This window comes from Callithrix jacchus, chromosome 22 (genome assembly GCF_049354715.1).
Source record: "Callithrix jacchus isolate 240 chromosome 22, calJac240_pri, whole genome shotgun sequence".
NCBI classification, from domain to species: Eukaryota; Metazoa; Chordata; class Mammalia; order Primates; family Cebidae; genus Callithrix; species Callithrix jacchus.
Genome location: NC_133523.1, coordinates 38,201,799 through 38,674,262, shown reverse-complemented (window position 1 = coordinate 38,674,262; position 472,464 = coordinate 38,201,799). Strand labels below are relative to the sequence as shown.

At 43.2% G+C, this 472,464-nt stretch overlaps 14 protein-coding genes, 2 long non-coding RNA genes, 1 other non-coding gene and 4 pseudogenes across 188 annotated transcripts; 10 read left to right on the top strand and 11 right to left on the bottom strand.

Annotated features, from left to right (window-relative positions):
• The first annotated feature begins 5,587 nt into the window (after positions 1 to 5,587).
• ZNF235 (zinc finger protein 235) lies at positions 5,588 to 60,454 on the top strand. Of its 2 annotated transcripts, none has more exons than XM_078360005.1 (5): positions 5,588 to 5,642; positions 7,157 to 7,219; positions 10,347 to 10,473; positions 11,155 to 11,238; positions 58,299 to 60,454. In XM_078360005.1, the coding sequence occupies exons 2-5, from the start codon at positions 7,205 to 7,207 to the stop codon at positions 58,310 to 58,312; spliced, it is 240 nt and encodes a 79-aa protein (XP_078216131.1). In that variant the 5' UTR covers positions 5,588 to 5,642; positions 7,157 to 7,204; the 3' UTR covers positions 58,313 to 60,454. The 2 variants fall into 2 exon arrangements, with proteins under 2 accessions (XP_078216131.1, XP_017823177.4); XM_017967688.5 differs by having other exon boundaries at positions 21,827 to 60,454.
• On the bottom strand, positions 11,119 to 21,426 carry LOC108589450 (NADH dehydrogenase [ubiquinone] 1 alpha subcomplex subunit 3 pseudogene; annotated as a pseudogene). Its single transcript, XR_013531260.1, has 2 exons — positions 21,360 to 21,426; positions 11,119 to 15,795 (listed from the first exon to the last, which is right to left on the bottom strand). The product of XR_013531260.1 is annotated as an NADH dehydrogenase [ubiquinone] 1 alpha subcomplex subunit 3 pseudogene (transcript).
• Positions 56,209 to 84,254, bottom strand: LOC103789969 (zinc finger protein 227). Of its 34 annotated transcripts, none has more exons than XM_078359934.1 (8): positions 84,035 to 84,254; positions 82,591 to 82,783; positions 77,398 to 77,761; positions 76,902 to 76,944; positions 70,359 to 70,420; positions 66,241 to 66,367; positions 65,300 to 65,422; positions 57,786 to 60,326 (listed from the first exon to the last, which is right to left on the bottom strand). In XM_078359934.1, the coding sequence occupies exons 2-8, from the start codon at positions 82,593 to 82,595 to the stop codon at positions 58,198 to 58,200; spliced, it is 2,853 nt and encodes a 950-aa protein (XP_078216060.1). In that variant the 5' UTR covers positions 82,596 to 82,783; positions 84,035 to 84,254; the 3' UTR covers positions 57,786 to 58,197. The 34 variants fall into 34 exon arrangements, with proteins under 34 accessions (XP_078216073.1, XP_078216060.1, XP_078216068.1 ...); XM_078359942.1 differs by having other exon boundaries at positions 76,902 to 77,073; positions 77,569 to 77,761; XM_078359949.1 differs by having other exon boundaries at positions 65,339 to 65,422; positions 76,902 to 77,073; positions 77,569 to 77,761.
• Positions 80,200 to 80,878, top strand: LOC100896246 (small ribosomal subunit protein eS7 pseudogene; annotated as a pseudogene). Its single transcript, XR_013530965.1, has one exon. The product of XR_013530965.1 is annotated as a small ribosomal subunit protein eS7 pseudogene (transcript).
• An 8,948-nt stretch (positions 84,255 to 93,202) lies between the features above and the next one.
• LOC100896281 (zinc finger protein 226) lies at positions 93,203 to 107,036 on the bottom strand. Of its 22 annotated transcripts, none has more exons than XM_017967489.3 (6): positions 106,890 to 107,036; positions 106,351 to 106,398; positions 101,131 to 101,190; positions 99,224 to 99,350; positions 97,996 to 98,088; positions 93,203 to 95,377 (listed from the first exon to the last, which is right to left on the bottom strand). In XM_017967489.3, the coding sequence occupies exons 3-6, from the start codon at positions 101,143 to 101,145 to the stop codon at positions 93,219 to 93,221; spliced, it is 2,394 nt and encodes a 797-aa protein (XP_017822978.1). In that variant the 5' UTR covers positions 101,146 to 101,190; positions 106,351 to 106,398; positions 106,890 to 107,036; the 3' UTR covers positions 93,203 to 93,218. The 22 variants fall into 22 exon arrangements, with proteins under 22 accessions (XP_017822978.1, XP_017822981.1, XP_017822979.1 ...); XM_017967492.3 differs by having other exon boundaries at positions 101,131 to 101,185; XM_017967490.3 differs by having other exon boundaries at positions 106,995 to 107,036.
• Positions 107,037 to 109,323: 2,287 nt separating this feature from the next.
• Positions 109,324 to 126,932, bottom strand: ZNF234 (zinc finger protein 234). 10 transcript variants are annotated; one of them, XM_078360023.1, is made up of 6 exons: positions 126,774 to 126,932; positions 126,139 to 126,196; positions 124,581 to 124,674; positions 118,427 to 118,553; positions 113,350 to 113,445; positions 109,324 to 112,364 (listed from the first exon to the last, which is right to left on the bottom strand). In XM_078360023.1, the coding sequence occupies exons 3-6, from the start codon at positions 124,593 to 124,595 to the stop codon at positions 110,527 to 110,529; spliced, it is 2,076 nt and encodes a 691-aa protein (XP_078216149.1). In that variant the 5' UTR covers positions 124,596 to 124,674; positions 126,139 to 126,196; positions 126,774 to 126,932; the 3' UTR covers positions 109,324 to 110,526. The 10 variants fall into 10 exon arrangements, with proteins under 10 accessions (XP_078216149.1, XP_078216152.1, XP_078216150.1 ...); XM_078360026.1 differs by having other exon boundaries at positions 124,581 to 124,671; XM_078360024.1 differs by having other exon boundaries at positions 126,139 to 126,343; positions 126,784 to 126,932.
• Positions 126,933 to 127,010: 78 nt separating this feature from the next.
• LOC118150306 (uncharacterized) lies at positions 127,011 to 145,281 on the top strand. Its single transcript, XR_004738411.3, has 3 exons — positions 127,011 to 127,543; positions 137,735 to 137,801; positions 138,554 to 145,281. It is a non-coding gene; the product is annotated as an uncharacterized LOC118150306 (long non-coding RNA).
• LOC144576459 (zinc finger protein-like) lies at positions 131,984 to 183,042 on the bottom strand. Of its 29 annotated transcripts, none has more exons than XM_078359975.1 (7): positions 164,125 to 164,212; positions 159,500 to 159,590; positions 150,120 to 150,202; positions 147,362 to 147,488; positions 147,100 to 147,192; positions 135,782 to 135,901; positions 131,984 to 134,447 (listed from the first exon to the last, which is right to left on the bottom strand). In XM_078359975.1, exons 1-7 carry the CDS (start codon positions 164,188 to 164,190, stop codon positions 132,562 to 132,564), a joined length of 2,466 nt encoding a protein of 821 aa, XP_078216101.1. In that variant the 5' UTR covers positions 164,191 to 164,212; the 3' UTR covers positions 131,984 to 132,561. The 29 variants fall into 29 exon arrangements, with proteins under 29 accessions (XP_078216101.1, XP_078216106.1, XP_078216103.1 ...); XM_078359980.1 differs by lacking the exons at positions 159,500 to 159,590; positions 164,125 to 164,212 and adding exons at positions 151,224 to 151,326; positions 154,499 to 154,707; XM_078359977.1 differs by lacking the exons at positions 159,500 to 159,590; positions 164,125 to 164,212 and adding exons at positions 151,224 to 151,326; positions 154,499 to 154,707 and having other exon boundaries at positions 150,120 to 150,198.
• Positions 181,418 to 198,374, bottom strand: ZNF284 (zinc finger protein 284). Of its 4 annotated transcripts, XM_078360059.1 has the most exons (6): positions 198,211 to 198,374; positions 197,286 to 197,536; positions 194,192 to 194,274; positions 187,278 to 187,404; positions 186,651 to 186,743; positions 181,418 to 183,040 (listed from the first exon to the last, which is right to left on the bottom strand). In XM_078360059.1, the coding sequence occupies exons 3-6, from the start codon at positions 194,198 to 194,200 to the stop codon at positions 181,491 to 181,493; spliced, it is 1,779 nt and encodes a 592-aa protein (XP_078216185.1). In that variant the 5' UTR covers positions 194,201 to 194,274; positions 197,286 to 197,536; positions 198,211 to 198,374; the 3' UTR covers positions 181,418 to 181,490. The 4 variants fall into 4 exon arrangements, with proteins under 4 accessions (XP_078216185.1, XP_078216183.1, XP_078216184.1 ...); XM_078360057.1 differs by lacking the exon at positions 197,286 to 197,536 and having other exon boundaries at positions 198,177 to 198,374; XM_078360058.1 differs by lacking the exon at positions 197,286 to 197,536.
• Positions 198,375 to 200,702: 2,328 nt separating this feature from the next.
• LOC100393402 (zinc finger protein) lies at positions 200,703 to 251,544 on the bottom strand. 24 transcript variants are annotated; one of them, XM_078360074.1, is made up of 7 exons: positions 232,149 to 232,313; positions 231,083 to 231,280; positions 213,743 to 213,825; positions 211,919 to 212,052; positions 209,372 to 209,498; positions 209,112 to 209,204; positions 200,703 to 203,795 (listed from the first exon to the last, which is right to left on the bottom strand). In XM_078360074.1, the coding sequence occupies exons 4-7, from the start codon at positions 211,955 to 211,957 to the stop codon at positions 202,582 to 202,584; spliced, it is 1,473 nt and encodes a 490-aa protein (XP_078216200.1). In that variant the 5' UTR covers positions 211,958 to 212,052; positions 213,743 to 213,825; positions 231,083 to 231,280; positions 232,149 to 232,313; the 3' UTR covers positions 200,703 to 202,581. The 24 variants fall into 24 exon arrangements, with proteins under 24 accessions (XP_078216200.1, XP_078216194.1, XP_078216198.1 ...); XM_078360068.1 differs by having other exon boundaries at positions 211,960 to 212,052; XM_078360072.1 differs by lacking the exons at positions 231,083 to 231,280; positions 232,149 to 232,313 and adding exons at positions 215,183 to 215,243; positions 215,748 to 215,941.
• Positions 251,545 to 260,117: 8,573 nt separating this feature from the next.
• LOC144580804 (DNA-directed RNA polymerases I, II, and III subunit RPABC4 pseudogene) lies at positions 260,118 to 261,215 on the bottom strand (annotated as a pseudogene).
• Positions 261,216 to 261,366: 151 nt separating this feature from the next.
• On the bottom strand, positions 261,367 to 275,137 carry LOC103787316 (uncharacterized). The gene is given in 9 exon segments (XM_054250016.2): positions 261,367 to 261,569; positions 261,572 to 261,661; positions 261,664 to 261,857; positions 261,859 to 263,308; positions 263,779 to 263,871; positions 264,038 to 264,164; positions 266,260 to 266,342; positions 274,311 to 274,486; positions 274,951 to 275,137. Coding segments are annotated over 7 exon segments (2,082 nt in total). The 5' UTR covers positions 266,275 to 266,342; positions 274,311 to 274,486; positions 274,951 to 275,137; the 3' UTR covers positions 261,367 to 261,456.
• Positions 275,138 to 280,533: 5,396 nt separating this feature from the next.
• LOC103789964 (zinc finger protein 45) lies at positions 280,534 to 295,638 on the top strand. 13 transcript variants are annotated; one of them, XM_078360019.1, is made up of 8 exons: positions 280,534 to 280,597; positions 281,211 to 281,414; positions 283,185 to 283,268; positions 284,476 to 284,522; positions 287,552 to 287,678; positions 288,289 to 288,381; positions 293,069 to 293,199; positions 293,304 to 295,638. In XM_078360019.1, the coding sequence occupies exons 3-8, from the start codon at positions 283,265 to 283,267 to the stop codon at positions 293,316 to 293,318; spliced, it is 417 nt and encodes a 138-aa protein (XP_078216145.1). In that variant the 5' UTR covers positions 280,534 to 280,597; positions 281,211 to 281,414; positions 283,185 to 283,264; the 3' UTR covers positions 293,319 to 295,638. The 13 variants fall into 13 exon arrangements, with proteins under 13 accessions (XP_078216145.1, XP_078216146.1, XP_078216144.1 ...); XM_078360020.1 differs by having other exon boundaries at positions 281,148 to 281,414; XM_078360018.1 differs by having other exon boundaries at positions 281,103 to 281,414.
• An 8,227-nt stretch (positions 295,639 to 303,865) lies between these two features.
• On the top strand, positions 303,866 to 311,272 carry LOC144576523 (uncharacterized). Its single transcript, XR_013530976.1, has 3 exons — positions 303,866 to 303,975; positions 307,235 to 307,354; positions 307,664 to 311,272. It is a non-coding gene; the product is annotated as an uncharacterized LOC144576523 (long non-coding RNA).
• LOC103789989 (golgin subfamily A member 4 pseudogene) lies at positions 305,350 to 306,460 on the top strand (annotated as a pseudogene).
• ZNF283 (zinc finger protein 283) lies at positions 309,435 to 346,315 on the bottom strand. Of its 18 annotated transcripts, XM_078360040.1 has the most exons (8): positions 335,991 to 336,020; positions 335,534 to 335,689; positions 335,201 to 335,285; positions 333,015 to 333,078; positions 330,766 to 330,887; positions 329,081 to 329,168; positions 326,905 to 327,031; positions 309,435 to 314,180 (listed from the first exon to the last, which is right to left on the bottom strand). In XM_078360040.1, the coding sequence occupies exons 6-8, from the start codon at positions 329,087 to 329,089 to the stop codon at positions 312,478 to 312,480; spliced, it is 1,839 nt and encodes a 612-aa protein (XP_078216166.1). In that variant the 5' UTR covers positions 329,090 to 329,168; positions 330,766 to 330,887; positions 333,015 to 333,078; positions 335,201 to 335,285; positions 335,534 to 335,689; positions 335,991 to 336,020; the 3' UTR covers positions 309,435 to 312,477. The 18 variants fall into 18 exon arrangements, with proteins under 18 accessions (XP_078216166.1, XP_078216163.1, XP_054106002.1 ...); XM_078360037.1 differs by lacking the exons at positions 330,766 to 330,887; positions 335,201 to 335,285; positions 335,991 to 336,020 and adding exons at positions 345,120 to 345,271; positions 346,263 to 346,315; XM_054250027.2 differs by lacking the exons at positions 335,201 to 335,285; positions 335,534 to 335,689; positions 335,991 to 336,020 and adding exons at positions 345,120 to 345,271; positions 346,263 to 346,315.
• Positions 346,316 to 361,865: 15,550 nt separating this feature from the next.
• On the top strand, positions 361,866 to 373,542 carry LYPD5 (LY6/PLAUR domain containing 5). 3 transcript variants are annotated; one of them, XM_054250057.2, is made up of 5 exons: positions 361,866 to 362,264; positions 369,854 to 369,982; positions 370,826 to 371,002; positions 371,211 to 371,357; positions 371,812 to 373,542. In XM_054250057.2, the coding sequence occupies exons 2-5, from the start codon at positions 369,919 to 369,921 to the stop codon at positions 372,048 to 372,050; spliced, it is 627 nt and encodes a 208-aa protein (XP_054106032.1). In that variant the 5' UTR covers positions 361,866 to 362,264; positions 369,854 to 369,918; the 3' UTR covers positions 372,051 to 373,542. The 3 variants fall into 3 exon arrangements, with proteins under 3 accessions (XP_054106032.1, XP_017823435.3, XP_054106031.1); XM_017967946.5 differs by lacking the exon at positions 361,866 to 362,264 and adding an exon at positions 366,535 to 366,665; XM_054250056.2 differs by lacking the exon at positions 361,866 to 362,264 and having other exon boundaries at positions 369,336 to 369,982.
• Positions 373,543 to 385,844: 12,302 nt separating this feature from the next.
• On the top strand, positions 385,845 to 401,197 carry KCNN4 (potassium calcium-activated channel subfamily N member 4). Its single transcript, XM_002762276.5, has 9 exons — positions 385,845 to 386,156; positions 389,892 to 389,987; positions 391,894 to 392,321; positions 394,736 to 394,871; positions 397,308 to 397,418; positions 397,896 to 398,014; positions 398,733 to 398,802; positions 400,054 to 400,221; positions 400,636 to 401,197. Exons 1-8 carry the CDS (start codon positions 385,938 to 385,940, stop codon positions 400,216 to 400,218), a joined length of 1,344 nt encoding a protein of 447 aa, XP_002762322.1. The 5' UTR covers positions 385,845 to 385,937; the 3' UTR covers positions 400,219 to 400,221; positions 400,636 to 401,197.
• Positions 401,198 to 413,128: 11,931 nt separating this feature from the next.
• SMG9 (SMG9 nonsense mediated mRNA decay factor) lies at positions 413,129 to 445,110 on the top strand. Of its 20 annotated transcripts, XM_054250605.2 has the most exons (18): positions 413,533 to 413,896; positions 414,444 to 414,684; positions 417,188 to 417,343; positions 419,921 to 419,995; positions 420,083 to 420,347; positions 420,441 to 420,538; positions 423,383 to 423,495; positions 427,969 to 428,080; positions 429,948 to 430,043; positions 430,479 to 430,564; positions 431,481 to 431,657; positions 431,821 to 431,899; positions 432,448 to 432,566; positions 433,577 to 433,683; positions 434,348 to 434,455; positions 434,617 to 434,745; positions 435,067 to 435,211; positions 436,660 to 437,172. In XM_054250605.2, the coding sequence occupies exons 3-18, from the start codon at positions 417,194 to 417,196 to the stop codon at positions 436,736 to 436,738; spliced, it is 1,938 nt and encodes a 645-aa protein (XP_054106580.1). In that variant the 5' UTR covers positions 413,533 to 413,896; positions 414,444 to 414,684; positions 417,188 to 417,193; the 3' UTR covers positions 436,739 to 437,172. The 20 variants fall into 20 exon arrangements, 15 of the variants coding, with proteins under 15 accessions (XP_054106584.1, XP_054106578.1, XP_054106583.1 ...); XR_008478774.2 differs by lacking the exons at positions 413,533 to 413,896; positions 414,444 to 414,684 and adding an exon at positions 413,129 to 413,413 and having other exon boundaries at positions 434,359 to 434,455; XM_054250609.2 differs by lacking the exons at positions 413,533 to 413,896; positions 414,444 to 414,684; positions 436,660 to 437,172 and adding exons at positions 413,129 to 413,413; positions 444,097 to 445,110.
• On the top strand, positions 444,629 to 444,734 carry LOC118150330 (U6 spliceosomal RNA). The gene has a single exon (XR_004738443.1). It is a non-coding gene; the product is annotated as a U6 spliceosomal RNA (small nuclear RNA).
• A 16,609-nt stretch (positions 445,111 to 461,719) lies between the features above and the next one.
• IRGC (immunity related GTPase cinema) lies at positions 461,720 to 466,322 on the bottom strand. Of its 2 annotated transcripts, none has more exons than XM_017968204.4 (2): positions 466,255 to 466,322; positions 461,720 to 463,283 (listed from the first exon to the last, which is right to left on the bottom strand). In XM_017968204.4, the coding sequence occupies exon 2, from the start codon at positions 463,274 to 463,276 to the stop codon at positions 461,789 to 461,791; it is 1,488 nt and encodes a 495-aa protein (XP_017823693.2). In that variant the 5' UTR covers positions 463,277 to 463,283; positions 466,255 to 466,322; the 3' UTR covers positions 461,720 to 461,788. The 2 variants fall into 2 exon arrangements, with proteins under 2 accessions (XP_017823693.2, XP_035141119.1); XM_035285228.3 differs by having other exon boundaries at positions 461,720 to 463,243.
• Between the last annotated feature and the right edge of the window lie 6,142 nt (positions 466,323 to 472,464).

Sequence of the window (472,464 nt, the reverse complement as noted above, 5' to 3'; positions counted from 1 at the left end):
ATTTACTTGTTAGTGTCTGTCTTCAAGAATGATGCATTTTGTTGGTGAAAGTGAAAAATACAAGCTTGTCCAATACATGTCAAAATATGTATCAAGTCCCTGATATATATTGAAATGTAAAATGTGCATACCCATCTGGAAATCATAGAATAGTAATTTATAATTAAGCAATTTTACCAGTAAGGAAGGATTTGACAATAATAGTAATATTTTAAGCTGGAACTAAAGGTCCATCAATCTGAATTTGGGTAAGTTTCTATATGTTCTATTCTATGGCTCTACAGAAAGTATAATTTAGCTCTAAAATGACAAGAATGGATCATGCATATTGTTTAGTAAAAATGTGGATTGCAGCCGGACACAGTGGCTCACGCCTGTAATCCTAGCACTTTGGGAGGCCGAGGCAGGCGGATCACGAGGTCAGAAGTTTGAGACTAACCTCACCAACGTGGCAAAACCCCGTCTCTACTAAAAATGCAAAAATTAGCCAGGCGTGTGGCACATGCCTGTAATCCCAGCTACTCAGGAGGCTGAGGCTGGAGAATTGCTTGAACCCAGGAGATGGAGGTTGCAGTGAGCCAAGATTGCGCCACTGCACTCCAACCTGGGAGACAGAGCGAGACTCCATCTCAAAAAATATATATATGGATTGTATGTTCACAATAGCCAGCTAATTTAAGCCTGTGTACATGTATGTTCAAATACATGCTTAGCTATAATGTGTGAAAGATTACTCATTATGCATACAGTAGTTTTCTCTGGAAAGCAAAATTTTGGCTTAGTTTTTTGTGCTTTATTTAAAAATATTTATAATGGACATTTACCAATTTATACCAAAGCAGTGAACAGCTATGGATATATTATCCCTTATCTTAAGAACTCACGTTATGATTGCTTATGATAGGATTGCTTGATTTCATTGTATGGTATTATGACCAACTGTAAAGGGTAAGTCCCTTGAAGTTAAGTTTTAAAATTTTCTGGATTTTTGCGACTACAGATAAATCAGGTGTCCAGTAACTTTGTATTTCTGTGAAGTGTGATCCAGTTTTATAAATTGATGCTCCCAGCTTTTCCGTCAGATCCCCTGGTGGATCAATGTGGTGACCAAAGAACTGGTGTAACTTGGCTTTCAAGGTGCTGATGAAGTTTCACAGTCGGCGGAAACCCAGGGCTTCCAAAGCATGTCCTTGATATCATCACTCACAGGGGAGGGCTCCTGGTGGTTTTATCAGTTGGAATGCTTTTAGTTCTAAGCAACAGAAAATGTATAGTTGCCTAAACCAAAACCATTTATTAGTTCATATAAATGAAAAGATACAGATAGTATAAGGCTAGGATCTGGGTCAGGTGGTGGGATTTTATATTGCTTTCCTTTCATTCTTTCACCTCTCTTTTTGTTGTGAATTCTTGTCTTCACGTTGTTCACAATATAGCAGCATCACCTGCTTTCTTGTTCACAGCTGAAGGAAGAGATATTCTGTATCATTTTAGTCCCGTGTGGTTCTTGCTCCCCACAATGCATAGAATCTCTGACACTCCAATTCTCACTAGCAACTGAAACCAACCAAGACAACAAAGGACACCGCTGGTCCCCTAGCCTACTCCTAGTGAGAAGCAACAGCAGGCTACCCCAAGAAAAAGGAACATAGAGAATTCTTCTGTGGCCCCAGTGCATAGGGACAGCCAAAAGCTGAGGACAGGGCAGCAAGGAACATTGAGAAAACTTTAGCACTCTCATTTCCATCCTAAACACAAGGTAACACTAGAGAAATTTGAAGCCAGTGGTACAACTAAGATAAATACAACAACAAAATCCAATTCCAGTTTAATTCCTGACCAGATTAATTCAGCACTCCACCCTGACATCCTAGCAGAGTATGTGTGCCTAGTTTTAGGCCAAAAATAATGTTTTCTTCAGTCTCTGCTGTTCTGTATATGTTATCTGGCATTTTATTTTAAAAATACAAGATTAAAAGTTGAGAACAATTTTCTGCCAGTAGATAGCAGACCAATCAATAAAACCACACTTATAGATAACCATAGTTTGGAACTGTCAGGGAATTTTACATAACTGATTGGTGTGCTAAGGACTCCAGTGAAAAGGGCAGATAATATTCATGAGCAGATCGCGATTGCAGTAAAATCTAATCGTCCAATGAGAAGTGCTGGGGAAAGAAAATTTATGCTACTACTTTTACTTTTATCAGAAAGCTCTTGGAGACTTGTGAGTAGGCTCAACATAGCTGAGAAAAGTATCAGAGAACTTGAGTATAGGTCAATAGAAATCACCCAAACTAGAACACAAAAAGTGTGAAGAAAGCAATACAAATCAGACCACATTGTAGGCTCTAATATTTGCATACTTGGAAACCCGGGGGCAGGGGGACAGAATGGGAAGAAAAGATACTTAAAGAGGTAATGGCTGAGAATTTTCCAAAAATAATAAGACCTCACTGACATTCAAGAACCTCGGAATGCCAAAGCAGTATTTTTAAGAAGAGAACAAAATTAGATGCATTATTGCCAAATAGCTAAAAATGGACGATGCAAAGAAAATATTAATGGCAGGCAGAGGAAAGGGACACATTACATTTAAGAAGCATAGTGTGAAAAACATCAGATTTATCATAATCACAAACCCTGCAAGCAGAAGACAATGGAGTTACATCTTTAATATCTAGAAACCAAAAACAAAGATCAATAAGAAATTCTAAGCCCAATGGAAAAAAATCTTTCAGAAGGTATGCAAAATAAAGATATCTTCAGATGAACAGGGCTGAGAGAATTCACTGTTAGCAGCCCTACACTGTATAAGATATTTAGCATACCAGAAATAGACTTGGATCTACCAAAAGGCCCAACTGTGAAAATGGTTATTGCAATCACTTTAAGTATAAAGTATTTCTTATTTTTATTACTCCAAAATGTAATTCAGTAATGCAAAATTAGGAATGAGGTTTTATGAATTTAGAGGACATATAAAAACTAGATGTTTTGTAAAAACACTGCAAAACAGAGAAGACAAATTAGAAATATGTTAGCAGAAATTAGAAGTATATGGTTGTACTCTGTACATGAATTAGCATAATATGATTTGAAGATACACTGTGAAAAAATATAGGTTTATATTTTAAGCCCTAGAGTAACCGTTTAGGAATTTTTTAAAGTGGTACAACTCATAAGCCAGTAGTAGAGATTAAATTCTGTTTCCAAAAATAGCAACATAGAAGCAAGCTGGCTTCAATCCCTTCAACAGAAAACTAAAGGCAAATATACAGCACCAATATTGTCACCAGCAATATCCCAGAACTCAAATATGAGGAGGAGACAGTTCCTGAAAACACAAATAAGTGAAAAAACTGAGCAGATGGTAAGAGAATTGGACTTTCCTAGCAACAGTGCCCCTCCCTCTAATCTGCCTGGCACCAAGACTGTGGAAGAATTTCCCTGGGTCCCAGTTTCTACACTGGAAAAAGTGAATCAAGATGGACAACCAGCCTCACTATCTTGGGTTCCCCTGACAGGAGACTTGTCTTTGAGTCAACCCACAGGAAGCATCAGTAGTAATCGAATGTCCCTGAGGACAGCCAGAGATGAAGCAGGGAGGTGGAAACACTGTCCCAAGTCATGGAAACTCTACTCTGCAACTCAGCCAAAGGAGACACCAATCAGAGTGGGTTCAAGATATTTCTCTGACTTAATATTTGTATTGCCTTTTTGTGGGTTCTTAGTATATTAGAATGAATAGCACATTAAACAAAACACTGTCAAGAGCCCTTAGGTACCTCGCGGAATCATGGAGGGAAAGGAGTCAAACACTTTACTCCCTTCTCTCCTCCCCACCAATCCCTAAATATACACAACTTGGACACGAAGGACTAAAACTTCATTCCTCCTTCCCTCCCCTCTCACAGATACGGAAGGGGGACATGGAAGTGCTGAGGAGGAGAAGGGTGTGGTCCCTCACTAGAGCTCCCAGGCCTGTGGTCTGGGACCTAGTCAGGACAGGTATTCCTGCCTCGGGGCCCAAATGTTGCATTTCCCAGGACCACCCTGGGCCACACGCCCCCATCCAGTACCTATAAAACCCCTGAAACCTTAGCAGGCAGAGACACAAGCTGCTGGATGTTGAGAGAAATGCATTGGCGGACACACAAACAGCTGGATGTTCAGAGGCCGTGAAGGGGAGCAGGTCAGCAGAAGAGCACACTGAAGAACCCGGCAGGCCAGCAGACCATCAACAGGTGGAACAATGCAGAGTTTGGCCTGGGTAGTTGGAGGAGAGCGCAGGCCACTGAGTGGCTGATTCCAGGGGAAAACCATCTCCCTTCTGGCTCCCCTATCTGCTGAGAGCTACTTCCATTCAATAAAACCTTGCATTCATTCTCCAAGCCCATGTGTGATCCGATTCTTCCGGTACACCCAAGCAAGAAACCCTGGGATACAGAAAAGCCCTCTGTGCTTGCGGTAGGGCAGGGGGTCTAATTGAGCTAACACAAGCTCCTTACAGATGGCTAAACTAAAAGAGCACCTCGTAACACATGCCTCCTGGGGCTTCAGGAGCTGTAAACATTAACCCCTAGACACTGCCGCCAGATTGGAATCCTACAACCTGCCCGTGTGCATGCTCCCCCTAGAGATTGGAGCAGCTGGGCACCAAAGAAGCAAGCCACAATCCCATCACATGCCCTGCGAGGGGAACAAGGGACCTCTTCCTGTTTCATCACAATTTACTTTCTGCACTAACATGATTGTTCAGCTGTCTTCGTTAGCAGGCCTTTATTCCAGGAGATTCCTGCCCAAGCAAACTTTAATTGTTCATTACGGGAACTTCCACAGCGACCCATCAAATTTTCAATCTCTTCCAAAGAAAGTATCAACAGATTGCACCTTAAAATTCTTTGCTTCAAAAATCCTTGCTGTATCCACGAATCCTGGACTGTAGTATCATGATCATTACACAATCCTAATATAATTCCTTGCATTGAAAGACCCGCCTTAAACATCCAATTCTCAATCAGTTCCAACCTTGCCTTTGTGAAGTGTTGCGTCCAACACTTTGCTCTGTGAAGGTGCCAACGCTCTGTCAAGGTGCCAACGAGGTGCCAATGCCCTGTTCTCCGTTACTGCAATCAATAAATTCTGTTTTGTCTTATCAACAGGTTGAGTTGATGATATTTGGGGAGCTGGCATTTGACACAAGTTTGAAATCCAGTGTTCCTTAACGTTCGGCGTCCATCGGAGCTCAGCCTAAGTCACTTTTATGCTTCCCATTTTTAGCCTACCCTTTGCTTCTGCTAAAAATTTGGTTTCTAGCTTATTTTCATAATACAAACCGCACTTTTATTTTTTATATGGCCTCACTTCTAAAATTTTATAATTATTTTTTCATGAGCTTTTAAAAAATGAATAAAATAAAAAGGAAATCTGACAGCAGCGCCAGCGAAGTGGCTCAAACCAAACTCAGCTGGTGGGAAGTGTTGCCCTTGGAGCATTATGGGAACTGTAGTCCATGAGTGAGAGAACTCTGAGACGCTTCCGCTTAGGAATTCTGGGAAGTGGAGTCCACGAACTATGTGCAGTCGGAGGAACTTCCGCTCCAGGAAGGCGAGGTCGGTTCGGAGATTGCTCCCGGGGAGGTGAGTCAGCCCCGGGTCTCCAAGACTTCTCCGAGCCCTCTTTGCCTGGACGTGGGGCCAGCGATGAACCGGTCCTTGGCTTGGACCAGAGAAGCCGCGTCCATCAGTAGAGGACGGGGTTGGGAGGTGGTGGGAGTTTGCGTCCCCTCGGCGGAACCTCCTGCGTTGGGGGCGGGCTCGCGTCGTGCTTCGAGGTTGAGGGTCTTCAGCCCTCGCTGCTGCCCCAGCCCTCCTCACACACATACCGGCCAGCCCTGTCTGCTCCTCGCAGTAAAATGTTGGGCAAGTTACTTAATCTCTGCTTGTCTCAGTTTCCTCGTGCTTGTAAAGGGTCAGTACGTTCCCAGTGATGTTTTTGTGAGAATTAAGTGAGATTTTATAGAAATAAGCTTAAAAACAGTGCATAGGAAAATGTTGGATGCCACCGTTAATTCTGTTATAATACTAGAAAAGATATCTGTTGTTTGAAAACTCCTCTGCCTGGGATGGGGTCGGAGATCCAGTTACGGACCCGCTGTCCCTTTTCTAATCCTTGCCTGATGCGGGGCCGTTCCGGGATTCCTGGACTCTTTCTAGCCTCTTGTTTAGGAGACAGGATATTAGTTTCAGCCGGAGCCTGGGGAATGTACTGTGTTTTATCGCAGAGAAGCGGCCGTCATTACAGATTTGCAGAGGTCCAGAGATGTCCTGAGGTCCTAATAACTGTTCAGTATTATGTAGTTATTACCAGTAATGCCGTGTGGTTAACTTAAGTGCAGCATCATTTCTTAGAGAGTTGTAGGTTTTTATTAGTAATTGCTTTCATGCGTATGGGAAAAGAGACTTTCTTGAAGCTCCTCCAGCTTAGTAACATTTGCAAGTAATTACATCTATTGGGGGAAAAAATCTGTGGCAGTTTAACTATCATTACCAACGGAACTAATTATATGTTAGCCAGTCACAGTCAGACTTTTCTGAGGGTAATGGTAACTCACAGGACAGAGCAATTATCTTTGAGTTCTGGGTTTCTTAAAAGATTCATTTTCTAGAAAGGATACTCAACAAGGATAGTTTTGTGAAGCATAATAGCACTTGCTTGTCAGAAGCTGCAGGAAAGAGAGAATACAGGCATTATTATTGTCCTCATATACAGGCACAGAGAGATTAGTAAGTCGCTAAGGTTTATACTGCTGATCAGTAGAAAATAAGTAGAAATGCCGAAATTTGAAGCCAGGCATTTTGGCTCTGTTACGTTACCCTGCCTGTCTGTGTCTCATTTCCTTAGACACCAGGGTTCAGAAGGAGTACACAGGGAGCTGCATTTGATTGAGGTCTGTTAATCTGAAATGCTCATGAACAAAAGCAGCTGCTTGAGAGGGCCCAGAGGTAGCTGGGCTCCAGCTCCTGTTCTCACTAAGCTGTGTGCAGCTGTGTCTGCCTAGAGAAAGGGGGACCTTTCTCCAAAGTGTCACATCAAGTGCCATGTTGACTAATGGCATCCCTAACCTATCTCATGATGCCTTTCCCTCCCCCAGGTTTGCTTCCCCAGAACTCTGCCTTTTCCCAAAAGGAAGAGGGGGGAAATGACCAAGTTCCAGGTAAGTTTGGCTTGCCTTTCTGTTTCTTAAAATGACATTAATAATTTAATGTCTCGTTTCACAAAGATTGGACACATTTTTTCCGTTTAGGAAAAGTAAAAGAGAACCAAAGGCACTTGAAAGATTGTTATATGCCAGGCTCTTGCCTTTTATTTCCAAATAATAGTGTAAAAATTAACATATATATACATATATGTTTAGAGACGCAGTCTCGCTCTGTTTCTCAGGCTGGAGTGCAGTGGCGTACTGCAGCCTGGGCCTCCTGGGCTCAAGAGATCCTCCCACCTTAGCCTCTTGAGTAGCTGGGACCACAGGCATGCACCACCACAACCGGCTAATTATTTTTACTAGAGACAGGGTGTTCTATGTTGCACAGACTGGTCTTGAACTGCTGGGCTCAAGCGATCCTCCTGCCTGGGCCTAACAGATATGTTCTTTAAATGGAAAACAACTCTTCGTGTTTACAAATCATTTTCCACATTCCTTTTCACTTGTATTCACAAATGTGTAAAATCATACTTTAGGTACAATTTTGAATTTTTTAAATTTAATTTTGTATCACCTAGGCTTTAAGTGATCTTGTCATTTTTCCATAGTTGACGTGATTTTATTTTTCCTCATTCTCCGTGTTTACATAGTCTATGAATTTTGCCATTTTAAGGACATTGATGATAGCAGTTTGTCCCCATATAACTTCTCTTCCCAAATAAGAATTCTGAGAATTCTGGTTTTTTTTTTTTTGTTTGTCAAGTTTAGACTCATTTTCTCATACACAGCACCTCATTTTATGGAGAAAATAAAGTTTAGCTTGGTGCAATTGCATCTGATACTAAACTCGGAAAAGAATTTTAGTTTCAAACAAGAGCCAGATTTCTTTAAGTAAAACCTCATATTATAGTTAAGTATCTGTTTTATTCATTAACATGTTATTATATTTTAAAGAAGTGCATATTTAGTTTAAAAGCCTTATAGTACTAGGAGATTCACCAGGAATTTGCTCCATGGAATGGCTTTTTGAGGATGTAGATGGCCTTGCCTGTATTTTAAATATAAGAGACAGGTGTGCACCTTCAGACATTTAATGACGTTCACTCAGTGCCCAGCTGACACTAACACTTCCAGTGCCTAAGCCATAAGTTTCAGGTGTTCCATTTGGGTGATAAAGAGACTCAGCACCAGGTGCAGAGGCTCACCTGTCATCCCAGCACTTTGGGGCTGAGGTGGGTGGATCACTTGAGGTCAGGAGTTTGAGAGTAGCCTGGCTAACATGGTGAAACCCTGTCTCTACTAAAAATACGAACATTAGCTGGGTGTGGTCACACATACCTATAATCCCAGCTACTCGTGTAGGTGAGGCAGGAAAATTGCTTGAACCTGGAAGCGGAAGTTGCAGTGAGCCAAGATTATACCACTGCAGTGCAGCCTGGGCAACAGAGTGAGACTGTGTCAAAGAAAAAACGAGACTATTTCGGGACCTGAGGCTATGCTACATGTGTGTGTGTCCCTGGCATGTCCTGGTGAATGAAGGGCTCCAGAAATAACATTGTTCTTCACCGGATTCCCTTTGTCAGTGCATGGCTCTTCGCCAGATGTGTCATCAAGTTATTTACTACATAGATGTTCGGAAGTCCAGCCGAAGCAAATGCAGGGATGAGCAGTGTCTTCAGATTTAAAAATGTTCATTTCCATACAGAAAAACACCGTATGCAAACTTTATGAGCCAAATAGGAAAGAGGTTGGAGTTTGTATATTCTAGAAAAAGACTTAATATTCTTAACAGTAATATTACTGATACTCAAAAGATTCCAGTAGGATTAAGCAAAGGGAATATGTGAAGAGAAATAATATCAGAAGATCGTCTTTTAAAAAAGTTTAAATAAATGGACTTTTTTTTAAAGAGTTGTTTGTATCACTTACCAAATTAATCAAGATTTTTAAAACATAACATAACGTCCAGTTTGCGCCAGAGTATGGAGAATTGGGAATACTTATAATCTCTTACAGGAAGAACTAATTGAGAAAATTACCATTATCAGTGATGCGATGTCAGCTCACTGTAACCTCCATCTCCCAGGTTCAAGCGATTCTCCTGTCTCAGCCCCCGAGTAGCTGGGATTACAGATGTATGCCACCATGCCTGACTTTTGTATTTTTAGTAGAGACAGGATTTCACCATGTTGGTCAGTCTGGTCTCAAACTCCTGACCTCAGGTGATCTGCCCACCTCAACCCATCAAAGTGCTAGGATTACAGGAGTGAGCTACCGTGCCCGGCTGGAACTTATCTTAAGGAAATAATCATATGAGCTGGCAGATATCTGTGTAAAAATGTTTTTGGTGGCATTGTTTGTCATTTTAAAAGTTAAAATGATTGAATGTGCATTATTTAGATTGGTTAAAGGTATTGTAGATGATGTTTATGGACTATCATCCAGCGGTGAATGGGATGAAATAGATGGCGGTGATGATAAGAGTAATGACTGACATTTATTGAGTACTTACTATATGTCACACATTGTCCTAAGGTCCTTATATGTATTCACTCATTTAACCCCTTCAAGGACCCTATGTCATAGGTCCTCTTATCCAGATGTGGAAGTTGAGGTATTGAGTCAGATGACCTGACCAATGCCACAACACTAATGATGGATAGAGCCTTGGAATGTGAACTAGGCAGTCAGACTCCAGAGCCTGCACTCTTAACCTTGCCCCTAAATGCTGCTGCAATTGACCGATACAGCGTGTACCTCAGAACCCAGAGAGTGCACTACACACTTGTCTCAGAGCTTTCTGAGGGCCTGTTAGATTGACAAAATAGTGGCACTCTCCATGTGAGAAGATAGGTGCTCTCGAACACTGTTGGGAAGAAATTACTGCAAAATTTCTTACGAAATTTGGTGCCATTAGTCTAATTGTAAAATGTGTGTATGCCACGATTTAACAATGACACTTCTAGGGAGGAAGTATATAACGGGCACCGTGTTGCATGTATAAGATGTTTTCCTTTTTCTTCCTAGCATTTTTGGTGTGATTGTGGAAGGGGAAGAATAGTAACTTTACAGAAACAGTTGCTTAGGCACCAGTGGCCATAGGGTATGAGACTGACGTTACATGTGCTTGATGTTCTAGGAGGCAGTGACCTTCAAGGATGTGGCTGTGGCCTTCACTGAGGAGGAGCTGGGGCTGCTGGACTCTGCCCAGAGGAAGCTGTACCGAGACGTGATGCTGGAGAACTTCAGGAACCTGGTTTCAGTGGGTGAGCACAGGCACCCTCTGTAATTCAGCAGGGTTTCTCAACCTCCATGCTTTTGATGTTTTGGGCCAAATAATTCTGTATCGTATCAGGCTACCCTGTGCATTTTGGGATGCTGAGTAGCATCCCTGGTCTCTCTCCCCTTGTTCAAGGCTTTGGGACTTTTCAGAGACTAGAGTTTTTCTATCTCCTTAGAGCATAGAGACAAGATATTTCTGGCCTTTGATCCAAGGCAAATGATTGTCTTTTAGAAATGAACTATAAATGAACAGTTGAGCTTGGCTTCTCCTGATTCCTTAGGTCATTTATCTTTTTTAAACTTGTGGGTCATGAAATTAGTAAGTTGCATCGGCATTTTTGTAATAAAAGAGAGTAACGATATCAGAGCTCCTTAGCCAGAATGGTGCACATTGTGGTAATAACTACAGCTGCTTGTAGTAAGGGATGTGATGAAAACAGACACTGGTTAGAAACAGGTCCTTCAATCTTTTACTTCAATAGTTTACATAGGGTAATGTATTTCCAGTGATAGTAAATGTATTTCTTATAGTGTGTCATGATGAAAGATGTTTCCTGAACATTGCCTGGAGGGGCAGGGCAGAGCCTTACATTGTGTGGTTGACACCGGAGTTTTTCAGTACTCTTTGCCTTTAACATTTTCACTTAAATACTGTCTTCTTACAGGACGTCAGTCCTTCAAACCAGATATGATATCCCAGTTGGAGAGGGAAGAAAAACTTTGGATGAAGGAGTTTCAAACCCAAAGAGGTAGGCATTCGGGTGAGAGCCATGCAGCTGGAATCGTAGATAACAGCTGTTATTTTTCCTTTAATCAGGATAATTTCTTCTCCACTCAGCTATCAGACTTTTTTTTTTTTAAACATCTGTCATGGCCAGGCACTGTGGCTCAAGCCTGTAATCCCAGCACTTTGGGTGGCTGTGGCGGGTGGATCACTTGAGGTCAGGAGTTCAAGACCAGCCTAGGCAACATAGCAAAACCCTATCTCTACAAAGAATAAAAAAGTTAGCTAGGTGTGGTGGGTGCGCCTGTAGTCCCAGCTGCTCAGGAGGCTGAGATGGGAGGATCGCTTGAACCAGAGGCAGGGGTTGCAGTGAGCCAAGATCCACCACTGCACTGCAACCTGAGTGACAGAGCGACATTTTGTCTCAGAAAAAAAAAAGAATGAAAACATCTGTCACATCATGTCACTCCTCTGCTTCAGTCCCTCGATTGGCTTCCCATTTCACTGAGTAAAATCCAGTGTATTTACAGGGCGTGTAAGGCTGTATAATGTTCGCCTATTTACCTAGCTTTACCATTCTGTGTTTCTTGTCATTTCCCCCTGCCTTTGTCTCTGCCACCCTCACTTGTTCCTCAAATATGACTCCTGTGTCACAGCCTTTTACTTTCTTTTCTCTGGCTGGAATGCTGTGTTTTCTTAAACCTCTGTCCTCTTTCTTTCTTATTTATTTTCTGAAATAGGGTCTCACTCTGTTGCCCAGGCTGAAGTGCAGTGGCACTGTCTCTGCTCATAGCAACCTCCACCTCCCAGGCTGAAGCGATCCTCCCACCTCAGTCTTCCGAGTAGCTGGAACTACAGGCGCGTGCCACCACACCCGGCTAATTTTTGTATTTTTTGTACAGATGGGGTTTCCCCATGTTGCCCAGGCTGCTCTTGAACTCCTGGATTCAGGCAGTCTGCCCACCTCAGCCTCCCCAAAGTGGTGGGATTATAGAAGTGAACCACTGCACCCAGCCCCTCTTCCTTTTTTCATTCATGTCTCTGCTCCGAAGTCATTTCATGAGAGGCCTTCTTAAAATACCATCTTCCCTTCCCTTTCCATGTCCTTAATTTGCCTGAATTTGTGTGTGGACACTACAACACCAAGGCTTATTCACATATATTTATTTCTAATTGTGGTAAAATATACATAACATAACCTTTAACATTTTAACCATTTTTGAGTACGTAGTGGCATTAAGTACATTCACATCGTTGTCCAGCCATTACCAGGATTCATCTCCGAAACTTTTTCATTGTTCATAGCAAAACTCTATACCCGTTAAACAATGACTCCGCATTTGACCCCTCCCTGCAGTGCCAGTTAACCATTATTCTCCTTTAGGACTCTGAATTTGACTACTCCAGGGACTCCATTTACGTGGAATTGTAAATTTGCCCTCTTGTGTCTGGCTTATTTCACTTAGCCTAATATCTCTGAGGTTCATCTATGCTCTAGCATGTGTTAGAATTTTTGTCTTTTTTATGGCTGAATAATATTCCATTGTAGTACAGTTGGCCCTTGAACACTGTTTTCCACAACAGCCGCACCATTTTACATTCCCACCAGCAGTGCACAAGAGTTCTGATTTCTCCACATGCTCACCAACATTTGTTGTTTTCTGTTTTTCAATAATATCCATCTGAATGGGTTTGAAGTGACATCTCACTGTGGTTTTGATTTGCATTTCTCTAATGATTAGTGATGCTGATCACCTTGTCATATGCTTATTGGCCGTTTGTATTAATATATCTTCTTCAGAGAAATATTCAAGTTCATTGCCCATTTTTGAATCAGGTTTTTTTGTTGTTGAGTTTTGGAAGTTCTCTCTATATTCTATATGTTAGTTCCTTAGCAGATGTATGACTTGAAAATCTTTTCTTCATTTCTGTTTGTTACCCTTTTTACCCTGTAGGTATAGTATCTTTTTTTTTTTTTTTTGAGACGGAGTTTTGCTGTTGTTACCCAGACTGGAGTGCAATGGCATGATGTCGGCTCACCACAACCTCCGCCTCCTGGGTTCAAGCAATTCTCCTGCCTCAGCCTCCCGAGTAGCTGGGACTACAGGCACGCACCACCATGCCCAGCTAATTTTTATATTTTTTAGTAGAGACGGGGTTTCACCTTGTTAACCAGGAGGGTCTCGATCTCTTGACCTCGTGATCCACCCGCCTCAGCCTCCCAAAGTGCTGGGATTATAGGCGTGAGCCACTGCCCCTGGCTTAGGTATAGTATCTTTTGATATAAAAAGTTTTTAGTTTTCATGAGGTCAAGTTTGCCTGTTTTTTCTTTTATTGCCCCTGCTTTTGTTGTCACATCCAAGAAACTACAAAATCCAGTGTTGTGAAGTTTTCGCCATATGGTTTCTTCTAGGAGTTGCGCAGTTTTCACTCCTACGTTTAGGTCTTTGATGCATTTTAACTTGATCTTTGTATAAGGTAAAGGTTGGCCTTCGTTCTTTTACATGTGGATATCCAGTTTTCCCAGCCCCATTTGTTCAAAAGACTATCCTTTCCTTATTGAATGGTCTTGGCAGCATTGTCAAAAATGATTTGGCCCTATATGCAAGAGTTTATTTCTGGGCTCTCTAGTCTGTTCCATTGGTCTATATGTCTTTATAACAGTTTTGGTAAATGGAGCTTTATAATAAGTTTTTAAATCAGAAAGGAAAAAAATCCCTCCATATTTTTTCTTCTTTTCAAGATTGTTTTGGCTATTTGTGGACTCCTGTAATTTCATCTGAGTTTTAGGATGAGTTTTTCTATTTCTGCAAAAAAGAAATTGGGGCTTTAATAGGGATTACATTAAATCTATAGATTGCTTTGGGTGATATTGGTAACAATATTAAATCTTCCAATCCATGAATATTAATTTCCATTTATTTATCATTTTTAATTTCTCTCAACAGCATTATATAGTTTTCAGTATACAAGTTTGGTGCTTGATTAAGCTGATTTTTAAATATTTTATTCTTTCTGATGCTATTGTACCTAGATTTGTTTTCTTACTCTTTTCTGAATAATTTGTTCATACATAGAAACAGTTGATTTTTGTGTGTTGACTTCATATCCTGCTACCTTGCTGAATTGGTTTATTAGTATTGACAGTTTTTTGTGGAATCTTTAGGGGTTCTACATACATCTTTTATGACCAGAAATAATTTTACATCTTCCTTTCCAGTTTAGATGCTTTTTCTTTATTTTTCTTGCGTAGCTCTGGCTAGAACCATCAGTAAGTAGTACTGTGTTGAATAGAAGTGGTAAAAGTGGGCATCCTTGCCTTGTTCTGATACTAGAGGAAAAGCTTTCATTTTTCACCATTGACTGTGATGCTTGCTTTGGGTTTTTAATGTATGGCTTTTATTATGTTGAGTTAGGTTTTTTCTACTCCTGGTTTAAGAGTTTTTATCATGAAAAGATTTTTTATTTTGTCAAATGCTTTTTCTACATCAATTGAGATGATTATGTGTTTTTTTTTCTTCGTTCTGTTGGTGTGGCATATTACATTGATTGGTTTTCATATGTTACACCATCCTTGCATTCCAGAACTAAATCTCATTTGGTCATGGTGTAATCCTTTTAAAATGCCTCGAATCTCTTTACTAGGATTTTCTTGTGGATATTGATATCATTGTTTGTAAGGGACATTAGTCTGTAGTTTCCTTTTCTTACAGTGTCTTTGTCTGGCTTTGGTATTGGGGGAATCCTGGCCTTACAGAATGAACTAGGAAGTATTCCTGCCCTTCGGTTTTTTGGAAGAGCGAAATAGATTGGTGCTAATTCTTCTTCAAATGTCTGATAGAAATCACTAGTGAAAATCCAGGGCTTTTCTTTGCTAGGAGGTTTTTGATCACTGATTCAATATCCTTCATAATTATAGATCTATTCCTATATTCTGTTTCTTCCTGTTTCAGTGTTAGGTTGTGGGTTTCCAGGAGTTTGTTCATTTCATCTAGGTTATCTAATTTGTTGGTATACAGTTGTTCATGATACTCTCTTATCCTTTTGTTTCTATAATGTCAGTAGTAATGTACCCACTTTGATTTGTGATTTTAGTAACTTAGTCTTTATTTTTCTTAATCAATCTAGCTAAATGTCAATTTTATTGATCTTTTCAAGGAACCGGCTCTTGTTTATTGTCTCTATTCTCTATTCTTAATTTTGTTTATTGCTGCTCTTCATAAGATTAGATTCTTTTCTTCTGTTAAGCTGTGGGTTTAATTTGGTTTTGTTTTTTGGGAGCCATTAGGGAACCTCCCTGTCAGTAGAGATGCTCACAGTTTCTTCAGCCATTCCAAGCTGGGGCCCTAGGAGTCCTGGGGGAGTGGCTGGGCATGTCAGGCATGCTCCCATCATTTCAGATAGGCATTGGATAATTAATTGTAGGATGTGGCCTGGTTGATCATGATTACATACTTGGTGTAGGGGTTGAGTGGGGGCAGAATTATAGGATGACCCACAATGGTGAAGGACAAAACCAGCACCAGCTCCTTGGCCCAGGCATTTGTGAGGAAGGCAGCAAGTCTTGCAGCAGTGGCAATGGCTTGTTATTTTTTTCAATTCCTTAAAGTATAAGATTATGATGTTGATTTGAGACCTTTCTGTTTTAAGCATTTATAGCTATAAATTTCCCCCTTAGCACTGTTTATATTGTGGATTTGTTTTCATTTATCCCAAGGTATTTTCTCATTTCCCCTGTGATTTCTTCTTTGATCTACTGGTTGTTTGTGTGTTATTTAATTTTCACATACTACTGAATTTACACATACTACTGAATTTATTTTGCTATTCATTGCTAGTTCCATTTTGATAGCAGAGATACTTTGTGTGATTTTAATCTTTTTATATTTATTAAGGCTTTTTTGTGGCTTAACATTTGGTGTATCCTAGAGAATGTTCTATATGTACTTCAGAAAAATGTGTGTTCTGCTGTTACTGGGTGGAGTGTTCTGTATAATCATAGTGTCTCTCTCTATATACACACACATATATATGTATATGTTAGGTCCATATACTTCAAAAATATGTTACACATAGAAAATTGTTTATGTCCTTTGTTAGGATAGGATATAATCCCCCAAACTGAGGGAGATTTCTGATAAAAATGACTTAGTAGGATACTGTTTGTAATCCCACCATTCAGTTCAGTTTTAACATTGTTTTTACATCTTTTTCTGTTAATGAAAATTGACTGACAGTTTAAATAGATGATTTCTGCTTCTCTGCCCCTACCCCAACATACACATAATTTGGATGACCTATTTGTTTTCCTTTCTATGATTTTAAACTTTTTATTTTGAAAACTTAAAAAACACAGAAGACTACATAATGCCACAAACTCTTGTGTATCCATACTGTCTTAGCAGTTTTCAACTTTCTGCTGTTCCTCTTTTACCCATTCCCTTTTGTTTTTGCCAGAGAATGTCATGTCACCCATGGATTTGTCAGTGTCCATCTACAGCAGTAACTTCTTATTGCCACTTAATATCCCTTCTATAATCAGTGTGGGTTCATATGTATTTATTTTTTACTTTGTGTCATAGTCCAATATTGCATCATGTATTTTGTTATCAAGTTGTTTCTACTTTGTCCACTTGGAGCTTTTTCAGGTTGGCTCCTGTGATTGAAATCACCAGTGATTTCTAGAAGTGCAAATTAAAACAATAGTGAGGTATCATCTTATACCAGTCAGAATGGCTATTAAAAATCTGTCACAGATCTCAGGAGATTTCAGGTAAGATGGATTAAATAGCACCTTTATTCAATGGGGTGACCTTTCCTCAGTGTATGTTTTTGTCAACTTTGTCAAAGATCAGTTGGCTGTAGGTATGTGACTTATTTCTGGTTCTCTTTTCTGTTCCATTGATCTATGTATCTATTTTTATACCAGTATCGTGCAGTTTTGGTTACTATAACTGCGTAGTGTAATTTGAAGTCAGGTATGTAATGCCTCCAGCTTTGTTATTTGCTTAGGATTGCTTTATCTACTCAGACTCTTTTTTGGTTCCATATGAATTTTAGAATTGTTTTTTCTCATTCTGTGAAAAATGATGTTAGTATTTGGATAGCCATTGCATTGAATGTGTAGATTGCTTTGGGCAGTATGGACATTTTTAACAATATTGATTCTGCTGATCTGTGAGCATGGAATGTTTTTCCAATTTTTTTTTTTTTGAGACGGAGTTTCGCTCTTGTTACCCAGGCTGGAGTGCAATGGCGCGATCTCGGCTCACTGCAACCTCCGCCTCCTGGGTTCAGGCAATTCTCCTGCCTCAGCCTACCGAGTAGCTGGGATTACAGGCACTCACCACCATGCCCAGCTAATTTTTTGTATTTTTAGTACAGACGGGGTTTCACCATGTTGACCAGGATGGTCTCGATATCTTGACCTTGTGATCCACCCGCCTCGGCCTCCCAAAGTGCTGGGATTACAGGCGTGAGCCCCCGCGCCCGGCCGAATCTGTATCTTTTAAGTAGAGCATTTAATCCATTTATGTTCAAGATTAATACTGATATGCAAGGTTTTATTTCTGTCATAATGTTAATTATTATGTACTTGCTTTGTAGATTTTTTTTTTCTTTGAGTGTTTGTGATTTTGTGGAATTCTGTTATGTTGCCATTTGATCTTCCTTTTTGTAATTATTTTATAAGGCCTGTGAGTTTTATGCTTTTGTGTCTTTTATGATGGCAAGTATCAACCTTTTGTTTTCATGGTTAGAACTTGAGCATTTCCTGTAGAGCTAGTCTAGTGGTGACAAACTTCCTCAGTGTTTTTATTTGGGGAAGGCTTATTTTTCCCTTCATTTATGGAGCTTATTCTACTAGATATAAAATTTGTGGCTGACAGTTTTTGTTTTGTTTTGTTTCTTTTTTGAAGCAACTTGAAAATAGAATCCCGATCTCTTCTGGTTTGTAAGGTTTCTCCAAGTTGAATTGTCTGATGGGGTTCCCTTTATAGGTGACTAGACATTTTTCTCTTGTCGGTTTTAGGATTTTATCCTTCATGTAGACCTTAGTCTGATGATTGTATGTTGTGATGAGTTCCATCTTGCAATATATTTTCCTGGAGTTTGTTAGATCTCTTTTATCTGGATGTCTAAAATTCTTGCTAGATTAAGGAAGTTTTCCTCAATTATTTCCTTAACTAGGTTTCCAAACTTTGTACTTTTTCTTCTCCCTCAGATATGCCTATGATTCAGTTCGTAGGTTTGGTTGCTTTATGTTGTTTCATACTTCTTAAAAGCTTTGTTTTTTCTTCTTTATTCTTTTTTCTTCACTTTCATCTGACTAGATTCAAAAGACCTGTCTTCAAGTACTGAAATTGTTTCTTTTCCTTGTCTAGTCTATTGTAAAAGCTTTCAACTGTGTTTTGTAATTTCTTCAATGAATTTTTCATTTCCAGAAGTTTTTGTTTGGCTTTTTAAAAAAAGATAGCTATCACGTTCTCTTTGGTAAATTTCTCATTCTATCCTGAATTGATTTTCTGATTTCTTTGTATTACTTTTCAAATTCCTTTTGTATCCTATTGAGCTTCCATAAAATCCGTATTTTAAATTATTTATGTGGCTTATTTTTTTCTTTATGATCGGTATTTCTTTTATGTTGGTTTTTTCCTGTCTTACTGCGCTGACTGGAACTTTCAATGATGTTTAATAAAAGTGGTGAGTGTAGATATACTTGCCTTGTTCCTGATTTTCTGAGGGAAGCCTTGAGGTCTAATTTTGGAATATTAAGTCAGCCTTGCAGTCTTGAGATAACCACTACTTTGTCTTCATTTATTATGCTTTTTATACATTGTTAGATTCGATTCAGTAACATTTTTGTTAAGAATTTTGTAAATATGTTCATTCGGAATATTAGCCTGTAGTTGCCTTTTCTTGGAATGTCTTTATCTTATCTTGATATCAGAATAATGCTGGCTTCCTAAAATGTGTTGAGAAGTATTCACTCCTTTTCATTTTTCTGGAAGAGTTTGTCTAGCATTGGTATTATTTATTCCTTAAACATTTGGTAAAATTTGTGGATGAAGCCCTATAAGCTTGAAGTTTTGTTTGTGGAAATGTTTATAAGTATGAATTCTATTTGTTTGGTGGATAAAGGGCTACTCAGATTATCTGTGTGTTCTCAAGTAAACTTAGTTTGTGTCTTTCAATAAATTTGTCCATTTCATCCGCATTGTTGCATGTATTGTCATAAAGTTTATAAGGTCCTCATTTTTTTTAACAATATACACAGGATCTATAGTGAAGCCACCTCTGATTCCTGTTATTTGTAATTTGTGTCTTCTTTCTGTTTTTATCACGCATGCTATAGCCTATTAATTCTATTGTTCTTTTCAAAGAACTAGCTATTTATTTCTATTTTCTATTCATGCTTACTTTGTATTTAATTTGTTCTTGTGCTTTTAGTTCCTTTGACACATTTCTGCTATATAAATTTCACTCCATGTAGAAGTTTTTCACTCTAAGTAGAAGATACGTTGGTTTTTTCATTCAATTTATAACGTCTCTTGAATTATTTTTGATCCACAGTTTGTTTAGAAGTATGTTATTTAGTCTTTGCATATTTGAAGATTTTGCAGAGATGGTTCTGTTCATAATTTCTAATCAGTTGTGGTTAGACTATCCTTTGTATGACTTGACTCCTTTTGCATCTGTTAGAACGTGTTTTGTGGCCTAGAATATGGTCTGTCTTGGAGTACGTTTTATGTGCACCCGAAAAGAACATTTTCTGTTCCTACTGGATAGAGTCCTAAAAGGCCAAGTAGTCAACTTGGTTGTAAATGTTGCTTCAAGCCTGTGTCTTACTACCTACTTGTTTTTTGTTGGGTTTTGCTTTATTTTTAACAGCATTTGTTTGTTTGTTTTCTGGCTGCTGCTGCTGCAACTAAGACCCTTTTTTGTTTCTTCAGCTTTTGAACATTCTGGAAAACCTGAATTCACAGAACCTTCCTGATCAGAAGCCATGGTCAGTGGGCTGTTTGATAATTGAAAGGGGAAAGGTGACTTCAATCCCCAGTTCCCTGAATGTCTTCCCAGAGTCGTCATAATAGGTCTCATGGAGGTTTTTGAGCATCCTTTTCCTCTGGTTGATGCTCATCAGCAGATAGCATTTGTGGGCTTTGTCCTTTTCATGTTTCTGCATGTGTTTTTCGTAACTCCAGATCTTGACCAGTTGCAGTGGCTCCTCATTGCTGTAATCCCAGCACTTTGGGAGGCTGAGGTGGGAGGATCGCTTGAACCTAGGAGGTGGAGGTTGCAGTAAGTCAAGATTGTGCCACAGTACTTCAGCCTGGGCAGCAGAGCAAAACCCCATGTCAAAAAAAAAACCTATGGACCTTGATGTTCAAGTCAATAATTCCAGCCTCTTGGGAGCTGGTGTCCTTAGGGATTGCCACGTCCTTTTGTATCAGCTATCAATAGGCTTGATTTTTGGCTTCTCCTGGTTGTCCATTTCTGAAGACAAGTGTCTTTTCACAATGTCATCAACCTTCTCAATTCTGTGAAAGTTCTGGTAGTCTTTGAGCAGCATAAGGGAACAAGTCATCATCTTGGTTGAGCTGGATTGGTTTCTGAATGGCATATCCACGGGGGGCCTGGAGGAAGAGAGTTGGAGGCTACCAGCATCACTGACTGGATGGAAGTCTGGTGCTTCCTCCTCTTGGCTTCTCAAAAACTAGAGCTTGGGGTTTCAGTGGAACTTAGCACATTCCGCACAGCCCTTGGCATGGTGACTTCTGACCCACGAAGGTCCAGGTCAACTGTTGCTTTCACAGTGTGGACTGGGTTACACGGGCGCCACCATGCATCTTCCTACTTCCTCTACTAGCTTTTGGAAAGGGGGGTTGAAATCTGCAGCTATAAATATGGATTTGTCTATCAGTTATTTTGAGCACATTTCTAGAAGTGAGTATTGTACAATGAGAGCCTATAATTGAGGCATATATTTAGCCTGATTTATAGAGTTGCTACTTAAGATTCAGTTGCTGTAGCCAGAGAAGAGGAGACTTTTAATTTACCATTCTTATAGGCAAGGAAGTCAATTTTTCATTTCTAAATACTTACTGAGATCTTATTTTGTTGCTCTGCAGCCTGGCTGGTTTCTACCTCCTGTCCTATTCTTAGATCTGTAGTTCTGAGTTTCCACAGGTAAATGAAACCCAAGAAAATCCATGATGGTAAAGATTAGCTGAAAATTTCCATTATGAACTAAAGCCTGATATTGAAGGCTGTGTAAAAATTGGACACATCTGGACAAAGCATTCACTTTGGAGTTATATATACTGGAGAAGACACACAGGCAGCAAGACACATACTCGGAAAAGACCCACGAATACCTTAAGCACTCACCTGGGGCTGACCTCAAATTTTCTATCTTAAATATGGCTTTTTAAAAAATTTAGTGTTCTCTTGGTTGCAGCTGCTTTTCAGGGCTCCTATAAATTTATTACAGCCAGTATGGAGTTGTTTCTTAACGTTTCCACAGGGAAACAAGAGCTTAGACCTTCATAATTCTCTACTTCGATCATGTCAGTCTCTTGGTCCTTTATTTCTTATTCTCTCTATCCTTTCAGGAGACAGGAATCAAAATGAGATGGCAACTCTTCCCAAAGCAGAATTAAGGTGCTTTTCACTGGGAGAGCTTTCATGCTGGCAAATCAAGAGACATGTTGCAAGCAAATTAGCCAGAAGTCAAGACTCCATGATAAATATTGAAGTACAGAGCTCTCAGTTCCCCAAGCACCATGATTCCCCCTGTCAAGTGGGAGCAGGAGAATCTATTCAAGCTTCTGTGGATGACAGCTGTCTAGTGAATCTCATAGGAGATCATTCCAGTATCATTGAAAATCAAGAATTTCCAACTGAGAAAGTTCAGAATTCGTGGAGTAAAATATATCTGAATCAGACACAGAATTATCAGAGAAGTTGTAAGCAGACCCAGATGAAAAACAAATTATGTATATTTGCTCCATGTGTTGACATTTTTGGTTGTATTTCACACCATCATGATAATATATTGCACAAAAGAGATAAAGCTCATAGCAATAGTGATTGTGGTAAAGACACCCTAAAGGTGTCACCTCTTACCCAGCGTAGTATTCACACAGGACAGAAAACCTACAAGGGTAATGAATGTGCAGAAGCCTTTGATGATGGCCCCAGTCATGAACTTCATAAGCAGGTGCACTTGGGAAAGAAGTCTCCAGCATGTAGTACACATGAGAAGGACACCAGTTACAGCTCAGCTATTCCTGTTCAACAAAGTGTTCATCCTGGAAAAAAACGCTACTGGTGTCATGAATGTGGTAAAGGTTTCAGTCAGAGCTCAAATCTGCAAACTCATCAGAGGGTTCACACAGGGGAGAAACCCTACACATGCCACGAATGTGGTAAGAGCTTTAATCAGAGCTCACATCTTTATGCTCATTTGCCTATTCACACAGGAGAGAAGCCCTATAGATGTGACAGTTGTGGGAAGGGCTTCAGTCGAAGCACAGATCTTAACATTCATTGCAGAGTTCACACTGGAGAGAAACCTTATAAATGTGAGGTATGTGGGAAGGGCTTCACTCAGAGATCACATCTTCAAGCCCATGAAAGAATTCACACTGGAGAGAAACCATATAAATGTGGAGATTGTGGTAAACGCTTTAGTTGTAGCTCAAATCTTCATACCCACCAGAGAGTCCACACTGAAGAAAAACCATACAAATGTGATGAATGTGGTAAGTGCTTTAGTTTGAGCTTTAATCTTCACAGTCATCAACGAGTCCATACAGGAGAAAAACCATATAAATGTGAAGAATGTGGTAAGGGTTTTAGTTCAGCCTCAAGTTTCCAGAGCCATCAGAGGGTCCATACAGGGGAGAAACCATTTCGATGCAATGTGTGTGGTAAAGGCTTCAGTCAGAGTTCATATTTTCAAGCACATCAGAGAGTCCACACTGGAGAAAAACCATACAAATGTGAAGTGTGTGGAAAGCGCTTCAACTGGAGTTTGAATCTTCACAATCATCAGAGAGTCCACACAGGAGAGAAACCCTACAAATGCGAAGAGTGTGGTAAGGGTTTCAGTCAGGCCTCAAACCTTCAAGCCCATCAGAGCGTCCACACTGGGGAAAAACCTTTCAAGTGTGATGCATGTCAAAAGCGATTCAGTCAGGCCTCACACCTTCAAGCCCATCAGAGAGTCCACACCGGAGAGAAACCATATAAATGTGACACATGTGGTAAGGCCTTCAGCCAGAGGTCAAATCTTCAAGTCCATCAGATAATTCACACTGGAGAGAAACCATTTAAATGTGAAGAATGTGGGAAAGAGTTCAGTTGGAGTGCTGGTCTCAGTGCTCATCAGAGGGTCCACACAGGAGAAAAACCCTACACATGTCAGCAGTGTGGGAAGGGTTTCAGTCAGGCCTCGCATTTTCACACACACCAGAGAGTCCACACTGGAGAGAGGCCTTACATATGTGATGTCTGTTGTAAGGGCTTCAGTCAGAGGTCACATCTTGTCTACCATCAGAGAGTCCACAATGGAGGGCAGCTGTAGAAATTTGAGTTGTGGTTCACCCTCCAGTTAGGGTTCACGGCTTCGTCTCCATTGGGAAGTCCATGCTGATGACTGTGGAAAGTTCCTTTAAAACTAGAAGGTTCAAAGAATCTTGACAGGAAAGAAGTCTCTCAAATGCTGTGTTTCAGACTTGGTTAGGACATGAATTCTTTAAAAATGTTGTATTTCACAGAGAGAAAACTCTCTGTTCCATAAATATGATCAGTGTTTATATCAGAGTTGCCAGGTGTCTCAGTTCTCAAGATGTAACACAGCAGAAAAGTATTGTCAGAGTTTGCCCAGGAGAGAGGCCTTACTTTTAAAAAAGTATGATTGAGGCCAGGCACGATGGCTCATGCCTGTAATCCCAGCACTTTGGGAGACTGAGGCAGGTGGATCACTAGGTCAAGAGACGGAGACCGTCTCTACTAAAATACAAAAGTTAACTAGATGTGGTGGCGCATGCCTGTAGTTCCAGCTACTCAGGGTGCTGAAGGAGAATTGCTTGAACCCAGGAGGCGGAGGTTGCAGTGAGCCAAGATTGTGCCACTGCTCTCCAGCCTGGCGCGCGATGACAGAGCGAGACTGTCTCAAAAAAAAAAAGTATGATTGACAGAAAATATTGATGTCAACTAAAATGTAAGCTCTATATAGAGAGGTGTTTTTCACCACTGTATCTCTACTATGTAGAATTGTGCTTGGCTTATAATAGAGCCTGGCAATTACTGAAAATAATGAAGAAAATACCTATAATTAGGACAAATATTTGAAAATTCTAGTCTGTTTTCTACCCTAAATTCATATTAATTTATATTCAAAAGGAATTTTGCAAGTAGCCTTAATAACGTTAGTTTCAGGAAATACTGAAGTATAGAAAAGTATGTAATACTGCCATCCATACTAATACAAATTCGGACAGAAGACATGAATGGCTCCCATCCTGCAGCCTTAGTTCTTTGTACAGTGTATCAGTTATGTAGTATAATTTTTAGTGTCATTAGTTTATAGACTGAACAATACTTTTTAAAACCTAATGTGACACTGAAATTTACATGATTAGAATTTTTGGACACTAATTCATTAAGGTTGAGCTTTACTGTAACTCTGAAAGTGTTAAAAGTAGTTATGATGACAAAAAGTTTCTTAATAAACTTGAATTGTTAATAATTTGTTTCATTATTTCCATTCAGGTTCAGATCAAGTTTCTTTTCTATGTGTAGTCCTGATTCCTTCTAGACTTCTAGAAGGAGCTTTGGCAGATTTCAAGCACATTAATTTGTCACATCCCCTTAAAAGAGGGTAGCAGGGCAAGAAACCCATTGAGTTTTTATTGAAATTTTATCTATTGTTGATTTTGTTAAATAGAGCCTTGCTGTGTTGTTCAGGCCAGTCTCAAACCCCTGGCCACAAGCATTTCTCCAACTTTGGCTTCCCAAAGTGTTGAGATTACAGATGTGAACCCCTGTGCCCAGCCTTGAAATTGTATTCAATGTAATGATTTAGATGGGTTACCATTTACACAGCATTCTATGCTTGACACCTCTTAGTATGAGTGGACAATAAATACTCTTTGACCTGGCAGCCCTAGCACTAGAAATTTCACTTAGGAGATTGTGACAAAAGTGAGAAAGATTGTACACAAGGATATTTATCCTGAATTTCAAAAGGAAAATGTCAGTAAAATATTTGAGTAAGTCTCGATATATCCTTATAATGTACAGCCATTAAGATGATCAGAGATCTGTAATAACTAGAGAAAACATTATTCGTGAGAAAACTAGGTTGGAACCTTCCTGGGATGATCCAATTAATAGAAGTCTGTCTACCTAATGCTGTGATTATATGCATAGAAATAATGGAAGGACATTAATATGCTAACAGTTGTTTATTCTGGCATGGAAGGTTGGGATATTTAACTTTTCAAAAAATTACAGTGACATCAATTTTATCAAAGCAGTAAAACTGAAATAAAGTTATGCGTAAATGAAAATCCCTTATAGCTCAATCTAACTCGTTTGCTTTATCTAATTATATGGCATGTAATCCTGTTACGGTTATGTAACTGGCTTAAGTCCAGCCGCTTGCCACTTGAAGGCTGAAAACAGGAGAAACAAAATGTAGTGAAAGGAAGGCAGTTTTGCTAATCAAATGCTAGCAGTTGGGAAGTGACCGGGCTCATGGCTTAAAATGCCATTTCAACTTTTTGTGAGGGGGTTTAAGAAGGAAAACTTGGTGTGGGAAATACACGGGAGCGATGCAGCCAGATGCAGGTCTTGCATGTCTTGTTCTGATGGTTATCTTGAGTAATTACCCGTCTGGAGTTCCAGTTTGCATCATCTTGACTTTGGCTCAGGAGTGGTGGATGAACTGTTCATAACTGCCCCTAAGTGGGAGGATTGTGCAGCTGACTCGTTTAGTTTCTATGTCAGGTTTGCTTTAAAATTAGATCCTGGAATTTCTAAGCAAGCAAATTAGACAAGTCAGCACTGTGCATGAAGTACCTGACAGGAAAGAGAGAGATGAGTTTTAAGGTAAAGGCCACATTCCGGGATTGGAAAAAAAGGGGGAAAAAGTTTTAAAATTTATTTCAAAACTGGAATACTCAGTTACAATTCCCCACTTTCAAACTTCATCCTTTTTAAAAAAATTATTACACTTTAAGTTCTGGGATACATCTGCACAATGTGCAGGTTTTTTACATAGATATACTTGTGCCATGGTGGTTTGCTGCACCCATTAACCTGTCATCTACATTAGGTATTTCTCCTAATGCTGTCCCTCCCCTAGCTCCCTACCCACTGACAGACCCCAGTGTGTGATGTTCCCCTCCCTATGCCCATGTGTTCACATTGTTCAACTCCCACTTATGAGTGAAAACACACAGTGTTTGGTTTTCTGCTCCTGCATTAGTTTACTGAGAATGATGGTTTCCAGCTTCATTCATGTCCTTGCAAAGGACTTGAACTCATTTCTTTTTTATGACTGTATAGTATTCTATGGTGTTTATGTGCCATATTTTCTTTATCCAGTCTATCATCGATGGGCTTTTGGGTTGGTTCCAAGTCTTTGCTATTGTGGATAGTGCTACAATAAACGTACGTGTGCATGTGTCTTTATAGTAGAATGATTTATAATCCTTTGGGTATATTCCCAGTAATGGGATTGCTGGGTCAAGTGGTATTTCTGCTTCTAGATTCTTGAGGAATCACCACAGTGTCTTCCACAATGGTTGAATTAATTTACACTCCCACCAACAGTGTAAAAGCGTTCCTAATTCACATCCTCTCCAGCATCTGTTGTTTCCTGACTTTTTAATGATCACCATTCTAACTGCTGTGAGATGGTATCTCATTGTGGTTTTGATTTGCATTTATCTAATGACCAGTGATGATGAGCTTTTTTTCATGTTTGTTAGTCACATAAATGTCTTCTTTTGAGAAGTGTCTGTGCATATCCTTTGCCCACTTTTTGATGGGGTTCTTTTTTCTTGCAAATTTGTTTAAGTTCCTTGTAGATTTTGGATATTAGTTTTCAGATGGATAGCTTGCAAAAATTTTCTCCCATTCCATGGGTTGCCTGTTCACTCTAAAGATAGTTTTTTTTGCTGTGCAGAAGCTCTTTCGTTTAATTAGATCCCATTTATCAATTTTGGCTTTTGTTGCCATTGCTTTTGATGTTTTAGTCATGAAGTCTTTGCCCATACATATGTCCTGAATGGTATTACCTAGGTTTTCTTCTAGGGTTTTTATAGTTTTAGGTCTTATGTTTAAGTCTTTAACCCATCTCGAGTTAATTTTTGTATTAGGTGTAAGGAAGGGGTCCAGTTTCTCTTTTCTGCATATGGCTAGCCAATTTGCCCAGCATCATTTATTAAATAGGGAATCCTTTCCCCATTGCTTATTTTTTGCCAGGTTTGTCAAAGCTCAGATGGTTGCAGATATGTGGCTTTATATCTGAGACCTCTGTTCTGTTCCATTGGTTTCTATATCTGTTTTGGTACCAACACCATGCTGTTTTGATTACCGTAGCCTTTTAGTATAGTTTGAAGTCAGGTAGCATGATGCCCCCAGCTTTGTTCTTTTTGCTTAGAATTGTCTTGGCTATATGGGCTCTTTTTTGGTACCATGTGAAATTTAAAGTAGTTTTTTCTAATTCTGTGAAGAAAGTCAGTGGTAGCTTGATGGGAATAGCATTGAATCTATAAATTACTTTGGGCAGTATGGCCATTTTCATGATACTGATTCTTCCTAACCATGAGCATGGAATGTTTTTCCATTTATTTGTGTTTTCTTTTATTTCCTTGAGCAGTGGTTTGTAGTTCTACTTGAAGAGGTCCTTCACATCCCTCGTAAGTTCAGAAGGAATGGTACCAGCTCCTCTTTGTACCTCTGGTAGAATTGGCCTGTGAATCTGAGTGCTCCTGGGCTTTATTTGGTTGGTAGGCATTACTGCCTCAATTTCAGAACTTGTTATTGATCTATTCAGATATTCAGCTTCTACCTGATTTAGTCTTGGGAGGGTGTATGTGTCCAGGAATTTATCTGTTTCTTCTAGATTTACTGGTTTATTTGCATAGAGGTGTTTGGAGTAATCTCTGATGGTAGTTTGTATTTCTGTGGGATCGGTGGTAATATCCCCTTAATCATTTTTTATTGCATCGATTTGAATCTTATCTCTTTTCTTCTTTGTATGGCTAGTGGTCTATTTTGTTAATTTTTTCAGGAAACCACCTCCTGGATTCACTGATTTTTTTTTTGAAGGGCTTTTTGTGTGTCTATCTCCTTTAGTTCTGCTCTGATCTTATTTATTTTTTATCTTCTGCTAGCTTTTGAATTTGTTTGCTCTTCTTTTCTAGTTATTTTAATTTTGATATTAGGTTGTCAATTTTAGATCTTTTCCACTTTTTCCTGTGGCCATTTAGAACTATAAATTTCTCTCTAAACACTGCTTTAGCTGTGTCCCAGGGATTCTGGTACATTGTGTCTTTGTTGTCATTGGTTTCAAATAACTTATTTATTTCTGCCTTAATTTTGTTATTTACCCAGTAGTCATTCAGGAGCAGGTTGTTCAGTTTCCACGTAGATGTGCAGTTTTGAGTGAGTTTCTTAATCCTGAGTTCTAATTTGATTGCATTGTGGTCTGAGAGGCTCTTTGTTACGATTTACTTTTTTTTCCTTTGCATTTGCTGAGGAATGTTTTATTTCAATTATGTGGTCAATTTTAGAATAAGTGCAATGTGGTGCTGAGAAGAATGTATATTCTGTTAATTTGGGGTGGAGAGTTCTATAGCTGTCCATTAAGTCCACTTAGTCCAGATCTGAGTTCAAGTCCTGAATATCCTTGTTAATTTTTTTGTATTGTTGATCTAATATTGATGTTGGGGTGTTAAAGTCTCCCACTGTTACTGCGTGGGAGTCTAAGTCTCTTTGTAGGTCTCTAAGAAATTGCTTTATGAATCTGGGTCCTCCTGTATTGGGTGCATATATATTTAAGATAATTAGCTCTTCTTATTGCATGGATCCTTTTACCATTATGTAATACCCTTCTTTGTCTTTTTTGATCTTTGTTGATTTAAAGTCTGTTTTATCAGAGAGTAGGACTGCAACCCCTGCTTTTTTTATGCTTTCCATTTGCTTTCTAAATATTCCTCCATTTCTTTATTTTGAGCCTATGCGTCTTTGCACATGAGATGGTTGTCCTGAAAACAGCACACTGATGGGTTTTGACTTTGAATCCCATTTGCCAGTCTGTGTCTTTTAATAGGGGCATTTAGTCTCTTTACATTTAAGGTTAATATTGTTATGTGTGAATTTGATTCTGTCATTATGATACTAGTTGGTTATTTTGCCCATTAGTTGATGTAGTTTCTTCCTAGTGTTGATGGTCTTTACAATTTGGCATGTTTTTGCAGTGGCTGGTGCCAGTTTTTATTTTCCATATTTAGTGCTTCCTTCAATATCTCTTCTTGTAAGGCAGATCTGGTGGTGACAAAATCTCTCAGTATTTGCATGTCTAAAGGATTTTATTTCTCCTTTGAGTACTTTGGCTGGATATGAAATTTTGAGTTGAAAATTCTTTATTTAAGGGTAACCCAACCTTCTCTCTGGCTGCCTTTAATATTTTTTCCTTCCTTTCAACCTTGGTGAATGTGATGATTATGTGTCTTGGTGTTGCTCTTCTCAAGCAGTATCTTTGTGGTGTTCTCTGTATTTCCTGAATTTGAATGTTGGCCTCTCTTGCTAGGTTGGGGAAGTTCTGGATAATATCTTGAAGAGTGTTTTCCAACTTGGTTCCATTCTCCCTGTACTTTCTGGTACACCAATCAAACGTAGGTTTGGTCTTTTCACATAGTCCCATTTTTCTCAGAGGCTTTGTTCATCCCTTTTCATTCTTATTTTTCTAATCTTGTCTTCATGCTTTATTTCATTACGTTGATTTGCAATATCTGATATCCTTTCTTCCATTTGATTGATTCAACTTTTGATCCTTATGTATGCTTCATGAAGTTCTCATGCTGGTTTTCAGCTCCATCAGATCATTTATGTTCTTCTGTAAGCTGGTTCTTCTAGTTAGCAATTTCTCTAACCTTTTTTCAAGGTTCTTAGCTTCCTTGCATTGGGTTAGAACATGATCCTTTAGCTCAGAGGAGTTTGTTATTACCCACCTTCTGAAGCCTACTTTTTCCAATTCCTCAAACTCATTATCCATCCAGTTTTGTTCCCTTGCTGGCAAGAAGTTCTGATCCTTTGGAGGAGAAGAGGCATTCTGTTCTGTTTTGTTTTGTTTCCAGCCTTTTTAATGCTGATTATTTTTCATCTTCTTGGATTTGTCTATCTTTGGTCTTTGATACTGGTGACCTTTGGATGGAGTTTTTGTGTGGATGTCCTTTTTGTTGATGTTGATGCTATTCCTGTTTGTTAGTTTTTCTTTTAACAGTCAGGTCCTCTGCTGCAGGTCTGCTGGAGTTTGCTGGAGGTCCACTCCACACCCTGTTTGCCTGGGTATCACCAGTGAAGCCTGCTGAACAGCAAAGATTGCTGCCTACTTTTTCATCTGGAAGCTTTGTCCCAGAGGGGCAACCACCAGATGCCAGCTGGAGCTCTCCTGTATGAGGTGTCTTTTGACCCCTGCTGGGAAGTGCCTCCCAGTCAGGAGGCACAGATGTCAGCGACCCACTTGAGGAGGCCCTCTGTCTCTTAGAGCTAAAGCGCTGTGCTGGGAGATCCACTGCTCTTTTCAGAGCTGTCAGGCAGGAAAGTTCACATCTGCTGAAGCTGTGCCCACAGCTACCCTTTACCCCAGATGCTCTGTCCTAGGGAGATAAGAGTTTTAACTATAAGCCCCTAACTGAGGTTGCTTCCTTTCTTTCAGAGATGCCCTGCCCAGAGAGGAGAAATCTAGAGAGGTAGTCTGGCTACAGCATCTTTGCCAAGCTGCAATGGGCTCTACCCCGTTTGAACTTCCCAGTGGCTTTGTTTACACTGTGAGGGGAAAACTGCCTACTCAAGCCTCAGTAATGGCCCTCACCCCTCCCTGCACCAAACTAAAGTGTTTCAGGTCGACTTCAGACTGCTGTGCTGACAGCAAGAATTGGAAGCCAGTGGATCTCAGCTTGCTGGGCTCCATCAGAGTGGGATCCGCTAAGCTAGACCATTTGGCTCCCTGGCTTCAGCCCCCTTTCCAGGGAAGTTAACGGTTCTGTCTTGCTGGCATTCCAGGTACCACTGAGGTATGAAAAAATTTCCTGCAGCTAGCTCAGTGTCTTCCCAAACAGCCACCCAGTTTTGTGCTTGAAACACAGAGCCCTGGTGGTGTAGGCACCCGAAGCAATCTCCTGATCTATGGTTGGCAAAGACCATGGGAAAACCATAGTATCTGGGATGGAATGCACTGTTCCTCATGGCATAGTCTCTGACAGCTTCCCTTGGCTAGGTGAGGGAGTTACACAACCCCTTATGCTTTTTGGGTGAGGTGATGCCCCACGCTTTGGCTCACCCTCCATGGGTGGCACCCCCTGTCTAACCAGTCCCAATGAGATGAGCTAAGAACCTCAGTTGGAAATTCAGAAATCACCCACCTTCTGCATTGATCTCATTGGGACCTGCAGACTGGAGCTGTTCCTATTCGGCCACCTACCTTGCCAGCCACTCTCCTCAATTTTTCCTCAGTATTTTCTATCACAAATTTTTTCAGATCAGTCAGCAGAATTTTTTTTGAATTATTTTAGCACAAAAGGAATTCTGAATGCTTTACTTTTATCTCAAAGTATTTTCTAATATCCCTGTAACTTCTTGCCCCATTGGTTTTTAAGAGTGTGCTGTTGGCCGAGTGTGGTGGCTCACACCTGTAATCCCAGGACTTTGGGAGGCCAAGGCAGGTGGATCACTAGGTCAGGAAAACAAGACCATCCTGGCCAACATGGTGAAACACTGTCTCTACTAAAAATACAAAAAAAAAAACATTAACCAGGTGTGGCAGTGCATGCCAGTAGTCCCAACTACTTGGGATGCTGAGGCAAGAGAATTGCTTGAATCTGGGAGGCAGAGGCTGCAGTGAGCCAAGATCGCACCACTGCACTTCAGGCTGAGTGACAGAGCAAGACTCCATCTCAAAAAAAAAGAAAAAAAAAGTGTGCTGTTTAATTTCCACATACTTATGAATTTTCTAGTTTTCCTCATTACTGATTTCAGTTTCATTTTGTTGTGGCCAGAGAATACTTTTTTTTTTTTTTTTTTTTTTTTTTTTGATGTGCTGTTGCAATCGGCTTGCCAGGAGAATACATTTTATATGATTTTTATCTATTTGTTGTTGATAACTGAGATTTTTAAATTTTTATTGAGACTTGTTTTGTGGCCTAATATATGATGTATCCCAGAAGATGTTTCATGTCCAGTTGAGAAAAAATGTGTATTCTGCTGATTTTAGTTGGGGTGCTTTGTATATATGTTAGGAGTTTGGTTTGTGTGTTTCCAAGTCCTCTAATTCTTTATTGATCTTTTGTCTAGTTGTTCTATCCATTATTGAAAGTGGGGTACTGAAGTCTGAAAATATTGTAGAAATATCTATTTCTCCCTTCAGTTCCATCTATTTTCACACCATATATTTGGGGACTAGCTATGTAATGTCTGTTTTGTAATATCTTCTTGATGGATTGACTCTTTTGTCAATAGGTAATGTCCTTGTTTGTCTCTTGTCAAGTTTGTTTGTTTGTTTTTTATGGAAGAAAGAGAAAGGGGGAGAGAGAACAGGAGTCTTGCTCTATTGCCCAGGCTGGAATGCAATCTAAAAATAGGTATTAAAACCTCTTTTATGCCAATAATTGTGCTTAACAGCAGAGACAGGAAGGAATAAGGGAAGAAAATAAACAGCCAACCAATAATTCATTTAAGTCTATGAAATGCTATGCAAATGCTGAAGAGTGATTTACTTCCAATTATGTGGTCACTTTCAAAATAGGTGTAATGTGATACTGAGAAAAATGTATGTTCTGTGGACCTGGGGTGAAGAATTCTATAAATATTCACTGAGTTTACTTGTTCCAGGTCTGAGTTCTAATAGTAGATGTACCTGTTAATTTTCTCATTGATCCGTTGAATATTAACCATGTGGTGTCAAAGTCTCCTCCTATTATTGTGCAGGAGTCCAAGTCTCTTTATAAGTCATTAAGAACTTGTCTTATGTATCTGGGTGCTCCTATATTGGGTGCATGTATATTTATGATCATTGACCCCTGTTGTTGCATTGATCCTTTTACCATTATGTAATGTCCTTCTTTGTTTCTTTTAGTCTTTGTTACCATTAAAGTCTATTTTGTCAGAGATGAGTTACAACTCCTGTTGTTGTTGTTGTTATTGTTGTTGTTGTTTTTGCTCTCCATTTGATTGGTGAGTCGTCCTCCAATCCTTTGAGTCTTTGTGTGTCCTTGCTTATGAGATGGATCTGGATACAGCATACCGATGGGTTTTGACTTTTTATTCAATTTGCCTGTCTGTATCTTTGATTGGGGCATTTAATCCATTTAAATTTAGGATTAATGTTGATATTTGTGAGTTTAGTATTGTCATTTAATACTAGCTGGCTATTTTGCCCATTAGTTGATATAGATTCCTCATTATGGAGATACTCTTTGCCTTTTGGTAAGTTTTTGGGATGACTGATACTGGTAGTTCCTTTCTGTGTGTAATGCTGCTTTCAGACGCTCTTGTAAAGCAGGCCTGGTGGTGATGAAATCTCTTGAGTGATTGCTTGTTCATGAAGAATTTTATTTTTCCTTCATTTATGAAGCTTAGTTTGGCTGGATATGAGATTCTGGGTTGAAAATTCTTTTCTTTGAGGATATTGAATATTGACCTCCACTCTCTTCTAGTTTGTAGGGTTTCTGCTAAGAGATTTGCTGTGAGTCTGATAGGCTTCCCTTTATGGGTAACCTGACCTTTCTCTTTAGCTGCCCTTAGAATTTTCTCCTTTATTTCAACCCTGGTGAATCTAACGATTATGTGTCTTGTGGTTGCTCTACTTGAGGAATATCTCTGTGGTGTTCTCTGTATTACCTGGAGTTGAGTATTGTCCTGCCTTACTAGGTTAGGAAAGTTTTCCTGAATAATATCCTGAAGAATATTTTCCAGCTTAGATTCATTCTCTTCATGACATTCAGGTACACCTATCAAACGTAATTTAGGTCTTTTCACATAGTCCTATATTTCTTGGAGACCTCGCTCATTCCTTTTTACTCTTTCTTCTCTAGTCTTGTCTTCTCGTTTCATTTTGTTAAGCTGGTCTTCAACCTCTGATATCCTTTCTCCTGCCTGATCAATTCGACTGTTAAAACCTGTGCATACTTCACGGAGTTCTCATATTGAATTCTTCAGTTCCATTAATTCACTTATATTCTTCTCTAAATTGTCTATTCTTGTTAGGATTTCATCAAACCTTTTTTTGAAGGTTCTTAGTTTCTTTACATTGGACTAGAAAGTGTTCTTTTAACTCACAGAAGTCTCTTATTATCCACTTTCTGGAGCCTAATTCTGTTAATGGAATGCACTTGTTCTCTATCAGGCCTTGTTCCCCTGTTGTTGAGGAACTGTGATCCCCTGTAGAGGGAGAGGCGTTCTGATTTTGGGTATTTTCAGCCTTTTTACGCTGGTTTCTTCCCATCATTGTAAATTTATCCACCTGTCGTCTTCTTTGTAATTACCGACTTTCAAATTAGGTCTCTGAGTGGACGTGCAAATTGTTGATTCCCAGCACCGGAATCTGAGCAACCCACTGCGCTGGCTAAAACAGCAGCATTAAGATTCATGGTGCTTTTCTGCCCGGGAATCTCTGGTCCAGCTTCCCTTGAGTCCCTTTTTCGATCAGCTAAATGGGCGACTCTGCCTTCCCAAAGCTCCAAACGCCGACCAAAAGGGGACTTGAGTCCCGTTTACTCTGCACCAAGAACTGCCATGCTGGCCACAAGAGTCGCACTGGCAACCCATGGGGCTCCTTCACTGGGAATCTCCTGGTCCGTGAGCAACAAAAATTCATCTGAAAGTGTGGCGTCCTCTCATTCTCTGCACTTTCACTGGGAGCTACAATCCTGAGCTGCTAGTAATCGGCCATCTTCGCCATAGGATCTCTTGTCAAGTTTTTTACTTAAAGTCTATTTAGTCTAATATTAATATAGCCACCGCAGTTCTCTTTATTTAACATCCTGCATGGAATATTTTTTTCCCCATTTTTCAATCAACATTTTTTTTGTCTTTGGATTGCAAGTAAGTGTCTTATAGAGAGCATACAGTTGGATCATGCTGTTTTATCCATTCTGCCAATTTTTGCCTTTTGACTGGATTTAAATGCCTTGTTCATTTAAATTAATTCCTGATTTTAAAAAGAACTTGCTTCTGTCACTTTGCGATCTGTTTTCTACATGGCTTATTTTTTTTGTTCCTTGGTCTCTCAACTCAATGCCTTCTTTCATGTTTGACATTTCTGTAGCATACCTTTTTTTTTTTTTTTTTTTTTTTTTGAGACAGGGTCTCACCATTCATCACCCAGGCTGGAGTGCTGTGGCATGATCTTGGCTCACTGCAACCTCTGCCTCCTGGGTTCAAGCAATTCTCATGCCTCAGCCTCCCAAGTAGCTGGAACTACAGGAATGCACCATCATGCCCAGCTAATTTTTGTATTTCTAGTAGAGACAGGGTTTCACCATGTTGAGCAGGCTGATCTCAAACTCCTGACCTAAAGTGATCCACCCACCTTGGCCTCCCAAAATGCTGGGATTACAGATTTGAGTCACTATGCCTCAACTGTAGTGTACCATTTAAATTTTCTTCTTATTCCCTTTTCTGTATATTTTATATTCGTAGTGATTACCCTGTGGAATACAGTTAACATCCTTTTTCTTTTTTGAAGCAAGGTCTCACTCTGTTATCCAGGCTGGAGTGGAGTGGTGTGATCCTGGCTCACTGCATCTGAAGTAGCCCTGCAGCCTCAGATTCCTGCATAGCTAGTACTACAGGCATGTGCCATCACACCCAGCTAATTTTTTTTTTAAATGTTGGTAGAGATAGATCTCTCTATGTTGCCCAGGCTGCTCTCAAACTCCTGGCCTCAAGTAGTCCTCCTACCTCACCCTTCCAAAGTGCTGGGATAACAGAGCCACCACACCTGGCCTATTTTTCCAAATTTTATTGTGAAAAAATTTAAAGATGCAAAAGTGTTTAATAGTATTAAAGTTATATTATAATTAAATAAGTTAACATAGTTTAATACTAACTTAGCTTCCACAGTATAAAACTCTGCTCCCATATATCTGTTTTCCTCTTTGTAGGATTTGAAAAATTACATCTTTATACATTGTTTGCCCCATTAACATAGATTTATAATTGTTTTACTCATTTTTCTTTAAATCATATAGGAGTTATAACCCAATAATATAATAATATTGGCTTTTGTGTTTGCCTATGTAGTTACTTTACCAGTGTTCTTTATTAATTTATACGGCTTCAAGATACTATTTAAGTGTTTTTTCACTTCTGCCTGAAGTATTTCGTATTTCTTGTAAAGCAGGCCAACTAGCAGTGAACTCCCTCAGTGTTTATCTAGGAATGTCTTAATTTCTTTTTCATTTTTGAAGGGTACTTCTGCCAGATATAGGATTCTTGGCTAACAGGTGTTTTTATTTCAATACTTTAAATAGGTCATCACATTGCTTTCTGGATATCATAGTTTCTGATGAGAAATGGGTTATTAATCTTATTATAGAGCTTTTGTACATGAAGAGTCCCTTTTGAGTCTCTCTTATGGTTTGACTGTAATGTATGTTAGTGTGGATCTCTATGCATGTATTCCTCTTGGAGTTAGTTCCTTGAGCTTCTTATACTTGTAGGTTTTGTTTTTATAAGTTTGAGAAGTTTTTGAACATGATTTCTTCAAATATTCTTGTTCTTTTGTTTTGAGACAGTCTTGCTCTGTTGCACAGGCTGGAATGCAATGGTGTGATCTCCACTTACCATAACCTTCGCCTCCTGGGTTCAAGAGATTCTCCTGCCTCAGCCTCCAGGGTACCTGGGATTATAAGCACATGCCACCATGCCTGGCTAATTTTTTGCATTTTTAGTAGATAGGGTTTCTCCATGTTGGCCAGGCTGGTCTTGAACTCCTGACCTCGTGATCCACCTGCCTTGGCCTCCCAAAGTGCTGGGATTACAGGCAAGAGCCACCGCTTGTAGCCAGATATTCTTTATACTCCTTTCTGTCTCCTCTCTTACTGTTCCTCCCATGTACATATTTTGATATGCTTCATGGCATCCCACATGTACCTGAATTCTACTTATTTTCCCTTCTCCTCAACTGGAATAACTTCAATTTACTTATCTTTTAGTTCACTAATTGTTCTGCTTACTTAAATATGCTGTTGAAATCTTTTAGTGAATTTTGACTTCAGTTATTATACTCTTCAAGTACAAAATTCATGGTTTTAAAGTAATTTCTATGTGTTTTTCAGACATCATTCTCCTGGTTTTATTATCTTTGTTCATGTTTCCTCTAGCTGTTTGAGAATTTTTAAGACAGTTGATTTAAAGTCTTTATCTAGTAAGTTCAATGTCTGTTTCCTTGGGTCAGTTTCTGTTCATTTATTCTAGGAATGGACTTTTTATTTGCATGCTGTGTAATTTTTGTTTTGTTTTATAATGTGGCATCCCTTAAAGTGAGATTCTTCCTCCTGCTCAGAATGTTTTTATTTTATCAGGGATTGTAATGGTTTGTTTAGTGACTGTTATAGGTTTAATTGTATCTCCTGAAAAGGTATGTCGAAGTCCTAACCTTTGAACATGACCTTACTTTGAAATAGGGTTTTCGAAGATGCAGTCAAGATGAGGCCCTTAGGGTGTACCCTCATTCAATATGACAGTGTCCCTATTAGAAGAGTAACATACCATATCAAGGTAGAAACACATGGGGAGAATGCCATGTGACCACAGAGATAGAGCTTGAAGTGAAACAGCAATGATAAATGGATACCACCAGAAGCTACTAAGAGGTAAAGAGAGCATGGCCCTTCTGACACTTTGATTTTGGAGGTCTAAGCTGCAGAAAACTGGGAGATAATAAATTTTCATTGTTAAAGCCACCCAATCTTGTGGCATGTGGTTACAGCAGCTCTGGGCAATGAATACAGTGAATTTTCTAAACTACTTTTTAATAAAACCTAATATTCCCCATATTGTTTGGTATCTAAGGTCTCTAGTCTCCTCATTTATTTTTACCCAGTATGTTACAGGGATTTTCTTGAATGTCTGGATCAAAAACAAACAAAAAAGGAAAAATATTCACCCAGCCTTTGTACAGTGTTTTTGTGTTGGAGCCCTCTTTCTTGCTTAGCCAGGCCATTTACAACTCTGCCATAGCCTTCCCTTATTGCTTGCACCAAGCCAAAGATCATTGACAGGTGAAGGCTTGCAGTCTTTTCAGGTCATTTCTGAACTATGTTCTCTCTGAGCATGTGCATGCCTTTCTAAATTTCCTAGTCCACGTGGGGAGCTTTTCAATACCCTACTTCCTCACAGAATCTCTCTCCCCAGATTTCCCTTCCAGGTTGTCATCCTGTATATTGTTTGCTTCAACCATAATCTCTTACCTCAAGTGGGTTGTTCATTTCCCTTTCAGTGATTTAGATGAATGTACTCTTCAATTAGCCACTTTTCCACCGTGATACAGTTCCAAGTTAAATAAGATAAAATCAAATTACTTGCATCAGTCCTTCAAGTAGCCCTCAGACATTTCAGAACAGACAAACACAGTTGAGAACAAGGTCTGCTCCATTGCCTCTTAAGCCAGGATGTGTCCTACATTGGGAATATAAGCAGTCCCCTTGAAGACCATCACTCAGCTGGAGACAAAAGTAAATCAAGGGCAAATGAAAGCACCACAAATCTCCCCTACTCTTTTTAAGTTGCTGTTTTCTCTATTCAACATTCTCTGGGGTGCTGTAAACCTTGGACTACTTTTCAGAGTTCAGATGACAGGTTTTTGGGTTTTTTGGATTTTTATCATTTTTGTTTCTGTGGCAGGATAGCTACCTACTCCATCATTTCTCTGACATTACTTTGTCATTCTTAAAGCAGTTTATCCTTAATGGCTTTAAAATTGGATTTCTGTCAGGTACAAATGGACCGGAATGGGAAGCAAAATGTAGCAATAACTTCTGTAGTTGAAGCATCTGGCAATATGAGGTCTCTGTAACTCTAGGGGGTGGAGAGCAGGTGGAGACAACTGGGGAAAACACAGGATTGGATGAGTGAGCTAATGCTGGAGAGAAGAAAATGAACAAAAGTCCACAATATGAACTGCAAGGTAGTTCTAATTATGGCATTCAGGAAAAAACTGTATCTTCACTATTATTGTGAAAGCTAGACTTAGTTAATGATAGAAATAGGCTAAGAACTTTTATTCTGGATGAAAACAGGACTAGGGTAACAAGCTTTGCAGAAAAATAGTAAGATTGGAATGAGGAAAGAGAAAAACCAATGACAAGAAAAAAAGCATCCCTCAGGGATGAAAATATCGTGAGCAGCAGCAAATCACATATATAGGGTCTGTGGACTGGGTCTTTCTTAGGTTTTAAAACTGTGTTGTTAAACGTATGTTTAATTTTTTTGCTTTTCCAGTGGTGAGACAAAACACAACAGCCAGGTAGCAATACTGTTCCCATGGAGTGAGGTTGTAGGGAAATGTAATACTTTCTAAAATTATGTAAATATGAAAATATGGATGTGTAACTGTCTATATGTTTTATAAATGAGGGAATATTCAGACTAATCAAATAATTAAACTAGGCAAATGAAAAAATATGGCCCATTAATGCATTTGGGGAAATTTGCTTTAAATTTTTGTCTATAACAGGTAATATATTTACATAGTACAAAATTAAAATAATATAAACAATATATGTTGAGAACTCATCCCATTCTGACCCAAGGTGGTTTGTCTATACCAAAAGCCCATGTACCACATGTAATCTCTGTTACTGTTTTGGTTTATTTGAGATGGAGTCTCATTCTGTCATCCAGGCTGGGGTGCAGTGGCACAACCTCTGCCTCTTGGGTTCAAGTGATTCTCCTGCCTCAGCCTCCTGAGTAGCTATGATTATATATGTGTGTCACCACACCTGGCTAATTCTGGCCTTTTTAGTAGAGAAAAGGTTTTTTGTTTTTTTTTTTAAGTTTTGGGGTACATGTGCAGATTGTGCAGGTTACATAGGTATACACGTGCCATGGTGGTGTTTTGCTGCATCCATCACCCCATCATCTACATTAGGTATTTCTCCTAATGCTATCCCTCCCCAATACCCCCACGCCGTAATTCCTCCTCTAGCCCCCCAGACCCCGGTGTGTGATGTTCCCCTCCCTGTGTCCAAGTGTTGTCATTGTTCAACACCCACTTATGAGTGAGAACATGCGGTGTTTGGTTTTCTCTTCTTGTGTCAATTTGCTGAGAATGATGGTTTCCAGTTTCAGCCATGTCCCTGCAAAGGACATAAACTCATCCTTTTTATGGCTGCATAGTATTTCATGGTATATATATGCCACATTTTCTTTATCCAGTCTATCATTGATGGACATCTGGATTGGTTCCAACTCTTTGCTATTGTGAACAGTGCCACAATAAACATACATATGCATGTGTCTTTAGAGTAGAATGATTTATAATCCTTTGGGTGTATACCCAGTAATGGGATTGTTGGGTCAAATGATGTGTATTTCTAGATCCTTGAGGAATCGTCTTCCACAATGGTTGAATTAATTTACACTCCCACCAACAGTGTAAAAGCATTCCTCTTTCTCCACACCTTCTCCAGAATCTGTTGTCCCCTGATTTTTTAATAATCGCCATTCTAACTGGTGAGGTGGCACCTCAATGTGGTTTTGATTTGCCTTTCTCTAATGACCAGTGATGATGAGCTTTTTTCCACGTGTTTGTCAGCTACATAATTCTTTTTTTTTTTTTCAGAAGTGTCTGTTCATATCCTTTCCCCACTTTTTGATGGGTTTTTTTTCTTGTAAATTTAAGTTATCCATAGATTCTGGATATTAGCCCTTTGTCAGATGGGTAGATTGCAAATATTTTTTCCCTTTCTGTTGGTTGCCAGTTCACTCTATTGATAGTTTCTTTTGCTGTGCAGAAGCTTTTAAGTTTAATTAGATCCCATTTGTCTATTTTGGCTTTTGTTGCCATTGCTTTTGGTGTTTTAATCATAAAGTCCCTGCCCATTCCTATGTCCTAAATGATATTGCCTAGTTTTTCTTCTAGTGTTTTTATGGTGTTAGTCCTCATGTTTAAATCTTTAACTACTTTTTGTATAAGGTATGAGAAAGGGATCCAGTTTTAGCTTTGTATATATGGCTAGCCACTTTTCCCAACACCATTTATTAAATAGGGTATCCTTTCCCCATTGCTTGTTTTTGTCAGGTTTGTCAAAGATCAGATGGTTGTAGTTGTGTGGCATTCCTTCTGAGGCCTCTGTTCTGTTCCACTGGTATCTCTGTTTTGGTACTAGTACAATGCTCTTTTGATTACAGTAGGCTTGTAATATAGTTTGAAGTCAGGTAGCGTGATACCTCCAGCTTTTTTCCCCCCCTAAGGACCATCTTGGCTGTGCAGGCTCTTTTTTGGTTTCATAAGAATTTTAAGGTGTTTTTTTTCCAAATCTGTGAAGAAAGTCATTGGTCGCTTGATGGGGATGGCATTGAATCTATAAATTACTTTGGGCAGTATGGTCATTTTCACAATGTTGATTCTTCTAAACTGTGAGCATGGAATGTTTTTCCATCTGTTTCTGTCCCCTTATTTCTTTGAGCAGTGGTTTGTAGTTCTTCTTGAAGAGGTCCTTCACATCCCTTGTTAGTTGTGTTCCTAGGTATTTTATTCTCTTTGTATCAATTGTGAATGGGAATTTGCTCATGATTTGGCTGTTTGTTATTGATGTATAGGAATGCTTGCAATTTTTGCACGTTGATTTTGTATCCAGAGACTTTGCTGAAGTTGCTTATCAGCTTAAGGAGATTTTAGGCTGAGGCAGTGGGGTTTTCTAAATATGCAATTATGTCATCTGCAAACAGGGACAATTTGACATCCTCCCTTCCTATTTGAATGCCCTTTATTTCCTCCTTTTGTCTGAGGGCCCTAGCCAGAACTTCCAATACCATGTTGGATAGGAGTGGTGAGAAAGGGCATCCTTTGTCTTGTGCCAGTTTTCAAAGGGAATGCTTCCAGTTTTTGCCCATTTCATGACATTAGCTGTGGGTTTGTCAAAAATAGCTCTTATTATTTTGAGATATGATCTATCAATACCTAGTTTATTGAAAGTTTTTAGCATAAAGGGCTATTGAATTTTGTCAAACGCCTTCTATGCATCTATTGAGATAATCATGTGGTTTTTGTCTTTGGTTTTGTTTATGTGATAGATTACATTTATAGATTTGTGTATTTTGAACCAGCCTTGCATCCCTGGGATGTAGCCGACTTGATTGTGATGGAAAAGCTTTTTGATGTGCTGTTGGATTCAGTTTGCCAGTATTTTATTGAAGATTTTTGCATCATTGTTCATCATGGATATTGGCCTGACATTTCCTTTTTTAGTTGCGTCTCTGCCAGGTTTTGGTATCAGGATGATGTTGGTCTCATAAAATGAGTTAGGGGGGAGTTCCTTTTTTTCTGTTGTTTGGAATCGTTTCAGAAGGAATGGTACCAGCTTTTCTTTGTACATCTGGTAGAATTTGGCTGTGAATACTTCTGGTCCTGGACTTCTTTTGGTTGGTAAACTATTAATTTCTGCCATTTCAGACATTGTTATTGGTCTATTCAGGAATTCAACTTCTTCCTGGTTTAGTCTTGGGAGGGTGTGAGTGTCCAGGAATTTTCCATTTCTTCAAGATTTACTGGCTTATTTGCATAGAGATGTTGGTAGTAATCTCTGATGGTAGTTTGTATTTCTGTGGGATCAGTGGTGATATCCCTTTATCGTTTTTATTCCATCTATTTGAATCTTCTCTTATTAGTCTGGCTAGTGGTCTATTGTGTTGATCTTTTCAAAAAAGTAGCTCCTGGATTTATTTTTTTGAAGGGTTTTTTTGGTGTCTCTATGTCTTTCAGTTCTGCTTTGACCTTAGTTATTTCTTGCCTTCTGCTAGCTTTTGAATTTGTTTGATCTCGCTCCTCTAGTTCTTTTAATCATGATGTTAGGATGTCAGTTTTAAATCTTTCTTCACTTCTCTGGTGGGTGTTTAGTGCTATAAATTTCCCACTAGACACAGCTTTAAATGTGTCCCAGAGATTCTGGTACATTGTGTCTTCAATCTCATTGGTTTCAAAGAGCATCTTTATTTCTGCCTTCATTTCATTATTTCTCCAGTAGTCATTTGGGAGCAGGTTGTTTAATTTCCATGTATAGTTGTGTGGTTTTGAGTGAGTTTCTTAATCCTGAGTTCTAATTTGATTGCACTGTGGTCTGAGAGGCTGTTTGTTATGATTTCCTTTCTTTTGCATTTGCTGAGGAGTGTTTTACTTCCAATTATATGGTCAATTCTAGAATAAGTGTGATGATGTGCTGAGAATGTATGTTCTGTGGTTTGGGGGTGGAGAGTTCTGTAGATATCCATTAAGTCCGCTTGGTCCAGATCTGAGTTCAAGTCCTGGATATCCTTGTTAATTCTCTGTATCGTTGCTATGTTTAGTATTGACAGTGGGGTGTTAAAGTCTCTCACTATTATTGTGTGGGAGTCTAAATCTCTTTGTAGGTCATTAAGAGCTTGCTTTATGTATCTGGGTGCTCCTGTATTGGGTGCATATATATTTAGGATAGTTAGCTCTTCTTATTGCATTAATCCCTTTAACATTATTAATGCCTTTTTTGTCTCTTTTGATCTTTGTTGGTTTAAAGTCTGTTTTATCAGAGACTAGGATTGCAACCCCTGCTTTTATTTTTGCTCTCCAATTGCTTGGTAAATCTTCCTCCATCCCTATGGAGGCTATGTTTGTTTTGAGCCTATGTTTATCTTTGCCCATGAGATGGATTACCTGAATACAGCACACCAATGGGTTTAAATTTTTATCCAATTTGCCAGTCTGTGTCTTTTGAGTGGGGCATTTAGCCCATTTACATTTAAGGTTAATACTGTTATGTGTGAATTTGATCCTGCCATTTTGATGATAGCAGGTTGTTTTTCCCGTTAGTTGATGCAGTTTCTTCATAGTGTCGCTGATGTTTAGTTTGGTATGTTTTTGCAGTGGCTGGTGCTAGTTGTTCCATGTTTAGTGCTTCCTTCAGGAGCTCTTGTAGGGCAGGCCTGGTGGTGACAAAATCTCTCCGCAGTTGCTTGTCCTTCAAAGGATTTTATTTCTCCTTCACTTATGAATCTTAGTTTGGCTGAATATGAAAATGAGTTAAATTCTTTTCTTTAGGATGTTGAATATTGGCCCCACTCTCTTCTAGCTTGTAGAGTTTCTGCCAAGAAGATCCCCTGAGTCTGATGGGCTTCCCTTTGTGGGTAACCTGACCTTTCTCTGTCTGTCCTTAGCATTTTATCCTTCATTTCAACCGTGGTGAATCTGACAATTATGTGCCTTGGGGTTGCTCTTCTTGAGGAGTATCTTTGTGGTGGTCTCTGTATTTCCTGGACTTGAATATTGGTCTGCTTTGCTAGGTTGAGGAAGTTTTTCTGGATAATATCCTGAAGAGTGTTTTCCAACTTGGTTTTATTTTCCCCATCACTTTCAGGTATACCAATCAAACATATTTGGTCTTTTCACATAATCCCATATTTCTTAGAGGCTTTGTTCACTTCTTTGTATTTTTTCTCTAATCTTGCCATCTCACTGTATTTCACTGAGTTGATCTTCAAGCTCTTATATCCTTTCTTCTACTTGATTCGGCTATTGAAACGTGTATCCTTCATGAAGTTCTTGTGCTGTGTTTTTCAGCTCCATCATGTCATTTATGTTCTTCTCCATGCTGATTAGCATTTCTTCAAACCTTTTTTCAAGGTTCTTAGTTTCCTTGCATTGGGTTAGAACATGCTCCTTTAGCTGAGAGGAGTTTTAATACCCACCTTCTGAAGCCAGCTTCTGTCAGTTTGTCACACTCATTCTCCATCCAATTTTGTTCCCATGCTGGTGAGGGGTTGTGATCCCTTGGAGAAGAGGCGTTCTGATCCCTTGGAGAAGAGGCGTTCTGACTTTTGGTGATTTCAGCCTTTTTGTGATGGTTACTTTCCATCTTCGTGGATTTATCTACCTTTGGTCTTTGAAGTTGGTGACTTTGAAGTTGGGGTTTCTGAGTGTACCTCCTTTCTTTTGATGTTGAAGCTATTTCTTTCTGTTAGTTTTCCTTCAAACAGGTCCCTCTGCTGCAGGTCTGCTATAGTTTGCTAAAGGTCCACCCCAGACCCTGCTTGCCTGGGAATCACCCATGGGGGCTGCAGAACAGCAAAGATTGCTGCCTATTCCTTCCTCTGGTAGCTTTGTCCCAAATGGATGCCTGCCAGATGTCAGCCAGAGCTCTCCTGTATGATGTATCTCCCAGATAGGATACGGGGGGGGGGGGTGGTGTCAGGGAACCACTTGAAAAGGCAGTCTGTCCCTTAATGGAGCTCAAGCACTGTGTCAGGGGGTCCATTGCTCCCTCAGGGCTGCCAGGCTGGGATGTTTAAGTCTGCTGAAATGGAACCCACATCTGCCCCTTTTCCCTGGTGGTCTGTCCCAGGAAGGTGGCGGGTTTGTAAGTCCTTGATTGGCCGCTGCTTTTTTCTGAGATGCCCTGCCCAACAAGAAGGGGAATCTACTTAAGAGTCTGTCTACAAAGGTCTTGCTGAGCTGCCTTGCTGGGCTCTGCCCAGCTGCCGTGTAAACTTCCCAGCTGCTTTGTTTACACAGGCAATTTTGAAACCACCTACTGGAGTCTTAGCAATGGTGGATTACCCTCCCCCCATCAAACTCAAACGTCCCAGGTCAAGCTCAGACTGCTACTATGCTGGCTGCGAGAATTTCAAACCAGTGGATCTTAGCTTGCCAGTCTTTGTTGGGGTGGGACCTGCCAAGCCCACTCATTTGGACCCCTGGCTTCAGCCCCCTTTTTTATGGGTTCTGTCTTGCTGGCATTCCAGGAGCCACTAGACTAAAACAGCCACCCAGTTTTGGGCTGGAAGCCTGGGGTGCTGGTGGTGGAAGCATCGGAAAAAATCTGGTCTGTGGGTTGTGTAGACCATGGGAAAAGCACAGTATCTCAGCCACAGTGCTGGAGTGTTTGGAAAAGTTCTTAAGGCTTCCCTTGGCTAGGGAGAGAGTTCTCCAGCCCCTTGTGCCTCCTGGGTGAGGCTATGCCCCACCCTGCTTCAGCTTGCCCACCTTGAGCTGTTCCCACTGTCTAACCAGTCCTAGTGAGATGAACCTGGTACCTCAGTTGGAAATGCAGAGCTCACTCATCTTCTAGTGTGCACTGAGAACTGCAGACCAGAGCTGTTCCTATTCGGCCATGAGAGACAAGGTTTCACCATCTTGGCCAGGCTGGTCTTGAACTCCTGACCTCCAGTGATCTGTCTGCCTCGTCCTCCGACAGTACTGGGATTACGAGGTTGAGCCATTGTGCCCGGCCAGCCTGGTATTTTTGTGTATACCTTCAATGGGTCTTTGTGCACATGGAAAATTCAAGAAGCATATATTTAAGTTAAAACCTAATAGTAATGCATACTGTCCTATGTGAAAGTATGATTTTTCTCAATTGAATCTTTAATTGCAACTTAAAGTACAAAGTTTTGAACATCAATGACATTACTGAACAACAAAACATAACCAAAGACAAAAGATTAGAAAAAGAGAAAAAACTCATTTGTATGAGACAGAGTTTGGCTCTTATTGCCCAAGCTAGAGTGCAGTGGTACAATCTTGTCTCACTGCAACCTCTGTCTCCTGAATTCAAGCAAGTCTCCTGCCTCAGCCTCCAGAGTAGTTGGGATTACAGGCATGTGCCACCACACCCAGCTAATATTTTGTATTTTTAGTAGAAACAGGGTTTCATCATGTTAGTTAGGCTGGTCTCAGATTCCTGACCTCAGGTGATCCACCTGCTTCAGCCTCCCAAAGACCTGGGATTACAGGTATTAGCCGCTGTGCTCAGCCTACAAATGAGCTGAGCTTTTTCTAATGCATTAAATATACACCCCTTCATCCTCTGCTTTATGAATGTAGTAAGGTGAGTTTTGATTGGGTGCGGTGGCTCACACCTGTAATCATCTCAGCAGTTTGGGGGGCCAGGGCAGGTGGATCATGAGGTCAGGGTTTCAAGACCAGCCTGGCCAAGATGGTGACCCCGTCTCTACTAAAAATACAAAAATTTGCCAGGCATGGTGGTGTGCATCTGTAATCCCAGCTACTCAGGAGACTAAGGCAATGAAATGCTTGAACCCAAGAGGCAGAGGTTGCAGTGAGCCAAGATCATGCCACTGCAATCCAGTCTGGGCAACAGAGCGAGACTGTCTCAAAAAAATTATTAAAAAGAAACAAGATTTTCTAGGTGGATACGTCTATGGATTTTCCATGGTATTAACTGTATTTTTAAAATTAAAAACAATCACATCTAGACATGTCATATTCAAACTGCAGTAAATTCAAAATAAAGAGAAAATTTTGCAGCCAAAATTTTGGATGGGGAGACACAATACATACAAAGAAAGATGTATGAGAATTATACGACATTTCTCATTGGAAATTATGCAAACCAGAATACAAAGAGTATAGAAAGAAAAGTCAACACATAATTCCATACCCAGCAAATATATCCCTCAAAAATGAAGAATAATGAAAATTTTTAAGACAAACAAAAGCCCAGAAGATTCAGTACCAGCCAACCAGCAGTACAAGAAACATTAAAGTTCTTCAAACAGAAAGGATGCTCTATATAATTTGGTAAACATGCAAAGAAATGAAGATTTCCAGAAGCAGTTAAGAACATAAGTTTTAATTGCGCTGAAAGATACTTGACTCCCTAAAGAAAAAATAACAGCAATGTACTTGGCTTTATAGCATATGCAAAAGACAAATGCTTGACAATGATTGGACACAACTTTCAAAGAAGAAATTGGAAGTGTACAGTTGTACAAGTAATAAATATTCAAAATCTGAGGAATCACCAGTAAAAAACTTACTGATGTAACTAAACACCACCTGTTTCCCAAACACCTATTGAAATAAAATACTATATATTATTTAAAGACAGGCTGTCATTAATTACAGGTATATATTGTAAATTCTATGGTAAACACTAAAACAATTATGAAAAGAGATACAGGTTGAATACACCAATCTGAATATCCAAATGCTGCAAAATCTGAATATTTTTGAGTGCTGACATGACAACTCAAAGGAAATGCCTATAGGAGTGTTTTGGATTTCAGAAATTCAGACTGGGAATACTCAACTGATAACTACAATACAAATACTGCAAAATCTGAAACAATCTGAACACTGAATCCTAAACATTTTGGGTAAGGGATATTCAACCTGTTTAAATAAGCTAAGTGTGGACACAATATGAAATCATTTTAAAAAATTGGCAAAAATGTGTAACGAGAAAAAGGAACAAAAAGATAACCAAAATCAGATTAATCTCTGACCATATCAATAACTAAATGATATATAAATGACATATAAACATACCAATTATAACAAATCATCAGATTGGAGAATAAGGCAACAATAGTCAAAATAAAGCTGGAGTGGCTGTACTTTAGGCAAACACTAGTAAAAGGTTGTAGTGGTGATATTAAAAGCAAATGAAGTAGACATCAAAACAAGGATTATTACCAGAAATAAGAGGAACATAATAATAGATATTCACCAAAAAGATATAAAATTAAATATGCATATAGAAAACAACAGAGCTTCAAAATATACTAAGCCAAAACTGATAAGACAAAGACTAAACAACACACAATTACAGTTGGAGCCTTCACTATCATTAACCAAAAAAACGAATGGGCAGAAAACCAGTAAGTCATGATGAAATCTTGCCATGAAGCGGGGCGGGGGGGGGGGGCAGAGTAAGGATACAGATACAGATACAGAAAACCTCAACCACACTATTAATCAACCACTTAACTGACATTTATAGAATACATTACCCCAACACAAAAGAATATATGTTCTTTTCAAGGGCTCATAAAACATATACCAAGGTGGATCATACTCTGGGCCATGTAATTAACTGCTTCAATTTAAAATAACTAAAAAAATAAAATGAATTGAAACCACACAAGGTATATTCTCACATCACAACAAAATTAAATGAGAATCAATAACAAAACAATCTCAGGAAAATCCCCCAATACCCATGGAAATTAAGTAACCCATGGATCAAAAAAGAAAACCATGAGTTACAAGGGAAAAGGGAAAATAAATTAAAAGTTACATATCAGAACTTATAGAATGCCACTAAGGCACCATTTAGGGAAAAATTTAGAGCATTAAATGCTTATATTGGAAGACAAGGAGCTTACATCAATTATCTAAGCTTTTTTAAGCTCTATAAACATTAAAAAAAAAAGCTGAGTGCAGTGGCTCACACCTGTAATCACAGCATTTGAAGGCGGCCAAGGCAGGAGAATTGCTTGAGCCCAGGAGTTTGAGACCAGCCTGGGTGACAGAGCAAGCCCCTGGCTCTGAAAAAAGAGAAAGAAAAACCCCTAAGCAGGAAGGAAGAAAACAACAAAAATGAAAGCAGAAATCAATGAAACTAAAAGGAGAACATTAGTGAAAAAAAAATCAGTAAAATTTGAACAAGAAAACAAGACAAAGCAGAAATTACCAATTGTAGGACTGAAAGGAGGATATAATTACAAATCCTAATGACAGGCCAGGCACATTGATTCATGCCTGTAAACCCAGCACTTTGGGAGGCTGAGGCATGTGGATCACTTAAGGTCAGGAGTTCGAGAACAGCCTGGCCAACATGGCAAAACCCCATCTCTACCAAAAATACAAAAATTAGCTGGATGTTGTGGCAGGTGCCGGTAATCTCACCTATCCAGGAGGCTGAGGCAGGAGAATCACTTGAAACTGCGAGACAGAGGTTACAGTGAGTACAAGATCTTGGCACTCCACTCCAGCCTGGTAGACAGAAAAAAAAAACCAAAAAACAAAAACCATATCCTAATGACATTAAAATAACAAGGGAATATTATGAACAACTTTATGCCATACATGACAACTTAGATGAAATAGACAACTTCTTTAAAGGAGAAAAACTACCAAAACTTATTCAAGAAGAAATAAGAAATCTTGAATATTCCTCTACCTATTGATGACACTGAATTCAAGTTAAAACACCTCCAGACCACCACCACCAGGCCCTAGGCCTCTTACATGTACCAAACATTTAAAGGGGGAAAAAACTACGAATTCTACACATTTTATGGAAAAAGAAGAAAATAAAGAGGAAAGAAACACTTCCCAACTCATTTTATAAGGCTAGCGTTATCCTGTTACCATAATTAGAAAAATTACATGAAGACAACAGATTATAATATGCCTCATAAACAGACACAAAATTTCTCAACAAATATCAGCAAGTAGAATATATGAAAATAATACTACATTGTGATTAAGTAGGTTTTTCTCAGGAATGCAATGTTGTTCAAACATTTTAAAATGGATTTAATTCATTATATTAATAGATTAAAGAAGGAAAATTATTCAGTCATCTTAGTAGATGCACAAAAAGCTCTGAGAAAAAAAAGCAAAGAAACAAAAACCATATTGGAAAAGAAGAAATAACTGTCTCCATTTGCATATAACATGATTATGTATAAGGAATCTATGAAAAAGCTACCAGAACTAATAAGTCAGTTTCAGAGGTCCTGGGATGCAATGTTAATATACAATGTTAATATAAATAAGTTGAATTTCTATCTAGTATGAATAGAAACTTACAATAAAACAAAAATTTCAGGAAATTTTTAAGTACAAGTCTAACGAAACATAGGCAATATCTGTGTGCTGAAAAATAAAAATCACTGATAAAATAAAAGACCTATATAAGCGAAGAGATATGCCATATTCATTGAAAGACTCAAGGAGTCAAATCTTCCAACACACTTCCCATCAAAAGCCCTGCAAATATTCTTTAAAAGAATCAAGATTGAAAAAGCAAAAGAACTAGAATAGCTAAAGGAATTTTGAAAAAGCAAAGCTAGAAGACTCATGCTACCTGATTTAGAGAGTTACTATAAAGCTATGTTAGTAATCAAGAACAACTGGCTATTTATGGTGAAAAGACATAAAGATCAAAAAGCTAGAATAAAAAATTCAGAAATAAGCCCACTCATATATAGTCAATTGACTTTTGACACAGATACAAAGTCAATTCAATGGAGAAAAGATCATCATTTTAAGCAAATGGTGTTAGCATAACTGGACATCCATAGTTTTAAGATGAATAAACACGTTTTGTATCATATACAAGTATTAATTAAAAATTAATCATCTATATGTAAAACCTAAACTTATAAAATTAAAAGAAAACGTAGGAGAAAGTCTTTGAGACCTTGGATTAGGCAAAGGTTTCATAGATATGACATCAAAAGCATGAAACATCAAATTATGATAAACTAGACTTAATAAAAATGTTAAACTTCTGCTTAAGCACAGACTCAGTGAAAAAATCTTTGCAAATCACATACCTGATTAAGGACTCATATCAGTAATATACAAAGAACCCACAAAACTCAAAACAAGTAACCCAATTAAAAAAAAATGGGCAAAGTATTTGGACTTTACCAAAGATATTATAATGGAAAATTAGCACATTAAAAGCATGTTTAGAAAAATGCAAATTAAAAACAAAATTAGATATTACTACACCAGAATGGCTAAAATTAAGAGAGACCAACCATTACGCATTTTGATGAAAATGTGAAGAAAATGTATAAACTGCTGCGAAAACGTAAAACAGCACAACCATTTTGGAAAAGAGTGGAAGTTTTTTAAAAAGTTAAACACAATGTTTGGGGTGATGGACATCCCAGCTACACCAATTTGATCATTATGTGTTATACACGTATATTGAAACACCACATGTAACCCTCCAAATTTGTATAACTGTGATAAATAAAAATACTAAATTAAAAATACAATAAAAGTTATATATATACTTACCATATGATCCAGTTATTCAATTCCTGGCTATTTATCCAAGGTAAAATAGTTATATATGGAATACATTTTTCTAAACTACATATGTATCTCCATACAAATACTTGTATGCAAACAAGTGTTCATAGCATGTCATAACATTTGTAATATCCAAAAGCTTGAAAACAACTCAAATCCATACCCATCAGTAGATGGATTTTTTTTTTAATTGTGGTATGTCTACACAGTTGCAGTAATGCTCAGTAATGAAGAATTAATTCTATACAGGCAACAAGGATGAATCTCTTCTGCAAGAAAAAAGTATATACTGTATGGTTTTCATTTGTTAGAACTGTAGAAAGTGCAAGCTACTGTACAGTGGCAGCAGATCAGTGCTTGCTTGGGGACTGGGAAGGAGCAGGATGGAGATTAAAAGAGAGATATGAGGTGACTTTGAAGAATGATGGTTATGTTTGCTATCTTGATTGTGGTGACAGTTTCAAACATACATATTAAAACTTTAAAAATCAAACACTTTCTGTATAGCTTACTGTATGTTAATTATACCTCAAAACGTAAAAGGGGGAGGGGACAAAGAGAAGAGAAATATGGGTATAAATTGCTGAAAGACTCGCCAACTTAGAGTTTTCAAGTGAATGGCTATCCTAAAACCTGCATTTTTAAAAAATTTATTTCTGAGCCAGGGCCCCAGGCTGGAGTGCAGTGCAACATTGCAACTCACTGCAGCCTCAGCCTCCTGGGCTCTAGCGATCCTCCCACTTCAGCCACTCAGCCTGTAGCTGGGACTACAGGTCCACAACACCATGCCCAGCTAATTTTTAAAAAAATTTTTTTGTAGAGATGGGGTCTCACTATGTTGCCCAGGCTGGTTTTGAACTCCGGGGCCCAAGCCATTCTCCCACCTCACCCTCTAAAAGTGCTGGAATTACAGGCATGAGCCACCATGCCTAGAAAAAGCTGCATATTTTTAAAGAAACATGATTTTTGTGGGGGAACTACCAAGTAAATAGTTTCAGATAAAACCTAAAAGGGATTCCCTCCTCAAGTGGACTGCAAAATTACAGTTGGAAGAGGTACATTAGTTAGGTTACAACTGCTAGGTTAAATCTTCAAACATGGCTGTTCTTTTTCAACATTTAATTTTTCAGAATTGGCTTTTCAATCATCAAACAAGAAATATTTTAAAATTAGTGGCATCGAGGTCAGAAATGTAATCAAGGAAATAGGAAATACAAAACATACCTCTTAGATTGGGGTTCCAATCTTTTGGCTATCCTGGGCCACACTGGAAGAACAATTGTCTTGGGCCACACATAAAATAGCTGATGAGTTTTAAAATTTTGCAAAAAGTCCCATGATGTTTTTAAAATTTTATGAATTTGTGTTGGGCCACTTCAAAGCTGCCCTGGGCTGCAGGTCAGACAAGCTTGCCTTAGATTACTGACTTATTACAAGAAAAGCCTGAATAGAAATGGAGCAAAAGACTTCCTAGGCAAATTTGGTACTTTTTGAAGGATTTTCAGTTCTTACATTTGTACTTCATTCATGTGAACTGGGATCCATGCTCTACAGAATGTAAACTTAGTGGTTCTGACATTGCAATGCAATTCACACAGATAGCATTTAAGAGTAGCTTTAAAGTGAGCAAGATAAACCTGAGTTCAAACTTTAGTTGTGGCATTTACTACTGACTGACTTTGGGAAGTTATTTAAGCCTGTAAAACAAACCAAGTTTGCTTACATGAAAAAAAAAAAGAGATTAACATTCACAGAATTGCAGATTAACTACACATTGGACATATACCGCATTGCTTCATATATGGTCCTAATTTTCTATAAAAAATGTTCTTGTGTCATCTTATGTCAATTCAAACATTTGTTTTTAAATCTAAAAGATTTGAGAAGTGCCGAACTGAGATAATTCATATCTGTAGTAAGTATGCATCTCAGAAGCAAGGTTTCCAAGAAACTAAAATTTGCTTAGACCAGGAAATGGCAAACTTCCTAAAAAGAGCCAGACAGTAATGTTTCAGGTCTTATGGGCCACAGATGTTCTCCGTAGCATATTCTTTTTCTTGTAACTTTTAAAAAATTTAAAATCTCAGCTCTCATGTTGTACAAAAATAGGACACAGTCTAGATTTGGCCAGGAGGCTATAGTTTACTGATCCCTTTCTCAGAAATTTCTAATAAAAATTAGCAGAAATCTAGTAATAGTGACATCTATGTTGAAAATAAGTTTGTACAGCTCTTCTATATGCCAGGCATATAGTTTTAACCCTTACAACAGAAATAAAAGCTATCATCAAACCTGGAAGACACAAGCAAACTGAGGAATAGAGAGGTCAAGCATTTTGTCTGCAGTGATGCAACTAGCAAATGGCTGCACTAAACAAGAAAGTAATTCTACAGTTGGCTTTTGTTTTGAGATGGAATTTCACTCTTGTTGCCCAGACTGGACTGGGCAAGACTGCAACGGTGCAATTTTGGTTCACTGCAACCTCCACCTCCTGGGTTCAAGCAATTCTACTGCCTCACCCAAATAGCTGGGATTACAGGCACCCACCACCACACCTGGCTAACTTTATGTATTTTTAGTGGAGACAGGGTTTCACCATGTTGGCCAGACTGGTCTCGAACTCCTAACCTCAGGTGATCCACCCACCTTGGCCTCCCAAAGTGCGGGGATTACAGGTGTGAGCAACTGTACCCAGCCAGCTTTTTCAAGATGGGGTCTCACTCACCCAGGCTGGAATGCAGTGGTGCAGTTATAGCTCACTGCAGCTTCAAACTTCTGGGTTCAAGTAATCCTCTTACCTCAGCCTCCTGAGTAGTTGAGACTATAGATGTGAACGCCCTGTGCCTGGCTGAGAGTCTGCTTTCTGTTATACTCTACTGCTTTGTTACCAATATCCTGAGTTGGTCTCTACAAGTTTGTCCTCAAATGCCTTGGTCTTCCCAAGAAGCAGTAGAGGGATATGGTTTGAGAACTCTGTCAGACTACCTCTGAGAATGTTAAGAAGAGAATAAGAGATAAAGTAAAGCAATGCAAATCAATGGCCTCAGTGACACAGGCTAGGAGCGCTCCGCAACACCTCACAAGAAACCATTCCTTCACATTAACTGTATCTGCAAGAAACACAGGGGAAGGCTCTCATCTCAATGTATCTATCTTTGGATATTTCTATCAGATACTTTTCTTCATGGTCCTACTGGAACATTTTATTTGGTTTAAAGGGTCAATACCCTGAGAATGGGAAGAATTCTGTTTGGATTACTATGCCATTCAAAAATAATCTCTGGCATAAGTCATCCAATACTCCCATTCACTCCTTCCTAGAAAGACAGAACCCTCAGGTTCTAGATGGATGCACATCCACCTTCCCCAGTAAATATTATGAATGATACTGGGAGACAAATTTCTGATTCTTGGAGAAGATGCAACACAGAATGCGGGTAAGGCTAGAAAGAAAAACACTATGATATTAAGAACTGGAAATAAAAGTAGGAACTCATTAATTCTACCCTTCTACTATATACTTCTTTTCACTCCTTCATCCCCCAGTGTTTAAAAACAAAACAAAAGCACATCTATTACAGCTATTACCCACATCTTGATGTCTAACTACCATCCCTCAATCAGAGGAATCCGAGTTCCCAAAGAAATGGCAAATTCCATGGATGGGGCAAGACAAGTACAAGATGAGCCTGGAACATTGTATTGTGTCAGAGTAAAGAAGTGCTTAAATTTATTTAAAAATACATGATGGGCAAACAGGACAGAAGAGAAACTTCCTTCGAGTAGAACAACAATCTAACAAGTGTTGAAGGAATGATGAAGGTTAAATATATGACCCTTTTGTACCATCAGAGTGATTAGTGATTCAAGCCAGACTTAGAGAATGTTTAAAGTAGTGGAGGAAAATTGACTGAAAACCTATTTACAGAGTCAGGAAGTATCTCCCCACAAATTACCTTTGTTATTATGAATCACAAAGAAAAAATAGTAATTTCATAATGGAAAAACCCAGCACCAACCTCCCCAATAACGTGTTCCAAGTTGTTACCTTTATAGGTACAAATAGTATGTGCTGCACATCACTTACCGAGTCCTCATGGAAAAATGTGTAGTTAAATCCAATTATAAGGGAACCTCAGGCAAATCCAACTTAAGAGACATTCTACAAAATAATCTCAAAAATATCAAGATCATTAAAAACAATGAAAGAGGTAGCAATTTTGATAAAAGGAGTCTAAATGCAATGTGTAAGATTTGGACTCGAGCAGAAAAAAATCAACGTATTACTGGGATCACTGTAAGATTTAAATCAATTCTGTAGGTTACATACTGTTATGTATCAATAATAAACCTTCTTTCTGGATGCAGTGGCTCACACCTGTAATCCTAGCATTTTGGAAGGCTGAGGTGGGAGGATTACTTAAGCCCAGGAATTCGACACTAGCTTAGGCAACATAGCAGGAGCCCATCTCTATAAAAATTTTAAAAATTAGGTGGGCATGGTGCTCTGTGCCTGCAGGCCCAGCTACTTGGGAGGCTGAGGCAGGAGGATTGCCTGCCCCCAGGAGTTAAGAGGCTGTGGTGAGCTATAATCACCCCTCTGTACTCAGCCTAGGCAACAGAATGAGACCCTGTCTCTAAATAAATAAATAAATGAATGACTGGAATGTTGTATTGTAGCTAAGTAGACATCCTTGTTCTTAGGAAAGCACACTTAAGTATTTAGTTTAAGAAGAAACATGTCTGTAACATATTCATATGGCAAAACTATAAGTACATATTGAGAGAATAATTCAAAGATGTTAACAATGGTTAATCTGGGTAAAGAGTATACGGGAGACTTTATATAACTTCTATAATTTTTCTGAAAGTTTTAAGTTATTTCAAAATGTTTAAAGAAATATTAAAATATACATAAGATAAAATACCTTTAGAGAGAACTATAGTAAAGACGTATTCATCTACACGTTTTAACAAAATAGGATCACATAAAAATCTCTTATTTTCTAAATTAATATATTCTGAACATCTTCCAACATCCACAGCTAAAAATTTACCTTTTCCCATTGGATGTTTGCATAGTGTGCCACTGGATTGGTAAACCACAAAATACTTGAGCTATCTATTTCTGTTTGCTACTAAAATGATGCACCGACCATCCTTTAATATACCTCCATGAAAGACATAAATTTACTTCTGAATATGAAAATTCACCTCTGGGGATATATTCCTTAATTTTAAACCTACATACCATATAAAATAATCTATGAGTCCTTAGCTACAGGGAATTTTTAGTAATTTTATTCATTTTTCAAAGCTTCACAGCTTTTAGTGAAAATAATGATCACTTTAAGTATAAAATGACAATTACAGGAATAATAACCCAAAACTCTCCCTGGCCAAAAAACCAGTTAGCATATGGCAAATATCCTTCCACACATTTATCTTCAGGCATATATTCACACCGAAAGGTGATCATTTATAGTAACTAGATCTTACCAAGAGAGTCACAGCTCTATTTCTCCCCTAAATATGAATTCTATTCCTGTTCATGGTTCTGTCATCTTGATGGATTTGTTAGAAAGATCCCCTTCCACTCCCAATACTTTTATAGGGTTTACCACTAGCATGGACTCTCCAGAAACTTGAAGATGTGCATTCAGACAGAAGTTGGTAATACACTTCTCATTTCTAAGGCTTTTTGCCAATATGGACTTTCTGGTGATATGTAAGACGTGAACGATGACGGAAGTCCTTATCACATATGTCACATTTGTATGGTTTTTCTCCAGTGTGGACTCTCTGATGGGCTTGAAGACGTGCACTCTGACTGAAGCCTTTACCACACTCTTCACATTTAAAGAGTTTTTCCCTGGTGTGAACACCCAGATGGACTCGAAGATTTGACGGGAGACTGAAGGCCTTACCGCACTCCTCACATATATGGGGTTTCTCTCCCGTGTGGACCCTCTGATGATGGCGAAGATTCAAGCTCCTACCAAAACCTTTTCCACACTCTCCACATTTGTAAGGTTTTTCTCCAGTATGGCCTCTCTGATGGTATATAAACTGCGAACTGTATCTAAAGCCCTTTCCACACACATCACATTTGTATGGCTTTTCCCCCGTGTGGACTCTCTGATGGGACTGAAGACCAGAGGACTGACTGAAGCCCTTACCACAGACACCACATTTGTATGGCTTCTCTCCAGTATGGACTCTCTGATGTACCCGAAAATCTATGGCCTGACTGAAGCTTTTATCACATTGCTCACATTTATAGGGTTTCTCTCCTGAGTGAACTCTTTGATGCGCATGAAGATTTGATCTCCAACTAAAGCCCTTTCCACATTCCTCACATTTATATGGTTTTTCTCCCGTGTGAATTACTTGGTGTAGCTTAAGATTTGAACTGTAACTGAAGTCCTTACCACACACATCACATCTGTATGGTTTCTCTCCAGTGTGGACTCTCTGATGAGTTTGAAGCTTTGAGGACTGACTGAAGCCCTTCCCACACGTTTCACATTTGAATCGTTTCTCCCCAGTGTGGACATTCTGATGGACTTGAAGATTTGAAGCCTGACTGAAGCCCTTACCACACTCCTTACATTTATAGGGTTTCTCTCCTGTGTGAACTCTGAAATGAATATGCAGATCTGTATTACGTGTAAAGCCTTTCCCACACGCCTCACATTTGTATGGCTTCTCTCCAGTGTGGACTCTCCGATGGCATATTAATGGTGAATTGTGGCTGAAGCCCTTACCACACACATCACATTTGTAGGGTTTCTCCCCAGTGTGGACTCTCTGATGGATGTGAAAATGTGCAGCCTGAGTGAAGCCCTTACCACACTCCCCACATTTATAGGGTTTCTCACCCCTGTGGACCCTCTGGTGAACACGAAGATTAACACTCCAGCCAAAGCCCTTACCACACTCTTCACATTTGTATGGTTTTTCTTCAGTGTGGACTCTCTGATGGCACTGAAAATTTGAACTTTGACTAAAGCATTTACCACATTCCTCGCATTTATAGGGTTTCTCTCCAGTATGAGTTCTGTAATGAATGATAAGACCCGTGCTGCTACTGAATCCCTTGCCACAACTGTCACATCTATAGGACTTCTCTCCTGTATGATTAGATTGATAAAAATGGAAAGAGCTCTTATTGAAGCAATCACCAGATCCATAATATCTATTGAGTTTCTCTCCCAGGTGAATTCTCTGATGAGTTTGCAGATGTGAGCTTTGACTGAGGTATTTTTCTTCTGTGTGAACATTTTGATGAAGGGGAAGCCCTGGGCTATAACTGAAGCCCATGCCACACTCACCACATGGATGGGGTTTCTCTCTTAAGGGTAATTTCTGATTGGAGCCATCACTAATGATTTTGCTACATTCATTACCTTTGCAGGGTTTCGATTCTGTGTCAATTTTAATATGCTCATGACATGATGATTTCTTCACTAAATCTTCATGTATATGCAGGTTATTTTTCACGTCAATTTGCTTACTTCTATTCTGCATCTGTGACTCACACAGATATGTATTCCTACAAGAATGCTGGGTTCTCCAAAATAGAAACTCCTGATTTTCAATATAAATAGAGCTATCTCCTTTAGGGTTCATTATATTGTTCTCATTTTCAGAAACCTGAATAGAGTCACCTTGTACTAACTGGGAACTCTTCCCCTGCAGACACCTGGTTAATTCATTTGCAACCTGTTTCCAGATTTGCCAGCAGGACAGCTCTTGATTTGAAAGGTATTTTAATGCAAATTTTCGGAGAGTCTCCACCTTATTTTGATGCTTGCTGCCTATTAAAAAACAAAAAAGTAGTATTTAGAGATGAGGGCAAGTAAACACTTTCTTCAGAAATAGAATTTCACACTTAGGCCATAGGAGAAATCCTTAATAAACTAGGAGAAACCTTTTCCTTACAGTATCATGTATTCTTTTGTCATGTTTTTCATACAGGTGTAAGCAAAGAGTGGGGTCAACAGGTTCCGATTCACTAAGTATAAATATGACCCATTTAGAATAGTAAGTCTAACAGTTTAATATGAGAGCTAAAAGCTGAAATCAGGTGGCTGCAGGGCAACAAAAAGACAATCCACATTCCAACCTACATAATATCAATTAACAACCTACGTAACTCTTGCTCAGCAGGCTTATGACAAGTGGGATTCTAATAACTAGTTACGTTAGGAAAGTTCACACTGAAGGCATAAGATAGTATTTTAGATCCTGATACAAATTATTTTCCAACAGGAAATTTGGGAAAGCAGTTGAACTAATAAGATGGTTATTCTAAAGCCTGGTAGAAATCCAAGTCTCTGGACAAGAAGTGGAAAAGGGAAAGCTAATCTTGTATAATTAGGAGAGAAGTTCAGAGAAGAAAGAAGTAGAGCATAGTGCAAACTCTTAAAGTCAACCTGGAAGACTAACAGAGGGAGAGGTATGTTCAGCTTGGAAACCTTCCTCCCAGGAAGCAGGGAGCCTTGCTTGTTCTCTCACTCCCTTCAGGTCTCTGCTCAGATGTTACTTTATCTGTGATGCCTTCCATAACACATGATGTAAAAGTAAATCTACGGTACCACCATATACCTTTTTTTTTCTGAAATGGAGTCTCACTCTGTCACCCAGGCTGGAATGCAGTGGTGCAATCTCAGCTCACTGCAACCTCCGCCTCCTGGGTTCAAGAGATTTTCCTCCTTAGCTCCCGAGTAGTGGAGATTACTGGCTCATGCCACTACACCCAGCTAGTTTTTATATTTTTAGCAGAGATGGGGTTTTGCCATGTTGGCCAGGCTGGTCTTGAACTCCGACCTCAAGTGATCCACCCACCTCGGCCTCCCAAAGTGCTGAGATTACAGGCGTGAGCCACCGTGCCCAGCCCACCATACACCTTTGACTCTTCCCAGTTCCCTTACCCTGCTTGCCTTTTCCCCACAGTACTTATTATTTGATATACTATATACTTTCCTTCTTTTTTCCCTTTGTGTCTTAGACCCACTAGAATGTAATAGTCATGAAAAAAACACGCATTTTGTTTTCTTCATTGCTTTATCCCCACTGTAACAAGGGTTTTCAAATTGTTGCGATGTAATAGTGCACCATGAAACCCAGTATGTAACTTGTGACCAAAAACAGAATAAGAGAACATGCTTAGCATATTACAAGCAATAAGCGCACCACTATAGGAAATACTTGTTTTAGTTTGTAAACATACACATAAATATGAGCATATTTATGCTCAGTCAAGATGTAAAATTATACTTAAGTTGAGGGTGGTGGTTAGAAATGTATGAAAGCTTGGCTTAGAATATTTAGGGGGTGGTTTACCAAGTCCTTAATCAAAGAATTTGCTTAAATGGAATGTTACCTTCTAATAATACAAACTGAAAAAAAATAAATATCGATAGGTATCTACACATTTCTGGATATGGCAGGCTGAGTAATAACCCCCCACCCTGAAGAGATGTCTACATCCTGAACCCGCAAACCTGTATGTTAACGTACATGGCAAAAAGGAATTTACAGGCCAGGCCCGGTGGCTCACGCCTATAATCCCAGCACTTTGGGAGGCCAAGGATCACTTAAGGTCAGGAGTTTGAGACCAGTCTGACCAACATGGTGAAACCCCGTCGCCACTAACAAAATATATTAAAAATTAGCCTGGCATGATGGTGGGCACCTGTAATCCTAGCTATTAGGGAAGCTGAGACATGAGAATCACTTGAACCCAGGAGGTAGAGGTTGCAATGAGCCAAGATCGTACCACTGCCCTTCAGCCTAGACAACAGAGGAAGACTCTGTCTTAAAAAAAAAAAGGAATTTAGAGATATGATTAAATGAAAGCTCTCAAGATAAAAAGATTATCCTGGATTAACCAGTGGGCCCAAAGTAATCACAAGTCCTTATAAAAAGGCAAGAGGGAACTCTCCCAGATTTCACCCCATGCATCTCTTCCTTTTGCTCATTCCAATGTGTATCTTTTTTGCTATAATAAAACTCTAAGTCTAGTACTTTCCTGAGTTCTGACATTCATTCTAACAAATTATCATGGGAACCCCCAAATCTGTAGCTACTTGGTCAGAAGTGACCAAAATTATCTGGGAATCCCTAAACTTAGAGCTGATATAGACAGCAGTCTTGTGGAAGACTACACCCTTAATCTGAAAGTCTGGCCTAACTTCAGGTCTTTGCTGTTGTAAGTCACTGCAACCAAAAAAGTGCTTCTCACATTGCCTGTGCTAGCAGCTAAGACTAATACATGTGGATGCAAATTACACTGGAAAACTGAATTTGAAATGCTGGAATTTCCTTTTCCTAATGAGGACTCACCTCAACTCCACAGGTATGTCAGTGCCTTTGGATTTCTGGAAATGTCCAATTCAAAACTCTAAAGAACTACTCTATGTAGGTTATATAACTGTTTAGGTATTGGAGGGAAGGGAACATGGGAAAGTGGGAAGTCACCTGTATGGATGAGGCAGTTTTCACCAATGAGTAAAGCCAACTTGAAACTGATATAAGGAAAATGATGTACTACCTGCCATATTGGCATTGATAATTTTTGACAGTGTAGTTACATATTCCAACAACTGTGAATAGCTTTTGTTTTCTAAGGTTACGTTTGAATCTTTACATATCCAGAAATGTCTTAGAAATTAAGAGTTATGTTAGAGATTCACTGGAAGATAATTCCCAATTAATTAATCACACTAGTGTGCTCTCAATCAATGAGCTAACTCAGAGTAATAGGAATGTAAGGTCTACTTGTCTCCATTCTCTGTAAGCTTTTTGTTAAGACCTCTTATAAAAACAAACCGTTCGGCTTGGCACAGTGGCTCATGCCAGTAATCCCAGCACTTTGGGAGACCAAGATGGGTGAATCACAAGGTCAGGAGTTTGAGACCAGCCTGGCCAACATGGTAAAACCCCATCTCTACTAAAAATACAACAATTAGCCAGGCATGGTGGCAGGTGCCTGTAATCCCAGCTACTCAGGAGGCTGAAGCAGGAAAATTGCTTGAACCCAGGAGGCAAAGGTTGCAGTGAGCCAAGATCATGCACTCCAGCCTTGGCAACACAGTAAGACTTCCAACCTGGGCAACAAAGTGAGACTCCATCTCGGGGAGGAGCTCTTTGTGTTCCTCTGATTTATGAGGAAAGTTTTAGAATATTATTTGTACATGGAGCATGGTTGCAAAATCCTGAAATATGTTGAGGGCATCAAAGAAAAACCTTTGAGATAGGGTGGCAGAAAATGCTACAAGATTTACTAAAAGGAGGACTTTGTCTATTATGCGAAAATGAAAAGTGACGATACCTAGGATAATTCCCGAGGTAAAGTGAAGCAAGTAGCTAACATTTCTAAGGAATCAAAGGAAACACATCAAAGGAATTTACGGATATGATTAAATGTAGACCTAAAAAGGGAGATGAACCAAAAAAGGTGCATTATATCCATCAACTACTCACAGAATTCAGGGCCTTGTCTATCATGTTAATAGATAAGCTGCCCTGTTTTTGGGTTAGGGAGAACATATAAATTTACATCATCTTGGAATACCTAATTTTTAATTTTGTGTGTGTGAGAGACAAGGTCTCACTCTTGTTCAGGTTGGTCTCAAATTCCTGGGCTCACTTGATCCTCCTGCCTCAGCCTCCCAAGTAGCTGGGACTACAAGTACATGCTAATATACCTAGCTAATTTTTAAAAAAATTTTTAATAGAGATGGAGTCTCACTATGTTGTCCAGGTTGGTCTGGAACTCTTCAGCTCAAGTGATCCTCCCACTTCAGTCTCCCATGTAGCCAGGATTACAGGTGTGCACTACTATGCCCAGCTTTTAATTTTTAAGTCAGTAGACCTGAAAAATATGCAAATTAAAGAGAAAGCAGAGAAGGAGAGAAAGGAAGGGTAAGGGGATGGAAAATGGAAGGAAGATGGTATTTCAAATTAAAATGAAAAATTTAAACACAGGAGGCCTCTCTACTGATATAACATTTAAGCAGTGACTTGAGTGCAATAAGTAAGGTGTTGGGGAGACTCTCCACCAACGAAAGGAGGAGAGCTAGTCAGAGGCCGTGGAACAGAAGGGAACTCAGTATGTTTAACAAATACTCCAAGGGCAGCCAACATGGCTGGGATGATCTAAGCAAAGGGAAAGGAATGGCAGATCAAAGAGAAACTTGGTGAGATCAGACCAGTTAGGGTCTTGCAGTTCAGTACAAGGCTTCTGAGTGAAATGGGAAGGTTGTGAAGGCTTCTGAGCAGAGGAATGACATAATCTAATGTGTTCTTTAAAGAACCATTTTGGGCTGGGTACAGCAGCTCACATCTGTAATCCCCGCACTTTGGGAGGCTGAGGTGGGAAGACTGCTTGAGCCTAGGAGTTTCAGACCAGCCTGGGCAACACAGCAAGACCTCATCTCTACAAAAACTAAAAAATTAGCCAGTTGTCATGATATACACCTGTAGTCCTAGCTACTTGGAAGGCTGAGGCAGGAGGATCACTTGAAATCAGGAGGATAAGGCTGTAGTAAGCTACACTCACACCACTGCCCTCCAGCTTGGGAGAAAGGGTGAGACCCTATCTCAAAAAATAAAAAGATATTTTTAAAAAGAACCACTCTGGCTACCATTTAGAAAGGAGACTATAGGAGCACAAGGGAGGAGGTAGGGAGACCAGCATGGAAGCTGCTGTTATAATCCAGATGAAAGATGATAGCACTTGGACCAGGGAGGTCATGGACATGGTAAGATGCAGACTAATCAGTACCTGAAAGAACAGCCGCAGGGTTCTCGCCAGAATACCTACTTCTTTGGGTTTCTGCTTCCATCATCCAAAGCTTTTCTTCTGCTTCCAGTTGGGATACCATATCTGATTGGAAGGGAAGATGCCCTATGAAAATGTAAATTTATATGTATTTAAGATGAACACACAACTCAAATACATTTTTGTCAGAACCTATAAGCTTCACAACCCCTAGAGTGATATGTTATTACTTATTTTATTTATTTATTTAGTTTTTGAGACAGAGTCTCGCTCTGTTGCCCAGGCTGAAGTGCAATGGCACAATCTCGGCTCACTGCAACCTCTGCCTCACCTCCAGGGTTCAAGTGATCCTCCTCCCTTCCTAGTAATTGGAATTACAGGTGCCTGCCACCACGCCCAGCTAATTTCTGCATTTTTAGTAGAGATGGGATTTCACCACGTTGGCCAGGCTGGTCTCGAACTCCTGACCTCAAGTGATCCACCCACCTTGGCCTCCCAAAGTGCTGCGATTACAAGCATAAGCCACCACGTCCGACCTCTAGAGTGATTTATTTTAAGATGTTTTTAGATCATGAACTATAATAAGAAATTTAGGTTGTGGCCTGGTTCATATATATATATATGAGATTTAGCAGAATTCCTGGCTACTACCCACAAAATGCCAATAGCACCCCTCCATCAGGTGTAACAACCATTTCCAGACAATGCCAAATATCTTCTAGGGGCAAAATCACCAGTGGTTGAGAACCAGCAATTTAAAAGGACAGAATTTTGCCTGAGCAGAAAGACTAGAAAAAACTGATGCTGTTGTCCCAGGGATTAGAAAACCTTTTGTCTTCAAGAACAAGGAACCATTTTAAAAGGTCCAAACCCTTGAACACCTCTTCAAGCACAAAGATTATCAAGGGAGTTCAGGTTCAGGGTCAGAGAGCACCTGTCCTTACCTACTGCAACGAGGTTCTTGAAGTTCTCCACCATGACATCTCGGTATAGCTTCCTCTGTGTAAGATCCAGCAGTCGCAGTTCCTCACTGGAGAAAACCACAGCCACATCCTTGAATGTCACAGCCTCCTACAACATCAAACACACGTAACCTCAATCTTATAACCAACCTCCACTGGAAGAAGGGTGGCATCAAGAAGGAAAAAGAGCACCACAAAAAAATTGTTAGAGATTCCAAGAGATCTCAGTCAATTTTCAATTCTGACAGTTTCTCTCACTATCTCCTCCCCCCGCCCCTACAAAGCCTGGACTTTATCACTCCTTTTTTTGGTTTTTTCTTTTTTGAAATGGAGTCTCACTCTGTCATCCATGCTAGAGTGCAGTGGCACAATCTCTGCTCACTGCAGCCTCCATCGCCTGGGTTTAGAGATTCTCCTGCCTTAGCCTCCCAAGTAGCTAGGATTACAGGCGCCTACCACCAAACCCAGCTGACTTTTGTATTTTTTTAGTAGAGATGGGGTTTCACCATGTTGACCAGGCTGGTCTCAAACACCTGACCTCCGGTGATCCACTGGCCACAGAGTCCCAAAGTGCTGGGAACAGGCCTGAGCCACCACACCTGGCCCTATCACCATTTTTAATGTTTGCAAAGTTCACAGGCCTTCAGCAACCCTGAAGACAGGTATGTAGTTCTTCCTGTGCTTTCAAGGCACATGTCCTTTTATCTACCTACTACAGGATGCACAGCTGCTTAAAGAGCACTGGCTCTGGAGTTTAGCCAGGTTCAAATTTCAAGGTTTTGCCTTTTACTAATTATAGGACCTTGGGCAAATTCCTTAATCTCTCACTATCTCAATTTCTTCTTTATCATGCTATCTAAATAATAAGTTGTATGAGCCTGACACAGAAGAACTGCTTCGGCCCAGGAGCTTGAGGCTACAGTGAGCCATGATTGTGCCACTGCATTTCAGCCTGGACAACAGAGTGAGACCCTGTCTCAATTTTTAAAAATAAATAAATTTTCGAGCTAGGTACAGTGGCTCACACCTGTAATGCCAGGACTTTTGGAGGCCTCACTTGAGGCTAGGAGTTTGAGACCAACCTGGTCAACAAGCTGAAACCCTGAAACCCCATCTCCACTAAAAATACAAAAAAATAGGCCAGGCGCAGTGGCTCACGCCTGTAATCCCAGCACTTAGGGAGGCCAAGGCGGGTGGATCACGAGGTCAAGAGATCGAGACCATCCTGGTCAACATGGTGAAACCCCGTCTCTACTAAAAATACAAAAAATTAGCTGGGCACGGTGGTGCGTGCCTGTATTCCCAGCTACTCAGGAGGCTGAGGCAGGAGAATTGCCTGAACCCAGGAGGCGGAGGCTGTGGTGAGCCGAGACCGCGCCATTGCACTCCAGCCTGGGTAACAAGAGCGAAACTCCGTCTCAAAAAAACAAAAAAATTAGCCAGGCTTGGTGATGTGTGTCTGTAATCCTCGCTACTCAGGAGGCTGAGACAGGAGAATCACTTAAACCCAGGAAGCGGAGGTTGCAGTGAGCCAAGATGGCACCACCACACTCTAGACAGGGTGAGACACTGTCTTAAATAAATTTTTAAAGTTAAGATAAATAAATCATAAAGTGTTTGAAAGTATTAGATGAGTGAAGATATGTAAAGCACTTAGAAATGCCTGGCACACCATACGTCCTCAATAAATTGGAACAACTAATACCTTTATGATCAGTTCCGTCCCATTTTGTGATTACATACAATAGTATTCCTTGGAACTGTTAATTTATCTTTAACCAATCCAAACAATGTACCATTAATTACACATTTTTACTTATAACCAATACTGCAAAGATCCTTTTACAGAGATCATGGCCAAGTAGTAGCAACTGCAAAGTCACAAAATATTTACTTTTAATATTTTGAGCTGGGAGCAGTGGCTCATGCCTGTAATCCCAGCAATTTGGGAGGCTGAGGCAGGCAGATCACCTAAGGTCAGGAGTTCAAAACCAGCCTGGCCAACATGGCGAAACCCCATCTCTACTAAAAAATATAAAAATTAGCCAGGTGCAGTGATGGGCACCTGTAATCCCAGCTACTCAGGAGGCTGAGGCAGGAGAATCGCTTGAACCCAGGAGGTGTAGGTTGCAGTGAGCTGAGATCATGCCATCGCACTACAGCCTGGGCAACAGAGTGAGACACCATCTCAAAAAAAAAAAAAATTTGAAAGTGTAATTGCAGATTTTTCTCTCCAAAGGTTTTCCTAGTTCACTTTTTATGCAACAGTACAAGCATTCCCGAATCTCTAGACCCTGGCTAAACAGGAATCAGTTCCTTTTTCTAAAAAAGTCATTGACAATATAAGTAAAACCAAATACATAGATACAAAGCTCTTTTATTAACATTTTCACACATTAAAATTATTAGTGAAGATCATTTTTTTTCCATAAATTTGTTTCTTTTCTTAATGATACTCCTATTCATTTCTTTTGCTTATATTCCAGTTGGGATTTTCTCTATATTACTAATCTTAACAGGAATTTAACCTATTAGACCTTTACCTAATGCTTAAGTATATCCCACCAGTTTGCTACTGTCTTTTACCATCATGCCTGATAGCTTTTGCTGTAGGGAAATTTAAAACATTTATATAAAAACTGTGCTTTAGCATCTACCTTCATGGAATGACTAAGAGGCAAAACTAGAGAAGAGATAGGCACTGAGATGGAAACTGAATGAGAGGCATTGTTGGGGTCTATCCTCCAAAGGTAAAATCAGGGCCAGGTGCAGTGGTTCATGCCTGTAATCCCAGCACTTTGAGAGGCTGAGTTGGGTGAATCACCTGAGGTCAGGAGTTCAAGACCAGCCTGGCCAATGCGGTGGAACCCCATCTCTAAGAAAAATACAAAATTATCTAGGCATGGTGGTGCATGCCTGTAATCGCAGCTACTCAGGAAGCTGAGGCAGGGCAATTGCTTGAACCTGGGAGGCAGAGGTTGCAGTAAGCTGAGATTGTGCCATTGCCCTCTGGCTCTGGCCTGGGAGACAAGAATGAAACTCTGTCTCAAAAAAAAAAAAAAAAAAGTAACATCAGGTACTTGTATGCTATGCACTCATGTCTCTGAATGGAAAACTCTTTTGTTCTGTCTACCTTTACATGAATATAGAATGTCAGATCCTCCTAATAGTTGGAAGCTTCAGTGTCCAACAAGTCAGCTACCTGGGAAATTTAGGGCAGTTATAAAATGTTCCCGTAACCTGTTTCCTCATATTTAAAATGCAGACAAATCATCTCATCCTCACATCTGAAAAACTGCAATGACAGACGGAAAGGGCTGGCAAGACATCTAAGTACTACTAGAACTTAAACTATCTACATGTTATTTTGATGAAATAAATTCACCCAAGAAATAAAATAGATGAGTGATAAAAATATAAACAGGAAAAAAAATATAGCTCTTCTTCTGTGAAAACATTTAATAATATTACACCATGTCATTCTTTAGATATTCTGTTTACAAAACACCTGATGGAACCAACATGAAACTGAGACATGAACCTCTTCAATGCAGAGCTCCTAAAACTTTAGGGACAAATAACATTGAATTCCTTCAAAACTGCTTTTAAAGAAATTGTTTTTATATGTAGGAAAAAAAGTCACTGCATTTAAAGTAGTAAAATTCTTAGAATTGATGAAAGGCTGAATAACGAATACTTGCTGTTGTTTTGTAAGGGCACTGCAATTCAATGGCATGTGAGGTAATCACCTACAATGCAGGTGATGCAATTACGTGGAGAAAGCACAACTGAAAATTTCATCTACTCAAGAGCTGCAAATGTGTACGAAAGAGAGTATGGGAAAGTGAAAAGAGCTAGTTTATGAGCAGGAAAGTAGCATAGATTATTTTTGATTAAAGCTTCTCTTATTTTTTCAAAGACTGTGTTTTGTAAAATACTAAAGGTGATAAACTAAAACAAACAAAACACACACATCTCAGCATACAGCATGCCTGGAAGATCTGTTTTTCACTAACCTTTCCAAGAAAGAGAAAAAATACATCTCTAATCTGTGAGAAATAAATCACATCTTAAAAGACAGTAAGGCATACTTTACTTACCTGAAACTTGGTCATTTTCTCCTGCTGCTTCTGGGGAAAGTCATAGTCCTGAGATAGCATAACTGGGGAAGACCAAAGAAGCCATGAGACACAAGCCTGCTGTTAGCCCATGTGGACGTATGAGGAAATTACAGAAATAGCCCTACATTCAGACAGGTGTAGCCACACACAGCTTGGTAAGCAGAACATGGACTGTATTGTAGCTACTAAAAGGCTTGACAACTCAGTGCCATTGGGCAGTGAACAATCTGCACAAATGCAGCATCCCTGCTACAAGAATTTCTGATGGCAGAGATGTTAAGAAACAAGAGGCAGTGTAATAACATATGAGGCCTCTAAAGTCAGATATCTGGGTTTAATTCCTAGAAATGACATTTACCATCTCTGTAACCTTGGGGGTACTAAAAACCCTCTCTATGCCTCACTTCTGTCATGTGTAAAATGAGGACATGGTAAGAATCATAAATTGTACCTCCCTCATAGGGTTTTTCCAAGGATTAAATAAGTAGATGGAGAGTTCTAAGAACCAGGAGTCCCTTTCTCTTATAGTTACTAAAAAGCATAAGAGGCCGGACACAGTGGCTCAGGCTTGTAATCCCAGCAGTTTGGAAGGCCAAGAAGGGCAGATCACATGAGGTCAGAAGTTTGAGACCAGCCTGGCCAACACGACGAAACCTCATCTTTACTAAAAATAATAAAAATTAGCCAGTCGTGGTGGTGCATGTCTGTAATCCCAGCTACACTTGGGAGGGTGAGGCATGAGAATTGCTTGAACCTGGGAGGTAGAAGTTGCAGTGAACCGAGATTGTGCCAATACACTCCAACCTGGATGACAGAGTAAGACTCTGTCTAAAAAAAAAGGCAGATGACATTTTGCATCATACACTTCCCCTGCAAATACTGCTCTTGAAAGTAACCTTTAATTTCTGAAAAGCTGAATTCTGTCTAAAGTTTCTTCTTAGTAATTTGTTGCCCAGCTAGTAATATTTTACTGACAATCGTATCAGTTTTCTAAAACATACCATTTCAGGTCAATTTACTTCATAAAGCCTAGAAAGAATCATTGGTAAATCCCTTTTATGTGCACAAAGATAAAGTAAAACATATAGCAAGGAGAAGGATAAAGACACAAATGAAAAATCAAGAAACATGAAAGATAAATTGAGAGGCTTCTATATTTGTCTAACAGGAATGTGAGAAGAGAATGCAGGATGGAGGGAATGACTGAGAGGTCTTATTTCAAGATACAATTGCTGAGAATTTCAAACAATTAATAAAGATACAAGTTCACATACAGAAATTCTTTTTTTTTTTGAGACAGAGTTTCGCTCTTGTTACCAAGGCTAGAGTGCAATGGCTTGATCTCGGCTCACCGCAACCTCCGCCTCCTGGGTTCAAACAATTCTCCTGCCTCAGCCTCCCGAGTAGCTGGGACTACAGACAGGCACCACCATGCCCAGCTAATTTTTGTACTTTTAGTAGAGACAGGGTTTCACCTTGTTGACCAAGATGGTCTCGATCTCTTGACCTTGTGATCTACCCACCTCTGCCTCCCAAAGTGCTGGGATGATAGGCAGGAGCCACTGCGCCCAGCCCAGAAATTCTTAACAGTATAAATAAACATACTCCAAAATAAACCACAGTAAAACTCAGGAATGCAAAAAGACTACGCAAACATAAAAAACTAAAAACAACAATAACCAAAGCTCCTAGAAAGAAAACATATTTGACCTAAAATAACGATTATATTGAGAGAAATAGAGTAACAGAATGGAAATTTAAAACAAACAACTATTACCTCCAAAAGAAACTGTCAACCATGAAGTATATGTTCAACTAAATGATTATTTACATGAGAAAGGAACGGTATTTTAGCTGAACAAAAATGAAGAAGATTTAGAACCATGTGAACCCTAAAAGATAGACTGCAAGAAGTAATGGTAAGAAAGTATTTGTAAGTATATTGATAATATAATAATCTGTGTTTAAGAAAAGCCAAAGAACTATAATGAAAATTTTTGAGGGTGGTTATAATAAAAAGTAGACCTATAACAACCTAGTCTATATTAAAAAAAAAAAAAAAAGTATCCTTTTTTTTTTGAGACAGAGTTTTGCTCTTGTTACCCAGGCTGGAGTGCAGTGGCTCCATCTCAGCTCACTGCAACCTCTGCCTGCTGGGTTCAAGCAATTCTCCTGCTTCAGCCTCCCGAGTAGCTGGGACTATAGGCGTGCGCCACCATGCCCAGCTAATTTTTGTATTTTTAGTAGAGACAGGGTTTCACCATGTTGACCATGATTGTCTTGATCTCTTGACCTCGTGATCCACCCACCTCAGCCTCCCAAAGTGCTGGGATTATAGGCGTGAGCCACCACGCCCGGCCTTTTTTTTTTTTTTTGAGACAGAGTTTCATTCTTGTCGACTAGGCTGGAGTGCAATGGTGCAATCTCAGCTCAATGCAACCTCCACCTCCCACGTTCAAGCAATTCTCCTGCCTCCCAAAGTAGTCTGGATTACAGCTGTGCGTGACCATGCCCAGCAAATTTTTGTATTTTTTTTTTTTTTGAGACAGAGTTTCGCTCCTGTTATCCAGGCTGGAGTGTAATGGCGCAATCTCGGCTCACCACAACCTCAGCCTCCTGGGTTCAGGCAATTCTCCTGCCTCAGCCTCCCGAGTAGCTGGGATTACAGGCACGCGCCACCATACCCAGCTAATTTTGTGTATTTTTAGTAGAGACGGGGTTTCACCATGTTGACCAGGATTGTCTCAATCTCTTGACCTCGTGTTCCACCCGCCTTGGCCTCACAAAATGCTGGGATTACAGGCTTGAGCCACTGTGCCTGGCCATTTTTGTATTTTTAGTAGAGACGGGGTTTCACCATGTTTACCAGGATGGTCTCGATCTCTTGACCTCGTGATCCACCCGCCTCAGCCTCCCAAAGTGCTGGGATTATAGGCGTGAGCCACCACACCCGGCCTTTTTTTTTTTTTTTTTTTTTTTTTTTTTTTGAGACAGAGTTTCATTCTTGTCAACTAGGCTGGAGTGCAATGGTGCAATCTCAGCTCAATGAAACCTCCACCTCCCACCTTCAAGCAATTCTCCTGCCTCAGCCTTCTGAGTAGTCTGGATTACAGCTGTGGGTGACCGTGCCCAGCTAATTTTTGTATTTTTAGTAGATACAGCATTTCACCATTCTGGCCAGGCTGGTCTCAAAATCTTGACCTCAGGTGATCCACCCGTCTCAGCCTCCCAAAGTGCTAGGATTACAGGTGTGAGCCATTACACCCGGTCCCATCTTCTTTTAAGTCTTTTTTAGTCTCATTATTCTTCAGAATAAGAACACATGCTGATTAGATTTAGTATTTGCCAAGAGAATATTTTGTAAAGTTAAAAAAATGAGAAAAAATTTTTGCAAGCTACCCATCTGACAAAGGGCTAATATCCAGAATCTACAAATAACTTAAATTTACAAGAAAAAAACAACTCCATCAAAAAGTGGGCAAAGGATATAAACATATTTTTTAAAAGTCATTTATGCAGCCAACAAACATATTAAAAAAATGTTCATCATCACTGTTCATTAGAGAAATGCAAATCAAAATAACATGAGATACCACATCATGCCAGCTAGAATGGCAATCATTAAAAAAATCTGGAGACAACAGATGCTGGAGAGGATGTGGAGAAAGAGGAATGCTTTTACACTGTTAGTGGGAGTGTAAATTAGTTCAACCATTGTAGAACACAGTATGGCAAATCCTCAAGGATGTAGAAATAGAAATACAGTTTGACCCAGCAATCCTATTACTGGGTCAGATGGTATATACCCAAAGGATTATAAATCATTTTATTATAAAGACACATGCACACGTATGTTCACTGCGGCAGTTTATAATAGCAAAAACTTGGAACCAATCCAAATGCCCATCAATGATAGACTAGATAAAGAAAATATGGCAAATATGCAGCCTGGAATACTGTGCAGCCACAAAAAGGGTTAAGTTTATGTCCTTTACAGGGACATGGATGAATCTGGAAAACCATCATTCTCAGCAAACTGACACGAACAGAAAACCAAACACCTCATGTTCTCACTCCTAAGTGGGTGTTGAACAATGAGAACACCTGGACACAGGGAAGGGAACATCACACACTGGGGCTTGTTGCGGGGTGGGGAGACTAGGGGAGGGATATCGGGAGCAGGGATATTGGAGAGTGATAACAGGAGAAATACCTACTGTAGGTAATGGGGGACAGAGGCAGCAAACCACCATGGCATGTGAATACCTATGTAACAATCCTGCATGATCTGCACATGTACCTCAGAACTTATAGTAATGAAAAAAAGACACAAAACCATATAAACTCCAGACCAGTTGAGCACAAATAAAAGGAAATAAACTGAACAAAACTTAAAGACAAGAACAAAATATACACACAGATAGAATAAGCAAATTATCCCAGACTGCACTAAAAATGTTTGTATCTATGTGTGTGTATATGTGTGTGTGTGTGTGTGTGTGTGTATTCTAAAAGACACTACAAAAACATAATGACAAAAAGGTTTGAAAGAAAAGGAACAAAAAAAGATATACTGTACTGAGCAAATGGCAAAATCAAGCTTCAGTTTCAGAGTTCGTGGAATAATATTTTAAAAACTGACCTGATGTCTGGTATATGCTTTAAGACAACAGTCAGCAGCCTTTTTGGCACCAGCAACCAGTTTTGTGGAAGACAATTTTTCCATGGATGGGGACAAGGGAGATGGTTTGGGAATGAAACAATTTCACCTCAGATTACAAGCCATTAGTTACATTTTCATAAGGAGCATACAACCTAGATCCCTTGCATGTGTAGTCCGTCCTATGAGAATCTAATGCCCTTGCTGATCTGACAGGAGGAGAGCTCAGGTGGTACCACTCCAATTACCACCTTCTGTGCTGCCAGGTTACTAAAAAGTCACAGACTCGTACCATATCTGCTGCCCAGGGGTTGGAGACCCCTGCTTTAAAGACACTCTAGTTTAAAAAACAAAAGGCCATGAGAGGTGGCTCACGCCTGTAATCTAAGCACTTTGGGGAGCCAAGGTGGGCAGATCACAAGGTCAGGAGTTGGAGACCAGCCTGGCCAACATGGTGAAACCCGGTCTCTACTAAAATACAAAAAATTAGCTGAGCATGGTGGTGCATGCCTGTAATCCCAGCTACTCAGGAGGCTGAGAGAGGAGAATTGCTTGAACCCAGGAGGCGGAGGTTGCAGTGAGCCGAGATCACACCACTGCACCCCAGCCTGGGCAACAGAGCGAAACTCTGTCTCAAAAAGTAATAATAATTAAAATAATAAATAAAAATAAAAAAAGGTGGGGGTGGGAGGAAGAGATCATATAGAGCAAACGGTGAATCTAAGTGTTGGTTACATGGGATTCACTGTACCACCCTTTTGATAGTTGAACATACTTGACATTTTTCATAATATATTAAGAAAAAAACTACAGAATACCAAACCTATTTTGAGAAACATCCATAGCAAATACTAAAGAGAAACACATTAAAGTGTTAGCACTTTTATTATAAGTAATTATTTTTTTTTGTTATCTGAATATAACATCACTGTCCAATAGAAATATACTGAGTCACATACGTAATTTTAAATTTTCCAGCAGTGACATATAAAAATAGCAAAAAAAGGTGAAATTAATTTTAATATGTCAGTGTATCCAAAATATCATTTTGACATACAATGCAAAAAATTATCGAGCCATCTTACATTTTTTGTACAAAGACTTTGAAACCCAGTGTGTATTTAACACTTACAGCACATCGCACTTCAGCCTCATTTCAAGTGCTCCCAGGGCACACGTAGCTTACAGCTACTGGTTTGGATGGTGCGCCTCTATAATAAGCATTCATTACTTCTATAACCAGAATATGACATATTTTGACATGGAATGAAAAAGTGAGATGTTGTAGGATTTTTCTAAAAAATTCAAAATTCATCAGTGCCGTTTTTGAGATCTTCCGCGATAAAATCCACACCTACATTCCCAGGCTGATTTCCAATGACTCACCTGTAGCTAAATGGATTACTATTTAAGATAACTGAAGGTAACTATATCATTGAGATTAAGATCACAGTCTCTGAACAAACAGAAAACAACAAAACTAAACAAACAAAAACAAACCAAACCAACAAAAAAGATCACACACTCTGAAAAGAACTGCTTAGGTTCAATCCCAGTCCACTTCTTACAATCAGCTGAATAACTTTGGGAAAGTATTTCATAAAATAAGCTCTGCTTAATTTACTCACAATAGCATGACCTACTTTATCAATATCTATGGTCCACAGATGACTGCCTTAAAATCAAAGTGGTAAGATGTTATTTATAATACTCATTTCCAAGTATCTTTCCTACCCACTTTCACATTTATTCAACAGCTATTTCAGTTGAATATTTTTCAGTAGTAACTTACTGAGTGAAGTAAACTTGATTAGTTCAAAGGACAGACAACAGAACAACAAAGAGTGTTCAAGAGCAGGTACCTGGGCTATGCTGGAAGAAGCAAAGAAGTCCCTCCGTCCTCCTCTTTGAGAATTCGGAGGCGGTGGGGAAAAAAAAAAAAAGGGATGCCGTGAGTTAGCACGATGGAGTCTCTATTCCTTATAAACGACAGTAAACATTCCCATGCACTGGAGCCTCCTGACTCAATCCTTCCTAAAGGAAAAAAAAAGAAAATCTGTAAAAGTTCCGGAAGACCTCGGTCTCCTGAAGGATGCGACAAAGGGCCATGACATAAAGCCCTGACCTTTCTTCTCTCTTCACTGGAGCTTCCAGTAAAAAGGGCGCTTGTGAGGGAATCAGTTTATCAACAGCTGAAGGCAACCAGGTATCAGGTGCCACTACCGTTCTAAGGTTTGACCCGTATTATCTTGTTTGAGTCTAATTACAACCCCACCCAGTAAATACCTTTATTGCTATTTTTTACAGATGATCAAACACAAGCGCGGTAATAGGTAACCCGCTGTTTATTACACCTACAGAAGTAGCGGCGCAGCTCGCCAAGGGAGGGATGAGAGCAAACTTCTGCCCTTGGCCTCTCGGCCTCCGCCCGCGGCCTCGACATCTCCATCCTAAGACTGATGGCTGGAGAGAGCCACGCGCAGGCTGGAAAGCTTCAGAAAGGCCCTGGGGGGTGTAACGTTGACTCACCTCCGGGACCCAAAAGATGGTGGCGGCCTCGCTTTCCGGGGCGGAAGTGGCTCTGCCGGTCCGGAGCTCCTTAACTACCCTTCCCAGAAGCCCCGCGCTCCTGCGGCCCAACTGTTTCCTCCGGACAGAGTTCTGGAATACGTTTCCCAGAACTCCCAGGAGGAAGAAACTTCCAGCTGGCGCCTTCTTCGCGCTAAAAAAAAAAAAAAAAAAAAAAAGAGAGAGAGAGAGAGAGAGAGCGCGAGGGAGAGACGGTTACCGAGAGTGTGACAAAAGAATCTCCAAATTCTTGGAGCTCTCGGACTACAACATCCAGAATCCCCTTCATGGCTTCTTGCCGTTTTGCCCGGCTGAAGCAGTTCTCTGACGCCAGTGGAATTTAGGTTTTTCTCATTAACAACAACAACAAACCAGCTAATCTGTGAAGAATTGGAACCCTAAAGGAAAAAAACGATTTTAAGAAACACATACCACTTCCAAAAAAAAAAAAGGCAGGAGAAAGCCTTTTTTTTTTTTTTTTACATTTAACAAGATCAACTAATAGGAAAAAAAATACTCTTTAGATACAAAAAGAACGAAAGAGCAACCAAAAAATGCAATGAAAGCAGAATATCCTGTGGACTTCCACTTTTGTTAATAGCACAGTTATGTAATTCAGAACAATTTGCTTGCTGAGGATAGCTATGACATAGAAAACACAAGCTTTGCCATATTGTATGATCAACTCAAAGCAACTAGGGCCACTGTAATCATTCCTCAAGGAGTTTCTGAATTTGAAAGATTAACAAGTTAATTACTTCAGTGTTTAAACCATGATTTTTATTTGCTTAAATGTATGATGTATAATGGAACTGATGTTTCAGAGAACTGAGGGTTGAATACCTAAAAATATCCACTACAGTACATGTTTGCAGTTCTCAGTTACTAAATATGTATTCTTTATTCTGTTGTATACAACTACCTCGTACAAAGCACCAAGTACGTGCCAGGAACTAGTCCAAACTCTTCAGACTCTGGGACCCTCACTATATTTTCACAACTTCTGTTGTTAAGAGTTGTAAGATGGGAGTTTGGTTCTTCTGCCCAGGCTGGAGTGAAGTGGCACCATCTCGGCTCACTGCAACCTTTGTCCCCTGCCCCAGGTTCAAGTGATTCTCCTGCCTCAGCCTCCTGAGTAGTTGGGATTATAAGCACCGCCCCCCCACCACATCCAGCTAATTTTTTGTATTTTCAGTAGAGACAGGGTTTCACCATGTTGGCCTAGCTAGTCTTGAATTCCTGATCTCAGGTGATCCACTTGTCCTCGCCTCCCAAAGAGCTAGGATTACAGGCGTGAGCCACCGTGCCCAGCTCATTATCACAACTTTTTTAAGACAAATAATGGAATGTCCTCTAGTTTACTGTTTGGGATCCAGAGCCAGAGAGAGGTTAAGTATATCTCCTAAGATGAAAATTCGATTATTTTCACTTGCATGTCTATCCAATGCCCTTAAGAGAAGGTTCAAATGCTTTAACAAGTCACACAGGAATGTTCAAATGCTTTAACAAAACAAACAGGAATCTTCCAGACAGTGTTTCTCTCTTCAAATCCACTTTCAACTCTACATGTCCAGTCATAATAGATTCCTTGTACTCCTACACAAAGCCTCTAATTCTTCATATCTGCTGTCCCTTCTGTCATAACCTGCTACTCTTTTCACTCCTAGGTCTTTATATTAAATATTCTCTGCTCTAGTAAGACTTACTATGGGTTCTTGCCTTGTAGACTAATAAAAGTAGTGTGTAGTAGCCAAGATTACAGACTTAGTATAAAGCTGCCTAGATTAAAATACTAGTGCTTCCATTTATTCTGTCCCTTTTTTCTTCATTTGTTAAATGGAGACGATAATAGGGTTAATATGAGGTACAAATAACATGTAAATTCTGCCTGATTCATGACCACCCTATAAAAAGTTATCAAATGGTAACCTCAGATGATAAACACAGGACACAATTTATGGATAGAAGGTTTCTTTTTTTTTTTTTTTTTTGAGACAGAGTCTTGCTCTGTCACCAGGCTGGAGAGTGCAGTGGTGCAATCTCGGCTCACTGCAACCTCTGCCTCCAGGGTTCAAGTGATTCTTCTGCCTCAGCCTCCCAAATAGCTGGGACCACAGGTGCATGCCACCACACCTGGCTAATTTTTTTGTATTTTTAGTAGAGATGGGGTTTCACCGTGTAGGCCAGGATGGTCTCGATCTCTTGACCTTGTGATCCGCCCGCCTCAGCCTCCCAAAGTGCTGGGATTACAGGCGTGAGCCACCACGCCCAGCTGGATGGAAGGTTTCTACAAAAATTTGCTTTGGACATTACAGTATTATCAATAACTACACATCAACTTTTGATTACTGTGGAAAAAAAAACTGAAGAATATGCAAATGCATCCCACCAAAAGCAAGATAAAGGATCACTAATATTGACATTATTTCCTTTTATTTTTTCCTAAATCCACTTCAGGAATTCTGAATACAATCTACCTGAGCTGCAGCTTTCTGTTTCAGGATACTAGGCAGTTCGACAAACCACAAGCACTGAACCCCTCCTTGTCAGTCTTGTGCTGGATACTAAGCACATGGTAAAGAATGGGACATAGCTTTTCCTAAGTCGGCACTCGCCAAGGAGAAAGCCATGTTCAGTTCGAGCGCCAAGATCGTGAAGCCCAATGGCGAGAAGCCAGACGAGTTCGAGTCCGGCATCTCCCAGGCTCTTCTGGAGCTGGAGATGAACTCGGACCTCAAGGCTCAGCTCAGGGAGCTGAATATTACGGCAGCCAAGGAAATTGAAGTTGGTGGTGGCCGGAAAGCTATCATAATCTTTGTTCCTGTTCCTCAACTAAAATCTTTCCAGAAAATCCAAGTCCGGCTAGTACGCGAATTGGAGAAAAAGTTCAGTGGGAAGCATGTTGTCTTTATCGCCCAGAGGAGAATTCTGCCTAAACCAACTCGAAAAAGCCATACAAAAAATAAACAAAAGCGTCCCAGGAGCCGTACACTGACAGCTGTGCACGATGCAATCCCTGAGGACCTGGTCTTCCCAAGTGAAATTGTGGGCAAGAGAATCCGGGTGAAACTGGATGGCAGCTGGCTCATAAAGGTTCATTTGGACAAAGCACAGCAGAACAATGTGGAACACAAGGTTGAAACTTTTTCTGGTGTCTATAAGAAGCTCACGGGCAAGGATGTTAATTTTGAATTCCCAGAGTTTCAATTGTAAACAGAATGACTAAATAAAAAATATATTCGCAAAAAAAAAAAAAAAAAAAAAAAAAGAATGGGACATAGTCCCTTCAACGACCTAAGATGCAGCCAAAGGGAGAAACAGATCAGATCTAAAAGACCCTAAGTAAAAAATTCCAAATAAAGAAGCCACATTCATAACTATTCCTTTCCAAATCTCAGTGTTTCCCTCTCCCTTTGATTTCTCACATAACTACCTTCTTCCTAGTTGCCAAGAAAGCAAACTCTGGTAACTTGCTTTCCTTTGCTCGTCATTCATAATTATTTTTTGTTAACTACTTTTAATTTCTACTGTCTGCCTGCTAGGATTTGGTTTTGATTTTAGTCAGATTCCTCCTCTTCCCACCAAAACCATACATGGGAGAAGAGTAATAGATGCAATAAGATAGGCAAATGTTTACAAGAGTTAAAGACAAACATACACATAGAGAAAATAGTGTAATGACCCTCTACACTATTTCATTACATTATTTTCTCTCCATGTATGTTTGGGAATTTCTATGAGAAAAATTAGAGAACTACCATGTGTGGCATGGCACCAATGCATAAATGCATTAAAAATGTTAGCAGTGGCTATCTCTAAATCCTGAGATTATGGGTTATTTTAAGGAATGAGGTCTCATTGTCATCCAGGCTGTAGTGCAGTGCCATGGTTATAGCTCACCGCCAACTTCAAACTCCTAAGCTCAACCAATCCTCCCGCCTCAGCCTCCCAAGTAGCTGGGACTACTGGTATGCACCACCACATGCGCTAATAGTTTAAATATTCAGCAGTGAATATTGGCAACTTTCATTTCCTTTTATATACTTCTGTATTTTCTAATCTCTCTATAATGGTCATGCATTACTTCTAATAAGGAGAATGCAGACTCTAAAGCCCCAAATCACCTTCCAAACCTTATAGAAAAAGATTTCCACGAACCATATACATGATTATTTCCTATGGTTGTAAGAAAAATTTACAGCATGGAGATTATGTACACAGACTTGAGGCTCCAACTCCTTGGGTTCTAATGGCAGTTCTGCCTCTTACTAAGTCTTCCGGTTCGTCTTCCCTCTTCTTTTTCTGAGAGCATTTCCATAAGAAACAGTACTTCTGAATACTTTCTCTAACCTTTTGATATGCATATAAACCTCATTAGATGCTATGTAAGCCTCTAGCCAGGCTTACAAGCTCGAAGTATGTTTGAAATTTCTGAGATTTGTCCCTTTTGAATGTAAACATCTGAGAAAATAATTGCACTGTCCCTCAATCACTGTAAGAGTTTAACCAAGCTGTAAATCAGCTAGCAGATGAGGTAAGAGAAGTTTTATTATTACTTTGGATAAAGTTAGTTAACTTAGACTGGATTCTTGAGTAAATTTAGAATAAATTTATGAAAAAATTTGCAGTAAATGATGAGACGAAGTCTTCTTATTGAAAAATGATTAATCTTGAGAACTGATGTACATAGTGGTCAAAAGCAGAATTGAAGAGGTGAGGAAGAAGACCCCTTCCTCTTAAGCTTCTAAGACCATTTCCCCTCAGCATTTCAAAAGGAGAAGTAAAAGTTGCAGAAGGCACAAGGCCAGTGGAGGAGACAAAACCGGCCACTAGCTGAACCTGGAGGTTAAAGATCAAACCCTCACCCTAGTTCCTATCCTATCTATAGATCACAGGCATGGTATGGAGGAATCTTCCCCAGAAGGCATTGTTCTTGCTTAATCACGATTAGACCCCCACCTAACTCACATACCCCTTGCTTACCTCATCGATCACGACCCTCTCACATGTAGCCTCTAAGATTGTGAGCCTTTCAAAGAGGCCAGGATTTTCTAGCCAGGGAGCTCAGTTCTTGAGATGTGAGTCTGCCAAGACTCCCAGCTGAATAAAAAGCCACTTCCTTCACAAACCTGGTGTCCAAGAGGTTTTGTCTGTGGCGTGTCCTGCTACAGAAAAACTAATAAAAATAAAAATGCAGGAAAGAAAAGCAGAAATTAAAGTTTTCTTTATAAGCAAACTTCCCTGACTCCTTCCCCCTCTTGTGGGATTGTATCCTGCTTTGTAAGAAGTTTATAAATTCTTGTATTCTTGTTCTCTACCGCTGATAACTGTTAAGTTTCTGTAACACAATGAAGGTCATGAGAAATTCCCAATCAGGCAGGACTCCAGCCTTCTGCACACTGTAGCAGAAGGCAATAGATAAGGCCTGTGCTAAAATCCTTGCGCTTTACAGATAGCGAACATCTGGGTCGAATAGCAACAATCATATGCAAACCTAAGTTAGGTGCCTATCATTACGTAATAAATTGCCTTTGTTCTACACCTGCAACCATGTTTTAGTGCCACTGTGTACTTCACGTATAAGAAGTCAAGCCGGCCAGGCGCGGTGGCTCACGCCTGTAATCCCAGCACTTTGAGAGGCCGAGGCGGGTGGATCACGAGTTCAAGACCAACCTGGCCAAGATGGTGAAACCCTGTCTCTACTAAAAATACAAAAAAACTTAGCTGGGCCTGGTGGAGGGAGCCTGTAATCTCAGCTACTCGGTAGGCTGAGGCAGAGAACTGCTTGAACCTGGGAGGCAGAAGTTGCAGTGAGCCGAGATTGCACCACTGCACTCCAGCCTTGGGGACAGAGTGAGACTACGTCTCAAAAAAAAAAAAGTCAAGCCCTGCCTTTGTAAAGGGCTCAGCGAACCAGCTGGGCCGGTGTACACCTAAAATAAACTCCTTCCGTAACCTCAACGGGCTCTCCAGTCTCTGAAATCCCACAAGAGAATGCTATAAAAAGTTTAAAATTGCTTGACTGTATACACGGGGTGGAATTTCTTAATATTTTTCTTCAGATTACCTACAATACTATACAGTGTTTGTCCTTATTCAGCAATAAGACGGCTTTCTTTTCTACATTGTACAGAGAGGACTATTACCTTCGTTTCTTTCTCTGTTAAAATAGAACATAGTGGCACCTACCGCATATGGCTAGTTTGGTCATTTAATGAATAATTCGTATAAAAGTATAAGAGACTCCTACTCTCTACTTCAGAAATGAGGAGAATGGGACAGAGAAAGATTAATTCTCAGAACGTTATAACACTAGTGAGTGGCAGAGCTGACAAGTAGGTGGGAAAGGCTGGCTGCGGAACGCCAGGAGATCCTCTAACCAGGCGACAAACGACCCAGGACACTCCCAACCCCGGGACGCACGAACCGCTTCAAACCGGAGGCTCAGCCTAGAGGAAAGAACACAAACTGCTCCCAACTCCATCCTCTCAACTGGCAACAGCTTCTCGGGCCCTCCTCCAGACGAGGGCCAGGGTCCCGCTTGCTTCCCGACGAGGCTGAGAAAACCTGGAGGGTCCCTGTGGATCCAAACACTTATCTCCTGGAGCCCTCCAGCGAAAGAACCTTCCAGCGACTAAAGAGAAATCACGGACCACTTCCCACAATTCCCTAACACGGCGTTCCAAAAACGGAAGTGTCCCAGGCTATGCGGATCCCTGATTACACTTCCCAGAATGCCCGAGAAGGGGGGGCGGGGGAACGACCATAGTTCCGCCCCTTGGAGCGGGTATACAGCCGAGTAACCTGAGCTTCTGGGTATCCTAGAAAGCTAGAGGGAATCTTGGACAAGTTTTGCAATTTTAGGGTGTTAGTGCTTATCTTAGTGGTACCTGCCGATTCTATTATTCAAGGGCCTCGGGGAAGAAGTTGGGGTTCGGGAGGAGAAGGGTACCTAGTAAAACCCGAAGAGCTGCATACTGGAGTAAAGATGAAAAGCAAATAGATCGTCTTCAGTAGGGGACTGAAGTCAAACTTGAAATCACATTCTTACCTGAAAATAGTAAACCTTTTTTCTTAGTGTTTGCAGGTACCTGACGAAAACAAATAAAAATATTCTACACGAGAAAGAGACTGTCATCCTAGGCCTCATATTCTTTCTCTAATTTTAAAATAATATTGGATAATGTACAATAGTCCTTGAAGAAAATAACACTTTAAGATATACAAAGAAAGGCCGGGGCAGTGGCTCAAGCCTGTAATCCCAGACCTTTGGGAGGCCAGGGCGGGCGGATCACGAAGTCAGGAGTTCGAAACCAGCTTGGCCAGCATGGTGAAACCCCTGTTTTTACTAAAAATACAGATTAGCCGGGCATGGTGGTAGGCGCCTGTAATCCCAGCCACTTGGGAGGCTGAGGCAGGATAATCGCTTGAACCTGGGAGGCAGAGTTTGCACGGAGCCGAGACAATGCCATTGCACTCCAGCCTGGGAGATACAGCAAGACTCCATCTCAAAGAAAAAAAAAAAAAAAGAGTAAAATAAAAAGATAAAGAAACACTTCATAATAATGAAAATTTTCGCCGGGCGCGGTGGCTCAAGCCTATAATCCAAGCACTTTGGGAGGCCGAGGCGGGTGGATCACGAGGTCAAGAGATCGAGACCATCCTGCTCAACATGGTGAAACCCCATCTCTACCAAAAATACAAAAATTAGCTGGGCACGGTGGTGCGCGCCTGTAGTCCCAGCTACTTGGGAGGCTGAGGCAGGAGAATTGCTTGAACCCAGAAGGTGCAGGTTGCGGTGAGTCGAGGTCGTCCCATTGCACTCCCGTCTGGGTAACAACAGCGAAACTCCGTCTCAAAATAAATAAATAAATAATAATGAAAATTTTCTATCGACAATAAGTCTTACATAACATAAAACAATTTATGTAACCCTCCTAATTTCTCCTTTAAAAGCCCTTGTCTTTCTTTACCTCCCTGAATACACCCACTATATCCCCATTGCAATACTTATTCCTGAATAAATACAATTTTATTTTAGAGATCTTCTCTCTGTGTCTGTTATTTAGGTTGATATAAAGTTTGTGTCAAGAAGTGAGACTGAAGTTGGCTGACCTCAAACGGGTCAGCATCCCCCAGAACCTAGTGAGGTACAAACATTACCTCTTTTGAGCCCGCTGCTTCTATGGCTTGCCTTTTCTGCTCTGGTGGATCTTCACTTAAATTCTCAGACTTCCTTCTTTTGGTAAGTTCTTTTGACTCTATCCAGGATCTGGTTTGGCCATAAGTCCACCTTAAATGAAGGACCTTGCAACCCTCTTGGGACTACAAAGAAACTTTTTCTTTTATGGAAAGCCTCTTCTTATACCAAGGCCAACTGTTCTTTTAGACAGTACTGTGGTTCCTACAGAACTTATGTTCTGTGTGGCATGTATTTTCTGCTGAATTCGCTTTGGTTTTCGGCAAACCTAGTTTTATATTTTGTTTGCTCTGCAAGCCTGGCCTAACATTTTTGTGAGCACCCTTCATTTGGTTTCATGTCAGTCTGGTTACATGTGACTGTAAATGATTTGGCTCTTTTGTTTTCCCTGCTTGTTTCGGAACATCTTCCAAAAGCAAAAATAAACCTTCTAAATGATAGGCACAGTATATTACTATTTTAATGTATCATGACTAAAATTTTAAAGGGAAAATATTTTTGTATTGTCTGCATGTTCCTGTGTCTATATGTTATATGTATGTAATATTTTCTACCAAAATATATGAGAGCTCTTTAATTGACTTAAAGAAAAATTAGGTACTGGGCGCGGTGGCTCACGCCTATAATCCCAGCACTTTGGGAAGCTGAGGTGGGTGGATCACGAGGTCAAGAGATCGAGACCATCCTGGTCAACAAGGTGAAACCCCATCTCTACTAAAAATACAAAACTTAGCTGAGCATGGTGGTGCGCGCCTGTAGTCCCAGCTACTCGGGAGGCTGAGGCAGGAGAATTGCTTGAACCCAGGAGGCGGAGGTTGCGGTGAGCCAAGATCGTGCCATTGCACTCCAGTCTGGGTAACAACAGCAAAACTCCATCTCAAAAACAAAAAAAAAAAAAAGGAAAAGAAAAGAAAAATTAGGCACTCAAGTAATTTATCAGAAAAATAGTAGTTAACCCAAATTTTTTTAAGTTCACATGACCTGGGTAAATCTTTGGTAAATAAACTGATTTTTAGTGGCCAATAAAGTCACTGGGACCAGGCATGGTGACTTGTGCCTGTAATCCCAGCCACTTGGGAGGCTGAAACAGGAGAAATACATGAAACAAGACTTCCATAACTCTTGCAACTTTCAAGATACTGCTAGTGGCACTAACCCCTGCAATTCCTCCATGAATGTGGTTTTGCTTTCAGGTTACCATTTTTGGTACATACAAAGCATTTAGTGTTTGTTCTTATCAAAATAGTCCTCTTTCATGGATCAGGTAACGTTCAGTATGAGGATTCTGCCAGCTATTGAACGCAGGTGTTGCAACTTTGCATTCTAGAACGTGGAAAGTAATCAGAGGATGAGTTCAGGGATCCATTCAGACAGCACAAATGGGCCTGAGCAAATATATCCATTAATTATTAGTCCTCTATAAGCCCTTCTGCTACCTGGTGGGCTACAGTGACATTTTAGGATTCTCAGAGTTAATGTCAATTCAGCTCTAGTGACCAGTAATCCCTCCATATTCAGATTGTTTCCAATTACCTAAATCACAGCTACCATTAAATATGGCTGCAAGTCACTTTGGAAAAGTGCAGGATGATTGATGGTAGTATAAATCAGTTTAGGCAGCATATCAGTGTACTTTCTCAAGGGGACTTGACCCATGCTTCAAGGTGTTCTGGGAATGAGAACTCACTCACATTATGGAATTGCCTGAGAGCCCACAATTCTCCCTCATGTTTATTTACCAGACCCAGAGTTTTTCCACTTATTCAAACCAAGCTGGAATGCAGTAGGCTTCTGATCCGTTTCACCCAGATTGACCCCACAATCTACAAGCAAATGCAAAGATCTCTGATAATCCCTTTGGCTTTGCTGATCATGATGATAAACATGCTCATTTTGTCCTTCCCAATGAAGTGCCTCCACTTGATCCCTGATGCTCCAAGATCCCATCACCTTCACTGAGTTTTTTTTTAAGCCCATTTTAATGTTACAATTTTCCTCTCTCGTCCCTGGTCTGCAGAGAAGAGTTACTACAGAAGTCTCCAAATCTGCCAATGCTCCTTTCACCAATGAATTCTCAAGTCTTTGGCAAAGAGCATCTTCAGAATCTTCCCAGAGCACAACAGGGGTTGAGTAAGGTTTTACATAAATCCACTCCAGCATTCTGGTATTCCTATATCTCTGTATATGTTCCATAACACTGGTTCTCAGTTGGGGACAATTTCCACCCCCCACCCCCGACCACTGATGTTTGGCAGTGTCTGGAAACATTTTTGCTTGGCTGAGGTGTGTGTGTGTATGTGTGCATGCACGCACCTAGTAGCTAGAGGCCAAGAATACTGCTAAACATCCTATAATGCATAGAACATCCCCTAACAACAGGGCAAAACAGTCTAAAATGTCAGCTGTGCCAAGGTCAAGAAATTCTACAACATACTTACAAAGTTCTGGCATTTTTTACTTTAGGGTAGGCTAACGTTTTTGTATCCAGGTTTTACACAACTGAGAAAACTGTTGAAAGCATTCCCAGGTGCTCAAGCTAACTGTGGATCTGGAATCACTGTTCACTGCACCTGTATCAGCAAATCCAGCCAAATCCATCATTATATTTCCACCTAATTCAACACCTGTAAGATCTACAACCATATTTCTCAGGCTTCTATTGCTATAAATTACAAAAATCCTTATTTTGTCTATATATTGCCTCATGGTCATATTTTTCACTTGATGACTCCCCGCATTGTCTGTGAGGACCTGAGTTTCACTACTGGTCTAGAAAAATGAGAAGTAGTGGAGACAAGTCTTGAGGATCTAAAGTCTTTTGCAAGGAAATCATCTCAGGTAAGGTCATCACAGGTTCTTCAGGCAAGGGAGACCGACCTCAGAGAGAGGAGGAAGGGCTCCTTCTAACGGGAAGAGAGGCTCAGGTAGATTGAGCAAAGTCCTCAACTTTGTTGGAATCTGCTCCTTTGTTCCCATTCAAAATTTTCAGGATCCCATTCCTTCCCATTGGTGCCTTGTGAAATGAGAGACTAAAAGTTGTGAATTCGATGTTGTGAATTCAGCCACTGATTTTGACTTTGCATCACTCTTTCTCAAAAACAAAGGAATGCTGATAATATATAACACATTCTCCAAAATGTTAATATGCAGCCAAACTAAAAGCTAAGAAAAATCTCCTGGAGGCTCAAAATAGGGAAATTGAGTCCATGGTGGCAAGGGAGAGGTGAAACTTACTTTTTTCTTGAGACAGGGTCTCGTTTTGTCACCCAGGCTGCAGTGCAGTGTTGAGGCCATGGCTCACTGCAGCCTTGACCTCCCGGGCTCAAGTGCTCCTTCCACCTCAGCTTCCTGAGTAGCTAGCACCACATATGTGTACCTCCATGGCTAGCTAACATAAAAAAAAATTTTTTATAGATACAGGGTCTCACTGTATTGCCCAGGCTAGTCTTGAACTCCTGAGATCAAGAGATCCTCCCACTTAGGCCTCCCAAAGGGCTGGGATTGCAGGTATGCAATCCCACTGCACCTGGCTGGGCTGAAACTTAATAGCTCACAAAAGGCAAAAGAACAGGATACACAACTAGCAGTCTAATCTTGACTGTAGATGCGAATCAAGGCCAGAGGAGCCATAAACACTGTGAGTAGTAAACTAACAAACACTACAAATGAAACAGCACTGCTCCCTGGTTGCTAGCCCCATCTTGAACCTAACGACCCACGGTTAAGCAGAAGGGCAGATATGAGAATCTAAAGAAAATCATTTTGGAATCCTGACCGAAGTAGGTCCAAGTCCTGCTCTACCTGTGGTCTTTTACATTATGCCAGACCAATCATTCTGGTTTAACATAAGGGTTGGTAAATTTTTTGTGTGTAAAGGGCCATAAAGTACATATTTTAGATTTTGTGGGCCATAGTTTTTGTCACAACTATTAAATTCTGACACTGCAGCAAGAAAGCATACATTAAATATAGGCATTAATTTAATGTATAAATTAATACATTTAAATATAGGCATTGCTGTATTCTAATAAACCTTTAAGGCAGTGGGCTAGATTTAGCCCACAGGAGGTAGTTTTTCCACCCTGGCTTAATCCACTAAACTGCAAATTATTTTGAGAGTTGGTGGGCTATCCTGATATCTAAGAGCAAGCTAAACATCAAAGACCCAGGATTTCTGACATTTAACACAATTTGAGGTATCATGGACTCTACCTACTTAGCATGTGAAGGTGTAGTCAGAGAGAAACAAAAGGAATTGTAATCCAAATAGAGAAAATTGTGGAAATCTCACAGAAATCTCTGACTTCAGAGGTCCTATCATTTGCTGAGTAAAGCCTTTAACCAAATAAGCTTTAAATGTCACAGAAATGCCTAAGAAAAAACTATTATTCAATCCTGCTTAATTGCCTGTTCCCACAGTTTTTCCCTGGCATCATCCTGTTCTCTCCCTACGCATATCTTTTCTTTAGGGAATCTTTATTAAATTTTACCTCAGAAAGTACGTATTTCCACTCTAGATCGTCAGAATTTGCCCTCATCTTGTCACCCGGTCTGGAATGGAGTGACACGAGCTCAGCTCAAAGCAACCTCCACCTCCTGGGTTGATGATTCTTCTACCTCAGCCACCCGAGTAGATGGGATCACAGGCACCCATCACCTGGCCGGGCTAGTTTTTGTAATTTTTAAAAATAGAGATGGGGTTTCACCATTTTGGTGAGATTGGTCTCGAACTCCTGACCTCTGGTGATAACGCCTGCCTCAGCCTCCCAAAGTGCTGGGGTTACAGGCACGAGCAACCGCACCTGGCCTCTTTGTAAATTTTTTTATTAATCATTTTTTCCACAGCTGCCATAGTGTCTAGAAGGGCCCAGCCACTTCCCCAAATCAGATCAAGCACTTGAAAAAGACAACCCCGTGCCCTAGGTTATCCATCCATTCAGCCAGTGAGTAAATCTATTGAGATCTAAGAAGCATTCCTACAACTGGAATTACATTAAAACCATATTGACTGCATGGATTTGTGCCTAAAAAGCTTCAAATGCATTCACTGCAAATATATATTCACACTCAACAAATGCATCCGTATCTTTGAACAAGTTTTTGTAACCGATTTCCAGAGTTCCGTTCTTTAATTTTAGCCTCATATTCTATATGACACAAGGTTTCTTAACCGTAAGGGATTACTATGTTCTAGTAATTTTTCAAATTATATTTTACTATGTTACTGTAAAATAACAGTATTTTACTATAAAATTGATGCTCAATGAAAAAATTAAAATATAAAACTTAAATGTGAAAAAAAATCCCTGCATTCTCCTTGCTGCTGTGGTGGCACAGAATAAACTCCCGGGCCGGGCGCAGTGGCTCACGCCTGTAATCCCAGCACTTTGGGAGGCCGAGGCGGGTGGATCGTGAGGTCAAGATATCGAGACCATCCTGGTCAACATGGTGAAACCCCGTCTTTACTAAAAAGTACAAAAAATTAGCTGGGCATGGTGGTGCATGCCTGTAATCCCAGCTACTCAGGAGGCTGAGGCAGGAGAACTGCCTGAACCCAGGAGGCAGAGGTTGCTGTGAGCTGAGATCGCGCCATTGCACTCTAGCCTGGGTAACACGAGCAAAACTCTGTCTCAAAAAAAAAGAATAAACTCCCAAACATGATTGGATGCACTGTTCACACTCACATGGACACACACGAGTTTAAGGTATGTGATGTACTAAGACTGAGTCTCACTCTGTCGCAGAGGCTAGAATGCAGTGGCATCATCTCAGCTCACTGCAACCTCTGCTTCCCCAGTTCAAGCTATTCTCTTGCCTCAGAACCCTGAGTAGCAAAGATTACAGGTGCGCACAACACTTGGCTATTTTTTGTATTTTTAGTAGACAGGATTTCACCATGTTGGCCAGGCTGGTCTCAAACTCCTGACCTTATGTGATTCACCCACTTCAGCCTTTTAAAGTGCTGGCATCACAGGTGTGAGGCACTGCACTGGGCCTGTGATGTTTTCTTTTTTTCTTTTAACAATGGAGCTCCCAGCACAGTGATGTTCTTAAACTGTTACACTCTTGTCATAAAATTTGCCCATCGTTTTCAAAGATTCTTTTTACTGTAGCATATAAAAATTATTTCTAGTTTTACAAAATTCAGCAACACTGATGTGCTACTTACCTTTTCTATTTGAATCTCCTAATCCAAAATTCCCATTCTATGAATTCCGGGAAAAAAAAAAAAGAGATGCACATTCTATATTCTGATACATACCAACTTCTCTTCCCAAAGCATTTTTCACTGTCACCATTAGGGAAAAGTGTGAAAGCCAGCCATGCTACAAAAATCTATTTTTGATGAACTTTATCAACTTTAGCAATGTTTTCTCCTTTTTCTCAGAATATGGGGGAGAGAAGTTGATAAAAGAAATCTGCAACAGCCTCAAACTAAGTTCTGATTAAAGTAATGCTAAAGCCTTTAAAAGGCAATCATGTCAAAGCCTAAATGAAAATGAGAATATAAAAAAACCAATGATCAATTCAAGATCAACTAAAAAATGTGTCATTAGCAACCGACACTTAAACCCTTCCCTTAATTATTGAAAAAATAAGTGTAGTATGTAGTGTCCACTTATTACAAAATGAACAAAACTTACAAAAGATAATTGAATCTATATTGTATAAAACCAGTAGAAAACTAGACAAGGTCTGGAAGATAGGACCCAATTTTATAGGCGAGGGGAGGACAGGATCTAATCACAAGACAATGCCAAATTAACAGAGTTCAGTATTGAGTGGTTTTCTACATTTCAATTCTGTCTCCCTGAATTAATCTTATTAAGGCTACCTTCAGGTTTCCTGTTTACAAATTTATGATATTCTGGAGGTGATCTCAACATAACTTTCAAAAATGCTTATTAACAAATATTGAGAACCCGTGAAGTGCATGGCAACGGAGTATAATGTAGACTCCGTAGTGAACAAGTCTCTGCCTTTATGGAGTTAACATTCTCAGGAGGCTGAGGCAGGAGAACTGCCTGAACCCAGGAGGCAGAGGTTGCAGTGAGCTGAGATCGCGCCATTGCACTCCAGCCTGGGTAACAAGAGCGAAACTCCGTCTAAAAAAAAAAAAAAAAAAAAAAAATTCTAGCGGACACTTAATTTTGGCATGTCCACTGTGATATTGTTGTAAAAGGCCTGAGAAATATCTTAGTCTAACACCCCCCTCTTCTAAGTAACATTTTATAAAGGTCAAGGTTTTAACCAAAGAAATCCTTGCTATGCTAATTATAAAGGCTGTTTTATTGTCTCTGGACCACTGGGACATGAGGAGCTATGGCTGAAACACTGACTTCAAATATAATTTTTTAAGACTTCACAATTGGAAGAATTCAAATGACACGAGTCTTCCAAAAGAATCATTTTATAGACTTTTTTCTTGTGCGGATTCTCTGATGTTCTTGCCACCCCTATTATTTTTATAGGATTTATCACCAACATGGATTCTGTGATGAATTGTAAGATTTGATCTCCAACTGAAGCTCTTACCACATATGTCACATTTATAAGGTTTCTCCCCAGTGTGAACTCTCTGATGAGATTGTAATTGTGAAGACCGACTGAAGACTTTACCACACACATCACATTTGTATGGTTTCTCTCCTGTGTGGACACTCTGATGCAGCTGAAGACTTGAGGCCTGACTGAAGTACTTACCACACTCCCCACACTTATATGGTTTTTCTCCTGTGTGCACCCTCTGATGCATGTCAAGATTCAAGCTCCACTTGAAGCCCTTCCCACACTCATCACATTTGTATGGTTTTTCTCCATTGTGGACTTTTTGATGGGCTTGAAGATGTGCACTCCGACCAAAACTCTTACCACATTCTTCACATTTGAATGGTTTTTCTCCACTGTGAACTCTCTGATGGGCCAAAAGATTTGAGGCCTGTCTGAAGACCTTCCCACACTCCTCACAGTTATATGGTTTCTCTCCTGTGTGGATCCTACAATGAATTTTAAGATCTGCTCTACGACTGAATCCCTTGCCACACTCTTCACATTTGTATGGTTTCTCACCCGTATGGATCAGCTGGTGAATTTGAAGTCGTGAGCTCTGATTGAAACCTTGCCCACACTCCTCACACTTAAAAGGTTTCTCTACACTGTGGGCCTTCTGATGGATTTGAAGATATGAACTTTGACTGAAGCCCTTCCCACATATCTCACATTTATAGGGTTTCTCTCCTGTGTGGACCACTAGATGAACTTGATAATGGGAGTTTCTCCTGAAGCTCTTTCCACACTCCTCACATTTGTATGGCTTCTCTCCAGTGTGGACTCTCTGATGGGCTTGAAGATTTGAACTCAGAGTAAAGCCTTTCCCACATACAGTACATATGTAAGACTTCTCTCCAGTGTGGACTCCCTGATGGGCCTGAAGACTTGAAGGCCGACTAAAGCCTTTGCCACATTCCTCACATTTATAGGGTTTTTCTCCTGTGTGGACTCTCTGATGAATGTAAAGATTTGAGCTACAAATGAACCCCTTCCCACACTCCTTACATTTGTATGGTTTCTCTCCTGTATGAACTCTTTGATGGGATTGAAGATGTGAATTCCGACTGAAGCTCTTACCACATGCATCACATTTGAATGGTTTCTCCCCAGTGTGGAGTCTCTGATGGTCCTGAAGATGAGAAGCCTGACTGAAGGCCCTCCCACACTCCTCACAACTGTAAGGTTTCTCTCCTGTGTGGATCTTACAATGAACATTAAGTGCTGATCTACGACTGAAGCCTTTCCCACACTGCTTACATTTGTGTGGTTTCTCTATCAAGTGGACTTTCTGATGGGTCTGTAGATGTGAGCCTCGAGTGAATTCCTTACCACACTCATCACACTTAAGTTTTTCTCCCACATGTACTTTCTGATGAATGGGAAGAACGGAGCTGTAACAGAAGCCTTTTCCATGGTCAACACGTGTAAGAGACTTCTCTCCTGATTGTAACTGCTGATGAAGATAAAAGCTGGAGAGATCACTGAAGGGTTTTTTACACACATTACACTGTCCTGTGTGAATCATGCTATTCTGATCAAATGTCAAAATCTTCATGTTGTCTTTTTTGTAATCACTGGGTCTATAAGATTTTTCACTTTCATGTACTCTATGACCATCATGATGTGAAATCCAATTGATGGGGTCAACACCCTCTTTATGTTGACATAGTTTATTTTTTGTGGAAATGTGCCGATCTCTGTTCGATCTCTGTGACTCAGTCAGGAACATTTTCCTCCAAGAATCCTGGGTTCCCAAAGTAGGAAACTCTGGATTCACATTATCATTGGGGTCATCTGCTTTATTTACTATACAGTTCTCATCTTCAGAAATTTGAATAGACAGTCCTGCCCCTACCTGGCAATGGAAATCATCTTGTTTGTGAAACTGAGAATTGTTGATCATGAAGTCTTGACACCTGGTTAAGTCACTTGCAATTTGTTGCCAGATTTGCCAACAAGAAAGCTCTTCTTCTGACTCTCTGTCTTCAACAGTCATTAACTTACTTTGATTATTCTCTCCTGTAAGGGCAAAGAATTCAGAGATAAACTGAATTTTTTGTTCGAAGACTTAAGATTTCACCCTGTGGACATAGTAAAAGATTTTAATGAGCCTCGGGAGAGTTCTGCTCATCTTTTTCAACACATTTGAAGTTTCTGGTTTACATACTGACAGAAACCAAGAGATGGTCCACCAAGCTCCCAACTGCTAAGCACTAATTAAACCCATTTAAAAACATAACTACTGACATGCTATCTAAATATGTATTTTTAAATTCCATGTCTTTCCTACTATAATGTGGTATCAATAAGAAAAAAACATTTTGTAGTGCTCACAGTTGACAACCACAACCCAAGTTACTGACTGGCAGTTATTAACAGTCACGTAAGGAATGCATGCATATATGAATCCCTGTTTGATTTCTGACGTTTCTTCTTAAACTCCTGACCTAAGGTGATCCACCCACCCCAGCCTCCCAAAGTGCTAGGATTACAGGCATGAGCCACCGCGCCTGGCGTTTTCTGATATTTCTTCTAACTCCAAATCCAAGTTTAAGTTTGAGCCAGGTCATAGAACAAAACAGCTTTTACAAGTAAGGTATCTGAAATATAAAAAGCACTGGAAAGTACAGTTTTGCTGTGAAGTTGAAAAGCTGTACCTGAGGTAGGAGTACACCAAGTAAGTTATTGCTGAAGAGAAAAATCAAAAGTGATAATCACTTGGGGTGAAAGAAAAGCATGAAGACCTATGCACTGGATCCTCCTAAGGATTTTGCACTGGAAGGCTAGCAAAGAATGCTGTCTCTTTGAAAGCAAGGTATGGAAAATTTCTGTAGATACATTTGCCTTTAACAAGAATGTTTTCCAAATTGACAAAGTGGTCTATTAGTCAACCATGAAATAAATTTGATAGCTTGTGCTATTTAGAAAAACAGAGTATCAGAATAATCACAAGCAGTAATGGTATCACTACGTAAAATGCCTTCTAACCTCATACATACACCTAAACAACATAATGTTTGATAGAGAACACTGTAAGATCCATTTATTTTTATAAATGAGGACTTTGGAAGAAGCAAATGGGATGCCACTGGGCAAACTTTTTAAGGGAAAGGCTAATGCTCAAGAACTTTTATTTTTACTTTTTCTTTCTTGATATAATGGATAAGGAAATCGAATTTTATTCCCTTCTATGGGTAAATACCTAAGAAACAGAAATAAAAGTCCTTATTTTAAAATATTCCATCCCGAAATGAATATGCTCTGCTACAAATGCTCAAAGAAAGTCATAAGAAAAGCACGTTACTCGGCCGGGTGCGGTGGCTCAAGCCTGTAATCCCAGCACTTTGGGAGGCCGAGGCGGGTGGATCACGCGGTCAAGAGATTGAGACCATCCTGGTCAACATGGTGAAACCCCATCTCTACTAAAAATGCACAAAATTAGCTGGGCATGGTGGCGCATGCCTGTAATCTCAGCTACTCGGGAGGCTGAGGCAGAATTGCCTGAACCCAGGAGGCAGAGGTTGCAGTGAGCCGAGATCGTGCCATTGCACTCCAGCCTGGTTAACAAGAGCGAAACTCCGTCTCAAAAACAAAAAAGAAAAGCATGTTACTCAGTTTGGTTACAACTATGATACTATAGGCTCCCTAAGATATGGGTCAACTTGTATAGACAGGCAAACACACATGCCAACACACACACACACACACACACACACACACACACACACACAAATTAGAATGAGGTTAGGAATTCACTGGAAGACAAAAAATATTTTGTAATATCCCTTATTTATTCTGATTTGTTCACCAATTATTTCCATGGAAGACAGATTTCCACATCCATTAACTCGTTTATTTATTCAACTAATATTTATAGTGTCTGCCATGCACCAGGACTGTTCTAAGCACTGAGGAGACAACAAAGAGATAAAATTCCTTCACTCCTGGAGATTACACTCCAGCAGGAGACATAGGTGATAAGTCACTGAACAAAAACATGTATGAGGGGATGATCAGTGCAAAAAAAAAAACATGAGGGGATGATCAGCACACAATATAAGGCAGTGCACAGAGAGTAAAGAGGAAGACTGTGTTTTTAATAGGGTGATGGTCAGGGGAAGCCTTGCTTATGATAAACTGAGCAAAGAATTGAAGAAGGGAACAGGAGGATTATAAATGAAAGATTATTCCAAGCAGAGAAAAGAACACATACAGGGTTGTGAGGCAGAAACATCTTTGATAGGTCTGAAAAGCAAGAGGGAAGAAAATGTGGCTGGAATTCACAGAAAGAGAGAGTACAGGAGATACATTCAGAGAGGCAGTGGAAAATGAAGAGCAGACCATGTAGGACTCTGTCAGCCATATGAAGTGGATTTTACCCTAAGTAAAGTAAGTCACAGAGCATTTTGAGCAGAACAACATTGTCTGACATAAAGTAACAAAAACTCACTTTGACTGCCACTTAGAGAACAGACTATAAGAGGAAAGGGGTGGGAGCAGAGAAAGCAGTACAAAGGATGTTGCAATAATCCAGGAAAGAGAGTTGGCAATTTGGACCAGGTGATGGCAACAAGGCGGGGGAGAAGCAAAGCAGATGGACAGTTAACTATAAGAACTTACAACTGTTTAGTTTTTACCTAAATTTCTCTGTCTTTGAGTTGCTGTCTTCATTATGCAAAGCTGCTCTTTTCTTTCTATAGGTGATACATCTCGTTTGAAGGGTTGATGCCCTGTGAAAATGCCAAATCACAAGTTGAAAATGAACATATTAGAGTTAAAATACACTGAAAATCTGAGTTGCAACTGCAGATTCAAGACACTGAAAAGTGTTTTTCAAACTTTTATTTAAATAATGACCCTCACCATTTATTTGAACCTGATGTTCATTTATTTGAATAATAAATAAATTATAACAAATAAATAATATTCTATCCTATATTATTTCATTTGAACATCAGGTTCAAATAAATGGTGTTTCATGTGTGTCTGGGTCATGAAATAAATGGTGTTTCATGACCCAGACACACATGTGTAGATACATATTATAAAAACCGAGTTTGAATAACCTATTTTCTTTTTCTTTGTGACACATAGTCTCACTCCGTCGTCCAGGCTGGAGTGCAATGACACGATCTCGGCTCACTGCAACCTCCGCCTCTCAGGTTCAAGCGATTCTCCCCGTTCAGCCTCCTGAGTAGCTGGGATTACAGGCGCCTGCCACCACACCCAGCTAATTTTTGGTATTTTCAGTAGAGATGAGTTTTCATCATGTTGTTCAGGCTGGTCTCAAACTCCTAACTCATGATCCGCCTGCCTCGGCCTCCCAAAGTGCTGGGATGACAAGTGTGAGCCACCAAGCGTGGCCTGAATAACCTACTTTTAACTAATGTCTGTTTTCATTAAATCCCCTCCTCCCCACTGCTTCACTTGACTAGCCTAAAAAATAAATAAAAAATAAATCTCCTCCCATTGGTTCTCACATCACTCAAGCAATTGGCCAGAATTTTCGCTGCAGTGTGTGCCATTCTTCCTATGGAGTTCTAGTATTTTCTATCCTATATTATTTCATTAAAATTTTATTTATCAATTATAAATTGGCTTTATAATTCAATAATGGGAAAGGTGTAAAATATGAAAAAGAACAGACAAGGCACAGCAGTATTCTGTTCATTTATAGTTCTTTTATAAAACACAAATGAAAAAGACCCAAAATATTCTGTTCAGAAAAACCAGTAACATCCAGTGTCTCTGCATCCCATAAAAATTAGGAAAGTCAGATTCCCACACTCAGGGAACCATTTCAAGAGCTACAAAGCCTTAAAACTCCAAGGTCACAAAGATACTCCAGAGGGAGGCTGTCCTCACCCACTGACAGCAGGTTCCTAAAGTTCTCCACCATCACCTCTTGGTACAGCTTCCTCTGGGCAGGGCCCAGCAGCCCCAACTCCTCCTCCGTGAAGGCCACAGCCACATCCTTGAAGGTCACTGCTTCCTATGACAAAAACACATGACCTCAATCTTACAACCAATGTGCACTGGAAGACAGGTAACACCACTAAGAAGGTGAAGAGAACAGCTGGAAAGTTGTCCTGGATTCCCAGCTGTTTGTAGACTTCCCAGCCCTTCTCCTGTCTTGCCAATGCCATACACTGACTTACCAGAAGTGCTGCTATGAAAAAGAAAGCTTTGTATATTTACTAGGTGCTCTCAATGAGTACTCTTATAAGAAAATTTCCAAGAACTATTACCTCCTGAACCTAAAACATTGCCAATCTCCTCAGAAATGTTTACCAGTTTAGTCCCAACACTGTTTGATAGCACCTGCCTTCCTACTGAGGTGGGAGCCAAGTGAGCAGTGTTTTATGTGGAAATAAACCTAAAGGGCATGTCAGGTTCCTGAATGAGACTCTTTCTCTCTGTCCTCCTGTCTTGGTCTTGCACTTGAATATAATACACTGATCCCAGATCTTTAGTTTTTCATGTGAACTTGAGCACATTCTTCATTTTTCACAATCCCTTTTCTATTTATGTTCGAAATGAAGACAAAAACAAAGAACCTCCTCGTATAGTTGCTGTGAAGTATCAATACAGGGACAGAGTGCAAGTGCTTGGCAAATCCTTTACTACCATTAGGCATTTTAAAATTAAGGTCACACATTACTTTGACTAAAAAAAAAATATTCGAAGGAAAAAAAGACCAGTAAATGAAATACACATCGGGTATGACTGAGGCATGAGGAAGACAGAATCTAGCTCTTATAGTGAAAAATATTATTTACTAACAATAAATTTCTAACAATATTTTTCTGTGTGAAACAGCTATGAAATCCTGATGCACTGTGCCCTATTTGAATATTCTATCAAAAAACATCTGAAGTACCATACACAAAACATACCTTTTCAATTCTAATACCTAATGTTAAGGATTTTAAAAGGCAGTATTTTTCAAAATTGATTTTTCAGAAAAAGTTAAATGTAAGAAAACTAACACTGTAGTTCCTAAAACAGTAAAAATCCTACATTTTTTTTTACTGTCTATATAGACAGTAAAAAAATGTCTATTAAAGAGAATAGTTTAAAAATTGGATACATAAATTTGATAGAAGTATAACAAAAATAAATATATATAACTTAAGAAATGTAAAATTGTCTCTATGTTATGAATACACATATATAATTACAAGTACATACAATGAAGAAATTACAGAAATATAAAAGCAGCCAAGTTGTAAGCAGGGAAGTAGTAATGTAAAAGATATTTTTCATTTCTATTAATTTTTCTGAGATGGAGTCTCACTCTGTCACTCAGGCTGGAGTGCAGTGGCGCAATCTCGGCTCCCTGCAACCTCCACCTTCCAAATTCAAGTGATTTTCCTGCCTCAACCGAGTAGCTGGGATGACAAGCAAATGCCACCACACCCAGCTAACTTTTGTATGTTTAGTAAAGACGGGGTTTCACCATGTTGGCCAGGCTGGTCTCAAACTCCTGACCTCAAATGATCCTCCCTACCTCAGCCTTCCAAAGTGCTGGGATTACAGATGTTAGCCACCATGCCCAGTCATTATTTTTATTAATTTTTCTACTTTTATTTGTAAAACAAAAATGACAAAACTAAAAGCAAAACCAGCTAAACTTAAATAAGACAAAATAAGCACCTAATACACTCAACAGGTCCTCAAATTCCTTGACTCTTCCTTGAAAAAGAAAAACCTGGTACTCTAAGTACTAAAATTGGATTTTTTAACAGGTGGGAAAGGCAAGCTCTACTCACCTTGAACATATTCATTTTAATTCTTCCTTCTGGGGAAGTACAGAGTCCTAAGAAACTGAACTAGGAAAGAAGAGAGAAGTAAATGAAAACTGGGAAACTATGTTGCTAATCCACATGGTCCCTCTTTAGAAATTAGAAAAGGTGCCTACTCCTTGGGGTGGCTGCAGCTGTATATGACTTTTAGGCAGATTATGGCATGGATCCTAGATACCCATCTACTCCTTTTAGCGGTAGTTCAGAACCTGCCCAACCACACACAGTGGCCTCACTGCCCATGTGCCTGTAATTCCACGCTAGTAATTCTCATTCTGAGTACGGTATAAATTGAGACAATATAGGGAGAGTAGGCTCTGGAATTGATATGCATGGGTTAAAATCCTGACACAGTACTCACTAGCAGTGTCACCTTGGGGAAATTATTAACATCTCTTTGCCTTATTTCTATCATCTCCAAGTGGTAAAGAACAACAGTACCAGGTCGGTGGATCACGAGGTCAGGAGTTCAAGACCAGCCTGGCCAACATAGTGAAACCTCGTCTCTACTAAAAATACAAAAAAATAGCCAGGTGTGGTAGCAGGCCCCTGTAATCCCAGCTACTCTGGAGGCTGAGGCAGGAGAATCACTTGAACCTGGGAGGCGGAAGCTGCAGTGAGCCGAGATTGCGCCATTGCACTCCAGCCCAGGTGACAGTGAGAGCGTCCATCTCAAAAAAAAAAAAAAGAATAACAGTAACAACCTCATCGGATTGTTGAAGGTAAAAACCTCTTACAACACAGTCAGGTATCTTATTTCTTTCCAATTGCAGTAAGAAGATAGTCTACAGTTTGAAATTATCCTTAAAAATATAATTTCCACCAATAGAATATTGTAAGATAGTTGGAATTCACAGGTTGTTGCTATGTCATGTCAAAGTGTCTTATAACTTCTGAAAAACTTGTCTTCTTTCCGATAATTAGCTAACTCAATACTGAACTAATAAAACTAAGATACTACAATTAAAAAAACAGTGTGACAGCCCATACATAACTTAAACTGAAAAGGCAATAGTGCAGTGTAATAGGATTACACACCTGTAATCCTAGCACTTTGGGAGGCTGAGACAAGCAGATCACTTACAGTCAGGAGTTGAAGACCAACCTGGACAACATGATGTGTTATATCGCACTCAGCACAGAAAGTCAACACCAGAACAAAAGAATGCCAATTACAGGGTTTATTGCCGGCGACCACGGAGGACTAACGTCTCTCCAACCCGTGGCCCCGAAAGAAAAGAGACAAGACTTTTTTATACCCACAAAACCACCTCGGGAGTGGAGGTAAAGAGTGGAGATGGGAATGAAAGCTGTCAATCACTTCCCAGGCTGAGACGAGGGTGAGGGGGCTCCAGACATTCCGAGGGCCAGGGGACTTTTGTCATTCCGACTGTCATTTAAGTGGTTTACAGAGGTCAAGATAAACATTAGTTTACACATTATTTGAGCAGGTGTGGGCTTCGCAGATTTTTTAGTTGCTTGGCGCCGGGATGGAATGATCTGGGGTGTTTACTCTGGCCATTACTGATGATCAAAGGCCAGCAATTCTGGCAGTTACAGATAAGGGGAAGTATGCAGCTTTACCTTTTTGCAAAGTAAATTAGCAGTTTACAGAAACTCAGGTTAGCAGTCCTTGTGAGGAGAATAGAAACAGTTTTGTCCAATTTATGGCCGTGTACAAATTCTAACTCTAGGCTAGCTATATCACAGATGAGACCCTGTCTCTACTAAAAAGACAAAAATTAGCTGGACATAGTGGCAGGCACCTGTAATCCCAGCTACTTGGGAAGCTGAGGCACAAGAATTCCTTGAACCCAGGAGGTAGAGGTTGCAGTGAGCCGAGATCACCCCAGCCTGGGTGACTGAGTGAGACTCTGTCTCAAAAAAAAAAAAAGGAAAAGGCAGGAAACCAAGTCAATATTGTTATAAATAAAGGAATGTGTAATAAATAAATATGTGTAATAAATAAATGGGTGACACAAGAAAGCTCCTATAGAACATATAAACTAATAAAGGTAGAATAAAAGGTAATTAGAAAATCATTAATAGATGCTAGAAACTGGTGCAAGCTTGGTGAGGAATAAGATGGCTACATAGTCTCAAAGTATGAAGTTCAAAAGGGAAAAAGTAACCTGGCAGATATTTTATCCAAAAAAACAAAGTTGAGACCACTAGGGGGACAAACCCACAAACCAACATTTGACTCCTCCTATGATGCACTGAGAGGGATGCCTCGCCACTTTTATGGCATCTCTGCTGATAATGCATAGCCTGAATTCAATCATGAATAAATACTAAGAAAAAAAAAGGAGCATTTTACAAAATATTTTGTCAATACTCTACAAAAGAGATCAAGAGCAAGAAGTAAAGTCTGAGTAATCATTCTAGACTAAAGGTGACTAATAAAATTTAAAAAACCTAACTGCAATGCATACAATTAGACTGGAACCTCGCCTGGGGGAATAAATCACTTTCAAAGTCTTTACTGGGAAAACGGAATAAATTTAAATACAAACTGTAGATTAGGTAACAGTAAGTTGTCAATGTAATTAATTTCATTTTTATCACTATTTCTAGCTTGCTCTCAAATGCTTCAGCAAAAAGCCAAAAACAAAATATAAGTATGATGATAAAGTTGTGAAAGCAAAAAGACCAAAAAAAAAAAAAAAATTGCTGTGACAACTAACAGCAGCAACAGCCAGAACCTGGTGTTTTCAATTTATCACCAAAAACCAGACAGCTTTACTCACTGATCAAGGTGAAAAAGAAAAAAACAAGACAGCTTGTAACACAGAGAGAAATACAATCTACAGCGACAAAAATAGCCAAATAAGTGCCTCTCCCTTCTAAGATGACCACTTTGTTATCGGCAACAACTCCAGTCTCATGTTATTTCCCCACCTCCCACATAAAAATCACTACAATAGTCATCAAATTGCTGCCGCTGCTTGACAGCATCCAAACCAGAACAAACCCTCTCGCCTAAAACTCTCCCCAACTCAGCTAACATAAACCAAATCCCTACAACCAGGCCTCTCCTAATTGCCTCTTACCAAGACACCCCATGCCACGTGTGGGCTTCTTGGATACAGCAAGCTGAAACAAACTTAATTGTCTTTGGTTACAGGTATGTTCCTGGTGATATTTGGCTGATGGTCATTAACAGAGCAAAGAGGCAAAACATAAACAAGTGGTGATGATGGGTTAAGAGCATATGAGATTTCCTTATACTATTTTTTTTTGCAACTTTTCTATAAGTTTGAAATTATATTACAAAAAAAATTGGCTGGGCCCAGTGGCTCACGTCCGTAATCCCAACACTTAGGGAGGCCGGGGCGGGTGGATCACCTGAGGTCAGGAGTTAGAGACCAGCATGGCCGACATGGTGAAACCCCATCTCTACTAAAAAATACAAAAAAATTAGCCAGGCATGGTGGCAGGTGCCTGTAATCCCAGCTATTCGGGAGGGAGGCAGGAGAACTGCTTGAACCTGGGAGGCAGAGGTTGCACTCCAGCCTGGACAATAAGGGCAAAACTCCATCTCAAAAAAAAAAGTTAAAAAAGTCAGGAAATAATCATTAATAACCACAGTAACAATGATGTGATAATGATAACAACTATGGCAATAATATCTAACATTAATGAACAGTAACTAGGTAGCTTATCTTCCCACTTCAGGAAGGAGGCCTCCAATAAAAAAAGACAGCAAGGCATCTACTCCCCAACGCCTGGGAGAAGCAGATCTTCAGGACTCTAAGTCCCTCTGTTTTGACTCTAGACTTGCCAGCGGCCTTCTGCTCATGTCATGGTTTTTGCAAAGAAACTTGACAGTTAACAATATTTAGTAAGAAAGAAAAATCACTGGACTGAGTAGGGTTCTAGTATGGCCAGCTCAGTTTTATCTGTGACATCTGGCAAGGTCAGTTTTCTAGTCCTGAGTTTCCAGATAAGACCTTTTCCTGAGATTTTCAAACTTTAACATGCCTCTGAATCGCCTTGGGTTCATGTTGAAATGCAGATTTCTGCATCCTATCTGCAAACAAATCTAAATGAGAATGTCTTGGGTAGGGCTCAAGAATGAGCATTTCTACCTGGGTGATTCCAATGTTGCTGCTTTGTGGACCACAGTTTGACTAGTGTTGCACTGTTCTCAGTCCCCCCAAAAACAGCTCCTACTAAACAGAAATATACACAAGAAAAACTTGACAAAAAGGCACTAAAACAATAGCTGTTATTCTTATATCCTAAGGTATAAAGGTAAATGGGGAATTTACATTTTTTAAAATATATTTCTAGACTTTCCATGATTATGTGTTACCTCTGTACTGTTTGAAACAAAATTATTAACGAGAAAACTGTTTTAAAACTCTTTTGTTCTTTTGAGTCAGTCTTGCTCAGTTGCCCAGGTTGGAGTACAGTGGTGTGATTTCAGCTAACTGCAACCTCGCATCCTGGGTTCAAGCGATTCTCCTGCCTCAGCCTCCCAAGTATCTGGAATTACAGCTGTTCACCACCACGCCTGGGTAATTTTTGTATGTTTAGTAGAGATGGAATTTTGTCATGTTGGCCAGGCAGGTCTCGAACTCCTGGCCTCAAGGATATGACCGTCTCAGCCTCCCAAAGTGCTGGGATTACAGGCGTTGAGCCACCGCACCAGGTCACTATTTTTTTAAAACTCATAAAATAGACCACACCTTGAGCAAAGTTCCCACAGTGAAGTCTCAACCTATCTTCAAATGATACTAGTCAGTTTCGTATGGCTCATGGAGAACATGCGAAAGAAAACTCAGGTCTACACTCAGACTGCCTAGGTTTCAACACTAGCTCTGCCTCCTACTAGCTGGGTGGCTATGAGAAAACAAGTTATGTTCTTCCTTTTTTTTTTTTTTTTTTTAAGGCGGTGTTTCACCATGTTGGTCAAGCTGTCTTGAACTCCGGACCTCAGGTGATCCGCCCACCTTGGCCACCAAAGTGCTTGGATTACAGGCGTGAGCCGCCGCCATGCCCGGCCACAAGTTACGTATGTCTCAGTCTCCTCGGAAAAAAAGAGTATCACTTCAGAGTCACTGTCGGTGGAAAGGTGTTCATTTGTATAATTATAATCACTTCCCATGCCTAAATACACGACCTACACATTCTCTGATTTATGTGAATAAAACAAGAAGAATATTAACAAGTCTTACTCACACGAGGTTCTGCTGCCTCCTCTGTGCAGTGCTTTTTGAGAAGTCAGGGCTGGGGAAAAAAAAGAGGCTGTGAAATAACCAGGATTGTGTCTCCAACCCTGATATATCAGCGGCATCCCCCAGAACCAGTGAGAAACAACCATCTCCTTCCTAAAAAGAGGTCAAGGACATTCTAGCTTCATGGGCTCACAGAAGTTCGCTACATAATTGGTTTCTAGGGAAAATGTAGTATTGGTAATCCACGTACCAGGCAGTTTTAAACTTTTTATACTACCTTGCTTTTCCTCAAAATATTCTATTACTTTTATTTTCCTTCAGAACAGCAAGCAAAGGCTCGGGAATTAACTCGCTCAATGTGATACTGCATAAAGCGGTAGGGCTAGCTCATTAGGTGGAAGGGGAGTCACAATGCGGGAGCCAATAGCCCCAGAGACCTTCAAACCCGACGAAGCACCACCCCAACCGCCCCAAGCCAGTACGGCCCCAATGCAAACAAGCTCCGCCCAGGAAAACGCAAAAGAGCATCCTAGCCCCTCAAACCTCCGCTCTTAGCTGCTACTCCTTTTTTTTCTCCAAACAAAATACAGCTAGCTGTTGACCACAAGCGCATTTCGGGGAAGTTTGAATGGTTCTTGAGGAGCCGACCTAAACCACCAAAGCCAGGGGAAAAAAGATGGCTGCTACGTCGTCTTCCTGGGCGGAAGTGCCTCCGACTCCCAGGAGCACTAGGACTACATTTCCCAGAATTCCACAGCACTGCCTTCCCGGAGCAGGAAGTGCCTGCGACTACCTGGAGCGATTGAACCTACATTTCTCAGGATTCTGCAGAGGAAACATTGACAGCCTTACCGTAGCTGAACTATGTGTGACTACACGGAGCTCTGGACAGCATATCACAGAATGCTGGAGTTGGGGGAAAAGCAGAACAGTATCCCCCTCCTGGACTACACTTCCGGAATGTCCAAGGCTTCTGATGTGGAAGTGTCCAACTACCTTGAACTCCTGGTTTTCATTTCCCAGAATCCCTCACGTCTCTTTAGATATTATTATGGTCTCCTTGTTTATGGCCCCCGCCAAATTAATATGTTGAAAACCTAACTCCCAAGGTGATGGTATTAGGAAGTGGAACCTGTCGGAAGGGATCAGATCAAGAGGGCAATGCCCTCATGAGTAGGACTAATGCTCTCTAACAAGTGGCCTGAGGGAGTTTCTTTGCCTCTTTAGTATGTGAGCACACAGCCAGGACCACCCATGACTCAGAAAACGGGACCTCACCAGACACTGAATCTGCTGGCACCCGATCTTGGGCTTATGTGCCACCAATTCCACTCCTAAGTAAATACCCAAGATAACAAACATATCCATACAAAAACTTGTTCTAAAAAAGTTCATAGCAGCATTAGTCATATATATATATGACTATATATAATTATATATATATATATAATTTATTTATTTATTTATTTTATTTTGAGACTGAGTCTCACTCTGAAACGATGTCTTGCTTTGTCGTCCAGGCTGGAGTGCAGTGGCCTGATCTCAGCTGACTGCAACTTCCGCCTCCCAGGTTTAAACAATTCTCTGCCTCAGCCTCCCGAGTAACTGGAATTACAGGCACCTGCCACCACGCCTGGCTAATTTTTGTATTTTTAGTAGAGACAGGGTTTCATCATATTGGCCAGGGTAGTCTTGAACTCCTGACTCATGATTCACCCGCCTTAGGCTCCCAAAGTGCTGGGATTAACAGGTGTGAACCACTGTGCCCAGCTAAGCTATACCATACTTTTATCCCACACCCATTAAGTGAATACTAAAAACAACTTGTGGAAATTAGATAATTTCATCAAATTATTATTTGGGCAGGATTGACATTTATCATGCTTTTTCTTATTCTCTTAATACTTCTCTACCTGAGAAGTACTTAATACTCAGGTAGAGAAGTACTAATTAGAGAATGCTATAGTTATTAGAAGGCAGTCATTTCAAAGTCTGGATGGAAATGTGGAAAGTCAGAAATCAAATAAATTCAAGGAGGGGTGATAAAATTTTTGTCATTGGCAACTACTCCTGACACTTTAAAAGTGTTAGAGTAAACCCCTGCCTTAACATTGATGGATTAAAATTTCAATTGTGTAATATTCAGTAATCTCTTCTCAGGTTAATTTTTTTTTTTTGGTTCTGCACTGTCAGAAAAATCACAAAAGATACTTCAACTTGGCCGAGTGCAGTGGCTCATGCCTGTAATTCCAACACTTTCGGAGGCCAAGGCAGGTGGATTGCTTGAGCTCAAGAGTTCAAGACTAGCCTGAGCAACAAAACATACAAAAATTAGGTGGGTGTGGAGGCATGTGCCTGTAGTCCCAGCTACTCAGAAAGTGAGAGAGGAAGATGGATTGAGCCTGGGAGGACAAGGCAGCAGTGAGCCATGATTGCACCACTGCACTCCAGCCTTGGCGACAGAGCAAAATCCTGTCTCAAAAATAAAAATCAAGGTACTTCAACTTCCGTTTTATACAACCTTGGGAAACTAGACAGGCTCTCAAACAATAAGAACCAAATTTGAGAGGAGAGACTAGAGAGAGGACAGGGTCAACTGTAAAAGGGTAATACCGGCCGGGCGCGGTGGCTCAAGCCTGTAATCCCAGCACTTTGGGAGGCCGAGGCCGGTGGATCACGAGGTCAACAGATCGAGACCATCCTGGTCAACATGGTGAAACCCCGTCTCTACTAAAAATTACAAAAAATTAGCTGGGCACGGTGGCGCATGCCTGTAATCCCAGCTACTCAGGAGGCTGAGGCAGGAAAATTGCCTGAACCCAGGGGGCGGAGGTTGCGGTGAGCCGAGATCGCGCCATTGCACTCCAGCCTGGGTAACAAGAGCGAAACTCCGTCTCAAAAAAAAAAAACCAAATGGTAATACCGTATTAACATTGTAGAATGCAGTATCTAGTGGTTTTCCACATTTTAACAAATGTTCATTTCCCCCAAATAATTTTATTTCGCAGGCTTCTTCCTCTGGGTACAATTTTCAAATATTGTATATTTACTCCTTTTGATTCACTTAACAAACAAGTATTGAGCACACCAGAAGCACTAATCAATGTTAAGGTTATATAGATTCAGCCCCAAAGTTCCTGCCCCCGTGGAGCTTACAGTCTAATGGACATCAATTCTGGCACCTTCATTAGGATACTTTTCTAAAGCCCAGGTCAAACCCATTTTCTAAGTCCTGTTTCCTAGGTGACATCCCATAAATGTCAAAGTTTTAACAGAATTCTTTATTGTACCACTTAACAACGGTTCACAGCTGTGTGGTCACTGGACCACTGGGATATGTTGAGCTATTGCTTAAACACTGCCTTAAACAAAACAAATATTTTAAATAAGAGAATGCTACAGTAATTATAAGGCAATCATTTCAAAGTCTAGATAAAGGCCAAGTGCGGTGGCTCATGCCTGTAATCCCAGCACTTCGGGAGGCGGAGGCAGGTGGAACACATGAGGTCAGGAGTTCAAGACCAGTCTGGCCAACATGGTGAAACCTTGTCTCTACTAAAAATACAAAAATTATGCAGGTGTGGTGGCATGTGCCTATCTCTAATCCCAGCCACTCAGGAGGCTGAGGCAGGAGAATCACTGGAAGGAGGTGGAGGTTGCAGTGAGCTGAGATTGCACCACTGCATCCAGCATGAGCAAGAGAGTGAGACTGAGTTAAAAAAAAAAAAAAGTCTAGATGGAAATGTGGAGCGTTACAAATCACGTAAATTCAAGGAAGCTGATAAAGTTTTTCTCTCCTATGAAATCTGATTACAAGCATTCAGGTTGTACATTAGTTTTGTTTTAATCACCTTGTCAAACTTCCTTTCTCTGACAACTCTCTGATATTCTTACTACTGACATCATTTTCTTTTTTTTTTTTTTGAGGCAGAGTTTCGCTCTTGTTACCCAGGCTGGAGTGCAATGGCGCGATCTCAGCTCACCGCAACCTCCACCTCCTGGGTTGAGGCAATTCTCCTGCCTCAGCATCCTGAGTAGCTGGGATTACAGGCACGCGCCACCATGCCTAGCTAATTTTTTGTATTTTTAGTAGAGACAGGGTTTCACCATGTTGACCAGGATGGTCTCGATCTCTTGACCACATGAACCACCCCCGCCTTGGCCTCCTGAAGTGCTGGGATTACAGGCTTGAGCCACCGCGCCCGGCCTTACTGTCATCATTTTCATAGAATATACCAGCAGCATGAATTTTGTGATGACTTACAAGATTTGATCGCCAGCTAAAGCTCTTACCACATATTGCACATTTGTAAGGTTTCTCCCCAGTGTGAACTCGCCTATGATACTGTAGTTGTGAAGACCGACTGAAGACTTTACTACACACATCACATTTGTACGGTTTCTCTCCCGTGTGGACACTCTGATGAAGTTGGAGACTTGAGGCCTGACTGAAGTGCTTCCCACACTCCCCACATGTATATGGCTTTTCTCCAGTGTGCACCCTCTGATGCATGTCAAGGTTCAAGCTCCACTTGAAGCCCTTTCCACACTCCCCACATTTGTATGGCTTTTCTCCAGTGTGGACTTTTTGATGGGCTTGAAGGTGTGCACTCCGACTGAAGCTCTTCCCACACTCTTCACATTTGAATGGTTTTTCCCCACTGTGAACTCTCTGATGGGTCAGAAGATGTGAGGCCTGACTGAAGACCTTCCCACACTCCTCACAATTATATGGCTTCTCTCCAGTGTGGATCCTACAATGAATTTTAAGATCTGCTCTACGACTGAATCCCTTTCCGCACTCTTCACATTTGTATGGTTTCTCGCCGGTATGGATCAGCTGGTGAATCTGAAGTCGTGAGCTCTGATTGAAGCCCTGCCCACACTCCTCACACTTATAAGGTTTCTGTACACTATGTGCTTTCAGATGGATTTTAAGATATGAACTCTGACGGAAGGCTTTTCCACATACCTCACATTTATAGGGCTTCTCCCCTGTGTGGACCACCAGATGTACTTGATAATGAATTTTCATTCTGAAGCTCTTCTCACACTCATTGCATTTGTACGGCTTCTCTCCAGTGTGGACTCCCTGATGGGCCTGAAAACTTGAACTGTAAATGAAACCCTTACCACACACTTTACATACATATGGTTTCTCTCCAGTGTGGATTCTCCGATGGGCCTGAAATTGTGAAGGCTGAATAAAGCACTTACCACATTCTTCACACTTGTAAGGTTTCTCTCCTGTGTGGACCCTTTGATGGATACGAAGGTTTGAGCTACAAGTGAAACACTTACCACAGTCCTCACATTTGTATGGTTTCTCTCCTGTGTGGACCATGCAATGATTATTAAGTGCTGATCTACGACGGAAGTTCTTACCACATGTATCACATTTGAATGGTTTCTCCCCAGTATGGATTCGCTGATGTTCCTGAAGATGGGAAGCATGTATGAAGGCCCTCCCACATTCCTCACAATTGTAAGGTTTCTCTCCTGTGTGTAATTTGCAATGCACAGTAAGTGTTGATCTACGACTGAAGCCTTTCCCACATTCCACACATTTGAATGGTTTCTCTACAGTATGGACTCTCTGATGAGTTTGCAGATGTGAGCTTTGACTAAATTCCTTACCACACACATCACACTTATAGCGTTTCTCTCCCATGTGGACTCTCTGATGAATATGAAGTGCTGAGATGTAACAGAAGCTTTTTCCACACTCATCACATGTATGAGACTTCTCTCCTGGGTATAACTGTTGATGAAGGTCAAAGTTGCAGGCATCAGTGAAGGGCTTTTTGTCCTCATTAGATTGGTAAAGCTTCTGTTCCATGTGAGTTGTATATAGTCCTGCCCTAATCTGGCAAGACAAATCACCTTGTTTGGGGAACTGAGAAATATTTATCATAGAGTCTTCATACTTGACTAAATCACTTGCAATCTGTTTCCAGATTTGCCCCCAGGAAAGCTCTTCATGTGGTCCTGCCTCCATCTCACTTTGGATCTTGTCTGCTGTAAGGACAGAGAATTCAGAGATGTGAAAACTGGGGGCTCTATTTAAAGTTTTCAAGATGTCATACTTAGGAGACAGCATGGGATTTTAACAAATCCAGAGATGGTCCAGTTTGTATAATTGTCTTTTCCACTGTGTATCATGATCTCTGATTGGCATGCCTAGAGTAATCAAGAGATAGTCTAATTGGCTGCTATCTACTAGGCATTAGACCATACCAAGTCTCCTATGTAAGATACAAGTTAGAAGTCAGAGTTAATTTTAAAAATTAATAATATGATACAAATTGTACTGCCATTTCCGCTGAATTTCAAAGTCAATGTAGAATAACAAATAGTAAATTATATAAATATGAAAAGCATAGGCTATGGTTATGCCTGTATAGCTCAGCATTTTGGGAGGCTGGGGCAGAAGGATATAGTTTGAGGCCAAGGTTTGAGACCAGTCTGGGCAACAAAGCAGGAATGTTTCTCTATTAAAAATATTAAAAGGCCAAGTGTGGTGGCTCATGCCTGTAATCCCAGCCCTTTGGGAGGCTGAGGCGGGTGGATCACCTGAGGTCAGGAGTTTGAGACCAGCCTGGAAAACATGGTGAAACTCCACCTCTACTAAAAATGCAAAAATTAGCTGGGCGTGGTGGCTGGTGCCTGTAATCCCAGCCTCTCTGGAGGCTGAGGGAGGAGAATGGCTTGAACCCAGGAGGCAGAGGTTGCAGTGAGCTAAGATCATGCCATTGCACTCCAGCCTGGGGGACAAGAGCAAGAGTTCATCTCAAATAAATAAATAAATAAAAAGTTTTAAAAATGTAGATAATATGAATCAACAAGAAATTCAAGGGAAAGCAAGAAAATAATCAAATACTTTGCAGTTTAGGTTAATATTACATATTCAAATTATTAAATAACCTGAAATATTTATATTTACATGTTCAAAGTATGGCTGACCCTTGAACAACACAGGTTTGAATTGCATGTGTCCACTTACACATGGATTTTCTTCTATCTCTGTCATCCCTGAGCCAACAAGACCAACCCCTCATCTTCCTCCTTAAAATTTTCTTAGCAACGTTTCCTCTTCTCTCTATTGCAAGAATAAAGAATTCTTTCTTTATTATAAGAATACAATATATAATACATTATAACATACAAAATATGTGTTAAAGGTCTTTTTAAATTTTAGGGAGCAGTCAAAAGTTATACATGGATTTCTACTGTACATGGATTTTTTTTACTGTGAGGGGAATTGGTGTCCCCAGCCCCCACATTGTTCAAGGGTCAACCATATTCCTGAATATGCTGCAAAACATATACACTTAATCTTATTCTTCTGTGTTGATAGACATTAAATGAGTTGGCAACTATTATAAACTCTTGACCACTTCTAATATAACTTACACTTAAAATGTGTCTTCTGAAGGGTTTATCCTTAATAATATTCCAAAATGTTTAACCTTATACAAAGAGATCTAAATATTTGGAAATAATTTTTTAAATGAACTCTTCCACAAAAGTTTAGTGGAAAGAAGTAGCTCAAGGAAATTTTTACAGGGGAAAAATTTACTCCCCTCTCTTCAGGAATAGTGATTTAAAAGCTGCCTCTTGGCAGAGTGCAGTGGCTCACACCTGTAATTCCAGCACTTTGGGAAGCTGAAGCCAGAGGATCATGTGAGTCCAGGAGTTCAAGACCAGCCTAGACAACTTATCAAGACTCTGTCCCTACTGAAAACCTTTTTAAAAAATTGGCCAGATGTGGTGGCATGCACCTGTTGTTCCCACTACTTGGGAGGCTGAGATGGAAGATCACTTGAATGCAGGAATTAGAGGCTGCTGTGAGCCTTGATTGTATCACTGTACTTCAGACTGAGTGACAAGAGTGAGACTCTGTCATGGGGGAAAAAAAAAAAGCTGCCTCCTCCTTTGTATCAGTAGACATTTGTTAAATGGCGTCTACATAACTCTGCCTTGGTCATTTTACTGGAAAGTTACTTCAACGTCTGGGTGACTGGAATGGTTAACATGACTTGCAGGCTGGGAGCAACTATCTAACCACATAGTGACTAAAATATAAGCAGATGCTGAAACTTTAGCTTCTGTCGGCAAGTTCCCTACGTGAGGACAAAAGGGAAAGGAAGTTGAACTGATAACATACATTATTCTAAAATCAAGCAGTAATTCAGACCTCCAGGAAAAAGAAAAGTGAAAAAGTAGCCTCCAATCTTTCACAACTGAGATGGAGACAGGGAGATGAAAAAGATGATGTCACAGCGTAAACTTTGAAAGCCAATCTCACATCAGGAGTTATATTCAGGCAGGAACTCTTCCCAGACAGCAATATGGACAGTTCCTCATGTCTTGTGGGTCTCTGCTCAATGTCAGCTCACCAAGGAGGCCTGCTTTATTACCCATCGAAAAATAATAAATCTGTCTTCACCCAATTCACCTCCGGTAATTTGAACTTGTTTATGTTCTTCACAGCACTTTTACCACTTAAACATACTAAGTTACTGGTCATTTAATGTATGTCCTTCCCACAACAATGCAGCATCAACGAGGGAAGGATTTTCTAATTCTGACATAATACTCATTCCACACTTTCCTCCTTTATAACCACTGTCCAGAACTATGCCTGTCACAGTGAATGCTCAATAAATGTATGTTGAAGGAATAAATGAACCCCAGTTTGACTTTTTCATGTGAGAATTTAAGCCAAGTCCTAGAAGAAAAACATCTTTTCCAAATAAGTTATTCAAAGTAGGAAAAGAACAGAAATTTTTTTTTTTGAGATGGAGTTTCGCTCTTGTTACCCAGGCTGGAGTGCAATGGTGCAATCTCGGCTCACCGCAACCTCCGCCTCCTGGGTTCAGGCAATTCTCCTGCCTCAGCCTCCTGAGTAGCTGGGACTACAGGCATGAGCCACCATGCCCAGCTAATTTTTTGTATTTTTAGTAGAGACGGGGTTTCACCATGTTGAGCAGGATGGTCTCGATCTCTTGACCTCGTGATCCACCCACCTCGGCCTCCCAAAGTGTTGGGATTACAGGCGTGACCCATCGCGCCCAGCCAAGAACAGAAAATTTTAATTTTGCAGATAAGCTGAAAAGCTGTATGAGGGACACGTAAATCCAGGATGAGGCTAATAATAAAATTTGAAGATGGCAAGAATCACTTGAAATGAAAAGAAAGCAGAAAGGCCTATATACTGGTTCCTTCTGAAGCTCTGAATATAGATAAGTTGGGCCTTTCACAACGGTTTTCAAATGAACAACTATAGCCCTTTCATGAGCTGTGAAATAAATTTAAAAGCTTGTAATAAGCATTCAGAAAAAAACAACCAGGATAGAAACTATCCGAGCATTACCACCAGCAGAAAAGGGGTCCTTACGTGAAATGCTTACTAAAGCTATAATGTCAATCTACACAGACATGAATTGTTTGTTTCATTGTTCTGGTTACAATAAAAGATGCATTTCTTGCTGTGGCTCATGTTCAAAAGAGCTAAAAAACTTGGGTTCTAGAAGGTACCTGGTCCTTAATTAAACAAACTGCTTTAAATAGAAAGACAACTTCCAAGGCCGGCCCCGGTGGCTCACGCCTGTAATCCCAGCACTTTGGGAGGCCGAGGCGGGTGAATCACAAGGTCAAGAGATCGAGACCATCTGGTCAACATGGTGAAACCCTGTCTCTACTAAAAATATAAAAATTAGCTGGGCATGGTGGCACGCGCTTGTAGTCTCAGCTACTCGGGAGGCTGAGGCAGGAGAATTGCGTGAACCCAGGAGGCAGAGGTTGCGGTGAGCCGAGATCATGCCATTGCACTCCAGCCTGGGCAACAAGAGCGAAACTCCGTCTCAAAAAAAAAAAAAAAATTATTCCTTCCCAGAAATGAATGTGTTCCATACTATGGAAGTCTCCAGGAAAGCCACTGGGAAGGTGTTACTCAGTGTGGTCACAACCACAATGCTTGTAAGTTTTCATGGGATGAGGGTCAAGTGCACACACTAAGACACATACATGTGAAGGGCACGTAAGGAAGAAAAAGCTGAATGTACAGCCATCAGAAAACACATAATGTTCTGCAACACGCTTCATTCACTCTGGTTTGTGTATGACCTGACCTAGCTGCAAGACTCCTAGAGTGAGGTCACATCCATCCATTAACGCCTTCATGACGCCAACAAATATTTATATTAACAGATATCTGCCATGTAACAGGACTATTTAGGCACTGATGATACAGCAATAAACAAAACAAAAAAAATTCTCCACTCTTGGAGATTATATTCCAGTGGGGAGAAAAAAGGGATAAGCAAGTAAACCAAAGTCTATGAGACACAAGAGAAGGCAGAGCAGAGAGTAAAGGATGGCAGTACCAGTAAGGTGGTCAGAAAAGGCCTTCACCGTGAAATTAAAATTGAGCAGAGACCAGAATGAAGCAAGAGAGGGGCCAAGAGGATTTTAGGTGAGTTTTTCCAGGCAGAGAGAAGGGCAAATAAGGGCTTTGAGGCAGAAGTATCTGTAGTTGACAGAATAATGGTCCCTGAAAGAATCCATGTTCTAATTCTCATCCTAAGAATAGGCCAGGTTATAACAAAGGGTAATTAAGGTTGCAAATCAGCTGACCTAAAAATAGAACGCAATTCTATATTATCCAGGTGGGCCTAATGCAGTTAGAAGGGTCCTTATAAAGTGGAAAAAGGATGAAGAAAGAATAAAAGGGAAATGTAACTGTAGAAGAATGATCAGAGAAGCAGTGTTGCTAGCTGCAAAGAGGGCCACAGGCTATGAAATTTGGCAGCCTCTAGACACTGAAAAGGTAAGGATACAGATTCTCCTTCCCTAAAGCCTCCAGGAAAAAAATGCAGACCTGCTGACAGCTTGATTTCAGCCCAGTGAGATCCATGCTGGACTTCAAACAAAGAACTGAAAGACAATACATTTTTATCCTTTAATCCACTCAGTTTGTGGTAAAATGTACAGCAGCAGAAAGAAATAGTGTCCAGGTTGGGCACGGCGGCTTGTGCTTATAATCCCGGCACTTTGGAAGGCTGAGGCAGGTGGATGACCTGAGGTCAGTAGTTTGAGACCAGCCTGCCAACCTGGTGAAATCCCATCTCTACAAAAAAAATACAAAAATCAGCCAGGCATGGTTACAGGAACGTGTAATCCCAGCTACTTGGGAGGCTGAGGCAAGAGAATCGCTTGAACCTGGGAGGTGGAGGTTGCAGTGAGCCGAGATTGTGCCAGTGAGCCTGGCCAACAGAGCGAGACTCTGTCTTAATAATAATAATGTAGTGTCCTTAGCCGGTCTGGGAAACAGTAGGGAGGATGATGTGGTTGGAAAAGATGGAGCAAGAGGTAGAATACAGGAGATGTAGTCAGAGAGGCAGAGGGGGATGAAGAGCAGAACACGTAGGACTCTATAAGCTCCTATAAAAGGCTTCAACTTTCAGAAAAATAAGAAGCCATTCAGAGTTGGTTTTTTTTTCTTTTAGAGTGTCGTTCTGTTGCCCAGGCTGGAGTGCAGTGGTATGATCTCGGCTCACCGCAACCTTGCCTCTTGGGTTCAGCTGATTCTCCTGCCTAAGCCTTCCAAGTAGCTAGGACTACAGGCGCTTGCCACCATGCCCGGCTAATTTTTGTATTTTTATTACAGAAGGGGTTTTGCCATGTAGGCCAGGTTGGTCTCAAACTCCTGACCTCAGGTGATCCTCCTGCCTCGGCCTCCCAAAGTACTGGGATTACAAGTATGAGCCAGTGCGCCCAGCCCCATACAGGGTCTTAAGCAGAGGAACGGCAATCTGACTCATATTTCCAAAAGATCATTTTGGCTGTGACATGGAGAACAGCCTGTAGGAGAACATACATTATACCTTCAAGTATACCTGGCTTTGTACTGCACTTAGTACAAAGTGCAAGTTTTTATTTCACTAAAAACTGTTGATAGAAAAGTCAGGTCCACAAATGTGGGTGACTAATTCAAAACCTCCAAAGTGCTGAACACCTGAAGACACAAAGTCACTCCAGGAGACTGACATTTAGTGTCACAAAGCTCATGTCCTCACCCACTGAGAGCAGGTTCCTGAAGTTCTCCAGCATCACATCTCTGTACAGATTCCTCTGGACAGGGTCCAGCAGCCCCAGCTCCTCCTCAGTGAAGACCACAGCCACGTCCTTGAAGGTCAGTCCCTCCTATAACATCAAACACACCTTGCTTCAGCATTTTTTAAAATTGCGTTTTAGGTTTTGGAGTACATGTGAAGAACATGCAAGATTGTTGCATAGGTACTCACGTGGCAGTGTGATTTGCTGCCTTCCTCCCCTTCACCTATATCTGGCTTTTCTCCCCATGCTCTCTCTCCCCAACTCCCCACCCCCTGCCGTCCTTCTCCTATTTCCCCGCTAGAGACCCCAGTGTGTAGTGCTCCCCTCCCTGTGTCCATGTGTTCTCATTGTTCAATACCTGCCTATGAGTGAGAACATGCGGTGTTTGATTTTCTGTTCTTGTGTCAGTTTGCTGAGAATGATGGTTTCCAGCTTCATCCATCTCCCTGCAAAGGACACAAACTCATCGTTTTTGATGGCTGCATAATATTCCATGGTGTATATGTGCCACATTTTCCCTGTCCAGTCTATCATCGATGGGCATTTGGGTTGGTTCCAGGTCTTTGCTATTGTAAACTGTGCTGCAATGAACATTCGAGTGCATGTGTCCTTATAGTAGAATGATTTATAATCCTTTGGATATATACCCAGTAATGGGATTGCTGGGTCAAATGGAATTTCTATTTCTAGGTCCTTGAGGAATCGCCACACTGTCTTCCACAATGGTTGAACTAATTTACACTCCCACCAACAGTGTAAAAGTGTTCCTATTTCTCCACATCCTCTCCAGCATCTGTTGTCTCCAGATTTTTTAATGATCGCCATTCTAACTGGCGTGAGATGGTATCTCAATGTAGTTTTGATTTGCATTTCTCTAATGACCAGTGATGATGAGCATTTTTTCATATGTTTGTTGGCCTCATGTATGTCTTCTTTTGTAAAGTGTCTGTTCATATCTTTCTCCCACTTTTTGAATGGGCTTGTTTTTTTCTGGTAAATCTGTTTGAGTTCTTTGTAAATTCTGGATATCAGCCCTTTGTCAGATGGGTAGACTGCAAAAATTTTTTCCCATTCTGTTGGTTGCCGATTCACTCTAATGACTGTTTCTTTTGCCGTGCAGAAGCTGTGGAGTTTAATTAGGTCCCATTTATCTATTTTGGCTTTTGTTGCCAATGCTTTTGGTGTTTTAGTCATGAAGTCCTTGCCTACGCCTATGTCCTGAATGGTTTTGCCTAGATTTTCTTCTAGGGTTTTTATGGTGTTAGGTCTTATGTTTAAGTCTTTAATCCATCTGGAGTTAATTTTAGTGTAAGGTGTCAGGAAGGGGTCCAGTTTCTGCTTTCTGCACATGGCTAGCCAGTTTTCCCAACACCATTTATTAAACAGGGTATCCTTTCCCCATTGTTTGTTTTTGTCAGGTTTGTCAAAGATCGGACGGTTGTAGATAGGTTGTGTTGCCTTGGAGGCCTCTGTTCTGTTCCATTGGTCTATATCTGTTTTGGTACCAGTACCATGCTGTTTTGATTACTGTAGCCTTGTAGTATAGTTTGAAGTCCAGTAGTGTGATGCCTCCCGCTTTGTTCTTTTTGCTTAGAATTGACTTGGCTCTGCGGGCTCTCTTTTGGTTGCTTCAGCATTATTAACAACCACTTGAAAAGATATAGCACTGAGAAGGTGGAGAGTATGCAGGGTAAGTTGGTCCAGATTTTCAGACTTAATGTGTAGATTTCTCAGCCCTTCCCCTTCCATCTTACCAACGCCACATTTCCATTTTCCTTAGTGTCAGTAAAAGTATATCAGTGACAATAGCCTTCGATGTTGCCTTTGTGCCTTCACTGAGTCTATTTGTAAGTAACTCTAAGTGATGTTTCCTGAGCCATACAGGTTTCACCTTTTGGTACATATTACCAATTGCCCCAGAAACATTGAGCAAGTCAGAACCAACATACATGGTAACATCCACCTTCCTTCTCTCACACAGGAACCCTGGATGCTATCCCTTTTCATTAAAGTCTGCCAAACTAACAAGCTTTTGGGAACATATCTGGAACTGCTACATAGTTTTCCTTCTGTATACCCAGGGCACACAGCACCATTACTACCTGCAGCATTTGGTGTCATAATCTGGAGCCATCATACCTCAGTATACACCACAAGGGTGCCCATCAAAGTTGTGTGATCTCGGATAAGTTCACCTAGTTTCATCTTGGGTATGATGGTTCTTCCATGACAGAGTTCTTTCAAAGGTTGAACAAGAGACTAAATATAGCATTTGGAATAGTGTGTGGCACAGACAAAGTACCTAACAAACATTAGCTAGTATTTATTATTATCATCATCTATTTCATCTCACTTCATGACTGCATATTATTCAGGGGAACTGATGATCTGAATCTACCTGTTCTAAATAATGAATATTTAATTTTAAGTATTTTTCTCATTACAGCCAATCCAGCAAAAACATCATTTTACATGGATCTTACTTTTTTATTTTTATTTTATTTTATTTTTGATTCAGTTCACAGCCCAAACTTTTTTTTTTTTGAGACTGAGTTTCACTCTTGTTGCCCAGGATGGAGTGGAATGGCGCAATCTCGGCTCACTGTAACCTCTGCCTCCCAGATTCGAGTGATTCTCCTGCCTCAGCCTCCCAAGTAGCTGGGATTACAGGCATGTGCCACCATGCTCCGCTAATTTTGTATTTTCAGTAGAGACAGGATTTCACCATGTTGGTCAGGCTAGTCTTGAACTTCTGACCTCAGGTGCTCTGCCTGCGCTGGCCTCCCAAAGTGCTGGGATTATAGGCATGAGCTACCACGCCAAGTAGATCTTATTTTCATGTGTATTTAAAATGATTGCAGGCCACGCACAGTGGCTCACACCTGTAATCCCAGCACTTTGGCAGGCCAAGGCTGGTGGGCTGCTTGATCCCAGGAGTTCAAGACCAGCCTGGCCAACATGGTGAGACCCTGTCTCTCCAAAAAATTAGCTGCATGTGGTGGTGTGTGCCTGTGGCCTCACATACTCAGAGGCTGAGGTGAGAGAATGGTGAGAGAATTGCTCGAGCCCAGGAAATCAAGGTTGTGATGAGCCATGATCACACCACTGCACTCTAGCCTGGGCGACAGAGTGAGACCCTGTCCCAAATAAATAAATAATTGCAAATGAAAAATAAAATATCTAAAAATAAACACAATTAAAATTATAATCACATAATGGCAGATTTTCTTCCTAACCTTTTTCCTGCCTCCCTAATCTTTCAAGAGAATACAAGTACCTTACAAAAATAAAAAATAAAAGAAAAAAGAGAATACAAGTACCTTGTTTCTCTACATGATGACCAACATCAGGTTACAAATTTTCCAATGGTTTTGGTAATCTAATTAAGAACAACATTTCTTTTTTTTTTTTTTTAGATGGAGTTTCGCTCTTGTTGCCCAGGCTGGAGTGCAATGGCGTGATCTCAGGTCACTGCAATCTCTGCCTCCCGGGTTCAAGCGATTCTCCTGCCTCAGCCTCCCAAGTAGCTGGGATTACAGGCATGCGCCACCATGCCTGGCTAATTTTGTATTTTTAATAGAGATGGGGTTTTTCAATGTTAGTCAAGCTAGTCTTGAACTCCTGACCTCAGAAGATCTGCCCGCCTTGGCCTCCCAAAGTGCTGTGATTACAGGCATGAGCCACTGCACCGGCCAACAATTCTTTTTATTCTTCTTACTTACTTGATTATAAATGAATACCAGTCTTAATTGTGAATTTCATCTTTTTTGGCACCTGTGTGGTAAATATTTTTGCCCTAGCTTGTTATATTTTCTCCTAATACTCTGTAAGGTATCTTTTGTCATGGAGTAATTTAAAGGTTTTATATAATCACTGTGTTGATCATCATCCTTGGGCACCCAGAGTGCTAAGCATCTCAGTGTACCTGAGGGGCCACCACGTTAGGAAGACAAGGTGTCCCTCCATACCTGCGGATGTCATCACCCAACAGGGCACTCCAAACATCTACACCACGGGTCATTCCATTGAGAAATATTTGTTTCCTTGTGCCTCTCACTTTCACTTGAATGGAATGAGTAATGTTCCTGACCCCTGACTTTCTATGCCAATCTGAGCAGGTTTCTCATATTTCACCTGTTTAAGAGAAAGAAGAGGCCAGGAACCTCCTCACTCCACTGCTCTGAGTAAATGCAGTAACAGAACACAAGTGACTGGCAAATGTTCAGCATCCCTGGATGTTTTAAATGAAGGTTACTACCTACTACTTTGGTCAAACTGGTTACTACATGAAGGCATGAGACACTAGTAAATAAAATGCATACAAAGTATGACTGAGGCATGGAGAACACAGAATCTGGCCCTTTCTATATGAAAACTTCAACAGTACTTGTGTAAAGCAGCATTATAGCCTGTTGTGCTATGCCATGTTAGAATATTCTATCTACAAAACAGCCAATGTGGTACATGTCAAAAGTACTCTTTCAGAATTGAGCTTCCAGTACCTTAAAGACAAAAAACATCAGCAGAAAGTTTTCAGAATTGATTTTTGAGGAAAAGGTTATGTAGGAAAATTGTCACTGCCGTGTAATTTAAAACAATGAAATTCTTAAATCACCTACTTGTCCGTGAGTGGGAAGCAGTCAAAAATAAAAAGACAGGCCAACAATCATATGAAAAAATGCTCATCGTCACTGGTCATCAGAGAGATGCAAATCAAAACCACATTGACATACCATCTCACGCCAGTTAGAATGGCGATCATTAAAAAATCTGGAGACAACAGATGCTGGAGAGGAGGTGGAGAAAAAGGAACACTTCTACGCTGTTGGTGGGAGTGTAAATTAGTTCAACCATTGTGGAAGACAGTGTGGCGATTCCTCAAGGCCTTAGAAATAGAAATTCCATTTGACCCAGCAATCCCATTACTGGGTATATATCCAAAAGACTATAAATCGTTCTACTATAAGGACACATGTACACGAATGTTCATTGCAGCACTGTTTACAATAGCAAAGACCTGGAATCAACCCAAATGCCCATTGATAATAGACTGGATTGGAAAAAAGTGGCACATATACACCATGGAATATTATGCAGCAATCAGAAATGATGAGTTTGTGTCGTTTGTAGGGACATGGATGAATCTGGAGAACTTCATCCTCAGCAAACTGACACAAGAACAGAAAATGAAACACCGCATATTCTCACTCATAGGTGGGTGATGAAAAATGAGAACACATGGACACAGAAAGGGGAGTACTAAACACTGGGGTCTATTGGGGGGAAAAGGGGAGGGCCAGTGGGAGGGGGAGGTGGGGAGGGATAGCCTGGGGAGAAATGCCAAATGTGGGTGAAGGGGAGAAGAAAAGCAAAGCACACTGCCATGTGTGTACCTACGCAACTGTCTTGCATGCTCTGCTCATGTACCCCAAAACCTAAAATCCAATAAAAAAAAAATAATAAAAAAAATAAAATGACACATTAATTAAATGGGAATATGACATAGCCTCAAAAAATGAACATTATTTAGTGCCTAATGAAAAAATAATAATTAAAAATGAGATACATATCGTGAATACTAATATGAACGCACATTAGGAAAAGACTATAAGAAAATAAAAACGGCTAATATGTAAGCAGAGAGGTGGGAGAACTGTTCATTCCCACTAATTTTTCTACTCTATTAAAGAAACACAGTTGTCCTTCAATATGCTTGGGGAATTGGTTCAAGGATCCCTGAGGATACCATAATTTATGATGCTCAAATCTCTTATCTAAAACAGTGTTTGTAGTAGAGTCAGCCCTCCACATCAACGGATTCCACATCCGTAGATTCGACTAACTACAAAAGGAAAATACATATGGTCAGCCTTACATATACTCAGGTTTCAATCTGCAGTTTGTTGAATCCATGGATGCAAACCTCAAAGATGCATAAACCCTAGATGTGAAACCCACAGATACAGAAGTTCGACTGACTGCAATAATAAAATAAACAATGTGTAAAACCAAAGTCAACTCAAAAGGCAGAGTTGTTCTTGAGTCTTCCTGAGCAAACATGACAATGTGAATAGAGATGGAATTTTAACAGCAAGACAGGCAAGCCTTATTCACCTTGAATGTGGTCATTTTTCCTCCTGTTTCTGGGAATTTGCAGAGTCCTGAGTTATGCCATTTGAGAGAAGGCAGAATCGTGCCTGGAACACTGCTGAAGACATAAAAAATCGTTTTAATTTAAAGTTTTTCAAAATCAGGAAATAGTCATAAGGAGTAACAATAATGAGAAGAATAAGAATGAGCACGACAGAATATGGCAGGTCACGAGCTTCTTAGCTCTTTATTTGGAAATTTCCATGGATAAACAGATAGGCAGAAAAACACTGAGAAAAGTATAGTAAAAAGTTTGTAAAACATTTATAAGTAAATAAATACAAACATAGAACCACTAAAACAAAATGCATTAGAAATGTCACCATTACTGCCAGGCGCGGTGGCTCACGCCTATAATCCTAGCACTTTGGGAGGCTGAGGCAGGTGGATCATGAGGTCAGGGGATGGAGAACATCCTGGCTAACACGGTGAAACCCCGTCTCTACTAAAAATACAAAAATTAGCCAGGCGTGGTGGCACACGCCTGCAGTGCCAGGTACTTGGGAGGTTGAGGCAGGGGAATTGCTTGAACACAGGTGGTGGAGACGGAGGTTGCAGTGAGCCGAGATCGGGCCACTGCACTCCAACATGTGACAAAGAGACACTCCGTCTCAAGAAAAGAAAAAGAAAAAGAAATTAACCATGACTATCTTTTCAACCTGGAATCATAGGTAATTAAAATTTTCATATCTTCATATTTCTGGAATTTCTGAATGGTCTACAGTGATACGGTTCTATTAGAATGTGAAATATTTTTAATAAATGAAACAAAATGGTTGACAGTTTTTAAAAACTCGGAAAACTCCAAGCGGATTAGCCTTGCTCTCAAGGTCCTTCAGTCAAGTTCTAACTTACTTTCTCTACCTGAGTCCAGCTAGTTCCAATGCCTCAGTGAGAATATATCCAAGAGATGATCGACTCGGACTCTGCCCCTGAGTGCCTAGGTTCCAACCCCAGCTTCACCTCTTACTACTTGGATGACTACAGACAAATAACTGGTACTCCCTGCGTCTCACACTCATCTTTAGAGGGGAAAAAAGCAGTACCTCTCCACAAAGACACAGTTCGGCTTAAACGTATTTAATTGTACACAGCCCCTACAACTGAAGTTAGTAATTTTTTTTTTTTTTTTTTTTTTGAGACGGAGTTTCGCTCTTGTTACCCAGGCTGGAGTGCAATGGCGCGATCTCGGCTCACCGCAACCTCCGCCTCCTGGGTTCAGGCAATTCTCCTGCCTCAGCCTCCTGAGTAGCTGGGATTACAGGCAGGTGCCACCGTGCCCAGCTAACTTTTGTATTTTTAGTAGAGGCGGGGTTTCACCATGTTGACCAGGATGGTCTCGATCTCTTGACCTCGTGATCCACCTGCCTCGGCCTCCCAAAGTGCTGGGATTACAGGCGTGAGCCACCGCGCCCGGCCTGAAGTTAGTAATTAAGGCTTAATTATTATAAATACACATGCCCTATTACACATGCTACAAAAATACAGTCTCCGTAAAAGAAAAATGACAAGTCACACTCACTCAGGTGGAGCTTTGCTTTCAGGAGCCAAGGAGTCACCCCGTTCAGTCCTTTTTCAGGCTGGGGAAGGAGAAAGCTGTGTGTGAAATACCCTCACCTGGTCACTGTTCTCAAGAAAAGTTAAATATTCCCCTCCCTTCGTGGAAGTGGACACAACCGTCGCCTTCCCAAAACGAGGTCAGAAGGCGTCGGGGATCGTCCAGCGACCTGTAGAGATGAGAGACAAGGGCTTGGGGCCCCTCCTGCTGGAGCTCTGACGCCACCCGGGGACCTGACAGGCTTCGTGGAAAATTAACAAGAGACCACCGGTCACCAAGTGATATGGATTGCTTCTGCTGTGTAACCTATTCCAGTTCCCGAGTCTACAAGGATGGTCCTAAAGTCCCTATTGTAAAGAACAGCAAGGAGAGGCCCAGGGAGATTAAGTAACACCCCAACATTACACTGTAATGAAGTGGTCACGCGCCTGGAGTGCAGGGAGGAGGAGTGGGCGAGCTCAGAGCCCCGGAAATCCTGAAACCAGGCGAGACGCGACCCGACCATGTCCCAAATACTCCGCCTCCGCCCCGCCCCGGGACGCGAGAAGACCCCCAGCCCAAGAGGGCCCTACTGACAGAACAAAAGCCGCCGCCCTCACCCCTCCAAACCTCTGCTCTCCAACGAGGATTCTTTTCCCGTAACCGGACCGTCGGGTCCCAAGAAGCCCAAGCTTAAGTCTCTGACATTAGAAAGGGCCCGCAAAACGCGGAACTGGATCAAACTACCACGGAATGCCCGGCGGCAACCGCACCCCCCCACGCCCTCCCCGAGCGGAAGTGGCTGTGACTCCACTGATCGTCGGGACTACATTTCCCAGAATCCCCGGGACCCGCCTGCAAACGGACCAAAACTCCTCCGAGCGTTTGGACTAACACTCAGAATGCTGAGGGAAAAACGTCCAGAATCTCAACGTTCAGGGGAAGGCGTTGATACTCCGCGGTGCTCCTTGACTACGCTTTCCGAAATGCCCATGGGGAACGAATCCTATATCCCTGAGCGCCCAGTAGGGTATATGGACTGTGACCCTGAAAGTCGTCTTTCCTCCCTCTCCTTGAGTCCTTGAGTGAAAATACTGAACAGACAGGAATTCCTGAAGTCTAAACGCCTCCCAGGACTACAGGAATGTTATTGGAAAGAGAACAAACGAGGAGATACAACCTTGAAGAAATAAACAGGGAATGTCGGGGTCAGTAGTTAATTGAAAGAAGGCTAATGATTACTATAAACTGATAGTATGAGGCTAAAAGTTTAAAAAATGAGCAAAGTACAGTGGTTTGGGAGAGGCAATGAAGAACGAAGGTGCTGGCCCCTACTCCGGAAGCTGTGATACCACTGGTTTGCCCGGCAAAACAATCATCATTTGAGAGGGTCAGTGGGGAATCCCTGTCGCTATCTTCCTTCATTTACATTTTCATGGTATTCTGTCTACCGAAGAGGTAAAACACCAAATTTCAGGGGAACTCGTAAATTGCCCACTATTTCCAAGCAAGTATAACTGGTGAAACGTTTGGCATTGGTGTCAGACACCCAACGTCTATGATTTATTTAATGCAGTAGCATTGAGAAGGATCCTATATATGAGGGAACGTATTTGAGTTTCCTCCTTTATGTTTTTTGGTTAAAATGCCGTTATTATAGTTAGTAATTTGGAATCTGTCTTATGTTAGTTAATACGAATTAATAATAGAATAAAGCAAAATCAGAAAACAACCCATCTAAAATCCTTCTTGAAGATAACCAGATTTTTTCTCCCCATAAACATACATTAGCCTATTGATATGGTTTAGATCTGTGTCCCACCCAAATCTCGTGTTGAAATGTAATCCCTCATTTATGATGGGGGAGGTTTCTAATGCTTTAGCACCATTCCCTTAGTGCTGTTCTCCTGATGGAGTTCTTATGAGATCTGGTTGTTTAAAACTGCGTAGCACCTCCCTCTTTGTTCTTTTCCTCCAACTCTGGTCATGGAAGTGCTGGCTCCCTGGTCCCCTTCAACCATGGTTATAAGTTTCGTGAGGCCTCCCCAGAAGCCGAGCTGATGCTGCCGTTCTTCCTCTACAGCCTGCAGAACGCTGCATCAGCCGGTTAAACCTCTTTATAAATTATCCATACTCAGGTATTTCTTTATAGCAATGCAGAAATGGACTAATACACTTATCAATCTATATTTTTGGTTTTTAAAAACTAAGTCTCATGTTCTATATTTATTTTATAAACTAAAAAAAAAAGACCTTTCCATAATTTTGTTTACACATAAAAACAGGTTACTGTGCTAACCACCCAATGCCATACATCTCCCTCTCTGAAAATGTACTGACATTTCCATACTAGTTACAGCTGTATTGTTGCTCTAATATGCCCTTCAAATGATAAAATTTATTGAGATGATCCATCTTGGCCAAGCACCTGTAATCCCAGTACTTTGGGAGACCAAGGCTGGTGGATTACTTGAGGCCACGAATTTGAGGGCAGCCTGACCAACACAGTGAAATGCTGTCTCTACTAAAAATGCAAAAAATTAGCTGGCATGGCATGGTGGTGCATGCCTGTAATCCCAGCTGTTCAGGAGACTGAGGTACAAGAATCCCTTAAACCTGGGAGGCCGAGATCACACCACTACACTTCAGCCTGGCTGACAGAATGAGACACTGTCTCAGAAAAATAAAAATGGAAGGAAGAAAGGGAAGGAGGGAAGAAGGAAGGGAAGTGCACTCCAGCTGGGTGCACTGAACAAGACTATGACTCAAAAAGTAAAAAAGGAAGGAAGAAATATAAATCAATATCTTCTAAATAATTTTTTTAAAAATGTCCAGAGTTATATTTTTAACATTTTAATCTTCAGGGATTCCAACATTCAAGATTATGTCTTTCTGGATTATGATCAATTCCTGTCCTTAGTGTATGATCTCAGGATATACCAAATACTCGTTTTTATCCATTGTTGATGCTGCTAAACTTGAACAGTTGATTAAGGTGTTTCCAGAATTCTGCACTCTAAAATTATTTTTCCCCTAAAAAGTTACTACTAAATAAGTAGTAAAATTTTCACCAAATGGTGAAAAATTGAGATATTCCAACTCTTTCTGTGTTTATTTCTTGGCATTATACTCTAAGAAAAAGATTGCCATGTTTATTATTATTTTATTTTCAGGGATAGAGGGGTGGGAGGCAGGGTGGGGGACAGATGGGGTTTCACCATGTTGGCCAGACTGGTCTCCAACTCCTGACCTCAAGCGATCCGCCTGCTTTGGCCTTCCAAAATGCTGGGATTACAGGCATGAGCTACCACACCTGGCCAGAGAAATCCACTGATATTACTGAGGATCTCTTGTACATGACAAGTCACTTTCATGCTGCTGCTTTCAAGATGTTCCTTTGTCTTTTTTATTATAATGTGTCTCAATGTGGGTCTCTTTGGGTTTATCCTACTTGAAGTTCATTGAGATTCTTGGATTTGCAGATCCATGTGTTTCTCAAATTTGAGAAGTTTTTAGTGCTTTAGTTAAATAATCTTTCCATCCCTTTCTCCCTTCATCTAGGACTCCTATAAAGCATACATTGGTTCAGCCTGTATGACAGAGCAAGACTCTGTCTCAAAAAGACTGCAGGCCAGCTGGGTGCGGTGGTTCACGCCTGTAATCCCAACACTTTGGGTGTCCGAGGCGGGTGGATCACGAGGTCAAGAGATCGAGACCATCCTGCTCAACATGGTGAAACCCCGTCTCTACTAAAAATACAAAAAATTAGCTGGACTGGTGGCGCGTGCCTGTAATCCCAGCTATTCAGGAGGCTGAGGCAGGAGAATTGCCTGAACCCAGGAGGCAGAGGTTGCGGTGAGCTGAGATCGCGCCATTGCACTCCAGCCTGGGTAACAAGAGCGAAACTCCATCTCAAAAAAAAAGGAAGAAAGAAAAAAAAGACTGCAGGCCATAGTTTTCTAATACTATGTGCACAAAAAGTTAATATAACAGGCCTGAGACTGCAAATTCTGGAAAGGACTGCTTACAAGACTGGCTTTTAGCTGGTGTTAGGAAACATGAGGTTTGAGAGGGTTGTCACCATTCCATAACTGGTAGGCACGGTTCAAGTTATTTTGAACGCTTGCTCCCCTTCTTGGAGTCTAGAATCTTGATCTGTACCAGAGGGATGGTACCTACATGATCAGTCCCAATAAGAACCTTAAGTATGGGTTGATAATAAACATCCATTGTAGACATTTCACAAGTACTATCACAATTCAATACTGGAGGAAATGAGACCTGTTACTCCATGCACAAAGGATCTTTACAAATTTGTATCTGATTCCCTCCAGATATTGTCTAAGAACCTTTTCCCTTTACTATTTGTATCCCGTCACTATAAAATAGTCATGATTACAACTATTCTTTTTTTTTTTTTTTTTGAAACAGTTTCGCTCTTGTTGCCCAGGCTGGAGTGCAATGGCGCAATCTTGGCTCACGGCAACCTCCGCTTCCTGGGTTCAGGCAATACTCCTGCCTCAGCCTCCTGAGTAGCTGGGATTACAGGCACACGCCACCATGCCCAGCTAATTTTTTTTGTTTTTTTAGTAGAGACGGGGTTTCACCATTTTGACCAAGTACAACTATATTCTTTTTTTCTTTTTTGAGATGGAGTTTCGCTCTTGTTACCCAGGCTGGAGTGCAATGGTGCGATCTCGGCTCACCGCAACCTCCACCTCCTGGGTTCAGGCAATTCTCGTGCCTCAGCCTCCCGAGTAGCTGGGATTACAGGCACGCGCCACCATGCCCAGCTAATTTTTGTATTTTTAGTAGAGACGGGGTTTCACCATGTTGACCAGGATGGTCTCTATCTCTTGACCTCGTGATCCAGCCGCCTCGGCCTCCCAAAGTGCTGGGATTACAGGTGTGAGCCACCGTGCCGGCCTATATTCTGAGTCCTCTTAGCAAATCACAGAACCTGAAGAGATTGTCTTAGGGACCTCCAACCCACTATGCAAATTGAGAAAGTATGGATCTTCATAAAGTATCTAGCATCCTGGAAAGATACAGTCTAGAACATTAAGTATAAAAATCAAATCTATCTCTAGTAGCCATTTTACTGAAGAAAGCATTTTAACCTAATGTACTCAAAATATCACCTTGGTGTCTATGAATGGAATGGCACTCAAACCTGCTTTGTCCTAACTGGTTCCACACTGTTAGAGGCCCGACTGCTGTCATGCTATTTTTCCCTACCCATATACACCTTTTCTTAAAAGAATCTTTATTGGCCGGGCGCGGTGGCTAAAGCCTGTAATCCCAACACTTTGGGAGGCCGAGGTGGGTGGATCACGAGGTCAAGAGATCGAGACCATCCTGGTCAACATGGTGAAACCCCGCCTCTACTAAAAATACAAAAATTAGCTGGGCATGGTGGCGTGTACCTGTAATCCCAGCTACTCAGGAGGCTGAGGCAGGAGAATTGCCTGAACCCAGGAGGTGGAGATTGTGGTGAGCCGAGATCACGCCATTGCACTCCAGCCTGGGTAACGAGTGAAACTCTGTCTCAAAAAAAAAAAAAGAATCTTTATTGATTTTTTTACATACACATGTATACCCCTTTTTTCTCTCTCCAGGATTTTTCCACTCCTTGACTTACACTTAAAGCAAGCTCACATGCATTATGTATGAGGGCAGCTGAAGACACTCACCAATTTTTCTCTATATTCAAACTGGATAATTTTTTTGTTTTGAAAACCAATTTCCACAATCCTATTCCTTAATTTTGAGTCATGTCATATTATTATAAGATAATTGGTACATATCCAAAGAAAAGGGAATCAGTATGTTAAAGAGTCTACCTCCCATGTTTATTGTAGCACTACTCACGATAGCCAAGAAATAGGCCAAGATATGTAATTAACCTACGCGTCCACTGGATGAATGAATAAAGAAAATGTGGCAAATATACACATCAGAGTATTACTTAGCCATGAAAAATGACAAAATTCTGTCACAGCCAAGTGAATGAACCTTACAGGGCATTATATTAAGTGATATATGCCAGGCACAGAAAGGTAAATACCACATGTTCTCATGCATATGTGGAAGCTCAAAAAGTTAATTTCATGGAAGTAGAGAGTAGAATAGTAGTAGTTCTTAGAGGTGAGGAGGGAGGGTGGTAGCCAAAGGTTGGTTAATCAATGTAGAAATGCAGGTAGGAGGTAAGTTCTAGTATTTTACACCACTGCAGGGTGACTGTAATTAACAACTTATCATTTTCAGATAGCTAGAATAGTGAATTTTAAGGATTCCGAACACAATGATAAATGTTTGAGGTGAGTATGTTAATTATACTAATTTGATCATTATACATTATATATTTGTATTAACTATCACACTGTACCTCATAAACAAGTATAATAATTATGTGTCATTTAAAAATAATGACAAAAGCATATCAAGATTCAGACGCCTCTTGTAGCGCTTCCCACAGTCCTCACATTTAGATGGTTTCTCTCCACTTTGGTCTCTTTGTTGGTCTTTAAGGCATGAACTGTGCACAATGCTCTTCCCACAGTCCTCACACTGAAGTGGTTTTTCTCTACTGTGGAGTCTCTGATGGGTTAGATGAGTTGAGGCCCATCTGAAGCTCTTTCCACACTTCTCACACTTGTATGGTTTTTCCCCAGTGTGAACACTCTGATGGGAATGAAGCTGTGAATTCTCAGTAAATCTCTTCCCATACTCTTCACATTTGAATGGCTTTTCATCATCGTGGAGTCTCTTATGATTCAAAATACTTGAGGCCCGGCTGAAGCTCTTCCCACATTCTTTACAATTATAAGGTCTCTCTCCCGTGTGGACTCTCTGGTGCATGTCAAGATTAAACTTACTAATGTAGCCCTTCCCACACTCCTCACATTTGTATGGCTTTACTCCAGTGTGGACTCTGCGATGAGAATAAAGTTGTGAATTCTGAGTAAATCTTTTCCCACACTCTTCACATTTGAATGGTTTTTCTCCACTATGGACTCTACGATGGGTATAAAGTTGTGAATTCTGAGTAAATCTTTTCCCACACTCTTCACACTTGAATGGTTTTTCTCCACTGTGGATTCTCTGATGATTCAAAAGACATGAGGCCCAGCCAAAGCTCTTCCCACATTCCTTACAATTGTAGGGTTTCTCTCCTCTGTGGACCCTCTGATGAAAGTCAAGATCCAATCTCCTTTTGTAGCCCTTCCCACACTCCTCACATCTATATGGCTTTTCTCCACTGTGGGCTCTCTGGTGAGAATAACGCTGTGAATTTGTATAAAATCCCTTCCCACATTCTTCACATTTGAATGGTGTCTCTCCACTGTGGACTCGCACATGTCTTGAAAGACCTGAGGCCCATCTGAAGCTCTTTCCACACTCTTTACAATTATATGGCTTCTCCCCTGTGTGGTCTATCTGATGCTTATAAAGATCTTGCCTATAAATGAAGCGTTTTCCACATTCCTCACATTTGTACCGTTTCTCTCCTGTGTGAATCATGCGATGACTATTAAGTACTGATTTCAAACCAAAGCCCTTACCACATGTATCACATATGAATGGTTTCTCTCGCATGTGGACCATGGAGTGCCTATTAAGATTTGCTCTACTACGGAAGCTCTTATCACATATATCACATTTGAATGGCTTCTCCCCAGTATGGATTCTCTGATGTTCTTGAAGCTGGGAATCATGAATGAAGGCCTTCCCACATTCCTCACAAATATGAGGTTTCTCTCCTGTGTGTAATTTACGATGAACATAAAGTCCTGATCTACGACTAAAGCCTTTCCCACACTGCTCACATCTGAATGGTTTCTCTCCAGTGTGGATTCTCTGATGAATTTGCAGATGTGAGCTCTGATTGAATTCCTTACCACACACATCACAATTAAAGAGTTTCTCCCCCATGTGAACTCTCTGATGGATGCGAAGAGCTGAGCTGTAACAGAAACTCTTTCCACATTCATCACATGTATGAGACTTCTCTCTTGACTGCAATTGTTGATGAAGATCAAGGATGGTGACATCACTAAAGGATTTTTTACACTTCCCACCCTCAGAAGGTTTCTTTCCTTTGTGAATTATAGATAGTCTGGCATTAACCTGGCAGGGCATATCATCTTGTTTGGGGAACTGAGAGCTGTTTACCATGGAGTCTTGAAATCTGGTTAAGCCACTTGAAATTTGTTCCCAGGTTTGATGGCTAAACAACCCTTCATGTGTCCCTTGTTCTGGAACAGTTTCCATCTCAGTTTGGATCTTGCCTCCTATAACAACACAGAATTAAGAGATATGGATAAGTAAAGCCTTTATTCAGTGTTATCAAGATTTCATACTTAGAACACGGCCTGAAATTTTAATAAATACAGGGAATGTTCAGATTGTATTTTTTTAAAAGAGAGTGTCTCCCTCTGTCACCCAGGCTGGAGTGCAGGGACACGATAATGGCTCACTGTAGCATTGACCTCCTGGGCTGAAGTGATCCTCCCACCTCGGCCTCCTGAGTAGCTAGGACTACAGGCACATGCCATCATGACTAGCTAATTTTTACATTTTTTTGTAGGGATGGGGTCTTGCTATGTTGCCCAAGCTGGTCTTGAACTCCTGGCCACAAGTGATACTCCCATCTTGACCTCCCAAAGTGCTGGGATTATAGGCTTGAGCCACTGTGCCTAGCCAATGTGTTTTCCAAGTACACTATGGACTCTGGTTTGCATGAGACTAATTCAGAACCACACCAAGTGTCATCTGTGAAATACCTGGTAGAAATAAAACCTTGCATGGTAAATTATGTACACAGTGAAATATGAATCAAATGTGAACTTTAAGGAGAAGCTATAACATCATCAAAACTTTGTATGTTTTAGTTTGTATCATATATCCTTATGAATTAAAGAAATTATCCTAACTCACAAAGAAGCCTGGGTGATGTCCTCAGCATCCGAGAGGCAATCTCTAGATTCTTAAAATGTCATGCCTGAGGAGAGTATCTTTGTTTGCCCCGAGGTAGTAGGTCTAGTCGGTCACTCTAGACAGTGTAATAATCTGATTTAGAATTATGGGTGGCCCCACCTATGAGGAGAATGTGGTGCTCACTATGTGAGAAAGACCAACAGTGTGATTTATGGTGAGGTCATGTGGAATCAGTCAATCAGGAGACTGAGACTACTTTTATGGGAAAGCAATCAACCAATATTGGCTATGTAATTAACAAACAACAATCACTCTGAATACCAGGGGTCAGGAAAGCTTCCCTGATAGGCTTTCCTCCTGTCTAACCTCACACCTTAATCTTGGGGATATAATGCATCTTGATTCCACAGGGAGAGTACAATAAAAAGTTCTCATTGATACTTCCCTGAACTCTGTCTTACTTGATTTTTCTCGTAATTGTAATCTGTATTTTTCCCCTCTAAAAATGCATAGCTTTAAGAATATGGAAAATGGGCCGGGCGTGGTGGCTCACACCTATAATCCCAGCACTTTGGGAGGCCGAGGCGGGTGGATCACAAGGTCAAGAGATCGAGACCATCCTGGTCAACATGGTGAAACCCCGTCTCTACTAAAAATACAAAAATTAGCTGGGCATGGTGGCACGTGCCTGTAATCCCAGCTACTCGGGAGGCTGAGGCAGGATTGCTTGAACCCAGGAGGCGGAGGTTGCGGTGAGCCGAGATCACGCCATTGCACTCCAGGCTGGGTAACAAGAGTGAAACTCCGTCTAAAAAAAAAAAAAAAGAATATGTAACATGAAGGCAATTTGAGGAAACCACTGAATTTGTCATTGGCATGAAGTGACAGCAATCTTTAGTGAGCTGTCACTTTTAACTTTGTAGTTGGTTAAGCTCTTCACAATACTAAATATCAAATACCTAGGAGTATTTATGTCTATATATTCAGAGTATTCCTGCACAATAATTTTTACAGAACATGTATAGTTCATCTAATTTTGCTGGGCTGATATGAACAATAACTTGGTTATCTGAAATAGAAAAGTATCAGAAACCTTCGGTTTTTATGGGAATCTGAAAGGCTGGACCCAACAGAAATACACAAAGGGAGATGCCCCTGATGCGACAGTGAAAGTTGGTAAGATCACCTGGAATGAAAAGAACTAATGGGTCATGCCCTGGTTGGTTCCATGTGAAGTTATTGGAATGTCTCACTGAAAACAGACGGCAGAGCTGGATGCGGTGGCTCACACCTGTAATCCCAGCACTTTGGGAGGCTGAGGCAGGCGGATCACCTGAGGTCGGGAGTTTGAGACCAGCCTGACTAACATGGAGAAATCCCATCCCTACTGAAAATACAAAATTAGCTGGGCATGGTGGCCTGTAATCCCAGCTACTCAGGAGGCTGAGGCAGGAGAATTGCTTGAACTCAGGAGGTGGAGGTTGTGATGAACAGAGATCATGCCATTGCACTCCAGTCTGGGCAACAAGAGCGAGACTCCATTTCAAAAAAGAAAAAAGAAATAAAGAAAGAAAACAGATGGCAGAAAAAAGATTATGTAAAGAAATAGACCTTCATGTCTATTTTCTTTCTTTCTGTTTTTTTTTTTTTAGACAGAGTCCAGCTCTGTCACCCACGCTGGAGTACAGTGGTGCGATCTTGGCTCACTGCCACCTCCGCCTCCCTGGTTCAAGTGATTCTCACACCTCAGCCTCCCAAGTAGCTGGGACTACAGGTGTGTGCCACCACAGCTGGCTAACTTTTTGTATTTTCAGAAGAGATGTGGTTTCACTGTGTTACCCAGGATAGTCTTGATCTACTGACTTCGTGATCCACCTGTCTCGGCCTCCCAAAGTGCTAGGATTACAGGTGTGAGCCACCACTCCCAGCTTATACCCATTTTCCAAAATAAACACTACAGACTCTTAGTGAACTTTAAAATAAATCCAAAACCTTCTAAAAAGCATTTAGAAAAACCAGAATAGAAATTATAACAACATTGTGACAAACAGGCAAGGTGGCATTATATGAAATGTCTGCTAAAGGTACTCATACACATCTACAGGCACAAAAAATTTTCATACTGGATATGGTGAAATATATTTCGTACTATGGCTTATGCTCATAAAACATGGAAAATCTTGGTCAAGATATTACCACATTCTGAATTAACTAAATCAATCAAATGGAAAGTTAATTTTCAATAGCTGAATCTTAGGAAACATTAGTAAATTAGTATATACCTAGTGCTGCACATTAGTACACAGCTATACTAATAAATAAATAAATAAATAAATCCCTGATAAGAGATTTTTGAGAAGAAGGGGGAGTCTCTTTCAGGATGTTTATATTTTGAGAGGGCAGTTTCCTGATTCTTTCAAGGATATAAAGTTCACCAGTACAAAATACAGCACTATGTCTCCATACAAAGAAAAGGAAAATTGTATGAAATCTATATTCTTTAACATGTTTAACGATTACATTTGTAAAAAATAAAGATGCAGAAATCTATATCACATTATTAAACAAAGATGACTAGAAATATAGGCAACATTTGGGTGTGTGACTTATGTCACCCTTATCCACATTCTTTTCACTCTAGGAGAAGGACAGAGAAACCTGGGGTGGTGATGTGCGGAGACGGGAAGAGGTCAACTGGCTGCAGATGAGTAAGTCTCTCAAAGGAAGGGTAGCTGGAAAGCTGGTTATCATCTGAGACATCAGGAAATTGAAATTTTTCCCCTCGTATACAAGAGCTGTTTCAGAATTAGACATCAGAATCCTCATTTGAAAAGGGCTTTTTTTTTTTTTTGAGACGGAGTTTCCCTCTTGTTAGCCAGGCTGGAGTGCAATGGCGAGATCTCAGCTCACAACCTCCGCCTCCTGGGTTCAAGCAATTCTCCTGCCTCAGCCTCCCGAGTAGCTGGGACTACAGGCACGCGCCACCATGCCCAGCTAATTTTTGTATTTTTAGTAGAGACGGGGTTTCACCTTGTTGACCAGGATGGTCTCGATCCCTTGACCTCGCGATCCACCTGCCTCAGCCTCCCAAAGTGCTGGGATTACAGGCGTGAGCCACCGCGCCTGGCCTGAAAAGGGTTTTTTCGGCCAGGCATGGTGGCTCACGCCTGTAATCCCAGCACTTTGGGAGGCTGAGGCAGATGGATCGCCTGAGGTCAGGAATTTGAGAATAACCTGGCCAACATGGTGAAACTCTGTCTCTACTAAACAAAAAAATTAGCTAGGCATAGTGGCACACACATGTAATTCCAGCTACTCAGGAGGCTGAGGCAGGAGAATTGCTTGAACCTGGGACACAGAGGCTGCAATGAGCAGAGATGGTGCCATTGCACTCTAGACTGTGTGACAGAGCATGACTCTGTCTCAAAAGAAAAAGATAAAAAAAGGTTTCTTTCCACAGATGAATATGCTCCCTACAAAAAGCTCCAAGACAAGATCATCATGGCAGACGGAAGGCAGGACTAGACTGCAGTACCGACTCATATGGACAGAATAGCGTACAGAGGCTCCCATTGTGAATTTTACCTCTAGATTGACTGCAAGAACAAACCAGCAATCCTAAGAGGTCACACAGACCCTCTGAAGGAAGCAGACTGCTCCTGCAGGACCCTGGAGACACCCCAAATACTGTGAATGTCCCAACTGTGGAAGTGAGAAAGAGCCTCTTGTCCTGAACACATAACCTCACTGGAGAAACTGAAGGTCTTTTTGTGGCATTAGTTTCTGACCTTAGCTGGAGTTTTAGTCAATTTAGAGAGCTGAGCAAGATACAGGGGTAGATGAAGCAGGAGAAAGGCATTGAGACCTTGTTGGGTCCCAAAGCAGGTCATTCTTGCCTGGCACCACAGGGATATATCAGGAGGGTGGCCAGCAGAGCAGGGCATGGGGAATTCCACAGGGAGAAAGAAGTATCCAGATGAACTCTGTAACAATTTGAATGGGGCAAGAAGCCTCCCGGCCAGAATCCAATGTGCAGACTCCATAGGCAGGGGAAGAACCAAGCCCTTTTCTTTTGCAGCTGAGAGGTGAGTAGCTTGGGGCAGGTTCTCAAGCCCAGCTTGCTCACCGCCTGGAAACAGACTCGAGGCTATTGGCGGGAGCGTGGTGTGAGTGTGACCAGCCCTTTGGTTTGCATGGGAGCTGGGTGAGGCCTGTGACTGCCAGCTTTCCCCTACTTCCCTGACAACCTGCATGACTCAGCAGAAGCAGCCATAATCCTCCTAGGTACACAACTCTAGTGACCTGGGAACCTCACCTACCTCCCCAACAGCAGCTGCAGCAAGACCCACCCAAGGAGAGTTTGAGCTCAGATATGCCTAGCCCTCTCCCAACCTAATTAGGTCCTTCCCTATCCACCCTGGTAGCTGAAGACAAAGGGCATATAATCTTGGGAGTTCTAGGGCCTTACCCACTGCTGATGCTCTCCATACTATGATAGCTGATGCTTTCCGGAAAGTGACACCTCCTGGCAGGAGGCCAACCAGCAGAAAAATAGAGCATTAAACCACCAAAGCTAAGAAACCTCACCAAGTCCATTGCACACCACTCCCCTAACCTGGCCACCTCCCCTGGAACAGGCTGAGAGACCCACAGACAGTTCACATTACAGGACTCTACGCAGACAGCCCCCAGTACCAGTCCAGAGCCAGGTGGACTTGCTGGGTGGCTAGACCCAAAAGAGAGAAAACAATCACTGCAGTTTGGACAATACATCCATAGGAAAAGGGGAAGAGTACTACATCAAGGGAACATCACGTGGAACAGAAGAATCTTAACAACAGCCTTCAGCCCTAGACCTTTTCTCTGACAGAGCCTACTCAAATGAGAAGGAACCAGAAAACCAACTCCTGTAATATGACAAAACAAGGCACTTTAACATCCACCAAAAAATCACACGAGTTTACCAGCAATGGATCCAAACCAAGAAGAAATCCCTGATTTACCTGAACAAAAATTCAGGAGGTTAGTTATTAAGCTAATCAAGGAGGCATCAGAGAAAGATGAAGCCTAGTGCAAGGAAAAAAAAAAAAAAAAAAAAAAAAAAGGATAAAATAAGTGAAGGGAGAAATATTCAAGAAAATAGATAGCCTAAAGAAAAAACAATAAAAAAAATTCAGAAAACATTGGACACAACTATAGAAATGCAAAATGCTCTAGAAAGTCTCGGCAATAGAATTGAACAAGTAGAAGAAAGAAGTTCAGGGCCTGAAGACAAGTTCTTTAAATTAACCCAATCCAACAAAGACAAAGAAAAAATAATAGGAAAATATGAACAAAACCTCCAAGGAGTCTGGGAGTACGTTAAATGACTAAACATAAGAACAATTAGTGTTCCTGAGGAAGAAGAGAATTCTAAAAGCTTGGAAAACATATTTGGGAAAATAATCGAGGAAAACTTCCCCAGCCTTGCTAGAGACCTAGACATCCAAATATAACAAGCACCAAGAACACCTGGGAAATTCATTGCAAAAAGATCGTTGCCTACACACATTGTCATCAAATTATCCAAAGTTAAGATGAAGGAAAGAATCTTAAGAGCTGTAAGACAGAAGCTCCAAGTAACCTATAAAGGAAAATCTATCAGATTAATAGCAGATTTCTCAATAGAAACCATACACACTAGAAGGGATTAGAGCCCTATCATCAGCCTTCTCAAACAAAACAATTATCAGGCAGGAATTTTGTAACCAGCAAAACTAAGCATCATATATGAAGGAAAGATAGCGTCTTTTTCAGACAAATGCTGAGAGATTTGCTACTACCAAGCCACCACTACAGGAACTGCTAAAAGGAGCTCTAAATCTTAAAACAAATCCTGGAAACACATCAAAACAGAACTTCTTTAAAGAATAAATCACACAGGACCTATAAAACAAAAATACATATTAAAAAGCAAAAACAAAAACACCAAAGTAGACAGGCAATAAATAGCAGGATGAATGCAACCGTACCTCACATGTCAATACTAACATTGAATGTAAATGGTCTAAATGATCCACTTAAAAGATGCAGAACTGCAGAATGGATAAGAGCTCACCAACCAACCATCTGCTGCCTTTGGGAGACTCACCTAACATACAGGACTCATATAAACTTAAAGTAAAAGGATGGAAAAGGCATTTCATGCAAATGGACACCAAAAGCAAGCAGGGGTAGCTCTTTATAACAAACTTTAAAGGAACAGCACTTAAAAGAGACAAAGAAGGATATTATATACTGGTAAAAGGGCTTGTCCAACTGGAAAACATCACAATCCTAAGCATACATGCACCTAACACTGGAGCTCCCAAATTTATAAAACAGTTATTAACAGACCTAAGAGATGTGGTAGACAGCAACACAATAATAGTGGGGGACGTCAATCCTCCACTGATAGCACTAGACAGGTCATTAAGACAGAAAGTCAATAAAGAAACAAGGGATTTAGGGGAGAAATGCCAGATATAGGTGATGGGGAGGAAGGCAGAAAATCACACTGCCATGTGTGTACCTATGCAACAATCTTGCATGTTCTTCACATGAACCCCAAAATCTAAAATGCAATAATTAAAAAAAAGAAAGAAAGAAACAAGGGATTTAAACCATATCTTAAAACAAATGGATCTAACAGATATATACAGAACATTTCATCCAACAACCGCAGAATACACATTCTATTCAACAGCACATGGAACTTTCTCCAAGACAGACCATATGATCGGCCATAAAATGAGCCTCAATTAATTTAAGAAAATTGAAATATCAAGCCCTCTCTCAGACCACAGTGGAATAAAACTGGAAATCAATTCCAAAAGGAACCTTCAAAACCCTGCAAATACATGGAAATTAAATAACCTGCTCCTGAATGAGCATTGGATAAAAAACGAAATCAAGATGGAAATTAAAAAATTATTCAAACTGAACAACAATAATGACACAACCTATCAAAATCTCTGGGATACAGCTAAGGTGGTGTGAGAGGAAAGTTCATAGCCCTAAATGCCCACAACAAAAAGACTGAAAGAGCACACACTTCCATTCTAAGATCACACCTCAAGGAACTAGAGAAACAAGAACAAACCAAACCCAAACCCAGCAGAAGAAAGGAAAGAACCAAGATCAGAGCAGGACTAAATGAAATGGAAACAACGACAACAAAAAATAAAAATAAAAAAGATAGGCCGGGCACGGTGGCTCACGCCTATAATCCCAGCACTTTGGGAGGCCGAGGCAGGTGGATCACGAGGTCAAGAGATCGAGACCATCCTGGTCAACAAGGTGAAACCACATCTCTACTAAAAATACAAAAATTAGCTGGGCATGGTGGCGCGCGCCTGTGGTCCCAGCTACTCGGGAGGCTGAGGCAGAAGAATTGCTTGAACCCAGACGGCGGAGGTTGCGGTGAGCCAAGATCATGCCATTGCACTCCAGTCTGGGTAACAACAGCGAAACTCCATCTCAAAAATAAAAAATAAAATAAAAAAATAAAAAAGATAAATGAAACAAAAAGCTGGTTATTTGAAAAGATAAATAAAATTGATAGGCCATTAGCAATATTAACCAAGAAAAGAAGCAAGATAATCAAATAACCTCATTAAGAAATGAAACAGCAAATATTACAATTGATACCACTGGAATACAAATGATCATTCAAGGTTACTAGAAACACCTTTACACACATAAACTAGAGAAGCTGGAAGAGGTGGATACATTCCTGGAAAAATGCAATGCTCCTAGCTTAAGTCAGGAAGAATTAGATACTCTGAACAGACCAGTAACAAGCAGCGAGATTGAAATGGGAATTTAAAAATTATAAACAAAAAAAGTCCAGGACCACACAGATTCACAGGAGAATTCTACCAGATGTGACACTATTTCGCAAGATAGAAAAAGAAGGAAGCCAGCATCATTCTATGAAGCCAGCATCACCCTTAAACCAAAACCAGAAAAGGACATAACCAAAAAAGAAAACTAAAGACCAATATCCTTGATGATCACAGATGCTAAGATCCTTAACAAAATAGTAGCTAACCTAATCCAACAACATATCAAAAAGTTAATCCATCATGATCAGGTAGGTTTCATGCCAGGGATGCAGGGATGGTTTAACATACCCAAGTCAATAAATGTGATACACCACATAAACAGAATTAAAAATAAAAATCACATGATCATCTCAATAGATGCAGAAAAAGCATTCGACAAAATCCAGCATCGCTTTATGATTAAAACTCTCAGGAAAATCAGCATACAAGGGACATACCTCAATGTAATGAAAGCCATCGATGACAAACCTACAGCAGACATAATACTGAATGGGGAAAAGTTGAAATCATTGCCTCTGAGAAGTGGAACAAGACAAGGATGCCCACTCTTACCACTCCTCAACACAGTACTGGAAGTCCTAGCCAAAGCAATCAGACAAGAGAAAGAAATAAAGGGCATCCACTTTGGCCAGGCACGGTGGCTCATGCCTATAATCCCAGCACTTTGGGAGGCCCACACAGGTGGATCACCTGAGGTCAGGAGTTTGAGGCCAGCCTGTCCAACATAGTAAAACCCCATCTCTACTAAAAATACAAAAATTAGCTGGGCATGGTGGCGCATGCCTGTAATCCCAGCTCTTGGAGGCTGAGGCAGGAGAATCACTTAAACCCAAGAGGCAGAGCTTACAGTGAGTAGAAATCATGCCATTGCACTCCAGCCTAGGCAACCAGAGCAAGACTCCATCTAAAGAAAAAAAAAAGAAAGAAAGAAAGGGCATTCAAATCAGTAAAGAAGAAGTTAAACTGTCACTGGTTGCTGATGATATGACTGTCTACCTTAAAACCCTAAAGACTCCTCCAGAAAGCTTCTAGAATTGATAAAAGAATTCAGCAAAGTTTCTGGATACAAGATTAATGTACACAAATCAGTAGCTCTTCTATACACTACCAGCAACCAAGCAGAGAATCAAATCAAGAACTCAACTCCTAATATAACAGCTGCAAACAACAGCAACAACAACAACAACAACTTAGGAATATGCCTAACCAAGGAGTCAAAAGACCTCTACAAGGAAAACTACAAAGCGCTACTGAAAGAAATCACAGAGACAAACATATGGAAACACATCCCATGCTCATAGATGGGTAGAATCAATATTGTGAAAATGACCATACTGCCAAAACCAAATTCAATCCCTATCAAAATATCACCATCATTCGTCATGGAATTAGAAAAAAAAAATCTAAAATTCATATGGAACCAAAAAAAGCCCGCATAACCAAAGCAAGACTAAGCAAAAACAAAAACAAATCTGGAGACATCACACTACCTGATTTCAAACTATACTATAAGACCATAGTCACCAAAACAGCGTGGTACTAGTATAAAAATAGGCACATAGATCAATGGAATAGAATAGAGAACCCAGAAATAATCCCAAATACTTAAAGCCGACTGATCTTGGACAAAGCAAACAAAAACATAAAGTGGGGAAAGGATACCCTTTTCAACAAATGGTGCTGGGATAATTGGCTAGCCACATGTAGGATAATGAAACTGGATCTTCATCTGTCACCTTACGCAAAAATCAACTCAAGATGGATTAAGGACTCAAATCTAAGATCTGAAACTATAAAAATTATAGAAGCTAACATTGGAAAAACCCTTCTAGACCTTGGCTTAGGCAAGGATTTAATAATTAAGAACCCAAAAGCAAATGCAATAAAAACAAAGATAAAGAGTTTTGGGACCTAATTAAACTAAAAAGCTTTTGCATGGCAAAAGGATAATCAGGAGAGCAAACAGACAACCCACAGAGTGGGAGAAAATTTTCACAGTCTGTACATCTGATAAAGGACTAGTAACTAGAATCTACAATGAACTCAAATAAATCAGTAAGAAAAAAACAAGGAACCCCACCAAAAAGTGGGCCAAGAACATGAATAGAGAATTCTCAAAAGAACATATACAGATGGCCAACAGACACATAAACAAAAAGCTCAAAATCACTAATGATCAGGAAATGCAAATCAAAACCACAATGTGATACCACCTTACTCCTGCAAGAATGGCCATAATCAAAAAATCAAAAAATAGTAGATGCTGATGTGGATGTAGTGATGGGGGAACACTTCTACACTGCTGGTGGGAATGTAAACTAGTACAGTCTACTGTAAGAATGTGGAAATTCCTTAAAGAACTAGAAGTATAACTACCATTTGATCCAGCAATCCTACTACTGGGTGTCTATACAGAGCAAAGAAGTCATTATATGAAAAACATAGCCAGAAAGTTGTGAGGAGAAAGAGTATTCTGGGCCGGGAAAGGTGGCTCATGCTTGTAATCCCAGCACTTTGGGAGGCTGAGGCAGATGGATCACCTGAGGTCAGGAGTTCAAGACCAGCCTGGTCAACGTGGTGAAACCCTGTCTCTACTAAAAATACAAAACAAACAAACAAAAAAAAATTAGCTAGGGATGGGGGTGTGTGCGCCTGTAATCCCAGCTACTTTGGGAGACTGAAGCAGGAGAATCGCTTGAACCCAGGAGGTGGAGGTTGCAGTGAGTGGAGATCACGCCATTGCACTCCTGCCTAGGCAACAAGAGCAAAACTCTGTGTCAAAAAAGAAAAAAAGAGTATTCTGATCAGAGAGAAGAGCAAGTAAGGGCTCTGAGGCAGAAGCTTTAGCAGTAGACAGAACAATGATTCATAAAAGATGCCCACATCCAGTCCCCAAGACCTATGACCATGTTATATTATACAGCAGGGGGGACACGGGTTGCAGATGCAATTAAGGCCACTAGTCAGCTAACCAGAAAGTGAGAAGGTCATTGTGGATCATCCAGGGGTAACCAGTACAATCACAAGGAACCTGAAAGGCAGGAACAGAGGCATAAGAAGAGTGGCAGAGTGAGCCTGACTATGGAAGAAGGGTCAGAAATGCAAACTAACTGCCTTAGAAGATGGAGGAAGGAAAACAAGAGCCACGGAGTGTGGACAGTGCCTAGAGACTGCTAAAGGAGTGTGGAGAGCCACGGAGTGTGGACAGTGCCTAGAGACTGCTAAAGGAGTGTGGACAGCCACGGAGTGTGGACAGTGCCTAGAGACTGCTAAAGGAGTGTGGACAGCCACCGAGTGTGGACAGTGCCTAGAGACTGCTAAAGGAGTGTGGAGAGCCACGGAGTGTGGACAGTGCCTAGAGACTGCTAAAGGAGTGTGGAGAGCCACGGAGTGTGGACAGTGCCTAGAGACTGCTAAAGGAGTGTGGACAGCCACGGAGTGTGGACAGTGCCTAGAGACTGCTAAAGGAGTGTGGACAGCCACCGAGTGTGGACAGTGCCTAGAGACTGCTAAAGGAGTGTGGACAGCCACGGAGTGTGGACAGTGCCTAGAGACTGCTAAAGCAAAGTAAAGGTTTACCCCTAAGAGCATCCGCAAAGAAACAAAGCCCTACAGACACCTTGATAATTGCCCAGTGAGATGTGTCAGACTTCAGGACCAAAGAACAGAAAGATAGTAAGTGTTTGTCGTTTAGTCCCCTAAATGTGTGGTCATTGGTTACTACAACAGTGTCCTTGGCAGGTCAGAGAAACAGCAGGGAGGACAATGTGGCTGGAAAGACAGGACAAGAAGGAGAGGACAGGAAATGTCGTCAGAGAGGCGGTGGGGGATGAACAGATCACATGGTCTCTAAAAGGCACTTAAAACTATTGTGACATAAGTAAACATAAGAAGCCAGAAAGGCTTTAGAGCCAAGGAATGGCTCTAAATGACTTAGATTTTCCAAGGACCACTTTGGCTGCCATGAGGAAAACAGATGTCAGGGTAGGAAAAGTGGGAGCAGGGCAAAAAGCCAAAAGTCAGCTGTAAAAATCCAGGAAGAAGGGTTGGCCATTTAGACCAGAGCAAGAGTTGGGCAACAGACAGAAGCAAAACAGACAGGAGAGTCACGTACAAGGACACACAAGTGCTTGCTTCTTACCTAAATTCCCTTCTTTTTGGGTTGCTGTCTCCACCATCCAGAACTTTTCTTCCCTGGGGAAGTGGAAAGTATCTCCATGGAATGGTTGATGCCCTGTGAACATGCAAAGTTGTATGCTTAATGCCAACATATCCTAGGGAAAAAAATCTAGGTAAAATTTACTTGAAACTTAGGTTCCTAATGCATACCCAAACTTGAACACTCTAGGATACAAAACCACTCCTGGGCCTGACACCCCCTTACAAAGGGTGCCTGTCCTCACCCACTGAGAGCAGGTTTCTGAAATTCTCCAGCATCACATCTTGGTACAGCTTCTTCTGGGCAGGGTCCAGCAATTGCAGCTCCTCCTCGGTGAAGACCACAGCCACATCCTTGAAAGTCACTGTCTCCTACAGCATCAAACATACGCAACTTCAAACTCATGGCCAATGACTACTGAGAGAGGGGTGGCACTGAGCGGAGGGGAAGGACAAGAAGCTGTTTTGAATCTTAAGAGACATAGGTCAACGTACAGATTTCCTTTTTTTTTTTTTTTTTTTTGAGACAGAATCTTGCTCCATTGCCCTACTCGAGTGCAGTGGCGTGATCTTGGCTCATTGCAACCTCCACCTCTAGGGTTCAAGTGATCCTCCCACCTCAGCCTCCCAAGTAGCTGGGATTACAGTTGCCTGCTACCATGCCTGGTTAATTTTTGTATTTTTAGTAGAGATGGGATTTCACCACATTGGCTAGGCTGGTCATGAACTCCTGACCTCAGGTGATCCACCTGCCTTGGCCTCCCAAAGTGCTGAGATTATAGGCATGAGTGACTCCGCCTGGCCAACTCATAGATTTCCTACTAATTCTGTCTGTATCCTGACAATGACTGATTTTCCTGAGCTCCACCAGAAATGCAATGATGGAAAAGACCTCCTGTAGCTTTACGTTGTATACTTACTCACTCTCCTTTTAAGTAACCCTTTAGGACTCTAAATGCAGCATCCTGGGCTACACGTACATAGGTTTCAATGAATCTTGCCAATTGCAACAGCAACATGTAGCATTTCAGTCCCAGTCTTGTTTGATAATTTCTATTGTTCTCTCTTATACTTGAACCCTGAATGTTATCATTTTTCTTTAATATCTGCCACCAAACTAAGAAGTTTGTGGTAACCTATGTGGAACAGCTATGCAGTACATCTTCTGTACTCTCAAGGCATAAACTATATACATTAATTGCAGCACTGAATGACATGATCTGCAGCCAGTGTGCCTAAGAGCACATCCCAAGGCTCTGTACCTTCCTGGTCACATGACCTTGAACCAGTTCACCTATTTATTCCCTCTCTTTAATAATTCTCATATTACAGTTTTTTCAGTGATTAAACAAGGAAACATATGGAGCATTGGAAAAGTTGATCTGTACAGACTAAATACCTAATAAGGATTAGTTTTCAAAAATTATTATCATCATTGTTGCCATCTATTTTACCTCATTTCATAACTGCATAGTATTCCAAAGAATTGATAATCTATTTTTAAACATACTTTAATTTTACATATGCTCATTAATACCAATCCTGTAAAAAAAGAACAGTTGAGGTAAATTTTACTCCTGTTTGACTATTTAAAATAATATTAAATGAAAATTAAAATGTCAATAAATAGGTATGTTTAAAATTGTGATCATATAATATCAGATCTCAATTTTTTATCAAACTCTAATCTTTCAAGAGGATACATGTATACTGATTTGTCTTACCATAACCAAGAGCAGGTTATCAAATTTCTCATGATTTTGGTAATCATATTAGGAAAAATTTAACAGTCTCACCTATTTGATTATAAATAATACCATCACCTTTCTTTTTTTTTTTTTTTTTTTTTTGAGACAGAGTTTTGCTGTTGTTACCCAGACTGGAGTGCAATGGCACGATCTTGGCTCACCGCAACCTCCGCCTCCTGGGTTCAAGCAATTCTCCTGCCTCAGCCTCCCGAGTAGCTGGGACTACAGGCGTGCACCACCATGCCCAGCTAATTTTTGTATTTTTAGTAGAGACAGGGTTTCACCTTGTTGACCAGGATGGTCTTGATCTCTTGACCTCGTGATCCACCCGCCTCAGCCTCCCAAAGTGCTGGGATTATAGGCGTGAGCCACGACGCCCAGCCCACCATCACCTTTTCAAACATTTATTGGCCATCTCAATTTCTCCTTTTAAGTTTGCCTGTCCTTTATTCATATTCCTTTGGACTTTTTTTCTATTCTGTATATAAGATTCTTATTTTGGATTTTGTCTTTTTCAGATATATAAGCAGTGAATATTTTTACTCTAGGCTGTTACATTTTCTGGTAACATTGTGTGAGGTATCCTTTACCATTCTGAATGTAAAGACTTTCTATAATGACTACGGTTATCACTGTCCTTGGGTGCCTGGAGCACTGGGTGCAACTGAGAAGGTATCAAGTCAGGAAGAAAGAAGGTCACACTGAAATGGGGCCTGGAGCAGTGCCACCTGTGGACACTGGCTCTCGGGTTGGCACAACACAACAGGCTATAACTACTTAACTGCTTTTTCACGCAATGATTATTGGAGGTGTTCAAACAGGAAGACCTAGATTCTGTTTCTCCCATGCCATATCTCTGTTGTTCTCCCTAAGTCTTCCCAAGACTGAGAAAAACATGTGAGAATATGAGTAATGAGATGAAATAGAGCCGGGCACAGTGGCTCACACCTGCAATCCCAGCACTCTGGGAGGCTGAGGCAGGCAGATCATCTGAGATCAGGAGTTTGAGACCAGCCTGGCCAAATGGTGAAACCCCATCTCTACTAAAATTATAAAAATTAGCCAGGTATGGTGGTGTGTGCCTGTAGTCCCAGCCACCTGGGAGGCTGAGGCAGGAGCATCACCTGAACCCCAGAGGCAGAGGTTGTAATGAGCTGAAATCAGGCCACTGCACTCCAACCTCAGCAACAAAGCAAGACTTCGTCTGAAAAGAAAAAAAGAAATTTTAACAGCAAGAGAGGCAAGCTCTACTCACCTTCAACGTGGTCATTTTTCCTCCTATTTCAGGGAATATGCAGAGTCCTGAGTGATGCAGTCTGAGGGAAAGCAGAATCCTGCCTCAAAAGTACCAGGGAAGGCAGAAAAAGAGACATGAAAGTGTGGCCAGGGATGCCATCCGCCAACACAAATGTGTGTTGTAAATTAACACATGTTCATAACAGCATTATTCATAGTAGTCCAAAACTGTACACAAACAAACCCTCCTTTGCATACATCAATAGACACACTGTGGCCCATTCATAGAATGGAATCTTATTTGGAAATTCAAAAGGATGAAGTACTGACTCATGCTACAACACGTATGAACTTCGGAAACATGATGCTATGTGGAAGAAGCCAGTCACATAGGAAGACCCACATACTGCATGATCCTATTTCTGTGAAATTCCAGAGTAGGCAAGTGTACACAATGAGAAAGTAGGTAGGTGGTCTCTGCATATTTGAGGTGAGAAAGAGGATTAACTAGAAATGAATGGGTACAAGGAGACTTAATGGGGAATGAAAATGATTTAAACTGAATTATGGTGATGTTTATTCCATTCTCAAAGTTCCCAAAAATCATTAAAATGTACACACGAAATGGGCAGACTCTATGATACATAGAATACACCTCAATAAAGTTGGACAAGGTATTGGTAATTGGTTTTTTTTTTTATTTTTTTTGAGATGGAGTTTTGCTCTTGTTTATTTTTTTTGAGACGGAGTGCAATGGCACAATCTTGGCTCACCGCAACCTCTGCCCCCTGGGTTCAGGCAATTCTCCTGCCTCAGCCTCCTGAGTAGCTGAGATTACAGGCACGTGCCACCGTGCCCAGCTAATTTTTTGTATTTTTAGTAGAGATGGGGTTTCACCTTGTTGACCAGGATGGTCTCGATCTCTTGACCTCGTGATTCACCTGCCTCGGCCTCCCGAAGTGCTGGGATTACAGGTGTGAGCCACCGCGCCCGGCCAGTATTGGTAATTGTTAATCCACATGCCATTTAACTTAATAAGACTGGATTCTGAATCTACACTGATAGAATATTTATAGTTGAATGAATGAATGAATATACAAATGAAAGAGGAGGGGAAGCTCACCTTTATAGTAGAATACCCACTAATAAACTTATTTCTCCATAAAAAAATGTATTTAACTAAAAGATTAGGAAGTGTATCTTGAGAGCAACTTGAATCTGTGTTCCTGGGGTAAAAAAAAAAAAATTCAAAATAACTTTACAATGCAGAAATCTGAGAAACTTGACTTTGGCCAAGTGAACAAAGTTAAGATCACCAATGAAGTGACAAACTGACAAATGGCCCCTGTTATGTTGCAATAAGAAATTTACTCCTTCGGGCTGGCCGAGTTGGCTCATGTCTGTAATGCCAGCACTTTGGGAGGCCAATGCGGGTGGATCACCTGAGGTTAGGAGTTTGAAATCAGTGTGACCAACATGGTGAAACCCTATCTCTACCAAAAATATAAAAACTAGCTGGTCATGGTGACAGGTACCTATAATCCCAGCCACTTGGGAGGCTGAGGCAGGAGAATAGCTCGAACCCAGAAGGTGGAGGTTGCAGTGAACCAAGATCGTGCCATACACTCCAACCTGGGCGACAAGAGTGAAAGTCTGTCTCAAAAAGAAAAGAAAAGAAATTTACCACTTCTGTGGTATTCCCGCAAAAATGCATACTTTGAAGCTAAACATGAAATACATCAGAACAACTCCAAGTGAACATCTTTGACCAAAATAACTTCATCTATATGCTTCAAAAAATAACAAGGACAAAACATCAAGAATAAAAAAGATGAAAACTATGCTATCTTTCAAGATTAAAGGAGACTAGAAAAACCTGACAACTGAAAGCAAGGCATGAAATTGGACTTTGAATGGGGTGAGGGGTGAAGTATAGGGAGCGGGATAGGTACAGTTAAAAGAGCTTCAATTAAAAAGAAGAACACAATTAAATCTGGAACTGTAGATTAGATGACATTTTATCTAATATATTTTCTAGTATTAATAGACGCCACAATTAGCTATTGGTAGTAGTTTTTAGTAGGTATATAATATAGATAACACTATTATGTAGTATAATATCTAATGTTGTATAGTATTTTACGTGACACCCTATAACCAGCACTTCCTAAGCGCCTCTTACCAAGACAGCCCGTGATTACCCTGGTATGTGGGCTTCCTTGCTGCAGAAAGTTAGAGTCAGCTGTCTCTGATTACAGGTCTGTTCTTGGTAGTATTTTGCTGATGCGCGTCAAACCAAATGGCAAAATTGGGTAAAGAGTAAATGAAAGCTTCTAATATTACATGATTTTTGCCACTTTTCTATAGGCTTCAAATGATATGAAAATAAAGTGTTAAAATATCAGTAAGCATTAATAGGAATAATAATAATGGATGAACATGACATCATATGGCAGTTTCACTAGTTATTTCTCTCTCGATGGTATTTGGAAATGTCCATAGTTAAATACTTAAGAGAGAACATTTTAAAATATTTTTTAAAAATGTTAAAATATTTATAAATAACTATACAAGTATACACAAAGGAAGACGAAGAAGAAATACATTAGAAGCTGAACGGTTACTTTTTTTTTTGAGATGGAGTCTCACTCTGTCGCCTAGGCTGGAGTGCAATGGTGCCATCTCTGCTCACTGCAACTTCCGCCTCCCGGGTTTAAGCAATTCTCTTGCCTCACCCTCCTGGGTAACTAGGACTACAGGCGCATGCCACCATGCCCGGCTAATTTTTTGTACTTTTAGTACAGACGGGGTTTCACCGTGTTAGCCAGGATGGTCTCGATATCCTGACCTCGTGATCCGCCTGCCTTGGCCTCTCAAAGTGCTGGGATAACAGGTGTGAGCCACTGTGAGCGGCTTTTTTTTTTTTTTGAGACGAAGTCTTGCTCTTCTGCCCAGGATAGAGTGTAGTGGCACGATCTTGGCTCACTACAACCTCCGCCTCCCGGGTTCAAGCAATTGTCCTGCCTCAGCCTCCCGAATAGCTGGGACGGCAGGTGCTAATTTTTATGTTTTTAGTAAAGACAGGGTTTAACCATCTTGGCCAGTCTGGTCTCGAACTCCTAACCTTGTGATCCACCCGCCTCAGCCTCCCAAAGTGTTAGGATTACAGGCGTCAGCCATCGCGCCTGTCCCAACAGTTACTATTTCAAAATATTGGACTCATGGGTAATTAAAATGTTTTTTTCTAGTCATAGCAGTTCTCTAATTTCTGAGTGCTCCACAACGATCTGGATCTATAACAACGATACATATTTGTAATAAGTGAGACAAAATGGTTGACAAAACTTTTAAAAACTCAAAGAAAAGTCCAAGCCCAATAAGCCTTGCTCTTCCGGTCCCTTCAATCAAGTCCTAACTTGCTTTCCCCATTGAGTCCAGCTCATTGTCTCAACGAAAACATACCCAAGAGGTGATCAACTCATAATCTGACCCAGGCTGCCTAAGTTCCAACTCCAGCTCCAGCTCTCAGAAGCTGGTGCTTATGCGCCATGTGTCTCTCACTCCCATCTTTAAAATAGAGAAAAGCAGTGCCTTTCCACAGTGCCAAGTAAGTGGTGTAATGTACTTTTTTGCATAAAGCTCTTAGAATGAAGTTACCAATTCAGTCTCACTTATTATCAACACCCATGCCCAAGGACACATCCTATACACTCGGTTGAGGTGAGCCTCTCTATCAAAGAAAAGAGCCAAAAGGCCACTCACGTAGAGCTTTGCCCTCAGGAGCCAAGAAGTCCCTCCCTGCAGCTCTTTTGGAAAGATCGGGCTGGGGAAGGAGAAGGCTGTGAAACACCCTGACCGCGTCGCTGTCCCCCATAAGAGTTAAATGCTCCTCTCCCTTTCTGGGTCGACGCAACACCCGCCTTCCTAAAAAGGAGGTCAGGAGGCGTCCGGGATCACCCAGCGTCCTGCGGGGATCAGGGAGGGAGAAGGGCCGGTGCCCCTGCAGCTGGAGCTCTGACCCCACCCAGGGACCTGACAGGCTTCGTGGGAAATCAACAACAGACCACCAGTCACCAAGTAACAGGGACTGATTTAAGGCTTTCATTTGTGTTACCTCTTCCAGTTCCCAAAACGATTCTATTAGGATGGTCCTAAAGTCCCCATTCTAAAGAACAGTAACGGGAGACCCAAGGACATTAAGTAACACCCCAACGTTATACTGTGAGGAACTGGCCACGCGCGTGGGGTGCAAGGAGGCGGAGTGGGCAGCTCAGAGCCCTGGAAACCCTGAAACCAGGCGAGACGCGACCCGACCAAGTCCCAAACACCACGGGGACGCGAGGACAGCCCAAAGCCCAAGAAAGCTCCACTGACGAGAACGTAAACAGCGGCCCTCACCCTTCAAACCTCTGCTCTCCGTCGAAGTTTTTTTTTTTTTTTTTTTTCCTAATTCGATCACCAGTTCGTTGAGGATCCAAAGCGTAGGTTCAGGAAATTCAGAAGGGTCCCGCGGAACTGACCCAAACTACCAGGGACAAAACTGCAGCAACCTCACAGTCCCGGAGCAGAAGCCCACAACTCCACTGAGTGTTTGGACTCTACGTCCCAGAATTCCCGAGCCAAAGTGATCCTGACAACCCCGAGCGCGTGGACTATATTTCCCAGAATTCCTTAGGATCCGCCTGCCCACTGACCGCTACTCCACTGAGCGTCTGGACTACATTTCCCAGAAATCCTCAGCTTCACCTGCGGAGCCAAACTGACCGCTACCCCACTGCGAGTCTGGACTACCATTCCCAGAATTGCCTGTATCCTCCTCCGGGAGTCAGTGTCTGCGACTCCACCGAGCTATGGATTACACTCCTCCGATTCCTGGAGGAAAAACGCTTAAATTCTCAGTCTTCAGGGGGAAGCGTTGCCACTCCGGGTGCCCACGGGGAACAAATCTCATAGCCACGAACTCCTGGTGGAGAATGGGAACTGTTATTCTGAAAGTCGTCCTTCTCTCTCTCTGGTTCAGGACAAAAAATATTGACTAGACAGGAATTCCTGGAGTCTAAACGCCTCCAATGATTACAGGAGTGTTAATTGGAAAAGGAACAAGCCAGAAGACACAATCTTCGAGGAGTTAAGTTTTGCTAATCTAATAGTAAGAAATGGTATTTAAATGTAGTTTTAATTTGTATTTGTTCTTTTGTAAATAAAGTGAAACATCCTTGCATATTTTCCGTGGCCATTATTATAGTCTGTGAATTGGTCAAATCTTTTGCCCACATTTCTGTTGAGTTTTTAGTCTTTTTCCTTCCATTGAGTATTATTTACATATTCATATTAACATATCTCAAATATTGCTCAACCAAAAAGCTTTTTTTCTTTGACTTCTATTTTTCGCTATGCAAAACGTTTTTTAACGCAGTCGTTTTGTTATTGAAAAAACATTTTTGAGGTATAATTCACAAAACAATTATTTTAAAGCATATAATTCAACGGCAATGACATCTAGTGCAACAGTATTGTTGATAAAGGAGTAAAGAAGAAATCACTAAGAAATGCCTTTACTTAGGCGGATAGTAAAGGCATGGGAGCCCTCGATAAGGCTTTTCTTTTTAATGAAAAGCAGCCCCAAATTATTTCCCTTCCTAAGGAAGAGCAGCCTGTAAAATCGAGCTGCAGACAGACATAAATACCAGCAGTTGTACCAATCATGTTCAAGATGGCGGCTCTATCCTCCCTTCTCTTTGTCAGCCACGTGAGCAGTAAGGAGCAGACCAGAAGGGCAAATCAACGGGGAAGTTCATTTGTATAAGAAGATTAGGGTGGGGCAACCAGCCTTTCCCAGGCACTGTGTAAACGTCATACCTGATGGATCCAATCTATGAGCCCTATGTAAATCAGACACTGCCTCCTCAAAGTGGACTGTAAAACTGAGCACATTCGCTGCTGGCCGACCCTCTTCAGATCAGAAACCTCTTTCTCTTCCCCCTTTTAAACCTCTGCTCCTAAACGCCTCATGTGTGTCTGTGTCCTAAATTTTCCTGGCACATGACTACGAACCCCGGGTTCAAACCCCAGACAGTGTAGCTGCTTCATTGTGAAATCAACACCTCTTGAATTCAAAACACTTTTATCACCCAAAGAAAACCCCACGCCCACGAAGCAATCACTACCGTTGTCCATAATCCCAATCCTGGGCAAACATTAATCTCTCTTTTCTATTACCTATTTTGGACAAATCATAAAAATGAATGGAACCTTTTGTTTCTAACTCCCTTTGCTTAGCAGAATATTTTTAATGCTATTCACATCATACCACGAATCAGTACTTCATTCCTTTTCATAGATGAATAATATGTTTATACAATTTGTTTCTCCATTCGTGCATTGATGGGCATTTGCCTTCTTTTCACCTTTTGGCTGTAGTCAACAGTCTTGCTACAAATGTTCGTGTACATGTATTTGTTTCACTACCAGCTTCCAGTTCTTTTTTTCTTTTTTGAGATAGAGTCTTGCTCTGTCGCCAAGGCTGGAGTGCAATGGCGTGGTCTCACCTCCCTGCAACCTCTGCCTCCCAGGTTCAAGCAATTCTCTTGCCTCAGCCTCCCAAGTAGCTGGGACTACAAGCACGTGTCACTACCCCTGGCTAATTTTTGAATTTTTAGTAGAGACAGGGTTTCACTTTGTTGGCTAGGCTGGTCTTGAACTCCTGACCTCGTGATCTGCCCGCCTCGGCTTCCCAAAGTTCTGGGATTACAGGCCTGAGCCACTGCGCGGCCAGTTTTCCATTCTTTTGGGTACATAACTAGATAGGAAACTAGTGATTCATATGTTAGTTGTACATTAATTTTTGGGGGGAATTATGAAACAATTTTCCATAGCAACTGCCCCATTTTATGTTCCCATCTTTAACGTGTATGGGTTGTAATTTCTCTACACACTATCCAATATTATTTTCTATTTTAAAAAATGATTGTTAGCATAGTGATTGCAAAGTGGCATCTAGTTCTTCGATTTGCATTTTCCTGATGACTAATAATGTTGAGCATCTTTTCACATAATTGTTGGTCACTTGCGTATCTGAAACATCTGTTTCTAAATTTATAAATTGGGTGCTTCTCTACTTGTTATTGACTTGGAAGGGTTCTTTATATATTCTGGATACTAGAAACCATACTTTATGGCATTTTCCTGTTCTCGATGATGTCCATTTATATGTAATTTTTTTAACTGTAGTCTAATTTATGTAACTTTTTTCTTTTTTAGCTTGTGCTTATGTTGTCTTACCTAAGAATCCATTCCAAAAGAAGTATTGAAGATTAACCCATTTTCTAAGAATTTTGTAGCTTAAGTTCTCACATTTAGGTTATTTATCCATTTAATTTTTAAGTATAGTGTGAGGTGGGGCTCTAATTTCATTGTGTTGCATATGTATGTACAGTTGTTCCAGTACTCTTTGCTAACTGTTCTTTCTCCATTAAGTAACATTGGATCCTTCTTGAAAATCAGATGACCTTAGATATATGAGTTTCTTTATGGACCAACAATGATATTCCATTAGTCTGTGTATCTTTTCTTAGGCTTGTACCACATGGCTTTAATTACTACAACTTGGTAATAAATTTTTAAATTGGGACGTGTGAATCTTTTATGTTCATCATTTTCAAGATTTTTTTTGTCTATTTGGGGTCAGTGCAGTCATATATGAATTAGGAGTACTGGCTTTTCTTTTTCTACAAAAAGACTTGGAATTTTGACAGGGATTCCACTAAAACTGTACATTGCTTTGGACAGTATTGTCATCTTTACAATGTGATGTCTTCCAATTTGTGAACTCCTAGACAACAGGTGAATTCAGCATGATCATAGGAGACATAATAGGATACATGATCCATACACCAAATTTGATAACCCAGGCGCACAGAAGGGTACATATAAGCCCTATCTGATGTCTTTTTAGTGATAATAAACAGGAATTTTTTGCCCAATGTTTTCTGGGACAAAAAGATTGTTTTGGACATGAGCTATTCTGGTATCTGGTGATGCATAAAAAACAAAAGTTTTAACTACAACAGTCCTAGCGGTCTGATGCCACGTGCGCAGAAACACTGTGGCAAGCCTGAGGTTGTTAACTACAACAGTCCTAGCGGTCTGATGCCACGTGCACAGAAACACTGTGGCAAGCCTGAGGTTGTTAACTACAACAGTCCTAGCGGTCTGATGCCACGTGCACAGAAACACTGTGGCAAGCCTGAGGTTGTTAACTACAACAGTCCTAGCCGTCTGATGCCATGTGCGCAGAAACACTGTGGCAAGCCTGAGGTTGTTAACTACAACAGTCCTAGCCGTCTGATGCCATGTGCGCAGAAACACTGTGGCAAGCCTGAGGTTGTTAACTACAACAGTCCTAGCCGTCTGATGCCGTGTGCGCAGAAACACTGTGGCAAGCCTGAGGTTGTTTGTTAACTAGAAAGGACTACGCATGGCTGGCCTGTGGCTGTTGTCAGGAATTATGGACTTTGAGAAGGTTGCCACCATCCACTAACTGTAAGAGTGGTTCACCATGCCTAAATTGTACAAGGTAATTTATTCCATGTATTTGGTTTCCTTGGAGTCTGGAATCTTGGTATATGCTGGGGCAGATAATACCTACCATGATCATTCCCAATAAGAACTTTAGATACAGGTTACGAAGAGCTTCCATTATAGACCTTTCATAAGTACTATCACAATTCAATGCTGGAGGACTTGAGTGACTGCTATGGGATACCAGGCAGAGAGGGGATCTTGCAAATTTGCACCTGGTTTTCTCAGATGTTGCCCGTGAGTCTTTTTCCTTTACGAATTCTGCTTTGTATTCTATCACTGTAATATAGTCATAAATACAACTAATATTCTGAGTCCTCTTAGCAAATCACAGAACCTAGAGATGTTCTTAGGGACCTCCAACCTACTATGCAAATTGAGAAAGCATGGATTTTTTTTTTCTTTTTCAAGATCTATAGCTTTTCCAAGAAAGCATGGATCTTAATAAGTACCTCACATCCTGAGAAAATCTAGTTTACAAAATTAACTATATTAATCAAATGTATCTAACACTTTGCTGAAGAAAGCCTTTAACTTAACACACTTAAGATATTACTATGGTGTGTACCTGATTACTTAGCATCTGACAATAGTTTGAATATTTATCCCCTCCAAATCTCATGTTGAAATGATGACCTACAGTGTTGGAGGTGGGCCTATTGGAAGGTGTTTGGGTCATGAAGGCAGATCCTTCATGAACATTGGTGTCCCCACCATGGTTCAATGAGTGAGTGAATAGACACTCTATTTAAACTCACACAATAGCTGGTTGTTTAAAAGATCAAGTTACCCCTCTCCCTCTCTTGCCATGTTACATACCTACTCCAATTTCACCTTCTCCCATGAGTAAAAGCTTCCCAAGGCCCTTCCAGAAGCTGAGCAGATGCCGGTGCCATGTTTCTTGTAAAGCCTACAGAATGGTGTAACAAATACATCTCTTTTTATTTTAATTTAATTTTTTTATTTTTTGAGACGGAGTTTTGCTCGTTACCCAGGCTGGAGTGCAATGGCGCGATCTCGGCTCACCACAACCTCCGCCTCCTGGGTTCAAGCAGTTCTCCTGCCTCAGCCTCCTGAGTAGCTGGGATTACAGGCACATGCCACCATGCCCAGCTAATTTTTTGTATTTTTAGTAGAGACAGGGTTTCACCATGTTGACCAAGATGGTCTCGATCTCTTGACCTCGTGATCCACCCACCTCGGCCTCCCAAAGTGCTGGGATTACAGGCTTGAGCCACCGCACCCGGCCAAACCTCTTTTTAAATTGCCCAGTCTCAGGGATTCCTTTATAGCAGTGCAAAATGGATTAATACAACATTCAAACGAGCTTTGTCCTAACTAGTTCCACACCCTTTGGAGCTCTGCCATTGTCATGCTACGTTCCCTGTCCATACACATCTATTCTCTAGAGTGCTTTTTTTTAACCTCTGCAACATATGTATACCTACTTTATTTCAATTTCTATGACTTATGCCTAAAGAAGCAACATGTGCATTCATCATGGCAGTTTACCACTCTCATCAATGTATCTGTATTCGAAATCCCAGATAATTTTTGTTTTAAAATATGACTTCCACAGTCTTATTCCGTAATTTTGAACTTATGTCACATGACAATGTAGAGCAATCTTACTCAGTCTTTATAAGTAAGTGATTAACATGAATATGTTTTCAAATTTTATTGCACACAATTTACTGCTTTGGTAAACCTGATTTTCACTGAGACACGATTTTATGTATCCCTAACTATTAAAAACAAAAAAATTAAAAATTCATGGAAATATAAAATGGTGCAAATATTCATTGCCAGCAAAGATCAGTAAAAACATTCATTCACATAGTTTGTATGTAAACACTCAAAAGAACATAAACACACAGATATTTGACTACATTATGAAGGCTAAAAAAACATTGTTTTTCTCCTTTTATGTCTATGTGATCATCTCACTGATTTCATGTTATTATAAAAATAAATGCTATTCACATAAATTCCTGAACACTTGTTCTTTTCATTTTAAAATGGAGTGACATCATCAATGTGGTCTTCTACTTTTTGGAGTTTGTCACAGTCACAACTTCCTGTCCTATGGTTTTCATATCAAACAGCTGCACCTTATAATTGACATGTTCTGCTCTACAATGGACACATTTTCATTGCCAGCAATAAAGAAGAAGATTTGAATGTTAATCCTGCCCCCCAATAATGAATATATTTGAAGAAACTACCAAACTCCATTAAGTTTCTCTTCCTGTATGTATCATAGGGTTGATAGAAGAATATTGGATAAGAAGGTTGACAAGATCGGGTGCAGTGGCTCAAGCCTGTAATCCCAGCACTTTGGGAGGCCAAGGCGGGTGGATCATGAAGTCAAGAGATCGAAACCATCCTGGTCAACATGGTGAAACCCTGTCTCTACTAAAAATACAAAAAATTAGCTGGGCACGGTGGCGCGTGCCTGTAATCCCAGCTACTCAGGAGGCTGAGGCAGGAGAATTGCCTGAACCCAGGAGGTGGAGGTTGCGGTGAGCTGAGATTGCGCCATTGCACTCCAGCCTGGGTACCAAGAGCGAAACTCCGTCCCCAAAAAAAAAAGAAGGTTGACAAAAGCTGTACCAGAGAAGTTAAAAAAAAAAAATTGTACAGCAATTAAAAGGTAATCATACCAAGGCCTCATGATCACAAATATGATCAATCTAGGATTGACTAAGAAAATTTGTCAATGTCCATCCGACACTTTTAAAGTGTTACTGTAAATCTTGTCTTAATACTGTTGAAAACATTTAATTATAAAATATGCAGTGGTCTATTACTGTAAAAGTAACCCAACCTTTTCAGTCTATACTGTGAGAAAAGCTACAAAAGATGAATTTATATCATATACAAGCAATGAACATTTGATAGAGCCACAGATAATAATCCAATTTCAGAACATAGGATGTGGGGAAGCCAGGAGCCAAGTGCAATAAAATGATATTCAATGAATATGATAACTGATCAAGAAAAAAATAATAATATTCAAAATAATGCTATGGATCACAGTACTGAGTTTACTCTGCATTTCAACTCATGTTTCCCAGAATTATGTTTTCCAGACTTCCCTGTTTGGATGCATAAAATTGCATCCAAATCCATACATATGTTTTTTCCTTTGATTGATTTAACAAACAAGCACTGAACACATACAAAGTGCTAATCAGCATTCCAGCTGTGACAATTTAGCAGCAAAGACAGACACAGGTAGCTTACATTCTAGTGGACATCAATTTTGAGATGTCCACCATTAGAGTGGTAAATTCATGAACTCTTACTCTTTCTAAGTCCTGTCTCCTGAATGATAGCTGTAACTATCAAACTTCTGAATGAAGCTTTATTGCACCATTTACAAAGATTCTCTGTGGTGGTCCTGAGACTACTGGGGTATGCTGAGCTATGGCTGAAGCAGTGATGTTATCTTAAACAAAATGTTTTCCTTCTTCCAAGAATGGGTGAAATTTATCACCAGCATGTATTCAGAGATAAAGCACTCAAAGGAAAGTGCTTATTATGTGCCTCACATTTTAATGTTTCTCCCCTTTGTGAACTCTCAGATGAGATTGCATTCATGAAGACTGAGTGAAGACTTTATCACACCATCACATCACTAAGTTTTCTCTCCCACATGAATAATCTGATGAAGTTGAAGACTTGAGGCCTGACTGAAGCACATACCGCACTCCCACATTTCCATGTTTTCTCTCTCCCATGTGGACCCTCTGATGCATGTCAAGATTCGAGCACCTATTGCAGCCCTTCCCACAGTCCTCACATTTGTATGCCTTTTCTACACCGTGAACTTTTTCTTGGACTTTAGAGAATGAATTCTGTACAGTATTCTTCCCATACTCCTCACATTTGAGAGGTGTTTCTCTGCTGTGGCGTCTCTGATGGGTCAGACGGGTTGAAGACCAGCTGAAACCCTTCCCACACTCATCACATTTGTATGGCTTTTCTCCGGTGTGCACTCTTTGATGAGAATGAAGCTGTGAATTCTGAGTAAATCTTTTCCCACACTCTTTACATTTGAATGGTTTTTCTCCACTGTGCAGTCTCTGATGTTTCAAAAGACACGAGGCCCAACCAAAACTCTTCCCACATTCTTTACAATTATATGGTCTTTCTCCTGTGTGGACCTTCTGGTGCATATCAAGATTAAACTTACTATTGTAGCCCTTCCCACACTTCTCACATTTGTATGGCTTTTCTCCAGTGTGGACTCGCTGATGGGAATGGAGATGTGAATTCTGAGTAAACCTCTTCCCACACTCCTCACATTGGAATGGTTTTTCTCCACTGTGGAGTCTCTCATGTTTCAAAAGACAAGGGGCCCGACTAAAGCTCTTCCCACATTCCTTACAATTATACAGTTTCTCTCCTGTATGGACCCGCTGGTGAAAGTCAAGATCCAACCTCCTTTTGTAGCCCTTCCCACACTCCACACATTTGTATGGTTTTTCTCCACTGTGGGATCTCTGATGGGAATAACGTTGTGAATTTGTGTAAAATCCTTTCCCACATTCTTCACATTTGAAGGGTTTTTCTCCACTGTGGACTCGCTGATGTTTCAAAAGACATGAGGCCCATCTGAAGCTCTTCCCACATTCTTTACAATTATATGGCTTCTCTCCCGTGTGGACCATATGATGCGTATAAAGATCTCGCCTACAAATAAAGCCTTTTCCACACTCCTCACATTTGTATGGCTTCTCTCCTGTGTGGACCATGTGATGACTATTAAGTGCTGATCTCTGACGAAAGCTCTTACCACACATATCGCATTGGAAAGGTTTTTCTCCCGTGTGAACCATGGAGTGCCTATTAAGTCTTGATCTACCACAGAAGCTCTTATCACATATATCACATTTGAATGGCTTCTCCCCAGTATGGATTCTCTGATGTTCTTGAAGCTGGGAATCATGAATGAAGGCCTTCCCACATTCCTCACAATTATAAGGTTTCTCTCCTGTGTGCAATTTGCAATGCACATTAAGTGCTGATCTACGACTGAAGCCTTTCCCACATTCCACACATTTGAATGGTTTCTCTCCAGTGTGTAGTCTCTGATGAGTTTGCAGATGTAAGCTCTGACTGAATTCCTTACCACACACATCACACTTATAGCATTTGTCTCCCATGTGAACTCTCTGATGAATACGAAGGGCTGAGATGTAACAGAAGCTTTTTCCACACTCGTCACATGTATGAGACTTCTCTCCTGAGTGTAATTGTTGATGAAAATCAAAGATGGAGAGATCATTGAAGGACTGTTTATATCCATTGCCCTGGGAAGATTTCTGTCTTATGTTAATTACAGATAGTCCTGCCTCAGTCTGGCAGGGTAAATCACTTTGTTTGGAGAACTGAGAGCTATGTATTACCGAGGCTTGAGACCTGGTTAAATCACTTACAATTTTTTCCCAGATTTGCTGGCAGGACCACTCTTGATGTGTTCCTGCTTCTGAAACAGGCTTCATCTCAGTTTGGATCTTGCCTCCTATCAGAATACAGAATTAAGAGATGAGGACAAGTGAAGCCTTTGTTCAGTGTTATCAAGATTTCACTTAGGCCATGGCATGAAACTTTCATGAATATAGACAACATTCAGTTTGTATTTTTCAAGTGTACCATAATCTCTGGTTTGGATGAGGCCAATTTAGAACCAACCCAAGTGTCATATGTAAAATACTTGGTAGAAATAAAAGACTTGGGCTGGGCGCAGTGGCTCATGCCTGTAATCCCAGCACCTTGGGAGGCTGAGGCGGGTAGATCACGAGGTCAAGAGATTGTGACCATCCTGGTCAACATGGTGAAACCCCGTCTCTACTAAAAATACAAAAAATTAGCTGGGCATAGTGGCGCGTGCCTATAATCCCAGCTACTCAGGAGGCTGAGGCAGAATTGCCTGAACCCAGGAGGCAGAGGTTGCAGTGAGCCAAGATCGTGCCATTGTACTCCAGCCTGGATAAACAAGAGCAAAACTCCGTCTCAAAAAAAAGGAGATAAAAGACTTACAAAAAAACAGTAGATGTTGGCCTGGATGTGATGAAAGGGAACACTTATACATTGCTGGTGTGAATGTAAATTAGTACCACCTCTATAAAAAAGAGTATGGACATTCCCTAAAGAACTAAAAGTGGATCTACAGTTTGATCCAGCAATCCCACTACTTTCTACCCAAAGGAAAATAAGTCATTACATCAAAAAGACACCTGCACACATATATTTATTACAGCACAATTTACAATTTCAAAGATATGGAACCAACCTAAGTGCCCATCAACCAACTAGTGGCTAAAGAAAATGTGGTATATATACACCATGGAATACTATTCAGCCATAAAAAAAGAACGAAATAATGTCTTTTGCAGCAACTTGAATGGAGTTGGAGGCCATTATTCTAAGTAAAGTAACTCAGGAATGGAAAACCAAATACTGTGTTTCCACTTATAAATGAAAGCTAAGCTATGGGTATGCCAAGGCATACAGAGTGATATAATGGACTATGGAGACTCAAAAGGAGGAGAGTAGAAGGTGGGGAAAGGGATAAAAAGCTACACACTGGGTACAATGTACACTACTCAGGTAATGGGTGCACGAAAGTCTCAGAATTCACCATTAGACAATTCATGCATGTAACCAAAAACTACCAAACCCCAAAAGCTACTGAAATTAAATAAATGTTTTTAATAAAATAAAAAGTCTTAATAAAATTAATATAATACAAATATTATACCTGCTACTCTTCCTAGTGAATTTCCTAATCAGCCGAAAATCTTGCATGGCAAATTATGAAACTAATAAATTATGTATATAATAAAATATAAATCAAAACCAACTTTATAGAAAAATAACATAATAAATACTTGGTACATTTGTGTTTATATTGTGTATCTTTACAAAGTAAAGAAATTAACCTCATTCAAAATGAGGTCTGGATGCTGTCCTCAGGATCTGAGAGGTAATCTCTAGGAGTTTGAAGTGTCATGCCTGAGGAGAGTGTCTTTGTTTGTTTGCGGGTAAAACTAGGTCTCTGGATAGTGAAACAATATAATTTAGGGTTGTGGCTGGCCACCCCTTTGGGGGTTGGTGCCCCCCATGTCACAAAGAGCAATGAGATTTAAGGTGGGGCTTTAGGTTACATGGAATCAGTGGCCCAGGAGACTGATTAGCCACATGGGAATCAAACAACAAATAATGGCTATCTAATAGAGCCTCACAAATTATTTGTAAAGCCAGGGCTCAGGTTGGCCGTACTCTCTACAGCACACCTTAATTTAGGAATGTAACACATCCTACTCTACCAGGAGGATACAATACAAGATCCTCATTTGGTACGTCCCAGAACGGTTTCTTATTTTCTTTTTCTCTTAGTAAAATGTAATGTGCATCTCTACCCTGTTAACATCCATAACTTTTACTATAAAAGCATTCAGTGAGTTCTGCTTGTCTTTCTAGGTAATTACTGAATGTGAAGGTAGTTTTGGGAAATGCCCACATTTGCAGTTGGTGTGACGTGAGAGTGATCTTCTGTAAACTCTTGCTCTAAACTGTGTAGTCACTTAAACTCTTCACGATAATATCAAAGGCTTAGGAGTGTTTTATCTACATATTCATAATAATCCTACACAAAAATTTTGTATCCTGTGTATCTTTAATTTTATTTCTCTGTGTAGATATGAACAATAGTTTAGTTACCTGAAATAGGTAAGAAACAGACAACTGCAGTTTTGAGGGGAATTGGAAAGGTAGGACCTGACGGGGTATGCAAAGGGTGATGTTCCTGATGAGACACTGAAAGGTGGTGAGAACACCTGGGATAAAAAGAATGCCTGAGGGGTCATGCTCTGGTTCCGTGTGGGGATATTAGACGCTCATTTAAAAATAAAATAAAATAAGGCTGGGCACAGTGGCTCACGCCTGTAATCCCAGCACTTTGGGAGGCCGAGGCGGGTGGATCGCGAGGTCAAGAGATCGAGACCATCCTGGTCAACATGGTGAAACCCTATTTCTACTAAAAATACAAAAAAATTAGCTGGGCATGGTGGTGCGTGCCTGTAGTCCCTACTACTCGGGAGGCTGAGGCAGGAGAATTGCTTGAACCCAGAAGACGGAGGTTGCGGTGAGCCGAGATCACGCCTTTGCACTCCAGCCTGGGTAACAAGAGGGAAACTGCCTCTCAAACAAACCAAAAAAAAGGGCTGGGCGCGGTGGCTCAAGCCTAATCCCAGCACTTTGGGAGGCCGAGGCTGGTAGATCACGAGGTCTAGAGATCGAGACCATCCTGGTCAACATGGTGAAACCCCGTCTCTACTAAAACTACAAAAAATTAGCTGGGCATGGTGGCGCGTGCCTGTAATCCCGGCTACTCGGGAGGCTGAGGCAGGAGAATTGCCTGAACCCAGGAGGCGGAGGTTGCAGTGGGCTGAGATTCCAGCCTGGGTAACAAGAGCAAAACTCCGTCTCAAAAAAAAAAAAAAAAAAAAAGGCAGAGGCTAGGTGCAGGGGCTCACATCTGTAATTCCATCACTTTGATAGCCCAAGTCTGGTGGATCGCTTGAACCCAGTAGTTGGAGACCAGCCTGGTTAACATGGTGAAACCCCATCTCTACTAAAAATACAAAAATTAGCCAGGCATGGTGGCACATGCCTATAATCCCAGCTATGTGGGAGGCTGAGGTATGAGAACCACCTGAATGCAAAAGGCGGAGGTTGCAGTGAGCTGAGATCCTGCCACTGACCTCCAGCCTGGAAGACAGAGTGACACCCTGTCTCAAAAAAAAATAAAAAAGAAGAAAAAAGAGGGCAGAAAATACATGATATAGATAAATACTCCTTTATACTGATTTCCAAATGGAAGAATATAGACAGCAAGTGAGCTATAAAATAAATTTAAAGCCTTCTATTGAGTATTTAGAAAAAAAGAATTAGAAAAAGTGATCACATCCTCATGACAAGCAGGAAAGGTATCATTTCATGAAATTCCTACTAAAGTAACCATAGACGTCTACATGCATGAAAAATGTTTGCCCTGGTTATGGTGAGAGATGTGTTTCCTCACTATGACTCACACTCATAAAAATACTGAAAACTTTGGTCAGGATATTACCAAAGCCTAAATTAAGTTAGTCAAAGGGAAAGTTAACTTTCCAAGGTTGAATCTTGGAAAACAGTAAGAGGTAGCGGTGTACCCAGTGGTACACATTGGAATATGGATATATTTAACACATCGTTACTTAAGGGGATTTTGGGAGAAGAGAGATTCTCTTTCAGGATGTTGTTATTTTGAGAGGACGGTTTCCTGACTCTTTCCAAGTCATAAAGTTGAAAATAGAGCACTAGGTCTCTAAAAAATAAAGGAAAACTTATGTTGTAAAATCTATATTCTTTTATGTTTTTAAACAATTAAATCCATATAAAATGAAGATGCACAAATATACGTATTTTTGAACAAAGATGACTAGAAATATAGGCAATGTTCAGCTGTGTGAATTGTGTTGATCTCTTCCTCATTCTTCCCCAACCAGGAGAAGGAGAAACCTGGGTCAGTGATGTGCATGCAGACTTTGGAAATTCTATTTTGATACAATGGAATTATAAAGCGAGTGGTTTGGGATGGCTTCTCTCATTACTTAAAAACCGAAAAGAGCCGGGCGCAGTGGCTTACGCCTGTAATCCCAGCACTTTGGGAGGCCGAGGCGGGTGGATCACAAGGTCAACAGATCGAGACCATCCTGGTCAACATGGTGAAACCCTATTTCTACTAAAAATACAAAAAAATTAGCTGGGCATGGTGGCGCGTGCCTGTAGTTTCAGCTGCTCAGGAGGCTGAGGGAGGAGAATTGCCTGAACCCAGGAGGCAGAGGTTGCAGTGAGCCAAAATCGTGCCATTGCACTCCAGCCTGGGTAACAAAAGCGAAACTCCATCTCAAAAAAAAAAAAGAAACTTGAATAACTCAAGGAGATGCCAGACGGTTTTGAGGTGACAGAGTATTCCAATCAGTGAGATAAGCAAGTAAGGGCTGAGACAGAAGCTTTTGTAGAGAAAGAACAATGGTTCCTAAAAGACATCCATATCCAGTCCCCAGGACCTATGATAATGTTATACAGCAGGGGAATAGAGGTTGTAGATGCAATTAAGGCTGCTAGTCAGTTAACCAGATAATAGGAATATCAGCCTGGATTATCCCGGAGCGATCAATATAATTACAAGGCACCCAAAGCATAAGAAGAGTGGCAGAGGGAGCGTGCCTGTGAAGATGGAGGAAGAGAAGCAAGAGCCAAGGAGTGAGGACAGTGCCTAGATACTGATAAACCAAAGTAAAGACTTCTCCCCAAGAGCATCCAGAAAAAATGAAGCCCTATAGATAACTCGATAATTGCCCAGTGAGATGTATCAGACTTCATCCCTAAAGAACACAAAAATAATGTTTGTTGCTCAATCCGCTAAGTTTGTGGTTACTGGGTACCAGCAAAAGGCAACACAGATTCCTTGGCAAGACAGAGAAACAGCAGGGAGAATAATGTGGCTGGTAAAGACAGAGCAAGAGGGAGAGGAGGAGATGTAGTCAGATAGGTGGGGGGACGGGATGAAAAGCAGACCACAGGGTCTCCAAAAGTCAATTAACGAGGTTATAGGGAGAGCAAGGTGGCTCATGCCTGTAATCCCAGCACTGGGGGAGGCTAAGGCAGGTGGATCACAAGGTCAGCAGTTCGAGACCAGCCTGGGCAATATGGTGAAACCCCATCTGTACTAAAAATACAAAAACACTAGCAGGGCATGGTGGCTTGTGCCTGTAGTCCCAGCTACTCGGGAGGCTGAGGCAAGAGAATTGCTTGAACCCAGGAGGCAGAGGTTGCAGTGAGCTGAGATTGCACCACTGCACTCTAGCCTGGGCAACAGAGGGAGACTCCGTCTCAAAAAAAAAAAAAAGAAAAGAAAAGAAAAAGAGATTGTAACTTTAATGAAAATAAGCCAAAAAGGCTTTTGAGCTGAGGAATAGCAATCTGACTTACATTTCCTAAGGATCACTTTGGCTGCTATGAGAAGAGATGCCAGGGTGGGAAGGCAGGCAGCAGGGCCACCAAATGTAAGATGGTTGACAATAATCCAAGAAAGAGGTTTGGCCATTTAGGGCAGGGCAATGGATTTGAGCACGGACAGAAGTAAAAAAGATGGAAGAGACCTACAGGGATTCATACTTGCTTGATTCTTACCTGAATTCCCTTCTCTCTGGGTTGCTGTCTTCATCATCCAAACCTTTTCTTCCCTTAGGAACTGGAAAGTATCCCTGTTGAATGCTTGCTGTCCTATGAACATGCAAAGTCATGTGCTTAATTCCGGCACATTCTAGGTCACACCAAGGTCAAATTTTTACTAGAAATTTAGGTTCTCACTGCACATTCAAACTTGAACCCTAGGTTCAAGTTACTTATTAACACTTGAAACCTTTTTCTTTTTAAAACGGGGTTTCACCATGTTGGTCAGGCTGGTCTTGAACTCCCAACCTCAGCTGATCTGCCCGCCTTGGCCTCCAAAGTGCTTGGATTACAGACGTGAGCCACCACGCCCGGCAACACTTGAAACTTTGTACCCTAGCATATGAAGTCACTCCTGAGGCCTGATGTTCCATTACAGAGGGTGCCTGTGCTCACCCACTGACAGCAGGTTCCCGAAATTCTCCAGCATCACATCTCGGTACAGCTTCCTCTGGGCAGGGTCCAGTAGCCCCAGCTCCTCCTCAGTGAAGACCACAGCCACGTCCTTGAAGGTCACTGCCTCCTACAGCATCAAACATATGCAACCTCAGACTCATAAGCAGTGATTCCTGGAAGAGGGAGGGGTGGCACTGATAGAGAGAGGGGAGGGGTGGGAAATTGTTTTGGATCTTGAGAGACACAGGCCGACTCACAGATTTCCTACTCATTCTGTCCGTATCCTGACAATGACTGATTTACCTGAGTTCCACCGAAAATGAAATGATGAAAAAGACCTGTATTTTTACTTCGTGCAGTAATTGAGTCTCCTTGTAAGTAACCCTCTAGGACTCTAAATGCGGCATCCTGGGCTCCACACATATATGTTTTGATAAATCTTCACAGTCACCTTGGCAACATTTAGCAATTCAGTCCTGATTTGTTTGATGATGCCCATTGTCTCCCTCTCTCAAACTCCAACCCTGGATGTTACTGTTTTTCTTTAACATCTGCTTTTTTTCTGTGTGAGAAAAAAGAGAAAATAAAAACATTTGCCAAACTGACAACCTTATGGTGACATGTGTGAGTAGTTATGCAGTGAGTCCTCTGTACTCTCAAGGCAAAAACTACACACATTACTTGCAACATTGAATGTCACGATCTGCAGCCAGCGTGCCTCAGAGTGCATGCGTAAGACTGTCCCTTCCCAGTCATGTGACCTTAGACAAGTTGGTGTGAATGCATTACTTTCCTCTCTGTATAATGACTGTCTCAGGATACAGTTTTTATCTTTTTTTTTTTTTTTTTGAGAAGGAGTTTCGCTCTTGTTACCTAGGCTGGACTGCAATGGCGTGATCTCGGCTCACCGCAACCTCTGCCTCCTGGGTTCAAGCAATTCTCCTGCCTCAGCCTCCTGAGTAGCTGGGACTACAGGCACGCGCCACCATGCCCAGCTAATTTTTGTATTTTTAGTAGAGACGGGGTTTCACCATGTTGAGCAGGATGGTCTCGATCTCTTGACCTCGTGATCCACCCGCCTCGGCCTCTCAAAGTGCTGGGATTATAGGCCTGAGCCACTGCGCCCGGCCAGGATACGGTTTTTAAAGAATTAAATAGTGGAATATACATATGCTATTGGGGAAACATGTGTAGCATAGACTAAATACTTAACATTAGCTGTTTTTATTTTTGTCAATTATTGTTAGTGACTTTATCTCATATCTGCATGGAACTGATCTATTGTTATTCTAAATAAGGAACATTTAATTTTATGTTATCCATGATTACCAATCCAATAAAGAACATCATTTCAGATAGATCTTACTCTCCTATTTAAATTTTAAATAATAAAATGTCAAAAAATAAGAATTAAAAATTGTGATATGTGTCACATTTTCTCAATTTTTTTGAACTCTAAAATTTTTCAAGGGGATACATTATTCTGATTTTTCTTAATATAGCCAAAAGCAGTTTATCAATTTTCCCATTATTCTGGTACTCTGATCAGAAAGAAATTGTTTTTTGGTTTTTTGGTCTTGTTTTTTTGTAGAGATAGCATCTTGCTATGTTTACCAGGATGATCTTGAGCTCCTGGTTTCAAACAATCCTCCTTCCTAAGCTTCCTAAAGCGCCAAGATTACAGGTGTGAGTCACAGGCCTGGCCACGATTTTGAAGAGAGGCCTTCTGCCATGATTGTGAGTTTCCCAAGGTCTCCCCAGCCATGCAGAACTCCAAGACCATCCTCAAGGAGTTTAATGAATGTGGTACCACAAGCGAAATGTACGTCCACATTGAAAGGGTCTTACTCTGTTGCTCAGGACGGAGTGCAGTGGCCCCATCTCGGCTCACTATAACCACCGCCTCTCCGGTTCAAGTGATTCTCCAGCCTCAACCTACCAATTAGCTGGGATTACAGGCACACGCAACCACACCTGGCTAATTTTTGTATTATATATAATACAAAAAGATGTATATATAATATAAAAGATGTATAAATGAATATCATCTTTTCAAATATTTATTGCCATCTGTTTTTCTCCTTGTATACATTCCTGGTAATCTCCTTTATTCATATTTCTTTGGATTTTCTTCTCTATTCTGTGTATAAGATTCTTATTTTGGATTATACCTTTTTTTAGACATCCAAAGGGTAAATATTTTCACCTTAGACTATTACATTTTCTGGTAACACTGTGTAAGCCATCTTTTCCCTTAATGAATTTTAAAATTTTCTGTAATGACTATGGTAATTGCTGTTTTTCGGTACCTGAAGTGCTGGGGGCCAAGGAATAGGTACCATGACAAGAAGAGAAGGCATCCCCCTCCCAAGGTAGGGCCAGGGAGGAGCAGTGCCACCTGTGGATGTCACCACTCCAGACACCCACACCACAGGGCACAGGGCCCTCAATGGAGAATTCTGTCTGTCTTTCTTTTTCTCTCTCTTTCAACTGAGTAAAATGGCTAATATTCTTGCCTCTCAGTCTCCTGTCTGAACATGAGCAGGTTTCTCATATTTCCTGTGTTTAAGAGGAAGATAAGAACTGCCTCATTCAGCTGTCCTGAGGAGTAAATGAAGAAACAAAACACAAAGACTGGCAAATCCAGGATCATGCACAAAAGGTTTACGTTAAATATCACTGCGGTCAAATTCCTTAACATATAAAGGAATAAAGAAAGACCACTAAATAAAAGGCACAGAAGGCACAACCCAGACATGGGGGAAAGAAAATCTGGCTCTTCCTGTGTGGAAACTTCCAGCAATCCTTGTGTGACGCCAGTTACAGCTTGCCGTAATGTGCCACATGTGGGTACTCTACAAAAGAGCCAACGTGGCACGCATTTAAAGTTCCCTTTCAAAACTGAGTTCCCAGTGTCTGGTAATATCAACTAATGAAAAAGGAGCATCGATTTAAATGGGAATATGATGCAACCATTAAAAATGAACATTATATAATATTAAATACAAAGAGTGCAATTTAAATTAGATTCATATCACCAATACAAATACAGTTATAAATGTACATAAGGAAGAGTATGGTATTAGAGGATAAAAATAGCTAATGTGTGAGCAGAGAAGTAGTAAAATAAAAGAATTATCCATTCCAACGATCTTGTCTACTCCATAGACTAAATGATACAAGAAAACAAGAACTAAAAACAAATGTAAAATCCACTCAAAAGTAACAAAGGAAGCACCTGGTACACAAGAGATCCTCAAATGCCTGCTTTTCTCCTCGAATCTTCCCAAGACAGAGAAAAACTTGTGACAGTCTGAGTACTGAGATGGAATTTTTTTTTTTTTTTGAGATGGAGTTTTGCTCTTGTTACCCAGGCTGGAGTACAATGGTGCGATCTCGGCTCACCGCAATCTCCGCCTCCTGGGCTCAGGCAATTCTCCTGCCTCAGCCTCCTGAGTAGCTGGGATTACAGGCACGCGCCACCATGCCCAGCTAATTTTTGTATTTTTAGTAGAGACGGGGGTTTCACCATGTTGACCAGGATGGTCTCGATCTCTTGACCTCGTGATCCACCCGCCTCGGCCTCCCAAAGTGCTGGGATTACAGGCGTGAGCCATCGCGCCCGGCCCTGGGATGGAATTTTAAGAGTAAGAGAAGCAAATCTACTCACCGTGAACGTGGTCATTTTCCCTCTTACTTCCGGGAACTTGCGGAGTACCGAGTGATGCAATTCCTGGGAAAGCAGAATTGTACCTGCAAAGTGCCAGAAAAGGCAGAAAAAGAGACATGAAAAGGCAGCCAGGGGTGCCACCCACCAACAGGGATGTGTGTTGTGAACGGGCACATGAATGTTCACAGCAGCATTAACCATAAAAACCCAAAACAGCACAACCAAAATACCCTCCTATGTGTAAACGGGTAGACAAATCATGGTCTATCCAAACAATGGAATCTTATTTGGAAATTTAAAGAAAATGAAGTACTGACTCATGCTACAACATATGTGAACCTTTGAAACATTATGCTAAATGAAAGAAGCCAGTTACAAAGGAGGACATATTGCAGGCTTCCATTTCTGTAAAAAGTCCAGGTAGGAAAATGCACATAGAGAGAAAACTGATTAGTAATTGCTTCAGAGCTGAGTGAGAATGAGGTCTAACCATAAGTAGGCACGAGGAGACCCGTATAGGAATGAAATGATCACTGAATTGTGGTGATAGTTACTCCCTTCAGCAAACTTTCTAATGATCACTGGATGTACACCTGAAATAAGTTAAGTTCTATGATACAATAGGTGGGAAAAAATAATTGTTAACATATACGTCATTTAACTTAACAAGAATCAATTCTGAGTCCATATTGACAGAATATTTGCAATTGAACAAATCCAAGAATAAATAGAGAAAAAGGTCATTTTACAGCTGAATGCCCACTAGTAATGTTATCTATTCCTAAGAAACATTATTATTTTCCAAAAAAAATCTAACTCTCTTTATAGTAGAGAGATCCGAAAGACAGCATCTTGGCCAAGTGGAAAAGGTTGAGATTGCCAATAAAAGAGACAAACTGACATCGCTTGGCCCCTATTATACTGCAATGAAAAGGACATCTCACCGCTTCTGTGGTAACCCTACCAACAAAGCATAATCTGAACATGCATATGAATTATATCAGACACAACTCCAAATGAATGCCTTTCTCCAAAATAACTTGCCTATACTCTTCAAAAATATCAAGCATAGAAAGACAAAGGGTGTAGAATCCTCCAGATTAAAGATTATGGAAATGGGACAACTAAAGGCAATGCATAAAATTAGATTGTGGACAGAGGTGGTGGTGGCGGGTGGGGAGTGGACACTTGTAAGAACCTTAAGTGAAAAACAGAACAAATTTAAATATAGAACTGCAGAGTACATAACATGATGTTGGGTAATTTGTTATCTAGCACTATCTTTTTTTTTTTTTAAGACAGTCTCACTCTGTTGCCAGGCACCAGGCTAGAGTGCAGTGGTGTGATCTCGGCTCACTGCAACCTCTGCCTCTCTGGTTCAAGCAATTCTCCTGCCTCAGCCTCCCAAGTAGCTGGGGCTACAGGCATGCACAACCATGCCCAGCTAATTTTTGTATTTTTTAGCAGAGACGGGGTTTCACCATGTTGGCCAGGATGGTCTCAATCTCTTGACCTTGTGATCTGCCTGCCTCAGCCTCCCAAAGTGCTGGGATTATAGGCATGAGCCCGGCCCTATCTAGCACTATCTAACAGATAATACAATTAACTATTAGCAGTCCTCTAATAGATATCTAATATTTAATAAATATCTTTGTCTGGTATATAATCTAATATTATCTAATATCTTATGTGAAACCATACGCTAGCCCTTCCTAAACTCTTAGGAAGGCAGCCTCTGGCATGTGAGCTCTCTTGCTGCGGAAAGGTATAATCAGCTGTCTCTGGTTACAGGTATGTTTCTAGTGATATTTGGCTGATGGTCATCAACAAAGCAAAGAGGAAAAATATAAACACTTGGCAAATGTGGGTAAAGAGTAAATAAGAATTTCTTAGGCTATTTTTGCAACTTTTCTATAGGCTTCAAATGACATGAAAATAAAAAGTTTTATAATTTCAGGAAAAAGTCATAGGAAAAATAACGAGATTAATGAGTATGATCGAACATGGTAATTGACTAGTTTATTCTCTTTGTATTTGGAAATTTCCATAAACACATAAGAGGGAAACATTAAGAAAGAAATATAAAATTTTTGTTAAAATGTTCATAAACATATAAATATACAAAAAGAAATACATTCGAAGTGTAACAGTTGCTGTTTTTACATCATGGGTTCGTGGGTAATAAAAACATTTTGTTCCTTTTTTTTTTTTTTGAGAGAGTCTTGCACTGTCACCCAGGCTGGAGTGCAATGGCACAATCTCTACTCACTGCAACCTTCGCCTCCCAGGTTCAATCGATTCTCCTGCCTCAGTCTCCCGAGTATCTGGGATTACAGGCACCTGCCACCACTCCTGGCTAATTTCTTATTTTTATTTTTTAGTAGAGACGGGGGTCTTACCATATTGGCCAGGCTAGTCTCGAACTCCTGACCTTGTGATCCGCCCACCTAGGCTTTCCCCCCTGAGTCCAGCTAGTTCCTCGGCCTCAGTGAGAACGTATCCAAGAGAAGATCAAATCAGGCTTTGACCCAGACTGCTTAGGTTCCAACCACAGCTCCACCTCTTACTAGTCGGGTGCCTATGCGCCCTGTGTCTCACTTTCGTTTTTAAAATAGAAAAAAAGTGATACTTCTCCACAGAGCCACGGTGTGGCATAAGCCCTTAGAATGAAGTTATTAATTAAGACTTAATATCAACACTCATGCTCCAGGACACATCCTATACACTGTCGGTTGGGGTGAGGATCTCTGACAACGAAAAGAGCCAAGGACCACTCACGCAGAGCTTTGCCCTCAGAAGCCAAGAAGTCCCTCCCTGCAGCTCTTTTGGAAAGGTCGGTTTGGGGAAGGAGAAGGCTGTGAAACACCCTGACCGCGTCAAGTAGCTGGGACTCTGCAGGAGCCTGCCATAAAAGTTAAATTATCCTGTCCCTTCCTGGAAGCGAACGCAACCCTCGCTCTCCTAAAAAGAGGTCAGAAGGCGTCCGGGATCATCCATGGTCCTGCAGGAATCAGGGAGAAGGGCCGGTGTCCCTGCAGCTGGAGCTCTGACCCCACCAGGGGATCTGACAGGCTTCGTGAGAAATTAACAAGAGATCACTAGTCACCAAGTGACAGGGACTGCTTTAAGGCTCTCATTTGTGTTACCTCTTCCAGTTCCCCAAACGATTCTATCAGGATGGTCCTAAAATGTCCATTTTAAAGAACAGTAACGGCAGACCCAAGGAGATTAACACCCCAACGTTATATCGGGAGTAAGTGGTAGCGCGCGTGGGGTGCAGGGAGGCGGAGTGGGCGAGCTCAGAGCCCCGGAAACACTGAAACCAGGTGAGACGCGACCCGACCAATGCACGCGGGACGCGAGGACAGCCCCAAGCCCAAGAAGGGCTTGACTAAAACGAAAACAGCGGCCCTTGCCCCTCCAAACCTCTGCTCTCCGACGAGACTCCTTTACCCTAATTCGATCACCAGTTCGTTGAGAATCCAATGCGTAGGTCCCGGAAATTCAGAAGGGTCCTCAAGGCGCGGAACTGACCCAAACTATTGAGGACAAACTGCAGCAACCTCAGTCCCCGAGCGGAAGTGCCCGCGACGCCTCTGAGTGTTTGGACTCCACTTCCCAGAATGCCCCGGGATCCGCCTGCTATAGCCAAACTGACCCCTACGCCACCGAGCGTCTGGACTACACTTCCCAGAACTCCCCTGGATCTGCCTGCCAGAGCCAAACTGACCGCGACTGTACGGAGCGTCTGGACTGTATTCCAGCAGCATCACCCTCCAGGGCAAGCGTTCCCAACTACTGGAAAGCCCTTCGCTGCTCTTCCCACGGGGAACGGATCCCATATCCCCGAGCGCCTGTTGGGAAATGTGGACTTCTACCCTGAGAGTCGTCCTTCCTTCTTCCCTGTACCCAAGAGAAAATATCGTATAGACAGGAATTCCTGCAGTCTAAACGCCTCTAGTGATGACAGGAGTGTACTGGAAAGGGAACAAGGGAGATGATACAATTTCAAATTATTAAGTTTTGCCAGTGGGAAGAAATGGCATGTAGTTTTTTTTTGTTGTTTTTGAGACGGAGTTTCGCTGTTGTTACCCAGACTGGAGTGCAATAGCACAATCTCGGCTCACCGCAACCTCCGCCTCCTGGGTTCAAGCAATTCTCCTGCCTCATCCTTCCGAGTAACTGGGACTACAGGCGCGCACCACCATGCCCAGCTAATTTTTGTATTTTTAGTAGAGACGGGTTTCACCTTGTTGACCAGGATGGTCTCGATCTCTTGACCTCGTGATCCACCCACCTCAGCCTCCCAAAGTGCTGGGATTATAAGCGTGAGCCACCGCGCCCGGCTGTCATGTAGTTTTATATCTCTTGTAAACAAAATGGAATATTCTTGTATATTTTCAGATGTCATTACATTTTCTGTAAATTGTCCAGATGTTTTGCCCACTTTCCTGTTTTTTGGTCTTTATCCTTCACTTTTCAAGCACAGTTTTAACATTCATGATATTAACATTTTATCTCGCAAATATTTTCTCAACAAAAACGTTCGGTGTTTTTTCTTTCTTATCTATGCAAAATATTTTAACGTATTTTATTTAAAACATCTCTATTGAAGTGTAATGCACAAAGCGTAAAATTCACCATTTTAGGATATCTAGTACAAATAAAGTCAGGAAACATTTTCATCACCCCACAGACCCCATACCCACTAAGCAGTCACAGCAACTGCACCATTTTTACATTCCCACCTTCAGTGTGTGAGGGTAGTAATTTCTCCATATCCTTTCCAATACTTATTTTATATCTATGTATAAAGTGTGTGTGTGTGTGTGTGTAAATTGGAAACGGGATCTCCCTATGTTGTGCAGGCAGGATTGCAGTGGCTATTCACAGACAACATCCCATTACTGATCAGCATGGGAGTTTTGACCTGCTCTGTTTCCACCTTGGGCCAGTTTACCCCTCCTGAGGCAACATGGTGGTCCCATGCTCCTGGGAGCTCACCACGATGTCGACTTAGTGTGGACACCCGGCAGGCATAACTCGATACACCTCAGAACTCCTGGGCTCAAGTGATCTTCCTACTTCAGCCTCCCAAGTAGCTGGGACTTCAGTGCCTGCCACCACACTGGCTATTTTCTATTTCTAAAAATGATAGCTAAGATAGCTATTGTAAAATGGTGTCTCATTATGTTTTGATTTCCATTTTCCTGACAACTAATAGATAAGCATCTTTTCACCACTGCTGGTAACTTGTATATCTGAAATTTCTATTTGTATCTTTGCTCATTAGAAAATTGGGTTGTTTCTCTTCTTGTTATTGAGTTGTAAGAGTTCTTTAATGGTGCAATGACATGTCACTGCAGCCTTGACCTCCCGGGCTCAAGCAATCCTTCTGCTTCAGCCTCCCAAGTAGGTGGGACCACAGGACTATGCCTGGCTTACTTACTTACTTACCTACTTATTTAGTAAGTAGAGACATGGTTTTTGCCATGTTGCCCAGGAAGGTCTCAAACTCCTGGGCTCAAGTAATCTACCCACCTCAGCATTCCAGAGTGCTGGGATTGTGAGAGCCACCTCACCTGGTCTAAGAGTTCTTTATATATTCTGATTCTAGAAGCCACGCTGATGGTCTTTTCATGCTCTTGACAATGTCTGTTTATGCATAGCATTTTTTTTTTACTCTAGTCCAATTTATATGGGCTTTGTTTGTGCTTATGGTATCTTATCTAAGAAGTTATTTTAAATAAAAAGTCTTGAAGATTAACCTCTATGTTTTATTCTAAGAGTTATATAGCTTAAGCTCTTATATTTAGGTCACTGGTCATTCTGAGCTTATTTTTAAGTACAGTGTGAAGCGCAGATCTAACTTCATTATGTTGGAAACTCCTGACGTCAAGTGATCTGCCCGCCTTGGCCTCCCAAAGTGTTGGGATTACAGGTATGAGCCATGGCACCTGGCCACACATTAGTCATTTTAATTCTCTTTCACGTGATCTCTCATATGAAATTATAGTTGTTAAGGTGAAGGAAAGAGTGTTACATACATCACATCATTAAGGTTTCTCTACCGACACTGAATTTGAAGATGTGAGGCCCGACTGAAGCATATACCACTCTCCACACTTCCATGGTTTTTCTCCAGTGTAGATTCTCTTATGCAGATTAAGATTCAAGTGATCCAGCAATCCCACTACTAGCTATATATCCAAAGGAAAGGAAGGAATCCATGTGTTGAACTCCTGTCTGCACTCCTATATTTATTATAGTACTATTTGCAGTAGCTAACATATGGACTCAACCTAAGTGTTCATCAATAGAAAATGGTAAAGAAAATGTGGCATACATACACAGAGGAACACTAACCATAAAAAATAACAAAATTCTGTGATTTATGGCAAGATAGAAATAAGCTTTGGAGAACATGATGTTGAGTGATGTAAAGTCAGGCCCGGAAAGATAATACATGTTCTCACTCATATTTGAAAGCTTAAAAGTTGACATCATAGAAGCCGCATAGCATTGGCCAGGCACAGTGGCTTATGTCTGTAATCCCAGCACTTTGGAAGGCCAAAGCAGGTGGATCACTTGAGGTTGGGAGTTCAAGACTAGCCTGACCAACATGGTGAAACCCCGTCTCTACTTAAAATACAACAATTAGCCAGGTGTGGTAGCATTTGACTGTAATCCCAGCTACTCAGGAGGTTAAGGCAGGAGAATTGCTTGAACCTGGGAGGCGGAGGCTGCAGTGAGCCAGGATCATGCCACTATACTGTCTTAAAAAAATAAAAATAAAAAGTAAAAGCAGAAGCAGCATGGCATAGCAATTAGTAATTGCTAGTAAGAGGAAAGCAGGAGGGAGAATGGATGGTGAAAGGTTAGTTAACAGATGCAAAAGTACAGTAAGATGAAGGGAACAAGTTCTAATGTTCCACAGTACTAAGGGTGACTATAATTCATAATTATTTTCTTTTCTTTTTTTTTTTTTTTTGAGACGGAGTTTCGCTCTTGTTACCCAGGCTGGAGTGCAATGGCGTGATCTCGGCTCACTGCAACCTCCGCCTCCTGGGTTCAGGCAATTCTCCTGCCTCAGCCTCCTGAGTAGCTGGGATTACAGGCACGCGCCACCATGCCCAGCTAATTTTTTATATTTTTAGTAGAGACGGGGTTTCACCATGTTGACCAGGATGGTCTCAATATCTTGACCTTGTGATCCACCCGCCTCGGCTTCCCAAAGTGCTGGGATTACAGGCTTGAGCCACCGCGCCCAGCCCATAATTATTTTCAATTAACTAGAACAGCAGATTTTTGAAAGTTCAAAACATAAAGAAATGATAAATGATCAACACAAGCAAATGATACACGAGGTGATGGATATGCTAATAACATTGATCATTATACATTCTATACGTGTATGTATTGAAATATGCCATAACCCATAAATATGGACAATTATATGTCATTTAAAAATAATGATAAAATCATATCTAGATTCAAGCGCCTCTTGTAGCGCTTCCCACAGTCCTCACATTTGGATGTTTTTTCTCCACTGTGGTCTCTTTGTTGGTCTTGAAGGCATGAACTGTGCTCACTGCTCTTCCCACAGTCCTCACATTGGAAGAGTTTTTCTCTGCTGTGGAGTCTCTGATGGGTTAGGTGAGTTGAGGCCCATCTGAAGCCCTTTCCACACTCCTCACATTTGTATGGCTTTTCTCCAGTGTGAATTCTTTGATGGAAACGAAGTTTTGAATTCTCAGTAAACCTCTTCCCACACTCTTCACATTCAAATGGTTTTTCTCCAGTATGGAGTCTCTTATGTCTCAAAATACCTGAGGCCCACCTGAAGCTCTTTCCACATTCCTTACAATTATAAGGTCTCTCTCCCGTGTGGACCCTCTGGTGCAAGTCAAGATTAAACTTACTAATGTAGCCCTTCCCACACTTCTGACATTTATACAGTTTTTCTTCTCTGTGGGCTCTCTGATGTGAATGGCCCTGTGAATTCATGTAAAATTTCTTCCCACATCTGTCACATTTGAATGTTGTTTCTTCATTGTGGACCCGCTGATGTCTTGAAAGACATGAGGACCACTTGAAGCTCTTCCCACATACATTACAATTATATGGTTTGTCTCCTGTGTGGTCCATCTCATGCTTATAAAGATCTTGCCTACAAATGAAGCTCCTTCCACACTTTTCACATTTGTATAGTTTCTCTCCTGTGTGGACCATGCAATGACTATCAAGTGCTGGTCTCGGACCAAAGCTAGTACTACAGAGATCACATCTAAATGACTTCTCTTGCATGTGGACCATGGAGTGCCTATTAAGATTTGCTCTACTACGGAAGCTCTTACCACATATATAACATTGAAATGGCTTCTCCCCAGTATGGATTCTTTGATGTTCCTGAAGCTGGGAATTGTGAGTGAAAGCCTTCCCACATTCCTCACAAATATGAAGTTTTTCTCCTGTGTGTAATTTGCAGTGAACATAAATTCCTGATCTACGGCTGAAGCCTTTCCCACACTGCTCACATTTGAATGGTTTTTCCCCAGTGTGGACTCTCTGATGGGTTTGCAGATATGAGCGCCGACTAAATTCCTTACCACACACATCACACTTATAGAGTTTCTCTCCCATGTGAACTCTCTGATGAATATGAAGAGCTGAGCTATAACAGAAGCTCTTCCTGTACTCATTACATGTATGGGATATCTTTCCTGAGTGTAATTCTTGATGAAGATCAAGGATGGAGATGTCACTGAAGGATTTTTTACACTTCTCATCCTCGGAAAGTGTCTGTCCTATGTGAATTATAGATAGTCCTGCATCAGCCTGGGAGGGGACATCACCTTGTGTGTAGAACTGAGAGCTACTTATCATGGAGTCTTGAGGCCTAGTTAAGTTACCTGCAATTTGTTCCCAGATTTGCTGGCAAGACCACTCCTCATGTGGTCCTGTTTCTGGAACAGACTCCAACTCAGTTTGGATCTTGCCTCCTATAAGGACACAGAATGAAGAGATGTGGATAAGCGAAGTCTTTGTTCAGTGTTTCCAGGATTTCACTTAGGACATGGCCTGAAACTTTACTGAATACAAGGAAGGTGCAGTTTGTGTTTTCCAAGTGCACCACGGTATCTTGTTTTCATGAAACCGATTTTGAACCACATAATGTCTCATACATGGTAGAAATGAAAGACTTAATTTAAAATATTACTATAATACATACAGTTAACTTGTTACTATTTCTACCAATTTCCTAGTCTAAAATCTTGCATGGTCTATATTATGTAACTAATAAATTAGATACACGGTGAATCAGTAGGAACTTTAACAGTAGGAAGACTTCAAGATGGCTGACTAAAGACACGCAGAGCTTGCCTCCTCCACAAAGAGCCAAAATAATGAGCAGTGCTCACTTCAGCAGCACATACTGTAAAGTTGGAATGACCAGCCTCTGCACGAGGCTGATATGCGAATTCATGAAGTGTTCTACATATTTTTAAATAAAAAATGTAAAAAGCAAATAATCATACCCTAAGAAGGATCACTGGAATAAAGCAGAGAAGTGATTGGAAACACCTGAAGCACAAAAGGAGAGTAGAGTGATGCAGCCCTTCTGGCCGTGATGACCCGAAAGCCCGAAAGGCTCCTCAGGGTTGGGAAAGGGTAGAGATGCCTAGTGGTTTCCCTTTCCACTGTGAACTCCGGCAATCAGCCATAAGAAAGCCCCTTGACCCCTGTGGGCCCTGAGACTAGTATGTGGGCTATCTGGACTCTGTGCAGTGGCACCGCTCCAGAGAGGGTGCTCATGAGACTCAAGAAGCTATGGCCCAGCGTTATTTTGAGGTCCGCACCCCCATCAGGCTGCATCTTGCCCTGGGGCCAAATAGCCCTTGCATCTCCAACTCCCTGGAGCCCCAGCGACATGCCCCCACACACATCCACCTGGAGAGCTGCAATAGTGCAATGCCTATTAGACCCAGCAGTATGGCAGAGTTCCCAGCAATCTAGGCCACATATTGTCCTACACTCTGGGGAATGGGCAGTGCAGCACTCCAGGGAGGCTGTCCCCAGTACAGTACAAAAGGACCCAAAGTGTGTACTCACCAGAGCCTGAAAGCAGCCTGTCTGGGGCTGCTGCCTCTAATGGCAGTGCTACCCCACCCCCCAGCAGCAGGGCCACTGCACACTTCTATGTGTTCTCATTCTGAGGAAAGGCTCTCTGTACACTCTGCCACTGCCACCCAAGCATACCACCTAGAGGCTTGGGGAATCCCCTGCACTGCCTACCACAGTAGGCAGACCTGTGGCAGACCTTAGGACTTCATTTGGTGCTGCCCATCGCAGTGCCAAAGCATGACACAGAGGGACCTGAGGATTGCTCTACCCTGTGCTGCCTCAGGCATACGTGTGCACAAACGAGAGAACTGACGAAGACCTAGCTGTGCACCGCCAGTGCTGGAGCATGGAGCATGCCATCTGGGGACCAGGGGATCATGCCACCTCTTCCTCCACAGCCTGCATCTGCCTGTACCACTGAAAGGCCTGAGGACAGGCTCACTTGGCCTGGTATCATTCCTACACTACCCAAGCATACCACTTGGGGCTGTTGAGATCACCCTGCCATGTTGGTCGCCCCAGGCATGAGCATGTACGATGGAGAGAGCCTTACAACAGACCTGGAATCCTGCCACAGGGGCATGAGCATGTACGATGGAGAGAGCCTTACAACAGACCTAGAATCCTGCCATAGGTGCCTGAGAATGCTGTCCAGAGGCCTAAGGATTTCCCTACCCTGATCACCACCACTGGCATCTGCACGCTCCTCCTAGTGACCGGAGGATAGGTCCTACAAGCCTGCCGCCACCACCACTGCTGACACTCATCTGCACACACCATGTGGGGGTTTCAGGACTGGCCTAGCCAGACCATCACCACTACCTCTAATACCAGCGCACACGGCCTGGAAACCTGAGGGTTATCCTGCCACCACTATTGGGTACTGTGCTCCATACCTGGGTGATGCGATCATTCACGATGCAAACCTCAGCATCACACAATATACCCAGATGATGAACCTGCACATGTACCCCCTGAATCTAAAATAAAAATCGAGCAGCTAAAAGTCTTCCTCCTAGACATTCTGTTCCAGGTAGTGGAGATAATAGATAAATAGAAATATATGAGACACAGTATAAGACAACAGCAGAAGGGTAAAGACAGGACAGTATTCCATTCTAGTATTGATTTATTGATTTATTTTTGAGACAAAGTCTCACTCTGTCACCCAGGCTAGAGTATCAACCAGGCACAATCCCAGCTCACTGCAACCTCTCCCTCCTGGGTTCAAATGATTCTTGTGCCTCAGACACCTGCGTAGCTGGGATTCCAGGACTGTGCCACCACACCTAGCTAATTTTTGTATTTTTAGTAGAGTCAGGGTTTTGCCATGCTGGCCAGGCTGGTCTGGAACTCCTGGCCTCAAGCTATCTGCCTGCCTCAGCCTCCCAAAGTCCTGAGATTACAGGTGTGAAGCCACCATGCCCAGCTGGCATTTTAAATAGAGTGGTCAAAGAGGGCCCTTCTCATGATATTAAAGCCGAAGAGAGACCAGAATAAAGGAAGGGTCAGAAGGTTTTGAGGTGAAAGCATATTCCAATCAGAAAGAAGAACATGTATAAACTCTAAGACAGAAGCTTCTGTAGTAGGCAGAACAACGGTTCCTGAAAGATGTCCACATCCGACTTCCGGGACCAATGAACCTGTTAGGTTACACAGCAAGAGATGATGGTTGCACGTGCAATTAAGGTCACTAGTCAGCTAAACAGAAAGGAGGAAGGTCATTCTAGATTATGTGGGAGTGACCAATTCGATCACAAGGGACCTGAAAGGTGGAAAACAGAGGCTTAAGAAGAACAATGGCATGACTATGAAAGAATGGTCAGGGATGCAATGGAGCTGCCTTTGAAGATGGAGGAAGAGAAACAAAAGCCAAGGAGTGTGGACGGTGCCCAGGGATTGGTAAACTAAAGTGAAGCCTTTTCCCCATGAACATCCAGAAAGGAACAAAGCCCTAGGGACACCTTGATTTCTGTCCAGTGAGATGTGTCAGACTTCAGGTCTGAAGAACACAAAGATAAACGCTTGTTGTTTAATCTGCTAAGTTTGTGTCACTGGGTACCAGCAACAGGCGATACAGTGTCCTTGGCAGGATGAGAAACAGCAGGGAGGACAACAGGGCTGGAAAAGATGAAGCAAGAGGGAAAGCACAGGAGATGTCGTCAGAGAGGCAGTGAGGGATGAAGAGCAGATCCAGGGTCTCTAAAAGGCACTGAAAGCAATTGTAACTTTAATACAAATAAGAAGTTATAAAGGCTTTTAAGCTGAGGGATGGCAATCTGACTTACATTTCCTAAGGATCACTTTGGCTGCTATGAAGAAAACAGATGTCAGGGTGGAAAGAGGGGTCGGGGGAGCAGGAAAACCAGCAGGAAGGAGGTTGTAATAATCCAGGAAACAGGTCTGACCATTTACACCAGGGCAATGGACAGAAGTAAAACCGATGGGAGAGTTGCATACAAGGATGCATGGTTGCTTGGTTCTCACCTGAATTCCCTTCTCTTTGGGTTGCTGTCTCCATCATCCAAAACTTTTCTTCTCTTTGGAGGTGAAAAGTATCTCTGTGGAAAGGTTGATGCCCTGTGAACAAAGTCACATGCTTAATCCCAATACCTCCTGGGTAAAATTCACTCGAAATTTAGCTTCTCACTGCATACTCGAACTTGAACACTGATATGGTTTGGCTGTGTCCCCACCCAAATCTCATTTTGAATTGTAGTTCCCATAATCCCCATATGTCCTAAGAGGGACCTGGTGGGAGATAACTGAATCATGGGAGGAGTTGCCTCCATTCTGTTCTCATAATACCGGGTGAGTTCTCACAAGATCTGATGGTTTTACACGGGGCCTTTTGCACTTTGTTTAGCACATCTTCCTGCCGCACTGTGAAAAAGGCGCCTTCCTCCCCCTCTTCACTTTTGACCATGACTGTAAGTTTCCTGAGGCCTTCCCAGCCATGTGAAACTGTGAGTCAATGAAATGTCTTTTCTTTATAAATTACCCCGTCTTGAGTATTTCTTCATAGCAGCGTAAAAACAAATTAGTACAAACACTCTAGGATACAAAACCACTCTTGGGGCCTGATGTTCAATTACAGAGGGTGCCTGTGCTCACCCACTGAGAGCAGGTTCCTGAAGTTCTCCAGCATCACATCTCGGTACAGCTTCCTCTGGGCAGGGCCCAGCAGCCCCAGCTCCTCCTCGGTGAAAACCACAGCCACATCCTTGAAGGTCACTGCCTCCTACGACATCAAACATATGTAATCTCAATCTCATGACCAATGATTCCGGGGAGAAGGGTGACACTGAGCAGCTGAAGGGTATGGGTGAGAAGTTGCCGTAGATCTTGAGAGACGTAGGTCAACTTACAGATGTCCCATTCACTCTGTCTCTATCATTGCCAGGATACAGACAGAATGAATGGGACATCTGTAATTGATTTTCCAGACCTGTACCAGAAGAGGAATGATGAAAAAGTCCTATAGTTTAATTTGTGCACTTACTGAGTCTCCTTGTATGTAACCTTCTAGAACTCTAAACACAGCATCCTGGGCTACAGATACACAGGTTTCAAAGAAACTTGCCAATTGCCCCAGCAACATTAAGCAATTAAGTCTCAACCTTGTTTAGTTATGCCCATTGTTCTTTCTGGTACTTGAACCCTGGATATTATCATTTTCTCTCTCTCTCTCTCTGTTTCTTTTTTTGTTGTTGAGATGGAGCCTTGCTCTGTCACTCAGGCTGGAGTGCAGAGGCACGATCTTGGCTCACTGCAACCTCCGCCCCCTGGGCTCAAGTGATTCTCCTGCCTCAGTCTCCCAAATAACTAGGATCACAGGTGCACACCACCACACCTGGCTAATTTTTGTATTTTTAGTAGAGACAGGGTTTCACCATTTTGGCCAGGTTGGCCATGAACTCCTGACCTCAGGCGATTTGCCAACCTCAGCCTCCCAAAGTGCTGGGATTACAGGCCTAAGCCACTGCATCTGGCCCATTTTTCTTTCTTTTTTTTTTTTTTTTGAGACGGAGTTTCGCTCTTGTTACCCAGTCTGGAGTGCAATGGCACGATCTAGGCTCACCACAACCTCCGCCTCCTGGGTTCAGGTAATTCTCCTGCCTCAGCCTCCTGAGTAGGTGGGATTACAGGCACGCACCACTGTGCCCAGCTAATTTTTTGTATTTTTAGTAGAGATGGGGTTTCACCACGTTGACCAGGATGGTCTCCATCTCTTGACTTCGTGATCCACCCGCCTCGGCCTCCCAAAGTGCTGGGATTACAGGCTTGAGCCACCACACCTGGCCTACCATTTTCCTTTAATATCTGCCAAACTAACAAGTTTATGGTGACCTATGTGGGACAGCTATGGAGTGGGTCCTCTGTACTCTCAAAACACAAACTATATTTAGCAGCATCACTTACAAACAAACAAACAAGACACAAATTATATACATTAATTGCAGCATTGAATGTCATGATGTGGAGCCAGTGTGTCTATGTGCACACTCACAAGGCTCAATCCTAAGGCTCTGTGCCTTTGCCTTCCCAGCCATGTGACCTTGGATAAGTTTGCCTACATGCACTGGTTTCTTTGCTGTATAAAGACTGTTACATTAGTTTTCTTCAGAGATAAACAAGAGAATATAAATGGGGAAAAGTCTGTGGCACAGACTAGGCATTTAATTAACATTAGTTAATTTTATTACCTTTTAATATAACTTTCATTATGGTTATCTATTTCATGTCTGCATAGTATTACAGAGAACTGATGATCTATCTTTATCTATTCTAAATAATAAATATTTAATTTTATGTAGTTTTCATTATTACCAATCCTGTGAAGAAAATTGGGTTACGTAGACCTTACTCTCCAGTCTGATTATTTAAAATAATTTCGGCTGGGCGTGCTAGTCATGCCTATAATCCCAGCACTTTTGGAGGTTGAGACAAGCAAATCACTTGAGCTCTCGGAGTTCGACACCAGCCTGGGCAACATAGCAAAATTCCGTCTCTACAAAATATACAAAAATTTAGCTGGGCAAGGTGGCACATGCCTATAATCCCAGACACTTGGGAGGCTGAAGCACAAGAATCACTTGAACCCAGGAGGCGGAGGTTGCAGTGACCTGAGATTGTGCCATTGCACTCCAGCCTGGACAACAGAGCAAGACTCTGTTTCAAAAAAGAAATAAAATAAAACAATTAATTAATTAATTTAAGTTAAATAATTTCAAACCAGGTTCAGTGATTCACACCTGTAATCCCAGTGCTTTAAGAGGCTATGGTGGGGGAACTGCTTGAACTCAGGAGTTCGAGACCAGTGTAGGCAACACAGCAAGACACCATCTTTATACATTTAAAAACTTAGCCAGGCATGGTGGTAAGTGCCTGTAGTCCTAGTTACTCGGGAGGCTGAGGCAGGAAGATCTGGACCCCCAGGGTTCAAGGCTGCAGTAGGCTGCACTCACATCACTGTACTCTATCCTGGGCAACAGAGCAAAATGCAAGTCTATAAACATAACCCACCACGTAAACAGAACCAAAGACAAAAACCACACGATTATCTCAGTAGACGCAGAGAAGGCCTTCGACAGAATTCAACAGCCCTTTATGCTAAAAACTCTCAATAAACTGGGTATTGAAGGAACATATGTCAAAACAATAAACGCTATTTATGATAAACCTACAGCCAACATCATACTGAATGGGAAAAAACTGGAAGTATTCCCTTTGAAATCTGGCACTAGACAAGGATGCCCTCTCTCACCACTCCATTCAATATAGTATTGGAAGTTCTAGCCAGAGCAATTAGACAAGAAAAAAAAAATAAAGCGCATTCAATTAGGAAAAGAGGAAGTCAAATTGTCTCTATTTGCAGACGACATGATTGTATATTTAGAAGACCCTAACATCTCAGCCCAAAATCTCCTTAAACTGATAAGCAACTTCAGCAGTCTCAAGATACAAAATCATTGTGCAGAAATCACAAGCATTTCTATACACCAAAAACAGACTAACAGAGAGCCAAATCATAAGCAAATCCCATTCACATAAAATACCTAGGAATACAACCAGCAAAGGATGTAAAGGACCTCTTCAAGGAGAACTACAAACCACTGCTCAAGGAAATAAGAGAGGACACAAACAGATGGAAAAACATTCCATGTTCATGGTTATGAAGAATCAATATTGTGAAAATGGCCATACTGCCCAAAGTAATTTATAGATTCAACGCTATCCCCATCAAGCAACCAATGACCTTCTTCACAGAACTGGAAAAAACCACTTTAAACTTTATATGGAACCAAAAGAGAGCTTGCATAGTCAAGACAATCCTACGCAAAAAGAACAAAGCTGGAGGCATCATGCTACCTGATTTCAAACTATATTACACGGCTACAGTAATCAAAACAGCATGGTACTGGTACCAAAACAGATATAGACCAACGGAACAGAACAGAGGCCCTGGAGGCAACGCCACACATCTACAACCATCTGATTTTTGACAAACCTGACAAAAACAAGCAATGGGGAAAGGATTCCCTGTTTAATAAATGGTGTTGGGAAAACTGGCTAGCCATGTGCAGAAAGCAGAAACTGGACCCCTTCCTGACACCTTACACTAAAATTAACTCCAGATGGATTAAAGATTTAAACATAAGACCTAACACCATAAAAACCCTAGAAGAAAATCTAGGCAAAACCATTCAGGACATAGGCGTAGGCAAGGACTTCATGACTAAAACATCAAAAGCACTGGCAACAAAAGCCAAAACAGACAAATGGGACCTAATTAAACTCCAGAGCTTCTGCCCAGCAAAAAAAACAATCATTAGAGTGAACTGGCAACCAATAGAATGGGAAAAACTTTTTGCAATCTACCCATCTGACAAAGAACTAATATCCAGAATCTACAAAGAACTAAAATAGATTTACAAGAAAAAAAAACCAACCCATCCAAAAGTGGGCGAAGGATATGAACAGACACTTTTCAAAAAAAGACATACATGAGGCCAATAAACATATGAAAAAATGCTCATCATAACTGATTATTAGAGAAATGCAAATCAAAACCACATTGAGATACCACCTCATGCCAGTTAGAATGGTGATCATTAAAAAATCTGGAGACAACAGATGCTGGAGAGGATGTGGAGAAATAGGAACACTTTTACACTGTTGGTGGAAGTGTAAACTAGTTCAACCATTGTGGAAGACAGTGTGGCACTTCCTCAAGGACCTAGAAATAGAAATTCCATTTGACCCAGCAATCCCATTACTGGGTATATAACCAAAGGATTATAAATCATTCTATTATAAAGACACATGCACACATGTGTTCATAGCAGCACTGTTTACAATAGCAAAGACCTGGAACCAACCCAAATGCCCATCAACGATAGACTGGACAAGAAAATGTGGCAAATATACGACATGGAATACTACGTAGCCATAAAAAATGATGAGTTTGCATCCTTTGTAGGCACATGGATGAATCTGAAACCATAATTCTCAGCAAAGTGACACAAGAACAGAAAATCAAACACCATATGTTCTCACTCATAGGCGAGTGCTGAACAATGAGAACACATGGACACAGGGAGGGGAGCAACACACACTGGAGTCTGTTGGAAGGGACCAAGGGAGGGACAGAGGGAGGGTGAGGAGGTCGGGGAGCGATAACATGGGGAAAAATGCCAGATGTAGGTGACAGGGGATGGAGGCAGCAAACCACATTGCCATGTATGTACCTATGCAACAATCCTGCATGATCTGCACATGTACCCCAGAATCTAAAGTACAATTAAAAAATAAATAAATAAAAATTTAAAAAGAATAAAAATAATTTCAAATGAAACTTAAAATGTCGGCTGGGTGCAGTGGCTCGTGCCTGTAATCCCAGCACTTTGGGAGGCCAAGGCGGGTGGATTACAAGGTCAAGAGATAGAGACCATCCTGATCAACATGGTGAAACCCCGTCTCTACTAAAAGTACAAAAAATCAGCTGGGCATGGTGGCGCGTGCCTGTAATTCAGCTACTCAGGAGGCTGAGGCAGGAGAATTGCTTGAACCCAGGAGGCAGAGGTTGCGGTGAGCCAATCGCGCCACTGCACTTCAGCCTGGGTAACAAGAGTGAAACTCCGTCTCAAAAAAAAAAAAAAAGAAAATTAAAATGTCAAAAAATAAAAATGTTAAAAATTGTGATTATATATGTCAGATCTCAATTTTTTATCAGACTCCAAAATCTTTCAAGGGGATACATTACCCTGCTTTTTCTTAAAATAGCCAAAGGCAGATTATTGAATTTCCTGTGATTTTGATGATCTCATTCGAGAGAATAATTCACCTTATTAATCCCATGATTAGATTATAAATAGTACTATTACCTTTTCAAGTATGTATTGGCCCTTTCTATTTCTCCTGTACAATTTACCAATTAATGTATTAATGTCCTTTATTCATATTCCTTTGAATTTTTTTTATCCATTCTGTACATAAGATTCTTATTTCGGAGTGTGTCTTTTTTAGATATCAAAGTGGTACCTATTTTCGCCTTAGGCTATCACATTTCCTGGTAACGCTCTGTAAGCCATCTTTGCCATTAGGAACGTAAAGATTTTCTATAATGAGTGTAGGAATCACTGCCTTTTGGTGTCTGGAGTACTAGGTGCACCTGAGGAGGTGCCAGGACAAGAAGAGAAGAGGTCCCCCAAGCAGGGGCCAGGCAGGAGCTGCGCCACCAGTGGTGTCTTCACTCAAGAGGGCACTCCAGACACCCATACCAGAAGACACAGGTCCTTCCATGGAGAATACTCTTTCTTCTTGCCTCTCTCTTTCAATTTAGCAAAATAACTAACATGCCAACCCCGGGTTTCCTCTCTGAACCTCAGCAGGTTTCTCATGTTTCACATATTTAAGAGGAAGATGAAGCTGAGAATTGTATCATTCAGCTGTTCTGAGGAATAAATAAAGGAACAGAACATAGTGACTAGAGAATCTTCTGATAACATGGACATTTGGAACTAAAGTTACCTACCATTTGGGCAAACTCCTTAATACATAAGGAATAAAAAAAAATGATAAATAATATACATACATAATATATATACATGACTTAAGCATGGGGAAAACAAAATCCAGCTCTTCCTATGTGAAAATCTCCAGAAATCCTTGGGCGAAGCCACAGTTACAGCCTGCTGTGCTGTGCCACATGTGGATATTTTATCTACAAAACAGCCAACATGGCACATGTCAAAAGTAGCCTTCAAAATTGAGCTCCTAGTGCCTGTGAGTATAAAGTAGTTAAAAAGGAACAGCGGCCAGGTGCAGTGGCGCACACCTGTAATCCAAGCACTTTGGGAGGCCAAGGCAGGCGAATCACAAGGTCAGGAGTTTGAAACCAGCCTGGCCAATGTGGTGAAACCCCCTTCTCTACTAAAAATACAAAAATTAGCCAGCGTGGTGGTGGGCACCTGTAATCCCAATTACTTGGGAGGCTGAGGTAGGAAATCACTTGAACTTGGGAGGTGGAGGTTGCAGTGAGCCGAGATCACACCACTGCACTCCAATCTGGGCGACAGAACAAGACTCCATATCGAGGAAAAAAAAAAAAAGGAACATCGATTCAATGGGAACATAATGTAATCATAAACAACAAACATTATATCATATTAAATAAAAAGAACACAATTTAAATTAGCTAAGTATGCATACAAATACAGTTATGAATGTGCATGAGGAGTAGCATGAGAAAATAAAAATGCCCAATTAGTGTGAAGAGATGTAGTGAAATGGGAGAACTGTTCCTTCCCACTACATTTCTACTCGTAATATAAATAACGGTAAAAGTAAACAAAATCAAATCCAAATGCAAATTCAGCACAGAAGTAACAAGGAGCCACCTGGCACACAGCAGGTGCACGAATAACTGTTGTTCTCCTGGCGTCTTCCCAAGACTGAGGAAAACACGAGACAATCTTAAGTAGTGAGATGGAATTTGAAGAGCAAAAGAGATAAGCCTTACTCACCTTGAACATGGTCCCTTTTCCTCCTACTTTAGGGAATTTGCAGAGTCCTCAGTTATGCAGTTCGAGGGAAGACAGAATTGTGCCTGGAATGTGTCACAGAAGGCCAAAAAAAAAAAAAAAGACATGAAGGGGTGCTCGGGGTTGCCGCCCAACGACACGAACATGTATTATGAATCAGCACTCGAATGTTCGCAGCAGCATTTCTCATAATAACCCAGGACTGCACACAACCAAAATGCCCTCCTGTGGGTAAATGGACAGACAAATTGTGGTCTATCCATACAATGGAATTTTACTTGGAAATTTAAAGAAATGAAGTACTGACTCATGCTACAACATGTGTAAACCCGGAAGCATGTTAAGTGAAAGAAGCCAGTCACAAAAACCCAGGGACCGTATGATCCCATTTATATGAAATGTTCAGAATAGGCAAATGTATGTATAGAGAAAGTAGATTTGCTGTTGCTTCACATTTGAGGTGAGAATGGGCTTAGCTATAAATGGGCACAAGGAGTCCAACTGGGAGATGAAAATGATCTAAACTGAATCATGATGCTGGTTATTCCATTTCACAAGATTCCTAAAAATCATTGAGTTCTATGCCTGAAATGGGTGAAAGCTATGTGTAAAATGTATCTTGATAGAAGTGGAAAAAATAATTGTTAATCTACATGTCACTGAATCAGTAAGACTGAATTCTGAGTCCATATCAATAGAATATTTATAGTTGAATAAAGGAATGAATAAATGGGAAGTGGAAACTCATCTTTACAGTAGAATGTCCACTAATAATGTATCTCCCCATTGAAAAATTATTTTCAAAATTAAAAAAAAAGTAAGGGCCGGGCGCGGTGGCTCACACCTGTAATCCCAGTACTTTGGGAGGCCAAGGCAGGTGGATCATGAGGTCAAGAGATCGAGACCATACTGGTCAACATGGTGAAACCCGGTCTCTACAAAAATACAAAAAATTAGCTGGGCATGGTGGTGCGTGCCTGTAATCCCAGCTACTCAGGAGGCTGAGGCAGGAGAATTGCCTGAACCCAGGAGGCGGAGGTTGCGGTGAGCCGAGATCGCACCACTGCACTCCAGCCTGGGTAACAAGAGCAAAACTGCGTCTCAAAAAAAAAAGTAACTTCACAGTGGACAGATCTGAAAGACTTCATCTTGTGCAAGTGAACGAAGTTGAGATCACCAGTGAAGGGACAAGCCAACATCATTTGGACGCTGTTATGTTGCAATGAAAAGGACCCCTCACCACTACTATGGTATCCCTACCAACAATGCATAATCTGCCAGGGGCGGTGGCTCATGTCTGTAATCCCAGCGCTTTGGGAGGCCAAGGCGGGTGGATTCTGAGGTCAGGAGTTCAAGACCAGCCTGGCCAAAATAGTGAAACCCTGTCTGTACTAAAAATACAAAACTTAGCCAGCCATGGTGGTGGGCACGTGTAATCCCAGCTACTCGGGAGGCTGAGGCAGAATTGCTTGAACCTGGGAGGCAGGGGTTGCAGTGAGCCGAGATCACACCACTGCACTCCAGCCTGGGCAACAAGAGTGAGACTCTGTCTCTGAAAAGAAGAAAGCAAAATATAAACCTAAACATGAAATGTATCAGATAAACCCCAAATGAATGTCCTTCTACCAAACAACTTGCTTATACTCTTCAAAAACCCATGCATATAAAAGACAAAGGCTGTGGAATCCTTCTAAATCAAAGAAGAGTATAAAAATGCGACAATAAAGACAATGCATAAAATCAGACTTTGGGGCTGCAGGTAAAAAGTGGGGCAGAGATAGTTATAAGGACCAAAATAAAAAAACTGAACAAATTTAAACATAAAAACTGCAGATTAGATAACAATGTTATGTAATATGGTATCCAACACTATCTAATCAATAACACAACTACTATTAGCAGTCTTTTAACATCTATCGGATATGTAACACATAACAATATCACTTAGTATAATACCTAATTATTTTTTTTGAGACACAGTCTCACTCGGTTGTTTAGGCCAGAGTGCAGGGGCACCATCTCAGCTCACAGCAGCCTCTGCCTCCTGGGTTCAAATGATTCTCATAGGTCGGCCTCCCTAATAGCTGAGATTACAGGCACACGCCACTACATTCAGCTAGTTTTTGAATTTTTAGTAGAAGTGGGGTTTCTCCATGTTGGTCAGATTGGTTTCGAACTCCTGGTCTCAAGTGATCTGCCTACCTCAGCCTCCTAAAGTGCTGGGATTGCAGACATAAGCCACCATGCCTAGCCAGTATAATATCCAATCTTATCTAGCATGTTATGTGAAACCCTATAACCAGCCTTTCCTAAACACCTCTTACCAAGACACACACAATTACCTTGGAACGTGGGCTTCCTTGCTGCAGAAAGCTACTAGCAACTGTTTCTGACTACAGGGATATTCCTGGTTTCTGGCTTAGGAGCAACAACAAAGCAAACGTGAAAAATGTAAATAAACACTTGGCAAATTTGGGTTAAAGGGTAGATGAGAATTTCTAATACTATTTTTGCAACTTTTCTAGAGGTTTCAAATGATACGAAAATAAAGTGTTACAATATCAGGAAACATTACAAAAATAACAAAGAGATAAATTAGGATGAGCATGACATAACATCACAGTTCACTAGTTATTTCCCTCTTAGCAGTGCTTCCAAATTTCCATAGTCAAACACATAAGGGGAAACAGTTTTAAAATTATAAAATTTGTTTAAATGTTTATAAATAAATATGCAAATATACCAAAGGAAAGACTAAAAAGAAATATATTCGAAGATTAACGGTTACTATCTTCACATGCTGGATTCATGGGTAATTATAAACTTGTACGACTCGTATTTCTCTAATTTCTGAACGCTCCACAATGATACCATTGCATTACAAGTTAAATATTCGTAATAAATGAATGGCCGTAATAAACGAAATAGTTGACAAACTCCCAGAACAGTCCGAACCCATGAGCTTTGCTCTCAAGGTCCTTCAATTAAGTCCTAACTTGCTTTCCACACCAGATTCCAGCTAGTTTCTCTGCCTCAATGAGAATATATCCAAAAGATTATCAACAAAGGCTCTGACCTGTAATGCCCAGGTTTCAACCGCAGCTTCACCTTTCATTACTTAGGGGACAATGCGCAAATAACTCCTGTTCCTTTGTATCTCGTTCTTGAAAACGGAAAAAAAAGCAGGACCTCTCCACAGAGCCAAGGTGTGGTGAAAATGTGATCATTGTATAAGGCCCTTGGAATGAAGTTACCAATTAATGCTTAATTATTATCAACACCCAAGCCTGAGGGCACATCCTACATTCTCGGTTGAGGTGAGCATCTCTGTAAAAGAGAAAAAGCCAAGGACCACTCACGTAGAGCCTTGCCCTCAGTAGCCAAGAAGCCCCTCCCTGCAGCTCTTTTTCAGAACCAGGCTGGGGAAGGAGAAAGCTGTGAAATACCCTGACCGCGTCGCCGTCCCCCATAAAAGTTTAATGCTCCTCTCCCTTCACGGAAGTGGATACAACTCTCACCTTCCTAAAGAGGTCAGAAGGCGTCTGAGATCACCCAGAGCCCTGCAGGAATCAGAGACAAGGGCCGGGTCCCTGTAGCAGGAGCTCTTACCCTATCCAGGGATCTGACAGGCTTCGTGGGAAATAAACACTAAGAAGAGACCACCAGTCAGTCACTAAGGGATAGGGACTGCTTTAAGGCTTCATTTGTGTTACCTCTTCCAGTTCCCACAACGATTTCATTAGGATGGTCCTAAAGTCCCCATTTTAAAGAACAGCAGTGGGAGGTATAGGGAGATTAATAACATCCCCTCTACATCGGGAGAAAGTAGTCTCACAGGTGGGATGGAGGGAGGCGGACTGAGGGAGTGAGAGCCCCAAAACCCTAAACCAGGCGAGACGCGTCCCGACCAAGTCCCAACCCCCAGCCCCATCCCCGGGGACGCTAGGACCAAGAAGGCTCCGCTGACCAGAACAAAAAGAGCGGCCGCTGCCCTTCCAAACCTCCGTTTTCCAACGAGGCTCCTTCTCTCCTTAGTCAAATTCCAGGTGGTTGGCGAGCCCGCATCGTAATGGGACGTGTTTAGAAAGACCGACAGACGCAGAACGCAAAATTTCCACCGAATGCACTGCAGCAACCTCACCCCCCGGGAGCGGAAGTGCCCCCTACCCGGCGGGGTGTGTGGACTACATTTCCCAGAATTCCCCGGACACGCCGCCCTGTGACTACTTGCCAATTGCCTGCGCTACACTTTTTTTGAATGCCAAAGGAGATGTTCTTTAGTATCACTCTCCAGCGGGAAGCGTGGGAGTCCGCGCTGCTCTTTGACTACACCTCTCACAATGTCCACGAGGAATAAATCCCATAGACCCAAGCGCCTGGTTAGGAATGTGGACTGTGACCCTGAGAGTGGTCCTTCCCTCTCCCTGAGTCCTCAAGAGAAAATATTGAATAGACAGGAATTCCTGAAGTGGCGCGCGCCTGTAGTCCCAGCTACTCAAGAGGCTGATATGGAAGGATAGTTTGAGCCCGGGAGGCCACCACGTCTGGCTAGTTGTATTTTTTTTTTTTGAGACGGAGTTTCGCTCTTGTTACCCAGGCTGGAGTGCAATGGCGCGATCTCGGCTCACCGCAACCTCCACCTCCTGGGTTCAGGCAATTCTCCTGCCTCAGCCTCCTGAGTAGCTGGGATTACAGGCATGCGTCACCATGCCCAGCTAATTTTTTGTATTTTTAGTAGAGACAGGGTTTCACTATGTTGACCAGGATGGTCTCGATCTCTTGACCTCGTGTTCCACCCGCCTCGGCCTCCCAAAGTGCTGGGATTACAGGCGTGAGCCACCGCTCCCAGCCGCAAGTTGTATTTTTTGTAAAGATAGGGTTTTGCCGTTTTGGCCAGACTGGTCTTGAACTTCTGGCCTCAAGTGACCTGCCCACTTCAGCCTCCCAAAGAAGTGGGATTAGAGGCATAAGACACTGCGCCCAGCCCTTTGCCCAACTTTTAATTGGGTGGCTTCTTTTATTGAGTTTTAAGAATTCTTTCTATATCCTGGATAGTACAATTCATGCTACATGGTCTTTTCATGTTCCTGACAATGTTCATGTATGCCGCTTATGTGTAGAATTTTTTAAAACTTAAAAGTCCCATTTAGGTATTTTTATCTGCTTTTGCTCATATTGTCTCATTGAAGAATCCATTCCAAATAAAAAGTCAGGAAGATTTACTTCTGTGTTTTCTTCTAATACTTTTATAGTTCAGCTCTTTCATTAGGGCATTGTGAATTTTGAGTTAATTTTTAAGTGTAGTGTGAGATACAATCTAACTTCATTATGTCGTGTGTCTGTGTATAGGTGTCCCAGAGTATTCGTCGAAGGACTATTCTGTCTCCATAAAGTAATCTTGGATCCTTCTTGAAAATGAAGTGGCCTTAGGTGTATGGGTTTCTTTATGGACTCTCAATGCTATTCCATTAGTCTATATATCTGCCTCCTGGGTTTAAGCAATCCTCCCGCCTCAGCCTCTCCAGTAGTCTCCAGCTGGGACTACAGACATGTGCCACCACAACTGGCTAATTTTGTATTTTTTGTAGATACGGGGTTTCTGATGTTCACTGAGAAATCTAAAAATAATGCATACAATTATAAAATAGAAAAATATCAGCAAATATTCATTGCAAAAGAAAAAAAAACAAGAATATAATTGCAACACATTATGTACATACACTCAAAAAAAAAAAAAATCCCAGAAACAGAAAGTTGTCCAGAAACACACAAAGGATATTTCTTTAATTTTTTTTTGAGACAGGGTGTCACTCTGTTGCTCTGACTGGAGTGCAGTAGCACTATCATACATAGGTCACTGCAGCCTCAATCTTCCAGACTCAAGCGATGTAAGGAGGCAGCAAAAAAACAAAGACACGTGGCTGACATTCTAGTGATCATCAATTCTGACATGTTCATCATTAGTGTTTTCAAAGTGTGTGAACAAACTTTTATACTAGGGCCTGTCTCCTGAATAATAACTAATTGTCAAACTTCTGTTTAAAACGCTGCAGCACGACTTGCAAGCATTTTCTGCTATGACGGTCCCATGAACACTGGGGTATGCTGAGCTATGGCTGAAACACTAACTTTAAACCAATGTTTTGCCTCCCACAAGACCAGATGAAAACTATCACCAGCATTGATTCTGTGATAAATGATAAGATATGAAGTCACACTGAAGTGCTTACCACATGCCTCTTATTTTTAATGTTTCTCTCCTTCGTGAACTCTCACGAGACTGCAGTGAGACTAAGTAGAGACTTTATCACACACATCATGCTACTACAGTTTCTCTCTAGTGTGGACACTGATGAAGGTGAAGACTTGAAGCCTGAATGAAGCACACACCATCTCCCCACACTTCCATGGCTTCTCTCTGCAGGGTCTAGTGGGTGTTCTTTTGTGTGCGGAGATGATAGATCGCAAGAAAGGAAGAAACAAGACACAGAGATAAGAGAATAATTCAGCTGGGCCTGGGGGACCACTACTACCAAGGCATGGAGTCCAGTAGTGGCCCTGAATGCCTGGATGCGCTGATATTTATTGTATGCAAGGCAAGAGGGCAGGGTAAGGAGAGTGAATCATCTGACATAATTGACAGGGTCAAGCAAATCACGTGCTTACAGAACAGGGGCCCTTTGCTTTCAGGTAGCCGCTGCAAGGGAGGGAGGCACATGTCAGCGTTTTTCTACACATATATCAGAAAGATCAAAGGTTTTTAGGATTCCTCTACTCTTACTTCTCACAACTTCTAAGAACTTAAAAAGAGAGCCAGGTGGGAAAGTGGAACATGAAAGTGGACAAGGATGGTGACATTGGAGCACAGCACCACAGAGAGGCACTTAAGCCCCTGGATGTCTGTGGGCAGATCTGGCTAATGTCAGGACTTCCCTCAAAAGCTGGGCAGAGCAGAGTGTTCTCTGAACTCCCCCAGTGAAACGGAAACTCCCATTCACGGCCTGCTAACTAGCAGGCGCCTTCCCAGGCACTGGCGCTACTGAAATGCCTGTGCGCTAAGTAACGGGTGCCTTCCCAGGCGCTGGCACTACCACAAGGCTCTCACTCTCGTCTCCTGATCACTTCTCACAATGTCCCTTCAGTTCCTAATTATATTTCACCTGGTTGTTTCTATACTATAAGACTAGAATGTTCTTATGCTATAATACTAAAGCAAAGATTAATAAAGAATAATGGCCGGGCGCAGTGGCTCACACCTGTAATCCCAGCACTTTGGGAGGCCGAGGCGGGCGGATCATGAGGTCAAGAGATCGAGACCATCCTGGCCATGGTGAAACCCCGTCTATACTAAAAATAGAAAAATTAGCACCTGTGGTCCCAGCTACTCAGGAGGCTGAGGTGGAAGAATCGCTTGAACCCAGGTGGAGGTGGCAGTGAGCCGCGATTGTGCCACTGCACTCCAGCCTGGCGACAGAGTAAGACTCCGTCTCAAAAAAATATATAAATAAAATAAAGAATAATAATTTAATAAGACTGATTATATAATTATGTGATTGTTTCTAAATATATTTGGTATCATTGCTAACACTAAGTAATCCGTTATTGATTATACTGGGACAGGTTGTGCTCTCAGTCTCTTGCCTTGGCACCTGGGCAACTTTCTTCCTGCATCTCTCCTGTGTGAAGCCTCTGAGGCTCTGAAATATTGAATAATATTTCAATATTTCAAGTGATGCAGCAACCCCACTACTGGGTATATCCCAAGGAGAGGAAATCAGTATGTGGAGGAGATATTTGCACTCCCATGTTCACCGCAGCACTATTCACAATAGCCAAGACATGGAACCCACTTAAGTGTCCATCAACAGATGAAGAAAAGGTAGCACATATACACAGTGAAATACTCTTTAGATATAACAAAGAAACAAAATCATGTCACTCGTGGCAACATGGATGAACTTTGGAGGACATTATATTTAATATAAGCCAAGCAAAGAAAGATAAATACCGACTGTCCTCACTCACATGTGGAAGCTAAAAAAGCTGATTTCATAGAAGTAGTGAGAACAGTGACTCTAGAGGCAGGGAAGGGTAGGAGATACATGGGATGGCCAAAGGTTGGCGAATGGATACAGAAGTACAGGTAGACAGGAGGAAGAAGTCCTACTGTTCTGCAGCACTAAAGGTGACTATGAACAACATTTATTTTCAAATTGCTAGAACGGCGAATTTTGAATTTTCCCAACACAAAGAAGAGATAATTCTTTGAGCATAATTCTTTAGCATAACTAAATATGCTAGTTACACTGATCATTATATATCATATATACGTATTCAAATATCACACCGTACCACATAAATATGTATAACACTTACGTGTCATTTAAAAATAGTGATAAAATTATATCAAGATTCAAACGCCTCTTGTAGCGCTTCCCACAGTCCTCACATTTGGATGGGTTTTCTCCACTGCGGTCTCTTTGTTGGTCTTTATGGTATGACCGGTATACAAGCCTCTTTCCACAGTCCTCACATTTGAATGGTTTTTTTCGACAGTGGAGTCTCTTATGATTCAAAATACTTGAGGCCTGTCTAAAGCTCTTCCCACAGTCATCACAGTTATAAGGTCTCTCTCCTGTGTGGGCTCTATGGTGCAAGTCAAGACCTGACTTAGTAATGTAGCCCTTCCCACACCTGTCACATTTGTATGGCTTTTCTCCAGTGTGGACTCGCTGATGGATCAAAAGATACGAGGACCGTCTGAAGCTCTTCCCACATTCTTTACAATTATATGGTTTCTCTCCTGTGTGGATCGTCTGATGCTTACACAAATCTAGCCTACGAATGAAGCCTTTTCCATACTCCCCAGTGCTGTTTGGTTTCTTTCCTGTGTGGACCACACAATGTCTATTAAGACTTGACCTAAGACGGAAGCTCAGACTACATATCTCACATTTGAATGGCTTCTCCCCTGTGTGAATTCTCTGATGTTTCTGAAGCTGGAAATTGTGAATGAAGGCCCTCCCACATGCCTCACAATTATAATGTTTCTCTACCATGTGTAATTTGCAATGAACTGTAAGTGCTGATCTACATCTGAAGCCTCTCCCACACTGTTCACATTTGAAAGGTTTCTCTCCAATGTGCACTCTCTGATGAGTTTGGAGATGTAAACTCTGACTGAATTTCTTACCACACAAGTCACACTTAAAGAGTTTCTCTCCCAGGTGGACTCTCTGATGAATATGAAGTGCTGAGATGTAACAGAAGCTTTTTCCACACTCATCACAGGAATGAGACTTCTCTGCTGAGTGTATTTGCTGAGAAAGATCAAAGATGGAAACACCACTGAAGGACTGTTTATATTTCCCACAATCGGAAGTTTTCTGTCCTGTGTGCATTATAGCTAGTTCTTCCTCATCCTGGGAATGGGCATCACTCTGTTCAGAGAAGTGAGACCTATTTATGGTAGAGTTTTGAGGCCTGGTTAAGTTACTTGCAATTTCTTCCCAGATCTGCTGCCAGGACCACCCTTCATGTGGTCCTGCTTCTGGAACAGTCTTCATTTCAAGTTGGATCTTGCCACCTATCAGAATACAAAATTAAGAGATCAGGACAAGTGATGCCCTGTTCAGCATTTTTAAGAGTTCACACTTAGGACATTCGGTTTGTGTTTTCCAAGCGCACCCTGGTTTCTGGTTTGCATGAGAGCCATCTAAAACCATACCATGTTGCCGGGCGCACTGGCTCACACCCATAATCCCAGCACTTTGGGAAGCTGAGGCAGGCAGATAACTTGAGATCGGGAGTTCAAGACCAGCCTGACCAACATGGTGAAACCCCATGTTTACTAAAAATACAAAAATCAGCCAGGTGTGGTGTGGTATACACCTGTAATCCCAGCTACCTGGGAGGCTGAGGCAGGAGAATCACTTGAACCCAGGAGGTGCAGGTTCCAGTGAGCCGAGATCGTGCCACTGACTCCAGCCTGGGTGACAAAGCGAGACTCTGTCTCAAAAAAAAAACAAAAAAAAAAAAAAGGAGAAAAAACCATACTGCACCATGTCTCAAATATAAAATCCTTGATAGAAATTTAAAAAAATTTTTTTAGATCCATAGCAAGTGGAATACACCTGGCCACACTTCAGTAGAAAGAAATAAAAATTTTAATGAAAAATTAAAATGACATACACATTTAACCTGCTACTATTTTAAAAATTTTCCAACTCAGTCTGAAGTCTTACATGATAAATTACTAAACTACTATGTACATAATGAAATATGACTCGAGGAATTGTAAGGGAAACAATAACAATAAATACTTTGTATATTTGCCTGTATATTGTATATCCTTATAAAGAAGTTAAACTTCCTTTCAGTACTAGATGGTTTAAAAAACATTTTTAAAAATAGAGTTTGGGACTTTGTCATCAGCATCTGGGAGGTAATCACTAGGATCTTGAAGGGTCACGCCTGAGGAGAGTCTCTTTGTTTGCTTGGGGGCAAACTTTGGGTAACTGTTGATAGTGAAACAATGTAATTTAGGGTTGTGACTAACCACAGCTCTGAGGGATGGGAAATGGCAGTGGTATTCCCTATGTCAGAAAAAATAACAAGGTAATTTAATGAGGGGCTTTAGGTCCCAGGGAACCAGTGGACCAAGAGATTAAATAACCACACAGGAATCAACCAACCGATTAAGGCTATGTAACGCAGCCCCAATAATTACTCTGGATCCCAGCACTCAGTTGAGTTTCCCTGATTGGTAGTTCCCTGTGTCTAAGTCATATGCTAATCTTGGGTATGTCACATGCCCCACTCTACCGGGAGAATACAATAGGAGATCCACATTTGGTACTTCACTGGACTCTTGTCTTATTTGTTTTTTTCCTTGGTTAACTATAATATGCATCTTTTCCCTGTAAAAATCAGTAACTGTGAGAATAAATGCATCCAGTGAGTTCTGAGAGTCTTTCTAGGAAATTATTGAATGTGAAGGTAGTTTTGAGAAACTCCCGAATTTGCACTTGGGAGTGAAATGAAAGCAGTCCTGTGTAAAATGTCCCACTAAACTTTTTAGTTTAACCCTTGATGATACCAAACATCAAACACCTTAGAGTGTTTATATCTACAAATTGAAAGTATTTCTGAACAAGAATTTTGGATAACACACATATAAAATACTTAACCTTATTTTTCTGTTTTGATATAGACAGTAACTTGGTTATCCAAAAGAGTACAGGGGACAACTGCAGTTCTGAGGGGACTCTGAAAGGCCATCCTTTCAGGGGTTCACCAAGGGGGATGCTCCTGATCAAACAATCAAAGATGTGAAGAATCACTTGGAATGAAAAGAAAGCCTATGATGTAGATAAAGAGGCCTTCATAACTTTTATATTCAAGACTATAAATCAGTGAGCTGACATAAAGTTAAACCTGCGATAGACATTTACGAAAAGGAACCAGAATGAAAATTATCACAGCATGGACTCAAGCAGGAAAGATGTCGTTACATGAAATGTCAGCTAAAGTCACTCATCTACATCTACACACATGAAAACTGTCCAGGTGAAAACTAAAAAGGTGTTTCTTACTATGGTTCATGCTCATAAAATGTTCAAAACTTTGTCAGAATATTACCAAGTCCTGAATTAGGTAAATTTTTCTGATGGAGAGTTAAGTTCCAAAGGTTGAATCTTGGAAAATATTAATAGGTAAGTGGGTGGGTACCTTTTGGTATACAGTCATGATACAGAAGGGCTGGGCTCCCGGCCAAACCCCACCCTGAAACCTTGGCCCTAAATGAAAACAGATGACCCCATATGTCCTCCCAAATGTTGCTTTCTTTGGCCTGCCTTGCCACTATCCTGTGCCCACAAAAGATTTCTGCTGGCAGAGCAACACAAGCAGCTGAGCGGCGAGGGTACAAGTGGCTGAGCGGCAAGCAGGGAAGCAACTGAGTGTCAGAAACTATGGATGGATGTGGCTAAACTCAGATGGTGTGGCTTCAGAGGGGGCTCGGCTAGAGATGGCCGGGCCTCAAGAACAGATCACTTTCTTACCCCCTTTCTAGCCTCCTTTTCTGCTAAGAGCCAACCACCACTCAATAAAGTCTTCTGCATTCATCACCTTTTACACAGTTGGTGTGACCTGATTCTTCCTAGATGTGGGACAAGAACCCAGGTGCCAAGAGGGCAGGGGTTGCTACCCTGATGCTCCACTGAGCTGGCTGGCACTTCCCCAGACAGCAGAGCTGAAAGAATACTGGTTGTGTAACATGCTTGGATGCTGCTGTGGGCCTGCACAGAGCCTGCTCCCACCAGACAGGAGCAACCAGCCAATTCCAGCATTCATTTGCTCCAGTTCCCGCACTCGCTCACTTGCACACTGCTTCCCCGCAAGGAGTGGGCTGAGTGAAACAAACCCTCTGGTTACCACCCACAAAGACAGTCAAGGGAACAATCCAGTCTCATCTGTAAATGGATATATTTAATACACTATGACTCATTAATAAGAGGTCTTTCAGGATAAGGGAAGGTCTCTCAGGATGTTTCTACTTTGAGAAAGTAATTCCCCAATTCCTTCCAGGTCATGAAGCTTACCAGTTCAAAATATAGCATTAAATCTATAAAAATAAAGAAAAAGTCTGTAAAATCTGTGTCCTTTAATTTTTTGACAACTAAATTTGTATAATTTAAAGGTGAGGGAAATACACACATTTTTGAAGAAGACCGGAAACAGAGTCCACATTCAGCTATATAACTTGTGTCTTCTCATCCTCATTCTTCCCTTCTAAGGGAAGGAAGGAGGAAACTGGGCTCAGTGAAGTACATGTAGACTTTGGAAAAGCAAATGGGCTGCAGATGGGTAAATCTCTCAGAGGAAAGCTAGCTGGAAATCCTCATTCAATAAGACTTTTTTCCCAGATATAAATATGTCCCCTATGGAAAGCTCTAGGGTAGGTCCCAGGGAAGGCATATTTACTCAGTGTGGTCATAAAAAATGAAATGCTATGCTTAGAAGTTTCCACAGGACACGGGTCAACTGCACACACATAAAACCAATCATGTCTGTGTGAAAAATCATGAAACATACTATACAATCTCAGTCCCATAAAATTGGATGTTGTGCCTACAGACACACAGGACCTAGAAGAATGTGTCAAACTATAAACTGCTTGTGATGGTGACTTTGCTCTTTGCTTCTTGTGTTTTTCAGTTTCCTCTAATGAACTTAACTTTTTAAAAGTAAAGGTTATTTTAAAAACAAAACAAATCAAAAAACCAATCATGTCAAGGAAACCTAAGAAAAAACTTGAAAATGGATAAGCAGCAAAAGCCAACTGTTCTACAGTATATAACCAGCCCTCCGTATCAATGGGTTTGGCATCCATGGATTCAGCCAACAATGCATCACAAATTATTTGGGGAAAAAAATCCAGTTCCAAACAGAAAAACTGGAATTTCTTACACGCTGAGTCCTATGTTGATTCCTTGTGGGTAAAGAGACAGGCAGGCATTGCATTTGGTGTTAAAACTGTCCAGACATGATTTAAAGTATACGGGAGGATGTACACAGGTTCTAGCAAATACTTCACGTATATAAACTTGAGCGTCTCTGGCTTTTGGGGTCCATGTGGGGTCCTGAAATCAAATCCCTGTGGCTTCCAACAGACAAATATATACAGATCCTTCCATGTACCAGGACTATTCTAGGAGCTGAAGATGCAGTGATAAACAAACAAACACCACACAGAGATTATATTTGAAAGGGAAGAGTGATCTACCAGTAAATAAAAGCAAGACATACAATCCATGCAGGCCAAGTAAAGAAAAGATGGTATTTTCAACAGGGTGCTTGAAGATGACCTCTCCCATGACATTAAAACTCAGCAGAGACCTGCATAAACTAACAGAGGGGGTCAGTAAGTTTTGTGGGGACAGAGGGTTCCAAACAGAGAGAAAAGCAAGTGAGGGCTCTGAGGCAGATCTTCTGTAGTAGGGAAATAATGATTCCGGAAAGATGTCCACATCCAATCTTCAGGACCCATGAACCGGATACATTACACAGCAAGGCAGATTAAGGCTGCAGGTATCATTGAGGTCACTAGTCAGCTAAGAAAGTAGGAAAGTCAACTTGGATCATGCAAGAGATGAATACAATCACAAGGGACCTGAAAAGTGGAAGATGGAGGCATAAGAGTGGCAGAGGGAGCGTGACTATGAAAGATGGGCAAGGATGCACTATAGCTGCCGTCAAAGATGGAGGAAGGGAAACTAGAGCCAAGGAGGGTGGACAGTGTCTACGGACTGGTAAAACAAAGTGAAGTCTTCTTCCCAAGAACAGCCAGAAAGGAACAAAGCCCTAAGACAGCTTGATTTTTGCCCAGTGAGATGTGTCAGACTTCAAGCCTAGAAAACAGAGAAACACTAAATACTTCTTGTTTAATCGGCTAAATTTGTGGTCACTGGGTACCAGCAACAGGTGATACAGTGTCCTTGGCAGGATGGAGAAACAAGAGGGATTACGATGTGGCCAGAAAAGATGGAGAAAGAGGGAGAGTATGAGAGGTATAGTGAAGAGGCATGAAGAGTGAAGAGGAGACCGCAGGGGTTTCTAAAATCCACTAAAGAGGCTGTAACTTTTATAAAAATTAAGAAGCCAGAAAGGCTCTTAGGCTGAGGAATGGCAATCTGACTTCCATGTCCTAAGGATCACTTTAGCCACCATGAAGAGAACAGATGTCAGGGTGGGAAGGCACGAAGCAGGGCCACCAGCTGAAAGGAGGTTACAACAACCTAGGAAAGATGCTTGCCATGTAGAACAAGGTAAAGAAGCTGGACCTGCACAGAAGTAAAACAGATGGAAGTCACAAACAAACACACAGTTGTTTGTTTCTTACCTGAATTCCCTTCTCTCTGGGTTGCTATATCCATCATCCAAAACTTTTCCTCCTTTAGAAAGTAGAAAGTATCTCGGTTGAATGGTTGATGCCCTGTGAACAGGCAAAGTCATGTGCTTAATCCCAACATATTCTAGGTAATATCGGGGTACCATTTACTGGAAATTTAGGTTCCCACTGCACACTCAAACTGGAACACCCTAGGATAAAAAGCCACTCCTGAGGCCTGACATTCCCTTATAGAAAATGCTTGTCCTCACCCACTGAGAGCAGGTTCCTGAAGTTTTCCAGCATCACATCTCGGTACAGCCTCCTCTGGGCAGGGTCCAGCAGCCCCAGCTCCTCCTCAGTAAAGACCACAGCCACATCCTTAAAGGTCACTGCCTCCTACAGCATCAAACATATGCAACCTCAATGTCATGACCAATGGTTACTGGGAGAGAAGCAACACTGTGCAGGCCAAGGGGAAAAATTGAAAGTTTTTCTGGATCTTCAGAGATGTGGGACAACTTAGAGAATTTCCATTCATTCTGGCCTGTGTCCTGACAATGACACACCTTGATTGTCCCAAGCGTCATCAGAAGTCCAACGATGAAGAAGTCCTGTGTTCTTATTAGCGCACTCATTGAGTGTACTTGTATGTAGCCCCCTAGAAGTCTAAATGCTGCATCCTGGGTGACATGTATATAGATTTCAATGAACCTTGCTAATTGTCCCAGCAACAGTGAGGAATTCAGTCAGTATCTGCCCTGCCTGGCAGCTGGCTGATGCGGCTGTGCCTGTGAAACCCCAGTTTCCCAATAATTACTTTTCCTTCTCCCCTTTACAGTGCACATCCTGTTGGTGGTTGGTGGCTCAGATCACTGCGGTAACTGACAAAGGTCCTCCTGACTGTAATCTGGAGGAGATGCTTCCCTGAACATCCCCTGACTTCTGTGGGATCCCACAGTGGTGAAGAATGAGACAATGGAATACCGTAGGGGGTGGCAGAGCCCTTTGGTGGTGCTGGGGACACCTGATCCTCTCATGTGGGTGGTTGGCACTAGCAGGAATATCTTTTCATGCAGAACATGACCTCCCTTCCTGACTGAACAACGATGCAGGAAGGTCTGGGCCAAACAACCAGAAGAATGGATGTCTGCAGTAGCAGCAGTCTCAGAACAGGGACAGATGGACTGGGTCGCTGCACCACCTCAGCCCACCCCCTATACAACAGCTACCAATCTGCTGTTCCCCCAAGGATGTGGCAGCAGAGGCCTGGAAGCACAGCACGTTCCTTAAGTTATCTCAAGCTGCAGACACCTCGTGTCACCCAGCTAAGTGTTCCATCTGCTACCTAGATTTGTTCGGTCGGCAACCACAGTGACCCTCTTGTCCTAACCATAGTAAACCACACCAGCATCCCTCACACCACAGTGCACAGCAACAGCTCCAAAGCCCTGGCGTGTCAAGTCAGGACCTGGCACCTGCCACATGAGAGCGAGCTGGAGGGCCCTGTGGTAACTGGTGCAAGGCAGCAGAATCACACAACCTCCAGAAAGCAACAGTGGACTGCTTTTTTGCACGATGTTCCTTTGACTACCAGGATGAGCAATGTTTCACATAATTAAAACCAGGACTAGATGAGTGATATTCCTCTCTGTAAGGGCTGCATGAACATCATACGGAGGAACTGAGCTTATGCGACCGTGCCAAAAAGGAGATCTCGCTGGCAGAACATAATGTACCCATTCCCACGAATGGGTCACAGAACAGCCAAACAAGTGAATGCGTGCTGTGTGCACCTGAGCCTTATGGCTTTCTCTATGGCTGGTCTGGAGGGTGACCTAAATACAGGGTGGGCGACGTCATGCCTGGAAAGCTGGCAGACTGTTAGATCCTAAACACTGGGCATGCTGGGGGTACCCATAGATACCACCCCAGGAGTGAGATGTACCACTGGACCAAAGGCTAAAGCTGTGCCCCAGGCTGACTGGGGGACCTGCCTGGAGGTGTAGCTAGCTCCAGGTTTATGTCCTACTCCTATGAGTCAATTCCCATGAAAAATGATGAGACACCTGTTAGAGACAATGGCCAATACTGCTTCCTCTATGGCCACTGCCTTGGGAGCCCAGCAACATCCCTTCACTCCCGTGGGAAGGTTGAAAAAACACAAGTGTTCCTTGCTTTCAGCCCTGCCGGGAGTAGTGGATCTGCGACTGCCTGTGACTGTCAACATCTCCGGCTTTCTCTGGATAAACAGCTATTATAAAAACACAATGAGAGGCAACCCAGAGGCAGGCCTGACTTCAGACACCGGGGGCCACGTGAATGATTCTTCTTTGATATCTTTAGCAGCTTCTTATGGGTCTTAGGGACCCAGGCAGGATCACGGCTTCAGGAAGGTCTGGCTGTGCTGCTTGTAATCATGCTCCTCTGGGGTCCACTGAATGTATTCCAGCTTTAACTCTACGAAGTCGACAGAGACTGTTTCGGTCAAGGTGTTACACTGATCTAACAAGATCGATCAACACCTCCAGACCTCAGGAGGTTGATGGGCATATGAAATGGAGTAGTTTGCTAAGGGGGACATCTGGGTCAGGGATGGACTGCAGGACAGTTGGGGTGCAGACCCCACCCAGTTTTCTCCCCTTTCTTGCTTGTAGTTCTCAAGAATACCTGTAGATTATTCTAGGAATGCAATATTATGGGGAGGAACTGCCTTTGACAGCCTGGGCTTTGTATCTCTCTCCCCTGGAAGCAGGATGTCCTTCAAGTTTTTTCCAGGACTCATGACACCCTGAAGTATATACACAGGGGCAGGTTACCTTCTGGGGTGCCTCAGCTCTGGTGCAAGTGGGGTACATACAGTCAAGATTCCATCTGCTCCAGGTAGCTTTCTTGAGCCCTGGATGGCCGGCTCACAGTGGACCCTAGGATTCTGGACTCCCCTGCTGCCAACCTGTAGTAATAAATTTGCTTCATGTAATCTGTTGCACGTGAGTGTGTTCTGTCCCACAGGACTCACATGAGCTGGTAATCAGTGCACAGTGAGCCTCACACGTGGTACCCTGTGTGAGACAGCTATGTAGTGTGTCTTCTGTACTCACAAGGCACAAACCATATGTGCCAATTGGAGCATTTAGTGTCCTGACCAGAAGCCAGAATGCCTCAGTGCACATCCTAAGAGTCTGCCCACTTCTAACCATGTGCCCCCGGAATGTTTGCCTACAAGTCTTGTTCCCTCTCTGAATAATGGTTCTTACATGACAGAGTTTTTTTCAAGAATTAAACAAGGAAATACACAATATTTTGAAAAGTCTATGGCACAGACTAAGTGTTTAATGAACATGAGCTGGTATTACTTATTACTGTTATTACCATTATCTATTTCATGGCTGCATAGTGTCCCAGGGAACTGATGATCTACCTTTAGCTACACTAAATAATTAATATTTAATTTTATATATTTCCGATTATCACTCTTACAAAGATGATATAGTAAGTAGTAAGAGGTAAGAACATCTGACTCTCCTCGATCATTTAAAAGAATTTCATGAAAATTAAAATGTGTAAAATAAGTACATTTAATATCATAATCATAGAATTGAACACTTTCTTCTCACCTTTTTCCCTACCTCTTTAATCTTTCAATGGAATATAAACATCCTAATTCTCCTTAGCAGGTTATAAATATTCCCATGGTTTTGGTAATCTGATTAGGAAGAACAATTCACTCCAGTATTCTCACTTATTATTGTAAATGAATGTCACCACTTTTCAAGGTTATTGGCCATCTCTATTTCTATTGCCATTTAGTGTTCTTTGTTCCAATCTGTTGAACTTTTTTCTTTATCCTGTAGAAGCTTCTTATTCTTCCTTAACTATCCAAGGGGTAAATGTTTTTGCCCCAGGTTGTCATTTTTCTTGGTAACAGTGTATGAGGCATCTTTTGCCTTAAGGAGGAATTTAAAGATTTTTAAGAACAGCTGTGGTAATCACTGTCCTTGAGTACTTGGAGCAATGGGTACACCTGAGTAGGTGCCAGGTCTGGAAAAGAAGAGGTCACACCAATGCAGGACAGGGAGGGGTAGAGCAGCCTGTGGATTTCATCACTCAAGAAAGCACTCCAGACACCCACACAACAGGGCACAGGGCCCTCAATCGAGAATTCTTTCTTCTCGCCTCTCTCTTTCGCTTGAGAAGAACGGCTAACATTCCTGATCCTTGATTGCCCTCATGATTTTGAGTACGTTTCTTATATTTCATGAGTTTAGAAGAAGAACAGACCAGAAACCTCTTCATTTTGCTGCTCTGAGACGTAAATGAGTGACGGTACACAAGTGACTGGCCGATTATCAGTATTATTAGACATTTTAAATGAAGGCTTTCTGGCCGGGCACGGTGGCTCATGCCTGTAATCCCAGCACTTTGGGAGGCCGAGGTACGCAGATTACTTGAGGTCAGAAGTTCAAGACCAGCCTGGCCAATATGATGAAACCTCATCTCTACTAATAATACAAAAATCAGCCAGAGGACAAGAGATCCTCAGCGTCCTGTTGTTCTCTTGAGTACTCCCAGGGCAGAGAAAAACATGACAATCTGAGCAGTGAGATGGAATTTCAACCGTAAGAGAGGCAAACCCTACTCACCTTGGACGTGGTCATTTTTCCTCCTACTTCAGGGAATTTGCAGAGTCCTGAATGATGCACTTCGAGAGAAAGCAGAATTGTGCCTGGGAAGTGCCATGGAAGACAGAAAAAAGAGACACGAAAGGGTGCTCAGGGATGCCACTCACCAAGAAGGACTCATATTGTCAAGTATCACATGAACGCTCACAGAGCATTATTCATACTAACCCCAAACTGCACCCAGCCAAGAAGCCCTCCTACGGGTAAATGGATAGAAAAATTGTGGCATATTCATACAGTGGAATCTTACTTGGAAACATAAAGGTATGAAATACTGACCCATGCTACAACACCCATGAACCTTGAAAACATTACAGTAAGTTAAAGAAGCAAGTCACAAGAACCGACAGACCCTATGATTCCTTTTATAGGAAATGTCTGGAGTAGACAAATATATAAAGAAAGTAGGTTAATAGTTGCTCTAAATTTGGGGTGAGAATGAGGTTTAACATAAATAGCCATGAGGAATCCAACTGGAGGATGAAAATGATCTCAACTGAATTATGATGATGATTTCCCCACTTCCAAGTTCCTAAAGACGACTGAACTGTACACCTGAAATGTGTAAATGCTATGATAACTAAAAGCTGGAGTTGATAAAAACAAATAACTGTTAATGCACATATCATTAAAATCAATCAAACTGGATTCTGAGTCCATATTGGTAGAGTATCTATAGTTGAACGAATGTATGAACCAACAGAGGAGAAATGGAAGCTCTCCTTTATAAGAAAATGCCCACTAATAATGTATTTCCCCATGAGAAACTTCATAATTTAAAAAAAAAAAGGTAACGTAAGAGTGGACAAATCTGAAAGACATCTTCTTGGCCAAGTGACAAAGCTGAGATCACCAATGAAGGGACGAACAGACATCACTTGGACCTTGTTATGTTACAACGAGAAGGGCATCTCATCGAGCCATTGCACTACAGCCTGGGTGAAAGAGCGAAACTCTGTCTCAAAAAACAAAAAAAAAAAGGAAAAGAAAAGGGCATCTCAGCACTTCTGTTGAATCCCACCAACAATGCATAATCTGAACCTAAATGTGAAATATACCAAATTCCAAATGAACATCTATGGAAACGTGACAGCTAAAGACAATGCATAAACTGCACTTTGAATGGGGCTGCAGGTGAAGGGGGGGCAGGGGACAGTCATAGAACTTTAAATGAAAAATTAAACAAATTCATATATGAACTTCAGATTAGATAACATGATGCTAGGTAATATCCTATCCAACACTAATACTACAAATACTAGTATTCTTATAACACATCTATCTGATATGTAATCAGTAACAACATTATTTAATATAATATTCAATATTATTTAGCATGTTATGTAAAACCCTATAACCAGCCCTTCCTAAATGCCTCTTACCAAGATACTACACAATTACCCTGGTATGTGGGCTTCCTTGCTGCAGAAACCTACAATCAGCTGTCTCTGGTTACAGGTATCTTCCCGGTGGTATTTGGTTCATGGTCATCAAGAAAACAAACAGGAAGAATGTAAACACTTGGCAACTTTGGGTAAAGAGTATATGAGAATTTCTTATACTGTTTTGGCAATTTTTCTATAGTTTTGAAATGATATCAAACGTTTTAAAATATCAGGAAACAAGAGACAGTCACTCACCAAGTGACAGGGACTACTTTAAGGCTTTTGTATTCTCTCTCTCAATTGGCAAAACAATTATATTAGGATGATCCTATAATTACCCTTTTAAAGACCAGCAATGGGAAGTACAGGGACATTAAGTAACATTCCACGTCACACTGCGAGAAAGAGGCCGCACACCTAGGGAGATGGACTGAGCGAGGTCAAAGTCCTGGAAACGCTCAGAGCAGGGCATGCAGGGCCCCGCCGATCCCACCCACCGGGACGCGAGCACCGTCCCCCGACGCCAGAGGGCGCTGCCGACTGGAACAATAAACACCCTACCCGCCCTCCCACCTCCAAACCTCCAGTCTTTGCCAAGGCCTCTTTTCCTCTGAAACGATCATCGATCATGGGGCAGTTGCAAGCCTCAAGCAAAGGGGGCTCGTTCAAAATGTCCTCTAAGCCGCAGAAATGGCTCAAACTACCCTGGTCTTTAAAGTAGGAACCTCAAGCTCGGAGACCGGAAGTATCCGCTCCGCCAGCGTGTCTGGACTGCATCCACTTCCCAGAATTCCCCAAACTCGCTCCTCTGAGCCAAAGGGCCGGCGACACCTCAGAGTGTCTGGAGTATGGTTCCCAGAATTCACCGGTCCGCCTGCCAGAGCCAAAATGTCCGGTGTTCCACCAGCCAGTGGACTACACTTCCCACAAAATGGACTACATTTCCCAGGATTCACCGGAAACGCCAACCTGAGCTAAACTACCAGGAATCCCGCAAGATCAGGGCTCAAGGTACTCCACTTGGATAGCAGTGCCAGGCATGATTAGTTCCAGATACCAGAGAAGAATGTGAAGGCGGCACAGAAAACTATGGGCCCATGACACACAGGGCCTAAAGCATGGACATCATTTGTTTGGATCTAAGGGCGGTACTGCTCTCCTCTCTGGCCATTGGCAGTCTCACCACACTCAACATCCTATGTGTTGTAATACGTATTTCAGGGAGCATTCTTCATCACCTGTTTGGAGCCCTATTCTCAGTCCATTCCCAGATTGAAGACTGCAGAATCTGAGGGCATGGACATCCCAAAGAGACTGATGCTGGCAAAATAGACTGACAAAAAAATGGGATTATGATATGATTTGGCTCTGTGTTGCCACCCAAATCTCATCTCAAATTGTAATCCTCACATGTTGGGTGAGGAGCCTAGTGGAAGGCAATTAAATCATGGGGGCGGACGTCCCCCTTGCTGTTCTCGTGATAGTGAGTGAATTCTCATGAGATCTGGTTGTTGGGAAGTGGTGGCGCTTCGTCTTTGCACTTTCTCTTCTGTTCTAGTGCTTTCTTCTTCACCTTCCACCATGATTCTAAGTCTCCTGAGGCCTCCCAGTCATACTTCCTGTTAAGCCTTGGAACTGTGAGTCAATTAAACCTCTTTTCTTCGTAAATTACCCAATCTCAGGCAGTTACTTTATAGTAGTGTGAAAACAGACTAATACAGCTTATAACCCAATTTCACTCCTCAGTATACATTAAGAGAAATTAAGGCTAAGAGGTGTGAGACAGAAGAGAGCTCATGTTGTATGATTTCATTTACATGAAATATTCAGAACGGGCAAATCTATAGAAACAGGAAGTAGAATAGTGGTTGCCAGGAGCTGATGGAAGAAGGATGGGGATTGGGAGTGACTGCCAGTGGATAGGGGACTACTTTCTGGGCTGATTAAAAAGACTTGAAATTAGAGAATAGTGACAATTGCAAGACTTTGGAAATATACTAAAAACCACTAAAGGTTACATTTTAAAGTGATGCATTTTATGATATTTGAATCATTACTCAGGTTTAAACAAGGTTGGGCTGGTTGGCCTAATAGTATTTTGAAGCCTATGTATGGTTACCCAAGCTTGGTAGCACCTTAGCTTCAAAGTACATTTTAAAAACCGCTTTTTCTTTCCCCCTTCTCCCCAGGCTCAAGACGTAGCTTTGAGACAAACTACAGATGTGTTTTCTTTCGTGTTCAAATACAGCCTCTGAATCTGCTTTAAAACATCACTCCCTTCCCTTTCCCACCTTATGCTTCCATGCCCTATGCACATTTTTTTTTTTTATCCTGGATGCTTGTTAAGCTCACACTATGCTCACTTATCACCTCATATATTTCCTTAGAAGCTTCAGGGGAAGAATACTGATGCAGATCAGGTAGCCTTAACCTCCTGGCTACAGATAAACTGCAAGATTGACTGCCATCAGTTTATAACCTGATATAGCGTGTGATGGCATTGGCCCCTTCACCAGAGGAAACCATTCTAGATAAGCCAAGGGAGTGAGACAGGCCATCAGGTACCTCTTAACCCCACTTACCTCTGCATTCCAAGCCAACTTCTTAAACTGTGGTCCTCTCTCCAGAAATTGAAAAGTGGCAATTTTTGGAAAAGATTCCAGTTACTCTCTCCCTTGCTAGCAATGGATAATAAAATTCACCCTTTTTATCCCATCTTCCTTTTGTTATTTGGCTTTTTTCTGTAAGTGGTGAGCAGCTGGACCTTCTTTCTGTTACATCAATACCCCACTCACCTATCATGAATTGGTATATTCCCTTCCCTCACAACACATTTAAAATACTTTTACCATTACACTTGCCACAATGCCCAGAGTTAATACTTCACAGATCTGTTCACTCACTGCCCTGTATAACCCGACAGCAGTGCTTAGAAACCAAGAGCATGATTATACACAAAGTATCTAAAGAATAATTTGTAATGAGAAATTCCCTAATTCCAAAGTATGAGAATAATTCAAAAACATGGAGGTCAGCATTATACTAATAAATCATCACTCTGATTAAAGGCAGGCTTTCCTGAAGTGGAGTTGGACAGAGCTTCACAACAAATGTCCTTTACCCACTATCCATTCAGGATACACCCTATTGACTGGTGCTTGCAGGGTACACTCCAAACCCCTATTACCATTCCTCACTCTTCCAAAAAGCCTAAGAAATCAACTATTCTCTTTCTCTGGCTTCATCTAGCTAGAGATTTTCATGGGACATATTCTGGGAAGGAAGACAGAAGTGGAGTGAGCTGTCCTCACCTGACAAGAGATGCACTTGGCTGGCTGTGAGGACATTAGACGTTAAGAGAGCAAAAAGGTGATAGTCTCAGTGGATTGTAAGTATTGGCGAGGTACTAAGATTATTGATGCAAGAATGCTGATGGGACTCAGGTGGCAATACAGGTGAAAGTTGTTGCAGACTCATGCTGCAAATTATTACCGAAGAGTATTTTCTAGGAAATGACAAGGTTTAGGATATGACCATGGGAGAGAGCATCCCTTGATATTTCAGTGAATCTTGGGTGAATTTTTCCATTTCTGAAAAGAAAAATCATTGCGATTAAGGATTGCAGTGAAGCTGCAGACCATTTTAGGTGGTATTCACTGCCTTGTAATTTCTCTCTCAACTCATTAAAAATGGATATATCCCCATTTATTTGTGCCTCCTTGAATTTCCTTCAGCAAGATGTTGCAGAGCTCAGTGTCCAACTGCTTCTCTTGTCCTTGGCTAAGACAGTTCCTAAGTAATTGTTTCTTTTTGATACTATTGCCAAGAGAAGTATTTTCCTTTTCAAGTTGTTTTGTTTTTGTGTAGAAATATAACTGCTTTTTCTATATAGGTGTTTTTCCTATAACTTTTTCACTTTGTTAGCTCTAAGAGGTTTTTTTCTTGTGTATTCTGTAGAATTTATTAGAACATGTCATCAGCTAATAGACACAGTTTTCTCTGTCTCCAATTTTAACAAGTTTATTTCCTTTCTACCCAATTGTTCTGCCTAGAACTTCCAATACTATATTGACTAGATGTGGAAAAGTGGAGCAAACTCATTGTATTCCTGATATTAGAAGAAAAGCTTTCAGTCCTTCACCATTGAATATGAAAATAAGCTCTGAAATTTTTCACATATAGCCTTTATTGTGTTGAGATAGTTTCTTTTTAATTATTTGCGTGATATTTTAATCATGAAAAGGTGCTGAATTTCGTGAAATTTCTGCATTTGCTGGTATGATCATGTGGATTATATTTTTATATCTTTTAATCTGTTCATGCAGCATAATACATCAATATTTGTATGTTGAATCATAAATTACATTTGCATTACAGGAATAGATGTTTGGTCATTGAGTATAATCCTTTTAATATGTTGCTGAATTTTGCTGGTATTTTATGGTGGAGTCTTGCATCAGTATTCATATGGAATGTTGGTGTATATTTTCATGTAATGTCTGTCTGGTTTGGTACCATGGTAATCCTGGTCTCAGAGAAGGAACTAGGAAGTGTTCTCTCCTCTTGCATTTTTGGGAAGAGGTTGAGAAGTTGTGGTTCCTTAAATGTTTGGAAGAATTCCTACTAAGTAAAATAAGGTTTACTAAAAAAATAAACTTTTTTTTTTTTTTTTTAAATGGGAGAGTTAACCAGTGAAGCCACCTGGGTTTGGACTTTCTTTGTTGGGAAGCTCTGGCTTACTGATTCAATCTCCTTACTAGTTATAGATCTACTCAGATGTTCTGTCTTCATGATTCAGTTTTGGTAGGGTATATATTTTAAGGGACTTGTCTATTTCATCTAGGTTGTACAGTTTGTTAGCATACAATTGTTGACAGTGCTCTATTAACATCATTTTTATTTCCCTAAAATTTGCAGTAATGTCCACACATTTTTTGTTTTTTAAGTAAATCTAACTATAGGTTTCCCAAGTTTCTTAATCTTCCACAATAACCAACTTTTGGTTTGGTTGATTTTCTCTTTTTCTATTCTCCACTTGTCATTGCATTAATCTTTATTATTTCTTTCCTCCTGCAAGCTTTCTTGTTCAAATTATTTGCCTTTTTGAGTTCATGAATATAAAATTAGGTTGTGAATTTAAGATACGTATTTCTTGGCCGGGCGCAGTGGCTCAAGCCTGTAATCCCAGCACTTCAGGAGGCTGAGACGGGTGGATCACGAGGTCAAGAGATTGAGACCATCCTGGCCAAGACGGCAAAACCCCGTCTCCACTAAAAATACAAAAATTAGCTGGGCCTGGTGGCACGTGCCTGTAATCCCAGCTACTCAGGAGGCTGAGGCAGGAGAACTGCCTGAACCCAGGAGGCGGAGGTTGCGGTGAGCCGAGATCGCGCCATTGCATTCCAGCCTGGGTAACGAGTGAAACTCTATCTCAAAAAAAAAAAGATACTTATTTCTTTAATATAAGCATTTACAGGTACAAATTTCCCACCTACCACCGCTTTTACCTCATCTAATAAATTTTGGCACATTGTTTTCATTTTCAGTGGTCTCCATATATTTTTAATTTCACTTCTAATTTACTCTTACATATAGGTTATTTAAGAATGTGTTTATTCTCCACATAGTTGTGAATTTTCACTTTTCATGCTGCTATCATTTCTAGTTTTTGTGATCTAGATTGTAATTGGAAAAAATATTTATTATATTAAAAATTAAATTTTATTAACATTTGACTGATGGCCTAATATATAGTCTATCCTAGAGAATATTCTATCTGCAAATGAGAAAATGTATATTCTGTTGTCATGTGGGTTATTCTGTATAGTCTTTTAGGTCAATTTTGTGTATAATGTTCTTCAAATCCTCTATTTCCTTACTTTTTTTTTTTCTTATCTTTGGTCTGGCTATTTGAAAGTGAGGTATGAAGTGTCCTAGTATAATTGTCCCTCATTATATAGGGGGATTGGTTCCAAGAACCTTGGCATATCAAAATGCATACAAACTCAAGTCTTGCAGTCAGCCTGGTAGAACCAATGTATATGAAAACTTGGCCCTCCATATATGTGGGTTTCACATCCCATGAATATTGTATTTTCAGTCTGAGTTTGGTTGAAAAAAACTGACACATAAGTGCACCTATGTAGTTCAAATCAATGTGGCTCAGAGTCCACTGTATTATTAGGTAGCTACTCCTCTTTTCAAGTCTGTATTTGCTTTATATAATTAGGAGCACTGATGTTTGGTACACATATGTTTATAACTGTTATGTCTTCTTGGTGAAATAACCCTTTTGGCAACGTATAATGTTCTTCTTGCTCTCTTCTAACAATTTTTCACTTTAAGTCTAATTTACTGGGAGGCTGAGGCGGGTGGATCACGAGGTCAAGAGATCAAGACCATCCTGGTCAACATGGTGAAACCCCGTCTCTACTAAAAATACAAAAAATTAGCTGGGCATGGTGTTGCGTGCCTGTAATCCCAGCTACTCAAGAGGCTGAGGCAGGAGAATTGCCTGAACCCAGAAGGCGGAGGTTGTGGTGAGCCAAGATTGCGCCATTGCACTCCAGCCTGGGTAAACAAGAGCAAAACTCCGTCTCAAAAAAAAAAAAAAAAAGTCTGACTTAGCCCTTAGTAAAGCCACCCTTGCTCTCTTTTTATTACTATTTATATAGAATAACTTTTTTCATTTTTTCAGTTTCCATCTATGCACGTCATTAGATTTAAGCAAATCCCTGTGCAGAACATACACTTGGATACTGTTTTTTCAATGATTTTGCCAATCAACATCTTTTGGTTGAGTAGTTTCATTCATTCACACTAAACCCGTTATTTTTAGAAAAGGTTACTTAAAAAGCATTTTGTTATTATTTATTTATTTATATTTATTTATTTATTTTTTGAGACGGAGTTTCGCTCTTGTTGCCCAGGCTGGAGTGCAATGGCGCGATCTCGGCTCACTGCAACCTCCGCCTTCTGGGTTCAGGCAATTCTCCTGCCTCAGCCTCCTGAGTAGCTGGGATTACAGGCACGCGCCACCATGCCCAGCTAATGTTTTGTATTTTTAGTAGAGACGGGGTTTCACCATGTTGACCAGGATGGTCTCAATCTCTTGACCTCGTGATCCATTGGCCTCGGCCTCCCAAAGTGCTGGGCTTACAGGCTTCAGCCACCGCACCCAGCCGCATTTTGTTATTTTTTTAATGTCTTATTGCCTTTTTGCCCCTAATTTCCTCCATTACTACCTTCCTTTGAGTCCTTTTTCTGTAGTGATACATTTTGAATCTCTTCTCATTTCCCGTTGTGTGTCTCACTGAGATTTTCTTTATTTGAAGAAACGTAACATTCTACATGCTACAGTCTAAAGTCCGTCTATTTAAAACTGATACTAACTTCAATCATATGCAAAAACTCTATTCCTTCACAGCTTCTGCCTCCCTTCATGTTATGTGACTGGTATCATGGATTACAGCTATACATATTGTGTACCCATTCACATAGATTTACAATCATTTTTATGCATTTTCCTGTTACAGTGTAGAAAATAAAAAGTGGAGTAAAAATTAAAATTACAAAAATAGTGGGTTTTACATCGTTCACCTAATTTTACTTAAGGTGTTTATGTTTTCATATGACTTCAAGTTGCTGTCTAGGATCCTTTCACTCCAACTTGATGGCATCCCTTTAGAACTTCTCATATAAATTGTCTTCTGGTAATGGATTATCTTGGCTTTTGTTTACGAGATAGAGACAGGGCTTGGCTCCTAATTATTATCGGACTCACTGTTTCTAAAATATGCTTTTCATATGAAATATTTTTAAACCCACATTTATATATAGCTAAGTCTTAACATCCTAACTGATGTAACCCTGAGATGCTGGGTTACATCAATGGCTCTAATCTTTTATTTGAATGGCTGACAATACTGTACACATTTTAAAAATACTAAGGGCAGTATCATGGAGGAAAAAACAGTGGAATTATGTAGGGAGCAGTGGCCATCTTGAGCATCATGATAGCCGTCTTGTGATCTTGTTGCTCAAGCTTCTGCTTCTCTTATCTAAGTTTCACGTTCTTCTTAGTCACGAGGCCAGCCTGCAGCCTCGTCTCCATGATTACTTTCTGACGTCAGAACTCAGAGCTTCCCGCCTTTGCTTGCTTATAAGCAGCTGCTTTGTACCTAATAAACGAGACTTGATCAGATCTTTGACTTGTCTCCATTCTTCGCGTCTCCTGTCTCTTAATCCCCACTCCCTCCCTAGGGTCTGCGTTGCTCGTCCCATGGGTCGGGACAGACTGGCGCCCAAACATGGGGCTCGAGTACGAGGGGTACGGTGAGGGACGCCGTCGAGGTCAGCCGGCACAGAAGGATTGAGAAACCCGGAGGAAAGAGCGTCGTGGGAACCTGCCACGGACTCGCGCTCTGGTAAGCAGACGGCGAATATGGGACAGGAAATCAGCCAGCATGAGTTGTTTATAGAGAGTTTAAGTAAGGCTTTAAAGGCACGAGGAGTAAAGGTGAAAATAAAACAATTGTGTAAATATTTTGACTATATCCAGGATGTCTGCCCTTGGTTTCCCCAGGAAGGAACCATAGACCAAAAACGGTGGAAAAGGGTAGGAGATGCTTTGAAAGATTATTACAGTACTTTCGGACCCGAAAAGGTCCCAGTCACAGCTTTTTCTTATTGAAACTTGATAGATGAAATTTTCACTCAGAGACGCCATGATCCCCTCATTGCCAATGTAATCTCCCAGGGAGAGTCTCTCCTAAAAGGGGAACTCAATAAGAGCAACTTCGGCAGTGCTAAGAGTCCAGATGACTCCAAGCAATTGTCTGTAAATGAAGAGGCGCAATTGCCACAGGTTAATAAGGAAGAGGATCTGATGTCTTTTGATAGTGACTCGGAGAAGGGAGCGCCCGGAGGGTCACAATGCCCCTCCGAGAGCCAAAGTCTGCCTTTAGAAAAAAAAAAAAAAAACCAAAAGAGGATCTAAAGGGCATACCCAAGGATCCGATAGACCTAAAGTTAAATCTTTAAGCCAGAAAAAGAGATCCACTTGGTTAATGGTAAGGGCAAAAAATTCAGAAGACGAGGGCATAGATGAAGGAATAGACTGGGGTGACTTGGAGGATGAGGCAGCCCGGTATAAAAACCAGGACTGGCCCCCCTATGGACTGCGACCTCCGCCTTACAGAGCGGGACCCTCGGCACCCCCAATAGCATGTCCCGTTGTTGATCCCCAAAAAGAATTACAAGAGAAAATCAATTCCCTAAAAGAACAGATAAGGCTTGAGGTAGAACACCAAGAGCTCATTGAACAGCTTGAAAAAATAAAGATAGGTAAAGCTAGAAACGAGGCTAAAACCCAAAACACCCAAACGTTATTCCTCCCCGACGAGGAGCAGCACTAAAGCAACCTTCCCAGACCAACCCTTTGCTGGACCTTAATGATCCGAGTGCATTCCCCATAACAGAAACCACTGATCAACAAGGAACCGCTTGGAGACATCATGCCGGTTTCGATTTTAAAATAATTAAAGAACTAAAAACTGCGGTGGCACAATTCGGGGCCACTGCTCCATACACCACTGCAATTTTAGAATCTGTGGCCGAAAATTGGCTTACCCCAGGGGATTGGCAGACATTAGCCCGAGCCACCCTTTCAGGGGGTGATTATTTGTTGTGGAAATCTGAGTTTTATGAATGCTGTAAGGAAACTGCCTGCCGCAACGCATAGGCGAATAATAATTGGAATTTCGACATGCTAGCTGGTGAAGGCAATTATGCTACCAGCGACGCGCAATTGCAGTATGATGCGGGTTTATACGCCCAAATTCAAACTGCGGGTACGAAAGCCTGGCGGAAGCTGCCCACAAAAGGGGATGTTAGTACCTCCCTCACCAGCATAAAACAAGGGCCAGATGAACCTTTTTCAGAGTTTGTACATCGCCTTATTACAGCGGCAGGCAGAATTTTAGGCAATGCAGATGCGGGCACAGATTTTGTTAAACAAATGGCATTTGAGAATGCCAATGCTGCCTGCCAAGCGGCTATCCACCCTTATAAGAAGAAAACAGACCTCTCAGGGTATATACGTCTGTGTTCAGACATAGGTTCAGCTTATCAACAAGGACTAGCTATGGCTGCAGCCCTACAGGACTACACTGTGAGACAGTTCCTATCTCATCAGTCAAAAAATAGGTGCTTTCAATGTGGTGCCAGTGGTCACTATGCTAAGGATTGTAATGCTGATAGGAAACTCTCCCTTAATACTAAAGTCCCTGGCTTGTGTCCCCGATGCAAGAGAGGGAAACATTGGGCAAATGAATGTAAATTGAAAAGAGATGCCCAAGGGCAACCACTCTCCCCACATCAGGGAAACGGGATGAAGGGCCAGACCCAGGCCCCCAAGCAAAAACAAATCTATGGGGCAGTCAGCTTTGTTCCTCCAATCAACAATCCGTTTCAAGCCTCTGCCGAGCCACAACAGGAAGTGCAGGATTGGACCTCTGTTCCACCTCCCACACAGTACTAACACCTGAAATGGGGGTTCAGGCATTGCCTACAGGCATCTTTGGGCCCCTGCCTGAACGTTCTTTTGGACTTATTCTAGGGCGAAATGGCCTCACTCTACAAGGCCTGCAAGTCCTCCCTGGAGTAATAGATAATGATTACACAGGAGAGATCAAAGTTATGGCAACCTCTCCTAAGGTCATGAGTACTGTCTCCCCTGGACAGAGATTTGCACAGCTCTTGCTTTTACCTCTTTGTAAAACCAGTAATAGAATTGTATAAAGGGGCAGAGGTAACTTAGGCTTTGGTTCCTCTGACGTCTATTGGGCAGAAGCGATATCTCCTAACAAGCCCATGATGACATTATGGCTAGATGGAAAGGAGTTTACTGGGCTAGTGGATACCGGAGCAGATGTGACCATAATTAGCAAAACCCAGTGGCCTGTCACATGGCCAATAAGTGCTATTACTCATCTCACCGGTATTGGGCAGAGTAAGAATCCCGAGAAAAGTACAAAAATGCTAAAATGGGAAGATAAAAGGAAATCAAGGCCAAATCCAACCCTATATTGTTGCGGGCCTACCCTTCAACCTTTGGGGAAGGGATTTGCTAGCTCAGATAGGTATGGTCATAGGTAGCCCTAATGAGATCATTGCCGCCCAGATGCTTAAACACGGATACGTGCCCGGTACTGGGTTAGGAAAGAACCACACTGGAATCTTAAGCCCTATAGAAACTAAATCAAAAACAGATAGGACAGGAAGAGGACATTTTCAATAGGGGCCGCGGTCTGTCCCGTAGCCCATGCAGACAAAATTACCTGGTTGTCAGACAACCCCATATGGGTTGACCAATGGCCCCTCTCCTTAGAAACATTAGCTGCCGCACAACAACTGGTACAGGAACAGTTGCAAGCAGGGCATATAGAACCTAGCAATTCTCTTTGGAACACACCAATTTTCGTTATAAGGAAAAAGTCAGGAAAATGGCGATTGCTACAAGATCTTAGAGAAGTCAATAAATCCATGGTCCTCATGGGGGCCCTACAACCCGGGCTCCCTTCTCCCGTTGCCATACCCTTAAATTACTATAAGATTGTTATTGATTTAAAAGACTGTTTCTTTACCATTCCATTACATCCAGATGATCAAAAACGTTTTGCTTTCAGTGTGCCCTCTACCAATTTTAAGGAACCTATGAAAAGATATCACTGGAAAGTGTTACCTCAAGGCATGGCCAATAGTCCAACCTTGTGCCAATCTTTTGTTGCCTTAGCTATTCAACCTGTTAGAGACACCTGGAAAGAAATCTATATTATCCATTATATGGATGATATTCTTTTAGCAGGAAAAGCTGGACAGGATGTTTTGTCTTGTTTTAAAGCTTTGCAAACATCTCTTACTCAACATGGTCTGTTAATAGCTCCTGAAAAGGTGCAACTCACAGATCCCTATACATATTTAGGCTTCCAGCTAAGAGGAAACCAAATTACCACACAAAAGGTACAACTGAGGCTAGATAAACTGAAGACACTAAATGACTTTCAGAAGTTATTGGGAGATATTAATTGGCTGCTACCTCATTTGAAACTATGTAAAGCAGATCTCAAACCGCTTTATGATATTCTAAATGGGGACCCAAACCCCACATCACCTCGCGAGTTAACCTCTGAAGGCATACAGGCTATTCAAACTGTAGAACATGCCATTAATCATCAAACCATCACCTTCATAGATTATAGCAAGCCACTCCAATTTATCATTTGCCAAACCTCATTATCCCCTACCACTGTATTTTGGCAAACCGCTTTGCTCATGTGGGTATACCTCCCTAACACGCCAAAAAGAGTCCTTGAATCATACTACCTTATGGTAGCTAATCTAAATATCCAAGGCCGAATAATGGGCAAGGAATATTTTGGTTATGAACCTTCCTTAATTATCCAGCCATATAGTAAAGAACAAGTTCAGTGGCTCATGCAAACTACTGAGGCTTGGCCTATAGCATTGGCTTCCTTTTCAGGACAATTGGACAATCACTATCCCCCTCATAAGTTGATTACTTTTGCCAATAGACATGAATTTATCTTTCCAAAGGTCACAAAACCTGAACCTATTCCCAATGGACTCTTAGTGTTCACTGATGGTTCATCTACAGGTATAGATGCCTATGTCACTCAAGGTCGCACCGTGCAATTTCAAACCCAATCATCCTCAGCTCAACTTACTGAGATACAAGCAGTCATAGCAGTATTCTCTGCTTTCCCTAATAAACCCTTAAACATTTACACCGATAGTGCATACATTGCTCAATCCATACCTAATTTAGAGACAGCTCCCATCATCAAACATAACTCTTCAGCTGCAAAATTATTCAAACAATTACAACAGTTCATCATCAGCAGAACCCATCCTTTTTTTATTGGACACTTGCAGGCCCACTCAGGATTGCCTGGACCATTGTCACAAGGCAATCAACAAGCCGACCTAGCCACCCGCGTTTTTCATACATATGCCACAGGAATTAAAAATCCATTATCTCAAGCTCAACATACACACAACCTACACCACCTTAATGCTCACTCCCTTAGATTATTACATCATATTACCAGGGAACAAGCTAGACAAATAGTTAAGGAATGCACACAATGTGCCACCCATTTACCTGTGCCCCATCTAGGGGTCAACCCTAGGGGCCTAGTCCCCAATGCACTCTGGAAGATGGATGTAACCCATGTTTCAGAATTTGGCAATCTTAAATATGTTCATGTGTGCATCGATACCCGTAGTGGATATGTGTTTGCCACACTCCAAACTGGAGAAGCCACTAAACATGTCATTGGGCACTTACTATCTGCTTTTGCCACCCTTGGCTGTCCACAAAAAATTAAAACTGATAATGGACCAGGGTATACCAGCACAGCCTTTGCCCGGTTCTGCTCTCAATTAAACATACCACATATAACTGGCATCCCCTATAATCTTCAAGGTCAAGGAATAGTTGAGAGAGCTCATCTCACCTTAAAACTTACCCTTCAGAAAATAAAAAAGGGGGAATGGTACCCCATCAAGGGGTCCCCTTGAAACCTCATAGCACATTCACTATTTATACTCAATTTTTTAACTTTAGACAAAAATGGACACTCCGCTGCAGAACGCCATTGGCAATCAGAAACTCAAACGAAATTTGCATCCGTGATGTGGAAGGATCCTGTGACAGGCTCCTGGCACGGTCCTGACCCCGTATTGATTTGGGGTAGGGGATCAGTCTGTGTATATGCAGAGGAAGCAGACTCTGCCAGATGGTTGCCAGAAAGATGAGTAAAACAAATAGACAGTAAGGGAACAGCAGGGTGTGAGGATAATAACCCCTCCCAGGGAATATCTTAAGCCCTGAGGATTATTCCCTGTTCCCCCTCTTCCTTTTTCAGAGACATGTGGACCTTAATGCTGATATCCCTGATAACTATTCTCATACGTAAGACTGACAGCGGATTTGGATCACAATATGACATAAGGCAAGTATTGAAGAGCGTATATGGTGAGCCCTGTGAGTGCAAATTGGGTACTATACCCTCTCCACCCTCGTCCTTTTTGAGCCAAATTGATTGCGGAACAAAAACAGCATACCTTTCCTATGGCAGTGACCACAAACCAGGTTTTGAATGTGTTGCCAAAACTTCCATTACAATAGTTCCCCCAGGATCTCCTCAGCCAGCCTGTAACTGCTCTGCAACAATATATCAGTCCATTCCTAATAGTTGCTATAAGCAATACGCCACCTGCACCAAAACAATAAAACTTACTTTACAGCCTGGATCACTCATACCCGAACCCGTTCTTTCGGGGGCGACTGGACCTCCAGTTCACCACTGGGTATTTCTTATAAATATGCTCTACCTCCTTGTCCAAAGCCTGCAGGGCAGCCAGTTTGCTGGGAAAGCAGCCCCACCATCGGCGTTAGTGATGGAGGAGGCCCACATGATCAGATGAGGTCTCATCACGTTAAAGAAGTGTTAAAGGCACTGTTCCCTACTATATCCTACCACCCTATAGCCCTACCCAAGCCTTGCCAATTAAAACTAGATGCCCAAACTCAAAACCTTATTTAGGCAGTCCATGATTTCCTCCTACACAGCAACTCCTCTTTAGCCGACAGCTGCTGGATCTGCATGCCTCTAGGAACACCCATGCCTTTAGCCTTACCTGCAACCACCAATCACAGCACTAATGGGACTCTCCGTCTCCCTTTTGCAGTCCAGCCCTTGTCAAACCTCTGTATCAATGTCACCTGTTATCAAAAATCCCTCATGAACAATTCCTATGACATCGATGTGGGCTCGATTACAGATTCTTGTAATTGCTCTGGTTTTATAAATGCCACCACCGGCTTCTATGCCCCTGCTGGACAAAGCTTTGTTTGCGGAAGCAACATGGCCTTCTCCTATCTCCCTCAGAACTGGACAGGAATATGCATGGTAGCTTCCCTATTTCCTGACGCCAGCATAGTCTCAGGGGATGACCCTGTTCCCCCTTCCCAGTTTTGATGTTATAGCAGGTAGAAACAAGAGGGCGATCCAGTTCATTCCTCTACTAGCTACCCTCGGAGTCACTGCTGCCTTTACCACAGGAACTGCAGGTTTAGGTTATTCCTTACACTCTTACCATCAACTTTCCCTTCAACTAAATAATGATGTTGATTTACTCTCATCCACCATACAAATCATTCAAGACCAGCTTGATTCCCTAGCCGAAGCGGTCCTGCAAAACCGCCGGGGCCTAGGTCTGCTCACCGCCGAGAAAGGAGGGCTGTGCCTTGCATTAGATGAAAAATGCTGCTTCTACGCCAACCGTTCTGGTGTTGTCAGAGATAAAATAAAAACCCTGCAAGAACACTTGGCTGAAAGAAGAAAGGCACTCTACCATAATCCGCCACGTGGGGGTTGAATGGGTTCCTCCCCTATCTCCTCCCCCTCCTCGGCCCTTTTGTCGGGTTCCTCCTACTCCTCACTGTTGGACCTCTTATCTTCAACAAGGTCATGGCTTTTGTTAAACAACTAATTGACGCCATAAAAATGCAACCTCTACAGGTCCATTACCATAAGCTGGAAATGGCCAACCGGGAAATAGAGATGGATCAAGGTTACGGTAGAAGCTCAATGAGCACCGCCAACCATCTCTGACATTGCCTGGTGAGATGGACCAGTTAGCCAATGACGGGCAACCTGAGAGCCTGGCGGTAAGATGCTCCCACCTAAGACAGGAGACCGGGATACAAATCCCGCTCGCCCTATGACAGTTAAGGGTAAAAGCATCACTGCAGGTGTGTCTCTTGACCTAAGACAGGCATGGTCCCCACAGGTAGCCGGCCAAATGAAATAAAATAAAAAAGGGGGACCTGTAGGGAGCAGTGGCCATCTTGAGCGTCATGATAGCCGTCTTGTGATCTTGTTGCTCAAGCTTCTGCTTCTCTTATCTACGTTTCACATTCTTCTTAGTCACGAGGCCAGCCTGCAGCCTCGTCTCCATGATTACTTTCTGACGTCAGAACTCAGAGCTTCCCGCCTTTGCTTGCTTATAAGCAGCTGCTTTGTACCTAATAAACGAGACTTGATCAGATCTTTGACTTGTCTCCATTCTTCACGTCTCCTGTCTCTCTCTCTTAATCCCCACTCCCTCCCTAGGGTCTGCGTTGCTCGTCCCGCGGGTCGGACAATAGGGGTGCTGTCTCCAGCAGATTGATCAAGTTAACTACATATTGACTGTCAGAGTATATATTAACTGATTGACCACAAGTGGAGAGCACATGTTGAACAGCAAGCAATTCCAGCCTTTGGGCGGAAGCTTCAGGCGTCTGGAAAGAAAAGGGAACGTCATCAACCTGTCCAGCGGCAAGTCCATTTGAGGAACCGTCTGTAAATGCCAAAGCAGCCTGAGAAATTGGCTGCAAAGAACAAGTCTTGGGGAAAATGAGATTACATTGAGAATAAAAATGCAATATTTTGTCTTTGGGATAGTGGCAGGAAAGCTGTCCTGTGACACCTGCAAGAGCTACTTGCCACGAGTCAGAGAATGACCACAACCAGGACTGTTCTTGAGCAGTGTAAGGAACAATTATAAGAAGTGGGTCAGAGCCAAAGACAGCAAGTGCCCTGAGGCGGTTCTCATTTGCGTTACCTCTTTCAGTTCCCCAAAATGATTCTACTAGGATGGTTCTAACGCCCCCATTACAAAAAACAGAAATGGAAGGAATAAGGACATTGTGTACACTCGTCACACAGCAAGAAAGAGGTCGCACACGTAGAGGTAGAGGGAGGCCGGCTGAGAGGTCAAGGTCCTGGAAACGCTCAGAGCAGGACACAGAGGACCCCTCCAATTCCACCCGCTGGGACGCGAGCACAGCCCCCTGGTGCCAGAAAGCTCCGTGGACGGGAACAAAAGCCCATTCCCCCATCCCTTCAAACCTCTGCTCTCCGCCAAGGTTCCTTTTCCCTTGCTTGGATCATCGCTCATTGGGTCATTGCAACCCCAAGCAAAGGTGACAAGTCCGGAAGTATCAGCCAGACGCAGAAACTGCTCAAACCACGCGATTAAGTAAAGTAGCAACCACACGCTCACAGACCGGAAGTGCTCGCTCCTCCACAGAGCGTCCAGACTCCATTTCCCAGAATTCCCCGGTTCAACAGCTTGAACCAAAGGGCCCGCCGCTCCATGGAGTTGATGGACTACACGTCCTAGAATTCACTGGTCCACCCGCCTGAGCCTCCTTGTCCGCGACTCAGTGTGTCTAGGCTCCACTTCCTCAATTGCGAAAGGAAAATGTCTATAATCTCACCCTTCAGGGGGAAGCGTTGAACTCCGCGGTGGTCCTTGACTACACACACCGCAATGGCCACCGGGAACGTATCCCATATCTCTGAGCGCCTGGTGGGGAATATGGCCTGTGAGTCGTCCTTCTCTCTCCCTGAGTCTTTGAGTGAAAATACTGGATAGATGGCGTTTGCCTCCCACGATGACAGAAGTGTTATTGGGAAGAGAACAAACGAGGGGATACAATCTTCAAGGATTAGAATAACCTGACAATGGGAGGTGAAAACTAAGGATTTAAAGAAAAAGCCAGGGCTGGGCGCGGTGGCTCACGCCTGTAATCCCAGCACTTTGGGAAACCGAGGCGGGCGGATCATGAGGTCAGGAGTTCAAAACCAAACTGGCCAACAGAGTGAAATCCCGTCTCTACTAAAAATACAAAATAAAAGTAAGCCGGGCGTGGTGTCTGGTGCCTGTAATCCCAGCTACTTGGGAGGCTGAAGCAAAGAGAATTGTTTGAACCTGGGAAGCGGAGGCTGCAGTGGGCCAAGATCGCGCCACTGCCCTCCAGCCTGGGTGACAATGCGAGACTCTGTATCCGAGAAAAAAAAAAAAAAGCCAGGTAGAATGGTTTGGCAGGAGCAATGAGCCATGAGGAGCAGGAAGACACCAGCCCCTACTCCAGGGGTTGTTGGAACCACTGATTTGGCTGGAAAAGCCATCCCCATTTAAGATCACAACTACCAGTGAAGAAGCGATGTCATCATGGAATAGCTGTCTTTCCATAAAGTTTTTATGGTATTCATATTTCTCCTTTAGATGTAGAAACATCAGATTTCAGCGAATGTAGTGAATTGCTCAGTACCTCAGAGCAATAATGACTGAAGAAGAGCTAGTCATTAGTATCAATCTTACATTGAGATTGTAAATGCAGTAAAATGGGAGGATTCTACAGGCGAGGAAGCATGTTTTATTAAGAGTTTCTTCCTGGCTGAGCGCAGTGGCTCACACCTGTCATGCCAGCCCTTTGGGAGACCAGGGCAGGACATTCCCTTGAGCCCAGGAATTCGAGACCAGCCAGGGCAATACAGGGAGACTTCATCTCTATAAAGTTTTTTTTTAACGATCAGGCGTGGTGGCCTTATCTTGTAGTCCCAAGTACTCAGGAGGCAGAGGTGGGAAGATCACTGGAGCCCAGGAGTGTGATTGAGGCTGCAGTGATCTGTGATGCCGCCACTGCACTCCAGCCCGGGCAACAGATAGCTCATTAAAAAAAAAAAAAAAAAAAAAAAAATTAAGTTTCTTTCTATTTCTTGGTAAAATATAATTTATTATAGTTAGCAATTTGAAAATTGCCATTGGTTGGTTGAAAAAAAATAATCGTATAAAGCTAAATTAGGAAACAATTCATCTAAAAACCTGCTCTTTTGAAGGTAACCTGATTTTTTTCTCCCTATAAAGATACATTTGCCTATAAACCAATATTCTTCTTTTTAAAAAAAAGGAGTCTACTTTTTAAAATCTATTTTTCTAAACTAAAAACTTTTCATAATTTTGTTTAGACACAAAAATAAGGTGAATGTGCCGACCTTATGATGCCAACACCCACTCTCTGAAAGCTGAGTGATCACTATTCATATGCCAGTTATAGCTGCATCCTTCATCTACTCTTGCCTTCCCAAAAGATGGAATGTATTGACACACTCAATCATAGCATGCAGGGAACTGAGTCCAAGAGGTTAGGGGCACTTGGCATCAAAGGTCCCTTCTGTTCCCCAGGTCCTTGCACTCTGGGTCTGTGATGGCAGGGGCAGTGTCTATGATCTCTGAGATGCCTTTGGGGTCATTCTTCCCCAATGTGTCTTGGACAACAGGTCCTGGCTTCAGTTTACATAACCAATCCAACTAACCTCATAAATTGGTTGCTTATCTCTACCTTTGTTTTATCCAGAACAGGTTTCCTAAATTTTCCAAAGTAGATAGGCTGTGAATTTTTTAAATTCTTAGTTCTGCTTCCCTTTTAATTAATAATTCTGACTTTCTGTGCGGTCTCTCCCACAACACATGGGAATTCTGGGATATACAATTCAAGTGAGATTTGGGTGGGGACACAGCTAAACCATATCATTGATGACAGTGACAAAAACAAACAATAGGGAAAGGGCTCCCTATTCAGTAAGTGCTGCTGGGATAACTGGCTAGCCATATGCAGAAGATTGAAACTGGTCCCCTTACTTACATGATATAAAAACCAAGCCAGTTGCTGTGGCTCACTGCTTTAAACATTGGTAATAACGTCCCCACTTTTGTTTCTGATTTTAGTTACTTGGGTCTTTATTTTTTAGTCCGTCCTGCTAATGTTTTCACAATTTTGTTAGTCGTTCAGAATAACCACCTCTTGGTTTGGTTGATTTTCTTTGTTTTCTTCTCTTTTTTATTTATTATACTTTAATCTATTTTTTCTCTTCTTCTAGTTCATGAAAATAAACTTAGGTTGTGGATGTCAGATCTTTCCTTCTTTTTAAAGCATTTACAGGTATAAATTTCCCTCCTATGACTGCTTTTGCCTCATTCTGTAAGTTTGGCCATTGTTTCCATTTTCAGTTGTCTCCAGGCATTTCCTAATTTCACTTCTGATTTACTGTGACATATTATTTATTTAAGAGTGTGTTTAGTTTGCACATACTTAGGAATTTTCCATTTTTCATGACGTGATTGAATTTCAGCTTTTGTGATTATAACTGGAAAAGATGTTTATGGTATTAAACATTTAAATTAAGAGGTTTTACTGAATTTATTACAATGTTTTCAGCCTTCAGTATGAGAAAAATTACAAATTATTGTTGACTTTATATTGTATTAAACCAATGGAACTCTACACAAAGCCACAAATGCTAGGAATACAACTTCAGAATAGAGGAAGAGGGGAAGGCAGGAACCAAGTGGGAATGGATATTATCAAAATAATGCTGTCGGCCAGGTGTGGTGGCTCACGCCTGTAATCCCAGCACTTTGAGAGGCCGAGGCGGGTAGATCACAAGGTCAGGAGTTTGAAACCAGCCTGGCCAACATGGTGAAACCTGTTCTCTACTAAAAATAGAAAAATTAGCCAGGCATGGTGGCGCATAGTCTCAGCTACTTGGGAGGCTGAGGCGAGAGAATCACTTTGCAGGACATTGTTAAGTAATATAAGCCAAGCAAAGAAAGAAATACTGACTATCCTCACTCATATGTGGAAACCAAAAAAGCTGATTTCATAGTAGAGAGTAGAACAGTGAGTGTAGCGGCAAGGACGTGTAGGAGATAGGTGAGATGGCCAAAGGTTGGCTAAGAGATACAAAAGTAGAGGTAGACAGGAAGAATACGTTTTACTGTTCTGCAGCACTAAAGGTGACTATCGTCAACATCTGATTATTTACAAATTGCTAAACATGTGTTGTAATCTCACAAATACACCACACTGCAGCAGTATCTCTTGTGTCACCCGGAGTCTTAATCTTACGTCCAAGATGATTAAGAAGCACAGAAGCAATGGTGACATTGGAGAGAAAGTTTAGTAAGTGAAAGAAAAAAGCTCTCCACAGTGGAAATGGGGACCCAAATAAGTTGCCCACTATGAGGTTAGGGTCTGGGGTTTTTAATGGACTGGGAAAGGGAAGGAATGTGCCTAGTCTGTGGGCTGTCTTGGAGGAAGCATGATTCAGCTTGGTCCTGGACCCTGGTCCGAGACCAATCAGGAGCTGAAGTGATGATTCATAAGGGTATTCAGCTTGGCCCAAGACCAATCAGGAGCTGAAGTGATGATTCATAAGGGTATTCAGCTTGGCCCAGGACCAATCAGGAGCTGAAATGATGATTCATAAGGGTATTCAGCTTGGCCCCGGACCAAGCAGGAGCTGAAGTGATGATTCATAAGGGTATTCAGCTTGGCCCAGGACCAATCAGGAGCTGAAGTGATGATTCATAAGGGTATTCAGCTTGGCCCAGGACCAAGCAGGAGCTGAAGTGATGATTTATAGAGGCTGGGTTTTTCCTTCTCCACAAAGGAAAGTGCCAACCGGAACCCACTGAAGCCCACTGTATTTATGCCCACAAAAGAAGAAACTTTCCTGGGAGCCTGACAATTATACAAAGGACAAAGGCATTTCTGTGTCAGGCCTTGTTTCCTTAACTGAGTGAGCTGGAGGTTTGTCCAAGTTTTTACCTGAGTGGGCTGGAGGTTCTATCTGTGCAGCCATGGGCATGTCAGCTGGTTCCCTTACCAGTGCCTGTGGCTTGATTCTCCTCCCCAGGCTGCTTTTTATGTTATGTGGGGATGAGGCACTGACCCCTGCGGCAGGGGCTCTCCAGGGACCCTTCCCTTGATGTCTACCAATTCCTCTCAAATAGACTTTGAATTTCCCAACACAAAGAAATGGTAAATGTTTGAGGTGATAGATATAACAATTACACTGATTTCATCATAAATTATATGCACATATTAAAATAACACACCGTACTCCATAAATATTAACAATTATGTGTCATTTAAAAATAATGATAAAAGTATATCCAGATTCAAGCGTCTCTTGTAGCGTCTCCCACAGTCCTCGCATCTGGATGGGTTTTCCCCACTGCGGTCTCTCTGCTGGTCTTTACGGTATGTCCTGTGTGCCAGCCTCTTTCCACAGTCCTCACATTTGAATGGTTTTTTACGGCAGTGGAGTCTCTTATGATTCAAAATACTTGAGGCCCGGCTAAAGCTCTTCCCACATTCTTTACAATTATAAGGTCTCTCTCCTGTGTGGACCCTCTTGTGCAAGTCAAGATTAAACTTACTAATGTAGCCCTTCCCACACTCCTCACATTTGTATGGCTTTTCTCCATTGTGGGCTCTCTGATGGGAGGACAGTTGTGAATTTGTATAAAATTCCTTCCCACATTCTTCACATTTGAAGGGTTTTTCTCCACTGTGAACTCGCTGATGGTTCAAAAGGCGTGAGGACCATCTGAAGCTCTTCCCACATTCTTTACAATTATATGGTTTCTCTCCTGTATGGACCACCTGATGCTTATAAAAATCTAGCCTAGCAATGAAGCCTTTTCCACACTGCTCACATTTGTACGGTTTCTCTCTTGTGTGGACCATGCAGTGCCTATTAAGTGCTGATCTCTGATGAAAGCTCTTATCACATACATCACACCTAAATGGTTTTTCTCCTGTGTGAACCATAGAATGGCTCTTAAGTCTTGACTTAAAATGGAAGCTCTTATCACATATATCACATTTGAATGGCTTCTCCCCAGTATGGATTCTCTGATGTTCCTTAAGCTTGGAATCGTGAATGAAGGCCTTTCCACATTCCTCACAAATATAAGGTTTCTCTCCCGTGTGTAGTTTATGATGAACATTAAGTGCCGATCTACGACTGAAACCTTTCCCACACTGCTCACATTTAAATGGTTTCTCTCCAGTGTGGACTCTCTGATGAATACGAAGCACTGAGATGTAACAGAAGCTTCTTCCACACTCATCACATGTATGAGACTTCTCTCCTGTGTGTAATTGCTGAGGAAGATCAAAGACGGAGACATCACTGAAGGACGGTTTAAACTTCCCACTCTGGGAAGGTTTCTTTCCTGTGTGAATTATGTACAGTCCTGCTTCAACCTGGGAGGGCAAATCACCATGTGCAAAGAATTGAGAGTTATTTATGATAGAGTCCTGAGACCTGGTTAAGTCACTTGTAGTCTGTTCCCAGATTTGCTGGCAGGACCACTCCTCATGTGTTCCTGCTTCTGGAACAGACTCCAATTCAGTTTGGATCTTGCCTCCTAAAAGGACACAGATTTAAGAGATTCAGTGCTTTCAAGGTTTCACACTTAGGACATGACATGAAACTTTAATGAATACAGAGAATGTGCAGTTTGTGTTTTCCAAGTACACCCTGATTTCTGGTTTGCATGAGACCAATTCAGAACGACATCATGTCTCACATGTAAAATCCTTGCTAGAAATAACTCACTGCAACCTCTGCCTCCTGGGTTCAAGTGATTTTCCCACCTCAGCCTCCTGAGTAGCTGGAATTACAGGAGTGCACCACCAGACATGGCTAATTTTTATGTTTTTAGTAGAGACAAGGTTTCATCACATTGGCCAGGCTGGTCTCAAACTCCTGACCTCAGGTGATATCCACCCGCCTCAGCGTCCCAAAGTGCTGGGATTACAGGCGAGCGCCACCGTACCCACCCAACTTATTACTATTTCTAATGAATTTCCTAGTCAGTATAAAATCTTGCATTATAAATTATGAAGCTAAAAATGTATGTGCATAATGAAATATGAAGGAGCTTTAAGGAAAAGCAATAACATAATCAATACTTCGTACATTTGTCTTTATGCTATATATCTTTATAAAGAAGTTAATCTAGGCCAAGTGTGGTGGCTCAACCCTGTAATCCCAGCACTGTGGGACTGATCACTTGAGTCCAGGAGTTCAAGACCAGCCTGGACAATATAGCAAAACCCCATCCCTCCTAAAAATAAAAAATTAGCTGGGTGTAGTGCCGCACTTCTGTAGTCCCAGCTACTAGGGAGGCTGAGGTGGGAGGATCGCTTGAGCCTGGGAGGTGAAAGTTGCAGTGAGCCTGGGGTGACAGAGTGAGACCCTGTCTCAAAAGAAAAAAGAGAAAAAAAAAAAAAGCTGGGTGCAGTGGCTCATGCCTGTAATCCCAGCACTTTGGGAGGGAAATGAGGGCAGAACACTTGAGGTCAGGAGTTCGTGACCAGCCTGGCCTTGAAATCCCATCTCTGCTAAAAATACAAAAAAATCAGCCAGGTCTGATAGCACATGCCTATAGTTCCAGCTACTCAGGAGGCTGAGACAAGAGAATTGCTTAAACCTAGAAGGCAGAGGTTGCAGTGAGCTGAGACTGAGATCATGCCACTGCACTGCAACCTGGGAAACAGAGCAAGACTCTGCCTCAAAAAAAAAAAAAGTTAACCTAACTAAAAAAAGGTTGGGACTTTGTCCTCAGCATCTGAGAGCTAATCTCTAGGATCCTGAAGTGTCATGTCTGAGGAGAGTGTCCTGGATGCCTTCAGGGCAAACACTGGATCACTCTGCATAGTGAAACAATATAATTTACAGTTGTGGCTGGCAGATTCTTTGGGGGATTGAGGGTAAGAGCTGCTCCTCTCCATGTCAGAAATAACATCAATGTGATTGAAGGTGGACTTGTAGGTCACAGAGAGTTAGTGGACCAGGAGACTGATTAATCACCTAGAAATCAATCAAGCAATAATGGTTCCATAATGGAGACCTAATAATTTACTCTGGATCCCAGCAGTCAGGTGAGATTCTGTGACTGGCAGTACTTTGAGTCTAAGTCATACCTTAATCCTGGGAATGTGACACATCCTACTCTACCAGGAGAATACAATAGAAGGTCCTCATTTGGTTCTTCTCATCTGGACTCCGTCTTACTTGGTTTTTCTCTAAGTGTAATATATATCTTTCCCCTGTAAAAATCAGTCACTCTGAGAATGTAAGTATTCAGTAAGTTCTGAGAGTTTAGAAAATTACTGAATGTGAAGGTAGTTTTGAAAACCTCCCAAATTTGGTGTGAAGTGAGAGCAGTTCTCTATAAAATCTCAGTAAATTTTGTAGTTGGTTGAACTCTTCACAATGTTAAACATCAAACACCTTGTAGTGTTTGCATGTACACATTCAAAGCGCTCCTGCACAAGGATTTTGCACAGCATGGATAAAATACTTAATCTTATTTTTCTGTTTTGATATGGACAATAACTTGGTTATCTGAAAGGGTACAGGGACAGACAACTGCAGTTCTAAGGGGAATCTGAAAGGCTGTCCTTCCAGGGGTCCTCAAAGGGGGAAGCTCCTGAGCAGACAATCAAAGATGTAAAGAATCACTTGGAATGAAAAGAAAGCCTATGATGCAGATAAATAGTTACTTTATAACTTTTTTATATTGAAGACTACACATTAGCGAGCTATGAAATATATTTAAACTCTAAAATAAACATTTACAAAAAAGAACTAGAATGTAAATTATCACAGCATCATGACAAGCAGGAAAGTGCCTACTAGAGTCACTCATACACATATATAGGCCTGAAAAACGTTTGTCTGGATTATACTGAAAGATGTGCTTCTTCTATGGCTCATACACACAAAACATTCAACAATTTGTCAGGATAATACCAAGTCCCGAATTAAGTAAATTTTTCCAATGGAAAGTTAAGTTGCAAAGGTTGATTAATAGGTTAAGTGTATACATATTGGAACACAGTAGTACATGGATGTATTTAATACACTGTGACTTAATGAATAAGAGGCCTTAAAGAGAAAGGAGGATCTTCAGGATGTTTCTGGTTTGAGAGGGGAGTTTCCCAATTCCTACCAGGTCAGAAAGTTTACCAGTTCAAAGTACAGCACTAAATCTCTCTATATAAAAATCAAGAAAAATTTGTGTAAAACATATATCCTTTAATGTGTTTGACATAATCCATGAGATTACGGAAGAATGTGGTGTATATTTCTGCATACACCACATTAGTGTACGTGATGCAAAGTAGCTTTTGTATGACATAAAGATGCTGAGATATACACCACATTTATGAAGAAAGAGTACCAGAAATAGAGTACATGTTCAGCTCTGTGACTTGTGTCCCCTCACCCTCATTCTTCCCCTTCTAGTAGGAAGAAGGTGAAACCTGGGGCAGTGAAGTGCATACTGACTTTGGAAAAGGCAAATGGGCTGCAGGTGGGTAAATCTTTCAAAGGAAATGTAGCTGGAAATCGTCATTCACAAGGAATTTCTTCCCAGATATAAATATGCTCTCCATGGAAAGCTCCAGGGTAAGTCTCAGAGAAGGCATCTTAGTCAGTGTGTTCATAAAAACAATGCTTAGGGCCGGGCGCGGTGGCTCACTCCTGTAATCCCAGCACTTTGGGAGGCCGAGGCGGGGGGATCACAAGGTCAAGAGATTGAGACCATCTTGGTCAACATGGTGAAACCCCGTCTCTACTAAAGATACAAAAAATTAGCTGGGCATGGTGGCGCGTGCCTGTAATCCCAGCTACTCGGGAGGCTGAGGCAGGAGAATTGCCTGAACCCAGGAGGCGGAGGTTGCGGTGAGCCGAGATCGCGCCATTGCACTCCAGCCTGGGTAACCAGAGTGAAACTCCGTCTCAAAAAAAAAAAAAAAAACCAATGCTTAGAAGTTTCCATGGGACATGGGTCAACTGTACACACCTAAAACCCATCATGTTAAAGGAATCTAAGAAAGTCAGAATTGGATAAGCAGCAAACAGCAGGCCAACAAAACTGTTCCGCAGTCTACAGTCAGCCTTCCTATTATGTTACACAGCAAGGGGGATTAAAATGGCAGATGTCATTAGGGTCACTAGTCACCTAAGCAGAAGGTAGGAAGATCTTCCTGGATTAGGCAGGAGTGACCAATACAATCACAAGGGACCTGAAAGGTAGAAGAGGCTTAAGAAGAGTGGCAGAGGGAATGATATTATGGAAGAATAGTCAGAGATGCAAAGTAGCTGCCTTTGAAGATGAAGAAGTGAAACAAGGGCCAGGGAGCGTGGACAGTGCTTCGACACTGGTAAACCAAAGTGAAGCTTTCCCACCAAGAACGTCCAGACAGGAATGAAGCTTTAGGGCCGCTTCGCTTTTTGCCCAGTGAGATGTATCAGACTTCAGGCCTAAAGAACAGAGAGTGAATAAATAGTTTTGTTTAGTCCGCTAAGTTCGTGGACACTGGTTACCACAACAGGCCAGAGTGCCCTTGGCGGAACAGAGAAACAGCAAGGAACAAATGTCGCCGGAAATGATCATATGTAGCCAGAGAGGCAGAACAGGATGAAGAGCAGACCACAAAGGTCTCTAAGACGCACTTCAAGAGGTTGTAACATTAATAAAAATAAGAAGCCGTAGAAGCTGTGAGGAGAGGAATGATGATCTGACTTCCATTTCCTAAGGATCCTTTGGCTGCCATAAGAACAGATACCAGGGTGGGAAGGGTGGGAACAGCACCACCGGCTGGAAGGCAGTTGTAATAATCCGGAAAAGAGATGTGGTCATTTACATCAGAGCAATGCCAGTGGGCACGGACAGAAGCACAGCAGGTGGGAGAGTCATGTATAAGGATGCACAGAGGCTTAGTTCTCACCTGAATTCCCTTCTCTTTGGGTTGCTGTCTCCATCATCCAAAACTTTTCTTCCCTTAGGAAGTGGAAAACATCTTGGTGAAATGGTTGATGACCTGTGAATAGGTAAAGTCATGTGCTGACTCCCAACACATTCCGAGTAATATTTAGGCAAAATTTACTGGAAATGTAGGTCCCCAATGCACACTAAAACTTGAACACTATAAGGTACAAAGCCACTCCTGGGGCCTGTATTTCTGTGCTCACCCACTGAGAGCAGGTTCCTGAAGTTCTCCAGCATCACATCTCGGTACAGCTTCCTCTGGGCAAGGTCCAGCAGCCCCAGCTCCTCCTCAGTGAAGAACACAGCCACGTCTTTGAAGGTCACTGCCTCCTACAATATCAGGAAGACATAACCTCAATCTTATGACCAAAGACTACTGGGGAAGGAGCAGCATTGAGCTGGGGAAGGAGATAAGTGGAAAGTTGTTCTCCATATTGAGAGATGTAGGTCAGCTTATAGATTTCCCACTCATTCTGCCTATATCCTGACAATGACACACACTGTTTTCCTGAACCCCACCAGAAGTGCAGTGATGAAGTCCCATACATTTACGTTGTGCTCCCACTGAGTCTACTTGCGCATATATCCCTCTAGGACTCCACAAGCTGCATCCTGGGCTACCTATACATAGGTTCAACAAATTTTGCCAACTTCCCCCAGCAACATTAAACAATCCAGTCCCAACCTTGTTGAGTAAGGCCCATTGTCCTCCTCTCTCATATTCAAACCCTGCATGCTATCACTTTTCTTTAGTATTTGCTAAACTACCAAGTTTTAGGTAACTGTGGGTAATTTTCAGGGTAGCCTTTAATCATTCTTTCTTGCTTATAGTTCTGAAGAATAGACACAGAACATGCTAGCAATGCAATGTTCCTGTCCTTCCTAGGGAAGGTAACATCTTGAGTTAGGGAGAAAGTGCCCAGGAAGTCGTGTTACCCCTAAGGTATATAACCTGGGGAAGGCTGCCTTCTGGGGTACCTCTGCTCTGGTGGAAGTGGGGTCTAGATTTTGTCCACCCCAGGAAGTTCTCCGCAGCCTTGGTGGCCACCTCACAGTGTATCCTACACTTCTGCGCTCCCTTGCTGCCGATCTGTAGACAACAAATCTGCTTCACATTAGTTGAGTGAGATCGTGTTCTGTCTCACAGGACTCACCCAAGTTGGTAATCAGTGCAGAGTGAACCTACTCCATAGTGCCTGTGTGGACAGCTGTGTGGGATAGCTATATACTATGTCCTCTACTCTCAAAGTACAAACCACATATGTTAATTGCAGCCCTCACTGTCCTGATCAGAAGCCAGAATGCAACATGGCACATCCTAAGGGTCCGCCCCTTCCTAGCTGTGTGGCGCTAAACATGTTTGCCTACAGGAATTAGCTTCCTTTCTAAATAATAGTTCTTACATGGCGCAGTGTTTTAAAGGATTAAACTAGGAAATATACAGCATTTGGAAGCATCTGCACCATTGACTAAGTGTCTAATGAACATTAGCTGGAATTATTTTTACTGTTGTTTCTAGTATTATCTATTTCATGGCTGTATCACCAGAGAACTGATGATCTACTTTTAGCTACAGTAAAGAAGATGTAATTTTACAGATTTTCCATTATCAATCCTGTAAAGAGCATCATTTTTAAGTAATGACGTAGTAAGACGTAAGAACATCTTACTCTCCTCTCATTGTTTAAAGTTATAATTTCAAATGAAAATTAAAACATCCAAAATAAGCACATTTAGAACTGTGATCATATAAGTGCAAGCTTTCTTCCCAGTTTTTTACCTACCTCCATAATCTTTCAATAGAATACAAGTACTTAGGTTCTCTTCATGACGGCCAAGAGCATGTTGTAAATATTCCCACAGGCTTGGTAATCTGATTGAGGGAACATCCTATTATTCTCACTTACTTGATTATAGATGAAAACCATCACTTTTCAAGGCTATTGGCCATTTCTACTTCTCCTTTTACATTGGCCTTTTAGTGGCCTTTGTTCCTGTTTAGAGTTTTTCCTTTATTCTGTGCACTAGATTTTGACTTTCGATTTTATCTTCTTTTTTTTTTTGAGACAAAGTTTCGCTCTTGTTACCCAGGCTGGAGTGCAATGGCACGATCTCGGCTCACCACAACCTCCGCCTCCTGGGTTCAGGCAATTCTCCTGCCTCAGCCTCCTGAGTAGCTGGGACTACAGGCACGCGCCACCATGCCCAGCTAATATTTTGTATTTTTAGTAGAGATGGGGTTTCACCATGTTGACCAGGATGGTCTCGATCTCTTGACCTTGTGATCCACCCGCCTCGGCCTCCCAAAGTGCTGAAATTACAGGCATGAGCCACCGCGCCCGGCCCGATTTTATCTTCTTTAGGTATCCATTGGGAAACATTTTTGCCCCAGGTTGTCATTTCTTCTGGTAACATTCTGTGAGGCATCTTTTGCCATAAGGGATTTAAAGATCTTCTATAACAACTATGGTAATCAGTGTACTTCGTTCAGTGTCTGGAGTAGATGCCATGTCAGAGTGATATGTGACAAGAGGTCACATCAAGTAATAGGGACAGGGAGGAGCAGCGCCACCTAGGGACACCATCACTCAACAGGGCACAGGTTCAATGGAGAATTCTGTCTCTCTCTTTCACTTGAGCCAAATGGCTAACACTCCTTGGTTGCCTGTGTACACTTGAGCAGGTTTCTCATATTTCACCTGTTTAAGAGGAAGAAGAGACCAGGAACCTTCCCATTCTGCTGCTCTGAGGAGTAAATGTAGTAACAGAACACAAGTGACTGGCAAATCTCGGTATCACTGAACGTTTTAAATGAAGGCTTTCTACTACATAAATGAATAAGAAGAGACCAGTAAATAAAACACACGCAAAGTATGACTGAGACATGGAGAACACAGAATCTAGCTCTTCCTGTGTGAAAACTCCAACAACATTTGTGTGGAGCAGCATAATAACCTGTTGTTCTGTGCCCAGTTAAAATATCTATCTACAAAACAGCCAGTGTGCTACATGTCAAAAGTACTCTTTCAAAATTGAGCTAAAATGGCATACGGTTTTCAAAATTACTTTTGTGGGGAAAAATATGCCTATGTGTGTGAGGTAGTTATAAATAAAAAGAGATGCCAATTTAATAGGAATATGATGCAACCGTAAAAATGTTAGATGATATAACACGTAAAAAGAGTACCGTTTTCAGTTAGATGTGTATGTTAGATGATATGACACGTAAAAAGAGTACCGTTTTCGGTTAGATGTGTATGTTAGATGATATAACACGTAAAAAGAGTACCGTTTTCGGTTAGATGTGTATGTTAGATGATATGACACGTAAAAAGAGTACAGTTTTCAGTTAGATGTGTATGTTAGATGATATGACACGTAAAAAGAGTACCGTTTTCGGTTAGATGTGTATGTTAGATGATATGACACGTAAAAAGAGTACAGTTTTCAGTTAGATGTGTATGTTAGATGATATGACACGTAAAAAGAGTACCGTTTTCGGTTAGATGTGTATGTTAGATGATATAACACGTAAAAAGAGTACAGTTTTCGGTTAGATGTGTATGTTAGATGATATGACACGTAAAAAGAGTACAGTTTTCAGTTAGATGTGTATGTTAGATGATATGACACGTAAAAAGAGTACCGTTTTCGGTTAGATGTGTATGTTAGATGATATAACACGTAAAAAGAGTACCGTTTTCGGTTAGATGTGTATGTTAGATGATATGACACGTAAAAAGAGTACAGTTTTCAGTTAGATGTGTATGTTAGATGATATGACACGTAAAAAGAGTACCGTTTTCGGTTAGATGTGTATGTTAGATGATATGACACGTAAAAAGAGTACAGTTTTCAGTTAGATGTGTATGTTAGATGATATGACACGTAAAAAGAGTACCGTTTTCGGTTAGATGTGTATGTTAGATGATATGACACGTAAAAAGAGTACCGTTTTCGGTTAGATGTGTATGTTAGATGATATGACACGTAAAAAGAGTACAGTTTTCAGTTAGATGTGTATGTTAGATGATATGACACGTAAAAAGAGTACCGTTTTCGGTTAGATGTGTATGTTAGATGATATAACACGTAAAAAGAGTACCGTTTTCGGTTAGATGTGTATGTTAGATGATATGACACGTAAAAAGAGTACAGTTTTCAGTTAGATGTGTATGTTAGATGATATGACACGTAAAAAGAGTACCGTTTTCAGTTAGATGTGTATGTTAGATGATATGACACGTAAAAAGAGTACCGTTTTCAGTTAGATGTGTATGTTAGATGATATGACACGTAAAAAGAGTACAGTTTCAGTTAGATGTGTATCATCAATACAAAAACAGTTATGAATGTATATGAGAAACAGCATGAGAAGATAAAATGGATAATTTGAGAGAAGGGAGGTAATGAAGTGGGAGCACTGTTCATTCCTACTAATTTTTTTTTTTTTTTAAGAGGTGGGGTTTCTCCATGTTGGCCAGGCTGGACTTGAACTCCCAACCTCAGGTGATCCGCCCACCTCAGCCTCCCAAAGTGCTGAGATTACAGGTGCAAACCACTGTGCCTGGCCCATTCCTACGAATTTTTATACTCCATAAAATAAGTAATGGTAAAACCAAACCAAAACAAAACAAAAACCAAATGCAGTCAACACAAAAGAGATAAAGGTAGCACCTGGCACACAACAGCTCCCCAAATGCCAGTTTTCTCCTTGAGTCTTCTCCCGACAAAGAAAAACACATGGCAGTACGTGTAGTGAGATGGAATTTTAACAGCAAGAGAGGCACGCCCCACTCACCTTGAATGAGGTCATTTTTTTCTCCTATGTTGGGGAATTTGCAGACTCCTGAGAGATGCAGTTTGAAGGAAGGAGGAATCCTGCCTGAAACATGCCACTGTCTGCAGAAAAAGACATGAAAGGGTTGCCACGAGTGACACCCACCAGTACAGATGTGTGTTGTAAATGAGCACATGAACGATCACAGCAGCATTATTCATACTAACCCCAAACTCCACACAACCGAAATGCCTTCCTCTGGGTAAATGGATAGTCAAATGATGGCATTTCCATGCAATGGAATCTTACTTGGAAATGTAAAGGAATGAAGTACTGACTCAAGCTACAACACGCAGAGCTTGTAAGCAAGCTAAATGATAAATGAAAGAAGCCAATCACAAAACCCATGGATTATAGGATCCCATTTATATGAAACATGCATAACAGGTAACAGTATACAGAGAGACAACAAGTTAGTGTTTGCTCCAGATGTGAGGTGAGAACGAGTTTTTATTTTGTAAGAGGTGGGGTCTTGCTATGTTGCCCGGGCTGGTCTCAAACTTCTGAGCTCAAGCTATACCTCCCACCTCAGCCTCTCAAAATGCTGAGATTACAGGCATGGGCCACCATGCCGAGCCTGAAAATGAGTTTTAACTGCAAGTGGGCACAAGGAGTCCAACTAGGGGATGAAAATGGTCTAAACTGAATGATGATGATGGCAAAAACACTCTGTGAAATTCCTAAAGATCACCGAATTGTATACCTGAAACTGGTGAATGCTATGATATGTAAAATACACTTCAATAGAGTTGGAAAAGGAATTGTTAATCTACCTGTCATTTAACAAGACTGAGTCCATATTAATATGGTTTTCCAAATTAATTTTGTGGGACCAAGTCCAAATATTCCATATTGATATTTATAAATAAAGAAACAAATAAATGTGAGCGAACTGTAAGTTCATCTTTACAGTACTGCTCCTTAATAATGTATCTCCCCAGAAGAAACTTTATTATTATTATTATTTATTTTATTTTATTTTTTTGAGACGGAGTTTCGCTCTTGTTACCCATGCTGGAGTGCAATGGCACGATCTTGGCTCACTGCAACCTCCACCTCCTGGGTTCAGGCAATTCTCCTGCCTCAGCCTCCTGAGTAGCTGGGATTACAGGCACGCGCCACTGTGCCCAGCTAATTTTTTGTGTTTTTAGTAGAGACGGGGTTTCACCATGTTGACCAGGATGGTCTCGATCTCTTGACCTCCTGATCCACCTGCCTCGGCCTCCCAAAGTGCTGGGATTACAGGCTTGAGCCACCGCGCCCGGCTCCTATTATTTTTTTAAAAAAGTAATTTTCCAGTGGATAAATCTGAAAGACATCATCTTGGCCAGATGACAAAGTTGAGACCATCAATGAAGGGCCAAACCAACATCATTTGGCCCCTGTTATGTGGCAATAAGTAGGAAACCTTATCACTTTGATGGTGTTCACACCAACAATACATAATCTGCACTTGATCTGAGCCAAAAGGCCCAGAAGTGATAACAATGCATGATCTAAACCTAAACGTGAAATGTATCAGATAATCCCAATGAATGTCTTTCTCCCAAATCACTTAACTATACTCTTAATGCACATAAAAGACAAAGGCTGTGAAATCCTTCCAGATTAAAGACAGAAAACGTGATGACTAAACACAATGCATATAATTAGGCTTTAAACTGAGGTCAGGGTGAAGGGTGGGGTAGATAGAGGATAGTTGTGAGGACTTCAAATGAACGGAACGACACATTAGATAATATGATTCTATAGAATATGTTATCTAGCACTATTTAATTATAACACTATAAGCACAATTAGTTTTAACAGACATCTAATATTTAATAAATATCATTTAATATGTCGAATATTATCTAGCATGTTATGTGAAACCCTATAACGTGCCGTTTCTTTTTTTTTTTTGAGACGGAGTTTCGCTCTTGTTACCCAGGCTGGAGTGCAATGGCACGATCTCAGCTCACTGCAACCTCCGCCCCCTGGGTTCAGGCAATTCTCCTGCCTCAGCCTCCTCAATAGCTGGGATTACAGGCACGCACCACCGTGCCCAGCTAATTTTTTGTGTTTTTAGCAGAGACGGGGTTTCACCATGTTGACCAGGATGGTCTCGATCTGTTGACTTCGTGATCCACCCGCCTCAGCCTCCCAAAGTGCTAGGATTACAGGCTTGAGCCACCGCGCCCGGCCAACGTGCCGTTTCTAAACACCTCTTATTAAGTCACTCCATGATCACCATGGAATGTGGGCTTCCTTGCTGCAGAAATCTACAGTCGATTGTCTCTGGTTACAGGTAAGTTCCTGGTAGTATTTGGCTGATGGTCACCAACAAAGCAAAGAGGAAAAAGGTAAACAATTGCAAATCTGGGAAAGATTATATGAGAATTTCTTATACTATTTTTGCAACTTTCCTACAGCTTTGAAATGATATAAAAATGAAAAGTTTTAAGCTACCAGGAAATAGTCATAAGGATAACAGTGGGAATAATAAGGATGAGCTCGACGTAATATGGCAGTTTGCTAGTTTATTCTCTATTAGCAGTATTTAAGAATTTCCATAAAGAAATATGAGAAAACACATTAAGATATTATAACAATTTTTAAATGTTTCTAAATAAATATACAAATAGACACAAAGAAAGACTAAAAAAGAATGATTAGAAAGACTAAAAAGATATGGGGGAGGCCGGGAGTGGTGGCTCATGCCTGTAATCCCAGCACTTTGGGAGGCCGAGGCAGGTGGATCACCTGAGGTCGGGAGTTTGAGAACAGCCTGACCAATATGGTAAAACCCCGTCTCTACTAAAAATGCAAAAATTAGCCGGGCATGGTGGGAGCTGCCTGTAGTCCCAGCTGCTTGGGAGGCTGAGACAGGAGAATTGCTTGGACCTGGGAGGCAGAGGTTGCAGTGAGCTGGAATCGTGCCACCGCACTCCAGCCCGGCCAACATAGTAAAACCTGGTCTCTACTAAAAATACAAAAAGCAGCCGGACATAGCGGCACATGCCTGTAATCCCAGCTACTCAGGAGGCCGAGCAGGAGAATCACTTGAACCCAGGAGGCCGAGGTTGCAGTGAGCTGAGATCGCGCCACTGCTGCACTCCAGCCTGGGCAACAGGGCCAAACTCGTTCTCAAATAATAATAAAAACGGACTAACAAAGTAAATAACACTTTTTTAAAAAGAAAAAAAGCCGAGGACCACTCTAGTAGAGCTTTGCCCTCAGTAGCCAAGCCCCTCCCTGCAGCTCTTTTGGAAAGGTCAGGCTGGGGAAGGAGAAAGCCGTGAAACACCCTGGCTGAGTCGCCGTCCCAGATAAAAGTTAATGCTTCTCTCCCTTCGTGAAAGCTGGAGGCAACCCTCGCCTTCCTAAAAAGGGGTCAGAGGCATCCGGGATCATCCAGCGTCCTGCCCAGATGCAAGAGAAGGGCCGCGGCAGCTGAAGCTCTGACCCCACCCGGGGACCTGACCACTTCGCGGGAAATTAACAAGAGATCAAGTGACAGGGGCTGTTAAGGCTTTGTTTTATACCACAACTTTCAACTCCTAAAACAAGTCTATCAGGATGGTCTTAAAATCCTAATTTTAAAAACGGCAATGAGATTAAGTAACACCCCACGTTAAATTGCGAGAAAGAGGTCGCACACGTAGGGTGGAGGGGGGATGAATGAGCGAGGAAAACCCCCAACACAGGCACACAAGACTAGACAGGGTTTTCCCCCTACCCCCCGCCCCCGCCCCCGTCCCCAGTCCCCCGAAGACTCCTCCTGTGGACGTGAGTACAGACCGCAACGCCAGAAAGCTCCGTCGATGGCAACAAACCCCCCTCCCCACCCTCGCATTTGCAAACCTCAGGTCTTCGCCAGGGCTTCTTATCCTCTTAATTGACCGCCAGGTCGTTAGGCGCCCCTAACAACCGGTTCACTTTCGCAAAGACCCGCAAGACAGAGTGGGCTCAAACCACCTTGGTAAGTAAAGTAGCAACGTCCTGCTCGGAGACCGGAAGTGTCTGCTATGCCACAGAGCGTCTGAACTACACTTCCCAGAACCCCCCGAATCCGCCGGCCTGAGACAAAGTTCCCACGACTCCACAGTGCAAATGGACTCCACTTCCCAGAATTCACAGGTCCTCCTGCCTGAGCCAAAATTCCCACGCTTCCAAAAGTACTCGCGAAACGCCTTGCGGGAGCCAAATTTTCTGCGCATCCAAGGGGCGACTAGACTTCCGCCGGTGTTTCGTGGGTATCTTGGGAAATGGAGTCCATTTGCTCTGTCGCGGCGTGGGAATTTCGGCTCAGGCGGGAAGACCTGTGAATTCTGCCTTATCAACCGATATTTTTCTTTTTTAAAAAAATAGAGTCTCATGTTTTATATCAGTTTTTCTAACTAAAATAGAAGACTTTTTATGGATTTCTTTAGATAAAGTGACTGTGCCAACCGCAGTATGAGGAATACTTCTCTGAAAATTGAGTGACTGCTATTTCCATACCAGTTACAGCTGTATCCTTGCTCTGTTCTGCCCTCCTAAGAGGTTAAAAATGTGTTGACACACTCAAACGTAGTAGGCAGGGAACTGTGCCTAATATGTTAGGGGATATTTGGCATCAAAGGCTGGTGTGTTCCTAGTTTTGTAAAATTCTACACAATTGTTACTATATTCATAGATATGCTGAAGCATGCTTACCAAAATATTCATACTTCCTACTATCTTCCACTTTCTTTAGACTTTTCTGTACCAATGTAATTGTTTCCAATGTCTAGGCATTATTCTTTTTTCCCCAAGATTTAATTTACAGGCATTGTTCTTGCAAGTAAAACGAGTGTATTTTTACTTTAAAACTTAAAACCAACAACAAATCTATCGAGGAAATTATTGTCATAGTGTATAAAAAATTGTGGTATTTAACTCAAACCTTTAAATGGATATCCTACTTATATGGTTGGAGATTAATAACTTGGGAAGCTTCCCTTATTTTTTAAACATGGAGATTGAGACTCTGCAATAATGCCCAGTTATAACAATGTACCAATTTCAAAGTTAACATAGTGAACTCACTAGGGTCACACACATTAAAGGGACCCAGTCCATGTTGAGAAGTGGCAAGAAATTCTAGTCACACAAAAGCTCAGGTACATATGAAGCTAGGTATTCAATATTTACGTTTATTGGGAGTCAAATGCTTATGCACTCTGAGACAGAAACATGAACGATAAAAACAAATCAGCTGCTCCCAGATGTTAATGTCATCTTGTGACCAATTTGAGGACCCAGACACACAAAAGGGTAGATGGAAGGCCTACCTATGATATTTTTTGTTACAACGAATATTTTAAAATTTAATATGATGGGTTTTCTTTTATAAATAATTACCTTCAAAATAAACTATTACGTTCATCTGGTGATAGTTTAAGAAAATCCCACAAGACTGCAGGCCCTACTTTTCTGATACCATGTGCACAAAAAGTTAACATAGCAGGCATAAGTCAGACTGCTAACTTTAAAAAGAGCTGTTTGCAACACCAGCCTTGGCTGGAGTCATGGAACATGGGGTTTGAGAGAGTTACCACCTTCCCATTATGGGTTAAGAGTGGTTCACCGTGCCTAAACTCTACAATGCAGCTTATTCTGAACACTTGCTCTTCTTCTTAGGGTTGGGAATCTCGGTATGTGCTAGACAAATACCTACATAATCAATCTCAATAAGAACCTTTGCTACTGGTTGCTAATGAGCTTCCATTGTAGACATTTTACAAGTAATATCACAATGCAATACTAGAGGAATCGAGTCTTATGTAACACCATGCAGAGAGGACTCTGGTAAGTTTGCTTCTAGTTTCTTCTAGACACCTGCCTATGAGCTATTTCCCTTTAAAGATTCTGTTTTGTATCTTGTCACTGTAATATCATTATAAGTACAACTACATTCTCAGTTATTTTAGCAAATCACAGAATCCAGAGGTGGTCTTAGGGATCTCCGACATCCTGAAAAGATGTTATTTAGAAAACTAATTACGAAAAGCTAATATATCTGAATTAGACACTTCGAAGAATGCCCTTTAACCTAATACAGTGAAGTTATACTATGGTGTATAACTATGAATTGGCACCCAAGTCAGCTCTTTGTCCTAACTGGTTCCACATACGAGACTGCTGCTGTCATGCTACGTCCCCTGATCATGCACACCTGTTCTTCAAAGAATCTGTTTTTTAAATCTCTACAACTATGTATACCCACATTATTTGTAACACTAGGATTTACTTGCTTCCTGACTTATGCCTAAAGCAGAATCACACACGTTAGTTTTGAAGACAGTTGACCACACTCATCAATCTGTGTATCCAAATGACCAGATACATTTTTTATTTTGAAGTATCTCTATTCCTTAATTTTGAACTGTCATATGACAATGTAGATGAATCTTATTCAGACTCCTTATAGGTAAGTGATTAACATTAATAATTTTTCAAAATTTTCTTCACATAACTGCTTTGGTAAAATTGGTGTTCAATGAGAAATTTAAAAATGCATAAAATTATACAATGAAAAATTCCAGCAAATACTCATTGTCAGGGAAAATGTCAGAATATCCATTCACAAACAATGTGTGTGCACACTAAAAATAACCGAATAAACAAACCAGAAACACAAAGACGCTTAGTTTGTTATGAAGGCCACAATAGCAATTCACAAGGCATACATAAGGTTTCTCTTTTTATTGAACATCTGTGTCATCGTTTTACTGGCTTTGTGTTATTGTAGGAATAAATGCACTTCACATAAATTCTTGTGGTTGAACACGTGTTCTTTCCATTTTAAAATAAAGTCATATCATCCACCTAGTCTTCTTTCAGAGTTTAATGTTATAATTGGTAGTCTTCTAATTTTCAAGAGTTTAATGTTATGATTTTCTATCCTGTGATTTCTGAGTCAAACAGTTGTACCTTATACATACTGCCAAATGCCACTTTCCAAAAGACATATTCTTACTGCCAACGATAAAGAAGACTATGTAAATGTTACTCCTGCTCCAATAATCAATACATATGATGACATTACCAAACTCCAACAAATACTGAGTAATAAGGTTACCAAAAATTTCCTTCAAATTTGGTATAGCTTCTAACTGAGAAGTTTGATTTTTTTAAAAATACAGCTATTAGAAGGCAATCATATTAAAGCCTACATAGAAATGCAGAACCACAAATCACGATCAATTCAGAACTTATTAGGAAAATTTTTTCTTAAGATGAAATCTTGCTCTGTTGCTCAGGCTGGAGTGCAGTGGCATAATCTCAGCCTATGGCAACCTCTGCCTCCTGGGCTCAAGCGACTCTCACGCCTCAGCCTTCCGAGTAGCTGGGATTACAGGCACACACCACCACACCAGCTAATTTTTGTATTTTTAATAGAGACAGGCTTTTGCCATGTTGACCAGGCTGGTCTCAAACTGATGGCCTCAAGGGATCCACCTGCCTCAGCCTCCCAAAGTGCTGGGATTACAGGGATGAGCACACCTGGTGTTTACTAGAAAAATTTTTGTCAATGTAACTACAAGTGCCACATTAGAAGTGTTACTGCGGGCTGGGTGTGGTAGCTCATGCCTGTCATTCCAGCAATTTGGGAGGCTGAGGTAGAAGAACTGTCTGAGCCTAGGAGTTCAAGAGGAGCCAAGCAACCTGCTGAGACTGTCTGTATTCCTTAAAAATAATTTTTTAAAGAAAAAAAGTGTTACTGTGAATCCTGCCTTAACACTGTTGAAAAAAATTAATTGTAAAATATGCAGTGATCTGTTATTACAAAATCTTTTCACCTTGTATTGTGAGAAAAAGTGACAAATGATTAAATTTATATTGTATACAACCAATGAAACACTAGACAGAGTCCCAAATATTAAGAATCCAACTTTAGGGGCCAGGTGCGGTGGCTCAAGCCTGTAATCCCAGCACTTTGGGAGGCCGAGGCGGGTGGATCGTGAGGTCAAGAGATCGAGACCATCCTGGTCAACATGGTGAAACCCCCTCTCTACTAAAAAGTACAAAAAATTAGCTGGGCATGGTGGCACCTGCCTGTAATCCCAGCTACTCAGGAGGCTGAGGCAGGAGAATTGCCTGAACCCAGTGGGTGGAGGTTGCAGTGAGCCATTGCACTCCAGCCTGGGTAACAAGAGCGAAATTCCATCTCAAAAAAAAAAAAAAAAAAAAAAGAATCCAACTTGAAAACAGAGGATGAGGGGAAGCCAGGAGCGAAGTGGAATAATATAATAATCAAAATAAAGGTATAGATTGCAGTGCTGAGTGTACCCTGCATTTCAACTCATGTTTCCATAAATTATTTCTTGCAGGTTTTCTTCTGTTAAAAAGTATTATTTATTTATTTATTTTAATTTTTTTCCTTCAACTTTTAAGTTCAGGGGTACATGTGCAGGATGTGCACGTTTGTTACATAGGTAAATGTGTGCCATGGTGGTTTGCAGCACAGAACAATCTATCACCTAGGTATTAAGCCCAGTATCCATTAGCTCTTCTTCCTGATGCTCTCCCTTCCTCCACCCCTCCAACAGGCCCCAGTGTGTACTGTTTCCCACCATGTGTCCATATGTTCTCATCATTCAGCTCCCATTTATAATTGGGAACATGCAGTGTTTGGTTTTCTGTTCCTGTGTTAGTAGTTTGCTGAGGATAATGGCTTCCAGCTCCATCCATGTCCTGCAAAGGACATGATCTCATTTTTTTTTATGTTTGCAGTGTTCATGGTGTATATGTATGACATTTCCTTTATCTAGTCTATCGATGGGCATTTGGGTTGATTCCATGTCTGTTATTTTGAATAATGCGGCAATGAACTTACGAGTGTATGGATCTTTCTAACAAAATTATCTATAATTTTGCAGTATATATCCAGTAATGGGATTGCTGGGTCTAATGGTATTTCTGCCTCTAAATCCTTGAGGAATTGCCACACTGTCTTCCACAATAGTTGAACTAATTTACACTCCCACTAACAATGTAAAAGCTTCCCTTTCTCTCCCCAATTTCACCAATGTTTGTTGCTTTTTGACTTTTTTTTTTGAGACAGTTTCACTTTGTCACTCAGGCTGGAATACAGTGGCATGACTGACTCATTGCAGCCTTTGTCTCCCAGGTTCAAGTAATTCTCATGCCTCAGCCTCCCAAGTAGCTGGGATTACAGGTGTGCACCACCACATCCAACTAATTTTTATATTTTTAGTAGAGATGGGTTTTGCCACATTGGCCATGCTGGTCTCCAACTCCTGACCTCAATTGATCCACCCACCTCAGCCTCCCAAAGTGCTGCGATTACAGCACTTTGAGCCACTACAACCAGTTACCTTTTGGCTTTTTAAAATCGTCATTCTGACTGATGTGATATGGTATCTCACTGTGGTTTTGATTTGCATTTCTCTAATGATCAGTGATATTCAACTTCCTTTCATGTTTGTTGCCCACATGTATGTATTTTTTTTTTTTTTTTTTTTTTTTTTTTTTTTGAGACAGAGTTTCTTGTTGCCCAGGCTGGAGTACAATGGCATGATCCCAGCTTACTGCAACCTCCGCCTCCTGGGTTCGAGTGAGTCTTCTGCCTCAGCCACCTGAGTACCTGGGATTAGAGGCATGCACCACCACACTCAGCTAATTTTGTAGTTTTAGTAGAGATGGGGTTTCTCCATGTTGGTCAGGCTGGTCTAGAACTCCCATCTCGGTGATCTGCCCATCTTGGCCTCTCAAACTGCTGGTATTACATGCGTAAGCCACCATGCCTGGCCATGTATGTCTTCTTTTGAGAAGTGTCTGTTCATGTCCTTTGCCCACTTTTTAATGTTTTTTTTTCTCATAAATTTGTTTAAGTTCCTTGTAGACTCTGGATGTTAGACCTTTGTCAGATGGATATATTGCGAAGATTTTCTCCCATTCTGTAGGTTGTCTGTTCATTCTGATAATAGTTTCTTTGGCTATGTAGGAGCTTTTTAGTTTAATTAGATACCATTTGTCAATTTTTGCTTTTGTTGTAATCACTTTTGGTGTTTTCATCATGAAATCTTTGCTTGTGCCTATGTCCTGGATGATATTGCCTACATTTTCTTCTGGATTTTAAAAAATAGTTTTGAGTTTTATATCTAAGTCTTTAATCCATCTTGAGTTAATTTTTGCATAAAGTGAAGGAAGGACTCCAGTTTCAATTTTCTGCACATGGCTAGCCAGTTATCCCAGCATCATTTATTAAATAGGGAATAATTTCCCCATTGCTTGTTTTTGCCAGGTTTGTTGAAGATCAGATGGTTATAGGTGTGTGGTCTTATTTCTGAGTTCTTTATTCTGTTCCGTTGGTCTATGTGTCTGTTTTTGTTCCAGTACCATGCTGTTTTGGAGTATAGTTTGAAGTCCAGTTGCATGATGCCTCCAGCTTTGTTCCTTTTCACTTAGAATTGTCTTGGCTATTTGGGCTCTTCTTTGGTTCCACATAAATTTTAAAATAGTTTTTTTCCCCTAATTCTGTGAAGAATGTCAATTGTAGATTAATAGGAATAGCATCAATTCTATAAATTACTTTGGGCAGTAGACCATTTCATAATATTGATTCTTTCTATCCATGAGCATAAAATTTTTTTCCATTTGTGTTCTCTCTGATTTCTTTGAGCAGTGGCTTGTAGTTCTCCTTGAAGAAGTCCTTCGCTTCCCTTGTTAGCTGTATTCCTAGGTATCTTATTTTTTTTTTGGTAACAATTGTGAATGGGAGTTCACTCATGATTTGGCTCTCTGCTTGCCTGTTGTTGATGTATAGGAATGCTAGCAATTTTTGCATATTTATTTTGTATCCTGAGACTTTACTGAAGTTGCTTATCAGCTTAAGAAGATTTTGGGCTAAGACAATGGGGTTTTCTACATATAGGATCATGTCATCTTCAAAGATACTTTGACTTCCTCTCTATTTGAATACCCACTATTTCGTTCATTTGTCTGACTGAAGTGGCCAGAACTTCCAATACTGTGTTGAAAAGAAATGGTGGAAGGTGGGATCCTTGTCTTGAGCTGGTTTTCAAAAGGAATGATTCCAGCTTTTGCCTATTCAGTATACTGGCTGTGGATTTGTCATTTTTGGCTCTTGTTAAAAATTTTTAAGGTATGCTCCTTCAGTACCTAGTTTATAGAGAGTTTTCAGCATAAAGGGATGTTGAATTTGATCAAAGGCCTTTTCTTTATCTATTGAGGTAATCATGTGATTTTTGTCTTTGGATCTGTTTGTGTGATTAATCACATTTATTGATTTGCATATATTGAACCACTATCCTGTGGATGAAGCCAACTGGATTGTGGTGGATAGCTTTTTGATGTGCTGCTGGATTCAGTTTGCCAGTATTTTATTGAGGATTTTTTGCATTGATAGTCATCAGGGATATTGTCCTAAAGTTTTCTTTTTCCATTTTAACTCTGCCAGGTTTTGGTATCAGGATGATGCTGGCCTCAAAATGAGCTAAGGAGGAATCCCTCCTTTTCAATTGGTTGGAATAGTTTCAGTAGACACGGTACCAGCTCTTTTTTGTAGCTCTGGTAGAACTCAGCTGTAAATTTGTCTGGTCCTGGGCTTTTTTTTTTTGGGGGGGGTAGGCTATTTTTTTTTTCTTTTTTTGAGACGGAGTTTCGCTCTTGTTACCCAGGCTGGAGTGCAATGGCGCAATCTCGGCTCACCGCAACTTCCACCTCCTGGGTTCAGGCAATTCTCCTGCCTCCACCTCCTGAGTAGCTGGGATTACGGGCACACGCCACCATGCCCAGCTGATTTTTTGTATTTTTAGTAGAGATGGGGTTTCACCATGTTGACCAGGATGGTCTCGATGTCTTGACCTTGTGATCCACCTGCCTCGGCCTCCCAAAGTGCTGGGATTACAGGCATGAGCCACCATGGCCCTTTTTGTAGACTATTAATTTCAGAAGTTGTTATTGGTCTATTTGGGGATTCATTTTCTTCCAGATTCAGCCTTGGGAGGGTGTATGGGTCCAGAAATTTATTCATTTCATCTAGATTTTCTAGTTTATGTGCAGAGAGGTGTTTATAGTATTCTCTGATGGTTGCTTATATTTCTGTGGGGTCAGGGGTGATATACCCCTTATCATTTCTGATTGTGTTGGATTCTTCTTTTCTACTTTATTAGTCTAGCTAGCAGTCTTATTAGTTTTTCCCCCCCAAAAAACAGCTCCCGGATCTGTTAATTTTTTGAAAGACTTTTTGTGCCCCTATCTCCCTCAGTTTTGTTCTGATCTTATTTCTTGTATTCTCCTAGCTATGGGGTTTGCTTTTTGTTCTTATTTTAGTTGTGATATTAGACTGTTAACTTGAGATATTTCTAGCTTTTCGATGTAGGCATTTACTGCTATAAATTTCCGTCTTTTTTCGTTGCATCCCAGAGATTTTGGTACATTGTGTCTTTCTTCTCATTAGTTTTAAATAATTTGATTTCTTCCTTAATTTCCTTATTTACCCAGAAGTCATTCAGAAGCATGTTATTCAATTTCCACATAGTTGTGTGATCCTGAGTTAATTTCATTTTTAATTTTTGGGGTGAATTTCTTTCTTTTTAAATGTTTTAATTTATTAATTTTATTAATAATAGATTAATTTTATTAATCTCTTGCTATGTTTAATTTATACATTACACTTTATCATCAGTATGTATACATAGAGAAAAACAGTGTATAAAGGTTTGGTTCTATCTGAGGTTTCAGGAGTCCACTGGGAGCCTTGGGATGCATCCCCTGAAGATAAGGGGGAACTACTGTATGCAAAATTGAAAGCTATACAACAATTAGAAACACTGAGAGAGCAAATCTAAGTGAAGACATTCCTCTGAATTCCCAGGTTTCATCGAGCATCAAAAAAGACCAATTTTTTAGTCCTTTTCTTGTACATTATTCTGCATCCACATTTTCTACAATTGATTGGATCCCTAGATTTTACTTCATTTCCTGTGTGACATTCTCCACAGATGTATATCACTGGTTGCTGCTGGAGGTTGGACGTCCTTCTGAGTGTCCATTGTTAGCCTGCAACATGGGAAAACTTCTCACTCTGCATTTCCAAATACCTGGATGGATTTCTCAATCTCAAGTTCAATTTGATTGTGCTATGGTCTGAGAGACTGTTATGATTTCAGTTCTTTTGCATTTGCTGAGAAGTGTGTTACTTTCAATTATGTGATCAATTTTTAAGTGCCATGTGGCGATAAGAAAAATGTATATTGTTATTTTGGGGTGGAGACTTCTGCAGATGTCTATCAGGTCTGCTTGATCCAGAGTTGAGATAATTAGCAAAATTATCTTTGCTAATTTTGTCTCAATGATCTAATATTGTCAGTGGAGTGACATTCTACATTTCTTACAGGGGTGAAGTGACTGCTGTCTCTGTGGTTCGGTTGACAAAGCCATTCCATCCATTTCTTACATGTACCAAACATACATAAAAAGTGATTGTGAAGATTCTGCAGCAAAGACACATGCAGCTTACATTCTAGCAGATATCAATTTTGACAGGTCTACCATTAGAAATTTGTAAATGCCAAACAAACTCCTAGTCTTTCTAAGGCCTGTCTCTTGAGTGATAACTGTAATTGCCAACCTTTTGAATGAAGCCCCAACTTACAAGGTTCTGTGCTATAGTAGTTAAAACCACTTGGGTGTGCTGAACTATGGCTGAAATAGACTTTAACTTAAATATTTTCCCTTCTGAGACTGTATGAAATGTATCATCAGCATGGATTCTGTAATAAGTTATGAGATATGAACTCAAACTGAAGAGCTTACCACATGTATCAAATTTTTAACGTTTCTCCCATTGTGAACTCTCAGATAAGCTTGTAACTGTGAACACTATCACAGACATCACATTACTAAGGTTTTTCTTGAATGTGAACACTCTGATGAAGTTGAAGACTTGAGGCGTGACTGAAGCACATGACAATCTTCCCAAACTTCCGTAGTTTCTCTGCCACATGGACACTGATGCATATAAAGTCAAGTGCCTGTTGTAGTGCATCCCACACTCCTCACATTTGTATGGATTATCTCCATTGTGGACTTTTTTCTTGGTCTTTAAGATATATGTACAAAGTTCTCATAGTTCTCATATTTGGATGGTTTTTCTCTGCTGAGGAGAATCTGATGGGTCAGATGAGTTGAGGCCCAGTCAAAGCCTTTCCCACACATCTCACAATTGTATGGCTTTTCTCCCACATAGACTTTCTGATGTAAATGATGCTGTGAATTCTGAGTAGATCTTTTCCCACACTCCACATTTCAATGGCTTTTCTCCACTGTGGAGTCTCTGATGTTTCAAAAGACATGAAGCCCAGCCAAAGCTCTTTCCACATTCCTTACAACTGTAGGGTCGCTCTCCCCTGTGGACCCTCTGGTGCATGTCAAGATTAAATTTACTGTTGTACCCCTTCTCACATTGCTCACATTTGTATAGTTTTACTCCAGTATGAACTGTCTGATGGGAATGAAGTTGTGAACTCTGAGTAAATCTCTTTCCACACTCTCCACATTTGAAAGGTTTTTCTCCACTGTGGAGTCTCTGATGTTTCAAAAGACAGGAGGCCCAGCCAAAGCTTTTCCCACATTCCTTACAATTATAGGGTCTCTCACCCGTGTGGACCCTCTGGTGAAACTCAAGATCCAACCTCCTTTTATAGCCCTTACCACACTCCTCACACTTATAAGGCTTTTCTCCATTGTGGACTCTCTGATGGGAAGATCGTTGTGAATTTGTATAAAATCCCTTCCCACATTCTTCACATTTGAAGGGTTTTTCTCCACTATGGATTCGCTGATGATTCAAAAGACATGAGGACCATCTGAAGCTCTTCCCACATTCTTTACAATTATATGGTTTCTCTCCTGTGTGGACCATCTGATGCTTACAAAAATCTCGCCTAAAAATGAAGCCTTTTCCACACTGCTCACATTTGTATGGCTTCTGTCCTACATGAACCATGCAATGACTGTTAAGTGTTGATCTCTGACGAAAATTCTTACCACAAGTATCACATCTGAATGGTTTTTCTCCTGTGTGAACCAGAGAATGCCTATTAAGTCTTGATCTAACACGGAAGCTCTTACCACATATATCACATTTGAATGGCTTCTCCCCAGTATGGATTCTCTGGTGTTCCTGAAGCTGTGAATCGTGAATGAAGGCCTTCCCACATTCCTCACAATTATAAGGTTTCTCTCCTGTGTGTAATTTGCAATGAACATTAAGTGCTGATCTACTATGGAAGCCTTTCCCACACTGCTCACATTTGAATGGTTTCTCTCCAGTATGGATGCCCTGATGAGTTTGCAGCTGTGAGATCTGATTAAATTCCTTACCACACACATCACACTTACAGTGTTTTTCTCCCAAATGGACTCTCTGATGAATATGAAGGGCTGAGATGTAACAGAAGCTTTTTCCACACTCATCACATATATGAGACTTCTTTCCTGAGTGTAATTGTTGATGGAGATCAAAGACAGAAACATGATTGAAGGACTGTTTACATTCATCACACTGGTAAGGTTTCTGTTGCACATGACTTATAGATAGGTCTGCCTCAATCTGGCAGGGGACATCACCTTCTTTGAAGAACTGAGAGCTGTTTATTATGGGGTCTTGAGACCTGGTTAGGTCACTTGTAATTTGTTCCCAGATTTGCTGGCAGGACCACTCTTCATGTGTCTCAATTTGGATCTTTCCTCCTAAAAAGACACAGAATTAACATACGTGGGCAAGTGAAGCCCTGTTCAATGTTTTCAAGATTTCACACTTAGGATATGGCATTAAACTTTAATGAATACAGGGAACATGAAGTTCATGTTTTCCAAGTGCACTATGGTCTTTGGTTTTCAAGAGACCAATTCAGAACCACATCACATCTCATATATAAAATCCTTGGTAGAAATAAAAGACTTAATTAAATAATTAATAACATACATACATTTAACCTGTTACTAATTTTGGTAAATTTCCTGGTCTAAAATCTTTCATAAATTATGAAACTAATAAAATATGAACATGAATAGTGAACCCAAAGGAACTTTAAAGAAGAAAGGCAGTTGCAGTAATTCAGGAAAGTGGCTTGGCAATTTAGACCAAGTGATGGAAATAGGACAGAAGTAAAGCGGATAGAAAAGCTATGTACAAGGATGCACGGTTGCTTGGTTCTTACCTAAATTTCCTTCTCTTTGGCTTGTGGTCTTCATCATCCAAAACTTTTCCTTCCTTAGGAAGTGGAAAGTATCTTCGTGGAATGGTTGATTCCCTGTGAACACACAAAGTTACATGCTTAATTCCAACCCACTGTAGGTAATATCTAGGGAATAATTACTGGAAATTTAGATTCCCAATGTATACTCATATTTGAACACTCCAGCATACAAAGCATTCCTGGTGCCTAACGTTCTGTTACAGAGGGCGTCTGTCCTCACCTATTGAGAGCAGGTTCCTGAAGTTCTCTAGCATCACATCTCGGTACAGCTTCCTCTGGGCAGGGTCCAGCAGCCCCAGCTCCTCCTCAGTGAAGACCACAGTTACATCCTTGAAGGTCACTGCCTCCTAAAACGTTCAATATACAAAACCTAAATTTTCTGACCAATGATTATTCAAAAAAGCATGGCACTAAGTAGGCAAAGGGGACAGGTGGTAAGTTGTCCTATATCTTGAGGGATGTAGGTCAATATACAGATCTCCCACTCATTTTGCCTATATTCTGATAATGACACACACTGATTTTTATGAGCGCCACCAGAAGTGCAATGATATAAAAGAAGTCCTGTACTTTTACTTTGTGTACTCATTGAGTCTACTTGTAAGCAGCCCTCTAGGACTCTACTGCTGCCTTCTGGGCTACATATATTCAGGAGCCACCAATTGCCCCAGTAACATTTAGCAATTTAGTCCCAACTTTGATAATGTCCATTGTTTTCCTGTCTCATATTCAAACTGTGGATGCTATAACTGTTTTTTAATATCTGTCAAACTAACCAGTTTATAGTGACCTGTGTAGGACAGCTATGCAGTGCATCCTCTATACTCTCAAGGCACAAACTACATACATTAGTTGCAGAATTCAATGTCATGATATGGAACCATTATGCCTCAGAGCATATCCCAAAGCTCTGTCCCTTCCTAGTTGCGTGACCTTGGACAAGCTCACCTACATGCATTAGTTTCCTCTCTGTATAATAATTTTCACCTGGTATAGTTATTTCAAGGAGTAAAGAAGGAAATATATATAGCATTGGGAAAGTGTATGGAACATACTATTTAATAAATACTAGCTATTTTTATTATAATTGTCTTTATTGTTATTTATTTCATCTCATTTCACTTCTGCATAATATTCCAGGGCAAAAATGATCTCTTTTTATTGAAATAATGAATACTTCATATTAAATATTATTCATTATCAATCCAGTAAAGAAAATAATTATATGTAGACTTTACCTTCCAGATTATTTGAAATAATGTCAAATGAAAATCAGAATGTCAATAAATACATTTAAAATTGTGATCACATAATTTTATGCTTTCTTCCAAATTTTTTTACCTACTTCCCACTCTTTTGAGTGAACACAAGTACTCAAGTACTCTTATTCTCCTTATGACAGTGAAAAGCAGGTTATAAATATTCCTGTGATTTTGGTAATCTGATTAGAAAGAATAATTCACTGTATTAATATCATTCTCACTTATGTAATTATAAGTGAGTAGAATAGCTAACATTCCTGACCTTGATTGCCTATGTGAATCTAAACAGATTTTTCATATTTGAGGAGTTTAAGAGGAAGAAGAGACCAATATCTGCATTCTGGTTCTCTGAGTAAATGTAGTAACAGAACAGAAGTGACTGGCCATTCTGCCAGTATCATTGGATATTTGAAATAAAGGTACCTACTACTTTGGTAAAACTTCTTACTCCATAAAGGATTAAGAAGAGACCAGTAAATAACATGCATTACAAGGTATGAGTGAGGCATGGCAAACACAGAATCTATCTCTTCCTGTGTGAAAATTCCAACAACAATATTTGTGGGAAGCAGTAGTCAAAGCCTGATATGCTCTACCCTGCTGAAATAATCTATCAGCTATAAAATAGCCAAAAGTATCCTATTTTGTTTCCAGAATTAATTTTGGGGGAAGGGATTATATACAGGAAAAGTGTCAGGGCAGTGTTGCTTAAAACATTAAAATTCCTAAACCACCTAAATGTCTATGAGTGTGAGGTAGTTCAAAATAAGAAGGTACATTAATTCAATGGGACTATTATACCAATATAAAAATGGAACATTATATATTATGTAAAATGAGCACAATTTAAAATTAGAGGTATTTCATCAATACAAATAAAATTATGATATGCATGATGAACAATATAAGATAAAAACAGCTAATTTGTGAGCAAAGTAGTAGTACGTGAAAAAATTATCCATTCCTACTATTTTCTCTACTGTAGAAAAGATAATATATAAGAAAACAGGAACTAAAACCAAATGGAAAGTAAATCAACTCAAAAGCAACAAAGGAAGCATCTGGCAAAAAAAATGCCCTCAATGCTTGTTGTTCTTGAGTCTTCCCAAGACAGACAAAAATGTGACAATATGAGTAGTAGGATGGAATTTTAACAGCAAGAGAGGCAAGTCCTACTCACCTTGATTGTGGTCATTTTTCCTTCTACTTCAGGGAATTTGCAGAGTTCTGAATGAAGCAGTTCAAGTGAAGGTAAAATTCTGCCTGGAAAGTGTCAGGAAAGGCAGAAAAACAGACGTGAAAGCGTGACTAGGAATGCTGCCCACCAAAACAGACAAGTATTTTCATTCAGCACATGAATGTTCACAGCAGCATTTCTAATCATTCCAAACTGCCCTCCTATGGGTAAATGAATAGACAAGTTATGGCATATTCATACAACAGAATTTTATTTAGAAATTCAAAGAAGTGAAGTTCTGGCTCATGCAACAACATGCATGAACCTCGGAAACATTATGCTAAGTAAAAGAAGCCAGTCACAAAACCCCATGGATTCTAAGATTCAATTTCATAAAATATCCGGAATAGGCAAATGTATACATAGAGAAAGTGGGTTAGTGGTTGCTCCAGATTTGAGGTGAGAATGAGGTTTAACTGTACTTAAGCATGAGGAGTCCAACTGGAGGATGAAAATGATCTAAACTGAATGATGATGATGGTTACACCACTCTGCAAAGTTCCTGAAGATTATTAAATTATATGCCTGAAATGGATAAATTCTTTGATATGCAAAATATACCTCAATAAAGTTGGAAATAATAATGGTTAATCTACATGTTATTTAACTGGATTCTGAGTCCATATTGATGGAATATTTATAGTTGAAGGAACTGATGAATAAATGGGGGAGAAATGGAAACTAATCTTTACAGAAGAATGCCCACTACTAATGTATTTCCCCATAAGAAATGTTTTTATTTTCAAAACTTAATTTAAAAGTAGCCTTTCAGTGGAAAATTCTCAAAGACATCATCTTGGCCAAGTGAACAAAGTTGAAATCTCCAATGAAGAGAAAAATAGACATCGTTTGGCCTCTGTTATGACACTTCAACACTTCTGTGGTACCCACACCAACAATGCATAATCTAAACCTAAATGTGAAATAGATAAATCTCAAATGAATATCTTCCTATGAAATACTTTGACCATATACTTCAAAGATGTCAAAAATAAAAAGACAAAGGCTGTTGAATCTTTCTAGATTAAGAAGACTACAGAAATGTGACATCTAAAAGCAGTAAATAAAATTGGACTTTGGACTGGGGATGGGAGAAAACAGTTAGAAGAACTTTAAAAAGCACAACAAATTTAAATATGGGACTTTGGATAGAAAAGACGATGGTGTCTAATGTTGTCTAGTCATCTCTAATAAGTAACAGAATTAACTAACATTAGTAGTCTTTTAATTGATATCTAGTATTTAATAGTGACATTATTTGATATTATATCTAATATTACCTAGCACATTATATGAAACTCTATAGCCAGCCCTTCCTAAAAGCATCTTACCAAGACATTCCATGATCACCTTGGTATGTGGGCCTCCTTGCTGTAGAAAGCTATAAGTTGTTTCTCATTTTAAGTTTGTTTCTGGTGGTATTTGGCTGATGGGTGTCAACAAAGCAAAATACAAAATGAAAATAATTGGAAAATTTGGGTAGAGAGCATATGAAGAGTCAGGTGCTGTGCCTTGGGCCTGTAATCCCAGCTACTTGGGACACTGAGGCAGGAGGATAGCTTGAGTCTAGGAGGTAAAGGCTGCAGTGAGTTAGGATTGTGCTACTGTACTCCAGTCTTGGCTCTTAAAGCTCCAGTAATCCTTGACTACATGTTCCACATCCTGGTTTAAGTGATAGACTCCCAAAGCCTTGAGCAGCCATGACTGAGCAGTGGTCTCAGGACCAGTGCTCAGAGGGCAATGGTCCCCTTCCCACAGCTCCATTAGGCAGTGCCCTAGTTGGGACTCTGTGGGGAGCCCCCAAATTTCTCTTTGGCACTGCCTGGTAGAGGTTCTCTATGAGGGCTCTACTTCTGTGCCAGGCTTCTGACTGGGATCCCAGGCTTTTTCATACATCCTCTGAAATCTAGGTAGAAGCTGCCAAGCCTCCTTCATGCTTGCATTCTGAGCATCTGCAGCCTTAACACAATGTGGAAATGACCACAACTACCAAGGCTTTCACCCTCTGGGGCTGCAGCCTGAGCTGTGCCTGGGGCACTCTGAGCTGAGGCTGGAGCCAGAGTGGCCGGATTCAGAGCACAGTGTCTTGAGGCTGCTCAGGGAAGTGGAGTTCTAAACCTGGCCCTTGGAACCATTCTTTTCTCCTAGGCCTCTTGGCCTGTGATGGGAGGAACTTTCCTAAAGACTTCTGAAACGTCTTTGAGGTCTTTTTCCATTGTCTCAGATATTACCACTTGACTTTCTGTTAGTCATGCAAATCTCTTTTGCAAGCGGTTGCTATATAGCCAACATGTATTCCTCTCCGGAAAATGCTTTTTCTTTCTTTACCAAATGGATAGGCTGGAAATTTTCCAAACTTTTATACTCTGCTTACCTTTTAAATATAAAATATAAATTCCAACTTTAAATCATTTCTTTTTTTTTTTTTTTCAGACGGAGTTTCGCTCGTTACCCAGGCTGGAGTGCAATGGCATGATCTCGGCTCACTGCAACCTCCATCTCCTGAGTCCAGGCAATTCTCCTGCCTCAGCCTCCCGAGTAGCTGGGATTACAGGCACGCACCACCATGACCAGCTAATTTTTTGTATTTTTAGTAGAAATGGGGTTTCACCATGTCGACCAGGATGGTCTCGATCTCTTGACCTCGTGATCTACCCGCCTCGGCCTCCCAAAGTGCTGGGATTACAGGTGTGAGCCACCGTGCCCAGCCTTTAAATCATTTCTTTGCTCCCATATTTGTAGGCTGTTTGAAGTAGTGAAGCAGCCAGGCCACTTCTTAAATGCTTGCTGCTCAGAAATTTCTTTTGCCAGGTACCCTAAGTTATCACTCTAAAGTTCAAGCTTCCAGAAATCCCTAGGGCATGAACACAAAGCAGCAAAGTTCTTTGCTAGGGCATAACATGGGTGACCTTTATTCCAGTTCCCAATAACTTCCTCATTTCCATTTGAGATCTCATCAGCCTGGACTTCATTGTCCATATCTCTACCAGCATTTTGGTCACAACCATTTAACCAGTCTCTAAGAAGTCCCTATGGCTCAGTGAAAAAGTTAAAAAAAAAAAAAGTTTTAAGCTTTCCCTCATCTTCTTATCTTCTTCTGAGCCCTCTAAACTTTTCCAACCTCTGCCCATTAGCCAATTCCAAAGCCACTTTCACATTTTCAGGTATCTTTACAGCAATGCACTACACCTCAATACCAATTTTCTGTATTAGTTCATTTCTGTATCACTGTAACTAAATACCTGAGGCTGGGTAATTTATAAAGAAAAGAAGTTTATTTGGCTCACAGTTCTTCAGGCTATAAAAGATGTGTGGTGCTGGCATGTGTCAGCTTCTGGTGAGGTCTCAGGGAGCTTTTACTCATGGGAGAAGGTGAAGGAAGAGCAGTCATGTCACACAGTGAGAGCAGGAACAAGAAAGAGAAACCAGAGAACCCAAACTCTTTTAAACAACCAGATCTTACATGAACTAACTGAGGAAAAACTCATTCATCACCAAGGGGATGGCATTAAGCCATTTATGAGGGACCCATCCCCATGATCCAACACCTCTCACTAGGCCCCACCGTCAATACTGGGCATTAGGTTTCAACAGGAGATATGAAGGGACCAAACATCCAAACTATATCAAATGTAATTAAAAGAGAGGACTAGGTTGGAATCTGATGCTTGACCAAAGTCAAATTTTAGTGAATCTAAGCTTTAGCCACTTGCCTTAAAGTGTCCATAAGGGAAAAATTATGCCAGGACAACAGAAAGTACCTCTAACACCTGTGGTTACAAAAAGGCAATCAATGTATGGGAAGGGTAAAACCAAGAAACTGAAGCTACAGTGTACAGTGTGAAGGAATTGTTTTTTTGCAGCTTCTTCAGGAGCCTTTACTAAACTGGATTGTGAGAGAAACTAAGTGGTAGTATCTTTGGTTTTAAATGCATAGTTGAAGAGCATGTCTGGGTTTATGTAGGACCCACAGTTCACTATGAAACAATTATAGATAGTGATACCTGATGCAGACACACAGGAGACATGAAAACAAAAACCCAATAGTCTATCTATTAGGGCTTATAAAAGTTGTTAGGCCCCGAGGAAACTGAGTCACTGAGCTTGACCTCTTAACTTCTTTATTTTCTTGTTTCTGGTTCAGACCAGATGGTATCTAAGATAAAAGATTATTTGTCTGAGATAAAAAGACCCCTTTGACTATTACACCCCTAATGCAGAATGTTAAATATGATCTTCCCAATAAAAGGAAACAGTGCCTATCGAATTGCTGTAACTATGCATTAATCTTGTAGAGAAAATGCTGACATCCTATTAAGCTTCCTAGACCCTACCTATATAAACGACTCTCAAACCTTTCCATTTCAGGGCACTTATCCAATCTTTTGAAGTACATGTTCTCCCAGGTGGATATCCTCAAATTTTGTGTTTGAATAAATTGAATATTTAACCATATTTCCTGAATCTCATTATCAAGGTTAACAGAGGTTGTTCCCAAGAGAACAGCCAGCCTGATGTGGATAAAAGGCATGGTAAGGTCTGCTTACCCTGAAAAGGGGGAATGCTCAACTCACCCTATAAATGCTGGGTGAGACATCACAAATGATACAGCTGATCACTGCATGCAAGCCATGTGAGAATGAATTCATGATTACTGAGATATTCATCTGCTGAATATTCTCCTTACCCAGGTCATGGTAAATGCTGTGGCTAAGGGGGCCACTTTGGCATGGGTACCCTATGTGACTTTCATAAAAAGAAAATGCAAAATGGAGATGGTTATGTCAGAGGTATCTAAAATGAGGCATGAGGAGTTGGACCCCAGTCATATAAACACCCAGATGGATTTTAACCCGTCAAACTGGGCCAAATTGTAAAACCACCTGCATTTGATTGGAATTGTTTATACATGGCCTGATCGCGAACCTGTTGGGGAGAAAGCTATGCTGAACTAGATTGATCATCAACTAAAGACATCCTAAGTTGCTAACCAACTGTCATCAATCATGGATGGTACTAAGACCTTCCAGATATGTAAACGTACAATAAACATTTATAAGCCACTGCCCAACCTTGCCTGGATAGAACAGGAAATGATTTAGCCGACTACTAGATATGTACCTCTTGATTGCAATTCCTAAGGCCCCACTTAAAACATCTTTTGTTTGCGGCTCAGTGTTGATATTATTTATTAGTAGACACCTTAACTCTTGTAAAACTGAACAACAGTCCTAGAAGCCGTATAAAATTTGTCTCAGCCTCCTTTTAAGGATCTTAATAAAAACATTAGATTAATTAGCAAGAGGAAAAAGACAGAGAAAAGAGTCAAAGGACTCATGCCAGAAAGCTGGAATTTTTTTTTTTTTTTTGAGATAGAGTCTCAGTCTGTTGCCAGGCACCAGGCTGGAGTGCAGTGGCACAGTCTCAGCTCACTGCAACCTCCACCTCCCGGGTTCAAGCAGATCTCCTGCCTCAGCCTCCTGAGTAGTTGGGACTACTGGTGCATGCCACCACACCCAGCTAATTTTTGTATTTTTCGTAGCTGGTGTTTCACCATGTTGGCCAGGATGGTCTCGATCTCTTGACCTCATGATCCGCCTGCCTCAGCCTCCCAAAGTGCTGGGATTACAGGCTTGAGCCACCGTGGTCAGCCGAAAGCTAGAAATTTTTTAAAGATCATTTAGAAAATAATAATAAAGGTGAAACTAAGAGAAAAGAGAGTGTGTCATGGGGCTCATTCCAACAGGGTGAAAATCTTTAGGTTATGTTAAATTAAGTTCAGCCTAAAGCTGCCTTCTTACATATTTTAAGTTAGGTATAAAGGTTTCTCTAGGCTGGGCGTGGTGGCTCATGCCTGTAATCCCAGCACTTTGGGAGGCCAAGGTGGGCAGATCGCCTGAGGTCAGGAGTTCAAGACCAGCCTGGCCTACATGGTGAAACCCCGTCTCTACTAAAAATTAGCTGGTATGGTTGTGTGCGCCTGTAATCCCAGCTACTCAGGAGGCTGAGGCAGGAGAATCACTTGAACCCAGGAGGTGGAGGTTGCAGTGAGCTAAGATCACACCACTGTACTCCAGCCAGGGCAACAGAATCGGGGACTCTATCTGAAAAAATAAAAAAATAAAAAACAAATAAAGGTTTCTCGATATATAGTGAATTGTAACTTAACTGGAAGTGTAAACAGACTGTAACCTACTCTTGTGCCAGTCACTTGAGTTTTGCCTAATCAAAGGGAGCCAACTATTCAAACAGGGATCAAATAAGGCAAAAGCTGAGCTGTAACCAAACTGGCTATTTCTGTTCCTCACTTCCACTTTCTAAATGTGACTTTCCTTTTTCTGTTCATAAATCTTCTTCAACCACATAATAGCACTGAAGCTTTTCTGAATCTCTTCTGGTTCAGGGACTGCCTGATTTACAAATTGGTTTTTGCTCAATTAAATGATTTATCAAAGTTTTTTTTTTTTTTTACTTTTAACAGTTATTAAGAAATGGAATAAATAAAATGGATAGAAGATATTGCATGGATTTGGATGGCCCACCATCATTTCTTCAGACCAAGAAACACACTAGATATATAGCCTACAATGGCCAATGGTTTAATCAACTGTGTCTATGCAATGAAGTTTCCATAAAAAAGATGACTGGATTCTGGGAGCTTCTGGATTGCTGAATGCATGGAGGTTCCTGGAGACTGGCATACCCAGGAAGGTATGGAAGCTCTGCACCCTTTCCCACATGCCTTGCCCTAGGCATCTCTTCACCTGTAGCTTTTGTAATATCCTCTGTAATAAACCAACAAACTTAAAAAAAAAATAAGCTTAATGGTTGGGCACAGTAGCTCATGCCTGTAATCCCAGCACTTTGGGAGGCTGAGGTGGGCAGATCATGTGAAGTCAGGAGTTGAGACCAGACTGGTCAACCCGGTGAAAACCCATCTCTCCTAAAAGATGGCGTGGTGTGTGCCTATAATCCCAGCTACTTGGGAGGCTAAGGCAAAAGAATCACTTGAACCTGGGAGGTGGAAGTTACAGTGAACCAAGATCACGTCACTGCACTCCAGCCTGGGCAACAACAGTGAGCCTCCGTCTCAAAAAGTTAAAAAAATGAATAAAATAAATAATAAGCTTAATAGTTACTATCTTTATATCCTGCATTCAGGGGTAAACATTTTTTTTTTTTTTGAGACGGAGTTTCGCTCTTGTTACCCAGGCTGGAGTGCAATGGCGTGATCTTGGCTCACCACAACCTCCGCCTCCTGGGTTCAGGCAATTCTCCTGCCTCAGCCTCCTGAGTAGCTGGGATTACAGGCATGCGCCACCATGCCCAGCTAATTTTTTGTAGAGACGGAATTTCACCATGTCGACCAGGATAGTCTCAATCTCTTGACCTCGTGATCCACCCACCTCGGCCTCCCAAAGTGCTGGGATTACAGGCTTGAGCCACCGTGCCCGGCCTAATTAAACATTTTTTTTCTTGTCATATTTCTGTAATTTCAGAATGCTCCATAATCATATGGTTCTATAAGAATATAAAATATTTGTAATAAGTGAAACAAAATAGTTGACAAAGTTTAAAAGACTCCTAGAGAAGTCCAAGCCCATGAGCCTTACTCTCAAGGTCCCGTCAGTCAAGTCCTAACTTGCTTTCTCCACCTGATTCCAGCTAATTCCTCTGCGTCAGTGAGAATGTATCCAAGAGATTATCAGCTTGGGCTCTGACCTGGAGTGCAAAGGTTCCAACCCCAGCTCCACTTCTTATTAGTTGGGCAACTATGGGCAAATAACTCCTGCTCCCTTTGTCTCATCTTTAATAGATGAAATGGCAGTACCTCTCCACAGAGCTACCATATGGTGTACATAAATTTCTTTGGATAAAGCCCTTAGAAATGAAGATAGCAATTCAGGCTTTCTTATCAATGCCCATGACCGATGACAACATCCTACAATAGATGTGAACGTTGCTGTAAAAGAAAAGTGACAAGTCACACTCACATGGAGCTTTGCTGTCAGTAGTCAACAACTCACTCCATCTACCTCCATGCAATCGTTTTAGAGAAGTCAGGCTGCGGTAACAATGCTGCGAAATATCATAGCTGTGTACACATTCTTGACAAAACAGTCAAGACTCTTCCCTCCTTCTGTGGAAATTGGAGATACCCCTCCTTTTCCTAAATAAGAGGCCAGAGAGAGTCCAGAATTATCTAGTGTTCTGCAGGGATCAGAGAGAAGAGCCAGTAAACCTCTGACACCACCCTAGGGACCTGACCATTTCTCAGGAAATTAACAAGAGCTCACCATTCATTGTAACAGAAACTGTGTTAAGACTCTTTTATATTACCTCTTTCAATTCCCAAGACAATTCTATTAGGAAGATCTTAATATCCCCCATTTAAAGAAAAGCAAAGAGAGGTCCAGGGAGATTAAGTAACACCCCAACATACTACTGTGGGAATCGGCCTCGGGCCAGTAGTGGAGGGAGGCGGATTGGGCGAGCTGAGAACCCCAGAAACCACCAAATCAGGCGAGAGGTGACGGGACCGAGTCCCAAACTCCCCCGGTACCCTAGGGCAGCCCCAAACGGAAGAAAGCTCTGCCGTGGGGATTGCAAACCGCCGCCCTCACCCCTCCAAACCTTTGCTTTCCAACGGTGCTTCCTTTCCTCTAAACCTATCGCTAGCTTGTTGAGGGTTCCTAGAGAAGGTCCAGGAAATTCAGAAGGGCCTAGGAGATGCAGAACAATTCAAACTATCACAGAATAAAGGGTAACTCCCGCAGCAGTGGCTCCCACGACTCCACAGAGCGTCTGGAATACATTTCCCAGAATTCCCCGGATTTGCCTGCCTGAGCGGATCTGCTTGCCTGAGCGGAAGTGCCCGCAACTTCGCGGACAGTTTGGACTCTTCCCACAATGCCCAAGGAGTAAACGTTCAGTTTTACCCTCCAGGGGGAAGTGTTGCAACTAAGCATAGCTTCTTGACCACACTTCTTCCAAGTACCCAGAGAAGGGAATCCCTCTTCCCAAACGCATACGTGGTAATATGGACTCCTGCACCGAGTGTCGTCCTTACCTTGAGTCTTCGAGCAAAAATATTACATAAACAATTATTTTCGGATCGAAATATCCCCAATTATGACAGAAGTATGACTGGAAAGTGAACAACTGTGGAGATAAAATATCTTTAAGGAACTAATGAGAAATTACTACTTAGGGATCAATAGAGAACTGAAAGGAGATAAACGTTTAGTATAACCTGATGATATGAGGCTAAAACTGATTGTATGCCAATGTAATTTTAATTTGCATTTCCTGTATTGTAAATGAAATAGAACATCTTTTCATGTTTTCAAAGGCCATTCTTATTTGTTTTTTTTTTTTGTAAATTGTTCAAACATTTTGCCTACCTTTCTAATGACTTTTTGGCCTTTTCCCTCAGTATTTAAATATTGTTTATACATTTGTAAAATAATTATTTTTCTTGCTAATCTTTTCTATTTATTTTCTTTTTTTTCTATTTATTTTATTTTGGTTTTATGGCTATTTTTTGGCCATAAAAGGATATTTTAATGTAATCTATCTTTTAAAAAATATTTTTATTGAGATTAATTCGTAAGACAAAACTAAACATTTAAAAATGTACTGTTCAATGGCTGTGACATTTAGTACATTCACAACATTGCAAAAACAGCACCTCATAAGGTCTAAAACATTTTCATCACCCCAAAGAAAACCCCATACCCATTAAGCAGTTCACTCCCATTGCCCTAAGCCTCAACTGGCTACAACCAATCTTTCCATCTTATTTGATTACCTATTTTGGATATTTCATATAAATCTAAGCATACAATATGTAACCTTTTGTGTTTGACTTTGCTTAGTAGAATGTTTTAAAGGTTCATCTACATCACAGCATTATCAGTATTTAATTTCTTTTTAAAGATAAATATTTTCTTGTAATGTTTTATACCAGATTTTGTTTATTGGTCATTGATGGACATTTGGGTTATGTATAATGTTACTATAAACATTCATGTGCAAATATTTATTACACTACCTGCCTTTACTTGTTTTGTGTATATTCCTAGATGTGGAATTAGTGAAGCGATATGATAATTTGTTAAACTTTTTGAGCAGCCACAAAACCATTTGCCACTGTAATTGCCCCACTGTATGTTCCAACCATCGATATGTGAGAATTTCTTCACATTCTCGCCCATATTTATTTTCCATTTTCAAATGATAGACATCATAGTACTTGTGATGTGATAATACAGTGTTGTTTTGCATTTCTCTAGTGACTAATGATGTGGAGCATCTTTTCATATGCTTAATGGTCATTTGTATATCTGAATGTTTATTCATGTGTTTTCTGCATTTTTTAATTGGATGGTTTATATTTTTGTTAAGTTTTTAAAAAATATTCTGAATACTAAACATCATACTGTATGGTCTTTTCACTTAACAATGCTCTTTTATGGGTACAGTTTTTAATTTTACTGAAGTCAAGTTTATATATGTCTTCTTTTGTTGCTTGTGCTTATAGTTCTATCTAAAAATTTATTGCCAAAAAAAATCAAGATTTACTCTTATGGTTTCTTCTAAGAGTTTTATACCTTTTGCTCTTATATTTAGGTTGTTCCATTTTAAGTTAATTTTTAAGTATAGAGTGAGGTGATGATCCAACTTCATTATGTTGCATGTGAATATCCAGTTTTCTTATTAACATTTGTTAAGGAGACTACAGTTTTCCCATTAAACAGTTTTGTATTTTTGTTGAAAATCAAGTGGCATTAGATGTATGGGTTTTCCTTATGGACTGTCAATTCTACCTGTCATGTTGTTCTACTCAGAAGAGGTTCACACCCCTATGATTGCATCCCCAACCAATCAGCAGCACCCATTCCCTAGTCCCCTGCCCACCAAACTATCTTTTAAAAACCCCAGCCTCCATATTTTCAGGGAGGCTGACTTCAATAACAGTAAAACTCTGTCAATGAAAAGACTCAAACTCTGTAAAATATTTGAAGAGATTATTCCAAGCCAAATGCAAGTGTCCATGGCCCAGGACACAGCCCTAAGAAGACACTGAGAACATATGCCCAAGGTGATTGGGCCACGACTAGGCTTGTACATTTCAGTGGGACATAAGACATCATGCAATATATTTAAGGTACACATTGGTTCAGTCCAGAAAGGAAGGACAACTGGAAGCAGAGGGGGCTGGGGGTAGAGGGTGGGGTGGGGGGCATGGGGGTTGGGGAGGGTGTGGGGCTTCCACGTTATAGGCAGATTCAAAGATTTTCTGGTTGTCGGTTGAGTTTATCTAAAGACCCGGAATCAACAGAAAGGAAATGTCTGGGTTAAAATAAGAGATTCTGGAGAACAAGGTTCTTATTATGCAGATGAAGTTTCTAGGTATCAGGCTTCAGAGAGAAGAGATTGTAAATTTTTCTTACCAGACTTTAAAACGTGTCAGACTCTTGGTTGATTCTCTCCTGGATCAGGAAAAATGGTCTGGAAAAGGGAAAGGAGATTTGCTACAGAGTGTAGATTTTTCTCCACAAAGGACAACTTTTCAGGGCTATTTCATAATAGAGCAAAGAAACATATTTAGGGTTCAAATATTTTGATGTCTTTTATCAGTCATGAGATGTTGTAACAGTCAGGTTGGAAAGTAAGTCACATTACATAAGGTTAATTAAAACCCCTCTCATGAGACTTTATGATTTGGAGGCTTGACTCCCCAAACCCTTAGATAGGAATTTGGGCATAAAAAAAAAAAGGGCAGAGTTCAGTCTTCACTCTGGTCTCCTATTTAGCCAGCTCTATGTGTATTAAACTCTTCTCTATTGCAATTCCTCTGTCTTGATAAATTGTTTCTATCTGAGCAGTGGGCAAGGTGAGTCCATTGGGTGGTTACTTGTCTCTGTTCCTTTTATTAGAGAGAGTACTTAACCAGAATTTGAAATTTTCACTGATGCAGGGCAGTTTCTTGACTTTGCTTAGGAAATAATTCAAGAGCAAGCCAGCAGTGGAAGAAAGCAGTGTTAAAGCTCAGTGACTGCTCCTTGCAGACCAAGGCTAGTCCATAGGCAGTGTGCCCAGAGTAGCAGCATATGGGCTGTTGGCTAGGTATACTTAAACTTTTCATTACATGCAAATTAAGGGGTGAGTTACCAGAAATTTCTAGAAAAGGGGTCAGTAACTCCTAGGTGTTGCCATGGCATTTATAAACTCTCATGGTGCTGGTGGGAGTGTCTTATACTGACAGGAAGCAAAGGGACATAACAGAATGAGTACATTCTATGTTCTTATACTTTAACCAAGGTATTTATTTTAGGCATACTCAAGCACAGCTTATGCCCCTTCCCTATTTGGAAATATTACTACTTCTCTAAGTCCTTTTGCAAGCAACTTCCTCTTTTCTGTTGTTCTCCCTTGCCTTTACCTATTTAGGAAAGTTTTAAGTTATTAGCCAGTCAGGTTCAGCTTAGATTGTGCGGTCCAGCTCCAGCCAATGGAGACAGGACACAGTAGCAGGGAGAAGCTGTGTAAGTGATAAAAATTGCTTCCCTCCTTTGTTCTGGTGTGCTCCCGCCATTGTTCCGTCTGCCAGGTGCACCCTTTCTGCAGAAAATAACATTGCCTTGCTGAGAAAATTTTTTATCTGAATGGTGATTTTTCCTTGCGGTACGGAGGAATAAGCATTCTGTTTCTGAATAAACATTTTACTTAGGAACTTACAGGTTGCTTTCCATCACTTGTGAGTTTCAGCAGGTTTCTTATCTGGTCTTGGAATCATGCCCTGCTGGTCTGTAGCCTCAGCCCAAATTGAACATTGTTCCAATGTTTACAGCTACTCTTATGTAGTCAACTTACATATTGTGTTTTTTATCCTCTCATAACAAAGTTGGGAAAATATTTAGTTTCTAAAAAAAAAAAAGAAATAAAGTAAAAAAACAAAACAAGAAAAAATATTTAGTTTCTACCTAGGAGAAAAATGAATAGCATAGCTTTCTGTATTTTTTGCATTTCATATCTTAATCTCTCACTTCCCCTTCCTCTCCTTACTGAATATTCACAGATACCTTTGGCAAATCATAAGACACCTTTACAGATTCCTGATTCTGAGAGCAATAAGTGATGTGATTCCTTAATCTGAACTGAATTTTTTCAAGATTTTATATAGGTTAGAGCCTATTCAATACTATAATACTTTCTTTAGTATCCTGTGAATGGAATACAAGAAAAGTGGAGAATTTTGCTGCTTTTGTTTCATGTCCTGCTGTAAAATTGCATCTCCTTTTTTGAGCATTTTCAATCACAGATGAATCCAGATCCATATAATAAAAAGTCTTGCTCAGGGCGGCTCTGGCCACCTCTTTTATTACCTCTGTTTCTAGCTCACACATTCCTTCATAGTTTCCTTTTTTTCATATTTGCAACTCTGTCACATATAAAAGGGAACAATGGCAAAAAGAAAAAGTGTGAGGGTCCCAACAAGACGGGCCCACAGACCCCGCCCCTCCCATGCATTTTCCCGTTAAGCCAAGCTCATAACAGAAACAGCCTCAGGCCTTGTAAACAGGGCACCTAGATTCCAAGATGTGGTGGCACCTAGCTCTTGGACCCAGATGTTGACCCAATTAAGCAGGATGTCAGTCCCTGAGAACCAAGATGCGGTTTTTCTTAGAATAGCACCCGGCTACCTGCAAATCCCCTAGTCTGTAAGACGGGCTGCTGCCTTCACTGCCTGTGGTGAGGGAGCCTTGCAGGTTGAATAAAACTTGCTAAACCTGGTCTTGGGTCTGTCTCTCCTTTCCTTCGGTCAACCTTACAAAAAGCAGGCTGAGCTCTATAAACACTGACTTTGGCTCCACCGGCTAATTCAAAAGGAAAATTTCAGGCTGGCGGGAAGTCCAGCCCTACAGAGGATTCTGGGACGTCTAGTCCAGACTTTGGTGGGTACTTCCGCTCCGGGAAAGCGCGGCTTTGTTATTTGCTCCACTAGGGAAGTAAGAACCCATAACCCACTGCTCAGTGGGCTCGGTAGTACTTTGTCTACCTGAAGACGAGAACACAAAGCCCGCTTCCCTCAGGGATTCTGGGAAATAAGACTAGGCAGTGGTAGTTGAAGCAGGTACTTCCGCCTAGAGGGGCGGTTCAGTGGCTTCCGTTCCTCTCCGGGATGCTGGGAAGTGTAGTTCTCGAGCCCCCGCTGCGGTCCGAGGCACTTCCGCTGCAGAACGTTGAGAGTGTGGCCTTCATTCCTTTGGCGTAGGTGAGTGAGCCTTGGGACCCCGCGACCTTTTTTAACTTTTGTGGTTTGGTCGTAGGATCAGCGGGGCTCCCGGGTCAGCGGGAAAAGAAGCTGCGGTCAGCAGCGGAGGGCGGATTTGAATGGCAGGGCAGCTGTTTGCCTTCCTCCCTCCGGAGCCGCTGCGTTTGGGGCGGTTCGGGAGTCCTCAGGTTAGAGGCGATCTGGATCGGGCTGTGTCTGAGGTCTCCTGGACAATCTGCGGCCCGACCCGCCTCACCTTACCTACTTCCCACAGCTCTATCGCTTCCTAGCGGTATAACGTTGGGTGGGAACTTAATCTTGTGGTGCTTAGTTTCTGGTCGTAGTTACCTCTTTTGCAAAGGGGAATATTGACCTTATACATTTGTTTTGACAATTAGTAATATAGAACAAGTAAAATGTGTATAGAATAGTGCAGGAATGTGGCAACCTGTTGGCTGTTAATATTAAAACTATCATAATAACCTTAAAATTATTCATTTTTCAGCAAGCACCTCTGAGTACCACTGGCCCTTCTTTCTGATCCCTTCAGGAACGGAGGTTGTTCTGGACTACTTCTGACCTGTTTTTAAAGAAATACTGCATCCCCTAACAGGTGGCATCTGGAGTTATCTTGTGTGGATTTTCCAGGATCTCAGAAAAGATTGTGCAATCTCCCAGCCTCCTTTCCTTCCCCTGCCCTGACTTCTGAAAGAATGCTGCGGAGAGGAGGAAGGAGAGTACCCTGGCTCCTGGCAGCAGAGCCCCACGGTGACAGGACCTAGCAGTCACCCTTCTCTTCTGCTCTGAGTGGGAGAAGGTATTTCATTCATTGGCAAATCTTTCTGCTATAGAAGTGTTCCGTTATTGTTGAATAATTGGGAAAATGTGACATGAATACTAGTCACACTAAACATTGGGTGCTGAGTATACTCTAAGGGCTGTATAAAAATTAACACACTAAACCTTCACAAAGGCCCTGTGATGTGGGTTCTGTTCACCTTCACAAAGGTGATGTGGGTATTGTGATGTGGGTTATTACACCAATTTTACAGATGAGGAAATGGAGACATCCTAAGTTACTTTCCTATGTCACAGTGCTAGTAAGAACAGTGGGATTTCTATCCTAGGCTTGGGTTCCTTACATCTGACTATCTGTATCCCGCAGTTTGAAATTCCAAATTAGAATTAGGAAATAAAATAGAAGAACAATCCACATAAATAATCATAGGAAACTGGCTGCAGAGGAGGCATTTGGGATCACATTGGGGAGGGAGGTTGGAATTTTACTGTAGAGGATTTTGAAAGCAAGGTTTTTTGGACTTCTTTATAAAATTTTGAAACAATTCTTATTTAATTTAATTTTAAGCAATATTAGTAGTTCATATTCTGATCATAGAGATGCATGTTCTCTGTACAGGATGCAGAAAATACAGAAATATAAAATACTACAAATTTCCTTAATACCAGGATGTGGATAATTAGTAACATTTTAATGCATTTCTGTTTAGCAGTTTGTAATGCATTTTCGTCTGTTTTATGAAATTATTATCACACTATTTATAGTGGGTCTTATTCCCTTATTTTTTTTCCTGTGGAAATTTCCAAACATATCCAAATATGATGAACTCTTATGGAACAGTCATCCTGCTTCCATTCTTGCTAATCTTATTGCTTCTCCCACAAGGCTTTTTTCCCTTAAGTGTTTTAAAAGAAACCCAGATATTGAGTCAGTAAGGCTTAAAAACTAGTAACTATCATTAGTTTTTAGTTGTGGGGGGTTTAATTGTGTGGGTTTTTGTTTTGTTTTGTTTTGTTTTTGAGATGGAGTCTTGCTCTGTTGCCCAGCCTGGAGTGCAATGGTGTGATCTTGGCTCACTGCACCCTCTGCCTCCTGGGTTGAAGCGATTCTCCAGCCTCAGAGTAGCTAGGATTACAGGTGCCTGCCACCAAGCCTGGCTAATTTTTTATTTTTAGTAGAATTTGGGTTTCTCCATGTTGGCCAGGCTGATCTCAAATTTGACCTCAAGTGATCTGCCCACCTCAGCCTCTCAAAGTGCTGGATTACAGGTGTTAGCCACCATGCTGGGCCTCATTAATTGTTTATATGTGAAGGCCAGGGGTGGGGAGATTATATTCATTTGCCAGAGCTGCTGTAAGAAAATACTATAAATTGGTGCGTTATACAGAAATGTGTTTGTTACAGTTCTGGAGGCTAGAAGTCCAAGATCAAGGTGTCACCAGTTTTGGTGTCTTGTAAGGACTCTATCCTCTGTGTGCTTGAGCTCCCTTGACGTATTGTATGTCAACTTTATCACCTCTTTAAAGCCCCTAATTCCAAAGACAGTTATTTTCTGAGAAACTGAGTGTTTGGCCTTTAACATTTTGAGAGAGGCACGCAATTCAGCCATAATAGATAGTAACAGAAACTCTGAGGTTTTTCACTCTAGGCAGCTAGGAGAATGCCACTTATGTGAGAAAGCTGGAACGAGCTGCAATTAGGAAAAGGAAGATGATTGATTTTCTTTGCTTTTTTGGAGTTGCACTTGCCACTGGCATATAACTTTTGGTCTCTTATCTCTCCCATTAGACTTTAGGGACCTGTTTCATGGACATTATTATATTCTTCTCAGAGTACCCAGCAAGAGGTTTGCAAAGAGGAGTTATTCAATGAGTAAGTGTGATTCATGTAGCTGTCCAACAGACATCTGGATTTAGGGTATCACAGCTTGCAATTAGAGAACAAAATAGAAAGATTATCTGTAGTCTTTGTCCATTATCTCACCTACCTTTGGTGGGCTGTAGAATCTGTCAACTTTGTCAGAGTGTTCAAAAGTGGATGTACAATTGTGAATAATATTATCAAGATCTAAAACAAACTCCCTTAAAGATAAATCAAATCACTGTTAAGGTTCAGGTTTTTTTTTTTTTTTTTCAAAGTCTTGTTCTTTTACCAAGGCTGGAGTGCAATGGTGCGATCTCGGCTCATTGCAGCCTCTCACTTGGGAGGCTGAGGCAGGAGGATTGCTTGAATTGAGGAGTTCAAGATCAGCCTTGGCAACATAGTAAGACCTTGTCTCTGTAAAAAGTCAAAAAATTACCTGGGCATGGTGGTGCACACCTGTGGCCCCAGCTACTTGGATGCTGAGGTGGGAGGATCGTTTGAGTCCAGGAGGTCTAGGCTTTAATGAGTCATGATTGTGCCACTGCACTCCAGCCATGGCAGCTGAGCAAGACCCTGTCTCAAAAAAAAAAAAAAAAAAAAAAAGATTTTATTGATAGAAGCCATTAATGAGGACAGGTTTTATGTTACTGAATGATACGTGCTTTTCTGCATCTAAAAAATAAGGTTCTCTGAAAAGATTCTTTGAATTTTTTATCTCCTCATTTAATTTGTAAACAATCCTGTGAGATTGTTAATCCTCTCATTGTTAATCTCTTCATTTTATGGATGAAAGAACTGAGGCACAGAGATATTAATAATTTGTCCAGGATTTCATAGGGAATAGATAGCAGTGCCATAAATCTAGGCATTTGGCCCCAGAGGTTACTCTTAATCTGGGTATTTTCTTCTCAATTTCTACTCTCTCTAGCATCAGTCATACCCTGAGAGCCACAAGGAGAAATTATGTTGGGGGTACTCTGTGTGTGGTCAGGTAGGTTGCTTGCTGCCAGAGTCTTATAGCCAAAGGGACAAGTAGTATCTGGAATCCAGCCTAGTCTCTGTTCATCAAGCCAGGCTGAGGAAGGAACACTGTTGCTATTTGATGCTGAAAACAAAAAACAAACAAAAAAAACAGCTATGAGGGTTAGTGACATCCTTGGCTAAACTCTCATGGCTTTTTTCTCCTTCCCCCATTTTTTTCTCCTTCCCTCTTAAGACTTGGCACTTCTCCAGAAGGAGGAGGACAAGATGACAAAGTCTGGGGTGAGTTGAACCTCCTTTCTCAATAATAACTGTCATTTCATTTCTCAAAGATAGCACACACCTTGTTCTCTTTGTTAGGATGAAGGAGAACAGTAGACATGTGAGAGCCTCTTGTGTGCCAGATGCTTGCTTTTTACTTTTTTCTTTTTATTACTTTATTTTATGACTTTATAATTTGATAAATAAGCATGGAATAGAAAAGTCAGCAACAGAATAAAAATCTCTCATTTTCCTACGGTTTCCCTAACAACTGTTTTGATTTTCCCGTGTTCCCTTCCTCAGATGTATTCATAACTGTGTATTTGTAAGCAATGTATAGATAAAATTTTCAAATTAATATTTTTTCTAATTAATATTATTTGCTCCACATTTTTCATGGCTACATTATAGTCCCTTGGATTGATGTACTCTGTGGTGTGTATGTGAGATAATTTGTGTTGATTCATCAACATTTAGGTAGGTTAGAATTTTTACTGAAAACTATTACTACAGTTTTCCCACAAATAACCATTTTTTTCCAAAAAGCAATTTGAAAGAGTTTTGCTATTATTTACTTCTATTGTTATAGAAACACTGTGTTGAAAAAGTAGTTTTGATATGTGGTACTTAGGGTATTTTGTATGTCAATTATTCAAATATGACATTGTGCAACATGATTTAACTGCTCAGAGAAAATATTAGATATTTTCACATAAGAAAGCTAGATTTTTGTTACCCAGGCCTGAATTACACCCTGTGTATGTTTATTTACTGATCTGTATTTTTTTTACTCTTATATTATTTTACTGAAGTAATAATGTACTTAATTTTAAAAGTCCAGTAGTACAAGAGGACTTACCAGATACTTTTCTTACTGTACTCCTCAAACCAACTTTATGAGGAAGTACTTGGTCTCATTTGCATTTTAATTACAAAAAAACAAGATTGTTCGCCGGGTGCAGTGGCTCACGCCTATAATCCCAGCACTTTGCGGGGCTGAGGCAGGTGGATCACGAGGTTAAGAGATCGAGACCATCCTGGTCAACAAGGTGAAACCCCATCTCTACTAAAAATACAAAAAAATTAGCTGGGCATGGTGGTGCGCGCCTGTGGTCCCAGCTACTCGGGAGGCTGAGGCAGGAGAATTGCCTGAACCCAGGAGGTGAGCTGAGATCGTGCCATTGCGCTCCAGTCTGGGTAACAACAGTGAAACTCCATCTCAAGAAAAAACAAAAAACAAAAAAACAAGATTGTAGAACTGTGGAAAGTTGCATAGTTGCACATAGGATACCAAAGATCCAACTAATTTAAAAAGACTCCAGGATTTTTACTTGATTGAAGAGAGAGAGGCAAAGGAAAATAATTCTTCACTCAGAGGACCTGGCCCTTTTTGTGTGGTTGCCTAGCTTGTCCTGCTTAATGGACGATGCCTCAGATAATACTGCCCCGATTTGATTCACTCTCCAGTGGCCCCTTCTCTATGATCACTGTCATTCATTTAGGGCACTTGAATGTGCAGGGCTCCAGGAATGAACAGTTTTCTTACGAAAATTTAAAACCATATGATATGCTGACTGGGCGCGGTGGCTCACGCCTGTAATCCCAGCACTTTGAGAGGCCGAGGCAGGTGGATCACTTGAGGTCAGGAATTTGAGACCCGCCTGGCCAAACATGGTGAAAATCCATCTCTACTAAACATAGAAAAATTAGCTTGGTGTGGTAGTGCACACCTGTAATCCCAGCTACACGGGAGGCTGAGGCAGGAGAATCACTTGAACCCAGGAGGTGGAGATTGCAGTGAGCTGAGATCAGGCTAGTGCACTCCAGCCTGGGCAACAGAGCAAGGCTCCATTTCAAAACAAAAACAGCCAGGCGCGGTGGCTCAAGCCTGTAATCCCAGCACTTTGGGAGGCCGAGGCGGGTGGATCACCAGGTCAAGAGATCGAGACCATCCTGGTCAACATGGTGAAACCCCGTCTCTACTAAAAATACAAAAAATTAGCTGGGCATGGTGGCGCATTCCTGTAATCCCAGCTATTCAGGAGGCTGAGGCAGGAGAATTGCCTGAACCCAGGAGGTGGAGGTTGCAGTGAGCCGAGATCGTGCTATTGCACTCCAGCCTGGGTAACAAGAGCGAAACTCTGTCTCAAAAAAAACAAAAACAAAATGCTAGTGATTCCTTATCATGAGTGATTTTACCCCCCGACCCCTGGCCAGGCAACATCTGGAAACATTTCTGGTACCATAGGTCAGAGGTGCTACCAGCATCTAGTAGGTAGAAGCTAAGGATGCTGCAAAACACCCCACAGTGCCCTAGATACCCTTGCACAGCAGAGAACTATCCCACCCAAGATGTCAATAGTGCTGAGTTTGAGAAACATTTCTAAACACAAAGCTATACAAGAACACCAGCAAAATGTAGATGAACACCAACGTATATGCTAAAAAATAAAGACTTAAAATCATCACTAGAAATTTTACAGAGCTCTAAGATAAAACTCTAAATGGACAGTAACAGGCGAGGTACCAAAGAAAAATAAAGATGGCTAGTAAATATATGAAAATATGATCTTACTAATTAAGTGTGGACCAAAAAACCAAGTTGTTTCTTACTGATCAGATTGCCAAAGATTTTTTAAAAATTGGTTATATTCAGTGTTGTCTATAATATAGAGAATCATGATACTTATATTCTCTTGGGGGAAGGGTAAGACAGGGAAAAACTGAAAAAAATGTGTCATTGTACATGATAATTTGGAAGTTGCATATTCTCTGACATTGCAGTTTTTCACTTCTTGGAACTTACCCTAAGGAAATAGGTGGGCTAATGTCTATGCAAAAAGTTGTTCTTTACAGCATTTATTATGAAAAGGAAAAGTCTCTAAAGTGCAATACACTTTATATGAAGTGTTTACGTATATTAAAGTTGAGTAATTTTTTTTAAGAATCTGGCACCTTTCCCTACACATCTTTTTCACTTTTCTCAGTGCTAGTCCTCTTCCAGTGGACCTTTGTTGCAAGATTTAGGTGGAGTGTGTTTGATGTTGTAGGAGGCAGTGACATTCAAGGACGTGGCTGTGGTCTTCTCAGAGGAGGAGCTGCGGCTGCTGGACCTTACCCAGAGGAAGCTGTACCGAGATGTGATGCTGGAGAATTTCAGGAATGTAGTCTCAGTGGGTGAGGACAGGCATTCTCTGACTGAACATTGGCTCCCTCTGCTGTCTCTCTGTCCTTGGGTATACAGGGCTTTGAAGTTCTTGAACTGGTTTTCAGTTTTCTAATCATCCATCATAAGGCATAGTTAAGGAATTTTTAAAGTCTTTTTGCCCTGGCAAAAGTATATCTTTTCTTAAAGAACTATAAATTGACTGCACAACAACTATACACTTCTATCCTTTCTCAAATTGTGGTTATCTCCAATTAGTGGGTCATGATACATTTGGTGAATTGTACTATTAGTTTTTTTTAATGAAATAAAATGGGGTAGAAAATGTCAGAGCACTTGCTAATAATTGCACATTGCAGCAAAAACTATGTCTTGTTGCCAAGAAGACTGTGAGAGACAATGGAGAGGGCATGATGAAAACACATTTTTTCCAGTAATTTATACTTACATCTGCATATCTTGGGTCTTTGCATGAAATATGCTTCCTCCAATGGGTCATAATTAGAAGTGTGGAAAACACTAATTTTGATGTCCTAAAGATGATGAAATGAGGACAAGAATTTTTAGTAATTTTGGCTTCTGATGTATTAATTATAAAACTATATTCCTGCCTTTTCACAGGGCATCAGTCCATACCAGATGGTCTACTCCAGTCAGAGAGAGAAGAAAAGCTGTGGATGATGAAGACAGCAACCCAGAGAGATAAATCCTCAGGTGAGGAGGAGTTGGTGGGGCTGCTGGACTTTTTTCTGTTAGTCTTGGAGATAGTCCAAGGTTGGTAAACAAAAATATGTGAGGAAGGCATAGCCTGGAACAGTTCTTTTCCCCTAATGAGTAGCTAATCTAATTCTATTTTGTTAGGTACTTTTGGTTGTATGTAGATCTGTACCCATTAACCCACTTAGTTTGTTCAAGATGGTAAAACAAAATACTGGGGGACTTATAAACAACAGAAATTTATTTCTGACAGTTCAGAAATAAACTGGGGGACTTATGGACTGGGGGACTTATAAACAACAGAAATTTATTTCTGACAGTTCTGGAGGCTGGGAAGTCCAAGTTTACAGCAACAACAGATTCATTGTCTGCTGAGCGCCCACTTCCTGATCTAAAGACAATGCCTTGCCGTGTCCTTACCTGGAAGACGCAAGAAGTCTTTCTCAGGCCTCTTTTATAAGGGCACTAATCCTATTTGTGAAAAATCTGCCCTCATGATCTAATTACCTTCCTAATGCCTTAGGAGTTAGGATTTCAACATACAAACAATGGGGTCACACACATTGAGCCCATAGCACCCACATCTAATTGAAAGCTTAGCTTTAGTTGTAATCAAATTGAATATAATTTCCCCCTTGTGGCTTTCCTATAGCAATTAATAGTGAATCTTGCTCACTTGGTGAATAACTACTTTTTAGAATAAAGATTTTTTTTTTTTTTGAGATGGAGTTTCACTCTTGTTACCCAGGCTGGAGTGCAATGGCACGATCTCGGCTCACTGCAACCTCCGCCTCCTGGGTTCAAGCAATTCTCCTGCCTCAGCCTCCCGAGTAGCTGGGACTACAGGCGCACACCACCATGCCCAGCTAATTTTGGTATTTTTAGTAGAGACAGGCTTTCACCATGTTGACCAAGGTGGTCTCGATCTCTTGATCTCATGATCCACCTGCCTCGGCCTCCCAAAGTGCTGAGATTATAGGGGTGAGCCACCGCACCCAGCCTAGAATAAAGATTTTTAAAGCCACTTTTAAGGCAGGTCCTCTGTAAAAGAAAAATAACTTACAGAAGGAAAAAATAATGTTTAGAGAATAGCTTTTAAGTCTTTCCCTTTAAAGATTTTCTTTGTGGCAACCATTTACTTCTTCCAAAGAGAGTACAGAAAAGAATGTTACTCATCATTTTAGTCATTCCTTTTCAAATATGGTATGTATAGCAATGCCTTTATTTTCTATAAGATTAACCATAAGCAAATAAATGTTATAGAAGATAGCCATTAAATAAACATATGTTAAAGAAGGTAGATTTTAGTTTTTCCTTCATTGTAATAAGGGCCTAACATCATTTTCGATTAGAAATATTATAACCTGGGCAGAATAGGGAAATTGCCCTCTTCAAATTGACACATTCTCAGGAAGACCAAAAAAAAAGTCACATGAAAACTTGTGGCCAGGCATGGTGGCTCATACCTGTAATTCCAGCACTTTGGGAGGCTGAGGCTGGCGGACCACCTGAGACCAGGAGTTCTAGACCAGCCTGGCCAACATGGTGAACTCCTGCCTCTACTAAAAATACAAAAATTAGCTGGGCATGGTGATGGGCGCCTGTAATCCCAGCTACTTGGGAGGCTGAAGCAGGAGAATCGCTTGAACCCAGGAGGCAGAGGTTGCAGTGAGCCTAGAGTGTGCCACTGCACTCCAGCCTGGGCATCAAGAATGAAACTCCATCTCAAAATAAATGAAGAAATTTTTAAAAAGTGAAAACTTGCAAAATACATACAGACATGACAAAACTATGTAGGCTTAAACTTAAAGGAAACACATTTATCTGTTTTCCAAGTTTCCATTATTACAATATAACTTTCTATTTGAATAATTTGTTTGATTAAGAAATTAATACCTTTCTTAATCATTTAGGCTAGAACCTTTCAAACTTTTGAGTATGAGTTACAAAAAGAAATATTTCTATATCATGAACAATAAAACATCTACATCTGAGTATATGTGTGTGTGTGGCCTTGAAGAAGAATTTATGCGGAGAAATATATTTACTGCTTACAAAACACCTCTAATACTTTTCTATTCTGTTAATGCTTGTCACAAGCTACTGAATTGATTTCAAACTCACTAACAGTCCTAACTCACTAACAGTCCTAGCCTTCAGTTTGAAAAACAATGGTGTGATCCATATAGAAAAATTTATTTACATCCATCCATTTTTATAGTCTGCTTTCAGAGACAACATTGTTCCCGAGGCCCTAAATATTGACTCCTACTTGAAAAAGGAAAAATTTCAAACAGAGAGAGGAGAGAGAATAAAAATTTCAGAAGCAATCAATCCCTAGATCCCCTAGCCACTTTTCTGCCTTATGATTTTTTTTTTCTCCCCAGTAATTCTTACCATGATTTTGTGATCAGCATGATTTTCTCATCAGCACCATTCACTTAGCTTAGCCGTGCATCTGGTGAAATCTTTGACTTCCCAAAAGAATTGCTCTTTCTAGTCCCTTTCCTATTATGCATAGTTTACTTGAAAAAGTTCTTTCACTTTTGTAATTTGGTTTAAAGTCTCCCTGAGAAGACAAATGGGAATTTATTTATCCAACACATCTGTTGAACACGGTGTGTCACGCAGAGCTCTTGGGTGATGAAGAGGTGAATGATATAAAATTCTTGTCTTCATGGATGGCAACATCCATTCAACAGGGACATAAAAAATGGTAAGGGCGTATATAGTTGGTCAGAGGGTAATATGTGCTTTGTTAAAACAGGTGAATGGAAACTGCCAGGGGTGTAAGGTAGATGTGGATAATTTACTATTTGATATTGAGTGGTAAAGAGGACTCACTGGGCCGAGTGTGGGGTCTCACACCTGTAATCCCAATACTTTGGGAGGCTGAGGCAGGTGGATAGCTTAAGCTCAGGAGCTTGAAACCAGCCTAGGCAAGATGGTAAAACCCCATCTCTACAAAAAATACAAAAATTAGCCAGGTATGGTGGTGTGCTTCTGTAGTCCCAGCTTTTTGGGGGCACTAAGGCAGAAGAATCACTTGAGCCAGGAGGTTGAGGCTGCAGCAAGCCATGTTCATGCCTTTGCACTCCAGCCTGGGTGACAGTAAGACCCTGTCTCAAAAAAAAAACCAAAAAGAGGCCTTGCTGATAAGGTCTTATTTGAAGAGAGGGCTGAGAAATAAGCAAGGAGCAAGTTATATAGCAAACTGGGGGAACAGCATTCCAAGGAGAACATAACTCAGTTATGTTCAGTGTTGACTTTGAGATCTGTACTATTGCCTTACTTATTTTTTTCCTGGGAAATTCTTACTCTATTGTGAAAGATAGCTTCTAATTTTTCACTTTTACCCCCCTGGTGGTTATGGAAGCTTTAATTGCTATCAGGTTTTAGAATAATGAATGTTACTACCATAAACCTCTTCTCCCAGGTGTTCTTATGGAGGATATTTCCCAGCAAGCGATAAAGGACCATGATCCGTTTACACTCAAACTTTAGGTATATAGGTCAGCAATTCCCAATCTTTTTGGCACCAGGGACTGATTTGTTCAAAGACAGTATTTCCATAGACTCGGGGCGGGGGGATGGCTTTGAAATGAAACTGTTCTACCTCAGATCTTCAGGCCTCAGTTAGATTCTCATAGGAGCACGCAATCCAGATCCCTTGCATGTGCAGTTCACAATAGGATTTGCGCTCCTATAAGAATCTGATGACACCACTGATCTGGTAGGAGGCAAGAGCTCAGGTGGTAATGCTCACTTGCCTACTGCTCACCTCCTGCTGTGCAGCCCAGTTCATAAGAGACCATAGACTGGTACTAGTCCTGGTCCGTGGCTGAGAAGTTGGGACACCAACTTAGGTGATAAGATACTTTCTGTCAAATGTGTGTCTTTCTAACTAGCACAGTGCCTCAAAATCTCCTAACCTCAGAATAAACTTCCAATGAAATAATCCCAGGCAAAGGTTTTGATAATTTATATGGAGGAATTTTACTACACATTTTGAACAGGGCCACTTTGTTCAGAAGCCAAGTTTTGTGGAAGCTATTCATTAGACATCTGCTATAGCAAAAAATGAGGCTTTTGGCCAGGTGTGGTGGCTCACGCCTGTAGCACTTTGGGAGGCCGAGGTGGGTGGATCACAAGGTCAGGAGTTCAAGACTAGCCTGGCCAAGATAGTGAAACTCTGTCTTTACTAAAAATACAAAAATTAGCCAGGCACCTGTAATCTCAGCTCCTTGGGAGGCTGAGGCAAGATAATCAACTGAACCCGGGCAGAGATTGCAGTGAGCCAAGATCATGCCACTGCACTCTAGCCTGGGAGACAGAGCAAGATTCCATCTAAAAAAAAAAAAAAAATGAGGCTTTTAGTAAGGTTCAATTTCTTGGTAAAGATTTCTTAGGAAATATGTTTCTTGTTCTGCAATCACCACGTTTCTACCTGGTAGCTCACATAGAAATTTAGTGTGATTCTAAGCGGGTCTTATTAATGTGTAGTGAATGAGAACCTGGTGACTCCCTCTTGGTTTCTTGGTACATGTACTTGATGATAAAGAAACATGGAACCTTCTCATGGTTGAATGAAGCCATAGGCTGTGGGCCTGAGTTTATAAACTTGATATCTTGGAACAAAACATTATTTACATACTCCATCTCCAAATTTTTTTTATCCTTTTAGGAGGCAAGCATCTAAAAGAGATGGAGACTCTTCAAGAGGTAGGATTAAGGTACCTGCCTCATGAAGAGCTTTTCTGCTCCCAGATCTGGCAACAGATTACAAGAGAATTAACCAAGTATCAAGATTCTGTGGTAAATATTCAAAGAACAGGATGTCAGTTGGAAAAACGAGATGATTTGCACTATAAAGGTGAAGGGTTCAGTAATCAGAGTTCCCATCTTCACGTTCACCACAGAGTCCACACTGGTGAAAAATCCTACAAAGGGGAACATTGTGTGAAAAGTTTCAACTGGAGCCCCCGTCTTCAAATTAACCAAAGGGCTTATGCAGGAGAGAAGCCCTACAAATGTGAAAAATGTGATAATGCCTTCCGTCGGTTTTCAAGTCTTCAAGCCCATCAGAGAGTCCACAGTGGAGCAAAATCATACATAGATGATGCGACTTATATGAGTTTCAGTCAGAGGTCACATCTTCACCATCATCAGAGAGTTGCTACTGGAGAGAATCCATACAAATATGAAGAATGTGGGAGGAATGTTGGGAAAAGCTCACATTGTCAAACTCCTCTGATAGTTCATACAGGAGAGAAACCCTATAAATGTGAGGACTGTGGGGTGAGCTTCAGTCAGAGATCATATCTTCAAGTTCATCTGAAAGTTCACACTGGAAAGAAACCGTATAAGTGTGAAGAGTGTGGGAAGAGCTTCAGTTGGCGTTCACGACTGCAGGCTCATCAGCGAATCCACACTGGCGAGAAGCCATACAAATGCAATGCCTGTGGTAAGAGCTTTAGTTACAGCTCACACCTTAACATTCATTGTAGAATCCACACAGGAGAGAAACCCTATAAATGTGAGGAATGTGGGAAAGGTTTCAGTGTGGGTTCACACCTTCAGGCCCATCAAATAAGCCACACGGGAGAGAAACCATACAAATGTGAGGAGTGTGGGAAAGGCTTCTGCCGGGTCTCAAATCTTCTGGACCATCAAAGAGGCCATACTGGAGAGAAACCATATCAGTGTGATGCATGTGGTAAGGGCTTCAGTCGTAGCTCAGATTTTAACATTCATTTTAGAGTCCATACAGGGGAAAAACCCTATAAATGTGAAGAGTGTGGCAAGGGCTTCAGCCAGGCCTCAAATCTTCTGGCCCATCAAAGAGGCCACACTGGAGAGAAACCCTACAAATGTGGTACATGTGGGAAGGGCTTCAGTCGGAGCTCAGATCTTAATGTACACTGTAGAATCCACACAGGAGAGAAACCCTATAAATGTGAGAAGTGTGGTAAGGCCTTCAGTCAGTTCTCCAGCCTTCAGGTGCATCAGAGAGTCCACACTGGAGAGAAACCGTATCAGTGTGCAGAGTGTGGGAAGGGCTTCAGTGTAGGTTCACAGCTTCAAGCTCATCAGAGGTGCCACACTGGAGAGAAACCCTATCAATGTGAGGAGTGTGGAAAGGGCTTCTGTCGGGCCTCAAATTTTCTGGCACATCGTGGAGTCCACACAGGAGAAAAACCATACCGATGTGATGTGTGTGGTAAGCGCTTCAGGCAGAGATCCTACCTTCAAGCCCACCAGAGGGTCCACACAGGAGAGAGACCATACAAATGTGAGGAATGTGGGAAAGTCTTCAGCTGGAGCTCATACCTTCAAGCCCATCAAAGAGTTCACACTGGAGAAAAACCATACAAATGTGAGGAGTGTGGGAAGGGCTTCAGTTGGAGCTCAAGTCTTATCATTCATCAGCGAGTTCATGCTGATGAAGGTGACAAAGACTTTCCTTCATCAGAGGAGTCACACAGGAAAGAAACTCAATAAAATATGTTTTACTCTCTTAGATGGGTGCTGAAATGTTTTAATTATCAGAGCTATCACAGACAAAACATTTATTTTATAGAGTCAATAGTTCAGCCAAATGACTGGGAGACCACACAGCAGAGAAGCTTCACAAGAGTGGAGATATACAGACTGCATTCAAAACACTGACCATTAGCTGTTACATGCAAACAAGAGAATTAGGAAGGATGAGTCTGATCTGGACTTAACCAGAAGTACTTAGATGGAAATGCTGAACTCTGTTCCAGTAGAATATAAGCTCCAAGAGGGTAGAGCCTTTGTTGACTGCCAAATCTACTTTGCCTTTTCAGTGCCTAAACTAATTTTTCAGTAATATTTGAAATTACTATTATATTTGAAATTCAGGCATATTTGACATTTTTATTATTTATCTCTAAAAATTTCTCTAAAATTGTACTCAGAAGAATTCTGCAAGGCTTGGAGGACATATGTTAGCCATATGGCCTGATTTTCCCGTGTTTGCAGGTCTTATGGAGGAGTATCAAACTGAAGGTTGCAGCTTGTTAATGGGTACAGAAATCAGTTTCTGGGGCTAGCAACTAGAAGTTTTGTATGTTAACAGTACTTTATTGAGGTGTAATCTGCATGCAATTACATGCACAAATTTCAAGTTTATGTCTTCCTGAATTTTGATAAATGTAATCATCACCAAGATCAATGTATACAATATCTCTATTAAACCAAAAATTTTCTTGTGCCCATTTCCAGTCACTCCCACCTCCAGTGCCAAGTATTATGATTTCTAAATTATAAATTAATTAGGTCTGTTCCTGAGTTTCATATGGATTTAGTATGTACTCATATCTGAATTCTTATGGATCACATGTACGAATCGATCATCTCAGTAGATTCAGAGAAAACATTTGGCAAAATTCAGCATCTATTCATGATGAAAAAATTCTTCAATGAGATAAAAGGCATCTATGAAAATCATATAAGCTAACTTTTTTTAAAATTAAGGAATAATTTACATAAAGTGAAACTGACTCTAGTGTATCATTCCGCATTTTGGCAAGTGCTGTCATGTGAACACCACCATTACAATCAAGACATTTAACAGTTCTAGCACCCCCTGCCCTGAAACTTGCTTGTTCTGTTTAGTCATCCCCTCTCCCCATCACCAGCCTTTGTCAACCACTGACTCACTTTCTGTCTGTATAGTTTATCTTTTCCAGAATGTATAAGTGGAATCCTAGAGTATGTTTCCTTTGGAGTCTGGTACTTTTCACTTAATGCCCCTGAGACTCATCTGGCTTGTTGCATATATCGGCACAGAAGTCATTTCCTTATATTGCTTAGTAGTAGGCTATCATATGAATGTTCCACAGTTTATCCATTTATCACTGGTGGGATATTTGGGTTTTCAGGTTTTAGTAATTATGAAGAAAGCTGTCAACATTTGCATATAGTTTTGTGTATTCACATTTTCTTTTGTCTTAGTTAACAGGAGTGGAATTGCTGGATTTTATTGTAACAGTATAGTTATCTATGAAAAACTGACAAACTTTACTAAAATAACTACTATTTTACCTTCCCACCACCAGTGTATGAAAGTCCAGTTAATTAACTTCAACAATTGGTATGTCAGGGTTTGGTTTGGTTTTTATTTTGTTATTAGGATTTCAAAGGTTTATAGGGGGATTTCATTTTGGTTTTAATTTACATTTCCCTATTGGCCACTGAGCATCTTTACTGCTTGTGTGCTACCCATATATCTATTTTTTTATATATCACAGATATCCGTATATCTGTGAAGTATGTTAAAATCTTTTGCTCATTTTTTTGAAAACCTGGATTGTTTGTTCTTAGTGATTTTTGAGATTCTTCATATCTTCTGGATACATATCTTTGTCAGTTATGTGTTTTGCAAATATATAGCATTATTTGGCTTGTGTTTTTATTCCATTATTGGTATTTTCACACTGGAAATTTATTTTAATTAAGTTCCATTTTTGTCTGATGAATTGTGCTTTTGGTTTCAATTATAAGAACTCTGCCTAATCCAAGGTCACAAAGATTTTTCTCCCACTTTTTATCACAACTTTTATGTTTTCAGGTTTTATATTTAGGTCTGTGATACATGTTAGTCTTTATATAAGATGTGAATTAATCTTTATATAAGGAAGGTCCATTATTTGCATATGAGAATCCAATTAACTATTCTTTCAATATTGACATGGCATCTTTGTGAATCCATTAACCATATATGCATGGGTCTTTTTCTGGCCTCAGTGCAGTTTCATTGATGTATGTGTCTATCATTTTGCCAAATATTGCACATCTTGACTTTTGTATCTGTATATGTCTTAAAACCAGATAGTGTGAGTCTTCCAACTCCATTATTTTCTTTTGGCTATCAAATTTGTTTGCCTTGCCATAATTTCTAGAATCAGCGTTGCCATCTGTAAAAATAATTTGCTTGGATTTTTATTGAGAGTGCAATGAACATATAGATGAGTTTGGGGACAACTGACATTTTAGCAATACTGAGAATGTTCTAAATCATACACACAGTATCTACCTATTTATTTAAGACTCCCATATTTCCTTCATCAGTAATTTGTAGTTTTAACATAGATCTTGCACATACTTTATTAGATTTGTACCTAAGTATTCCTTTTTTGGGGTTCTAAATTAAATAGTACTCTTTTTCAAATTTCAATTTACAATTGTTCTTTTTTAATATATGGAAATAAAATAGATTGCTTTATGTTGACTTTTGTCTCCTATGATCTCACCAAAGAGATATAAATTACCCTGCCTCCTTTTTCAGTGTCCTCTTGTAGCAAGATGGCTAACAGGAGCACCGTTTCTGCAGAAAGTAAAGTTGCCTTGCTGAGAAAAGTAAATTTCTGTTTGAGTGCTACTTTTGTGGCACTGAAAATTTACATAGAACAGCATCATTTGTTAAGAAGACTATTCTTTCCCCTACTAAATGGTCTTAGCACCCTTGTTGAAAATGAATTGGCAATAAATATCAGGACTTATTTGTGGACTTTTAATTCTATTCCACTGATTTATATGTCTACCTTTATGCCAGTACCGTACTGTAGTTTTCTAGTAACTTTTAAAATTGGGAAATGTGAATCCTTCAACTGTTCTTTTCTAAAGTTGTTTTGGTTATTTGGGGTCCCTTGCATTTCCATATGAATTTAAGATCAGCTGGTCAATTTTCTGGGGCAGGGGAGCCAGCTAGGATACTGATAAGAATTGCATTGAATCCATAGATCAGTTTGGGAGGTACTGCCATCTTAACAATATTAAATTTTCTCATCCGTGAACCACAGATATTTTTCCTTTTATTTAGGTCTTCTTTAATTTTTTTTTCAATGATGTTGTATAGTTTTCAGTGTACAAACTTTTTTCTTCATTTGTTAACTTTATTCCTAAGTATTTTCTTCTTTTAAATTTTATTGCAAATGGAATTGTTTTTCTTCTTTCATTTTTTGATTATTCTTTGATAGTGTGCAAGAACAGAATTGTTTTTGCATAGTGATCTTCCTGTAACTTTGCTGAACTCATTTACTACTCTTATTAGTTTTTTGTGATTTCTTTAGGAATTTATGTATATAAAATCATATCTGCAAATATAGTTTTACTTCTTCATTTTCCTTCTTCATTTCCATATACCTCTTATTTCATTTCTTTGCCTAGTTGTCCTGGCTAGAACCTCCAGCATGTATCAAATAGAAGTTGTAGGAGTTGGCCGGGCATGGTGCCTCATGCCCGTAGTCCCAGCACTTTAGGAAGCTGAGCTGAGCAGATCACCTCAGGTTAGGAGTTCAAGACCAGCATGGCCAACATGGTGAAACTCCATTTCTACTAAAAATACAAAAATTAGCCAGGCGTGGTTGTAGGTGCCTGTAATTCCAGCTACTCAGGAGGCTGAGGCAGGGCAATACCTTGAAGGTAGAGGTTGCAGTGTGCAGTGAGCTGAGATCATGCCACTGTACTCCAACCTAGGCAACAGAGTGAGACTCCCATCTCAAAAAACAAAAATCAAAAGTGGTGAGAGAGCACATCTTTGTTTTGTCTCTGATCTTAGAAAGTAGGTCTTTCACCATTAAGTGTGATATTAGCTGTGGGTTTTTTATAGATTCGCTTTATTGTGTTGAAGTTCCCTTCCATTTCTAATTTACTGAATGTGTTTTTTAAATCATGAACAGGTGTGCATATTTCATGGATTTCTGTATCATTTTTATTTCCTTTCTTTTGCCTGCTTTGGGTTTCAGATGTTCTTTTTTTGTTTGTTTCTTAAGGTAAAAGCTTAGGTCACTGTATTAGTCTTTTCTCACACTGCTATAAAGAAATCCCTGAGATTGAGTAACTTATAAAGAAAAGAGGTTTGATTGGCTTATAGTGCTGCAGGCTATACAGGAAGCATAGTGGCTTCTGCTTGTGGGGAGGTCTCAAGGAGCTTTAACTTATGGCAGAAGTCACATGGCTGGAGCAGGAGGAAGAAAGCAAGGGAGGAGGTGCCATGCCCTTATAAACAACCAGATCTGAGAATTCACTCACTATACAATACCAATGCTGAACCATTCATGAGAACTCCACACCCATCATCTATTTACTTCCCACCAGGCCCTACCTCCAACACTGGGGATTGCAATTCGACATGAGATTTGGTGAGGACACAGATCCAAACAATATCAGTCACTGATGGACTAATACAGTGTTTATCTTAAGAAACAAGAAAAAGAAGAGGATCTAAAACCCAAACCGTATCAGTCACTGAGACACTTGTCTTTTGATATAGGCATTTAATGCTATACATTTTCCTTGAAGTCTTATTTTATCTACATCCTATTCATTTTGATAGGTTTTTAATTTTTTTAAATTTTATTTGACGTGTAGACTGTGAAATGCTGGGTGGATGTGCTGGCTCACACCTGTAATCCCAGCACTCTGGGAGACCCAGGTGGACAGATTGCTTGAGATCAGGAGTTGGAGACTAGCCTGGTGAACATGGCAAAACCCCATCTCTACTAAAAAATACAAAAATTAGCAAGGTATGGTGGCTTACACCTATAGTCTCAGCTACTTGGGAGGCTGAGGCAGAACTGCTTGAACTTGGGAGGCGGAAGTTGCAGTGAGCTGAGATTGTGCCCACTGCTCTCTAGCCTGGGTGACAGAGTGAGACTGTCTCAAAAAAAAAAAAAAGAAAATTATTCGCTAGGCACAGTGGCTCATGCCTGTAATCCCAGCACTTTCGGAGGCTGAGGCAGGTGGGTCATGAGGTCAGGGGATCAAGACCAGTCAGACCAACATGGTGAAACCCTGTCTCTACTTAAAAAATACAAAATTAGCCAGGCGTGGTGACGTACACCTGTAATCCCAGCTACCTGAGAGGCTAAGGCAGGAGAATTGCTTGAACCCAGGAGGCAGAGGCTGCTGTGAGCCGAGAGCACACTATTGCACTCCAGCCTGGGTGACAAAGCGAGACTCCATCTCAAAAAAAAAAGTTATTTAGTTCCTGCTGTCTTTTTGTTATTGATTCCTAATCTAATTCTAATGTGGAATAGAGAACATATTCTATTTAACTTGAATCCTTATAAAGATTTTGAGATTTGTTGCATGGTCCAGGTTATGGCCTATCTTGACATATAATCTGTATGTACTTGGAAAAACTGGGCATTTTGCTGTTGTTTGGCAGAATGTTATGTCAACAAAATCTAATTGGTTGATTATATTGTTCAAGTCTTCTCTGTCCTTATTGATTTTTCAGCTATTCTGTCAATTATTGTCAGCAGAGTGTTACTATGTTTGACTATAATTGTTATGTCAATTTCTGTATAGATTTACACATTTTTTTGTTTTTGATCTTTTATCCAGTCTGTTGTTCATTCTGGGTTATTTCTACTGTTCTGCCTTCCAGTTTCCTGATTCTTTCCTCTGTTCTCTCCATTCTGCTGCTAAGTATATCCAATGAGTTTTTAACTGGTAACTGAATTTCTCAGGTCTCAAAATTCCATTTGGTGTTTCTTTATATCTTTGATTTCTTTGCTGAAACATTCTGTATTTTTATTTGTTTCAAGCATGTTCATAATTATTATCTGAAGCATTTTTAAGATGGATGCTTTAAAATTCTTGTCAAATAGTTCTAATATTTCTATCATCTTAGTGTAGGCATCTATTGAGTCTTTTTCATTCAGTTTGAGATCTTCCTGGTTCTTGATGTGATACATGATTTTCTGTTAGAACTGAACATCTTTGGTTTTATGAGCTGAGGCTCTGGATCATACCTAACAAAGTGCCACTGATTGGGCAGCTTAAACAACATGAATTAATTTCCTTACAGTTCTGAAGGGTAGAAGTCTGATATCCAGGTGTCAGCAGTATGTTTCTTCTGAGGTCTCTCTCTTTGGCTTGTAGATGGCCATGCTCTTCTGGTATCCTCACATACTACCTTCACACACCCTTTGAGTATCTGTGTCCTGATCTCCTCTTTTCTAAGGACACCAGTCTTACTGGATTAGGGCCCACACCAAAGACCTCATTTAACCTTAATTACCTCTTTAAAGACCTTATCTCCAAATACAATCCACATGTTGAGATACTGAGAGTTAGGACTTCAACATATGAACTTGGGGAGTGGAGTAAACAATTCAGTTTATATTACCTGGTCTCCTCTGACATCCCTGTGGTAGGGGATGTGGGTGCTGCCTCATTACTATTGGGTGGTGACAGAAATCCAGATTTCCCACTCAGCTTCCATTGATACCCACAGGGGCTCCTCATTGCTAGTGGCAGGGGTGGGAGTTCTGGTTTCCAACTAGACCTCCACTGATACCTTTCTAATTTGGGGGGAACGGAGTGCCTTATTACTGCACTTCAAACAGCTTCTACTATTTGCACTGGGTTAAGGGGTGGGGAGTGGCCTCATTACCACTGGGTGGTGAGGAAAGTCCTGACTGTCCTGCCAAGAGTGGAAGCATGGGTCTTTGCTGGCATGCTGGGGATAGTCCTGAAGCTTTCTCTTGTGGTATCTGACTAGAGCACAGCAGTAATTTTCTAAAAGTTTTCTGTCTTGCTAGGCTGCCCTCCTCCTTGTCTTTTGGCTAAAGAGAGCAGGCTTTTGCTGGGACTTTTTTGTCTGTGCCCATTGGTGTACTGGGACTGCTGGCTTCTTTGGCTTCAAGTCTGGCACAAAGGAGGCATAAAGAAAACCAAGGCAACTCAGCACCGGTCTACCTTTTCTCTATGACGCAGTCTTCTTTTTCTCTCTCTCTCTCTCTCTTTTTTTTTAATAACTAATGCCCAGGGTTTTGACTGCACTTAGCTGGGTGAATAAAAAAAAGTACATCTATTATATCTTCCTGGAAGTCCCTTCTCATTTTTTTTTTTTTTTGAGACAGAATGTTACACTATCACTCAGGGTGGAGTGCAGTGGCATGATCTAGGCTCACTGCAACCTCCACCTCCCACCTCCTGGGTTCAAGCAAACCTCCTGCCTCAGCCTCCTGAGTAAGCTGGGACTACAGGCGTGCACCCCCACACCCAACTAATTTTTGTATTTTTAGTAGAGATGGGTTTTTGCCATGTTGGCCAGGCTGGTCTTCAACTCCTGCCCTCAAGTGATCCACCCGTCCCAGCCTCCCAAAGTGCTGGGATTACAGGCATGAGCCACCATGCTCATCCTTTTCTCAATGTTTACCAGTTTTCCTGAAAAGTACCCATGAATTGAATGCAATTCCAATCAAAATGACAATGCCAGAGACATCCCTGTTCATGTATTTTGATGAATATGTATACACACTTTTGGGTTAAAGGTAAGAATGGAATTGCTAGGTTATGAAAATGCATACATTCAAATTCAATAGATCTTCCCAAATAGTTTTCCAAAATGATTGTATCAGTTTAAATACTCGCCAGTAGACTAAGATATTAAGTTTTTTTGACCTTAAAATCCATTTTTCGCCGGGCGCAGTGGCTCACGCCTATAATCCCAGCACTTTGGGAGGCTGAGGCGGGCGGATCACGAGGTCAAGAGATTGAGACCATCCTGGCCTACATGGTGAAACTCCGTATCTACTAAAAATACAAAAATTAGCTGGGCGTTTGGCACGCGCCTGTAGTCCCAGCTACTCGGGAGGCTGAGGCGGAAGAATTTCTTGAACCCGGGAGGCAGAGGTTGCAGTGAGCCAAGACTGTGCCACTGTGCTCCAGCCTGGCGACAGAGCAAGACTCCGTCTCAAAAAAAAAAAAAAAAAAAAAAATCAATTTTTCTTCTTATTTTGAAAAGAAACATTTCTGTGGGCCCTTAGTACCATGCCCATTCTGCCTAATGAATAAGTTGGCCCTAGCATACACCTTGGGCAAATCAGCCAGATTCGTATTTTAAGTGAGAGAATGCCCAACTGAGCATGGGGAATTTCAGACTGGGAGTTGGAGTGAAGGCAGAGGGCTTAAAAAGGTTACATAATCTCAAAATCCGAAACACAAACCACTTCACGTCCAAAGTAACACACATAGAAACTAACCATAATCAGTACAACCCCATCCGTGGTCACACACAATGAATCCCACAATGTCACAGAGTGAAAACACACAACGCCCAGGCATTCTTTCTCTAAAACCAATGCACACTTAACGCCTGATGTGCCCCTGCCCCACAGGGCTCGCACCTAGAGTACCAACCGCCGACCAGACTCTGGAACTCGGTTACCTTCTCTCACACGCAGGTTTGAGGTTTGAGGTACGAATCTCCGTGCTCTGCCGTCTCCAGTCGAGACTCAAAATTCCACTAGCCTCCTCTAAACACGCAGGACGGCGTGAAATCATAGCCCTTAATAAAGTCAACGAACGGTGCGTAAGACACAGCTCTTGCGCATGCGCACCCTGAGCAAAGGCTACAGAACCGCGGGCGCCGCGGACACTGTTATTCCGGGTGGACTACATTTCCCAGAAGTCACCGCGGTTGGGTCACCCTCGAGCTCTAGGTCCTTTTCCGGTGTCCGAGCGGCCAAGGCCCATGTGTTGAGTAGACTGTGTCCAAAGAAAAGAAATCAGCGGAGGTTTCCACAGTCGCTGGCCGGAATGGAACCGGCGGTAAGAATGGGAGGCGCTGAAGACCAGAAGGCGCAGGGCGTGTGTGTGTGTGTGTGTGTGTGTGTCTCCATCACTCAAGGCATATGCATATATGTGTGTGTGTGTGTGTGTGTGTTATCTCCACTCAAGGCATATGCATATATTCATATGTTATTTTACCCGTGTGTGTGTCTGTGTGTGTATCTACATCACTCAAGGCATATGCATATATTCATGTGTTATTTTACCCATCATAACAGGATAACAGTTTGTAATGTAATATTTTTACTCATTATCATCAAAGTTCTGTGTCATCACTTTTTATTGAAGTGATGTATATCATATACAATAAGGTGCCCACATCATATATATATATATATATATATATATATATATATATATATATATAAAACTCAATGAATTTTTGCATTTGAAAGGATCAGTGTACTCACCACCCAGATCAAGACATGGCAGATTTCTATGCCCTGCCTTAGAGGATCTTTCTGTGTCTTGCCCCAGTTAGAACCCACTGTTCTCCAATAAGGAGTAAGTGCTATTCTGACTCCCATCACTCAAGACAAGATTTGCCTGTTCTTGAACTTCATATAAATGAAATCTCTTATATCTCCCTTTTTTCATCCCAACGGGTACTTTTGGAATTCACCCATGTTGTTTTGGAAATCAACAGGACTTTTTTTCAATTGTGATATAATCTTCCTTTATACGCCACATCACAATTTGTTTATTCGTTCTCATGATGATAGGTTTGTAGGTTCCCCAAGTTTCTCCCTCTCTCTGTGTTTCACAGAATGCCTTGACCTCCCTGTGACCTGTTCAGCTGCATGTTTTCCCTTGCAGCTTTGAACCCAAGGTAGGGCCTTGAATATTCCCAGGCACGGGTGAATTTGTATAGTTTATGGCCTGAAACACGGAAAGATCAAAACATGTTGCTAAACACATAGAAGCTAGCTGTGATCCTAAGCCAAATTTCTTAAGCCCTCATGAAAGTTTCAGAACCCAGCCCATTTATTGTGGACATACCTAAGTAGATGGGTCTTCATTAAAATTAAGAACATCTATTTATAATAAGACATGATTAAGAAAGTGAATAAGAAGCCACAGGCCATTCTTTCTTAGCTCTCCCTTTCTCCTCTCTCTCTCTCCTCCCACCCTCCTTTTTGTCTGTATACATACATAGAAGACTTTTGTTTAAAATATATTCATAAATTCCTACAAATCAATAGGAAAATGACAAATCAAACTAAAAATGGGGGAAAGAGTTGAATGACCCAAGAGTATATCAAAATCGATAATATCATATGAAAAGATGCTCCCATCATTATCAGGAAATTGTAACTAGAAGTCACAATGAGATACCACCACACATGCACCAGAATGGCTAAAGTTAAAAGGTCTGACAACACAAAGTATTGGCAAGTTTGAGGATCAACTGGACATCATATACATTGCAGTAAAAGTATAAACTAGGTAAACCACGTCCTCCCCTAGGTATATACTCAAGAAAAGCAAGAACGTATGTCCACAAAAAGACTTGTAAAGGATGTTTATAGAAGATTTATTTATAGTAGTCAAATATCAGAAACAACCTTTGTCCAGCTCAACACTCAGCTAGAGTCACCCCAAAAGCAGTGGCAGGGGAGTTCCCAAAAGGGACTGCCCAAACCATCCCAAGAAGGAGCATCAGCAAGAACTGGAAATACTAAAGAAAGAATTTGAACAAGAAAAGGAAGAGAAAATCAAACAGGAGCAGCAAGATCTTGAACTGAAGCACAATTCCACATTAAAACAGCTGATGAGAGAGTTTAATACTCAGCTGGCACAAAAGGAACAAGAGCTGGAAATGACCATAAAAGAAACTGTCAGTAAGACCCAAGACGTGGAGGCTGAACTTTTAGAAAGCCATCAAGAAGAGACAAATCAGTTACTGAAAAAATTGCCGAGAAAGATGATGATATAAAATGAACAGCCAAAAGGTATGAAGAAATTCTTGATGTTCGTGAAGAAGAAATGACTGCCAAAGTAATGAACCTGCAGACTCAACCTGAGGAGCTGCAGAAGTAGTATCAGCAAAAGCTAGAGCAGAAGGAGAACCCTGGTAATGATAATGAAACAATTATGGAGCTACAGACACAGCTAGCACAGAAGACAACTTTAATCAGTGATTCGAAATGGAAAGAGCAAGAGTTCTGAGAACAGATTCACAATTTAGAAGACCGTTTGAAGAAATATGAAAAGAATGTATATGCAACAACTGTGGGGACACCTTACAAAGGTAGAAATTTGTATTATATTGATGTATCACTCTTTGGAGAACCTACCAAGTTTGAGTATTTGCAAAAAGTGCTTTTTGAGTATATAATGGGTCCTGAGACTAAGACCATGGCAAAAGTTATAACCACTGTACTGAAGTTCACTGATGATCAGACTCAGAAAATTTTGGAAAGAAGATGCTCAGCTAATGTCATGGCTTTGATCTTCATCTTGAAGAAGAGCGCCGCTGGGCAGCTGCTGCTTGGAACCTGTCCACACTTGCTACTCTGACAGCAAGATTGTCATTCCGGGCCCCTCATGTAGCCAAAAGACCAGGAGAAATTTGGCCCGCAGATATGTTGCAGATGCCTTTAAAATAGATTTTATCAGTGGAGAAACGGTGATTCATTTTTCTTCAGTTTTCTCTTGGGAACAGTTTTTTGTTGTTTAAAAGAAATTTTGAATTGACTTAACCTGCTTTTATGGACTTACCTAATATTCCTTTCTTCCATTCTTTTTAAAGAACTGCTTACCTTTCCTATTTATTTTTAGGGTGATTTTTAAAAAAGACTTGTGCAATACATTTTGAGGTGAAACTTAGTGGATTTTTTCTGATAAATTAGAGCATTTAATTGACTATTTTATTCAGGTTGATTTGTTGAATATTTGCTAAAGACCTGTTCTTTAAGCTATGACATATAATAAATCCCATTATTTATTTATAGGATTTTTTATTCTTATTTACGGGATTTTTTATTTTTTCAGAGGAAAAAACACTACTGTAAATTGTGAATAGCCAGTACATAACTGTATTGTATGCAAATCTGTGACTATTGGCAGTGTCATCTCTGATAAAAAGATAAAGTTTATTTACTATATAAAAATTATCTTATGAAATTTATACATATTTGTAATTATACTTATTAAAATAAAGGATCACTTGTTATGTCACATACATACATACAAAGCTAATGAAACTTAAGAGTCTCATTTTTTTTTTTTGAGACAGGAGTTTCACTCTTGTTGTCCAGGATGGAGTGTAGTGGTGAAATGTCAGCTCACTGAAACCTCTGCCTTCTGGTTTCAAGCGATTCTCCTGCCTCAGCCTCCCAAGTAGCTGGGATTACAGGTACTCACCACCACGCCTGGCTAATTTGTCTGTTTTTAGTACAGACGGGGTTTCACCATGTTGGCCAGGCTGGTCTTGAACTCCTGATCTCATGATCCACCCACCTTGGCCTCCCAAAGTGCTGGGATTACAGGTGTGAGCCACCACACCTGGCCAAAGGTTTCATTTTATTTAAATGAAACCTTTGAGAGTCTATAATTTAAAGTAATACCAGTGATTATTTCAGAAATTACATATGACCAATTTTAGCAACTAAAAGCAGATGTACACTGCTGGCTAATAGGAAATGTTTTCTTGCTCCTGTCACAGGAGATGGTCTCCCTTATTATTTTCTGTGGATGTTGTCATGTCTGTTTGTAATATCTGGAAACCTGCCAGCTGTCATGGTGCCAGCCAACACTGGGAAGTGCAGAGTGGAAAATGGAAGAGAAACTTAGCTTCTGAAGATTTAACTTTGCTGATGAATCAAAAATATCTGGAGCCCAGTGTCCCTCTGAAAGCACTTTATATGAATCAATATACTTCCTCATTGTTCTAGCCAGTGTGGTATTTTAATTTCTACTGAGTGTATCCTAACTGAATCAAACAACTAAGGGTCATAATTCATACTGGGAACTGGAGATGCAGAGATAAAGCTGATTCCATGACAGTCATCAAAACCAGCTCACTTTCTGGTGGGGAATAAACACATATACACACAAACACACACACACACACACAGAGAGAGAGAGAGAGAGAGAGAGAGTCATGGGCTAGGTGTTAATTGTTGTCCTACAAACTGAACAGATGCTCTCTGAAAATAGGCACATCAAACGCATCCAATGCCAGGAGCAAAGAGAAATTCCAAGAATATACAAATAGGTAACAATCAGAAAATGGAAAATTAAACCATACTTTTCAAACTATAATTTTCAACAATCAGATACCACTATATTACCTACCAGAGTAATAAAAATATTCTTTAAACTGATGATGTCAAGTATTATCAAAGATGTGGATAAAGTAGAACATTCATATACTGCTGGTGAGAGTGTAAGTTGGTTCATTTGTTTGGAAAACTGTTCAGAAGAATTTAAACTTACTAAAAAAATTGAACAGCCAGGCGTGGTAGCTCAAGCCTGTAATCCTGGCAGTTTGGGAGGCCAAGGCGGGTGGATCACGAGGTCAAGAGATCAAGACCATCCTGGGTCAACATGGTGAAACCCCGTCTCTACTAAAAATACAAAAAATTAGCTGGACATGGTGGCGCGTGCCTGTAATCCCAGCAACTCAGGAGGCTGAAGCAGGAGAATTGCCTGAACCCAGGAGGCGGAGGTTGTGGTGAGCCGAGATCGCGCCATTGCACTCCAGCCGGGGTAACAAGAGCGAAACTCCGTCTCAAAAAAAAAAAAAAAAAAAAAAAAATTGAACAGATGTGTATCCCATGACCACACCCCAGCAATTCCACTCCCAGTATATACAGAAAGAAATGTTTACACGTGTACTCCAAAAGACATGTACAAGTATGACCATAATAGCCCTATATGAAAGTTCTGAATTCCAACACAATATTCTCAAGAACACATAATAAAGAATGTTCAATAAGGGGCCATGTTAGAATGCTTCTTTTATGTGGATCTTGGCTAGTACAACATGGCTATTGTACTAGGCTATTGTTCCTTAAAGGAACTGTGCTGAAACTCAATAAATCTGTTATGTCTGAAGTAGGAATTAAAAGACAAAAAAAAAAAAAAAAAGCAACAGACGGAACTAAAAAAGTGATTGAGGATCAAACAAAATAACCTAATAGGATCATACAATATTAAAGAACAGGTAATTGCAATCCCAAACAAAAATACAATAAAAAAGAAAACTTATATCATCTAATTCATGAGATGCAAAAATCCTAAATAAAATAGCAAAATGAAATCAAGCAATACAGCTGAAGGACACCATGACTAAACTGGGAATATCCAGGAATGAGAGAAAGTCAGTGACTCTATAAATCAGTATAAATTATCACATTAACAAATTAAATACTATACAAGTGCAGAAAGAGATAGTGAAATGGCATTTGATAAAACTCAGGAGGCACCCCTACTTGGCCACAACAAAGGTTTTTATTCACCACTGAGCACACGATGCTGCCATTCCACCATAGCTAACAACCAGACATGGTGACTGAAATTCTCTTTTGGTTATAGCAGTATTTCCCAATACAATTTCACCTACCTGCAAAGATAATAGGTCATGGGAATCAGTATTTCCACAGTGAAGTTTGCCATATACCAGTTTAAACAAAGTCCAACCATTTTCTTCACTAGAATACTCTTTAGTAGTTTTCTTCTCTCTTCTCTTTAGTCTTTTGATAAGCTGGTGAGGTGCTTTTACTTGTTCCCTAAGAGGGGATTTAGTAGATGCTACTTTAGAAGCTTCTTTAACTATAAAATCCTGCTTCATTTTCAAGTACTAGTAAGCACTGGTGATTCCTGAGATATCATTTTAGAACGTTGGGATAAGGCACCATGTCTACATTTCTTGGTTAAAAGGCAAATGTGGCACCCAGAGGGAGTGGCGTAATAACTAGTTGCCAATAATATATCCTGTTGAAACTCCCAAAAGACTCTGCTTTGTGTTACACTTATTAAAAGTGCAATTGTTGGCTTGATTTTTATGCCTCTGAAAAGGAAAAAGTGCAATCATGTGGAATGATGATCACTAGATGGTGAATGACTGAAAAGTGATACACAAATGCCCTATGTGCACAAAATAGAGAGGTCAGGTACAGACTTATGACAATGAATGACAGACACTTAGTTGTCAATGCATTAGTTCTGGCGGAACTGACATTATTTTAAAAAAGAAATGATTTTTTAAAGGGTCGATTTCCAACTGTGTGAGTATATACACACACTATTTCATCATAACTAACCTGCTTTGATGCTAGCACTAAGTCATGACAGCCACCTGGCTGAAAGTGGATACAAGAAGCCATCAATTTTAAGATGGACTGTGATTTCCAAATAGCAAAATACAGCCAGGAGTGGTGGCTCACACCTGTAATCCCAATACTTTGGGAAGCTGCGGCAGGCAGATTGCTTAAGACCAGGAGTTCAAGACCAGCCTGGATAACACGGTAAAACCCCGTCTCTACTAAAAATACAAAAACTAGCCAGGTATGGTGGTGCATACCTGTGGACTCAGCTACTTGGGAGGCTGAGGCACAAAAATCACTTGAACCTGAGGGGTGGAGGTTGCAGTGAGCTCAAATCACACCACTGCACTCCAGCCTTGGCAACAGAGAGACCCTGTCTCAAAAAAAAAAAAGTATAATACATATCATATGATCACACATTTCCAAACATCATTGATCAATTGGCTGACCAATCCTACAAGATATGTAATGGATCTTTATAATGGAGAGCTCCACCAGTTATCATCTTAAGTCATCAAACTTGGCACTGGTGATAGTGGGGGAAATGGATACCATCTGCTTCTGATGTATTGCAGGATGAAGTACACACCACCATGTGTGAAGTGTCCTCGGAAAATATTTTTAAGCCTCTATTTCCAACTTCATGTTATGAGAAATGTGAAGGAAAGGCCCATATCAAATTTCACCATGAGGAAAGAAACAAATGTGTGACATTCTATAAAAAATATAATATAAAAAAAGGTGTTTTGCTTTCCTAAGCTCTTCAAAAGTCTGGATTTTTTCAAGTGTCAATTTTTAGCCCAGCTTAAGGAATAAACTCTGAATAAAAATCCCCTCAAATTATTTATCCTTACTAGATCTTATCTAGAATGAACTATCTGAAATTCAAACGGATGAGTGGTTATGGGAAGCTTTTCTGAATTCATTCCACCAAATGGTTGTGCCTCTCCTAAGAACTCACCAGTAGCAATACTAACAATGAAGACAATATGAACAATATTTGATATGTATTGCACATAGGCTACATACCAGATACTCTTCCAAGGATACAATGCATACTAAGTCCATCTAATCTCTATAATAGTAGTATTAGTTACCATTGGCATTTTTAACATCATGTCCAAAGGAGATAAGCATTTTGCTCACCATCCTACAGGTAGCATGGAGGTGAAATGGTGATGATAGTATGGTATATGCCATGGATAAAGGTTTTCCTACATTTGTTACATTAACAGTTATTCTCTAGGATGAATTTACTGAAGTTTAACAAAGACTGAAGAGTGTTGGAAGGCTTCTGTACATTTAACATATCTGGTATAAATTATCTTATGCTGTTACAGGCATTAGAAAATGGTGATTCCCTCATTTGCCAAATCTTGCTATAGTATAAATATTCTGCTATTCTAATCAGAGAGGTGAAAGTGAAGAATTTTTTATTTAAAGTAAATTATATTGTGACTTGTCTCATGTCTTGAAAAGTGTGAGTCTTGTCTCTAAAATTATTTCTGGGAAAGAATAAACTTTGTTTTCAATTCCCAATCATTTGTGGACTGATAATTTTGTAAAACAGAATAAGAGTGTTATGGAAACATCAAATTTCTATAAAAGTTCCAAATATTTACTCACTTTCCACATTTATCTCGTGATTGACAGATGACAATTTTGTGACTGGCACCAGTTTCTGGATTTGAGTCGCATTTGTTTAAAGGCCTTCCTATAATTCGAATTCAAATGATTTCTCATTTGGATGAATTCTCTGATGTGCTCTAAGATATTTACCATGTCTATAAGCCTTCTCAAATTCCTTACGGGCATAGGATTACAAAGCAGTATGAATTCTCTGATGTGCAGCAGGAACTGAATTAAGTTTAGGTCCTTCCCACATTCCTTCCATTTAAACTGTTTAACAAATACCAATTTCCTGGTGTTAATCTTGAATAAAGATCTTCACACATTCCTTACATTTAAATGATTTTACATCAGAATAAATTGATACCAAGTAAGACTGTACAGAAATCTAAAGCCTTTTCATATTACTTATATTGAAAATATTTCTCACTAGTATGAATTTCTGGATAGCAAGATAATTGTCCATAGACAGAAATGAATGGCTTTTGCACACCCCTTACATTCACAGGGTTTCTCAAGAGTAAGAGTTCTCCTTATGTTGTTTGTACACACACACAAAATGTTCTTTTATAGCTTTCAATCATAAGGTTTCATCGGTATCAATTTTCTCATTTGAGTAAGTTGTCCACAGAAAGGCTTCCCCACATTCTTTATATTTGTAGGGTTTATCATTACTATGAGTTCTCTTATGAACAAGTTTTGAGCCATGAGTAAAGGTCTTCTTGTATTCCTTACATTGATAAAGTTTCTCACCAGTATGAAATCTCTGATGAACACTAAGTTGATAGCCACTACCAAAGGCCTTCCCACAGTCTTTACATTCATAAGACTTCTTGTTAGTATGGACTCTCTCATGCTTAACTAGGCTTGAACCCCAACTGAAGGCCTTCCCGCATTCCTTACATTTAAAAGGTTTCTCACCGGTATGAATTTTCTGATGCTGAGTAAGGTGATAGCCACGACTAAAAGCCTTCCCACACTCTTTACATTCATAAGGTTTCTCCCCTGTATGGATTCTCTCATGTTGAACAAGGCTTGATCCACAATTAAAAGCCTTCCCGCATTCCTTACATTCATAGGGTTTCTCACCAGTATGAAACACCTGATGTCGAGTAAGTTGATACCCACTACAAAAGGTCTTTCCACATTCTTTACATTCATGGGATTTCTCACCAGTATGAACTCTCTCATGTTTAACAAGACTTGAACCCCAACTAAAGGCCTTCCCACATTCCTTACATTCAAAAGGTTTCTCTCCAGTATGGATTTTCTGATGTTGAGAAAGGTGATAGCCACGACTAAAGGCCTTTCCACATTCTTTACATTCATAAGGTTTCTCACCAGTATGAATTCTTTCATGTTGAATAAGACTTGATCCGCAATTAAAGGCCTTCCCGCATTCCTTACATTCATAGGGTTTCTCACCAGTATGAAATATCTGATGTCGAGTAAGTTGATAGCCCCAACAAAAAGCCTTTCCACATATTTTACATTCATAAGGTTTCTTACCAGTATGGATTTTCTGATGCTGAGTAAGTTGATAGCCACGACTGAAGGCTTTCCCACATTCTTTACATTTATAAGGTTTCTCGCCTGTATGAATTATCTCATGTTTAGCAAGGCTTGAGCCCCAAAAAAAGGCCTTCCCACATTCCTTACATTTGTAAGATTTCACACCAATGTGAATTTTCTGATGTTGAGTAAGGTGATAGCCACGACTAAAGGCCTTCCCACATTCTTTACATTCATACGGTTTCTCACCAGTATGGATTCTCTCATGTTTAACAAGGCTTGATCCCCAACTAAAGGTCTTCCCACATTCCTTACACTCATAGGGTTTCTCGCCAGTATGAAATCTCTGATGCACATTGAGTTGATAGGCACTTAAATAGTTCTTCCCACATTCTTTACATTCAAAGTGTCTTTCAGCTGTATGAGTTCTCTCATGTTGAACAAGTTTTGAGCCATGACTGCAAGCCTTCCCACATTCCTTACAAACATAGGGCTTCTCTGTATTACGAATTATTTGATGTGGCATAAGAGATTCACGTTTTCTGTAAGAGAGTAATTTTTCATAGCTCATTACCATTTGACTGAAGTATCCCTCTTGATGTCCTTTTAGTCCCTCAAATATGCTTTTGCACTTCCAATTATTCCTGAAAATGGATGCCTCACGGCCAGGGATTTTACTTTTTTCCTTCATCTCCCATTGAGAAAAATTTATTTCAAAAATATCCTTTTCTGAAAATATTTTTTTGGCGTCATATGTTGTTGACTCCAAATCTGAAAGAAAACAAGAAAACCACACATTTTATTTCCTTCACTAGGAAAAAAGAAAAAAAACTACAGCAGAAATAAAAGACAAATTAGGAGACTTACTGAACTTACTCCTGAGCATTGATTTTACAGCTCTGTGATCCTGATGTTCTGATTTTATACTTTTCTGGAGGATTCCACAGAGATCACTTCAACAAGTCCCTCATTTTCCCATGCTGATGTCCCCTCAAACCAAATGTCAGCTTCCATCAATCAAGACCTTATATGCCCAGTTGTGGTCATCCAATGTCCCCTGCTAGGTATGTATCTTAATGGGAAGCAGATTCTTAGCATAATGAGCTTTGGCTGATTTTGTTTTGTCTAACCTCACCTTTCTAGATTTTCTGTAACATGTGGCTTTTCTTTACCTCTAGCCAAAATTCTACTGGAAGACTTGAATGTAACTCCAGCATTTGTTTGTGAACTTCCAACTCTGATATGTTATCTGTTTGGTTATCTCTATGTGATTTATTGGGAGATAAGAAATAATCTCCACTTTCTAATTGACTTATGTACACTCTATATAGCCCCATATAGCTGATTTATCAGGAAATCCTTGCATCACTTTCTGTACTTTATACTTGTCCAAGTCACTGGCGGTGGTTTGTCTATCTTGTTTTTGTAATAAATTTGTTTTGTTTTATTTTGTTGTTTTTTGGGGAAAGGTTCTCATTCTGTCACCCAGGCTAGAGTGCAGTGGCAAAATCATGGCTCACTGCAGCCTCGATCTCTGAGGCTCAGGTGATCCTCCAGCCTCCCAAGTAGCTGAGACTACAGGCACCCACTATCACGCCTGGCTAGCTTTTATATTTTTTTAGACACAGGGTTTGACCATGTGCCCAGATTGGTCTTAAAACTCCTGAGCTCAAGTGATCTGCCCACCTTGGCCTCCTGAAAGTGAAAGGATTACAAGCATGAGCCACTGAGCCTGGCCTTTTTTTGTAATGGATTCTACAGGTAACTCATGGTTTGAGCCATGCCTTACTCCACAGCAAGATCACAAACTAGTAATTACCAGATGACCTTGACTACGTAATTGGCAAAGTGTTCATTACTCTTTTTTTTCTTTCTCTCTCTATTTTCCTACCCCCTCCTCTCTTTCTTCCTTTCCTTTTTTCCTCTCTTTCCTTTATTTCTTTATTTTTGTGGCCCAAGTTGTCTGCATGTTTGGTTTATATGCTTTGCTTGAAATAAAAGATCTGTAAGCATGAAGCAATTAACAATTTCCTCTTTAGGGAATTCGGCCTCTTATATTTATACTTATTAATATTCTAATTCCTAGGCTTATCTAGGAAAGTGTCAGTCTTCCATTATGGATAATTTAGAACCACAGTGGCCATTTGACAGACTTTAAATTTTAACAACTTTTCACAACCTAAAGAGTTCCAAAACAGAAAGAATTAGTAAATGAGATTTTTAAAAATCTAAGTAAGGTCTATGCTGATAAGTTTTAAAGATGAACAAGTACTTGCATAAATTTTAAAAACCAGAATTTAACAATTTTCAACATGAGAGAAAACTCAGACTCTCACTGCTTCAAATGTTGTGGCTCTTTAAGAAAATCTGCAAATGCTTGTTAAGCTGTAGCTCAAAGGAAAAGAAATTTAACTCCCAGTTAAAATAATGGCTCTGTGTACTATATTACAAAACAAGAAGCCAAGCACTGACACTGGATTTTCAATGTTTTTAAAATAACTTAAGAAGCTTATGTGATATATAAATATAGTAAGAATTCAAGTAATATAATCTACTGAAGACAAATCCTGTTATTAATCAAGTATGATAATGTCTTCCTCCAGATAATTATTATTGTTTTTTGAGACAGAATCTCGCTCTGTCACACAGGTTGGAGTGCAGTGGTGTGACCTCAGCTCACTGTAATCTCTGCTTCCCAGGTTCAAGCAATTCTCTGCCTCAGTCTCCTGACTAGCTGGGATTATAGGCACATGTCACCATGCGTGACTAACTTTTGTATTCTTATTAGAAACAGAGTTTCACCATGTTGGCCAGGCTAGTCTTAAACTCCTGAGCTCAGATGATTTGCCCACCTCAGCCTCCCAAAGTGCTGGGATTACAAGTGTGAGCCACTGTGCCTGGACCCTTCTTCCTGATTTTATCACAATGTAAAAACCATGTTAACAAAATATTCTACTTTATGCAAAACTTAGGTGTACTTTACTTCAGAAAGTCAAATTATTCTGAAACACCTATGTTTTCTATACCCATTGTACTCATCAGAAAAGCTAGAGTTTTCTGTTTCTTTACAGAAAAGCAAACTTTTTCTGTAAAGGGCCTTATGGTCACAACTCTGCCATTTTATCAAAGCAGCCATGGGCGATATGTAGACACATAAACGAATGGGCAAGACTATGTTCCAATACAACTTTTTTTTTTTTTTTGAGATGGAGTTTCGCTCTTTTCACCCAGGCTGGAGTGCAATGGCGTGATCTCGGCTCACCGTAACTTCCGCCTCCTGGGTTCAGGCAATTCTCCTGCCTCAGCCTCCTGAGTAGCTGGGATTACAGGCACGCGCCACCATGCCCAGCTAACCAATACAACTTTATTTACAAAAACAGGTGGATATGGTCTCCAGAGCCATAGTTTTCCAACCCCTGAGAGAAAGCAAACATTGCTTTCATAAAGTTCACAATTATAAAAATACATGTTCAATTAAATTTAAATTGTACATTTACTTAGAATTTTTATAAGAGGATTGATTTTTATAACTTCAAACAATGCTGCAATTATGTGAATCTATACATTTACCTTATTTAAAATTTTTAAATGTCTATCAGTTTTAAAAATCAACAGTAATTATATTGCTATTTAAGGATCACTTTAAATTATAAGATATCTAATTCACTTAGACAAAATGATCTTGAGAGTTACTAATAAATAATTTCTGGTCACACAAAAAGTTCCTAAGAAGATATTCATAAAATAGGAAAAACAAATATCTTGAGTTATTGTTCAATTAAGTTTACTTATTTCTAGACCATGTTAAACATATTTTCACTCAACTAAGCTCAAACTACTGTCAAAAATCAATGTAATGCACACATCATCTTATAAACATATTAATACTGTTAATTATAAGACTGAAAATAAACCTTTAAATTATAGTGTCATTCAGCATGGTACGTTGACAATATTAGCAGGTTTAAATGCATATGGGAAATGCTGTCGTATCATAATGTAAGAAAAAAGTAACATAAGTATGATATGATAGAAAAGATCGATAGCTAAAGGAAAATGATGATCTTGGAGTAAACTGTCCACTCTGTATGCAGATAGGAAAGTATTACTCTTTTTCTTCAACATGTGCAGAAAATAAATCTGCATAATTTTGCCACACTTCTATGTATACTTCAAATTTTAAGAGTCTAATAGCTAAATGCTTTTAGCTGCCTTATACTACACATCTGAACGATTTTCATTTAAATAAAAATTAAAATCTTGCTACCTTCTGATTATTTTAAATGTTATGTGGACTTTTTGATTAATTAGTCATAACTATTATTCTTGTCAAAAGCTCCTCTGACAATCCTTTTTGATTATGCCTTTTCCAAATTCAGAATAATGAAACAGATTGTAACAGATTATATCTTTCCATAAAATCTGCCTTTCAGGTTTCCTAAAGCGCCACTGAGCAAGCACAAAGATTTGCTCTTTCACTTACAAAAGTGTAATAAACTAAGCTGGGTTAGCCTAACTGACTCCATTTTAGCTGCAAACCTGACAAGCTCTCTAGAGCCTCTCCCTCCCTGCTGCAGCCCCTCAGGTGCATTACTGGGTCATGCTGCACTCAAAGCTTTGAACCATTAAGAGTGGTTCACACTGTTCACAGCACCTGTAACCACTGTAACCACATCCTGCTTGGCAAGTGTATCTGCTATGGTGAATACCTTCCTTTGTGATTGATTGTATGGAAAGTTCCCCCTGCTACCTCCCTTAGTGATTGTATGGAAATACCCATAGCAACCAACAATCTTGGGAACCTCCTGCTCCCTGGTTACCAGTCTCCTCCTACTAACTTGCTTGTTCTGCTTCTGTAAAATTCCGCTTCAGCTAGGCTGCCCCTGCCCCTACCTAAATCAAGGCATAAAGGGAAATCAAGCCCCTTCCACGGGCAGAGAGTTAGCTGACTCTCTGTCGCTGGCTGTATAAAGGACTCATAATTTGAACTCAGAGCGTGGCATTTCCTTCTAACTCATTCGGATATTACAAAAGATACTAGAAACAATCAGATTTCTTTGACATAATTCAGAATTTATGTAGCCCAGAACTACTGTGACCATGCTTTTGTTTATATAAATAACCCCAGGTATATTAAAAACCAAAAGCTGAAAATAAAAAGAGAAGTTTGACCTTTCTAGGCTAATTATATATAAGTAACTTGTTATTAAAAGATACCTGAGCCGGGTGCAGTGGTTCATGCCTGTAATTCCAGCACTTCGGGAGGCCAAGGCAGGCAGATTGCCTGAACTCAGGAGTTCAAGACCAGCCTTGGCAACACAGTGAAACCCCGTCTCTACTAAAACACAAAAAATTAGCTGGGCATGGCAGCACGTGCCTGTAGTCCCAACTACTTGGGAGGCCGGGGCAGGAGAATTGCTTGAACCTGGCAGGCAGAGGCTGCAATGACCCAAGATCGCACCACCGCACTCCAATCTGGGGGACAGAGAGAGACTCTGTTTGAAAAAAAAAAAAAAGAGAAATACCTGTCCCAGCAATAACATACTTGTCAAGGTGGATAAGATGTATATTCATATTCATGTACACACAGGTTATGACTTTCTATAAATTAATGTTAAGAAAGAGCGTGTACCTAGGTTTAAATACCCTCGTCAATTTGGGATAATCATAATACTCCTTCGTTGTCCATAATGTGTTTTGACTTCAAGGTAGTTACTTATTTCATCCTTATAATTGAAACTGTTATTTATTATATTAAATTAACCAGAGCCTTTGAGCCTTAACAACTACCACAAGGTTTTCCAAACTCAAAACTACTGACATTTCAGCCCAGATCATTCTTGGTTGTGAGGGGTTTTCATGTGCCTTGCCTGTTGATGACTATGTAGCATTTTGGTTGAGCTATTAAATGGTGGATGATTATTGTGATATGAATGTGGGAAGTAAGTTTAATCATATATAGTTGGTCACAGGCCTAAACTGCTCTATTGCTGTTTTATTTAACAATGTCTTGCTGCTTTTTATGCATTAACATTTTGCATAAAGATTTGGTACAAAGATTCTGTGGATAGTCAAAAGAAAGCCACAGTATTTAAGCTGACCAACTTAATATTCCAACTGAATATGGAGGTGACCAATTATGAGCTAAAAGGGGTATAGTTTTGTACAACTTAGCAGTAGTTTAGTGAATTTTAATTTCTATGTAAGGCTTAGATTTTAATTTAACATTTTACTTACTACTTATGTTTTATGTAAGGTTTTATAGTGTCAGTAAATAAATATGCATTTAACTTCTTTTTAAATGTTAAAAAAAATCACTGAGGACCTAAAAGACTTTTAGTTTACATAATTATATATTTTGATATTTGTCATGTTAAAATTTAAATAGAGAAATTTTAAGATATTAATTCACTTAAAAATGACAATAAACCATTAATGTTAACATAAGTTATAAAAATAATCTTTTCTAAAACAAAACAAAAAAATGAAAGATAATGTTTTAAATTTTTGTAAATCTTTTAAATGGCTGGTTTAATAAAAGACACCTGGATTCTCATATCTGCTTCCGCATTCAATCTATGGCAATATGTTTAGGTTGAAATATATAAAGAAAATCATATACATGACATATATGAAGAAAATCATATATATGAAATATATGAAGAAAATCCAGCCTCTCATAGATACATAACTGGAAAATGGCAGAATATTTTACTAGTGCATTCAGATAACTGTGGATATTTTTCTTTGATACCACCCTAAAACTTAAGAAATGGTAGTGTCTGGTAGGTTAGGGGCAATGTGGAATATAAAATCATATCTGCCAACTTTTCATATTATGTTACATTTAAATCATTTTACTTTGAATAATCGTTTACCATGCATAATTTTGTAACATCCATACACTGGTCATTTGGAACACTGATTCAAAGACTTATGCAGATCTTTGAAATGTTGACCTAGTTCACTATACAACATCAAAAAAATCACACGTTAATATTACCACCCATCTCCTCAAAAAAATCTTTATGTATCAGGAAGCTATAAAGCTCAAACTGATGAATACACATTTTACAAAATTCCAATTTTTACATGACAGACTGAATTGTATCATTGGCAACAAATATTATTAGTAATTCTTGAAGTAAAAGGTTCACTTGCTAGAAAATGTCTTCCTAATACCCAAGTCTGAATAACCACAGTTTGTCATTCTTAGAAGAAAAAAAATATGGCGTTTTGTGAAAAAAGCAGTTAGTTTAACTCACAATTTAAACAACTGTACAAGTGGTTTCCTTCAAGGCAACCATCATACTTTGGTACACTGCAGAAGACTTTAATGGATACTTCCCATTTCATTATACAGAATATTTTTTAAATGTATATACAATCAAGGGTTGAGATTTAATAAAATGAATACTAACTGCTTCTTCAAGATTTTCCTAAGTGAAACTGCAATTTTTCTGAACACATTTTCTTTGTGTGTGGAGGTAAAGAATATAATAATTACTAGTACTATTTGGTGCTTCTTCCTTTGCTCATGCTAAAGCAGAGAAGATTCACCATGGCTTCCACACCACAAGTGGAAGTGTCACCACAGTGAAAAAGGCAAACCTCTCAGTACTGTTATGAGAATACTTTTTTACTTTGGGAAAGGTTTGGCCCACTGAAAGGTCTTCAGACCACACTTTGAGAACCCCTGCCCTACCCAGAGTAAGAATTATGTCCAGGACTAAAGATAAAGCCAAATTACACCTGCATTTAAAAATCAATTCTTAAAAAGATCACTGTGATCTGCTTTAATTTCACTGCTTTCCTGAACAGTTCTAAATAATTATTAGGAAGATAATAAAATCTCTAAGTCACTACAACATAGCATCTATAATATTCAGTATACAATGAGAAATTATAAGACTGGTAAAGAAGCAGGAAACTTTGATACAAGATTTAGATAAAATATAGTCAATAAAAGCAGACCCACCAAACCAAATGTAAATTCTAGAACTACAAAATGTACATGAAATAAAATTTTTATTGGACAGGCTTAAAACTGTCCAACAATTGGACACTATCAAAGAAAAGAAAAAACAGTGACTTGAAGACAGGTAAACAGGTATTAACAAACTGAAGTACAAAGAGTAAAAAGACTAGGGGTTCTGCCCAGTGATTGGCGGTTCCATTTAAGTGGTCTAACACACATGTAATTGGAGTCTTAGAAGGAGGAAAAGTACTAAAGAAGGAGAAAAAAGTATTTGAAGATACAATGGCTGAAATTTCTGCAAATTCAATAAAAAATATCAACCCAGTTGGGCACAGTGGCTCACACCTGTAATTCCAGCACTTTGGGAGGCCAAGGTGGGTAGATCACAAGGTCAGGAGTTCAAAACCAGACTGGCCAACATGGTGAAACCCCATCTCTACTAAAAAATACAAAAATTAGCTGGGCATGGTGGCTCATGCCTGTAATCCCAGCTACTTGGGAGGCTGAGGTAGGAGAATTGCTTGAACCAGGACCCAGGAGGCAGAGGTTGCAATAAGCCAGGATCATGCCACTGCACTCCAGCCTGGGCTACAGAGTGAGACACCATCTCAAATAATAATAATAATAAAATAAAATAAAAATAAGCCCACTGATTAAAGGTAAGGGTAAAAGAAAAGGGATCAAAGCCATGATAAATGTAAGGAAACCATATCCAGAACTTTATAGTCAGACTGTTACAGATCAAAAATAAAGAAAAAACTGAATAACAGAGAATAAAGCATATATAAAATGAGCAATAAGAATCATAGCTGTCCAATCATACACAATAGAGTTCAGAAGCTAATGGAACATTTTTTAAGCTAACTAAAAGAAAAACATATATAAATTGGGAAATCCACATCTGGTAAAAAAATATCTTTCAAAAACAAGAAAGATGAAGGCCAGGCATGGTGGCTCATGCCTGTAATCCCAGCACTTTGGGAGGCTGAGGAGGGTGGACCACCTGAGGTCAGGAGTTCAAGACCAGCCTGACCAGCATGGCAAAAGCCCATCTCTACTAAAAATATAAAAATTAGCCAGGTGTGGTGGCACATGACTGTAATCCCAGCTACCCAGGAGGCTGAGGCACAAGAATTGCTTGAACCTGGGAGGCAGGGGCTGCAGTGAGCCAAAATCACACCACTTTACTCCAGCCTGGGTGACACAGTGAGACTGTCTCAAAAAAAAAAAGAGAGAATTAGCTGCTAGTAGCCATATGACACAAGAAATGCTAAAGGAAGTTTTTCAGGCTGAATGAAGCTTACAGATTAGTAAAATTCTTACATTCTACCACAAGGTAGTATGTTATTAATTTCAAGAGACTGTGCTAAATTAAGGATGCATATTGCAATCCCCAAAATAAATACAAATAAGACAGCAAAAGATAACAGATGAGATAAATGGAATACTAAAAAATACTTGATTAGTCCAAGCAGGTAGCAACAAAAGAAAGAACTAGTGAAACGAAAAATAGCAAGATGGTAAACTGAAACCCAACCATATCAATAATTACATTAAATTAATATGTAGGACTGATGTCACACAAAATGGTGAAGTAAGAAGCTCTAAGGGCTGGTAGCTCCACTAAAGCGACATTGAACTGGAAAGAGAGATTGGCATCAACAAACTCTTAACTCTGGAACCTGATCAGACACTTCCATAACAACCAGGGGAGTGCTGGATGAATAAAGAGGCTACTATTCTTAGGTGAGCAAGTGGCTTGTGCAAGCAAGCCACCATCCCCCATTTCTCAGTCCAGTCAATGCTATGGGATGAGAGGCCTATGTTCCTGGAATGTTGTGTACCAACTAATCACATCCCTCACTCCTCAGCCCCACCACAGCTGTGGGGAGAGCAGCCTGTATTAGGAGAGCAGCCTGTATTAGGGGAACAGCTGGCTGGGACATGGGTTGGCAGTGTGACCTTGTCTTCCAAAAAATTCACAGTTGTACACTTTGGTGGGTTTTGTGTTTCTTTGAGGGACCAGCACAGATGACTGCCTTGATTTTAGCCCCATCGGCCACAGCAGCTTTCCCCAGAAACATTTATTGCAAGATTTAAAGTGCCAATAGACCTTTTTTCTTCCCTTTTTTACAGCCAGATATTTAAGTCAATCTTTGTCTAGTACTAACTGACTGCAGAGATGATGAAAGAGAAACTTCAGTGACCACATACAATAAGGAATATACAATTTACAAAAAGAGTTGGAAAAAGTCTGACAGCTCTAGCCCTCAACCAGCAGAAATCAGCCATGCCTGAGAAATGGAAAAACTGAATCTCCAGAGGTATCATGTTATAATACTCAAAATGTCCAGTTTTAACAAAAAATTACAAAGCATACAATGAAACAGGAAAATAGGGGGCCCATTCACAAGAAAAAAATAATCTGACAGAAACCATTCCTGAGAAGCCCAGACATTAAGTGAACTATCCAAATATTCTCAATGAGCTAAAGGAAACCATGGACCAAGAGCTAAAGGAAATCAGGAAAATAATGTACGAACAAAATGAAAATATCCATAAAACGATAGAAATTATAAAAAAGGAACCAAACAGAAATTCTGGAGTAAAGTAACTGAAATGAAAATTTCAATAGTGGATTCAGCAGAAGAAAGACTCAGTGAACTTGAAAATGAGTTGTTTGAAATTATTGCACTAGGCCGGGTGCGGTGGCTCACGCCTGTAATCCCAGCACTTTGGGAGGCCAAGATGGGTGGATGATGAGGTCAAGAGATTGAGACCATCCTGTTCAACATGGTGAAACCCCGTCTCTACTAAAAATACAAAAAATTAGCTGGGCATGGTGGCGCGTGCCTGTAATCCCAGTTACTCAGGAGGCTGAGGCAGGAGAATTGCCTGAACCCAGGAGGCGGAGGTTGCAGTGAATCTAGATCGTGCCATTGCACTCCAGCCTGGGTAACAAGAGCGAAACTGTCTCAAAAAAAAAAAAAAAAAAAGAAAGAAAGAAATTATTGCACTAGAGGAGCAACAAGAAAAAGGAATCATGAACAATGAAGAGACCCTGAGGGATCGATGGGATACCATCAAGCACACCAACATACACATCATAAGAATCACAGAAAAACAAGAGAAATAAAAGTGTAGAAAAAAAATTTGAAGACAGAATGTCTGAAAACTTTGAAAATCTGACAAAAGACAGGAATATACTCACATCCAGGAGGCTCAACAACTTCAGAGAGTAAAAACCCAAACAGATTCATATCTAGATATATTAGAGTCAAATTATGGAAACCCAAAGACAAAAAAACCAGAACACAGGAAGATAGCAGGAGCCTACCACATAAAAGAATTCTTAACAAGATTAACAGCTAATTTTTCATCAGAAACCATAAAGAACAGAAAGAAAGTAGTAGGATGGTATATTGAAAAGTACCACCCCCAAAAAATGTCAACCAAGAATTCTATACTTGCAAAAACTGTCCTTTAAGAATAAAGGTGAAATTAAGAAATTTCCAGAAAAAAAAAAAGCTGAAGGAGATGATTACCAGTAGACCTACTTTAGAAGAAATGTTCGAGGGACTGTTTCAGCCTAAAGTGAAAGGACACTAAAAAGTAACTGAAAGCCAGAAGAAGAAATAAAGAACATTGGTAAAGGTAACTACATGAATATAAATATAAAAGTCAGCATTACTGTACTTTTGGTTTGTTGATTTAAAAGACAAATGCATAAAATAATAACTATAAATCTGTGTTAAAATAACCAGGCACTTCAAAGCTATAGCTGACTGTAAAACTAGAGCAGGAAAATTTCATAGATGAACCTGTAACACCTTGTTTATCAGAAAATCAGGAGGTACTCAAAGAGTGATGGAGATGTGCCAAAAAGCCATAGAAACTATCATGAAAGGATTCCCACTGACCAAATCTGGGATGAGCTCCAACACTTTGAGTTTCAAAATAAATAACAGAAAAAACAGAATACAGCCCATTGACTAGAAATCCAACATATGAACAAATGAGAAGTTTGAGAGGTAAACACAATATTTATTTATTTATTTAGACAGGGTATTGCTCTGTCGCCCAGGCTGGAGTGCTGTGGCACAATCTCAGCTCACAGCAGCCTCAACCTCTCAGGCTCAAGCAATCCACCCAGCTCAGCCTCCTGAGTTGCCAGAACTACAGGCACGCACCACCACGCCCAGCTAATTTTTTTGTATTTTTTTTTGTAGAGATGAGGTTTTGCTATGTTGCCCATGCTGGTCTCGAACTCCTGGCCTCAAGTGATCCACCCGCCTCAGCCTCCCAAAGCGCTGGGATTACAGGTGTGAGCCACCACTGTGCCCAGTTCCACAATATTTAATACTTTCAAAGTTTCTACCCACAAAATACTTATTGAAGGATAAAAGAGTAACTGCACAAGGAGGAAGCCAGCAGACACCACTTTAATCAAGTACTCAGAGAGAGTAACATGAGTAATTACAAATCATTCACACTACCCAACAAAATGCAAGGAGAAGAATGCAGCTCCATTCTGTGATAATCCTGCCAAAGATCCATACTCTAAATCTAATCATGAAGAAAGAGCAGACAAATCCAAATTGAGGAACACTGTACAAAATAACTGGCCTGTAATCTTCAAAAGCATCACAGACATATATGCAAGTCAAGGAAAGACGTGAACTGTTTCAGACTGAAAGAGACTAAACAATCCAAATTCCACACATAAGAACAACAAAACAATATATTATCTGGCCCCTTCCTATCTCCCTGGCCTAATTTCTCAGCACATGTTCCTTTAATAACTCTACCCTAGAGTTCTGATAAAGTTCCAGTAAAGTTCCTTTCCAACAACGGGGCCTTTGCATTTGCTGTTCACTGTGATTGATCTGTTCCTCCCCCAGATATTACATAGATTGATCCCAGGCTCCGCATCTCTATTCAAGAAAGCATCCCCTGACCATCTTATCTAAACTAGTCCTGTCAGTCCCCATCATTTCTATTCCCTTATGGTGTTTATTTTTTCCCAAGAATTTAGTTCATTATGTACTATTTATCTATTTATTGATTTAATCATTTGATGTTTCACCTTTACTACAAAGTAAATTGCTGAAAATGTGCAAGTTATCAAATCTTGTTCATGATTCAACTGATAGTGCTCAGCACAACGCTGGCCAGGAGTAGACATTCACTGTAGTATTTGCAGAATTTATAAAATCTGGTTTCTTTGACAATGGTTATGAAATAAACGCCCTATAATGCAAATCCAGCCCCTTGGCCATTAAAGGAGAGAGGTGATTGCAGGGAGGGCCCTGCAATGGCATAAAGCTCACTGAGGAATGGGGAAGAGCAATGTGCTTAATGAACCCATTTCTAATGCAGCAAGTATAAAAACATGCCGTTGGGAAGTGGAAAAAGAAATTCACCTGGTTTCTTTAAAGATAGCCCTGTACTTTCCAGTGCAGAAAAACTGATGTTGCAAAGAGGAGATTCTAAATTATTTCAGGCAGATGACCTTACCCAGTGACACCAAATTACTATAGTTCTCCAACATCACATCCACGTACAAGTCCCTCTGAGCAGGGTCCAGGCATTCCCACTCCTCCTGAGAGAAGTCGATGGCCACATCCCTGAATGTCACCAACCCCTAAAACCAAAAACCCATGTATTACTTGTGAAATTAAAGAAAACATTACCAAGAGGAAAAAAGAAGGTATGAAGGATAAACTACAAAGAAGGGGAGAAACAAAATCAAATACGCTGAAAGCCTCTGATTTAAGTAGGAAAAGGCAAGAAAATCAGTGTGACTACAGCAGAATGACAACATGTTTTAGAAGAATCTTGTTGTAGCAGAAAAACCTCCCAGATACTGTAAGATAACTCAGCTATCCAGACCTGTCTGGTAATATATTAAAAAAATCCCAGTTTCTTCTGTTAAAAGTCTGTGTGTGTGTGTGTGTGTGTGTGTGTATGTGTGTGTACATCATGTGTATTTACAAAGTGCTATGTGCCTTCCTCAAAAATTCTTTGTGAAAGTGAATTGCTCACCATCTTTCCCCTTTAATAAGAAAACAAGGCCAGGTACCATGGTTTATACCTGTAATCCTAAGCATTTTGGGAGGCTGAGGCAGGTGAATCACTTGAGGTCAGGAGTATGAGACCAGCCTGGCCAAAATGGTGGAATCCCATCTCTACTAACAACACAAAAATTAGCCAGGTGTAGTGGCAGATGCCTGTGATCCCAGCTACTTGGGAGGCTGAGGCAGAGAATAATTTGAACCCGGGAGGTGGAAGTTACAGTCCAGCCTGGGTAACAGAGCAAGACTCTGTCTCCAAAAATAAATAAATAGGGGAAACATGAAAAGTTTTTGTACGATAAATCTTTATTTTATAAAAATGATTCCCATTAAATTAGGGACTATCACCAAGACTCAAATACATCACTGATAGATAAGATCATAAGCATTTTTTTCTTATGATGAATTTAAACAATATTTTTTACTTGCTGCAATTCATTTTATCCTCTGGATATATGAGATTAATCACTCAATTATATCTATACATTTAGGCTGAACAAAACTTCTGTAGATTTTCTTAACTGTGGAAATTTATTATCATCTAGACCTTAGGCATCCTCTTACCTGTTACTGTCAACTACCCCTCGCTTAATACTTTCCTTGTTCCTGAGTTAGAGAGTACTGATATAGGATGTTGCATGTGACACAGTCACTCATGACCGACACGTCCTGGTTGATGACAAAATGACTTCAAATCCACTGGTGGTAGAGTCCTTTGGTGACTCCAAAGACTACTGGTCTTCATCTCTTAGGTAATTTCTGGGAAGAACCACTCACTCCCCTCTCTCTAATCTCAAGAGCCTCCCAACAAATGCAACCTTATATAACTATGGTTGAGACCAAGCAACCCCAAAGTCCATCTTACCTCTGTGGAAAACTTGGGTCTACAGAGAAGTTCCAAGTTTTTGCATGTGGTGCAACGGGATCCTTATCACTACCTAAACACACTACAGACCTGACACAGGAATGAGAAACTCAGGTGACGGAAATGGTGCAGATGTGGCCAAACGAGGTGATACCAAAAGGCATCACCCAAGACAGCCAAGACGGTTAAACATGAAAGTGCTCCCGGAGAATGCACAATCAACCAACATCGTTCTTCTGGGTGACCATCCAACTAAGGGCAGAGTGTCTTGACTGGCTTCTTTGGTAGCCACCCTCTAAAATCAGCATTTTAACCTAAATTTAAAAATACTGCAGTTTTCAAAATCTTTGCAGTCTTTCATTCTCTTCCCTTTATATGAATTCTGTTGGTACCTTTGATAGAGGAAATCAATGCACTATGGGTTTTCCTTGTACGTAAGTAAGTGTGTGGTTAACTATATTTCTTTGAGTTATCCTTAACAGAAGCTTAAATATTCCCCTCAAAAGACTCCACTGCTCTATCACTGCTCTCACTAGAAGACTGGGAACACAGGAGATGTTGAATAATATGTTCAATGAATATGACATTGATTCGAAAGGGGAGGGGCACCAGGGGAGGACACTAGGCTATTTGGCAAAACTGAGCAGGTTCAGGGATGGAGTTCTGTCAGAGAGAAGGCTTTAGGAAAATTAAGGAAAAGATTCACACGTCCTAAAAATCACAGTATTTCATGGAGAGAAAAATACCAACTTACATCAGTCATGGTTCTGGAATTCCAACAATTAATTAATGCTCCATGGGATTCCTCTATTGGTGAAGCACAGAGTCCAGAAAAGCCAGAACTGGGGAGGGAAAACGAAGTATTAAGCCAGATGTGCCTCAGTGATGCCACCCTAACTTACACTAATAGAAGATCTTCTCCATGCCTGTTTCTACTATACACCCTACATGCCATTTATGGAATCCAAACTTTCACCCTAAACCCCAAAGTTCTTTAGCAGGGAGATTTCTGGTAGTGTCTGGTTCTGAGGTTGTGAATCTGGACCTGGGATTCAGTGATTCAGTCCTGCCCAGGAGATCAGATCATCCTCCTTCCATTCCTATCTCTCAGGAATACCTGTCATGATCCAAACTACAATGTCCTTCACGGGTTCAGGACTGAAGGAAGTTGGTCAAGACATGGGAGCTGGACAGGATGTATAAGGAATTCATTGGGAACCCAAAAAGCTGACTATCTAATGCATCTATCAGAATATTCATGACATGAAATATCATGCAGTGAGTACATGCTGACTTAGGGAAATAATCAAGATATACTCAATAGAAAAAGTAGGTTATGAGATTTATGGTATGATTACATTTATAAAATACATATATATCAATACAAAAAGACTGACAATTGGACATCAATAGATGAAGAAATGTTTAGAAAGTTATATATCTCAAGAAAGAAACAAAAAAATAAAAAATAAGGTTATATATCCATATATATTAACAACATTCAAATTTTCATTATGATCATGTTTTTCATTAAGGTAATCCACATAATAATTGTAGCCATGGCCATATATTACACAAACTCTATAATTTCTACATATGCCTATGTCTTGCCTAGAAAAAAAAAATGAATGAAATTCCCCAAGTTATGCCATGGATATATTAATGAAATATTAATAATATTAATGGAATAATATTAATATATCCATGGCATAACTTGGGGAATTTCGCCCTTTTTTTAATTTTTATTTTTTGGGGGTTTTATTATTTTTTTGCTCCCCCTCCATTAATGAGGTTTTGATCTTGCTTTTCTTATCTTGACTGATGGATTTACTTTGTATCTGAACCTGTCTTAGACATGGTACCCTCCAGATAACTGCCGAATCACCTGATCCTGTTAGGCTCACTTTGCAACTAACATTAGTAGAATAAAAACTATAAGGTAATAAGAATAAAATAAAATAAAATAAAATAAAAACTATAAGGTATAAACCTTACAGAATAAATTCCATTTGCCTCCAAACACTTGATCATGATTCAATAGCATTGCTTTTAACTACCTTCCTATGAGTTCCTTAAAGAAGGTCCCCTAGACTGCCTACTGGCCTTTGTTGCTGGCTGCTGGCTGCCTTATCCCTAAGCATACTTTGTCTTCAAGGTAACAATTATGTCTTCTAAACACTGTATTACCCCCTAACTACAAGTATCACAGGGTCTGGGATTTGGGGCAAATTCTTTACCCAAAACTTCACTTCCAGAAATGTATTCTTAAGAAATAGCTAAAGAAGGGCCAGGCGAGGTGGCTCACACCTGTAATCCCAACACTTTGGTAGGCTGAGGAGGGCAGATCACCTTAGGTCGGGAGTTCGAGCCAGCCTTACCAACATGGAGAAACCCCATCTCTATTAAAAATACAAATTAGCTGGGTGTAGTGGTGCATGCCTGTAATTCCAGCTACTCGAGAGGCTGAGGCAGGAGAATCACTTGAACCTGGAGGTGGAGGTTGCGGTGAGCTGAGACCATGCCATCGCACTCCAGCCTGGGCAACAAGAGCAAAACTCCATCTCGGAAAAAAAAAAAAAAGAGAGAAAGAAAATTAAAAAAAAAAAAAGAAATAGCTAAAGAAGAAAGAAGCACACAAGATAAATACACAAGGATATTTAACCAAAAATAATTTCTGATAACTAAAAATGAGAAACTACATAATAGTAAGCAAAAGGTTGAATAAATTACAGCCTGCCATACCCTCATTAGTTATGACGGTGCTGGTTCATATTAATTGATGAAGAAAGACATGCATGATCAATTCCTTAGGCAGGCAGGTTTGTAACTAACATAATGTGTGAGTTATATTCTGTTGAAATTAAGATAAAAGTTCTGGTGTCAGACCTTTAGGATGTGAATTTGAGCTTTATAGTTACTAATTTCTCAACACTTCTGTTTCCTCATCAATAAGAAGGGTGAGAACAATGTCTACCCCAGAAGAATAAGAAATCCATACAAAATAGTGAATGGTATATGATAATTGTTTATAAGTTGTATTTTTTTTCCAGAGACAGGGTCTCACTCTGTTGCCTAAGCTGGAGTGCAGTGGCACAAACACAGCTCACTGCAACCCCAACCTCCTGGGCTCAAGTGATCCTCCCACCTGAGCCTCCCTGCCCAGTACCTGGAAGCAAAGGTGCAAGACACCTTGCCCTGCTAATTATTGTTTTAAAAAACTGTTTGTAGAGAAAAGGTCTCACTGTGCTGTCCAGGCTGGTCTTGAACTCCTGAGCTCAAGATTTCTTCCTGCCTTGGCCTCCCAAAGTGCTGGGATTATAGGTGCGAGCCACCAGACTTAGCCACTTTTTCATCATTATTATTGAAAATGAAGAAAGTTATTGTCCCTTATCCCATTATAACAAAGAAACTTAACGCTATTCTATTTTGCTTATGGTAAAATATGCCCTTCTCAGAAATGCTTTCTTATAATGCTAACTCAAATTTCACAGTCCAGCCTTGAGCCTGCCATTCTTCCTAAATAACAATGTGAGGAAAAAGGTCCTCAGAAACATATAGAGGCAAATACCCCTTCCTCCCAGAAGATACATAGAGATTCAGCATCAGTAAGCTGCATCAGAAAATACAACCTGATTAGGTGTCAAGCTGAGAACTTAACCAGAGGCTCAATCTTGTTCTTCTGCACAAATTGGTGGTTTACTTAAATATCTACAACCATAACCTTCTTATTCTACCTCCTGGCATTTATACCTGTCCTTGGAAATATTATCTGTAAAATATATTTTTGGTAAGATGGCTGTATATTGGAGATTATTGCCATTGTCTGTAGAGGTAACCTTTAAAATTCTAATCTAATTCTAAAATTCTTTCTTGCCTGCTAATTCATTTTTAAATGACATTTCTATAATCCCAGAAGATGTCAATAGTTGAAGGTTTTCAAATAAGGGACTCACTAACACTTCCCTCTTCTCTCCAAATATTCAATATTAACATAAAAGCTAGATCTGGATTGGATTTCTTTTTCAAACTAAGAACTAAAGAGTCTTCAATTCATTTACATTACCCATTATAATAATTTTATTCTGCAGAAAAAAAAACCACACCCATAGGCACAAAGGAAAAAATATTTAAATACGAATATTCCAAAGTGCCGAGTGGCTCACACCTGTAATCCCAGCACTTTGGGAGGCCAAAGGAGTCAGACTGCTTGAGCTCAGGAGTTCAAGACCAGCCTAGGAAACATGGTGAAACCTCATCTCTATCAAAAACACAAAAAATTAGCCGGACATGGAGGCACACACCTATGGTCCCAGCTACCTTCCCTCTGAGGTGGGAGGATCGCTTGAGCCTGGGAGGTGGAGGTTGCAGTGAACCAATATCACACCACTGCACTCCAACCTGGGTGACAGAGTGAGACAGTATCTCAAAAAAGAAATTAAAAAAAAAAAAAAACCAAAACATTAAGAATGATTAACTCTAGAGGATGTGATTTTCAGCTTTTTTCTCTGTATGTCTCCTGATTGCTGAGTTTTTTTGACCGAGCCTGCATTAATTCCATAATTGGAAATATACACATTTCCAAATATAAAAAAACTGAGTGACAGGAGTGATATATTTCAGTCATTAAGAAAACTGAACAAATGGGGCCAACACTAAAAATCAGTGGGCCTGAAACAATTTACACCTACCAGCTCTTGAACATCCTGTAGCTGTTACTCTTGGCAATGAGACATGTTCACTGTCAAAATTCTCCTGTAAATCAACACAAATCAGATAAACCACCTTCAAAGGCTGAGGAAGGAAATAAATGTGCATAAAGAGAATGGTATTTGGTACAGGGTAGATGCTCAATAAGTGGGTGCGCCTCTCTACTTCTTCACTGAATGACCAATTAAAGTAACATTTTAGATGTAATCTTTAAAATATGTCTTCCAAACCCTGTCTTATTAGATGGGATTGATATGTAACAAAATATTCTTGAGCACTTTCATCCATAACTATAATGATTCCTTAAAATTGCATCATTTATATTTCTCCTTCGATTCTTTATAAACTTAATTTTTATTAGGTGCATATCATTCCATCATTAGATATACTGCAATTTACTTGACTATTTTCATTCTATTGGACGCTAATTTTTTCAAGCTCCTTCCCTGAAATTACAATCTTTTTCCCAGAACAACAGAGAGAGATCTTTTTGGGTCATGGTCATTTTTGATAACCTCATGAAATTATAGACACTTTGCCCAGTTAAAAAACACATTTACATATATTTACAAGAATTTGGTCTCAATTTCAAGGGGTTTTGGTCACCTGGAAGCTTGTCAATGGAACAAGAAGACCTCAGTTAAGATTTCCTGTTCTAAGGCTGGGCACAGTGGCTCACACCTGTAATCCCAGCACTTCAGGAGCCTGAGGCAGGCAGACTGCTTGAGTCCAGGAGTTCGAGACCAGCCTGGGCAACATAGCAAAACCCCCATCTCTATGAAAAACACAAAAAAAACTGGCTGGGCTTCATGGCACGTACCTGTAGTCCCAGGTACTCAGGAGGCTGAGGCGGGAGGATACCTTGAGCCTGGGAGGCCAAGGCTACAGTGAGCCATGATCATGCCACTGCACTCCAGCCTAGGCAAAACACCAAGACCCTGCCTCAAAAAAAAGTTTTCCTGTCTGAGATCATTTGAGCAACTGGTCACTTTTAAAAAAAATTTGCAAGCACCCATTACAATCAACTTCACACTTCTATTACTCTAATCTATAAAAAGTTGATGGGAAATAATCCAGAAAAGCCCAGTAACAGCAACTCAATATTCAGTAACAGCAACTCAATATTCAGTAAGCCCCTATCATGGGGACGGCACTGCTCTAGAAAGCTTCATACATAATAACTCATCTTACTTCATCACACCTCCATTAGGTAGCTACTATTCTGTCCCTAGTTTATAGATGTATCACAGAGGGCATGAATCAATTGTCTAAGTTCACACAGCTAGCTACCAACAGGCAGAGCCAGGATTTGAATTCAGATACTTTAGATCCAGAGCCTTAATTTTAACTACAACACAAGACAGCTTCTTACGTGCCACACAAAGCTGGACTTGAAACAATTCCTGCTTGGCAATGCTACAGACTTCTACCCAAAGATTATCTGAAGGTCCCCACTCTTGGCGCAAACCACAAATCTCTACGCTCAAAGCTCAATCATATTTCCACCACTAAAAGCCTCACAAAGCAGACAACATTGTCATATACTGCCAGAAATGTTCCCTTACTTAAAATCCCTCAAACCTTGCCTTGCTTTAAGAATCATGACTATGCGCCAGGCGTCGTGGCTCACACTGCAATCCCAGCACTTTGGGAGGCCAAGGCCAGAGGAACACTTGAGCTCAGGAGTTCAAGGTTGTAGTGAGCTATAACTGTACTACTGCACTCAGCCTGGGCAATAGAGTGAGACCCTATCTCTAAAAAAATAAAAAATGTTTAATAATGACTACAGAAAAGATGAAAAAAGAGCCTGTCTATGACACCACGTAATTACTAATGTCTTCAAATAATTACAGTCCAAAATAAAGCTCTAACAGCAATCTACAAGAGGTGCCTTTCTATACCATCATAATGCAGTGCAGAATTCGAACAATCTGGCATATGAACAGGTGGGTAAGAATTGAGAAGAACAATAGGGAGTAATTGGGAGAAGTATGCACCAGCATGGCGGGTCATTTGACTGGGAAGACCCAGTTAAGATATTTTTGTCATTTGACTGGGAAGACCCAGTCAAGATATTTCAGGCCAAGGAAAGAAAAAGTTCTCATGACCGAGAAGCAAAGGTAATTGAATGCATATGTATAAAAACTGTACGTATAAAAAACCTCACCCAAATCTTGATTTCTAAATATGCAAAAATCCTTTTCTCCTCTTCAAGCTCCTTAGAAATCTAGAAATCTGGCAACCTTGCAGCACTGCAGAAAAACAGTAACATAAGACACCAGCATTTCTAGCACACCACAGACTTAATTTAAAAAGACAAAACGTCCTCTAGGGTCACTTCTGCCTCCATCCACACATAACCAAACGGAAAGAAAAGGGAGGCTAGAGTCTGTCTCTGTGTTGAGGGCAACTCTTTGGGACAGCGGTCTGGTTGCAATGGCTCTGAAACATTTCTCTCGTCACCAAAGAGCTCGTAGAGGCGCCTTTATAGGAATCCTACCTCTAGAACTTCCCCAGTCAAGAGCCTGTCGCGAGGACACTTCCAGATCTAAAATTCTCATCCTTCTTGCTTGAAACGTTCATTCTGGGGCTTAGCATAGACTTCTTTCTTGCGGTCATTTAACTGTGGCAGGCCCAAAGACAGGCTAAAGGGAACCTAGAGCATTTGGTCAAAGCAAATCACACAAATACGGGCACACACCCCATCACCCCGCCACACATTCACAACTGCACCCACCTCCGCGGAGACACGCCCCGGCTCTGCCATGCCGTCTGAGACACACTATCTCTCGGCTCCTCGCGTTGCACACAGGCTCGAAGACTCGGCCCTCCCCTGACCCAGCGCCCCCGATACCTCCCCCACCCTCACTGCCGCTTCCAATCCGGTCCCAGTAAAGCCCGCCGAGCCCTCCCAGTCTCACCCGAACTGATTACTTCTACGCACTCGGCCAACTTACCACACAGAATCCAAGAACCTTGAGAACACCGGAAAAGGACCCGGAGCCCCGTGGTTAGTTTGGACCCAGAGGCTTATGGGAAACGAGAGCCGGGAAATGCTCGCAGGTTGGAAGCTGAGCCACGGGGAGTGCTTCTGGCAGGCAAGCTCGCCCCGCCCCTAAAAGGCCTGTGTCCCGGCGACTTCTGGGAAATGTAGTCCACAGCGGGCGAGTCCCCGGAAGTTGAAAACGGGAGATCAGGGATGCTCCCAGCATGCAACTCAGCTTCCTCTGTGAAAAGCGATTTTCTGAAGACGACTGGGAGCTCTAGCCTTTGCTTGAGGGTCTTTGGTGTTGACTGAGAGCGAATTAAAAGGTTCTCAGCCTTCGCTGAGGAACGCATTCTGGAGTCTAGAACAGGCGGAGATGGGACTGGGGTGTCTGGGGAGCAAGCAGGGGAGTCCGGGGTAGGGTCCCTGGAAATGAACTGAGCGACACCACCAGTTTACCAGGGTATGAGCGCCTGGAACAGTGTCTGGCCTTTGAACAGACGGGTGTGTCTTGCTGTGAGGGAGTTTGTTAGTCCGATTCGGTGTGTGGGACCCTGCATGGACCTGTTTATGTTCTTGGGATGGTTTCTAAGTTTATGCCTGTGAGAGTCTGTTTCATTAGGTGTGAGATGAACCGTTAGGATTTTATGTGCCATTGTTGAAAGACAACAATAAGTGGTCGTGAGTGGATATTGTGACTGTGGAGTGCAAAGGCGGCCATAAACAATACGCAAGCAATCCAGCGTGGCTGGTTCCGGTACAACTTTATGGACGGTAAAATTTGAATCTCATTCTTTTTTTATAGAGTATGAAGCCATTTATTCAGAAGCACACATTCATACACCAAAAACAATGCTATATATTATCTGTCTCTCGTGTGTGCGTGCGTATGTGTGAAAAAATGTTTTAAAGGAGACAACTAACTGATTGGGAGGTTACAGCAAAAAGATTAGGGGTGTGATGGTGTGGTAAGAACCTTTGGATATAAATATTTTTTTAAAAAAGAGGATTGCCATGCCGGGCGTGGATTACGCCTGTAATCCAAGCACTTTGGAGGCCAAGGCGGGCGGATCACCTGAGGTCAGGGGTTTCAAGACCAGCCTGACCAACATGGTGAAACCCCGTCTTTAAAAATAAATAAATAAATAAAAAAGAGAATTGTCTAAAAATACTAAAGCAAAAATTTATATTAAAACTAACAGAAAAAAGGAAGTGTTGCCTTTTAAGGGCTCTTTCTGGTCACTGATATCACCTCTCTCACCCTCTGCCATCTCTCACCTCCTGGTCTCTCTTGCTTATCAAGAAAAGACTATGGCACTTGGATCCCAGCTTTTTTCCTGCCTCAGCTGAGGTCGCTACCCTGGTTGATTCCCATCATCCAGTATCATGGGTCTGAGTCCTCATCTGCAGGGTACTACAGCTCTCGGCATCCACTCCCATTTTTCATCTGGAACTTCATTATCACCAGCATCTGCTCCACCTCCAAACCACTGGTGGGAGCAGCCTCCTCTCTTCTCATATTACTTGCTCAATGACTCCTACAAGTACTACTTTGAATATGTTGGGGGTCTTTGGTTTTTATAAATTTTTTATTTCCATGGGTTACTGGGGAATGGGTGGTGTTTGGTTACCTGAATAACTTCTTTAGTGGTGATTTGTGAGATTTTGGTGCACCCATCACCTGAGCTGTATGGCACCCAATTTTTAGTCTTTTATTCCTTACCCCCTTCCCGCCATTTACCCTGAGTCCCCAAAGTTCATTATGTCATTCTTATGCCTTTGCATCCTCACAGCTTAGCTCCCACTTATGAGTGAGAACGTACAATGCTTAGTTTTACATTTCTGAGTTGCTTCACTTAGAATAATAGTCTCCAGGCTGGGCACAGTGGCTCACACCTGTAACCCTAGCACTTTGGGAGGATGAGGCAGGTGAATCACCTGAGGTCAAGAATTGAAGATCAGCCTGGCCAACATGATGAAACCCCATTTCTACTAAAAATACAAAAATCAGCTGGGCATGGTGGTGGGTGCCTATAATCTCAGCCATTCGGGAGGCTGAGGCAGGAGAATCACCTGAACCCAGGAGGTGGAGGTTGCAGTGAGCCAAGACCACTCCATTGCTCTACAGCCTGGGTGACGAGTGAAACTCCATCTCAAAAAGAAAAGAAAAGAATTATAGTCTTCAGTGTCATCCAGGCAAATGCCATTAACTAATTCCTTTTTATGACTAAGTAGTATTCTACTGCATACATATACTACAGTGTCTTTATCCACTCATTGATTGATGGGCATTTGAGTTGTTCCAAATTTTTGCAGTTGTGAATTCTGCTTCTGTAAATATGCATGTGCAAGTATCTTTTTCGTATAATGACTTCTTTTCCTCTAGATACCCAGTAGTGGGATTGCTAGATCAAATAGTAGTTCTACTTTTAGTTCTTTAAGGAATTGCCACACTGTTTTCCATAATGGTTGTACTAGTTTACATTCCCACCAGCAGTGTAAAAGTGTTCCCTGTTCACTGCATCCATGGCAACATTTTTTATATTTTTTTATTATGGCCATTCTTGCAGGAGTAAGATGGTATCACATTGTGGTTTTGATTTGTGTTTCCCTGATTATTAGCGATGTTAAGCATGGTTTCATATGCTTGTTAGCCATTTGTATATCTTCTTTTGTGAACTTACTATTCATGTCTTTAGCCCACTTTTTGATGGGATTGTTTGCTTTTCCTTGCTAATTTGTTTGAGTTCTTTGTAGACTTGGCATGTCAATCTTTTGTCAGATGTAGATTGCGAAAATTTTCTCCCACCCTGTGGGTTGTCTGTTTACTCCGTTGACTGTTCCTTTTGCTGTGCAAAAGCACTTTAGTTTAATTAAGTCCCAGCTATTTATCTTTGTTTTTATTGCATTTACTTGTAGGTTCTTGGTCATTGGGTTTTCCAATGCTTTCCTCTAGAAGTTTTACAATTTCAGATCTTAGATTTTAGTACTTGATCCATCTTCAGTTGATTTTTGTATGACGTGGGAGATGAGGATCCAGTTTCATTCTTCTACATGTGGCTAGCCAGTTATCCCAGCACCATTTGTTAAATAGGGTGTACTTTCCCCACTTTGTTTTTGTTTGCTTTGTCAAAGATCAGTTGGCTGTATTTAGGTTTATTTCTGAGTTCTCTATTCTGTTCCATTGGTCTATGTGCCTATTTTTATACCAGTACCATGCTGTTTTGGTGATTATGGCCTTATAGTTTGAAATCAGGTAATGTCATGCCTCCATTGCTTAGTCTTGCTTTGGCTATGTGGGCTCTTTTTTGGTTCCATATGAATTTTAGGGTTTTTTTCTTTTCTAGTTCAGTGAAGAATGATGGCAGTATTTTGATGGAAATTGCATTGAATGTGTAGGTTGCTTTTGGTAGTATGGTCATTTTTACAATATTGATTCTACCCATCCATGAGCATGGAATTTGTTTCCATTTGTTTGTGTCATCTATGATTTCTTTCAGCAATGTATTGACATTTCCTTGTAGAGGTCTTTCACCTCCTTGCTTAGGTATATTCCTAAGTATTTTATTTCATTTTATATTTGCAGATGTTATAAAAGGTGTTGAATTCTTGATTTGGTTCTCAGCTTGGTTGCTGTTGGTATATAGAGCTACTGATTTGTGTACATTAATTTTGTATCCGGAAACTTTGCTGAATTCTTTCATCAGTTTTAGGAGCTTTCTGGAGGATTGTTTTCTAGGTAAACAATCATATTAACACAAACAGCAACAGATTTGACTTCCTCTTTACTGATTTGGATGCCCTTTATTTCTTTCTCTTGTCTGATTGCTCTGGCTAGGACACTCAATACTATGTTGAAGAGAACTGGTGGGAGTGGGCATCCTTGTCTTGTTCCAGTTCTCAGACAGAATGCTTTCAACTTTTCCCCATTCAATATTATGTTGGCTGTGGGTTTGTCATAGATGGCTTTTATTATATTGAGGTATGTCCCTTGTATTTTGATTTTGCTGAGAATTTTAATTATAAAGGGATGCTGGATTCTGTTGAATGCTTTTTCTGTGTCTATTGAGCGGATCATGTGATTTTTGCTTTTAATTCTGTTTATGTGGTGCATCACATTTATTGACTTGCCTATGTTAAACCATCCCTGCATTCCTGCTATAAAACCCATTTGATCACGGTGCGTTATTTTTTGATATGTTGGATTCAGTTAGCTAGTATTGTGTTAAGGATTTTTGCATCTATGTTCATCAGGATGTTGGTCTATAGTTTTCATTTTTGGTTATGTTCTTTCCTGGTTTTGATATTAGGGTGATACTGATGATTTAGGGAGGAGTCCCTCTTTCTCTATCTTGTGAAATAGTATCAATAGGATTGGTACCAATTCTTCTTTGACTGTCTGGTAGAATTCAGCTGTGAATCTGTCTGGTCCTGGAATTTCTTTTGTTATTGTTGGTAGAGTAGCCTTGCTTTTGTTTTTCTGTGGTGTCAGTTGTAATATCTCCCATTTCATTTCTAATTGAGCTTCTTTGGATTTTTCTTTCTTCTTTACTTGGTAATCTTGCTAATGATGTATCAATTTTATTTATCTTTTCAAAGAACCAGTTTTGTTTCATTTATCTTTTGTATTTTTTGTTGCAATTCCATTTAGTTCTTCTCTGATCTTGGTTATTTCCTTCTTTTGCTGGGTTTCAGTTTGGTTTGTTCTTGTTTCTCTAGTTCCTTGAGGTGTGACATCAGATTATTGAATCTCATTATTCTGCAGTCACAAAATGCTATTAATCTTTTTTAAACTCTTTTTAAAATGCAAAAGCCATTCTTACCCTTAGCTCATTCACCATAAAAAGCAAATGACATTCACGCCTGTAATCCCAGAACGTTGGGATGCTGAGGAGGGCTGATTACCTGAGGTCGGGAGTTTGAGACCAGCCTGACCAACATGGAGAAACCTCATCTTTACTAAAAACACAAAATTAGCTGAGGGTAGTGGCGCATGCCTGTAATCCCAGCTACTTGAGAGGCTGAGGCAGGAGAATTGCTTGAACCCGGGAGGCAGAGGTTGCCGTGAGCTGAAGTCTTGCCATTGCACTCCAGCCTGGACAATAAGAGGAAAACTGTCAAAGAAAGAAAGAGAGAAAGAAAAGAAAGAGAAAGAAGAGAATGAATACTGAGGGCAAAGGCTTAAGGGAAGAGAGAATTCTGAGAGCAAAGGCCTGGAGAGGGGAAAGTGCTTGACGACTTTGAGAGGGAAGGATAGAGGATCAAAGGGGTGGAAGCATCACTTTCTGGTGTCCATTTCCTCTTCTGTGAAAGCTTAGTTCTGATTCACAAATATCATTTGGCTTGATTTCCTCCTCTAAGAGTTCTCTGAGACAGCTCAGATGACTGGCATAATTACTGACCCCCTGCAAATCTAGATGTATTTCTTTTTCCCTCAACTGTGAAGGATATTTTGCCCAGCATGACAATCACTGGTGGTATCCTACCCAACAGCTATCTTCTACATTCATGACAGAATCACAATTTTGGTCCAGGAGCCTGAAGAAGATAACGAGCTTCCTGTATGCCAGATCCATTGACACATGATTCATAGGAATTAATTAATTCAAGCAAAAACAAAAAGCTCCCCCTCACCCCGCCAGGAAAAAACTGTATATGGTATTAGTGTTCTACTGGATCATGCCAAGGAGAATAAATGAAACACACACAAATTTCTAAATGCTTGCCTATGTTCTCCCAGCTATTAAAATGGTAAGGTAAGGCTTTGAACTGAGATGGTTGTGTTTCAGTGTCTTGGAGCATAGTCACTATTCTGTTAAAAAAAATCCAAGGTGGGGGGCGGTGGCTCACGCCTGTAATCCCAGCACTTTGGGAGGCTGAGATGAGTGGATCACAGGGTCAGGAGTTCAAGACCAGCTTGGCCAACACGGTGAAACCCTATCTCTAAAAAAAAAAAAAAAAAAAAAAAAATCCAGATGATGGTAGTAATTATCCCACTGAAAGGTGAGAAAACTGAGTTGAAAAATGTTTATTTGCTAAAATTTACTACTGATTAGTTTTAGAATATAACTTTTAAAATACTTAAATTTTCAATGTTTATCCTTGTGTATCTTTTTTCCAAAAATTATAAGCACCCCTTGCATATTCTCATCTAACCTGTATTTTTCATTTCTTAATAGCTTATGAATATTCTTCTATTTTGGGCAAGGTAATCGTACATTATCATATTAGTGGCTCCCTTGTTACTTATTTTATGGAGTATCAAATTTAATTTACCTGTATATTTTTGTTTTTTCTTTAGGTTTTTTTTCTGTTTTAACTAATTTCCTGTAGACCAGGGTTCCCAGTCGCTGGGCCACAGATGGGTAGTGGCCTATGACCTGTTAGGAACTGGGTCACACAGCAAGAAGTGAACGGTGGGAAAGTGAGCAAAACTTCATCTGTATTTACAGCCACTCCCCACTGCTTGCATTACTGCCTGAGCACCACCTCCTGTCAGATCAACACTGGCATTAGATTCTCATAGGAGCACAAGCCCTTGTGAACTGCACTGTGATGGATGTAGGTTGCACATTCTTTATGAGACTCTAACATCTGCTTATCTCTCACTGTTTCCCATCACCCCCAAATGGGACAGTCTAGCTGCAGGAAAATGAGCTCAGGGCTCACACTTATTCTACATTGTGGCAAGTTGTACAATTATTTCATTATATATTACAATATAATAATAATAGAAATAAAGTGCACAATGAATCTAATGTGCTTCTATCAACCCGAAACCATCCCCAACTTCCCGTCTGTGGAAAAACTGTCTTCCACCAAACTGGTTTCTGGTGCCAAAAAGGTTGGGTACCACTGCTATAAAGAATGTTTTATATATTTTTCACTGCTTCAGTAATTTTCATGGACTACATTTCTAGAAATGGATTCCTGAATTAAAAGAGATGCTTCTCTTAAATTTACGTAAAAGGACTCTCAGAAATGTTGAAAGTGGATTCCTCCCACCAAAAATATTGTGAATGAATATCTTCTTAAAATTTGCAATTCTTTTGACTCTTTCCTAGTCCTTAGACCAATGATAACATTTTATTTGTATAATATTCCCATATCTTTTATTTCTCATAAGCTTAGACACACGTTCAAATATTTATTGGTCATTTTCAACTTTTCCTTTTAAGAATCTATATATTTTATCTATTTCTATACATTTTTGTATTTATCTATATGTTGATTTGTTTTAAATTTATTGGTTATCTATTGGTTGTATCTAAAATATTTTCCCTTAGTTTATTTGCCACTTAAATTTGAGGGAGGGAAGTTTACTGAAACCTACTTTATATTTTCTATAATTTGTTAACTATTTACTTCATAATTTGTGTTTTGGCTGTCATACCTACACACCAAAATTATAATCACATCAATTTGTAATTTGATAAGTACTTTTTTTTTTGAGACAGAGTTTCACTCTTGTTACCCAGGCTGGAGTGCAATGGTGTGATCTCGGCTCGTCGCAACCTGTGCCTCCGGGGTTCAGGCAATTCTCCTGCCTCAGCCTCCTGAGTAGCTGAGATTACAGGCACACGCCACCATGCCCAGCTAATTTTTTATATTTTTAGTAGAGACGGGGTTTCACCATGTTGACCAGGATGGTCTCGATCTCTTGACCTCGTGATCTACCCACCTAGGCCTCCCAAAGTGCCGGGATTACAGGCTTGAGCCACCACGCCCGGCCTGATAAGGACTCTTGTAGTCTACTTTTAAGTTATACATACATGTTGTAAACTTTATTTATTTATTTATTTATTTTTTGAGATGGAGTTTCTCTCTTGTTACCCAGGCTGGAGTGCAATGGCGTGATCTCGGCTCACCGCTACCTCCGCCTCCTGGGTTCAGGCAATTCTCCTGCCTCAGCCTCCCGAGTAGCTGGGATTACAGGCCTGCGCCACCATGCCCAGCTAATTTTTGTATTTTTAGTAGAGACGGGGTTTCACCATATTGACCAGGATGGTCTCGATCTCTTGACCTCGTGATCCACCCGCCTCGGCCTCCCAAAGTGCTGGGATTACAGGCTTGAGCCACCGCGCCCAGCCCCACTTTATTTTTTTTAATGTATGAGAGACGGAAGTTACTTTATTTTTCCAGGTGGTCAACAACACAGATGATTGTTTTTATGTAATACCATTACTGAGATATAATTCATATACTCTACAATTCACTGATTTTAAATGTACAATTCAGTAATTTCTTTCTTTTTTTTCCTTTGAGACAGAGTTTTGCTCTTATTGCCCAGGCTAGAGTGCAATGGTGCAATCTCGGCTCACTGCAACCTCTGCCTCCTGGGTTCAAGTGACTTTCCTGTCTCAGCCTCCCGAGTAGCTGGGATTACAGGTGCCCGACACCATGCCTGGCTAATTTTTGTAATTTTTAGTAGAGATAGGGTTTCACCATGTTGGCCAGGCTGGCCTTGAACTCCTAACCTCAGGTGATCCGCCTACCTCACCCTCCCAAAGTGCTAAAATTACAGTGTGAGCCACCACACCAGGCCAAATTCAGTAGTTTCTAGTTTATTCAAGGAGCTATGCAGCCATCATCACAATCAATTTTAGAGCATTTTCACTGCCCCCAAAAGACACCCATACGCGTTAGCAATCATTCATTTTCAGCCACTCCATGGGCTATAGGGATCTTTTCTGTTATTGCACTCTTTTTTTTTTTTTTTTTTTTTTAAGACGTTGTTTTGCTCTTGTTACCCAGGCTGGAGTGCAATGGCGTGATCTTGGCTCACTACAACCTCCGCCTCCTGGGTTCAGGCAATTCTCCTGCCTCAGCCTCCTGAGTAGCTGGGATTACAGGCACATGCCACCATGCCCAGCTAATTTTTTGTATTTTTAGTAGAGATGGGGTTTCACCATGTTGACCAGGATGGTCTTGATCTCTTGACCTCGTGATCCACCCGCCTAGGCCTCCCAAAGTGCTGGGATTACAGGCTTGAACCACTGCGCCTGGCCTTGTTATTGCACTTGATCTGTATTTATTTTATGTAATAAACATGCATTGCTTTTGAAATTACAAAGTAAAAAATGTTTTTAAAAATACTTACGTTGGGATTTTACATTGATCCAACTGATTTCACTTTTTCTGATGCCATGATCAGTTCCTCATTGTTTTACTTTTTAGTCACTCAAGTAATTGCATGTTCTAATGCTTTTCAGACCAGATCAGGTGCATTCAATGTGGTATGGTGTTCTAATGCTTTTCAGTGAGGAGATAAAACAGAAATGAGGGAGGTCTTTTAAATTAAAGTAGTTCAGTATTTCAACAAAGAGCAAGTCACTACAATAGTAGAAGGTAGCCAAAAACCTTTCAAAATAATAAAAATATTTATTTGGATTTAGCAACATTCAGCTAATTGTTGCAGTTTTTAAATATTCAAACAACTGATGATAATGTCAGAAATAAAAGTGTCCCCCTACTCATTCCCTATCTACAGAAATGACCAAAGTTAATATTTTCAGGTATTCTTCTAGATTTTTCTGTACACTGGATGTATGTATAAAGACACAGCTACTTCATACAGAAATGGGATCATACAATCCATATAATTCTGCCATTTGCCCTTTCCACTTGAACACATTCTTCCACTTCATGTCAGTTATAGATTTAGTTCATTCTTTTTAATGTTGAATTATTACCTACACCAGTACTGTCTAATATAACTTTCTATGATGTTAGAAATGTTTATATCCATCTTGTCCAATACAGTAGCCACAAAAGCTAATGAGCCTTTGAAACGTGGCTAATGTAAGAAACTGAATTTTAAATTTTATTTAATTTTAATAAATTTAAATTTAAATAGTCACAAATAGCTACCATACTGGCTAGCACGGACTAATAGTGTCTCAAAAAACCAACATTGAGGTTGATTTCAATTCTTCAGTACTACAAACACGGCTTTGGTAAGCATTACTGTACCCACAGCTTTGTCTTTCATGCCAGCATTTTCGTAGGCTAGATTCTTGTATGTAAAAATGCTGGTTGCTTAGGGTTTGCTTTCACACTTTGTGAATGCTACTACACAAAACTGTAAAAAAGCTATAGTCATTTCCACCAACTATATATGAAAGTTCTCATTTCCCCACATTCTCAACAATATTGTGTACCATCTACATTTTTTGTTTTTGAAATTTGCTAACTGAAAAAGAAATATATCATCTGTTTCCGTAATCAAATTATTGCCTCTCACCTCTCCTCTCACCCTTCAATACGCGCCCTGCTGTGTGCCCGCGCCTGCGCACTGAGAGCACCGACTACAACTTCCGGAAATCCCCGGGCCGCGAGGTCCCAAGGCACTTGGGTTTCCGGCGTCTTCTGCGTTTTCGGTCCTGGACTACAATTCCCACAGGCCACCGGGCCGAATGACCGTGGGTTTCTGAGGCCCTTTGCGTATCCTAGTGGTTCTTGTACTCCGCGTGTGAGCAGGTAGTTTCGGAAGGAGACATCGAAGCAGGGCGAGGCGACAAGGACTTTGCGACCCAGTCGGCAGTGCGAGTGAGGGTGGGAGAGGCAGTGAGGCGAATGCGAGCAGTTGAAGAAGTTGACAGTGTAGCTGGGTGTGAAGAGGGAAAGGGGTGGGCAAAACAGGGTCGGGCGTCTCCCTGGCCGCGTGTGATGCACCGTCCATGGTAATGACAGACCCTACACATAGTGTAGGGGATGTGTGTCAATATTGTGTGTGTAATAGAACCAAGGATGTGCCCTGCCTTTCGGATGGTAATGTTGTGTCTGCATGAGAATGTGCATGACCGGGCCGGGATGTCTTGTGACACATGGAAAGGTGTGTGTGTGTGTGTGTGTGTGTGTGTGCATCTGTCCACATGAAATGGCCCTGGTATGTCTTCATGACCGCCTGTGTGCTCATGACAAAGCAGGTGTGTTTCTCTGTGACTGTGTGACAGACTGACTGTGTATGTGCGAAAGAGAAGAAAGTGCTCGGTGTATGACAGGACTGGGATAACTCTGTGACTGTGACACAAGCGTGTGGGTTGGTATGTAGTATGACAGCTGCAGTATGTTTTTATGATGGCATGAATGTGTCCTGTGATATGTGACAGGTCTCAGGTGTATCTCTGTGATTATTTGGTGTGTGTGTGTGTGTGACCTGTGAATGTGACAAGTCAGGATATGTCTCTGTGACTGTGTGTGACAGACATTGTGCATGTTTGTTGGCTGGTAGCTTGTATGAGTTTGACAGTGTATGAAAAGTATGTGAAAAGTTAGCACCTGTGCATGTTACAGGGCCAGATGGGTCTCTGTGACATTATGTAGAAGGCTTGTGAATGTGCATATTGTGTGTGGGTCTGTGGAAGTGACAGGGCCAAAATGTATTTGCATGACTATGTGACAGTTCTTATGTACATGTGAATCATGGTACATGCAGTCTGACAGATACTATGTGTGAGGGCATCTTTAGGTTAGACAAGTCAGGCTGGCTTTCTGTTTATGTGTGTGTGTGTCTGTAAGAAAGAGAATTCTGTATGTGTGTGTGTCTTGAGCATCTGACTAGTCAGTATATGTGTCTGTGGGACTATGCTGACACAGTTGTGTGTGGGTACCTGTGCACATAACAGAGTGTGTCTTTGTGACTGTACATAACATATTGCATGCATATGAGTGACAGGTCTGGAGTGGATGGTCTGTGTATTATAGACATTGAGTACATGTAGGTGTCTATATGATTATCAGGGCAGGGATATATGTCTGTGGTATGTGACAGATACTATGTATTTTAGAGAGGAGTGCATGTGACAGGACTAGGTGTATGTTTGTGACATTTTGAATGGTTATGAGGCTACAACTGACGTAGGATGTGCTTTGTGACTTACTGAATATATATATATTTTTAGTATGTCAAAGTTAAATAAAACATAGACTAATGTCTGAAATTAAAACAATTTAGTTAAGTAGAAAGAATTGCATTGGGTATACATGCAGACCAGGGGCTGTTTGGTATGTCTGAAGAACAAAGAAAAGATTAGAGGTTTTATTTTTTAAATGAGAAATGTGGCCAGGTGTGGTGGCTCATGCCTGTAATCCAGCACTTTCGGAGGCCGAGGCAGGCAGATCACTTGAGGTCAGGAGTTTGAGACCAGCCTGGCCAATATGGTGAAACCCCGTCTCTACTAAAAATACAAAAATTAACTGGGCGTGGTGGCAGGCGCCTTTAATTCCAGCTACTTGGGAGGCTGAGGCAGGAGAATTGCTTGAACCCGGGAGGCAGAGGTTGCAGTGAACCGAGATTGCACCACTCCAGCCTGGGTGACAGAGCAAGACTCCGTCTCAAAAAAATAATAAAAAGTTAAAATAATTTTAAAAAGAGGAAATGTGCAGACAGGGAGAATGTCACCTGAAGGCTGGAGTTATGCTGCCACAAGCCAAGGAACACAAGCGTGGAGCAACCATCAAAGAAACTATCCAGAAGGATGTACTTCCATTCACACCTTGATGAATATTTACAAATAACCCCAAATTTCACATAAGCCACCCTAAATTACAGCAGCAGAAGCAACAAATAACAGGACTAGAACACCAAGAAATTTAGGATTACACGTTAATAAAAGAAAGAAAACCTATCAAGCCAGACTGCTACCTATTATACCAACAGCAGTTTCCTGGTTCAGACAATGTACTAGGATTGTGTAAGCTATTGTCATTGGGGAAACTGGGTGAAGATATATGTGAACTCTCTATGCTATTTTTGCAACTTCTTGTGAGTTGAACTATTTCAAAATAAATTATGATTTTTTAATTTAGGTATTAAATTTATTGGATACAGGATATGACCAAAATAAGTTCAACAGAAGGGAAAAGGTGGCTCACACCTGTAATCCCAGCACTTGCGGAGGCCAAGGTGGGCAGATCACCTGAGTTCAGAAGTTTGAGACCAGCCTTGGCCAACATAATGAAACCCCTTCTCTACTAAAAATACAAAAACAAGCTGGGCATAGTAGCAGGCACCTCTAATCCCAGCTACTCAGGAGGCTGAGGCAGGAGAATTGCTTGCACTCTGGGGGTGGAGGTTGCAGTGAGCTGAGACCACGCCATTGCACTCCAGCCTGGACAACAAGAGCACAACTCCATCTCAAAAAAAAAAGAAGAAGAAGAAGGGAAAACTGAAGAGAATGAAGATTAAAGCCTGTGTCCAGCTTGAAGTTAGAAAACAGAATAAATACAAAGAAAGTTGTTTGAAGTCAACAATAAGCACAAGTTAAAGAAATAGAAAACACAGATCGAACAGAGGCTCAATGCCCACAACTGCTGATTTGAAGTGATCCACTTCTGAGATAATTAAAAAGAGATTATTTTACAAGATGAATAAAAAAGAGAACTGGCACAAATAATATTAAGAAAGAAAAAGACTACACAAGAAAAGAAAATATTTTTTGAATTAGACTAAATTTGAAAACAGAGGAAATGGTCAATTTCCTAGAAAGCTGTAACTTAAAGAACTGACAAGAAGAGATAGAAACGTTTAATAATAGACAATTAGTCATTAATGATACAGCATCAGTAGTTTAGAATTTAAATTCTAATCATCACCAGGCTCAGGTAATTGCATGCAAGAGTTGAATTAGGGAAGAGTTCAGACACATCGTATGTGTCACTTCACATCCTCTCAGCCTCACCTGTGCCTGGGGCCTCTGGAAACTTGTTTCTCTTGATTCACTGCTGCAGCAACATTTCTGCATGAACTCAGACCAACTCCACATAGGCACAAGCAACAACAGAGCCTGACCTCATGCCTGCAATGGGCACTGCTTGTCTCAAGCCCTAGGGCTTTCCTGTTGATGCTGATGCATGAGACGTTACAGAACCTATTAAATTATCCACACATGACCTGGAAGTACAGTGGAGTTAGTACTCTCTGGGACAAACCTTTCATGAATAAGTGATAGGAGCCAATGGATAAATTCACCTCCCTTCTTCTCCTCAGGTAGTTGGTCGTAAAATTCAAAACTAAGCAGTCAGTCACACGTGATAGCAAGCAGTGGCCAGCTCAATAAGACCTTCATGCAAACGTTCCCCAATTCCCTATCACACTACACTTTTCTCTCACTCCTGCTTCCCTGGAATTGTACCTGCTGATAAAATAATAGCACAGAAACTTCTCTGGGTCCTCCCTGTAGGGAATGTAAGCTAAGGACTGTTTCCAGGAGAGACCCTCTAGATCCTTGTGATAGAATTTTGAGTTTGATTGCTTATCATGTTTGGCCCAAGTCTGATCTCATAGTGAGTTCAGTGAGTCCCTGAACTCACCCTATGGTTGTTTTCCTCTACCCTTTAACATATATTGGGATAGAGATGCTTATCTTCTGGTAGAACTCATTATAGTGGCTTCCTAACTTGTGAACCAAGAGTCCTTATGGTATAAGGGGCCAAGCAGAAACTCTTGAAACTCAATAATGTGTCATGGGAGGAATTGCAGAGATTGTATCATTATCAAAAAGTTAGAGGATGCAGGATTATTTGTCCATATCAGATCCCCATTCATTTCACCTGGTGCCTGAAAAAAACCTGCATGACTGAAGCTAGTGGTTATGGTAGGTTGAAAAAAATCCACAAATTCTTCCCATTCCTGTGTGTGTATACTCTTTGCAACATGACTTTGCAGCTCTTCCTTCAAAGGTGGAGTCAGTTTCTCCACTCCTTGAATCCGGGCATGTACATTTGATTTTCTTTGGGTCATTAGTAAATGTGACATATATAGAGGTTTGAAAAACACTCACCGAATGGAAACTGATTTCTTGTTGCATTTCGAACCCAACTCCCATGGGTTCAAACAAGTCTGAACTAGACTAAGGGATGATGAGAAACATAAGGTCAAATTATCCTCATGCCCCCGCCCCCCAATAACCAACCAACCATTAGAAATTTGAGTGAGGTCTGACTATACTATCCAGCTGCAGCCATACCAGCCCAGAGCAAAAGAAATGCTCAGAAAGCCCCAGAAGTATGAGAAATAATACTTGTAATTTCAAGTCTCTGTGTTTGGGAGTTACTCATTGTATTAGTCTGCTTTCATGCAGCTGATAAAGACATACCCGAGACTGGGTAACTTATAAAGAAAAACAGGTTTAATGGACTCACAGTTTCGCTTACCTGGGGAGGCCTCACAAATACGACAGAAGAGCTAAAGAGAACAAAGGGATGTCTTACATAGCAGCCAGCAAAGAGAGAAAGAGAGCCAAGCAAAAGGGGTTTCCCCTTATAAAACCATCAGCTCTCAGGATACTTATTCCCTACCACAAGAACAGTATGTGGGAAACCACCTCAGAGATTCAATTATCTCTCACTGGGTCCTCCCACAACATGTGGGAATTATGGGAGCTACAATTCAAGATGAGATTTGGGTAGGGACACAGCCAATTCATATCACTGATTATGTGGCCAAAGCTAATTCATAGTGACTATTTTAAATGTAACCAATTAGCAGCTTCAATTTCAGCTGCTATGTCAGATGTGACGTCTTCACTGGAGTTGACCAACCTTGTTTTTAGTTCTTGGTATGTGCTTAGTGATCTGACAAATGTCCTTTTGATTTGGGTAGAAGAAAAAAAAAGAGAAAAGTGATCTGACAAATGTATTTTACCTGATCTCTGACACTTAGGAGAATCAAAAGCCATTCATGTGTGCGTAGTAAGGACTGCAGTACTGTCTTGCCCCAGGTTCCTGTTAACCATCCTAATCTCCATCATATTATGGTCCTCAGAGGTCTTGATTATCTTTACATTCTGAAGAACATAACACTGGTTCATTCCACCAATAACATCATGCTGATTGGACCTGGTGATCAGGAAGTGGCAATCACCATAGAAACCATAGTAATGCAAATGGGTGACAGAAAGAGGAAGATAAACCTCATGAAAGTTCACTAGCTTACCGCATCAGTGAAAATTTTAGAAGTGCAATTGTCTGGGACATACCATAATATCTCCCTTAAGGTAAAGAATAAGTTATTACAACTCAAACTTCCTAAACTGTTAAACAGGCACATAATTTGATAAGCCTCTTTGACATTTGAAAGCAAGAGATAGATACATGATAGAGAGATAGATAGATAGATACATAGATAGATAGATAGATAGATAGATAGATAGATAGATAGATAGGGTGGGACATGGTGGCTCATGCCTGGAATCCCAGCACTTTAGGAGGCCAAGATGGGTGGATCACTTGAGGTCAGGAGTTCAAGACTAGCCAACATAGTGAAACCCCCTCTCTACTAAGAATAAAAAAATTAGGCATGGTGGCGCATACCTGTAGTCACAGCTACTCAGCTACTCAGGAGGCTGAGGCAGAAGAATCGCTTGAAGTCGGGAGTCAGAGGTTGCAGTGAGCCGAGATTACACCACTGCACTCCAGCCTGGGTGACAAAGTGAAACTACATCTCAAAAATAAAATAAAATAATAGATAGATGGGTGTATATACATGTGTGTGTATATATATATTTTGTTTATATGATTTATATAATACATAAATCACACTTCAGAATAGTGTTCCTTTTTTCTCTTTTCTTCTTTAATAGTTCTAGGTGTCTTTTATAGCTGGTTTTTGTTTTTGTTTTAGACAGGTCTGGTTCTATTGCCCAGGCTGGAGTGCAGTGGCACCATCACAGCTCACTGTAGCCTTGACCTCCCTGGCTCAAGTAGATCCTCCCACCTCAGCTCCCCTCCCTCCCTCCCTCCCTCCCTCCCTCCCTCCCTCCCTCCCTTCCTTCCTTCCTTCCTTCCTTCCTTCCTTCCTTCCTTCCTTCCTTTTTTCTTTTTAAGAAATAGGTTCTCACTATATTGCCCAGGCTGGCCTCAAGCAATCCCAAAAGTGCTGAGATTACAACTTGAGCCATCATGCCTGGCCTGGAATATTATTCTGACTCATTTTTCAGATAAACTTGAAGGCTGCTGAGTTTCAAAGCAGGTGAGAGCTCTACAGCAGGTGCAGCCTGTGATGCAATCTCCCTGTCCCTGAGCCAGATGAATCAGCAACTTTGATGGTGTCAGTTCCATCCGTAGTAGTTGGAGCTATTATGTGGAGTCTCTGGCAAGATACAAAAGCAAAATTACAGCCCCTAAGGTTCTGAAGTAAGCCCATTCATTATGCAGCATGTAAGTGCTTTCAATTTGAAAACCAGCTGCTGAGCGCTAATAGAGTGTGGTTTTGACCATGGGACATCAAGTATCTATATGATTAAAACTACCTGTCATGAGTTGGATATTACCTACTGAGTCATAATGTCATTTAGGCACGTATGAATTCATTGTAAGAGGTCTAGATAGCACAAAAGAGTTACACAGACAGTTCAGACTCTCACGTCGTTGACCTTGGTTGCAGCCATGTTGTCCTCTCAATTCACATTCATGACCTCATATGAGATTTTACTGTAGGAAACTAAGGAAGAAAAGGTCCAGCTCACAGATGGATCAGTATGATTGCTATATTTTGGGAGCTGAACCTGAACTACCATGTTACAGGACCACTACTCAGAGGTGGTCCTGCAGGCAGTGGTGAAGGTAAATCCTGGTGTGCAGAGCTGTGATTGGAGATTTTCACTTAAGTTTGTTTGTTTTAGAAACAGATCTTTCTCTGTTGCCCAGGCTGGAGTGCAGTGGTGGGATCATAGCTCACTGCAGCCTCAATCTCTTGGGTTCAAGTGATCCTTTCATTTCAGCCTCCCAAGTAGCTGGGGCTACAGGTGTGCACCACACCTGCTAATTTGTTTTAAATTCTTTGGAGAGATGGGGTCTCCCTACTTTGCCCAGATTGATTTTGAACTCCTGAACTCAAGCTATCCTACTGCCTCAGCCTCACAAAGTGCTGGGATTATAGCTGCGCCACCACACACGGTCCCTTCACTTAAATTGAAGTGAGATGTGGCCCAATGTGCAGATATACATGGGCTTCTGGGAAATGGCCCATGGCTTTCTGTTTGGTCAAGATCTAGTAAGGAATAAGACTGGAAGTTCAGGGGCAAGTAGGTCTAGGAAGAAGTATGTGGATAAACTTATGGGCGTACACACAAAACGCATGTATATATGTGTCTCATCCTTCCTACTAAAAAATAATCCTTTGCAGGGCTCAGTGGCTCATGCCTGTAATCCCAGACTTTGGAAGGCCAGTGCAGGCAAATCACTTGAGGTCAGGAGTTTGAAACCACCCTGGCCAATATGGTGAAGCTCCATCTCTACTAAAAATACAAAAATTAGCCGGGTGTGGTGGTGCACACCTAAAATCTGTTACTCAAGAGGCTGAGGCAGGAGAATCACTTGAACCCAGGAGGCGAGGCTGCAGTGAGCTGAGATTCCACCACTGCATTCCAGCCCAGGCAACAGAGTGAAACTGTGTCTAAATAAATAAATAAATTAATTAATAAAATAATCCTCCACAAAGAAGGCTCTTAACAACAGTGATGATTCATCCTGTGAAGGTAAGTCAGTTCATCTCCTCAGCCAGCCCCATGCTGATTTCAATGATCTCATGAACAGAGTGGCCATGATTGTACGGATGAAAGCTATGCCTGTGTGTTAGTCCATTTTACATTGCTATAAAGGAATACCTGAGTCTGGGCAATGTATAAGGAAAGAAGGTTATTTGGCTCACAGTTCTGCAGACTGTACAAGAAGCATAGTGTCAGCATCTGCTTCTGGTGGGACCTTCATGGTGGAAGACGAAGGGGGATCAGGTATGTCACATGGCAAGAGAGAGGACAAGAGAGAGACAGTGGAGCTCCCAGACTCTTTAAAAACCAGGTCTTGCATAAATTCATTACTGCAGGAGGGCACCAAGCAGAGGCCCCCTCTCACCGAAACTAATCAAGCTACCACCATTACTGAGTACCCAACCTGACAGCAGCTGACACTGAGCACTTGGAACTGTTTCTCAAGGAGACCAGCCAGCTACCTAATAATGAGATAATTACACAAGACATCTCCTGAATGGAGCAGGAATTTATTCTTACAGTGTTCTTAGTATTTTTTTGTGTGTGTGATGGACTCTTGCTCTGCTGCCCAGGCTAGAGTGCAGTGGCGCAACCTCGGGTCACTGCAACCTCTGCCTCCCAGGTTCAAGTGATTCTTCTGCCTCATCCTCCTGAGTAGCTGGGATTACAGGTGCCCACCATCATACCTAATTTTTGTATTTTTCGTAGAGACGGGATTTCACCATGTTGGCCAGGCTGATCTCGACCTCCTGACCTCGTGATCTACCCACCTCAGCCTCCCAAAGTGCTGAGATTACAGGCGTGAGCCACTGCACCCAGCCCTGTTGTTAGTATCTTTATAAGGTAGTAGTTAGTCTGGCTCAGGCACCAGACCAAATTGAGGACTAGCCAAAACAGCTTCCCATAAGACACCCCCACCAGTGCGCCATGTCAGTTTACCATTGCCATGGCGATACCCGGAAGTTACCATCCATTTCCATGGTAATGACCTAGAAGTTACCAATCTTTTCCAAGAAATGTCTGCATAATCTGCCCCTTAATTTGCATGTAGTTAAACGTGAGTCTAACTATGACTGCAAAACTGCCTTTGAGCTGCTGCTCTGGACACATTGCCTTGGGGTGGCCCTGCTCTACAAGGAGCTGTCCCTCTGCTGCTACTGCACATCGCTGCGCCAATAAAACTTGCTGTTTAACACCCTTGGATTCTTTTCTAGGCAGAGCCAAGAACCCTCCTGGGCTAAGCTCCGGGTTTGGGGTTTGCCTGCCCTACTTCACTTACAGCAGTGATAGTTACTCCAGGTGTGAATATGCCTTCCTGCCTGCACTGACTCTACCAGCGCCGCCATCTGAGAACGCTTCATCATTGGTAAATTATCATGCTCAACCCTGCTCAAAAAAAGGCATGCATTTAAAATAGCAAAGAAGATGTGACGGTGGGTTTACTGTCTTATTAGATATACCACCTCACAGGAGCAGCCAACCTAATAGAACAGCAATCTGATCTGTGAAAGACTCAGTCTTGTCTTCCTGAATATAGCATAAGCGTTGAGCCAATGGATAGTCTAGGGTTCTGTATTCCCAATATCTGGAATGCTGGCACAGAAAGTAAAAGTAAAGGCAGGATTTAGTTTGGCTAAATGGACTAGTTTATTGCATCTACCTTATCTGGCTGTGCTTTTATCCTGGTCATACCAATAAAATAGATTCTCCAAGAAATCTGGTTAGCTGTTGTGGCTCAAACCTACAATTTCCTTGTGGGCGAAAATTAATGTTTTTAAATATTTTAATGAGTTGGGCTCGTAGGTCTTTCCCCCATGTTCTTTATCAATGTCACAATTATTGTGTGAATGCGAGATGAATGACCGAGGTTCAAGTTGTTTAGCCCTTTACAAATAGTCTGAAAAGAAGGGAATAATTAAATTGGCGAAAGACCCCTTGCCTATGCCAGAATGTATATTTAGGAGTGAAGCAAATGATGTCTGCAACTTGCTTTTAATGGTTTGACAGTCATAGACAAATCATAGATAATAGAGATGATAATGATGATAAATGGATGGATGGATGGAGAGAAGATAGATATGTAGATAGATAGATAGATAGATAGTTTGACAGACAGACTCGCCACAAATTATTCCCCTCCCTCTATACATACCTTTTGTTAGTGCTCTTCTGCACTGACTCTGGGGTAGCCTGGTGACTTGGTCTGGCCAACGGTACATGGGATGTTAGCAAACATAACTTAAGCAAAAGTGTGAAAGGCACCTATTCATTAGGGGTTGCTCTTTTTTTTGCTCCCCTTTGGAACATTGCAACTCCCATGTAATAAAGTTCAAGCTAGCCACGTGGAGGAGAACTGAGGTCAGCCTGGCAGCCAGCCAATTACCAGTCTTGTGAGTGAGACCATTCTAGGTCACCCAGCCACCACCCAACTCTCCAGCTGACCACATGCACATGAGAGAGCCCAGCAAAAATCAGTCAAGCCAGTCCATATCAGAACAACCCAGGAGACCCACAGAATTTGGAGGGGGTAAAATTCTTGATGTTCTAAGCCCCTACATTTTCCTTGTGATTTCCTATGTACCAGAAGCTGACACAGAAGATAGATAGAATAAGCAAATATGGCGAATGTTCCCAATTTTGATCCAGATAATTGCTATATGGATGATCAATGAGCTAATTTTCTGTTTTATTTTGTTTTTTGAGACAGAGTCTCCCTCTGTCGCCTAGACTGGAGTGCAGTGGCACAATCTTGGCTTACTGCAACCTCCACCTTCTAAGTTCAAGCAATCCTCTTGCCTCAGCCTCCCATATAGCTGGGATTACAGGTGCCTGCCACCACGCCTAGCTAATTTTTGTATTTTTAGTAAAGACAGGGTTTCGCCATGTTAACCCGGCTGGTCTTGAACTCCTGACCTTAGGTGATGTGCCCACCTCAGCCTCCTGAAGTGCTGGGATTACAGGTGTGAGCCACCGCGCCCAGCCAATAAGCTAATTTTTCAACAGTTTCACTCCTTTCAATTTTTTTACAATAAAATTTAGAAAAAAATGCCTTTATTTTAATGATAACACGTTTCTCAACCATTCCAGGTTATCTTTTTTTTTCTTTTTTCCTCAAGTTCCTGGGCTCAAGCAATCTTCCTGCCTCAGCCTCCCAAATGCTGGGATTATAGGCATGAACCATGGCACCCAGCCCCATGTCATCTTATATTTAAAAGTTAATCTGTGAAACACTGCTTATATCAAGTTGATTCAAAATATTCACCTCTCACCTTTTATTTAGAGCTTTGGTCAGACTCTAACATATTTCAAAGCTGTATAGGCTGGGCGCTGTGGCTCAAGCCTGTAATCCCAGCACTTTGGGAGGCCGAGGCGGGTGGATCACGAGGTCAAGAGATCGAGACCATCCTGGTCAACATGGTGAAACCCCGTCTCTACTAAAAATACAACAAATTAGCTGGGCATGGTGGCGCATGCCTGTAATCCCAGCTACTCAGGAGGCTGAGGCAGGAGAATTGCCTGAACCCAGGAGGCGGAGGTTGCGGTGAGATCGAGCCATTGCACTCCAGCCTGGGTAACAAGAGCAAAACTCCATCTCAAAAAAAAAAAAAAAAAAAAAAAAAGCTGTATTAGAAACTACACAAATGCTGCCAAAGAAAGGTGTTTGATCACTCTGTGGGGTGTCTGGTACATATTTACTATTATTTTAAAAATATTTTTCTGTTAGGCTGGGCCTGTAATCTCAGTACTTTGGGAGGCCGAGACAGGTGGATCACCTGAGGTCAGGAGTTTGAGACCAGCCTGAGGCGGGCAACATGGTGAAACCCTGTCTCTACAAAAAATACAAAAATTAGCCAGGTGTGTGGTGGTGCATGCCTGTGGTCTCAGCTACTCGGGAGGCTAAGGTGGGAGGATCGCTGGAGCCCAGCAATTCGAGGCTGTTGTGAGCTGTGATTGCACCACTGCACTCCAGCCTGGGTGACAGAGTGAGACCCTAACTCAAAAATCAATCAATAAATAAGTAAACAAAAATAAATAAAATTGAAATTTTAAAAAGAGAAAAGGGGAAAGCTACCAGCCTGTTTCAACTACCAATTATCTTGAGACTGCTCAAACTCAGTGGAATTTGGATTATCCATGTGGATCTCATCCCTTTTTCTCATGTTTACCCAACAAATTATCTGCTTCTTTACTGTAGCCTGATGTGTTGAGTCAACTGGAAGAACTTTCAAAGTAAACATACACAAGTTTACCCAAAACCAAACTCAATGATTCAAAAGATAGCATCAGGAGCCAGGTACAGATGAAACAGTTCTTTCTGGAGTAGACTCCCTGAGAGATGTGTAGTCAAACTGACCGTGGTCAGAGGTTTAGGAGGTATCTAATGGTTACTTGATCTCCAGCTTCCTGATCCATCTACCTATGTCCCCAGGATATGGCTCTTGACCTGGGCCTATCTGCCCTGATAAGCAGCCTGATAAGGGCCTGAGTAATTCAGTTGGATCTCTGACTTAGGTGCTGGCCCTGAATCATTGAGTCCACATGGCTGGGAAGAGGGCCCACTGTCCATGGTCCTGATGCTTTGCCTCTGTAGAGGTGAGAAAGGGAAAGCCCTAGTGGGATGGCATAGACCCTGAGGAGTATGAGAAGAGATGTTATTCAGATGATATACAGCTGGGCACGGTGGCTCACACCTGTAATCCTAGCACTTTGAGAGGCTGAGGCAGGAGGGTCACTTGACTTGAGCCCAGGAGTTTGAGACCAGCCTGGGCAAAATAGTGAGACTCCATCTCTATAAGAAATAAAAAATTAGGTCAGGCATGGTGGCTCATGTCTGTAATCCCAGCATTTTGGGAGGCTGAGGTGGGTGGATCACTTAAGGCCAGGAGTTTGCAAACAGCCTGGCAACATGGCGAAACCCTGTCTCTGCTAAAAATACAAAAACTGGTGGCGTGTGATGGCATGCACCTGTAGTCCCAGCTACTTGGGAAGCTGAGGCATGAGAATCTCTTGCATCTGGGAGGCGGAAGTTGCAGTGAGTCAAGACTGCTGCACTCCAGCCTGGGCAACAGAGTGGGACTCTGTCTCACACAAAAAAAGGAAGGGAAGGGGAGGGAAAAGATTACTTAGGCATAGTGGCACCCAACTGTGGTCCCAGCTACTCAAGAGGGTGAGGAAGGAGGATCACTTAATCCCAGCAGGTTGAAGCTGCAGTGACCCATGATCATGTCAGTGCACTGTGGTCTTTGTTAATGGAGCGAGACCCTGTCTCAAAAAAAAAAAAAAAAAAAAAAAAAAAAAAAAAAAACCACACACAAGGGGAGTGGAGGGAAAAAACAAACAAAAAAACACACACAACTATATAACAATATCAGTAGCAAGACAAGCATGTTTACTCCCATTAATACTATTAAATCAGGTACTTGGGGTTCCAGCCTATACAATATAGAAGAAAAAGAAAAAAGCATAAAGATTGGAAAGGAAAAAGTAAAATGGATTTTATTTTGCAGATACCATGATTCTACTGTCACCATGTACAGTTGCTCATGTTGGGCACTGCACAAGAGCACTACACCTAAGGAGGTGCTATTCATATCACAGACATCTTTACTATTTTTTTTAATCTTTACTATTTTGAAAACAACTTTTTGAAAAGTATTGTGTATTGTGTATTCCATTGCTGTTTGCAAAAAATGATTTACAATTATTGCAACTACATTCCAGCAGATGGCAGTAAAGTGTCTTGTTCCAACAGGGTTGGTAACTACCTTTCTACTTCCATATACTAAGGAGACGTTGATTTTGAAATGGAAAGATGTGTTGATTTTATGTCATTTAAAATGCTTGTGCTTCTAAACAATGAGCTGCTTTTCCACCTGATATGCAGAACATTTTTTAAGTCCCTAATAGTGTCAGCACATTGTCTGTATTCAGTATTTCATATTGCAGTTCATATTTTCATCTAATTCTTTACCAGACTGGAATTGTTGAACTCTACATTCTGTTTTAATATTCTGTATTCTATATTTAAAGCTACAAGTCCTGGCCAGGTGTGGTGGTTCACACCTGTAATTCCAGCACTTTAGGAGACCGAGTCGGGTGGATCACCTGAGGTCAGCAGTTTGAGTTTGAGACCAGCCTGGCCAACATGGTGAAACCCCGTCTCTACTAAAAACACAAAAAATTAGCCAGGTGTGATGGCAGGTGCCTGTAATCCCAGCTATTCAGGAGGTTGAGGCTGGAGAATCACATGAACCTGAGAGGCGGAGGTTGCAGTGAGCTGAGATCGCGACATTGCACTCCAGCCTGGGTGACATGAGTGAAACTCCGTCATAAATAAATATTCTTTCACTTGGCACGAACCACTCTATAATAACTAATACCCAGTTACCATTATTAATCCACAAAGAATGTGTGTGGGTTGAAATTAAAGAGTATTATGCAAGTCTGTTAATTACATTATGATAGTAGTTTATTAGTGCTTTAGCAATTTCATCAGTATAAAAATAAACTATTATTAAATTCAATGATTCATTACCTACATATTATTGTAAGATGCTAAAATTCTAAAGTAAGATATTAACCTTATTTGACATCCATCAAGACAAATAATCAGGACCAGAAAATGGAAAGCTATTATGAAACAAAATGGATTATTGAATGAATTTGTGAGATAAACAAAGTCACAAGGGGAAAACAATGCCACAACTGCTAATTTTGCAGAATGTAGCACAGATCCATTCATGACTGAGCAGAACAGAACACGGATTTACTCCTTCCACTTCTGTATAATCCAGGGAAAAAAATTTCAAGAAATAACTGGAAGACAGGAAAAATGGAGAATAAATGAATCCCTTAATTACATGCTCTTTTTGTCAATCCAGGTACCCAGTCACCTAATTTAAATATTAAACTCTTGAAATGTGAATGTTTAAATATTAAGCCCTTAAATTTAAACTCTTAAAAATTATTCACCTTAATAAGAGCATTTAGGCTGGATGCAGTGGCTCATGCCTGTTATCTCAATGCTTTGAGAGGCCAAAGCCAGTGGATCACTTGAGGTCAGGAGTTTGAGACCAGCCTGGCCAACATGGTGAAATTCTGTCTCTACTAAAAATACAAAAATTAGCTGGGCGTGGTGGCGCACGCCTGTAATCCCAGCTACTCCGGAAGCTGAAACCTAAGAATCACTTGAACCTGGGAGGCAGAGGTAAGCCAAGACCATGCCACTGAGCTTCAGCCTAGGCAACGGAATGAGACTCTGTCGTTAAAAAAAAAAAAAGAGCATTTAACTTCTAGAAGGCTTAACAGTAGACAGAAAAGTTGTTTCACATCAGTTTTTTCATCTGAGGAATAAATGACCAGATCAGGTAACTTTGTTTCATCTTGAAGGATTCTGTAATTAATCTTTATTTCAAAGAGGTCGAGAAAAATACACTAAAGCAAATCAATGTGTACAGTCTGGTGGATGCTGTGATTTGCCACCAAACTCTCTTCAGGAATGAAGGACTCTGACCTCTGCATCTGATGTCAGCCGCTTGGGCATTGTCTCAGCTGAACAGAACCCACAAGCCCAGTGCCAGACCTCCCCCTGGGGCTCACTGAACCCTTGGTTTGACTGAATCAGGACCCAGCCTCTCCCTCTTCTCAATCCAGCTTCCTTTCCCTCCCTTACGCAGCTGTTGATCCCAAGGTCCTGCCGCTAATCTCAGCCTCGCAATCTGCCTCCCAGGAGAGCCCAGCCTGCAACAACACAGGTGAGTACAGTTATCACACATTATTTGAAAATGAGAAGGTGGGCCAGGCGTGGTGCCTCACACCTGTAATCCCCGACCTTTGGGAGGGCGAGGTGGGCAGATCACGAGGGCAGATCTTGATCAAGAGATCAAGACCATCCTGGCGAACATAGTGAAACCCTGCCTCTACTAAAAATACAAAAATTAGCTGGGCATGGTGACACGCACCTGTAGTCCCAGCTACTTGGGAGGCTGAGGCAGGAGAATCACTTGAACCCAGGAGGTGGAGGTTGTAGTGAGCCGAGATTGCGCCACTGCACTCCAGCCTGGCGACAGAGCAAGACTCTGTCTCAAAACAAAACAAAAATAGGCCGGGTATGGTGGCTCATGTCTGTAATACCAGCACTTTGGGAGGCCGAGGTGGGTGGATCATCTGAGGTCAGGAGTTCGAGACCAGCCTGGCCAATATGGTGAAACCCCGTCTCTACTAAAAATACAAAAAATTAGCTGCGGGCACCTGTAAACCCAGTTACTCAGGAGGCTGAAGCAGGAGAATCACTTGAACCTGGGAGGCTGGGTTCCAGTGAGCCAAGATGGCACCACTGCACTCCAGCCTGGGCAACAGAATGAGACTTGGTCTCAAAAAAATAAAAATAAGAAAATAACATATTGGTACACAATCTGCATAATTCAATTTTTGACAAGTTAATGACTAGAGTTCCAAAAAAAATTTCACAATTTTGATAATGTATGGAAGAACATTTATGCAGAACATGAAGACTGGAAGCAAGTGATATCCCACATTACTTAGGAAATAACATCTAAGGCCAGGCGCGGTGGCTCACACCTGTAATCCTAGCACTTTGGGAGGCCGAGGTGGGTGGATCACCTGAGGTCAGGAGTTCAAGACCAGCCTGGCCATCATAGTGAAACCCCATCTTTATAAAAGAAAAAAGTTTAAAAAAAGGAAATATCTACAGCACATTACAATTATGGTATGTTTGATTAATGGAATCATGTCAAATAAGGCAAGAAATACTAAATACTTCTCAACCGTTTGGGCCACAAAGCCTAGAAGGTGCACACATTTAATAAAGTGCTTATGAAAATCGAATATGGAAACATTTTTGAGAGGCCGGATGTTTGCAAACATGATTGGAAATGGAAGTATACGTGGAAACTGAGGGAATGCAACAGAAGATCCTTGAGAACATTCTAAGGCATTCAACAGACACTCAGACACCAGGCAGATGAGGACAGCCAGATGGATGCTCCCAAAAGGTGCGGGGAGCTGACACTTCAAAGTCTCCGAAAGTACCTGAAGGATACCAGAATCAAAAGTGCACACATCACTCACGTGCTCACATACTCACCAGACTGGTCTGCCTACCCTGTAAGCCTCAATCCCTGAAACTGACAACTGCTGTGAAGACCTCAGTGCTTCCACCTTCCATGGGGGCTCAGAAAACCCACCCTCCTTCCGGGCAAGACTTTACTCTCCAGAGGTTCTGAGCACAATCCTGCCCCAGTTTGGATAGACCCCCCTCCCCCCGCCCCCACTGAGAGCGTGGGGCAGGAACTGGAGAATCAGGAAGGAAGAATAATTTGGATGCAAAACAGGTTCTGGGAAGTGAGGCCTGATGGAAGGGAGGGATTTGGCAAGATGAGGGGAAGGGAGGGCATAACCGGTGAGTGTCCACAGTGGCTGGGTGTCTGCTGTCATAGAAAAATTGCACGGGCAAGAGAGACTTTATTCAAGGTGATGGCAACAGGGAGAGAGACTGAACTCAACTCCATGGAAACAAATATGGTAGAGTGTCTCAGCCCTAGGTGGATTCATGGAAAAATACGGGAAGACAACAGGGGGAATGGGCCAATGGGATGTGCCCATCACTCGGAGTTATTCCTGAAGCTGCCAGTGTTTTTCTCTGTGATTGGGCCATTTTGCTGATTGTCACTTATCAAAGTGGGGCTCCTACCCTCCCACAGAGACTGGGAGACAGGGGTGCTATCTCCCTTGGTGATTTCTAAGGAATAATTCCCAGGTCCTTGAAAAAGACATTGCTGGGTTGTCATGCTGGCAAGAGACCAGGAGATTTATCTACATTTCAAAGGGGCAGAGAAGGCCGGGGCGTGGCGGCTCACATCTGTAATCCCAGCATTTTGGGAGGCCGAGGTGGGTGGATCACTTGAGGTCAGGAATTCCTGACCAGCCTGGCCAACATGGCAAAATCCTGTCTCTACTAAAAATACAAATATTAGCCAGTCATGATGGCACATGCCTGTAATCGCAGCTACTTGGGAGGCTGAGGCAGGAGAATCACTTAAACCCAGGAGGCGGAGCTTGCAGTGAGCTGAGATCGCGCCACTACACTCCAACCTGGGACACAGGGCAAGACTCTGTCTCAAAAAAAAAAAAGATAGGGTGGGAAGAGGGTGTGGAGGGACAGAGGAAGAATGTGTAATTATATTTGACCCTTCGTGTCCAAGGGGTTCTTCATCCACAGGTTCCTACCTCCACGGATTCAGTCAACTCTGGATAAAAAAATATTTTGAAACAAAAATAAAAAATAATAGAACTAGAAAACAGTAGGACATGACAACTATTTACATATTGTGTTTTTGTTTGTTTGTTTGTTTTTTTGAGACGGAGTTTCGATCTTGTTACCCAGGCTGGAGTGCAATGGCTCGATCTCAGCTCACCACAACCTCTGCCTCCTGGGTTCAGGCAATTCTCCTGCCTTGGCCTCCCGAGTAGCTGGGATTACAGGCACGTACCACCGTGCCCAGCTAATGTTTGTATTTTTAGTAGAGACGGGGTTTCACCATGTTGACCAGGATGGTCTCGATCTCTTGACCTCGTGATCCACCTGCCTCAGCCTCCCAAAGTGCTGGGATTACAGGCTTGGGCCACCGTGCCTGGCTATTTACATATTGTTTTCATGATATTAGGTATTATGAGTCATCCAGAGATGGTTTAAAGCATACGGAAGTATGTGCATAGCTCATATGAAAATATGACACCATTTATATCAGGGACTTGAGCACCGTTCGATTTTGTTATTAATGGGAGCCCAGGAACCCATCCCCTGCAGAGACCAAGGGATGACTGTACAAGTTTACTAAAGTAAGGGCTCTACAAAAAGGGTGGTCCGGGGCCGAGCGTCAGGAAGAGACCTGTCTAAAGTTTCGTCCATCTGAGGGAATCACTAAGGCTCTTTTGGTCACCAGCGTTACCTGGACTCTCCCATCCACATGTGGGTCTGAGATTCTAGGTGTCTGCACGTGGCTAATGCCCCCTCTGTGGCTAGTGGATGAGTCTGATCCTAGCAGGCAGCATCTCCAAGCAGGAGGAAGTGAGACAAACCAGGAGATGCTAGCCTGGGGTCTCTGCTCCGGCACCAACCAGCTGGGGCCTCCTCTGGATGTCGTTATCTGCCAGGTGTCTGAGCATCCACCTGGGTCTGTGTCCTCGGGGGATAGTGTCCCTCTGGCTGTCTGCTATATCTCTATCTTTCTGATTTCTTCATGTAATATATGTTTATTAAACACCTGGCAGCATATCGTGTCTTTCCTCGATTCCTGGGTTTGTGTGTGTGACCGCATATTCACATCTGTCCACACCAGGCTGTGTCTGTCTTTCTGCTTCACGTGTGTCATTGCTTCCTCAAAGGCTCTCCCCCTCTCTCTCTGTTTCTCTCTTGTGTCTGTCTCTCACTACTTGTTTCTTGGTGCCTCTCTGTTTGCTTGTGTCTTCATTCATTGATTCATTCGTTCATTCATACAATGTCTCAGACATTCCTGGAGGCCCCTGACGAGTTCGCAGCCTGGTAGCGGAGACAGACGCTAGCCCAGCCTAGTTTGATCAGGGAGGTGCTGGAGGCTGAGGATGTGTGGATGAGTGGGGAGATGGGAGTCAGGGAAGTCTTAGAGGAGGGGATGACAAGTGTGTCTTTGGGTGTGGAGATGTGGCCCCAGGATTGGAAGCTGTGTGGGTGGTGTGTGTTGGGGTGGTGGGAGAGAAGGAAAGTCGAAAGGCCATGTGCACCACTTTCAGACTAGAGCAGAGTGTGGGGAGGGGTGTAGGAAGAAGGCCAGCGAGACACCAATCATTCAAAATGAAGGGTTCCAGACTACTAGTTCCTCCTCCCTCAGACCCAGCAGTGCTGTTCTCCAGCAACTAAGAATCATCCTGGTTCCATCACGATTACCTAGGAAGAGACCCGCCCACATAGGAAGGGTGGGACAGAGAAATACTGGCCAGGCTGGGTGGCCAGGATGCTTAGGACTCAGTAGAGAGAACCAGCCAGGCAGCACATCACTGCGGGAGGCGCTGTCCCAGGTGGCCCAGCTCAGCAATGGCAATGGGGGTCCCCAGAGTCATTCTCTTCTGCCTCTTTGGGACTACGCTCTGCCTGACAGGTACCAAACTTCTGAATCCAGTAGTGAGAAGGGGCTGGGGGCATGGACTTTTGGGCCTGAGGGAGGAAGGCTGGTGCCTGGACTCCTGGGTCTGAGGGAGGAGAGGCTGGGGCCTGAACTCGTGGGTCTGAGGGAGGGAGGCTGGGGCCTGAACTCCTGGGTCTGAGGGAGGAGGGGTTGGGGGCCTGGACTCCTGGGTGTGAGGGAGAAGGGGCTAGGAACCTGGACTCCTGGGTCTGAGGGAGGAGGGACTGGGGGCCTGGACTCCTGGGTCTGAGGGAGGAGGGGCTGGGGGCCTGGACTCCTGGGTCTGAGGGAGGAGGGGCTGGGGGCCTGGACTCCTGGGTGTGAGGGAGAAGGGGCTAGGAACCTGGACTCCTGGGTCTGAGGGAGGAGGGACTGGGGGCCTGGACTCCTGGGTCTGAGGGAGGAGGGGCTGGGGGCCTGGACTCCTGGGTCTGAGGGAGGAGGGGCTGGGGGCCTGGACTCCTGGGTCTGAGGGAGGAGGGGTTGGGGGCCTGGACTCCTGGGTCTGAGGGAGGAGGAGCTGGGGGCCTGGACTCCTGGGTCTGAGGGAGAAGGGGCTGGGGGCCTGGACTCCTGGGTCTGAGGGAGGAGGGACTGGGGGCCTGGACTCCCGGGTCTTGGTGGGTAAGGGCTGGGGGCTTGTCATCTTCATTTCTCTTCCCTGCCTTTGCTCTTCTTCCATCAGCCGTTTTTCCCGGTGTCTCTCTTCCCACCATCCCAGCCTTTCTTCTCTTCCTTGCTCAACCCCCATTCAAAGGTATTTCCAGGGAGCACCAGGACTCTTTCCAGAACTGACAGGAACCCTGGCTTCATCTTCAGGCAACCTCTGCCCCCACTGTGGGCTAGGATGGAAACATGCTCATTTCAGAACGGCAGTGATTACAGACAGGGAGTTAGAAAGGAAAGAAGGCTATTCTTGCACACAGCTAAGTGTGTGTGTTTCTGCTCAGCAGTGGGAGAGCTTGATTTCCGTATGTGTTCGGGTTCGGTGTGTCCTGTGGGTCTCTGCTTGTGTGTGTTTCTCTGCATGGGTTTCAAAGTTTCAGTCCAAACAAATGCTTTTGTGGGTCTGTTTCTGAGTTTGCTTTCTTTGTAAAAGAGATGTGTGTGTAATTTTGTGTATCTGAGTCTGTGTTTGTGTGTCTTGTGATTTGTAAGCCTATATTTATCTCTGTGTATATGTGCTCAGTTTTTTTTTTTTAATTTTTTGAGACAGGGTCTCTCTCTGTCACCCAGGCTGAAGTGCAGTGGCACGATCACAGCTCACTGCAGTCTTGACCTCCTGAGCCCAAGCAATCCTCCCACCTCAGCCTCCTCAGTTTTTTTATTTTTTTATTTTTTGGGGACAGGGTCTCTCTCTGTCACCCAGGCTGAAGTGCAGTGGCATGATCACAGCTCACTGCAGTCTTGACCTCCTGAGCCCAAGCAATCCTCCCACCTCAGCCTCCTGAGTAACCATGACTACAGGCATGTGCCACTGTGCCTGGTTAATTTTTTATATTTTTTTGCAGGGACGGGGTTTCCCTATGTTGCCCAGGCTGGTCTCGAACTCCTGAGCTCAAGCAATCTGCTCACCTTGGCCAATGAGACTGGCCTTTCTGTTTTTGTTGTTTTTTAAATAGAGACAAAGTCTCACTCTGTTGCCCACACTGGAGTGTAGTAGTGCAATCATGGCTCATTGCAGCCTCAAACTCCTTGGCTCAAGCGATTCTCCTGCTCCAGCCTCCCAAGTATCTGGGACTACAGGGGCACACCACCATGCCTGCCCAATTGTTTGGGCCTTTTGATGTGTTTTTTTTTTCTCTCCATGTATCTGCATTGCATAGGTCTGTACATTTTTTATCCACATAGGATTTTAATTTTTTTTTGAGATAGTCTTTTTCTGTCGCCACCCAGGCTGGAGTGCAGTGGCACAATCATAGCTCACTGCAACTTCTGCCTCCTGGGCTCAAGCGATTCTCCTGCCTCAGCCTCCTGAGTAGCTGGGACTACAGGCACCCACCACCATGTCTGGCTATTTTTTCTATTTTTAGTAGAAACGGGGTTTCACCATGTTGCCCAGGCTGGTCTTGAACTCCGGACCTCAGGTGATCTGCCCGCCTCAACCTCCCAAAGTGCTGGGATTACGGGTGTGAGCCACCACACCCGGCCCCTATATATGATTTTAAACTGTTATGTTTTTGTGGTTTCATTTTCCTGTGTCTCTAACATTGTATAATTGTGGCCTCTGGTTTTATTTGTGCTTCTGTGACTTGGTACCTGTGTTTGTCTCTCTCGGTATGATTTTCTGGTCCTGCTCTGGGTTGGTATTGTTTTTTTTCTTTTATAAATAATTTTTTTTTCTTTTTTAAAGATGGGGTTTCACCATGTTGGTCAGGCTGGTCTTGAACTCCCGACCTCAGGTGACCTGCCCACCTTGGCCTCCAAAGTGCTTGGATTACAGGCGTGAGCCACCACGCCCAGCCCAGGTTGATATTGTTATCACACGTGCACAAGCATCCTCACCAGCACACGCTTTGGTGTCTGTGTGATCTTCCACGTGTGAAGTGCTGTGCCTTAGTTAGGGGCGTTATACTGGAGGGTGCAGGTGTGTACTTGTTTCGTGTGGGAATGTAAAATTCTGCCTGGGTACATTAAGGATATTCTGTGTATATTTGTGAGACTTGGATAACCTGTGTATATGTTGTTATTGTGTGTTTATGTCAGTGTTATGTGTTGCTGGAGCTTATGTGTGTGTTTGCAGGGCACCATAGGACCACATATCATTCTGCCTGTCCTGGAGTACACGTTCCCAGTCAGGGGTCTCTTAATGTGCTGTCCACGTCGGGAGTTCAGTGTGGGGAGTGATGGGCAGAGCAAGAATGAATCACTTCCTCCTTATCTAAATCGTAGATAGAGAGAGGGCTTTCTGGATGAGGGTGGAGACCTGGAGCAGCCTGGAGGGGAAAAACTGGACTGGCATCTGCAGAGAGGTCATTACTCTGCCATGAGACAGACACAGCCGTGGCCAGCTGCAAGGGCAGCACCTGTTCTCTCAAGGCGCGGCTTCCCTGGGAGCAGAGGCGCCTGGCCCATGTGCCTGTCATTTGCTGGGTGGAGCCCTGAGTTCCTGGGACAGGCTCACACTGGCCCTGCTGACTCTGCCATGCCCCTCTCCCCAGGGTCCCAAGCCCTGCAGTGCTACAGCTTTGAGCACACCTATTTCGGCCCCTTTGACCTCAGGGCCATGAAGCTGCCCATCGTCTCTTGTCCCCATGAGTGCTTTGAGGCCATCCTGTCTCTGGACACTGGTGAGGAGCAGAAGCAGGGGGACAGGGATGAGAGATTAGGGAGGAAAAAGGGGGGAGATGGGAGGAGAAAGGGAGGGAAATTGGGTAGAAGATGAAAAGATAAAGATAGAAAAGATGGAGACATAGAGGAAGAAGAGGAGAAAGGGGGGGAAAGGGTGGATGAGAGCTGGGGTGATGGCCCAGGTCTGTAATTTTAGCATTTGGGAGGCAGAGGCAGGCAGATCACTTGGGGCAGGAGTGAGACCAGCCTGGCCAAACCCGTCTCCACAAAAACATAAAATCTGGCCGGGAGTGGTGTTTCAGGCCTGTAATCCCAGCACTTTGGGAGGCCGAGGCGGGTGGATCACCTGAGGCCAGGAGTTCGAGATCAGCCTGACCAACACGGAGAAACCCCCGTCTCTAGTAAAAATACAAAAGTAGCCAGGTGTGGTGGTGCATGCCTGTAATCCCTGCTACTTGGGAGGCTGAGGCAGGTGAATCGCCTGAACCCAGGAGGTGGAGGTTGCAGTGAGCCGAGATCGAGCGATTCCACTCCAGCCTGGGCAACAGAGCAAGACTCTGTCCCCCGTCCACTTCCCCGCAAAAAAAGTGGATGAGGGACGAGAGGTGGGGCGGCGGGAAGATAGTGGGGAAGGAAGCAAGAAAGAGAAGGTGGGAGAGGCGCATAGGGAGGAAGCGGGGAGGCAGAGAAGAACTTGGGGGAAAGTCTGGGGATGCGGGCCAGGAGGGAATGAGGGAGGGGAGGAGGCGTAGGTGAAAGAGAGAATGGAAGGAGGAAGAACGCTGAGGCTGGAGGGTGAAGCGTTTCGGGAAGCAGAGCATGAGCCCCGCTCCCTCCCCCAGGGTATCGCGCGCCGGTGACCCTGGTGCAGAAGGGCTGCTGGACCGGGCCGCCTACTGGCCGGATGCAATCGAACCAGGACGCACTGCCGCCCGACTACTCGGTGGTGCGCGGCTGCACCACTGACATGTGCAACGCCCACCTCATGACGCATGACGCCCTCCCCAACCTGAGCCAAGGTGTGCGGGAGGGCGGGGCTGGGCTCGGGGCGGGGCGGTGAGGGGCCGGGCAGCCCCAGGGAAGGCGTGGCCTCTGCTTAGCGCCTTCTCTCGGCGCGCTAGGATCTCAGCACCCTGGACTATAGGCCTGAGCCCTGGTGCAGTGCGCAGCCCGCACGACTGTACCCGGGTGCCACTGCCTGAGTGTGCATCTGTGCTCTCTTGCCAGCGCCCGACCCACCGACGCTCAGTGGCACCGAGTGCTACGCCTGTATCGGGGTCCACAAGGACGATTGCGCTATCGGCAGGTCCCGACGGGTCCAGTGTCACCAGGACCAGACCTCCTGCTTCCAGGGCAATGGCAGAATGACAGTCGGTGAGAGGGCTGGAAGGGTGGAAGGGCCTGGGCAACGGATGTGGAGGCAGGGCAGCCATGAGGGTCATGTCACCAGACCGGCCCAACACAGAGACATGGCCCTGCTCTGAGTGGGGAGGCATGATTCTGGTCTGAGGGAGGAGGCATGGTCCTGGTCTGAGGGAGGAGGCAGGGCTCTGGTCTGAGGGAGAAGACATGACCCTGGTCTGAGGGAGGAGGGATGGCTCTGGTCTGAGGGAGGAGGCGTGGCCCTGGTCTGAGGGAGGAGGCGTGGCCCTGGTCTGAGGGAGGAGGCATGGCCCTGGTCTGAGGGAGGAGGCATGGCCCTGGTCTAGGGAGGAAAACCTGAAGCAAGTCTGAGGACCGCGGCCTGGCCCTGGCCACCAAGGTGGAGGTTCAGGTGCAGCTGTCTCCCTCAGTTCTGACCCTTCCTCACTGCTCCGCCCACCCCCAGGCAATTTCTCAGTCCCTGTGTACATCAGAACCTGCCACCGGCCCTCCTGCACCACCATGGGCACCACCAGCCCCTGGACAACCATCGACCTCCAGGGCTCCTGCTGTGAGGGGCACCTCTGCAACACGGAATCCATGATCCAGCCCTTCAACAGTGCTTCAGCCACCACCCCTCCCCGAGCACTCCAGGTCCTGGCCCTGCTCCTCCCAGTCCTCCTGCTGGTGAGGCTCTCAGCATAGACAGCCCCTCCAGGATGCTGGAGGCAGGGTTCACGCACCTTCTTCTTGCTGCTTCGGCCCCTAACACGTAGCTCACTGGAAAACGATGTTAAAACCAGAATTGCACTCCTGTCCCTCTAGCCCTCCATCTCTCCCTCCCTCCTGCCCCCTAACCTGGTCAACAGGACTGGAAGGAACAGCACACAGCCACTAGCATCCCAGGGGAGTATGAAACAGCCACATCCTGCCCTGATGAAGAGCAATTCCGATCACAGCTGTTACCCACTAAGCACCAGCCAGGCACCAGGCACCCCAGAACACGGCTTCCTGTGCTCTCCCTCCAGAGCCTGTCGCAGTTCTAGGAGGGAGCTATACAGTGATGTCTTCATTGGTGTGGCCCAAGAGAGGCCCAATATGCAGTATGCCTTAACAGTTAGTAGGCCAGGCTCTGGAGCTCAGCTGCATGGGGTCAAATCCCAGCTCCACCATTCTGCCTGCAGAGACCATGGCTGAGTTACTTGAGGTCTCTCTGCCAATATTTTCTCACCTATAAGGTGAGGTGAAAATAAACTTTATAATGATGACAAGAACTGTTTCACAGTGGTTGTGGTGAGGATTGAACGAGATGAATCTTTACTCTTGGGACGCAGCAGTGGCCCAGTATAAGTGGGCTACTGTCACAAGCCTTAAGTCACAGATCAACAAACTGATAGGCAAAAGCACTTGGTTGAGCTGTGTATTTAGTGAGTAGAGAATCAGGAACCAGACTCCCAGCCCCATGAACCCCTAGGCAACCCCCTCTCCCAAGCACATGGGTGCTGATTAACTTCACAGAAAAGTACACAAGGCAAAGTTCAGTGAGGTGAAATTCTCCAAGCTGCGAGGATCAGGGAAGACTTCCTGGAGGAATTAACCCTTGAGCAAAATCCTAAAGGAACGATGGTAGCTGGCAAAAAGAAGGAAGGGCATTCTAGGTAGAAGAGACAGCCTGGACAAAGGTCTGAGGGAGGAAGGAACACCGGGTGTGCAGGACACTCTCAGAAGTGCATACACTTCATAGAGGTGGGATCCTTCCCATGTTCTCTGTCCACATGCTTTACCTCTGTCCACATGCTTTACCATGTTCTTTCACATGTTTTTGCCACTTGATCTTTACAGTAACTCAGTGAGGGAAGCAAAAAAGTAAGTTGTATCCTGCTATTGTCTAAATGTTTGTGTCTCCTCAAAATTCATCTTTTGAAACCTAATCACCAAAGTGATGGTACTGGGAGGTAGGGCCTTGGGAGGTGGTAAGATCATGAGGGTGGAGCCCCCATGAATAGGATTAGTGCCCTTATAAAAGGGGCTCCAGAGAGCTGCCTTGCCACTTCCAGCGCATGAGAACACAGCCAGCAGGTGTCATCTATAAACAAGAAGGTGAGTCCTCAGCAGCCATGGAATCTGCTGGTGCATTGACTGCGGACTTTCCAGACTCCAGAACTGTGAAAAATAAATTTCTGTTGTGTATAAGCCACGCAGTCTATGGTATTTTGTTACAGTGGCCTGAAGGGACTAAGACACATTCCTGTTTTGAATACAAGATGCCCAAGGCACAGCAAGAGAGTGATTTTCAGAGTAAGTGCCTAGCAAGAGTGGACCCCCATATCTTCTCACTCCATGTCAGCAAGCAGCCTCGTGAGAAAGGTGGGGGAGTGGGTGATTCAGAGATGCTCCTATGCTCCTGTAAGGCCAATGTGAGAAGAGCTTCAGGTGTCTTTACACCCTGACATGCAAGGGGAAGCTGGATGTTTCATTCATCCTTCAGATTTACTGAGCACCTGCTGTGGGCAAGCTGCTGCTGTTTCAGTTGTTGTGCATATGGCAGGGAACAAAAATGGCCAAAATCCCCACCTTCAAGGAGCTCGCCTTGGCTCCTTGCCAAGGCTGGCAATCCAAAGCAAACTTTGGATATTGTCTGTGTGTTTATTAGAGACAGGGTCTCACTCTGTCACCCAGGCTGGAGTGCAGTGGCACAATCAGCTCACTGCAGCCTCAATCTCCCAGGCTCAAGCAACCCCCCAACTCAGCCTCCCAAGTAGCTTGGACTAAAGGTGTGCACCACCACAACCTGTTAATTTTTGTATTTTTTATAGAACTGGGGCCCCACTACCCTTCCCAGGCTAGTCTCAAACTCCTGAGCTCAAGTGATCCTCCTGCCTCAACCTCCCAAAGTGCTGAGATTGCAGGTGTCAGCCACCACGTCCAGCCACATTTTGAATTTTATTGCAAAGGTGGTCTGGAGTTGGGATGGTCAGTTTGATGTGTCAGTTTCCCCATGGGACAGTTCCAGTCATTCAATCAAACACTAATCAGTGGGTAGATGTGAGGGTATTTTGTAGATGCGATTAAAGTCCATGATCAGTTGACTTTGAGGAAGGGAGATTGTCCTAGACAATTTGAGTGGGCCTGACTCAATCAGCTGAAAGGCCTTAGAAGCAGAGATGCGGCTTCTCTGAGGAAGAGAACATTGCCTCTATGGACAGCCGCTTCAGCCCATACCTGAGAGTCTGGCTTGCTCTTTCTGACCTGCCTAGCCAGGCCACACAAGCCAATTCTTTGCAATAAATCTTGTATTATAGATCATCTACTGGTTTTGTTTCTCTGATTGATCCTAGATTAGTATAGAATGTGTCAGAGCTGGCGCGGCGGCTCACACCTGTAATCCCAGCACTTTGGGAGGCTGAGGTAGGCAGATCACCTGAGGTCAGGAGTTTGAGAGTAGCTTGGCCAACATGGTGAAATCCCGTCTCTACTAAAAATACAAAACTTAGCCAGGCATGGTGGCAGGTGCCTGTAATTCCGGCTACTTGGGAGGCTGAGGCAGGAGAATTACTTGAACCCAGAAGGCAGAAGTTCAGTGAGCTGAGATCATGCCATTGCACTCCAGCCTGGGCGACAGAGTGAGACTCCATCTCAAAAAAAGAGAAAGTGTTGGAGATGTAGAAGGCTGCCATAATCATATATAGGTATATATATGTATATATGTTATATATGTATATAATTATATGCACATATAATTACATGTAATATATATGATATAACATTTTCATTGAGGTATAAAATATGTACAATAAGATGCATAAATTGCAAATTTTTTCATATGTACATACGTGGATAACCTCCACCTAGGTTAAGGTGTAGAATATTTCCAGCCCATGTCCCCAAAGCCTCCCTCACAACCCTTCAGAGTCAGTTTCCCACCCCAAAGATAACACAGCTTCTATCATAGATCAATTTTGCTGAATTTTAAACTTCGTATGAATGGAATCCTACAGCATGTGCTCTTGTGTACATGCTTTACATTTTAAAAGCTTCCCCGCAGCAAGAACGGGAGCTAGAGATGTGAGGTGGCTACTGCACCTGTCTAGGCAAGAGATGATGTACCCATGACAGCAGAGGTAGTGCAAGAAGTTGGAAAATGAATTGATTTCTTTTTAAAATTTAGCTGTTCCTTAACAGGCTGCAAGGAATAGATTTTATTAGTAGAGAAGACAGGACTTGCTGATATATTAGTTGAGTATGAGGGAAGAAAAGGACTTGAGATGACTCCTAGGTTTCAGCCCGAGGAACGGGGTAAATAGGTTTCAGCTCGAGGAACAGGGTAAAAAAAAAAAAGAGGGGGGATATTTCAACTTCAGTTTAATTTTTTTTTTTTTTTTTGAGACTGAGTCTTCCTCTGTTGCCCAGGCTGGAGTGCAGTAGTGCAATCTTGGCTCACTGCAAACTCCACTTCCCAGGTTCAAGTGATTTTCCTGCCTCAGCTTCTTGAGTAGCTGGGATTACAGGCACCTGCCACCACACCCAGCTAGTTTTTGTATTTTGAGTAGAGACGGGGTTTCACCATGTTGGCCAGGCTGGTCTCAAACTCCTGACCTCAAGTGATCCACCTGCCTCAGCCTCTCAAAGTGCTGGGATTACAGGTATGAGCCACTGCGCCTTGCCAGCTTCTTTATAATCTTATGGCACTGCAATGATGATAAAGGCACTCTGCCGTTGGCTGAAGGGTTGTTAGGCAGTGTGTGACTGTATTTCTGAGACACAAGATTCTCCCTGGGGTGGGGTGGCCAAAGACTCCTGTGAGATGAAATACATGAGCAGTTGGCGGTTCTTTGCCATGAGAGTGATAAAAACCTAGAAAAGCTTATACTTGACAGCTCTAAGTAGAACAGGAGTGCACCGACTGCCTTAGAACTCAGTCTGGGCAGTCCAAGTGGAACTGTGGACTCAGCTCTGTAGCTGCTTAGCTGCTTGGGTATCGTGACCCAGATGCCTTCCTGAGTGCTTAGTAGAGAGGGAGAAGCTTTTCAAAAGTAATTATGGTTTGGAGCCATGAATTTTATTTTAATTTATTTATTTTTGAGATGGAGTCTCGCTCTGTTGCCCAGGCTGGACTGCAGTGGCATGATCTCAGCTCACTGCTACCTGTGCCTCCCAAGTGCAAGCAATTCTCCTGTCCCAGCCTCCTGAGTAGTTGGGACTACAGGTGCATGCCACCAGGCCTGGCTAAGTTTTGTATTTTTAGTAAAGGCGGGATTTCACCATATTGGTCAGGCTGTTCTGACCTCAGGTGATCCACCCTCCTCAGCCTCCTAAAGTGCTGGGATTACAGGCGTGAGACACCACGCCCAGCCCGGATCATGAATTCTAAATCATTATAGCTAGGCTCAAACACATCTTAATTAATCAAAATAGGAACCATTACAATCAACACATTTTTGCCAACAAGAAATAAGTTTGTTTATTCCTGTAGTGTAAAAGTTCGCGCTTTGGGATGTAACAAACTCTGCTTTATGACCCATTTTGAATTCAAGAAAGTCGCTCTAACTTGCTTTTTGTCTAATATCATTTCAATAGTCTAAAAGAAACATAAAATAAACAGTAATAAGTCATCAGCAAAAAACCATAAAGCAAACAGGCCGGGCACGGTGGCTCACGCCTGTAATCCCACCACTTTGGGAGGCCGAGGCAGGTGGATCACGAGGTCAAGAGATTGAGACCATCCTGGTCAACATGGTGAAACCCCGACTCTACTAAAAATACAAAAAATTAGCTGGGCATGGTGGTGCGTGCCTGTAATCCCAACTACTCAGGAGGCTGAGGCAGGAGAATTGCCTGAACCCAGGAGGCAGAGGTTGCGGTGAGCCAAGGTCACGCCATTGCACTCCAGCCTGTGTAACAAAAGTGAAACTCAGTCTCAAAAAAACATAAAGCAAACAATGTCCATTAAAACGATGTATAACAGGCCAGGTATGGTGGCTCACAACTGTAATCCCAGCACTTTGGGAAGTTGAGGAGGGTGGATCACTTGAGGCCAGGAGTTCGAGACCAGCCTGGCTGGTTGAGAAACCCTGTCCCTACTAAAAATACTAAAATTAGCTGGGCATAGTGGTGCGCACCTGTAATCCCAGCTACTCGGGAGGCTGAGGCAGGAGAATCACCTGAACCTGGGAGGTGGAGGTTGCAGTGAGCCAAGATCGCACCACTGCACTCCAGCCTGGGCAACAGAGCAAAACTCTGTCTCAAAATAATAATAATGATCATGTATAACATAACCATTAAGAATGTATTCCAATATCAAATGGCAAATTCCAACAATGCAAAAACCGCAATTACTTTTTTTTTTTTTGAGACGGAGTTTCGCTCTTGTTACCCAGGCTGGAGTGCAGTGGCACGATCTTGGCTCACCCCAACCTCTGCCTTCTGGGTTCAAGCAATTCTCCTGCCTCAGCCTCCTGAGTAGCTGGGACTACAGGCGCGCACCACTGTGCCCAGCTAGTTTTTTGTATTTTTTAGTAGAGATGGGGTTTCACCTTGTTGACCAGGATGGTCTCGATTTCTTGACCTCGTGATCCGCCCGCCTCAGCCTCCCAAAGTGCTGGGATTATAGGTGTGAGCCACCGCGCCTGGTCTGCAATTACTTTTGCACTCACCTAATAAAAGCTTCACCTGATGGGAGCAGTGGCTCACACCTGTAACCCTGGCAATTTGGGAGGCAGAGGTGACGGATCACTTTAGCCCAGGAGTTTGAGATCAGCCTGTGCAAGGTAGCAAGACCCTGTCTCTCTAAACAATTTAATTAAAAGTAAAATAAAAAGCTTCATCTGTTGGCAAGGGTGTGGTGTTACTGGGATTCTCACATCCTGGTAGTATGTGCGTAAAATGGAACAACCACTTTGAAAAACTATCTTTCTGCCGGGCGTGGTGGCTCATGCCTGTAATCCCAGCACTTTGGGAGGCCGAGGCGGGTGGATCACAAGGTCAAGAGATCGATACCATCTTGGTCAACATGATGAAACCCCGTTTCTACTAAAAATACAAAAAATTAGCTGGGCATGGTGGCGCACGCCTTTAGTCCCAGCTACTTGGGAGGCTGAGGCAGGAGGATTGCCGGAACCCAGGAGGCAGAGGTTGTGGTGAGCCGAGATCGCGCCATTGCACTCCAGCCTGAGCAACAAGAGCGAAACTCTGTCTCAAAAAAAAAAAAAAAGAAAAGAAAAACTATCTTTCAGTACCTTCCTAAACCAGACTCTGCACCCACACTGCGACCCAGCATTAGCACTCCTGGATAGAGCTCCCCAACAGAAATTAGTGTATACATTTTCCCAAACGACATGTACCAGAATATTTCTAGCAGAACAGTTTATAATAGCCACAAAGTGGAAGCAGCCCAAGTACCAATCAACAGTGGGGTGGATGAATAAACGTGTGGCCGATGTGCAAATGGAGTACTACACAGCAATGAGAATGAATACTATGCACGTGTCTGCAATAGCGTGGATGAATCTGACAAACAGAGAAGCAAGACAAGGCCGGGGCTCACACCAGTATTTCCAGCACTTTAGGAGGATGGCTTGAGGCCAGGAGTTTGAGATCAGCCTAGGCAACATAGCAAGACCCATATATATATATAGTTTATTAATTAAAGGAAGGAAGGAAGGAAGGAAAAGAAAGAAAGAAGGGAAACAACGCCAATAAGACACAGAGAGAAAAGCGAAAACTAAGAGTGCAGAAGAGATTGATTTTATGGATGGAACCACGAGGTCTCCATCCTTTAGCCTGAAAGCTCCAGAAGAGCAAGGATTTTGTCTGTTTTTGTTCATTACGTATCGTCAACTCTTTGAAGAGTGCCTGCAGTTGCCAACATGAACACAAGGTGGCAGTATTTACAAGCCCTGGAGTTTTCAAGCTCCAAGGTCCCAGAGACGGCGGTGGACGGTTTGTGCCTCTGACCTCTGACTTTCAGGATCTCTTCCCCCGGGCTTAGCCCTGCCTTTCCCAGCACAAGCCCTAGGCGATGAATGACCTTTCCGCCTGAGACACCCTCTTCTTCACTCTCCTTCACCACCCTGCCCAGTTAAACAACTCTTTGTCCCTGTCCCCTTCCTGCTGGGCCCCGAGGCACCTGGGTTATTTCCAGGCCCGGAGATGGAGCTGCAACAGAGCTGGTGCCGCTGGGACAAGGCCAAGGAAAACTCCTGGAGACTCGTCCTATAGACACAGGAGTTCAGACCCCAGCCCCTCCTCCCTCAGACCCAGGAGTCCGGGCCCCCAGCCCCTCCTCCCTCAGACCAGCAGTCCAGACCCCAGCCCCTCCTCCCTCAGACCCAGGAGTCCAGGCCCCCAGCCCCTCCTCCCTCAGACCAGCAGTCCAGACCCCAGCCCCTCCTCCCTCAGACCCTGGAGTCCAGGCCCCCAGTCCCTCCTCCCTCAGACCTAGGAGTCCAGGCCCCCAGCCCCTCCTCCCTCAGACCCAGGAGTCCAGACCCCAGCCCCTCCTGCCTCAGACCCAGAAGTCCAGGCCCCCAGCCCCTCCTCCCTCAGACCAGCAGTCCAGACCCCAGCCCCTCCTCCCTCAGACCTAGGAGTCCAGACCCCAGTCCCTCCTCCCTCAGACCCAGGAGTCCAGACCCCAGCCCCTCCTGCCTCAGACCCAGAAGTCCAGGCCCCCAGCCCCTCCTCCCTCAGACCAGCAGTCCAGACCCCAGCCCCTCCTGCCTCAGACCCAGAAGTCCAGGCCCCCAGCCCCTCCTCCCTCAGACCAGCAGTCCAGACCCCAGCCCCTCCTCCCTCAGACCTAGGAGTCCAGACCCCAGTCCCTCCTCCCTCAGACCCTGGAGTCCAGGCCCCCAGTCCCTCCTCCCTCAGACCTAGGAGTCCAGGCCCCCAGTCCCTCCTCCCTCAGACCAGCAGTCCAGACCCCAGCCCCTCCTCCCTCAGACCCAGGAGTCCAGACCCCAGTCCCTCCTCCCTCAGACCCTGGAGTCCAGGCCCCCAGTCCCTCCTCCCTCAGACCCAGGAGTCCAGACCCCAGCCCCTCCTGCCTCAGACCCAGAAGTCCAGGCCCCCAGCCCCTCCTCCCTCAGACCAGCAGTCCAGACCCCAGCCCCTCCTCCCTCAGACCTAGGAGTCCAGACCCCAGTCCCTCCTCCCTCAGACCCAGGAGTCCAGACCCCAGCCCCTCCTGCCTCAGACCCAGAAGTCCAGGCCCCCAGCCCCTCCTCCCTCAGACCAGCAGTCCAGACCCCAGCCCCTCCTGCCTCAGACCCAGAAGTCCAGGCCCCCAGCCCCTCCTCCCTCAGACCAGCAGTCCAGACCCCAGCCCCTCCTCCCTCAGACCTAGGAGTCCAGACCCCAGTCCCTCCTCCCTCAGACCCTGGAGTCCAGGCCCCCAGTCCCTCCTCCCTCAGACCTAGGAGTCCAGGCCCCCAGTCCCTCCTCCCTCAGACCAGCAGTCCAGACCCCAGCCCCTCCTCCCTCAGACCCAGGAGTCCAGACCCCAGTCCCTCCTCCCTCAGACCCTGGAGTCCAGGCCCCCAGTCCCTCCTCCCTCAGACCCAGGAGTCCAGACCCCAGCCCCTCCTGCCTCAGACCCAGAAGTCCAGGCCCCCAGCCCCTCCTCCCTCAGACCAGCAGTCCAGACCCCAGCCCCTCCTCCCTCAGACCTAGGAGTCCAGACCCCAGCCCCTCCTCCCTCAGACCCTGGAGTCCAGGCCCCCAGTCCCTCCTCCCTCAGACCTAGGAGTCCAGGCCCCCAGTCCCTCCTCCCTCAGACCAGCAGTCCAGACCCCAGCCCCTCCTCCCTCAGACCTAGGAGTCCAGACCCCAGTCCCTCCTCCCTCAGACCCTGGAGTCCAGGCCCCCAGTCCCTCCTCCCTCAGACCTAGGAGTCCAGGCCCCCAGTCCCTCCTCCCTCAGACCAGCAGTCCAGACCCCAGCCCCTCCTCCCTCAGACCCAGGAGTCCAGACCCCAGTCCCTCCTCCCTCAGACCAGCAGTCCAGACCCCAGCCCCTCCTGCCTCAGACCCAGAAGTCCAGGCCCCCAGCCCCTCCTCCCTCAGACCAGCAGTCCAGACCCCAGCCCCTCCTCCCTCAGACCCTGGAGTCTAGGCCCCCAGCCCCTCCTCCCTCAGACCCAGAAGTCTAGGCCCCCAGCTCTTTCCTCCTGTACCCCTCCTCTTAGGCATTTTGAGGTCCTCTGCTATTCCCTTTCCCTCTCTTTTATAGAAACCCCTCCCTCCCTCCACTCCCCACTCTAGGACTGAGACCAAGGCTGAGTCACAAGAAGCCCTGGGGCCCTGAGTCACCTCTCCCTCCCCCCTTAGCCCCTCCCTGGCTGGAGGCAGCTGGCTGTGAGCGAGGTGGTTTCCTGCGACTGACCCCTGCATCCCAGGACTTCAGCTTGAAGGCAGGTGCCCTCCCCATTGCCGCCACCCAGGCCTGCCCATGCCCAGCCTTTGCTGTTTTTCTCTTTCAGTCATGGTCTGTTTGGAGACAAAATTCCTCTGTGCGCTGAGTTCCGTGTCTTGATTCTGTTTCCGGTTTCTTTGCACCTGTGTCTCTTTGTTTTTTTTTTTTTAAATACACGCCCCCCCACCTTCCCTGGCTAAACTGCTCGAGGTCTCTCTGATTATCCCTCTCCCTCTGTGTCAGTCTCTGTGTCCATTTTTCACAAGTGCCTGGACTGGGGCACAGATGCCGTGGCACAGCTGCAGCTGGAGCGTTCTCTATTTAGTGGCTTCTCACCCTCGGGTGGCCGCAGTCTCTGGACCACTGGCCTTCAGCCTCTCAGTGGGGCTGGGGTAGAATTGCCAATGAACAGCTAAGATAAACTGAGGCACAGACAAGCACAGAGAGGCCTGGACAGAGAGAGAGAGAGAGACCCAAAAGGAGGCCTGGAGGCAGGGAGAGAGTGAAACAGAGACAGAGAGAAGCATCGATCCAGCAAGAGACAGACAAAAACAGAGGACGCTAGAGACAGAGAGATGGAGACACAGGCAACGATGAACACAGAGAGAGACATAATGGCAGAGAGACAGCGACCGGAAGAGAGAAGGAAACAGGAGCAGAGGGGGACACAAAGTTGGAGAAAGGAACAGAGAGATGAGAGAGACACAGAGAAGCTAAGAGAGGCAGAGGCACAGAGACAGAGTGGAGACAGGTAGAGACAAAGGTACCAAGAAAGAAAAGCAGAGACAGATAGAGACAGAGATAAAGAGAAACCCAGATAAAGAGAGCCTGACTCGGTGGCTCACGCCTGTAATCCCAGCACTTTGCAAGGCCGAGGCGGGCGGATCACCTGAGGTCAGGAGTTCAAGACCAGCCTGGCCAACATGGCAAAACCCCGTCTCTACTAAAAACACAAAAATTAGCTGGGTGTGGTGGTGCGTGCTTGTAGTCCCAGTTGCTTGGGAGGCTGAGGTAGGAGAATCACTTGAACCCAGGAGGCGGAGGTTGCAGTGAGCTGTTATCACGCCACTGCACTCCAGCCTGGGAGACAGAGCCAGACTGCATCTCAAAAAAAAAGACAAACCCAGAGGCTTCCAGACCAGGAGAGGCTGAGACAGGAAGCAAACCTCAGAGAGAGAGCCAGGTGCCAGGCTGCCAGGGTGGCCAGTGAGCAAGGGTGCCCAGGCTGCAGGCTCAAGGGTGCCCGGCGGCTACACTTTTCCCGAGTGGATGCCTGTGTGGTGTCTGGGCACGCCTGGATGTGTCTCTAGCCCTCTCCTGTCAAGTCTCGCTGAGTGGGAATAGTGTGTGTGTGCGCCGAGGGGCGGGGTCCCCGCGAGCGTTGTGTTTTTGTCAGTGGGCGTGTCCGTGTGTAGGGTTCTATGGTTTGATATCTCTGGGTGTGTCCACATGGGCTGCCTCAGTGTGCAGCCAGGCATGTCTGTTCATGTCTTGCTTCCCTGGGGCTGGTGGGTCCAGGGTCCCAGTCCCACATGACCTAGGACACAAGGAGGGAGAGGGCTGTGTCCTTGGGTTCCTCGCAGAGAGGTGCATATGAGGCCAAAGGCAGTGTTACCAGATCAGTGCATAATGTGTGTCACCAGGTCAGTGCCTTCTGTGGGTCTGCATAGGAGGGTTTCGATCTGTGCTGGCGCAGATGGCGTACACACCCATGAGTGGCTTGTGCTGTGGCACATGGTGATGTCCTAGGTCATGTGTCGCTCTGGGAGTCTTGATGTGCCTTCCACACTGCATTTGCTGCTGTGTGGGTCAGTATGTGTGTCTTCTCTTGGTGGGTTGTATGTAACATTGTGGGCTGGTCGTGGTGGCTCACACCTGTAATCCCAGCACTTTGGGAGGCTGAATCAGCTCCCACCTGAGGCAGATCCACCTGAGGCAGGTGGATCAGCTGAGGTTGGGAGTTTGAGACCAGCCTGACCAATGTGGGGAAACCCCATCTCTACTAAAAATACAAAATTAGCTGGGTGTGGTGGCGCATGCCCGTAATCCCAGCTACTGCTGAGGCAGGAGAATCACTTGAACCCGGGAGGTGGAGGTTGCCATGAGCCAAGATTGCACCACTGCACTCCAGCCCGGGGGACAAGAGCAAAACTCTGTCTCAAAAAAAAAGAAAATGAACAAAAAACATTGTGTACCACTCAGGGGTGTGATCAGGTCAGGGTGCATGTCCCTGTTGGGGGCCTCTTCCTTCCCAGCCCCAGCACCCCGCCTGAGTACCAGCCACCCCAAGTGGCTGAGTACCAATGCTTGTGTAGCTGTGTTACCTTGTGTTAGAGGATACGCCCCTCCCCCACTGCCAGTGTTGTGTGGGTGGTGGTGGGCTCAGTGTCAGTGGTATCAGTGGGTGACACGTGGTGTTTGATGGGACACGTGGTCGTCTGTAGAAGTTTGCATGTGTTGGGAAATGTGTGTCTGTGTGTTCTGTGTGCATGCTGGTGTATTGCTCTGTGTCTGTTGTTTGTGTGGCCACGCATGCTGGAGTATATGTGCTGGGTCACGTGGAGGTATCGCATGTGACGTTTGGATGTGGCTTCTGGGTCGGAGGTGATGGTGTATGTTGCGTTTGGTTTTTTGTTTTCGTTTGTTTTGGAGATGGGATCTTGCTATTTTGCCCAGGCTGGTCTCAAATGCCTGGGCTCAAGCAGTCCTCCCACCTCAGCCTCCCAAACTGCTGGGATTACAGGCATGAGCCACGGCACCCAACCATATGTTGCATTTGGGCATAGGGGCCTCTGTAAGTCCAACCCCACCCCCCTTCCCCGGGGCATCGTCCTGGGTTGTGTCCTGTGTGGCCAGAATATGTCAGAGTCATCTTGCTTTAGGCAGCTGCTGGTTGGGTTTCTCCGGGTGTCGCTGTACCTTGTGGGTCTCTGCATCCACTCAGCTCGTCCTCTGAACATACATTTGAATCGCGTCATGCACGGGCGTGCTGGATCGGTATGTATTGTGAATCATCACTGTGAGCATTTGTGTTGGAGTTGCCAGGTGCCACAACGTGTGTGCATTTCCCTTGGTGCTGGGCGATTGGGGGCTGCTATAGGTATGTCCCTAAGTGTTGTGTGTCTGCACGTATCGGGTTTCATTCCAAGGGTGTATAGTGTTTACGAGACTGAAGACTGCACAGTGGTAACGTAGGTGCATGGTATGTGGCGTCACATATGTTGTGTGCTTGTGTAACATTTGGTGTATGTTGTCTTTGTGTGGCCACAGATGTGCATCATCCGATTTGTGCTGTTTGGATGTGTGTCAGAGTAAGTTGTGGGCTGGGCACAGTGGCTCACACCTGTAATCCCAGCACTTTGGGAGGCCTAGGCAGGCAGATCACCTGAGGTCAGGAGTTCGAGACCAGCCTGACCAATATGGTGAAACCTGGTGTCTACTAAACATACAAAACTTGGCCGGTTGTGGTCATGGGCACCTGTAGTCCCAGCTACTTGGGAGGCTGAGGAGGGAGAATCGCTTGAACCCGGGAGGCGGAGGTTGCAGTGAGCCGAGATCACACCACTGCACTCCAGCCTGGGTGACAGTGTGAGACTCCGTCTGAAAAAAAAGAAAAAGAGTTTGACAACTTTGACTGTAATATTTGTGCCTGTCTGTGGACGGTGTTTGGGTGGCTGTGTGCGCCGAGGGATGCTGCCTGCCTTGCTGAGGGGTGGTGTGTGTCACACCATGTGTGTGGTGTCTGGGTGTGGCTGTGGGTTTCGGAGCTCTCTGGGAGTTGTGAGTCACTCTATGTAGGTTGTGTTGTGTGCCATGGTGTGTTAGTCTCCGTCTTGGGCGGTGAAATGGCCTGCAGTGTCTGGATGTGGTGAGTGGAGGTGTGTGTCACAAGGTACAGACCGTTGTGTGTGACAAAACCCAATGTGTGTTGGTGTGTGTCTTTCTCCACGTGGATAGATGTCTCTTCTTCGCTCTGCCCCAAGACACACCCCTGCCCCTCCTTAGTCTCGAAAGGGGGGGCTGGGGAGCCTCCCCCTACCCCAGGCCTCCTCTGCCCCTCCCCGCCCTGCCTGGCCGTCACCACTCCCCAGAGGGCACAGGGCTCTGCTGTGCCTCAGAGCAAAAGTCCCGGAGCCAGCAGAGCAGGCTGACGACCTGCAAGCCACAGTGGCTGCCCTGTGCATGCTGCGAGGTGGGGGACCCTGGGCAGGAAGCTGGCTGAGCCCCAAGACCCCGGGGGCCATGGGCGGGGATCTGGTGCTTGGCCTGGGGGCCCTGAGGCGCCGAAAGCACTTGCTGGAGCAGGAGAAGTCTCTGGCCGGCTGGGCACTGGCGCTGGCGGGAATTGGCATCGGACTCATGGTGTTGCATGCAGAGATGCTGTGGTTCGGGGGGTGCTCGGTGAGTGGGGCCTGGTGGCTTCGAGCCAGGATTCCTGGGTCTGAGGGAAGAGGGGCTGAGGGTCAGGACTCCTGGGTCTGAGGGAGGAGGGGCTGAGGGTCGGGACTCTTGGGTCTGAGGGAGGAGGGGCTGAGGGTCGGGACTCCTGGGTCTGAGGGAGGAGGGGCTGGGGGTCGGGACTCCTGGGTCTGAGGGAGGAGGGGCTTGGGGTCAGGACTCCTGGGTCTGAGGGAGGAGGGGCTGGGGGTCGGGACTCCTGGGCCTGAGGGAGGAGGGGCTGGGGGTCGGGACTCCTGGGTCTGAGGGAGGAGGGGCTGGGGGCCTAGACTCTTGGGTCTGAGAGAGGAGAGGCTTTGGCTGGGACTAGTTGCTGGGGGCCTTCTCTGCAAAAGGAAGGGAATATTTGTCTCAGGGTTTCAGTCTTTGAAGATGTTGCAATAGATGGCCAGAGGTTCAGGACCCCTGGAGGCCAGAAGGTGGCTGGTCAGACACTCAAGTACCCCAAGAGCCTATAAGGGGAGAGGTGGCCCCAAGTAGGGTGAAGGGAGGGTGGAGGAAAGACAAAGTTCTTCTAGGAGTCGGCAGCTCTTTGGTCCTTATCTAGCTTCTAACGTTTACCTAACGCCTTAGATGCAAAGGGCAGAAGAAACTGGCTGGGGTGGGGATGGGAAATGGGAAACAAACCTCTTCCCCACCTGCCTCCCCCATCCCACCCCCAACCCAGTCTCCATCCTTAACAAGCCCAATTTCTCCCCACATCTACATGCTGATAAGTTAGGGAAATGGTGTCAGGGTAGGCTTACAGTGGCCTGGACTCCTAGGTACCAGGGGAGGAGAGGCTGGGTCCTGGACTCCTAGGTACCAGGGGAGGAGGGGCTGGGTCCTGGACTCCAAGGTGCCAGGGGAGGAGGGGCTGTGTCCTGGACTCCTGAGTCTTGAGGAGAAGGGGGCTTGGAATGTCTTTGGGGCAGAGGGGCTGACTCTGATGATCCTGGTGAGTCGGTAAGGGGAAGGTGGGGTCAGGACAGGTCTCAGCAGGCCCCTGTCACATTCCAGCCCTGGTCAGGCCAGTGATCAGGGCAGATGAAGGACAAGGGTTGGAATAAGTGGCTTGAGGGGAGAACAGACTTGCTCAACAGGAAAGGAGGGGCTGGAGACCTCTCTGGGGGAAGGGTTGTGGAACTGGGCTGGTAGGGCCAGTGGTGGACACTGATTTGAAAGTCAGGTAGATTCCTGAGGGTCTGATGCTCTGACTTGGATCTGGAGGGTGTGGTGGGCAGCTCTGGAGTGACCAGGAGCCACATGGAGGGTCAGGCAGGCAGCTTCCTCTGGCCGGCGGCGGGCACTGAGGGGGTGGGGCCACCGAATCCCATGCCAACAGGAAGCATGGCCGGGGCCTGCTCTCCGCTCCCACGCCGAATCACCACGCCCAGCAGCCGAGGTGGGAACACAATGACCCTGGCAGATGGGAAGAGACGGGGGTCCTTCCTACCCCCGCCCCCGCTTTCTCACCCCTCATTTCTCCCTGCCCTCCACCATGGCCAGGGCACCATCTCTTATCAGTGGGACCTTGTGAAATCTGTTGCAACTCTCTGAACCTCAATCTCCCCATCTATAAATTGGGGCGAGGGTTAAAATACATGACCCTAAGGGTCATCCTCTACCCTTTTTAATTTTTTTGTAGAGATGGGATCTTGCTTTGTTGTCTAGGCTGGTCTTAAACTCCTGGACTCAAGCAATCCTCCTGCCTCAAAGTGCTGGGATTACAGGCCTGAGCCACAGCTCCTCAGTCCCCATTTGAGGGATCTGTTAGTAACATCCACGTCCCCTTCCCACCTCCATCTCAATCTAATGAACTCATTTCTGCAAAGGACCCAGACACCTGCTCCCTGGGGGGAGGGGATGGCAGAGAGGCAGGTACCAAACCCTAGGGAGTCCAAGGGACCCAGATAGATCCAAAGGCACCAGGTGGGATGGAGGAGGGGGGATGGGAAGAGGTGGGGACAGAGACAGAGATGCATGGAAAGAAAAAGAGACATGGAGACAAAGATGCAGAAAGAGACAGAGAGGTACAGCTAAAGAGAAAGACAAAGGGCTGTTGAGCTGCTGAGAAATCCACCAGTGAGAGATACACACAGAGCATTAGAAAAGCCGAGAGAAACAGAGACCCTCAAAACACATGGAGAGACAGAAACAACCATCCCTAGAGACGGGGAAATTCAGAGACCAAAGTATAAGCCCATGTGTGGACAGGTCCAGGATTTGGGGGAAGAGGAATTGGAAAAGTAGAGGGGACCACCAGAGCAGCGAATTGCAGTGTGGGGAGGGGGCCTGTGTTTAGTTGTGTGAGGGGTTGAGACAGACTGAAGAAGGATGCAAGGAACCAGGGAGCCATAGATGGTGGGGGAGGGCTGGTGACAACAACACCATTGTTCAGGTAGGAGGTCGGGGAACAGGCCCCTGGGACAGGAAACTGGCCCTCTTCCCCTGCTCAGAGGCGGGGCACTGGCCCAGCCTGGGGAGCTGGCAGCCCTTTTAGGAGAAACAGGTGCAGTGCTCTGTAAGGACACCCAGGTGGTCCCCATCCCCCTGCAAATAACCCGCCAGGCTGGGGCCAACCCCTCTTGGGAAATCCAACAGCCCCAGTCCCCTCTAAATCCCTCTCTCCAGAATCCTAGATTCCTCCAAGGTTGTGCCACACAAAGTGGGGGTGGGGGGAGCGGAAAAAAAGCAACAACAATCTCTCTGTGGTTTCTGGAAGCCCTGTGCTTCCGGCCAGATCTGCCCTGGGCTTAGAGCCAGAAGAGGGGTGGGGTGGGGGTGGCGAGGTGCAGGGGGCAGAAGTGAGGGGGCTGTCTCAGAGCTGAGGGTCAGGGCTCAGAGACTCAGCTCTCTGGATGAGGGCAGGGAATGGTGTGATTCAGTCCTTGAGGATTGAATGGTAGTTTCTGTGTTCTTCCAGATTTGGGGTTGGGAATGATTGAAGTTGGTTTCTAGGTCAACACCAGCTGGGTAGGAAAGGAAGGGGAGGGGGCACTCTCTAGAGGCTAGGTGTCATTTTCTAGACACCCCCCCACACACACATACACACAGCTGAACTAGTAGTTTTGATGGGGAACAGGACAGGAATAAGAAGGAATGTGAGTTTCAAGTCCCCCTTCATGGGTTTGGGTCTCGGGAGAAGAGCTGAGGAAGAGGGTAGACACCAGTATCTGGACAGCGTTGTCCTATTGGAGAGAAAGAGAGCATTCCTGGGGACGAGATGATGGTGGGTTTTTTGTCTGTTTGCTTATTTCGAAACAGAGATTTGCTCTGTCACCCAGGCTGGAGTGCAGTGGTGCCATCTCTCCGCTCACCGAAACCTCCACCTCCCAGGTTCAAGCGATTCTGATTCCTCGGCCTCCCAAGTGGCTAGGATTAAACACCCGGCTAATTTTTGTACTTTTAGTAGAGATGGGGTTTCACCAGGGCAGGTTGGAAACTCCTGACCTTAGGTGATCCACCTTCCTCGGCCTCCCACAGTGCTGGGAGTGCAGTGATTACACTGTGGGCCCAGACAATGGTTTTGAGACTTCCTCAGAACTGCCACATAAGAGGGACTGGACTGCACGGGAACTTGGCTAGGAAAATTGGGAATCAAGAAAAAAAATGGTGGTTTTAAAGGAAAGAAAAGGGGACTGACCAGGTGGAGAGACACCCGGGATCTCACCCCCCTGTTTCTGTCTCTCCCGACAGTGGGCGCTCTACCTGTTCCTGGTTAAATGCATCATCAGCATTTCCACCTTCTTACTCCTCTGCCTCATCCTGGCCTTCCACGCCAAAGAGGTCCAGGTAGGGCAGGCCCCACCCCTAAGCCTTGCTTCTCCCAAACCCCCGCAGCTCCCTGTCAGCTCACACTTTCCACTCTCCTCTCCTCCTGATCTGAGTAGTGAGGTTCCTCTGCCTCAGATGCTGCATCCACACCCTCACCCACCCAGATGAGCTGAACCAAGAGCAGACAGGCAGAACCTGCTGACCAGCCCTGCTCTTCCCCTGTGGCCCCCGGCCCCCCCTTGCACACTCATGGATGCTGAGAGCGCCCCTGCAGTGCTGCTTCTGACCCCAGGCCTCTGTCCACTGTGCCCCAGGCAGCCTCAGCCTCCCAGATCCCTGTGCTCCAACATTCATCCCCAATCCAGTCCCCAAGCAACCTAAGGCCCCAGGGGTACCCACTCCTTTTTTTTTTTTTTTGGAGGCAGAGTCTTGCTCTGTTGCCCAGACTGGAATGCAGTGGCACGATCTTTGCTCTCTGCTCACAGCAACCTGTACCTCCTGAGTTGTTAAAGCAATTCTTGTGCCTCAGTCTTGCAAGTAGCTGGGACTACAGACAGGTGCCACATCGCCCAGCTATTTTTTTATTTTAGTAGAAACAGGGTTTTACTATGTTGCCTAGGCTGGTCTCCAACTACTGAGCTCAGGCAATCTGCCTGCCTTGTCCTCCCAAAGGGCTAGGATTACAGACTTGAGCCACCACTCCCAACCCGGTCCCCGGGGTGTCCATTCCTGTGTGGCACCCCTATCTCTGTGCCAGTAACCTCCCCATGCCCCAGACCCAGGAAGTCTCCCCATCCATACTCCACCTTGGATCTCACCCAGATACAACCCATCCCTCATCGCGCAGATCCTGTTACTCCATCCCTTTTCCCCCTTGCCCCTCTCCTATCACAACTTTGCATATAAAATGGGGATCATTGGCCATGTGTGGCAATTCTCTGAGCAGTGCCTGGTACATAGAGGTGCTCAGGAAACAGCGCACATTATCATCTTGTCATAGAGCAGTTAAGTGCCCAGTGCGCCATTCCTCATGGGAGGGACCCAGGCCTCAGTTTCCACATCTATAAAATGGGGGCAACAATAACAATCTCACAGGGCTGTAAGCATTTACTGAGTCACAACATGTAAACGGGATAGAGTGGTGCCTGGCGTATCCACAGTGCCCAGTACATGCTGACTTTCTTATTGCTTTGTGGGTTTTTGTTTGTTTGTTTGTTTATTTTGAGATGGAGTCTCACTGTGTTACCCAGGCTGGAGTGCAGTGCCAAGATCTCGCCTCGCTGCAACCCCTGCCTCCCAGGTTCAAGTGACTCTCCTACCTCAGACTCTCGAGTGGCTGGGACTGCAGGTGTGCGCCACCATGCCCCGATTATTTTTGCACTTTTCAGTGGAGAAGGGGTTTCACCATATTGGCCAGGCTGGTCTGGAACTCTTGACCTCAGGTGATCCACCCACCTCAGCCTCCCAAAGTGATGGGATTACAGGTGTGAGCCATCGCCCTCGGTCCACGGCTTTGTTATTGCTGATATTATTATCATTACGTGTGTCACCTGAAATGGAGTAGGAGCGAGCTCCAGACATGTGGAATGCAAGCTCCAGGATGCAGGGGTTCTGTTTGGTTCACTGTGTGTCCTTAGCACATAGAACAATGCCAGGTACACAGTCTGAGATCAGTGAGGCTGGAAGTGGGACGAACCTGGTGGGGTGGGTGGTGAGGGAAAGGAGGAAAAAGTGGAGAGATGTCTTCCTCAAGTCCTGTCCGGCTCCCTCCCTGTCCGTCTCCCTCCCAGCGCTATCTCCCTCGCTCCTGGCCCGGGCCGGCAGGCACACCCCACTTATCTCAGGGCGCAGGCAGGCGCCGGCCACCGCCTGACCCGCGCCTGACCTGCGCCTGAACCCTCCCTTCTCGGCCCCTTCCCGGCAGCTGTTCATGACCGACAACGGGCTGCGGGACTGGCGCGTGGCGCTGACCGGGCGGCAGGCGGCGCAGATCCTGCTGGAGCTGGCGGTGTGCGGGCTGCACCCGGCGCCTGTGGGGGGCCCGCCGTGCGCGCAGGGTTCAGGGTCGCCGCTGACCTCGCTGCAGCCCTGGCCGGGATTCCTGAGCCAGGGGGAAGCGCTGCTGTCGCTGGCCATGCTGCTGCGCCTCTACCTGGTGCCCCGCGCCGTGCTCCTGCGCAGCGGCGTCCTGCTCAACGCCTCCTACCGCAGCATCGGCGCTCTCAACCAGGTCCGCTTCCGCCACTGGTTCGTGGCCAAGCTTTACATGAACACGCACCCCGGCCGCCTGCTGCTCGGCCTCACGCTCGGCCTCTGGCTGACCACCGCCTGGGTGCTGTCCGTGGCTGAGAGGTGAGGGTGCTGGAGGCCTAAATGCACAGGGGAGGGGAGGGGAGGGCACCCGGAATCCCGGACAGCCACAGCAGCCATCCTGTACCGCCGTGCAGGTTGAGGTCCCCTAGGACCAAGCAATGGAGAAAGTTCGCACTTTGAACCCTTTTCCTCTTGCTAGCTGAAATTTGCCCACACTCCCATCAACTGGCTGAGAGGAACCAACAGACAAGCCCCCAGCCAAAATCCTCCACTTGCAGCCTTCAGTCTCCCCAAATGCACACACAGACCCTAGAAAGCCCTTCCCTTCCGGTTCCCAGACCTCTACTGCCTCGGGTTTCCAGGCCATCTGTTCTGTCTCCAAACCTGTCTCTGGGACCTGGCTAAAGGATTGCCTCTGCCTTGGAGGAAAGGGACATATTTTCCAAATTAGCACAGAATGCACTGTAGGTAGGTGCTTTCTGTGACCCTAGGAAGGGGATGATTTGGAGTTGTTCTGGAAAATAATTCCATGCCAGGAGTTGGAACTAGATCCTGGCTGTCAGCTCTATACTGTGTAACTCAATGCCAGGCTTCAGTTTCTATCCTTTACAGAGAAAGAGGTTGGGAGTGATCTTGGCCAGGGATTCTCAAAGTGTGGTTTCAGGACCAGCAGCATCACCTGGGAACTTGCAAATGAAAATTCTCAGGTCCCTTCCAGACCTACTGAATCCTGGGGGGGGGGCGGGGAGGGGGTAGGGCCAGCAATCTGCTTTAGCAAGCCCTCCAGGTGAGTCTATGGCCCACCCAAGGTTGAGAACCTCTGGTCTAGTATATACGGCAAAGATCCTTGAGGGCAGGAGGAGAATGAGAAGCTCTGGCTTTAGATCTCTCCTCTCTGAGCCTCAGTTTCCACATCTGGAAAAGGGGTGTCACGTTCCACCATCTGTAGACTCCCTCGCAGTTCTTTTTTTTTATGAGATGGAGTCTCTATCACCCAGGCTAGAGTACAGTGGCATGATCTCTGCTCACTGCAACCTCTGCCTCCCAGCTTCAAGCAATTCTCATGCCTCAGCCTCCCGAGTGGCTGGAATGATTACAGGTGTGCGCCACCACGCCTGGTTAAGTTTTTTTTTTTTTTTTTTTGAGACAGAGTTTTTTTTGCTCTATTGCCCTGGCTGGAGTGCAATGGTATGATCTCAGCTCACCGCAACCACAACCTCCACCTCCCAGGTTCAAGTGATTCTTCTGCCTCAGCCTCCCAAATAGCTGGGACTACAGGCATGCACCACCATGCCCAGCTAATTGTTTTGTATTTTTAGTAGAGACAGGGTTTCTTCATGTTGGCCAGGCTGGTCTTGAACTCCTGACCTCAGGTGATCCACCCGCCTCAGCCTTCCAAAATGCTGGGATTACGGGTGTGAGCCACTGTGATTGTCATTTTTGTATTTTTAGAAGAGACCATGTCACCATGTTCAGCTGGTCTCAAACCCCTGATTTCAAATGATCATCCTGCCTCGGCCTCCCAAAGTGCTGGGATTACTGCGCCCGGCCTCTGTCATTATTTTAAACTCCTTCACCTCCCAGGATCTTAGTTTTCCCAACTGGGAAATTGGTCAGAATAAGGATTAATGAATAATCCCCCCATCATGTTTCTCATCTGAAAAGTGGGAGAACAAGGAGGAAGTCAAAGTTCAAAATTCCAGGGCAGAAATCCCGAAACTAGAATGAGGGGTGGGGTTTGTGAACAGCGCGGATTCCATCTTTGCTTCTAGAAACTCTAACCCGGTGGGCTGGGGTGTCTAGGGCCCTCATATATGACGCTTTTCCCTGCTGATGTTGCTGTAAGGGGCCTGTGGACGCAGTTGGACAAATCTAAACGTTTCAACCCTTCCATGGCTGGACCTAAATGTCTCCTTCTGTGAAGTGAGAGGAAAGGAAGGCAGAGTCCCACCAAGCCTCTTTAGAGTTCTTTCTGGTCCTGATAGGGCCACTTCTGGACCACACAGCATCTTTGTGGAAATTGGAAAAACACGCTCCTTCCTCTGGGTGGATGCAGCCTCCTGTGATTGTCATTTTTGTATTTTTAGAAGAGACCATGTCACCATGTTCAGCTGGTCTCAAACCCCTGATTTCAAATGATCATCCTGCCCCCTCTCGACTCTCCACTCTCAACCGAGTGCTCTGAATGCACCAACCCAGGTAGCCTAACTGAGACCATACCAGCATGGAGATTGGGTAGACCCAGTCTCAAATCCCAGAGTGGCTAAGCAACTTGCCCAGGTCACACAGCAGAAAGCCAGGCAGGCTTTCCAAAGCTCAGAACTGATTGGGTTTTTGTCCAGGTGATTCTTAGGACTATGTGTGCATATGGGGAGGGGAGGAAAACGGAGGGGAGGGGATGTCATGGAAACCCCCATGGTAGGGTTTCAGAACTAACCCACCCTTCCCCATAGGCAGGCTGTTAACGCCACCGGGCACCTCTCCGACACACTGTGGCTGATCCCCATCACATTCCTGACCATTGGCTATGGTGACGTGGTGCCAGGCACCATGTGGGGCAAGATTGTCTGCCTCTGCACTGGAGTCATGGTGAGTACAACCCTCTTGGGGACTGATCCTTATCCCAAACTGGTTATCCTTGGACTCCAGGAAGCCATGGAGGCAACCCAGGCTCTCACGGACAGCTCCTAAGAAACTTGAGTGTCTGGGGCCCCCACAGCCACGTTCTCTCTTCAAGACCAAGATACTCACCTGTAATCCCAACCTCATGGGAGGCCAAGGTGGGAGGATCACTTGAGCCCAAGAGTTTGAGGTTACAGTGAGCTATGATCGTTCTACTGCACTCCAGCCTGGGTGACGGATTGAGGCCCTGTCTCTAAAAAATAAAATAAAAGCTGGGCGTGGTGGCTCACGCCTGTAATCTCAGAACTTTGGGAGGCTGAGGTGGGCGGATCACGAGATCAGGAATTCAAGACCAGCCTTGCCAACATGGTGAAACCCTGACTCTACTAAAAATACAAAAAAAAAAAAAAAAAAAAAATTAGCCGGGCATGGTGGCGGGTGCCTGTAATCCCAGCTTCTCAGGAGGCTGAGGCAGGAGAATCGCTTGAACCCAGGAGGTGGAGGCTGTAGTGAGCCAAGGTCATGCCATTGCACTCCAGCCTGGGCAACAAGAGCAAGATTCCATCTCAAAATAATAATAATAATAAATTAAAAATCAGACCTAGGAATCCAGCCCCTAAGTCCTTGCTCTCTCTAGAACCTGGGGCTCCATCCTTATCCTCCTCAGGAACCCAGGCTCCTGACTTCGAAGACCCATTTTCTTTCATCTCTCAGCCTCCATCAAGGGTGCAGAGTCCAGTTATCAAGTGCATGCCTGTGGGGCCAGGCTACCTGGGTCCAAATCCTGCCTCTGCCACTTCCTGGCTGGTGAGCTGAGGCGAGCAATGTGATCTCTCTGGGCCTCACTTTCCTCATCTGTGAACTAGGGATGCTGAGCTAGTGACTCCTCACGGGCTTGCTGAGATGATTAATGGGTTTGACCATGTAAAGGACTTCCAACAGTGCCCAGCCCACAGGAAGTGCTCAGTAAAAAGGCATCCAGCCACCCCCACACCAGCTCCTGTGCCCTCAAGGATGAGGCAGAGGCTCTGCAGCCCCTGAGTCAGCCTCTTCCTGAACCCTGACAGCTACCTCCTTACCTCCATAGACCCAGTCACTCAGGTCCTCTACCCCAACCCTGGCCCCCTCTAGAGACCAGCCCTAATGCCTTGACCTTCACCTCCCTACAAGATCTGGTTCCTGTCATCCTCGGGGACCAAAGCCACCAGCTCCTAGCCCAGATGTGGGCTCAGGAAGGACATATTGATCCCCCCAATCCCTGGGTGCACAAATGAAAGATGTGGTGACCTCCACTCCCCCAGTGGTGAGTCTTTGGAGCAAGGGAAGAGGGGCAGAGACTCAGTCAGGGACCTGCAGGGCCACTCAGGACCTCCCTCATTAGACAAAAGGAGAAACAGAAACCTAGAGAGATGCTCACAGCCTGCTCCTGGCAGAAAGGCTCCACAGCATGGTTGAGTCATTATCGCTTACTTTTACTGAGCACATACTCTGTGCCAGCCTCTGCCCTAAACACGTAACAGGGGTAACTCATGAAATCCACTGAGTAACCCTGTGAGGCCCTGCCCATTTCACAGATGAGACACTGAAATTCTGAGAGATTAAATAAGTTGCTTAGGGCTGGCCTTGGAACCCAGGCAGTCCCCTGGAGCCAGTGTTTGTGACTTGAAGTTGTTCTGAGTGATCAAGAGCTGAAACTATAGGGTGTGGGATACTTCCAAGGAGGACTCATTCTAACGTGGGGACAGGTGAGCAGGTGCTATGAGCAGCTAGGGGTTGGCAAGGCATTGAAGGACCAGGAGCATTAGGAGAAGAAACGGAGGAGAATGTACAGAGGAAGGTGCTCAGGGAGGGCAGTGTGGATGGAGTCAGGGCTGAGTTGTCTGGGTGGGAGGTGTGAACCCTGGAAAGCTTTGGGAGCCAGGCTGAGAAGTTCAGGGCAGTGGAAGCCTAGGAGATTAGAGTGGGCCAAGGGGGTTGGGGAGGGTGAGTGAGAGGCTGGAGATGGTCCAGGAAGGAGAGGATAGGGCTGGAGCTAGGAAGTGGCTGTGGGAGTGGGAGGATGAGGGACACCCTCCACAACACAGTGGCGGACCACGTCAGCAGTGAGGACCCAGATTCCTACCTTTGGCCCAGACCCAGCCTTCCCTTGCTCCTCCAATCATACCCTTCATGAAAGAGCCCATCCTGTGGGCGTGAATACTACACATCAAATTTGGGGTCGGACATAAACGACTTATGATTCTAGCTCCACCACTCTGAGCTAGGGACCTTGGCTCTCCTCTCTGAGCCTGTTTGATTGTCTGTCAACTGGGGATGGTTGTACCTGCCTTGTGTGGCTGTTGGGCAGGTTTAGGAGGGAGTTGGTGGCACATTCTCATGCCACAGGGCCTGTTCTGCCCACAGGGGGTCTGCTGCACAGCACTGCTGGTGGCTGTGGTGGCCCGGAAGCTGGAGTTCAACAAGGCGGAGAAGCATGTGCACAACTTCATGATGGATATCCAGTATGCCAAAGAGGTGAGGATGGGCATATGGCACCCACAGTACACCACTCTTTCTTTTCTTTATTGAGATGGAGTCTTGCTCTGTCACTCAAGCTGGATTGCAGTGGCCTGATCTCAGCTTACTGCAACCTCTGCCTTCCAGAGGGTTCAAGTGATTCTCCTGCCTCAGCCTCCTGAATAGCTGGGATTATAGGCGAGCGCCACCATGCCCAACTAATTTTTGCATTTTTAGTAGCGACAGGGTTTCACCATGTTGGTCAGGTTGGACTCGAACTCCTGACCTTATGATCCACCTGCCTTGGCCTCCCAAAGTGCTGGCATTACAAGCGTGAGCCACCATGCCCAGTCGGCACACCCCTCTTTCAAGAGGCCTGAGTCCAGCCCCCCCACCACCCTGCTTCCCTAGGACCCAAGAGTCCCAGCCCTAGCCCTGCCTTCCCAGAGCCCCAAGGGTCTATCTCCACTGACACTGTGCCCCACCCACCCCCAGATGAAGGAGTCCGCTGCCCGAGTGCTGCAAGAAGCCTGGAGGTTCTACAAACATACTCGCAGGAAGGAGTCCCGAGCCGCCCGCAGGCATCAGCGCAGGCTGCTGGCTGCCATCAACGCGTGAGGGCTGCTTTGTATGCGCATGTATCTGTGTGCACCCATGTCCCAGTCACCTCTCTGAATGGCTTGTGTGTGTGCGTGTCCATGCCTGTCCAGGTCAGGACGCCCAGGTGTGGTCTCACGTAACAGCCTGTCCACATGGATCTGACCATGCATGACCCTCCATATGTCTGGTTTGTTTTTGCATATCTTGGCGCATCTGTGGACCTGGGTACCTGGGTCTCTACTGGGGATGGGGGCTCATGGGGATGCAGGGTGCAGTCCTCCCCTCCCACTCCTTCAGCTCTTTGACAACTTTTCTTGTTTTTGAGTGGATTCCTAATGAAGTCTCGTTCTTGTTGCCCAAGCTGGAGTGCAATAGCACGATCTCAGCTCACTGCAACGTTTACCTCCCATGTTCAAGTGATTCTCCTGCCTCAGCCTCCTGAGTGGCTAGGATTACAGGCGTCCACCACCACATCTGGCTAATTTTTGTATTCTTAGTAGAGACAGGCTTTTACCATGTTGGCCAGGCTGGTCTTGAACTCCTGACCTCAGGCGATCTGCCCGCCCCGGCCTCCCAAAGTGTTGGGATTACAGGTGTGAGCCACTGCATCTGGCCAACTTTTCTTCTTTGTTCTGTTTCTTCATTTGCTTATCTTCCCTTCATTCCACCCCTGAGCTACAGCCACGTTTAGGGACCAGGCTTGTAGAACTGACTCCCCACTTCTTCCCACAGGTTCCGCCAGGTGCGGCTGAAACACAGGAAGCTCCGGGAACAAGTGAACTCCATGGTGGACATCTCCAAGGTACAAGGATCCCGTGGCAGGAGGTCTCCAAGAATGGGGAGGTTGGGGCCACAGAAATGGAAATCTGGCCCTAGAACAGGGAACCTTGGCAGGGGCCTCGAACACACAGGTTGTCAGTAAAGGCCTGTGGTTGAATGAAAGGAAGGAAGGAAGGAATGAATGATCTAACACAGAGCTTTTTACATTCACGCAAGGCACAGATCCCTTATAAACTTAGAAAAAAAATATTGCACAAAGAACCTCAGTGTTTGGTTTCAAAACATCTTTATGGTTAAGTTACTTATATGTGGACGGATATAAAATTCTTTCCAACTACAATTCATACAATAAAACCAAAGCAAATTTACAAACCAAGCCCTTAGATGGCAAAACCAATAAAATTAAAATTAACAACACTGACAAGAAGACAGGTGACATTGTTTCCGTAAAACTCAATCTCTGCTGCTCCTGTGGACGGGGTGCCCAGGGCCACAGGGACTTCCATGCAAGCTTGCCCGGCCAAGGCGTGACTCAGCTACTTGCCCCTTCCTTCTGCTGAGACCACTTGATTTCGCCAGTGCCCAGGGACAGTGAAGCCACAACACCCCCTTGGCCCCGCTCACAGCACCTTCTGGTTATCCCGTGGCCTTTGCTTTTTCTTATTAGCCCACGACAGTTTAAACAGTGGCCCCTGGCACCAATGCCATGGTAAGAACAGTCACAGATGCAGGTCCCAAAACAGCATGGCTGGTCTCAGTGAGGAGGCGGTGGCCCAGATCTGCAGGAATGGGCAGGCGGTAATTTCTGAAGGTCATCAAGCCAAAAATACACAATTCAAGAATTTCCATAGAAAACTCACAAACCCTCAGGGATCAAGCCCTAGTGAGAGAATGTAGTCAAAGACTGTGGATGTTGAAGTTGGGTATCATCCATGCTACAAATATTTAATGAACACCTACTATGTTCTAGGCCGTATTTCAGGGGCTGCCTTGGGCATGTCATTTAACTGTTCCATGCCTGTTTGCTCAGCTGTAAGATGGGAACAGGATTTCAACTCCCCATGGCTTTTAGGAGTTTAAACCATACCAGGAAACACCTGGGCAGGTAGCTGGGACATGGTAGGTGGTCAATCCATGTTAACAGTTATTATTGAGGATAATCCTGAGAGGACCATAAGGTTGTAGTCAATGTTGGTTCCTTTGCCTTTCGCTATGGAGCAGGTGGGGGTCGACCCCAGTCCCCTGACGCCACTGACCCTCTCCTCCCCCTCAGATGCAGATGATCCTGTATGACCTGCAGCTGAATCTGAGCAGCTCACACCGGGCCCTAGAGAAACAGATTGACACGCTGTCGGGGAAGCTAGATACCCTGACCGAGCTGCTCAGCACAGCCTTGGGGCCGCGGCAGCTTCCAGAACCCAGTCAGGAGACCACGTAGCTGGTGAGTGGGCTGGAACCTGGGCAGGAAGGCATCCTGGAGGAAGGGTTCCTGTGGCCAGCACCCTGTGTGGCCAAGGGGGCAGGGGATGGCCTGGAGACAAGGCCACGTTTTCTCTTCAGCTCAGGGCTGGACTGGCAGTGAAGATGTTTACTCTCCCCTTCACTAACGCTTGATGCCCTTCTCCCTCTTTGCTTGCTCTCTCTCTGCCTGTCCTGGGCACATTCTCTGGCTCTGTCCATCCAATGTCTCTGTCTGAATGTCTCTGTCCCTCCCACACCCTGGCCTCAGGGCCTGGAGATACCTACTCTCCGCCTCCCACCTCTGCCCACCGGTTTCCGTCTGCACCTCGGTGTGTCCCACTCTTGCTCCTCCTCTTCCTGGCCGGCCTGCCCATCAGTCTCTCTGTCTCTCCAGGACCCAGGGAGGAGGAATCAGGCTACTTTCCCCAGGACTGAGGTGATGGACACCCTCTCTGCCACTCCGGACCAGCCCTGAACAAAGTACCTCAAGTGCAAAGAGCAAATGGGGCCCTGGCTTGGAGTGGGTTGGCTCGCTGACGGCTGCTGGAGGGGACGCTGGCTGAAGTGGGGAGGCCCTGGCCCACCCGAGACCCTAGGTGGGAACATGGTCACCACCACTCTGCACACCCTCATCAAAAACACTCTCACTATGCTGCTATGGACAACCTCCAGCTCTCGGTTACAAGTGGAGGTGCCTGGAGGCCGGACTCCTGGGTCTCTGGGGAAGAGGGCACTGGGGGCCTGGATCCTGGATTCTGGGAGGCTTCAGTTACCGCTGGCGGAGCTGAAGCACTGGGTTTGAGGCTGGGGTGGGACAGGAGGTGGCACACCCTGGCGGAACAACAAAGAGGACACCATTTTCCCAGAGCTGCAGAGAACACCTGGTGGGGGAGGAAGAAGTGTAACTCACCAGCCTCTGCTCTTATCTTTGTAATAAATGTTAAACAAAGCCAGAAGTTGACATTTCCCTCTAAACATGTCTACGCTCCTAACTGGCAGGCCGGTGGAGGACCGTTGCCCTGTCTGAACCTGTTTCAGAGGCCTCCTCCCCTAAGTGCCCTCCCAGCTCTGTAGGCTGGGCAGTCCTTGGCAAACCCCTGCCCAGATCTCAGACAAAGATCAATGGCTTTGAACTCACACAGATCAGGGTCCAAATCCTGGTTCTGCCCTCCACTGGCTGTGTAACCTTGGGTAAGTGGCTTCACCTCTTAATAGTTTACCTTACCTGTAAGATGGGACTGCCTCCCCATGGAACTGCTGTGAAGGTTAAAACAGAGTAGCCCAGAGGCATTTAGTAAGAACCAAATATGTGAGAGAGAATCTTTTTTGTTTTTGTTTTTAGATGGAGTCTTGCTCTGTCGCCCAGGCTGGAGTGCAGTGGCATGATCTCTGCTCACTGCAACCTCCGCCTCCTGGGTTCAAGCGATCCTCCTGCCTCAGCCCCCGAGTAGCTGGGATTACATGCACCTGCCACCATGACCAGCTAATTTTTGTATTTTTAGTAGCGATGGAGTTTCACTGTGTTGTGAAGGCTGGTCTTGAACTCCTGGGCTCAAGCCATCTGCCCGAGTCAGCCTCCCAAAGTGCCGGGATTACAGGTGTGAGCCACTGCGCCTGGCCAATAATCATTTTTATCATTGTTTTTGATTTTCACACACAATGCATGGCTGCCCTTTTTCTGATTTTTTTGTTGCTTGTCTCCCTCTATTCATGCCTTACCAGAATCTAGATGACAACTCACCCATCAAGAGACTAACAAAAGCCCCAAACCGCCCCAAACCACCCACATACCCGTCTCACATCCGCTCAAGAGAGGATGTGAAAGGGAAGGGGGCAAACAAGGGGCTGACACTGCCAGAGGTCCTACTGTGTGCTCAGCTCTGTTTATAAGTCACCATAACCACTCTCCTGACCCTACTGCACAGATACAGAAACTGAGGATTCAAGGCTCTTCTTGGAGCTTCCCTACCCCACTGCATAGAGATAGAAACCGAGTTTGAAGGGGGGCCAGGCCTCCCCTCAGGCCCCTAGCCGGAAGCTAGGAATCCAGGCTGCAGAGCCCAGATTCACGCCCATCCCGCCCTACTGCCGAGGTGAGTCAGAGGCAGAGTGGCCTTGGGCCTCAAACCCCGGACTAACTTCCCGCAGTGGCTTCATTCCAGCTTGAGGGGCTGATTCATTCTTACTTCCCTCCTCTGGAGGGAAAGATCAGGCTGCAAGTCATCCCTTTCTGCTGAGCTATCTTTGGATTTCCCTTAAAGTCCACAGCCAGCCTCGCCCCTTCATCCCTGAGAGCTAAATTGGGGCCTTTGCCACCCACTGCCACAAACTGCCACAAACTGCCCTTCCTCTGGAGACCGGCCCACCTGGGGAGTCAAGGCGGGGACTCAAGAAAGGAAATGGATGAGACCTCCAGAAATTGCTGACACCCTTCCCCTGCAAGAATCCCTCCTGGCAGTGTTGCCAAAGCCTCTGCCAAACTTGTTCTTCTGGGACCACTCTTTCCTTGCCCACTCCCTTTTAGCTGGCAGACTCCTTCCTATGCCTCTTTCAGGCCTCAGCTTACATATCCTCTCCTCCAGGAGGCCCTGTCTGACACTCCTACAGCCTCATAAACGTACCCTGATCACAATAATCATATTGGGTCTGGCTAGGCATGGTGGCTCACACCTGTAATACCAGCACTTTTGGAGGCCAAGGTGGGCAGAGCACCTGAGGCCAGGAGTTTGAGACTAGTCTAGCCAACATGGTGAAATCCTGTCTCTACTAAAGATATAAAAATTAGCCAGATGTGGCGGTGTGCGCCAGCTACTTGGGAGTCTGACTGAGGCAGAATTGCTTGAACCCAGGAGGCAGAGGTTGCAGTGAGCCAAGATTGCATCACTGCACTCCAGCCTGGGTGACAGAGTGATACTCTGTCTCAAACAACAACAAATTAACCAGGTGTAGGGGCACACACCTGTAGTCCCAGCTACTTGGGAGGCTGAGCTAGGAGGATCATGTGAGAAACCTGGGAAGTTGAGGCTGTAGTGAGCTGTGACTATGCCACTGTACTCCAGCCTGGATGACAAAGTGAGACTCTGTCTCAAATAATAACATTGGGTCAAGCATCATGCTAAGTCCTTTTAATAAGTGATCTCAATGAAAGGAGGCAAGGTAGGCACTGTTGGTCCCATTTAACAGATGAGGTAACTGCCCAAAGCCATAGCAAAGAAGTTCAGAGCCAGGATGTGACCCAGGCAGCCTGGCTCCAGAGCCCCAGCACTTAGCCACCTGGCCCATTCGGACACTCAAGAGATCTTCACATTTTTTTTTTTTTTTTTGAGATGGAGTCTCACTCTTATCACCCAGGCTGGAGTGCAGTGGCAAGATCTTGGCTCACTGCAACCTCCACCTCCTGGGTTCAAGCGGTTCTCCTGCCTCAGGCTCCCAAGTAGCTGGGATCACAGGCATGTGCCACCATGCCCGGCTAATTTTTTTGTATTTTTTTAGTAGAGATGGTGTTTCACCATGTTAGCCAGGATGGTCTTGAGCTCCTGACCTCATGATTCGCCTGCCTTGGCCTCCCAAGGTGCTGGGATTACAGGCATGAGCCACCGCACCCTGCCCATATTTTCATTTTTGTTCACAATTGTGTCTTCAATACCAAGGGCCTGGTATAGACAGGATCTCAGTGAATGTCACTAAATGAACCCTCTGAATGCCTGGGAGGGCCTGAAGCCATTCATGTTGGTTTCAGCTGAGGCAAGGTTGGAACCAGTGAGAAGGGGCTTTTGACCAAGAACCTGGAAAATACAAGAGATCCTGTGTTCTGAATTATCTTGCCTCTGCCCTGGCCCACCTGCCCTCATTCTCCACTGTGGGGCTCAGGCCTGGATGCCCCCACTTCTCGCAGGTTTGCACCCTCCTCACCAAATCAACACTTTCTGAAGGCCCTGGGCCAGGAGCCGGGCTGCAGACATGAATCAGAGGGCTCTGTCCTCCGGAGTCACAGTCTCATGGTGATTTTGGCTCCTTTCCTCTCCTACTTCTGTTCTGCCTGCACTCCCATGAGGACTGGGTGCCCAGAGAGGGGCAGGGGCTTTCCCAGGATAATATAGCCAGTCACCGGCCTTTCCCTTTCATGATACCCCCAACTGCCCTGAAGACCCTTCTAACACCCACACCCTTGCCATGCTCAAAGCCCTTCCATTCCTCCTGCTGCCCTCATGTGAAAGTCTAGCTCTGAGTTCAGCTCTTAGTTTTTTAGAGACAGGGTCTTGCTCTGTCACCCAGGCTGGAGTACAGTGGTACAATCATAGCTCACTGCATCCTTGAACTCCGGCACTTAAGTGATCCTCCTGCCTCAGTCTCCCAAGCAGCTGGGACTACAGGTGTGTGCCACCATGCCTAGCTCTCTTTTTTTCTTTAACTGACACAGATTTCATTTACATTAAGTTCAAAAACAGACACACCTAATCTCTGTGCCTGTTTTTTGTTTTTCAAGACAGAGGTTTCCTCTTGTTGCCCAGGCTGGAGTGCAATCTCAGCTCACTGCAACCTCCGCCTCCCGGGTTCAAGTGATTCTCCTGCCTCAGCCTCCCAAGTGGCTGGGATTACAGGCGCCCACCACTACGCCAGACTAATTTTGTATTTTCTCCATGTTGCTCAGGCTGGTCTCAAACTCCTGACCTCAAGTGATCTGCCCACCTCGGCTTCCTAAAGTGCTGGGATTACAGGAGCAAACTACCATACCCGGCCTCTGTGTCTGTTTTTGATTGGCATCAGGTGGTGGTTGCTTCAGGAGGAAGGGAACTGAACAGGGAAAGGGCACAAGGAAGATGTCTGGGTGCTGGAAATGTTCTCTGATTAGCAGTTACATGGATATATATATTGGTAAAAATTCATTGCCCGGAACACTTAAGATCTGTGTCCTTTATATACTTTACCACACTTAAGTTATACTTCACACACACACACACACACACACACACACACAAGATAAAAGAAAAATAAGTACTTACACATATTTCCTTATAGATACTGAGACGTTTCCATAACATAGTTAGATGGGGGATCAAAAGCCATGTCTTTTCTCTGCTGGGCCTATATCCACCTCCAGCTGCTGCCCCTGTCTCTGGTTAGTCCACTATCTTCTCTTTGGAACCCTTTACTCCCACGGCACCAGGTCATCCCCTACCTGACACTCCTGGCTCCATCTCGGCCCCTCTCCAGGAGCCTGGCTCCTATATGCAGGAGGCTCAGGCTTAGTCCCAGCTCTCTTCAACCTCTCAGCCTAGGTGATCTCAGCAAATCACAGCTTTAACTATCATCTATAGGAGCAGCTCCAAAATTTAGCATATCAGTATAGTTACTAATAATATGACAAGGATATCTGTGATTTTCTCAAAACAAACAAAACTCCAGGGGGCGGAGGGAAGTGTGCTTACATGTGGGAGGGGAAAAATAGAAGAAATAACACAAGTAAAATGCAGATGACTGTCAATACTGGGCGATGGGTACGTGGGAGTCTCTTCCTATCACAGTATCTTTGTGTGTGTTTTTAAAATTCTATAATGACTGCAATCCCAGCCTTTGGGAGGCTGAGCGGGGTAGATTGCTTGAGGCCAGGAGTTCAAGACCCAGCCTAGGCAGCATAGTGAAACCTCATCTCTAAAAAATTAGCTGTGGTGGGTGGTGCGCAGTGGCTCAGGCTTGTAGTCCCAACACTTTTGGAGGCAAAGGAGGGTGGATCACGAGGTCAGGAGATTGAGACCATCCTGGTCAACATGGTCCCAGCTAGTTGGGAGGCTGAGGCAGGAAGATTGCTTGAGTTCGAGAGGTGGAAGTTGCAGGGAGCCAAGATCGTGCCATTGCATTCCAGCCTGGGTGACAGAGCTGGGAGACTTTGTCTCAAAATCAATCAATCAATTAAACGAAATTCTGTAATGAAAGGTCAGAAAAAGTCTTTATCTCCAAACCCCAGCTTTTCCCCCTAACTCTGACCACTTATTTGCTGTCTAACGTGCATCTCAAAGTTAAGAATTTCAGTGTGTTGATTTCCCACCAAAATTACTCTTCCTCAGCCCAGTAAAAAGCATCAGTCTTCAAGAGGCTGGCCAGGCCTAAAACCTCTAGAACTTTTTTTTTTTTTTTTTTTTTGAGATGGAGTTTTGCCCTGTCACCCAGGCTGGAGTGCAGTGGCACAATCTCAGCTTACTGCAACCTCCACCTTCCAGGTTCAAGTGATTCTTCTGCCTCAGCCTCCCCAGTAGCTGGGATTACAGGCGCTTGCCACTACGCCCAGCTAATTTTTATATTTTTAGTAGAGACGGGATTTCACCATATTGGCCAGGCTGGTCTTGAACTCCTGAACTTATGATCCACCCGACTTGGCCTCTGGCCTCCCAAAGTGCTGGGATTACAGGTGTGAGCCACTGACCCCACCTGAAACATTTTTTAATGCTGCAAGTAACATGTTTTAATATATGTACACATCATGGAATAGCTAAATCAAGCTAATTAACATATGTATTATTCCATGTACTTTTTTGTGGTGTGAGAACACTTAAAATCTATTCTTTTAGTAAGTTTCAAGTATATAATACATTGTTGTGAACTAGAGTTACCCTGTTGTACAACAGATCTCTAAGACAACGTTTAAGTCATCCCTGATTCATGCTTCCTCTCACACCCCATGTTTAATTCCTTGGCGCTCCCTTCAAAACAGATCCCAGTTCCAGAACCTTCTCACCTCGTCTATCAGCACCACCCTCTTCCTGAACCACTATCCTCTCTGGCCAGGGCAAGGACACAAGGACATTAGCTTTCTCATCTGCTTCCGCCCCTGCAGGCCATTCTCCTCACAGCGACCAGCACTGTTTTCATTGAACATTTTTGTGCCTAGGTAATAGTTACATGGTTTAAAAAAACAACAACACTTTTTTAAGTCCCCACAGCCCTGACCCACATCTGTCTATAACTCTCATCCTCACAGGCAATCACCATTCATCTTTGTTGTTCACTGGAAAAGTCTTTGTAAACATTCATTGGAACAAGCCAGAGCTTGTCTGCATCCCTACGATAGGCTTTCTGTTACATTTGGAAGTAAATTCCAAATGCTTCCCATGGCCTATTAGACTTTATGTAAACTGGTCCTGTCTGCAGCTCCGTCTCTAAATCAATCCTGCCCCTCTTCTTTCCCTCCCTTGCTGTTTCAGCCACTCCGGCCACCTGACCATCCTTGGACAGGTAGGCCCACTCCCACACTTTGGGGTCTTTTACTTGACGTTCTCTTTTTTTTTGAAATGGAGTCTCGATCCCATCAAGAAGGCTTGAGTGCAGTGGCACAATCTCAGCTCACTGCAACCTCTGCCTCCTGGGTTCCAGCAATTCTCCTTCCTCAGCCTCCTGAGTAGCTGGAATTACAGGCATGTGCCACCATGCAAGCATAATTTTTGTATTTTTTAGTAGAGATGGGGTTTCACCATGTTGGCCAGGCTGGTCTTGAACTCCTGACCTCAGTGATCCACCTGTCTCGGCCTCCCAAAGTGCTGGGATTACAAGGCATGAGCTACCGTGCCCGGCCTTACTCGCTGTTTTTCAGCATCTTCACATGGCTCATTTCCAACCTTCCTTAACTGCATTCAGGCCTCTGCTCAAATGTCACCCCCTCAAAGCAGTCTTCCTTGGCCACCTGTCACTCTCTGTGACCTCTATCAACCTCAGTTCCTGTAACCTGACTTTATTTACTTTTAATTGAAACAAAAATTGCATACGTTTACGGTGTACAACATGTTTTGTATATATATATACATTGTACAATGGCTAAATCAAGCTAATTAACATATGCATCATTTCATATATTTATTTTTGTGGTGAGGACACTGAAAATTTATTCTCTTGGCAATTTTCTTTTCTTTTTTTTGAGAGTCTTGCTCTGTCACCCAGGTTGGAGTGCAATGGTTCCATCTCGACTCACTGCAACCTCCACTCTGGGGTTCAAGAATTCTCCTACCTCAGCCTCCCAAGTAGCTGGGATTACAGGCGCCTGCCACCACAACCGGCTAATTTTTATATTTTTTGTAGAGATGGGATTTCACCGTGTTGCAAGGCTGGTCTCAAACTCCAGATCGCTGCCTTGGCCTCCCAAAGTGCTGGGATTACAGGTGTGAGCCCCCACCCCTTTTCAAGTATACATTGTTACTAACTGTAGTTACCATGTTGTGCACTGGAGCTCTTGAATTTATTCCTCCTGTCTAAGTGAAATTTTGTATCCTTTGAATTCTTCCCAATTCTTACCCCAAATTTTCTTTTTTCTTTTCTTTTTTGAGACAGAGTCTTGCTCTGTTGCCCAGGCTGGAGTGCAATGGCCTGGTCTCAGCTCACTGCAACCTCTGCCTCCCAGGTTCAAGTGATTCTCCTGCCTTAGCCTCCCAAGTAGCTGGGATTACAGGTGCACACCACCATGCCTGGCTAATTTTTGTATTTTTAGTAGAGATAGGGATTCATCATGTTGGCCAGGCTGGTCTCAAACTCCTGACCTCATGATCCACCAGCCTTGGTCTCAAACTCCTGACGTCGTGATCCACCAGCCTTGGCCTCCCAAAGTGCTGGGATTACAGGTATGAGCCACCAGACCCAGCCAACAATTTTCAAGTATACATTGTTACTAACTATAGTTACCATGTTGTGCACTGGAGCTCTTGAATTTATTCCCCCTATCTAAATGAAATGAAATTTTGTATCCTTACCCCCAATATTCTTTGCTTTTCTTTTTTTCTTTCCTTTTTTTTTTTTACTTGAGACAACAGTCTTGCTTTGTTGCCCAGGCTGGAGAGCAGAGATGCTGTCTCGGCTCACTACAACTTCCGCCTCCGAGGTTCAAGTGATTATCCTGCCTCAGCCTCCCAAGTAGCTGGATTACAGGTTCCTGCCATCATGTCTGGCTAATTTTTGTATTTTTAGTAGAGACAGGGCTTCCCCACATTGGCTAGGCTGGTCTCAAACTCCTGACCTCGTGATCCACCAGCCTTGGCCTCCCAAAGTGTTGGGATCACACCAACACTTTGGGAGGTGTGAGCCACTGCAGCCAGCCCCAATGTTTTCCTTCCAAGCATCCTTTATCTGATGCCATCTGCCCCACTAGAATATCTGCTCCCAAAAGGCAGGTGCTCTCTCCTATTCACTACAGGATCTCCAGCTTACAGCTGTGCCTGGCACATGACTAGAGTTCCATAATTCATTTAATATATAAATGAAAGAAACGAACAGAGAAGTGAAAAAGAGAAGAACAGGGCCAGGCACAGTGGCTCACACCTGTAGTCTCAGCACTCTGGGAAGCTGAGGTGGAAGGACTGCTTGAGCTCAGGCTAGGCAACACGGTGAAACTCTGCCTCTACAAGAAATACAAAAATTAGCTGGGTGGGGGGCCCACTCCTGTAGTCCCAGCTACTCGGGAGGCTGAGGCAGAAGAACTGCTTGAATCTGGGAAGCTGGGGCTGCAGTAAGCTGTGATCACGCCCCTGTAGACTAGCCTGGGTGACAGAGTGAGACCCTGTCTCAAAAACAAAAAAGTAAAGAGATGAACAGATAATTTGGCAGTGGTTCTCAAAATTCCCCGTGTACATACCCTTTGACCCAGCAATCCTACTTGCACTTCAAATGAGATAGTCTACTGATAATACTGTCATAGATACACAGTCACATAATCACAAGGATATTAACTGTAGCATAATCTCAGCACTTTGGGAGGCTGAGGCAGGAGGACTGCTTGAGCCAGGAGTTTGAGACAGCCTGGGCAACACAGTGAGACCCCATCTCTACAAAAAATAAATTGGCTGGGTGTGGTAGCGGATGCCTGTGGTCCCAGCTACTCCGCAGGCTGAGGTGGGAGGATTGTTTAAGCCCAGGAGGTTGAGGCTGCAATGAGCCACAATTGTGTCACAGAACTCCAGCCTGGGTGAGACAGTAAGACCATGTCTGAAAAAGAACAATTAGAAAACAGAAACATACACATAAAACCCCACAGCAAATGTTTATAAGAGCAAAAGTTCAGTAACAGACTAAACACTCATCAACAGAGAAAGTGTTAAAGTATGATCTATCTCCAGAACAGCACACCATGCCACTAATAAAAAAAGGCAGCTCACTAGGTGCCTGACTAGACACCGACTCATCACCAGGCTGGCTCCCTGGTACCATAGAAAAAGTATAGGCTTGCTCTGGAGTGAGACAGGCTTGGGTCTGAATCCAAGCCCTGCTGCTTCCTGGCTACTGGGCTTTCGGTAAGGCCCTTCTCTCTTTCAGGGTAATGTGTCTACATCTGGTTTGTTTGTTTGTAGACAGAATCTCACTCTGTTGCCCAGACTGGAGTGCAGTGGTGCGATCTCAGCTCACTGCAACCTCTGCCTCCTGGGTTCAGGTGATTCTCATGCCTCAGCCTACTGAGCAGCTGGCAATACAGGTGCCTGCCACCATGCCCAGCTAATTTTTGTGTTTTTAGTAGAGATGGGGTTTCACCATGTTGATCAGGCTGGTCTTGAACTCCTGACCTCAGGGGATCCACCTGCCTTGGCTTCCCAAAGTGCTGGAATTATAGGTGTGAGCCACCATGCCCGGCCAACATCTGTTAAACAAATAGGGGAGGTCATAATGATGTATATAAAGCAGAGAACACACAGCTTGGCACACAGTGGGCCCAAGGTCAATGCCAGGCCTCTTCTTTCCCACTTTTAAGAAAATTCTACCTCTGAAGGTTGCCCTGACATGAAACTGGCAATGGTAGGTGATCTGGGGTTGAGAAATTCAGATAAGAAAAACAGATATGGCCTGAGCTGAAGAAGTAAAATTGGACACTCAACAGACATAATACAGAGATGGCCTGTCATTTTGTATTTTTGTCAAACACCCAGAATCTCTCCCCAGAATCAATCAGTGGACTCAAGTCAGTCTGGGTAACTGGTGTTTCTGTCTACCTGTGGCAGCCTGGAGGTGGCTCCACCTGGTACTGGTGCTGGGACAATGACGCAGGGGTGAGGCCTGGAGGGGAGAGGGCTGCTCAGATTCTACAGCTATCATCACGGTAGATCACAAAATAACAGTGATGACACACAGCGCTGCTAGGCAGCAGGCACTATTCTACACACTCTCACCCATTTAATGCTGGTGACAACAGTGTAAGGTTATACCACACCCATTTCACAAACAGGGACGTAGAAGTAGACACCATTAAGGTACTTGGTCAAGGTCAGCCGCTGTTTGTGTTAACTCAATACATGCTCTTAACTCCAATGCTTTATTATAACAGCAACTCCAGAGGGAAACCAGGAGCCAGGGCTTTAGGAATGGAAACTGGAAACCAGAGGTAGAGACTTACTTTTTTTTTTTTTTTTTTGAGACGAAGTCTTGCTCTTGTTGCCCAGGCTGGAATGCAATGGTGCGATCTCGGCTCACCGCAACCTCCGCCTCCCAGGTTCAAGCGATTCCACTGCCACAGCCTCCTGTGTAGCTAGGATTACAGGCATGTGCCACCACACCCGTCTAATTTTGTATTTTTCGTAGAGACGGGGTTTCTCCATGTTGGTCAGGTTGGCCTTGAACTCCTGACCTCAGGTGATCTGCCCACCTTGGCATCCCAAAGTGCTGGGATTATAGGCGCGAGCCATTGAACCTGGCTGGAGACTTACTTTTACTATATACAGCCAGAGAGGTTTGAATTGTGTATGTACATGTAATACCTGTTCAAATATAATCTAAAAATATATATATATATATTTTAGGCTGGGCACGGTGGTTCCTGCTAGCACTTTGGGAGGCCGAGGTGGCTGGATCACTTGAGGTCAGGAGTTGAAGACCACAGCCAGGCAAAACTCCGTCTCTATTAAAAATAAAAAAAAAATTAGCCAGGCATGCTGGCGGGCCCTGTAATCCCAGCTACTCGGGAGGCTGAGGCAGGAGAATTGCTTGAATTCAGGAGGGAGAGGTTGCAGTAATTCGAGATCGTGCCACTGCACTCCAGCCTGGGCGACAGGGCGAGCCTCCGCCTCTAAATAAATAAATAAAATAAAAATAAATAAAGTTTCAAATAAAAAGCGAGAACTTTCCCATTTACCCACTCCACTCACTGGGCAACAGCCGGCCCTTCCGACTGCTCATGCGCCCTCCAAGCCACGCCCCTCGCCCAATGCTTCCCTTTGGCGCGCGCAAGGCTCCGCCCGCGGGCGTTTAAATTTGTGATACTGCAGCGGATTCCCCCTTCCAACGCGGCCTTCGAGGGTTTTGAATGTCGTTCTATCTCGGGCTATTCTGCATCTCCCAAGCCTTAAGGATTAACCTGACACGCAAGACCCTTCAAGGTCTGACCTGCCCACTCTGCTGCCTCACCTTCCATCCGGGGGGACCCTGAATCCAAGCCAGTCTAGACCTCTTTCCCGGGTCTTGGTCGCCTTTGCTTAGCTGTCCCCTGGAGTGCCCTAGCCTGCCTGTCCTTCAAGGTCCAACCGGACCTGCGCCCTTTCCTAAGTGATTTGAGGCCCTGGCAGTCTCCACAGGCCGGGTGTGTGAGGCAGGCGCACGCCAAGTCTGATTCATTCCTGTGTTCTTGGCACTCAGCCCAGAACAGTGAAATTCCTCCCTGTCGCTCCACCCCACCGCATCCCGCCAACATCACTGAAGAGCCACGATTCGAACCACAGATCCGGGCTGTTTTCCCTCCCGCTCCCTGGCGTATCCATTTCTCCACTCATCTCCCCACCCTCAACCCCCAACCACACACACGCGCATTGAGTCAGAGCCGCGGCGCCCCTCCACCTCCCCCTTCGGAACTCGCATGCGTGCTGAAGCCGACCTCCTCCGTCCACGCATGCTCAGCCCGGCGCGCGCGTTCCTTTCTCGCGCGTTGAGCTCTCAGCGCATGCGCAGGACAAGCCGCCTGCGGGACCTGATCTCAGTTTGGCCTCGCGTTACCTCCTCCTCCTCTTCCTCCTTCAGGCCAGCTTTCCTTAGGAGCCGCATCCGGGACGCCGAGGCCGGTTCCGGAGTGGGGGGGTGCCCACTTTCTCTCTTTCCCACGTTCCTGGCCCTCAGACGCCATTTGCAGGCGTGTGGCTTGGGTCAGCCTCCCCGCCCCCACCCGATTCCTGTCACGGGAGAGCGCACACAGCACCCCGAGAACCAATCAGCAGCCGTCTTAGGTAAGGGGCCCGCGAGCTCGCGCACCGGTAGGGGGCGGGGCGCGCCGGCAGGCCACGCCCCCGCCTCGGCTGTTAAAAGCTCGCTGGGATGTCCGGTGGGAGTGCGGCACTGAGTAGGGGGCTGGTGGCTGTCTGTTCGATCCTGGGTTGGCAGGAATGGGGGCGGGGGACGGAAATAACGTGTAAATAAGAAACTTCTGCTCTACGAGATCCAAGTAGAGCCTGCAGAATGCCCGTCAAGTACTGAGGAGGCCGCCTCAATAACGTGTAAAGAGAAACTTGAGTTGGGTTCCCTCTGGGAAGCTTTGTAAATCGATGGCTAAATCCGAGGGAGGCCCTCCTCTAGGAGCCCATAGAGAGAAGTTTAAGTCCTAGGCTGTTCTTAGGAAAATGTGTAAATTGACTACAGTTGTGGCGTGAGGCGTGCCCCACGAGGTGGGCTTAAATACTCAGAAATCGGAGCGTCTCCCCAGATATTTGCAGGTAGCCACTGAGGCTTTGGGAGATACCCGAAGGGAGTGTGAAACGATGTCTAAATACTGAGGAGAACCCCCCCAAAAATGTAAATTAGATTGTTAATTTTCGGGAGGTCACCCTAGGTGTCCATCAGTAGACACTTAAATAGAATGACTTTTGTAAGTTTGGGGGAAATCTCCCAAAGGAGCCTGGAAACGGCATTGGAGGTACCCGCTTGCATATGGGTGGGCTTTTTTTTTTTTGAGACAGAGTCTCGCTCTGTCGCCAGGCACCACGCTGGAGTGCAGTGGCGCGATCTCGGCTCACTGCAAACGCCACACCTGGCTTAGGTGGGCCCTTAAGTTCCAAGGAACTTCTCACATTCAGATACTGTGGAAGCCCCCAGAATAAAAGGCACAGGGAGGGCAGGCACTCCTGGAATGCCATCACTTTGGAAGGCCGAGACCGGGCGGATAACTTGAGGCCAGGAGTTGGAGACCAGCCTGGCCAATATGGCGAAATCCCCCTCTACTGAAAATGCAAAACTTAGCCGGGCCTGTGCCTGTAATTCCAGCTACTTGGGAGGCTGAGGCAGGAGAATTGCCTGAACCCGAGAGGCAGAGGCTGCAGTGAGACCGCGCCATTGCACTTCCGCCTGGGCAACAGAGAAAAACTGTCTCAAAAGAAAACCCAAAAACGAAAAAAAGTGCGCACAGGGCGCTTGCTTTGCGCAGGAAGGGCATCCTCATAAGCCAGAAACTTCCGGGCTCGGCAGAATCCCAGTTGAGGCATGAAGACAGGCACTTAAGCACTGGGTAGGATTTCAGAGTAATGTGTTAAGACACTTAATTGCAAGGAAGGGAGGAGTCTCAGGTTCTGGGGAGAGTCTCCATCTGAGACTGTAAGCAGTCATTTGGGTATTTTCCCTAAGCATCTGTAAACAGACTCTTGTCCTCCTCAGTCTAGGAAAGCAGTCTTCACCCTGGCTTGTGGTGGGGAAGAGGTCACGTGGCACAGTGAGAGAGGAGCTAGACAGGCCTCTTGTCTGGCTAGCAAAATTACATCTACATCTTGTAAACAGACCCTTTAGTTCTCCAGAGTCTTGGAGGGACCTGTTTATGTTATTATGTACTGAGGTGGGGCTGGGGTGGATTCATGGAGGGATTTAACAGATACTTCCAAGCTAAGCAAGGGTCAGCAAACTTTTTTTTTTCTTTTTGAGACAGGGTCTTGCTTTGTTGCCCAGGCTAGAGTGCAGTGGTGCAGCATGGTCACAGCAGCCTTGACCTCCCAGCCTCAAGTGATCCCACCACCTCAGCCTCCTAAGTAGCTGGGACTACAGGTGCATGCCACCACCCCCAGCTATTTTTTTTTTTTCAATGTTTTATATAGACAGGATCTTGCTATGTTGCCCAAGCTGATCTCGAACTTCTGGCCTCAAACAGTCCTCAGGTCTCGGCCTCCCAGAGTGTTGGGATTACAAGTGTGAGCTGCCATACTTGGCCATTCAGTAAAACTTTCTGTAAAGGCCAGAGAATAATTATTTTAGGCCTTGCAGACTGTACTGCCAGTCTCAACTACTCAGCTCTGACACTGCATCAAGAAGGCCGCTGCAGACAGTTTGTAAATTGATGGATGTGGCCATGTTCTGATAAAACTTTCTATTTACAAAAACAGAAGGCAAACCAGATTTGGCCCATAGGCCTGACCTCTGAGCTTGAGCAGATAGCCCCATAGAGTTCTACAAACAGTTAAGTAGTCAAAGACCACCCTCGAATGATGTGTGAGCAGCTGGGAAAACTCCAGGGACCTGTAAACAGATACTAAAATGGTGGAGAGTGGGTTGCATAGGTAGCCAGGCATTATATAATATCTTAAATAAACACTGGGGACGACTTGGAATGAAATTCAGTGTGAGGAAAGGCAGACCATCAGGAACGGAAGACAGACACGAATTGTAGCGGGATACCAGGTGAAAACAGGCCCTTGAGTGCTGGAGCCCCACCACGACATACACTAGTAATGGCTAATCAAGAGTAGCTTTTGGACTAAGGATCACATTGCTGGTTTGTAAGGAAATGCCTTGCAGCATTTTGGTAAGGAGAATATCCTTTTTTTTTTTTTGAGATGGTGTTTTGCTTGTTGCCCAGGCTGGAGTGTAGTGGTGCAGTCTTGGCTCACTGCAACCTCCGCCTCCTGGGTTCAAGTGATTCTCCTGCCTCAGCCTCCTGAGTAGCTGGGTTTACAGGTGCCCGCAGCTAATTTTTTGTATTTTTAGTAGAGATGGGGTTTCACTATGTTGGCCAGGCTGATTTTGAACTCCTGACCTCAGGTAATCCACCTGCCCCAGCTTCCCAAAGTGCTGAGATTTACAGGCATGAGCCACTGCACCCAGCTGAATGTCCCATTTTTATGTGAATTTTCCCCTATAAATTTATTTATGTTGGAGTATGTTAATAGTTGGGAATAGTTTTGGCTGCAAGTAAGAGATAGATGTGTATTTGTTTTTCACTGCCTCTCAAAGTAGGCGATTCAAAATTAACATGGAACCCCCCAACCTTTTGTCTCGTTTTACTGTACCTTCTATTAAGTTGCCTTATAGCTCAAGACAGCTGCTTGAGCTCCAACCTCCACACCCACATTCCTGTTACTGGGAGGAAGAGGCAAAAGGCATTGCCAGAATCTGTAAAGGGAAGTTTCTGGAAGCTGCCAAGCCATACTTCTAGTGTCATACCATAGCCAGAAAGTACTTAGTCAGATGGGCACACCTAACTGCAAACAAGGATGAGAACTGTCTTCTGGATAGCCGTGTGCCTACCTCAGAACTGAGGGTTTTACTTCTTTGGAAGAAGGCAGGAGGGGATGTTGGGAGCCAGCTTGCAGTTGCTGCCACAAGCCCAGAGTTCTGTTGAAAGGAAGGGCCTTAGCCAAGCACAGTGGCTCACGCCTGTAATCTCAGCATTTTGGGAGGCCGAGGCAGGTGGATTGCCTGTGGTCAGGAGTTCAAGACCAGCCTGGCCAACATGGTGAAACCCCATCTCTACTAAAAATACAAAAATTAGCCAGGCATGGTGGTGGGCACCTGGAATCCCAGGTACTTGGGAGGCTGAGGCAGATGAATCCCTTGATCCCAGGAAGCCAAGGTTGCAGTGAGCCGAGATCTAGCCACTGTGCTCCAGCCTGGGTGACAGAGACAGACACCATCACCATCTCTAAAAAAAAAAAAAGAAAGGAAGGGCCTTCATACAGTGTCTGGGGTATGCCGAGTAGAGCAGGAAGAGACTCTGTCATCCTGAAATCCCCTCACTCCCTCCATAGGTGACCATGTCTGAGTCTGGACACAGTCAGCCTGGACTCTATGGAATTGAGCGGCGGCGACGGTGGAAGGAGCCTGGCTCTGGTGGCCCCCAGAATCTCTCTGGGCCTGGTGGTCGGGAGAGGGACTACATTGCACCATGGGAAAGAGAGAGACGGGTGAGTGTCTGGACCCAGGAGCAGCATTCATGTGTCTAGTTGTTCCACAAATGTTCATTGAGCACCTGCCATGTGCCAGGCACTAATCCAGATGCTGGGGGTACATCTGTAAACAAAACCCACTGCCTTCATGGGTAAAGAAGGTAGAGAGTCATAAAGGGGACTGTTTTAGGGACCGTCAGAGAACGTCTCTCTGAAGAGGTGACTTTTTAGGAGAGACTTGAAGGAGATGAGGGAATAAGACATGCCAAAATCTGAGTTGAAGAGCCTTCTAGACAGAACAGCAAGTGCAAAGGCCCTGGGGTGGCGTGTTCAAGGAGTAGCCAGAGGAAGCCAGGATGGTTGCAATGGATGAGGAAGGAGGGAGAGAGATAGGAGGTGAAGTCTGAGAGGTAATGGGCCAAATCATGTAAGACCTGGTAGGCCTTGGAAAGAACTTTGTATTTCACTGTGTGAAATTGGTGTTGGACAGTTTGAGCTGAGAGGTGCCATAGCTCATGTGTTAAAGAATCACATCATGATAATAACTGCTTCTGTTTACTGAGTAGCGTACACTGTGCTTGCACTGTGCAAAGTGCTTTACATCCTTGGGTCTTCCAGCTACCCCATGAAGTAGATTCTATGATAGAGCTGATTTTCAGTAATGAGGAAAATGAGCCCCAGAGGTGAAACGACTTGTCCAAAATCAGTGTCAATGAACTTTGGGCCCAGGACTCAGATCCAGGGCCAGCTTAGTCTCACATATAGCATCATTCTGCCTGCTGTAGATAGTGCCCTGGGCTGGGAATCAGAAGGGATCAGCTTGTGCCCAGGCCCTGCCTCACTCCGCTCCTGTACTTAAGGTGACTCACTGCCAGAACCTGCCCCCTGGGTTTTTTTCTCTAGGGCCCTGTTTACCTCAGAGATGTCTGGTAGGGTGGAAGTAGGTAACAATTGGGGCCAATTTCTGAGCTATAAAACCATACAAACATGAAAAATAGTTTATTTACAGTGAGCTGAGCTCTTACCTGCTCCTTCTCTTGGGCCGCAGCGTAAATGAGAACATGTAGTCTCTTCCTTCCACATAATGCCTTCCTGGGGATTATTATCATCCTTGCACACCTTCAGGTTTAATCCCTGAGCAAGCAACTCTGAAATCTCAGTTTTGTCTCTAAATGTGCTGCTGAGCCCCGGCAGCCTCCTGTCATTCCCATGGAGTCATTTCCTTCTTATCCTCTGCGTCCCCTGCTGACCTCAGCATCTTTCTGCCATTCTTCCTCTTCCCATTTTTTTCTCCCATATCAGTGATAGCCCATCGGACCTCATCCTGAATGCCTCTGTCGCCTCTCCCCTGCTTCCTGTGCACTAGTCAGGCAGTGATGCTTTACATTCTGCCACCTGGGTGTATCTATCTGTCTTCTGTCCAACCTCACAGCGTTTGTGCTAGGTGCAGATTGAATAACTGAAGTGCTCCAGAATTCAAAATGTTTTGAGCACCAACATGACACTTAAGGGACTAATTGGATCATTGCGGATGGATTTGGGGTACTCAGCCAAGAAATAGGCAAATATTCCAAAGTTCAAAAAAAATTCCAAATCCAGAACAATTCTGGTCCCAGGCATCTCAGATAAGGGTTGCTCAGCCTGTATCATCTACCCCTTCCTAGCCTCCTGGAAGCCCACAGCCTCTCCTCCTGTAGTTTTTCCCTTGCAACTTCTTTTCAAAGCACTTTCACGTCATCTTTTTGTTGTTCTTCACCATAAGCCAGTGAAGTGAGCAGGGTTTAAGTAAATGTCCTCAGTATATTGGTGACAAAACAGACCCAGGACTGTTTCTTCTTGAGTAACCTCAAGACTCTCCTGAGGTTACTCAAGGAACCAGAGAAAGAACGGAACTCAAACTCAGATTTCTCCCCTCTTTAGCAGACTGAGGGTGAGACAGGGAGGCACGAAGAGGGCAAGGTGTGGGATCAGCCTGGCAGCTTTGCCAAAGCAGGACTGGGGCTGAGGGGAGAGGTGATCAGGATAGCAAGTACCGACAGCAGCTCTCACATGTGAGCACCTGCCACGTGACAGGTGCCACGCTAGACAGTTGATGCGTTCTGTCTCCTTTCATCCTCATAATAATCCTGCTAGGAAGAAATTCCTGTGCCCACTCACAGATGGGGAAATGAGGCATAAGTGAAGGTGGTGAGGGTGGTTCCTTATTCAAGTTCACATGGCCAACTTGAGGCAGGACCAGGTTTGCGCCCAGACCTATCTAGCTCCTAGTTCCTTTCCATCCTGGCTTGTTGCCTCACAGAGTAAGCTGAGCAGAATGCTTGAGGATTTGGTTCTGCAGCTGGGCTGCCTGGGTTCAAATTCCAGCTCCATTGCTTATTGGCTTTGTGACTCTGGGCAATCTGCCTCACCGTTCTGGGCTTAGTTTACCCCCACTTTACAGTGGGGGTAATAATAGTATCTCTCTCACAGGGTTGTTGGTAGGATCAAGGTAGTTAATATATTTAGGCATTTAGAATAGTTCGTGGCACATAAAGATTTGGAATGTCCAGGAGAGCCAGTGAGCCATTCCTGAGTAACTGCCCTCCCTCACCACAGGATGCCAGCGAAGAGACAAGCACTTCCGTCATGCAGAAAACCCCCATCATCCTCTCAAAACCTCCAGCAGAGCGGGTGAGTAGGGAAGAACTTTGAAGGAGGGAGGAGGAGAGCAGTTAGGGAAGGGATTGCCCCATTGACGGAAACTTTTTACCCCCATAGTCAAAGCAGCCACCACCTCCAACAGCCCCTGCTGTCCCACCGGCTCCAGCCCCTCTGGAGAAGCCCATCGTCCTCATGAAGCCACGGGAAGAGGGGAAGGGGCCTGTGGCTGCGGCTGGTGCCTCTACCCCTGAAGGCACCGCCCCACCACCCCCTGCAGCCCCTGCGCCACCCAAGGGAGAGAAGGAAGGGCAGAGACCCACACAGCCTGTGTACCAGATCCAGAACCGGGGCATGGGCACTGCTGCACCAGCAGCCATGGACCGTGAGTTGGGGCCAGGCAGGACCAGGTTGGGAAGTGGCATCTCCTCACAGACCCTCACTGCATCCTCTGTCTCCTGCTTTCTCCAATCTCCAGCTGTCGTGGGTCAGGCCAAACTACTGCCCCCAGAGCGCATGAAGCACAGCATCAAGTTGGTGGATGACCAGATGAATTGGTGTGACAGTGCCATTGAGGTACTGAGGGCCCCTCCCTGCCTGAGCTTCCGCACGTCCTGCATCCTCTGATCCTCCACCCCCACCTCTGCCTCTTGGTAGGCAGCGCCAGTCTGGAGAGCTTTTGGGCAACTCACAGCAGTGAGACGGGATGGAATCAGAACGTTCTCACCTAACCAGAGCTGAATTTCAACTAGCTCAGCTGTGCTTGCTAGTTGGTAAAATACTGATCTGCTTTGGTACTGGTTGGTAAAAAGGTACTCTAACTACCACCCCAGAACCCCTGGGATGTCCTTTGCCATCCACAGTGGGGGAGTCTCTTGGACCCTGCCCTAGTACCCTTCTTATTTGGTTGAAACCCATGCTGGTAGCTCATGCCTGTAATCCCAGCACTTTGGGAGGCCAAGGTGGGAGAATTCGCCTGAGCCCAGAAGTTCAAGACCAGCCTGGGCAACTTAGGGATACTCTATTTCTACCCAAAACTTAAAAATTAGCCAGGTATGGTGGCAGGCATCCAGGCCACTCAGGAGGCTGAGGTAAGAGGATCACTTGAGTCCAGGAGGTCAAGGCCACAGAGAGCTATGATCATGTCATTTGACGCCAACCTGGACAACAGAGTGAGACCCTGTCTCAAAAACAACAACAAGAAACCCATGCTGTTTCAGTGTTAACTGTTTTGAATGTCATCCCCCAAAGGGCCCCCATCCATCCCACCCCTTGCTCTAGTTCAGCCCTCACATCCCTAGATCGTCATACATGCCTCCAGACTCCCAGACCTTATATCCCCTCTTCCACTTTTTCTCCTGTAGCCGTGTCATACCCCTGCTCAGATTCTCCTGGAGATGTCACCTCTCCTGCCCAGCAACCTGGACTTATTAGGGCAGCCTCAAGCCCGTTTATTGCCTTCCTCTCCCCCTTCTGTGTCCACTCTCGAATTGGAATTAACTGGGGAGCTTCAAAAAAAGAAAGAAGCCAAACCCTCCCCTTCAGCACTATTAAGCAGAAGTCTCTGCAGTGATGAAGATTATATATATTTGCACTGTCCATCCATTATGGTAGCCACTATCCCCAGATGAGGCTTTAGAGCACTTGACACGTGGCTAGTGCAACCAAACAGAATTTTTCATGTTGTTTAGTCTTTACTAATTTAAATAGCCATGTATGATCTGTGCCTACTGATTGAACAGGGCAGCTCTAGGTACTCTGCTTTAATGTGTTAAAGCACATTAAATCCTGATTGGGCCTGGGATTTGCTTTATTTATTTAGGAGACTATCTTGCTCTGTTGCCCAGGCGGGAATGTAATGGCATCATCTTGGCTCACTGCAATCTCCACCTCCCAGGTTCAAGCAGTTCTCTAGCCTCAGCCTCCTGAGTAGCTGGGACCACAAGTGTATGACACTACACCCAGCTAGTTTGTTGTTGTTGTTGTTGTTTTGTTTTGTTTTGTTTTGAGATGGAGTTTTGCTCTTGTTGCCCAGGCTGGAGTGCAGTGGCGCCATCTCAGCTCACCACAACCTCCACCTCCTGGGTTCAAGTGATTCTCCTGCTTCAGCCTCCCAAGTAGCTGGGATTATAGGTGCCTGCCACCACACCCGGCTAATTTTGTATTTTTAGTAGAGACGGAGTTTCTCCATGTTGGTCAGGCTGGTCTTGACCTCAGGTGATCTGCCTGCCTTGGCCTCCCAAAGTGATGGGATTACAGGCATGAGTCATTAGGTCTGGCCAGTTTTTGTATTTTTGGTAGAGACGGGTTTCACCATGTTGGCCAGGCTGGTCTTGAACTCCTGGCCTCAAGTGATCCTCCCACCTCAGTCACCTAAAGTGTTGGGATTACAGGTGTGAGCCCCCACACCTGGACTATAGAATTTGCTTTTAAAAAACAATTCCAGGTGATTCTAAGGAGCAGCAGCCACAGTTCAGGATGAAGCAATTTGCCTTGAGGTGTGTCTCTTACACCCCCTGCTGGTGAAAGTCAGCAGAGCTGGTGGCCCAGAGTTGGTCTCCGGTCATTTCCAGAGGAGCTCATACATCCCACAAACAACAGTATATGAATGTAAAACAGACACACACACACACACACACACACACACACACACACACAGATGAGAGCCTGGGTGGCTCCTGTTTGCATACCACTCCCTTTCTTGTGCTTTCCCAGGAATCTGTGCTAGTAGCCCTTAGTCACTGAGTCCTGTCTTCTCCAACCCACCCTTCTGTTCTTAGGCCACTCCCTTTTACTTCCCCAAGATCAGACTTTCTTTTTCCCTCTGTGTTCAGCACACTGACTTCCTGTTAGCTTCTTTTTTTTCTTTTTTTTTTTGAGACGGAGTCTTGCTCTGTTGCCAGACTGGAGCACAGTGGTGCAGTCTTGGCTCACTGTGACCTCCCGGGTTCAAGCGATTCTTCCTCCTCAGACTCCTGAGTAGCTGGGACTACAGGCACATGCCAAACACCCGGCTTATTTTTGTATTTTTTTAGTAGAGACGGTGTTTCACCATCTTGGTCAGGATGGTCTCAATCTCTTGCCCTCATGATCCACCCTCCTCGGCCCCGCAAAGTGCTGGGATTATAGGCATGAGCCACCGCACCCGGCCTTCCTTTTAACTTCTTGGCCATGCTAGGCTCTTTCTACTTCAGAGTTCTCACAGACACTGTTCTTTGTGTCTAGAACATTTCACATAATCCTACCATGACACAGAATAGAGGCCCTATGTCTGATAGAAGGGATTGGGACCACAGGAGTTTTTATTCATATGTGATAAGGCAGGCGGGTAAACCACAAGGGTCTCTGGGGTCCCCCCTCTCATTCTAGCTCCAGCAACTGACAGACTTGTCAGAGTCTTATTTCTCTCTTTTCCCACAGTACCTCTTGGATCAGACTGATGTGTTGGTGGTTGGTGTCCTGGGCCTCCAGGGGACAGGCAAGTCCATGGTCATGTCATTGCTGTCAGCCAACACTCCAGAGGAGGATCAGAGGTGAGGGAGTGCAGGAGGGAGGTGGGCACCCACCTGGGGCAGGGGCAAGGTGGGCTTGGGTGTTGCAAGTGATGTTACCAAAGGACTTTGGAAAGTTGCTTTTCCTTCTTAGGCCTCAGTATCTTCGTGAGATGAGGATGATAATGGGCTGCACTAAATCTGTGCAGTTCCAAGGCATCCAATCCTGTTCCTCCCTCTCTCCCTCCCTGCCTGGCCCCGGGAAATGGTACAGGCCCTAGAGAGGAAGTGGGATGATGTCATCGTTAAGGTTTTGGACTTAGCTGGTTGACCTTGGGCAGGTCACTTCATTTCCCGTATCCCATGTCCAAGTAGATTTTTGGAGGATAACAAAAGATCAAGAAGGCAAAAGTTAATGAGCACCTGGCACAGAGCAGGTGCTCACAGAATGACAGCTGATAGGATCTGAGAAAGAGTGGGGGAGGAGATCTGGAGACAGAGATGGTTTCTGTACTTTTCCTGTGTCACCTTGGGAAAGTGGCTCTTAACTTTCTAGGCTGGGGAGGAGCAGACATGAGGATTCCCCTGCCTGAACAACATTCTTGAATAAGGATGGAATGTGATTATGAAGATAAAGCATAAGGGCACAGGAGCAGGTTTTGGGAAGGGGATGGCTTAAGAAACAGGTCCTGAAACTGGGGCAGAGAAGGACAGGGGGAAAAGGTAGGAATTTGGGAGTGGGAGAGATAGACATCTAATTAAGGAAGAATCAAAATGGGGAGAATAGATAGTAGCCACTGGGGTGGTAAAGAACAGAGACACATTTAAGTTACCTGAAAATATAGGGATCTGTTTTTTGTAAAGCGGGTAATACCACCCTGTCTTCCATGGATGAGCGTCAGGGGTCCATTAACCCCTTAACAGTATATGCAGAATTTTGTTTATTTATTTATTTTTGAGATAGAGTCTAGTTCTTTTGCCTAGGCTGAAGTGCAATGGCATGATCATAGCTCAGTGCATCCTCAACCTCTCAGGCTCAAGTGATCTTCCCACCTCAGCCTCCCAAGCAGCTGGGATTACAGGGGCATGCCACCACACCAGCTAGTTTTTAATTATTTTGTAGAGATGTTGTCTCCTTATGTTGCCTAGGCTGGTCTCAAACTCTTGGTCTCAAGCAATCCTCCCGCTTTGGCCTCTCAAAGCGCTGGGATTACAGATGTGAACTCCCACGCCTGGCCATATGCAGAATTTTACACACATTTGCAGTCAGGCTCTTCTTCTAGGGAGAAGGTCCATCGTTTACACCAGATTTCAGAGTGGGCTGATGGAGATCTAGAAAAGTGAAGACCACTGTTGTTGGAAGAATACACATCCCATAGAGCTGGAGCTGTGGGGTTCCCCTGCCTCTTCCTTCCTGTTCTCTGTTCACTCATGACTCAGCTCCGCTTCATTCTGGAATAGCTCCAGGTCTTAGATAACATTCTCTCCATTTCAGCTTTCACCCCAACTAGCAGATTTTCCCCATGATTCTGGGTTCAGATTCCCAAGAGAGAATGCTGTCGCCCAGCTTGTCTTTTTGAGCCATGTCAGCCTGTGGTGTAGTGGATGTTAGTATCAACTCTTTTCATCAGGTCTAGGTTTTGGTTCCTAATTCTTTTTTTTTTTTTTTGAGACAGTCTTGTTGTGTCACCCAGACCAGAGCGCAGTGGCGCAATTTTGGCTTACCACAACCTCTGTCTCCCGGATTCAACCAATTCTTGTGCCTCAGCCTCCTGAATAGCTGGGACTACCACACCCGGCTAATTTTTATATTTTTAGAAGAGATGGGGTTTTGCCATATTGGCCACGCTGGTCTCAAACTCCTGATTAGGTGATCTGCCTGCCTTGGCCTCCCAAAGTGTTGGGATTACAGGTGTGAGCCACCGCACCCAGCCTACCTCCTAATTCTCTTTATAATTCATCTGTTTCTTCTCTCCTTCATGTTCACCTCCTTAGTACAAGCCATTAATATCTTACATGGAGGATGCCAAGAGGTTCCTATCTGGTCTCCCTGATTTAATTCAGCTTGACAAATACTGTATTAATTGAATGCTTTCTATGTGCCAGGTACTGTACCAGGTGCTGGGGAGATAATGGTATACAAAACTGGAAAAAAAGCTGCCCTCGTGGGGCTTACATTTTAACAGGGGAGATAGTAAACAAAATAAACACACTATTTGGCACAATGGAATATAACAAAATGGGAAAAGGTTATAGGGAGGTGATGTTGGGCCTAGGTTACAGGTTTTCAAAATTACCACTGTTTTTTAAGAGACGAGGGTCTTGCTCGGTCACCCAGGCTGGAGTGCAGTGGCGTGATCATGGCTTCACTGCAGCCTTGAACTCCTGGGCCCAAGCCATCCTCCCGCCTCGGCCACGTGAGTAGCTGGGACCACAGGTATGCACCACCATGCCCAACTAATTTTTTAATTTTTTGTAGAGACAGGATCTCACTGTGTTGCCCAAGCTGGGCTCACGTGATTTTCCCACCTCAGCCTTCTGAGTAGCTAGGACTACGGTTCTGTCCCACCGTGCCTGGCTTACTTACTTATTTTTATTTTTGAGTCAAGTCTTGCACTGCCACCCAGGCTGGAGTGCAGTGGCTGAATCTCTGCTCACTGAAACCTCCATCTCCCAGGTTCAAGCAGTTCTCCTGCCTCACCTTCCCGAGTACCTGGGATTACAGATGTGCACCACCACACCAGGCTAATTTCTGTATTTTTAATAGAAAATGTTAGCCAGGCTGATATCGAACTCCTGAACTCAAGTGATACTTGAGTTCCTTGGCCTCCTAAAGTGCTGGGATGACAGTCATGAGCCACCACACCCTTCATTTTTAGAATTTTTTGTAGAGATGAGGTCTTGCCATGTCGCCCAGACTAGGTTATAGTTTTAAATGTGATTGCAAGGGAAGGCATTGCTAAGGGGAACGTTTGAGAATAAACATGCTTGGAGGAGCATTTCAATGACAGGGACTGGCCAAGGCAATGCCTCTAAAATAGGCGCTTGTCTGTGTGTGCAAAAGAGCATGGCAGCCTTGGAAGGGGAGTGATAGGAGATAAGGCCAGAGAGGCAGAGGGAGGCAACATGGCACTGGGCCTTGTAAGCCCATCTCCCCTCTTTCCACCCTACAGTCCTCGCCACATAGCAGCCAGTAGCAGACAGTGGAGACTTTCAGACCAAAATTTGATCATGTCCTCCTCTACCTATATCTCTCAGCAGCTTCTCCAGGTCATAGGCCAAAGCCTTACCATGCCCCACAAGGGTCTGTGTAGCCTCTCCTTGCTCTCTCTCCTCCTATACACCCCGTTTTTCTGTTCTTGCCATGCTGGTCTCTGAGTCCTGGTACAACAAGCCACCTGTCTTCTGCCTGATACAGTATTCCTCTGTGCCCATCCCCCAACCCAGCCCCAGTTAACTCCCTCTCTCTCACCCTCAGCATTGTCATTTCCCTCTTCAGGGCAGCCCTTCCTGGCTCCACCAACTAAGCCATCTGGGCTTGGAGCACTGTACACCTCCTCTTTCTAACACCCACAGTGACTGATTTCTGGTAATTTGTAAACTAGACCAGAAGCTCCACAGAAGCCGACTTAGTCTTTTTTGTTCACTGCTGTATCCTGGTGTCTGGCAGATAGGAGGTTTTCTGCATAGTGTTTGTAAAGTGGAAGGTTGCCTGCTCTGTGTCAGTCAACAGACTATGCCTCTTGGGGGTAGATAGAAACTACCCTTTGAGAGGCAGTTTCTATTATCCTGATTTTACAGATTTCAAAAGGTAAAATCACTTTGCCTCAGAGTTACCAAGTTGAGCTTAGTGGTTTAGGGCAAGGCCCAGCTCTGCCTGCTTTGCCCTCATATTCCCAGCGCCCAGCACATGTGGAAGTGAGGGACACTCACCTGACGGGAAGATGCTGGGAACAAGACCCAAACTCCCTCTCCCTGTGGCAGTGGAGGCCATTCAGTGCTCTGTCTCCAGTGCCTGGGATCTAGCAGGTATATTTGGTAATTAACAGCTAAAAGTATGTATCACTCTATATCAGGCACTATTCTAAGGGCTCTACACATACTGAGCTCATAATAACACACAGAGTTTTGATCATGTTGTTATCCCCATTTTACAGATAGGAAACTGACAGAAAAAGGTTAAGGAATTTGCCCAAAACCACACAGCCAGGAAGAGGCAGAGCTGGGATTTGAATCCTTGCAGACTGGCAGAGTCTCTGCCCTTAAACACCTCAGTGGCCGGGCTTCATTGATTAAACTAATGGATCTCTTTATGGGTAGGAGTGAAGTCATGTGCTTCAAAACATGCCCCGCCCCCGGCTCCCACCCACTTTCCATCTATGGGCCACAGATGGAAAGCTTAGTGAGCAGGCTGGGCACCCGGGCTAACGTGCTCAGCTCACAGGGTCATGCTTCGGATGCATCAAAGGCTGAGAACCAGAACGCTCAGGCACCCGTACCTGCTTCTCTCCACAGGGCTTATGTTTTCCGGGCTCAGAGCGCTGAAATGAAGGAACGAGGTGGCAACCAGACCAGCGGCATCGACTTCTTTATTACCCAAGAGCGGATTGTTTTCCTGGACACACAGGTGCCGGCCCCACCTGCCTTTGCCCCTTGCCCCCAACCCACATCCTCTTCCTGGAATGTTACTAAGCTAGAACCCTGTGTGGATTCCATGTGCTTCCAGTCAAGCTGTGGACATGCTGGGTGCCCTTGGGCAAGATGTGTCTTTTCTTGGCCCTTTCTCTTGTCACATGTTGCCCCATCTCATTCGCCTTCTACACAGTAGCCTGAAGGGCCTTCCAGTATACTGCTAAAACATGTGGAACCTAGAGAATCTATGTTCCTATCCTGCCTTTTAATTCTTACTAGCAGGGTGACTTTAAATACCTTTTAAACTTCCTTAAACCACAGCTCTTCATCTGTAAGTAGGGATGATGACTACTCGGCCTCTTAAGAGTTTCAAGGATTCCGTGGAACAATCCAGGCAAAGTGCTGGGTTAGGACTTGGCATCAGGTTAGCGCTCAGGCTCGTCACTTTCGTTAGAACTGACTGGTCATGTGTTTACCTGGCAGATTTCCTTGTCCTCTCCCTTGCTCTCAGGCAAAGTTCGGATTCCTTAGGCTGGCATTTGGAGGGTATGGCTTGACTCCCTCAGACTGCCTATCCTTGGCCCCTGGAGGAGCCACCAGACCCCCAGCACACAGGCACTGATCTCTCTCTTATCTGGACTTTGCATATCTTGTGTTTACCTGAAACCACCAAAGAACTGTGTGACCTTGTCAAGTTGTTTGTTTTCATTCCTCAGTTTTCTTAAGTGGGAAAAACAGTATTGCATACCTCGAAGGGTTTTTGTGAGGTTTCAGTGCATCGATACAAGTAAATTCCTAATGGCAGCACCCAACAGGAGTTAGGTGCTAAATACTCTTAATGATTAACTCCGTTATCAGTACAATAGGCTCTCACCTTGTGTGGTTGCCTGGCTGGTGCCTTCTTCCTCAAGACTCCACTGGGGTGTGGCCTCCTCTCAGAAGCCTTCCCCTTCCACTGTTGCCCATATGCACCTCCCACCATAGCATGTGATTTGCCCTGGTGTCTGTTCCCACTCCCTACCTGCCTGAAGCTCCTCAGAGCAGAGCCTGGCTCTGTGGCTGAGAGCTGGGGCACAGGGTTTGGCCCTTAGTTGGCACTCATAGTTGGTGGATCAGCATTCTGGTCACTGTGGCATTGATGACACGGAGTGGAAAACCTCCTAATGTGACGTGAGCCTTGTGTGCCAGGCCCTGTGCAGGGGCCATGGGGACCTGGAGACAACTGGCTGTGGTCTAGGTCAGGGGACTGCGAAGAGGACAGATGTTAACAAAACAAGATGGAATAGAGCACTGCTCAGTGTTAAGAGTTGGAGAAAGCAGGCAGTTGTGAAAGCCCATTTGTAAAATAATTTCACTGCAGTAAGAAGCAGACTATCAAGCTAATTAGCTCTTAACGGTTTTTGGTTGAATGTCCCTTTAGGAAGAAAATAGTCTGGTGAGCTCACCACTGATTCTTATACGTACACTGATGCAGTTTTTAAAATTCTCACCAGTGTTCACACTAATTTTTTTTTTTTTTTTAACCTAAGTCATTATCTCAGCAAAGTTTTGAAAGCGTATGAAACAACTGACAGTCTTTAAGGGACATGACTCATTTGAGTAAACGTTAAACATTCATTAGCACAAAGCAGTTTCTTCTCTTTGGGCATGAGGCGCTTGAGAGCAGCAATGATTTGTAAAGGAGCTGGAAAAGTGTATCAGCTTTGAGGTTTTTTTTTTCTTGTACTTCCTCTTACTGTTCTAATTAGGAATTGCCTGCCTTGTTTTGTCCTGAGGTAGGCAACATATTTGCCTTCAACGTGTGAAACTTGTGCATCTGTGACCAGTCCATTCCCTGACATCCTCTTCTTTTCCTGCTGCAGCCCATCCTGAGCCCTTCTATCCTAGACCATCTCATCAATAATGACCGCAAGCTGCCTCCGGAGTACAACCTTCCCCACACTTACGTTGAGATGCAGGTGAGGGAGCCAATCCAGGCCCAGGGCTGAGGTTTTACATCCCCGCCCCATCCTCCCAGGATCTGGACAGCTGGTTATGCATTGTCCACTTAGTTTCTGCTTCATAAGAGCCCCAGCTGCCCCAAGGGCTGTAGGGAAAGGACAGCACTGAGAGTCAGAACTGGCTCAAGTGGCTCTGCCCCTCAAGCAAGTCATTCCCCACTCCCTCCCCTTTGAAGCCTCAGCATCTGCCTGAATAAAGTGAGGGCAATAATTCCCACTTGTCCTGATTTAGGGATGGCCTGTAAGGGAAGTGCTATCACAGTGTTAGGCACACAGTAGCTGCTTGAAGGCTCCTTCCCCTGCTGCCTCCTGAACTGAGTCCTGGGATCAGGGACTCCTGATTAGTCTGGGCGAGAGAGGTCCTCAACTCCCTTCCTTCCTGCCCACCCTCAGTCGCTCCAGATTGCTGCCTTCCTTTTCACGGTCTGCCACGTGGTGATTGTCGTCCAGGACTGGTTCACAGACCTCAGTCTCTACAGGTGAGGGGCTGAGGGGTTGGGGGGTAGTGGGGAGGAGGAACTAGGGAGGAGACACAGGCCCAGAGACTGAGCCAGAGGGACCCTTTTAAAATGTAAGTTGGAGCAAATCATCCCCATGTAACCTCCTCCTCAAAGCACACACAACACACTGCCCTCCACTGACTTTACATGTCTATCAGAATAAATCCAAAGTCTGCCCATGTATGGCTTAGAAAGTCCTACACCCTCTGGTCACCTTGCTGACTTCTCTCATTGCCTTTCCTCACTCCCTTTATTAAAGCCACAGGGCCACCAGGCGAGGTGGCTCACGCCTGTAATCCCAGCACTTTGGGAGGCCAAGGCGGGTGGATCATGAGGTCAGGAGTTCAAGACCAGTCTGGCCAAGGTGGTGAAACCCTGTCTCTACCAAAAATACAAAAATTAGCCAGGCGTGATATCAGGCTTCTGTAGTCCCAGATACTTAGGAGGCGGAGGTGCCAGTGAGCCGAGATCACACCACTGCACTCCAGCCTGGGTGACAGAGTGAGACTCCTAGAGGCCACATGGCTGTTCTTCCTGCAGCCCAGGACCTCTGCACTCTGCCTCCCTCAGCTGGAAATTCTCTACCCACAGATCTTCTCAGACTCTCTCCCTCATGCCATTGAGTCCACTTCAGGCCTTCCCTGACCATCTAGCATAGCATCCCTGTTGCTCTCCCCACCTGTATTTTTTTTCCATTGCGCTTGCCTCTCCTTAATAGGATACTGTAGCTTTCCTTATGATCTTTCTCCCCCAGTGTAAGCCCCAGGAGGGCAGGGTCCCCAGCATCTCACACGGTGCCTGGCGCACAGTAGATATTTACTGCAAATTTGCTGAATAACTAGCATGAGAAGCTGGCTTGTCTGATCTGTGGACTTTTGTTGTTCATCTCCTTCAGGCTCATGTACCATCCTGTTGGGACTCAGGCAGCCACGAAAAAAAAGGGAGGTGGGACCTGGCAGGAGTCCTGCCTGAAGCAGCCATGTGTTCCAGAAATGCCCCTAGAAGAGACTAGCTCAGAACCTGTGGCCACAAGGGCTCTTACTGGCTCCAGGCCCCAGGAGGCCACTGGAAGGTGTGGTGTGGGAGCAGCTTTGGGCATAGGGATCAGGCAGAAGGAAGGGAGAGGAGCTTATGGAGTGGGAGAAATGGAATTTAGGAAGCAGATGCCTTCAGAACCAGGCAGTCCTGGGTTCAAGTCCCCTCTCTTACTGGGCATGTGTCTTTTCTTTCCTCAGTTCCTCATCAGCAGAATTATGTTGTGCAGATTCAGTGAGTCAAGGAATTGAAAGCATTCAGCTTAGTCCCTGGTACACAGTAAGCAGCTGATGGGGAGAATTTAGTGTGTATGTACTAGTAACCCTGGGAACAGGGATGAGCTGAGGGCAACAACAAAAAAGGCTTGCTAGGCGGTTGGTTGTTCTGACCAGATGTAATGCAGTGAAGCTGTGACTTCATTGTGAAACACCCATTCCTACCACCATCCATTGGGATTTAGTCACATCTAGGTGTTCGGGCACTGTTCTGGGCACTAGGGATACAGGTGTGAACAAAACAGATAGATTGCCCCTGGGGAGTCAATGTTCTGGTGGGGTATCAGCTCAGGCTGCCACATGGCCGAGCCTTGTTTTTAAACTCTCATCTACAGGTGGGCTTCTCAGAGGAGGGTAGTCCCTTGAAATTGTAGATGTGTTTGTGTGTGTGTGTGAGGAGAATGCCCCCGTATTTTAGCAGATTCCATTATCCCTTATCTTAGAAAACAGGTTAATGTACTACTATTTGAAAAAATAAGTAGCATAAACTGAAAATTTATAACCACTCAAAAAACCTACACCCAAGTTTTTTTTTGTTTTGTTTTGTTTGAGATGGAGTCTTGCTCTGTCACCCAGGCCGCAGTGCACAGGAGTAATCTCAGCTCACTGCAACCCCTGCTTCCCAGGTTCAAGCGCTTCTGCCTCAGCCTCCTGAGTAGCTGGGACTACAGGTATATGCCACCACACCCGGCTAATTTTTGTATTTTTAGTAAAGACATGGTTTTGTGATGTTGGCTAGGCTGGTCTCGAACTCCTAACCTCAGGTGATCCGCCCATCTCAGCCTCCCACAATGCTGGGATTACAGGCGTGAGCCACTGCACTTGGCCACACAGATATTTATAGCAGCTTTATTCATAATTGCCAAAACTTGGAAGCAACCAAGATGTCTTTCAGTAAATGGAATGGATAATCAGTGGTACACCCAGACAATGGAATATTCAACACCAAAAAGAAATGAGCTATCTAGCCATAAAAAGACATAGAGGATCATTAAATGCAGATTAAGTGAAAGAAACCAATCTGAAAACGTTACATACTGTGTAATTCCAACTATATGACAGTCTGGAAAAGACAGAACTATGGAGACAGTAAAAAGATGGATGGTTGCCAGGAGTTGGAGGGAGGGAGGAATGAATAGGCAGAGCATAGAGGATTTTGAGGGCAGTGAAACTACTCTTTGTGATGCTCTAATGGCAGACACACACCATTATACATTTGTCCAAACCTGTAGAATGTACAGCACCAGAGTGATCCCTGATATAAACTCGGACTTTGGGTGATAATGCTGTGTTGATGTAGCTTCATCAGTCCTTAAAAGGGAACCATTCAGGTTGGGGTTGTTGATAGTTGGGGAGGCTCTGCATGTGCAGGGGGTGTGGGAACTCTGTGCTTTCCGCCCAGTCTTGCTGTGAACCTAAAACTGCTCTAAAAATAGCCTCTTTAAAATAAAATAATAAGGTAAGCTCATAAAGAGTGTATACAGTTGATGTAAGTCCATGGATCGGTATCTGAGAGGATTATCTCTGAATTCTCTGAAATTGTGAGAAACATGGTGTGTATATGGCATTTTTCTAAGCATGGCTGTAGCTTTCATCAGGATCTCAAAGGGAGCCCCTGTCCCAGGCTGTGGGACATGGGGTGCAAGTGCAAGAGCAACAGCCACTCACCCCAAACCCCAAGGTTCCTCCAGACAGCAGAGATGGTGAAGCCCTCCACCCCATCCCCCAGCCACGAGTCCAGCAGCTCATCAGGCTCCGATGAAGGCACCGAGTACTACCCCCACCTGGGTGAGAGGCTTTCTGGGGGCTGGACAGGTGGGCAGGAGGAAGAATGAGGGGGTGAAAGTCAGCAGCACGCTGGGGAAGTGGGGAGAGAGAGGGAAGGAGTGGGGATCTGGGAGGAGTACTTTTGAGAGTTAATGAGGAGCGAAGTCAAAAAGGATTAGCAGCTACTTCAAGTTCCTGCTGCCCTGGTCCAACCCTGACAATTGAGGGCATGACCTCCTGAGCCTGTGTCTGGCTCTGTGACAGGCCCCAGGTCTGCCTGTTTCTGGGTCCCTGGAATCTCCCAGCTCTGGAAATGGGTGTTAGGTTGGGTTCCTCTGAGTGGCCCCGTCGACCTAGTGTCCCTCCTCCAGCCTTTGCTCCTGTCGTTCCTTTGCCTGTTATGTCCTTTCTCTGCTCTAGTCTTCTGCAAAGATTGAGTTCATTTTATGATCCCTTGCTGGGGCCTCAAAGAGACTAGGGGCAGAAACCAGATCTGACTGACCTCTGGGTCCCCAGCATCACCCTACATGGAGCCTGCTGCTAAAGTGAAGTGAAGTTACATAAATATTTCCACAGTGATCTGAACTCAGGGGCAACAGCAGGTCTTTGTGTGAGAAGGGGAGTCCATTAGGCCAAGCGATGTCTGCCTCACGGGCCCTGTCTCCTCCCACTTCTCCACCTTCAGTCTTCTTACAGAACAAAGCTCGCCGAGAGGACTTCTGTCCCCGGAAGCTGCGGCAGATGCACCTGATGATCGACCAGCTCATGGCCCACTCCCACCTGCGTTACAAGGGTGAGGATTCCCAAAGCCCCCCAAGCTAGTCCTTATCCAGCTTCCTGGGTCATTCTCTACCTCCAGACTAGTGTCCTGTTCCTGCCTTGACTGTCAACAGTTCCCACCCCCACAAACCCACAACATGGTACCTGAGGCTGAAGAAGCATGTTCTCCTCCAGGTACTCTGTCCATGTTACAATGCAATGTCTTCCCGGGGCTTCCACCTGACTTCCTGGACTCTGAGGTCAACTTGTTCCTGGTACCCTTTATGGACAGTGAAGCAGAGAGTGAAAACCCACCGAGAGCAGGTACAGTTACCCTTGACGGGTTCCTGGAGAGACAAGTCCTGTCCTGATCATAGAGAGACCCAGCATCCCCTGGTCTAGGAGGCAACATAGGTTGCCTTGGTTTGGAAGAAGTGTGGAGCCCACCTGGTTTGAGAGAAGACCCTGCCTCATTCCTGGGGTGCGTGGACCCTTTCTTAGGAGTGTGTTTCAGAGTCGTGAAAGTACAGAAAGAGCGCAGCCGGGGCTGAACTCTTAGTTGCTCCTCAAAGCCCAGGATGCTGTTAACTGGGAGAAAGACACTGGCAGTTCATCCTTCTTATCCTCCCTGCCCCAACTTTCCAGGACCTGGTTCCAGCCCACTCTTCTCCCTGCTGCCTGGGTATCGTGGCCACCCCAGTTTCCAGTCGTTGGTGAGCAAACTCCGGAGCCAAGTGATGTCCATGGCCCGGCCACAGCTGTCGCACACAATCCTCACCGAGAAGAACTGGTAAGAGCTCTTTGCAGAGTCACCCCACCCTGGCGTAGAGAGAAGGGGTGTCTCTTAGATAGGCAGGATCTCGTTAAGCCCCTCCTCTCCCAATCTCAGTTTCCTTTTCTGGAACGGTGGTGATTGCTCCTGTCTTATAAGCATCTCACCCATGTAGCACCCTGCTGTTTTGTGTGACTTTGAATCCTAATCAGCTAGCATCATGTAGGTCCTTGTCACCAGTTTTTCTGGTGTAGAAATTTAGGCTCAGAGAAAAGTGTTACATAGCAAGGCCACACACCTGTGGCTAGGAGTCATTTGATTGCTAAGAGTAGGACCAGTGAGCCAGAGTTAGCTTAAGGAAGATTTATTCCAAGGACCTGATCACAGAAAGCAGGGCCCTTCAGGAGATGGGAACCAGAAAGCCACAGGGTCTCATTTTCCACCCTTCTGCATTTGCTGCATTTCCTGCCTGCTGGCTTTCTTCCCCTGCTTTCACGTGACCCTGCACTACCTCTGTGGCCCCTACTTTACATTACTTCTTTGTCCAGAGCCCTCAGTATATGAGTCCGGGTCTTCCTCATCTTACTTCAAAAAGAAAAATTTGAAAGAAGGCCGGGCATGGTGGCTCACACCTGCAATCTTAGCACTTTGGGAGACTGAGGTGGGTGGATTACCTGAGGTTGGGAGTTCAAGACCAGCTGGCCAACATGGAAAAACCCCATCTCTATTAAAAATACAAAATTGGCCAGGCGTTGTGGTGCACGCCTGTAATCCCAGCTATTTGGGAGGCTGAGGCAGAAGAATTGCTTGAACCCGGGAGGCAGAGGTTGTGGTGAAGCAAGATGGCACCATTGCACTCCAGCCTGGGCAACAAAAGTGAAACTCTGGCTCAAAAAAAAAGAATAGAAAAGAAATAAATAGCTTGGCTGGGTGCAGCGTCTCTGACTTGGCTTCCCACATCTGTTTGCAGTTGCCTGTGCTTGAAAGGGGCCAGGAGTGCAGACAAAGCCACAGGAAACCACTTAAGGCTTGTAGGGCAGAGGTGGAGCAGAGCTGGCATTCATTCCTAGCTCTGCTCCTCCCATAGGTCTAAACCAGGACCCAGAGGGGAAAGGGAGGAGAGCGTGGGTTGTGCATCTGCTGTTAGCTGTTTGCCATCGTCGTAAGACTCTGGAGGGAAGTGGAAATAGAATCCTTACCCACAAAGGGCAGCACTGAGTGGAGTGGGAGAAGTTTAGGTGGTGGAGACTTGAGGTCTTAGTCCAAGCCTTGGAACCTCCCGCTTTGCTTAACCTGGGTGAGCTAAGAAAAGTGGGACCACCTCCCATCAGTGTTAGCATCCTCCCTGTATCCCAGTCAAGGAGATGGGGCTCCAAGGGGCTCAGAGTCACGTTTCAGGTCATAAAAAGGGCCTCAGTGGGTGGAGCCCCGGCCAGGCAGCCCTGACTGTTGACCTCCTCTCATAGGTTCCACTATGCTGCCCGGATCTGGGATGGGGTGAAAAAGTCCTCTGCTTTGGCAGAGTATAGCCGCCTGCTGGCCTGAGGCCAAGGAGAAGAATGTCACGCAGGGGAGCTCCTGGGTCCCCAGTGGATGGCGAGGGAGGACAAACGTCCATCCCCTGCTGGGGTGGAGAGCGGCAGCAGGCCTGATGGATGAGGGATCGTGGCTTCCTGGCCCAGAGACATGAGGTGTCCAGGGCCAGGCACCCCACCCTCAGTTGGAGGCTGTTCAGGGGGTGACTGTGAGCGATCCCACCCCCAACCTGAGATGGGGCAGCCCATCCTACCTCCTCCACAGGGACAAGCAGTGGGAGGAGTCTGAGATGGAAGCCCAGGCTCCATCTTGACTTCCTTTTTCAGGGACAGGAGCAACAGTCCCTCTTCCTGACTCTATGCCTTTCCCTGTAAGGTGAGGCAGGGTCTGGAGAGCCCTTTATTGGAGCAGATCTGGTGGTTCAAATAAACACAGTCATGCAAGCCTGTTCTTGTGTTCCACTTTCCTCTACCCATCATGCAGTTCTGGGAAGCAGGACAAACTTGACACCCAGCCCTCGTGAGCAGATTGTCCCCTGGCTACCCATGGGAGCCTGAATGAACTTCCTCAGGGACACATTCACTCTGGGTCATAGAGCCATTGGGAGCAGATGGAGACCAGTCTCTGCTACGAGGGAAGTCCTTAGGAAGGGTAGTTCTGTTTCCTGGGTGACATCAAGCCTCACCTGTGTGTTTTGTATGGGAAAATACATTGTGCAGCTGAGTACACCAGCTATCCTCATGTCTTCTGCTCTCACTTAAAGGCAGTGCCTTTGGGTTAAATGCCCAGTTAAATACAATGCCTAGGCTGGGCATGGTGGCTCATGCTTTGGGAGGCTGAGGCAGGTGGATCACTTGAGGTCAGGAGTTCAAGACCAGCCTGGCTAACATGGTAAAACCCCATCTCTATTAAAAATAAAAATTTAAAAAAATTAGCTATATTAAAAAATTACGTATATAAAATGCCTACTTTTTGAAAAAATAGAACTTGAAAAAATAGAAAAATGCCTACTTTTTATTGAAAAAATAGAACTTGTCCTTAAATGTAGTAAGTACTTACCCTTAGTCTAAATACCTTGTGTCACCCGTACAAACAGTGCCTTCTGTTGGTTAAATATAGTGGCTTTCCTCTCAAAACCTCATCTACTCTTGCTTAGAAACAGCAACTCCTACCTTTAATTTAAATCCAGAACCTACCCTCAGTTAAGTCCTCTATATGGTTTGGTACAATACTAACCCTCATCTGCTCAGTTAAATACAGCACATGATCTTAGTTTGAGGTTCCCAAAGTATGTCTCCAAATTGGTCTTGCCAGCCCAAATTAATCCTTACCCACTAATCATGCCAATCCACCATTCAGTAAAACAGTCAGCTCCAATCCAGTTGGCTGAGTCTGTTCATCTACTACCCTCCCCCCCCCGACCAGTGCCACTTTTTTTTTTTTTTTTTGAGGAGTTTCGCTCTTGTTTCCCTAGAGTGCAATGGCATGATCCTGGTTCGCTGCAGCTTCCGCCTCCCAGGTTCACACAATTCTTCTGCCTCAGCCTCCCATGTAGCTAGAGCTACAGGCATGTACCACCACACCCAGCTAATTTTTATACTTTAGTAGAGCTGGGGTTTTTTCCTGTTGGTCAGGCTGGTCTTGAACTCCTGACCTCAGGTGATCACCCACCTCAGCCTCCCAAAGTGCTGGGATTACAGGTGGGAGCCACCGTGCCTGGCCCACCCATGCTACTTTGTCTCTCTGGCTTCCTCCTGCTTTCAGGCATCCCATACAGTCCTGGTATTTCATATCACGGGTATCCAGGGCCTTTTGAGAAACAACTGAAGTGGGGAGGGGGCGGGGGTGGCAGTCAGTGAAGAACGCACTCAGCAGGCCAGAGAAGGTCAGGCCAGACCTGGATAGTATGCCAGTTTCTGCAGAGGGCTGAGGGTCTGAGAGATCTGGGGCCCAGCACAGGCTCTGGCACAGCCACTTCCTAACTGACCATGGTAGGCAAGGAACCTCCCTTCTCTGGCCATTATTCCAACATTAAGGTCATCATCAAGGCCCTTCAGAGCTGTGACGTTCACTGCCCTCTTACCGAAATGCTTCTAAGTCCTTTGCTTCACTGCCGTGATCTATACAGAACCCTCCTGACCATCATCCCCAGCTAGATAACTGAGCTCCTCCTTGCCTCGTCAAAATGCCTGCCACATGTCTCATCCCCACTCCTGCTTCCCCAGGGGGTCTGCCTGCTGGTTGACTTGGGGGTTTGCTGGAGTAGGAAACGTAGTGGGGTCAACAGCCAGAGAAGGATGTGAGACCCAAGGCCAGACAGCACCAAATAGCACATGACTCAGTCCAGGGGAGTTGAAGCTTTGTTTTCTTCTGTCCCAGCCCCTATCAGCACACAGCTGGGGACAGATAGAACTGTGTCCTCTCAGCCCTAACCTGCCACCGCCTGCTGGCCCGGCTCAGGGCTGAGATTGTTGATTGGATTCACCTGTGATCTTAAGGTCTGAATCAGCACACTCTGGTGTCCTTGGCTGCCAAGTCGAGGGTTGTGCAAAGCATCTGGTAGATGGTGGTGAGGGAGGTGCTGGAAGCCCGGCCTAGCATTTTCACCACCAGCACTATGGTTACCTGGTGACCTTGGTCCGAAGACCCTGTCCCACCTCCAAGGTTTTGTGCATCAGGTGGCCCATTGAGGCAGTTTGACAGAAGAGTCACACTGGCAATAGCCTTCTGAACAGTGGGTAAGTGTGTACAGGTCACCCGCACCCCCTTTACACCCAGCACGGGACTCAGGCTGATGCTGCAGGTAGACCACTGTGGACACCAGCTGGATGTGCTGCTGCAGGGAGGTCTGCTGTGGGATGGGCTGCAAGATGCGCCTGGCCACCAAGAATGCCTGGCGCTTGTGGCTCTCCAGTCCCCTCACTATTATTCCAAGCAGGTAGAAGTCACCCTTTTCAGATGATGACTTCAGGAATACATCGATATCCTTCCCACCCCCCACTGGAGCACCACTCAGTCTATGTTTCTAGATTGGAGCAGGCCATGTTGTGCTGACAGCTGCCTGGGCTCAAGTGCCTGTCATGAGCACTGCACTTGGCTTAAGAATGTCAGCCCTGCAGCCAGGGTGCCTATGTGCAGATCCCAGCTTTGCCATCTACCACCTGTGTGACATTGGACAAGTTGCCAAAGCTTGCTGGGCATCTGTTTTGTCTGCAAAATAAAGTGATGATTGTATCTACCTCCTCGGGGTGTGCTGGTGATTAGTGAATTCGTGATAATGGTGTCTGTTTTAGTTTGTTCTTGCATTGCTGTAAAGAAATACCTGAGACTGGGTAATTTATAAAGAAAAGGGGTTTAATTGGCTCACAGTTCTGCAGGCTGTACCAGCAGCATGGTGCTGGCATCTGCTTGGCTTCTAGGGAGGCCTCAGGAAACTTAAAATCATGGCAGAAGGCAAAGTGGGAGCAGGCGCTTCATACGCCACAGCAGGAGCGAGAGGGAGGGGAAAGTACCATACACTTTTAAACGACCAGATCTCACAGAACAAATCCACCATCTTGAGGACAGTACCAAGGGGCCGGTGCCAAGCCATTCCTGAGAAACCACCCCCATGATCAACTCTCCTCCAACCAGGTCACACATGTCTTCAACACTGGGAACTACAATTTGACATGAGATCTGATGGGGACACAGATCCAAACCATATCAGTGCCTGACCTATGCTGAGCTCAGTAAGTGTTAGATGTCACTGTCATCCACAGGTGCCAGATCTGCTTTGGGCATACAGCATTTTGCAGTCCTCTAACTTTGCAAGTACATGAACCAATACATACTCTTTTTTTCTCCTTTTTTTGAGACTTGAGTTTTGCTCTTGTTACCCAGGCTGGAGTGCAATGGCATGATCTCAGCTCACTGCAACCTCTGCCTCCCAGGTTCAAGCAGTTCTCCTGCCTCAGCCTCCCGAATAGCTGGGATTACAAGCATGCACCACCACACCCAGCTACTTTAGTGTATCTTTCTTTCTTCTTTTTTTTTCTTTTCTTTCTTTTCTTTTCTTTTCTCTTTCTTTCTTTCTTTCCTTTTCTTCTTTTTCTTTCTTTTTTTAAATAGAGACAGGGTTTCACCATGTTGGCCAGGATGGTCTCGATCTCTTCACCTTGTGATCTACCCGCCTCGGCCTCCCAAAGTGTTGGGATTACAGGCGTGAGTCACCTAGCCCAGCCTACTTTGTGTATTTTTAGTAGCGACAGGGTTTCTACGTGTTGGTCAGGCTAATCTCAAACTCCCGAACTCAGGTGATCTGCCTGCCTCAGCCTCCCAAAGTGCTGGGATCACAGGTGTGAGCCACCACACTCAGCTTCTTTTTTCTCCTTAATGCAAGTGATTGGTCTCTGTCACCAGTGACAGAAGTGCTGGCTCTTAGGGAATGGCAGCTGAAACCTTTATTTCAGCTAGTTCAGTCTAGTTCAGTCACATGGTGGAGAGTCTAGTTCAGTCACATGGTGGTACCTGGGGTGACCCCTTTTCCCAGTCTGGGCCTCTGCTGGAAGATGAAGGGAAAGGGTAGGCAGTCTCTCAAGGGTCCAGGCCCTCCTCTGCCACCAGTCCCCAGACCCTGTGCCTGACCCTCCAGTTACTGCCGACAGCCATCAGGATCAAGCTGAGCTCACTCTCCTCAGAGAAGGTGCTGGGGTGGCAGCTGCGGGGGTGGCAAACTCCACGTCCATCTTGGAGCAGAGGAAGGAGAAACGCCTTCCTCTGCAGGATCTTGCCACCCAGTTGGGCATGGCTGCTGGTACAATGATGTGATGATAATGAGGTGGCAACGGTCCAGCAGCAGCTGCTGGAGGTACTTGTCAGCCTGGAAAGTGGGCGTGCCTGTGGCTGACAGGTCTGGCGATGACCATGGGTGCCGGTAGGGCATCGGGTCCACAGCCATTTCTGTCACAGCCCTGCAGGCTGAGTTGGGGTCTTCATTTCGTAGCCTCTCATGGTGTTGACAGGTCAACTTGCCTGAGCCTCTGCCCTTGGTAATGCCAATGTGCAGCCTGACATTCTCCAGTGAACCAAGCGTGGCCTGCAACTTGGCAGCAACCGCTGGCAGATTCCCCACCTTGCCGGCCTCCTTTAGAGCCCTGCTGCTCCAGTCACGACAGCATCAGTATCTTGAACTGGCTGAGGGTTGGATGGGCTGTGGGCTGCCTGACCCCTAGTTCTCCAGCTTCAGAACTTGGTGACCCTCAGCAGAACCGGTGAGAGAGTATTTTCACTCTGAGTTACCCATTCTCCAGTCCCTCTGCATGCCTGTCATAACTGTGTTACAATATACTTGCTGCCTTGGCATTCATGTAGAGGCCTGACATACATTGTTTGAAACCCAGTGAAAATCTCATCACCTTGGCCTCGTTAAAACTTCCCCTTCCCCTTGTGGCTTGTAGTTTAGTCCACCTGATCCTCATCTCACCAGCCCAAAACCCAACAACATCCTACAGTGGCTGACCATGGCCCTATGGGATGGCCAACACCAGAGTCATGTAAAGAACTTGCCCCTTTAGCCGGGCGCGGTGGCTCATGCCTGTGATCCCAAGCACTTTGGGAGGCTGAAGTGGGCTGATAACCTGAGGTCGAGAGTTCCAGACCAGCCTCACCGACACGGAGAAACCCTGTCTCTACTAAAAATACACAAAGTATCTGGGTGTGGTGGCGCATGCCTGTGATCCCATCTACTCAGGAGGCTGAGGGAGGAGAATTACTTGAACCCAGGAGGTGAAGGTTGCAGTGAGCCAAGTTTGCGCCATTGCACTCCAGCCTGGGAAACGAGCGAAACTGTCTAAAAGAAAAGTTTCCCCTTCAAGTGTGTTTTCTTTAAAATAGCTAATCCAAAACCACCACAGGAAAGCCTAAGGTAATACCGGCGTAGGCCCACAGGTGCTATTTCCCTCTGTCTCTCTCATTTGCTCCCCCACCCACTGACCAAGCTCCCTGCTGCCTCCCGACTTCCCATCTACTTCCCACTGGCACCCCTAACCTCTCTGGGACCTGTGAGTAATGCATTTCTTCTGTTTTATGCATTTTGGTTTCATCTCATTGTCTCACCTGAAACACACACCTGTAAAAGTTGATCCTATGAACTGGGTCATCCTTGTCATAGCCACCTAAATCAGAGTAGAGGGGCCAGGAGAAGGACTCGGGGCACACAACATTGCTCTAGAAATGTAATTATCTTTGCAAGTCCAGCTGCTGACACTGCCTGTTGTAACCTGAAACCCGTTTTATCTACAGCTGCTGAGATAACTTGCTGCAACTCCAGGGCTAATTTTGCCCACGGTGTCACCCACCGATCAAAGCTTGCCACCTCCCCAAAGCCTTACTAACGCCACATGTAACATTCTTCCTTTTCATAAAATTGCCAGCCTTCTCTTTGTTCTTAAGTTATACTGAAGACCACCCAGTCTGCATGTGTGCCCTGAATTGCAATTCTTTTTTATTTTATTTATTTTTTTGAGACAGAGTCTCACTGTTGCCCAGGCTGGAGTGCAGTAGCGTGATCTCATCTCACTGCAACCTCTACCTCCCAGGCTCAAGCGATTCTCATGCCTCAGCCTCCCAAGTAACTGGGACTACATGTGCATGCCACCATGCCTGGCTAATTTTTGTATTTTTAGTAGAGATTAGTTTTTTCCATGTTGGCCAGGCTGGTCTCAAACTCCTGGCCTCAAGTGATCTGCCCCGTTCAGCCTCCCAAAGTGCAGGGATTACAGGTATGAGTCACTGCACCCACTTCTTGAATTGCAATTCTTTCTTCCCAAAGAAAACATTATATTTAGAGATTTGTCTCTACATTCGTTTTTTCTTTTTAAGACAGAGTCTCATTCTGTTGCCCAGGAGTTAGATCGAGTGGCGAGATCACGGAGCTGCTGCCTCCACCTTCTGGGCCTAAATGATCCTCCCATCTCAGCCTCCCGAGTAGCTGGGACTCCAGGTGGGACACCACCACACCTGGCTAACTTTTTATAGAGACACAGGGTTTCACCATGTTGCCCTAGCTGGTCTCAAACTCCTGAGCTCAAGGTATCTGCCCAACTAGACCTCCCAAAGCGCTGAGATGACGGGCATGACCCACTGCGCCCAACTGTACATTTGTATTTTTAGTTCAGCAGACGTGGTGTCAGAAGTGGACCCAAAGCTGGGTCACCTCAGCTTGGAATTCTGGTGTAAGGGACCCACAACAGGCCCTTTAAAGACCCTGCCTCACTTCCTTGCCCCCAGCCCTGGGAGTCTCTTGGACAGAACTTCAGGATTTGGTTTGAGTTCTGTTTTGTTTGGAATGTGGATGGGAAGGAGCCTTTCCCGCTTCTGTTTTTTAGATACCACGTGGGAAGGGTTATTTTCCTCCTGTTGGCCTCGCTGCAAGGTTTGGACCTCCAGGTTTGGAGGAGGAGATTTTTCCTCTCATTTGAAGAAGACTTATCCTTCCAGGTAAATACATTACTTTCCAACCGTGCTTATGTTTTAATTGGGCCTTCAGGTGCAGGGCGTTTGCATTTGACTGGCTTTGTGCATTTGGCATTAAACCAGGTCACAGTGTCTTCTCAGAATTCAAAAGCCTGCCAAGATAGCCCCCGCAGGGGACTCCAGCTGGCTATATGCTTAAGCATTATGGTCCATCACCACAGGTTTTCTTATCTCCTCGGGCCAAATTTGCTGAAGATGACCTGGAACTACAGTGGCCTTCCTGGGGGGTTCTTTTGACCTCTCTAAGTTAATCTCAGGAATACATTAGAAGCCACGGCTCTAAAACTAAGCAGCCTGGATGGAATGCATACCTTAATTGGCACATTGAGGTGTCTAAATGCAGTCAGAAATCAAAATTTGCCTTGCTTTAAAATACTGTCTCTAGTGCTCGCTTCGGCAGCACATACACTAAAATTGGAATGATACAGAGAAGATTAGCATGGCCCCTGTGCAAGGATGACACATTTTTATAAAATTTAAATATATATATATACACAGATATAAAATACTGTCTCTAAATTAATGGAGACAAACAAAAAAATAAAGCGAAAAAATGGCAGGGGCTGGGTATAGCGTCTCACACCTGTAATCCCAGCACTTAGGGAGGCTGAGGCGGGCAGAGGTCAGGAGTTTGAGACCAGCCTGACTAACATGGTGAAACCCCATCTCTACTAAAAAATAGAAAAAAAATTAGCCGGGCGTGGTGGCATGTGCCTGTAGTCCCAGCTACTTGGGAGGCTGAGGCAGGAGAATCGCTTGAACCTGAGAGGCGGGGGTTGTGTGAGCCAAGAACACACCATTGCACTCCAGCCTGGGCAACATAGTGAGATTTTGAACTAAAAAAAAAAAAAAAAAAAAAAAAAGAAGGCTACTACAATTCTAAATCTTCAACTGCTACAACAGATCAATTCTCCCAGAGCAAACACCTGGGACTCTAAATGGCACAGCTCTAATCTAAGGGCACAGGACAAGGACCATGTCCTGGAAATTGTCACTGTTGTACACAGCCAGGCCATTGGAAGAAGGATTGTCCTAAACTTACACGAATTAGACAGTCTTCTTCACGTGATCCTCCAATTTCTCCCTCCAATGAAGGGGCTCCAAGGATTTACTTCATTATTTTCTCCAATCTTCCCTCTTAGTCACCTGGGGGAGACTGTTCTTCAAATTGGCAATGAGGTTCTATCTGTTCTCACAGACACAGAAGCAGTAATATCAGGGCTCAAGCCCACCAGCCTCAACCAGACCCTGCCACAGAGTAATACAATTCAAATTATTGGAGTCTGTAATAAACCATCGGTAGCCGTTTTTATTTTGTTTTGTTTTGTTTTTGACATGGAGTCTCACTCTGTCGCCCAGGTTGGAGTACAATGGCGTAACCTCAGCTCAGTGCAACCTCCGCCTCCCGGGTTCAAGTGATTCTCCTTTCTCAGCCTCCTGAGTAGCTGGGATTTAGGGTATGCACCACCACACCTGGCTAATTCTTGTATCATTTTTTTGAGGCAGAGTCTCACTCTTGTTGCCCAGGCTGGAGTGCAATGGCACGATCTCAGCTCACTGCAACCTCCGCCTCCTGGGTTCAAGCAATTCTTCTGCCTCAGACTCTCAAGTAGCTGGGATGACAGACATAAGCCACCAACTCAGCTAATTTTTGTATTGTTAGTAAAGATGGAGTTTTACCACGTTGGTCAGGCTGGTCTCAAACTCCTGACCTCAGGCTCCCAAAGTGCACCCAGCCCACTGGTAGCTTTTCTGTTGCAATCTATTACTTTCCACCTTGGACCTTTACAGGACACAAGACACCCATCCTTTCTTCCTGCTGGAGTCACCTCCAGCTCATTAACAAGGATGACAGTTTTTGGGTTTTTTTTGAGACAGGGTCACTCTTTCACCCAGGCTGGAGTGCAGTGGCATAATCATAGCTCCCCGTAACCTCGAACTCCTGGGCTCAAGCGATCCTTCTGCCTCACCCTCCTAAGCAGCTGGGACTACAGGTTCATGCCACCACACCCAGCTATTTTTTTTTTTTTGGTAGAGATAGGATCCCACTATATTGTCCAGGCTGGCCTCAAACTCTACGGCTCAAGTGATCCTCCAGCCTTGGCATCCCAAATTGTCTTGTCAGACTAGATTTTTTTGAGAAATGCCATGTTGGTATCTCCTTCTCCCAAAAGGGGGAAATAATTCTAGAGTTTGATGAGCCTAATAGTTTACTGCGCTCCACCAATGATGTTCCACTTATTTGTCATGCTGTCCCATATGCCAGTCATCTCTGCTGACTTCCAAAATTCCCTATTTATCCCCCCCCAAAAAAAAAATACAAGAAGACACCTGTCTCCTCATGGGCCACATTGTCAACTGATGTCAGTAGGATTTATGGTGCACCCCAGATTAAGATCCAAATTAATCTCTCCAAGCCCTTGCCTAATACCAGTGTCGCTTGAGTCAATCTGCCTTACAAGGCATAAAGCCCATCATTGAAAAATATAAAACTGGAGGCTTAATAATTCTTTGTTCTTCTAGCCCTGTAATCCTCCCACTGCTCCAGTAAGAAAATCAAATGATTGAGGATGGAGATTTATTCAGAATCTCAGCCATAAATGATATTGTTCTATGCCATCATCCCATAGTTTCAAATCCACATGCCTCGCTGACCTCAATACCATCTGATAGTAAAGTTTACACTGTAATTTACACCTGTGGTGCCTTTTTTTTTTTTTTTTTTTTGAAACGGAGTCTTGCTCTGTCACCAGGCTGGAGTGCACTGGCACAATCTTGGTTCACTGCAACCTCTGTCTCCCAGGTTCAAGTGATTTTCCTGCCTCAGCCTCCTGAGTAGCTGGGACTACAGGTATGTGCAACCACGCCTGCCTAATTTTTTTGTAATTTTAGTAAAGACAGGGTTTCACCATGTTGACCAGGATGATCCCCATCCCTTGACCTCATGATTCGCCCGCTTCGGCCTCCCAAAGTTCTGGGATTAGAAGTGTGTGCCCCTGCACGCGGCCTGTGGTACCTTCTTTAGCATCACGGTTGATCAAGACAGCCAATACTTATTTGCCTTCACCTGGAAAAAAATAGTCCGGTATACCTGGACTATTACGTCTCAAGGCCATACTGAAAGTTCTTCCTACTTCTCTCAAATTTGGAAGGCTGATTTTGAAGATACAGCTTTTTCCCAAGGCTCATCCTTACTACAATATGTAAATGACTTATTTTTTCTCCCTCACAGGCAGTCTGCAAGGCAGACAGGGTACATTTATTTATTTATTTGAGATGGAGTTTCGCTCTTGTTACCCAGGCTGGAGTGCAATGGCGCGATCTCGGCTCACTGCAACCTCCGCTTTCTGGGTTCAAGCAATTCTCCTGCCTCAGCTTCCCAAGTAGCTGGGACTACAGGCACGCACCACCGTGCCCAGCTAATTTTTGTATTTTTAGTAGGGACGGGGTTTCACCTTGTTGACCAGGATGGTCTCGATCTCTTGACCTCGTGATCCACCTGCCTTGGCCTCCCAAAGTGCTGAGATTATAGGCGTGAGCCACCGCGCCCGGCCAGACAGTGTACATTTATTAAAACTCCCAGCCACCAAGGGCCAAAAGGTTTGTAAAGAGAAACTACAACTAGATAACACCCTAATTAAATATCTGGGTCATCTGATTTCTGAAGCAGGACTAGATTTGGACCCTGAACAAAATGCAAGGTGTTCTACAATCCCACCAGCCTCAAACTGAATGACAGCTTCGAGGGTTTTGTGGACTCACAGGATACTGCTGTAGCTGGACACCAAACTTCTCTTTGACAGCTTGACCCCTCCAAGCCCTACTTAAAACCTATAAACCTAATCAAATTATATGAGAAAAATGTCAAGATACTGCATTTATTAAATTAAAAGAAGGGCTTAAAAAAATTTTTTTTTTAGTCTCACTCTGTCACCCAGGCTGGAGTGTAGTGGCACAATCTTGGCTCACTGCAACCTCTACCTCCAGGGTTCAAGAAATTCTCCTGCCTCAGCCTCCTGAGTAGCTAGGATTATAGGCGTGAGCCACTGTGCCTGGGTAATTTTTTTTTTAATTGAGACGGAATCTCACTCTGTCACCCAGGCTGGAGTTCAGTGGCACCATCTCAGCTCACTGTAACTTCCGCTGTCAGGGTTCAAGCAATTATTATGCCTCAGCCTCCTGAGTAGCTGGGATTACAGATACACATCACAACACCCAGCTAATTTTTTGTATTTTTAGTAGAGGGTTTCTCCATGTTGACTAGGCTGGTCTTGAACTCCTGACCTCAAGTGATTTACCTGCCTTGGCCTCCCAAAGTGCTGGGATTACAGGCATGAGCCACCACACCCGGCTCTCCATGACTGTTTGACACGGACAATCATTTGATTCCTTGAAAAAAATTTACAAGAACGTCCACTAGATAATGCTGAACTAGCTGAACTATGAGTTATAGATGGATCGTATCTGAAAGAATCTGAAAGATGACAATGGTAAAAACTACAAGATACATAATTACTACTTCCTTTTTTTTTTCTTTTTTTTGAGACGGAGTTTCACTCTTATTACCCAGGCTGGAGTGCAATGGCGCGATCTCGGCTCACTGCAACCTCCACCTCCTGGGTTTAGGCAATTCTCCTGCCTCAACCTCCTGAGTAGCTGGGATAACAGGTGCACGCCACCATGCCCAGGGTTTCACCATGTTGACCAGGATGGTCTCAATCTCTTGACCTTGTGATCCACCCGCCTCAGCCTCCCAAAGTGCTGGGATTATAGGCGTGAGCCACCGCACCGGCCAACTACTTCCTTTGAAGTCACTGAAGCCGCCCCTTATCTATGGCTACTTCTTTTTTTTTTTTTTTTTTTTTTTTGAGACGAAGTTTTACTCTTGTTGCCCAGGCTGGAGAGCAATGGTGTGATCTCAGCTCACAGCAACCTCCGCCTCCCAGTTCAAGCAATTCTCCTGCCTCAGCCTCCTAAGTAGCTGGGATTACAGGCATGCGCCACCACACCCTGCTAACTTTTTGTATCTTTAGTAGAGACAGGGTTTCTCCATATAGGTCATGTTGGTCTTGAACTCCCAACCTCAGGTGATCTGCCCGCCTCAACCTCCCAAAGTGCTGGGATTACAGTTGTAAACCACCACACCCAGATTTTTTTTTTTTTTAGATGAAATCTCTCTTTGTGGCCCAGGCTGGAGTGCAGTGGTGCGATCTCAGCTCACTGCAACCTCTGCCCCGTGGATTCAAGTGATTCTCCTGCCTCAGCCTCTCAAATAGCTGAGATTACAGGCGCCCACACCATCCTCGGCTAATTTCTTTTAGTATTTTTAGTAGAGATGAGGCTTTGCTGTGTTGGCCAGGCTGGTCTCAAACTCCTGACCTAAAGTGATCTGCCTGCCTCAGCCTCCCAAAGTGCTGGGATTACAGGTGTGAGCTGCTGTGCCCGGCCCCTGTGGCTACTTCTGCCTAACAAGCTAAACTCACTGCCCTTACCTGGATTGGCTGCCTCAAGAAAGGGAAATCTGTTTCTCTACACAGATACTAGAAATGCCTTTGGCACTGCTCCTGACTTTGGACTGCTATGGCAATGGAGGGCTTTCCTCACTTCCACCGGGGATGAAATTAAAAATGGATCCTATGGCTGGGCTCGGTGGCTCATGCCTGTAATCCCAGCACTTTGGGAGCTCGAGGCAGGTTCATCACAAGATCAGGAGTTCGAGACCAGCCTGGCCAATATGGTGAAACCATATACAAATACAAAAATTAGCTGGGCATGGTGGCGTGCACCTGTAAGCCCAGCTGCTTGGGAAGCTGAGGCAGGAGGATTGCTTGAACCTGGGAGGCAGAGGTTGCAGTGAGCCAAGATTGTGCCACTGTACTCCAGCCTGGGTGACAGAACGAGACTCTGACTGAAAAATAAAAATAAATAAATAAAATAAATAAAAATGGATCCTATGTTCAGAATGTACTGGATGCTATCCAGCTAGCAGCTGCATTGGCTATTATGGAAACTCGTGGACATTCAAGGTTACCCGCTGCAGAAGCCGGAGGAAACAGCCTTGGCCGATAACGCCGCAAAGAATGCTGTTGTTAAAAGTCCGGTTCCTCAAATATCTCTCGTGGCCTAACTGAAAGAGCCTCCAAAAGATGATCTAAAAATAATTCCCAAAGATGCACAAAATTAAGCACCAGAAACTGAAAACCAAAATTGGAAAGATCACGTCTGCTAGTTCAATGATTTGAAAAATTAAAAGAAAAAAAAAAAGAACTGTGGTTTAGGCCTGATAACCAGTTCTCTTCAACTGAATATTGTTAACTACAGTACATAATTTGACTCACTGGGGAATTAACAAATTATTTTATGAAACAATATTAGGGGGAGTGAAATTAAAAGAAGCTGCACTGGCCGGGTCTGGTGGCTCTTAGGCCTGTAATCCCAGCACTCTAGGAAGCCAAGGCAGGCCGTTTGCTTGAGTCCAGGAGTTCGAGACTAGCCTGGGCAACATAGCAAAACCCCGACTCTACTAAAAATACTGAAAAAAGAAGTTAGCGGGACATAGTGGCATGTGCCTGTAGTCCCAACTACTCAGGAGGCTGAGGTGGGAGAATCACATGAGCCCAGGAGATTAGGGCTGCAGTGAGTGGAGATCGTGCCACTGCACTCCAGCCTGGGTGACAGAGTGAGACCCTCTCTCAAAACAAAACAAAACAAAACAAAACAAAACAAAACAAAACAAAACTTGCCAAAAAAAAAAAAGCCTATTTGGCTTGTGCCACTTGCCCTGTTTAACCCAGGAAAATATGTATATCCTGATCCTGGACATTTTAATTTACCTAATGAGCCCTTCAAGGTTTGGCAAATGGATTGATCCAAACACCCACTTCCATGTGTGTATATATGTACTAGTCACGATTTGCATGTTCTCCTATTGGGTAGAGGCTCTTCCTGGTACATAAGCCACTGCTTCAGCTGTGGCCAAAATTCTTCTGGAAAAAAATTATTCCCACCTGGGGACTCTCCTTGAAGTAGTGATCAGGAGCCCATTTTACTGGCCATATAATAAAACAAGTGTGTTCAGTTTGACCAATTTTTCAGCATTTCCACTGTCTACAATCCCCAGTCTTCTGGCTCAGTAGAACAAACAAGTGGAACTATAAAAACTCAGTTGGGTGGCTGGGAACGGTAGCTCACCCCTGTAACCCCAGCACTTTGGAAGGCCGAGGTGGGCGGATCACTTGAGGTCAGGAGTTCAAGACCAGCCTGGCCAACATGTTGAAACCCCGTCTCTACTAAAACTACAAAAATTAGCAGGGTGTGGTGGTGCACACCTGTAATCCCAGCTACTCGGGAGGCTGAAGCAGAAGAATCACTTGAACCCGGGAGGAGGCAAAGGTTGCAGTGAACTGAGATCACGCCACTGCACTCCAGCCTGGGCGATAGAGTGAGACTCCATCTCAAAAAACAAAACAAAACAAAACAAAACAAAAAAATCCAGTTGACAGAATGTGTGGAAACTACATCTTCCTTGGCCTAAGTTCCTCCTTTGGTATTATGACATCTAAGGTCCACTCTTTGGGGCTCATAAACGTTCATCTTTTGAAATAGTCATAGACCATCCTATACACTTGGCCTCCTCTGCTTTTGACCCTCAACTGATCAAAGGAGACATTCCCACCTGGGTGCAGTGGCTCACACCTGTAATCCTAACACTTTGGGAGGCTGAGGCAGGGGGATCGCGTAAGTCCAGGAGTTCGAGACCAGCCTGGGTGATATGGTGAAACCCTGTCTACAAAAACACAAAACTTAGCTGGGCATAGTTTTGTGTGCCTGTAGTCCCAGCTGTTTGGGAGGCTGAGACGGAAGGATGGCTTCAACCCAAGAGGCAGAGGTTGCAATGAGCAGAGATTCCCAACTACTGTACCCCAGCTGGGCACCAGAGGGAGACGCTGTCTCAAAACAAAAAAAACAAAACAGACATACCCCAATATTGTCAAGCCATTAATAAAGCAATGGATAGAAATCATACTTTGATAGAACAGTCTTTCCACACACAATCATAGGAGACAGAGACCTACAATGCCATGATCTGTAGTCTGGCGACTTTACTGGAAAAGACACCTACACAAGAATTCTATCCAATCTTACCAGAAAGATCCACATTAATTCCTTCTCACCAATCCCTGTGCTGCCAAACTAAAGGGCATTGATTTCCTTCCTTCCTTCCTTCCTTCCTTCCTTCCTTCCTTCCTTCCTTCCTTCCTTCCTTCCTTCCTTCCTTCCTTCCTTCTTTCTTTCTTTTTGAACCATTTGAACACACACAGGCATGTGCCGCCATGCCTGGCTAATTTTTGTAGAGACAGGTTCCCGCCACGTTGCCTAGGCTGGTCGCCAACTCCTGGGCTCAAGTGATCCTGCTGCCTCGGCCTCCCAAAGTGCTGGGATTACAGGCGTGAGCCATCGCGCCCAGCCACAAAGTCAAACTTTTAGACTCACATATTCAGATTCCCTGTTTCACATTAACAGTGACTACAGTCTACAGAAAAGACTTTGAAATTAGATTTTTAAATTGCAAAAAACAGAATTTAACTAAATGCAAAAATAGGTTGGGCCCAGTAGTTCATACCTGTAATCCCAGCACTTTGGGAGGCTGAGGTAGGAGGATCACTTGAGGCCAGGTGTTTGAGGCCAGCCTGGCCAACGTAAAACCCGGTCTCTAGTAAAAATACAAATAAAAGCTGGGCACAGTGGCTCACACCTGTAATCCCAGCACTTTGGGAGGCTGAAGCGGGTGGATCATGAGGTCAGGAGTTCAAGAACAGCCTGGCCAACATGATGAAACCCCGTCTCTACTAAAAAATGCAAAAAAAATTAGCCAGGCATGGTGGCAGGCATCTGTAATTCCAGCTACTCGGGAGGCTGAGGCAGCCGAGTATCGCTTGAACCCGAGAGATGGAGGTTGCAGTGAGCCAAGACCGCACCATTGCACTCCAGCCTGGGTGACAGAGCAAGACTCCATCTAAAAAAAAAAAAAAAAGTCCGGCTCGGTGGCTCATGCCTATAATCCCAGCTACTCAGGAGGCTGAGGTTGGGGAATTGCTTGATCCCGAGAGGCAGAGGTTGCAGTGAGCTGGTCTGCAGTTCAACTCCAGCCTGATGACGAAGCAAGACCTTGTGTCAAAAAAATTTTTTTTAAATGCAAAAATATTTGTGCTCCTAATCTTTTCATTGTTGCTGTTCTCCAGCAATGTCATAATTAGATAATAGAAGGCTGGGTAAATACTGGTTGACACCTCCCTCCCTACAAATAACTGTTACTATTCAAGGAATCCCACAAGGGATTGATTACCTGTCGTGCCCCACCAGGATACATTTGTATTTGTGGAGGATTTTATAACCAACCATAAGAATGTGCAACATTATGCCTCAATAAATGGAAATTTAAAAGGCCACTGTGGTTTAGAATATCTCTGCATTCAATTTAAGTTAGCAAAATCTGAGCACTGGCAAAATCTGAGCAATACCTATTAACTTACACAATTACATTAAAAGAGATACTCAGCGGAGCACAGTGGCTCATGCCTGTCATCTCAGCACTCTGGGAGGTCAAGGCAGGTGGATCATGAAGTCAGGAGTTCGAGACTGGCCTAGCCAGCCTGATGAAACCCTGTCTTTACTAAAAATACAAAAAAAAATTATCCGGTCATGGTGGCACGAACCTATAATCCCAGCTACTTGGGAGGCTGAGGCAGAAGAATTGCTTGAACCCAGGAGGTGGAGGTTACAGTGAGCTGAGATCACCCTACTACACTCTAGCCTGGGTGACAGAGGGAGACTCCATCTCAAAAAAAAAAAAAAAAAAGATACTCTACCAGGAGGCATAAACACAGAAGGATGGGCTTCAGTTTTTAGAGACTTTCTCCCTCGGATTGGAGTCAGTCATTTGGAAAAAATGGTTAGAAGCCTATCCTTACCGATTGGATCTACAGCTGACTCTACAGCTAAGGCCATTACCGCTCAGTAAACTTCCCTTATTCTCTTCCTAAAGTCGTGTTAGTGACAGAATTGGCTCACACCTGAAATCCCAGCGCTTTGGGAGGCAGCAGCAGGCGGATTACTTGAGCTTAGGAGTTCGAGACCAGCCTGGGCAACATGGCAAAACCCTGTCTCTACAAAAAGTACGAAAATTAACCGGGCATGGTGGTGCACACCTGTAGTCCCAGTTACTCAGGAGGCTGAGATGGAAGGATCGATTGAGCCTGAGGGGCAGAGGCTGCAGTGAGCTGAGGTGGCGCCATTGCACTCCAGCCTGGGTGACAGAGCAACACTCTGTCTCATCAAAATAAAACAAAACACGAAATTGCTCTAGATCACTTGTTAGCTGAACAAGGTGGTATTGGTGCAATAGTTAACACTATTTGCTGTACACAGGTAATTCCTCCAGACAAGTAGAAACAATCGTACAAGATTTATAAAGCAAGCCACCTGCTTCAACAAGCCGCACCAGACACACCTGGACCTTTCAATGTGCTTAGCTGGTTACCTTGAAAACTAGGTCCATGGTTTAGAACTAGGATTCAAACTGGATTTATTATATTGTTGCTGATTTTTTTTATATCGTGATTTTTAAGCTTTGTTCTTTTTTTTCTTTTTTCTTTTTTTGAGTTGAAGTCTGGCTCTTGTCCCCCCCGGCTGAAGGGCAATGGTGGGATCTTGGCTCACTGCACCCTCTGCCTCCTGGGTTCAAGCAATTCTCCTGCCTCAGCCTCCCAAGTAGCTGGGATTACAGGCACCTGCCACCACGCCCGACTCAGTTTTGTATTTTTAGTAGAGATGGAGTGTCACCATGTTGGCCAGGCTGGTCTCAAACTCCTGACCTTGTGATCTGCCCACCTCGGCCTCCCAAAGTATTGGCATTACAGGCATGAGCCACTGTGCCTGGCCTAAGCTTTGTTCTTATTGCCCGTCTAATCTTTATAAAGCCAACTCTTCCAACAGATTCATGTGAGCTCAATACCTGTAGATGATGGCTGAGGCCTATGGAAGGGCTAAGTGGAACTTGGTGCTGGGCTCAAAGCAGGCCTGAATTGCCCTGAGGACATTTTTCCTTCCAACCTCTTTTTTGGTCAAATGTGGCCCAAGTCCCTGACACAGACCTGCATATCTCCCCTCCCCACCCTTTCATCCACCCTCCCCACAACCTCTCTTCGTTCCCTGGACATACCAAAGACCATCTGGTCTGCATGTATGCTCCAAATTGCAATTCTTTCTTCTTGAACAAAATGTTAAGTTGAGAGGCCAGGAACGTTGACTCACACCTGAATTCCAGAACTTTGGGAGGCTGTGGTGGGTGCATCACTTGAGGTCAGGAGTCTGAGACCAGCCTGGCCAATATGATGAAACTCCATCTTTTAAAAACATGAAAATTAGGTGGCTGTGATGGCGCCCGCCTGTAGTCCCAGCTACTCAGGAGGCTGACGCAGAATTGCTTGAGCCTTGGAGGTAGAGGTTGCAGTGAGTTGAGATTGTGACTCTGAACTCCAGCCTGGGTGACAAAACTGTCTCAAAAAAAGAAAATGCTAAGTTTAGAGATTCATGTCTACATTTTTGTTTTTTACTTTGACACACTGAAACCTAACTTTCCCCTTCTCAAGACCAAATTAAAAAGTAACCATAACAACAAGTCATAACAATGGCCAAAGTGTCTGAGGCATCACCAGTAATAATACCGAGAGTGAGGCAGGGCGCAGTGGCTTATGCCTGTAATCCCAGCACTTTGGGAAGCCGAGGTGGGTGAATCACAAGGTCAAGAGTTCGAGACCAGCCTGGCCAACATGGTGAAACATCATCTCTACTAAAAATACAAAAAATAAGCTGGGTATAGTGGTGGGCGCCTGTAATCCCAGCTACTCAGGAGGCTCAGGCAGGAGAATCACTTGAACCCGGGAGGTGTAGCTTGCAGTGAGCCGAGGTCATGCCACTGCACTCCAGCCCAGGCGACAGAGTTGAGACTCTGTCTCAAAAAAAAAAAAAAAAAATTACTGAGAGCGTAACCCCACGCTAGGCTAAGTGCTTTATATTAGCTAACATTTATTCACTGCTGTACTCCTGGCTCCTAACAGCCTGAGAAAAGAGGCTCTCTTCCTGTTTACATTTGGCACTAAGAGAATTTGCTGAAGGTTGCCAGACAGAGCATGGGGTATTAGGAAGGGTCCTAAGGTCTTCTGATCCTAGAATTCAAATTCTGGCTTTTTTTTTTTTTTGAGACAAGAGTCTTTTTCGGTTGCCCAGGCTACACCATAGCGGTGTGATCTCGCTCACAGCAAACTCCGCCTCCCAGGTTCAAGTGATTCTTCTGCCTCAGCCTCCTGAGTAGCTGGGATTACAGGCGTCCACCACCACACCTGGCTGTTCTTTTTTTTTTTTCTTTTTTGTAGTTTTAGTAGAGACAGTTTTACCATGTTGGCAAGGCTGGTCTTGAACTCCTGACCTCAAGTGATTGGCCCTCCTCGGCCTCTCAAAGTGCTGGGATTATAGGCGTGAGGCACTGTGCCATGCCAAAATTCTTTAAAAAACTTGTCTTGGCATTTAACATGCACCAGGCACTGTGATCAATAACGTAGGGCAGTGATTAAGAGCTGGAGCCTCCATCATCACTGATAATAATATCCTTTGGCCATAAAAAAAGCCCTGATCATTGCACAACTGAGTGCCTGCTACATGCTGAGACCTCTTTGGGTGCTGCAGTCCCAGACCTGGGAAAAGAGAGGCCCAGTGGGTCTGGTGCATTTGCGGAAGCATTGCCAACCTCACTGCCTGGCTTCTGAGTACCCACGTCTGTTCAGGAATGCGGTGATGTACACCTAGGCAAGCCCCGTCCTGCCTCTAGGCCTTGCTGTCCTCACTGGTATGATGGGCAGGGGCAGCCAGTAGAGACATCTTGGAATTGCATAAGTGCACCTAGTTCCGGACATGCCAGGACTTGCCAGGCAACGCTGGGCAGGTCACACTCCCACTGCTGCCTTTGTTTCCCCTTCCTGCAAGGGGCGGGATAGGATAGAGATATTGGTTTCCTCACCTGTGAGGTGGAGAACTAACTCCTTAGAGCCCTCTCAGCTCCACTGTTTTAGGAGGACTGAAGAGTTTTATTCTTGACAAGGTTTAGACAGAGGCCAGCTTGGGAACGGCCTGGAACATCGAGCTGACCAGTTTGATCTTTGTGAGTAGTCAGGGAAGGTCCGAACAGGGAAGGCAGAGGTCTGCTGTGGGCATTAGAATGATCCTTCTGTGGGTATATTTTGGGGGGCAGGACTGAGTTTCACTTTTGTCACCCAGGCTGGAGTGCAATGGTATGATCTCAGCTCACTGCAACCTCCACCTCTGTGTTCAAGTCATTCTCCTGCCTCAGCCTCCCAGGTAGCAGGGAGGATTACAGGTGCATGACACCATACCCGGCTAATTTTTGGCTTTTTGGGTTTTTTTTTTGAGATGGAGTTTCGCTGTGTTGCCCAGGCTGGAGTGCAATGGCGTCATCTCGGCTCATCGCAAACTCTGCCTCCCGGGTTCAAGCAATTCTCCTGCCTCAGTCTCCCAAGTAGCTTGGATTACGGGCATGCACCACCATGCCTGGCTAATTTTGTACTTTTAGTAGAGATGGGGTTTCGCCATGTTGGCCAGGCTGGTCTCGAACTCCAGGCTCAAGCGATCTGCCTACCTCGGCCTCCCAAAGTGCTGGGATTATAGGCGGAAGCCACCACACGCAGCCTCCATCCACTCTTAAAGTTTTCTGGGTCATTGGTCCAGCTGACCACACTGAGTGGTGAATCAGCTTCCCTCTTAACTGCCTCCCAATCCTCAAGGGAGCTTCTGCCCTCCCGGTTCCTCTGTCTCACCGCAGTCTCTTTATTCACCATACAAGGTGGCCCCACTGGCTCCTGGCACCAGCCCTCCCCCTTTCTGGCCCCCATCCTTATCCATCCCTATGAGCTCTAACCTGGAAGCTCGCCCTCTTCCCTGCATCTAAATCCAGCCCTTCCTTGATCCTTGTCTGAGCCTACAGAAACCCTGGGGCACTTCCTGTCCTGTTCACCACCACCTTCAATCTGGTCACTCTTTAACTTTTTAAACACGTGTGACCCTTGACTCACCAGGTGAGAGTTTAGCCTTGGGTAGGTACAAGGGTGTCAGATTCATTTTTGCACCGAGCACCTAGTGCTTCGGAGTTTAGTCTCACAAGGATGCTTGGGCCAGACACAGATGCCTTCAGCCACTGTGTTGCACAAATGCTCTGTGTCTCACAGACATGTGAGTCAGATACCCCATATAGCTTATCTAGCAGCCCTGGACAAGTTTGTCTTTTTTTGAGATAGAGTCTTGTTCTGTCACCCAGGCTGAAGTGCAGTGGTGTGATCTCAGCTCACTGCAGCCTCCACCTCCTGGGTTCAAGTGATCCTCCTGCCTCCCGAGTAGCTAGGATTACAGGCACCCACCACCCATGTCTGGCTAATTTTTGTATTTTTAGTAGACACAGGGTTTCACCATGTTGATCAGGCTGGTCTCGAACTCCTGACCTCAGGCGGTCCACCCACCTTGGCCCCCCAAAGCACTGGGATGACAGGTGTGAGCGTCAGCTCTTAGCCAAGCAAGTTAATCATTCTCTCAGGGCCAAATGTAAACAGTAAGAGAGCCTCCTTTCTCAGGCTATTAGGAGCCAGGAGGGCCTAGCAGTGATGAATGAATGCTAGCTAATATAAAGCACTTAGCCTAGCGTGTGGTTCCACTCTCGGTATTATTACTGGTGATGCCTCAGACACTTTGGCCATTATTATGACTTGTTGTTATGGTTACTTTTTAATTTGGTCTCTAGCAGGGGAAAGTTAGGTTTCAGTGTGTCAAAGTGAAAAATAAAAATATAGACATGAATCTCTAAACTTAGGATTTTTTTTTCTTTTTTCCTTTTTTTTTTTTGAGACAGAGCCTTGTCACCCAGGCTGGAATGCAGAGTCACAGTCTCAGCTCACTGCAACCTTCACCTCCCAGGCTCAAGCGATTTTCCTGCCTCAGCCTCCTGAGTAGCTGGGATTACAGGCACGCACCACCATGCCCAGCTAATTTTTTGTATTTTTAGTAGAGACGGGGTTTCACCATGTTGACTAGGATGGTCTCGATCTCTTGACCTCGTGATCCACCTGCCTCGGCCTCCCAAAGTGCTGGGATTATAGGCGTGAGCCACCACGCCCGGCGCTAATTTTTGTATTTTTAATAGAGATGGGGTTTCGCCATATTGGTCAGCTGGCTCAGAAACCTCAACACACAGTTGCCCTCATGTTAAGACATAGGGTCTTTCAGTAGGTCCCAGTATTCACATGCACACACCCCAACCCAATCACACAGAGACAGGTGACCGCAGACCCAGCAAATGCATCAGTCTTAAACCCACAGCATCAAAATCAAGAAGTCAAGGCTGAAGGGAGCTAAGATCGCACCCCTGCACTCCAGCCTGGGCGACAGGGCGAGACTCCATCTCAAAAAAAAAACAACTTTTTTTAGAGATAGGGTCTCGCCCTGTCGCCCAGGCTGGAGTGCAGTGGTGCGAACTCAGCTCACTGCAACCTCTGCCTCCCGGGTTCAAGCGATTCCCGTGCCTCAGCCTCCTGAGTAGCTGGTACTACAAGCACCCACCATTACACCTAGTTAATTTTTGTATTTTTTGTAGAGATGGGTTTTTTTCACCATATGGGTCAGGCTGGTATTGAACTCTTGGCCTCCCAAAGTGCTGGGATTATGGGTATGAGCCACCACCGCACCTGGCCTTTTTTTTTTTAGACAGATTTTAGCTTTTGTTGCCCAGGCTGGAGTACAATGGCAAGATCTTGGCTCACTGCAACCTCGGTCTCCCTGGTTTAAGCGATTCTCCTGCCTCAGCCTCCTGAGTAGGTAGCTGGAATTACAAGCATGCACCACCACGCCTGGCCAAATTTTGTATTTTTAGTAGAGGCGGGGTTTCTCCATGTTGGTCAGGTTGGTCTCGAACTCTTGACCTCAGGTGGTCCGCCCACCTCAGCCTCTTAAAGTGCTGGGTTTATAGGCGTGAGCCACTGTGCCTGGCAAAAAACAATTTTTTTAGATCACGGAGAGACCAGGATTCTTCCCAATCACAGACACCCCAGAAGTCTCAACGCCATGCACCTTCCTGCTCTGAGACACACCCGCCATCCTTCTGGAGTGAGACTCATGCTAGGCCACGGAGTTGCTTTCTCAGCCTCCTCTCTCCTCCGATGTTCACGGAAACATCCAGTCACTCTCTCCCCATGCCACTCTCTGTCTCCCTAGGCTCCACACTGAGGTGAGCCCTGTGGCCGTCTGGCCTCCCTCTCTCTTCCATCCATCACTCCCAGGCAGCAGGCAGGCATGGATACCCACTCTCCCCAACCTGTTTAGCCATGGCTGGACACCACTGTGCTCATCCCAAGTCCCAGGGGCTGCCTTTGGTACACTGGGTTCTCAGAAAGGACATGAGATTGAATCTAAAATACCTTAGCAGGGGCTGGGTAAAGTGGTTCACGCCTATAATCCCAACACTTTGAGAGGCTGAGGTCAGGAGTTCAAGACCAGCCTGGCCAACATGATGAAACCCCCTTTCTACCAAAAATACAAAAATTAGCTGGATTTGGTGGTGTGTGCCTATAATCCCAGCTACTCGGGAGGTTGAGACAGGAGCATTGCTCGAACCTGGGAGGTGAGGGTTGCAATGAGCCAAGATCTCGCCACAGCACTCTAGCCTGGGCACTCAGTCTCAAAAAAACAAAACAAACAACCCCCCCCGCCACACACACACACAAAATTAGCTGGGCATGGTGGTGCTTGCTTGTAATTCTAGCTACTCAGGAGGCTCCATCAGGAGAACTGCTTGAACCTGGGAGGCAGAGGTTTCATTGAGCCAAGATCGTACCACAGCACTCTAGCCTCCAGCCTGGGGGCTCAAATTAGCTGTGCTCAAATTAGAGGTGGTGCTCACCTCTAATCCCAGCTACTCAGGAGGCTCAGGCAGGAGAACTGCTTGAATCTGGGAGGTAGAGGTTGCAGTGAGCTGAGATCGTACCACTGCACTCCAGCCTGGGTGACAGAGCAAGATTCTGTCTCAAAAAAATAAATAATAAAATATAATCAAAAGTACCTTAGCAGGCTGCAATCCTCCTGTCTTAGCCCTGCTGTCCTGTGCCCCACAGATTCCTCCTGGCCACTTGGGGACACCACCAAGGAGTCCTGGGAACCCTGGGTCCACCATCCATGTCTCCAACCTCCCTCCCCAGGTCACTCCTGTCCTGTTCACACCACCGTATTGGCCCTGGGCCCACTTGCCTCCCTCCTCTCCTCCCTGAGGCCCCCTCCTTTGCCCTGCCCAGGACACAGGCTCCCCCCAGCTCCCTCTATGCCCACCCTGCAGGCAACTGCAGCCTCACATTCACCACATTGGCCTTTTTGTTGGTTTGCTGGATATTGTTAAGACTTAGTTTGTGGTGAGGCAGGGGGGCGGGGCTGCACTCTTTAGCTCTCTTCTGAGTATTTCTTCCAGCTGTCCAGAATGTACTTAAGAAGGAGGCCGAGCTTCCTGCGGGCTGACAATGGGGATTCCTCGCCGTCTCCCTCACCGGACCCCCCCTTTTCCATACTGTTGTCACCAGCCGTCTCCAAGCTGACCTCCGGCTGGGGCTTGTCCTCCTCCAGGGCCTTGATGCGGACGCGCTGGGCATCTTCGGCCATCTCATTGAGGCAGCCCTGGAGCATTGTGTAGACGGCGCCGAAACTGATGCCGCCAGCCACCAGCGTCCCAAACACAGGGATGCCCCTCTCGAAGGCGCGGGCCACCCGCATGGCGCCGTCAGACGACTGGGAATAGAGCCGCAGGATAGTCTCAGGCGAGAGCTCGTTGGCCAGCGGGGAGCGGATGACCGAGCGCAGGTCACCCGCCTGTTTGCCCACCTGCTCGGCCAGCTTGGCCAGCGAGTCATCGTCCAGGCCGAAGCTGCGGTGGTAGCCCCGCAGCGAGCGGACCAGCAGGGCGTCGTCGTAGGCGGCCGCCAGCCCCGGCACTGGCAGGGCCTGCATGACGCCGGACACCAGCGCGGTCTTGAGGACTTGCTCCTGCAGCATGGCCTTCTTCTTCCGCAGGGCCTCCAACGAGATGTCGGGGAGCGACAGCAGGCCGGCGTGGCGCCGGTGGGCGGGCAGGTCGTGTTCCCAGGTGGACACCAGCATGGGAAAGTCGTAGCGGGCCGGCGAGAGGTTGGACACCAGGAAGATGCGGGGCTCAGCTACGCCGGCCGCCCGCAGCCGCTCGGCACAGTGGTCTCGGATCTCCTGCAGGACAGCGGCCTCGCTGAAGCCCGACGGCCGCTGGGTGCGCGTGGCTGCCAGGTCCTCATCCACCTTGGTGCGCACAAAGTAGAACTTCTTGCCCTGGTACAGGATCTCGGCGGCCAGGCGGGTCTCCACGGCTCCGCAGCGGCGGGAGGAGACCAGCAGGAAGAAGTCGTAGCGGCTGAAGTCCACCTGCTTCAGGTACTTGTCCGCCGGGCAGCCTGGACAGCCGGCCCCTGGCAGGTCCCACAGGGTCACGTCGGGGAACTGTGGGTGTGGGTAGGGCGAGGTTTGCATCGTGGTCTCGATGACACCCGTGAGAGCCGCGCCGGGGTCCTCGGCTCCCAGGCCACGCAGGGCGTTGATGAGGGAGGACTTGCCAGCACCAGACTCGCCCGTGACGCCCACCTCCAGCCGGGTGCTGTGGGTGGAGGCCAGCAGCTCCCGGAGGCGAGAGGCGGCCTGGGGGATGTCGCCAGACTCAAAGGCTGTGCGCAGGGCCTCCAGCTCTTCCTTGGCCATGAGGACGGTGGTTTCCTCCTTCCCAGGCACCGCGGGCAACTTCGAAGCAGCCATGGTGACCAGTGGTTCAGAGGGTGGCAGGAGACAGGGGAGAGTCACAGGACTCGCGATCCTCAGCGCCTGCGGAGGAGGGGAAGGGAGCCATTCACACATCCTGGGTCTTGGCATGGGGCAGAGAAAGAGACACCACAGTTGTGAAAGAAGTCCCTCTGGAAACCCACAACTCTCTTTCTCTAAGAACTGGGGACACACTGGCTGGGTGCAGTAGCTCACCCCTGTAATCCCAGCACTTTGTGGGGCTGAGGTGGGTGGATCACAAGGCCGGGAGATCGAGACCATCCTGGCTAACACAGGGAAACGCTGTCTTTACTAAAATTACAAAAATAAGCCAGGTGTGGTGGCACGTGCCTGTAGTCCCAGCTACTCTGGGAGGCTGAGGCAGGAAAATCGCTTGAACCCAGGAGGCAGAGGTTGCAGTGAGCCAAGATTGTGCCACTGCTCTCCAGCCTGGGCAACAGAGCAAGACTCCATCTCAAAAAGAAAAAAAAAGGAAAAAAAAAGAATTGGGGACACATTTTTGGCACCAGTTAGGGGGCTTTGAGGTCTGGCAGGCCCAGGTTCACATCCCTCTTCTGCCACTAACTTCCTGTGTGACCAGGGGCAAAATGAATCACCTCTCTGGGTAATGGGCATGACCACCAAGCGGCCCCTTGGCGCACTGTTGGAGTCTCCAGGGTAGCGTAGGCACAGGTCGGTTTCCTGGGTGTGTGTCTGCCCTGGAGGCCCTGTGCTAGGTTTGATGCTTTGCCTACGCTGTGGCTGAAATTCTTCGTTTGTTTGAGACAGGATCTCTCTCTGTCACTTAGGCTGGAGCACAGTGGTATGATCACGGCTCATTGCAGCCTTCATCTCCTTGGCTTTAGCAATCCTCCCATCTCAGCCTCCTGAATAGCTGGGACCACAGGCGCCAGCCGCCATACCCAGCTACTTTTAAATTTTTTTGTAGAGATGGGAGTCTCACTATGTTGTCCCAGCTGGTCTTAAACTCCTGGGATCAAGATCCTCCTGCCTCAGCCTCCCAGAGTCCTGGGATTACAGGCACGCGCCACCATGCCATGCCTAGCCTGAAATTCTTTTTTTTTTTTTTTTTTGAGACAGAGTCTTACTCTGTCACCCAGACTAGAGTGCAGTGGGGCAATCTAGGCTCACTACAACCTCTGCCTCCTGGGTTCAAGCAATTCTCTTCCTCAGCCTTCCAAGTAGATGGGATTACAGGTGCTTGCCAACACGCCTGGCTGATATTTGTATTTTTAGCAGAGATGGGGTTTCACCATCTCGGCCAGGCTGGTCTTGAACGCCTGACTTCGCAATCCACCCATCTCGGCCTCCCAGAGTGCTGGGATTATAGGTGTGAGCCACTGAGCCTGGCCAAATTCTTTATAATATTTGAACCGGGGGCCCCATATTTTCATTTCGTACTGGGCTCTGCAAATTACATAGCCAAGCTTCATAGGAAGGGGCTTTAAGCCCAGCTGCTGGCCTGTGGCATGGGCCCATTTGGAGGAAACGGCTGTACTCCTGCTGTGTCTGGGATTGGAGGGTAGGGTGAAGGGGACCCAGATCAAGAGCCAGACTGCCTGGGATCAAATCCTGGCTCCACCACCTACTCACCGAGTGCTGTGAGGCAAGTTACTTAACTCTTCCCGTCACTCTCCTAATCTGTAAGCTTGAGAATGATAACAACAGTCATGGCAAACCACCTTCTAGGATCTCTGAGACTTGAATAAGTTATGACACCACAGGGCGCCTGGCTCAGGGCAGGTGCCACATATCACTGGCATCATCATTACCGTCGTCATCATTCTTATCATTCTTATTCTTAATATTCTTAGCTGTATGACTTTGAGCAAGTCCCCACCCTCTCTGAGCCTCAGCTGCCCCCTGGGGGATACTCCTGTCCACCTCACAGGGCTGCGGTGATGACCATGAACCCCGTTCAGGTAGCCGAGGCTGACTTTAGGTTCAGATACTCTGGGGTTCGGGAAGCCAGGCATGGGGACTACCTGGACACTGGGAGTCATTTCCATGAAACTCCAGGCTTGCCATGGCAGCCCTTGCCTCCCGGGGCTCAGTTTCCCCTCCCACCCCCTGGAGCTCCTGTCGTGATGGTCTTGTGTCAGATCCCTCCTCCTTACCAGGAGCTTCCCTGGTCCTCCCTTTCCCACTCACTCTCCTCTGGCCCATCACCTCTAAAATACATTTACTCACTAAGGTTCTTCAGGGAGGCCTGGGAGAGCTGCTCACGTCTGGGATCACTGTCCCCATTTGACAGGGAGAAGGACTGAGGCTCAGACAAGACAAGTGATGTCTCCCCATCAGAGGCAAAGCCAGGACCCAAACCCAGGTCTCCAGGCTCCTTCGCCCTCCTAGAGAGCTGCTCTCCCTTCAGCCGCATGTCCCCACCTCCCCGCTTGTCTCCTTGCCCCCTGTACCCCGTCTCTCTGCCTCCCACCCCTCACCCCATCCTCTGCTGCCCCACTCCACCCCCCATGGAAATATGTCCTTAAGACATTGTTCCTGGCTGGGTGCAGTGGCTCATGCCTGTAATCCCAGCACTTTGGGAGGCCAAAGCGAGTGGATCACTTGAGGTCAGGAATTCGAGACCAGCCTGGCCAACATGGTGAAACCCCATCTCTACTAAAAATACAAAAAATAGCCAGATGTCGTGGTGCAGGCCTGTAGTCCCAGCTACTTGGGAGGCTAAGGCAGGAGACTCTCTTGAATCTGAGAGGCGGAGGTTGCAGTAAGCCAAGATTGTGCCACTGTACTCCAGCCTGAGCGACCGAGCCAGACTCCATCTCAGAAAAAAAGACAACATAAAAACAAAAAAGCCCAACATTGTTCCCTCCAGATCTGAGCCTCCTACCTGGGCCGGGGGCTTTCCTGCATGTGCCCTCTCCCTAGTATGGTCTGCAGTAGGAAGAGTGGGAACCTGGGACAGGTCCCCACTGGACAGCAAAGGGCAGACAAGTCAGTGGTTGGAATTCAGGCTGAGGGGGTCCGGATTAGGACCAGAAGCTCCTGCTCCACCCACTCACAGGGGCCCAGCCAGAGAGCCTTGTGGGACTCACCTGCCCTGTAGGCTCTCCCTCACCCCTCACGCTCTCCCCACTGATAGGATCTCCTTCCCTCTTAACCCAAGGTCAGACTCCGTTGCTAGGACCCATTATAATAGCAAGCAGCAGCTTATTGGTCAGCCAGCCCTGTTGCAATAATGTGACAGTGATGTCAGGGGGCGGGGCCCAGAGGTGGAGCAGGGACCCCCAAGCCCCAGCTGCTCATGGGGTCACCACCCACTCATGCTGGGCCCTCCAGTCCCCGTAAAGATTCCAGAGAGATCTTTCTAACACTGAGACCTGTTCAGAATCCTCCATGGTCTCCATGACCCCCAGGACAAAGTCTCAGATTCACAGCCTGGTGTCTGAGGGCTTGGCTGTGCTACGCTCCATCTGCCGCCCAGGGGACTCAGTTTCCCAGACAAGTGTGAAAGTTGATGAAACAAATTGGGTCATTGCTGGTAGGCGCAGTGGCTCACGTCTGTCTATAATCTCAGCACTTTGCGAGGCTGAGGTGGGTGGATCACTTGAGGTCAGAAGACCAGCTTGGCCAACATGGTGAAATCCCGTCTCTACTAAAAATACAAAAAATACAAAAAATAAAAAAAAACAGCTAGGCATGGTGGCGCATGCCTTTAATCCCAACTACTCAGGAGGCTGAGGCAAGAGAATCACTTGAACACAGGAGGTGGAGGTTGCAGTGAGCTGAGATCACACCACTGAACTCCAGCCTGGGCAACAGGGCGAGACTCCATCTCAAAAAAAACCCAATATTTTTTATTAGAAAAGGTTTGGGTGTGGATTCTGAGATTAGCAGGTGATTGTCAGAAGGAAGTCGGAGGTCTAGAAAGTCTTGGGCCATGCACCATTACTTCTTCATGCTAACTCATTGCATGTGCAAATTCAGGGGGAGTTCGTGTAAAACATGCAGTGGGGATTCAGGCTGTGACGTCAGCAAGCCCGTTCTGCCCAAACTCCAGTCGGTCATCTTGCTTCCAACCAATTCCAGACAGTCGTTTCTTGATCTCACAAGTGGAAGAGTTTCAGCATTTCAGCAAGTTGTTTCTTTTCTTACCTGCTATCCTGCAAACTCAAGAATTTGTTTGTTTCTGGTTTCTGACCTTGGGTACCGTTTCTGTTTCAGTTATCACTGAAACAGTAAGCTGTTTCTTTTCTTATCTGGTATATTGTAAGCCCAAGAATTTAGTCATTGGTTTCTTTTTTTTTTTTCTTTGTTTTCGTAGATAGAGTCTTGCTCTCTGTCACCCAGGCTGGAGTGCAATGATGCAATCTTGGCTCACTGCAATCTCTGCCTCCCTGGTTCAAGTGATCCCCCTGCCTCAGCCTCCCAAGTAGCTGGGACCACAAGCACGCACCACCATGCCCAAATTGTTTTGTTTTATTTATTTATTTATTGAGACAGTTTTGCTCTTGTTGCCCAGGCTGGAGTGCCGTGGTATGATCTTGGCTCACTGTAACCTCCGCCTCCCAGGTTCAAGTGTTTCTTCCACCTCAGCCTCCCAAGTATCTGGGACTACAGGCGTGTGCCACCAAGCCCGGCTAATTTTGATATTTTTAGTAGAGTGGGGTATCACTATCTTGGCCAGGCTGGTCTCCAACTTTTGGCCTCAAGCAGTCTTCCTGCCTCGGCCTCCCAAAGTGCTGGGATTACAGGTGCGAGCCACCCCGCCTGGCCTGGCACTGTGTCTTTTACAAATTGAAGGTTCGTGGTACGCTGTGTCCAGCAAGCCTGTTGGTGCCATTTCTCCAATAGCATGTGCTCATTTTGTGTCTCCATGTCACAGTTTGGAAATTCTCACCTTATGTCAAATTTTCCACCACTGCTGTCTCTGGTGTGGTGATCTGTGATGTTACCGTTGTCCTCACTTTGGGGCACCGTTAACTGCCCACAGGAAACAGCAAACTTAACTGATGTTAACTTAGTGTCGTATGTGTTCTGCCTGCTCCACTGACCGGCTGTTTTCTCGTCTCTCTCTTTCTCCTTGGGCATCCCTCTTCCGCGGGACACAACTGTCCCAAAATTAGGCCAGTTGATAACTCTAAAATGGCCTCCAAGTGTCCAAGTGAAAGGAAGAGCTGCATGTCTCTCACTTTAAATCGAATGCTAGAAATGATTCAGCTTAGTGAAGAAGGCATGTCCAAAGCTGAGATGGGGCTGGGCGTGGTGGCTCACACCTGTAATCCCAAAACTTTGAGAGGCCAAGTTGGGAGGATCCCTTGAGGCCAGGAGTTTGAGACTAGCCTGGGCAATATAGTGAGACCCCATCTCTACAAAAAAATTTAAAATTAGCTGAGTGTGGTGATGCATGCCAGTAGTCCCAGCGACCTGGGAGGCTGATAAGGGAGAATTGTTTGATTCCAAGAGTTTAAGGTTACAGTGAGCTAAGATCACAACACTGTACTCCAGCCTTGGCCACAGAGCCAGACCCTGTCTCAAAACTCAAAAACAAAAACAAAAAAGGCAGGCGTGATGGCCCATGCCTGTAACCCAGCACTTTGGAAGCTTGAGGTGGGTGGATCACCTGAGGTCAGGAGTTTGAGACCAGCCTGGCCAGTGTGACAAAATCCATCTCTACTAAAACTACAAAAATCAGCTAGGCATGGTGGTATGCACCTGTAATCCCAGCTACTCGACAGGCTGAGGGAGAACTGCTTGAACCAGGGAGGCGGAGGTTGCAGTGAGCTGAGATCATGCCACTGTATCCCATGCAAGACTCCATCTCAAAAAAAAAAAAAAAAAAAAAAAGACTTCGGTGGAGGCATTTGCTGCAGATGTGATAGAAATAGCAAAAGAACTAAAATTAGAAGTGGAGCCTGAAGATGTGACTGAATTGCTGCCATCTCATGATCGAGCTTGAATGGATGAGGAGTTGCTGCTTACAGATGCAAAATGGTTTCTTCTGATGGAATCTACGCCTGGTGAAGATGCCGTGAATATTGTTAAAATGACAACAAAGGGTTTAGAATATGACATAAACGTAGTTGATAAGGCAGTAGCAGGGATTGAGAGGATTGGCTTCACTTTTGAAAGCTCTGCCGTGGGTAGAATGCTATCAAACAGCATTGCAGGCTACAGAGAAACCTTCTGTGAAAGGAAGAGGCAATTGATGCAGCAAACTTCGTTGTTGTCTTTTATATTTATTATTTATTGAGACAGAGTCTCACTCTGTCATCCAGGCTAAAGTGCAGTGGTGCAATTTCAGATCACTGCAGCCTCTGCCTCCTAGGGTCGAGCAATTCTCCTGCCTCTGCCTCCCGAGTAGCTGAGATTACAAGTGCCCGACACCATGTCCAGCTAATTGTTGTATTTTTACTAAAGATGGGATTTCACCATGTTGGCCAGGCTGGTCTCAAACTCCTGACCTTAGGTAATCTGACCCCCTTGGCCTCCCAAAGTGGGATCACAGGCATGAGCCACTGTGCCTAGTCAGTTGTCTTATTGTAAAAACTGCTACCAGACCCAGCGGCTCGCACCTTAATCCCAGCACTTTGGGAGGCTGAGGCAGGAGGATAACTTGAGCCCAGGAGTTCAAGACCATCCTGGGCAATATAGGGAAACCCTGTCTCTACAAAAAATTTAAAAATTAGCCAGGCATGGTGGCATGTGCCTGTGGTTCACTACTCAGGAGGCTGAGGTAGGAGGATTGCTTGAGCCCTGGAGGTCAAGGCTGCAGTGAACTGTGATCACATTACTGCACTTTAGCCTGGGCAACAGTGAGACTTTGTCTCTCAAAAAAAAAAAAATTCCTAAAATGTGGAAAAAGAGCCAGGTGGGATGGCTCACACCTGTAATCCTAGCACTTTGGGAGGCTGAGGTGGGGCGGATCCCCTGAGGTCAGGAGTTTGAGACCAGCCTGGCCAACAGGGCGAAACTCTGTCTCTACCCAAAACAAAAACGAACAAACAAAAAACACTTAGCTGGGTATGGTGGCACATGCCTATAATCCCAGCTACTTGGGAGGCTGAGGCAGGAGAATTACTTGAACCCAGGAGGTGGAGGTTGCAGTAAGCCAAGATCGCACCACTGCACTCCAGCCTGGGTAACAGAGCAAAACTCCCTCACAAAAAAAAAAAAAAAAAAAGTGGAAAAACAAAAAGGAAAAATTATCTATCTTAGAATCAATGAAGTTTTCTGAGTGTCTGCTCTGTGTCCCACCAGGGTGAGAATACAGCAATGATGGGGGCAGCTCTGCCCCACAGGGAAGAGGTTGATGCAAAGTATACTTGATACCTCCAAGGGCCCTTTGGTTGATGTTGGGGACCCAGTGGTGACTGAGATTGAGACAGCACCAACCCTGTGGACTCTGAGCCTTAAAGGGAACACATCTCCGTCCTCAGACATTGATGACCCACAATGGTTACGATGGGTTTGAAGCTGCCCAGAGAGGTGTGGGAGCCATGGGCGTGCCTGACCCAGCCTGGGGGTGAGGGTAGAGTTGGTGGGGAAAGTTCATTCATCCAACACATGCTTTCTGGACACCTACTGTGAGCCAGGCCCTGGCTGGTTGAGGCTGGAGACACAGCAGTGACAAAGACAGTTTCTGAACCGTCCCTTGTAACCACCCAGTCCCCTGCCTTTCTTCTTCGAACTATTTCTCCTGCCCACTCCCAATCTTCCTGCCCTCCCTGCCCTCCCTGCCCTTTCTTCTTCTTCTCCTTCTCCTTCTCCTTCTCCTTCTCCTTCTCCTTCTCCTTCTCCTTCTCCTCCTCCTCCTCCTCCTCCTCCTCCTCCTCCTCCTCCTTCTTCTTCTTCTTCTTCTTTCTTCTTTCTTCTTTTTCTTCTTTTTGATGACTCTTGCTCTGTTGCCAAGCTGAAGGGCAGTGCGCTCTCATCTCACTGCAACCTCCACCTCTTGGGTTCAAGCGATTCTCCTGTCTCAGCCTCCCAAGTAGCTGGGACTGCAGGCACCTGCCACCATGTCCAGCTAATTTTTGTATTTTTAGTAGAGACGGGGTTTCACCATGTTGGCCAGGATGCTCTGGATCTCTTGACCTCATTATCTGCTTGCCTTGGCTTCCCAAAGTGCTGGGATTAAAGGAATGAGCCAACACACCTGGTCCCTCCCTGCCTTTTCTCTCTGTGTCTCAGAAATTCTAAAACACTTCCCTAGGAATATCTACACATCATGGCTTCCACCTTCTCTCCATTCTCCACAACCTGGGTAAACCTGAAGTTAGTCCTCAGGGATTTGCTCATTTATTCATTTAATTATTGGCTGCCTTGTAGGTGCTAAGCACAGTTTTAGGTACTGATATAGTAATAAGACACAGAAGTCCCTTGCTCTAGTGGAGATTATATATTTTTTGAAATATATAAATAATAACCAAAAAAGTAATTAAGATAGTATCAAGCAGTGATAAGAAAAAAAGAAAAAGGGGCCAGGCTTGATGGCTTATGCCTATAATGCCAGTACTTTGGGAGGTTGGGGTGGCTGGATCACTTGGAGTCAAGCGGTTGAGACTAGCCTGGCTAACATGGGAAAACTCCATTTCTACTGTAACTACAAAAAAAGAAAAAAATAATAGCCAGGTGTAGTGGCAGGCACCTGTAGTCCCAGCTGCTTGGGAGGTTGAAGCACAAGAATCGCTTGAACACAGGAGGCAGAAGTTGCAGTGAACCGAGATTGTGCCACTGCACTCCAGCCTGGTTGTTAGAGGGAGGCTCTGTCTCAAAAACAAAGAAACAAACAAAAAATAGTCCTTTTGCTCATGGAGCTTATAAACAAAAGTAATTGAGATAATATCAAGTAATGATAAGCAAAACGAAGAAAAAGGAAGTGAGAGGATAGAGAAGAGGAAAGGGTAGATTGCCACTAGTGATTTTCCCATCCCTATGGGCATGCGCCACTCTTTCCAGCAAGAGGAAGAGCCTCTTTCCCCTTCCCTTAAATTTGGGCCAGTCCTGTGACTTTCTTTGTCACAAGAAGTGACATTCTGGTACTCCCAAGCCCAGGCCTTAACAGGTGGCAGCTCTTGTTTTCTCCTTCTTTCTCCCAAGCTACCACAAAAAGAGGTCCTGCTTTTCCTGCTACCCTGCTAGATAGACCTCATGTAGAGACTGCAGCCACATGGAGATCAGCTTGAAACCATCCAGGACATTTCAGCCACAGCTGAGCTCCATCTGAATGCAGGCACAGGAGTAACCCTAGCCAAGACCACATGGGGGCAGAAGAGCCATACAGCTGAGCCCAGCCAACCCACAGG

Excerpts from the sequence above, each read along its gene's own strand:
- ZNF235 (XM_017967688.5), top strand. Across the intron at positions 10,474-11,154 it reads CAGGAACCTGGTTTCAGTGG|GACGTCAGTCCTTCAAACCA; the intron begins GTGAGCACAGGC and ends GTCTTCTTACAG. Across the intron at positions 11,239-21,826 it reads GGAGTTTCAAACCCAAAGAG|GAGACAGGAATCAAAATGAG; the intron begins GTAGGCATTCGG and ends CTATCCTTTCAG.
- LOC103789969 (XM_035283892.2), bottom strand. Across the intron at positions 76,945-77,397 it reads CGAGCTGCGCCGCTACTTCT|AGGAGGACGGAGGGACTTCT; the intron begins GTAGGTGTAATA and ends GAATTCTCAAAG. Across the intron at positions 60,327-65,299 it reads CCCTGCGGCTGTTCTTTCAG|GCAGCAAGCATCAAAATAAG; the intron begins GTACTGATTAGT and ends GTTTTTTAATAG.
- LOC100896281 (XM_017967489.3), bottom strand. Across the intron at positions 98,089-99,223 it reads TAGGAACCTGCTGTCAGTGG|GGCATCAACCCTTCAAACGA; the intron begins GTGAGGACAGCC and ends GCATTTTCACAG. Across the intron at positions 95,378-97,995 it reads TCAAAGACAGAGAAATTTAG|GAGAGAATAATCAAAGTAAG; the intron begins GTAAAAACTAAA and ends TTGCCCTTACAG.
- ZNF234 (XM_078360023.1), bottom strand. Across the intron at positions 113,446-118,426 it reads CAGGAACCTGCTCTCAGTGG|AGAGAAGAGGAAACGTTGCT; the intron begins GTGAGGACATGA and ends TTCTTGCAATAG. Across the intron at positions 112,365-113,349 it reads AGATAGAAGAAAATCCATGT|CAGACAAGATCCAAAGTGAG; the intron begins GTAAGTGGACAC and ends CTGTCCTTACAG.
- LOC144576459 (XM_078359975.1), bottom strand. The coding sequence starts at position 164,190 with ATGAAGCCTGTTTCAGAAGCAGGAACACATCAAGAGTGGTCCTGCCAG. Across the intron at positions 150,203-159,499 it reads AGAAGGTGAAATTGGAGTAG|GCAGGATTCTGCTTTCCCTC; the intron begins GTATGTAACATG and ends GGTACTTTTGAG. Across the intron at positions 147,193-147,361 it reads CAGAAACCTGCTCTCAGTGG|GGCATCAACCATTCCATGGA; the intron begins GTGAGGACAGGC and ends GCATGTTCACAG.
- ZNF284 (XM_078360057.1), bottom strand. Across the intron at positions 186,744-187,277 it reads CAGGAACCTGCTCTCAGTGG|GGCATCAACCTTTCCACAGA; the intron begins GTGAGCACAGGC and ends CTTTGTTCACAG. Across the intron at positions 183,041-186,650 it reads CCAAAGAGAAGGGAATTCAG|GAGGCAAGATCCAAACTGAG; the intron begins GTGAGAACCAAG and ends GTGTCCTTATAG.
- LOC100393402 (XM_078360063.1), bottom strand. The coding sequence starts at position 232,197 with ATGAGCGATGATCCAAGCAAGGGAAAAGGAACCTTGGCGGAGAGCAGA. Across the intron at positions 212,053-213,742 it reads GAAAAATGACCACGTCCAAG|GTTGGCAGCAGGGGAGTCCA; the intron begins GTGAGTAGGGTT and ends TTATTACTACAG. Across the intron at positions 209,205-209,371 it reads CAGGAACCTGCTCTCAGTGG|GGCATCAACCATTCAACCGA; the intron begins GTGAGGACAAGC and ends GCCTGTTCACAG.
- LOC103789964 (XM_035287291.3), top strand. Across the intron at positions 287,679-288,288 it reads CAGGAATGTAGTCTCAGTGG|GGCATCAGTCCATACCAGAT; the intron begins GTGAGGACAGGC and ends GCCTTTTCACAG. Across the intron at positions 288,382-293,068 it reads CCAGAGAGATAAATCCTCAG|GAGGCAAGCATCTAAAAGAG; the intron begins GTGAGGAGGAGT and ends TTATCCTTTTAG.
- ZNF283 (XM_078360037.1), bottom strand. Across the intron at positions 327,032-329,080 it reads ATTCCAGAACCATGACTGAT|GGGTTGGTGACATTCAGGGA; the intron begins GTAAGTTGGTAT and ends TTTTGGTTTTAG. Across the intron at positions 314,181-326,904 it reads TAGTAATTTGGTGTCACTGG|ATTTGGAGTCAACAACATAT; the intron begins GTAAGGTCATCT and ends GTTTTCTTTCAG.
- LYPD5 (XM_054250056.2), top strand. The coding sequence starts at position 369,679 with ATGAGACAGACACAGCCGTGGCCAGCTGCAAGGGCAGCACCTGTTCTC. Across the intron at positions 369,983-370,825 it reads CATCCTGTCTCTGGACACTG|GGTATCGCGCGCCGGTGACC; the intron begins GTGAGGAGCAGA and ends TCCCTCCCCCAG. Across the intron at positions 371,003-371,210 it reads CCTCCCCAACCTGAGCCAAG|CGCCCGACCCACCGACGCTC; the intron begins GTGTGCGGGAGG and ends CTCTCTTGCCAG.
- KCNN4 (XM_002762276.5), top strand. The coding sequence starts at position 385,938 with ATGCTGCGAGGTGGGGGACCCTGGGCAGGAAGCTGGCTGAGCCCCAAG. Across the intron at positions 394,872-397,307 it reads GCCTCTGCACTGGAGTCATG|GGGGTCTGCTGCACAGCACT; the intron begins GTGAGTACAACC and ends TTCTGCCCACAG. Across the intron at positions 398,803-400,053 it reads CCATGGTGGACATCTCCAAG|ATGCAGATGATCCTGTATGA; the intron begins GTACAAGGATCC and ends CCTCCCCCTCAG.
- SMG9 (XM_054250603.2), top strand. The coding sequence starts at position 417,194 with ATGTCTGAGTCTGGACACAGTCAGCCTGGACTCTATGGAATTGAGCGG. Across the intron at positions 420,348-420,440 it reads TGCACCAGCAGCCATGGACC|CTGTCGTGGGTCAGGCCAAA; the intron begins GTGAGTTGGGGC and ends TCCAATCTCCAG. Across the intron at positions 433,684-434,347 it reads CGAGTACTACCCCCACCTGG|TCTTCTTACAGAACAAAGCT; the intron begins GTGAGAGGCTTT and ends CTCCACCTTCAG.
- IRGC (XM_017968204.4), bottom strand. The coding sequence starts at position 463,276 with ATGTGTGAATGGCTCCCTTCCCCTCCTCCGCAGGCGCTGAGGATCGCG.